Source organism: Paroedura picta, chromosome 3, assembly GCF_049243985.1.
Source record: "Paroedura picta isolate Pp20150507F chromosome 3, Ppicta_v3.0, whole genome shotgun sequence".
Classification (NCBI taxonomy): domain Eukaryota; kingdom Metazoa; phylum Chordata; class Lepidosauria; order Squamata; family Gekkonidae; genus Paroedura; species Paroedura picta.
In genome coordinates this window covers 148982796-149483008 of record NC_135371.1, presented here as the reverse complement: position 1 = coordinate 149483008, position 500213 = coordinate 148982796, and the positions used below count along the sequence as shown (strand labels likewise).

Below are 500213 nucleotides of genomic sequence, written 5' to 3'. Positions count from 1 at the left end.
GCACCTATGCCTCCTGCATTGTACGTATTACTCCTTCCCAGCTAGAAGGTTCTCAGGCTGATACTGTGCTTGCCTTGGCCATAGGAAATGGGTCGCTCTGCGGTGCTGTGTGTCCCACAACATATTCTTCTGCATATCGGTAATTCTCTCTCTCTCTCTCTCCAGAAACAATCTACACTAGGGCTTTTGCTGTACGTAGGTGGATGGAAACCCAGGCCTTGACTAACAAGTGGTTAGAAAGCCATGCCCTGGACAGCCATAGTATGCATAAGCATTGCACTTTAAACTCTTGGTTCCAATTAGCATTGTGCATTTCTTTTCGAGTCTTTCCGTTCAAAGGGCTGAGGTATAATACCTTCCCTTCATATGCTAGCTGCATCTCCCCCGTTGCCTGAGAGCAAAAAAAGGCCATTGGTATTGTACTGGAAATGGTTCTCCCAACAAGAGACCGTTCACTGAACATTTGCTTTTTGTAGTCCCCGCGAAGCAAGGGGGAGCTTCAGATATAATATTTTTCGCATGTAGAAATAATCTTCTTGTAGAAGAAACTGGGCAGTGTTGTGCAAAAGTAGATTTTGCCGTGACTATAAAAATAGGGAGCAGAAAGAGAGGGGAGGACAGGGACTCACACCTGCTTAGCAACCCTCTTGTTTGTGTGTAAAGTTTTAAAACAATGCTGAGGGTGGCTGTGGTGGGGAGGCTTGGTGCCCTCACAGATTCTGGCTTGATTGGGTGCATGTGGGTGGTCAGACATCCATGCTGATTCCCATTGTCCTTCATGTTCCCGTTGTTGTTTGTTATACATTTTGTGATCGGTCACAATTTTGTATTCCAGAGCACAGGGCATTGTACATGAGGTTCGGCCCAAAGGGGGGAGGGCCCAGTTAATGTTTTTTCCTGGGTCTAGGAAACCATGCCAGCAGCCCTGATCAGGGCTTTGCAAACCATGCATCAATAGCAAAAATAAATACTTGGAGTTCAAAAGCGACAAGCGTCGGGCTTTCCCCTGCACAAGTTATCTCCATGCAGGAAAAATATCTTGAGAAGCAACTCCAGAAGCAGAAACCCTCACCGCCAAAATCCAAATCCGAACTCCACAAAATGGGAAGGCTAGTGAATGAGAGAGCCTCCACAAACATACTGGCTTGGGATTTTGTGATACAGCTGGTTTCAACAGAAGAAGCTTACACGACATCTCAAACATTGAGAGAATTTGTTGAAATGATCTGTCGTATCTGTCTGTCTTCAAATTCTGCCCAACAATGTTGCTGCATGTCACATCTGTATAGAGAGGATGGATGCATGTGTCTTGTAGGTGAAAATAGTTTTCCAAGTGTTGGAGCTGAATACTGGAAAACAAATCTCTGGCAATTTCCCCTTTCAGCTCCACCGCTGCTGCGTGTATGTGTGCAAGAGAGAGAGAGTGACCTAGGGCAAGTCACCTAACCTCTCGATGTGCCTCAGTTTTACCCATCTGCAAAATGGGCAATTACCTACCTCACAGGGGTGTTGTGAGGCTTAATTTAATTCACGTCTGTTCAAATGCTTTTCTGAGGTTTGCAACTTACGTACTGATCTAGGTGTGCACAGGACAGGACCATGGATTATGGGGAAAGCATAATGAGATGGTGCCATTAATGCTGCTAATTAAGAAAGTCACCGCTACAGCTTTTTCTCAACAGATATCAGGGCAATTATTTTATTTCCTTGCTGCACTTTGCTTGTTCTCCCTTCCCCCTTCAATAACATATTTCTGACCCTTTAAATCTTGATTCCTAAATTCTGTTCTGTTCTAAGAAATGGGGAGGGGAAAAAGGAGGAATATTGGGGGAGGGGAGGGGAGAAAGAGAATGTGTCTTTAAAAAAAAACTACTTCTACAACAAAAAAAATAGTTAACGTCTGACTTATTGATTTCCTTTGTACTGTACATCTTTTTACTTTGGAATTTGCAATAAAAAGGTATGTCCATCTTGTTTTAACGTCTTGGAGAAATGTCATTCTGTCCCCTTTGCTGGACCAATGCTTTTCCTGTCAGCCTTATCCTTTCCACTACAATTCATTGTATTTTGTAAAGGCTAGAAGCATTTCCAAGGCCATTCAAAAACAAGTTGCTGGTGCCCATTGAGGAAGTGGGTTTGAATAAAGTTATTTGGTATTGAACAAAGTGGCTTGAATATTAAAGCACAAGACCAGGAGGCTGTGGGAAACTAATTTCGCCACCTATCCCAATGCTTCCCAAACAATGTTTCTGGGTACATGTATTCTACTACAGGTAGGGTTTCCAGGGGCCAGGATTTGGTTCGGGAGTTCAGATTCTAGGGCTCCTTCCCAGGGCACAAAATTAAAATTTCATGGGGACAATCTTCTAGCCCACACACTAGATGACTAATTTTAAGACTATGCAGGCCTGCTTGTGGTAACTGGAAGAAGCAAACCAAGGGAAGGAAGGAAGGAAGGAAGAATCTGGCACTAAATAACCATTAAAGATAGCACACAGTTACTTCCCATGTCACTTTTGATTTTTTGTTTTTGTTTTTTTGGAGGGGGGAGCATGAATATCTCATCTCCTCAAAGTGATACACCTTCGCAGATAATTTTGTGGTATGCTTCTTAGCAGTGTGCAGAAATCCCTCTAATAGTGATGCTATAAAGCAGTTTAAATAATGTAACCCTGCCCTAGGGGTGGACTTGCTTGCTTAACTTTCCGGAGTGGCCAGCACGGGAAAAGAGTGGGAGCTGTTTCCTTCAGCATACCCCCAGGCAACCGCTTCAATTCCTCCAGCTGCAGCCAGTGAGTAGCAGCATAGTAAGGTTTTTCGTGCAATTTTACAGGCCAAAGTCAAATGGTATTTCTGTCTCTGCCCAGACATTTGTGGGGAAGAAGAGAATGCATAGTTACATCTTGTTCTTCCCATGCCTTTTCATGCAGTATGTGCTCTTTGGCAGCAGATGACACCACTCAGAAATTAGCGCATGTTGAGGACAAAATCAACTAGGATGCTCCAGATTGGTCCAGAAAATGTCCATCCAGATTGGGCCACTTTCTGACTCGAAGTAACACCACCAAGGTAGCACCTGAAGGCATCCCCCTCTGCTCTCTCCCTCTGGCATTCCACCTACCCACCCACTGTGAATCTTCTTTTGTGATGTTGGGGGGGGGGTACATGCTGGTTGAGTCAAAGTCTGGTTAGATCAAAAGGATGTACTGGCCCTTCCTATTACTTTGTGTGACATTATATGTCACTTGAGGGTTCAGGAGAATTGTGATGTTGCATTGGAAGATAGGGCAGTGGGGGTGGAATGTACGTAGACCACGTAATAATTGCACATGGTGACAAGTGGGTAGTTTTTAGTTACCTACTCATGGCTGGAGCCCCCATCTGAACTGAGCTGAGAATAACCATTCAGCTAAAATTGTTAAACTACAGTTGTTTAACTATAGACTTTCTTCATTTGCTGTTATTACTTGGAATAAATAATATCAAGTTAATTTTTTTTTAAATTTAAATTTTCTAATGAACAGTAAATAGCAGCAGGCGAGTGAATGAACTAGATTATAAACAGGAATGGGGTTCAGAAAGCCGCAGCTCCTGCAAGACATGAGCCATGTGGAAATAGCCTGGAATTTGCAGATATAAAAATGAGTTTTGATTTCCTAAAGTTTCTATACTTCCTGGTGAAAATGAAAACAATGTTCTGAGGTTACTATAATTCACAAGATTACTGCTAGGAAAGACCTTGATGTTTGTTTGTTTGTTTGTTTGTTTGTTTGTTTGTTTGTTTGTTTAGGGTTGTATAGGCTGCCTCTCCAGTGACCTCCTCAAGGCACCTATTAGAAAAGTGGGTGTAGTAATAATACATTAATAAATATATTGAAATAACATCAAGCCTTATCCTCAGACCCCTGGTGCCAGTGGACAACCAATGCAAGCATGGAAACAGCCAGGCAAGTTGGCATCCTAAGGCTTTTCCAGAGGGGGGAAATGACAGAAACACTCCTCAGCAAGCCTTGGACAGCATAGAACAGGGGTAGTCAAACTGCGGCCCTCCAGATGTCCATGGACAACAATTCCCATGAGCCCCTGCCAGCATTCGTAGTCCATGGACATCTGGAGGGCCGCAGTTTGACTACCCCTGGCGTAGAATCATGCCAGAGTTCTCCAGAACCTGAGAGCAGGATGCTACCAACACTCCTAGGGAGCTGCACACAAGGACACAACCAACTGATGCAGGATGATGTGGCCACAGACACCTTATCCAGGGCACTTGCCAGTCATGCTTGGAATACGCCTCAAGAGGACATAAAAGGAACACAGCTCTCTCTGTCCCTGGAAAGAGCAGTGTGGCGCAGCTAGCAGGAGCCCAAGGAATCCACCCCCACCACCCTACCCACCCACCCCTCCCCCGAAAATGTGGGTTCAAGTTCCTTTTGCCAGGCAGAATTCCAGGAAAAGAAACACAACCGCTCCAGCCACCACCTTCTTTCTCGCCAGTAGCTCTCTCTGCATAAGGAGCCCTAGTGTTTGTTTGGGTGGGTGTATATATATATATATTAATTTTTTTTAAGCTCAAGGCTTCAGATCCTGTGCAAGGGCAGCCAGACTGGGACCACCAGCCTTTTGCCAGGCAAGGGGATGGATGGATGGATGGATGGATGGATGGATGGATGGATGGATGAGTAGGGAGGGAGAGGCAGGCAGGCTGTCTGGCTGTCTGGCTTGGTTTATATATAAACAGACTAGGTGAAAAAAATACACACACACACACCAAAGTTCCAGTACATCATTAATGATGTCATTTTCATCCTCTCTTATATCCCATCTAGGAAGTTTTGAAGAAACAGCTGAGCTGAGAGTGATCATAGCCCATTGAGTCTATTGCTTGTTTTTTTCAGATGAAATTTGCTCGCATAATGCAAAATCTAGTGAATGGTACTCATTTCAGCTAGCCATATCTGAGGCTAACTGGTGGTATCATAACAAAATTTGAGTCCAGCGGCACCTTTAAGACTAACAAAGGTTTATTCAAGGTGTGAGTTTTAGTGTGCATGAACACTTCCTCGGTACCATGTCACTCCTATTCTGTGGTCACCTCTTTGGCTGCTAATTAGTTTCTGGGTCCAATGAAGGCATCTTTAAAGCCTCCCATGCCCTGGAACCCACATACTCAAGTGACCCCCTCTCGCTGCATGTTCCTATGCTTCGTTTTTCCAATCAGGATCTACTGTCCAAAGTCTGCTCTCGATACAGATGTTAGATGCTGCACTAACTACTGACTTTTTGTTGTTGTTTGCTAATCTTGTTTTGTGAGAGGTTTTGTGCTGTTGCATTTTCTGAACATTCAGCCCAATGAGGATTCCACCTGGCTTGGTGGAATGTGCTCTCAAGCAAGATTACAGTCCTGGAAGAACTTCAACAGTTCCACAGGGCCTATAAAACGGAGCTCTTCTGCCAAGCCTTTGGTTGAGTCCAACGTGGATATAACCAAGTAAACATGGGATCCCCCTACACACATTCCCTGTTCCCACTGTTCCATTAGGAACTATTCTGATAAGTAGTGGTGTTGGAGGTAGCAATCCTTGTCTTATTAGTAGTTAGATTCTATATCAAACTAGATTTAAATCCCATTTTATTTTAGAATAAAATGGTCGCTAGCCCCCCTCCCCCCCTCCCCGGGGATGGCACTGGGCGGCTGGCCAGGGCCGCAGAAGCTTCCCCCCCCCCAATGGCAAAAGTCTTCGACACGGCGTCCCTGCTCCTTTCCCAACCTGGAGGAGAGGTCGCCAGGACTCACCGCCTCGGAGGTCTTCTCCATCCGCGCGGTGAGTCCCCTGGCAGCCAAGGCAAGGCCAGGCCAAGCAGCCAATGGGGAGCCGCGCTTTGCGTGGCTCTCCATTGGCCACTTAGCCCCTGAGCTTCGTGGCTCCTGATTCGCCCCTCCGAGTTTTTATCCTGGACAGGGCACGCCCTAACTCCTCCCCAGGAGCCCTTACCCTTTTATTTAATCCGCTCCACAGGAGCGGTTAAAGATTATGTTTTTAATGTTTTAATGTACTTCAAATTGTATTTTAACTGTGTTGTTAGCCAACTCAAGTCCAAATTATTGATGATGATGATGATGATGATGATGATGATGATGATGATGATGATGATGATGATAGGTAGTCCTACAAATATGAGGATCCAAGGCCACGAGGAGCTTTGTCTGTGAAAGCCAGCACCTTAAGTTGAGCCTGGTAACTGAAGCACAACCAGTGGACTATAGAATCGGAGTCATGTGCACCATCCCACTCCTGATGAAAGGATGCCAACCTCCAGGTAGGTCTGGAGATCTAACAGATTGATAACTGATCAACTGACAACAGACATCTCTTCCCTTTCAGAAAAAAAGTGTCAGGAATCAGGCTGAGCCCAGCCGGTGGAATCCCAAGTGAAAGCGCATCAAGAATCCAACAGTCAGTTGCAAATTCCAAAGTAGAGCTTTATTAGGCAAATTCCTAAGCAAAGATCTTGATAATAACAAAGTACAAGCGAAACGGGTGGGGTAGATATAGGGTGCACCAAATAAAGGAGGGGTGCTCAGAGGGTTTGGCGGGAGAGTGGGTAAGAATGACAAAAGGGGTCCTGTTCCCAGGCTACCAGATGGCCAGGTGCCTTATCGGGGAGATGGCACATTGTTGAGACTTAGCTGTCTCCGCAAGGACACTTACAGTGAGATTGATACAGTTGTTGGGGCTCCTCGCCCGCTGGGAAAGGAAGGGAGGAAACTTCTCAGAGGACAGGTTTATTGCTTTACGGCCTTGGGCTGCCTCGGCCGGAGGAAGCTTGTGAAAGTGGGAATATGCAGGAGCAGTGGGGAACAGGATGGCATGAACCAGGGGGGTCATGACACTCGCCTCCCCTCAAGGCCCCCCCCCGCTCCCCGCATTCAGGCTCCCGCGGCCACAGGGGTAGGGCCTGGTTTATCGGGGAAGCGGGAGTGGAATTTGCGGAGGAGAACCAGGGCGGCGACGTCCTCCGCGTACACCCACTCATTGTCAGAGTCAGGGAAGCCTTTCCAAGAAACCAAATACTGCAGTTGTTTGCGAAAAAAGCGGGAGTCGACTATGTCGGACAATTCATAGTGCGTCTCTTCCCCCACCATGACGGGGGGGGTGGACGGGATTGAGGGTGCCACTTGTCGGGCGGGGGAGCCTTTTTGACCAAGCTGACGTGAAAGACCGGGTGGACTTTACGGTAGTTTTTTGGGAGTTCCACCCTCACGGTGACCTCGTTCAGCACCTGGACTACCATAAAGGGGCCCACGAACTGGTAACTCAATTTTTTGCACGCCCGTCTATTTTTGAGGTGTTTCGTGGAGATGTACACCTCGTCCCCCACCGCATATGTGGGGGGGTTTGGCGCTTGCGGTCAGCCCACCGCTTGAAGTCTGCTTTGGCTTTTTTCAGGGACTCTGTTACCTCCCCCCAGGCCTCCCGTACCCGGGCCGCCCATTCGTCCACTCCCGGTGGGGAGGCGACGGGGTCTCCCGACGTCTTCACGAGGGTGGGGAAGGGGGCCGAGGCGTAGCCATGAACCACTTCAAAGCGCGACTTCCCCGTGCTCGAGTGCGGGGCATTGTTGTAGGCGTATTCCGCCAGGGGTAAGAGGGAAACCCAATCGTCCTGGTGATAGTTCAGGAAGCAACGAAGGTACTGTTCTAGTACTTGGTTCACCCTTTCTGTCTGACCATTTGTGGCGGGGTGATACGCGGAGCTGAGACCCCTAGACACCCCTGCCAGGTCCATCAGGGCCCCCCAGAACTTGGCGACGAACTGTGCCCCCCGGTCGCTAATTACCTTGCGGGGGAACCCATGGAGGCGTACCACGTGGGTGACGAATAACTCAGCCAGGCGCTGCGCAGTAGGCAGCCCTGGGCAGGAGACGAAGTGGGCCTGCTTCGAGAATTGGTCCACCACCACCCAAATCACAGTCTTCCCCTGGCTGAGGGGCAAGTCAGTGATAAAGTCCATGGAGATAATCTCCCAGGGGCGGTCAGGGATCTCCAGAGGCTTCAGGAGGCCCTGGGGCTTTCCCACCCCCCGCTTGTGCGCGAGGCACACCGGACAGCCCGCAACGTACTTCCCCATGTCGCGGCGGGCCCCCGGCCACCAGAATTGGCGGCGGAGCAGCCCCCAAGTCTTCAAAAAGCCAAAGTGCCCCGCAGCCTTGCTGTCATGGCACAATTCCAAGATTATTTTGCGCATTGAGGCGGGGACGTACAGGCGGTCCCCCTTGTACCAGACCCCCTCGTGGGCACGAAGCTGCGAGCGGAGGTTGGCGAGTTGAGGGTCCGGCCCAAGGGCCGAGCGGAATTCCGACAGGGGTACCGTGGGAGGAGTCCCCGAGGGGTCCGGTGGGGGGTCCTGGGCCGGGCGCCCCGCCTTGGTCTGGCTGCGGGTTTGGGCCAGGAGACCCAATTGTTTGGGGGTGAAGACCGTGTCCACCCGGGAGGGGCGGTGTTCCCCCGGGAACATGCGGGAGAGGGCGTCCGCCATGAAATTCTTGCGTCCCGGAATGTGGACGAGGGTAAAATCAAATCGGGAAAAGAAGTCCGCCCACCGAATTTGCTTCGCGTTGAGCGTGCGCGGCTTTCGTAGGGCCTCGAGGTTTTTGTGGTCGGTCCAAACCTCGAAGGGGATGGGGGATCCCTCCAGGAAGTGGCGCCAGGTGGACAGGGCGGTTTTGACCGCCACCGCATCCTTTTCCCAGATGGGCCAGTTCCGCTCGGTTGGGGAGAACTTGCGGGAGAGGTAGGCGCAGGGCCTAAGTTTGCCCCCTTCCCCCCTCTGCAGGAGGACCCCCCCGACAGCCTCGTTGGAGGCGTCGACTTGCACCACGAAGGGCTTGTCGGTCTCGGGGTGGGCCAGGATGGGCTCGGAGGTGAACAAGTGTTTGAGGTGTTCAAATGCCTGCGTGCAGTCCTGGGTCCACGGTAGTGGTGCCCCTGGACGGCCGTCCCTGGCACCCTTCCCTTTGGTCTTCAGGAGGTCAGTGAGGGGCAGGGTCACCTTGGAGAACCCCGGGAGGAAGTCACGATAGAAATTGGCGAACCCGAGGAAGGATTGGAGCTGCCGGCGAGTTCGGGGGGTTTCCCAGTCTAGGACCGCTTGAACCTTCGCGGGGTCCATCCCAATTCCCTCCCCCGAAACCCGGTAACCCAAGAAATCAACCTGGGGCTTGTGAAACTCACATTTCGGGAGCTTGGCATACAATTTGTGATCTGCAAGGCGGCGTAGGACTTCCCGCACGAGGGCCGTGTGCTCCTCCTCCCCCCGGGAGTAAATCAACACATCATCGAGGTAAACCACCACCCCCCGGTACAGCAAATCATGCAGCACTTCATTGATAACGTTCATGAACACGCCCGGAGAGCCGCTTAATCCGAACGGCATGTCGAGGTACTCGAATTGTCCCAGGGGGGTGTTGAAAGCCGTCTTCCATTCGTCCCCTTCCGCGATGCAGACTCGGAAGTAAGCGTCTCGCAGGTCCAGTTTGGTGAAGATGCGCCCCTCCCCCAGGCGACTGAGCAAGTCTTTGATGAGGGGAAGGGGGTAGGCGTTTACCCGCGAGACCGCGTTGATTGCTCGATAGTCAGTGCAAAGTCTGAGGGTGCCGTCTTTCTTTTTGGCGAATAAGACGGGGGCTGCCATGGAGGATGTGGCCGGGCGGATGAAGCCTCTGGCTAGGTTTTTGTCTACGAAGGCACGTAGTTCCCGAAGCTCTGCTGGGCTCATGTTGTAGAGCTTGGCTTTCGGAAGTTTGGCCCCCGGGACCAACTCAATGGCGCAGTCCGTCGGGCGGTGCGGGGGGAGCTGGTTGCATTCCTCCTCCGAGAAAGCCTCAGCGAGGTCCCGGTAACAGGCAGGGATGCCCTCGTCTGGTTCCGGGTAGAGGCCCATCACTCTCAGCCAGGGGTTGAGCGTGGCCGGGCTTTCGGACCATGGAACCACGGTCCCCGCGATGGCCACGGGCGGCGCCTCGGGTTGGTCACGGTACCAGAAGTGCAGCTTGCAGTTTGGATGGGAGAAGACGAGGCGCTTTTCGTCCCAGTCGATTTCGGGGCGGTGAAGGTCCATCCAGTCCATGCCGAGCAGGATGGAGAAGCCCGCGACGGGGGCGATCGTGAGGGAGATGCGCTCCCAGTGGGGACCCAGGTTCAGGGCCAGGGCGCTGGTGGCGTGGCGGATGGCCTCCCCGCCGACCGGGGCGCCGTCTACCTGTCGCATGATGATCGGTTTGGCCAGGTCCTCTTGCCGCGCGGCGAGGGCTTGCGCGATTCTGGGGGTCACCAAGGAGGTGGAACAGCCAGAGTCCACGCAGACCTGGACCTCCACCCGGGTGTCGGCCTCCTCATTGATTAGTACCGCCGGGAGGAGGATGGGGGGTAGGATTCGTCTTGGGGGCGCCGGAGTGCCGACAGGGAGGGTCCGCCGAGGGGCGCCCGGCATGACGGACCGTCCTCGTTTCCCGAGCTGTCCGACTGGGAGGACTCGGGGCTGGTCTGGGAAGAGAGTTCCACCTCCGTCGAGGAGGTGATGGGGGCGAGGAGCGCTCGGGTTCCCCCTTGCTTGCCTGACGATTTATCGGACGGGCGCTGGCGGTCGGCCGGGCGCTTGTCAGGGGGGCGCTGGCTCCTCTCCGGCTGGGGGGGGGTTTGGCTTTCGCAAGGCGTGTTGGGCAGACCGAGGCGAAGTGCCCCCTCCCCCCGCACTCATGGCAAAGCCCCAGTTGCTTGCGCTTCTCCCGGTCGGGCGCTTGAGCGGCGGAAGGTTGGGAGGCGATCTGCTTTGGGACACTCGGGGTTTTGTCGGTCCGCGACGAACGGAGCAGGCGGGCCGCCTCCTGGCGACGCTGGTAGGCCCGGTAGTTCGCGAGGTTCGTCTCGATTACCCCTGCGGCGTCGATCCACTGCTGGAGGTCCCCGTCTTCGGGCAGCCCCCGGTTGAAGATTCCGTCGGCGACGGGGCGATCTAGGCCATCCAAGAAGGCATTGATGATCTAGGTGTCGTTCATGGTGGTGATTCGGTCCGAGATGGCCCGAAAATCAATGACATAGTCCATTAGGGGTCTCCCACGCTGCTTCAGCTTGGCCAAGGCCTCCGTTGCTTTCCGCTCACGGAAAGGGTCTCTGAAAGCCGCGCGGAGGGCGGTCCTGAAGGATTCTAAGGAGGTAGCTGCCGCCGTCCCCCTCTCGTACTGGGTAACCCACCAGTCCATTGCCTTGCCCTCTAGGTTGCAGCCCAGTGTGCGCACTAAATCGGCCTCGTCCGTGAAAGAATCTCCCCACTCCGCCAAGAAACCATCCACCATAATCAAAAAGTAGGTGAGTCTCTCCGAAGTACCATCGAACTTCACCTTGAATTTCCGGCCCCCCAAATGGTCGTGGCGACCTCCGCGGGCGGCTCCGTCGTTCAGCTGACGAGGAGGCGGCTGTGGGTCCGGCGAGGGCGGCGGGGTGTCCGGCGGTTGAGGTTGGGGTTGGGGCGGCTGGGTGTCCACGGCAAGCGGGGCATAGGTCCCCCTCCTCGGGGCTGTCGGATGAGTCCAATCCTCGGCCGGGCGATTGCCTCGGGGCGGTGGGGCCGGGTTCGGGGGAGTGGGGGTCCGCGTCGGGGGTTCCCCCCATGGGCCCGACAGAAACGTGACGGGGTCCTGGCCCCCCGGCCGGGAACGTAATGGTGAGGCCTCCCTCCTCAGACGACGAGGTTCGTGGTGAGGGGGGATCTTGGCGAAGGCTGCGACCCGGTCGGGCCCCAGCCGGGGCTCGGGCTCGGTGTCGACATCGTCCTCCTCCAGCCAGGTCATGGTGCCGGCCGGACGAGAGTAGGTCAGGTGCTTGGGGGGAGCGAACGTCGAGAGTAGACCCGTGGCCGTGGCCCCCCCCCAGGGTGTCGAGAGTCCCGTACCCTAGCGACGGGGTGCTGTGGTGTTTGGGCTTGACAGCGGGGCCCGCAGGGGGGCGCGTAGCAGCTCGGGTAGCCAGGGCAGCTGGATCGCCTGGCAAAAGGGGTCCTGTTCCCAGGCTACCAGATGGCCAGGTGCCTTATCGGGGAGATGGCACATTGTTGAGACTTAGCTGTCTCCGCAAGGACACTTACAGTGAGATTGATACAGTTGTTGGGGCTCCTCGCCCGCTGGGAAAGGAAGGGAGGAAACTTCTCAGAGGACAGGTTTATTGCTTTACGGCCTTGGGCTGCCTCGGCCGGAGGAAGCTTGTGAAAGTGGGAATATGCAGGAGCAGTGGGGAACAGGATGGCATGAACCAGGGGGGTCATGACAAAAAGCTGCTTTGGAAGATGTACTCCATGGACGTTACTTCTGTCAACAAATGCCACTCTCCACAGGCTGCATCCCAAAATCTCCGAGAATTTCTCAGCCCAGAGTTCACAATCGTATCCTGGGTTGATTATGCACTCACCTTTTACCTTGTGCCATCCAAGCAGTTGAGCTGCTCACCCTTTTAAATTGCTTCCCATCCCACTTCTGCATATGCTATTTTACTCTGGGGACAAAGTGCAGAAACTGGATAAACCAGTTGTGTGTGGGGGGGGGTTGCTTCCTCACTCAACGTTCATTGGTTGTTGCCAATAGGTACATTGTTAGTAATTCCAAAGATGAGCTGCTGCTTGTAGCTGCTACAATACACCTGGATTCCGAGCACCTCATCCTGCAGGGTAGCCTCCATCAGCTGATTGCCAGCAGGAAAAAGTGTTTTGGGAAGAGTTGGAGTGCTTTTCCCCCTTCCCCCTCCCTTCTCCCAAGCCATGGTGGCAGTGTGGCTCGAAACGCTTTTCAGACAACTTTGGCTGGATGAAAAGCGGCCATGCTACAGTCATTTCCTTGGGCTCCCACCATCCAGTGTTACACGGCAGATGCTTGGGGGTCCATGGCACTGGATTCCAACAAGGCTCCTGACTTCCCCCTGTTTCCATCCCTGATTCTCCTGGTGCTATCAAGACAGCAGCCCCCTCCCCACTGGTAGCTTGGATGAACCTTTGCAGACTGAAGCTGCCAATTCCCAGATCCTCAAAAACACAACCTTTTCAGTGAGCATTCAGTACTAGGCAGGAAGTGGTGAAATGAAAAGGTTTAAGATGTTTAGGTGCATGCCTGAGATTTGAACAGTTTGATCTGTAATGTCAGTCTGTCGCCAGTTCTTCTGGCTCCCAGCTGTGCTCCCTGTTGGGGAAATAGTGTGCTGGCACTGATGGGAGATATATAACCAGCATTCCCGTGGGTGGCGTAGAGCAAGGGGCCATCTGTCCTCCCACTGGTGGATGAAGGGAGGGGTGGAGAAAAACCAGTATAATGTTTCTGCACTTGAAAACCATTTTGAAAACCACCCAGGGTCTGAAGAAATGAAAAAGATCATCACAAAACAACTTTCAAATGACACAGGGGAAATGCAAAGGGAAAGCGTCCTCCCCCCTGAAGGTGGTAAAGACGTTGCAGAATGAGGGAGAATCCCACTCAGAAAACAGGATCACATGCAGAAAAAAAACAAATAAAATCCAAGGGGATTTCAGAATGGAAACAGAGGAAACCTCTTGTGCATAACAAACCCTGATGATAGTCAAGGCATGGCACTCTGCATGAACTGCTGTTCCTGAACAGATTTTGAGAGGAGACCAATGTAAAATGCATGACAGCAGCCTAGTCTTGATATTACTGAGAAACAGATCCAGATGGCCAGATATGCCATGCCAAGGATAGGCTGAGTTGGAAGGAAGTGTTCTGAGTAGCTGCATTCACTTGCTTCTCCAGCACTAATGTTGGATCCAGCATAGCTCCACAGGTCTTAAGCAAGCAAGGAGCAGCGTAAAGCCCATCAAAATTAGGGTCCCCAGCATCCTTCCATACCTCCACCTTTCCACCCAGCATTTTCAGGGTTTAGATTCAAGTGGAGACCTACAAGAAACATGCAGAGAGAGTGCATCCATTCCTCACCCTTTGCTCCCTTCCCTCTCCCCTTCTCTAACAACCTTCTCACACTTTCTCTCCCTCTCCCCTTCTGTGTTTTCCTCATCTCTTTTTTTCCCCCTTCCCTTCTCTGTCAATCTTATCCCACTTTCTCGCCTTCCCCTTCCCCGTCAACCTGGCCTTCTCTTTTGCCCCCATCCCTTCTCCATCAATCTTCCCCTCCCCTTTTCTGTCCACTGATCCTCTCTTTATTTTTCACCACCCTTTCTCTGACAATCTTCCCCTTCTCTATTTCTCCCCTCCCCTTCTCTGATGATCTCCCCCTTCTCTATTTCTTCCCTCACCTTCTCTGACAATCTTCCCCCAGAGACAGTTTGGTGTAGTGATTAGGAATGTGGACTTCTAATCTGGCATGCCTAGTTCGATTCTGCACTCCCCCACATGCAGCCACCTGGGTGACCTTGGGCTAGTCACAGCACTGATAGAGCTGTTCTGACCAGCTGTAATATCAGGGCTCTCTCAGCCTCACTCACCTCACAGGGTGTCTGTCGTGGGGAGAGGAAAAGGAAGGCGACTGTAAGCCGCTTTGAGCCTCCAGGTAGAGAAAAGCGGCATATAAGCATCAACTCTTCATCTTTGTCTTCTTCTATTTCTCCCCTCCCTTTCTCTGACAATCTTCCCTCTTCCTTTTCCCCTCCCCTTCTTGTCAATATCACCCCTTACTTTGCTTTCCTGTTGCTGGTGGGGGCCTGCAAGACTCATGAAGGGGGTGTTGGAAGAGTTTCAGTATACAGAGGGAGCGGGGCATCAGGCTGCTTAAAGAATAAAATAGTTTTTATTTATGAAAATAAACAACTGTGTATAGAAAGAGAAGCCCTAACTGTCTCATATCTGTTGTCTGCAGTATTTTTTCTGTTTCTGGAGGCGAGCAGGGAGAAAGTGTGGTCAAAAAGCAGGAAGACTCCTGTTGAACCAATCAGGACACTGGAGGAGATAATTTGAAACTCATCAGGAAGTTCCTATCCCATCCATGCTAAATATAGATCTCCTCCAATGCCCCCTGCAGGATAGCTTGTATATTCTGCTCAGCAATGCACACTGCAGGTCTTGCATATTCCAACAGGGGGAAATCCCACCACCACCCCTCCATCACTGAGCGGGACATTTCTTCAGGCTTCAGCAGCCACCTCTGGGTCTATCCACAGCAGCTGTGGTACCTGAAAGTTGCCCAGCATGGGTATTGATGACTGTTGTGTTTTGGGACATTTTTTGAAGGTCAGCATGACCTTTTTTGGGTAAAGATTCTGTGACCCAACCAGGCTTCCTGCATTTCAGTCCCTAATAGCAACCTCTCCCATTTATCTCCTAGCCCACTCTTCAGCCTACATCATATGCGGTCTGGAGATTTGGAACTTGTTCACAGGGCAGCACAGTGGTGGTGAAAGAAGTAGCACCATAAGTCACGTCGGCCGTGTGCAAGTCCTTCCCGGATCACAATGACTGCATGAATCTTTGCCCTTGGATGGTTTAAAGACTTATTCGGCAAATATTCTTGACTCTTTGTATTCCTTTCTGATGAAACCGGTATAGCAAGACCTTTGTATATAGCAGACTCAGGAAAGGAGGAGGACTGGTTCAACATGGAAGCATTTATTTCACTTACTGCCTTTGTAAGCTAAACTAATGCTGTTCCCTGCTACAAGAGAGAAGGGTTTTTCTTCCTTTTAAAATTAAAATGTGCTTATCGCTGCCATCATAGTGAAGTTCCATGGACTGATAAACACTTAGATTTACATAAGGCCAAAATCACAAGGATGATCTGGCACAGGCAGCCATGGGCATCATGGTACCCACGGATGGGTTTCCTGCCTCCTTATTTCTTCCCCAGAACATCTACCTCAAAATGATGGCCTGTCCTGGTTTCCTGCCACCTCAGTGGAGAAGGAAGCAATTTAGAAAAATCCGCAAAGGTATTATTTTATGAAGGAAGCACCCATTCATAAACAGCTGCTTGCGTTCCAGGAAGATGCTTGGCTTGCAACTACCCAACATCTGCTGATTTTTCTCACAAACCCTTTATTAAGTCTGCGGGTTCAGTGATCACAGACTCTTCAGATCAGCTCTTTTTATTTATTTAGCAACTGCAACAACAGACTACAACTACTGAACAGAGAAAAACAGGCAAACTCATGCACTTTTATACCTTTCAGGCAGGCAGCTGCTGCCTCTGATTGGCCCTAAGCAGAGCAATCCAATTAGCTCTAAGCAGAGCGATCAGGTTCCTTTGATTGGTTCGTTTCTAGGCTGGCAGAAGCCCTTATTTGCATCAGTGGCCAAATGCCCACAGACGTAACAGCCTTCTCATACTCCTAACTCAGTGGTTCTCAACCTTCCTAATGCCGCAAAACCCTTTAATACAGTTCCTCGTGTTGTGGTGACCCCCAACCATAAAATTCTGCAAGGGTTCTTTCACAGAAATTAAACCGAAACTGACCAATGGCGTGAAGATCCATTGTTCAGGATTATATATAAATTGTTTTTTCCCCCTGGGGTTTCTTAGTTCAGTTCTGCCTCTTGTCCCACCTTGCCAATCTCACTCTTTTTCCATTGCTCCAGTCAGACGAACACTCTATCTCAATCTACCCCGCAAGGCTGTTGTGTGGATGGTGCTCCCCTGCCAAGCTGCTTGCTCTGCCCCAACCCCTGTGAAAGGGTCGTTCGACCCCCAAAGAGGTCCCAACTCCCAGGTTAAGAACCACTGTCCTAACTGCTGAATCATCCTTACATAGCCACATATAATTGGCTACGTAGTAACAACCTCTTCTTGTTAACTGTGTCTTCTGTGATTGGCTGAACACTTGTATGATAATTCTCTGCTCAAACTTCTTGGATGAAAAACATGCATTCTACTTGCAGGTTTAACCACCTGTGAACTCAGTCCAACCCTGGATGACCAGGAATGGGCATGAACCAGCTCAGATTCCAAAATCCTGGTCAAACATGGACTGGTTCATAGCTCAGAAAGCTATTCCATGAAAGTAAGCTCCCCAAACATTTGCCAAACTTCAGCCTGTTTGGTTTGGCTCCTCGGGGCTTTTCAATCTCTCTTAGCCAGCTCAGCTATTTTGGGCTTCCTTGCACTGTGCCTTTAAATGGGTTCTTCCAGGGAACCTGATACCGCTGGGCCAGCAGAAAGGAAGTGGTAAAATGCATTCTGGGAGGCACTTCACCCCCATATTTAACCCTCAGGTTTTGCTCCCCTCCCCTTCAGATCATCATTAAACAGAGGTTTAAATTTCTCCTGGAAAGGGACTTCATACCACCATTGCCATTCTGCCACCTCCTAAACTTTCCAGAAGAGCCTCTTGTGGCGCAGAGTGGTAAGGCAGCGATATGCTGTCTGGAGCTTTCTGCCCATGAGGTTGGGAGTTCGATCCCAGCAGCCGGCTCAAGGTTGACTCAGCCTTCCATCCTTCCGAGGTCGGTAAAATGAGTACCCAGCTTGCTGGGGGGTAAACGGTCATGACTGGGGAAGGCACTGGCAAACCACCCCGTATTGAGTCTGCCATGAAAACGCTAGAGGGCGTCACCCCAAGGGTCAGACATGACTCGGTGCTTGCACAGGGGATACCTTTACCTTTACTTTAAACTTTCCAGAACAGTTTGGTCCATGTGGACCAGTTCAGTTCGGCCCAGGGTTTGGTCTGTGGTCTGCCACAGAGTGGGGAACTGAGCATAGGTGAGTGTCACAGCAAGTTTCCCAGTTCAAGCATCTCTAGAAACTCAGAAACACAATTCAGTGTCATTCAATCACAGGTTTAAATAGTCTTGAAGTTGGATTCATTCACTTGACAACTGGGAAACAGATAATTACCTTTAATAAGTATAGAGATCAAGTATAGTTTTACACCCCTTCCAAATTTCCTGCACTTAAATTTTCCGGCACTTCCCTTGCATTCAGGAACATAAGCATATCATGTCCTGAATTGCTCTTTTAGAGCAATCTGGTGTATAATAATATCTGGTTCATAACATCATTACTGAAATGGACAGAAAACCAGCTTAGTTGGCAGGAGGGGAAAAGCTTGTGTGATATGCTAGCACTAGTCTTCTGTGAATGCATCTGCTTACAGGAGAAAGCATTTGTAGTGAGAAAAATGTAATTGCCTACTTCAAAGGCATGAAGCCAGTTAAAGTTTTCTGCAGTTCAAAGCATAATGACTGTGCCACCCGTACTTTGTATCCTTTGGAACAACAGATCTTTAATTGTGGTTTCATGTATCTTGGGAGTCACAAAGTCTACCTTGTATAGAGTGTGTTGGTTTGGATTCCAGATCGAGCATTGAAAACCATAATCAGTTCCATCATTCATTCATTCATTCATTCATTCATTCATTCATTCATTCATTCATTCACCGCTGCTCATCCAATGGTCTCGCGGTGGTTCGCACAATTTAAAACAATAAAACCCCATAAAAACACCCCTTACAACAATACAAGATGGAAAGATAGATGGCGACCTCTTTTCAGCATATCCAAACCCCTCCCTCCTTCCTCCTCCTTCCCCCATTAAACTGGAGTGCCAAGTTTTCTTCTGCTGGAAGGGAGGAGCCAGATCTAATAGGCATCAAAGAAGGGGGGGAATCCTCTGATGGAAACACCAGGGGCCATTCCACACTCGTTCAAAATTGCACAATGGTTGCAAATTGAAATCGCTACTGATTTGCTGTTATGCACAACGTCGTTGACAATCTGCAGCACTCCTGAAACCGATCTGCAAAAAGCGCTTCATTGTAGCGCTTTCAGGGAAATCCCAAAAAGTGGATTCACCCTCCGGAAAGCAATACACTCTTGCAACCAATCTGCAACACTAGCAGGAAAGTTCTGTGCGTTACCATTGTTGCGGTTTCTGCAAAGTCCCTCCCCCTAGCTCTCTCCTCTGATCTTCTGGTGAAGCGATCGCCATTTTTTTTCTCAGAGCGAGCGGAGATCAATGCACCGGCGAGCCTTCATTTACCCAGCCAGGCTTCCCTGGCTGCAGTCCCTCCCCAGAGCTGTTTTAAGTCACCAAGCACCAAGCAACACACAGCCCCGTTTGCTGGTTTATTTTCCCTTTATTTTTCACTCTATTTTCGGCCGAAAATCGCGCCCATGCGGGGTATTTTTTTTCACTCGGGGGGAGCGTGGCAACGATGAAACGGCAGCTCAAACACCACCTGCTAGCTAGATGGGTCTCTCCATTGCAACGAATTAACGCAGATTCGTTGAAACGTTTTTTTTTTAACCTTCCTTAAAGGGAAAGGGGCTTTTCGGGAGCATGATAACGGCCGCCCATTGGCTGCTTGATGGCCAGGGGCGGGACAAAGCTCGACAATATCGCTTCCTGGCTAGCTATTTTTGCCGAGACCGGAAACCTGTGGGAAACGATAGAAACGCAACTGGATTCCACTACAAAGGCAGGTATGCATAACGACGAATTCCACTATTTAAAATGGCGTTTTTTCCTTCCGCAACCAATTTGCTACATAGATCCTGGTGCGGAATGGCCCCGGGATTCCACCCAGGCCTCAACTGTATGCCTGGTATATATGTATATGTATGTATATGTATATGTATATATTGGTTTATATACCCTCCTTTTCTTTAACCTTTGAACTCTCAGAGCAGTTTAGATTCTCCTTCCCTTCCTCTACCCACAACAGGAACTTTGCAAGGTAGGCGGGGCTGAGAGAGCTCTGAGAGAACTGTGACTGGCCCAAAGCCACCCAGCCGGCTGCATATGGAAAAGTACGGGACTAAACCCGGCCCCCCAGATCACAGTTTGCCACTCACAACTATTACACGATGCAGGCCCTCGTGATGCAGTTTGTGTTGTTCAAGAACAATATATTTTTTTTTCTACTGATGTGTTGAAATTCAATCTGACATGTCCGTTATTTTACTGGGGAGAGGAGAGGCGGAATGCCCCGTTTCTTTGCCCACCCAAGCGCGCATCTGCTCTGCAAACTGCAGTGGGTTTAACCTGCATTGTCCTTCCCACGTATCAGTTGCAAAATTCCAGTCCGCCTCGCCTCCCAAGGGACAAGCTTCAAGCGGGAGATTCAGACGGGAGATTCAGACAAGCGTCGAGTGCCGCTGGCGTCGAAACGCGTTGAGAGGGACGCGTTCCTTTTCTGCAGACGTGCTCGGAGCCCTTCTCCCGCTAAGACCCTCTGGACGTTTGTCGGAACACGCAGGCATCTCTCACGTGTACCCGCTCCCAGCCGCCTTCCCGGCCCCAGGGCTGAAGGCGGCCGAGGCGGCTTTAAGAGAGGACGAGCGAGACCGCGAGCAGGAGAAACCGGAAGTCCCTCGCCCGGCGCGAAAGCGGCTTTAGGAGAACGGGGACCTGCCGCGCAGAGAGAGCGAGCGAGGCAGCGCCGCAGCAAGGTCATGGATTCGCGCTCTGCAAGGACGGCGCTGGTCCCTTTCTTCCAAGGCTGCGTCAAGCTCCTGGCGCTGCCCATTTATGTGCTCTCCTTCCTGGGCTACTGGGATCCCGTCTGCAAGAGGATCTTCCCCTATTTCATGAGCAAGCTGAGCAAACGCTATAACCAAAAACTGCACAAGGAAAAGGAGCTGCTCTTCAGCAACCTGGAGAGCTTCGCCGGGGTGTCGGGACAGCTCTCGCTGCTCGAGATCGGCACGGGGAGTGGGACCAACTTCCCGTTCTACCCGCCCTGCTGCCAGGTGACATGCACGGACCCCAACCCCAACTTTGAAACGTATCTGCAGCAGAGCATGGCCGAGAATCGCCATCTCGTGTTCGAGCGTTTCCTTGTGTCGTCCGGGGAGGATCTGCATCAGGTGCCGGACAGCTCCGTGGATGTGGTGGTGTGCACCCTGGTGCTGTGCTCTGTGCACAGTGTCCCCGCCGTCCTGGAGGAAGTCCTGAGAGTACTCAGACGGGTAAGTGGCAAAAAGAGAAGCTGGGGTCAGCCTTGATAGGCTTGGCTCGCGTGGGATGTATGCAGGGCAATGTAAGTGTGTGCGCAGCAGTAAAATATACTGGCACAATGAGCGGAAAGTCAACAGTGCGCGGGAGATCCAGGAGGAACAGGTCGTGCTGGACAGAGATAAAATGGCATTGATTCGGCCGCTAACTGAAGCCTGCGCTCTCCCTGTCCCTCTGTTGGAAACTGGGGAAGGAAAATCCTTTGGCTGAGAGGGGTGCAGGCTCTGTGGGTGTCATCCCAAGCGGAGGGGAAGCAAGCAAGCTCAGATTCCAGCCAGAATGGAAATGAAGGTGAAAACGGTGACAAAAACTGAGTAGGTTGTAATTGGTAAAATGCCCTGATCTGGATGGCCCATGCTGGCTGAGGCTCATCAGATCTCAGAAGCTAAGCAAGGTTGATCCCGATTAGTACTTGAATGGATGGGAAACCACCAGGGACAAGAGTTGCTGAGCAGAGGCAGAGAATGGCAAACTGCCTCCGAACACCTCTTTCCTTGGAGCTACTCACTACCACCCCGAGATCTTTGTCAGTCTCGGTCTTGGCCACCTCTGACCCCTCCTCCTTCTGTTTAAAGTTAGGGTTTTTATTTGTTCCCGTGGGCATCACCTCTCTGAAATCTAGTGACCAGAAGTTACTTTTTCCTTTGGGAAGAAGACTCCTCAACGCCCACCCCCATAATAATTAGCCAGTTGAATTTGGGCATAAAAGCTGCTGGTTTGGCAGAACTGATTGAGAATACACCTGACTTTGCTATTACTCTAAATTGATTTTCAGAAAAACTTTGTGATTTGATCTTTTTGAAGAATTCCACTTTTTTTATAAAAGAAGAAATCTCACTCACATACAACTATGTTTCTATCTAAAAACTGTTCACAAAAATCACATAACAAGTGTAAAATATTTGAGAAAAAATACCAAAATGACAAATGAAGGAGGAGGACAAATTTGCTGAGACCTAAACTTAGAGCCTCTTGTGACGCAGAGTGGTAAGGCTGCAGACATGCAGCCTGAAAGCTCTGCCCATGAGGCTGGGAGTTCGATCCTAGCAGCTGGCTTAAGGTTGACTCAGCCTTCCATCCTTCCGAGGTCGGTAAAATGAGTACCCAGCTTGCTGGGGAGTAAACGGTAATGACTGGGGAAGGCACTGGCAAACCACCCCGTATTGTGTCTGCCATGAAAACGCTAGAGGGCGTCACCCCAAGGGTCAGACATGACTTGGTGCTTGCACAGGGGATACCTTTACCTTTAAGCTTTGAGTATGGATCTCTATATTATCTGAAACACCAAGATGCTGTTACAAATGGCAACCACCATTTGTTCCATCCCCAGTAAGTATAGTTCACCTTACCTTGTTTCTTAATATCATTACATTGGGACTTTCTCCATCCCTACAAACGTTCATCAATGATGTTGGAGTCAATGATGTTGTCAGAATTTTGTCTATATTGAAATATACATTTCAGAGTGAGAAGGGGGTATCTTATTTGACATGGGTTTATCCTATTTGACATTTTTGGCAGCAGCCCTGTGTTCTGACACTCACAGAATACATTGTTTACCACAAATCTTCCTCCCTGATTTTTGATTCAGATATGTTTGCTCTAAATACCTTTCTACCTGGAAGCAAAGGCGTATATTAAATGGAGTTTACTGTCAGGTAATTTTGCTTACCAGGCTCTCAAGAATGCTGAACAAGTAGGATTTACTGCCGACATTCAGAATTTATGGGAGGCCGTCCAGTGCAACACAGGTGGCAGGAGGGTGGAGGCTTTATTATACAGTTGTGGGGCCAGCTCTGAAAGTTGTTCACTGTTCACACCTTTATATCTTCCAGAATGCAGTTTTACTAAACATGTCAGTAAAAAAATAGCATGTAAACTACAACCCACATTTTAATCCTTATATTTACAATAACAAAAATATAGGGGTCCCATATTATGTTGCAGTTTTTACAAAAGGTCAGAAATTATGTGTTAGGCCCCCTCCTCAAAATGTTATCCTCATTTTTGCACGTTTTTGTATCTACTCACAATAAGGATGCCGGTCCCCTGGAATTATAGCTCATCTCCAGAGTAAAGAGATCAGTTCTGTTGGAAATTGCTGCTTTGAAGGGTGAACTCCTTAGCATTAGATTCCACCCCAAATCCTGCCTACTCCCAGCTCTACCCCCAAAGTCATAGAATCATAGAATTGGGTTCTTCAAGGTCATCTAGTCCAACCCCCTGCACAATGCAGGAACTCACAGCTACCTGCCTATCCACAGTAAACCCAATTTCATGCCCAAGTGATTCCTCCAACCAAAATTCTACAGAATCCAGCCCGGCCTGGAAGAAATTCATCTACCATCCTACAGTGGCAATTAGCAATTCCCTGGGTACGCAGGGAAGGGCCACAAAACATTGTCACATCCCTTCCTGGCCACCCACTCACAATCTGCCTAAGTTCATAAAAGCAGCATTTCTGTTAGATGACTACCTAGCCTCTGCTTAAAAACTGCCAAAGAAGAACTCACCACCTCCTGAGGAAGCCTGTTCCAAGTCTCCATGTATTTCCCACCCCACAGCTGACAATCCAATCTGCATAATTTTTGTTCTGCTAAAATACACTGAATTGATTCAGCTTCCTGGCTTTTGACTTAATTTAAAAGCCTGTAGCCATGAGATACCAGAGAAGGAAACTCTGCTGTACAGCCGGAGCTTTCAACTACAGTAAATCATTCACTGTCAAATTACATAAGCTTTCTCCCCCTATTGTGTAGGATGAGTTTCCAAAAAATCCTTCCGTATTTAAATCAGTCTTACTGTACTCACATCATTAACCGCTCCTCGCGGAGTGGAAAAAATAAAACAGTAAGGGCCCCAAGGGCGGGCCCTGTCCGGGATGAGGAAGGGTGCCGATTGGCCCCTTCCCCCGGACTGACAATCGGAGGGACCAATTGGCAGGCGCAAAGCGCCTGCCGATTGATCCCTCTGATTGTCAGTCCGGCAGCAAGGGACCAATCGCAAGCCGCGCGTCCCCACGTCGGCCGCATCCGGCTGGCCGCCACCATTTTCTCACTCGTTCCTGACGCGGCAGCTTGCCTCCTGCCAGCCTGGCGATGAGGAGCTGGCGCCGGCCCCAGCCGCAAGCAGGCCGTCTTGCCACTGACCCACGCGGCTTCCTACCACCCGCAGCCACGCACCAGCCTTCCTACCACCCGCGGCCGAGCCGCCACCGCCTTCCCCCGCAGCCGTGGCCCCGCCGCCACTCGTGGCAGCGCCGCCAGCAGCTTCGGGCGCCCCGCCTCAGGGGACAACACCTCGCCACCGGCCCAGCCATCCTCGAGCAGCTGCCGGCCTCCGCTGCACCAGGACTGGCAGAGCCGCCCCGAGCCGCCCCAACGCAGCAACGAGCACGCCCAACACCGGCCCCGCCGACGAGCATGCCCAACATCGTTTCCTCCCTACCCTGCAATGACTCAGGTAGGGCCCGCACAGGGGGGAGACCTCAAGCAGCCGACGGGTGATGGGGAAGGGTCTCAGGCTGCACAACCACCCCACCCAACTCCATAGGCCCGCTAGCGCCCGCTGTATTTTAACTGCAGCGGGCTTAATTACTAGTCACACCATAAAAGTAGAATTATATTTTATAGATCTGGAAACAAACACAGCAGGAGCTTTACTCAGGGGTGTACCCTGTACATAAAATCTCAAAGAACTTGGCATCTGTTATTACACTTCAAGCTGCTTTCCCCCCATGGACTCTTCCATATATCCTCTGAGATCTTCAGAAGCTGGAATATATATGCAGCACAGGCCTTTGAAGATTGACTCCATTCTCATTGACTTCAATGGCTCAGCACATAGGTTTGCGCTGTTAACCTCCGTTCAGGTTAATAAGCAGGCTTGATCTGCCCATGGAACAGAATGAGGAAGAAGAGTCCTTTAGTGGTAAGAGTGACCAGTATCCATTCAAACTGCTGGGGAGGCCTGTCATCATAGCTGTACCTGGCCTTAAGATGAGCATCCAGTGTTTTTGAAGTGGAACACATCTTCTGGCATGTTCGGTGAAATGGAAGTCCTCATGGATGTGACATCCATGAGTCCCACCCCTCCTGAGCACTCCAGAAGAGCCAGGGAAGCAGCCAGCATGGAGGCAGTCAGTGGTGGGAGGGGAGGCTACAGTGCTGGCCAAGGCAGTGGCTGCACTGCCAGAGTCCGAGGCAGGGGTGCAGTGGTGGCCGAAGCAGTGGTGGTGGCGTTTGAGGCAGTGGAGCTGGCGGAGGCACAAGCAGTGGCAGCAACAACATTTGCCGAGGCTGAGGTAGCGGTGGAGTCCAAGACACTGGCATCAGCAGAGGCTGGAGCAACAGTGGCAGCATCCGAGGCAGGGGAGCGGTGGAGGCAGCAACAGCACTGACTATGGGCGAGGCAGAGGCCAGGGTAGTGGTGGCGCCGCCAGCAAAAGCCAGGGCAACAGTGGCCCCACTGGCAGAACCCCAAAGGAGCCCCAATGCTGCCAGCCATGGGGCGGCCAGCTGAGGCAGTAGAGGACCGCAGCCCTCCTGCCTCAAGAGGTAAGGAGGGGGAGGGGCGGGGACATGTGAGGGCGGCTGTGTGTGTGTGTGTCTGAGAGGGAGGAAGGGGGAGGGACCAAGAAGGTCACGAAAGCAAGAGGTGAGGAAGGAGAGGGCAGAGGGAGGGAGGACGGAGTCTCTGCATGCATGTGTCTGTGTGTCTGAGAGAGAGGGAGGAGGGAGGCATCAAGGAGGAGGTCCAGGAAGCAAAAGGGAAGAAGGGAGAGAGGAGGGAGAAGTGCAGGGAGGAAGGTGTCTGTGTGCGTGTGCCTGTGAGTTTGTCTATGAGAGAGAGGGAGGGGGCCAGGACCAAGGAGCCCCAGAGTAGGTATCTGTCCCACATACCCTGTGAGAGTCAAACTGTCACTAATTTATTTCTTAAACTGAGGCTTGTTGCCAGGAGGTTTTCAATACTGTTCTGCTCAGCTATTGTTGTGAAGCACGGCTCACTTTCTTGTCTCATCTGTTCTGCATGGGATTCGAGTTCTTTGCTAAACGCACCCAGACAGTATGTATGTATAGAAAATGAAGTGGTAGAAACCAGTGGCGATGGAATGAACTGTACCACTTTAGACTGCAGGTGAAGGAATATAGGATATCTAATCGGGGGGAGGGGCGTCCCAATCTCCTTGAGCCTATGGGCACTTTGGGAATTTTGGAAACAGGCAGTGGGTACCATAACAAAATTAGCTGCTGGTGGGAACCACTCACAAAATGGCCGCTCTTCAGGTTTGGATCAAGCAGAAAACATCTGGAGGTTTTACAAAATGTTAGCAGGTACCAAGCCTCTTACAACTGAGGCAGTGATTTCCAAACTGGTGTTCCTTGCAGACAGACACAGGGATTTTGTTTCCTGAGTGCCTCCGAACTACCACTTGGTTTCTTGCGGCAGGGGTTCCTTTGCCTCTTCCACAATCAGCTGAGGGTTATTTTGCTCTTGTATTTGCACCTGTCCGTTTTCTAGCACAGCAAACCTATTAGATGTGGGGAAAGTGTTAAAATAGTTTCTGAACTATTATCATTTTAAAAGCATTCCTTTCTTAGCTGTTTTCCAGCTGTTTTCACTGGCTCAGAGGAAAGGGAGCGGCGGCGTTTTTTAGCTTTCATTGGCATCAACAGACAGCTCAGATAAGATAAACGGCACTTTCAGTCAGTCTTAAAAGGGAATTAGTGGAGTGGGATAAAGAAGGAAAATAAAAGAATATAGATAAATAAGACTCCACTGATAAAAACAAGAGGAAAATAATAAAATAAGACTAGCTTATCTGAGAGTTTTTCAAAGAACCGGAAGCCCTGCAGATGCCACTTAAGACTGCAGGTGAAGGATCATAGGATATCTAATGGGCTCTTCAAGTTTGGATCAAGCAGAAAACATTTGGAGGTTATACCAAATATTAGCAGATCCCAAGCCTCTTACAATTGAAGGCAGTGATTTCCAAATTGGTGTTCCTTGCAGAGACAGAGATGTTGTTTCCTGAGTTCCTATGAACTACCACTTCCTTCTCTTAAGAGATCTAGGAAGGTTAGGATTGACTGCTTGCTTTGTGGAAGAACAAGTGGACACCAGGAAACACATAGGTGGGCCCATGATAACACAGGGGCGATCACTGTTTGACTATTTCATATTCTTCCCACCCACATACTACTTTGACTTGGATTGAACCCAGATCATACTGGGGTTTCTTTTACAAAAGAAATGTCTAGGTATCCCCAAAGCCAAAAGACCAAGGAACATTCTTCCACGACTTTTATATATTTTGGTCTTAGGAGGGCAGATATTTAGGTAAGGAATAACTCTGCATGGCCCACCCACTTCCCCTCCCCACAGAGATACTTGTCAGCAACACAGTGTACCAGTATCATTACTGCTGCATCATCTCCTGCCTGATTTGACTACAGGGCTGTCTTGTAAGTTGGTACTCCACAGTTTCTTAGTGTGGCCACTTATGGACAAAAAGGAGAGGCAACAGAGTTCTGGTCTCTTCTGGGTAGTGTATCTAACCCAAAGTTCCCTGGGTCAGACTCACTAAACTACATTTTCAAGCTCATTAGGAATCAATTGATGTATCACCCCCAGTGGTAAACAATTCTTATTCTTATGCATTTGTTTCCCCGGAGCTCATTTGAACATTTTATTTCATCTACAGGGTGGTGCATTCTACTTCATGGAGCATGTGGCCGCTGACCGCTCCAGCTGGACCTACTTTTGGCAGCAAATCTATGATCCTACGTGGAGATACCTGGGAGATGGCTGTTCCTTGATACGAGAGACTTGGAAGGATCTTGAGAATGCCAAGTTCTCTGAACTGAAGCTGCGGCGCATAAATGCCCCACTGAAATGGACCCCGACACGTCCCCATATTCTTGGTTATGCTGTGAAATGATTGCTCAGCATCTCCGTCTCAGAGCAGCAGCCAGGCCCACAGTTCACACAAATCAAACTGTTGGTTTATTCTAGGGATTACAGAATGAAGTGTGCAGGGCATCTAAAATGAGGGACAGCTTTCTTGCATAAATACCCCGCTGAAATGGACCCCAACATGTCCCCAATATTCTTCGTTATGCAGGGTACCTAAAATGAGGGAAATCTTTCTTGCATCTTCAGTAGGTTCCCACAACAGTGATAGCTTGCAAAGGAAGCACTGCCAGGCCAAAGGGAAGCAGAGGCTAGTGATATTCCAAAAGCCACAATAAATTTAGAAGGTTTTTTTGTATTCTGTTTGTGACATCAAATAACCCAAAATTAAGATCACTGGGAAACAGACTGTAACATTTCCAAGTATTTTATTGGCAAGCAGCACAGCTTTCTTGTCTGGCCTGGTCAGTAGCACAAATCTTTCTTTCTGCTACAATTCAAATCTTTATGCCTGACCCCAAATCACATCCAGCTCCTTGGGTGGAAAACATGCACTCAAGATCTTCTTGCAGGCTTTGCTGCCCATAGATTCAGTCCAGCCTTGGATAATTGCATCCATTGATTATAACCATTAACAAGACAAGGGTGTTTTGCTCACTCAGTTAAAGGTTGTTTTACTGGACAGATCAGCCTTCCTAGGTGCAAGGAATAGCGACAACTTTTATAATGTAATACTTCACTTCTGCTCACAGAACAGGGCCCAGTGTAACATACACAGTTCAAAGACATTTTTTGGACCCAAGAAACATTGTTTAAATTAAAAATTCTGTCATTAGGGAGATTTTAAAGAGATTTAAAGTCACCCTGCAGAAACTGCTTGCAGTGAACATGGGAGTGAGTTGTGTCCTCCTGACACCATTGAAGTCAACAGGAAATCAAGGAAAGTAACTCTTTTTGGAATAGCACTGCCAGCCAATGGTGAGTTCACTGGACAAGGAGAGTCGCCCTGTTTGGCTGGGAAGCTGGCTCGCCTTCCATAAGGTCACTGGAAATCATGCAGATGAAAAAAAGATCAGTAGAGGAGATAATATAACTGCTACTATTGTTACAATAAAACAAAATCAGAGTCCGGCGGCACCCAAGACCAACACAAATTTTTTCAAGGCGTAAGCTTTCGAGTGCAAGCACTCTTCCACACAGCTGCCCACTTGAATGCTACTGTTGTTAGATCAAGATGGGCAGTCATGTTAGTTTCACAACTCACGAAAGCTCACCCCGTGCCACAGATTTTGTTGGCCTTTAAGGTGCTACTAGATTCTTCTCCTGAGACTGTTGTTGTAATTATAGTGTCCTTGCAGAGCTGTGACATTCAAGATGCAACTTAATATAATCCTGTTGCCATATTGTCCAGTCTGAGTTGGAACTGAACTTCCTGTTGTGAGCAGAGAGAATTTAGCACCATCCTGGATTGAAAGAAAAACTGAACTGGCTTACCACAAATTTTGCAAGCAAGACTCAATTTGTTTAAATTGAACTCAAAGGCATATCAGATTAGGTTGGTTATTAATCCCATGTATTCTGTGACATATACTTTTTTGTTTGTAATTGTCTACACGGTGGGTTTTGAGCTAAAGAAATTCTGTTTAAATCAATTTATCTTTCCACACTTTTCCTCATTTAACCCCAGAGATCCCACACAACCACAGGTTAGACATACATAGCAATAAGACTGATTTACACAGACAAAAGAATGATGAAATAGTAATGGCAAAGAACATTTTATTAAAGAAAGATTGCCCCTTCAACACTGTTCCCTTTATGTGGAAAATGTATGTGCATGTTCATTTTAACTGAATGGAACTTAGTAAGATTTTTTTTGTTTTTTGCTCTAATAAGAACAGAAATGTGGACTTATATAACTGACCAGCTATGTGAATGACTGCTTTGGTTGCTAGGGGAAGCATTAGGCTAAATTCTGTCATCTTTTTAAACGTTTTAAGACCTTCCCAATGAAACTGGGTTAGTTCCAGCTAACCACCCAGAGGTGGAGCTGGTGGCAGGAGAGAGCTCAGGCCCTGCCCTCCCCTTTGTTTTTATTTTATTTGGGTTTTTGCAAACTTAACAATTCTGCCTCTAATCAAAATGGGAAGGGAGGAGGTATAAATATTTTGTTAAAGTAATACCTCCTCAAGCAGGCTTTCTTAACCAGGGTTTCATGAAGCCAGAATCGGTCCGAATTGGGCCTATCGTACACAACCCTAGTTACTCTACGCTCTAATCCACATTTCCTCCCTAAGGTGGTTTCTGGTTTAACTGTGTTTTTCCCCCGAACCATCCTCCGGTTCAGCGAGGTCCCTGCATTCCCTTGACATTTGCAGGGCCCTTTTATATTATTTACACAGGACATGAGAATTCAGAAAAACAAATTCTTTATTTGTCTGTTATTAGGGCCCCAGTAAGGCTAATAAGGCATCCCCCTGCATCTTCAGGATCTGGCCTTCTAAGGAGCAGTCAGGGCTGATCTCCTCTAGGACTGACTTATTTGTTCACCTTGCAGTCCAAGGGACTTGCAAGAGTCTTCTCCAGCACCAGAGTTCAAAAGCCTCAATTCTTTGACACTCGGCCTTCCTTATGGTCCAACTGGGAAGACCATAGCCTTGACTAGATGCACTTTTGTTGGCAGGGTGATGTCTCTGTTTTTTAGGATGCTGTCTAGATTTGCCATAGCTTTCCTCCCCTGGAGCCAGCTTATTTAATTTCTTTCCCCATCTGCAGTGATCTTTGAGCTCAGGAAAATAAAATCTGTCACTACCTCCATTTCTTCCCCATCTATTTGCCAGGAATTGAGAGGGCCGGAAGCCATGATTTTAGTTTTCTCGATGTTGAGTTTCAAGCCAACTTTTGCATTCTCCTCCTTCACCCGCATCAACAGGCCCTTTAGTTCCTCTTCACTTTCTGCCATTAGAGTGGTATCATCTGCATATCTGAGGCTGTTGCTACATTGTTGCTAAGAGACATTTCGCTCTGAAACACTGAGATTCTGGTTGGAATAGCTGGAACAATCTGGAGAAACCATTAATGAGCCTTTACCAAAATTCACATCAGGTACATTCAAGATCAATGAATACAAATTTGCCAAAACATATTTAACTAGGCTTCAAAGCCCGTCCGTAAGGATGGATGGATGGATGGATGGATGGATGGATGGATGGATGGATGGATGGATGGATGGATGGATGGATGGATGGATAGATAGATAGATAGCATTTAACTGATTTATACTCACCTTTCTCCCCAACGAGGACTGAAAACAGCTTATGTTGTCCTGTCCTCCATTTTATCCTCACCACAACCCAGTGAGGTAGGCTGGGGCAGGAAATATGTCACTGGTCCAAGGGCACTCAGAAATATTCCATGGCAGAAATGGGGATTCAAGGCTCTCCAAGATGTTAGACTAACACTCTTAACCACTATACCACCATTAGTGTAGTGTTGGAATAGTACCTAGGAGAACCATGTTCAAATCCCAATTCAAGCCATAGAAGCTTGCTTGGTGATCTTGGGCCAGTCATACTCTCTCAGTCTAAACTATCTCACAGGGCTGTTATGAGGATATAATCGGGTGGGGGGAATAAGCTGCTCTGGGCCCCAATTGGGAAGAAAAACAGGGTACAAATGAATTAAATAAATAGATTGAGCAGATAAAATTCTCATTCTAGATGCTGCTATGTTGTACTCTTTTTTAAATGCAATTGCATAACATGTGCCCTTCTCTCCCATACCACACATCTTGCAGCGTTGGTTTCAGAGCCTGAGGCTAAAGCAAACTACATAGTGCCCCATTTTAATTCTGATAGGTTGTTTGAGTTGGGCTGCTGCTGGGAGCTGAACAGGCAAGGGCATTCACAACACTGTGGGCCATTTCGCATAACTTAAATGTAGCTGAAGTCTTACCTTTTGTAAACGCTATTAATTTAACGTTCCGCACAACGTCATAAACAAACCGCAAAACTCCCTCCAAACTCCAGCAACAATCGGAATTTTATTGCGTTTAGTGGGAAATCCAGAAAAGTGGATTCCCCCTGAAAAAACCGCTACACTTCTGAGCACAAGTCGCAACATATCAGTGAAAGACATGTGCATTCTCAAAATAGCGGTAGAAAAAATGTCCCTCCCTACCTCTCACCCCCGAGCTTCCGGAGACGCGATTGTCATTTCCCCCCCCCCCTTAAACCAGTGAAAGCAACGAATAAGTGAGGCTTCTCCGGCTGAAGTCCCTCCACAAGCAATTCAGAAATGCTTAACAGTAAAACAAAGCTCCCTTCTGCAATTGTCTTTAAAGTTCCTGAGCACAATACAGCCCCCTGTTCGACACTGCCCATAATTTCGGCCAGAAATTGCACCCATCGGGGGGGGGGGAATGTTTTTTACTTGAAGAGCGTGTAAACAATTAAGTGCCAGCTCCGACACCAGCGAAAACGGTCTTTCTGAGATATTGAATGAACAAATATTTGTTGCTACTGGTGTTTTCGGTTTTTTAAAAAACAGTTTTTAAAGGGAAAGGGGCTATTCAGGAGCATGAACACAACAGTTCCTTGGCTGTTCTGTTTGATTGACGGCCAGGGGTGGGAAGAAGCACGGAAAATATCGCTTCCTTTGTTGCGATTCCGGAGAGACCGGAAACCTGTGGAGAATGAATAGACCGCGACTGGGACTTCAATATTCCACTAGAATTGAAGGTGTGCAGAATGATGAAATTCCACTATTAAATATAGCGTTTCTGCATACTGCAAACATTTAGCAACATTGGTCATTGTGCGGAATGGCTCTGTGTTTTGCTGTCTTCTCCATCCCAAAACCTTGCCTTGCACAGAACCTCCACCAGTACTTGCATGGTATACTCTCGCAGGCCCCCAATCTTTCTTCTCCCTCCAAGAAATCATTAGACAGCAATGGGTCGGGTGATCTCTTCCTTGATGCCCTCCACCCCACCCAAACATTCATTTTTAATACAAAAAACCTGCTGCTCTGGTCAGAACACATACTGAAAGATATGAACCTGAATCTGACCTGTAACACAAGCCATGCAACAGTTAGCTCCAGAGGCCTGGTCCAAAAGACACTCTCCACTGTGCGAATTTCCTTGTGAAATGTGCCCTAGATCAGGGGTTGTATAAGCAACTAATTACTCACTGTGCACTGCGGTCTCCCCTATTCCAGAAGCTTGCATAACATTTTCCCTTAGTTTTTGTTACTTTGTTAAATTACATTTAAAGGATTAATTTACTGCCAATGCAGTTCAAAGTGTCTATTTTGATCTTCCACTTGTTTGCTTACGGATGATCAAATTATCCAGCCGATTGACTGTGCTTGAAATGGGCAAAACTGAAGTTTGATGACACCCAGCATGGAAATTGTGAAGGATAAGCTAAAATTTGGAGAACCAGCATAATATACTGACTAGGGTCGAGGACACTGAGAATGGTCATACAACAGAATCACATCAGTCAAAAGTCCTTGTTTACACACAAGGTGAATGTCTACTCAGACTGCTTTGATGTTTGCTCTCAAGCATCATGCTAAAGCAGTTTTGTACTGGTCCAGGAGTCCTTTTCTTACAGGGTAAGAACCGGGTTGTGCCTTGATAAATAAGTTACAAAGCAGCTTGTGACTGCTTTTGCATTTATACAGTACTCAAATTAACTTGCTCAGTAAACGGAGACTCTCCTGAGTAATAGTAATTCTAGTGATCTAATATGAAGCTCAGTCAAAGTTTATCCCTTCATCACACATGTGCTGTTGGATGCCTCAGGCTGATTCCATACGGTGAAAAAGGCCGAGAGGGAACTCACATGGAAGCGGGGCCAATCCCTGCTTCTGCATGACGCCGATACTGGGCCCACCCCCTCCTGGGCCTACCTCAGATGGGGCCCTTGTTTTCCCCTTGCCAAGGCAATGTGTTCCCTTGTTTAAAATTTATTTATTCATTTATATTTATATACCGCCGCTCTCAAAAGTCTCGTGGCGGTTTACAGAGATTCATAAAAACAATAAAATCCCATAAAACCCCATTAAAACATAATTAAAACACAATATCACGATGGCGGATAATAACCCACTCCCCTCCCCTCATCCAGCAAGGTCTATTACTCTCTAGTAATAGACCTTGCTGGTCCTTCCAGGCCTACGGTGGACCAGGGGGGGCAAAAAATGTCTGGGTGGACTTCACGGCACTTTGCTGCCAGGGCTTTTTTTTTATTTTGCAGGAAGGTGGAATTCCATCTGCTGCCACTGCATTTCCAGGGGGGGACCCATTTCAATTGGGGACCAGGTGTGGAGCATCATGGCAGAGTGACCAGATGGGTTTTCCTGTCTCCGATACCAAGTAAAGACCCAGTTTATCAGATTTTGTAGAGAGGTATGGGGGGGGGGGGTGAGCCCCCCTCCAAATCTCCCCCCAGTAGCCTTGGAGCACCAGAGGTCCTAAACACAAATAGACAGGATACAAGGAATCCTTTGAAAGAACAAGGTTGCTTGAGCACTGGGCCCAGACTCTGCCCACCCGCAGAATTTCCCCCCACACACACACACACTATTCAAACATTTCTTTAAATCCACCTCTACTGGATAAAAGGTGTTTGATCAGCGGAGTACGCTCATTGATTAAATTCCTGGGATGCCTTTCTCTTTTAATTTCTCTTTCTTCTTCCTTGTCCTCTCCAAAACTTAGATTTAAAGCAAAAACTGCCTACCTGGTATCTCCTTTTGTAATTCCTGGCTGAGAGCCGCATCTAAGCAAAACTCCTTCAGGGTTGCATCCAGTGTTTGTTTATATGCACCACAACTATGTTATAAGCATCGTGGCTTCTCCAAAATAGGTTTGTGTGGGGGTCAGCCTTGCAACCTCAGACTAGCTTGAAGTGTGCCTGCAGAGAAAACTCATCCTTATCCATCCATCCCTGGTTCCTTTATATATTTGTGAAACAGCCTGGGGGGTGGAACATGTCTGGCTTTCCAAGTTGGAATAGGGACAATCAGGGTGCAGCCTGATTGGCCCTGCCCCTGCAGCTGCTGCCCTCCATCCCTGGACACTAGCCTCTTTGCTCTCAGACGTGCCTCAGTGTCTGGAGCCAGCAGCAGGTAAGGGGAGAGGGCCCTGGCCAAAGGGTCATGGTGGAGGGCCCGCTATCAAGGACCTCTGGGTCTGATAAGTAGGACCAGGCCTCTGGGCCTGCTAACGAGGGTCTCTTGGCCTGCTAGGCTAGGCCTGCTAACAAGGTCTGGCCCTGCTAACACGGGCCTCTTGGCCTGCTAACAAGAGCCTCCCAGGCTACTGACTGCCTGCTAAGGAGCTCTGTCCCTTGCCTGCTAACATGCTGCTTAGCCCCCGCCCACCCCACTTGATCCAGCTGTGAGCTACAGCCCAAAGCCACCTTAAGCTGCCTGGCCAGGGGCCAAGGAGGGGACCCCTTCAAAGCCCATTCTTAGGAATAGGCTTTACAGCTAGTACCTTGAATAAAAGTTTGTTGGTCTTAAAGGTGCTGCTGGACTCTAAATTTGTTCAAACTTAAGAGGAGAAAAGGAGGAGTTATGATGCCAAATAGCTAGAGAGTCACTCAGAGCTCCTCCAAAGACTTGATAGCACTGAGAAACATTCACAGACAGCTTTTGCATAGGATTTTCAAGGCAACAGATGAACAGAGGTGACTTGCCATTACCTGCTGATGCGTGGCAACTTTGGACTTCCTTGGTGGGGAAGCCAGCCTCCAGGTAGGATTTGGGGATCCCCTGGAATTACAGGTCATGTGCAGAGATCAGTTCACCTTCAGAAAATGGCTGAAAAGGGTGGACTCTATGGCATTGTACCCCACTGAGGTCTCTGCTCCCCTCAGACTCCATCCCCAAATGTCTAGGAATTTCCTGATCTGGGGCAGCCCTATCTCTCATCCCCCCCCCCCCCCCCTACTGCTCAGGGCAACTGCTTGTAGCTTTCCTGCTCCCTCTATTTCCCGCCTTTGCCCTCACTCCCTAGAGGAGCCTAGCCAATCATTGCAATGCATTTTGCAGATGCATTGCAAGGAGATCTTGCAGCATGCTAAGTTAAGCTTGCTGCAAGGTAAGGCAAGGTGAGTGGTGGTAGAAGCTGGGGGGGGGGAGTTATTAGCCTATAGCAGGGTCCCCAATCACTGGGCTGTGAACTGGTCCCGGTCCCTAGGATACCGGGCCGTCGGGGGGAGGGGCAGGCACCTGCGCACCAGCAGGCATGCCTCCCCCCACGGTGCGGCACTTGCTGTATCTGAGAGAGGGAGGGGGGAGGGACCAAGGAGGAGGTCCAGGAAGCAAGAGGGAAGGAGGGAGAAGGGAAGGGGAATTTTGGGGACGAAGGAGTCTGTGTGCGTGTGAGTGTATCTGTGTCTGTGTGAGAGAGAGAGAGAGAGGGGCCAGGACCAAGGAGCCCCAGAACAGGTAACTGTTCCACATATCCTGTGAGAGTCAAACTGTCACTAATTTAGTTCTTAAACTGAGGCTTGGTGCCAGGAGGTTTTCAATGCTGTGGTGCTCAACTATTGTCCTGAAGCATAATTCACTTTCTTGTGTCATTTGTTCTGCATGAGTGTTGAGTTTTTTGCTATACACACAAACACACACACACACTATGTATATCTATAGCCTCCGTGTTTCCCAGCTGTAAAATGAGAGTGAAATTTTCCAGAATGTATTCCAAATGCTTCATTCGTTTAAAACATACTGCATGTATGCGTGTTACATAAGGGACTAAAAGTATGGTGCTCTCATCTGCCGGAGTTCTTGCTTTGAGAACTTGAGTTTTAATTCTTGTTTTGTGCATATGGCATAATGGGAACTTTGATTTCATAATGTTTGTCCTTTTTGTCTCATTGTTATATATAGGTGCATTGCTTGATGGGACGCACAAGCTGTTCACCTTAGCGAAATAATGCATTTCCTGTCAGGTGTCCTTTGACCCCTTTCATTCCATCCCTTTAGATGTCTGAGCCCACCAGTGGGATGTTGATCCTGCCCTTGCAGTATTTTTGCCTGTCAGTACTTGAAAACTTTGCTTAAAGCTAGTACACACAAGAGGGAAAATGAAGTGGTAGAAACCAGTGCTGGTGGAATGAACTGTACCACTTTAGACTGCAGGTGAAGGATTGTAGGATATCTAATTGGGGGGGGGGGTCCCAATCTTCTTGAGCCTATGGGCACTCTGGGAATTTTGGGCAGTGGACACCATAATAAAATTAGCTGCTGGTGGGAACCGCTCACAAAATGGTTGCACTTCAAGTTTGGATCAAGCAGAAAACATTTGGAGGTTTCACAAAATGTTAGCAGATACCAAGCCTCTTACAATTGAGGCAGTGATTTCCAAATTGGTGTTCCTTGTGTAACCCATGTTATTTTTGTTTTAATAAATTCCATCAGTTTAGGATTTAGGCCTAGGAAGCCAAAGGTTACTGAGCATGAGCAGTAAGTAAGTTGCTCATATATTAGTGCAAAAGCCCCACCCCTCAGTCTGTCTGGCCCTGCAGCAGCAGAGAGAAGGCCCAGAGCTTGACTGAGGGAACTGCTCATTCTTTTGCAGGCCCAAGCCAGGGAGTGAGTTCCTCAGCAGCAGCAGCAGCAGCAAGCCAGCTCCTGAAGATAAGAAGCAGCAGCCAGGCACTTCTATAATTTCAAGTTGGACTTTCTCCTTCCAGTGTGTTAGGATTGGTTCTGTGCTGAGTGCCCTTTTTGAAGGACACTGAAGATTTTGTTCCCATTAATGTTGCTATGCTCATAGCCATTATGATTTTGTTATATATCTAGGGCCATTTCGCACGGCTTCAAAGTAGCAGGATGGTTGCCAATTGGAAACGCTACAAATTTGCCATAACCCACGACGTCGTACACAATCTGCAACAGTCCTGCAACCGACCCGCAAAAAGCGCTTCGTTGTAGCGCTTCTAGGGGAATCCAGAAAAGTGGATTCACCCTCCGGATAGCGATACACTCCTGCAACCAATCTGCAACAGTAGCGCCACAGACTTGTGCGTTACCATTGTTGCGGTTTCTTCAAAGTCCCTCCTCCCGAGCCTTTCCTCCTAACTTCCGGCGAACTGTCCGCCATTTTTTTTCTCCGAGCGAGCGGGGATCTACGAGGCAACGAGACAGCGACTGGCTTTCAAGCACGATCACTTTCTGAAATTCTGCCCGGACACCACAATAGTTTTTCAAAAGCACAGTGGCACACACCGTCACGTTCCAAACATTTGCCCAAAGCTTAAAACCCCGTCTACCTTAGGCCAGTACTAGCGGAGTCAACGTACGGGGATCATTTTTAAAAACTTTCCTCTGAGCGTGCCAACGAACGTTCGCCGCTCGCAGTCTCCTGTTTAGATTACTGGGGTTCAATAGATATGATTCGAGGTGATTTCATGAGGGGCGGTTTATGTGTAGTGGGTCTTTGTGTGGTTCCGGGTGCGTGGTTGTGCTTGGGTGCGGACAACCCCTTCCATCGGCGGCTAGACCTCCGGCAAGCGGAGTCGCCGTCCGCCGTTCATTTTAAAAAACTTTCCGCTGAGCGTGCCAACGAACGTTCACCGCTCGCAGTCTCCAGTTTAGCTTAGAGGGGTTCAATAGATATGATTCTAGCATGAGGGGCGGTTTATGTGTAGTGGGTCTTTGTGTGGTTCCGGGTGCGTGGTTGTGCTTGGGTGCGGACAACCCCTTCCATCGGCGGCTAGACCTCCGGCAAGCGGAGTCGCCGTCCGCCGTTCATTTTAAAAAACTGTCCGCTGAGCGTGACAACGAACGTTCGCCAGTTACATGTCATTGATTTATGCTTTGGTTGGTGAATATTATTGGGGAACTGTCGCGTACCACTGCAATTGCTCTCGGTTTTACACCGGCATGCGTTTTTGTAATGGCGGACATCTCACTAAAATGGCTCCCGCTGCATGTTCAAACTGCTCTTCCCGCGTGTGGACGAATCAGCGCATGCGAGAAGTCAAACAAAAGGCGCTAATCTGGCCATTAGGAGCAGATCCTGTTCCCGCGCGAGGAGTTTTGAACGTGACATGTGACCTAATGTGGCCAATGCGCGTGTCCCCTACTGCCCTCTACCAATCAGGAGCCGGCTAGTCCCTTTGTCTTTGTGTGCGGGAAGGTATATGATCCGTTGCACCCTGCACCTCGCACCACCATTTTGCTCAGCTACTAGCGAAAGCACCATGGAATCCTCTTCGCAAGCCTCGTCCGTCCCTGCAACCGGCCGTGGCCCAACTTGGAGGGACGCGGAGATCAGGGACCTGATCGCGATTTTCTCGGAAGAGAAAATCCAGGACGCCTTCCAGTCCTCTCACAGGAATAGGGAGGTCTTCGAGCAAGTGGCCATAAAGATGCGTGCCCTGGGCCACAACAGGACCGGCCTTGAATGCCGGTCGAAAACCAAAACGATGCGGGCGGAGTACATGAGAGCCGTGAACCATAACAAGGGTTCCGGCAACGAAAAGGTGACCTGCCCCTACTTCGAGGAGCAGCGCCCGCTGTACGGAGACGGGGAAGGAGCCGGCAGGCCGAAGCGCGTCGGGAGGAGCCTTAAGGTGGTTCGGAAGCCGGCTGCCCCGGTCGAGGAACCACCCGCTGAGGAGGATCCCGGCGAGGGCACCTCGTCCAGCTTTCGGCCTCCACCCCCCGTCCAGCAACGACCAGCGGAATTGGTCACGGTGGACCTGATGGCCATCGCTCCTGGGGAGCCAGAGGAGGTTCCTGAGCAAACGCCCCCTGCCTCCGGTAAGTAATTTTCTTTTTATTTTATATTTTATTTTTTTTATATTTTATATTGAGCAAATGTGTGTTCTGACGTTTGGGAATCGTTTTCTCGTGTGTTCGTTGCAACGCATAATATGATAGGATGTTTGTGGATTGCTTTGGGTGGCTTTTTGAAACGGTTGTGTTTAACCAACAACCCAAACAGTTTTGCAGCATGCCTCAGCCATAGGCCTTCTGCAGCGCTCTAGCCACTACTTTGGGACCTTGATGTGTGGTTCAGGTTGTATGCTTGCTCCTTTTTCACTATTGTATGCCTTGTGTTCGTTGCAACGCATGCTATGCTTGGATGTTTGTGGATTGCTTTGGGTGGCTTTTTAAAACGGTTGTGTTTAAACAACAACCCAAACAGTTTTGCTGCATGCCTCAGCCATAGGCCTTCTGCAGCGCTCTAGCCACTACTTTGGGAGCTTGCTGTGTGGTTCAGGTTGTATGCTTGCTCCTTTTTCACTATTTTCTGCTCTTGTCCACAGAGACACAGATGCCTGGGACGGTGGTCCTCGAGTCCCCTGCAGCAGTAGCAGAGGACAGTGATTCTGGGGCGTCCACAAATGTTGGTAAGTATCAGTTGCAATAAGGGGGGGGGTGTAACTGCTTTGTGCTTTTCTGTTTGTGCAGGGCAGCAGCACTGCCAAGAGACAGAAGAGAGTCCCTCAACGTTGCTGCTTTAGGGTTTGAAGCTTGCTTTGCCACACTTTGGTCCTAAATCATGTTCTTTTTTCCCTTTTTTCAGATTTCATACCCGGGACACAGGAGGAGGAGGAGCGTGGGGTGGCTGGACCTCCTGCCGTGCGCAGGCGTATACAGATACAAGATGGTGAGCGTGCATGAACTGTTCCTTTCGAGCCATGGCTGCAGGGCAATGTCTGTGTGCAATAACTGTGTGCTTCCTTTTCATTTTTGTGCTCCCCTGGCATTGTTCTGAGTCTTGGTTTAACAATATGTAACCAAGAAAGGCCACCATGGGCAAACAAACAATAACCATGTGCTCCCCTGGCATTGTTCTGAGTCTTGGTTTAACAATATGTAACCAAGAAAGGCCACCATGTGCACCAGGGTGGGTTTTGACTGTCTCGTTGTTACTAACAGTTCTGTTTCTCTTTTTTTGCCAACAGAGGTCCTTTCAGAAGACGACGAGCCAGCTGGCTCACCACCCAGGGGTGCTCTCCCGGCTGAGGAGAGGCTGGCCAGGGAACGCGGCAGGCTGCGGCGCGTCTCCGTCCTGACTAGTGTGGGAGAAAGGATCCTGGAGCACTGCCAGGAGGAGTCCAGGCGTGCCGCTGCTGCAGACCAGGCGATGCTCTCCCTCGTGGCCCAGGAGGGCAAAAAATTCCGTGCCATCCTTAGAGACTCGAACAACTCACTACGCGAAAGCGTGGAGGAGGTTCGAATGATAAGGAGGCTGATGGAGAGGGCGGTCGCGGTTATGGAGGCGGCCACCCCTCCTCAGATTACAGTGCATGTCCCCCCCCACCCACACCCCCACCACCACCTCCAGCACCCACCCCACCCACCCCCTCTCAGAATGCCGCGACCCAAACGAGAAGGAGGACTGTTCTCGGGAAGAGAGTCATTAAACCCGCGGACAAGTTCTCCCCCTCCTAGTTTGGGCCAGTTTGTCTGGTTATCTGTGTTTGCTGTTGTCTGTTCAATAAAGTTTATGTTTTTGACTCTGTCTCTGTGTACCCTCTCTAGTGATTGTGCCTATTCTGGCACCGTTGTGTGGGTTGGAGGTTGGAGGGTGTTTTAAAGGTTAAAGGTGTTTTAGGAGTTTGGGGTGAAAGGTGTGCAAGGAGTCACACTGGAGTCTTTTTCAGGAAATTTAAAATAACATTTTATTTTCAGAAACAGTTCAACAGGGGAAAAAAACAAGGAAATGTAACTTGGACCCCCCCACCACCACCCCCACCCTCCAAGAAAGCCAACTGTGTTTTAACAAATTCAAATATTTAACAGGGATAGAAAAATGGGCAAAGTAACTGGGAACCCCCCCAACACCCCCCACCCCAAAACACAAAAAGAAAACAAAACTTAGGTCCCACCGCTCCCCTCCCCAGCCCCTTCCATCTCCCTCACTCTCCTGCACAACCGTCCCATGGTCCCCCTAACTTTGCGGCGGAAGAGGTCTTCGTCCTCCTTCTTCTTAACTGTGTGGGGAGGGAGAAAAAGTACACATTAGTGCCACACATATTTTCCAATTTTTTTAGTTTACATGCATACACTTTTTGGTGGCCTTAGCCACAGTGTGAGAAGAGTTGGGCAGTGGGGAACATAACCTACGTTCTTCCGCCTCCCTCTGCTGCCTTTGCTGCTCTAACTCCCCTTTCAGGTCTGCCACTTCAGCCTCTAAGGCAGTCACCCTGGCCTCCATGGCACGCATCCTTGCCTCTATAGTTTCTGCTATAGAAATCAAACAAAGAATTTAATAACACTTCAAATGGAAGCATCACAGCAGGCTCCCATATGGCTCCATGGGGGTACACACACATGGGTCTCCCGCACAGACATAAAACTCTCACCTGCAGCCTGTCCTGAGGTGGAAGGTCCCTCTTCCTCCCCCTCCTCACGCTCAGGTGCTTTTGCCATCTTGGATGGTGATTGTGTGGCTGGGCAAAGAAAAAGAGAAATCATAATTAAAAGCACACAAACCAGAGATGAAACACAGCTGGTAGACACACCACAGTTAGAGTCAAAGCGCATAACCAAAGTGGTTCTACACAGTACTGGCGGGCTAAGTCAGAGGGGGTTGACAGCATCTAAATACTTTCTCAAATTTCATTGGGGACAGTAGGGGAAAGAGGCAGCTAGTCATGCCATGCATGTTTAAGGGCAAAACACAACGAGGGCAGCACTCACCCATATGCCTCCTCATTTCCAGGGGGGGCTTCCCAGCCTTCTCCCATATTTTCACCATCTGGTCGTGGAAGACCGTCCTCCCGCTTGGCTGCGGGACCCCCCCCCCCACTGTTCCAGACTGTTGAGGAAGTCCAGCTTCACCCTCTTAAATTTTGTCCGGACCTGCTCCCAGGTCCGGACATAGCCCCTCTCCCTCAGCTTTGATGCCAACACCAGGTAAGCACCCTTGGTGTGGCAGTGGGTGCTGGCCATAAGGCGGCCAACACTTTTCGATTGGAGCACCAGCTCCAGAAGTGCCTCAGCCTCGGCGCGCTGCCAGAAGGAGCCCTTCCGTGGCTTCGGCATCTTCGGAATGACGGTTAGGGAACGAACGTGCGTTGCTCCGATCGACCACCCCTATTTTAAATGTATCAAAGCTGCCCACCAATAAAATTATTCCTTGGAACATAAGTGGATTGATCCTCCGGTTTGACAGGGGTCGCCAATACTTCCTGGCTTCCCGCCTCCCCGAACTTTCCCCGTTCAGCGCTTCCGTATTGTGTGTGTCAATTTCAGTGGGGAGTTAGCATTTAGGGCTGTCAAAGTGCTTTTGGACCAGAGAATCCCCGTTTTTTTGCTGGCAAAGTACACAAACCGCACAAGACAAGGTTAAACAAAGAACACAAAACTTTATTCAACAACAGAGTGGGAAAAACAATTAAACACGCCTCCTGTTTCTGTAGATGTGGGTGGCTATGGCGTCCCGAACCTTGCACCCCTCAGCATAGATCCTTTTTCTCCTTGCTTCAGGGATGTCTTGAGTGTCCTCAAGGACTACAGGATCAGGTTCATCCACAGGGAAGGGGATGTTATGTCCCTTGTCCTCGCATATGTTGTGCAAAATGACACACGCGATGATCAGCGGAGTCACATTGTCTATATGCACATGGAGTCGGGACATCAGGCAACGGAACCGGGACTTCAGACGTCCAAAGGCACGCTCCACTACATTCCTTGCCCGGGAGTGACTGAGGTTGTAGTGGCTCTGCACGTCTGTCCTTGGCCGCTTGTAGGAAGTCATGAGCCAGCGGCGTAATGGGTAGGCTCCGTCACCGAGCACCAACGCCGGCACACGCACGCCCTCAATGGTGGCGGTGGGGTTTCCTGGAACAAAGACCCCTTCGTCCATGGCTTTCCTGAGGTTCGATTCCCTGAAAACAAGGGCATCATGCCTCCTGCCACTCCACCCCACCTCGGCATCGATAAACCGGCCGGAGAAGTCCACAGTTCCTTGCAGGAGAACAGAACAAAAGTCCTTCCTGTTCCCGTACTCCTTTATGCTTCCCCCGGGGGCACGGATAGGGATGTGGCTTCCATCGACGGCCGCAAAACAATGCGGGAATCCAAGCCTGGCAAACCCGTCCATACTCTGGAATAAGGGAAAGAAAAGAATATAAGCCATGGCATGTCAGCGTGGGGTGTATCGCGTCTTCGTTGCTGACCTGTCAAACAAGAAAAAAAATTTAAAGGGCAAAGGGGATCGAATGACACTCACCGCTCCAAGCCGGTCTCCGAGGCACACGACTTTGCTGAACAATTCCGCCTCCATGGCGAGGCAGAACTCCTTAAGGATATCGCCAACCGTAGTGACTCCGAGTCCGAATTGCTGGGCTACTGTCCGGAAGTACTGAGGGGTGGCCAAGTACCACAATGCGACCGCCACCCTTTTTTCCACTGGCACGGGGCGCCGCATGCCAGTGACTTGCCTCTCCATGCGTCCACGTAGAGCCTCCACGAGTTCAAAAAATGTCCCCCTAGACATTCTAAAGTTGGCAATCCAGTGGTCATCATCCCAGCGAGCCCACACAAAATTTTCCCACCAGTCAGAGGATCTTTCGTCCGCCCAGAAACGGGGGGGGAACCGGACCTCTGCCAGAGCTTGCCAGTGCCTCTTTGCCGCCATGGTTGCCCGTAGAGAACGTCTTGTGCTGCTGGTCATCGCTCTGGCAATACGTTCTCGGTATTCCTCTGAAGCAGCCCTCCTATGCTGCACAGTGGTGCGGATACACTGGACCACCGCAATCATCTGAGCCAACAATTGAACAATAATCCTCTCCATTTCAACGTTAACCTGTGATGCGGGCAGTAGGCTACGCAAACAAAGAGAGGCCGACCGCGTGTCTGCCCAGGTGCATATAAGCAGGTAACCTGTGGGCGTGTACTGTGGGCGGGGATTAACCTATCAAACATATCAATGCATCAACCTCTGGTTCATAGAAAACAATAGAAAACACGTTCCAAGGGCGCCAATGATTTGACGATAACGCGTTGCTACGGGTTTTCCAGGGTTTTTTTTAAAAAAAGGGAACCCCGACAAGTCCGGCTTTAGGGTCGAGGTCAAAGGTGTGCCCGCAGTTTGATTGACGGGCACGGGAGGCCAGAAGCGCTAAAAAGGGACCTCCTTTGTAGCGAAAAGACGGAGAACCGGAAGACTGTGGGTTACGAAAGTGACGAGAAGTGAAAGTGCTAAATTCCGCAAAAACCGCAGCTGTGCGTTACGGGCACAGCTAGTTACATTTCGCTAGTTGAAGTAGCGATTTCGCTAACAGCAACCAAATAGCAACTTTGAGCTCTGTGCGAAATGGCCCCTAGTTTTACAGTTCTGGGGTTGATGATAAATATTGTTATAGTTAAATTTATCCAATGCCTGAAATGGTTTCTTTTCTTTTGAAGTAATTTCTCATTTTGTCAGGCCATAAAGGTGCTGTCTTTTATTGAATTGAACCTTCCCCATTACAAAGGGTTACACTTGCAGAGACAGAGATGTTGTTTCCTGAGTTCCTATGAACTACCACTTCCTTCTCTTAAGAGATCTAGGAAGGTTAGGATTGACTGTTTGCTTTGTGGAAGAACAAGTGGACACCAGGTGAAACATAGATGGGCCCATGATAACACAGGGGTGATCACTGTTTGACTATTTCATATTCTTCCCACCCACATACTGCTTTGACTAGGATTGAACCCAGATCATACTAGAGTTAATTTTACAAAAGAAATGTCTAGATATCCCCAAAGCCAAAAGACTGAGGAAGACTCCTCCATGACTTTTATAGATTTCGGTCTTAGGAGGGCAGATATTTAGGAAAGGAATAACTCTGCATGGCCTTCTGCACTTCCCCTCCCCACAAAGATTCTTGTCAGCAATACAGTGTTCCAGTCTCATTACTGCTACATCATCTCCTGCCTTTTCCAAAGAGTTATTTGACTCCAACATTAAGGATATTGAGAAACATTTTTTAAAACTTTAGTGACAAGCTCAAAGAATATAAGAAAAGTAAATTTTCCAGAGATACCAAAGACTACGCAGACTCCAGGGTCTATAATTGCTTTTTCAGGAGACCACACTCAAGAAGAGGGTTGCTTGGCATCAACCGCTTTCTGACACAGAACTTTAGTCCTCTGCTGCTCATAGCACAGGTTCTTCCACCTTTGTCTGTAGCCACTTTGCTCCACCAGAGGGCGACAACAATCTTATCCTTCTAGGAATTCTTTTTTAGAGTGACACCGGAGAAAATCTCATAGCAAAATATAGTTTTCAACTTTCCCTCTAAAACTCTCTCTGAGGAAAAACTGTCTATCTTAAATTTAGGATTGGAGTTTGCTCCAACACGGAGTTATGATCCTGTAAAAAACTCATGTTGATTTATATAAGTTGATTTATATAAGTTCGCTGGCAGGGGCTCATGGGAATTGTAGTCCATGGACATCTGGAGGGCCGCAGTTTGACTACCCCTGGTTTAAGGATTCCAAGCCTCCAGCAGAATGAACTTTAACCCCCAAATCTACATTTGTACCAAATATTGAGGATCTGGCTATACAGGTGTTTTACAAACGAGTTTTGGCTGATATACAGCAACTAAAATCAATGAAGAAAAACTGGGGTTTCAATCTTTTATGTCAGGCTATGGAAATCCTTAAGAATAGTGTAGAGAGCCTAACATCATTTATAAACAGGTTGATAAAGGAGGTGTGCTGGTTCTCGTGCTTAAGGATCATGACCTTTTAGAAGTTCAAAACCATTTGAATGATATAACTTATATAAAAAAATTACTGGAGACCCCCAACTCACACATTTCTTCCATTATTAAAATCATACTGAGTAAGGCTAGAGCCCTGGGTTGGATTACGGAAAAAAACCTTTCAATTTCTTTATAATGAGTACCCTCCTGTTCCTATTTTCTATCTGCTATGAAAGGTCCACAAGGTGGATGAGATACATCCTTTTCCCCCAGGGAGACCTGTATTATCAGGGGTAAATTCTCTGTTAGAACCACAATATCTAGATACATTCCTCCGACCCTTTGCCAAAGACACACCCTCTTTTATAAGAGATTCTTCAGATTTGATCAGTCAAGCAGAACATTAAAAGCTGCCTGAAGGAATAGTGTTTCTCACTTTAGATGTGAGCTCTCTTTATACAAATATACCATTAGATGAGGTTAGAGAATTGATTTCAGAAGCCCACCATCCATCACCCCCATTTATTTTCTTACTAGCAAAAAAGCTCATTGCAACCAGGAATAAAATGGGCGCTGGGACCCAGGGGACACCGGCAGGTGCCGATCTCTCTCTCTCTCTCTCTCTCTCTCTCTCTTAGCAGGAGCCATAGGAGGTAATCAGAGATGGACCTTAGAGATATCTGTTTTGAGAAGAATTTCTTCCACCATGGGGATCAATTTTACCTCCAGTCTGGTGGGGTCTCTATGGGCATCTTCAAGTGTATATCTATACCTTCAAGGGTAGTCAACATTTTCATGATTTGGTTTGAGAAGCCATTTATCTTAAATTCGGACATTAATACTTTTTTAAATCAGATTATTTTTATAGGCATTTTATAGATGATCTGTTTATAAGGAAAAATTGGACTTTTGTGGAACCTTTTGAGAAATTGATTGGATCCAAACACCTCTGTATTAATTTCTTACATCAGACTGACAAACAAGGGATTCCTTTTTTGGAACTTTTTGTTTCAAAATGTCAGACAGTAGCAGATAAATTATACATCAAACTCACAGACAGGAACACCTATTTAAGTTATAGGTCGTTTCACCTAAGGCAGGGGCAGTCAATCTGTGGTCCTCCAGATGTCCATGGACTACAATTCCCATGAGCCCCTGCCAGCGCTTGCTGGCAGGGGATCATGGGAATTGTAATCCATGGACATCTGGAGGATCACAGGTTGACTACCCCTGACCTGAGGAACCTCAAGATTAACATTCCCTGTAGTTTGTTTCTAAGAACAAAAAGAAATTCCACAAGTCCTTTGGACTTTAAGAACTCTGCCAAGGAACTTTCTCAACAACTACAACAACAAGGTTATCCACTTCCAGTTATTATATTGGTCTTTACTTATAGAGATCCCAAGATGCTGGTATCTTTCTCACATAGGCTTAAGAAAGACCAAATCTATTTCAAATGGGCTCATTCACATGGATTGTGAAATTTCTTAAAGATCGCACCCCATATAGACCAGGCAGACATACAAATGTCAGGGCTGCAATGTGTGCGACCAAGCTTGGGTCACAAAGCAGATAAACTTTCCTGAAAGAAACTTTCATTTATCTATTTCAAATGGGCTCATTCACATGGATTGTGAAATTTCTTAAAGATCGCACCCCATATAGACAGGCATTAATAGATTGCTTTTAAGGAAAGAAGCTGAAATGATTTTCAAATTAGGAATACATTCTAATGGGAGTGTTAATCATGAGCTGGACTGGGCATGCTATCTTTAATTATTTAATGTTTTTCTGAGAAGCTACGAAACAGCTTGCTAATGAAGGTCAGCTTTACGTCTTACGCCCTCTACGATGCTGATGAATTATCAACACCTGGGAACCAACTATAATTTTCCTCCTTGACCTGCGTTTAGGTTTCTTAAGAGACAGATAAGATGATCTGGTATTCCCATCTCTTTAAGAACTTGCCACAATTTGTTGTGCTCCACACAATTAAAGGCTTTAGCATAGTCAATGAAGCAGAAGTAGATGTTCTTCTGGAACTCCCTAGCTTTCTCCATGATCCAGTGTATGTTGGCAATTTGATCTCTAGTTCCTCTGCCTGTTCGAAACCCTGCCTGTAGTTCTGGAAGTTCTCGGTCCACATATTTCTGGAGCCTAGCTTGTAGGATTTTGAGCATAACTTTGCTAGCATGAGAAATGAGAGCAACGGTGTGGTAGTTTGAACATTCTTTGGCATTTCCCTTTTTTGGGATTGGAATGTAAACTGATCTTTTCCACTCCTGTGGCCATTGCTGATTTTTCTAAATTTGCTGGCATATTGAGTGTAGCACTTTTACTGCATCGTCTTTTAAGATTGTGAACAGTTCAACTGGAATGCTGTCACCTCCAATAGATTTATTGTTGCTCAGACCTCCTAAGACCCATTTGAATTCACATTCCAGGATGTCTGGCTCCAGGTCAGTGACTACCCTATCGTGGTTATCGGGGATGTTAAGCTCGTTCTTGTATAGTTCTTCTGTATAATTTTACCACCTTTTAAAAATCTCTTCTGCTTCTGTTAGGTTCCTATCATTTTGGTCCTTTATCATACCCATCTTTGCATGAAACATTCTCTTCATATCTCCATTTTTTTAAAGAGATCTCTGGTCCTCCCTATTCTATTGTTTTCTTCTATCTGTTTGCACTGTTCATTTAAGAAGGCATTCTTATCTCTTCTAGCTTTTCTCTGGAATTCTGCATTCAATTGGGTGTATCTTTCTCTTTCTCCCTTGCCTTTCACTTCTCTTCATTCCTCAGCTATTTGTAAAGCTTCCTCAGACAGCTATTTTGCTATCTTGCATTTCTTTTTCTTTGGGATGATTTTAGTTGCTACCTCTTGTACAATGTTTCGAACCTCCGTCCATAGTCCTTCAGGCACTCTGTCTATCAGATCTAATTCCTTAAATCTATTTGTAATCTTTACTGTATAGTTGTCAGGGATATGATTTATTTCATACCTGAGTGGCCTAGTGCTTTCCCCTACTTTCTTCAGTTTAAGCCTAAATTTTGCAACAAGAAGCTGATGATCTGAACCACAATCAGCTCCTGGTCTTGTTTTTACTGACTGTATACAGCTTCTCCATCTTTTGCTGCAGAACACATAGTTAATCTGATTTCTGTGTTGACCATCTGGTTTGTCCATGTGTAGAGTTGTCTCTTGGGTTGTTGGAAAAGAGTGTTTGCTATGCCCATTGTATTCTCTTGACAAAATTCTACCAGCCTGTGGCCTGCTTCATTTTGTACTCCAAGGCCAAACTTGCCTGTTATCCCAGTTATCTTTTGGCTTCCTACTTTAGCATTCCAATCCCCCATGATGATAAGCACATCATTTTTTGGCGTTGCTTCTAGAAGGTGTTGTAGGGCTTCATAGAACTGGTCAACTTCAGCAGCAGTGGTTGGGGCATAGACCTGGATTACTGTGATGTTGAATGGTTTGCCTTGGATTCGAACTGAGATCATTCTGTCATTTTGGGGATGTATCCCAATACTGCTTTTTCTACTCTTTTATTGATTATGAAGGCTACTCTATTTTTCCTGAGAGATTCTTGCCCACTGTAGTATACCTGATGGTCATCGGAATTAAATTCACCCATTCCTGTCCATTTTAGCTCACTGATTCCTTAAATGCCGATGTTCAGTCTTGTTATCTCTTGTTTGACCACATCCAGCTTGCTTTGATTCATGGAGCTCATTTGAACATTTTATTTCATCTACAGGGCGGTGCATTCTACTTCATGGAGCATGTGGCTGCTGACCGCTCCAGCTGGACCTACTTTTGGCAGCAAATTTGTGATCCTACCTGGAAACACTTGGGTGATGGCTGTTCCTTGATACGAGAGACTTGGAAGGATCTTGAGAATGCAAAATTCTCTGAACTGAAGCTGCAGCACATAAATGTCCCACTGAAATGGACCCCAGCATATCCCCATATTTTTGATTATGCTGTGAAATGATTGCTCTGTGATCTCTTTTATTTACACTTGGACTCTGCCAGAACGGTCTCTAGATTGTATTCCGTTTTCAGTGCTTTCATCAGCGACAAAACGAGTCCATTCTTGTTAATCATTTGAAAATGCCTTAAGAAAAACAGCTTACAGCCTTGACTCTCCATAACAGGAGAGCGTCAGCCTAATTACATTTTTTGTTTTTTGTATTTTTCGTTTTGCCACTGACAAAAGCATTGAAAATGGAATACAATTTAGAGACCGTTAGAATCATAGAATCATTGAATCATAGAGTTGGAAGGGGCCATACAGGCCATCTAGTCCAACCCACTGCTCAACACAGGATCAGCCCAAAGCATCCTAAAGCATCCAAGAAAAGTGTGTATCCAACCTTTGCTTGAAGACTACCATTCTCCATTTAAATTTGCACCTACTGCTTCAGTGACTCCATCCAGCCACCTCGTTCTCTGTCGTCCCCTTCTTCTTTTGCCCTCAATCGCTCCCAGCATTAGGCTCTTCTCCAGGGAGTCCTTCCTTCTCATGAGGTGGCCAAAGTATTTGACTTTCATCTTCAGGATCTGGCCTTCTAAGGAGCAGGCAGGGCTGATCTCCTCTAGGACTGACCGGTTTGTTCGCCTTGCAGTCCAAGGGACTCGCAAGAGTCTTCTCCAGCACCAGAGTTCAAAAGCCTTAATTCTTTGACGCTCGGCCTTCCTTATGGTCCAACATTCGCAGCCATACATTGCAACTGGGAATACCATAGCCTTGACTAAACGTACTTTTGTTGGCAGGGTCCTTACTTTTTTATTTTATCTACTCCACAGGAGCAGTTAAAGATATTTAACCCCAAAAGATATACCGTATTTGCCAGCGTATAAGACGACTGGGCGTATAAGATGACCCCCCAACATTTCCACTCAAAATACTGTACTATGGGCCACTATGGGCAGCTATGTCTAGCCCAACTGAAGTGCACCCGGCGTATAGGACAACCCCCCCCCCACTTGGAGGCATGTTTTTCAGGGGGGGAAAGTAGTCTTATACGCCAGCAAATACTGTAAGCAAAATGTCTAGTCAATTTGATGGGAGTTCCTGGAGATGCATGGGGACTATTGGTTCTTTTTTATCATATGTGGTGGCTATGTGGGAGGGCTAAAGCTACTGGATAAAAATCCATGAGAAACTTGGGAGGATCCTTGGTATTAAGTTCCCATTGAATCCAAACTGTATATTGTCAGGTATTTCCTCTGAATATTTGCCTGTATTTGACTCCTGATTGCCACAAAATGGAAAAAAACCAAGATCTACCTAACATTGACTCCTGGTTGGAGAAAGGAAGAGAATACACTGTGATGGCTAAACTCATGAATTTGGTGAACAGAAGACCACCTGAAGAATGTTATGAGTGCTGATATTTCTTCTCAAATATGCTGAAAGTTTGTCTAATTAGATGCCAAGCTTCTGTTTTTTGTCTCTTTTCTTAAATGCATGAAATTTTAAAAAACAAAATCTTGCAGCCTTCCAAGTCTTTTTTTTTGTTTGTTTAAAAAAGAATCAAAGAGTTAATGCATACATGTTACATTTTGCTCTGAAAAACTGTTTTTTAATCTGTAGACAATTTTAATCACGGATCTCCCAGGTCATGTCTGGCATAACCCTAATCTAAAAAGGAAAATAATAATCTTGCAACACTCTTGCAACATCAAGGTTAGAGTCAAAAGCTTTATGTAAAAATCAAGACCTTTCCCGTATCAAGCTATTCCAGTCATGTGGTTTCCATGGCTGCTTATCAGCAAATAACAACAGCAGATAAAGCAAACTCCTCCCCAAAACCTAAAAAAAAAAAGTTTCTTCTAACTCAGTCTTTCTTTGCTTGGTCTTTGCTCTTCCCTGAACATGGAAGCAAGCTGGCCAGTTGTCCTGCTTCGAACAGGGATCCAGCTCTTGGCCTTCCCGATATACTTGCTATGGTATCTGGGCTTGTGGGGCCCCTTTTGCAAGAAGGCATTTCCACCCCTCATGGCCCGGTTAGCTGTTTATTATAATGAGAAAATGTCCAACAAGAAAAAAGAACTTTTTAGCAACCTGAAGGACTTTGCAGGCTCCTCAGGGGTGCTCAGACTATTGGAGATTGGCGCAGGAAGTGGATCTAACTTTGAGTACTACCCAGCGGGATGCAGACTCATCTGCAACGATAACAATGGAAACTTCAGCAAATTCCTTTACAAGAGTCTGGCTCAGCATCGACACCTGCAGCTGGAGCGCCATGTGGTAACACCAGCGGAAGACTTATCAGAAATACCTAACTCATCTGTCGATGTGGTGGTTTGCACCTTGGTGCTGTGCTCTGTGGATAGCCCAGAAAAAGTCCTAAAGGAAGTTCTACGAGTGCTGAGACCAGTGAGTAATGCGGGGGGGGGGGGGGGGAGGAGGCAGAAAACACAAAAGCCAGATCAAGACAAGATAGAATGGTAAAGATAGGGAAGTCTGATGTCCTGTGGGGAACGGATTGAGCTGTTTTTCGTACCCTGCTTTTTACTACCCAAAGGAGTCGCAGAGTGGCTTATCATTGATTTCCCTTCCTCTCCACCCAACAGGCACTCTGTGAGGGAGTTGAGGCTGAGAGAGCCCTGAGAGAACTGTGACTGGCTGCATGTGGAAGAGTGGGGAATCAAACCCCACTCCAGATTAGAGGCCACCGCTTTTAACCAAGCTGGCTCAGGTACACCTTATTTTGGGGGGATTATCCCTGGTAGAAGATTAGGGATCTTGTTTGACACAACCTAGTTCATAGAAAAACAAGTTGCAGGGATGGCTAAGGTGGGCTTTCCCCATCTACCCCAGAGGTTGTGACCCGTAACGCACGCCATGCAACAGTTAGCTCCAGAGGCCTGGTCCAAAAAACACACTTCACTGTGCCAATTTCCCTGTGAAATTTGCCCTAGATTAAGGGTTGTATAAACAACTAATTACTCACTGTGCACTGCGGTCTCCCCTATTCCAGAAGCTTGCATAACATTCTCCCCTGTTCTTTGTTACTTTGTTAAATTGCATGTAAAAGATTAATTTACTGCCAATGCAGTTCGACGTGTCTGTTTTGCTCTTCCGCCTGCTTGCTTATGGGTGATCAAATTATACTGCCGATTGACTGTGCCTGAAACGGGCAAAACTGAAGTTTGATGACACCCAGCATGGTAGTTGTGAAGGATAAGCTAAAATTTGGAGAACCAGCATAATATACTGACTAAGGTCCAGGACACTGAAAATGGTTATACAACAGAATCACCACATCAGTCTAAAGTCCTTGTTTACTCACAAGGTGATTGCCTCACCAGGCATTGATGTTTGCTCTCAAGCATCATGCTAAAGCAGTTTTGTACTGGTCCAGGAATCCTTTTCTTACAGGGTGAGATCCAGGTTGTGCTCTTGGATGCCTCTTGAAACGACGCTAGATGTGTTGCCTACATTGTCTGCTTGCGCAGGCTGCAACAACTATCAAATGATCACAAGCATAGATGATTTGGAGTTTTTGCCATGTGACAATGATTGACAGGTTAAAAAAAATGGCGGGAAGTTTTGACTTCCTGTCCCTCAACTATCCTGTGCCGGACACAAAGAAGCAGAGCAAGGGATCCTCATGTGGTTGGAGAAACAATCAGGAGAGCCATCCGGAGGCAAAAATCCAGGGGACGCCACAGTATACCACCTGGCTGAGTCCTCTGTGGTCTTACTTGGACTTTTCCATTCAGATCTCGGATGCTGGGAAAGCTTGAAATGAACGTGATAAATATTCAGACTCACCAAGATTGAACTTTTCATTACAGATTGAGCCCCTTTCCCAACATTTTGAGCAACTTTGTACCTGTGCAGTAGCCGCTTTTACGGCCTTTCCCGCATGTGTTCTTTCATAGGCTACAGGGTCAGGCTACATGCAGTGAATTGGAACAGGTCTTCTTCATAATGTGGGACAAGAGTCACATGGTTCTTCTGTGCGTTGGCCTCAGAATGTGAATCGGGGAGTTATTCCGGTTATGCACAGAGTGCTTCTGTTAATACACACCAGGCATAATGTTCTTGGAAGACACACTAGTCCATGAGTACAATTTTAAAAAAACAACTGCCATTCAGTCCCAAGAAACCTGTAACAACTTGAGTTTGGCAGATTTGGGAGGAAGGGAGTGGGAAGGCTACAGCTCACAGGAGAAGTTTGGTGTAGTGAGAGCCAGTTTGGTGTAGTGGTTAGGAGTGCGGACTTCTAATCTGGCATGCCGGGTTCGATTCTGCACTCCCCCACATGCAACTAGCTGGGTGACCTTGGGCTAGTCACAGCACTGATAAAACTGTTCTGACCGAGCAGTGATATCAGCGCTCTCTCAGCCTCACCCACCCCACAGGGTGTCTGTTGTGGGGAGAGGAAAGGGAAGGCGACTGTAAGGCGCTTTGAGCCTCCTTCGGGTAGGGAAAAGCGGCATATAAGAACCAACTCTTCTTCTTCTTCTTATCTCTAGCCTTTGCCATTTGCCAATCTTTGCTGCTAGTGATCACAGTTAAGAAGACACAGGGAAACACAAATTTAACAAAAGACACAAATTTAAATCACTAAACATGAGGAGTTAATCTTTTGTGTATTAAGAATGCAGGAAAACAGCAGACAGGGAAGCAACATGTTTTAGGCTGGAAAGCTATGCTAAAACAAACATGTATAATAGTATGTCATTACAACAGTACATAGAAATGTCAGCTCATCATGATACACACCAACATAATTCAATGGAACATGGGCTTCTTGGCATCATGATGGAATGAGTACCTTCCTATACCCTGCTCCAAGGAGAGGAATAACGTCTGTTTTAAAGAAAAGGATCCTCCTTCGACACATACTGTACAAAGCAGTGGCTTTGGGCTGAAAGATAACCATAGATACTTTTGGAGTGTGTAACTCAGTTCATTGCATATGTCACTGTGTCTTATAGGCCTTTGTGCTTACTATTGAGGTGCCCCTACACTAGCAGCCTTTTTGACTCTGCCTGTCTCCTCCTTTCAGTTGATCCTCAATATTCCAGCAGTGTGCACATCTTCATAGATTAAGGTGACCAGATTTTAACATTGGTAAAGTGGGGCACCACTGACCGGGGGGGGGGAGGGGGGTTCTTGATTTAAAATTTGGTCTATATGTCTTAAAGGTGCCACTGGAATAAAATTTTGGTGTGCTACTTCAGACCAACACAGCTGCCCACTTGAATCTAATGAATTTATACTAAATATATCAAAGGGTACAGATTGATAGGATAACAAAATTATGAATTATGCATGTTATGTTCTTAAAGCTGTAAAATAAGCTTAGGTTTGATAAGAAAATAACACACCCTAACATCACCAACTTCTGAGCACTTGGAAGGGTGTAACAATTTAGGACAGCACTTTCACTTTTGAATAAATTTCACTTCCCCCCTAAATTCCTGGTGCTTTTTAAAAAGGGGGTTGGATTCTAGAGATTTTTGGTGGGGAGGATCACTTGGGCATGAAATTGGGGTCACCGTGGGTGGGCAGGTAGTTGTGAGTTCCTGAATTGTGCAGGGGGTTGGACTGGATGACCCTGGAGGTCCCTTCCAACTCTCTGATTCTGAGCCTAACTTGAATGGGGGGGGGTATCTAAAATGGTAAACGCTGTGCCTCTTTGTTCCTGCCTTCCTCAAGCTCAGCAAGTGGGAAGGATCCCCCAATGAGGACAGCTTCCTATCTATGCAGTGCAAGCAGAAGAGTTGCATGGGTGGGGAGGGGAGGGGGCCACCAACAAAGCAACAGCTGCTCTGTTCCGTGGAGTCTTACCTTCCTTGCAAGCGTAGATGAGAAGTGGGAGTGCGGCCAAAGGGCGCTCTCCGTACTGCTGCTGCTGCTGCTGCTACCAGGACAATAACAGTTGCTTCCCCCAGTCCCCACCTGCCAGCCAGCCAGGCAGGAGATCCGACCCACGCAATTGATTTTATTAGCTGCACCTGGACCACGCATGAGCCAAGCCAGTGCAGTGCATGATTGATCCTGGTCCTAGACTGCTACATGTGCATGAGCAGCAGGAAGGAGCAAGGCTGCTGTGGGGGAGGCGGCCGCCGTGTGGGGTGAGCCACTCCTGCCTTCCAGGACTGACCTGCCAGGCGAGTGGATGAATGTCTAAATGGGTGCTGAGCTCGGTGCCAGACCTCTTTGGATGGAGGCTGACGACCCCCCCCCCTCCGCCCACGGTAAGCCCATAGGCAGAGGTGGGGTGCCCGACAAGCCCTAGGTCCGTGGAGCTCATCCTGCCGCTTTCCCAGCCCTTGCCCAACAGGCCATCGCTATGAGAGCTGCACCAGCCCCCCCAGCCCTCCCAGCTCACCTCATGCAGCTCTTAGATGCCACAGGGAGCAAGTGGCTCCCATAGCATCCTTGGCGCACATTGCACCTTATATAGGCGCTGTGGGTCCCACCCTCCCTATAACGCTGTATGTGCTGCGTTACAGCAGCATGCACACTAGCCGTCCTTTTGGGTGGTCACATCTGCCCTCCAGCAAGCCCTCCGCTGCTTCAATGTTCAGCCGAGGAAAGTCTCGGCCGGGTTCTTCTTTCCAAAAATTGGGACTTTTTAAAAATGCCCCGGGACGCGGGACAAATTATTAAAAATCGGGACTGTCCCAACAAAATCGGGATGTCTGGTCAACTTATCATAGATACATTCTGTATGAGAATCTAGCCAACTCACTTCAGGATCCATCATTTTGCAAACTGTGACTGCCATGGATGAAGTACACAGAGGGCATCCCTCCAAAGAAAAATGACGGGTAACAAATGCACTTACTGTCTTGTTTCTTCAGGGCGGTGCTTTCTACTTCATGGAACACGTTGCCGGTGCTCCTTTCAGCTGGAGTCTCTTCTGGCAGCAAATCTATGATCCTGTTTGGCAGGTCTTGTTTGATGGGTGCCACCTGGCTAGAGAAACCTGGAAAGACCTGAAGAAAGCTGGATTCTCAGAGCTGAAGCTGTGGCATACACGTGCCCCTTTAACGTGGCATCCTACACAGCCTCATATCACAGGCTATGCTGTAAAGTAACTAAATAATAAAGACAATTATACAGAATTTTACAAACATCTATGTATGTAGATGACTATTAATCTCTTGTGTTATCTGTGATAACATCCCTAATATTACAATATATAGTAACACGTGGACATGGTAGGCTTGCCCCATTGATATAATCACTGAGAACTATTAATGCTATTCTTTATCTATAGGAAGGTTTGAATTTCAGTCAATACTGCCTCATACAATTAATTGGTAAGTGACTAAGAATCATACTTTACTATATTTCCTACAGCACCTAGTTTTGTATCATTACTGGATCCTGAAATACATATGTCTATATATCCATTACCAATATAATAATCTTTATTACTCCTCCCTCAAAAAAACAACCCAGTGATATACATCATAGCTTTTTTTCTGAAAATACAAAAGTGATGTGAAAGTTGAATAAAATCTACACATTTAAAAGTCTTTTTTCTTCTAGGTTTTGAATATATAACCCAAAATTGGACAAGTTGCTTGCAGGAAAGTACATAAAAGGTCAGCAACTACTTATGCAATCATTCTTAGCTAAGCAGAAAAATATGCGGTTGAGAAGACAACCTTGAAATCCTTTTGGAAACTTGTCTTCAAGTAATTACCAATACACAAATGAAACAGGATAATATCAACCCGGAAAATGGAACACAAGACAAATTAACATTAAACCTGCCCTGGGGTGACTAGTGATATTACCCCTGAATGAAAAAAGACCAGATCATTTCAGTCACTGAATGCATGTTCACATTTGACTGTGACTGTTTCTGCATTTGAGCTTTCATCCCCTTAATTCCCAGGCTGAAATTTGCTACACGTTTTCCACATTGAGCCCAATGGAGGAAGCCTCCCATCATGCTTTACTCCCTTCCCCTTTTGCAAAATTGTGTTTTTAGCAAAATGTTGCCTGCTTGCACCTTAGTTTTATTTGCACCTCTTAATCCCACCATTCTGCACCATTAATCACCTCCCCCTTTACCCCAAAGTGTCCTGAATGTTTTTTTAAAAAACCCTGTTATAGTGTTCTAAGACCATAATACTGCTATGTAAAGAAACAGTGTTGTTATATGATGATTCCTTTATGTGATTGTTTTAAAAAACCTGAGAGCACTTCCGCACATTGAAAACAATAGTGTTACGCTAGCGAAACGCTGGTGCGAGGCTGGGAACTGGAGGTGGATACAGCGCTACGTTGTCTCTGCACATTTCCTTGACATGTGGCTTGCGACGTCGTGCAAAATGCCAAAAATATGGCGTCTGCATAAGGTGAGCGTTTCACTTTTTTAATCGGGTGCAGAATGGCCCTGAGTTATAATGTTATAACACACTCCTGAGTAAGACTGAAAGACTGCTTTTTTAAAAACTTAGGAACAGTCGATGGGGGGGGGGTGGCAATGAGGAAAGGGGTGTTCCCCAACTCAAAATGGCAGGCATGGGAAAACACCCTTACAAATTATTTTATTTATTTATTGTATTTTTACTCACCACTGTCAGGCAAGCTGGCTTGCAGTGGGTTACAGAATAGAAATAAAACCTCACAGTAAAACCCTATTCTAAAACAGTATATATCACTATCATAAAAACATTTCCCAGGCATCAAAAACTACTAACCCCCCCAGACACAAACACACATGCACACACAATAGACCTCAACCAGTGTCTTAGGGGTAATAATGTTAATGGGGAAGTTCATTGTTACTTTCGAGGGGCCCTCGATCTTGCTTGCCCTGGCCTCAATACCTGGTAGAAGAGCTCCATCTTGCAGGTCCTGTGGAACTGTAACAGTCCTGTCAGGGCCCTCAACTCTTCTGGGAGCTCATTCCACCAGGTCAGAACCATGGCTGAAAAAGCTCTGGCCCTGGTCGAGGCTAGCCGTACCTCCCATAGGCCAGAAACCACCAACAGATCAGCACCCACAGATGATCTCCATAAGGAGATAGGTGGTATGTGGGGCCCAGACCGTGAATGGCCTTAAAAATTAATACCAGAACCTTGAACTTGATTCAAGCTGCAACTGACAACCAGTGCAGCTGCCTCAGTGCTGGCTGGATATGGGCCCTCCAAGGTGTTCCCGGGTGATTGCGTCACAACATTGTTTCTAAGTTTTTTAAAAAGCAGTCCTGCAGTCTTGTAGTCTTATGCAGCAGTGTTATGATGTTATAACTCAGGTTGTTTTTTTAATTACATTTGGATGGAAGGGAGGGAGGCAACTTTTTTAAAGGCCAATTTTCTGGAATGGAGGAAGGGGGAGGAAGGAGGGAGGGGGAGGGAGCACAGTGATGAGGAAACTCAAAATGGCAGGTATGGGGGGAAAGCCAACTGAACACATTTCTGCATTCGGCAGCCCCGAATTAGACCCCATTAGTCCCCATTTAAAAAAATGAAAACCAGTTTCCAGGGGATTCTCTTGCTGCAGGGCAAGTGAGGGGGCAATTCAGGACTGTGCCTGAAGAGGTAAATTTCAGTGTGGAAACGGACAAGAAACTTGACCCTTTAAAAATGCAAATCCAAATGTGGAAACAGTCTGTTATATGTGTGTTAAATATGACATGAGAATGTAACACAAGAAAAATCAAGAATACACAAACTGTATGCATGTTCACTGTGATTTGTGAACAATTGACAATCTACCACATACCCAAAAAATAATGTTTGCTGTACAGTTTGGCAGTCTTTTTTATTTTTATCTATTTCCGCTGGCAAGTAGAAATTCAGTTAATTTAACCAGAAAATAGTATCAGCAAGGAACTGTTCTGGATATCTAAATCTTATTGCTTTATAAGAAAATCAGTTCAACAAATAGCGGGGTAGAAACTCTAGTACATTCTCGCCACAAATGCAAAATCACAGATCAAATATCTGAGAGAGCACTTGTTGCTTTATGCCCGTCACAGGGTACTTCACTCTGCAGGTTTGAATTTGCTGGTGTTTGAATTCGTTGCACGGGAATCATGTTGGGACAGGCATCACTTGAGGTTTATGGGCCGCTGGTTGTAAAGTATTTGAAATGTAGCCACCACCTTGAACTGAACCAGGAACTAAATAGACAGCCTCTGAAGTAGGGCTGCCAACACCTCTAGAAAAACTCCTGTCCCTTAATCCAGGGGTAGTCAACATGTGGTCCTCTAGATGTTGATGGACTACAATTCCCATGAGCCCCTGCCAGCAAACTGGCAGGGCTCATGGAAATTGTAGTCCATGAACATCTGAGGGACTACAGGTTGACTACCCCTGCCTTAACACATACTTAACAGAATGCTATTTACCAGATGATGTTGTTTACCTGCATACCATGAATAAATTCAGCTTCTCATTAAGTCTCTTTCTCAACCAGGGTTTTGGGAAACCCTGAGGTTTCTTGACAGCCCTGGAAGGCTTTCCCAAATGGGCGGGGGTTAATTAATTTTGTATATATTTTTAAATTTCTTAAACAGTTATTGGGTGATATGACCATATAGGGTCATGTTGACCAACCCTCCCCTCCCAAAATGGCCAATGATGAATCTGGAGGGGGTGGGATGGGGAGAGGCCCCAGATCGACATAGACACAGCTGTGCTTCCCAGCCATATTCTTCACGATCGCACCACTTCTGGGGCTTCTCAAAGCCTCAAGAATGTTTCAGGGGTTTCTCAGTGGTAAAAATGCTGCTCCACTGAAAAGACAGGACTGCTGGCATCCCTACAATTTTCTGCTGGCATCCCTGCTGGCATCCCTGCTTTTCTCCAGGCCTGCTGGCATCCCTACAATTCTAAAGGGCCAACAGAATAGGAGTAAAATGATCAGGGCAGCTAGCGTCTGCGAAGAAACAGGCTGCCCTGTTTTCCACCATCTTCAGATTTGGGCTGAAGAAAAGATGAAGGAGCACAAACTGAAAACTTTGGTGATGTTGTCCTAGGAGGAGGGGATGGTATGTGTGAAGAAACTTCAGTAGGGCAATTTTGAGCAGAAAAAGAACCAGAGAGAGAAAGCGCTAAACACGTCTCCCACTCAGATGCAGCCACTTTGGGGAGGTTTTTTTTTTTTTTAAGAGAAGGTACATGTGAGAAATCAACTTCAGCAGGGCACTTTTGAGCCGAAAAAATGGAAGGGAAAGAGTTAAGCTTTCTCTCCCTCCCACCCTTCCAATCAGACGCGACCAGCCCGGCCCTCTCTGTTTCTAAAGCGATAGGAAGTCGGTGTAATTTGAGACTTGAAGAAACACTGTGAAGCTGTTAAGTTGCAAACTGTTTAGTGTTTCAGTATTATTTCGCCTGGGATCTTTATTGGAAGTGACGGGAAGAAATCTGAGTACTCCACTTGTTGCAGGATCCTAAATAAGAACTTCAGAATTATTCCGGCAGCTTCCCTTCTGTGACCTCCACTTCAAGGAAAAACGAAAGCGAGGAGCGCTGGATCGACATACGAATGGCAGAGATAGTGGCCTTGTTTCTCGCTCTCTGCGTCCAGTTGCTAGCCCTGCCTGTGTACGTGCTGTCATTTTTGGGGCTATGGGATCCCTTCTGCAAAAAGGTTTTCTTTCCCTTTTTCATGGAGAAAACTATGGTCAACTACAATCAGAAAATGTTAAGACACAAACAGGATTTATTCCGTAACATGATGGACTTTGCGGATCCCTCCGGGAAACTGTCAGTGCTGGAATTGGGCACCGGGACAGGCACCAACTTCCAGTTTTTCCCGCCCAACTGCAGAATCACCTGTACAGACCCCAACCCCCACTTTAAGGAGCGTCTTGCTAAAAGCATGGCCAAGAACAAGCACCTTGAATATGGCAATTTCATAACGACCCCAGGAGAAGACTTGAGCCAGATACCGGATGCCTCTGTGGATGTCGTAGTTTGTACTTTGGTCCTGTGCTCCGTGAAAAACGTAGAAGCCGTTTTGAGAGAAATCTGCAGAGTGCTCAAGCCGGTATGTATTTGAAGAGAGACGGGTCAGGCAGCAAAACGAGCCATGTGTAGACTTTTGGACTAGGGATTTGAGAGCTTTTAAAAAAATGCCTCCATGCTCATCCAGTCCCAGCTGGAAAGGCTTAACTATGTTTGGGCATAACATCTTAATCAATAAAGCATGGCTTGTGATTGGCCAGAATTAGAAGCCATGGATTGAAGTGAGTTTGCAGACTAGGATTTGGTGTGATGTCTGAACTGGAAAGCCATGCTTACCACAGGACATCTGTCTCCAAAAGGCACTGCACTACAGAAGTTTGAATAGTAAGTAGGTGGGGGGAAATAAACTAGCATCTGTCAATCCTGATTTGCCTGCTTATTGGAAGCTCAAGCCAAGGTTTGGTTTCTAAATTGCGGTTAATGGAATCTATATACCTCTTCTCTATCTCTTTATAGATCTGCTGAAGGAATCAGGCTAGGGGAACAGTATATGTTCTCCCTTCCTTCATTGAAGGGGGGCATTTTTCAAGCCCAGCAGAAGCAGTGCAATGTACAGAGTACCCAGTAGCACCAGTGCAATCACAGGGTGCCCAGCAGAACCCACTGCCATTGTGGCAATGGCAAAAGGACTGATGTCGAACACAGAATGACAAACCAAGCAAGGGGAGTGGGGTTAGAAGTCTAGCAGAACTACTACAATGTACAAAACCTAGAAAACGGAATGCCTTCTGTAAGAGAAGGTCTTGACAACAAGATATGAAAGTGGGGGGGCATGGAAAAATTAGTTGAAGGGAGACCCAAATAATTGTGTAACATGTGGAAAAGAGGAAGCGAAATTAAGAGACAGAAAGAAAATGATCTACGGACTGGCAATTACAGTAGCAGCTTTGGGCTGTTTGGCCGGTTGTTAAGCGAGTGGCCTCAGTCTGGAGAACAGAAAGTTTAATCAGTCTTAGAGGGCTTTGTCCCATGCTCAGACTTCCCTGGGCTCCTTGTGGCTGCAGTCAGAATTGCCTTAGAAAAGGCAAAGAAAAGGCATTTGGGCCGGGTACAATATGACGCAGGTTTCAAGAGCCCCTTCAGAGGCCTTCTTCAAGCTGCAGCTGTGGCAAACTGAACTCCCTGTCCCATCCTTGGTACACCACGAGTACCATCCTTCTGGTTTTAACTGCCCTTATTTTATTTTTTTTACTTCATTTACATAATCCCCCTTCTAGGCTCTGTGTGAGGTATCTCCCCCTCCTATCAGCAGGCTTTCCATTTCTCTCAGGGGTAGTCAAACTGCGGCCCTCCAGATGTCCATGGACTACAATTCCCACGAGCCCCTGCCAGCGAGTGCTGGCAGGGGCTCATGGGAATTGTAGTCCATGGACATCTGGAGGGCCGCAGTTTGACTACCCCTGCAAACATATCAGTCAACATACTTTGTAAAGCTCCTGCTCCTTCAGTTTGTTATCTTTCCAGGCTCTCGGCCAATAATGGCTGGAAGGGAATGTGCTAACCAGAGGCAGCCAAATACATGCTGGCAGACGGGAGCAGTTAGGAGAACCTCCCCAGACTTGCTCTTCTGGTGTTAATACAGGATGGGGTAGGGTGGGGGATGTCTCATAAGCACAGTTTGCAAGCCCCTTACATAATGCACATAACCAGCCGCACTGTTTTGGTTCAAGCGTTCTGTTCATTCCTCAGGGTGGCGCTTTTTATTTCCTGGAGCATGTCGCTGCAGAACGTTCGAGCTGGAGCTTCTTTTGGCAGCAAGTCTACCGTCCGACATGGGCGCTTGTGTTTGACGGCTGCAGCCTCACAAGAGCGATCTGGGCTGATATTGAAAAGGCTAGCTTCTCAGAAATAAAGCTGAAACACATCCATGCCCCGTTCCCGTGGACGCCCATACAAGCCCATATTGTTGGTTATGCTGTGAAATAATTATCAGTGTACATATTTACTAAAAGTAAGCCTCACTGGATTTTGAAGACAGCTGCTGTCTTACCTGGCAGTTAAGTAGCTACATTCTTACTGGGCAGTGAGTAGTTGCATTTATTTAAGAGGGGGGTGGCGGCTTCCAAGGAAACATGAACGTGATCACAGTCTAGGCCGCCAACCTAAAAACATTTTCGAGGCAGAAAGTCCCGCTGAACTCTGTGGGGTTTTACTTTGGAGCAAACGTTGCCCTTTTTAGAGGTGCCATTCCAAAGAGAGGAGTTTACTTCTCCGAAACAAATCCAGCCAGTCACCCTGAACTAATTGTAAGACAGAAAGTTTAGCACAAATCAGAGCTTATTTCAATTGCTTTATCGCAAATAAAAGCAGAGCTAAAAATCATCGTAAAATTCTGATTGATTGTGCTTTAAAGATTCCTGAGTTTTTCTGAACTGCACATAGACATCTCTGAATACTGTTGCCAATTGGCCAGGCAAAACAAAAACAGCTCAGCTTGGCCTGTCCTTGCCATTTTAACAGATTTGTTATGAAGAAATCAACTCATTCAGCTTATCAAGGCATTAAGTTCAGCATGCTTCCCTGCTCCTGACCAAACTGCTATTAATGAGATATTGATCCCATTTGAAAGTTTGTAAAATACTATCCCTGAAATATTTCAATACCTCTGAATAGCTATTTGAGACAGATTTTGGCAAAATGGGAATTGTAGTCCATGTTTTGTGATTTTTCAAAATTTATTTCTAAGTGATTATTACCACAGTAATCAAGAAAACCCTGCAAATAATGCAGCAGGCCAACATGGGACCTAGAAATTAGTACTGTGTCATGTGTACAGTAACACTGGAGTTGATTTTTTCTCAAGAATTGGAAGGTGGCCATTGGTTTTTTAGATAAAATCTGGAAGATCGTGAAGATAAAGATTAAACAAACGGGGACTAAAATACAGCCTTGTTTTACCCCATTGCTGATGGGGATTTTCTGATTACCACTGGGCAAATATTTTACTTTGCAAGTGTAACCTGTGTGCAATTTCCTTATTAAAAATAATTAGAAGGTCAAAAGTTTTGCATAAAGCTTTCCTACAACTGAGAGCAGGCATACCAGATGAGAGCAGGCATCCTTAAAGCTCCGTTCAATGAAAAGAATCATTCTTCATTGTCTAAAACTGCTAATGTACTTTGTTCTTATGTTAAAACTCAGTTTTCTGCATTTGCAAAAACGCCAGACTGCGCATTGCATTTCGGTGCACACTATCTGTGTTCATCTGAGTTGTGGCTATCTGTATTCATTGAATTGTATGCCATTAAAGGTAATCATCTGAATAGGGATGCCAGGATCCAGGAGGGCCCTGGTGTCTCCTGTAATGACTGCTCATCTCCAGACTGCAGAGACCTGTTCTCTTGGGAAAAAATGGATACTGTGGAAGGTGGACTCTACAGTACTGGATCCGACTGAAGGCCCTGTCTTCTACAAGTTTCATCTTCCAGTCTCCAAGAGTTTCCTACCCTGAAGCTGGCAACCCCATCCCAACCCCTTGCCAGTGGCCAGGGAGGGGTAGTACCAGCATATCCTGATGTGAGGCAGTTGTTGAGGCCCAGAGATTCTGATTGGGCTGCCATTCCTTCTGTGTCTCCTTACACGTTTGCAAGCCTATCCACCATCCCTGCTCCTGGCCATTCCTGCTATGCAGCAATGCTGGAGGAAGCCATGCGTGTGGTGCATCCAAGTGATCTTGGAAGGCCATTCTTGTGGCCCTGGTAAAATGGCTCCAGCATAACATGGCTTCCAGCTCTGCTGAGATTACACACTGAGGAGATTTGGGTTGTTATAGCAAGTAGCAAAATATGAAGCAGATTCAAAATAGTGCAATACCTATAATACCTACAGATAAAAATATATTTCAGTAGATATAGATTTCATCCCTGTATATCTTCTTATAGCCCCAGAAGCCTAAAATCCTTTCCATCTGCTCACCCTAGCAGGGCAGGTGGTACAAACTGTAAGATATATGGGATGTGTTCTAGTTTTAAATATTTATAACTGCAAAAAAAATTATTTCAAGATTTTTGTCTCACAAGACTGATAAACTAGTATTTTTATTGCTGACTCACGAATAAGGAAAAAATGTTTATTTTCTTATGCCAATAAATAATCATTGCATGCTCTAATTTGTAGTTCTGTCTGATGTTTGATTGTTTATAATTGTTATTTATATACTGCCACTCCCAGCAAGGTGGCTCATGGAGGTTCACAACATATATTTTAAAAATCTACATAAAAACTACTATACAACCATAAAACATCCTAAAAATAAAACCCAATATAATACATCAAGATGGCGGTACAACTAGAAAAAAAAATCTTCCCAGCCTCCAGTGCAGTTGACTCAGAGGGATGGAACAGCTGGAGATGTAAAAAGAAAACAAGGAAGGTTCAAATACTGGTTCTATGTAGGTCTAACACCTAAAACCTAAGAACTGGGTGGGGGGGGGGGAGAACTACATCCCTGGAGATAAAAGCGATGGCCCCCGGTGTATTCAGGAGTGGCACATAGCTCTGCGGAGTAGCATGCCTATGGGGCAGGGTGGCACAGTTGCCAGCAGCAGGCTCGATGCCATGGCCAGTTGAGATGGGCAGTATTACTTTTTGCAACTGAGTTGGTTTGCCCCTTTATCCAGCTGTGGTTGCCACAATTGGTGGCTGGCAGTTTTTACATCCCTCCCCTCCTTTTTATTGGCAACAGCATTGCTAAGCACTCCATGGAAGGATTACTAGGAAGGAGGAATTTGGTGAGGCATCGCAATAGCAGGGGGCCTCCATGCCAAAACACCACTTGCTTCCTAAGGCATGGTGGTTTTAGGATAACCCCTGCTCACGTCTTACTGATGACAGCAATTAAATTCTGGCTCAGTGTAGGGACAGGAAGGGGTTTTGTGGGTAAACAAAGGATTTTGGCTTCAGGGTGAGATTGAGAAAGCAGTCTGCCGACCACTATTTAGCAATGCAATGATCAGGAGGGGAGTTTGTCAGGAAAGGCAGATGCTCTGTGTCTCAATAAAAGAGGTGTACGTGATACCCAGTTTTCAGGTAGAAAGGCATAGTTCAGGAGCTGAGTCAGTTGATCTGAACATGGGTTCTGACATTCCCATATTGCAACGTCTGGCTTCTCCTTTCCTAGAAAATCACAGAAGGGAGAAAAGCTACAAAGGACTGAAAAACCAACTGAAAGACAGGAACCGAAAGGTTGGATGTCTGTACAATGCGAATCATAAAATTATATAAACATTTGTGCACAACTTACAGAATTAATTTAAAACATACACGAAGCACATACATAGCCTATTCATGGGGGGGGGGGGGGGAGTACCCATGTACTTAATGGGTACATACTGGAACTTTCAAGCAGCTTGAGAGATGAAGACCATTATCTGATAAATGGACATTAGACCTCTGAAGATCTTTTTGGGCCAATATATGTTAGGTATAAGGTTCAAAATTTGAAGATTTGAGTTTTTTTTTACTGCAGTCTGTATTTTGCATTTGGAAATTATAAGACTTAAAGTTTTAGCAATCACCTTTAAGGCCATATGTGGTCTGGGCCCAGTGTACCACATCTTGAGCAATTTGCTGAGGAGGATCTTGAGAAGGAAAAAGAAACAGGACAGCCAATCAGCTTAGCCTGGGGTCACTTCCTGTCAAGGTAGTTCCATGAGTAATTTTGCAATCCTAAACAGAATTAGCACCTTGTAATCCATTGACTTCAAAGGTGAAATTCTGCATAGGATTGCACTGTAGCTGTTCCATGGCTCGGGCATTTATAGAATCTGGAAAGTGTACGAGCAGTCCTGGGTCTATTTATTGGACTGAATCCAACTGGCTTTCCCATTGGTCAGAAATGGAGGGGGTGGTCCCCTTTGAGCATGAAAAAGTTTATGGTGGAGATCATTATACCAGCATGGCCAAAAGCCCATATGAGAACTGTAGCAAGAAGGACCTAAGAATGAATGACAGAAGTGAGTGGATCCACCCCAAAGCTGCTACTCCCTGGGAAGTGGTTTGGGGACTAAATGGGTAGTGAGAAGGAAGTGGGCAGGCAGACAAAGTGGTGGAGGGGTATAAGCAAGCAAGATTCCCCATCCTTGTGACTTTGCTTATAGAGAAGCTGCAGCTGCCATCACCATCAGTCCCTCCCTTGACTGCAAGGCAGCAATGTAGAAATCTGGGGAAGCTGAAGGAAGACAGAGGTCATGGACATCTCAGCAGAAACACTGGAGGTCAGTTGGGAAGGAGGAACGGGCAGAGGAATGGTTTCCCAGGAAGCCAACTAGAGAAAGAGGAGTGGGAGCTGATGAGCATGGAGGAGGAAGACTGGGGTGAGCCCCCAACCCCCTTCTTCCACCATGTGAGCCAGTCATGCAGTTAAGCAAGTGCCTGACTGTTGGGTGAGTGATGTAGGCATCTCCCTAAGAGACTGGGGGGTAGTCACTTGTAATTACTGTAAAGGTTAATTTGTGTATGTTTCTCACCCACAATCTGAGCTCTCACAATCTTGATCAAGGAAGCGACATTCCTAGCACAATATACAAAACACACGCGCAAATAAAGACAATGCCTGAGCAAATATTTATCCTTGCATACCACTGTAATTTAATCTTCCAATTCAACCATGGAGAATGGGGACAGTCCTCACGCTACATCAACCAACCAAGATCTGGCAACATGTCCCACCAAATACTGTAAAGAAATCGGTAGGTCTCCTCCCTCAAATGAAGCTCTAGGCCTCTCCTCAGCCTGGCCAGACTGGAAGGAGGGGGGAGGTGTGTCTTGCAGTTAAGAATACAGGAGCAACTGCTCACATTCCTTGACAGTTTGCTCCCTGGGTACAGACTGATCACTAATCTTAAACAAGATGAATTAAAACAACCCTTAAAGGGGAAAAGACACAGCTTACAGGAGCTTTCTGTTTGCATAGGGAGGTGGGGGGGGTTAACTTTCAATGTGTTTCACATCCATTATCACTGTTTTATTTAGGAGCTTTTAAACCATGTTTGCCTGCTTCTAGCATTATCTATGAAGATGTAGCTAATAAATAGCTGAAATTAAAAAATCCTATTTTGTTCACATATCAGTTCACCTACCAGTTCTGTCCCACTGGCAGATCACCTATTCATTCAAAACAAACAGAACTCTTGTGACTCAAAACTGTATTCCAGACATGCTGAGATAAAATTTTGTGTGTCTTTAAGAACCCACAAGACTCATGTTTATTTTTACTGTGAAGATGAACACAAACCATGAGGCTATCTTGTTTATCGACATTTTGTGTTGCTCTTGATTTGAGGGGAACAGGGCACAGTCAACTTATGCCAAGAGATACAGGGTAGAGGAAAGCAGTCACACGAAACATGCACATGGTTAAGAATATCAGAAGAGCCCAGCTGTTCCTTCTCCCCTTTCCCTTCATCACATGGTCCTCTCAACATTCCACTGGCCGAGGAAGGGAAACCTGCCGGCTGCCATTTTGTTTCCTCTAAGGAAAATGGGGTGGAGTGGTTGTTCTGCAGTTGCTTCCATTGGAGTGCTGTTTTTGCTGCTTTGTGCAGCCCCTCCCATAGACATATCGGCTGTCATCCCTAAAGATGGTGAAACTTGCTTTCTCTTCCTCAGGGGGCAAAATGTTGAACCAATAGGCTGTTGGGGCAGACTGTGTGGCCAAAACAGCCCTGGAAAAGGGCCCTTCCTGCTCTCCTGCTGGTGGGCAAGATTATGAATGCTTGCCTGACAGTTCCCATCCAGTGATTGACTGTCCTGAGATGGTGTATTGAGGCCAGACAGTCAAGCCCATGCAGGAGGTACTAAGGCCGGGCATCATACTATCTGCTTCTGTCCAGTGGTATCCTCATTAGCCTGATGAGCTCCTACCCAGCTTGACAGCAATGGGTTCAGGTTGGTGGCAGCAAGCAGGGCCCCAGACTTCTGGGTTGGGCTGCCAACGCCAGATTTGAAAATACCTGTCGATTTGTGGGTGGAGCCTGGGAGAATGAGGTTTAGGGAGGGGAAGGGCCGCCTTTTCCACTATGCCTTCCATAGTGCGTTAAGATCATCTGACGGAAATTTGCTGAAGCTCCTCAGCCCAAAGGACTGGCCTTGACTGGAACGCTCTGCCAAGAAATATCAGTGCCCTGATATTTTATTTATATACAAGGCCTGCAAGACAGAGCCTTGAGGCCCTGATGGAGCAGCAAACAATACTGCCCTCATCATTTTAAACTGAAGGAAGAGCAGTCCTCTGAGGAGCTGCTCCTCCATTTAGAATTTGAGACTAGTTGGGGCCACATTGAATTATAAAAGGTTTTACCATTATATCCTTTGGCCACCTCATGAGAAGGAAGGACTCCCTGGAGAAGAGCCTAATGCTGGGAGCGATCGAGGGCAAAAGAAGAAGGGGACGACAGAGAATGAGGTGGCTGGATGGAGTCACTGAAGCAATAGGTGCAAACTTAAATGGACTCCGGGGAATGGTAGAGGACAGGAAGGCATGGAGGATCATTGTCCATGGGGTTGCGATGGGTCGGACACGACTTCGCACCTAACAACAACAACAACAACAACAACATGTGATTCTATACTTTATTTATGTTTATCTTGTTACCTGCCATGAGCTTCTAGGAAGGGCGACTTATAAGAATAAAGATTTATTTATTTATGAGGCCATGCAGTCCACCCTCCAAAGCCACCATTTTATCAAGAAGTGGAATAAAAGTTTTAAAAGTGATTTATGTAGTCTGGAGAGCAGTTGCAAGACTGGAAGATCTCCAGCCCCTACCTGGAGGCTGGCAACTGTACTTTTGGCTTGGCCTGTTCCTTTCCCTCGCCAGGCAGGGACTGAGGAGTCCATCACCTGGATTTTTTTTTCTAGTGGCTGGAAACCATACCCTCTGGTTTGAAAGACCTCCCAGCCTCTGCAAACTTGGATGCTGAAGATTGCTTCACACATGACATTTTCACTCTGTGGTTTTTTTTTTTTTTGGGGGGGGGGGGGCGGGAACTGGAAATATAACCTATAGAGTAACATACATTTTCCTGGAAGTACTTAACAGTACAGTGCTTAACTTCTGAGATCTGACAGGCTATACCATGCCACATTATGAGATCTGATCGGGTAGTACCGTGCCACCTTTCCTCCTTAACACAGATTCTTGTAGTGAAACGTCAGTTTGTTTTAAAGGAGTACTTTGAATTCAGCAGTATTATCAAATGTTATATTTGTGTACACGTCTTCCTCTTCCCTGTGCGAGTTTTCGGCACATAGGAAAACTGTGATGTGTGATACCCCCTGGAACTGCTTTTACAATATCCTTAAAAAAAAAATTGGTTCCAGATACTCAAGTAGAAAATGCAAGCATAGCATGTCAGATGCCTGTGTAGAAACCACTATGTTTCCTTTCTTGTTTGCTGGATCCTTGGAGGAGGGCAGGATGCTGTTTCCATTGGCTGCAGAGGAAAGGACGCGCAGTAATGGGTTTAAACTACAAGTACAACGATATAGGCTAGATATCAGGAAAAAGTTTTTCACAGTCAGAGTAGTTCAGCAGTGGAATAGGTTGCCTAAGGAGGTGGTGAGCTCCCCCTCGCTGGCAGTCTTCAAGCAAAGGTTGGATACACACTTTTCTTGGATGCTTTGGGCTGATCCTGCGTTGAGCAGGGGGTTGGACTAGATGGCCTGTAGGGCCCCTTCCAACTCTATGATTCTATAATTCTATCTAGTGCATATGCACGTTAATACCTGAGGGGCCAGATGTATATTTTCTATTCTATCTGTACCGTATTACAGTGAAATGGTGTTGCAAGCTCCATTTCAGCTCACATTTCAGCTCCGCCAGGTTTATGGTTGAGGCCAAGGCTAACATCTACGCCCCCCCCCCGGGACCTGGGATTATGGGACCATCAGCACCCCCTCTCCACCTGCTAGTAGGGGGAGGGAGAAGTTGACTAGCCGATCTTGCCATGTTAGCTTGCTAACTAATAATTGTTGGTTGTAGTTGTCGTTAATGGATTTTAATGGATTTTATGGGGGTTTTAGAATGTTGTAACCCGCCACGAGCCGCAAGGGAGTGGCGGGCAATAAATCTAATAATAATAGTAATAGTAATAGTAATAGTAATAGTAATAGTAATAGTAATAGTAATAGTAATAGTAATAATAATAATAATAATAAAACATAAGAGTGAGACATCTACTCTGTTGTCTTGGATCTTTGGTCCAGCTGAACTCCATTTCTTGTTCACTCCCTTTGGTACTGCTGACACTAGAGACTGGAAATTAAGAGGACTCTTCTCATTAAAAAATGTTTTGAATGCAGGGTCCTCTCTGCCTTTGCCATACAAACATCACCCTTGGTTCTATGTGTCCCTCCTCACTCTTGTCAGCTACTGCAGAGACTACCACATTTATCATTATCATTATCATTCGATTTATTACCCGCCACTCCCTTGCGGCTCGGGGTGGGTTACAACATTTTAAACCCCAATAAAATCCATTAAAATCTGTTAACAACAACTACAGTTCCTTATTAGTTAGCAAGCTAACCTGGCAAGATTGGCTAATCAACTAATCAATTTCCCCCTCCTCCTACTAGCAGGTGGAGAGGGGATACTGATGGTACCAATCCTCAATCCCAATCCTAGGTTGTTCACTCTGGGAATGGAGGGATCAACTACCAACTTTCCCCTTAAACTATCAAGTACATACATAGTCTGTAAACCCCTCAGTCTAAGCAAGAGTAAAAAGAAATGTGATAATATAGAGACTTCTAAATGTAAATACCCTGATACTAAGTTATGATAGGCTATTTATTTTTAGAATTGCAAGCATTTAGAAATCATTACCTTGGCAGTTTGGGGGGCATCTACCCTTTTTTCAGCAATTCATGCTCAAGATGGAGTCTAGAGTAACATGGAACCTATTTAGAAAGCCTTTCAGTAAAATAGAGAAAGAACTTCCAAACACCAGAGTTTACTAATATAACTGGGTTTTGTTTTGTTTTTGTTTTTTAGAATGTGGGACAAGGCCTCTTGTGGATGAGATAACAATGGGGAATCGGATTGTAGGTGGACATGATGCTCAGATTGGATCCTGGCCGTGGCAAGTTAGTCTTCAAGTTTACCGATTTGGTTTAGGATATGCCCATATATGTGGTGGATCTTTAATAAATCACAACAGTGTGTTGACAGCAGCACACTGCATTCGGAAATGGAGGTATGTATTCTTCAATTCTATTGTGATTTTTCCCTGTCAATTTTAAATGCAAAGCAAGTGTGATGACAAAACGCAATGATTGAACATGGAAATGTATACGTGTAAAATATTTCATACAGTCTTTTAGGGAGTAGACTTACCCAATGGAGGTTGACTTACCCAAATGGTGTTCTAAAGGCTGCAAAGTCAATTCTGACTGCATAGGCAGAAGTGCCATTACCACAGTGTGGGATGCTCCATGGGTCACTCTACAAAAGTTTATGCTGGAATAAATTTATGTTAGTCTTTAGGGCGCTACTATATTCCTAATTATATTTACATTTGGTTTGGAAAATTATTTAATCCCCTTTAAAACATTGATCGGTTTCAAAAATATGACTTCCAAGTTTCCCAAGTTTCTTAATTCCATGTATAAAGCAAGTTTTCATGCAGGTTCAACTCTCAATGGTTTGGTTGTGAGAATGTTAAGGTATTTCTTTGACTAGAATACTCCCATGCAGATTACCTTTGAAACCCTTTGTTTGAAAAAGCAGTTTGTCACTTGATTGTAGGTCTATGACCACGGATCCCCCTGCCTCACAATTTAAAATTTAGGAACCTAGTTGGTCCAGTGGATATTTGGAGGGGTTCAACCAAATTATGTATTAGAAAAAATTATTTTTGGCCCGTAGATAGATGTTAAGAGCCACTGACAAAAGACAGTGGTTGAAAACGAGTTTTTTCCTCTGGGGCTCATTTTGGCTGTGTACATCTGGCTGTTTACATCAATAAAGAAGTGCTTATTTCTACCATCCTCAGCTTGGTTTCTCTTCTGGGTTCAAGAAACACAAGCATAATGACCTTGTAAGAACCCAATCACTTGATCCTGGCCTTAGTACACAGTGCTAAGTCAATAGACATTAAATTGGATATTGTCTCCAAACTTTCAGAAAACAATTACTGTCTAAATAGACTTTCTAAATGGGTTAATTCTCTTCAGAAAATCCTGATGAATGGCATAGATAGGAATACTAATCATATTGCTAATTATTTGCTGAAGAATGTGAGTTGCTAAGGTTCCAAGCTTGTTTGGGGAGAATTCTTGGGCTGAATTGGAATCAGCATGACCTGTTTATGGAGCTTGCTTTGCTAAAATATTGATTTATTTGCTTATATAATCTGGAGCAAATTTTACCATCTTCTCACCATTTGTCTGGCCCATCCTCTATTGTTTTTGCATAGGTTGTCAAGTTGCTGTTGACTATACAGATATTTTATTCTAATTTATTCCTAGGGATCCAGAGTTTTGGAGGGCTGTGATAGGCTTGCATCATATTTTCAGACATCATTCTCATACTATAAGGAGCCGGGTTAGGGCAATAATTTTCCATTCTGAATTCAACATCTTGACCTTTCAAAATGACATTGCCATATTTAAACTAGCCCGCTCTATCGAGTTCAATATATTTATTCAGCCCATCTGCTTACCTGATGGTCCTCTTGTTATGACTCCAGAAACTCCCTGTTACATAGCTGGATGGGGAAATACAAAAGAGAAAGGTAAATATTTACTTTCTATTCTTTAAGACAATCCGTTCTTAAAAGTAAGATTAAATCCAGCCATTTCAGAAAGCATCCTTATTATAAGTTTATTCCAATGGTAGAACCAGAACAAAAATTATTCAAGGGTAGGGGTACAGAACTTTGTCCTGCACATTAGATTCATGAAAGAGAAATAAATGTACTAATGCTACCACTCTCACCCTAAGTCTTTTTATTTTCCCGATAAATTGAGAGAAGACATATGAATGGTAGAAGTTCAGTCTTATGATATTCATGCCATTCAGCAAAACTCTTAATAACAATAGCAGTTTTTGATGTCATGTTAGTTTCAAGCTATCCATGTGTCTCAAGCTTATATCTATATTATATTAAACTTATAGCAGCACCATTATATTATCAAGCTTTATATTGAAGTGACCTTCCAGGGAAGTCAATCAATTTTTCAAATTCTCAATATGGCTACAGCTGTGGATATTTAAATCTAGAGACTGGAGCCATTAACATACAAACCTGAAAAAGCCACACATTCGCATAAAAAGCTGAAATCTTGAAAAGATCCCTTTGGAGGATTAAACCTTCCCATTATAATAGAAGAAGTGCTTGTATAATTAAAAATGAATGTCCCCTGAGATCCCAGTGCTCATAGTGTAGGTTGCGAGACAACCAGAACAATATTGCCAGACTTCAAACCTTAGTTTCTGTCACTAAAAGGCAGGGGCAGAGCCTTTTCCTGGGCTTTCTTTGCTTACACATCCACCCCTGCTCTCCACTCTCCTGCTGTAGAGGCAAGACTTATCAGATCCAGGAGCCCTGTCATTGATAGCTCAGGCTAGCTTGTTCTCATCAGCTCTGGGAAGCTAAGCAGGGGCTGCCCTGATTAGTACTTGGATGAGAGATAACCACACAGCTATCCTTCCCAGCCATATTCTGTATAATTGTGCCACTTCTGGGGTTTCTTGAAGCCTGGAAAATGTTTCAGGGATTTCTTAATGGTAAAAAGTTGAGAAAGGCTGGCATAAAGTATACCAGTGAGCCAAGATTTGAGAAATGTTCTGACTCATAGCTAAAGCTCTTGTGGTATGTTCAGTCACACTAAAACATCACTTAGATTCCACAGAGAATTTATGTGCACAGAAGGGTTCCCCTGCCCCCATAAATTTTCCCTGTCACAAAGAAGTAGCATTTCCTGCAACATTTTGAGCAGCACAGGAAAAATCTGCTCCATTGACATTTACAGTGGATTCAAGACCATGATATAAGTAGAACCATACATAAAGGTAAAGGTAAAGGTATCCCCTGTGCAAGCACCGAGTCATGTCTGACCCTTGGGGTGACGCCCTCTAGCGTTTTCATGGCAGACTCAATACAGGGTGGTTTGCCAGTGCCTTCCCCAGTCATTACCGTTTACCCCCCAGCAAGCTGGGTACTCATTTTACCGACCTCGGAAGGATGGAAGGCTGAGTCAACCTTGAGCCGGCTGCTGGGATTGAACTCCCAACCTTATGGGCAGAAAGCTTCAGACAGCATATCGCTGCCTTACCACTCTGCGCCACAAGAGGCTCTTTCCTGCAACATTTTGAGCAGCACAGGAAAAATCTGCTCCATTGACATTTACAGTGGATTCAAGACCATGATATAAGTAGAACCATACATACATGACAGCTAAACCTCACGATCCAGAACTTCATTATTTACTGGTGAAGAAAAACCACTAAAAGTAATGATTCAATTCATTCAGGTTTATCAGTACTCTTTAGTTTTTACCCTACCCTTTGTTGCTTTTGATTGTATGCTTTGCATTTACTGGTGCCATAAAGCTCCTACAGCAGTTTGTTAGAGCCATAATTTCCACTTCACAGCATGTACCTGTATTTACTTAAATATTTCTATGCTACCTTTGCAAAAATCTCTCAAGGCAGCTAAGCAAAGAGTCTAAGTTTTTAAAAAATCAACTTAAAGAGAAACAATTTATTCAAAACATTTCAATAATCCTGTGTAAAATTAATAACTTAAAACTTTAAAAGATATCCCTACCATCTTACCCACTGAATTCATTTGTAGCATTTGTAAGCCCATCTGTCTTTCATCACCTGGGACCCAGATCATGTAGCACAAAGTTAAAATCTCCGAACAGCATAATTCAGTACCTGCATGTGTTCGTACAAGCCTCTTGTGGCGCAGAGTGGTAAGGCAGCCATCTGAAAGCTTTGCCCATGAGGCTGGGAGTTCAATCCCAGCAGCCGGCTCAAGGTTGACTCAGCCTTCCATCCTTTCGAGGTCGGTAAAATGAGTACCCAGCTTGCTGGGGGGTAAACGGTAATGACTGGGGAAGGCACTGGCAAACCACCCCGTATTGAGTCTGCCATGAAAACGCTAGAGGGCGTCACCCCAAGGGTCAGAAATGACTCAGTGCTTGCACAGGGGATACCTTTACCTTTACCTTTACCTTTTTATGTGTTCGTACTGGGAAAGACAGTCCTTCAAAGATGCGGGCCTCAGGTTATGAAAGGCTTTAAAAGCAGCACTGAATCCTTAAATTGTACCTGGAAACAAATAAGTAATCAAGGCAAGGACTGTAGAATGAAATAACATCCCTTTGCCTGCCCCCTGGTAACAGATAGAAGGCTGTATTCTGTCCCAATTACAGTTTCGGAATACTCTCCAAGGTCAGCCCCACAAACCAGTAGTAATCAGCATTCCACCCTTACCCATATTTCAAACCCTCACAGATTGAGTAGTGGCTTCAACAGAGCACTATAGGTTCCTGTTGGTCAAGAAAGGCTCTGTCCTTTTAAAAGGTGGGAAGAAGTGAGAGCCTCAGAAACACATGTGGTGGGATAGGAATCCTACAAAAACTCTCCCTCAAGGAGCAGGGAAGAGGCTATAGGGAAAGCACCTCTGAGTCAGGGCCTTGGAAGGCAGCCTGTTCAATTGAGAGAAACTGATTATAATTCAGATAATAGTATCTGAAAAGCACCTTCTCATTCAAGAAAACTCAGGCTGCAACCACAGGAGTCAATTACATATATATGCCACTTGCTTCTGGGACACATCCCTCGCAATCTATGCTATACCCATGAGGGTCATTTGATATAATTTTGCAGGGGGCACTAGCAACACTCAACAGAGACCTCCTGTCAATCATAGTGCTCTGAGTTGTGTGGCACCAACCATTAGGCAGCAGGACATGGCCTGTTTACTAAAGCTCTAACCTTTGAAATGACTCTTAGATCTTATATTGTGGCTTATTTGATTTCTCCAGCATGGAATGGGATATGCACTTGCTCAAGAGTGCCCAGAATTTTTGCATGCTAGCCAGGGTATTGGAGAATGTTAGTTTTCATCATGTTTTTAAATTTTCATTACAGGTAGGCCAAGAGCTATATTACAAGAAGCTCAAGTAGGCATAATTGCAACTGAGAAATGCAATGGCCTGGACTGGTATGCAGGGGCAGTATTTGATGATATGCTTTGTGCTGGCTATGAAGGTGGTGGTATTGACAGCTGCCAGGTAAAATGGAGACAATTCCATTTTAAAACATATTGATAAAACATCCTGTATGCTATACCAGCAAGTCTTAAACTGTAGTAGCCTAAGGATTCCTGTTGTGGTTAACAGTTTTTTATAGCCTCTGAATTCTCCTCCTCCCTCATTGGCACATGTTACACAGCAGACAGCCACTTTTCAAAGCACATGTGACAAGCTGAATATGCATCCTGCAGGCTTCCATCCTCTCATGTCCTTCATGACAAAGACAACAGTGAAACCTTTATCAGCTACACTTTGATAACAGCAAATTTAGGAAAAAAAATTTGGATTGTCCGTACTTGGTATACAAAAAAGAGCCTCTTGTGGCGCAGAGTGGTAAGGCAGCAGATATGCAGTCTGAAAGTTCTGCCCATGAGGCTGGGAGTTCAATCCCAGCAGCCGGCTCAAGGTTGACTCAGCCTTCCATCCTTCCGAGGTTGGTAGAATGAGTACCCAACTTGCTAGGGAGTAAACGGTAATGACTGGGGAAGGGAATGGCAAACCACCCTGTATTGAGTCTGCCATGAAAACGCTGGAGGGCGTCACCCCAAGGGTCAGACATGACTCGGTGCTTGCACAGGGGATACCTTTACCTTTATACTTGGTATACAAGGTCGTGTTTCTGTGCACAGCTGTTTCTATAGATCCTGACCCACCTGCCCAGGGATTGGCTTGAGTTTGGGACAGATTTGCCTTTGGATGAGGGAAATCGCCAAAACTTGTTTTGCCACTTTTTATCTTGCATCCCATCGGTGAGCATCCAGAGTCAACCCCGTGTGGAGGGGGAAATGCACAACAATCACACTAGCATTGTCCCACCCTCGCACCCTCCCTCCCCTCTCTATTTCCTCCTCCAAGTATTTTTTTAATGGCATAGTCCACATTGTTGAGGGACCACAAAACTACTTTGTAAAGGGTAAAATAAAATCTTCTTTAAAGTGCCCATGGTCTTTTTGGGATCAGGCAGGCAAAACACAGTCCCATTTGTGCTTCCTGGAGTTGGGGAATAAATGGGGAAAGGGGAGGCATGTGATGAGCAGCCCTATCTCGATCACACATAATCACTCATCAGGACCAAGTTACCATTTCCAGCCTCTCACACATAAATTGAGTCTGAAACACCATGAATCTCCAAAAGGGATGGGAATGCAGTGTCATTCTGGCATTTCTCCAAGCAATGAGGAAGTGCTAATGTTTTTATTATTGAAAATATTCTGTGTTGTTATCACATAGCAATGCAGAAGTGCCTTTAATTTTTTTCCCCGGAGCTTGGGGGGGGGGGGGGTTGGTTTCAGTCCACGAGAGAACTGCTGTGCAGTGATTGGTGGCTTGCTGTGATTGACAAGCCAAGGAGCGGGGGGGGGGGGAGAAATTAGGCTTGTTTTCCCTTGCAGCCTCGTTGGGAGGCAAAAAGCCGCAACATGGCAGAGGGAAAATGCGGGAGAGGTCTCCCATATGGAGGGCTGCAAATGCTAGGTTTACCATCCCGTGTTTGCAAGCAGGAGACCACGTGCATTTTACCCCTCCATGCGGAAACGGTCTGAGTAGTGGTAGCTCCATGTCCTTCAAAAGGAGAAGCTGATTTCATGCTCTTCCCCTGAGGTAGAAATTTACTGCCTCTCATTTCTAAAAACATTACAAAGTTCTCATACAAGTTGAGGGATCTCTGGAATCAGATTTGAGACACGGTACTAGTGCTGAGTTATGCAGTTGCTTACTATGAAGCCAAATTGAGTTATCTGGTAATACTTACAGTATTAAAATAGTTGGTAGACTGGAATACTGTCTGCTTTATTCATTAATATTACACTGTATTATGAGAACAACTTTTTATAGAACATGTAGCATTCAGCATGGAAATTAGTTAAGCATTTTCCATGATAAAAAGATTTCACAGTAAAATTCAACTGAAAATTAATATTTATAATGCACATGTCATGGAATATGCTTTTGTATGGTCACTGATATTGAAAAATCCAATTATTTCACCCTTTTTGTCTATAAAAATACATTTAATCTCCTACTACTTTTGCTGGTGTCATGGAGCCTTGCAAAAATAGACTAGGGAAGCAAATGGCTTACCTGCAGCTGTTCTTCTTTGACTGGTCATCAATATGCATTCTGACGGGTTTTATGCCTGTGCAGAGCCACAGTTGAGAATCTCTACAATCAGTTGTTAGGCCTAAAAACTTCATCCTACCTGTTGATACAGTTATGACTTTGCATGCCCAGAGGGAAAGAGTTGTGCCTTCCTGCTCAGTCTCTTTCAGCTAAAAATTATGTCACTGTGAGTTATAGACACCTGCTAGAAGGAGAGTAGGCAACTCACCTGCACAGTAATCTAAAGAACAGTATTTACTGATGACCCTTCTTGGGTTGCACCTCTCAGGACGAATCTGACAGAGGACATTTCCGAGCATGTTTGAAGGTCAGGTGATGGCAGTGGTGAAGAATACTTTTGTCTCTCGTACCACTGTGTTAGCTAAATTGCATTCAGGAACATTATTTATGATGGTCTGATCTCTTATGACTCCAAGGGTGGCGTTCCAAACTGTCTTTGAGTTATAACATTCTGTTTGGAGGCCCAATTTATTAGGTAGTAGATGTGTCTCAAAAACGTCAACCATGGTTTATTCCATGGATTCCTTTTGCCTAGTTTTCTCAATCACCCAGGATTCTGGGTGTTGTAAAAACCATTACAGGTGGTTCGGATTCCTGTAGCTCTTGTCTGGTGAGAGAAAGTGGGGAGCTTACAGATTTTGAGAGTATGATTTCACAGTGCTCTGAAAGAGGCAGTGATTCATCTAACTAATTATAAAGAATCTTTCACCAGACAAAGTAATCTAGCCTATTAAGGTCCAGTTTCTAACCTGTCTTTGCTAGGGAAAATAACTGATTGTATGGTGTCAAAGTTGCTTGAGGGGTTTTGAATGATTCGCCTGGCTTTTTAGTTTGGCTTCAGGCCTGGCTATAGTGCAGAGACAGGTTTAGTTGCTTTGGTTGATGCTCTCCATCTTCAAGTAGACAAGGGCAATGCTTTTAAGTCCTACTTGACTGATCTGCTGTTTTTGATATGGCAGAGCACACCTGAGATACCTGGAATCTGGCTTTGGTATTAAAATACTTTTGGACTTTATCTGAATGTATGCAGAAAATGGTTACTGGTGATGTAACTTCTGCAGCATGAGAACATGCACAAGCTCTGCAGAACTCAGTGCTGTTGCTAATTTGACATCTGTGTAAGACCACTGACTAGTATTGACCAAAGCTTTGGAGTGGATTGTCATTGATTATCTTATGGTGCTGCACTGTATATCTCCCTAAATTTTCAGCAGCAGCTGTCTGTCCTTGGACAGTTGGGAAGCTGTAGTCAAGTAGATGAGGAAGAACATGCTAAAGCATTGTCCTGATAAGATGGAGGTGATGCTGGTTAGCAAGACTGAGATTCTGGAGGGAGTTATGCTGCCTATTTTGGATGTAGTGGCTTTGTCATTTAAGAGCTTGGGGATTCTGTTGGATCTAGCCTTTTGCTGAAGAAGCAGGAAACCTCAGTGGTAAAAGTGCCTGTTACCAACTTCTAAGGCATGAACATTATCTCCCCTTTTTTGGATTCAGTTGACCTTTCCATGCCAATCCAAATTACGTAATGTCAGGGCTGGACTACTGCAGCATGCTGTATGTGGGGCTGCCCTCTGAGACCACAGAGAGGCTAGATGGCGCAAAATTATTTATACTATTTGCCAATTTGTTTCCATGCTCAAACCTGCCATGACATGTTACATCTGCAAGAAGGCAAGATATATGTATAGGTGGAAGATATCAGTGTGATGAATATAGACAAGGCCTCTAATGTCCAGAAGCCCACTCTGCCTTCACAAAGGAGCAGGAGAAAAAGGCAGGACAAGATCCTGTTTGAGCTGGAGTCCTGACACCACCTAGAACACATCTGGATGGCAAAATCAGTTTGCCCTTTGTGAGAAAAGGTTGAGAGCACTGGGTGTGTGTAACTTCGAGGAGGGCAAGAGGTGACATAATAGCTGTGTTTAATCAAAGACAAATTAGAAATGTTGAAGAGGAAGCCAGTTTGTTTACCAAAACTTTAGAGACAAGGACTAGGAACAATGGGTTCAAATTACTAGAAAGGAGGTTCCACTTAAATATCAGAAAGCATTTTCTGATGGTGAGGGCTCTTTGTAGGTGGACAATGCTATCTTTGGAAGTTTTTAGGAGAAGATTGGATGAGTACCTATCAGGAGTGTGTGTCTTTAAGTCCCTGAGAGGCGGAGCTAAAGAGGTTCTCCCTTTCAAAGAGTAAATCTTCAATCAGAGATTTAGGCTATTGTTGCAACCAAGTGGCACTGAGGCCAAGCTTGTAAACGGAGAGTAATGACAGCAGCCATAGCCTTTACTCCACAGTCAGTGGCACATTTAAAAGTTACTAACGGCTGTCTGGATAAACATAAAGGGCCATTCCGCACGAGTTCAAAGTAGCAGGAGTGTGGTAAATTGTAATTGATACTAATTTGCAATTATGCACGACGTCACACACAATCTGCCACACTCCTGAAACCGATCAGCAAAAAGCGCTTCGTTGTAGAGCTTAAAGGGAAATCCCAAAAAGTGGATTCACCGTCCGAAAAGCGCTATACTCTTGCAACCAATTTGCAACACTAACGAAAAAGTTCTGTGCGTTACCATTGTTGCAGTTTCAACCCCCTGGCTCTCTCCTCTGATCGTCCGGCCAAGCGATCGCCATTTTTTTTTCTTGGAGCGAGCAGAGAGCAATGAACCGGCGAGCCTTCATTCACCCAGCGAGGCTTCTCCAGCTGCAGTCCCTACACAGAGCTGCTTTAAAGCTCGCCTCAAGTCACAAGCACAACACAAGCCCTGTTTGCTAGTTCCCTTTATTTTCGGCAGAAAATTGCACCCGTGCCCGGGGGGGGTTCACTCGGGGGAGTGTGGCAATGATGAATCGCCAGCTCATACACCACCTGACATCTAGATGGGTCTCTCCGTTGCAACGAATCAACGCAGATTCGTTGCAACGTTTGTTTGTTTTTTTTTTAAACCTGTTCTTAAAGGCAAAGGGGCTTTTTCGGAGCATGGTAACAACCGCCCATTGACTGCTTGTTTGACTGACGGCCAGGGGCGGGACAAAGCACGGCAAATATCGCTTCCTTCCTAGCGATTTTTGCCGAGACCGGGAACCTGTGGGAAACGATTGAAACGTGACTGGATTCCACTACAAAGGCAGGTATGCATAACAATGAATTCCACTATTTAAAATTGCATTGTTTCTTTCCGAAACCAATTTGCCACATTGATCCTGGTGCGGAATGGGCCAAAGCTTTCACCCTAACTACTACCACTATTTCTTGACCTCCAGAGGCTGTTCAAAGAAGGGGGAAATCTCCCATTAAAAGTGCTTCCTCCCCTCAGGGTATGCACATTCCACATGACATTTGGATCCAAATAAATAAATAAATAAATAGATAGATAAATCCAAATAAATAAATAAATTTTCATGGAAGGTTTCCATACTCTAGTTAGCTCTAGATGTTTGTGAACTGTGGCTTTGAGCAGGCTTAAAAGACCCATCAGGGTTACACACAGAGAATATGAAGCAGTAAGTGCATTTCTTTCCATTCAGAACCATTTGGTTTCCATTCAAAATAGACAAGTGGGAATAAAAGATGAGGGAACAGATAGCTGACACAGCTCTTAACACCTGTATGCACAATGCATTTCTATATGCTGGATACTATAGCACAATGTTAAGAGTTGATTTGAATGCTTACTGAGATAGTTTCTAAAACATCCATGGTAAAATTATAGGTAATCCAATCCAACCAAAGTAACCTTAATGTATCTACTTACGTTCGTGTAACATAGCAATTTGTGTTTTGACAATTAACAAGAGGGATAATTAATTGGATCACAATCCCATGTATACTAGAACTTCAGAATATTTCTAATTTTCATATTCCAGGGAGATAGTGGCGGACCACTGATGTGCTATTTCCCAGACCACACCAGGTATTACCTGGTAGGAATCACCAGCTTTGGCATGGGCTGCGGTAAACCAAAATTTCCAGGAATCTATATACGAACAACAACTTATAGAAGTTGGATAAATACACATATTATTCAGTATGACAGAAGTGCCACTGTGAGCATTTCGTGTGTGCTGATCTTCCTAAGGGTGGGTTGGGCAATTTTCCTTCTTGTTCTGTGAAGAGGCACACACTCCGCTATGCTCAAATGACCTTGTATGGATTTTTAAACATTACTATTTTCTGTTAACATAATTAAATATTTTGAACCATCATACTTTGCAGTTATTAGACAAGCTTCTATGCTTGCATGAGTGGAAGGTTTTATGACTGATATTCCCCATCTTTCTCTTCTCACAATTCTCTGCAACTCCCCAAAAGGCATCAAATCATTTGTTGTATGTGAACAGATCCCTCGCTCCACTAGAATTTCTCTAACTTCTTTTGGTATGAGAGTAAGGTAATTTCACTCAATTCACTTGCCTCACTTTAGCCCCCTGTAAGTAGTTTTTTTAAGTTTGTCCATAACTCTAGCAAGATTTTTTTGGGTATCACATACCTTCCACTGGAACAAAACCACAGGATTCAACCTATTTACTCAGATTTATGCTTAGTAAATTTATATATAAAACTCAGTCCATAATGTTAAAATGTAAATTCAAAGCGCAGTTCTTTACTTGCATATGTTTGTTTGATTACATGACAGCCACACTGTTTTGAACAGTACAATGACTTCAGTCATATTTTAAAATGTGAAATGAAAAGTTTTCTTGCATACTTTTCCCTTCATAATTGATAATTTATGAAATTAAAACAAAAACATTGAAGTCTGCATTAGGTGTACAGTGAAGTAATGTGCATGTCACTTGGAAAAAGTTGCCATATTATCTACAGCATCTTTAAATAGGACAGGGTCCTATTAAATAAAAGAGTAAGGCCACCTGGGGAGGAGTTAGGGTGGGCCCTGTCCAGGATAAAAGAGGGCCCAATCAGGAGCCGCGAAGCGGCTACTGATTGGGCCCTCCGAGTGTCCATCCAGGGCCAAGCAGCCAATGAGGAGGCACGCAAAGTGCCTTCCTATTGGCCCCTCACCAGGACAGACCAAAATTCCATTCACCCAGCCCAGTCTGGCTGCCAGTCTGCTCCTGACCACCGCAGGGAGAGGAAGTCAGTAGGGCTGCCAAGGGGGATGAGAACAGAGGCTGTGCCAGCCCTTTTCGCCCCAAGGCTGTCCTGTCATGTCCAACTGCAAATTGCCTCAGAACCCTGACACAGCTGGCAGGAGGCTACAGAGTGCTCCCCCTCCTCCAGGCCTGCTGCGAAGGAGCCTCTGACAGCCCCTGACTGAGGGAAGGAGGCCTTTCCAAGAGCAACGCAGGGGAGCCTGAGGGCCTTCCTTTTGAAGGGGGGGAGGAAATTTCCCCTTCTGCCAAACAGTTGCCTGACAGGGAGGCTACAGAAAAGCCCCTTCTCACTTAAAATACTGCTCTGGCCGGGGGTTAGACACAGCCAAGCCATGTGTCTTTCTTCTTCTTTGCAACTCTCTGCAGATTTGAGGCCACTGCACAGCGTTATTCTGCAGAGGAAGCTGGCTCTTTTGTCTCCTGTTTCATCTGCACAACAACCCTGTGCAGTAGGCCTCAAGTCTTTCAATTCAACAACAACCTGTGTGGGAAGCCTTAAATGTTTCTTCTCAACCACAACCCTGTCCAAAGTAGCCCTTTTTGCCTGGGGAGCTGATCTTTATACTCTGCAGGTGAGCTGTAATTCCAGGAGCTCTCCAGGCCACACCTGTAGGTTGGCTACCCCTGGGTTGGAAATATTCCTGGAGGTTTGGAGGTGGGACTTCAAAATCGTACAATGCCTTCAAATGAGCCATTTTTGCCTGCAGTTGGTAGGGAGTGATGCAGGAGTGTCCCTCCTGGCCTATGGGTTATGGCCAGCCCTTATCAAGCAACTGTTTGTATTCTGGGGCGCAGACAGGCAGACCAGCATCAGTCCTGTGAGTCTGGAAAGTGCAGGAAGATCTAAATAAATATTTACAGCCTGAAACTAAATAAAGAACAAGTAAATGTCTGGAGACACATCGTAACTGGCAAATAACCTAGGCCTGGCAAATAAAAAGACAGTATTAAAAACCTTACTAAGGTCAAGACTGCTGTGCACAGACAGTCTTCCTCTTAGGGTTGCCAACTTCCCTGTGAGGCTCGCTACCCCACCTCCCTCATGGGGAGTCTGCTATGGGGAGAGAAGGGGAAGACGATTGGAAAATACTTTGAGACACCTGAGGCCTGCTGGGTCACTGCGGCCCATTCCCAGTTCTCTGAGATCTCTCACAACCCTACATACCTCACAGGTTGACTATTGTAGAGAGACAAATGGAAAAGGTGTTTGTCAACCGCTTTGAGACTCCTTTGGGTAGTAAGCAATAGGGTACAAAAATCCGTTCTTCTAAGGAGCAACCATGAAAGAAGCATGTGGGCACATAACATTTTACCAACAGTGAAAATATGGGAGACAGAAGGAACAGGGTGGACACCTGTGTACTGTGACTACCCTATGTGTATTAGGGCAGAGGGGCATTTCGGTGAATGTGGCCTAATTCACACAAGAAGGGAAATGACACAGAACTAGGGGGAATTGGTTGCCATGTAATCTTCCCCTAAGAAGAGTCTCCAGTCTGATTTTCCCTTCACATATCTGAGGACATGGCTCTGGAAAGCTCATCTGTAACCACTATGCCACAATTCCCAAAGGTCAGTCCTCTCCCACACTCAACGAACATTCCACACCACAGGTTCTTGACACCCATGGCCTCATTTGCCACCATGCCACCACAACTTCCCACACAACACACATGACAACCCCAAGCCCTTACAGACTGGACAACTCCTCCCCTTCCTCTTCCCACTGCCAAGCTCTAGCGCCCGTTGTATTCTTGGAGACAACGGGCTTTGTCCCTAGTTTAAATAATAAAACATATTTTGCAGTTGAATACAGACAGCATATGTAAAATTGCTGTGTAACATTTCTTCATTCCAAACAGATTATGAGGATCTATAATTGAGTCAGTTTTTGGGTCATCAAAGCTGCAAACATTTACCCACAAATAGCTCCAGTGTCTGAAGAACTGGGGGTTTTATTAGAAAGTTCTATCTTCATTGCTCCCTCTGCTGGTTCTCCTTCTGCAAAACAAATGCAATGTATTTCTCTTGTCGGTACAGGTAGTTAATTTTTAAAAATCCTGATGAAGGTTAAAATAGAATGAAATGTGCTGTCTCCTAGTGTTTTTAAGACTGAACAGCAATGAGAATTAACACCAGCACCACAATGCCCTCACAGTCTGAATTAATGAGTCGGTTTGAGATCGTATTTTGGATCCTTTATTACCGAGGTCGAAAGTGCAACCATCTGTTTATTTAAAAATATTTACAAATCTTTAATCTAAGCTGCTAACTCTGAAGACAAATCTATGGTAACTAGAGTTATATTACCTATGCTCCAGACTCAGTTTTATAATTGTCATGTAGATAGAAATGGTAAATAGCACAAATATTCCTCAGTAGATAGAAATGGTAAATAGCACAAATATTTTTCTTGTTAAAAATGACTGCGAAAGAAATGGACAACTTTATAATACTTCTATGATGACATACCCATGTTTTTACTCATGTCAACAAGTATCAACCAATTCAATGCATTTTCTCTGAAAAATAAAGCAAAAAAACTTCTATTCTTTCTCTGAACACACACAATTTTAGTGCCCTCTCAACATCAGTTATTTTGAAATTATTAATTTTCCTTGAAACAATGGCGGCTTTAAAATGTCAACAGACACATGGGTAAAATAAAATACAACATAGTTACAAGGCTATTTAGAGTTGCATAACACATCTTAATAATTTGAGGCCTGAAATTGGGATTCTCAATGAAAACTCATTCACAGAAAATTAATAAGCATACAGGAGTCATTACAAGATTCATTTTACACAGTCAAACTGATTGGATGTGATTATGTGGAAGAAGACACATGTACACCAAACAGCTTCTGTGTTTTCTATAAAGCACCTCATCCACTTCCACTCAAATTGTATCACAAACCATTTTTGAAATAGTTTGAAAAGTAGCTTATAATAGACATAGGGCTGCAGTAACACAAGACACAGAAAACCAGCTGCACATCCACAATCTTTCCCATGAGCGTAAAGTGGTTTGCTGAACTGGACATGCTAATTTCAGTTTTGGCCCATTTCCTTACAGGGTTTATACCCACCAATGCCTCACTAATTTAGATAGTATTGCTTTAGACACTGCAGTTTTTAAAAAGATCTTGGCAGGACTTCTATAATAGTTCAATACAATAGAATTTTCTGTAGAATGAGGCACCATGATAATCTCAAAATTGCCCAATATTTCTGAAATAGGCTTGCATGGCTATAAACAAGTGTACATCACCTTGCCATAATGTACTTAATGTGCTTAATAGCAACACTCCTGGAATGCTTCAGTCTTAACTAAGATAAGGCTCCATTTGTTAATTTAATATTTAATAAGTACTCAGGAATTCAGTTCATATCAAAAAATCTTTTAACATTCTTTGAAAAGAAAGCAGAATGATGCATATTATGATCCCTGACAGCATCTTTAGTAAATTCAAAAAACACATGCAATTATTTACGAACAGTACTTATTTTTTCAAAAATATTCTTGACATTTTTATTAAATTAAATTTTGCCTACAGAAATATATAGAAAGAATAACATCTGATTTAATCTCATAAAAATATAAACTTGATCATCTGAGGGAAAACTCTGTTTACTGGGAAAACTCTGTTTACTGGAAGTGCATAAACATTTAACATATCTATAGAAACTCAACTATAGAATTTGTAAATGTAGTAATTCAGCTACAAAAATATACCAGGCATCTGTTTCAATAACAGTACTTTTCATTTTTAAAAAGATTAGACAAATTACTGCCTAGTTTATAAACTAAATATTGTATTTGTGCAATTTAATCTCTCATACTAGAATTTTGCTTTGGCATGAAACTTTTGCTTCATTTTGTTTTAAACTTGAGCAGTATTAAGGAAACTGAAAATTGTTTAACCTAAGACAATAAAACAGGATGCTCAAGCAGAATGTGTGTTGCCTGTTCATTTCAGTTCATCTTGAGATAATCTTCCAAACAAATAAGAGACAATGCTGAATAAAAGCCCTCTGGAAACTTTCTCTCATCATCTATAGCTTTGATGTATACAACATACAGAGACATTGGCATCACCAAGGTCATGGCATCTTTTTGAGACTATATCCATGTACCTTTCTGGTTTCAAAAAGCGCACTGCCTTTACCTGTGTGAAAACACAGGATGCATTGAAAAAAATTAAATCGCCTGCCTGTTGAAAGCAAATATTTCTTACACTTTCTAGCAAGCTACTGGTTTCTCTAACGTCTAAAAACATAGATTAGAATTTACATTTTGAAGCAACAATATTTACATACAAGTAACTGAAAGAAAGCTGACTATTAGAGAGGTAAGATATTAAAATCAATGCTGGTTATATATATGTGGACAGATGTTTTTAGCTAAGGCAAAGACTTTGTTCTTCCACAATTTAACTACGATCAAATATCGCAAACATTTCAAAATTCAACTGTAGCCCAGGAAATTAATATCTCTTGATTGAATACGCACGTCCCTCTCTTCTGATTTAATGAAGATTCCAGTTGTGCCAGTAGAACTCTTCATGAGGATTTTGTGTTTCTTTTTTGTACTCTTGTCACCAAACAAGTTCTAAATAGAATCTTAACAGTCTTTGTGAAAGCTGGATTGAAATGATTCATTCTTGACCTTTCATTTGAATTTTTAAAAAATTAATATAAAAAATTCCCTCTGAAATTCTGATGTTCACAAAAGGCTTGCTTTTTTCCTACACATTTTTGTTGCAGTAAAGATCTTTCAGAGTTTTTAGCTCTTCAATTAGAGTTTTATTCTGGTTTTCAAGGACAGCAACTCGATTTTCAAGACATTTTACATATTCTTTCTTCTTTCTACGACATTCTCGGGCTGCTTCTCTGAAATTGAAGACAAACATTGTAATATGTCAAGCTAGTTTGCAATCACCGCGTTAATTCACAGTTGAGGCATGCCTAACTTACGTTTACATTTTTTCTTTTAAACTCAGGTGGCAGTTACCGTCCACTCACACACTAACACAGAACTTCATCTTTTTGGCATAAAATTTTTAAAAAGTGAAATGAGTCAGCACTGTTGATTGAAACACATAGCTTCCCAAGGCTTTTTTAAGGACTCAGAACTATCTACTGTATTAGTGACTAGTAAAAAAGCCCATTGCACTTTGAAATGCAATGGGCGCTAGCAGTGAGAGTGGGTATGGGGAGTGGGGGACTACCTGGAGCAGCTTACGAGCCGCTGGCGAGTGGCAGGAGTCCTGGAGTTTCGGTAGCCTGAGGCTGTCCAGAGACATGTCCGGTGTCCGGATTGCACTTCTGCCAGCATGGGCCAATCCAGACGTGCCCAGAAAAGCTGGGCGAGTCCGGATTGGGCTGCCCCTGGAGCACCCACCCCTGGGAGCCAGCCACGAGCTGTGTGCCAAGCCTTGTGGCCAGATGCTGCCTGGCTGGCGAGGATGGCACTGCTCTGCTATCCTACCTACCCGCAGGCCCACGAAGCCCGCCAGCAGCCACGATGTCCAGGCCACCTCTGCAGACATCATCCCAGCCTCCACCAGGGCAACAGACTTGGCCGCTGTGCACCACGACACCCGGCAGCCTTGTCCTTGCCCCAGACGCCAGCACGATACGCGGCTCTAGCATCACAGGCCAGCCAGCCCGCCTCCTGACGCCTTGCCCCAGCTACGAAAAGCGACTCCAGGTAGGTTGGCAGCAGCCCCCTCCGTTGGGGCCCTCTGCTAGAGCCTGTTGTATTCCTGGATGCAACAGGCTTTCAGGCTAGTTTCATATATAATACACTTTTCTCACTGAGACTTAAGATTACAAAACCTGATAACAAATTCAATTAACAGCACTGATCTCTTAATAAGCAAAACAATACAGAGAGCTAGACTTGAAGAGCTGGGAAACAATGTTAGCAAATTAAATAAAATACTGTCTAGGGAGCCTTTCTCAACTTTTTACTGTTGAGAAACCCCCTGAAACAAACCCCAGTAATGATGTGATTGTGCAGAATACGGTTAGGAAGCACTGCTGTATACATGTCCAACTGGGGCCCCTCCCCTTCCTAGGCCCATCACTGGCTATTGGGGGATGACATTATCATATATGGTTATACCACCTAATAAATGTTTAACACTTAAAAAAATATATTAAATATTCATTAATTCCCACCCATTTGGGAAACCAAATTCCAGGGCTGTCTTGATGCTCCAGGGTTTCATGAAACCCTGGTTGAGGCAACAAAAGGCAACAACAAGGCAACAAAATCTGGCAACACAGACAAAGAACTAACAAAGGCAACAAAAGTTTCTAAACTTTTAATAATTAATTTTCCAATTCTCCCAAGGGTTATTTTTTCAAAACACAAAATTGAAATAGTCAGAGAAGTGAATGCACACTAGATATCAGTAATGCAATGACACTCTGCTAAAGAGGAATTATATGTGATATATGTTTAGACTGTTCTATGTATTACCCCTGCAATGTTTTATGTAAACTGTCCTGAGCCGTATGGGAGGGTGGAATAAAAATCTAATAAATGAATTAAAAAAAGAAAGCAAATGTGAGCATATAAGGAACAACTGATTCATAATCCTGAAGAGCCAAATGTGTTTGCTGCTCCTCTCAGTAAAAGGTAAAGGTAAAGGTATCCCCTGTGCAAGCACCGAGTCATATCTGACCCTTGGGGTGACGCCCTCTAGCGTTTTCATGGCAGACTCAATACGGGGTGGTTTGCCAGTGCCTTCCCCAGTCATGACCGTTTACCCCCCAGCAAGCTGGGTACTCATTTTACCGACCTCGGAAGGATGGAAGGCTGAGTCAACCTTGAGCCGGCTGCTGGGATTGAACTCCCAGCCTCATGGGCAAAGCTTTCAGACGGCTGCCTTACCACTCTGCGCCACAAGAGGCTCTTTCTCCTCTCAGTAGACCCCTAAAATGAGTAATTGATCCACGTCTTCTCCACAGCTTTCATTATTGTTCCACTAGTTCCATGGTTTGCTAGAAACAACCTTTACAGCTGTATAACCTATTATTGTCAGGCTCAGATCCTAACAATTTCCGCTAACAGAAGAGGAGATTCCCCTCTTCCACTGGAGACACCCAACATATCCCATATGCCGCTTCAGGGGAACTCCACTCCCTCAGCAGCAGTGTTTTGAGGTGATCAGTGGGCAGTAGTAGGAAAGTTCTATTCTGCTAACAAAGGTGTCTTCCATTTGTAGATGTTATTATTGGAATCCAACTCTAAATACTTTCAAGGGTCTACTAATATAGTCATCAGCAGAAAATCTCAACATATTTCTGACAGATGCTCAAATCAAAGTGAGATCCACCTCTCCCCCAAGTTTGCTGTACAAGGCAGATGATTGGACTGGGGGTGATCACATTTATCTAAGTCAGGATAAATAAGTCACTGTTATTGTATTGACTGTTGCAAAGACTACTTGCTTTTTTATTCGTAAGCCGCCCCGAGCCAACTTGGCGGGAGGGGCGGGATATAAACCTAATAAACATAACATACTGGTCCAAGGAGACAGCAGCAGGGGAGGAGGCCTCGACCTCTATGCCTTGTTTGCTTTCCACAGGAAGAGGTTGGCTGCTGTGTGAAACAGAATGCTGAACACGCATACACACAAAATTTGAGGGAGATGAATGAATGGATTTGGCTGTGTCTCCCAGAGACTCCTGTGGCGCAGAGTGGTAAGGCAGCAGACATGCAGTCTGAAAGCTCTGCCCATGAGGCTGGGAGTTCAATCCCAGCAGCCGGCTCAAGGTCGACTCAGCCTTCCATTCTTCCGAGGTCGGTAAAATGAGTACCTAGCTTGCTGGGGGGTAAAACGGCAATGACTGGGGAAGGCACTGGCAAACCACCCCGTATTGAGTCTGCCAAGAAAACCCTGGAGGGCGTCACCCCAAGGGTCAGACATGACCTGGTGCTTGCACAGGGGATACCTTTACCTTTTACCCAGAGACTGTTTCATGATTTCACAAATATATTTGCTTATATAAAAAGCTTCTCTTCTGCTCCTTATTGTTCAAAAACTCCCTTATACAAAATGCTGGCAAAGTCAAATGGAATTTTTTTTAAACTAAAGTAAAAGTGTTATTTTAATGGAAAGTGATAGTGAATATTCTTTTAGGGAGAACAAAAAGACAATATGGTATGGAAGCTAATACCTGATTCACACATGTGTGTTTCAGACAATGAGTTTCAAAGCGGCATTAGGAAATGGCTAACAGTAACTGGGAAACCAAATACCTGTTCTTCATTAGCCGTATTTCTCTTTTCAACTGTGGATCATCTGTCTTGGTTGACTGAGATGTCAAGGAGACCGGAGTTGTCATCACAACAGTTTGTGGGAGGGACGTGGTGGTTGGTGTACTGCGTATCTGGTATGTCTGCATATCTCCTGAAGCAGCTGTCGAAAAACCAGCAGAAAATCATTATACAGGGAAGTATTTAAACATCAGTTCTGACTTTATTTTTCACACTTACGACGCACATATATCCAAGTTCAAAATGCAATGCACTAAATCAATTGCAGAGGGCATATGAATATAGAAATGGGTGTGTGCCTTTTAGTGACCTGGAAGCAACAGGTAGGAAAGAAACTAATAGTTCTGAGTATTTTAAAGACATACAGACCTTTTGCATTTCAGGCATGAGCAGAGGGTGACTGCCAAAGTTGGTAGTGTACCAGAAAACTTTCTGTTGCATTTTAGCTCAAGCACAAAAAACTAAATGGGACAAAATACTGTTCCTTAGGAAGAGGCACTAGTGGTCATTCTTAATGACTAGGCTACCATCAACAAAAGACAACGTTGAAGTTTGGGGAACAATTTGGATGCAGAGTGTGGGAACAAGGGAGGTAAGAGAGAGAAAATACTAGAGCCAGCACGTGTCCCCAGGGCAGAATAAAATGTTCAGTCTGGAGTAAGCTGACCCAAATGGCTCAGTGCTGCAGGAACCACTTGGCTTGGGCCGGTAGCTGTGTAGACCAATTCTATACCCATTGCCACAGTCACTGCAGCACTGCCAGTACCACAGGGGCCACTTGGCTCAGACTGTTCTTGGCTTCTACTGGCCTCCTAGGGGAGTGGACCACCGGGAACTTTCCAGTAAGTTCAAAGATTAACCCACACCAGTGCACCATTTCGTTTCAGTTTCAGCTGGGGAATCCATTGATCTCTGCCTAATCTGCTTATTGGAACAATGAAGAACAAGCCGACAATGGCATAAGAAACTTCTCTTTATTGAAAGCTCAGAAATCACAAAGTCAGTCAAAACGCGTTCCGATACAATGCCCAATTTCTGGAATCCCTTCCCCAGTAACGTATATATGAAAATAAATCTGATAATACGCAGAAAATAATGTAAACTAATAGTACAATTCATACACACCCTCATACATGCAATCCTTAATAATTGTAATAATCCAATATTTAAACATAACTCATAAGATGTCTTTACCTTAATAATTCCAATTACTAATTGTTTCAATACAACTCAAAGGTTTTCCTTATCTGTAAAGCAAATTCAAACAGTCACTAAGTGCACTAAGTTATTACCATCCAATCCTTATTCATAGTATCACCAAATTTTTCCAGCATACAAAAATCATACAGTTTCGCTTCCCTATCAAATTCGCCTTAAAAGGTTATATAATAACATTTATTGTAAGTAGCCAAAGGCCATTAGAAAGCACAATGAAAAAGGTAAGGTACAAATGCAAATAAAACTATTTTCTCCAAAATTACATACTGTAAACATGGACTACAGAATCACAATAAAAAATTTTAAATGATGTATCAAGGTGGAGACTCCTGTATAAATGCTTTGGCTCGAATCTTCCTGGCAGCCAAAGAGAAAAGTGCCACCCTATATGAAACATAGGGGTTGACATCTGATAACAGGCAGGTGAGTTTGTCAAAATTGGAAATAGGATATGAGTTGGCAAGGAATTTGCCCCTGGGTTCAAAGTGCAGGGGACAAGCCAAAACATAGTGGGGCAGGTCCTCCAAAAAACATACACAGTTTTGCTTACCTATAGAGCAGTGGTCCCCAACCTTTTTCCGGTTGAGGACTGCCTCCGGGGGTGGGGGAGAGCTGCCGGCCCAGGTGCCATACATGCGCGTTTTTGCCAGCAGGTGGCGCTAATTCGCAGAGTAGCCACACATGTGTTTTTGCCAGCAGGGGGCGCTAACGCGTATGCGTGGCAGCTCCGCGCATGCGTGTTTGCGTCCACTGGTGTGCCAGAGGCCGCGCCTGCCTCTTCCCCCCCTCTCACAGTAAGAAGCTAGCCGGGCCGTGAGCAAAGCAGCTGCTTTGGCGGCCACTTAGCTCGGGGCCTGGCGAGCTTCTCGCTGTGGGAGGGGGGGAGGGGAGAGGCAGGTGCGGCTGCCGGCGGCCCGCTACCGGGCCGCAGACTGGGGGTTGACAACCCCTGCTATAGAGTATCAAATTTGCCTTAAAAGGTCATATAATTTCCAAAATCTCTGGGGATTCAGGGGTCAGTAGCCTACAATATTGATCCCAAAAAGTCACACAAACTGTCAAGCTAAATGCAGTGTCATGCCAACAATCATAATTCTTAAAGGGGAAACATCCCCAGTGAAATTGACCGCATGAAACTTAATACAACCAAATCCAGGAAAGAGTACCACAATTCATAGCATCAACTCTACCATTCATAAAAAGCAGGACAAGTCCAATAGACTATTTAAACCCAAAGGAGTCACCGTATTCATAGACAAAATGAGTTCTGCTTCAGTAATGATGTTAATGTTGTTGGAACCAGTAATCGCCAGATGTTCCAATCCACAAAATCTGATCTGTTCTGCAGAACACTGGGAATCTACAAAGTGCTGGGGCAAAGGAGCGATAAGTATTCTATTTCAAACTTGAGAGATATGTTCTAAAATGCATACCTTGAGAGGACATATAGAGATGTCAACATAGACTAGTTCTCAGAGGCATATTATTGCATAGATTATGTTGGTGGTGTTGCAATTAATTAAAGACTTAATAGTCAACTTGCAGTTTGTCCTGAGGCAAACAAATGTTTTTATCTCCAACATGATCTCACATGTCGCACAAGACCATATTTGAAATATCCATGAGGAAGGGTTAGCCAAAGGGGAGGTTGTTCTCTCTTAAGTGGACTAAAAGTTTCGCCAATATTCCTTCCTCTTTTCGAGGCAAATAATGGTCTCTCCACACAACCTTTAATATGGGAAACCATGTTCCAATATTTATTAATAATAGTTCTTAACTGGTGAGCAACGGTGAAAATCCAAACACACATACTAGTCGATCCACTTGTGAGCATTTTATACTCCAACAATTCATTCTGCTAGCCTTTCATTTGGCATGCTTTATAACCTCCCAGGGATATTCCCTTTCCCCTTAAAGAGACAAAGCCTTAGATGCTATTTTGTAATTATTGGGTTCCAAATTGCCCATATGTTAAGTTTCCCCCTCAAATGACATGGGTGATAGGAAGGAACATGTAGTATTGTATTGCAATCTGCTGTTTTTAAAAAAGTCACCATTTTTAACATTCCATCGCTCTGTCTAACCCAGGCTTTTTCAACCAGGAATTAGTGAAGCCCTGGGGTTTCTTGATGGGCCTGGAAGGTTTTCTCAAATGGGTGGCAGTTAATTTTTTATATATTTTTAAAATTTGTTAAACATTTATTGGATGATGTGACCCCCCGCCCCTCCCAAAATGGCCAGTGATGGGCCTGGAAGGGATGTACACAGCTATGCTTCCCAATTATATTCTGCACTGTTTTGCCACTTCTGGGGTTTCTCAAAGCCTGAAGAATGTTTCAGGGGTTTCTCAATCATAAAAAAAGCTAAGACTAGTCTAATCACATGCTTATTCAAAAATGGAATTACCCTCTGATCCATATTAAGCTCAAATTTAATGGAATGGCGAACAGAGTTGATCCAAAGAACAAAATCATTGAGTTTCTACATTATTGTAAATTTAAAAAGTATCATCCAAGAACTGTGTAAAAATAAATATTTTTGGAAAATGAATTAACTTCAACATTCCTTAACCATTTCTTTTCAAAATTTAGCATACACAAGGTGGCTAAACCGGGGGCTAGACTTAACCCATTAATTTGTAAACATAATTGTCTTCATACTGAAAATGTTTTTTTCTAAAATAATATCCACGAAATACAACAACAAATGTTTGAATTTGCTTTACAGAGAAAGAAAATCTTTGAGTTATGTTGAAACAATTAGTAATTGGAATTATTAAGGTAAAGACATCTTATGAGTTATTTTTAAATATTGGATTATTAGAATTATTAAGGAACGCTTGTATGAAGGTGTGTATTAGCAGATATATTTTCATATATACAAGGTCACTGAGAAAGGGATTCCCGAAAGCAGGCATTGTACTGGAGCTTGTTTTGACTTTGACTTCCGAGCTCTCAATAAAGTGGAGTTCCTTATGCCATTGTCGGCTTGTTCTTTGTCGCTCCTGATTTTTCTGCTGATGGGTCGTCGTTTTGCTAATCTGCTTATTGAGCAGGGCCAACTCTCTTCCCAACAATTTTGATACATGCTGTAACCTTGACAGGGCAAAAGCCTAGCAATGCTGTACTGTTCCTATGCCTATGATTAGAATTGTGCTTTAAGATCTATACTGCTAGCACTCATCTGAATCTCTGGATTACTGCTGAATAATAAATATATTTGAATTAAGTGCACAGGTTCTGAAAAATAAATATGTGTATAAACAATGAGCTGGCTAGAACCAGTTGTAGAATAAGCCTACAATGGAAATTAGAATTTGATGTAAAAAATTTCCATTATGGAAAACTATTTTTATACTTGGGAAAGGGCATGTAGGTTCTACAAGTAAAGTGAGAATCTGTGACTAGAACTATACTAAGCAGGTGGAAAAAGCCAACCATTCCAAATTTTTCAAGGGCAGTACTTACTCTGCACTACTACCTGGTTGCTGGGCACAAGGATCTGTTGACCATCAGACGTCTGCACATACTGTAACAGTGGAGTTCCACCAGCATTTGTAAATGTCTGCAAACCCTGCACATTTTCTGAAACTGGATTGTTCAGCTGTAGTGGTCCATTTGGTGCAATGGCAACTTAAGGATTAAAACAACATTGAAAGAGAAAAGACACTGATCATGAAAATGAAAGAAACACTGATAATAGCCAAAAGTATCCAACAACTAATATATATCCTTCTCTTTGGTGCAACTGCCACTGAAATGGCCTGTGAGCAATTAACCTCAGTTTATACCCTACATCTTCAGCAGCCAGGAGAGATGGTAAATGCTGCCGTTTGTCTTCTTATTGTCAGTGGCATGGTTCAGATGTAATAACGAACCAGAGTTGTCAAATCAGTCTGGGAGAATAATTCGGTTTGCATGCATCCTTCTCTCCTCTGTTTCCATGCTGTTATGCTTGAACCACTCAGTGTTTGTGCTCTTCCCTCCAACCAGAATCCCAAACCCTGATTTAAATCCTAGACTGAAGGGAACAGAAACAGTTTGTGGTAGTAAGGTTGGATACACACTTTTCTTGGATGCTTTAGGATGCTTTGGGCTGATCCTGCATTGAGCAGGGGGTTGGACTAGATGGCCTGTATGGCCCCTTCCAACTCTATGATTCTATGATTCTAGTATGAAAGTACATTAAAAACTTGAAAACAAACACGCATCAAAGAATGTGCTTTGGACTGTTTTCAGTCTTTCCTTAATGAACGGACTTAGAAGGCTGCTGCTGAAGACTTTTGCTTTCACCCGCGAGTCTCTCCAAGGCTCAGCCTTAACCTCCATGCTATTTATTATCTATGTAAAAACTTTAGGAGGAATCATTGTTGGTTTTTTATTTGGGTGTCATCTACATCAGAGGTAGTCAACCTGTGGTCCTCCAGATATTCATGCATTTGCTGGCAGGGGGCTCATGGGAATTGTAGTCCATGAACATCTGGAGGACCACAGGTTGACTACCCCTGATCTACACGACTCTCAAAAGCTTATGCCCTAAACGTCTTGTTGGCCTCTAAGGAGCAACTGGACTTGAATCAATATGTCAATGACAACTAGCTCCATAGTTCTTTGCCGAGCTGCCCAGCACTGCTGTGGAAGTCCTTAACTAGCACTTAGCTGCTGAGGTTGAATGACTAAAGGTGAAGTGAATCTTGACAAAAGATAGATGATGCTGGCTGGGAAGACTGAGCTCTTGAAACAGTGCTTCCCAGATCTGATGGCATCTAACTGGCACATGCTAACTTGGTTAGAAGAAGAAGAAGAAGAAGAAGAGTTGGTTCTTATATGCCGCTTTTCCCTACCCGAAGGAGGCTCAAAGCGGCTTACAGTCGCCTTCCCATTCCTCCCCCCACAACAGACACCCTGTGGGGTGGGTGAGGCTGAGAGAGCCCTGATATCACTGCCCGGTCAGACCAGTTTTATCAGTGCCGTGGCGAGCCCAAGGTCACCCAGCTGGTTGCATGTGGGGGAGCGCAGAATCGAACCCGGCATGCCAGATTAGAAGTCCGCACTCCTAACCACTACACCAAACTGGCTCTGGTTACTAGTCTTGGGGTCATACTAGCATTATTGCTGAGGGAGCAAGTTAATTCAACCGCTTCCTCCCGTCCTTATTTAGTTTGGATGATACTTCCTTTCATGATCACGCTGGTCTGGCCCTGTGGAGCCATGCCACAGTCATCTCGAAGCTAGAGTATTGTGATGCACTCTGCATGGGTCTCCCAGAATGAGGGCCTCAAAACTCCAGCTGGAACAGAGCGCTGCAGCGCTGTTTTATTAGAAAAGGCAACATATGAACATTATATCTGTTGCTTCACTGGTTACCAATGAGTTCCTGAGTTCCATTCAAGATACTGACCTCATAGCCCTTCAAAGCCTCAGACCCACTTATCTGAAAGGCCACCTGTCTTGATATTGGGAATTTTAATGTTTTAATGTATTATATACAAAAATAATACATTAAAATACTAAAATTCCCCATATCAAGACAGGTGGCCTTTCAGATAAGTGGGTCTGAGGCTTTGAAGGGCTATGAGGTCAGTATCTTGAATGGAACTCAGGAATATTGTAAACGTCCACAAGCTGGTTCTCCGAGAGCGGCTGTTATACAAATCTAAATAATAATAATAATTATTATTATTATAACAACAACAACAACAATATATGCCCTGCTGCTACCACTGTGTTCAGACTAGCCAAGTCTGCTGAAGTGCCATCCTGGAAATGAGTAAGATCAGCAGCTGCCTGTGGAATAGCTTATGAGGCCAGAATGGCTCCCTCACCCCTGTCATTCTGCAGAATACGTAAAATGGGACTGCTCAGGAAGGCATAATAAATAAAATTACAGCTTTAGAAGGCATCTCTAGATCAGGCTTTCTCAACCAGGGTTTCATGAAACCTTGGGGTTTCTTGATGGCCCTGGAAGGGTTTCTCAAATGGGTAAAAAAGGTAAAGGTATCCCCCGTGCAAGCACCGAGTCATGTCTGACCCTTGGGATGAAGCCCTCTAGCGTTTTCATGGCAGACTCAATACGGGGTGATTTGCCAGTGCCTTCCCCAGTCATTACCATTTACCCCCCAGCAAGCTGGGTACTCATTTTACCGACCATGGAAGGATAGATGGCTGAGTCAACCTTGAACCGGCTGCTGGGATTGAACTCCCAGCTTCATGGGCAGAGGTTCAGACTGCATGTCTGCTGTCTTACCACTCTGCGCCACAAGAGGCTCTTTCTCGAATGGGTAGGAGTTAATTAATTTTTAACATTTATCGGGTGATATTTATTATTTTATTTATTTATGACCATGTCAACCCATCTACCCCCTCCCAAAATGGCCAATGATGGGCCTGGAGGGGGTAGGAAGGGAGGGCAGGTAGACATGTACACAGCTATGCCGCCCAATCATATTCTGCAAGATCACATCACTTCTAGGGTTTATCGAAGCCTGAAGAACGTGGTTTCTCAATGGTAGAAAAGTTGAGAAAGGCTGCTCTAGATATTGGCTCAGTTCAGCTATAACACAAAATTAAGGCTGAATTAAGCAAACCACAATTAACTGATCAGGTGAACAACACTAATTATTAATTCAGCTTCCTCAAACCAGGATCTGAAGCCAGGTTATGGAGCTGAATTAACCAAAATTAGTCTCTATTATGGAAATGCAGTTTAGTCTGTATGCTGCTGAAGGCTCAAGTATACCCACCTGTCAAAAAGTGGCTCAAAAACAAAATTGCTCTTGCTAGTGACCAGACTCCTTCAACCCCTGTTCTTGACACAGTCTTTAGAGCAAGGGACACCTTTCTCCATCCTTGCCACCAATCTCCTAATAACATAACAATGTGGCACACTCCTTCTAATGCATCTCTAAGTGGGAAAAAAGCAATACCAGAAGAACTCTGGGTACCTTGTCTATGCTCCATCAACACACGAGCATCCTACTGACATGTATTTCTCTGAGACAACTGACTAGAGAGAGGGACTAAAAGACAGCAATTCCCTACCTCAGAGTTTCTCATATCAGTTTCCCCTCTTTTTATCTAATCTATGTCAGCAATCACAGCTAATACTGTTTGGCACCTGCTTACTCTCTGTTAAGTGCATTTAACATGATTCATATATGTTGAGGATAAAATGGAGGAGGGGAGATTGATGTAAGCCACTTTGGATTCCCACTGGGGAGGAAGGCAGAATCTAATGAATAAATAAAAAAAATAAAGAAGAGTTGGTTCTTATATGCCGCTTTTCTCTACCCGAAGGAGGCTCAACGCGGCTTACAGTTGCCTTCCCTATCCTTTCCCCACAACAGACACCCTGTGAGGTGGGTGAGGCTGAGATATTATTGATATTACTGCTCAGTCAGAACAGTTTTATCAGCACCTTGGTGAGCCCAAGGTCACCCAGCTGGCTGCTTGTGGGAGAGTGAAGAATCGAATCCGGCATACCAGGTTAGAAGTCCACACTCCTAACCACTACACCAAACTGGCTGTAAAATACTGTAAGACTGAAAATGGGTGTTCTTCAGGGTGCTTTTAACACTCCAGTAAGACAGGGGTTATGTGCGTGCAACAGTATCCACACCAAGCATCTCATATACCCTGGAGGAGAGACAGGATGGGATGCATGGGAAAGAGGATGCATGGTTAAGCTGCATGATGTAAGCAAGAATTTCATCCTAGGTTTATGTATGGCGAGAAAAGACTTGCAACTTCTTTGGCTGTCTTCCAAGGGGAGGCGGGTCTCTGCCTCTCAGCAGCTGATTGCTGTTCTAAGAGTAGCTAAATATTATTGAGATGAGCTCCCTCATCCTCATGCTACCAACAGCCAAGAGTAAGCAAGCCTATTTAATTAAACTTGTTGATTTAATTAAAACATTTATATCCCACCTTTCCACAATGCCCAAGGAGCCGAGGGGTATGTGTTTTCCATTTGTTGGACACTAAGGAGCAGGCTGAGATACCCAAGAATGGGAGAGCACCTCTGAATCCAAATTATTATTAATATGAATATTAAATTAACTTTAAATGACATTCTAGTTAATCCAGTGCAGATTATTAATAATACATACTGTATTGTCCAGTGCTGGTTTGGTAAACAGGTGTAGGGACAGACATGGATGTGATAGTAGAGACACCAGGATGTGCTTCATCTCCTTTCCTATCCCGTGTGTCTTCAGAAGAAGAAAGATCGTTCAAGATTTTTCTGTTAAAAATAGTATTAGTACACAAAAGATTTCAGGCATATTGTGCAGAATTTTTTTTTAATGTAGTACAACATCTACTTTGTGATGGATTTCTGAGTATTAATATTTTATTTTCAAATTGCGGGATTAAAACAGAATCAAAATCCACTGAGAAAGGTAAGCATCCATACTATACGGCTTTTGATCTTGGGTTATCCTTTCTTAAAACAGCTGGTCTAATATATTAAAAAATCAGTTATTGATAGGTCCTGAAAGTATAACCCTATTGATAGGTCCTGAAAGAATAACCATTTTTCGAGAGATTTATTGCAGGTGCGCTTAGAGCCTGTGTTGAAGTTAATATGATTTTTATATAAAGCACTGACCTGTAAGACGGACGGCGTGCGAGGATTCCTCTGGCTTTCTGTGAAGAGCCTATGCTGTCTGAGGAATCTTGTGAATCATCACTCTCTGACAAAGATACCTGGAGGAAACACACTAGGTCATACTGTATAATAGCAAATGAGCCAGCGAGAGGCAATTTTCTGATAAATGCAACTTGTTTTTTAAAAAGCAATAAGAGGTCTCTACAAATCTGCAAAGAGGTTTACACCTACATAAGTCTTAAATGAAGAACATGCTAAGTATATCCATTATTATTGTTGTTGTTATTATTATTAGCATTTTAAACCTGATCCCATAAACAGAGATCAGAGTTCGAACCCATTAACACTGTGACATGAAAAACAAATATTGAAAAATACATATGAACTATACACACTATGCTCTGAACATGAGAAAACGGTGGGCCAAAGTATTTAGTTATGCTATGAAGATGACACTTATACCCGCAGTGGAAATGGGGCTACTGCATGTTTTGCACTCTTCTGCTTTCAACAGGCTGGGAAAGACCAAGAATTGTGGTGAATTCGTGAAGATAAGAAAAATACTGATTTAATTCAAACAAATCTCTAAGTTTGCAAACTCTCTCTCTCTCCCTCTACGATACACACACACACACACACACACACACACCCCTTTAGATAACGTGAAATATTAAGGAAGAAGAATATAAAGGGGAAAATCTTTAGGCTTCGCAAGGACTCAAGGTTTTTTTTACTGTACAGAGTCTTCTCAAGGAAGGGTTTTTTGCTTTATGTGCATCCTTTGCAATTTGGCAAGCACTAATAAATTTTCTGGCGTTCTTCAAGAAATACATAGTAACAAAGCTCTTTCATTTATAGTGAGCTGAGTAGCAACATAAGAGCTAGAGGAAGACACAGTTTGTGGGAAAGTATGCTATTCAAGTACAGGGGGGAAAAGAGTGCAGCCGTCACTATACTAAGATAGTGCTGTTTCAAAGTTGCCTTAAGCCCAGAAGCTGCAGTATTTACATCTTACAGAAATAACAGGAGTTGTTCTTATACCACTTATAACACTCTATATAGGCATTACATTACTACATTATTTAAGTACCCAAACATTCTGCTTAATATTCTTGGTATGTCAAAACCTGCACAAACATATCTATTGTTGCTATAGAACATGCTGGTACATTTCATTCAGATGTAAGGATGAACTAGTTCCTTGGGAATGACAGGAGCAGGTATGAACATACTTTGACTGAGCATCACAGCTTATCCTGCAACACTGGAGTTAAAGGCACTGGTGCTTCTTCTGATATGGTACAATAATAAAGAGTAACTGCACAAATTGTCTTTTGAACGTCTATTCACAGCACAAAGCACTGAAGCCTGAAGTTCAATTTCTCACTCCTCAAGATGTCAAGTTCCCCAATGTATCTAAACATTTTTTCACAGGTTGGGAGATTTTGATTCCGAACATGCACTCTCATTGTACCGGTAATAGCATCGGAAGTGATGCTTTGCCACAGGAAATACACTGGTGTGTCACAGGGCAATTATTCCAGGATATTATTAGTTTCATGGGGAAGATTTCCACTAGGAGAATAAATAGTCTTAAACAGGATGCAACTAAATGCCTTTCAGCTACGTCCACACACGAAGAGAGACTTCCTTATTTTTCCTCTGTCACTTTAACGGATAGGTATAAGGCTGAGGTTTTACAGCAATTACTAAATTTAGATTTCGATGAGAAAGGTCATGCAGAGCCTTTCCCCCCTCTTGCCCAAAAAGCTATTGTCACACTTGCACAAAAGATGCTGCCAGTACAAGAGATTTGACAGATGCAGGATTTGTCATCTGAGTTATCTCCTTGTACATAAATTGCTGACAAAATTTGGGGAGCCTCACTGGCCTATTGTCATAAGAACAGAAAAGCAGCCTGAACCCAAAGGAGTCTCAAAGCGGCTTACAGTCACCTTCCCATTCCTCTCCCTACAACAGACACCCTGTGGGGTGGGTGAGGCTGAGAGAGTGCTGATATCACTGCTCAGTCAGAACAGCCTTATCAGTGCCATGGCGAGCCCAAGGTCACCCAGTTGGCTGCATGTGGGGGAGCGGGGAATCGAACCTGGTTCGCCAGATTAGAAGTCCACACTCCTAACCGCTACACCACTACACCAAACAGAAAAGCAGCATAAATTGCTGACCAAATTTGGGGAGCCTCACTGGCCTGTTGTCATAAGAACAGAAAAGCAGCCTTGGGGATTGTTTGCACTTGCACAGAGCTTGACCCCACTGAAGGGCAAGAACATTTTATGCTGCCTCTAGAGATCTGTCTGGAACACCCACATCCTTAGAAGATGAACAAAAATGACAACTAAATCCAGATGATTTTGCATCATTAGCTTGCCATGAACTAGCATTAGTCATCATAGGCCACGCTCCCATTTTGAAGTGTTAGACTGCTGCTTGGCATTTCAGAGATTCAAATTATTTTTGTGTTACTTACCGAGTAATACATGAATAAGTAATTCAGATTTTTTTTTAGTTTATATAAAAATATATTTGATTATATATAACTTATTCCTTATCCTTTTGTGTCCTGTTTTGTTAAACATGTAAACCACTGGCAGGAACTCATTTTTCTTTTCCATCTATACAGTACCTAAGATGAAATTAAAGGCTTCAGTCACTAAAACAGATCCCAAATAGTTTGTGCTAGCCTGAGGTTCCACTTCTCTCCCCTACCTTTTGAAAACATGTCACCATTTCACTTGCCGTGCCAGGCTGACTAAACTGCACTGAGGCAGAATTCTGTTGGAGCTATCAATAAAGCTTCCAAAGCCGGTGAGTTGTTTACCTGCGTGGATTGCGCTTGCGGTGAGTGGATAACAGAGGAGCTCTGAACTGTATGAATTACTCCCTGGACCTGATCCCCAGGAAGTTGTACCACTGTCACTGGAGCTGGACCTCTGAGAGACATCTAAAGTAAATCAACAGCTTTTCAGTCAAATCACAAAACATACCATACAGACAACAAAAACAAGTGCCTGCAGATAAGATAGTATGGGGCATGGTCTATAGTACTGTACTATGGTATTTCCATAGGGTCAAGATTGAGTACCACCTTTCAAAAGTGCTTTAGTTTCATCGCACATAATTTTGAGGCTTGAGGGAAGTTAACTGTCATATGCATTTTACAGAACTCCATGCAAGATGACCTCAAAGATTATGCCTAGATTATTGTTGAAGATGACCTAAACTTGAAAACATAGGTTTGGATTTTTTTTGGGGGGGGGATATGCCAATATCTAGTGCAGGGTAGTCAAATTATGGCCCTCCAGATGTCCATGGACTACAATTCCCATGAACCCCTGCCAGCATATGCAAGCAGGGGCTCCTGGGAATTGTAGTCCATGGACATCTGGAGGGCCGCAGTTTGACTACCCCTGATCTAGTATATTTGGATGCATTTTTAATTCCCTTCACAAAGACCAAATTTAAATAAAAATCCCTTGTAATTACATAAGCCTACTTAATGGACTGATTAAAAAAGCAACCTTACACAGAAAAACTGCAATTAACCTACTTAAAATATTCCACAGAAGGCCTGGCCCGTGTAGCTTTCTTTACCTGTTGAGAAACACGAGAAAGCTGAGCTGCTTGTAGAGCGGTACCTTGTAAAGATGGTGTTTGTGGGGGTGTTGCTGAATTGTTGGTTTTGTGCATTTCTTCCATAGTCAGCCTACAAGAAGCCAAAAATAAAGCAGAATGCACGTCGTAAGAGAATTTCTCACTATTATATGCTGACATTTTCCAAGGAGCATCAGAAGAAATAATGTGTTATAATTATTGTCTTGCTAGAAAGTACTGACCTTTATCGTCTCTGGTTAGGGTTCCCAACTACCTGGAGAAAAAAATGCTGTCCCTTTAATAGAACCTTAATGATATCATTTACTGGGTGATATTATTACTCTCCATGCCATGAAAAGCATCACTCCCGCATACTAAGCCTCTGTTTAAAAAATCACTCCCACACACTAAGCCTCTGTTAAAGGGACAAGATATATTTCTAGGCCTGATGGAAATTCTACCTTTAGTAATGCCTGCCACCCAATTGTTACAGGGATACTTTCCTGGCAACTGTCACTACGTACACTTTGGCCCTGCTGAAACTAACAGAGCCCATTTTATCACATTTATCTTCTGTTTGTCTTGGGGATTTGGAAAGAAAAAAAGCCACTTACAGGAAGCATACTGCAAGAGAGGAAATGAATGCCTGTAGAAAACACTCATTGTAGTGTAAAGCATCAAGACTCAATTCAAGAAGCACCATTTTGTTCTTTATCATTTATTGCTGTCATTTGCACTACAATTTGGGTCTTTCCTACAGGTGTGTCTTGGAAATTTAACAGGATGGGATCCTTCTCATGCCCCACCCATATAGATCTTTTCCTCCAAAAGGGGGGGGGAGGCAGGAGGAAGAAGTTGACATCTTTGCACCCCAGTTTGCTTCAAAGAATTTTCTGAATCTACAACATGTAGCAGCAGAGCTTGACAAATCCCAGGTGCCAGACTGCCTATCAATTTCATTGTGGTGCCTAGTATTTTCAACCATGATTTTACTGCAGCCTCTTAGCCATCCTCAGAGGAATTAAAAAGCTGATTGATGATTTTGCATCAGAATATATTTTTTTCTGACAAGAATAACCTAACACAATATGATCTTTCTTTTCTGCGCATCTCAAACAGATCATACAGAGGGAAAACAAAAAGGGAAGAAGTTGAGGTCCTTGCTTTCCTTCAGAATCTGAAACAAAAATAATTGTGAATGACACTCTTGTCAATGTTTGTTTATATGAAGATTATTCTTTACACCATCTAAGGGGGGGACAGATAAATTCATTTCTTAATCAGTTGCCCATTAAATTAGCTCCAATATTCAATTAAATGGAGTTCTTTAAAAACAATAATGATATTTTGAGAAACTGAGGAGAAGAAGTTGTATTACGGTTAGCAATTAGCTTTATATTGTGGTGATAACAGCCATGATCACCATATTCATTTTTATGCTGCCACACCTTTGTCTCAGCACGGGAGACAGAACAGAAGTTAAGATTATGTTTTGTAGTAGCAATAACTAGAACATGTGGTAATTAAAATACAAAAAAAACCCCAGGATGAAAAATGTATCTGGCTCCTAATTTGCGACTGGTTCTCAGATCCAAAGAAAACTTGTCAAGACCCATGGAACAGCAAAGTATTTCATTGTACCTGCAGCACCTATTACGTACTTCCTCATCAATGGCAGCACTGTCAGGATACAAAGGGTGCCAGTAAAAATACCCCCGAGGCATCAGAAGATCATCATCTAGCTCTGAACATATTGTTACACAACATATGAAATAGCTGCAAGGGCCGTTGCTGAGAAACTGGAAGTTATATTTCTCTCAATGGAAATATGAGTCATTGATTTTTCCCTGCTGAGATCAACCGCAGGAGCTCAGTCCTGAAACCTGAAATGCACTCATAGTATAGAAGTCACATAATGGAAAAGTCTGAAGTGCTTCTTCAGTCCTTTTGTTCTTAATCAGAATAACCACGCAGCATATGTCATACAGATTTGTTGTTGTTTTCTTACAGACGGTTTCCTTCAGATGCAACACTACACCCTAGCATGATGCTACAGAAAGATCACAGAAGAAACGGCAGGACTCACTGAAGTCAGCTAACTGGCTTTGTCATAGTCTGCAGCCAGCCCAACAGTTTCCTATTTTTCATAATATCGAATCAAGGCTTTAAAAGCCTGGCATGGCTCATGGTGTAGGAAGACTCCCTCTTCCGCCTGAAGGAGTCACCAACATGACCTTCATCTAAAAATGAGACATAAAAGTCAGATCCAAAGTGTGGCAAGAAAACATAATCCCAGCTAACCATGTCAGTTTTCTATTTTAAAGTGAGTGTCACAACTGTAGTTACAAATGCTCCATTTATATTTGTGTAAAATTAAAAAGACCAAGTCAGAATCACACTTCGGCTGGTGTTCACAAAAGCACAGATGTTCACCCCACGTTCTTTCTCCTCAACAGATACTTTTTCTGGAGGAAAGGAAAACTTAAAAGGGAAAAATAAAAATAAAACTACAATGTTACAAAAAGCCTGTTTCTCAGACATACTCCTCAATTTTACATGTTTTTTCACATGCAGGTCCTTTAGATTTATATGGGCCCTTCCTTAGAGTAGCTAGAACTACACTCACAAAGGTGTATGTAATGATCAGTTTAGTTTTTCTAAGTTGTATCAGACTCTCTGGTAATTCTTAATGTCCCTATATTATCTGGTAAATTTTCTGTTTATCTTTGAAAGGAGGCATAACCAAAAAAACAGGTATGTCATAATTAATCATCTTTTGGAACCAAACTACTTAACAGATAACCAAAACTAATAGCTTTTACTGTGCCTCTTTGTTTTGTATTGATTGTTCAACAATGCAAAATAACAGATATTCATCCCCGATAGTTAACAAATTTTACAAAATATCTAATCACCATTAGGATAAAAATGGTAACCAATCACTAATTGCTATACACTGGCTTAACTAGCGAGAGAAATATCCCATGATTATAATCTATTAAACAAAGCTCACAAAAAAATAGTTGATTACGCATCTTCTCTGAATTATATTGTTTGGGTACGTAATGTAAAAGATGTACCACTGACTCTTCATATGCTAAAGTTCTGTAATTTTATGCAATACAGAATTATCTTATCCTATTTATCTTCAAGAATAAGAAAAATAGACAACACATTTTAATCATTTTTACATGCCAGGAGGGCATTTCTATTAACATTTTATATGGTTGCCGGTCCTTTGGTGTTCTGAAAGGGCTATATTTTAGGAGGAGATTTAACCACTTTAGATGCTGAGCAAATTGTGAAATCAGCTGGAAAAATACATGTCACCTTCAGCTTCTGACACACAAATATTTAACTCAAGCCAAAGCTTTCATGGCATGAGAACCCTGGAAACAGACAATCATAATACCTTCAATTAAGCCAAAGAAGTCTGGGCTTCTACAAAAACAGAGCTTTCTATTTCTACAGTACTTGATTAATCTGAAGAACAGTTAAAACTTTTACCAGTGGTTATCCAGATTCCAATCAAAGATGTAAAAATCCCAAGTGACTGATCATGTGAAAATGGCATGCTACCACATGGAAATATGTCTTATTGGTTACAACCCTGGCTTAAGTGTAAGGGTAGATGGAAATGTTCTAATGATGAGCAAAGAGAGAGCAAAAATCCAACCCAAAATGGAACTGGGTACCTGAAAGGCTCCAAGCATGCATTAAAAAATTAAACAATTAAATATATCTTTTTACTATTACAGTGCACTTATAGCTCATTAAAAACAAAATAGACCTTTAGGCCATACAGGTCTCTCAACTGTGCAGTACACATCTCATCCATTTGGTGCCTTAATAATTGTGAAACAGCCTAGGGGGATGAATGGTCCGGCCTCTCCAGGGCCAATCAGGGTGCAGCCACCTGCACCTGCCCTCCCTCACCAAGCCCTCACCCCTTGCCTCACAGGCGTGCCTGGCTGTTAAGAGCCAGGCTTGTCTGTGACTCTGCCGCTCCACATCCAGGGCTCCAGGTGAGAGGCCACAGGGGGGAGGGGGGACGCTTCGCAAAGGCCTGGAAAGGCTGTGCTTTCCAGGCCCCCGGGAAGCCATCCGGCCACGGGGGTGGGGAGAGGTAGCACTTCCCAAAGGCCTGGAAAGCACACCCAGGACCTCGCAGAGGCCCCAACTGTACTTTCCAGGCCCCCAGGAAACCATCTGGCCGCGGGCGGTGGGTGGGGGCAAGGGAGCGCTTCCCAAAGGCCTGCAAAGTATACTCGGGCCCTCACAGAAGCACCAGGTGTGCTTGCCAGGCCCCCAGGAGGCACTCACTCCCCCCCCCCCTCGTCCTCAGTACTTCCTGGTGGCCTGGAAAGCAGCCGGGACACTGACGGGGAGGACCTTTCAAAGCCCGTTCTTATGAATGGGCTTTGAAGCTAGTTACATATAATGCAGTATACTCTTATGACACTTTGAAGTACACATTCCATGCAATGCCTTTTCTTCTTAGTCCTGATTTGAACCAATAAACCAATGAAATCAGATTACACATGTGTCAGGCACAAAGACCTTCTTCAGTGGTCTAATACCCCATAGAGCCAGTTTGGTGTAGTGGTTAGGAGTGCGGACTTCTAATCTGGCATGCCAGGTTCGTTTCTGCTCTCCCCCACATGCAACCAGCTGGGTGACCTTGGGCTCGCCATGGCACTGATAAAGCTGTTCTGACCGAGCAGTGATATCAGCGCTCTCTCAGCCTCACCCACCCCACAGGGTGTCTGTTGTGGGGAGAGGAATGGGAAGGCGACTGTAAGCCACTTTGAGCCTCCTTTGGGTAGGGAAAAGCGGCATATAAGAACCAACTCTTCTTCTTCTTCATCATATGAAGGAATCTGTATCATAGTTAGCCATGTAAGGTATAGTGTGGGCATTCCGCAATATATACTGTGGCACAGAAATACTCTGTGGGAGTATCACATCTGACTCCTGATCTTTATAGCCACACCAAAAGGAATGAGAGATGGTATAATAACCCTAGTAAGATCCTGCTCAAAATCAAACAACACGTAGCAACAACCACTGAAAGAGAATTAACAAATGTTCAAGCTGGCTTTTGACGTGGGTGTGGCACTCATGATCACATAGCAAACCTGTGCTGGATTTGGAAAAAGGATGTCTACATCTGCTTTATTAACTATAAGAAAACTTCTGATTGTGTAGATCACAACAAATTGTGGGAAACCCTGCAAAATTTGGGGGTGCTAGTACATTTGATCAAAATGATGCAGTCACTCTACACAAACCAAGAAGCCATTGCATGTACACCATTTGGTAACATTGACTGGTTCAAAATAGAGAAAGGAGTGTGCCAAGATTGTATTCTTTTCCCCTTCCTGTTCCCCTTCCTGTTTAACTTGTATGCTGAGATCATTATGAGAGAGGGACTGAATTCAAAGAACCAAACACTGGAATTAAAACTGGAGGAAGAAATATAATATAATATCAGTCACAGCACTGATAAAGCTGTTCTGACCGAGCAGTGATATCAAGGCTCTCTTAGCCTCACCCACCTCACAGGGTGTCTGTTGTGGGGAGAGGAATGGGAAGGTAACTTTAAGCCGCTTTGAGCCTCCTTCGGGTAGGGAAAAGTTGCATATAAGAACCAACTCTTCTTCTTCTTCTAAATAATCTTCAGTATGCTGATGACACTACGCTCCTGTCAGAAACTAAGGAAGGCCTAGAACAGCTCATTACATAGGTCAATGAAGTAAGAAAGACATTTGGCCTTTTTCTTAAACACTAAAAAGACACAAAAATAATGACATAATGAGCTCAGACAACTGAGAGCACGTGGAGAGAGCTACTGGGGAGAGTTGCTGCTGACCAGGTGAGGCTATTGTTCTGCCTGGGTGAGGTGATTGCTGGGTAATTGTTGGGAGGATTAAAAAGGGCTACTCCTCACCAGAGGCGCGAGCCTGGGGTTCTTGGCCGAGCAATTAGAATCAGTAGATTATATCAGTAGATTATATTTCCCTAGTACTTCCACTGCCTAGATATTACAATGGACCTTCAGGACACTCATCCCATCATCTGCAGTGAGTGTGACATGATTGCCTTCCTCCCAGAAGACAAGATGGACTACAGCTGCCCCAAGTGTAAGCTGGTAAGACTTTTGGAGGAAAAGATTAGGGCACTAGAAAACAGAATTATTACTCTGACCCAAAGTAAGAAAGGGGAGGAGTTCGTAGTCCAGAGCTCTGCAACATGGAATAAAGAGAATAAAGAGAATACAACCAGTCCTGAAGAGGACAAGGAGATTGACCACAATAGGGAGCCTCTGCAGGCAGTTCGGAAAAAGACTGAACGGCGAAGGGCGAGACAGTTCTCGGGGCCTTTGGAGCTCCAGAATAGATTTCAGGCACTTGCAGAGGAGGTGCAAGGGTCAACAAGGGAAGAGGTCCCAAAACAAACTCTAAGACAAAGGAAAGAGGCCACGGGGACAGAAGGAAATGGAGTTGAGAGAAAAAAAAAAAGGAGAGTACTGGTAATTGGAGACTCCCTGCTAAGAAGAATGGATCGCCATGTGGCTGGGCCCGACCCCCTAACCCGAGAGGTGTGTTGCTTGCCAGGGGCGAAAATTAAAGATGTTTCAGAAAGGCTGCCCAAACTCCTCAAATCTACGGATCGCTACCCATTTGTGATGGTCCATGTGGGAACGAATGACATGTCCCTGAATACCATCGCTCCTATTAAAAAAGACTATCAAGATCTGGGGAGGAAGCTCAAGCAAATGGGGGCACAAGTGGTATTCTCTTCAATCTTGCCTGTCAAGGGAAGAGGAATGCGTCGGGAGAGGAAGATAATGGAGGTGAATCACTGGCTGCGTAGTTGGTGCCGGCAGGAGAGATTTGGTTTCTGGGACCATGGGATAGGCTTTCTTGAGGAAGGCCTACTAGCACCTGATGGACTGCACTTATCGAAACTGGGGAAGAATGTGTTTGGCAGGAACCTGGGGAGATTCATCAGGAGAGCTTTAAACTAAAGCCACTAGGGGAAGGAGACGATCAACATAGGGAGTGTATGGAAGGAAAACTATCGGAGGCAGCCCAACCGGCAAGGCCAGCTCATAGGGAACCAAAAGTAAAAGGATTCAGATGTCTTTATACTAACGCCCGAAGCATGGGCAATAAAAAGGAAGAGCTGGAACTTCTCATGCTGATGGAAAGGTATGATCTAGTAGGCATCACAGAAACTTGGTGGAATGATTCTCATGACTGGAATGTAATGGTGGATGGATATGAACTGTTCAGAAAAAACAGAATAGATCGAAGAGGTGGAGGAGTGGCACTGTATGTGAAGAAAGGGCTTACCTGTCAGGAAATTCTAGTGAAGGAGAGCATATCTACAGTGGAAAGCATCTGGGTGAAAATAAGCGAGGGGAAAACAAACAGTGTGGTGGTTGGTGTCTGCTACCGACCGCCTGACCAACGAGAGGATGTGGATGCTGCACTTTGTGAGCAGCTTGAGAAAATATCCAAACGGCAGGACCTTGTCATCATGGGTGACTTCAATTTCCCAGATGTGTGCTGGGAAACTAACTCTGCGAAGCGTCCTCAGTCATGCAAGTTTCTGACCTGCCTGGCTGACAATTTCATTTATCAAATGGTAGATGAACCCACAAGAGGTTCAGCCATACTGGACTTAATACTGACCAACAGGCAAGAGTTGGTGGATGAGGTGAAGGAGGTGGGGACCCTAGGGGGAAGTGACCATGTCCTCATAGAATTCCTTTTGAGATGGGGAACCAAGGAAGCTTGTAGCCAGACGCGGATGTTGGATTTTCGTAGGGCAAACTTTAATAAACTCAGAGACATGATGAGTGTCATACCATGGACGAGAATGCTGGAAGGGAAGGGAGCATGTGAAGGGTGGGCGCTACTCAAACAAGAGCTATTGCATGCTCAATCAATGACTATTCCAGAAAGACGAAAACACTGCAGGAGCTCTAAGAAGCCTATTTGGATGAACAGAGAACTTCAAGAGGAACTAAGAAAGAAAAGGAAAATGTTCAGGAAATGGAGGGAAGGACAGAGCTCTAAAGAAGAGTACCTACAGGTTACTAGGCACTGTAGATCAATCATCAGAAAGGCCAAAGCTGAGAGTGAGCTAAGATTGGCCAGGGAAGCCCATTGTAACAAGAAAAGATTTTTCAGTTATGTGAGGAGCAAACGTAAAGTCAAGGAGGCAATAGGCCCACTGTTGGGTGCGGATGGACAAACTCTAACGAAAGATGCAGAGAAAGCAGAAAGGCTTAGTGCCTATTTTACATCAGTTTTTTCCCACAGGTCAAAGTGTTTAGGCACATCTAAAGATGGCTGTAGCCAAAGGATAGTGTCTGGGTGGCAGGTTAACATGGATAGAGAGGTGGTCGAGAGGCATTTAGCTGCACTGGATGAGTTCAAATCCCCTGGTCCAGATGAAATGCACCCGAGAGTACTCAAAGAACTTTCCAGAGAACTTGCACAGCCCTTGTCCATCATCTTCGGAACGTCTTTAAGGACAGGAGATGTCCCGGAGGACTGGAAAAGAGCAAACGTTATTCCGATCTTCAAAAAAGGGAGGAAGGATGACCCGGGAAACTACAGACCAGTGAGTCTGACCTCTGTTGTGGGGAAGATAATGGAGCAGATATTAAAGGGAGCGATCTGCAAACATCTGGAGGACAATTTGGTGATCCAAGGAAGTCAGCATGGATTTGTCTCCAACAGGTCCTGCCAGACCAACCTAGTTTCCTTTTTTGACCAAGTAACAGGTTTGCTGGATCGGGGAAATTTGGTTGATGTCATTTACTTGGATTTTAGTAAAGCTTTTGACAAGGTTCCCCATGATGTTCTGATGGATAAGTTGAAGGACTGCAATCTGGATTTTCAGATCGTTAGGTGGATAGGGAATTGGTTAGAGAACCGCACTCAAAGAGTTGTTGTCAATGGTGTTTCATCAGACTGGAGAGAGGTGAGTAGCGGGGTACCTCAGGGTTCGGTGCTCGGCCCAGTACTTTTTAACATATTTATTAATGATCTAGATGAGGGGGTGGAGGGACTACTCATCAAGTTTGCCGATGACACCAAATTGGGAGGACTGGCAAATACTCCGGAAGATAGAGACAGAGTTCAACGAGATCTGAACACAATGGAAAAATGGGCAAATGAGAACAAGATGCAATTTAATAAAGATAAGTGTAAAGTTCTGCATCTGGGTCAGAAAAATGAAAAGCATGCCTACTGGATGGGGGATACGCTTCTAGGTAGCACTGTGTGTGAACGAGACCTTGGGGTACTTGTGGATTGTAAACTAAACATGAGCAGGCAGTGTGATGCAGCGGTAAAAAAGGCAAATGCCATTTTGGGCTGTATCAACAGAGGCATCACATCAAAATCACAAGATGTCATAGTCCCATTGTATACGGCACTGGTCAGACCACACCTGGAGTACTGTGTGCAGTTCTGGAGGCCTCACGTCAAGAAGGACGTCGATAAAATTGAAAGGGTACAGAGGAGAGCGACGAAGATGATCTGGGGCCAAGGGACCAAGCCCTATGAAGATAGGTTGAGGGACTTGGGAATGTTCAGCCTGGAGAAAAGGAGGTTGAGAGGGGACATGATAGCCCTCTTTAAGTATTTGAAAGGTTGTCACTTGGAGGAGGGCAGGATGCTGTTTCTGCTGGCTGCAGAGGAAAGGACACGGAGTAATGGGTTTAAACTTCAAGTACAACGATATAGGCTAGATATCAGGAAAAAGTTTTTCTCAGTCAGAGTCGTTCAGCAGTGGAATAGGCTGCCTAAGGAGGTGGTGAGCGCCCCCTCACTGGCAGTCTTCAAGCAAAGGTTGGATACACACTTTTCTTGGATGCTTTAGGATGCTTAGGGCTAATCCTGCGTTGAGCAGGGGGTTGGACTAGATGGCCTGTATGGCCCCTTCCAACTCTATGATTCTATGATTCTATGATTCTATGACATGTCCTAATGACAACTGATGGTGAAGTGACTGAATGTGTTCAAAAATTCATTTTTCTTGAATCACAAATTGATGTGTGGCGACTGCAGTAAACGCCAAATTGCTCTCGGTCGCTCAGCAATGATGAGTTGGAACCAAACATGGAAAAGCAAGGACATAAGCCTGACTACCAAATGTAGATTAGTTAGATCTATCATATTTCCAATAGCCACTTATGGCTGTGAAAGTTGGACGATGAAAAACACGGACATGAGAAGAATCAATTCATTTAAACTCTGGTGATGGAGAATGCTTCTGTGGGTTCCATGGATAGCAAAAGTCACAAACAGGGAAATACTACGGCGCATAAAGTCCAATATATCATTGGTAGGCAAAATCACAAAACTCCAGCTCACTTACTTTGGCCATACCATGCAATCCAACACAATGGAGAAAGCAATTATGCTAGGATTGGTCAGAGGAAAAAAACCCAGGCTGACAGAGAACATGGTGGTTGGACGCAGCTGCGATGGGACACCGGCCAGAACACTGCACAGCTGAGAGAGGTGGTACAGAATCAGGGATCATGGCGACAGCTGTGCCACAGGATCAGCAAGTGTCAGACATGACTGAATGGCAGACAACAATAATCATACTGAATATAGTAGCTCCTTCACCCAGGGTGTGCATATGTGAGCTGCACCAGTAAGTTAATTGACTGATGCAGCACACATAAGTGCGCTGTGAAAGAACTGCTGCATTTGATTCCCATTGGTGTGGCTATGCTGTTGTTGTCGTTAGGTGCAAAGTTGTGTCCGACCCATTGCGACCCCATGGACAATGATCCTCCAGGCCTTCCTGTCCTCGAAGTCCATTTAAGTTTTTACCAACTGCTTCAGCTGTGGCTATAAAGGTATCCAATTGTTCTAACAGTGCCAAAACCACCTTTTTCAAGTATTTGGACATCACTTATACACATTTGTAAAAGGAAGATGGTCAATTATGAATACATGCACACTTTGCACACTTTACAAGTAACTCTGTATGTACACATTCTGTATTTGGATATCTATGTCCAAGTACTGCCTTTGCTCTACGGAATTATTCATTTCTGCAAACTTCTGCTGCCTCTAGGCTGCACACCTTTTATTATGCTGATGATAACCTGTTTTATCTTGGTCTTTTCTTTCTTCTCTCAGCAATTTCTATATTGCTGAAAATCATTTTTTTAACATCCAAACACTCATATAGTCTTTAAGAATCTGTTTTGATCATTATGATGTTTTGCTTTCCGGTCTCCTCTTCCTGGTCATCTTTCTTCACCTGTCTCAGCCTCAGATCAATTTTCACTTCAATCAAGACAAGAACCCAAATGGAAAACTGCCCCTGTCCTATATTGAGCTTTGTTCTCCCTCCATCCTGTTCTGTGTTCAGGGTAGGAAGGGGCTGGCTGAGTCTAGCACACATGAGGCTTATAGCCACCCATTCTTTCCAAGCCACAAAGGTCCAGTAGTACCACTGAGCAACCCCTTTGTTGACTGACTGTCTGCAGTAATCTACCTAGTGGCAAGAAGAATTTTATTACATAACTGCAAACAACCACAATTCAATCTATGTAATTATATGCCAGCTATTGTATACTTCATAAACAGCTGTCAGCATTCAAACCCCATTTCTTGCAATATATAAACCTATGCTTCTGCCCTTTAATCTTTTTTGCCTTTTGTGCTGTTTAAGACTTGTTTTATTCCAGTGTTTCTCCAAGTTTAGATTGTCCTTCATTCTTCTTATTCTTTTAGGAAATATTCAAAATTATCCCAGCCCTTACATTTATATTTCCCTTCTTTGACTATTCACCTATTGCTCCTTATAACATCTGTAAAACCATTTAAGTTTAAATAGCAATCACATTTACCATTTTAGATATGACCTCATCATTATTTCCATATTCTAGAGGGATAGCTGTATGACTCTGTTGCAGTAAATACAAAAACTGCTTGAAGCAGTTCAGAAAGTAAAATAAAAGATAATTAACATGATTTAGAGGTCAAAATGTCAGACCTGGATCTGAGAGACCCACGTTTTAATCCCCACTCTGGACAAGTGCTAGGTTGTCTGGGGCCAGTCACACTCCTAACTTCACCTACTTTACAGAGTTGATAAAACAGAGGAAAGGAAAACAATGTAAGCCGCTTTGGGTGACCCAGGAGGTACCTTCCAACTCTGTTATGCTATGATGAAGTAGGGGAATGAATCCTACAAACCCAACAGTGCAATCTTAAGCAGGGTTACATTTGTGTTGTGTTTGTTTGAAGCAGAGCAGTTAAATTCAAGTTCAGTAGCAGCTTTGAGATCAACACAATTTGAGGGGCATAAACTTTCCAGAATCCCTTCTCATGAAGGGAGCACTGACTCTCAAAAGCTTATACCCCCAAAATATTGTTGGTCTCTAAGCTGTTACTGAACTCAATTCTAACTGACAAAAACACAGTTCAAATGGTGTATCTCTGCTTAGAATGGCGCTGCAAGCAATTATTAGTATTTATTAGATTTATAGGCCGCCTTCCTCCACTGCACACTGATTTTATTCTGGCCCTTTTACTATTCAGATGGGGCTGTAATCATTTAATATATCTGGAATCCTTATCTTTGAGCTTTCCATATTTATCTAGAAGATCCGTATGTGCTGCCTTCTCCAGAAACCTGCTTCAAGCAGTTCACACACAATATAAATAAAAACATAAAATCATAAACATAACCCCAAAGGGATACCCATGGCAGTTCACTGTGGAAAAAATAAAACAGAAGCCCAGTGACCCGTCAAAAACAAAATTTATTCCAGCATTAGCTTTCTTCAGCATTTACGGTGGCAACTTAAGAATTATCCATGGGTATTTTATTTTAAAACCATTAAAAAAAACAAACCAGGGGCATAAAAACGCCATGTGAAGTACAGAAGCATACAGGAACCTAGAAGATGTTACGAGCGGCTTAACACAAGGCCACTATGAAAAGCTACAGGTCGTGTTTAACGGGAGAGGGCCGGGGACGTGTTTCCGCGTGAAGCCTCCGGACCAAACGGCAAGGCGAGGACCGTTATGCGTGCCCATGTACGGCCAAGGAGCCGGCGCCGAGGCGAGCTCCTGTGAGGGGCACCCTCTCCTCCAGCGGGCCAGCCCAAGAAGGGAAGGGGGAGGACGGAGGAGGGCGAGTCCAGCGCGGCCGGACAGGGGCCGGCGCTTGTTCAACAGCCTGGAAGCGACGACGAAGGTGCGAGCGCCACTGAGGCCAGGAGCGCGCCTCGCCTCGCGCCCAGCGGCCCCAACCGCCTCCCCGCGCGCCGCCCTTCCAGCCCGCGCGCGCCCTCCTTCCTTGCCCAGCCGCTTTTCCTCTGCGCCGCGTCTGCCGCCTGGAGCTCGCCCTGCCTGCCTGCCTCCCTCCCTTCCTCTCCCCACTCGCGCTCGTTGATTCGGTCGCGTCCGCTTCGCCTCGCGCCCTGATTGAGTCGCTGTCGGTCGCGCCCGCTTTTACCTCAGAGGCTTCGTCTCGGCTTCGCGTGGCGCCCGAAGGGGATCGAGGAGACGGCGCCACCCCTCCGCGCCTCAGGCAAGCGGAGCCGCCGCGCTCGTCAGCATTCTCAGCGCTAGGCCCCGCCAGGGCCACGCTCTCGCTCGCGGGGTGGGCGGGGTGGGGCTATAGAGTGTGCCGGAGGCCAGGGCTAGAGCGAGAGGCGATAGAGTGGCCCGGGCAGCCTAGAGCAGCCGCCCGCCCGCCCTTGGGGAGCACTGAGTGGCGCGGCCTAGAGCGGCCGTGCGTGGGTTTCTTCGTCGTCGGCCGGCCCGACGGAGCGCACAGGATCCTGCGGCGGCTTGCTAGGACGTAAGTCCAACTGAGCCGAATGGGGCTCACGCAGCGAACAAACATGCCTGGGACTGGTTCCCGCGCCAAGCCCTGCTGGCTCAGACGTCAGCCCGAGCCCCAGGTTGCTGTTGAGGGCGCGGCCTATCGACAGCTTGACAGGCGCGTGGCATTGTTAGACTTCAACAACAATAAAGCGTAACAAAGTGTTCAGCGCTTTGAAGAAGATGGAAGCCGTCCACGGCCCGTCACGTGCGCTCAAAGGTCTGCATTATGAACTTGCCTTTCCCCCACTTATTAGGGCCACAGCTATCCGAAGACTTTAGGCGGAGGAAGCTTGTGAGAGAGTGGCCGGTTCGGGTCCTTCATCACCCAATGAGTTTCAAGGCTAGGTCGTACCCGTATTACATAGCCGGTGAGCTGTGGGAAACGTGAAATTTAGTAGATGAGTCACAAATTGGGATCAAGATTGCAGGGAGAAATATCAACAATCTCAGATATGCAGATGATGCCATTCTAATGGCAGAAAGTGAAGAGGAACTAAAGAGCCTCTTGATGCGGGTGAAGGAGAAGAGTGCAAAAGTTGGCTTGAAACACAACATCAAGAAAACGAAGATCATGGCATCCGGCCCTCAATTCCTGGCAAATAGATGGGGAAGAAATGGAGGTAGTGACAGATTTTATTTTCCTGGGCTCCAAGTTCATTGTAGATGGGGACTGCAGCAAAGAAATTAAAAGACGCTTGCTCCTGGGGAGGAAAGCTATGGCAAATCTAGATAGTATCCTAAAAAGCAGAGACATCACCCTGCCAACAAAAGTGCGTCTAGTCAAGGCTATGGTCTTCCCAGTTGCAATGTATGGCTGTGAAAGTCGGACCATAAGGAAGGCCGAGCGTCAGAGAATTGAGGCTTTTGAATTCTGGTGCTGGAGAAGACTCTTGCGAGTCCCTTGGACTGCAAGGCGAACAAACCAGACATTCCTAGAGGAGATCAGCTGGGAGCGATTGAGGGCAAAAGAAGAAGGGGACGACAGAGAATGAGGTGGCTGAATGGAGTCACTGAAGCAGTCAGTGCGAACTTAAATGGACTCTGGGAAATGGTAGAGGACAGGAAAGCCTGGAGGATCATTGTCCATGGGGTCGCGATGGGTCAGACACGACTTTGCACCTAACAACAACAAGGAGACTTGTTGGTCATATGTAAATGCTACTGTTCTTTCCTTGGCATTAAGTTTATGGTAAATGCCTTTTCAGGCACCCTACTTTTCAAAACGCCAGCAGCAAATAACCTAGAATAAAAAAATGTCTGTTAATTGCCTTCAAGTTGCTTTTGACATGCTATGATCTAATGAGCTCCAAAATTGCACTATTAGCAGCCTTGCTCTGGTCTTGCAAGCAGATTGGGGGGGGGGGATGTCTCGCCTTTATAGTAACTGCATCGCACTTCCAATAGAAAAATTATATTCCAAATCTAAATCCCAGCAGTGTTTGATTAATTTGTTGTTGTTAGGTGCAAAGTTGTGTCCGACCCATCGCGACCCCATGGACAATGATCCTCCAGGCCTTCCTGTCCTCTACCATTCCCCGGAGTCCATTTAAGTTTGCACCTAAGGTAAAGGTAAAGGTATCCCCTGTGCAAGCACCGAGTCATGTCTGACCCTTGGGGTGACGCCCTCTAGCGTTTTCATGGCAGACTCAATACGGGGTGGTTTGCCAGTGCCTTCCCCAGTCATGACCGTTTACCCCCCAGCAAGCTGGGTACTCATTTTACCGACCTCGGAAGGATGGAAGGCTGAGTCAACCTTGAGCCGGCTGCTGGGATTGAACTCCCAGCCTTATGGGCAAAGCTTTCAGACAGCTGCCTTACCACTCTGCGCCACAAGAGGCTCAAGTTTGCACCTACTGTGTGATTAATACCAATATCTTCTTTTTAGTCTACAACTAATTAATACTATATCCCAAACCAGTACACAAGGTTGTGGGAAGGGGTAAGGTGACCCATGTTTTCTACTCAGACCTCATTGGATGGAGGGGGAGATAAATATAGTTGCCCATTTACAGAAACATCCTTGGAATTCAGTAAAAGTCTGAATGCAGATTATATTTCATTCATACTCTAGTCAGTGTAGTTAGTCTGAGGAAGAGTGCTTGCATTCGAAAGCTCATGCCTTGAATAAATCTTTATTGGTCTTAAAGATGCTACTGGACTCTGATTTTATTGTGCTAGTCAGTGTAAGTCATCAATCATGTCACTGAAAATATATATATAATCAAGGATGCAGTATAAGAAAAAAAATTGTTGGGATGCCTGGTAGCAGCAGATGGGCCAGGAATCTGCTAAAGTTACAGAAGCACTCTATGCCAAAGGCCACATCAGTTAAGGCACAGATACCTGCTTTTCAATGCTGAATAAATGTGGAAGAAGACAAACGTATTGCTGCCCTGCAGATCTTTTCAGTAGGTGCTTGAGTCAAAAGCTACGGAAATGTCTACAATTCTTGTGGAATGTGCCTTGATGCCCACTGGTGCTTACTTCCCTGGCAATGAATGGGCTAGTGCAATACTGTCCCTTACCTATTTTAATGACATCTTGGAGCCCCCAAAAATGTTAGGATAAAAAGCTATGAAGAAAGAATGGTTTTCTAGTGCTAGCCATCTTATGAAGATCTAAAAGACCCTACAAAGTACTGTAGTCTAAGTATGTCACTACTTAGGATTCCGGGACCAGAAGCAAAATGTAAGGCAAAACATTGTTCTTTGGGCCTATGAAAAAAGTAATTTTTTTTAAGGAAGAAAAACAGGTCTGCATGTCTCTAAAAAAATGAATAAACCAGGATGACCAGACAGAGTACTCAGCATGGAGACTGTGGGCTGAATTTATTGCTATCAGGAGCAGTACTTTTAGAGAAGTCCTTAGTTCAAAGGGAGCAGCAGTAGGTCTAGTAGTAGGGCCCGTGAGGATGCCATCCTGAAAATCTACACATTGGTTAATGGCATAATAAGAAAGCTCTGAGAAAATGGTTGATGGGGAGGTAGCATTCCGTTCTTGCTGCCATGACTGCTATTTGTCTGTGGAAAATATTTAGTCATAGTCCCTGGTCCACTCTGCTTTTATGTTACACTGTTATCTGCAGTCTCATTCATACACACACACACACACACACATTAAGCAAAAAGAGAGTATCTTGCACAGGATATAATATTTTCAAATGTATTTTAACTTACATGCAAATAAATTGATCATTAACTCGCTCAGTTAATTTTAAGCAATATTTTTATTACACATTTAATATTTTTGACTTCCAAAAATAGATGTTGCAATCTATGTTGTTTTGCTGGTACAGCAGTTGGTCCACTCCCAACCTCAGTACTGATTTGGCTGCTGCAGCAAGTTTTAGGACTTGGAGATAAATTACAATTAGGTAAAACTGCTTCATTGCCTTTGATCAGAAGAACAAAAGGTAAGTGTTTAATGTTTTGCTGGCTTTGAGAAATACTCCCAATCTTAAAGGGATGTATTTTGTACAGTTTGACTAGAAATGTCCTCTGCAGAAAAGCCAGTCATTTTCCTTACACAATCCCATTATCAGATAATTCAGCCCTGGGAAAGTATTCTGTCCATATCTTTACACAATGTTAACTGATGCCTATATGAATGTGGTCATCACTGCTATGGGAGTCCAAATAAAATCTAACACATTTTGTCTGCAAAGTGCACTGTAAACCAGTCACTGCAAGTCAATGAGACTTTTTATGCATGGTGGTTGGACTGGGCCACAGCAGTGTCCTGTGGTAAAAGCAGCGTGTCCTGCTGCTTGTCATGTACCAATGGAGGAAGATCTCTCCCACTGGACACAGTCTGCCCTGGATTTTGGCATCTACACCTGCCAGCCAGGATGGAAAATTCTCCATGGCGGAAGGGCAGGGGGTTATTTCCACGAGGATGAAATTGCATGCCAGTTGAATCCCACCTTCATGGAAGGTTAAAAAAGAAAAGAAAAGCCATGTTTGGCTCTGTGAAGCCTAACAGAGCATTTTCTGTCTTTGCTAGGACACTATAAGTGGGAGAGAACCTGGCCTGGCTCTTCCCTGTGTACATGGCCCTGGCCCAGAATGGCCACTGATAGTGCCCACAGCAGAAAAGGGAAGCTGAAAAAATCAGCACGGGGCATTGGAGGCCCTAAAGTGCGCCAGGGTAGGGTGGGAGTCAGGCTGATGGCAACGTCATACATAAGTGGGGATTTAACTCACTGCCACGTGAGCACTGGCTCAGACTTTTTCCATCATGCATAATGTCATTGTGAGCTAGTAGTACTTTTCTCTCCACACCATGGGCTATTACACAAAAAGCTGACTTCACTGGATGGCCCTGAGCAGATGCAATGGTGGTGGGAAATTGTACTTTCTTTGCCATCACATGGACCAGGGGTAGTCAAACTGTGGCCCTCCAGATGTCCATGGACTACAATTCCCATGAGCGCCTGCCAGCAAATGCTGGAGGGCCGCAGTTTGACTACCCCTGACAGACTAAAGAAGGGGCTTCGTCCTGTGTTTAACTTGCCTTGGAGCAAGTCTTCCAGTCATTTCAATGCCATCAACGACTCAGAAAACCAGGAAAATGCTCTGAAGTGCAGAGAGAACAATGCCTATTTGGGCTGCTCTTTTATTCCAGAGGTTACCCAGACTTCGACAGAATTGGCAGCTATCCCAGTAGAAAATGTCCAGATCTGTTGGGAAAGCACTTTGACCTAGCTTTATCTCAAGGCTGCTGTACTTTAATGGTTCTTATCCTTCCAGCTCCTTCACAAACCATTATTTTCTTGTCCAGAACAGAAATACCATACCAAGGGCAAGACTCAACTTGAGTATTGCTCAATGTTCACTCTAACAAGCCCTACCGTTGCATGACGGTCATGATGCCTTGAGCTGCTCCTGACAACATATACTTAATCTTGAAATAAAAATTGAGTCCAATGGCACCTTTAAGACCAACAAAGATTATTCAAGGCGTGAGCTTTCATGTGCAGGCACACTTCTTCAGACAAAATGGAATAGGAATCATGAGAGTGCAGATATATAGAAAAGGTAAATTAGAGACAAATTAGTAAACTCTGTCGTAGTATCCAAATTATGCCATATGATCATTTTGCTAATCAGTCCTTTTGAGTTCAGTTTAGTTCACAAAAGGAGAAATAAAACTGTTCACATTAGTAATTAATGGCAGACACTTTCCCAGTTGTGAAAAGAAATAATTAAAAGCGTGGAAGCATCCCTGCAAGTGACAAGCTGTGCTGACAAGGTATCTTGTCCTGAAACCAGAGAGTTAGTTTGAAAATTACATATTACTAACACCACATTACAGTCACATTGTCCCAAATAAAATTAAAAGAAGAGATAATTGTAAGGAATGTGGATATGAGAGATGAATGAGGTTAGCATGCATAGTGAGTATTAAAAAACCTTATGTCCTTGTTGAATCCAGGGTATGCCATTGTTTTGTTGTAACAACTTTCATTTCTGCAGTCTACTCTCATGATGCTTATTCCATTTTGTCTGAAGAAGTGTGCCTGCACACAAAAGCTCACACCTTGAATAAATCTTTGTTGGTCTTAAAGGTGCCATTGGACTTAGTTTTTGTTGTCTTACTTCAGACCAACACAGCTACCCACTTGAATTAATCTTGAAATATAAAGCTTGGACATTTTTGCTACTTCTATCCTAAATTTCCCTGTCTACCTCTAAAATTTACTTTTAAAGGGTTTTTCCTTTCTGAAAACAATTCAGAGTCATTTAAAATCATTACATAACCTATAAATATTAATACGGGCTGCAACAAAAATAGCACATATATACCTAAACAGAGCCCTTCATCATCAACAGGTTCAGTAACTGAGAACAGGAAAATAAATACCAGGCTCAATACCATTTTGTTAGGGACTTGCCAGCAAAAACTTGAAAAACGACAGACAAAAAACGCATAATGATGACAGTTTCTCAAAATGTGCTATACTGATCTGTCTAGTGTTCTGGTGGCATCCTTACTAAAATTTCTGGTAATTTCCACCAGATGTCAACACAAAAAATTCTGGTAATTTCCACCAGATATCAACACTAAAATTTCTGGTAATTTCCACCAGATATCAACACTATGCAGAGACAGAAACTTTGAGTGCCATTTGCTCTATCCTGGTCATTTGTAAATGAGGGAACAACATAAAGGGGCCCACCTCCAGCATCCCGTCCTGTTATTCCCTTGCCTCTTAGCACCCCCCTAGGGGACAGTACTACTCACTCTGGGAGTCACTGATTTAAAGGCTCCATGATGTTCTAAATTTTAAACTAATCTTATTGACTGATTTTATTATTGTGTTTTTAACTAGAAACACTTTCCTAGAGTCTTCTTAACAATCAGAATACAATTACAGTGGGTCTATCAATCCAGTTATTGATCAAATAGATTCATAGAATCATAGAATTGGAAAGGGGCTAGGTTGGCCATCTAGTCCAACCCCCTGCTCAATGCAAGATCAGCCTTAAGAAACTTCATTCAGTATCTGTCCAGCTGCTGCTTGAAGACTTGTGATGAGGTGGAGCTCACCAGCTCCTTAGACCATCTATTCCACTGCTGAACTACTCTGTGAAAATGTTTTCCTGGTATCTAGCTGGTATCGTTCTACACATAATTTAAGCCAACAGAAACCACTCCCTGCCCTCCTCTAAGTGACAACCACTCAATACATAAAGACAACAGTTATATCCCCTCTCAGCTTCTTCTTCTCCAGGCTGAACATTTCCAAATCCCTCAGCTTTTCCTCATAGGGCTCGGTCCCCAGGCCCCAGATTGTCCTCATCACTCTCATCTGCACCCTCTCAATTTTGTCCTCGTCCTTTTTGAAGTGAGGCCTCCAGAACTGCACACAGTACTCCAGGCGGGGACTGACCAATGTGGTATACAGTGGGACTATGACATCTTCTGAATTTGATGTGATGCCTCTGTTGATACAGCCCAAGACTACATTTGCCTTCTTTACCACTGCATGACACTGTCTGCTCATATTTAGTTTAAAATCCACAATTTAGTTTACCCCAAGATCACATTCATACACACTGCTACCCAGAAGCGTAGCTCCCATTCATTATGCATGCTTCCCATTTTTGTGACCCAGATGTAGAACTCTGCACTTCTCACTGAATTGCATCATTCTCATTTGCCCACTTTTCCAGTGTGTTCAGATCTTGTTGAACAATATCTTCTGGGTTGTTCACTACTCCTCCCAATTTGGTGTCATCCGCAGATTTAATGAGGAGTCCCCTTACCCCTTCGTCCAGATCATTGATAAGAATGTTGAAAAGCATCAGATCCAGCAGTGAGGCCTGTGGTTCTCTACTGTTCACCTTCCTCTGATCTGATGCAATACCATTGACAACCACTCTTTGATGGTTGATGCAAATTGATGCAAGTTCTGCTCAAAAAGCTTCAGCTATTAAAATCTAAACAAACAAATCCTTTGACAAATGACTCTCTATTTTACAACATTTTGCAAAGACCCAACATGACCTCAATGTGTTGCAAACTTTGCACAAGATGTTCTTCACAGGGTAGGGGATCACTCACAGCCGTGGTTCAGGACAGATACAAATGGACCTTTGGGAAGAGATCTGTTCCTTAAGCATCAAGGTAAGAGATCTGGAGAGGCGGAATCCTACCAAGATATTCTCTAGATCCAGGAGATTCTTAGCTCTCCCCCTTGGGAGAAGGGATGAAGAATCAAGAAAACAGTCAGGCATCATTATTTATTAACACGAGACAAAGGAGACACAATCAATGCGTTAATGGAACACTGTCCAGCCAGATGTTAAATTTTTAAAAAAAGTATAACTAAAACCTAATTTCAAATAAATAAAAAAAAACCTTTATACATAATTACACTGTTGTAATTTGAATCTGACAATGGTAAACGTATTGACATTAATGAAGAGGGAGGTCTGCCTTCATGGCTAAATAAATGTATCTTTTTTTTTTTTTTACAACCACATCTCCAGCATAGTTAAGCATGACCCATCATTCTTGACTATACAGTTGACTAAAATCAGTAAATGACAGAGCTGGTGTAATTGGTACAATAATAAACATATTGAACAAGAGTGAAAATTCTGTGAAAATAAGATGTGAAAGACATTTTTGTTGCATGTTTATGGTAAATGGATTCACAGGCTAACAGATGCTCCCAACCATTTCATAACAATACACACTCTTGAAAATCTAGTACACTTAGGTTCAGCATCACCTGAGCCAATACAGAAATCCCCCCCCCCCAATTGGGCTTGAGAACCGGCGTTGCCCCTTTGGATTAATCAAAACAACCACCAGTCTGCTTGGTTATATGGGAAATGGAATGGCCTGCTATTTCCAGACAGGTCCCATAGCAAAACCTGCCCACTTTGCCTGGATTCCATTCAAAAGCTGCAATACCTCATATGCTGATGGAGAACATAAAACAACATACCCAAAACCACACAGAGAAAATCAGCATCATAGGTCAAGGAAAAAATGACACTGATTTCACAGTCATTCCTTTGGAATCTCAGCCATTTTGTGTAAGCTATCTGAAGGCAAACAATTGTGCAGCACTGAGGAGGTCCTAAGCTCAAAGTGTACAACAGAAATTCCCAGAGTATTAATTGCCAAGGCTTCTGGAAAGAGCTCTCTGTACTCAAAAGTCACACACTAAACTGGGAAGGCAAGTAATGCTTAACAACTGAATTAAGAGGGGAAGTTGCATTTAGTGGCAAACCCCCCCCCCCCATAATAGAACACTTCCAGACTGAAACATCATTTGAAGACATCTGATTTGCACACAAGAGGTTCTGTCAGACTACATCTGGAGAGATGTGTGAAGAGGTGCAGGGTCAGGAAGGTGTCATAGAGGTGAGGACCTGAATCTTGGCAGAGGAATGTATTTGTGTTCCATTCAGGAGAAAGAAGCTAAAGTAGTTGATTATAAAAAGCTCATCATAGCCCAAGCTGCAGTTAAAAATCAGGGCTGAATGTTCAGGACATTTATATGGTGAAGTCCTTGGTCCTGTGCTCTTCGCATGCTGAATTCCAGCAACTGCTGTATTTTGTTTTCCTAGCCAGTTCAGATGACACCTTAAAACTATCAGCATGGAAGGATTTTTACCTAGGTAGCGGCACTGCACTGTGGAAATACTGATAATACAAAATATTCTAAGTCTCCTCTAAAAGAACCAGTAGTTAATATAAGCAAAGGGGCCTCCCTCCATCCTATTCTAGTTTTGCTGTAACTATTTGTTTCTTCACGGTTATGTCTGACCAAGAAAGATAACCTTAAATATATTTGCTAACATATTTAAATGTTTTCTGTCGAAGTATCAATATGTCAGGCCATTAAAAATAACTGTTTGGAAGTTTGTACAGAAAAGTTTTCAAGTATACATATGGGATTTGTTTAAGGGGAAGCTGTCAGCGCTGCACTTAATATAGCTGCTGTAGTTCAGGATTTAATCCAAGTTTATATTTATATCTCTTTTAAAAATGTCTAAAAACATTGACTTTGTTACAGAACGGGTGTAAACAGATATTATTAAAATATCCTAAGTATTTACACAATAGACCACAAATGGCCCAAGTAGAATTGTTACCATTTCTGGCATCCACTTTCAGTGTTTTCCTAAACAATGGAAAGGGAAGGGGAAGAAAAAGAATCTAAGGGTACAGTAAGGAGGGGGAGGAAAGTGATCTCAATGAAAGAATGTAATCTTCCGACACTTCCTAAGCCCAATGGGGACTGGAGGCTACAAACCATTTTCAGACAATGGTTGTTTCAGCGCATTTTAAGGCATCTGCTTTTTTCTCTCTCCGTCAATACTTTGAAGGCTGCAAACCGATTGGCTGTTTCTTAACCACTGTTGGAGAGGTATTTCCCCATGGTTTCAACAGAACTGCCCTGCCCCTGCTTTGCAGGCATTCTATAACTGTTCTCACTTCGTAGGAACAAGTTCCCCCCAGAAACCAGTAAAGGCATCAAAGAAACTGCAGGGCTTTTTTTTTTCCAGTTTAAATTAAAGTCGGTGCATTTGCATCTGTTGATGGGCATAAAGCACTGTGAAAGGGAAGATAAGCAGGGACTCCTGACTCAGACAAGGAATTGAGTGGTTCTGGTGAAATGGTGTCCTGCCTACGCACCATTTTATGACAAGGGTAAGCAGAGGCTGTACAGGTTACATGAAACATTCCCAGAGTGGCAACTGTTTTTCCTTTGTTATTTTGATAATGCTTTAAAAGCGTATGGATTTCAGCCTCTTTAAAAAACAAGGGCATTGAAAAATATAGGCTTCTACATGCTATGACGTACTCTGGCCAGCAATAAAACAAAACAGAGTGGACAACCTATTTTAAGTTCTGCATTTCTTATATTAGTTGCCTAACCAAAAAAAAAAAAAACCAAACCCAAAATTGTTTAAGGGCTTTAATCAAGCCCTTAAATGGCATCTACCACACATGTCACCATCATCGGAGCCTCTCTTCTAAATAAGTGAATTATGCACATTAATATTTACATATTTAAAATATAGGCAAAATCCTTTCTTTTAAAATTTAAGAAATATCTATATGAATAAGTAATTCTTCCATTCAGTGGGTTATTGGATTTGGTCATGGCACAATTTTAAGTACGTGGTGTGATCCCGTATTCACAATACATTACAGATTGAAGCTAACACACAGCTGCAAAGCACACGGTTTGCTGGGGAACGAGCAGGACTCATGTGACCTCTTCCCTAACCATCTGTTATTTTAACTAAATAATCCCCCCCTTGTAGAATCCTAAAACGGTATTAGAAAAAATACAAATATATACAACAGATGAAAAAAAGTTTAACACTACAGTAAAGGCTTTAGTAATGCATTGTTTTCTCATGCAGGTCAAACTTTCCATGATGTAAAGCTAATGTCCTGCAATACCAACACAAACTTTCTTTGCCAGGCTGCCATATTTCCCTCTTCGATCAGTCTACCTTGCTCTCAGTCCAGGAGGTGACAGTGGAAAGGAACAAGACAGCATAGTCCAGCTTCTCAACGATCTTTGCTAATTTTCCAAACAGTGTTTGCTTTGTTTCCATAGCTGTCTCTGGTCCCTGCAAAGTCAGTAATCAGTGCTGTGACCTGCATGCCCAAGATTACATGTTGTATGCTACGTAGATGGGGTCCAGCTGGTCAGCCAAGAAACTGTCACGGAGATGCATGCGTTGCTTCTCTCCTCTGGAATTGATGGGAATCACCCCAGGATCAACTACCACCACAACTCCCACAATCAGACAATGTTCTTCCAGAACCACGTTGGTAACCAGAGGGACTAGATCAAGGGCCTCTTGCTCACAGCCACATAGCTCCACAACCACCACAAGTAAGTTGGTCCATGTGAAGACAGCACTAAGGAAAGAGATGCATAGAGATTAGGCACCCTTATATTATACCACATTCTTGATCTCATTAGTTAGTTAATCGCTACAGGGAATTATGAACAACTGAAACCAAACTCTCTTGATTATATATAGCTTATGTATGCTCTCCTCTGTGATACATGCCCAGGTTTTTGCTACTTCCCCTGACCCTCTAATAATAATTGAACCTGAATATCTGTAAGGGAAGGACCAATCATGCAGTTTCTTCCCAAACAAGCAGTGCCTGCTTACTATGCCCCCCACATGCACACACAATTACTCTTTTTCCTAATTCAAGCTCTTTAAATCTCAATATTCATTCTCACTCCTTTAGCTGCATTTCATAAATGTGACCATAAATAAATTTGACTTGACAATCTCACTGGAATGATAAACCAGTGATAAATGGGTTTAAACTACATGGAAAGCTATATTAGCTATATATCATGGGGGGAAATTCACAATGAGTAGTCCAGTGGAATTGACTGCCTAAGGAGGTGGTGAGCTCCCCCTCAATGACAGTCTTCAAGCAGTGCCTAGACAGAGACTTATCCTGGATGCTTTAGGCTGCTTTAGGCTGAGCCTACATTGAGCAGAGGGGTTGGACTAGATGGCTGTATGGCTCCTTCCAACTCTGTGATTCTATGTCATATAAGCATAATTTATGGTCATTTCTTAGTCCAGCTTTAATATGAATGAGATTGTTTTTTAAATCTTGAGAGCCAAGCTTCAAGCATATCAGGAACAGAGGCTGCCTAGCTTCATTTACTGGGCTTAATTTCAAATCCCAGTGCTGCTTCACATATAAAATATTTAAGGTATATCTACAAAGGTAAATCATGAGGGTGACAAACAGCTGTTTCAACAAATGATTGCTGCTCTTTACTGACTGTATGCCTGGATACAAATATAGGTTTGTCACAATACCCTATGTGAGATGGCTTTCAGTACTTTCTATCTAGACAGTTGCAAATCAAAGGGAACATCTCTTTGGCTTTCTTCGAACATCAGTCTTAGAGTCGATGCTTCCTGTCCATTCAGATGGGAAATACCCACAGCTAGAGAACTCTGCTCATGTAACCAAGAGCTACAACCCTGTTTTCGGTGCTAACACTTTAGCTTAGCACTGCTGCCACTCCACTGCAAAGGGAAACGAATCTATTTCATTGTTTCCATACCATTCAGCAATACTTCTGTGTGTCCGAGAAACTGAGGTCTCAATGTCAATGGGATGGTAACGCAACCCCCGCAGTTCCAGAGTCTCATCCAGTGCCCCTACGACGTAGAGTGCATCATGGCGTTCTGGAGAGGAAAGTTTAAACATTACTTGGACAAAGCCTTCCCACTGAAGATGCTAAATGGCAGTGAGGGAAGCAGAAATGCCCTCATGCCAAAAGCTCAAGAAATATAAAGAAAGTAGACTCTTTCTGTTCAGATATATTAACAAGAAATCAATCCATTGTTGCTACGGTTATTATTGCTATCCGTTATTGTTTGTCACCCAAATTCCTGGATAGGACAGTAACTAAAGGTCTTCTATCACATTATCTTGTTATACTGAGAACCACTCCTTCAGTTCACTGCGTAATCTAAGATCCATGCTTACTATCTCTTTAGTCCAGCAAGAAGCAAATAGCTTATTTATACCTAAATTGTTTATTCAAACATGTGTCCCCTGCTTCTCGGTATAAGTACCTTCAAAGCTGCCCACATCATTACAATGCACTCAGCTCAGAGCTTTTGTCCTGAAGTTACCTGCACATCCAGCCGGCTTATCAGATGTTACACGCCCTCCCTGCTGGAAGGAAAAGGCTTGTTTTATGTTCTGTCCTACCTCCACTGGCAGCTGTGAGTTCTGTTCGGCGTACAAAGCCGAGGTACCCTGTTCGTGCCCACAGAGTATGGGCAGCATCACCAAAGCTCAGGCGGGTGTTGAAATGATCTGCTTGGAGGGTTTCATTATCATAGATAGTATAGTAACCACTGGCAGTGTGGGGACTATTCACCCAGATCTGTGAAGGTGGTAAAAAAACACAGGATTTAGTAACAATGCAATTGTTGTTTCCTGTTCTTAAGTGAGACCAATCACAGGTCTCTTGCAGTAAAAAAAAAGTTCAGGTATATAGAAAGGCTAAGTGTAAACATGTATACATGTAAACCAGAAAAGTTTTTTAGAATTTTAACTTGCTAATAAAAACAAAAAGGCGCAGCCTTTGAGAATCATCTTCATTTAGAAGGGATGCATTTTTCTAAAACGTATTCATTTGGTACAACACATGCAATCTCAACACGTGGAACAAGAGATGGACCATCAGAACTGCTGGGGAAATCAGAGCATCTTTCCAGCATCCAAATAGTGAAGCATTCAGGCATGGGCAATCTGAAACAAACTGGAACTGTGCATGACTGGTCTACGCCAGATCTAAATATGTAAAACAGACGCAATGGCAACATGTACCTCTCCAAGGTGAGAATCCCCAACAGGTCCTTTAGTCTCAGGATTAACAATGATCACCTTGACCCCAGGCAGTATCTAAAAGAGGACAAAGTAGAGTTGGAAGACCATTCTTATGCTGGTAAACCAAATATAAACATTAGGGTATTTTGATAGCAAGACTGCATTCTCAACAGCCAAATCTAGCTCAAGAAACTTCACCAATCATAAATCACTTTCTTTTGTGCTTTGTGTTCTGTACATTACATACTGACAACTGAGTCTTCATCTCTCATACCAGCTCGCTAAGGTCCAAAATATGTACACAACATCTAGTTTACTTAGAAACACTACTACATAGGGGTTTGTGTTACTGTAAAGGCCATTCCATGTAGTAGTCAAGCCAGCTTTGTCACTAAGTACAGAGTCAATAAGGAGTTATTGGGTTTTTTTTAATGAGATGCTTATATAATGCTGGGGGGGAGCTATGTCTCCAGTCTACTGCCCTATGGCATCAATACAAGGGCTCCAAGACAATGAGCCTTAATTTCATTTCCTGCTTCTGGTCTTCCTTCTTCTCGGTGATAGAAAGTTGTCTGCTTGTACACTAAACATTTCATCAACTGATGTAACCTTACCTTGCCTGACTCAGAAAGCAGCAGGCTCTGGGGAGCACCTCTTTCAACTAACCGGACCCTGGAGAAACAGACGCATATGATGAAAATTAAAACAAAGGAAGTTCTTGTGCCTTCAAAATGAGTATTATTATTAAAGCATAATAATAATAAAAAAACACATCCAATATTATGAACCACCTAAAACAACTAATTTTTAGATTTCAGTATGTTTTAAAAAAACTTTAAGCTGTTCTTTCCGCTCCGGTCAAATTCTTCTTCTTTCCACCCACCCACACATACAAAGACAGCGAGAAACCCATCACAGCTGACTATTCAAGCCTTCCACCAATGAGAGGGCCTTTCTACACAGTCCCTTTAGGCAGTATATGAAAAATGACTAATTGATAAAATAGCAACACTGGCTGTCTTGTAAACAAGTATCAAGATCCCCTGGAGTGAACAACAGCAAAGTTTCACTGGTTCTTTCTGATTGTTTATACTATTGGACAATGGATGTAGTTCTTCGGCAGGGAAGGAGCAGATTCTTCCAATTTGTGATGTTAAAATACTAGGCCCATGTAGCTATGAGGAAGGAAGGATCCGGTGATTGCTTGGCTCAAGGAAGAGAAGGCAAAAAATAGCAGCAAAATCCTTTGAAGGATTTTTTTTCCTGTCCTTCCAACTCTGTGACATGTCCTAGCCATGCCTTTTCAGACCCTTGACCTCCCAGACACCGCTTGGTATCACACTAGATGTGATACAATTATGTCAGAAGCTATACACTTACTTGAACAGCCCAGTTGGACTTTGGCAAATTAAACACATTACTGTGGATAAATTGATCATGAATACATCCAATGATCTCCAGGCCTTGCAGGACTCTCCCCTCCCATTCCAGCCTGCAGGACCTCTCTCCAATTTGTTCTGAGTGGGGATAAGTGCACCTCATGCTAGCAAAGTGAGGGTATGCACTGGGCACAGGCAATCCGTGGACATGGCCATCTCTTCTGACCTAAATGCCCTTTTTGGAGCTGCGTGGTTGGATAGATGCCAGCACGTTTTGTTCACAAATTTCAAACAGCAAATATAAATAGTGACAACAAAAACAGCCATACCTGTCGTGTCTTAAGGACTTCAGATCCACATATACTGTGGTGGGATCAGGCCCTGAGGTTCCCTAAAAACATTAAACAGACATTTTAAAGCATGTATATTTTTTGCTTCTACTGAGATCAGTGGTAGACAGCTGAAGGCCTTGTGGGAGGGAAAGGCAAGCTAGCTTATCAAGTGTCTAGTAACACAGAACACACATGCAAAGCCGCCTATTAAGGGAATGATTTCCGTTTAGTGACAAGAACTCTTACGCACATAGTCTCTTGGGAGCTTCCACCTTGTCTGCCTGGGAACACCATTTCCTTTTTCTGAGTCCATAGGGGAACAAACAAGAGGGAGTCAAGGACCCTTCTTGTAATTTTATCTGTAGAGGTTTCTTGTGGCATTAAGAGAGGGAGGTGGGAACAAGGAGGGGATAACACAGCGGAGCTCTGCTGATGGCAGGAGGAGAATGGGCAATCCCAACTGAGCCCACAGTCTTGTGTGGTTATTATTTTGTATGGGTCCTGCAACCTTGATCAACTGGTTCTCTCCAGAGCACTCTGGAGATCAGTATTCAAAAACCTTCCATTTCACAAAACTAGCTGCATGCACAGGTTCAGAATAGGTTGGGGACACACCTGAACCCTCATATAGAGACCAATAAGGCTTTTTTGTTGTTACCTGTAAACAGATTGCTACATTGACTCTTGACCCAAAGGTGGTGCTGACTGCACGAGATGACAAGCCGATGTCCTTGAAGAGCTTGGAGAAGGAGTGAGTAAGAGCCACGCGTGGACGCTCCTCTGCCACCACTACGCAGGTCCGGACACCTGACAGGTTAATGCCTCTTGCCTGCCAATGCACAGAAATCACTCATGTTGGGGGTGGGGGAAGGAATGACTTTGTGTTTCAGTCAATCCTCCATTCAGGCTCAAGGAGTACTATTTTGTCCCGCAAAGCGATACTAGGTATTTCGTGATGCTAGCATTTTCCTTATTCATTTGGGTATCACTGGCATGGCCATACCAGTTTAGCATCTGTGATTACACATGGCCAAGCAGAAAAAAAGGCATCCATCATCCTTCCGTATCATCTCTAGGACTTGGGGTCCTTACTGAAAGACTCAAGTGTTATCAGCCCTTTATGACGGAGGAAATATTGTGAAAAGTCAACAGGACAAAAACTGCATCCGAAAGTCAGATCAGTACGTACACCAGGGCTGTTGAGTAATCATTAAAACAATATACATATGTTTGTGCGAACAGCAAGATATTAATCTGGTCACAATGACCCAGCCAAAGAAGCAATTTCAACAATGGGACCCAGTGACTCATCCTTCCCATCTCTCTACTAAGAAAACTTCTGCCGACATCAAAGAGCCTCAGACTGATTTTCATAAGACAAAGTTGTGCTAGCAAGCAAGCAAGTTGCTGTGATTCTGTCACCCCCTACTCTACATCTTAGTAGCTTTGCTTAGGGCACTGAATGGCCAGAGTAGATACCAATCTCGCACCAGGGGTGCTGACAACATCCGTTTCTTTCAACAGCGAGCCGTTCCTGAATTCTGTGGCACGGCTTGTACCTTCAGAGATGTTGTGTTTAATATTCCCCTCTCAACCATCCTCACTGGCTTATAAGGAGCTTGCAAAATCAATGGTCTGGATCCTACCGGTCTGTTCTGCTGGTGTCAGTGTGTTCCACTGACGCAAGAGACTTCTCTGCTAGTGGAAGACCCTGCTGCATCACAAGAAGAAGAAACCTCCTCTTGCGGTAGGAACATGCTAGCGCCAGCAAAACAGACTGGAGGGATCCAACCAAACCGGGGAGGGGGAGGGGGGGAAAGGAAGTTCTGTTTACTGAATACAAAGTGTTTTAGCTTGAAAAACAAAACCCCGGTTCCCGTTAATATATTCAAAAGACAGTGTCTTTTGAAGCGATGAATCATCTCATCAAAATGAGATTGTGACGGGGAGAAAATTTCAAACATAGCTGAGAGTTCCAAAGTTCTTGCTATTTGCTTCAGTTTTACTGAAATTGGTCCTAAGGAGGGAATAAACATCCACTGCCAAGCTCCTGGGCAGCGTAAGGCATTCCAACGGGCGTGTGCAGAAGTTTCTCGCCACACTGTGCTCCAGGCACCCAAAACTGAACTGCAAACAGGCAGTTCAAAGCAGGCAGCAAAACTCCTTTTAAATAGGACATTCCCAATCCTCCCACAGGACACTTAGGATAGAAAACATGGAAATGCAATTAAAACGTATTTTCAAACTCCCCTGCAGTGCAAAAGGAGCCTCATCTTCTTACCTTTAATACATCAACTTGGTTCCCCAGCCCCTTTGTACACATGTCCATGACTGAATAGGAACAGAAAGTGTCCCGTATTTTGTACTGGCTAACAGTGGAGAGCCACAGGAAAAGGTTGGTTTCCAACTCCATAGGAGGAATTAAGATGGACTGGTGACCCGAATACACACTGTCAGAGAACATCAAACAGACAGACAGACAGACAAGGCATTAATTCTTGGAACTGGATGGATCTCACAGATTCTGCACAGCTGAAAGTTACTCTGCAAACCTTCCTTTGTCACAGTGACTGTCCCCACTCATCCCTGCATACAGAGGCTCACTTGTCACACTCAAGGAGATCTGGCACTCCATCACACTGCCCAAAAGCAGTTAAAAATGCCTCCAACTGTGCTCCATTCTTGGCTTGGAGCTGGGGCAATTGCTCCCACCCAGCAGCAGCAGCTGCATGCTTCACTTCTGAATGGCTCATGCCCAATGGCTCCACAGAACCCTGTGGGCCACATCTGCCCCCCATCTTGGGGTGAGCAGTTGTATGCTGGTGCAGAGGAAAGGCTGTTATGCCAGTGCATCTGGTTTGTGGGCTGTGCTCTTTTGAGAGGATGTCAGGCACAAAATGTAGGTATCAGAGAGAGGATTCAATTTAAAATGAACTCTTCATACCGAAGGGCCACAAAGCTATTTGTCAGCGGACAGCTTCCATCCATTCCACCTCAAGAGGAAATTGCCTTTTTCATTATTATTGAGAATGGGGAGAAACTGCAGCCTTGAATCCCATCTTATAAGAGAGGCCAATGCAACATTGCGACAGCTGGACCAAAGAGGTTATTCTACTAAAATCACAAAGCTTGTCATACCTTTCCCCGAGAAGAAAGATTCAGATGCATACCACTTTAACTGTGTACAGATATAAATTTCTGGTGATGTTAACAGCTGAAGGCAAGAAGGAAACACTCTCTGAATGATGAAACTGGCCTTGCTCTTAGGCAGACCATGTCTCCCTACGTCACACAGCCTGAAATGACTTCACATGTGTAAAAAGGCTCCAGCACAAACCGCTGCAATCAGGCCGTCCCTCTGATGCTGTCCTAATTTAAACCAGTCAGAGTCTATCTTTTCACAGCCCAGCAGTTCTTCTAATAACATCCTGGCTCTTACCTGCAAAGGCACCAAAGTGCAAAGCCCAGACCACAATAGGGATCTAAACAGATGGCGATCTGCCGTGAGGAGTACAGTTCACACTGCAGCTTTATGGCTCTACAGAGAGCACTGACTGCTGCATGGGACATCTGCAGAGAGACAGAGAGAGAGAGAGAGCTCTGATTCTCAGAAGCAAAAGAGGCAGAGCCTGATGTATGCAGCTCGCTCTACACCCACTCCACAACCCATCAGAATACGTCACACTGGCATTTCAAGCATGTAATGCCTTTGCTGGCTATCTCGGCTACCCCATCATGAATCCTTAAAAACACATTCATGGTGTCTTCCGTGCAGCAGTTATCAAGACTCTCAAGGCTTTTTGCCTTCTCCATACTTCTCGGTCATACAAGGATTGCTGTCTTCTCTGTACCTGCAGCTACATACGAAAATGGGACAGAGAGCAGTCCAGGAAGATCGTCCAGTCCCAGGCCCAGCCAAGTGCTCAAACCACAGAACCACTGCTGCTTCCCCACATGTCAGAATCTTAAGCCCTTTTGCCTCACCGAGTGGCAACATATATTGCAGATAAGTGTGCCGCACGTGTAGTCCATTGTTGGAGATATTGTTATTCTAGTGTTTATTATTATTATTATTATTATTATTATTATTATTATTATTATTATTATTATTATTATTATTTAATTTTTAGACCGCCCTTCTCCCAATAGGTCTCAGGGCGGTTTACAGCATAAATAGTTAAAACACAATAAAATCCCCATAAAAACCCCAATTAAAAGTTACATATAACATATAGCGGCGGTGGTCACAATGTTCATGGCAATTCGTATGCAACCCCTGCCCAAGGCATAGGTGTGGGTTTTCTTTAGGCAAGGGAAGCAGTGATGCTGAGACGAAGCCAGAACGGGAAGAGACAAACCTATGCAACAACTCATCATGGTCCTGACTGCTGCGCTGCACACACTCTTACAAGGAGATCCCTTCCAACTCTATGATTCTAAGGATACCAGTAATCTAGGTAAGCTTGGCTACAGTCTGATTTGAGTTAAGCTACTGGGAGCACCCTTGGAGAAGAGCCTAATGCTGGGAGTGATTGAGGGCAAAAGAAGAAGGGGACGACAGAGAATGAGGTGGCTGGATGAAGTCACTGAAGCAGTCGGAGCAAACTTAAATGGACTCCGGGGAGTGGTAGAGGACAGGAAGGCCTGGAGGATCATTGTCCATGGGGTCGCGATGGGTCAGACACGACTTCGCACCTAACAACAACAACACTGGCAGCACCTTGAGGATTGCTCTAGTTGTTCCCTGAGGGGTGGTGTTGTATTTCTACCATTACGGCAGCAAAATGTGGAAGCCCCTTCTGGATGCAAAGCATTACTGCAAGTGTGTCATATTAAGGAGCACAGGGTTTATTTATACAGGTGAAAAGCAATCTGGCACATTTTCATTTGGAAGCAAAAACAGACTTAATTTTGGCCTATAAAACAGAGGCTCCTAAGCAAATGGTGAGATGCTGTTGTACCTTTACTCCAGTAAGCATTCCTGTTGTGGAAACACTGAAATCCAGGTATGCCAACATTTCTGGCGTTGGTGGCTTGTAGACCTGAGGTAGCCGCTTCCTGGGCAAATCATCTAGAACAGGTAAGAGCAAGGTGTTGTTTTTTTTAAGTGATGCTGGAAAAAAGAGTTTCTCTAAAGAATAAAGCAAACAGGTGAAGTAGGAATACAATGGAACTATGAGCTGGGTCCACTAAGTCTTCGTCCATCAGAGAAAGGTTTCCTCTAATGGAGTTAAATTCAGGCAAATAGTCATGTTGGTCTGAAGCAGTAGAACAAAGCTTGAGTTCAGTGGCACCTTTAAGACCAGCAAAATGTTATTCAAGGTCTAAGCATGCTTGCACACAAAGACATGTGCCTGCACACAAAATGGAGGTATTTCATGGTTGAAGGAAAACTTGAAAGAAGAGTGATAGGGCCCAACTTCAGAAGAAGGGAACTGTTTAACAGAAGCCCCGCCCTCCTCCCCCTGATGACTGACCTCGAAGTCCTGTACCTTCCAGTGTACCAGACAACACCTTCCCCTTTTTGACATCCGCTCTCTGCCAAAGGGTTAACGTGAGCGATATCATACAAAAGAATATGGCAATCCAGGGCCCTAGTTTGGATATCTGGTTAATTCCATCAACTCCATCTGTGCCTGCTGCGTCCCCCTGCCCAAAGATTTAGACTAATCAACTTCACCCTCAAATTAAAGCAGGTATTCTGACCTGGCCCTGACCCGGATAGCCTTATTCCATCAGATCGTGGTAACTAAGGTCGACCCCGACTAGTACTTGGATGGAAGACCACCAATGTCTGCCAGGGTCATGACATTGATAACATCACCTCTGAGTGTCTCTTCCCCTGAAAACGCTTCCGGGTCGCCATAAATCCTCTGCCGTTTGACAGCACTTCCTGCCACAATCTTGAGTTGTCCAGGGAAGCAGGGCAAGATTGATGGCAGTCCACTCGGTGCCCAGGCTAGTCCTTTGTCCACGTAAATTAACCCACGCCCAACCAGACTCTTAGCAGCCCTGGTACCGCTACAAAAAATTGTGTTTTTCCTGCCCAAATTCAAACCAAAATGATTCGAAGTACCAATGATATAAAGAGGGCTCTTTTGCCTAGCAATTCAGATGTGTGCATGTTTGGGAACCAAAAGGAGACGTTCTGTCTTCCCTAAGGATGGAATCTCCTCTACGGTCTCAAGGAACACATGATATCACTCCCCTGTCACATGGACTAAGATATATTTTATATTCTCCCTCTCGTTCCCCCTTAGACTGCAGTAACTCCTCCCTCCTGAAGGTGTTTTTACACAGGACTAGATGGTGTTGTAGCCTCCTCTAGATGCAAAGGATAATCTGGCTGGACAACTGCTTCGTGTTTGTTTGTTTGTTTTTGAGTTTGCTCTGTCTTTATTTACTCTGTCCATTTTGGTCTAAATGAAAATGTATGATATGAACATCTTTTGCTGCTTTCCATTTCTGGGAAGAATGATGGCAAGATGATCTGCACATACACAGATTTAAAGTTCCTGAATGGACACATGCCCATAAGTGCATGTCAGAAGGTTGTACCCATGCACCAGGAGCATTCCTGGTGATCCCTGGCCCCAAGGAAGCCCGCTTGACCTCAACCAAGCCCAGAGCTTTCTCCATCCTGGCCCCCACCTGGTGGAACGAGCTCCCCGAGGAGATCAGGGCCCTGATGGAATCACAACAGTTCCGCAGGGCCTGCAGAAGGGAGCTCCTCCGCCAGGCATTGGATTGAGGTCGACCTGAACCAATCACCTTCCATTGGCCCCCAAGCCTCCCTCCCATGAAAACCACCGTCGATTTGTGCAACCTAGTGTGCTGTAGCTGAATTAATGTTCTCATCATTATTCTACTATTATATTGTTCTATTTGCTATCACTGTATTATTATTGTTTACTAGCAAATAAGCCCGCTGCAGCCCAAATACAGCAGGCGCTAGCGGGGCTCTGGAGGTTGTTGGGGTGGCTCAACAGCTTTGCAGGGTGAGTCCCTGGAGGGGAGGCTGGGCATGGGGAGGGCTGTGAGCGTTGGGCTGCTTGTCCTTGGCCCCCCCCCCCCGGACCGTGGCTGACCTGTGAGGCGGCGAGGGAGTTGTCCAGCGGGTCCGGCGGCTTGAGGTTGCTCCGCGGGCCGCTGCGGCGTGTGCGGCCGTGCGGCGAAGCGTTCTGCTGGCGGTGGCGGCTGCTGGGAGCGCCAGCGCCGCGGCCTCCGCCGCTGTGGTATCCTGGGCGCCCGGGAAGGCGGTGACCTGCCGCCACTCGACCGAGGCAGAGAATGGCGGCGTCTGGCCGCAGACGGGCGAACTCGTGGGTGGGGCGGATCGGGAGACTCCCTTGCCAGCGGCCTGATGCGTCGGAGGCGCTTTGCGCATCTGACGTGCCAGGCCAGCAGTAAAGGGAGCAACTGCGAGCTGCGCTGCGCGCGGCTCACAGTTGCTGGGGCTGGGAATCGGAGGGACCAATCGGCAGGCACTTTGCGCCTGCTGATTGGTCCCTCCGATTGTCTGTCCAGAGGAAGGGTCCGGATTGGGTCATCACGGTCATCACGGACACATCCCGCCCTAGAACCCCTTAGCCTTTTATTTAGTCCGTGGCGCCCGTGGCGCCACGGGCGGTTTAAAAATAATATGAGTTATCTGTATTGTTCCCTGTTTTTATGTAAACTGCCCTGAGCCTCAGGGGAGGGCAGTATTATAACTATAATAATAAATTATGCCATGCAGTCATAAGAGCCAACCCTATGCAATACCGGACAGTAATAATACTTTCCACACAAAATGTCACAGCTGGTTTTCAGCTACATCTTTTCCAAAACTAGCATGCCTTGGGAACAAAGTCGGTTCTGTTACCTGTGTCAATGATGGTTGGCCAGGTTTTCACATCGACAGCAGTTGCTGCCTCTCTGGATCTCAATAGCCTCATCAAGGTCTGACTGGTGAGAATACAGGCAGCTTTGCTGACCTAAAACATATCCAAAACAGAACGTGACCTTCAGAGCTCATGGACAAAGGAAGCCATTTGTTCAAATAGCCACCAGAATGACCAAGCATGGTGCTTTCTTGGTGCTCGTACGTAATTCACATGCATTATTTCAGAGCCTCTTTTTATTTATTTATTTTTCAAATTTATATGCTGTCTTTTCTCGTGGGATCAGAGCAGCTTACATCATAGAACAGTGATTAAAACATCCTAAAATAATCAAAGGTCTATTTTAAAGCACTCAAAGGAACTTCCCGCCTTCTCTTTGATAGGAGGGAGTGGGTGGTAAAGTGCTTCAGACGGAATAAGCTGAGTGGGCGTGCAGATGCTTACTGCTTATGAAGAGAGGCCAGCTTTATGTAGCCCTTCAAGATGACCATCTCGGTGTTACCAGGGGGCCAGTGCCAGAAGACAGCAGTTTGTGGCCTAAGTTAAATAATCCAGGCCCAATTCAGGCCCAATATTCTATAATTAGGGCTGTGTTAACTGTGAATTGCTTTTCTTGCACACCCAACGTTTTACAGTGAAGGTCTCAAATTTATATGAGCATAAACTGCTCATATAAATTTGAGCAATGTATTTTGGCCCAGGAGCCGCTTGCTGTTATGGAGATGACAGCCTTCACATCTTCAGCCACAGAAGAGGCAGTCCTTCGGAGGGGAGTTAAATATTTATTCTACTCATTTCAGGACTGAAGGATGCAACAAAAGTCTTGCACTTAACTGCTGCACAAAAGAAAGACAAACACGCAGACAAACTTTAAATGTAACAAGGCAGTTGGTGAGTAAGAAGAATCCTGTCTTCATTTTCTTTCATATTCTATGCACCATTAGAAAGCTCTGGCATATTTCAACCATGTTTTATGGCAGGGGTAGTCAAACTGCAGCCCTCCAGATGTCCATGGACTACAATTCCCTGGGAATTGTAGTCCATGGACATCTGGAGGGCCGCAGTTTGACTACCCCTGTTTTATGGCAATATTGACCAGGACAGTATTCCATAAAGCAATGTCCTGCTTATTCACACACCCACACTGTACAAGCCGATTACATTGAAACAACAGGGCGGGTACAAAACCATCCACTGCTCTCAGTTTTCTTCTACTCACTTCTACAATCATCCGCACGGTGGGCAATGTGGCAGTGAGGTTCTGAGCATGGGGAGGCCGGACGGTCACTGGAATGCAGCCCGCATACAAGCAGCCATAGAATGCTGCAATGAGCTCAATGCCTGAAGGAACAAAGAAGATACAGATTTGAAGAAGCAGCTAAATGTCCATGGGAGGTGGTTTTCCAGCAAGCACCTTAGTCATCTGATGGCAAACAGCTAAACTACAACCCAAGCTGGATCTCTCCTAGAAGTAGTAAAGAACAATTCATTTGTTGACCAGGGGTAGTCAGTTTGTGTCTCTTGTTGTGTGGCCAGAATGCTAGCACCTTCAAGTCAAGGGAAGCTCTTACAAACTGGTCTGTGATGAAATAAGGCTGGGATTTCACCAGTATTGACCTGCAGGCTCAGCTTCGTGAGCACCTGTACTGTGATGCAGAAATGCTGAAAAGAGTCATCAAAAGTCTGTTACCACAAGCCAGTTGTCTCCGTATGGAAAAATCAAAATGCCCCGACAATGGAGGTGGCAGCACCCACTACCGTATACTTAAAGAAGAGCCTTATGTCTGCTAAAAGGTTGTAAAGGACTTTCTGCCCGTTGCAAAGAGTACCCAATAGCAAGACAAAAGGCTTTGTGATGCTGAGGTTACACTGAAATATGGATGTTAGGTCTGTGAGGCTGATTGATGGGGACAACTTCCATGAAACAAGCAACAGATCCCCCACCACTAGGCTCATGTCAAGCGGTACAGTCCAAAATAACCCTCCCTGTCAAAGACCGTTTATGCACTGGGAACTTCACTGCCCCAGCTCCTGTGCAGGAGCAAAAATCGGGAGCAGATGAGGAGCACCGGGCCAAATGCTCCCCCGTGTGGGTGCAGGAAGAGATGGGGCAACCTACCACAACTAAAACTCCAGCCTGCAGCCCGGCATGAAACCTGCAGTGCATAAATGGTCAAAGAGTTCTAAATTTACCATGCATGTTAGAAATACACCAAAGTGAGGTGTATTTATATAAGACAATTCAGCCTGCTATATCCTTTGAGCCACAGTAAGCAATTCTGTCGAGATGTGTGCATTTGTTGTTCTACAAGCCAAAGGGGCTAGTTTTGGAAGATGACAGCAAAGCAGTCTTTGGTTTTGATACCAATGTAACCATGAAGCTTGCTGGAGGATTTTATTTACTTATATATACTTTGCTTTTAGCCCACCTTTCTCCCCAATCTGAACCTAAAGTGGCTTACATTGATCTCTCCCCATTTGTATCCTTGTAATAGCCCTGGGAGGTGGTGTAGGCCGAGAGCTTGCCAACATGGGAGGCAGAGTGAGGACTCAAACCTGGATCTCCAAGAGCCTAGTGCAACCACTACACCCCAGTGGCCACTCATAGATGCTCAGCCTAAACACCTTTCTCCCCAATCTGAACCTAAAGTGGCTTACATTGATCTCTCCCCATTGGTATCCTTGTAATAGCCCTGGGAGGTGGTGTAGGCCGAGAGCTTGCCAACATGGGAGGCAGAGTGAGGACTCAAACCTGGATCTCCAAGAGCCTAGTGCAACCACTACACCCCAGTGGCCACTCATAGATGCTCAGCCTAAACACCTTTCTCCCCAATCTGAACCTAAAGTGGCTTACATTGATCTCTCCCCATTGGTATCCTTGTAATAGCCCTGGGAGGTGGTGTAGGCCGAGAGCTTGCCAACATGGGAGGCAGAGTGAGGACTCAAACCTGGATCTCCAAGAGCCTAGTGCAACCACTACACCCCAGTGGCCACTCATAGATGCTCAGCCTAAACACCTTTCTCCCCAATCTGAACCTAAAGTGGCTTACATTGATCTCTCCCCATTGGTATCCTTGTAATAGCCCTGGGAGGTGGTGTAGGCCGAGAGCTTGCCAACATGGGAGGCAGAGTGAGGACTCAAACCTGGATCTCCAAGAGCCTAGTGCAACCACTACACCCCAGTGGCCACTCATAGATGCTCAGCCTAAACATCTCTACATGGGGATAGTATGGAGAAGGAAGAAACCTATGCGCCACTCTGAGCTGTGTGGAGAAAGGGGAGAATAGGGACTGAGGCATGTGTTGACCCATGAGGTCCCTTCCAACTCTATTATTCTATGATTATATGATTCTAGAGGCATTCTCTGCCCTGAATGCCAAACAGCTCTACTAGCTTCTAAATGGTGGTTTGTGTAGGCAAAGTCTACTTATGCAGTCTACCCACGCAGACATGAACCACTAGGTGCCTATTTTACAGATTGTAACTGATCTTTCCCTCGTGTAGAGGAGAGTATCACTCTGGGGAGTGTCCTGCACAGAACAGTAGGAAGACAAATGTTCTCCAGAGCTGCATTGATGCTCCATGACACTCATCTAGCCTTAAGAAGATTTCTGTTTTAAAGCCTTCACCCACAAACTGAGGTACAAGGTGATAAAGCCTGGCCTTGTGAAAGCACGTTTAGCAGAGTGGCCATCAGCTATTCAGGCCTCCTGGAAATATCTATTCCACGTTTGCTACATGACTTGTCCTGACTGAGCCCTTGGTTTCTAACAGAGGCATACGGTGGTCAGTGTCCCTTACCAGGAGGATAGAGCAGCACCACATTGTCACCGGCATTGAGGTGTCCCTTTTCAAACAGAATCGATGCGATTCGTTCAGCCCGCTTGTGCAGCTGCAGGCAGGTGGCTGTGCACACTGGGGCCCCCTGAGAAAGAGAAAGGAGCACAGTCTAAACAAGTAAGCAGAGCATGAAGGAAGCACACCAGAGACTTCACTGGGCCAATACTGGCCACTGTAGGTCTCTAAAGCACCACCTGCTCACCACCCCAATGCATTCGGGCTGACACAAGAGATGCCTTTAAGGAACGGCTGTTCTCCCTGTATCTTGCCCGATGTTGATACTGACTTGACTAGCCCTGTGTGTTGAGGCATAATTAAAATAGCACACAGCCTTGAAGCTACTCTTAAACCTGGGAGAAACACATCTGCAACTGTGAGCCCCCCCCCCTCAATTTCACAAGGAACATGATGCACTGAGCCTTTTGCTGATCTCTGCAGTAGATGTTTATGAATCCCTCGCGGTACCTTGGCATTGAGCAGAAGGAACAGCATGTGCTCTGGGGTCGCTTGAGCTCTCCACTGGAGCACCTCTGACAGGAACTGATGCTGCAAGGAGAAGAGAGTGCAAGTCAGAAGGACCACCTCAGGGTTTCAGAGGGCAATGCAGAGAGGCGGGAAATGTCACAGGCCTTTTGGCTTTTGAGGAATGACACCAATGGGAGGGGAACGTGGCGGTACAGGACAGGAGCTGCAGAGAAGAAGGGTTGAGATCCCAAACAGGCTGCATGAGCAAAAGCCTGGTTGGTGGGATTGCCAGAGACTCCCTTTTGCTGGCTGCCCATTAAGTACCTGGTGGGAACACAAAGGCAGTGTGAATTCTAACATAAAGCTGCTGTGACAATGTGGGCCTGCCCTTTGGTATGGTGTTAGATCAGGCTTTATCAACCATATCACCATATTGGGTGATATGGACCATATATGATTGTATTGACTTCCCCAAGCCCCAATGGCCAGTGATGGGCCTGCAGGGATTGGGAAGGGAAGGGATCCCGGGGATGGGGGAGTGTATACAGCTATGCTTCCCAACCATATTCTGCATGATCACACCACTTCTGGGGTTTCTTGAAGCCTGAATAATGTTTCAGGGGTTTCTCAATGGTAGAAAGGCTGTGTTAGATAATGAGCAGGAGCTACAGGGGCTCAATGCATAGGCTGCAGTATCCTCCTCCTTGCACCTATGACTCCAGCTGGGTTTCCTGCAATGATGTTAGCTTTATTCCCACATTCCAGTGACAGCAGGTGCAATCCTTGCTTTGATGTGTAGATGGTAGGCCTGTACACAGGTGGAGCAACCATTTCCCCTGGATTTGCAGCAGGATGACACTGCTCTCCTGCCTCCCAAGGCATAAGGGCCTGGAGAACGGCACAGCCTAGCAAAGCATCACTATGGTGTCATGGTTTCCAGCCTGGGACTCCGATGCGTCTTTTTGGGAATTGTGTTTATTAGGCCTGCAATGGTGATGACGAACAGGAGGCAATGTTTTAACCTTTTTTAAAAGGATGAATGAAGTGCCACAGGAACTCACCTTTCTCACCAAGTCATTCTCTTCTATCTGTCCAAGGTCCCTCCCAGAGGCCTGTGCGATGCGTTTCCCGGCAACCAGATTCCCCACCATCACAGAGGCAGGACCGACACCTGTTGGCAGACGGCAGCGGAAAACACTTGGTAAAGGAGGGAAATTATACAGATGTGTGCAAGCAGTTGCTAAAAGAAAGGAAAGAGGTTCCTAAGCATGTGACTAAGTCTTACAGCCTCCATTTTGGGGCCCCATAAGGCAAAACTGGGGGATGGACAAAGCTGAAGTATTAATAGGCAGAAGGGGGAGAACCCATTCTAGGAGTATGCAGATCCTTTGAGTTTCACTTAAGAGGCTTCAAGGGATTTTCTGAGCTGGATCTGAGAAAGCCAATACAGCTATAGCTAGAGTTTCCAGGGATCCAGACATGGGGAAAAGGTAGGAGGGATGGGCCAGGATGGTGCAGGTGGCACAGTGAATCTAAAGGAAAGAGGGCTGAGGTAACAAAAAAAGCTTCCTGTTTTTGAAAATTGTGAGCACATAAATTTACAGGATTTAGAAATGCTTTCTAATGAAAGTCAACCAAACAGCAGTGATCAAGTAATGAGCTACTCTTTATGTGTTTTGCCTATACAGAATAAATTGTTCTGATTCCATCCAATCTCCAATTTCCAGTCTGAAATGAAATTCTATAAGGAAACGCTGGGGAAAATTAATAGGATCTAGCATTCCGGCCTCTTGTGGCGCAGGGTGGTAAGGCAGCAGAATGCTGTCTGAAGCTGGGAGTTTAATCCCATGAGGCTGGGAGTTCAATCCCAGCAGTCGGCTCAAGGTTTGCTCAGCCTTCCATCCTTCCAAGGTCGGTAAAATGAGTACCCAGCTTGCTGGGGGGTGAACGGTAATGACTGGGGAAGGCACTGGCAAACCACCCTGTATTGAGTTTGCCATGAAAACGCTAGAGGGTCAGACATGACCCGGTGCTTGCACAGAGGATACCTTTACCTTTAGCATTCCAGTGAGGATATTTTCACAATCTCTAAGAATAACCTTTATAGCCACTGGGCCAGGGTTATTGTTCGAGAGGTCTCCCTTTTGTTCCAGGATCAAGGTGCCTCACCTGGTTGTTTTTGCCGAGGTTTTGGAAGGTTGGTTACGCATGTGTGGGGACACATGAGGATGTTACATGGGTGAAGTGACCCCTCTAGGAAGTGTTGTTTGGTCTGAGATATATGGATCCCTCCTAGAGGAGTTTTTGGCAAAGTATTGGCTGGAACAAGAGCGAGGCAATATACTCCCACTTGGTGGATGCTGTCAATCGCCTAAGAACAAGAAAACAGAGGATCATATTCCAAAAAAGACTCTAATAGCAGTTAGTTTTTCATATAATCATCCTGGATATCCAGGGTCATCTAGTCCAACCCCCAGCACAATGCAGCTGGAACTCACAACTACCTGCCCACCCACAGTGACCCAAATTTCATGCCCAAGTGATACCTCCACCAATGATCTCCAGAATCCAGCCTGGCCTGGAGGCAATTCACCTACCCACATCAGTAATTTTCATCTCCATGAGAGTTCCAGAAGAGAAACAAGCAAATCACTCAAGAACTTGTTGCCATATTAGAAATATAACATGGCCACTGCTACATTGTGGATAATATAGTGAGCTAAGAGACAGTTGGAAGTCAAGCAGGCACATAATCTGCTACCGAGATTTTAACAATCTCCACAAAAGAAACCTCCCATGCTCAGAGTGCATAGAGAAGCAATTGGGGGCAGAAGAGATGGGATGTGGCCAAGGGGATTTGTGCTGGAAGAATCAAGCCAGAGATTTAGTGCAGTCCGTACACAGGCAGTGAATGAACTGCAGGTCTTTGCTTGCAAAGGAAACAACTTCCTCTTCCTTGATTACCTACACCATGCTACACCACCCTCATTCTCTTTGCCCTTGGAGAAATGTTTATATTTTTCTCCGCTTCCTCCATTGGTTGCTTTCAAACTTGTTGTTGTTAGGTACGAAGTCGTGTCTGACCCATCGCAACCCCATGGACAATGATCCTCCAGGCCTTCCTGTCCTCTACCATTCCCCGGAGTCCATTTAAGTTTGCACCGACTGCTTCAGTGACTCCATCCAGCCACCTCATTCTCTGTCGTCCCCTTCTTCTTTTGCCCTCAATCTTAAATTCATCAATGAATGATAATAATACACTGGGTGCTTCTTAAAAGGATGCCAGCAACCCACTGAAAGACAGGGACCAAACCTGCCCAGGCTGCTCCCACCTGCAGCACTCGGCTCATCCACTGAAAACTGTCCTCTTCAGAAGCATCAGGCCGCTGCTCAGCAATCACCACAATCCTCTCATCATAGAACACAGTCACGGAGAACACCGCAATCCTTAAAAGGGACAGACAAACGTGAGGGAGCGTACACTCTGCCTTGAGGAAACCATGCCCGTAGATCTAGAATGCAGCATTTTCGATGCCAGGAGAGAGGATGCAGAAGAAACCTGTGTAGACTGAGAGCCTGGCAATTGCTATTTAGGTAACATAAATCAGAAGTCCAGTGACTCCTTAAAGACAAACAACATGTAATCCAGTATGGGCTTTCGTGAGTCACAGTTCGTTTCCTCAGATACGAGAGGTCAAGCTTTTTAGGGAACCACTTGTCCAGCATGTACACAAAAGGAAGTGAGCCAGCAAGGGGCAGCCCAGCAGAGAGGGACGGCTGTTTGGGAAACATCCAGGCGTAAAACTAAACCTCAGAAAAGAGAACACATTTTTCACGAATCCCTCTGCACTGTTTTGCCAGCGTTCTTCACCTATACAAAATGAAATCCGTATTGCACCACTGCAAGAAGTTTCTGCATCTGCGTAGCTCTCTAGATTTGAAAAATTGTACAGTCCATTTTGAAACTTCTTGCAAAATGCTGTCAGGTCTTGAAAGCAGGAGGAGTTTTGTCCAAATTCATAAAACCTCCTGTGTCTGACAGGGAATCTTCAAAACTTGCAACCCCCATCAAGTAAATTTATAGTGTTTGAGAGGATCCCCCACTTTAAGCCCTCAGTCCTGCTGCTGTTGACAGAGCACCCCAAATTAGGAAGCTCTGCTGTTCCCTGTCACTTTTCAGCCAAGGTCGGGACACAGCGATCCTCTGTTTATTCACCATTATTTACAGTTTGCTACATTGCAGCATCTTCACAGTGGTTTGGAGTTACAGCAATTTAAATCATCATAAACCAGGGGTAGTCAAACTGCGGCCCTCCAGATGTCCGTGGACTACAATTCCCAGAAGCCCCTGCCAGCAAATTGTAGTCCATGGACATCTGGAACGCCGCAGTTTGACTACCGCTGTCATAAACTTTCAAGCACACACATATTTTGCAAAAGATCTTACAAGCAAATAGCTCAGAGCGATATAAGCAAACAGCTTGGCAGGATCATGCATTGTATCATCACCCAGGAAGACACTCACTAACCTTCCTCTATAAACGGTCTTTATAGATTCAACAGCCAGTCCAGTGGCCACAATGTCATCGGCATTATGTCTGCGCCCGCTAACAATCAGCAGCCCATCTATTTTCCCAACAACAAACACCAGGCTACCCTGTAAGACAAAAGTTATCGAAAACAAATTCATTCTCTCCTGACTGCCTATCTTGTCTTCGTTAGGGCCCTCTACTTATACGCAAGAGAGGCAGGTCCTTCTGGGGATGGGGGGGGGGGAGACAGCTCTACAAGGCCTCGAGACCCACTTTATGTTCCCAGTCTATGGGGCTGAAGGTCACTAGCATAGAAAGCACAATCTCATCCCTGAATGGCTGAACTGGGTTAATGAGTCTGCCTCAAGGGGCCAGGGAAGATGCCAACCCATTTCTTTGGGAACTGCAAGAGGAAGACTAAATAAGCAAGGAAGATTAAAATGTTTCTCTGGTTTTAAACTGAGGGACGAAATGGTACCTCACATATAGAAAGGTGGTGAAATGATGATCTAAGCCATTAAACTATCGGATCCTTGCACATATCTGCGCATCAAGAGTAAGCTTATTTCAGACATTCGCAGACCACCCATCCCCAATGGCGCAACATGAAATAAAAGCAGTTTAACGTACAGGTCCGACAAAGCCCAGCAAGCCAGAGCGCACAAACGGCACATCGCCCACAGGAGAGCCAGCTGAATTCACAGGGATGACCTGAAAGAAGACAAGAAAGGCCACGGCTGTCAGAAGGGACAGAAGGCACAGGAAGAGAAATGATGCAGCATGTTCTCAGTATAGCCCTTTCTAGATGCAATTAGCTGGGGAGGGAGGTTGGGGGGAGGAGGAGATCAATCCTTCCTCTAGAACCCTACTGCCGACATTAATTGGAACTGAATGCAAACATGGGCAAAACAATGACTTTCCATGACAGGCCCAAGGGAGTTCTGCTGAACAAAAGCTAGTGAGATGAGGAAATCTGCTGCTGTGGTTCTCCTCGGAAGCCAGTTCCTTCTCTGCAGTGCAAAACTCACTCTTGTCAGGACAGGATGTGCACCACCCACCACAGCTGCCCCTCAAGCGCCTCCCTTTATTATTGGGAGGAAAACTTGTACTCAAAAGTTCAGCTTTTGAAAACAAAACAAAACCCAGAAATATGGGATCCATATTTGCCAAAGATTGGTTTTATAGATGAGATTGGGGAGAAGGAAGGCCAGTAGGGCCTAAAGAGGCAACAGGGAGTGGCAGTTTCCTCTGATTTGTCCCTGCTGCTCAAAATTTCTGTTTTTGAGGGGATTCCCCCAGGAACAGCATTTCTGAGAAAATTCTGAGCAAGAGTTGGGGTGGTGGCAGAAAGAAGCAGGAAGCTGACAGAAATCCCTTCTATCAGTGGACGTTTGCCATGGATCCAACCGACTGTGTAAAGAATGGGAAACGTCTTCTTTTTTGCAACAACAGGCCTCTGAGGACAAACAACTAGCCCACATCCCACGCTGAATCTCTCCTAGCAGCACTACAGAGCAATTCATTTCTTGAGCAGGGAGAGTCAGTGTGCCTCTTGTTGTATGGCCAGAAGGCTAGCACCTCCAAGTCAAAGAGGACTCCTACAAACTAGATCTGTCCAGTGAAATAGGACTGGGATTTGGGCAATATTGACCTGGGGGCCCAGCTCTGGGATGCCCTGTGATGCAGAAATGCTGGAAAAGATCATCAAGAGCCTGCTAACACAGACCAGTTGCCTACATATGGAAAAATCAAAATGCCCCATCAAGGGAGGTGACAACTGTGTGCATGGAGTGTGAGAGAGTGTGCCAAGATGTGGTGCACAGAAATTAAGCAGTCCCCCTTCCCAACAGAGCCCCTCCATAGCTCCATGCTGGTTTCCGCTTCATGGTTACCATGCATTTTCAAATTTTGCATTTACCATCTTACGGTTCTTCAAAGGCACAGTTGAAATTTTGCATATATTGAAAAATATAACAATTTAGTAGCTCTATCTAGTACAACACATTTCTTAAACACATGAGGCGTTCAGGAGAAACATGTGCATGTCAAGAAGCACAAAAGCATTTCCAGTCTCTCAGATGGGAAATTCTTTAATTTCAAAAAGCAAGCAAATTCTAAGGTCTTTATCTTTAAAGCAAACAAGAGAGAAAAGTCTGCCTCAATCTGCAGAAAGTTTAAAGTTTGCAGCTCTGACAGGTGTTATTCTGCTTTTTAAAGTCTGGCATCTGTTATCTACAGTTCCAATATTCCTATGCTCCTTTTTGTGATGTTATAAAAAAAGGATGGCAATTCATGGATGGGCCAGACTTTCAGTAGGATGCTACCATACATTGCTAAATTTCAGTGGCAGATTCCTTTCCAACGCGTGGACAATTCTTAAATTAAACTGTTACAAGAATAAATGATGCATCGGATGTCTCCGGTTCAAACCACACCTTAACCACAGACTCACCAGTGGCCCTTTTACACTCAAACCAGCCTTTCAGCCCAAACTCCTCGTCAAAGCTGTAACGTGGGGGTTCAATCTTGGGGATGTAGCTCACAGGGATGTTGCATGGGCTACTAAGATAATGCACACTAAGTGCTCTGAATGCTTTATGAATATACTAACAGCAATAAAAGTCTAACATGTGAAAAGCTCCAAGACAACCTGTCTGTTAATTGGATCAAATGCCATAATTCCCTGGAAACTAAAAACAGGATGCAGAAATTACATACCTCAAATGTATTTTTAGTTACTCCAGTCAGCCCATAATACATCATCCCTCCCGTTCTGGAGCTGACGCAGATTTCCCCAATTTCATCCGTCTTGCAGAGCTGGGGAGGGCCATCAGGCTTCACGATGCACATCATTCCTACAGCAAAGGAGAGCAAACTTCATAACCAGACTGGGGGCTTGGCATTTTGGGGGTCTTGAAAATACAAAAAGCATTTTAGGGAGAAGAAATGGTTTGAGACCAAGTCTGAAAACTGGATGTCCTTTGAGGGCTTCAGCACGTATATTAGGATGTGGGTGTCAACTACTTCGTTAAGAAGCAACTTCTGTGTTCAGGTGAGTATTCCTAGTTTGTGTTTCCAGGGTTCAAGTTAAACACTTAAATATTGAGTCTTAACGCCGGTCTGAGCACTTAAAAACAAACCTGAGAAAAGCACACATGCACATACATAAACAAACACTGTTTTCTTTGAGCATCTACTCTTAAAGTCCTATTTGGAGCCTCTCCAATCTGGTTTCAGGCCTGGTTACGGGACTGAAACAGCCTTGGCTGCCCTCATGGATCACAGAGCACAATGCTGCTGCTTCTCCTGGATCTATCGGTGGCCTTTGATACTGATGATTGTGGTATCCTTCTGGGCCGGGACTGGGATCCACCAGAGGGGAAGTTTCAGAAGGTATTGCTGCTGCTCAGCCTTTGGCCTGTGGGGTCTTGAAAGACTCTTCTTTGTGCCTTATCCTCTACATCAGAGGTAGTCAACCTGTGGTCCTCCAGATGTCCATGGACTACAATTCCCACGAGCCCCTGCCGACGTTTGCTGGCAGGGGTTCATGGGAATTGTAGTCTATGAACATCTGGAGGACCACAGGTTGACTACCCCTGCTCTGCATGAAACTGCGGGTGAGGTAATCTGGAGATTAAGGACAACGGCGCCTTGTTTTCTTTCCGGCACAAAATGGCTGAATAAACTAAGCCACTTACAGATAAAAAGGACTGATTGAAACATTTGGAAGGTATTTAGCAGAGTGGCACTGGACTGAGTGGCAGCCAAGGTGACTTCAGAAATCAAACAGTCTTTTGTGGTAAACATTGTGCCAGTTATAATCCCATTATTTTTCATGACAACTTTTAACAGTCTTGGAGCAAGACTCCACAATACTCCAATATTATCCCACGACTATGACTTCACCTCCTGGCATCACGTGACCAACATCCTGCACGGTAAGAGCAGAATTCTTGTCTTCAGTATTCACACGGATGACACCATAACTCAACCCGTTCATTGATAGGATGGCTCTTCCAGGCAAGGGTGCTCCAGGAACACCAGGCCTAAGAAGGAAAAGCAGATTTCATGTACAACAGAGAACAGGTTTTCTGAAAGTACCACAAAACAATGGACATTGTTAGCTTCCAGGCTTTGGATAAATGTCTTGGACGGCTTAACACAGGGGTAGTCAAACTGCGGCCCTCCAGATGTCCATGGCCTACAATTCCCATTAGCGTTCGCTGGCAGGGGCTCATGGGAATTGTAGTCCATGGACATCTGGAGGGCCGCAGTCTAACTACCCCTGACTTAACATAACCTAAATTTAGAGAAAAACAACATCTTACTCTAAACTTTGGTTGATATGGAGCTCACAATGCGTTAGGGCCTCTTGATGCTGAAAGCCAAAATCATGCCAAGAAGGAAAATGAGCTGCACAAATCTACCCACAGGCACGTGTGGGATATGTGCTTCTTTCTCATAGATAACCTTAAGTTATTATGTTTGTATTCTAATGGTGGTCAAAGAGGAAAAAAGCCCTGAAACAGAACTTACTATAAAGACATTGACGGTATGAAATCAACCAGGCGCAGACCTGAAAGGGACTTTCACTTCTGAACTAAAATACAGCATGTGTTAAATTACAGCAATAAAAAATTGTTATTGTGACTGAAGCAATTATAGCCGTCTTTTCTAGTAAATAGAAACCATTTATATTGTTAGCCATTATAAGTCAAGAATGAATGAAGACAATCTATTGGGGGGGGCAACCCCCCAGAATGCATAAATGTTTCATTTATCCAAAGTGAGCAATAGAACATTTACACACTGGAAACTTCACTGCCCCAGCTCCCGTGCAGAAGCACAAATCAGGGGCAGATGAGATGCACTGGGCCAAATACCGCCCCCCCCCTGTGTGGGTGCAGGAAGAGATGGGGCAACCTGCCATGACTAAAACTCCACCCTGCAGCCTGGCATGAAATCTCCAGTGCGTAAACAGTCATAGTGCCACCAATTTTTGCAGTTACTCTGCAAAACAATGAATATGCCTGTAGGAACTGCAGAGTTAAAACAAAGGAGTACAGCTATACAAAAGAGATATGGCTGTACCTCCGAATGGCTACTGTCATGGCTTCAGGAGATGTTGCACAAGGGCATATTGCCTCTGGTTTCAGCCCATGGCTCTGGAACAAGCTCAAGAAAGCGTCACAGGAGGACACAGACCCTGGAAGGCAAACATTCTCATTTGAAACTGAGCATTAGGGGTTAAGAGAACATGAAGGCTGCGTAGCACCACAGCATCTACCGTTTATACGGCCCTCTATGTCTCCAAAGGATTTACTGCACTGCAGACAAGCAGAAGTGCCCTAATAGAGTGCCTCTTTGTAAAATAAGGCTGCTTCATTTAATTAAGGCACCGTAATAAAGTCTTGAAACCTCAAGCATCTTACATCATCATGTGCAGCAGGCCTATTGGAAAAGCAGCAACCCAGGAAAGCTTAATCAAAACTTAAACAGCAGCATCGATTTGGACATCGCGTTTTCAGAACCATCCCTCAAAAGGTCAGATCCTTTCACAGAGTCTTCATGACTCTGAAACGGCTTTGCAGAAGAAGGTTTCGGGGTTTCAAAGGTTCCCCCCGCACCCTGCAGACAACAGCTCTTGGTGTAGCCCTCTTCCCTTTCAGTATCTTGTCCAGAAGCCCTAATGGCACTCATATCTTTCCTCTCACGAACACCATCTGGTCAGGCACTCAGTTAGGCCCCATAAGCAGCAGCCCTACCCCATGCAAAGTCTCTCAAAGACCCTCCAAGTCATCCCCTGGGAGCAACTGAAAGTGCTCCCATGTCTTCTTTGCTATGGTGCCACTGGATGACTCTCTTATTTCTCTCACGGGCAAGTCCTTCTTTGATGAAGCAATTCTCACACGATGCTTGTGCATCCCCCAATCATTTCACTGCAATACTGAATGTGAATTGACATCAAGAGACCACATCTGCCAAGGAATTTTCAAGTACTAAGCTTTGCTCCCTTTGTCAAGATTATTAATTTTATCTGCTCTTGGGAAGAGGCAATGTACAAGTGACCTTTTTATGAAAAAACCATTTAACTACTGACATCCTAGATCACTGTAAACAGAAAAGGTAACAAAAATATCCTCTGTATATAGATAACCATTTCTATTTGTGCAGGTGAGTGGTTAGAACACTCCATCTATATTATTTTGCTGCAGTAGCTCTACAAAATTTATTGTTGTCATCTCCAGTATTGCAGCTGACAAGACAGAGCCAGAGAGATCATGCTTACTGCCATGAAAAATACTTGACAGGAAGAGGGGGAACCAGAATTACAACCTTGTAAGTACTGAGACTGTGGACAGTACACAAAGAGAGCTTCTGAGCACTGGGATCATAGTAAAGATCAAGTAATGAGTGACAGTCATTGAGGTATCTTCTCTACTGCTGAGTATTGTTGCCTCCCTGCCCAATCAAGATGTGTGCCTGCAGAGATGGCATGGCACCCTTGCTTTCTGTATGGGTACAGTAGCAATAGTCCAGAAAGCAGGGGTGAAATGGACTTGCAATTACACAATGGGGCTCTGCAAGCAGATGAGGGTCTCAACTCATGGTTTTATAAATCATGTAGACTATATGAAAAATACGGCAAATAGCCTGCACATTAAATCGCAAAATGTATAATGCAAGCCGCAGTTTGTATTCACTTTTTCTCCTCTAAAATATTATGGCGATAGCAAACATTTTATGAGAAACGTATCTTATAGACACATCTACCCCTCTCCATTTTCCTGTTTTGCAATGATATTAATAAAGAATGTAAAGCAATTCCCAGCTGCAGCAATGAGAACCAGGAACCTCGGAATTGCTCCTAGACTACGCCCCTGAAAACGTTCTGGCTCAGTTTCTAGTGCTGCTGGCTTTTGAAGGAAACACAAAGGCATGAACAGCCACATAGCCACAGTGGAGCACAATCCCCTTTTCAGTGCTCACAGGCACAACAAGACTGACAGACAAATCAGAAGAGTATGTTTCTAACGAGTCACCTTTCCTCTTGAGGCAAAGATATTCTCTGGCGACTTGTCTCTCATGGAACTGTATAACACCTTTAGGCCCCGTCCTAAATAAAACTACAGGTAATGCTGCTATCACGTGCACACACTCTGAGAGATGTGTTTTCAGCAGGACCATGTTTCCCACACATGCAAACATCTTCCAGTGGGTTATGTCTAGATGTGCATAGCTGGCTACATTTGTAAAGACTGTCAGAAGGGGAAAACACACAGGAAGGCTAGAGAACACAAAAACTACTTACAAGGGTTAGCACCATCAGTTACAATCAGCATCCGCAGGGAACTTAAGCTGACATCTCTTTGGTCCCGATGGGCCATCATGGCCCAGTGCAAATCTCGACATTTCACCAGAGCTACTCTAGCTGCAACGCAGAGGAATAACGGAAAGGAGAAGTCAAAGGGTTGGATCACAAGATCTGTCCATCTCTGATGTTCTTGCATTCCCCTCCTCTTTGCAGTACCTTCTGGCCCCAGGAAAGTTTATTACCATAGTTGTGTACTCCATAGTTGTGTACTCCAAGTACTCACTTGGAGTAATAACTACATAGGCCAGCGGGGTGCAGAGGGAAGGGGGGGATCACCCTGTCTGCTGACAGAAGAGGAAAGGCTGATTTGAATCTCTTCCTCCTTCAACCTCTGGACTCACATGGCTATTCGAGTTCTCAGATCCTATGACTCTGGGGATAGTCTTTTCTGGGCTCTGAAAGGTCTGCTGGGAAGGGGAGAAAAGATTTTTCATCCCCACACACAGATTATGGGATCCTTCTTATAGCATGGGAATGCAGACATGTTTGCTATTTCTTCTGGGCATAGAAAGTGCCGTCAAGTCACAGCTGACTGATGGCCACCTCGCAGGGTTTTCAAGGCAGCAGATGTTCAGAGGTGGTTTTGTCGCTGCCTGCCACTGTGTCATGATTCTTGTTGGTCTCGCAACCACATACTAGCCAGGGCCCACCTGCTTAGCTTCTGAGATCTGACAAGATCGGGCTAACCTGGGCTATCCAGGGCATTTCTTCTACTGTGGTGATATAAATAGAAGTGAAAAAATAAGAGGCAGAACCACCAGGAAGCCATTTCTGCCGGGCATAAAATCTCAGGGTTCCTTATCACCTTTCTTGATATCTTGTCCAGTTTTGTGCAGCAGTAGAAAACCCTAGATGTCACCCACCTCACCCCAAGAACCCACTTTAATCTGCAAAAGCCAGATATGCTAGAGCAGGGGTAGTCAACCTGTGGTCCTCCAGATGTCCATGGACTACAATTCCCATGAGCCCCTGCCAGCAGACACTGGCAGAGGCTCATGGGAATTGTAGTCCATGGACATCTGGAGAACCACAGGTTGACTCCCCCTGTGCTAGAGAAAGGCAGTGTGCCATTCAATTCCTAGGCTACCTTTGTGAGTGTGCACCCTCTGTACCCAAGAAAGAGGGCAGGTTTTCATCACCGAATAGGGCACGCTGATAGTATGCAGCTTGTTCATTACACTCTGAAACGCAAAAAAAAGAGAGCCAAACTTATTTTTCAAAAAAGCCATCCACATGCTGATAAAACAATAGCAAGAAGGCTGTATTTCCAAGAATACATTGAGGAATCTTTAAACACACACACACACACACACACACAGCTGAACTCCCTCAACCAGCATGGCAACTGATATTCAAAGACATCCTACTTCTTAACAAGATGTCTACCCTCAAACATCTGCACAGAAAGCAAATCTCTGTTCTTAAAGGAAATTAATTATCCAAATTGGCATTCTATGCATCAGCCCTACGATGAAAGTTGGAATCAATGACGAAGAAAGTAGAGTGGTTCATGGAGGTGTACGGTAAGATTGGAAGGAGGAGATATGAGTTTGATGTGATATCAAGCTATCAGCCATGTTTAGTGGCCTCTATCCACACCTTCCTGCCTGTACATGGCTATTCGGGACACGGTTACGCCTATCCCGCTCCCTTCCTTGCTTGTCTTGTACTGGGGGGGAATGAAACAGTCAGAGGATTTGCATTTAGGCCTGCATAATAGGAGTCAATTATGTACCACCATGAAACTCTGATGGATTTCTCTTATGTCCACATTTTATTGGTATACACTGCCTACAAACATCTTTCCTTCATCATCATGAGGAATAGAAAGCCATTATTCCTGGGGAAGCCACAGATTTCGCATATTTTACGCTCCATATTGCCAAGTAGTTCTTCAGAATTCCTCTCCACAATGCACCCAAAACAGGTTCCCACCCCCTCAAAATGGTGACTCACAGTTAGCATGCTGTGCCACAAGCCGGCATCCTTCTTGAAATCCAGGACATTCACTATGGTTTCACCTAAAATGAAAAATAGGAAAGGGTCTGAAACATTATTCCTGAACTCCAACTTTCCATTCTACTGAAAGGCAAGGCCTCTTGTACTGTTATATTTAAACCCTGAAAAACCAAATGCTCTCTTACCTGAACATACTTCCCATCTAAACAAGAAAGCAAAAGTGGCAATCTACACTGCATGTTATGCACACCTGAGCAGAAAGCCACAGGGAAGGGGGCAGGGGAGAGAAGAACGGCATCAAAGTAGTTTTGTTCTGTTTTACTGTAGCAATTGTTTTAAACTGCTGAACAGCCTGACAGGCCAAGAGAGACATATTTTAAAGTTTTATGACTGGAGTATTTTGGTTCCTATGCAAGCCCCGAACTTTGCACCATGGCTGAAAGGGAGCACCACCTGCCCTCCTGCACGCAAGACATTCAAGCAGCACGGCACTCACCTTCAGAATAGTTGCAGGCCTGAGACAGAGCCTGGCAATGAGACAACATGGCTATTCGGGACACGGTTACCCCCATCACGCTCCCTTCCTTGCTTGTCTTGTACTGGGGGGGAATGAAACAGTCAGAGAATCTGCATTGATGCCTACACAATAGGAGTCAATGCTGTTAACATTACATTAATCATTCAGAGGTGTAGGGATGAAGGCAATGGGTGAGTTGACAGAGAGTGTGAATTGTGCTAGTAAACTGTATTCTAGCTACAGTGGAGAAATTAAAAAGCCTGGATTTTCTGTCCTGCGCCATTCCCCACTACCTCACAAGTGGGCTTGGGAGCCGGTGCGGGAGTGGTACACAAACCCCTCTCCTCAGGCAAACAAGAACCTTTACAATAAGTTCCAGGACAAACATCTGAGGTGCTGCACTAACCAGAAGAGCTGCCCTGAAGCGGAAATATATATCGTATTTGCCGGCGTATAAGACGACTGGGCGTATAAGACGACCCTCCAACATTTCCACTCAAAATATAGAGTTTGTTATATACCCGCCCCGCCCCTGCATCTCCCTGTGACTGGCACTAGTGCACAAGTGCGCATGTGCGAGCTCTGCATAGACAAGGGGCGAGCTGGAGCGCAGGTGCTTCCTGCCAAGCAGAACGAGCTGGTCACGCCGAAAAGCCTGGCACCCCTGTCTCGCTGCTGATGCTCGCCGCAGCCACGCTGATGACCTGCTGTGTCTGCGCTGGATACCGCGTGATACTGGATGGTATGTAGAATGAAGTGGGCGGGCATCGGGAGGCCACTATGGGCAGCTATGTCTATCCCAACTGAAGGGCACCCGGCGTATAAGATGACCCCCCCCCACTTGGAGGCATGTTTTTCAGGGGGGGAAGTCATCTTATACGTCAGCAAATACAGTATTTAAGAAGAATAGACAACAGCAGCACAAAGGTCAGAGGAGTTTTCAGAGTTACTTAGTCCAAATTACCAATGCAGATGAAAGAAATCACATATCAATGGAATGATAACAGCACATAATACAAGCTGCTGAAACTGAGCAAACCATCAGGAAAGAAGCCGGTGTACTGGAGGCCTTTAGCCCTCTTGACAACTTTATCACAAATTTATCACAAGGCTGATGGGTCACTGTCTCTGAGCATTCCAGGGGAAACTACACCTTCAGTTTGTAATGACATAGAGCCACAGCTCAGTGAAGCATGGATGGGGATTTTGAACAATCCTTAAGTGATGGTTACAGTATAAACTTTAAAGACAGCACGTGAAGAATATATGCAGTTTTCTGCAGGAAGCTCAGAACAGCCTGGAGACATTACAAGTTCAACAGCCACCAGCAGTTGGTTTTGTCGACTCCCATTCCCTGCCTACCTCAATGTAAGCGGGTTCGGTCCCTGCATTTGAAATGTTGGGCTGCCAGTCCTTCGGCGATTTGGAGAGGTACTTGGAATCCGTTACCACCCACTTGAGCCTAGGCCAACCTAGAACCAGAAAAAGTCCTTAAACCTAATGAAGTGAGACTTTTCGACAGACAGGTTATCACAGAATATTTGACTCCGTGAGATGAATCAGTTGCATCCCTTACAAACCAGATGTAACTTTTGTTTAAAAAAAAAAATAATGCCAGGTTTCTAATCCTCACAAAGAAGAAAATCATTTTAAACCATTCTATAATGTTGTTTATTGTTATTATATTGCAATATTATTGTTAATTGTTATCACAACATTATTACAACAAACGGAGTTACCGATATTGTTCCTGTTTCATGTAAACTGCCCAGAGCCTCTGGGGAGGCTGGTATATAAATACAATAATAAATAAAAGAAAAAACACACCTAACAACTTAGCTAAGGCAACTAGGAGCTACAAGAGACAGACACAAAAAGGTATGGCCTCCTCACACATTCTTCCTATGTGGAGATGGTATGCCATGTGGGAAAAACAATGGTGTGATGCTGAAAAGATGACAAAATGTTTGGGTTTTTACACTTAGGCACACAGAGGTGTTGTACATCAGTGGTCCCCAACCTTTTTATCACCAGGGACTGATCAACGCTTGACAATTTTACTGAGGCCCCGGGGGGGAGGGTAGTCTTTTGCCAAGGGACGTCGCCACCACTTGAGCCCCTGCTCCACTTGATTTCCCGCCGGCGCCCCTGATGTCCCGCCGCCCGCTGGGGGCGCTGCCAGCAACAGCTGCACAGTGCCATTCCAAGGGGGAGCCCCAGCCATGGTGGCTGCTAGAGAGCACCAAAGATGAGCCAGCGGCAGCGTGGCAGGGCAGCCCCTGAGGCAGCAGCCAGGGAGTAGGATGGGGAGGAGCCGTGGCCCAGTACCGACTGATCAACGGACCGGTCCTGGTCCCTGGACCAGGAATTGGGGACTGCTGTTGTACATGGTACATGTGTAGGTGTGAGAAGTGGCCATTGGGTAAGCAAAAGCTCAAGAAACACAGGGCTGCTTTGTACAACAGCAGAAGTTTGGCTTATAAGCCACTGTGAAGCCTACCACTACCAGCTTGATTTTAATTGCTAGTCCGCAACAAAACACATCAATTTGCTGCTGAACAACAAGGTGGCACACACCTCCCGCGTCTGCCTCCTTTCCTTCCCTTAGTTCACTGCTGCTTACTTTTTTGGAAACTGAGACTGCAAACTCAATCTGGCCGGTCTTGCATGTTCTGCAGCATGCCACGTGGAGTGAGGGCACCCCATAAAACAACCACATACCTTTGAACTGCACAATTTCTCCATTCTGTGTTTTAGGGAGACCCTTTAGGCAAACCTCTGTGGTGAGGGCCAAAGCGATGCCGCAGCTGCCCAGCAGGAAGCCAATCTGTTGGCCTCCAGCATCCTGTGGGGAACAGAAAGACACTTCAGTGATGGGCAAATGGAGGGGGAGGAGAGAGAAACAATGGCAGCTTCACACTTCCCAGAAATACCCAGGAGTTCATAAAGCTTTCGTAACTGGATGTTAACACTATGATAAAAGAAAAAAGACATTCAGATTAATCCATGAGTGGTTCGAAGTTCAAGTAACTACAGCCACAATGGGAAGTATAGTGACACTGAAAGTTCAGACAATAGAAAGGCAGAGAGGAGAGGCAACAGAACACAGATGGGGGAAAATATTGCCGAAATCAAAGTGAGTGGAAGGAGCTACCGGCCAAGTCTGCAATGAAACCATTCCGAGGATGAAAATTGCTTAACATATGAGCATAGCATAACAGATATCCTCAGTCATACCCATAATTGCTTTTTAAAAACTCATATATCCTTATCCATGGTTCCTCTATATATTTGTGAAACAGCCTGGGGGGGTGGAACGTGTCCGGCTGTCTGACTTGGAATAGGGCCAATTAGGATGCAGCCAGCCTGACTGGCCCTGCCCCTCCGTCCCTGGACTCTAGCCTCTTTGCTCTCAGACGCGCCCTCAGTGCCTGGAGCCAGCACCAGGTAAGGGGAGCGGGCCCTGGGCAAAGGGTCTTGGTGGAGGGCCTGCTAATGAGGGCCTCTTGGAATTGCTAGGCTGGGCCTGCTAACGAGGGCCTCTTGGCATGCTAGGCTGGGCCTGCTGAAGAGAGCCTCCTGGCCTGCTAGGCTGGGCCTGCTAACAAGGGCCTCCTGGCCTGCTGACTGCCTGCTAAGGAGCTCTATCCTGGCCCTGCTAACACAATGGCCAGCCCCCGCCCGCCCCACTTGATCCGGCTGCGAGCTGCAGCCCAAAGCCACCTTAAGCTGCTTGGCTGAGGGTCAGGAGAGGGGACCCTTTCAAGGCCCGTTCTTAGGAACGGGCTTTGAAGCTAGTTTGATATAAATAGAGCTCAGTTTCTCAGGACACTGAATTCTGTCCTTGCACAGAAGCCACAGAGCCCAAAGTTGTCATGAAACTGCCATATTCCTTACCAAGCTCTTGCCTCAGTTGCTTCTATCTACTGAAGAAATTCATGTTCTTTCCCATTCTGTGCACTGCTTTGAATTTGTGCAACTAAGCCACCATAATGCCACCAATGAGCCTAAGTGCAACCAACAGAAGAACGGCGGTGGACTGGCAGGCCCATCATGTGAGAAATGACATACAGGCAGATCTGCACTAGTGGGATGGGGATGCTAACCCTAGCAATGAGAGTTTGTGGTAGAACTGGACATGAGACCCTACAGGTCTGAATATGGAGCAAAGGCATCCCCCACCCCACAGTCCAATAGATTAGGAAAGTGGAAGGCACTTCATCGCTTCCATTTAAACACTACTTTTAGCTCTCCTTCACCTTTCACAGGGAGCAGGAAAATTTAAACCTCTGTTTTCTGCTCCCCATGAAAAGCTGTGGGGAGCTGAAAGCAGGGTTTAAATGGTTCAGAGCCATTTAAACCAAATAGATGAGTGGCAGGGAGCACCTAGCTACTTAACTGTTGTTCATGTAGAGGCTCTCATTAAACATCACAAACCACCATTCAGATTGGAATTTTGTATGTTTTTATTGTAATGTTGTTGTTGCTAGCTGCCAAGAGAGTGGCAGCTTCTAAAGTTAATAAATAAATAAATAGTAAGGACCATGTATTGCTATCTGAGAATCTCTGAGGAAGCGTGGGATAAAAATGCACAGGTCCATTTTGTTTTAACCAAATTTAGAAACACTGTTTCATGTCGACTGAACAGTCTCTTAATTTCTTGAAACAGTAATCTAGAAAAATCCCAATATTGAAGAGAATCAAGGCAATTTTAAAAAACAAGGCAGCCCCATGAAAATCAGCAAGATCACAAAAGTAACTAATTCCTATATGGGTTTTTCTTAAAACCTTTCTGGCCATGTGACCCACCAAGCACGCACTGATCTTAGTACAATTACCAAAAGTTGTTGGTGCTCAGTCTCTGTAAAAATAAGAAATTGGGGGGAGGGGAGGGGGGCTTTCATGTGTCATCTATTCTTGTCTACTCCGTGGAGGAGGCGGATACTGTATTTCACAACATTTATCTGCATGAAAGCTAGGACTGTCAGGATCTGTCTGTCAGCCCCCTGCCATGGTAATTTAGTAAAGTCATTTGCCAGGTATCAATGATGTATCACTAATCACCTGTCAGGGCCAGCTGCCACTGTACTGTCATTAGTGAATGTGGGGGGAGAGGTAGCCTGTTAACTGCCAATGGCCTGGGAACGTCTACCTGGTTGTAACTGTCTCTGTTGCTTGCTTCTGCTGCGTATCTCTTTGTGTAGTCAATTCACATTCTTGAAGACAGAACCAAGGGAGGGAGAGAGCTTGGATGTTAGCAGTGTGGCTGGCCTTGGGCCAGTCTTGCAGGGGTGATGTCACATGCACCTGGATGCAGGACAGGGCAAGCCCACCTTTTTCTAAATGGGCCATTCTCCTGTGTGTCTGGGGGTGGGGTTTTGAGGGTTACGTGGATTAGTGTATTTAGTTTCGGCAAGAATAATCATGAGCTTTGTATCGTTGCCTCAATAAATTGCTTTCGCTGCTAATGCCAAGTCGATGGGGGCCTGACAATGATCTCCAGAACTCCTCTTAGGCAAGTTTGGGACACCCGTCAAAATCTAATCACATCCAAGGCTGATGCAATCTTACTTGTCAGCTGTCAGATTTTTATTACGGTCACAGACCAGCAGACTGAATTGGTTTTCACCCCACATCTTCAGCCTACCCTCTTTCTAAATTACATCAACATTACCTTTCGGGTTAGAGGTACCTCAATTGGCACTGGAATGACTTCTGCCAGCAAGCAGCCATAGAACGCCACCATGAACATAACAGGGTCATTGTTGGGGTAAACAAGGGCTACCTGCAGTTTAAAGAAATATTCAGTTAGGCAAGGCAGAAGGAGCTGCATTAATGCTTGGCCTACTGTACACCCAAGTCAAGATCAGGTGTGCAACTCAGCCAAGGGCATACATCAGTTCACTGGGTGATGGCAAGATGAACAATTCAAAAGCCGCAATTTTTAAAATAAAGTTTTTAACATGTGTAATAAGACAAGGGGCACAGACCCACCATAACGCTTCATTCATTCATTCATTCATTAATTCATTCATTCTTAACTTTGATTTATATCCCGCCACTTTCCATGAACTCATGGCAGGTTACACAACAGATTAAAACTCCCATAAAATCAAACACAAATCCCCTAATACCATTAAAACCCCATTAAACAGTGTCATAATCCCCAATCCTCCCCGATCTAGTCAATCATCTAGTATAGGATTTGCAGAATGATGTAGCGTTGGCCCGAGGAGGGGCCCCAGTTGCCCCTGAAACCCGGCCTCAACCAAAGCCCTGGCGGAAGAGCTCTGTTTTACGGGCCCTGTGGAACCGAGACAGCTCTGTCAGGGCCCTCCACTCTTCTTTTAAAAAGAAGGAGAGACCAAGTAATAACGTTTCTTACTCTATCACCAGGTTTCAGTACGGGTTCATTTTTGGTGCCCAACTTATTTAGCAACGTATAGGCCAGCTTCAGGCTTCTGCTCCACAGCTTGCCTAGAACAGAGAGAAAAGCAATTGTTTTGCTGTCAGTCAGCCACAGCCCCATGTATACAGAGTAAGCACTACAAATTAGGACCCAGGGTCTTATTAGGTAGGCATGGAAATACCCTGCACAGGCGCAGCAGATACATCAGAGTAGCTAAGGTACAAGAACCAGATGGGATTCCTGGTTCCGAAGCTCTCACAACAGGTCCCAAGGACAACAGATGCCTCCAGGATTTCCCCTCCATTCCACAGCTAAGAAGGGAAACTAAAGGGTCATTGGGCTGGCAATAAGTCCCCTGTGCTTTAATTGATTAAGGCCCACTCTGATACTCCTAAAACCGTTATGATTCTCAGGCCTAAAAGCAAACTGGCAGCATCATCATTTCCCATTGAGGCCAATTCCAGCAGCAGCAGAGCTTCCTTTTAAATATAAGCAACAATCCATATTTTGAGAATTCATCTACAAGTTATCTTCCTGGCACAGCCTACATCCTACAATTCCATGCAACTAGCTTTTACAGCTTCAAAGATCACCTTTAAATGTATAATCTGTGTCTGGTGAAACATTGCAGCCAGAGGGTGGGGAGGAGGGTTGAATAGGATTTCCAGAGATTATGGGGCAGGCCTTACATCACTGTCTTCCTTGCCAAGCTTAGCTAAGGCAGACGGAATTATTCAAAATATATATATACGCTAACAGAAAAGCTTTCGGCTTCCCTTAGAAGGCAATTTGGGGCACCTCTCAGAAGAGATCTTGTATATACAAATCATCTCCTTTTCTGGGTCCCTAGAGAAACGCAACAGGGAAGCGATTCACATACGTCACCAATCAACTCAGGTTGGATCTAAAATGGCAACAGCTGCCTTTCCCCCCACGGGAGTTAATGCGAAAAGGTTCATTCACAGGAAGCCATCCCAGGCCCAGAACACAGTGTCCTTAATGGCACCAGCATGATAAAGATTCCTCTCCTATTTACTTTGCTACATGTATAATTCACTAAGCCCGTACAGGTTCGGGAGGCATGAAGACATTTATTTTATTTATTCTCACAAAAAGCCAGGAAGAGATGGCATTAATATTCTAGCTTAGTACATGAAGCAGCAGGGCCAAGACAAATAGTAACTTGCCAAGGATACCCCAAGCGAGCACCAAGGAGAGATCTGCAATTGGAAACCAGCTCCCCTCGGTACCTAATCCAATATGCTGCACGGCAAACATCTTACTGAACAGGGTTGAGTATTGCAGAACTGGAATCCAATCTTGGTAGTTCTATCCTACTGTTGACACAGTTTGGATTCCCTATTTTCATGCACTCCCACCTGCCATTCCTTGTAGCCCCTCATCTAGTGGCATCAGCGGCTTATGCTGACTACAGTTACTCCTGAAACCTGTTATCAGTGGAGAGGAGAAAACAAGGGACACGGCCAAATGCTACTCTTCTAAACAACCTGCTAAGCGAGATAGACACAAAGCCACGTGGAACTGAAAGTCCCACTGTGATAAAGCAGATGAATTTATGAGGAACACCCAACTCACCATACGTCAGGGTGTAGACAGGCTTCCCGGTGACGTCCAGGGCGGTCAGACAGGGGCACTTGGCCTGTGTGGTTCCCCAGCGCTGCAGAGCTGCTTCCAGGGCAGGGGGCCAATTGCATACAACTCCCAGGGGTTCACCCTTCACTGGTGTCATCTGGCGTCCTTCTGGCTTGGGTTGATTCGGGTCCGGCTGTGGAACTGCAAAGAGTATTCCCAGATTTTTAAAAAGCCCTTCACAAAAGGAACCGGCTCAGCATACTGTACTGAACCGTGCAGAAGAAGTCTAGATCATTGATGCTAAGGATTTCCCCCTTCCTCTCAGCAATGACTTTAGAAATCAGGGTTTCAAAATCCATTTCTCAAAGGTCAAGGCAATTGAACCTATCTGTTGCTAAGAAAAGATGCTTCCCAGCAGGAGATGGGGTAACTGTACCCTTTTGAAGACACAAACTGCGGATGTTAACTGGACTGCATTTGGCAGGAACCTGCCATTATACTGCTGTGCAATTACGTAGCATCAGCCAGGTAAAATACCAAAGAAGTGACAGTCCGTGACCAGAAAGGCTAAAATCCCAGCCATCCAGAGAAGCCAATTGAAAAGGGTCAAGATAAAGCCTGTAGCACTAGATGCAGCGTTCAGGAAGAGACTGGTAGCAGAAAAAAGCATAGAAGGCGAGGCCACAGTGGTCCAGAAAGACTTGTAGATTAAGGGGGGTGGGTGGGTGGGTGGGAAGAAGTGAGAAAGGTGGCATCACAGACAAAAGAGATGCTCTTACAGGCATCCAGAGCAGCAGGGCAGATGGCAGGAATAGATGCATGAAGCATACATGACAGAAAGGCACTGTTATCTTTGTGAACAGAAGGTCTATTAATGTTCTTTTTTAAAGGATTTATTTAAACGGGGTGGGGTGGAGAGAGAAGGACAAGATCCAGATGGCTGGAACAATTAGCCACAATACAGCTGGCCTGCGTTATCATAGTTTTCATTGCAATCTGGAGATCTGCAAAGAGGTGCTAGGTGTGTCCAACCGGGGAATGCACTGTTCCCACCTGAGAAGTACATTTCCCCCTTTGCAATGTTGCTCCAGACGTTGGAACACAACTCTTGGATCATACAAGGTGACTGGTTGGCTTGCAAAATGTCTTGGACCAGCATTGAGGGGGATAAATTGAGGTGGGAGCAACAAAATAGTCAGGCTTCCCTAAGCTCACCTCTATGGCTTGAGCAGGAACCCACCTACGCCTATTTGTGGCCCAACTCTACCTCTTTATGTGTAGGACAAAATGCCACAGGCTGCTGGGTATTAAATGAGGCAAAAATAATAATAAAGTCATGAGGTGGGATGTATGCTACTATCAAAGCTTTGCTCCTCCACCCCACTTCCAAGGCGACTCCTGCAATTCAGCGTTCATTTTCTCAAGATCATGTCAGATATTAAAGGGACAGCAGGATGGACCCATGCAGAGTTTTCTGCTCAGCCTCACCTTCCTCACAGGGTGTCTGTTGTGGGGAGAAGAAAGGGAAGGCGATTGTAAGCCGCTTTGAGACTCCTTCTGGTAGAGAAAAGTGGCATATAAGAACCAACTCTTCTTCTTCTTCTACCGCTTCCCGTTGCAGACACATCACAATTTGTTTCTCATGCTATTCCTGGGAGTCCCCAGTCCCCCAGGAGCAGCAGTTCAGGCAGATAAGCAGGCTGCAGTATATGATGGGGAGACAGGAATGTTCTGTGTCCCTGAATAGGTGCCTTGAGTGAGTGAGTCATCTAGATCAGGGGTAGATCTAGAAAATGTCATCTAGATCAGGGGTAGTCCACTTGTGGTCCTCCAGATGTCCATGGACTGCAATTCCCATGAGCCCCTGCCAGCAAATGCTGGCAGGAGCTCATGGGAATTGTAGTCCATGGACATCTGGAGGACCACAGGTGGACTACCCCTGATCTAGATCCAGTGTAGTGAAGACATGATGCACCTTGTAATAAGCAAAAGGTGCTCTTATCTCTCTCTTTGCCCCCCCACCTCCATCTTTGGGTCCACTTGGTCAAAGACAAGGCAACCAACCAAGAATGGCTGGGCAAAATGCTCGGGCTCCTCCAGACAAAAGGCTGACTGAGCAGCGGGACTTATACTTGTTCTGTCCCTGTTGCCAGGCCACTGAAGTCCTGGGGCTGGGGGGGGGGGGGGTCAGCCAGAAGAGAGTGCTACTGGTCCCACAATCGGCTTGCAGGCTTCCTTGGGGTACTGGCTGGTGACTGTAGGGACAGGATGCCACACACTGAACAGCCTTTGGTATGATCCAGCAAGGGAGTTCTCAGTAAAGTATCCCCTAATCAAAACCAGCGCTACATGCTGCTAATCTCAAGAATTGTAGGGGCAATAGACACAACCAGATACCTTCAACAATTTCTTCAAAATCATCCACAAAGAATTCCTTCAGGGGTGGCCGCTTGGGTCGCTTTAGAGTATTGAGCAGCTGCTGAATTTTCGTGGAGACTCTGCTACTTACAGGGACACCTGCAGTTTGGGAAATGAGTTCAGTTCATCAAGGGGAAATGTTACCTACAGGGGACAGTAATTCCATACGAAGGACCACTGAAATGACATTACCAGATACCCCCAATTCTATATAAAGAATTCTTCCAAACAAGCACTACTACAGAGGTTTGATTAGAATAGCAGACTACTAAACCAGGTGTGCCAGAAGCTGCTATTGCTGATTAAATCCAATCGCCCCTCTTCAGCAAACCTATTTCAATACTGCCCAACACAAGTTCTGAAAACATCTCTTTTAGCGCTGCATCTGCACAACTGGTGAGTCTGTGGCAAGTGCAGACTATTAGGCTGACATGACACCTGACCAAAGCCTATTTTAAACTCCCTGTTCTGGCTATTTACCAGCCATAATACCTGGCTGATGGGCTCCCTTTGGCTTGGTGTATTATCAGGCCAGCGCTACCACAAGATCTGACCACCAGGGGGTGCTATGAGAATTCCAAGCCGTGGCAATTTACAGTCAAGGTTATTCTAGCAGCAAAATCTCACAGGCAGTACTGTTGGGTGCTTTCCTGTCTGTATACAGCAGAACTCCAGCCCAGCAGGTTTTTTTTAAATTGGCAAGTCCTACCCTTAATACTCTCCAGAAGCCTGTGTTGGTATTTATCGGTGCAATACACTTTACTCAGTGATCACAAAGCTCATTCTGTGATACCGCAGCTGCTATCCACAGCACTGCTGAGGAGGTGGATCCCAATCAATTCTCAAACTGTGCCTGCTTAAATATCATCTTCCAGAGACCTGGTTTGCTTGGGACCCCTCGCTTCCTTCACAGTGGCTATTCCTGGCTCTGGGTTGGATGGATCTTTGTAGCCTTCCCTGTTTTTCACAGGGAAAACATGCAGAAGCACAACTCCTCTGCTGCAAGGAAGAAGCGTCCAGAGAAAGCTGGCAACATTTCCACCAATCCAGACCAGGTTAGTTTAGCAAGGATGGAGCTACAAAGGGCAGTAGGTCTCCTTCCTCCTCATACATCAAAAAGCAGAGTCCTGCTCTGGCAGAGGAGACCATATGGCTGCTCTGGAAAGGAGAACAGCTGCAGAATCTCAGATTGAAACTCAGTTCCTTCTTTAAAACAAAAACTATTTAGTACTAGTTACATGTTCCTTACCCCAAATGCCTATTCATATTTTTTGCTGCATGCCTAGAGATAAAAACGGTTTCAGAAGCAAGTCCCTTTTCTTGCATGTAGCTATTTTCCATGCTGGGGAAGGTACAATCATTTATGCCACAGCACGTAAGGGGAAGTAAACACATGTATCTTTTATCACAAAAGACTGTGTTTGGATGGCACTGCATACTCCGGCTTCTCAAGACACAGATCAAGAAAGAGACATGTAGTTTTCACACATCTTGGGCTTTACCGACTAGATATCGGGGGGGGGGGGGATCAGTCACTGGAATATACTGCCTAAGGAGGTGGTGAGCTCCTCTTCACCGGCAATCTCCAAGCAGTGGCTGGACAGGTACTTATCATGGATGATTTAGACTGATCCTCCTGCATTGAGCAGGGGTTGGAAAAGATGGCCCTTCCAACTTTATGATTTTAGAGTTGGAAAGGCTGATTCATCCCTTCCCCCTACACAGGGAATATGGCATCCGGGTGACTTCACCCAACAAGGCTCAATCCTTTTGTCCTCAACCCAACAGCACAAAAAGAAACAAGCCCACAGCTGAGCCAGTGACTAGCAGGCCTTCTTCAAAGCTCAGGCAGGGATTTACAGCTCTAGTTCTGGAACAGCATATCCTCTCCATAACTGAGGTTCTTTGCCTCTTGCACATGAGTTACATAGAAGCGGGGGAAAGGAAAGCAGAAGGGGCTTCTTTCCTCAGAATTAATCACTCTTTGAAGCAACCAATCAACTGAGCAGGGGTAGTCAAACTGCGGCCCTCCAGATGTCCATGGACTACAATTCCATTCGCTGGCAGGGGCTCCTGGGAATTGTAGTCCATGGACATCTGGAGGGCCGCAGTTTGACTACCCCTGCAATTGAGAATTGGTCATAAGGGTTTCAAGCATTTGGGAAAATATAACCGGGAGCAAGTGTTGGCCTGTATTCCTCCCCTACGCCCCCCCCCACGCACACCCGACTTATAAAAAGCAAAACAGCACAAGTTGTTTTTCTGAGGCGAATGTCCGCTAGCAGTGAGAGTGCAGACAGATGTTCAGAACGGATGACACAGGCTTTGCAGCTCAGCACTGCTGTGCTTTATAAGCTACTTTTATTGCTGGCCTATCAGGCGCTCTCTCTCTCTCTCTCTCTCTCTCTCTCCCAAGGTGTGGAGGGGTGGATGTACCATCAGCTGTGTCCATAAGGCTGGACCGGTTAGAGGCTTTGTGCATGCCCTTCACTATTCCCGATGGAGGCAGGTCAATAGCAGATGGGCGTACAGAGGAAGCTGGTGTGGAGGTAGTTGCGGTAACATCTGGGGGAACTGAGAAATTTTCTGGAGAGAGGATGAAGAAAAAAAAATTGAGATTCAGGTTACTTTCCACTGCCAGATTGGCTTGAGATGCAGCATTACAATTATCGATCTGCTTTTTCGACAGATGACCGGGCACAGAAACCACTAACCCAGAGGAAGGGGGGAGGGCTGTGACTGACACTTGCATCAGACAGCAAAGGACTAACCCATTCTGTAACACCTAGATTGATTGTCGAAGGTTAACTAGACTAACAGTGCTTTATTTGGGATGCTCACCACAAAGCACAAGAAAAGTAAACTACTGCTTCTCCCCATTGCCATACTGAGACTTAATGAAAAAGGCACTGAACTGCAGCATTCCTGAAGTCTGATTGCCCGCTACTATAGTGGACTGACCAAAAAGGACTACCTGCACAAAAATTCTGATTTCAGGAAAACCTCTCTGGCAATTCAACAGCTCACTTGCCGTTCTGCCAGCAGAAAAACTGCCCAGCAAGCTCAAAACGTACCATAGCAATCACCTAAAAGGTAACCACGTCACTTTTATAGAAATATACTGGCCCTGAGAGTGTAGGCAGAAAGCTGTCTATCAGTTCCATTGAGACTCTCTGGGCCTTCTCCATCTTCTGCTGAACTACAGTGTAATCTGGCACTTCTGGAGACATTTCTAGGCAATTCGTACTTCTACAAGCTCTATTTTTCTGAGATGGAAAAACAATAATTGAATAGCTACAACAAAATAATGTTTAGCGCTAAGGCTGCTGGAAAGCATTTTGGAGGCAGATGAGCGAGGGGGAATATAGTGATCACAACGGTTTCTGAAACAGCGGTGGAATATTTAATTTTTGCAGGCAGCACATTCTGGTAACAGCGCAATGTGGAAAATATCAGAAAACAAGTTCACTTGCATCCACATACATGTAAGAGACCAAAACAGACTGGAAATTCACACATGCATTACATGTGTTCAATTTTTTCCCCCTTATACCAATTGTAATTATTGAGCAAATGTGCAAACATTCAGAAGAATGGGGCATTTATGGACTATGGGCTGTTTCCTGAGTTTTCAGTGCTTGGCTGTTCTGATTATAAAAAGGCACTTCAGCTGGGGGAAAGGACTGAAGGGCAGTGAAACTCGCCTCAGATATGGCAACGTACAGAACAGAAGGAGGAGATCTGTATTACTGTCTATCTTCAAAGATCTCTCCAAAACCTACTCTGGGTGGCTCAGCTAAGCGACAATGACACAGGCCCCGGTTTTGCTCAAGGGCCTGTTCCCTCTCAGTGTACAGCAGGAAGCCAGAAGAAAGAGCTCAGTCAATGCCAAGTTCGGACTGTGCCAGTCAATTGTGCACATGCTACCCACCGAATTCAGCCAAACTGATCTAGGCTGACTTTATAACATAGTGACTGCATGCACACAACACACACACACACACACACACACAAATTCAGTACTAGTGAAACACAACATAGACTGAGCTTCTTCTTGGGACCACCAGCTTTCCAAGTGGTCTGTTGACCACCAGGTCTCTTGCAAAATGTACGTATTCCAGGACTGTCTCCACCGGGATCTTGGGCTTAAATGTTGGCAACACAGTGCCTGGTTTGGTTGATTTTAGCTCTCCTCTTTACTAAAATGTCTTCCTGCCCTGTGTTCACAATGTTTAAATGAGTGAGGGCTTCTGTGCCAAATCTATCCATGGCTATGTTTTTCAAATGTTGAAATTACTCTTAGCATTTGCAGGCAGGCCTTGCGATGTTTGCATATGGTGACCAGTGTATCCATCTGTCTCTGTGTCGGAAATGCAATGATACCAATGAAATCACTGCTCCTAATTTAACCGTGTTTATTATTCCCAATGTTTTGCTTATAAGAAAGAGCTACGTTTTGTCACAGCAATCTGACATTAACTGTTCAGCAACGGAATAGCAGGCAGTTCCAATCTGAAAGCACATTTTCGCCATGACTTTGACGAGAATATCTTTGTTTGAAGAAAGCACTGTTTGTGCTGATGGAATTTTAAACGGGCACATCTCCCAAGTTTTCCATTTTAGAAAATGATTTGCATCCCAGAAAGAGAGACGAAGACACCAGCAACATACAGGTTAAAAGAAATAAAACGAAGCAATTAAAAGACACCAAACAGCTACACGTTGCTCGCCTGAAACCAATTAAGCCAAAGCAAAGAGCACAGAGACACGTAGCTACCCCTCTGGGATGCAGCAATATCCTTCAGAACACATTAACGAGAAAACATGTACCATGGAACAAAACAAACCCTACAAAATTTCATACAGCAGCACCAGCAGCAGGGAGCACCTCAGAGCATCAAAAAACTGAGCCTGGGGTATCCAGATCTTTAGATTCCTCAATAAAAGTGCAGACTAAGCTGGAGAAATGATCCAGGCCTAAACTAAGCTGCATAAAACCTTACTCTGGGGCTAAGGTGGAATGGGGCAAGTCCTGATCCATTCGTAAAATGTTTCTAAAAGCAAGAGGCCAGATTTGTCAGGTTACCTGTAAATACAATCACATTCAGGTAACCGGGTAGGAAAGCTATACAGAAGTTGTCTCTCCCTTTCTGTACACAGAAAGGGTGGTAAAAACAGCTGTGGGCTAGTAAACTTTTGTAGACTTATTTGCAAAGCTGCAAGCGGTCGTTCAGGCCTTTGCTGGGTCAACCATTTTAAAGTGGCAAGGCCTTCCCTCCGGTAGGTTAAGGCAGGGGTAGTCAACCTGTGGTCCTCCAGATGTTCATGGACTACAATTCCTATGAACATCTGGAGGACCACAGCTTGACTACCCCTGGGTTAAGGGACAAAACATCTGCAATGCAACACAGAACAAGTATGCTACGGCAACCTCTTTGCTTACGCAGGAGTGAGCACACTTGCCTGCACAATAGCCACAACAAGCGTAAAGCAACACCAGTGTGCAAAAAGAAAAATGGCTAGGCTGCATGAGAACAGTGTCCTGGGGATGTTCTCCCTCTTTCTGTGGCAAAAGCTTTTTTTTTTTTAGTACCTGGCAGCACCTCGAAATCTTTGGGCCACGCTCACTATTCGCTCACTGCCACTGAAAGCGATCCAAGATGGGAAACAATTTGGCCTGCCAATTCTCCTTCCACGCTGGGAAATTTCAGAACTTTTACATAAAATGAAGACTCGAAGCACTTTCGTTTCGCTGTCCACCCCACCCGCCAGCTCCTACCTATTCGAGTATTGGCAAATACATCAGCTAGTGACCCACTGGTCCCTTTGCCTTCTCCATGGGATAGTGTAGAAGATGCTGATGAAGATGTGGATGACCCCTGAATAGATCGGTTGATCCATGACTCAGCATTCTGTAAGCTCTGATGCAATGCAGCAGATAGAGCAGCCTGGCGCCTGAGCGACCCTTCATCTTCGGACGCAGAAGACGTGTCTGTGTGGGATCAGAAAAGGGAAGCACACCGCACTTAACATGCTCTCTTTGCAACCGAGGAAACACTGGCAAAGGCTCCGTAACAACCAATGCAGACTGTGTTTGGATACGAGCCAACACACAGGGAAAGCTGGTAGCAAGCCCCCAAACCTTGGCCCAGTCTGTTCCTTTGCACAAAGGAAAAGCTGGCAAGAATATTCAATACCCCCAGTCACACAGTGAGCCAACCACTCTTTTGCGGGCAATGCCCTTGGCAAGGTCAGTCCCCTGCTCTTTGCATGCTATGCGACCCGGCTGCAGTTTCCCCCAATCATCAGCAATTCTGAAATGGAAAACAAGGCATCAGAATCAACCCCAAACAGAGTTTTGGGAACAGGTGTCCTGGGAAATTGCTTGTGTGCTGCAGTTACTGATTTGCAGCAGGAGGACACAGATGAAAGAAAAGTTTTGTGTGTGATTTTTTTTTTAACAATGCCCGAGGCTGTATGCATGTAAGAACTCCTTTGTCACATTTTTTTTTCTTATAGGAAAAGTCAGCATCAGCAGAAAAGAATCCTGCCTATATAAGGGGACTCTAAATATTATGAACAAAGAACGACTGCAACACAGCTTCAGCTATTCACGGCGTCACTGATGTCAAGGGCTTTTCTATTTATATGTCTGCTCATATGAGTAGGCATGCATGTTATATATCTGTATATGTCTGAATGTAGGAAACACCAGACCATCACGATTTCACAGTCCTAGCCATGTCAAGGGGCCTAGAACGGTAGTTTGCATTAATTTCCAATAAGGCACAATGAGGGAGTAACCATGACATCTATCTTTTGTGATTGGACAATACTATGCTGATAAGGTCCTAACGGGATCCCAGCATACCATGGACTTGTAGAAAGCTACACAACTGAAGCAAGTGGTTCAGCTCGTACGGACACAGGCCTGGAAGACTTCTGGCTCATGGGAAGGGTGATCAGACGTCCTCTCAAGGTCTCCATGAGGGGTAAAAAAGAGCTGTAGAAAGGACTGGGCATCCCAAGCTCTATCACCTTGCTCCCCTGATGCCCACCTGACACAAGTGAGAAGCTCCTGCCCAGACTACCTCAGCTGCCTTACTGTGGCATTAAAGGCAGTTTCCGAGAGGAGGAGGCAGCATTATCTTGCCCACGCATGAGATCATTAATCTATCTGCACATCATACTTAGCAGAGGAGGCAGCGGCAATGCCATTTCTTTGTGCTTACACCAGAAGCAGAAGAATGTCTCTCGTTAGATGCTCCTTTAAATATGAACTCATTCATTGCAATAATGAGAAAACCAGGAAAGCTGAACAGTAAGAAGCCAAGGGGCCCCGAAGGCTGGCTATGAGCCACAAGTACTTGAGCGTGCAACACAGCCCGCTCACTCTGGTCCTCAGGTGTGTTTGGGGGCGAGATCAGAATACAGGAGGCACCTTCACAATCCGCACAACAGAAATACAATGCATGTGTGGTAGCACAATATTCACCCATCAATATTGACCATCTAAACAAATGTGTTGAAATGTTCAAAAATTCAGAGATCTGGCAGCGACGGATGCAAGTCACCTGCTTAATTAAGGAACCAAAGGAAGGACCTTTTAATGTGTGAAATGGACTGCATCTCAAGGCAGGAGAGTGACAGTCATATCTTCAACCCATGGCTAAGGAGCACCAAAACAGCCACCAAAGTCACACTGCCACGGGGCAGCTGCATATTGCAAGCAGAGCCAGCCCAAAAGTCAGCTGTCAAAGAGAATATGCATTTTGAGTGGAACCAACAGACAACGCCTCACTGAACATGAGAGAATTCTGCAAGTCCTGAAAGGACAGGTTTTCTCACAGTAGCAGAGTATATGGTGATACATCTGACATAGTGCCTCGGCTATGGCTACGAGTAGATCAGCCTTTTTCAACCTTTTGACTGTGGAGGAGCCCTGAAATAGTTTTTCAGGTTTCAAGGAGCCCTGGAAGTGATGTCAGCTGGCCACCTCCCTGCCACACCCCCAGGAGTGGCATATCATTGGAAGTGACATCACCATGTGTGTTAACAGGCAGCCTCGAGAAGGACTATGGGAGGGAGAGACAGGAGGCGGTTTAAGGAGGGAATAGGCATGCAGGCTCTGCCTTCTCCCACAAACCACAGAGAACGTACTCATGCTCGGGAGGGGGAGCAATGGAAACAGCCAGTTCCCTAGCTTGTGGCCGAGTCCATTCAGGCAGGACAGGAAAGGACATGGAACCCCTCTGGAACGCCCACAGACCCCTGGGGGTCCACAGACCACTGGCTGGGAATCCCTGAATTAGATACAGGAACATGCTGAAATTTAATATTGAAATTATACCATATTTTTATGCCACCCTCCCTCTACGGAGCTCAGGGCAACACATATGGTGCTCTCCTCCTTGATTTTATCCTGTGAGGCTGAGGGCTGTCTGTTAAAGCAATAAATCATTACGTTTGCAATTAAGTTGCAACAGAACTGGTTTTTCTGCCAGTCACCAAGACTAATGAACTCAAAGGTTTTTTTTTTCTTTTTAGTTATATTAGTTTATGTTTTCAGCCTAAACGTTTCACACTGATATAAGACTGGATTTTAGAAGGGGTATCACATGGAAAGGCAGACTGAATTCCCAGCAGTTGGATTTGCACCTGCTGCTGAAACAGGCATCACCAACTCAGCTCAGCTGTCAAGAGGACACTTTGAGACTTACTATCCCCTCTGTAGATTTGTCCCATTTGTCAACAGCCAGCTGTTTTAACCCTTTTAGGAAGAACAGTTCCCAAAGACTCTTCCTATAAGTCCATGAGCATGATGCATGCTAGCTAGGACTAGGGCATATCTTCTCTAAGACCGTTTATGCACTGGGAACTTCACTGCTCCAGCTCCCGTGCAGGAGCACAAATTGGGGGTGGGTGAGGTGCACTAGGCCAAATGCTCTCCCATGTGGGTGCAGGAAGAGGTGAGGCAATGTGCCATGACTAAAGCTCCCACCTGCAGCCCGGCTTAAAACCTCCAGTGTGCAAACGGTTAAAGTGTCTCTTCCAAGGACTCACCAAGCAGTAGATAAAGGTATAGCCATAAAAAGGGAAGGAAGACCAGGTCCCTGGGGATTCCTGATGAAACACTGTAGCCTTAAAACTGCATATAAAACATAGGCAGGAACAGGGAGAACCAGGGATTCTTCCTCATCCGCACATTCCTCATTTAGCCACTCCCGGGGTCCCTGGGGAACCAAGAGCTGTAAGAATGTGGTTATGGCCTCCTTAAAGCTCCCTCTCACTGCCCCTGCAATGGATTTGAAAACAAAAAGCTTGCCCCCCAGACTCTAAGACCAGCAAACAAAAATGGATTTCAAAATACATATTATATGGTACTGAAATATCAAAAGTGGCATACATATAATATAAAACATATAAAACAGTGTTAAATATAATATCCAGAGGACATTATACAACTCCAGGGGATAAGTGCTAAAAGATACATCAACCTCTTGAGCCTAAGAATGATGGCTCCGGCCGTGAGCCATCATTCCCACTGATATTGCACTGGAGGCAGGCCGGCAGGCCAAAGAGGGCACCTGCATTCTGTTCTTTTGCCATAGATTTTCTTTAGTACTTGAAAGTATTACAAGACAGTAAGGAGCTGTTTGCATCCCCTCCCCACCACTTTTTATGGGCATATTCGACAGTACGTACTTCTATTATCCTAGAAATCCACCTGGATCACAAACCAATGATCAGAGATGGTGACACTATTATAACAGACATAATTCTCTGACCTGGCTGCTTGTACCCTGGTGCCCACACTGTTTAGCGCAAGACTACTGGCATACTGCACAAGCAGTGTTCTCTTTACAACCTACATTGCTTAGAAATAATATACCTGTGGTTTTCAACCTGAGTGCTGGGGACCACCTGGAGGGCCACAGAGTTATTGCAAGGAGTTTGCAAATCTATATGCATACTAAATTTTGTCATTTTGATCGTTTTGATGTATTTTCTCCGCCAATAAAGCTATTGAAATAAAATGATTTATTATTACACTCTAAGACCAGCAAACAAAAATGGATTTCAAAATACATATTATATGGTACTGAAATATCAAAAGTGGCATACATATAATATAAAATATATAAAACAGTGTTAAAAAGCATAAAATACATAAACTACAGAATAAAATAATTCCTTCCTTCATTTAGTCCAGAGGCTTCTGAGCCTAGAATCCATCCATCCATCCAAACTTGCCCACTTTAAAAGTAAATTTTAAAAGGGACCCACATACTGGAATGACCGCCTATCACCCTATGCCCCCCACAGAGCCCTATGCTCTGTGGGTGACAACTTACTGGTCGTTCCCAGCCCCAGGAAAGCACCCCTGGCCTCGACCAGGGCTAGGGCCTTCTCGGTCTTGGCCCCGACCTGGTGGAATGAGATCCTGGGTGAGCTTTGGCCCCTGCAGGAGTTTTTGATATTCCACAGGGCCTGCAAAATGGAGCTCTTCTGCCAGGTCTATGGTTGAGGCCGGGGTAGTGAGGAAGATCGGTGCCCCCCCCCATGTTAGGTAGCAGTTAGTCTGTGTCATCTTGACCCCTCTTTCCATCCCTCTAGAGGTAGAGCGGGGGGGGGGGGAGTTTGGAGGTATTACTTCCATGTTGTTCTGTTTTTATTATGATTTTGTTGTCCGTTTTAATGGGGTTTTATTTGGGGGGTTTTACCGGATGTCTGGAACCTGCCACAAGCTGGTTTCAGGAGTGGCGGGAAATAAATTGAAAAATAAAAAAATAAAAATAAATTATTTATTCCTATCTGATAACATCCTCGAGAGGTGATACATTCTCTGACTCCCATTCTCTGAGGAACAGTGCCTGTTCTGTGGTGGTGCAAGACCTGGGGAACACTCCATCCAGGATGGCCTGAGCTGCCTAGTGACTTTGGAGGATGGTCATGTGCAGAAAGGCATCTGTGCTGGCAGGCTAGTTAATTGGTGTTGCTTTGACGTTTGTTAACTAGTTTGCTTTTTGAATTGCTTATAATAGTTTTTTTTATTCAACCGTATACGTACCACCATAAATTTGATGGTAGTTTGGTTGGCACATTATAATAATACATTTATTAGTATAAGTTTGGTTGCATGCACAATGATAATGGAAAACAAAAGTTCAAAAATCAGTGTATTCCAAAATAGCAAACTTGTTGAGTGAGTAAGGATGGCACATCAAGCTGTGTTTTGCGTAGTTGCCAGGGTTGACTTTTTGAACTTAACAGATTAGAGATTGCAAGTGGGAAATTATGAGATTTGCAATGGGGAGAGGAAATCATCCTTTAATCTTGGTTCTTCTGTTCCCCTAGTGCAGGAGTGGCCAAACTGTGGCTCTCCAGATGTCCATGGACTACAATTTCAATAAGCTCCTGACACCACATAATGGCAGGGGCTTGTGAGATTTGTAATCTACGGACATCTTGGGAGCCACGATTTGGCCACCCCTGGCCTAGTGGATCTCTCTTTTATACCCTGCTACCTTCTCTTGCTTCTCCTGCCCCCTACCTCTTCCTTCCCTTTTCTCACCTTCCTTGTTCTATTGCTGCTCCCCCCCAGGCTGCTGTTACCATCACCACTTCCTTGGCTCACCCAGCTATGTTGCCTCTCTCAGCTTCCCCACTGCTTCACCCCACCTACTTGCTTGCTGCCCCCCACTTGCCAGCCCATCCACCTGTGTGAAGCACCCCTTTTCCAGCCTAACTCACAAGGGGGCAGCAACTTATCTATGTCACCTCCACCCCCTGGCAGCAGAGCTTTCAAGCTGCTTCAGCTTGTTTCAATAGAAGGTGAGCGTAGGGTTGCTAGCCAATCTTCAAAATGGTGGCCAAGCTTTCATAACATAGCATCACTGGATCTCACCCCCTCCCCAGGGCATGGTAACTTTTTAAAAGTTTTTAAAATTACTATAAACTTTTGCTCTTTCTTTTGGATATTTGTGCACCTAGTGGCTGACCCAGATTTATACACACATTCTCCCAGTCTGTACTTAGCCCCAGCATGTGGGCTTTTCGATCAATAACCCAAGGTCTATGTTAACATTAGATCCATAACCCAAGGTCTACGTTCAACATTAGATCCATAACCCAAGGTCTACGTTCAACATTAGACATATAATATTGCGAGTATGAAAAGGTATCTGTGTTCACAAAGCAATACAGCCCCCTCCCACTCTTTGATCTATTGCAGCAAGAATATTTTGTGACTCCTTCCTCCCAACTTTTCTAGTTAGAGTTAGTGAAGGTTGATAGGCAGCCACTTTCTCCTTTGGGTGTTTTTTTAAGCTCTTGAGTCCCTCCCAACCACTAAAGCCTTCTTTGAAGAGCTCCTGCTGCTATTCTACTGAGATGTACAGGAACGGCATCCTGCATGACCCAGCTGAGACATGTCGCAATAGGTGGCTCAGTCACTTTCATCACCAAAACAGAAGAATCCCATGCTCAGTGCTGTGATTGTTTCCGCAGTCGTCAGGTTTTCTTGCTGGACCTGCTGTTGGTTTCTGAAATCAAGTTCCCAGATACAGCATATATAATGTGTAACTCCACTACTGTACAGTGGCTTCCAATCCTTTTGAATATGACTGGCAGTCTTCAAGCAAAGGTTGGATACACACTTTTCTTGGATGCTTTAGGATGCTTAGGGCTGATCCTGCGTTGAGCAGGGGGTTGGACTAGATGGCCTGTGTGGCCCCTTCCAACTCTATGATTCTGTGATTCTATGACCAAATAGATATTTTACAACTGTTTGATTCAGTACATTTGTCCAAATCAGTCCTGGCAGAGCAAGAGATTTGCTGCAATTTTACTGAGCAAAAGTGAAATGATAGGCTTCTGGGCTGGCAAAAGTCTCTGTAACATTAATTCCATATGCAACTTTTGTAGGATTATATAACCCATCTATGCTACTAAAAAAAGAGGCCACATGAATAATTAAAACGTGTGACAGGCAGCAGTGTTGAGGGAGCACAGGGCTGGCAAAGATAAATGTACTGCTGTGCATGAAAGCTCACCTCCTTAAAAATGGATGCCACTGAGGCGAGGCAGGGCCAAACGGACACACTTTTAGGAGAATACTTGACTCACTTAAGCATCTGTTGTTAAATCTGGTGTTTAATAGATTCCAAAGCATTCAGATCTCTGGGTGGGGAATCATTCCATATCTGGCCTACATCCTCAGAAATCTATGGAAAACACGTAAGGGAAAGTCCCAGAGCCTACTGCTGTAAGTAAGATAACTCAGTAGGGAAAACATCCACACCCAAACTCGATTTCCAAGGCATTCCATAAATATCCAAATCCCAGCCTCACCTACAATTTACATGAGCATAAAGGTATCTGATTCATTACCAGAGTTTTCTGTTTTTAAGTTTTGATACAAATATTGCTTCAGGAAAGCTTGCAGGCTGCTTAAAAAAAAACGACCTTGTTTAACAGGCTTGATGCCTTAAAAAGTGGGATGGGTGCAGCTTTAGGGGCTACACTTCTGACAGCACTTCTGCCTGGAGACTGCCTTCCATCCCAGATGGGCAGACAAAAAAGATCCCCGAGGAAAGCAGCTGGTCCTCCTCTCTGGACATGCACCCTGCGCTGATGGAAGTCAGCCAGCCAGAGCACACAGAGCCTGCGCCTGTTCCACATTCTTCTCTAGAGGAATCACAGATGGAGGGGAGGGCAGATACAGAACAACAGGCCACACGGAGACTGGTTCACTTCATGGGAGTGCCTAATCCCCAAAATCAGCAACCTGTAAAGACACCTTTATGTTCTGGGAATCCCACAGGCATGGTGTAAATCAGAGGGCAGCACCTCCTTCATCTGAGGCCCCAATAAATCCCCATGACTAAATGTGAAGGTGCTGGGGTGCCAGAGCACAGGCTGAGCTCCAGCACCTTGGACATAGGAGGAGTCCTGTGAACTGAGCAAAATGGTCTGCCAGGCAGCAGTTTGGCATATGTGCAGAGGGGTTCCCTACTTCTGGGGTTAAAGATAGCTCTTCAGCCTTCCACGGGGCCCTTTCAACACTGTCGTGATGGCATGGGAGTTCTTCCTTGTACCACTTCAGGAATGTCCAGTGCTGCTTAGGTAATGTCAGGATACTCTCACAGACTATTTATGCACTGGGAACTTCACTGTCCCAGCTCCCGTGCAGGAGCACAAATCAGGGGCGGGTGACGTGCACCAGGCCAAATGCTCCCCCATGTGGGTGCAGGAAGAGGTGGGACAGCCTGCCATGACTAAAACTCCAGCCTGCAGCCCAGCATGAAACCTCCAGTGCATAAACGGTCACAGAGACAAAAGAAAGTAAAGAAGGGGATCCTAATTGGAAAATAAATTCTTTGTTTCATATTATTAAGGGCCCCAGGGAAACTCCTCTCAGGGACCTGCTGGTTGTCAACACTGACAACTAACACCTGATAATGCCAGGACCCCAAATTCCTGTTAATCAAATGCCCAGACTTCCCCCCCCCCATGCACATTTCTGCTGTGTGCTCAGTTCTTGTCCACATGTGCAATGAATTCGGGAAGGGATGCATGGGAGACAACAAAATTATGCAACATTTCACATATGATAATCCTGAGACACAAAAACTGCATTAAAAACACCTGGTCTAGTAAATGTAAGCTGTTCTGCCTGTGATATATTAGAGATGGACCTCTTGGGAATCAGCTGAAGATTCTGCAGCAGAGGAAACAGCATCCTTGAACTGTCCTATAAAAATCTACAGTCAAGGATGAAAATAAAATATGAAAATCTACAGTCAAGGACAAAAATAAAACAGCTCTCAGGCTCTAAACTCAGAAGAAAATACTGCTATGAACTTCAGGACTGTTATATTCTGACAACCATTTCAATCTACTTCATCAGCTAATCAGGACTTCTCTTGCTGACAGAGTGAGCCGTACCTTTTGGTTGACCAAGAGTGGGTATCCCCTCCCTGGCTTTTAAATTCATGTGTTGCGTGCAATTTTTATTCTGAAGCACAATACAGATTTCATTGCACATACAAATGCAAAGGGAACATTTTATTTCTGGTTAGGTATGTGGCTGTTTTACTGATACGTTAGCCCAAAGGGCAGAGAAATGTCTAAACACAAAGGACCCCTTACAAATTGAGACGTGAAGTAATATAACCTCATGACATTAGGGAATGAATTCAGGCTCACACGGAGAAATCAGATGGTAGTAATCCAAGCTATCTGAAAGAATCTGAATGTCTACACAATTAGGTCACAGACGAGGAACTTGGGAGTGCTCAAACTGGGCTGAATGATGTAAATACCCTCCCCCATCTGTGCAATCTTCTGCACTTGATCCAAAGAAAGAGACACAACATTAAGGTTCATTAGCCACTCCCAGCAGGGCTTGCAGTGGTTTCTAAAGACATCAAATGTTTATGGGCATAACCATAACCCAAGGCATGAAAGAGATTTAACAGGGGAAATCTCTTCCTCGGGACTAAAATAGAACTACTCAGATAAATCTCTTTCTCCTCTCTGTACATTCAGGTAACGTTATGAGGGCAAAAGCAGATATCCAGAACAATGAGAAACCTCAAGGTTAACAAGCTTTACATCAACTTTGGGAAGATTCACATTTACACAGTGAGTATGCTTGCCCTGTACACACATTCTAAAACACCCTGCAGCAAAACCAGGAACAATGACTATCGCATGAACACCAGCATACACGTACATGGAAGAATTTACCTAATAACAAGTCTCCAAGATTTATGTGAATGGGTACAGATTGCCTATTTTTGGTGCATTTGCTATGGGAAAAACTGCTTAAACATGGGTGTACACCAAGTAAGTTAGTTTGTTATTTAAAAAATAGAGTTGTACTTAGAGACCAACTAGCTTAATGTGAAAGAAGCTCCCAACAAGTATCTGTTCTCATCTACACACAGAAGGTTTTAAGACTACACATGCATTTCCTGAACATCACCCAGGTACACAGGAAAATAAATCAAATTAACATGGTAACTACAGATCATCCGGGCAATCAGGGCACTTGGTAGGATTGGCTTGATATGCCATCATTGTCAGAAGTTTATTGGGAGGCAACATGTAATAGGGCCTTGTTGGTGGAGGTACTACCAAGATTATGACATGCCCTCCCCAAATGAGGCATGGCTGCCACCTTCTAAGGTAGAGCAGTAAGAGTTACCTCTTTCAGGGAGCTTTTCAATTTGGCTTTGGTTGCTCTGTGAGAGATCTGAAAGTTATGTCTGGTTGATCTTTTGAAATTAATTGTGGAATCCTGTATTACTCAGCCACTGTTTATGGAGTCTAAGTCCTGGTTTTGTTTGGTGTTTTGTTTTCTTGCTTCTTTTTTTACCATATATTGGCTAAAAATATCTACTGCCTGAAGTATTTCTGTCAAGAGAGAACAATTTTCTCATCTGCCCTCTCCCACTGCTGCTCAGAATGTCTCCCATGCTGCTACAGGGGCAGTGAATCCTCAGGAACAACATGCAGGGAGTATTATAGGTCCACTGTGAGAAAGGAAAAGGGGTGAAAATTCTCCCCCCCCTTCAGTCTATAGAAATATTTCATGAAATGTAACACACTGTAGTTTTTGTATTATGCTCTTTATATTCTATAATCTACCTTGAAGGAACTACATGTTGAAAGTGGTATAAAAGTATTTGAATTGCATGCAAAATTACAGTTAATGCTTAAATTTAAGTTTCCTTTGAAACCTGAGTATATGTTGTTATACGTCTGTCCAGGGAAGCTATCACATCAAGCAGAGATCTTCCTCCATGCTACAACTGTGGCCAGAATTATTCTGGCAAGGAATTGGAAAACATCAACTTTACCTCCCTTATCAGCTTGGACTGATAAACTTGCAGATCTCTCAAAAATGGCTAAATTGACAAGTCAAGTTAATGGGAGACAAATTCAAGAATTTCAAGAACAATGGAATTACTATCTAGATTACTATCTAGATTTTCTTGATAACTAGAAATAATGGTGGGGTTGGAAAAATCTAAAGTTTTGAATCCCAAAGGGAAGGTTCACTGTGTTACTGTATTTGTTATATTTACTATACTAATAAATAAAAGAATCTTAACACAGCCCGCGGCACCACGGGCGCCGCGGACTAAATAAAGCGGTAAGGCCTTGGGAGGCAGGATGTGTCCGTGATGAGGAAGGGTGCCGATTAGCCCCTTCCTCTGGACAGACTATTGGAGGAATCAATCGGCAGGCGCTTTGCGCCTGCCGATTGGTCCCTCCAATTCCCCGCCGGAGCAATTGCGAGCCGTGCACAGCGTGGCTCGCAGTTGCTCCTTTGCCGGTTGCTTGACGCGTCAATGCGACAGGCTTCGCGCCTCCCGTTGCGTCAGGCCGCCGGCAAGGCAGTCCCCGAAAGGCCAAGAGTCCCCGAAAGTGAAAGGCCAAGAGGCGAGCGTCGCGCGGCTGGCGGGGGCTCCCTGCCCGCAGGGCTGGCACCCCGACAGCCAACGGAGCCCAAAGGCCGAGGGGCGACCATCGCACGCCTGGCGGAGGCTCCCTGCCCACCCGCCTGCCACGCCCAGAGCCAAGGGAGTGACGAGACAAAGAGCCCAAAGGCCGATAGGCGACCGTCGCGCGCCTGGCGGAGGCTCCCTGCCCACCCGCCTGCCACGCCCAGAGCCAAGGGAGCGACAAGACAAAGAGCCCAAAGGCCGAGAGGCGACCGTTGAGTGCCTGCCGGAGGCTCCCTGCCCGCCCGCCTGCTGCGCCGAGAGCCAAGGGAGCCAACATGCAAGGAGGACGACCGTCACGCAGCTGGCGGGGGCTCCCTACCCACCGGCCTGCCGCGCAGGGACGCGCTTCGCTGGCCTCTGGTGCCGGCGAGACCCGCAATGCTGGATGCGGCGGCGACGAAATGGCTGGCTCCACCGGAAGCCCGCATGGCCACCGCCTCTGCAGGCCGCCCTGGGCTTCTGCCTACCTCAGGACCACGCCCGCGCCGTAAAGGGATGGGACCGTCGCGAACACAGTGAGTGCGCCTGGGGTTCTGTCTCGCCTTTCCAGGGAGGAGCCCGGGGTCGGATTTGGGGCCGGCCTCTGGGAGAGGGGGTGGGTTGGAGCGTCTTCCTTACCCTTTTCCCCTTCTCCCCTTTCAAAGCCCATTTTTATAAATGGGCTTTGAAACTAGTATTAAATATAAATAAATGAAATATTTAAATAAGTAAATATACTAAAACAAATCTCCCACAGTATATACTTCTAGTGTCTGGTGCGCTGAATATGAACAGAAAACAGCCAAAGCATCCACTACAGTATAAAACCTGACCACAACACATAGTCAAATAGAAAGCCATTAACTTTCATGGAGAGGAAACAATATTGTAATTCAATTGATCATTCATGTTATTTTTCACAAAAGAAAACTGACGTTTAGGATTTTAAAAAAAAATCCACAAAACTTTATTAGGATACCCAACTAAACATGTACCAGCTATTTATAGGGCTTCATTTTTATCCAGCAGAAACTTCACTACCCAAATTCTACCTTCACAGGAAAGAAAAACCTTGATTTGTCCCTGTTACTTTGATCACCTACTATACTCCAGCCAGCTGACAAACACTGTCAAAGTTGAATAAAGCCACAGGGAAACTCAGGGACCTGCTAGTTGTCAACACTGACATCTAACACCTGATAATGCCAGGACCCCAAATTCCTGTTGATCAAATGCCCAGATGATTGACAAAAATGAACATCCCCAAATTCATACACATTAATCAGATTATATCATAAGAGCGGGCTTTGAAAGGGGGGTGCCGCGGCCCCCACACACCCCAGGAACCCCCCATGCGGTGGCCACCCGGCAGGCTGCCTCCCTCCCCAGCTTCCCTGGGGGCCTGGGAAGCCTTCCCCGCCCACACCCCTCCCCACCAACTCCGCGGCTTCCCTGCGAGCCTTGGAGCAGGGCTGCCACCCTGCCAATGCGTCGGGCCTGCTCTGAGGCCCACAGGGAAGCCTCCCCCTGCAGTGGAGGCTTCGCACTTTCCGATTGGCCCCTCCGATTGTCAGTCTGGGGCCAAGGGGCCAATGGCCCTTGTTTCCTGTCCCGGACCATACCTACCCCCCCTTAGCCTTAACGAATTATTTATACTGCTCCACGAGCAGTTTACAGATATGCATGTTGTACTTATGGTCTACATTACATCTGCAATGATGGAGGCATTTGCTATTGTGAATAGCTTCTAATTTTACCCCCATTAAGATCTTTTTTATTGTTTTCTACATAAAGTTAGATAGATAACAACCCACTCCCTGGAATGTTACCACTCACTCCCCCCCCCACTTCTCCAAAATATCCAACCAACAGGAAAACAAAATAAGAGCTGAGCATACCCAAGCAGCTAAGAGTAAAGAGAGTGAGAATGGAGTGGGGGGAGCGGGGAGGCAGCAATAGACGATGAAGCATAACCGCTTAAAGAGATACAGGAAATCTTGCCAGATGGAAGTAAAGGTCTCCAAAGCTTCTCATCTGTTATATGCAATTCCCTCCCTTGTACGGAGATCTAGCATATCATTGGTCCAATCATGCACAGAGGGAGGAATAAAAGATTTTCAGTGCTGAACTATAATTTTCTTGGCAACTATGGTTGCCCTTTGAATCCACAGCACCTGATGTTTGGGGAATACCCAGAGAAATGGTTATACAGGCTAGGATTAGATTATTAGCTGTGAGGCATAGTTTGATAGGATTAATTGAGCTATAACGTCTTACCAGAAATATACAATTTAAGGGCACTCCCAGCTTCTATTGGCATGGTAGTTTTAGGTATAGGACTGACAAGTTGTTACTTATTTCCAATGACAAGTGAGAATCTAAATGTGCTCTTCACCTTTCAAAATCTACTCACCCAATAGGCATGTACACAAGGAATTAAGTGATCCTTCTCTGGATCTCCCAGCCAGCACTCTAACTTGCAGCAACCTAGTACTGGTGGCAAAGAAATGTTAGGCAGAAAGGAATGCTGCCTGTGCACCACCAGCCACACTGGGGCAAAGGAAGCAGCTGTAGGGAGACCAGCTAAGAAAGTAGGCCCCAACACTTGTAATGCCTTCTATGTCAGATATATCTGCTGCTCTAAGAAACCCAAAGACTCTCTCTGGCCAGCTATGAAAGACGCTCAACTTAATTCTCCACTGCCTTTGCCTTGTTCCAGGCACAAGAGCTGGATCTGACAGATCTTAGCCATTTGAATGTTTAACACTCATTTTCATATTCAGTAGCTCAGTGTTCTAGACAAGCAAGAGTCCTGCTAAAAGGCAGGACAGCTTGTTCATAATGCCACTGCAATGCAAAGTTTGCTTGATTTGCAAATCAAACCAGTTTTTGTTTTCTTTTTTCTGGTGTTGGCATTGAAACTCAACTGGGAAGAACAAAAAATACATATATAACAGGTAAAATTGTATCATCCAGTAATTACGGCATGCATAACATCAGCACAAGCTATCTCGGTTTGTGAAACGTCTTTTGTACATCCCGTCACTTTACCCATGGTGCATCCTGAGAAAATGAGAGGTGCATTAGTTAATATTTCATAGCCAACACACTGAGATCTGTAACGTTGCAATCTGATCAGTTTTGTTTACTGAAGATCTAAGCATAAAAGGAACACCCCAGGAGATTCTACTGATGAGCGAAAAACCACTATAGAGCTACGTGATGCCAACCAAAGGAGCAGTTCCCTTAATTAGATTTTAAGAGACAGGAGCAAGATCCAAGTCTGCCTCGAAGCAAAACTCTATGATATGAAAGTTCTGCAATCTAACACAAGCCATCTACAACCGGCACAACTACATCCAGCAAGCTTGAAAATGTCAGTTGACCAAAGGACTGGACTAGACAACCTGGAAGTGCCCTTTCCAACTCTAGGATTTTTTGTTTTGATAAGGGCGGGAGTAAGAGAAATCATCTCTGCGCTCCTATTATTATTAGACTTCCTAGTACTTTGAAGTGCTGAAATGAACTGATAACTGTCAGATCAATTCTTCATTCTCAGGACATGTTCGGAAGCTTCCGCTCCTTTGGAGTTAAATTACAGATCAAGATGATGAAGCAAAGTATGAGCAAACAAACCCCCACTCCCACCCCTCCAAACTCACTGAGGCTGAATTGCTTTGTTAAGTGTAAAAATGCTTAACCCTAAATTTACCAAGTAAAAGTTTTCAGAAGAGCTATTATTCTAAAAAGAGCCACTGGATATGCACTCCCCCCCCCCAAGCCATGATAAAGAGGAAAAACTAAAACTTTATTCTAACTTTAACCCTTGAGTCACAAAGTCCAGCTGGTGCTGGTACAACTCTAACCTGGAGGGGTGCAGGTGTCAGCAGGAGACTGCACAAATGTGGATCGCCTTTTGGTCGGCATGGGCAAGGCCATCTTCTGTTCCTTGTGCTTTGCCAGCGCTGCTTGTACTGCCTCTGTGTGGATGTCTAACAAATGGAAAGAAGGAAAGGGCATCAATACTGCAGCTGTTAGGAGAAAAAGCACAACAAGGAGGCCCCAATTCCATTACCCTTCGCTAGCTATTATCGCAAATTCTGGGCCTAGAGCAACTAAGACATAATGGTGCTAGGTGTGTCTGAAAATGTCATAAACTGGCCACAGATGTACCACCCTGGAATCCAAGCCACTCCTCTGCCTCTTTTTAAGGCACAACCTTCTCAGAATGCCAGCCTTTGAAAGTCTTCTGGACACAGGTTCTGGCCTGTTTATTTATTGTATGGCAGAATTATACACAGGAAGCATATCATAATATATGTTGCCAAGTAGGTACAATGGTTAAACAGACTGAGCAAACCCCCCCAAAGTTTTCAATCTGTTCAATTGCAGCTGGGGACAGTACAGAAAGCTCCATCCTTTTTCCCTGGAAAGCACAATGCTCACATTCCTGTGACAGGTGGAAAACAGTTTGGCAGGCTGCACCACAGTCGGGATCGGGTAATTTACCCCATTCTTTTATTTGTTTATATATTTATATAGTTCTGCAGAACTGGCCAAGCCTATCTGTATTGTATTAGCTGGTTTCCATACTTTATGTGGTAAGTCAAATCCGGTGGGCCTCCGGTACTCGCAAAAACGTGTACCGCAGACTAGTGGTCCCCACCCCCGGTCCGGGGACCGGTCCTGGTCCATTGATCAGTCAGTACCGGGCCGCGGTTCCTCCTCGTCTTTCTCCCCAACTGCTGCATTGAGGGCTGCCCTGCCACTCTGCTGCTGGCTCACCTTTGGTGCTCTCCAGCGGCCACCATGGCTGGGGCTCCCCCTCGGCGTGGCGCTGCGGCTGGCAGTGCCCCCAGCGGGCAGCGGGAAGTCAGGGGCACCGGCAGGAAAGCAAGTGGAGCAAGGGCTCAGGCGGCGGCGTCCCTCGGCAAAAGATTCCCCCTCCCCACCAGGGCCTCAGTAAAATTGTCAAGCGCTGACCGGTCCCCAGTGATAAAAAGGTTGGGGACCACAGCCGCAGACCATAACTCCAGAGCTTATCTTCCGCTTTCTAAATTCAACAGCAGCACGCACACTTTTGAACAGAGTGATCCAGAAGGGCAGTTTCAGCAATCCGACAGGGACTAGGGGAAGGAGCCTGGACTTCACGCCCTAAGTGCCACCTCCTGAACATGACTCATCCGGACAAGGATAATAGTTCAGTGCCAGAAATGAAACAAACACAGCATGATTCATTCAATTCAAGAATCACTTCTTTTTTCTGGAGCACAATAAGAGGGAATACACAGTGGCAGGAGGTTATTTTACAATGGAAAAAATATAGGAAAATGCTCATACGGAGAGCACTACTTGTGGCTGAAAATGAATTCTCCTGCAGAATCAAACCAACTGGTGACTTTCTATCCCCCTACTCCATTTGAAAAAAGGTAGAAAAACTAATTAAAATTAAAAATAGAAAATGTAAGCGACAACAACTGTCTATGAGTATGTGTGTCAGAAAGAGAAAGCAAGGACATTGCAAAAAGCCCCCTGAAAAGCAAAGATGAGTCACCCAAGGGAGCTAAGTCACAGAATACTAGAAAATTCCTTTCCAGTTTCCAGCACATTAAGAATACAAAGAGTTGGTTCTTATATGCTGCTTTTCTCTCCATGAATGAGTCTCAAAGCAGCTTACATTCGTCTTCCCTTTCCTCTCCCCACAACAGACACCCTGTGAAGTAGGTGAGGCTGAGAGAGCTCTGATATTACTGCTTGGTCAGAACAGCTTTATCAATGCCATGGCAAGCCCAAGGTCACCCAGCCGGCTGCATGTGGAGGGCTCGCCAGATTAGAAGTCCATGCTCCTAACCACTACACCAAGCTGGCTCTCACCACTGTGAGTTTACGCAGAACCCACCTACCAATCTTCCCCAAAGGAAAAGCTGGACACATCTTTACAATACTTAACACCCTACTCCTAGCCATGGCAGCCTCTAATGCAGGAGCTCTCCCTGAATCTAGAGCATCTTTATATTTTACGTACTACTGAGCTGGATATTTTGTATAAAGAGCTCAGAAATGTACTTGCAGCAAGACTGAAACCACTGTAGAAAGTATAGAGTCTCCACTTACAACCAACCCCAAAGGTCCAGCAACTTAAAAAAAATATTCAAAGGGATAGCACATTTTTGCTAGTGAAGAAGAACTCAAGGAGAGAATTTCATAAATTCTTCTTCTGAGCCTTTGCTGTCTTGGCTTCTGCCAGTAGTGGTGTCTGGACACAGATTCATGTAGGTGGTCATTTAGAAGAAAAACATCTTTAGCAAAACAGAAAAATGCCTCCTCGAATCTGGAGACTCAGTGTGGTTTTTGGATATTCACTAACATGTCTTCCACTGCTGGGTTTCCTGTAAGGAAGGCAGATGGAGCATTTCCCCCTGCCAAAATGTACTTTCTGCCTGTGCAAGAAAGAACGCATATCGTCACCGGAGTATGCGCCTATCTCTCCCCCATCCCTGTTTCACTCAAGGCCCAGCAATAACAATGGAAAGTGCGTGAGTCAGTTTCAGTAAAGGGTCAAAGCCATTCAGAGGCCTACTGCTTACTGTATTGTGCAGCACTGAATCATATGAAAGCCTAATTAAAGCTGCACACAGAAATTGCCTGAATTGAGAATTTCTGTTACCAAGCTAGCGTCACTGCATAAAAGGAAAGACTAATACAAAAAAGAAAGTCCTGAGGTTTTGTAAAAAGCAAAGGAGGCACATCTGATCTAATAAAATGAAGCCAGAGGTGTGACAAGGGTTACCAGAAGTCCTGCACCTTTAATAGAGGCACAATGGATTGCTGATTTCTGGATGAAATTAGGTACCTCCATACCATGAAAAAGAGCCTCTTGTGGTGCAGGGTGGTAAGGCAGCTGACATGCTGTCTGAAGCTCTGACCATGAGGCTGGGAGTTTGATCCCAGCATCCGGCTCAAGGTTGACTCAGCCTTCCATCCTTCCGAGGTCGGTAAAATGAGTACCCAGCTTGCATGCTGGGGGGTAAACAGTAATGACTGGGGAAGGCACTGGCAAACCACCCCGTATTGAGTCTGCCATGAAAACGCTGGAGGACGTCACCCCAAGGGTCAAACATGATTCGGTGCTTGCACAGGGGATACCTTTACCTTTATACCATGAAAAGCTTCATCTCCTTATCTGTACACATTAAGGACACTGGGCATTTTTTCCTCCAGGTTGTTGGCAACCCCAGTTGTAGCACCGTTCCCAACATGGAAGACATGTAACAACACATGCAGTAACACTCATGGTATGGTTTATCCTCACAACAACCCTGTGAGATAGCTTACAGCACAGGGCAGGACAAGGAGTAAAACCCAGTGATCCTTCATGGCGGTATAGCGATTTGAACGCAAGTTTCTTGCACCTTAACTTAATGTATTAGACCAGATGTCCCCAATTTTTTTGAGCATGTGGACACTGGGAAAGGTGTGACATGGCTGCCATAGCAATCAGATTGAAGACACCTGTGTCTTTACATCACACAGATCTATGATAGTCACTCTTCCAGAAGCTTTTATCTTATGAAAGCACCTGCAATGAAAAAAAGAGGGAGCCCTTGTAAAATCTCCTTCTCTCTTGGATTCTGCAACTCAAGAAAGGACAGAATCAGAGATCTGACTCTGTTGCAATGTTTGGAATGTGAAGCACAGAACCTAGTTCAAATCCCACATTTAAGAGAGGTGAAAGAACTGTCAAAAGAAGAGTTTTGTGTTTGTGTGTATGTTGCTTTTTACTACCCAAAGGAGCCTCAAAGTGGCTTACAACTGTCTGCCCTTCCTTTCCTTACAACAGACACCCTGTGAAGTAGGTGTGGCTGAGAGAGCTCTGAAAGAACAGTGACTGGTTCAAGGTCACCTGGCTGGCTGCACGTGGAGGAGTGAAGTATCAACCATAGTACTCCAGATTAGAGGCCGCCACTCGTAAACACTACACCAAGCTGTTTCTGCAAGCTGGATTTAAAAAAAAACTGAACTGCAAAAAGATGTCAAAAACTCTGAAGGCAGGACTAAAGGAGGTGAGAAGTGAACAGACACATATGCTCGTGTATGTTATTCTGTCATGCCTATGAAGATTCATTTGGCTTGAAAGCTTTTAGAACAAGATTTATTATCGAATCTGGCTGTTAGTGAAAAAGCTTCATGTTATGCTTATAACCATAATATGAAGTTAGTTAGACAGAAGAAGAAGAAGAAGAAGAAGAAGAAGAAGAAGAAGAAGGAGGAGGAGGAGGAGGAGGAGGAGGAGGAGGAGGAGGAGGAGGAGGAGGAGGAGGAGGAGGAGGAGGAGGAGGAGGAGGAGGAGGAGGAGAAGGAGGAGAAGGAGGAGGAGGAGGGTTGGTTGGTTGGTTCGTATATGCTGCTTTTCCCTACCCAAAGGAGGCTCAAAGTGGCTTACAGTCGCCTTCCCTTTCCTCTCTCCATAATAGACACCCTGTGAGGGAGGTGAGGCTAAGAGAGCCCTGCTTGGTCAGAACAGCTTTATCAGCACCATGGCGAGTCTAAGGTCACCCAGCTGACTGCATGTGGAGGAGGAGCAGGGAATCAAACCCAGCTCGCCAGATTAGAAGTCCGTGCTCCTAACCACTACACCAAACTGGCTCTCTGAGACAATGTGGTTGGCCCAAGGTCAGCTAGTAAGCTTCAAAGGAACAGTGAGGATCTAGAACCGGGTCTCCCTAACTCCTGCTTCACACTGACTCTCATCTGTCCTAGACACCTGAAACAGGAAGTATATAGGCCTTTCCTACAGCAGCAGCAGGAGCGGCAGGAGCAGCAGTGAAAACTACCATGCTTGCCAAATGAATACAACGCGTCCTTACCAGATCGATAGCGCTCATCTCTGGCTCCCCCAGAGCGTGCCCGGTGATACTTGGAGGAAGATGGTGCTGGAGTTGCAGATGGAGCAGGTGTTTGATTTCGTGGTTCCTTTTGCAAGCCTGCATCAACCCCTGCGGGAAAAATTCAGAAGTTTTATGTGTACAGATATGCAAGTTTTTAAAAGCCAAGAAAAATAAAGATTTTATTTGTATACTGTCACATCTCTATTAGCTTGGGGTGGTTAATAGGATTTCCAACCAATACATCAAACAACAAAAGAGATCCTATAAAAACTGCCTCCTCTGGGGATTGATCAATGCTTGTAGAGGTTCCTGTCAGTGGACGTTCCAGCTGGGGAGGCCTGTATCTCATGGTGCTGTTGCCTGGCCTCAGCCATAAGCCTGGCCTGCAGCATTTCCTTCTACAATGGCTTTCAAAACAGTTGAGTGTGTAGATATCTACAAGAAGTTTGCAGCAAGGATATGAGAAAGTGTCCTAGATGTCTATGACCCTAGATGGTTTATAGTGACACCCAGCAATACAGTATAGCCAGATAGATTATACACAGAGAGATCTGTTTGGCTCTGTATCAAGATGATGCTTAAAAATTAGTTACTGCCACAGAGGAATGCACAATATTTTTGAGTGCACAACAAGGACAGCCAAGTGTCAGTAGTATCACAACATGATGGCCCCTGTACTCATGTTGCAGGAAGTCAACATGTATAGAAGTCACAAGACTCAATGTGGAAAAAGAGACAGAGAGGGCTGAAAAAGAAGCTGAAGCTAGCTTGTGAGTAGCTTTTTAGGAAAATATTTAATACAAGGTTTCAATTCCACAGAACTGGCAACTTTCTGCATAGCTATATACTCACAGGCACCACAAAGTCCACCAGTAACACACAGAAAACTGGTTCTCTCATGAATTACACTTGTAACATCATCCCTAACGGCAGAACAACATGCAACACAAAGGACACACAAAGCCGCTACTGTTGTGCTGGTGGAATCATACACAAATCAGCTTGGCAAACTGAAGAACTGCAGTACAAAAACAATGAAACTATTTCAGCAGTATTCCTCCATCATTAAAAGCTGGAAGGGGCAACGTCTATAGCTCTGCAATTCTTTTTTCCATGTCATAGACCTACAGGGAATTGACGCTTCCTTTCCTATATTTTCTATTTAAAGGGGAGAGAGTGTGGGGGTAGAGATTAGAGAAAAGGGAAATAGTAGAGAAGAAGGGTGATGAATGGAGGAGAAGGCAAAAGGAAGCCACTGGTGACGAGGAAAAATGCACAGTCATTACAGAAACATTTGCAACAAGTTGATTCCTACGTATAGATTTGCCAGCATACAGGATATCTGTAGCGTCATGTTTCCAGAATGATGAATATAGGAATAGAATGGACAAGGGAAGACAAATATACCTAGAGAAGCATCTGCTCTCTCATTTACTTCCAGCAGTCTCCCTTCTATAAAGAACTTTGAGTCAAATAAAGAGTCTTATCAAAGCGTGTCAAATACCTCCTTATGTTCTTTGACATTATTATCGTTATTAGACTGTGGGGCTAACAAATATAACAAAACGTAAATTATGCTGTTTGTAAAACAGTGGGGCAGCCTTAACCAGATATCTGCTGCTTTAAAAATCACTAACATCTTTAAACCGCCCGTGGCGCCGCGGGCACCACGGACTAAATAAATGGTTAAGGGGCCTTGAGGTGGGCTTTGTCCGTGATGAGGAAGGGTCCGTATTGGACCCTTCCTCTCGACAGACAATCGGAGGGACCAATCGGCAGGCGCGAAGCGCCTGCCGATTGGTCCCTCCGATTCCCAGCCCCAGCAACTGCGAGCCGCGCGGCTCGCAGTTGCTCCTGGCCTGACGCCAGAGGGAGCCCCCAGCAGTCACGCAAAGCAAGGGCGGTGGCTTGTTGGCGGCGTTCTTTCGGCGTTCTTTCGTCAGGCCGCCGCCGCCGCAAGAACGCCGCCGAACAAGCCGCCGCCCAGCCCGCCGCCGCCGACCAAGCCAGCCACCGACGACGAGGAAACACACACACCCACCCACAGTAAGTGCCTAGCGCCCGCTGCATTTAGCTGCAGCGGGCTTGATTACTAGTTTAGAATAAACCCGCTACACCTAATGCTACCTTAGCTTTTCACATCTGATAGACAGACAGGGGAGATTGGACAAATAGATTCTGTAGTAAACAGAAAACTGTTCTGAGTGCATAAACCTTCTCAGATAGTCAAACACGATACACAGCATACCTGCAAATCAAATTAAACGTTATATCAAGAAAAACAATAAACTAACAGTGTACCAATTATATCACACCTCCTTGTCTCATATACTTTTGGACTGCCACCTTTATAATAATTTACGAGAAAAACTATCACCTACACCTTGTTAAAATAACCAGAAAGTAACTTGTGAACTACCAGCCAATCAAGACTCCAAAGTCACAGAAAAAGTAGCAATTTCTTTTTGGAGACAGTATCCAAACAATGGAAATTTAGTCTGAAAAAGACAACCGTACTGATATGTTTTAGGACTGTTCTCAATATTGGGGATGTATTCGTTAATATTTAATTTTAACAACTGAACTATGCAAGTAAAGGTATCTGACTGATTATATCATACTAATTATGGGCAAATTTAGTCACATTTAAAAAGTAACTAAATCTATGAAACTACTGCATATGCATATAGTATGCACAGGAGTCGGGTAAAAAAAATCTTTATATAAATATTCTGAGTGAAAAGCAAAGTATTTCACATGAGTTGCCCTTCCCCATAGCATCTTTTATGTTTCCTTAAGAAGAAGTGGAGGAAACCCGGGTAGGGGGGGGATACAGTTTTTCCAGGCCTCTGTATCCCTAACCTTATCTGCTATTATTGACCTTTACAGAAAGGAATTCCTTTAAAATAAACTTCAAAGGACTACTAAGATTGTGGATCTTTTCTGATAATCCTCCCCCAAGAAAGTTTATCCATGGGGTTCTGGGACCTGGACAGACTAACAGCCACACATCTGTGTAGTGGGAGAGAGGAGGCAAAATCACCTTGCCTCTCCTGTCAGTGCAGATCCACTGAGGAAAGAGGCAAAAACCTGTGATTTTGTAATGCCTCCCATCCCCACTGAGATCTCCAAGTCTCAGTGGTAAGAAAGGATTTCTGGAAGATGAATGCAGGAAAGACCTGCGATCCCTTGAACCTGCAAGTGGCTGGATTAAACGCAAAAACTACAGTATGGCCTATTATGCACGGTCGCTGAAACAGCGGTTGGCGGTCACATGGAAAACGCGGAGGAGGAAGAAGCAAAGCAAATCGCAAACGCACAGGACGAATGCAACGGCGGCAAAACCCACAGCAGCTGTTGGCTGTGGCCGATGAGGCGGCGATGCGGAGCAAGCAGGAAGGGAGGCGAGCACAGTGCTGATCGAGGCTGGGCCGCCAAGCAAGGCAGCCACAGGCCCTGCCGGCGGAACCGAAGGGCACGGAAGGGGAGAGAGCAAGCGCACCCAGAAGCCCTGTACACCAGTGGTCCCCAACTTTTCTGAGGCTGGGGACCGGCAGGGCATCGGGCCACGCCCGCGCATCGGGCTGCGCCCGCGGGCCATGCCCGCACGGGCCACACCTGCATGGGCCACGCATGCGTGAATGTGCGGCCCGGCCCTGATTCCCTCTCCCCACTCTCCCGCAGTAAGAAGCTTCCCGGGCCGCAAGGTTGTGGCCTGGGAAGTTTTTCACTGCGGGGGGGGGGGGAGAGGGAGCCGCGGCCCGGCGCCATGGCCTTCGCGGCTCGGCACCGGGCCGCGGGCCGCAGGTTGGGGACCACTGCTGTACACCACGGACCTCCCCGATTATGCACGCGGGCACTCTGGAGCCGCTTCTGGTTGCGCCCTGGAAGCTCCACTTTCTTCCGCATCTCACTAATGCAGTTTTTTCGGTGGCATATGTCGACTCTGTGCCCGGATGCCACCTGTGGCGTGCATTATTGGTGGTTTAGTTGCCGCCATTCCACCTCGAATGTGGCCCTTCCCCTCCATGCATAACAGACCTATGTGACCCACTTCTCAATAAAGTACTCTTAACCAAAAGGAACTCACCTTTATAACTCTTCTCCTAGCTAGTAGAAAAATGTACGGAGGTTTTGTGACTTTTTAAAACACTTTTGAAATTCTCAGATACACCAAACCAGACAGCTCAAAAGCAAAGTGCAGCTTCTTTTTCTGCAAGCCTGTTTGGGGCTTGAATTTCAGTTTGATCCCCTCCCCTTTCCTTAGCAAATTCCTACCAGATTTATACTACATTTTTCAGAATTCGTTCCACTAGGATAAAAGCAAAAAAGTAGGTGTGTGCATTCAGGTCTATCTGAACCGAAAAAATACCTTTAAAAAATTATCAATTTGGGAAGATATTTTAAAAGCTGAACACAGATGAGAAAATCTGACCAACTATTGGTAGTGCTGATCCAGATGAAAACCAAATTTTCTCTGCTTTTCTCAAATAACTGTTGGTGGAGAAGTTTAAATGGGCTACAAGTTACCTTTTACTTCTCTAAGACCGTTTATGCACTGGGAACTTCACTGCCCCAGCTTCCATGCAGGAGCACAAATCGAGGGCGGATGAGGTGCACCAATCCAAATGCTCCCCCGTGTGAGTGCAGGAAGAGGTGGGGAAACCTGCCATGACTAAAGCTCCAGCCTGCAGCCTGACTAAACCTCCAGTGGGTAAACGGTCTAAGGGTCTTTCCTGCCTTTTGCTCTGGTTTCTAGTGCAACAAGAGGGAAGGGGAAGAGGCAACTCTGCAACCCAATGGCAAAAGCCCCTTAGGGGGAGTTCAGTGCCTTAGAACTATTATTGCAATACTTTTGCAAATGAATGTGAAGTCCAGCTGAGTAACTACCTTGTTCTCCCCACCCATCTCCGAGGGAACAGAAGGGAGGAAAGGAGGATTTGGTAAACAGGACTCTAGGTTAGGGACAACACTATTCTTTAGCCAATCTCAGAAATTCGTTCTCTTTTGAAATTCTTCTGTGCATAGCCAAAGGGCACAAAGGCTAGATTCCATTGCTGAGAAAGTGTGCACCAGCTTTGGATCAGATCCTTCCTGCCTGGAGAAGAGTTTAAACCAGTGCCTGGTTTGACTAAACAACATTTTAAAATAAGTTTTCAAATTATACTGTGAGTTATTATTTGGGCAAGGTGGATGGTGGGTAGGTTAAGGCCAAGGGTCTCAGGCCTTTGTTTGTTTCTTCCCTTTGCTACCATAAGGGCTAGTAACTTGTTTGATCATGTAAAGCAGGGGTAGTCAACCTGTGGTCCTCCAGATGTGCATGGACTACAATTCCCATGAGGAATTATGGGAATTGTAGTCCATGAACATCTGGAGGACCACAGGTTGACTACTCCTGATGTAAAGGATAGCTGAAATTTCTAGAAATGTAATTCTATGCCCTATATCACAACATGTTCTTTTTTCAATGCTTGCGTAGAAACAAAATACATATAACAGTCCTTCCTACATGCTCACTTTTCATCCAGATTATGATCTTTGATATGTAATTTCATGCACTGCTCTCTCTAGTATACCCACATAATTACTTCGGGCATATCAATCCATAACCCAACACTGTTAATTATAGTTTTTCTTCAACTGTCGTTTTCACTGCTAATTAGTAGTCACACTGGGTATCAGCTCAGTGTTGCATGAAAAGAAGAGGAATCATAAGAAGACAGCAAACTGTTTTTTGTAGGTAAATAACACGGTTCTAAAATTAGCTGGAAATCCCCTAGAGAATAAAAGACATTTATTCATAGCATAGCAGTCGTGTTTGCTGGGGGTGGGGATTGCCACTGAGCAAGAATGGGAAAATTATAGTGGAAACTATTGAAACCTGGAAGAGCTGACAGATTCATAAGAACCTTCATTTTTTTAATTCCCTTTTTTCTGGGGGGGGGAAAGGCTTTGTACTCCTTACAACAGGATGAGTGCAACTTGACAGAAATTGTAAGGACTTTGTGCGATGTATTTAAAGCTGTGGCAGCAGATGCTAACAGAAAATGCAAAACATTCTCCAGGTTTCAAGAAACCCCAGAAGTGGCACAATCACACAGAATATACTTGTGAGGCATACCTGTGTACACGCCCACCCGGGGTTCCTCCCCTTCCCACCCCTTCCAGGCCCATGACTGGCCATTTTGGATGGAGCGGGTGGATTGACATGACCATATATAGTCATATCACAATAAATGTTTAACAAATTTTTAAATATATTAAAAATGAATTAACTCCAATCCATTCAGGAAACCCTTCCAGAACCATCAAGAAACCCCAAGGTTTCATGAAACCCTGGTTGAGAAACCCTGTTCTACACAAAGAAGTTGGAATTAGGTCTTGAATTAGGGCTTGACTCCCCTCTCCGCCTCCCCTAATATCTGGCACATGCAGGCTTCTTAACAAGGCACATCCCAGTGTTCTTCTGATTTGGTTGGAAGCTTCATGTACTCTGCTCTGAAATCTGGTATCATGAGGAATTCTGAAGAACCCAAAAGCTTGTTGTCTTTTGGTTGGTTACATGGATTGTTTTTGCTTTGAAAATGATTTTCTCTGTGCTGGCTGCTATTTCTTGCCCACGCCTTCACAATCCGTAAGTATGTAAATAAATAGCTCTTTTACAAAAACACAGGACGACTAGCATTCTCACTCCCTCTAAGAAAAACTGCCCAGGATTTCTCTTCATTTGAAAGGGGCGGGAGGCAGGAATCAACAGTGTAGACACCACAGCTTTCTATGGGTTTATATATGTGTTTTCATTAGTGCCTTCTGAAAATCTTTTGGATCCTAATCATTTTACCTCCCTACAAAATCCAGCAGGTAACAGCCTTGTTGCTCTGCTGGGACCATTGACAAAGCTCACAAATATCTTGACAGGCAAAGTGGCGATTTTATACAGGGATTTGGCAGTATTCCTTCAAGAAGCAAAGAAAGGCATGTCCTTCTGCTGATAGTCTCCGGCAGGACATTTGGGTTAGCGGAAACTTTCAGAACGGTGTGCTTCACTCAGAAATTACCTCACACTGTTGTAAAACTCTGTTATCATTCACAATATCACACGCAAACAAAAGACACTTTGCTCAAAATCTGGGTTTAGCCTCAAATATGAACATAGCTTCCTACTTGGTATGAAGTGGGGGAGGTATTGAAAAAAACAACTTCCTTGCCTGAGACATTGATATTACATGTGCCATGTACACCAACTATTAAGACATTAACATGTGGACTTGAAAACTTCAGCAATCACTACTTATCTCATGCAGTACTTCCCTTTGGACTAACCCCATTCAACAATTGTTATAGTGCATTCTAGAGAAAATGTAAGCAAACAGACTTCTATTGGCAGCAATAAACAGAAGACATATTTCCTCAAAAGAGGAGTTCTTGCATATATAAATGGGTATGTGCATAAGAGCAACTGCTCCCTTGGAAGCTTTCAAATCAAAGGACAGCAGCTAAAATGTTGACCCTGCTCAACTGTGAAGTAACTGAAGCCAAGTCAAAGTAGGGAGTGGTGAAGAAAACCAAGACTTGGAGCCAATTAAGGGTTCCGATTCAACAAGAATTAACAGAGATGTAAATAAATGGTTTGGGGCTGGCATTCATCCCAAAGTACTTTTAAAAATCAGAAATCTTGACTCACTGTAATGACTTAGTCTGACTCGTAAGAACATCAACACTGTTGATTTGTCCCTTTCAAACCACAAACCATAACATATTCAATCTCATTTTAAGATCTGGAATCGTTTTGGATTTCCAATATCAAGACTGCACCATGCTTCAAGAACTAGAGATTTTAAGACCTAAAGATATCACAAATGAGCATTGCTTTTGTTATTATATTTCTCGAACTACATCCAGTTGGTCCTTGAAAACTTCCTGAATGTAACAGCCACCAGTCACCACTGGTATGTTATTTTGTGCTGGCTCTCTTTGAAACAAAGAACCACCTCAAAATCCTTTTCCATTCCTCTAGAGGAATTTCAAGCCCTAAATCTCTAAACCATTCACACTTAAACTAGACTTCCAAATGAACAAGCTCTTCGATATTCCATCGGGTAGACAGAACTGATAGACCAGTTCCTGGTCTATACTTTTAGAACAGCAAGGTCAACAGAGTTCTGGCAAAACTACAATCCTGAAAGGTACAGTCAAGCTCAAGGGCACCTTGTGCGTATCTTTGCCCACTAAGCTACAGGGGCAGTTTCAGCGCTGTTAGAAATGTCAAACCAAATCAGTTTTACCAATTTCCCCAAACCATCCAACACTGACTGCTTTCCAGAAGAGTCTGCATGCTATGTTTGAGGCGAAGGATCACAGGGATCGGCTGAACGACGTGATAGCTGCAATGATCTTTGTGTAAATATGTTTAAAAGGCCAAAAGTTAGACAGGGCCACCAGCAAGCACTTAATCTTCTGGCATCTGGGCAAACAATTCAAATTACACTCCTATGGTTGCCAACCAGCAGCTGGCAGAGGGAGTCCAGGGAGGGCTCAACTAGAGGTCACTGCATTTCCAGTGATTCCTAAAGAGGACTGCCATCACTTCCTGATTTTCCCCAGAAATGATGTCATGCTGTTGCCTGACAGATTCCTCCCCCCCAATTTATCAATTTCCAGACATGTTTGTGACTAATTCAAATGTAGGACTGTTGCCTCCTGATATTCCATACACACAAAATTTGGTATATATGTGAATGCCAACAAAAGACAGCTTAAGGCCTAAAGCATTTCTAATCAATATTAATAGCCCTTACTAACTGGGGTCCCGCCCAACGATGGGCGCAATACAACTGGTGCAGTAAGTCAGAGCCTGGTGGAGTTAGTTAAGTAGGTACTTGGAAGATTTTAACTGCTGATTGGTGGGAGAGTTACCATGGGTTTTGACCAACATTTGTGGATTTCTTGGCTTTGATAATCCTATTGTAGGGAATTGTATATTAATGTGTTATGGGTTTTTATGGGGTGTGTTTTTATTGTTGTAAGCCGCCTTGAGATGACTCAGTCAAGAGAGGCAGGGTATAAATTAAATTATAAATAAATAAATAAATCTACCCATACTCTAGAACAGGGATTCTCAACCTGGGTGATGTGTCACCCTGGGGTGATGAAAGCATTCCCCAGGGGAGACCACAGCCTATCCCAGAAGTTCAGGCAGCTGCCAACATCTCTATAGCCATCAGTCCTTGCGTTCTGCATCCAATAATTTCTGACAGTTAAACCCCCTGATGTGTGGATTGCCTGGCAAAAAAAAAAAACCCTACTTGCAAATCCAGCACCCTCCTCCCAGTAAGGCAAGGGAGTTTGCTGGGGCCTCTTAACCTTGCAGGGACTGGGGGGGGGGGAAATGTTTCTAACAAACATGTGAGGGAGGGGTAAAAATGGGACAGGACAGCCAGAGAGAAACACTTCCAGGAGGCTTCCAGCCCTTACCTGGAGGTTTGCAATCCTGGGTGGGTCATGATATGCCATTTCTGGGGTGTATGGGAGAGAGGTGTGGCCAGCTGACATCAGTTCTGAGGTACCTTGAAGTATGTAAAATATTTCATGGTCAAAAGGTTGAAAATGGCTGCTCTAGAGCAGGGGTAGTCAACCTGTGATCCTCCAGATGTTCATGGACTACATATCCCATGAGCCCCTGCCAGCTTTTGCTGGCAGGGGATCATGGGAATTGTAGTCCATGGACATCTGGAGGGCCACAGGTTGACTACCCCTGCTCTAGAGCAATAAAATGGCTTAAATGCATTCGCGCTATCTTAGGGCAGGGGTCCTCAACCTTTTTGAGTCTGTAAGCATCTTTGGAATTCTGAGAGGAAGGGGTGAGCCACGTCACAAATTGGTTGCTGCAGGAGGCAGAGCCAAGTGCAAAATGGCTTCCACAGGAGATATAGTAACAGAAAAGCACAATACCTCTCTCTTTGCTTTGCCAGCCTAGCAGAAGAGTAATTTCTTTTTAAAAATGAACTAAAGTCTGAAGTGCAGTAGAAAGAAGAGAAAATGAAAAGAAGGAAATCTGGAAGGGGGAACAGACCATGAGCTCAGGTACTAACTAGTCCTCCTAGTCCTCCAGTGGTAGAAATTGCTGCTGTAGCTGTAAAAACTCCAACCATCTCATTGCGGCAGTCAGACCCGCCTTACAATGGCCCTTCTCCAGCATCGACAGCCCAGAAGCATACACAAAGACCATTAAGTACTTATGATCAATGCAGGCAAAACTAGAGGGGGATTTCTGGGGGGAGGGGCAGCTCCTAAACAAGCACCAGGGTGGCGTCAACAGAAATATGGTACAGAATATTTCCTATAGAATGTGTAGTGGGTCAGCTCCATTGACCTGCAGGCCCTCCTTGGTCTTTCACCCACAGCCAACACCTAGCCTTTGCTGGAGTTATCCACTGAGAGGCCCATGGCTCCCTTCCCTGCATTGCTTTTCTAAGGCCCCATCTTGTTCGTATGTCTCCTGCTGCCCTTGCACACCACTGAGGAATTAACAGCTTGCTAAATGATTGATGCCCCCCTTTCTCCTGGCGCCCACTTAAAGTAGTGTGTTTGAACAGAGGAGGACCAGGTGGTACAGAGAACAACTACTAGCATCAAAAGTTAGAAAATATTTTTTAAAAAGAAAATTCTACATTTACACTCAGCAGAGAAACAGATTAAGCAGGGGCTCCAAAAGGCAAGGCTCACTGTGCCATTCCTCTGTCCCCCGTTCTGCACATGCCCCTTGCTGATACTACTCTAAAGCAGATTCCTTAACTTACAAGTGACAGTTTTAAAAGGTTCCTATTAACTTGGGAGTCTTTGTCCAGGCCTCCAGTCCCCCACAAGGCAATGGCCGCCTTCAGCAGGAGTCTGCCTGCATTGAATCAGCAAGAGAGTGAGTGAGAGAGAGAGAGACAGAGAGAGAGCATCTCCTCTCTGCCAAGAAGTTTTATTATCTCTATTTTTCCACTTCCTAAGGGCAAAAAACCACTTTTCCTGAAGTCTCCAAAGGAGCTATTTTACAGCAGTTTAAGTCTTCCAAAGCTTGGTTCCCTGCTATGTGTCTGCTTTTTAGCACAAGTGTGATTCAATCACTCCATTATCTCTGGCCTGGCCTGCCACTAACTTTTCTAAATGTTTCTAGTTATGCTTTCAGCATAATCAAAATATCCCAGTTTCAAAAAGTGACAATCTGAAATGCGTGCTGCTGCTTTTTAGCCTCTAGAAAAAGGAAAAGTGTTATCTAAACAAATTAGCTAATTTTATCCATGTGCTGTATTTTTATGTCCCCATCCAAGTTTTCGTTTCCGCTTGGTGTTTGTTTACAGTGTTTGCTGGTTGATGACTGTGTCATTAACTATACTGATCTTCCTGAAACTGTACTGGTTCTTGGAGAAGACACGATTCTAAATCTATTACCCATTCAATGTGCTGGAGTAAGACCAGAAATCAGGCTGCAGCAATTTTGTTCCCCTGTAATTTGCACACTATCAGGCTGAGAATCCTCAAAGCAAATGTCATATTAAACTTCTACTGCATGGTAAAGGTAAAGGTATCCCCTGTGCAAGCACCGGGTCATGTCTGACCCTTGGGGCAAGCAATGTTTAGAAATTTGAAAAATAAAATTGAATTTTATGTATGAACTCAATGACACGATGCTTCTGCTGACTAAATAAAAGCAGCCAACACCTTCCTGTGCTTTAGCATCATTCTGAGATTTACTTGTCTGCCTCCTCTTCTCCTCCCCTCTCCACCCTGAACCCCAAGATCATGGCTGTGTCTGGGCTTGCTACAAGTGACTCAGTACACTTTTTGAAGGAACCTGTCATGCCCGACCAAAGCTTGACAGTTGTGTGCCAAACATGTCAAGCAAGGTGGATGGACAACCTTGCTCCTACCACAACCACACCAGTCTCTCTCCACCACACAAATGTTTGGGGAATATTACTTCTGCACAATGCTTGCCATGTCTTTGACACATGGATGATGAACCCCAGCAGCCTACTTTGGTTGCTGTACCAAAAAGCAACTGATGCACTTTTCTCCTGAAACCTACCTTTTAAGCAGCAGGTAACATACATTCTCTAACAGTAAGGGGGGGGGGCAAAGAAAGATATGCTCCACCTACTTCTACTTTGGGAGGTTAGAAGGCAGGTACCTTGTACAACAACGACTCTGCATTATGGTAGGTGTCACAAAACACAAACCACATGAGATTATTCATTAAAAGTGTTGTTGTTGTTAGGTGCGAAGTCGTGTCCGACCCATCGCGGCCCCATGGACAATGATCCTCCAGGCCTTCCTGTCCTCTACCATTCCCCGGAGTCCATTTAAGTTTGCACCTAAAAGTACTGGTACACAATATGCAATGAACCTGTGATTATGCAGTAAGCAACTGTGTCAGGTACCAAACTATCTGTTACCTAAGGCAGGGGTAGTCAACCTGCCAGCGTTTGCTGGCAGGGGCTCATAGGAATTGCAGTCCATGAACATCTGGAGGACCACAAGTTGACTACCCCTGACCTAAGGTACATAAAATAAATATTTTATTTGTATACCGCTCTATCCTTGTTGGCACAGGGCGGTTAGCAACATTTTAAACACAGCATGTAATAAGTAGCAAAACAAGTCCTTCGTAAAAACCACCACCTCTTACCTACTGCCCCATCGGGAGTGAACAGTGTTTAGAGGAGTTCCTGTGCGTGGGTGATTTTTGAAGCCGGAGCCTGGGATAGCCCATAGTCTCAGGAATGGCACAATCACTATAGTGGTGTCTAAATATATGGACTCCATCCTCAGGCCATCAGAATGCCAAGGCACTTATGAGACCTCCACTGACACTTTCCCAGGAAATGCCTCCTAAGTCTTCACAGATACTCGGGCTCTATGTCAGGATTTTCCACAACGATGGAGAACTGCAAGCCATCTTATTATTTATTTATTTATATTTATATATACCGCCCTCCCTTTCGGCTCAGGGCAGTTTACATTATAACTCTCATATGTGGTAAAGTACAATGAACATTCAACTTATTTAAAAGTGAACTTGTGTCAAACAGTGTAATATAATAACATTACTTAATAACAGTAACAACAGACAGTGTGGTATAAGAGTATTCAATCATAACAACAGTTTGGTCAGTCTGCACCGTGGTCTGGTTTTCAGTTAGTGCAGATTATGGGGCTTCTGGTTGGTGGCATATACACATAACAAAAGTTGAAATCATTGATAAAAATCATTGATAAAATCTCAATTATTGATAAAATCTCAATTATTGATAAAATCTCAATTATATACTGTGTAATACAGAAAATACAAAATCAACATTATCATGCAGTATAAGGAACAAAGACCAGAGCGGTCTTCCTCAGTAGACAAGTAAGTTAAAATGTACTTATTTTTGTGCATGTATATGTTTTCTTCAGGTATATCTGAAGAAGTATACATGCATATGAAAACTTAACCTTGAATAAAGGTACCAGTGGGTTAAAATATTTTACCCTCAGTTGCCTAAGATTTCCTGGAAATTACAGAAGGTGGAATTCACCTTGAGATGAAATGATAGGCATCCCAATCTCTGATACTTTCTCAGCAAATGTGATGCCTGGAAGGAATAACATCTTAATTCTTGGGTATTTCAAAGATATTCAACTTGCCTATTTAACTTGTATGCGGAGCACATCATGAGAAAGGTGGGATTAGAGGAGTAACAAATTGGGATCAAGATTGCAGGGAGGAATATCAACAACCTCAGATACGCAAGATGATATCACTCTAATGGCTGAAAGTGAAGAGGAACTAAAGAGCTTTTTGATGCGGGTGAAGGAGGAGAGTGCAAAAGTTGGCTTGAAACTCAACATCAAGAAAACAAAGATCATGGCATCCGGCCCTCTCAATTCCTGGCAAATAGATGGGGAAGAAATGGAGGTAGTGACAGATTTTATTTTCCTGGGCTCCAAGATCACTGCAGATGGGGATTGCAGCAAAGAAATTAAAAGACGCTTGCTCCTGGGGAGGAAAGCTATGGCAAATCTAGACAGCATCCTAAAAAGTGGAGACGTCACCCGGCCAACAAAAGTGTGTTTAGTCAAGGCTATGGTATTCCCGGTTGCAATGTATGGCTGCGAAAACTGGACCATAAGGAAGGCCGAGCGTCAAAGAATTGAGGCTTTTGAACTCTGGTGCTGGAGAAGACTCTTGCGAGTCCCTTGGACTGCAAGGCGAACAAACCGGTCAGTCCTAGAGGACATCAGCCCTGACTGCTCCTTAGAAGGCCAGATCCTGAAGATGAAACTGAAATACTTTGGCCACCTCATGAGAAGGAAGGACTCCCTGGAGAAGAGCCTAATGCTGGGAGCGATTGAGGGCAAAAGAAGAAGGGGACGACAGAGGGGCCACATCTAGGATTTCTGCCTGTTGCTGGTTGCATTTCTGAAGATGTTCTGGGAGTACCAGCACTGGAGGGAATGCATATGATAGGCCGTCTGGCCAATCTGGCATTAGCACATCTGTCATTGCTGCCTTCAGACGGAAATGCCTGCAGCAGAATGAGTCCAACCTGGTGATTGTTCCATGACACAAAGAGGTCTACCGTCTGCACACCAAAGTGCTCACGATGAGATTGAATCTGTCCTTCTTCCAGAACTATTCTCCTTCCTGGAAGGTTCAAGGGCTCAGCCAGCCGGCTTGTCTGTTGGGATACTCCTTGAATGTGCAGACTGGTGGTAGGTTCAGCTCAGCCATCAGTAATATCTTGATTGCATCTCTGTGTACAGCAGAGGATCTGGAGCCCTCTTGCTTGCTCATGTAGATTTGGGCTGCCCCACTGTCTGTTCGAATGAGGACATGAAAGTGAATCACATGATTCTTGAAGTGTAAACAGGGCCAGGTAGATTGCCTGATGTTCCAGCAAATTTATTGGGTGGGACATCTGGGATGAGACCTAAGACTTCGAGTTGGCATTCTGTTCAGTGTTGTACCCCAATCCCTCAGATCTGCATATGTGAAAATTTGTTGCTCCTCACTGATGAAATATAATTTTTTCCTGTTTAAGGTTTCTGTCCTATGTCCACCATAACAGTCTGATTTTCAGGGGAACCTTTATCCATGCATCTTGCTTTCTTTCTGTCCTACACTGCTGGGTGGGTGGGGGACTGATACAGCTACAGAAACCTTTCCTTAATACATCTGAATATCATTCCCATACCAGCCAAGCAACAGCATAGCTCCAATGACCAAGAACTCAATTCAGGCATGAAAAACTAGGCAAAGCGTCCAATATAATCCCGTGCTCTTGTTTTTTAAATCCTCCTTAACTTCCCGACTCAAAGTGCTTATTTACCTAATGCATTTTATCCTCCACAACAGCTGTAATTCTCCCTTCCTCACTTTATGTGTACATGAACCTTCTGAGGTAGGCTAGGGTGACAGGCAGAGGCAACCAGCCAAAAGCTTCATAGGAGAGAGGGGATATGGACCTAGGTATCCGAGGTCCTTGTTGAACATTAACCACTGGCACGGTTAATCTCTAAGGATGAAGGCAGCATTACACATTCAGATGTCCAATACCCCTTCCTAGATCATACTTACTAGCCCACCTACAAGCATATAGACTGTGATAAGTCACAGTAGTAAAACACAAACTAAATTCACCCTTCTCGGCTGTGCTGCTCCCTTATTGTGGGTCAAAGGTTACCTGTTTGTGACCAGCAGCTCCTGGAAAGGACACGCAAATGATGATTAATTACCTATGACTCTGATTTCAACTATCAAAGTTCTCCATGTCACAATCTACCTCCCTCTTATTGTCAAGCACTGAGTAAGAGTTTCTTTAGCCTCCAAAGAATTCAGAGATCCAGACACCAGCATTAAAATCTGACTCTTAAACTTCTCCCTTTTGGGCTCCAGTTTTAGATTGCTTGCTTGAGGTAGTCACAGCTACTGACGTATGGTGAATCACTGCCTTATGACTAATGTTAGTGGTGCTGCACCATCAGGTTGGGGCGTGGGGGGAAGGATTGTGCCGGGCGGCAGTGGTGGGAGGAGAAAGTTGGGCTTGATCATGCTGCTCCTCCCAGCCCCAGGATTCTGGAGGTCACTTCCTACGTGGGAATAAATACGGGAGGGAGAAATAAAGGCCCTTGTGCTTATTTTGCTACAATTACATATATATGGAAGCAGCTGGGCAGCTGCTTACCACCATCACCCAACAACAAAGAAGTTTTCCTTGTGTAAGAAGATTACTGAGTAAAATGCACAGAAGTGATAGCTGCAGAAGGCAGATGTGTCCACAGCATCAAAAAAGACAAGTCCAAGGGGGAAGGAAGAAGAGAGAAGAAAATATTCAATTTTCCACACACATGTAGATGTCTTTTTTCCTGTGCCCTGGCTGCAAGCAGCATATTCAGATGATGTACACTTTCTCCATAGATCACACGAGACATAGGTATTAAAATGTCTTGCTCCCAAGAGGCAAAATAATCTCTTTCATTCCATGGCCTAGAAACAAGGGCAATCATTTTTACAGCCGGGCATTAACACACCTGGAAGGATTACAACCCACCAACGGCTGGTCCTTTGTCTGCAGATAACAATGCACAGGAGCACCATCCATAGCACAAAGCAACCAAGCACAATGCTAAAACCAGAAGGGGTGGAGGGGAGGAGGTTTCATGTTTAGAGTAAATCACAGGCTGGTGCCCTGCTCTTGGACAAAGTAAGATGGAGTCAGCTAAGCCTGGCAGATGTTAGGTGACTCTTCTGTATTCCCTTCAGAATAATCCTACTTCCTCTGCAGTTTCTGCTACAAGAGTTTTCTGCATACACGCAGACAAAGGCAACCGCAGCATTTTTTGCACATGATTTTATGCGCTGCAGAGCTGAAGTTTCAACAGCCATTAGATTTTCGCTGAATCTTTTGCTTTCCCTTTAGCAGAAGGAAGGGTGACTTATAAATAAGACTGCTCATCGGAGGACAGAAATAGAATAACAGTGCTATAACGTACAACAGCAAAGTGTCAAGCCCGTAATAATAATCTTTAACCGCTCCTAGCGGAGCGGATTAAATAAAGCAGTAAGGGCCCCGCAGGTGGGCCCTGTCCGGGATGAGGAAGGGTGCCGATAGCCCCCTTCCCCCGGACTGACAATCGGAGGGGCCAATCGGCAGGCACTTTGCGCCTGTCGATTGGGCCCTCCAATTGTCAGTCCGGCAGCAAGGGACTGATCAGTGCGGCTCGCAATTGGTCCCTTGACGCCCCCCCCTCCAGCTCGACTGCATGTGGCCAGCTGCCGCCATTACCTCCCTCGCCTTCCAGGCGGCCGGTCGCAGCCTCACCGCGCGCCCAGGAAGGGCCAGCCTCCGCGGCCCTGGTGCCGCCTCCAGCTGCACATGTCTCCAGAACACCTCGCCCCTGGCCCGTACGGCCGGGAGCAGGCTGCACCGCCACCCGGCGCAGCAGGACACAACGGCAGCAGCAGCGGCCCCCGCCCCGCACGCACACAGCCCACCTGGCGGAGGAGCCTCGCCAAACAGTTGCGGAGCCGACTTCTATTCCATCGCCCGCACACGCCGAGGTAGGCCGCGCCGCGGGGGGGGGGCCAGGATGTCCGCCACCGGCTCACACGCCGCCCCACGCCCGCCCTCGGGTCCAGCCCCTGCCCCAGCACACCTGGAGAGCCAACCCGCCAGACTCCCGAGCCCCGCTAGCGCCCGCTGTACTTCGAGTACAGCGGTCTTATTTTCTAGTATAAAAGTAATAAAACCAGAAAAGCAAATCTGAAATTAGAGAAACATACAAGCCAGCACATGGCTATGATATATGCGTTCATGCTTACTAGGATCTTCCTGTTCAGTAGTAATCAGCAAACCACATTTTAAATCTATTTCAAATCCCCAAGAACCAGCATCATAATATACAGCTTCCAGTATCCAAGGTTTAGCCAGCTTGGTGTCGTGATTAGGAGCGCAGACTTCTAATCTGGTGAGCTTTGTTTGATTCCCCGCTCCTCTTCCCCATGCAGCCAGCTGGGTAACCTTGGGCTTGCCTCAGCACTGATAAAGCTGTTCTGACTGAGCAGTAATATCAGGCCTCTCTCAGGAGATGAATGGAGCAGTACTATGCCTAGTTAGGCAGGTGAAAGCTCCTATGAACAAAGACAGATTAAATGGAACACATCTTGTTTCAACTCAATGATGAATGTTTATTGCACTTTGTATAAGAGGTGGGAAGCGTGAGAAATGGCCTTGGTCTAAAGGGTGCGGGGAACAGACAAATAGCTACGTGATTTTGTTCAATGCAAACTAGCTGCCTTTTGTAAGAATGTAGAATACTGCTAAACTGATACTTCTAAGGCAAGCCTGAAAGTACCCACCCACCTGCAAAAAGCTAGCAAAACCTTTAGGGAGGTAGGACCAAAACAGTGGTCCATCTAGTCCAGTATCATGTCTCACACAGTGGTTACTCTGGAGGTCTGACAACAGGTCACAGACGTCAAGGCCTTCCCCTGATGTTGCCTCCTGGCACTGGTATTCAGAGGCTAGGTAAAGGTAAAGGTATCCCTTGTGCAAGCATCGGGTCATGTCTGACCCTTGGGATGACGCCCTCCAGCGTTTTCATGGCAGACTCAATATGGGGAGGTTTGCCAGTGCCTTCCCCAGTCATGACCGTTTACCCCCCAGCAAGCTGGGTACTCATTTTACCGACCTCGGAAGCAGGGAAGGCTGAGTCAACCTTGAGCCGGCTGCTGGGATCGAACTCCCAGCCTCATGGGCAGAGCTTCAGACTGCATGTCTGCTGCCTTGCCACTCTGCGCCACAAGAGGCTCATAATTTCAGAAGATGGCTGTCTCTAAACATGGTGTTTTTCCTTGAGTCACCATGACTAGTAGATCAAAACCACAATACCTGAACCATTCCTACAAACCAATACTGCTTGTTAAGTTTTGTAGGGCAGTTCTCTTTCTGGAAATAGTCGTGCAGAAGTTTAATAAACTGCCTTGGCCAGCAAGCGGGCTTCTTTTTGGACTGCTGAAACGATGGTGAATAAAAATCAATGGCTTATTGATCCAACTGCTTAAGAGAAAGGAGGAAATCAGGCTTAGCCTGGATTCTTTTAGGGAAAGGGGGTGGGGTGGAGGAGAACAGTAAAAAAGGTAAATGAATAAGGTTTGATTACATTTATCCATTATAAGCCACAATCACTTATAAGAAGCCCCTGTGTGCACTGCATAGATGCTGTTCCTCATTATTACAGACCAGTTCTTTGACAGTGTATTAGAAAACTAATCACTCCTCCAAAGAGTTCCATGCTCTGAATAGGAGCGACAGGAAGTTAAGTGAAATCCAACTAAGAGACCAATATTTACAAAGCACTGTCAAATTAACTTAATAGAGCAATTTGTTTATATCAAGCAAAATAAAACACAGTTTCCTCCAGCAACAAACCTTTTTGTATTAAAAGCTAGTCTCTTCTATGCACACAGTGAGCTTTATACAAGCTGTATTGAAAAATAACTAACAACAACAAGAAGAAGAAGAGTTGGTTCTAATAGGCATTTTATGCACGGCACCAGATTCCATGTGCTGGCGCCGTGCCGTTGCGGCGGGGCACAATGCCCCGCCGTTTCCCATGAATGCACGGGTGCGGGGCATGCTGGGTTGCCCTAGCATAGTGCACGCGTGCTTTACGACAGGGCTAGGAGGCCCGGCTGAGGTAAGTGTAGCGGCAAAGGTAGGGGAGGTGGGGAGGGGCTGGGGACAGTGGGGGGTGGCAGGGGATCGCCCCTGCCAAGCTCCGTGCCGCCACGGAGTCTACAGGGGCGAGCGTTGTCCCTTAAGGGATACCACAGGTCGAGGCTGGGCGGCCCGACAAGTCTGGCACTGCCGATTATGCACAGCGCCGGGCCGCCGCAGCCCCGGCTTACCAGGGAAGCTCCGGAAGATCCCGCGTTCGCTTAACGCAGGTCTTCCGGAGCCCGGGGCCAGGAGGCGCCCGCACTCGCGGCGGCAACATGCGTTCTCGGTGATTTTAACCAAAGCACTGCTGCCACAAGTGCGGGCCTTATAGCTCGTGCATAATGGGCCATATGCTGCTTTTTCTCTACTCGAAGGAGTCTCTTACAGTCACCTTCTCTTTCCTTTCCCCACAACAGACACCCTGTGAAGGAGATGAGGCTGAGAGAGCCCTGATATTGCTGCTTGGTCAGAACAGCTGTATCAGTGCTGTGGTGAGCCCAAGATCACCCAGCTAGTCGCATATGGGGGAGCGCGGAATCGAACCCGGCTCGCCAGATTAGAAGTCCGCACTCCTAACCAAGCTGACTCTCTCAAGAAGGGGACTAGGAAGGATGGGCCAGGGTGGGGCGCATATAAGGATAGAGAGGTAAGCAAGATAAAATGGTTTCACATCCTGACTGTGGAAGTTCTTGCAGATTCTTCGACATTGAGGACCAAAGTACAAATGTTCCATTTCCTTTAGCAGTAAAAGGCAGAGCATTCAAATCAAGGTTATGCTGATAGAAAGAAGTCATCTAAAAATGTCCACCTTTGTCCAATTTCTCCAGGAAACCCCCTTCTTCAAGTTATTAAGCCACAGTAAGAAGAAATATAAGAGCCTCTTGTGGCGCAGAGTGGTAAGGCAGCCGCCTGAAAGCTTTGCCCATGAGGTTGGGAGTTCGATCCCAGCAGCCGGCTCAAGGTTGACTCAGCCTTCCATCCTTCCGAGGTCGGTAAAATGAGTACCCAGCTTGCTGCTGGGGGGTAAACGGTCATGACTGGGGAAGGCACTGGCAAACCACCCCGTATTGAGTCTGCCATGAAAACGCTAGAGGGCGTCACCCCAAGGGTCAGACATGACTCGGTGCTTGCACAGGGGATACCTTTACCTTTACCTTTAAGAAGAAATGCTTTTCATTGTCTTTTCCTACCTATTTAACTGAAGTGAACAGCAGCCTGTAAGGGAAGATTATTTATATTGGAAAAATGGCATAATTGCAGGGGGGATTGCCCCCAGTACAGCAGCCCTAACCCAAGCCCACCTCCTTGTAGCTGGTGTTCATATTTTATGGGAGTAACACAGCCCCATATAACCTGTAGTTTACCTCTGACACCTTGCCACACAACAGACTATACTTTATCACACACACACATCCACACACCCACACTTTTCTTACCACAAAGGAAATAAAGTTATTTAAAATTAACCTGACACTTTCAATTGCAGCATTATGATGACTTTGAATATAAATTCAGACTCCTGTAAGTCAAATAAGGAACAATGGAGAAAGAAATATGAAATGCCCCAGTAATGGTTGAACTTCTTGCAGTTAAGACCTGAACTGAGAAGATAGTTAAAATATCTTTTATCTTCCACTACTATTAAATGCTAAGTAGTTCAGGGGCTGCTGAATGTTTACTTGCATGTACATACACAATAATGCAAAGATCTGTCATCACTCACACCCAACTGTGACTTTTCTGGCAGATTAACTGGACATGGTCTTTGTATTTTAAGAACACTACTTAATAATAAAAGGATGGCTGCATAAAAAACTGTAATTGTCTTACTGAAGCTGGATCCATCTGATTTAATCCTAAATAGAGAAATGCCGCTGATTCTGTAACTATGGCAAGAGTTTATGGTTACAGCTGTATTCTCAGCCTAAGCATGACACAGCCACCAGAGGGCAGTGTTGCAAATGAAGACACAATCTGCACCAGCAAGCCCAAAATGTGAGCACACACACACTAAATAAAATTTCTGAAGAATACAATAACAACCATAGTTACTGTGCTGCAATTAGGAAGCTACTTTTTGAAACTGCTGTAGGACAAGAGGCTGCATGGAACCAGCAGGGTTATGGGAGAGGAGGCAGAAAACTGGGCTGACTAAACTGGAGAACCTGAAGTAATTATGGATATTGCTCCACCATCTTGTGAAGGGCAGAAAACGTAAACTGGGTCAACATTCTGCAGGAAAGCTGACAGTGCCAATCAGGTTGCCATCTCCACCCACCCTCAGTACAGCTACTGCTCGGCTGCAAGTGAATGGCCCACGGACCTGAGCTGCCGTAAGAACTGCAGCCAAAGGTGAAAGTTCACAAGATGGAATCCCACAATTCAAAGGCAGCTTTCACAGTTGTTCTAACTCGATTGCAGGCATACAAAAAACGGAAGCAACAGCTCAAGCGAGGCAATTCACATGATTTTTATTTATTATGCAGCCTGCAGAGAATGACAATGCTAATCTTCTGCACAGAACAGGCAAACATTGATCAAACCAGCTGCAAGGCTCAGTGAATGCAAGTTTGTTTTTGTTTGCGGAAAGCGTGCACAGCCCAGGCACTTTCCCCTCTGTAACAAAAGAACTCTGCTTTGCAACACTCCCTCTCCTATGTAAGAGCACTCCATGTTCACGCTAATACATCAAATGCAAGGTTTTCCTTGATCTGCCAGTATTTTAAGCAGAAATACACATGTGATAAATACGGACAAGATTAAAGTGCATTGAGGTGATTCTTGCAGGAGTGACCTCTTAGTGTGTACAGATGCCAAAGCTCTATAAGTACAACTTATTTCACTCAGAACCCCTCTGACCTCCCCAAAGAAAAAAAAAACCCAACAACCAAGCCATCCACTGGAAATGGTTCCCAATGTTTTTCAGTATTTACGTTATCGTGAAAAACCATACCACCAAGGGGTATTTATGCAGGTTCCGTTAGCCCAGCAGTTATCATCCCATGGACCAGGCCCCACTTGCTGGTGGCAAGCTCTAGTAAAGCCACCTCTGGGGGCCTGTTGTCATCAGGAAAACTTGTTGCTTGTATGCATGCATATGAAAGCAAAGGCACTCAACTCTCTACCTATCTTTTGCAAGCAAGCTCACAGGCATGGCAGGCTGGAGAAGGAAGGTAACGTGGCAGTCAACACTGCTGTGATATTGTAATAATGCTGTAGATCCTTGGTTTGTTCCTCCCCTCCTGGTGCTTAGCCTGTGTTTCCTGTCTCCAGCTTTCTTTGTCTGCTGCCCACTGCCCTAGCCTTGGCATAGGTGGGGTCGTAACTCTGGCTTCCCTACTTCCTGTCATGTGATTGTGATGTCATGTACTTATATCTGCTGCCCTTGCAGCCACTGATGAATTAAAGGTCATGGAATGGCCCAGGTTCACTGAACAAACCATCAAATATCTTTACTAATCTGCTCCTTTATATCAAGGTTAAACATTTATGGCACATCAAAAGCCTGAAGGAAGTCAGCGTTCTTTATAGAAGCTTCACCATCTGGTCACGTGAAACAAATTCTTACATGCCTATCACAATCCTGTGAGAAAACCTCAAATATTATATATGATGATGATGAAATCTGTTCCACATAATTCTGCTAAGGCCTTGGAGGAGGAGCATGTCTCATGGCACTTAACACCCACTCACTCACAGCGGCTGTCCTGTCCCTGAGTCCCGTCCTCCTCCAACCAGCTTGTCTGTCTGTCCAACAGCCAGCCAATCACCTTCCACCCCCCGCCCCTGACCATCCCCTCCTCCTTCCTCTTCTCACCAATGCTTGGAAGCTACAGATCCCTGCCATGTGAGAGCTGCTCCTGCCGGTGAGTTCCCTGCAGCCCGCAGCCTTTCCAGGTCCTGGGGGGGGGGGTATGGATGGAGAGGCCATCCTCAGAGTTCTTCCAACCCCCCCAATCTAACACCTGCTTATTTCTGCAAGCAATGGGCTTTGCCACTAGTCTTTATCTATGGTTTCTCTATATATTTGTGAAAAAGCCTGGGGGGGTGGAACGTGTCCACCTGTCCAAGTTGGAATAGGGCCAATCAGGGTGCAGCCAGCCTGATTGGCCCTGCCCCTGCAGCTCCTGCCCTCCGTCCCTGGACTCTAGCCTCTTTGCTCTCAGACGCGTCCTCAGTGCCTGGAGCCAGCACCAGGTAAGAGAAGATGGCCCTGGCCAAAGGGTTGTGGTGGAGGGCCTGCTAATGAGGGCCTCTAGGCCTGCTAAGTAGGGCCTGCTAATGAGGGCCTCTTGGCCTGCTAGGCTGGGCCTGCTAACGAGGGTCTTCCAGCCTGCTGACTGCCTGCTGAGGAGCTCTGTCCCAGATCTGCTAACGAGCTGGCCAGCCCCTGCCCACCCCACTTGATCCGGCTGTAAGCTGCGGCCCATAGCCACCTTAAGATGCCTGGCTGGGGGCCAGGGGAGGGGACCCTTTCAAGGCCTGTTCTTAGGAACGGGCTTTGAAGTTAGTATTATTATATACAATAAAAGCCTGCCCTGGTATTACCCCATATGTCAGAGTTAGAGGGCCTTGGTGGATATTAGGTCTTAGTTCAACAGCATGCTGAAACTAGAACATCCAAACTCATATCTCATGCTGTGAACTAGAAAGAATGACACACACACAATCACTGTATAGAACAGGGAGAGGAAACAGAGGCCCTGGAAACATTGTGCTAAAGAAGGAGGCTTGCGAAAACATCTGAAAGCAAAGTGAAATAAGAAACACATAAATGCTTTGAGGTACAAAGGAAGTTGGAAGACGGGGTCAAAATGGAGAATAGGAGGCTGGGATGACTGACAAAGGGAAGGTGTTCCAAGAATGGTGGGCAGGAAAGAGCACAACAAAAAAGCACGGACCCATTTGTGAAAAAGGAAAGGGGCAGAGTAGACGGGGAAAGAGCAACTTCCGGTCAGAGAGCCATAAATCAACAGATAAGGAATTTAAAGTGAGAAGATGCATTATTGGGCAGATGTAACTGTCTCAGTTAACTTTCATTTGCTTCACTGATTTCAACAGGCGAATTAAGGTTGCAAGTTGCTACTGTGCAGACGCTTCTGCCCAAGGCTCCAAAGACTAGGACACAGAACTGTAACTGTAAAATGTCTTAGAACTTCCCTCAGTGCACATGCCTCTACAGGTTCTAGAGTTTCTCAAGAAGTGTCTGAGTATCGGCCATTGCCAGAAGGCTGTACTCTCCGGTGCCAATCCATTTTGAGTATTTCAAGGGTGAAAAGAGGAAAGAAAAACACAAGATAAATTATTTTTTGAGCAAAGTGCAGTGGTGCTACCCTGACACAGGCAATTCTGTGTACACGCACACAAATGGACATGCACATGCAAACTGTCTGTACCCAAGCATTCTCTGCTGACGCGCCCACCTTGTGAAATGGCTCCCACATATCGCTCCACGCCATCAGGAAGGCTCCCACATATCGCTCCACGCCTACGGAAATCCATCATGCCTGAAATGAGCTAATTAGAAAGCATGGGGAGCGGTGCAGTGGAATCAGTATAGGAATGGATTTTAAATGTATTTATCATTTCAGATGATTTTAATGGTTTATGTGTTGTGAACTGCCCCAAACCCACTTGAGGGGAGGGGCGACCTGGAATTAGAAACATAAATAAAGGTAGAATGGAAATGTTAAGGATGTCATTTTTATGAAGGACATAGGGCTACTGTATAATGGAGAGAACTTTTATAAAAGAAGTTGGGTTGAAACACTATTGTATATAGCAGTGTTTCTCAACCTGGGGGTTAGGACCCCTTTGGGGGTCGAATGACCCTTTCACAGGGCACGCAGCGGGGCAAGCAGCTTGGCCAGGGGGCACAACAGCCTTGCAGGGTAGATTGAGATAGAGCGTTCATCTATCTGGAGCAGCAAAAAAGAGTGAGATCGGCATGGGGGGACAGGAGGCAGAACTGAACTTAGAAACCCTGGGGGAAAACCAATTTATATGCCATCATGAGCAATGGATCTTCATGCCATTGGTCAGTTTCGGTTCAATTTCTGTGAAAGAACAGTTGCATAATTTTATGGCTGGGGGTCACCGCGGCATTAGGATGGTTGAGAACCACTGGCGTATAGTATCTCAGGCTTTCTGACACAGACAGCCCAGACTCGCCTGGTCTCATCAGACTGTGGAACTTAAGCTGAGTTGGTCGCAGTTAGTACCTGGATGGATGGGAGACCACCAAGTACAAGGGTTGCTATGTAGAGACAGACAATGGCAAAACACCTCTGAACACCTCTTTTCATTGAGATGCTCATTATCACCCCAAGATCTCCATCAATCTCAGTCTTGGCCACCTCAGAACCCTTCAGTTTCTGTTGAAAGTTAGGATTTTTATTTCTTCCTGTGGGCATCTTCCTTCCTGGAGCTCTTCAAAATCAGCCTTGGTTTTGCATTTTTTCATAATTTTTGTCATCCTAGTCCTATTACATTATTTGTTGGATACCTTCTGCTATTTAATTGCACTGTCTTATACTGTGCAATCTGCCCTGAATCACAGTGATAAAGGTGGCCTATAAATAAGGTCAGTAAATAAACAACCAGGTTGCTTAATTTCTGCAGCAGGAAGGAAATAAACAAAATGCTAAGCAATAATGCAAACTGCAGATAAGAGGTCTGGGCAGGACACCAAGACTTGGCAAATTTAATCATTATAAAGTAGGCAGAGGATTCCATTGCTTTATACTTAGGAATTGATTATATAATGCAATGTTTTGGAGAGTAAAAAAACACCTTTAAGCCAAGCATGAGAAACAGCTGCTACATTTGGCATCAAGGTTCCCTACATTTATACTCTCAACCAAAGGCCAGGAGCTACTTTAAAAGAGAGAATGAACACAAACCTAACAGCTGAAAAAAAATGAATGGAAATACCCATCAACCAACGGGAAAGCTGAACCAGTAACACAAGAAGTAGAATCTATATGCATCCACCACAGAATCCACAAGCTTCCACAATAATCTCTTGGCCAAAGTATGTTTTGCATGCATTTGGGAGGGCTCTGCAATTAATAAGGACAATAAAAGAGGAAATATTCAAATCCAAATTGATTTCATCTCACCCTTAAATCTGAGCCTCAGGCACACTCAAATCCTTTCCTGGAGGCCCTCCACTCCCTTATTTATAATTTAGATGGCATGCCTGTAAGTAGGGATCGTGGTCTATTCTAGTCCTGTATGCCATGTGGAAGATTTTGGGTGTTTTAGAAATAAATTAGTGTAATATCCAAAATTACATGTTGCCACATTACAACAGAGACATCACTAGAACACCTTTGAGGGCCCACATTCATGCTTCGTCATCTGCACTGGTTACCAGTCTGTTTCCAAATCAGATTCAAGGTATTGGTATTGACCTTTAAGGCTATACGCGGCCTGGGTCCCGTCTACCTGCAGGACCGCTTGGTTGCTTATGCCCCCCGCAGGGCACTCCACTCTGCAGGTATGAATTTACTGGTTGTCCCGGGCCCACGGGATGTTCGACTGGCCTCGACCCGGGCCAGGGCCTTTTCAGTCCTGGCCCCAACCTGGTGGAACGAGCTCCCAGAAGAGCTAAGGGCCCTGCGGGATCTACCAGCTTTCCGCATGGCCTGTAAGACGGAGCTCTTCCGCCAGGCATATGGTTGAGGCCAGGGCAGCTCTCCCACAAATCCATCAGAGATCCCCTCCAATATTGAGATCTCTAACATCGAGATAATTGTTAGATCTATTGTATTGGTGCCACCCTCTTCTGAATATTATTCTCCCCACCAGGCTGAACTTGGGGGGAAGTCAGGTAACTAAGATCAGAATTGTGACCACCGCCGCTTATATGTTATACGTAACTTTTGTTGATGTTAAATGGGGTTTTTATGGGGATTTTATTGTGTTTTAACTATTTATGTTGTAAACCGCCCTGAGACCTATTTGGAGAAGGGCGGTCTAAAAATTAAATAATAATAATAAAAATAATAATAATTTTCTACACGTAAATCAAAAAAGCAGACTGCAGTCACATATATTCTAAGGAAACAGGTTCATTTGCTGTCAACTCTTGACAGAAAAGGCCCAGCAATTTCTCTTAAGTGGGGCTCTGAAATAGATACAGCCCTCTCTCTCTTACTTACTGGACCACTCTCCAGGAATTTCTCTGGCACCAAGTGGGTGTGGTAGTTTGGTACAGCCTGGCGTTTTAATCATCACAATGACACTCTCATTTCCTTATCTGCACAATGGAAGTACTTCCAATCTCAGAAGCGAACAGAAGCCATTCATTCATCATGGAAAATGCTTTGAATTGTTTTTAAACCTCAAAGATAAGCAAAACTAACTCATCTCTGAAATAATATGCCAACGCGAAGGCCTTTATTATTCCTTATGTATGCTCTGCCCACACTGAAGTGAATGAGCCATAAGGCATTACTCTACTCTGCATACTCAAGTACGGCAGCAGTAATTGGTACCTTACCTAGCAACATGGCTTCTGTCTCCATCTTCTGCTAATTATACAAGCAAAATGAAATGGGAACTAGACTTGCATAGGAGGGAACAAACTGCCATATTGACAGTTCAAGAGAGATCCTTGGTAATACTCCAAGATGACATTAAAAATATGCATCATTTGTAAGCAAAAGGCATTTTAAAAGATCTATGCAGTGTTCATCCACTCATTCACATCAGCACAAAAGGGTCATCTGCCACGGAAGCCCACAATAGGATTGGCCAAGCAACATCAGCATTTGCCGCATTCCAATGGTGCCTCTGGAAGAAGATGAACATCCTCTTCCAGACCCTAATCCTGCCAATCTTCCTAAATGGATCAGAAACATGGACTTTCCTAAAACCTGACGTAAACAAACTCGAGACCTTCTGAATGTGATGCCTGCGGCAGATTCTGAGTGTCTCTCTATGTGATCATAATTGAAATGAGACAATTTGGACAAAATGTGACAACCAGCCACAAATTAAAGAGCAAATCCAAAAGCGCAGACTGCAGTGGTTTGGCCATGTCTGCAGAATGAACACCAGCAGATTGCCTCATAAAATCCTCTGGCAAGAACGACCAACTGAATGGAAGATCCAACAACTGGCGACAAAGAAAACATGGCTTAAACATATCGAGGGAGACCTTAGAAACCAGCGATTGACTATCCATATGGCACAAACTCTCTGGAGAAGAGCCTAATGCTGGGAGCGATCGAGGGCAAAAGAAGAAGGGGACAACAGAGAATGAGGTGGCTGGATGGAGTCACTGAAGCAGTTGGTGTGAACTTAAATGGGCTATGGGGAATGGTAGAGAACAGGAAGGCCTGGAGGATCATTGTCCATGGGGTCGCGATGGGTCGGACACGACTTCGCACCTAACAACAACAACAACATGGCACAAACTACTGCCACCAATCGCCAAGAAGGGAAACGTAAACAAGGCAAAAAATCCAGCAGCGTATAGGCCAAGAGGACAACCTGCTCCAGTAATCACCAGCTAAAGGATAAAAAGAAGACATCAGCACAGTGGATTGTCCTACTGGAGTAAATTCTCCGAGCTATAGAAAAGAACAAATGCAGACTCATTGCCTATAAATCTGTGATCATAGAGGAAGCTGTCTTATAGGGAGTCAAAAGCATGTCAACCCTTCTCAGCAAAACCTCTTCTGGCTGGCAAGGAACATTCCCAGGAGTCAGGCAGAGAAACACCTGCTACCTGATATCCTCTAATGGCAGATGGTAGGGACTGAATGTAGCATGTGCTCTACCACTGAGCAACAAGCTATAAAAGAAAATCCCTGGGGAAAGCATTTTAAAAATTTCCATCAGATCACTGTATAACACCTTTCATAAATCAGCGAGTTTGTCTGCCCTGCAACTTTCCAACTTGGCTGCAAAGCACCAAATTCATTTGCAGTGCCTTCAAGCATAAACTGGAGGAAGAGAGACACACCTAAGGCCCACTATAATCTATAAGACTCAGGGGTGGTCAAACTGCAGCCCTCCAGATGTCCATAGGCTACAATTCCCACGATCCCCTTCCAAAGCTGGCAGGGGCTCGTGGGAATTGTAGTCCATGGGCATCTGGAGGGCCGCACTTTGACTACCCCTGCAATAAGTCATTTCAGACACAGGCAATCTCTTATTTAAATACACCCAAAGCAAACAAAACCAATAGGCAAAAGGTTGTGTCTTCTTGAGATTTATTAAATCCTAAATAATTTTGCAACCGGAACAGGGTCCCAGGTATTCAATCCCGCTTTCTATTGCTTCTTCAGTGGTTGCAATTGTTGTCTTAATATAACATCATATAAAATCATCAGTATTACAGTTACAGGATATCACATAGGCAATAGCTCTTCAGCAAAGGGGTCACTTTTTCAATTGTGCCCCAATCTTTTATTTAAGACAGACTTCTTTGCAGATTTCATGAGCAAAATCCACCAAGCAGAGTAAGGAAAGATATAGGAACATCAACCCAAATTTGTTAAAGATTTGATTTTAGGATGGCCAGACAGGGCCTGGCAACACTCCAGGAGAAAAGATAAAAATAAAAATGAGGCCTTGTTTACCTATAGGAAGTTCTCATCATAGAGCTTTCGGTAATTCCAAGAGCCATCTGGAAGTGACAAAGGGTAGCTCTAGGAATCACTGGAAAATCTATGGTAAAATCAGCTGTTCTTACCGTAGAATTTATAGTGAGTATCTTTATAACTTCTGAGGCAGATTAGGGATCACCAGAAACTCTACAGTATCTCCCTGAATCTCCTATAAGCACACAAGGCTTTGCTTTCTGTGTATTTTTTCTCCAAGTGTTGCTTCCAGCAATGGCAGGCAACAGGACCTGAGGACAAGGGACCCCCTAACCCCAACAGGGGCCTTGGCAGCCCTGTTCAGTTTTCATTTGTGCATAAAAAGTGGAAGCCAAAAAAAAAAAAGTGGGAAGAAAAATCTCTTCCCCTCCCCAGTTCAGTATAATGGCTGCATGTGGAGGAATGGGGAATCAAGCCCAGCTACCCAGGTCAGAGGCTGCTGCTCTAAACCACTACACCACGCTGGCTCTCTCAGCCCCAATACAGATTTTTTTGGTTGCCTTATTTTATAAAGCCCAGTTATACTACAGAATCTCCAGAGTATAAAGAGACAGCTCCCTTGTCTGGGGGTGGCCCAGTTTTGCCACTTGTACAACCATATCAAGGGCCAGCCACTGTAGTACTGGGAAGGACTGATAAAAACAGCATATGCACAGCTCCCCAAACCCCAGCTGCACTAATCCTGTTCAGATTTTCTATACAGCTCAGCACACCTCATTAAGAAGCTGAATTAAAAAAAACAACAACACACAGACACAGAAAAAATGCAAACTGAATTATCACTTGCAAGCTCTTTTTGAAAATGCAGCCCATGGGCATATTTAATGTTACATGGACGTTACAAACTCCTTCTCCTGACATAACCACCTTGAAGGGAGGTGATGATCATTATCAACCCCCATGCACACTGACAAAGCAGAAGCAATTCTGAGGCAATGACATCCAATATCCTTTTACCCTTATTCATCTCTGGTATAATTCCATCTGATTGACAACTAATTCCAGCAACCATGGGGACCTCTGCACATCCCTACCCATTTAATCCTAATGCAAGAGGCCTTTGAGGCATAATTTGATTTTTTTTTAAGGTTAAGCATCAATTGCAGAATTACTGTGCACTAAAAATCCTCCTGCTAATTCTTTGTTCTACCTTGGAGTGAGCATGATAATTATTCCCTACCTAGTCACTCTTGCTGCTAGAATACTCTGAATGGAAATATCAATATTTGCAAAGCATCTTCAATGAAAATAGAGAATAAAAAATGCTTAATAGAAATAGGATGCCCAAGTAAGAAATTAGTGAACAGGAAGAATGCCCATAAAGACAAGCTACAACTGCTCCGTCTTCTACATGGCAGCCTTTCTTTCATGCTTCCATCACTCATTCCCTTGCCCCAACTTCTGCTTCCTGTTCCCACCTGTCTCCTTCCATTCCTAGGCTTTTCCTGTCCTGGCATTACTTCCCTTGGCCCCCTGTCTTACCTGAACATTATTCCAAGGCAACCTGCAACTTTGGCCACGTACCTTGGCCACTTCCCAACCTACCCCACTTCACACAGAATCATAGAATAATAGAATCATAGAGTTGTAAGGGACCTCTTAGGTCATCTAGTCCAACCCTCTGCACTATGCGGGACACTCACAACCCTATCGCTTATCCACTGTAATCTGCCACCCCCTTGAACTTTCACAGAATCAGCCTCTCCATCATATGGCTATCCAGCCTATGTTCGAAAATTTCCAAAGACCCACCAGCTCCCGAAGAAGCCTGTTCCACTGAGAAACCGCTCTAAATTTCTTGGTCTCCAAACCCCTCACCATCTTTGCTGCCCTCCTCTAGACACAGTCCAGTTTGTCTACACCCCTCTTCAACTGTGGTGCCCAAAACTGAGTACAATGCTCCAAGTGAGGCTGATGTGGAAGTCTTTCATGTATACAACCTGCCTATATCTATCAGGAAAGTGCACTGTACAAAAGTGCTGTCAAAAAAACCTGACTAATTTCACGAACACTGCAAATTTGATTCTGCCAATACACAGAAAACAATTGCCTTTCAGTGTTTTCTTAAACCCGAAAAGATTTCAGAGATCTTATATGTACTCTCCACCACCCAGTGTATTTCCAACAGGAACAGATCAGCTTAAAATCTAAGAACGTCAGCTTCCCCCCACCCCCATCACTCCATGGCAACAGCACTTCTTAATGCAGGACCTACCTTGGGTCTGTGGGATATACGGAGCCAACAGCTTTGCCCTTTTCTTCTCATATCCCTTCTGGGTAATATCTCCTAAAAGAAACCAAAAAAACCAGAAGTGAGACTTGTGTTGCCACAAATGTATGGGGATGGGGGCGAATCCCTTAAAGGTGTCTGCAAAGGGGGGGGGGGGGAGTTGACCCAGGTTCCTGTTTCTAGTGGCAACAGGCCGTCAGGTGAAGATAATCATAAACCTCTCACAGTTAAATGGAAAACAAACACACTTAAAGAGTTTGTTGGTTGATGTTGACACCCAACATCACTATTAACCCATTCATTCAAAGCAGGTGAGATCACATTAGCTGTCTTTTCAGGTGTGTAGCTAATATTGGCAGCTGAGGTACAACACAAAGAAAGATGGCAACAGTGCTGAAATAAATTTCTCCCAAGCATTTGCTTGATGCGTGGCAAGAACCAGCTGGCTGTTTGTCCCACAAAATATCTGAATGACAAGAGAAGGGCTGGCATAAGTAAAGATCAAAGGTAAGCAACAAAAACTGCAGGTCCAGAAGTTACCAGCTGCAAAAAAGGGAGAAAAGTAGGTATGGGGACCACCCAAAGTGTAAAGGAAGATAATGACCTAAATCTCATGAAAATATCTGGCATTTGTAATTAAGACACCAAAATGACCCTCTATCAGCTGGGTCAAGCCCCAAAGGCTTCCTCCCACATAAAGGTCTGAGGCTCATCTAATGTTGATCTAATATTTTACACCCTTGCCTCTCAAACTATTCAAAGCTGGGGTGTCTCATCATTACCCCATAAAGAAAACAAAAGAGCAAACATTAAGCATAACAAGAACATCTGCTATTATACCGCCATGACACAGTCAGTCCAGAAACGGACAATGATGGTGATGAATCATGATTAGTTTTTGCTTCATTAGTGCTTAGACTGGAAGTTCAACCCTATGCTTCAGCTTTCCACTGTGGGCATGCCGGAAATGGAGTTCAGAAGGGGGGGGGGGATGACAGCAATCGGAGGGAAGTTCTTGGGATTCTTCAGCCTTATCCTGTCAAGCATGAGGAGGAAAGGAACGGCCCTTCACAATAGCTTTCTTTTTTAAAGGCTAGGTGGATAAAAACTATTATACTGCTGCTAGAAGAGTTGGTTTTTATACTCTGCTTTTCACTCACAGGAGTCCCCAAGTGGCTTACAATCGCCTTCGCTTCCTCTTCCCACAACAGACACCCTGTGAGGTCGGTGGGCCCAAGAGAGCTCTGACAGAATTGCTCTGTGAGGACAGCTCTATCAGGGCATGTGGAGGAGCGGGGAACCAAAACCAGCTCTCCAGGTTAGAGACCACCGCTCTTAACCAAGCTGGCTCTCTCACCAAGCCATTAAATGTTCCTCATTCCAATCAATGTCTTTATATATCACTTTTTTGTTTTGTTTTTCCCTCCCTCCCCCATTCTTTTACACCTCCCTCTTTTGTTAACACCACACCAAGTGTGTGTGCTGCAGCCACACCATCTTTACGCTTGGTTTTCCAGAGTCTACACACAATGTATGACAGTCAGGTATTCAGTGGTCACCGGGGACCGGTCAATGCTTGACAATTTTACTGAGGTCTGGGGGGGGGGGAGATAGTCTTTTGCCGAGGACCGCCGCTGCTGCCTGAACCCCTGCTCCACTTGCTTTCCCGCCGGCGCCCCTGACTTCCTGCCACCCACTGAGAGGCGCTGCCAGCAGCAGCTGCGCAGTGACACACCGAGGGGGAGCCCTAGCCATGGCAGCTGCTCGGGAGCACCAAAGATAAGCCGGGGGCAGAGTGGCAGGGCAGCCCCCGAGGCAGCAGCTGGGGAGGAGGATGAGGAAGAGCCACAGCCTGGTACCGACTGATCAACGGACCGGTACCGGTCCCTGGACAGGAGGTTGGGGACAGCTGCTTAAATACTGGCAATCAGAACCTTGGCAAATGTCCGCAAGTATTTAGGAATGCGCACCTGCCCTTCATACATTGCTTGTTTATCACAGGTAATGCTGATGTAGCCATAGCACACACAGCCAACACGCAAAAAATGCCAGATTGACTCAGAATTGAGAAGTGAGCTTTATGTTGCCCCAAGCTCTGAAACAAAGTAATCTAACTCAGATGCCGCCAAGCCTCTCCCCCTGTCATGTTCTGGCAAGCTGAAACAAATCTAATTACAGAAACAGCAACAAAAATGTTTAAAGGCTTACAAAGCACGAAGGTAACTTCCTCCCCCCTTAACAACCCCCCCCAAACCGAAGCATAGTGATAAGACTTGGGAACAGCACATAGCCCATGAACCTATGGAAACGGTAGCAAGGACATGGGATGCCTTATAGCCAAAGGATTCTGATGTCTGAAAGCAGAACCAAAAACACCAGCAATGAAAAAAACATGAGCCTTCCATCAGATAATGCACTCTCCTCCTGAGACCTGTTGTATCTATTCACTTGGGTGGTCAAAAATGGAGGCAGCTGCTTTTATTTATTTATTATATTTGCAAATACCACCCTCCCCTGAGGCTCAGGGCGGTTTACATAAAACTGAGTGGGATAGGAAACAGTCCAGATAACTCAATAGTTGTGAACGGTAACAATACCGTGATAACAGACAGAACAGTAGAACAATGATGAAAACAGCAATTCATACTTTCCCAGACATGGTCCTGAAGTTCCTCCGAGGCTCACTGGAACATCTTGTGCCTCTGGCAGGGGATGGGCTAAGGAACCAAGTTCCCAAATTCCAGAGGAGCCGCCATATTAGGCTATTGCCTCAAAATGATACAATAGGCCTTGTGGCACCTCAAACACTGAAGAGTTTGTTGTTGCTTACGCATTTCTCAGACATGGGAATTGCCCAACTTGTCACTGTTGTTTCAGGCCTTGGAAGGACACACATCACTGGCCAGAACAGAAGCTAGTAGCCATTACAACGGATGAGTAGGACAGGTTGTTACCTGCTTTGTACGTCTTACGCATGGCAGAACCCTCCCGCCCCTGTGCAATAACTGCTTTCTGTGATTTTGTCAGTTGTCTCGAGCATGTCAGCAGACAGAGGAGCTCCAGATTACAACAGCAGGGAGGTTGACAAAGGAAAGCAGCAAGGAGGATATTCCATCAGTGTGAGCAGCCAAATAGCTTCTTGTGCATCTTCCTCCTGCCATGGGAACACATTTTAAGTTTCAAAACACCCTGTCTTTGCTAATATGGCCCAAGTCTTGCACTGCTGTCTGTTGCTTCTTCAAGCTTCCTCCATCCATGCTTGGCTAATATAGATCCAGTTAAAAAGCCCAAAGGTGTCATGCAGCCCTGGATCCTGTGCAAAAGCAGTTTTGAGATTCAAAGAGGCAGCTACAGTCCTATAACAGAGGGGACAAACTTTCCACACACGGCAAGTTCATGATACAGAGATTTATCTAAACCACCGCTGTATCTTTAAGACTTGGCTTCCTGTTTTTCAGAGTCCGAAGAATGTGGGCTCTATGCAGCCAGAAGATAAATGTAGGCCTGTAAGTGATATGCTTCCTCTTGTTCTTTTAACTAGTCTTTCTACAAAAATTAATTGAGAGCCTACTGTGTTCTTAGTGTGAAGACTGTATTTAACAGAAAACAACCCATCCACACCCAGCTGTTAGAAGCAACATTAATATCAGAATATCTGAAAACCATCTAAACGACAAATCAGGCTTCCTCAACAATAGCTGCTTCACAGGCCAAAATGATCCAAGCTGCTGCACCCCTTATGCAGACTATCTTCTGCACCATGAAGAACGGAGACTGTGAAATTGTGATGCTTTATAGCAGGAGTAGTCAACCTGTGGTCCTCCAGATGTTCATGGAATACAATTGCCATGAGCAAACGCTGGCAGGGGCTCATGAAAATTGTAGTCAATGGACATCTGGAGGACCACAGGTTGACTACCGCTGCTTTATAGGCTGCCTAAGGAGGCAATAGGCTGCCTAAGGAGGTGGTGAGCTCCCCCTCACTGGAAGTCTTCAAGCAAATGTTGGATACACACTTTTCTTGGATGCTTTAGGATGCTTAGGGCTAATCCTGCATTGAGCAGGGGGTTGGACTAGATGGCCTGTATGGCCCCTTCCAACTCTATGATTCTATGATTCTATAGGAAAGGGGAGATGGGTAAGACAGGATGGGTTTTCTCTTGTTTTTAAAACCCCAAAGTACACAGTTGATGGTGCAAAGGCAGACTTGGCAGGGGGTGGGACAAGAACCTGGAAACATCAGCACAGAAAATATTCCAGCAGGATGCTGCTGTCCCTGCAAACTTTGTTGGAGTTGCAGCAACTAAAGCAAAATGAAAGATCAACTAGGAGTTGTGGGGTATTAAAACTCCAGTCCAGTCCAGGCCATAAGCACAGCCTCAACAGTAACTGAACAGATTTCATTAAGAGTTTTCTAAAATTAATCCCATAATTTCCTATTGCTTCAGTAAATACTAACTTGCCAATTCAATGTTTTAAAACGGATTGGAGCAACATGCAGGCTAAAACAGCTGCTCCTTAAAAAAAAGAAGCCCCAAATCTCTCTGATAATCCCGCTGTTAGACACACATTTCCTCACAGATAACAGAAATCTGCATACTTCCACTGGGCCAAAAATGCCATTTTACAGGGCACAACAATATATATATAAGCAGCATTCCCTGTTTTCCACAAAACATATGATCTGTACAAAACTTAGGATAATTGCAACAGGCACTATCCATTATTGTCTGGCATTTCACAGGATCACTAAAATTCCCATGTATTTTACATAATTACATGGGACTGACATCCAAATATGCAGTGGCTCTGCAGTTCATTATACCAATGCATCTGAAGTCTACAGAAGCAATGTCTCATTCTAAAACAAGGGTAGTCAAACTGCGGCCCTCCAGATGTCCGTGGACTACAATTCCCATAAGCCCCTGCCCCCTCTTTCATCTGAGCACAAATGCAACACTCATGTGCACAGGGTCAGGCAGGAATATGTGCCTCCCTGCTTGGAAACATGGCAGTAGAAAGGAGGAGGAGGAGGGGGGCCTTCTGGAACAACTCTTGATCTGTCTTAGAAATTCTCTCCCAACAATATTGCTTAGGGTTGAGGAGCACGCCATGCCTGGTGAGCAACAAATGTTACTGTTTACTATATTTATTTATATCCCTTGATAACCAAAGCCAGGCCAAACCTATCTCACATGAGAAAATCTTTCTGTCCCTAAAGAAATGAGAGCAGCCTGTAATAAAAATGTTACAAAGATACATTTCAATTTGCATTCAAGAAATGGTCGCCTTCAGCCATTCATTTCTGTCAGCTGTACGGAAATCCCCCACACTCCAAAAAAAGAAATACAGCAAGGACTGAATCACAGTAGCCCACAGCAAGACTCTTCATCCAACAGTTAAGGTTAAATAAACATCAGCTAGCTATTTTCAATAGCTTTACTAGGGCTAGGCACTAGGGCTAGGCACTGTCTTTTAATGAAAGGTAGCTTGGCCTATTACAGATACTAATATTTCAGCCAGTAATGACACAAGGGTGTGCATACATGACCCTAAGGTTACTTTCAAGTGGGTAGCCGTGTTGGTCTGCAGCAGCAGAACAAATTTAGAGTCCAGGAGCCCCCTTAAGACCAACACATTTTAATTCCAGGGATGAACTTTCGTGTGCATGCAGAGACAATGTCAATGAGGAAGTGTGTACACACACGAAAACTCATCCCTTGAATTAAAATCTGTTGGTTTTAAACGGACTCCTGAATTCTAAATTTGTTCCCCTAATGTTACTTGTCCTTTTACACAGACACACAACAGCATACCCCTCTTCCTTCCCCAGAATCTGGGAAGCCATCTTTTTCTACATCTTCCTTCAGTTCTTATCTTCACAAGAACTTGAAGACCATTTAAAAGGAAATGTGTATTGGGCCGATGAAACCAAAGTACTAGGATTTCACTGGAATGGAAGAACAGAATCAAGAACGAAGTCGGGTACTTTCATATGAATTACACAGCAATGGCAAATGCTAACGTGAATCTACAAGTGTGAATCCAAGCTGATGACTTGTTGCTTGGTACGGTTGTTTGCAAGGCACCGAGTCAATTCCTTCAGCATGGATTTGAATGTCCCTGCCTCTGTTCTTAGATGTTTATCATCTGAGCGATGTGGAAGTAATCTAGAGCCACAACAGAATATTATAGCAAAATGCAAATCATACTGCAGCATGTGGAAGAGGATACCACAGAGAAGACAGTGGAACTGAAGGGATAACACCACTTTGCAGTGAGAATTTGATTTCTGGCCAGAAGGTCGGAGCTTTCATAGTCCCACAGGGCCTGCAAAACGGAGCTCTTCCACCAGGTTTTTGGCTGAGACAAAGAAGATCTGGGCTTGGCATTAGAAAGTATGTTGAGCTGGGGGGGGAGTTTTTTGTCGTCAAGGGGGGGTTGTAGCTGGGAAATTTTAATAATTGTTTTATTGTTGTAAGTTGTTAACTACCATGAGCCATCTGGAAGTGGCAGTATAGAAATTGATGGATAGATGGATGGGATATGATTCCCTCCGGTGAAGGGAAGTTGTGGGCCTGTGGACATCACACCGCCCCATGCTCTCAACGCCTCTAGTTTGGATGGGGAAGTAGGTTGGGAGATCATCTGCCACGTTATGGGTTTTGAGTCTTTAAATGGGGGTGTTTTAATGGGATTTTAAGACCATGTTACCCGCCATGAGCTCATTGAGGAGTGGCGGGATACAAATTGAAGAAATGAATGAATGAATGAATGTGCATGTTTGTATTGGTTTGTATCAAAAGTAAATCAAAACAAAGCAAGAGGGAAGAGAACGGAGAACTGTTTTTTTTTTTTTTTTAATTCCTGAGAATGCAGAGAACCTAGCATGGAAATATACATATACATATACACATACACATATATATGAATGAGACATGAGCACTGCTCATACAATTTCAAAAGCATATCATGTGTACCTGGGGCTTTACAGGAAAAATACCTCTTCTTGTTACACTGTCAACCTTAAACTGACTTGTAAGCAAAACAAACTCCATCTTCTTTCAATATACTGGTTAATGAAGAGAATGAACGAGAAGTTTTTGGAACCAGGCCTAAAGCATACACTATTAACCTACAGCCAAATTCTTGGTTTTGCCAGGCTGTGCTAAAGACTAGAGGGGAGTCACTTCCTTTCATTCAAATATTTCTTGGTTGAGCAGCTCTCATACTAATTTACAAAAACTGCTAGTTCATTTGGATCAGAAGAGACTGGTCTATGAGCAATCAGTGTGAGGAGAAATTCATACATTCCCACCATTTTCCTGTGACACAGATCTATTTCACATTTCCCCCCAGGTCACCCTACGTAACCACATCCCATTGCAATTACTACAGTTAACAAAGAGCAATCTCTTGATGTTACTCTCAATGCAGCAAAGTCCAAAATCACTGGAATGTACATATAGTATGATTTCAGATTACTTTCAACTAATGCTTAAATATCCTTTTGGGATCTAGCAAGCCCCAACCCCAAGTAGCAATAAAGGACATTTTATAATTTGGGTCAGTGATAAGCAAGATTTTCCTTGATTCCCCTCTCCACCCCTGCCAATAAATGTCTGGTTTTAAGATTTGTAATTCACCGCATGCTTTTGGTTTAAGGGCAGACGGGGGGGGGGGAACCTTGCATTTAAAAAGAACTGAAAATTTGAAAACATTCACAGATTAAGTTTGCTGGGGGCTGGAAGGCAGGGGGGGAGAATGTAGCAAAACAAGGTATTCCTGCATCATGTTCTATCTGCATTAGCAAACCATGAGCCAGAAAGCCAGATGGACAAATGCTTCCCCTTTGCCTACACTTACCTCTCTTCTGAAGAAAACAATTTTGCCAGCTGGTGTTTAGGAACTGCCAAGCAGAATCTCCCAGCATTCCCATAACAGGCTCACTTTCCCAAAACCAAACAAATCACCATGGGTGATTTGGACAGTAGGCTTACTCAGAATCCTGCTATACTTTTACTCAACGGGGCTTACTCCCAGAAAAGCATTTCACTGTAAGAGCTGGAAGAGTTGGCTTTTCTAACTGCTTTTCACTACTTGAAATCGTCTCAAGGTGGCCTGCAGTCGCCTTCCCTTCCTTTCCCCACAACAGACACCTTGTGAGGTAAGTGGGGCTGAGAGAAATCTAACAGAATTGTTCTGTGAGAAGAACCCCAATAGAACTGTTACTAGTCCAAGGTCATCCAGCCGATTGGGGAATCAAACCCAGTTCTCCAGATTAGAGGCCACTGATCTTAGCTACTATACCACGGTGAAAATAAAAGTCTACCCTCAAATTGTCTCTGTGAAAGGATGATTCCAAGGTTTGTTAAAAAGCTCACTTTACTCCCCTAACTATGTTTAATACTCAGTATTATCTGTCGTTCCTTTTACACAAACCAGAAAAACTCTTTAACCATCTTACTACCCTTACAGGCAAAGAAATCCAATATAATTCTGTGAGCAGGTATATCTGTCTGGTTTCTTCTCACAAGGAGGTTTATCTGTGACAAAAAAAATTAAACCTTGGCCTAGTCCATATCTCTGATGCACAGTCTAACTGTAAGGATGGATAACCACCCTGAACTCCGTGGAGAAAGGATACAGTGGCATACTGTTATCCTTTATTTAAAACACTGTTCACGTTAACTATGCAGCTATACTTCCTACAGCATTCCAACACCTGAACTTAAGAGAAAGTTATCTCCCTGTGATAGTGAGACAAGAAAATTCACTTTCACAGGAATGCATCCGGAATCCATTTAGGGGAGGGGGGAGTTTCTTTATTATTTTGTTGTTGAAGCAGCATTGGTGGTGAAGAGGTTACTTGACGTCTGTACCTGTCTCCCACCACTGTGCTAATAACATTTTGGAAACTTTGTGGGGAAGGATTAGAAAACATTCCTTCAACGTTATTACTCCAATTAAATGAGTAGTCCCACACGGTAGCTATGAAGTAAAAGAAAGACAAAACACCCAGGTGATCCTCACGAATAACCAAGCATCTGGTCACACACAGAATTTATTCTAGGTATTAGTACTCCACATCTGCCACAGATTTCCTGGCCTCACCAAGGGCAAACCCCACAAAAAAGGTAATGCTTCAATAGATATATTAGTCTTTAAGGTGCCAAAAGACTCCTTTTAGTTTACTGCTGTAACTTCCTAACACAGCCAATCCAGTGCAATTTGTAACCATATTAGGTTTTCAATAAGTCAAGAGCACCTAATGCCACCTATTATTTCTCATATAAAACAGACAAAAAATCCTGCATAGTGCAGGGGGTTGGACTAGATGACTGGAAGTCCCTTCCAACTCTATGATTCTGATTCTAATCCAACTTTTAAGTTACCCCAAGTTTCCAAAGTTCTTTTGTTAAAACATTCCAAGCTGAAGACAGCCACAAGGATTCTGAGAACAAAGGCTCCCATTAGGAATATGAGGGCTTGGCTTCACCTTAATACAAGCACTCACCAGCCTCTTCCAACTAACCTCCCAAGAGCTGCTGAAAACAAAATTTGAAACCACCACCTTCTTCCCTTTGGGTAGATTTTAAAAAGTTCTTTATCCAGTAAAAGTGGAAGTTCAGCCAACCACCACTGGATGGAAGCAGAAATAAAACCTGATGCATCTGATAGCAACCTTGAAATCATGCAACAGGACTACAACAATTAGTTAAGAATGTCATAGGCCATTTCACATCTCCTACAGGAAGACCAAACAAAACGCAGCAGAAGGGAAGGAACTGGAGGCCACTACTGTCAGGTAAAAAAAAGCGATCACCTTTATGTACCAGTTATGTTTCTGTTAAGGGAGAAAACAAGGAGATGAATGAACCAAACTTCCAAAATTCAGTTAAACAAAACTAAAGGTCATCAGAGACCTTCTGCATTCTTTGGTCCTTAGTGTTTAAAAAGGGATAAAGTAAACCCATCATTTTAAGCAGGGGGGAAATGCAATACATTTTCAACAGAATCCTTGTTTTGACCTCACCTTGTATCAACAATACACGTTTAAAGGTTGAGGACTTTGATCTATTAGTAACCTAAATTAATACTGATCAAACAGATTTCAAAAATTAAATATACCTGGCTGCACAGCAATCCATGGGCTGATCAAGCAGATAGCAATACCACTACTGCTCAACTCACAGCCCTAGGTTTATGGTGTGTAAACAGTGCAGCTTCAGGCTCAAAGAAGAAATAAAGGCATTTAAGTTGCGTCATACCAGGAAGGAAGGAAAGAGTCGCAGCATGCTATAATTCTGGAAACATAATAAATGTATGGTTTTGTCAAAACAGGAGGAAACAAAACTGAGTCATGTGACAAAAAATGTAACACTCTTAAGGTTAAACGATGAACAATAGGTGGATTTAACACCCAGAAATCAATTATTGACAAATTAAATCCCATTTCTCAGATACTCATTATAGCGTATAAAGTCCAACACACAAGTTCCTTCTGCTATTAAAACTATTTTATTTTTTCTGTGCAAATTACTTTTATTTCATTGACATTCTTCTGCACAATACAGCTGACAAATATGGCTCCATGAAGGAAATGATGATACATTCCAGATCAAATTCCAGCACATGAGTAGGGTAATAACAGAAGTTATCCCTGTGGGCTTAGTTCAAATAGAACATAAATTCAATATTCTGCATTCGCTGCTTCATCAGAAGCACCTAGTGGGATGATAAAACAATATAAATTGCAACAACAAATTTAAATCGCAATTTTGAAAGTAATTAAACATGCTGGTATGTTAAGAGTATGCAGCTCTAACAACCATCCTGCAAATATCATTTAAAAAAAATTCCAACTACAATCAACATTTCACCAGCAGCAAACAACTACTCAGATGTAAAAAACATCAACAAAGATAAGCCTTCATGCCCTCCCAGTTATCCTTCTTACAAGAGCTAAATCGCAGATGAAAACTCCTCCACAGATTCAAGCAAAGGCTTACAGTCCCCAAAGCATGGAGGGTTGTAAAATAGACTGAATTGGGCACAGAGTGGCAGTCAATGTAGGGAGGCCAGACAGGGATCAATAGGAAGGCAGCCCAAGCTATGGTTCCTGCACCTTCTGAATAGTCTACAACAGTGGTCCGTGGGGAGAGGGCGACCTGGGCCCCCGCGCATGCACGGCAGCCCCGCACAAACGCGCATGCGTGGACCTACCACGCAAATGCATTTGCGCCCGTCAGGGCCACAAACGCACATGCACAGCAGCCCCCGCAAACGCGCATGCGCGGACCTACCGCGCATGCGAGTGTGCACTTCCAGGGGTGCAAACGTACATGCACGGTGGCTCTGCGCATGCACACATGCGTGACAGGTCCACGCATGCGCATTTGCGCCACCGGGCATGCTTCCCTCTCTCCCCCCTCCTGCAGCAAGAAGCTTGGTGGGCCGCAAGGTAATCAGCCGCTTCAGCGGCCAATTTGCTTGCGGCCTGGTGAGCTTCTCACTGCCGGGGGGGACGGGGGAGAGGGAACCACAGCCCGGTGCCTGGGGACCACTGGTCTACAAGGCAGCCTCCACATGATGCACACATATAACCTTTTTGGTCCTCGCCCCAACCTGGTGGAATGAGCTCCTGGAAGAGCTGAGGGCCCAGCTGGAGTTGTCCACTTCCCGCAGAGCCTGCAAGACAGAGCTCTTCTGCCAGGCATATGGTTGAGGACAGTACGGAGTCCTGGTATTCCAACCAAGAATCCCCTCCCAAGGTTCATTCAGATTTGTATCCACTCCCAGTGGCTGAACAAGGTGGGATACGACTGGGGTGATTAGACGAACATCTGGCTGTTTGCTGCCTTTATTTGTAATTTGAGGGTTTTATGGGGGTTTTACTGTATGTTTTATTCCTGTAATCCGCCACGAGTCCTTTGGAATAGTGGCGTTATACAAATAGAAAAATAAATAAAATAAATACATATTGACAAAGTACAGAAAATCAGGAGGGCATGCGGTTGTCAGAGAGAACTGAACACACTTGGCCCACCAGCCTACGACAGACAGACAGAGTCTGGGTTTTGCAAGGTATCCCCTATAACTAATGATAATATAGGTTGCTTCCAGCAGGACGTGATGGGTATCAAAGCACTCCCGGTACAGAGAGAGGACTAGGAAGATGTGAGTCAAAGGCAAAGGCATTATGCTCAAACCAGGTCAATCTGAGGCCCTAGGCATGTCACCTCACCATCTCAGACTGTGTCCTCATCTGCAAACCGAGAACAGTCATGCCCTGAGCAGCTGCATGGATGAAAACAAAGGCGACAAAGCACCCTGCCAATTAAGAACGTTACAGAAATAGATTCAACCGTCCTAACCACTACTTGCTACTACCTAAGTGCAAGGAAAACAAGCAAATTATCCTGTAAAGGACGTCTAGGTTAAACCTAGTTATTTTACCCCAAGGAAACTTCTGGGGTAACCACTGACAAGTCACAAGTGCTTAACTTGGAATATTATATTACAGCCATAATCCGGCAATCAAAGGAGCCTACAGGCCCAGGCCTAACATGTGCTTGCATGTGCATATCCAAATGCCTTGCAAAGAGTTTTCTTCCTGCGACTGGAGCCAAAAATCCATTCCAAGCAGTGGTGTTCAATCCGTGTAAGGTGGTAACACCAGCTAATCCTGCTGTGCTTACACAATGAGACCCTTTCAACTTCTCCCCTCCTCCTTGTTCCCCTCCCCCCATTAGAATTAGAACACTGAATCATTTACTCTCTAACAAAGGCATAATTGCTACAATACAGAAATTACAGAAAAGGATCACGTACAGGCTGAAGCACTCCAGCGACAAAAGGCTGCAAAAACACACTTATGTAGAGAACTAAATACCTGTGGTCTGGACAGGATCAACCGTGTTTCAGGAAATCAAAAAAATCACATTTTCAAATTCACATTTTAGAGTTCAATGCTATTGACTAGTCTGCTGCCACTTTATGTATGAAGGAGCCCAGATGACTAACAAAAGTTAGTTTAGCCTCGTTAACAATAAATACTAAGCAGGGCCAATCATTTGCCATGAATGTAAAAATCATTCACAGAATCCAGTATCTGGTACAGATCTTATGGTTTTCAAAGCCTTGAAGGACTATTACTGATACCTTTAAAAAGAGCACATGAGAACATGAACATGATTCTGCTTTTCTACAACTAGCACATTCCTTGCACAATCATTTAAGAACCTGAGTAGCAGGTTCAGTATGTACACTAAGCAAGTATGTGCAACTTAAGCAAGTTTACACAGCTTACCTCAACAAAGAACTATATTTTTCTTGGAAGAAAACTGGAGTTTCCCCAGTGCTGAGCTTGCAGCTCTTTCCAGTGTTCAGACCACAGAATTAGCTGCCTTATCTTTCTTTAACTCCATTACATACACATAGATCTACTACTATTACTATAAATTACTGTGGTCTCAGGGGCTTCTAAAGCCCACTAGCAAGTACTAGCTCTCATGCTATAGAAAGGCTTTGCAGATTTTTCAAGTTGCAGAAAAAAGTGACCTCAGAAGAAAAATAAGTCCTTTCTCTTTAACCCCTTTCATGATTTCTTCTAAACAGGATACACAGTTTGCAGTCATGACGCATAGTTTCTGAACACTTTTAGAGCAACAGTCTCTTGGGAGAAAAAAAAAAGACCTCACATTTCTGCTGAGTTTCCCAATAACTCCATTAACCAACACTTCCAGTTCTACTTTATTGCCTCCACAGTGGTACATAGGAGCATCGACCTTGCTTCTAGCCAGAGGGTGTTGAATGAGGTCCACAAGGGGAAATAAGAAAGGCTCTCTCTATATATACCAACTTCTCAGCAAGTCAACACTACTATAAGAACAAGACAGGGACAAATGTAAAGTTCTGCATTTAGGTAGGAAAAACCAAATACATCAATATAGGATGGGGGAGACTTGTCTTGGCAGTAGCATGTGCGAAAAGGATCTAGGAGTCTTAGTAGACCATACATTGAACATAAGTCAGCAGTGTGACTCAGTGGCTAAAAAGGCAAATGCGATTTTGGGCTGTATCAAACAGAGTATCATGTCCAGATCATGGGAGGTGATGGTACCGCTTTGCTCTGCTCTGTTTCGGCCTCACTTGGAGTACTGTGTTCAGTTTTGGGCACCCCAGTTGAAGAGGGATGTAGACAAACTGGAGCGTGTCCAGAGGAGGGCAACAAAGATGGTGAGGGGTTTGGAGACCAAGACATATGAAGAAAGGTTGGGGGAGCTTGGCCTGGAGAGGAGATGACTGAGGAAGGATTTGATAACCATCTTCAAATATTTAAAAGGGTGCCATCTAGACAGGATGGAGCAGAGTTGTTCTCTCTTGCCCCAGAGGGATGGACCAGAACCAATGGGATGAAATTAATTCAAAAGAAATTCCGTCTAAACATCCGGAAGAAGTTCCTGACGGAAGAAGTTAGAGCAGTTTCTCAGTGGAACAGGCTTCCTTGGGAGGTGGTGGGTTCTCCATCTTTGGAAAATTTTAAACAGAGGCTGGATGCCCATCTGACGGAGAGGCTGGTTCAGTGAAGGCTCAAGGGGGTGGCAAGTTACAGTAGATGAGTGATAGGGATGTAAGTGTCCAGCATAGTAAAGGGAGTTGGACTAGATGACCCATGAGGTCCCTTCCAACTCTATGATTCTATGGTTCTAAGATGGGTAGCTGTGTTTGTCTGTAGCAGTAGAAAAGAACAACAGCCCAGTCAAACTTTAAAGACTAACAGAATTTTTTTTTTTGGGGGGGGGTATGTATGAGCTTTTGTGAATTCCCATGAGAATGTCCCAGTTCATGCCTCCCCACCAAAAGTTCAGGGGAGGCATGAAATTCTGTCCAGTTCAGTTTGAGGGTTCAGGTGGCAGGCATTTTAGGGTGACAGCAGTCGTCTGTGCATGCCCCGCTGTCAGCCTGAAACAGATGCAAGCTATCTCAGTGCACTACTTCTTTCCCTTTAGAAAGGGGGAGGGGGAAGCAATTTGGTGAACCAAAATTGCAGCTGAGAGGGCCATGGACCCTGTTGTCAGGCTAAAAGGGCTGCAAGCGATCCGGTATGCTGAAAAGGCTTGCAACCCCATTGGCCTGCTAGGAGGATCCATGGAAGGGAAGAGAGTGATCCAGCGTGCTGAAATCTCTTGCAGCCATTTCGGTCTGACAACTGAGAAGTCATTTTATCCCCTTGTTTTGTTTCCTCCCACTTTTAAACAGGCAGTTGTTAAAACAAACTGGCCCAAATTGGACCATGTTTTTTTTTTTCCCCAGGAGGGTTGGGTTGTCTGTATTAGGGGGTTAGTTTTTAAAGTGCTACTGGACTCCAGCTCTTTTCTACTATTGTAAAACAGTGTTTTTATTTCGCATGTATCTCCTTTTTTCTAAAGAATTCTTTGCCAAACTTGTTTAAATAACTGCCCAAGTTTGGTTAAGATGTTGGATGCGGAAGGAAAAGCAAAAGTTTCAGAAGTCAGCAAAATCAATAGCAAAAATAGAATCGGTGATGATGAAACATGTTTCACAAACACCAGGAAATCTGCTAGGAAGCCTTGACAGACATGAAGGTGGCAGCAGGTCAGACAGAAGATGACTAATTTTGATAAGGGCCCAATATAATACTCCCTACAATCCCAAATATTGACTCCCATGACAGCACTTTAAACTAACATAAAACAGGAGGGGAGATAAACTGGTGGATAAAGGTAAAGGTATCCCCTGTGCAAGCACCGGGTCATGTCTGACCCTTGGGGTGATGCCCTCCAGCATTTTCATGGCAGACTCAATACGGGGTGGTTTGTCATTACCGTTTACCCCCAGCAAGCTGGGTACTCATTTTACCAACCTCAGAAGGATGGAAGGCTGAGTCAACCTTGAGCTGGCTGCTGGGATCGAACTCCCAGCCTCATGGGCAGAGCTTTCAGACTGCATGTCTGCTGCCTTACCACTCTGCACCACAAGAGGCTCTTTAAACTGGTGGATACAACATATCAAATAAGTAACAAACAGTGATTGTGTGAGGTCAATACATAATGACCTACAAAGTAAACATGGAGCAAGACTCAGTGAGAAGCTACAGGATCTGTGGCAAAAGACACACCAAAAGGGTCACACTACCTTCTTCCTTCACCTTGTTCATCAGATGGGGAATGGGGCTGCCAAAGCTAGGTTCCAACCAAGAATGTGTGGCTGTTTGTAACAACAAAAGCAATTTTAAAAAATTGGCAACAGACTCACTCCATCTGCCTGCCAATCTGTCATTTTTATTCCACCCTTCCACTGAGGAGCTCACAATTCCTCTGTCCTCCATTTTATCCTCACAATTGTGTGAAGTAGTTTAGGAAAGACAGAAGAGATGTGAAGGCCCAGGAAAACTCAGGCAAGTTCTCCCCAGACTCCTTACAATTTTGGATGGGGGGGAAATGAAAAACGAGGGGGAGGGTTTTAATGGAAAAAACACTATTTTCTTTAAGTTTTTATTTTAAAAAACAATTTCATTCATTCTAATGTATGGCACACAAAAATTCTTTTGAAAATTTCCTTTTGGAATGAGTCAAATGAAATACGTTTTACTCAAAATCTGTATTATAAAAATTTGCATAGAAGACCATCTACAGCATTAGATAATAATTCCTACTTTTCTTTTTTTATATTTTATGCTAGTCTAAGACTGTAACAGATAAATTGTAATTCCTTCATATACTATATACAAGAGGTGCCACCAACATATTTCCCAGTCCCCTCCAAGAGTTTTAAGGAAGCAGGTGAGCCACATGTAAATTCTGGCCTATCAATCTTCTGACGGGATGCCCACTACCATCCTGTGTATTATTAAAGTACCCACAGGCTGAAAACCAGTGAGGACCCTTGCTGAAGATATGTATAACATTTTAAATAACATTTTTGTTTAAATGTAAATTCTGACAGCAATTAATATGCTAAGAATTGTTAAACAATAATAAGAAAGTTCAGTGTTTTTAATGTTACAAAGTTTATCCAGATCTGCTGGTAGTCCTACCTAGTGTAAAGTGCTTCTGTCCAAGCTTTCTTCCTACCTTCAACTTACTTTTTTTCCTCCTCTCAGAAGGCAAAAAATGTCCTATGGTAACATAGGGTGTTTAAGTATACAGTGTATCTGTAACTTTTCTTATCAAAAACAAAGACATATATACTTTTAAATTCTACAAATATTCCTTCAATAGTATAATTTTATAACAACGCTACTATGTATTTTATGCTGTCAAAACAGTAAAATATTTAGGTTTGACAGGGAACTAGCATATATTATATATTACAGCTTTCAAAAAATGTCTGCTTTAAATTTTACAATTCTAAGTGAGAACGCTTAACCAATGACTTTCCTTGCAGAGTAAGGATTTGAACTTGGACCTTCAAAGTTCCAGTCCAATTTTCTCCCACACTGGCTCTCAAGACTATGCAAATCTTGAAAAGGTGGATCCAGAAAACCTCTAATAATAGTCAAAACGTTCCATAAATAGATCGTAGGGAGTTTGAATTCTTAGACATTAAGAAAATGTCCAGCAAGATGCCAACTGTCTGAATTCTTGAGAGGTCTTCAACAGTTCCTGCAACTCACTGGTTTGCAAACATGACTCCTCTTCTGATAACAATCCATATGTTTGTAAACCCAATAACAGGCACATCAATTACTGGTGTTTGAAAAAAACTCTGCAGCATATTTAGGCATAGAATATAACTGATGTGGAACACATCTCTTCTGGCGCACCCTCTGGGATGGAAATGGGTACTGACCGAGGGAGCATGCCAGAAGAGGCAGGGAGGTGGCTGGTGGAGGCAGAGGTGGCCAAGGCAGCGGTCACGCCATTGCCAGGGGCCAAAGCAGTGGCGCCACAGGATCCAGAGGCACAGGCAGCAACAATGCCACTGCTAGAGGCCCAGGTGGCAGCAGTGCTGGTGGAGGCCACGGAGGAGATGATAGAGGCCTGAAGGACTCCACAGAAGAGGTCAGCCCTCCTGCCACAAGAGGTAAAGAGGGAGATTGGGGGGGCGTGTGTGTGTGTGCGCATATGTGTCTGGGAGAGGATGAGAGGGACCAGGGAAGAGATCGGGAAAGCAAGAGGGAAAGAGGGAGAGTAGAAGAGGAAGTGGGGGGAAGAGTATGTATGTGCATGCAAGTGTATGTGTGTCTGTGAGAGTCTGTGTGTGAGAGAGGGAGGGGGCTGGCATAAAGGAGCCCCAGATCAAGTATGTATTTCATATACCTGTGAGAGTCAGACTGTCACTACTTTTATTTTTTAGCAGACTTAGGAAATTGTCTATTTGCCATAGGCTTCACCCATTCAGCCCTATACTGACGTTCAAAATATGTTGGTAGGGGGAACAATTTAGGAAGCAAATCACCAGGATGGAAGAATTCTTTATTTCCCCCAGGCCTCTTAGATTTTAGCTTAGGCAAATCCTCTTCCTTTACTGCAGTTTGCCTAAGGTCTAGTGTTGTCAAGCATCTCCTCAACAAATACTGATCATCATCTGAATTGAAAAAACATTTCTTCTGCTCTGGAAGCTCCATTTCCTCAAAAATTTCTTAATCAGAAAGAAACTATGTGTCCCCTCTTGAGAAAGCTTCCTCATCTTAATGAATACTAGTACATGTGGGACTACAACCAAGTCTTTTCTGCCCTGCCTTTGTTCTCCATGAGAGCCCAGACTGCTCCCCCTTTTATTTCCCAATGAAGGGGACCTACTCTGTTCCCTATGTGATCTTAAACTCTACGTGATCTTAAACTCTTTTCATTACCCAATTGAGCTTTCACCATTTTCATAATTTTTGTATATAATCAGGGGGGAAACCATTTTGCCCAGAGATGCTTACTGTGTCTTCTTCCTCTGAGTTATCCACAGTAAAGTGCTGCATTCATGCTGCAGCCTTGCCGTGTTCAAAATGGCCACCACCACTTTCACTGCCTTTTTGTGAGGCTTCCTGGTACTCTCTATCTCTCGACTGGCATTTCGCATTCTCCTGGGAAGCCTCATTGTTGACGGTCTGAGAGGATGCACCTGCTGACTTTGAAGTTTCCCCTGCCACGATCAGGGCTTCAAGCTACAACTCCGAGAGGTGCATATCATCTGACTTATGGCTTTGCATCCCTCCTATGCTTGGGACGCAGTAGAGCAGTCCTTAAAATGGCTGCTTCCTAACTGCATCTCACACAGCACCAGTTTACCAGTTAAGGTATGGAATTAAGATCTTAAGGTTTAAAAACAGGACAGCAGATTAGGATAGAAAAAGAGAAAGAAGGTCCGTCCAGTACCTGACCAGCTGCACTTGATTGCTGAGGAAGGAAACAATCTGATCTTGAGTGACTCCCACAGAGCACAAACTGGAAGAAGAATTTTGATTAAATCCTGACTGCCTGAAGAAATAGTGGAAATCACCAGAGGATGTCCTCGCCCCTTCCGAGGGAGAAGTGTCTTGGTAGTAGTGTGTACAAAAAGGATCTAGGGGTCTTAGTAGACTATATACTGAACATGAGTGAGCAATGTGATTTGGTGACTAAAATGCAAATAGGATTTGGGGCTCTATCAAAAGATTAGTGTCCAGATAGTGCAAGGTAATGTTACCGCTTTACTCTGGTCCGATTAGATCTTACTTAGAGTACTGTGTTCAGTTTTGCACACCACAACTGAAGAAGGATGTAAGCAAACTGGAGCACGTCCAGAGGAGGGCAACAAAAATAGTGAAGGGGTTGGAGACCAATATGTATGTGGAATGGTTGAGGGAACTTGGTCTGTTTAGCCTGGAAAGGAAACAACTAAGAGGTAATATTGTAGCCATCTTCAAGTACTTGAAGTGCTGTCATATAGAGAATGGAGAAGAGTTGTTTTCTGTTGCCTCAGAGAGTCAGTTCAGAACCAATGGGATGAAATTAATTAAAAAGACTTTTCAATTAAACATCTGGAAGAAGTTCCTGATAGGTAACGTGAAACAGGCTTCCTCAGAAGGTGATGGGTTCTCTTTCTTTGGTAGTTTTAAAACAGGAGCTAGATAGCCATCTGACAGAAATTCTGATTCTGTGAACTTAGGCAGATTACAAGTGGGTAGGCAAATTGGGGTTATTGTGGGTGGACAGGTGATTGTGAATTTCCTTAATTCTGCAGGGGATTGGACTAGATAACCCTGGAGATCCCTTCCAACTCTGCTGCTCTAGATACAACAGATGCATGGTGGAAGCCCTGATTGCCATTGTCTCATATACTTTTTCAAGGCAAAATCTGCTTTCTTAACCATCATGCCTTTTAAGGTCACTCTCTCCATCCACTGAGAGTAAACCATTCACAGGTGCATCCACCAGACAGACCTGCAAAATAACCTCAGCATAGTTAGGCAGCGCATACAATTTTATTAATAAATGCAAGGTACTCTTGGATTGTCTTAGATTTAGCCCATCCTGCCTTCTTCTGTTTCTTATGAATTCTGGCTGAAGAAATGCCTTTTGAGTTATGTTCAGTCTAGGAAAAATTCCTGATTTCCTTTTGGTCTACAACTATTCTCAGTTCCTGAGGTTTGCTCATCTGCCACTGGAAATTGTTTTAAGTTTAGTGTAGCCAGTGACTTAGCCATTAAGCACTGGTTGACCTCTGGCTTTTTTAGAAAATTACAGGGACTGTTCAGGTACCTATATATCATCCTGATCCTCCTTGTCAGATAGGAACTCCCCTTCCTCCCTATTATTCAAATTACGATCTAAAGCGTCCACCATCAACAGACTACCCCTCCCCCTTTTGTGCCGCCTTGATGGGCATATGGCCCTTTTTTCAGATGGACCATCAGATTTTTTTACCTTCATATTTTGCGGTAGGTGGAGGAGTAAGACGTGGATTTGCCTGAGAAGAGGCCACCCTTTTGCAAATGTTTGAGATTTCTTCTCTCATGGTTTGTTTTATGGAGGGGAAAAATTCAGGGAGCATGCTAAAGAGCTGGGATCCGGTGATATTTTATTGCCTGTTTGGCTGGTAAATGTCTTGGTCTGTTCACTGTCAGTGCACTGGGAGCATATAAAATGGCTGCTGAAAGGGTTTGGCCTTAAGGAATGAGCCTGGGTCTCCAGGACACTTCTCTCCTTGTGGCGCTTTTTGGCTCATTTCTGTGCTCCTTGTTCATCACGGTTGATCAAGCCCTTTTTTGGGTCATTTGCCTGGTGGTCTGTTGAAATAATCATTTCATGGTTTTCAGCAGCGACGGGGACTTCTCTAAGTTATGATGTGACTGTTTGCCCCAACTCAGCCATAGTACCAAGTATCTGCCTTGGGACACTATCCGCTGTGCTTTTAAAATGGTCACCACAAGCTCTGAGTTTGTTAGAAAGCCTCCTCATGCATCCCTCAGAAGTTGCTAGCTGTAGGCAATACAGAGGAGAAAATAGCAGAACAGCATATAGGCTGGGCTAGAGTTGAATTGAAAAGCAGAAGGTAGAAAAATACAGTAAGAACTAAGAATGAAAGATATGATAAGGAGACAGCCTGTTTGGCTAGCTGCTCTTCTTGCATAGCAGGCTTTCTCAATAGGGGTTCTGTGAAACCCTGGGGTTTCTTTGCCTGCCCCATAAAGGGTTTTGTTGATTGGGTGGGAGTTAATTAATTTGTTCTGTAAAATTTATCATTTGATATGACCATACATGGTTGTTGACCCACCCATTTCCAAAATGGTCAATGATGGGCCTGGAGGGGGTGGAAAGGGGAGGGGGCTCATCACTTATGGTAGCAACTAGAGTCCAGAGAGGTAAGTACTCTCATTTTAACTTAACTGTGTTGGGGGATGGGTTGGCAGAAAGTGATGGAGTGGTGGATGCCTGTCCCAGTCCTGTTCTCAGCCCACTGGAGTTGGCCGCTGGGCCATTTCTGGCACTGGGAGGAAAGGGGGGAATGGAGCATGATATCACACCCACTGGGAGTGTCTAGATGTCACTTCTGACAACATGTAACTTCTGGCGGGTGAGGCTGGGAGGTGACATCACTTCCAGGGTTTCTTGAAGCCTAAAAAAGGTTTAAATCGTAGCAATCACCCACCAAAACAGAACAGAAAGCTCTCTTATCCCAAATTCCCTTTTTGGAGTTTCATCACTTTCACCAAGGGCTACAACAGAACAGGACAGTCTTTTTCTGGGCTGATTCTTATGCTGTGTTGAAAAAACATTAAACAAATGCATTGTCACAGAATCAAAGCACCAGTTCTGTACCTTTGGGCTAGCCTTATGAAAGCACTTGTTTGACTGCCTACATAATCACAGAGCCCACTAATGATAGGGCAAATAAATAAATAAACTATAATACAAACAAGTCTAAGCACTTCGAATCCCATCTTTTAAAAAATTATTACCTGCAGATGTCAAAGCTACATGAGGCAACAAATCCAACTGATGCCAACATAAATGACCTCATGCTATGTATTTCACTTTTCCTTAATATATAACATGAGCTTTAAGAGTTAAAACTCTGATGAAAAAATCACCAGCCGTACTATCCTAATCCCACAAAAGCATGTCAAAGTTTCAGTAAATGTCCTTGTTTCACCCCTCTGTGCTCTTGTATTATGAAGCAGTAATCTCAGAGGGCTGGAAGGCAGCTGCAGCACCTAAGTGGGTGATACCAGGACAGGGCTCTAGACTCACCTCAGAATTCCTTACATGAGTTTTGCACCAGGGGAGACATTAATTTGATTCAGTCTGCTTTCTTATAGGACATGTCTTTCTTACAGGACAAATAACTAAGTTGCGGTCCAATGGCACCTATAAGACCAACAAAGTTTTAATCAAGATATAAGTTCTTGTGTGCATGCATACTTCCTCAGATACAATGAATGGTCATTACCAGTTCATACATATAGGTAGAAGGTAAGCAGTAAATTATCATACAACCTGATGAAGATGCTTACCAGATTTAAGGGCCATTTAGGAATAACAAGCTCAAGTCTATAAGGTTACCACTTTTTTTTGTTTAATGGAGACGGGGAACATAGTGAAAGAAAGAAATATGTCAAAATTGGAGATTAACCGACAGATGTGTCCTTAATGGTGGAACATTGAGAGTAATTAATTGAGACCTGCCGCCATGCTCCATTCATCTCCTATCAAGCATGGAGACATTTTTATAGTTGCTTCTTCTTTGAGGTAGAGTGACGGGCTGTACAGAGTCCTTCCCCGTCCGCAAACCAGTGAAAGACATAGCAATCCACCATTCAAATTGATATTACATTGTACTATTCATTATGTTACATTACAATCTAGTATTCAATTCTATTATTCCAAATAAAACAAAAGAGAGGTTGCATGGCCCTACTGGGAATGCAGACTATAAGGAATGCAGATATAAGGGTTGACTGATATTATGTAGTGAGATAAGAACCCTTGATGAGTGCTGGGGATTCCATTGTTTTGGGTGTTGTAATAACTTGCAACTCAGCAATTTTTCTTTCCAGCCTGAAGTTCCTTTGTAATAACCTTATGGACTTAGCCTGTTATTCCTGTATGGTCCTTGAATCTGTGAAACATCATCATGCTGTATGATAATTTACTGCTCACTCTCTACTGGTATATATGGACTGGTTATTCCCATTTTATTGTATATGATGAGGAAATGTGCATGCAAACAAAATCCTATTCCTTGAATAAAGCTTTGTTAGTCTTAAAGGTGCCATTGGACTCAAACTTTGTTCTGCTGTTTCAGAGCAACACAGCTACACATCTGAATCTCTGTCCAGAAGGAGTTGCTTTAAATATTCCCAGTGCCATTTTCACAACAGAATTAGAAGATTTTGACACAAATGTCCATGCCCACAAATGCCTACTATTAGATCAGATATAATTAAATTGTTAAGCTAGAGATAAGGGAATCAAATAGAAATGAATCACTTACCAAAATGCAGAACACAGAATCACAGAATCAGAATCACAGAATCATAGAGTTGGAAGGGGCCATACAGGCCATCTAGTCCAACCCCCTGCTCAATGCAGGATCAGCCCAAAGCATCCTAAAGCATCCAAGAAAAGTGTGCATCCAACCTTTGCTTGAAGACTGCCAGTGAGGGGGAGCTCACCACCTCCTTATGCAGCCTATTCCACTGCTGAACTACTCTGACTGTGAACACATAGTCAAACAAATTCTCCCCCAAAAACGATCTAGAACTAGATTTGTTATTTTGTAGGAAACCTACCTTTTCTTCCATGTGAATGTCAACGTAACTGTCCATTAAATGTAACCTCAATAAAATGCAAGATTCAACCCTCTGTTCCCTTCTTATGCCCTGTCTTTAACTACAGACTGTAAAACTTGCAGTTGGGGCATATTTGCCACATATATTCCTAACACTTTACATTTTATCTGAGTTGAACTTTAGTTGTTCTATAAGGGGCTTCAGGAGTAAACCATGGCTGAACCTTCTGAAATGAAAAAGAACATGGGCATATACAGGAATCAAAATGATTATATTTCAAAGTAAAGACTGTACTTTCCTACTATAAAGTCTGCTTAGAACATCAAACCATTGTAGTGAATAAGTTCAGGCGTGACTTCTAAGGAAGTCACAGCTCCATGGCTGAGAAAGTCAGGAATGTCTTATTGAAGGCTCAAATATACAAATACACTTTTCACCTGTTCTAAGGCTAATGCCGCAACTCATTAAGGAAACTGAACACAGCTACCCAGCTGGACTTCAGAAGGCTAAGCAGCACACAAACATTCTAGCCCAAAAACAGGAATGCTGCTAAAATTAGACTGAACACATATGGAGAATTCTAGGTGAAAACTGCTTGAATCGCTACTTAACAAGTTTGACACTGCTACCGCTACACAATTGTCAACAAGTACAATGCACACCCATCCTGTCATACACTTTTATGCAGTTTCTCCATTGTATTAGGCCTATTTCGAAAAGGAAACTTGGTCAACCTCCTGAATTCTCCTGTTCCACTGCTCATCTGACACTTGACCACCTGTGAATACCAATCCTTTACCATGAGCACTGCAATAAGAATGTGGAAAGGCGAACAAAGACTTGATTGTGCGTATCATAGTTTGTTCGCTTTTATCACTCACCGGTTCAGGCTCCAGAGCTTGCAGTATTAACAATAGAGCCCTGTGATGTTTCAACAGAAGCCAGGCACCAAGAGGATTCTTCAGATCCAAAAATGAGCATGTTCATGCCACAAAGGATACAAAACTGCTTTAAAGGCCATAGAAGCACAGCCAAGTATAGCATCCAACTCCTAGATCTGTCTTTGGTGTCTATTTAAACAAATCATGTGCGCTGATAAGTACCCTCTCTGCATGACTCCGCCAGGAAGTTGAGAGGACAGATAACAAATACCAACACTAAATTTTGCTCTGTAAAAAAAAATACACACCACATTCTACAAATTAAAGTTCTATTCTAAATTAGTCCCACTGAATTCTGTAAGGCAGGGGGTAGTCAACCTGTGGCCCTCCAGATGTTCATGGACTACAATTCCCATGAGCCCCTGCCAGCAAGTGCAACATGCAAGTGCTGGCAGGGGCTCATGGGAATTGTAGCCCATGAACATCTGGAGGACCACAGATTGACTACCCCTGCTGTAAGGCATTCATTCAGAGAAAAGGTGCTGCAATTCAGGACACTTGTTACAATAGAGAGAAACCCAGCTACAAACCTAGCACAAGATAATCTACCCATGTCTTCAACAACATTCCCTTAGTATCCACCAACATTCTCACATTACAAACACACCAACAGGATGCAACAGGCATGCTCCCTCCACACCTATATTCTACTAGTTATTGGTATTTCTATCTTTCAAACTATCAACTTGAATACGATCTACACATTTTGCTCAATAAGTAGTGAAAAAGTACTGTACTACAAAGCTTTAAAACTGGGGGGGGGGGGCACATCTGAACTTGCAGAGGCAGCTAACTACCGCTAGGAGGCATGAAGGTGGATCAAGGCATAGAAGCTACATGATGTAGGAGCATGAGCACTTTGGGACACTGCTCCATGCTTTGAAATATCTGTTAATACTACCTGCTCCAACAGCAGGCAACAAGCATCCGGAAGTATAAAGTGCAAGCTAGCCATACAAATACAGGATGCAACCTCACACCTATCCTTGCTCTATGTTAACTCAGCAACCCAAGAGTTTCAAACATAACCCAAAAAGATCAAAGAAAATGAAATGATCACAAATCCACTTTGGCTAATAGGTGAAGAGAGAAATGAGGTATCACATGCCAGTTGTCACCAGCAACAGAATGTCATTGATGTGGCTTTCCATCATTGGACCCACTATAGCTCCAGCCGAGTTAATTTCCATCATGTTGCAGTACTGTCAGATAAAAATACCACTGCTTGCTTAGCTTTCCTGCCCCACCTTTAGTCCTGCCTCTCCTCTCTCCCACTCCTCAAAGGGGAAGGTCTTTGGTCTCTCTCTCTCTGCCCTATGACTGGGGGTGGTGGGAGAAAGAGAAGAGAATGCATATTAAGAACTGGCAGGCTTACTTCAAAATCCATACCTTCCTGGAACCCAAAAATACATGGTAAAAGAAAAATACCCCTAAAAAAGCACACTTACAATTCTGAATGTGCAATTATTTGAGCCTGTCTAATTATGAGATCAGTTATGTTTTGCCTTTCAAGCAAGGGACAAGGAATTAAGGAGTTGTTAAACAATGGTCTTCTGATGTGGAACTGTATTCAAACCATGCCAAACAGCTACCTCTGACGACATGGGACAGCCACTGATACTCCCCCCGCAAAACCCCATCCAAAACAGCTTTAAGAGAAATCCAATTAAGTCTGCCAGCATTTGGTTGAACGGAGAGCTGGCAAAGCACAACCAATCACTAAGACGATAGCAATTCACATGGCCAGTGACAAGGGAATCGTGCAGAGAAAGTACAGAAGCCTATTTTCAAAAGTCCTTGGCTCTTAGAATCAGCACATAAGCAACGAGTCACTGAAAAACTTTCTGAAGTTCTATCTATTGAAGCAGCGTCAAGTGACTGCGGGAATCCTGTTCCCCAAACTCTGATCATAGTAGACATCTGTCAGGGCAATCTTCTCTTTACCCTTCCACTTTTTGTCCAGAACCCTATACGCATTTTGCCTAACTACCGGCAATGCCTATTATATGAAAATGCTGTGTTAAACTCAGTGCTTTCCAAGCTGTCCTCTGAATCAAGGTTCTGCAAAGCTGCATTTTAAAGTGGCAGTATGTGATCAGGAAGGATGAAGAAGGGACTGCTCCAAATAGTTAAGGCAGCCAACACCACTGTGCCAATGCACTATGAGGCAGTTTCAAGACTGCATCTTGGGCAGCTGCCAGCATTTCAAGACAAAACACAGACCAGAAATGAGCCACATACCGGGTGCTTCATGTTTGACTAAGAAACAGCAATTAGAAATTCACATAGTATCACCTAGAACTGCTGTGCTGGATCTGACCAAGTTGTACTAATCTCACCATCCTGATACAAATAGCAGCAAGTAACTCTTCTTTCAGTGCATTGGCCTTCTCTTTCACCAGAACCCTGAAAAACTAAATTGCTGATTATGACATAATTAATCTACGCATGTTTATCTGTCCATTGGGGGATATAAATACACACCGAGAGACAGAGAGAGTAGGTCCAATGTATGCCCTACAGTATGTTGCACAAAAATCCAAGGCACTGGATTTTAAAAAGTACAAATCTAGATAATGTTAAGAAGTCATAGTATTAAAGAGAATTTGTGAAGATGGAAGGAGAACCAATTGCTGCAGTGGTTTATTAAATTGACTAGTAATCAAGCCCGCTGTACTCACAATACAGCGGGTGCTAGGCAAGGGAGCCTCCCGCTGTGTCAGGCCACCGTCAGGCCGCCGTCAGGGCGGGAATCGGAGAGGCCAATCAGCAGGCGCTTCGCGCCTGCCGATTGGCCCCGCCGATGGTCTGTCCAGAGGAAGGGGCCAATCGGCACCCTTCGTCATCCCAGACAGAGCCTGCCCTAACTCCTCCCCCTAAGCCCTTACGGCTTTATTTAGTCCGTGGCGCCCGCAGCGCCGCGGGCGGGGTTAGGATTAGGCCTATTCCATGAAGAATTCAAGAATGTACAGAATTAGACTGCAAAAATAGATTTGAAATATAGGTAAAGATAATACTTGACCTACATTTCTAGTTCCTGTACTTTCCTTCATGCAAAACACACAATTTTAGCCGCAGGAACCCCCTCAGAAATATATTATCTATTTGTCCATATATAAGAAATCAGAGAGATGGAAAAATATCATAATTGTATGACATGTGAACAGACCTTTAAAATAGCACAAATATACCTATTTTCAACTAATAATTGAACACTAATGTTTAGTTCATCTGATTTTCCAGGCCAAAGAACACCCTAAATTCGATAGCCCTGGTGAGCCTCACCTCATCAAATAATGCAGGATTGACCTTGCTAGATTGACCTAAGCAGGATTGACCTTGCTAGTATTTGAATGGGAGACCTCCAAGGGACACCAGGATCATGATGCAAAGGCAGGCAATGGCCAACCATCTTCAAATGTCGCTTGCCTGGCTACCAGACAATTCAAGGATCTTGTGGCTATACTCCACACCTACCATAATTAATATTACAGAATACAGAATTTTATATCAACCAGCATAACTCTTGGGAACTCATACTCCAAGATCTGTCTCGGAATTGTACTCCTTTTTCACAGGCAAGAAGCAAGCAGCAACACTCATTCATTCCCATTTGTATCCCTCCCTCCCCTGAGGTTCAGAGCAGTTTACATGAAACGTAAAAGAACTATACATCACTCAGTTTTTTTTTACATCAAATAGAAACAATAGCAATGGAATGAAAATAACAACAACAGAAAAAGAATAACAGTTCAACAGAACAACCATCAAACAGGTCCATGGTTCAACATGCACTGAAATGAACAGCACATAGGCAAAAGCATTGTCTGCAGCTTTTCCAACTCAATTTCCGGTATTTTTATGATATCATACCTGATTTTTCCCTTCTTTTTGCATTCTTCCCCTAATTTTTGTAATCCCAGCCCTATTACATTATTTATTGGATGTTTTAAGCTTGCTGGGGGTTATCCTATTTGATCGCCTTGTTTTACGCTGCATGATCAGTCTTAAATCACAGCAAGAAATGCAGAGTATAAATACAATTAAAAAAACCTGATTTGTTGCCTGTATGCAGGGCACATAGCACCAATGCTTTCAATTATGTTTACATCAGCCACGATAGCTTGAGGAATCTCATTGCTAAGGAAACCATATTGGCATGCAACCAACCTGGCTATAATGCCAAAGCCATTATTCTGTCAACTGCAGTGTTAGCTACAAAAAGGACAGTGGCAAGCAGGGCTTTTCCTTTCTTTTTCTTTCAGCCAGACTCGCAAGGTTTCAGAAGCATTCTATTAAAACGGTGCATGCCTGGTTATGGCAGGTGTTGTATTCCAACAAAGACTTTTAAGCAGCAATCTATGATCAAGAAAATGGAGGGCAGGGAGAGAGATTATATTACTGCATGCACTCCAGTTTTTTAAAAAAGCAATCCGGTCCTCCATAATTTCAGTGTGTGCTGTACATGAGAAGAGCTACAAAATATAGGTCAAGTTTATTGAAAAATCCAGTGAGCTACTTTCAGTCACAAGGAAAGTTGAGAAAACCTACTTAGAGAAGGTCTCGTAACTTTATTGCTATAGGCTCGTAATACTAGGCGGATTGTCCTCCATCACATTTCCTGGAAAAAAAAATCCTTAAAGCAATGCAGTTCTATCATAAACATTTACTTGATGTTTACCTACCCACGTCATCACTGTTAGAGTCTGGCAGATCATCTTCCTTTTTCTTCCCTTTCTTTATAAAACCACACAAAAATACATGCCACATTCTTACTCTTCTGTGTCTTGTCAAGCCTCCTTTGTCTTTTTTCTGAGCGCTGCTTGCAGATCAAAAAAGAGTCACGAGTGTAACAACGTGCTCATTATTTTGAACTCAGGTACCTGCTTCCATGTATTAAGAGAGTCCAGACTGACAGTCAATATGTCAGGACAAGCAGCTGCACAGATGTGTGCTCCTGCACCTGAAAGGAGATCTTTGAATCAGCGCTAGTTGCTTGTCCCCTATTGTGTAGGCAAGCCAACTGCTGGACTGGGGCAAACATTTCTCACCTGTAATGACTATTATTTGAAGAGTTTTTTATAGGGTGACATCTCTCATACCAAGGAAGGATAATAAATTATAGAGTGAAGTTATTATTTGAAATGAGCACACCTGTGCATACTTTGGAATGTGACAGCTTATTAAAACTATCAGCAAAATGATGACATTATGAAGTAATCTGTAGGTCTAATCTTTAAAGCATATGCCACAATAAACCTGCTAGTCTTTAAGATGCCATAAGACAGTGTTTTACTGTCAACTTTCAGCAATAGGCAGAAAACTATTTGTCCATCAGTGCTAAAGAGCAGGATGTATAATTGTGTAATTGTAAACAAGACAATCTTGTATCTGTTGCAATGACAAGGTCTTAACTGCAGTTTGAAACAGATTTCAATAAAATGCCCTAAATAAATTGTTGCTGCATAAAGAGAATCAATATGTCCTTTTAATATACCAAACACAGGGCCATCTGGTTTCATTACAAGATGTGTGCTGAACATGGCTGTATTCATCACCACTACAGCTATCTACACCCCACTGCATCTCTAGAAATTGTAAACTTAAGGTAGTATTTTTCATTTTCTGACCATCAAATCTGTATTATCATACCTACAGTATTATTATAATCAATGTCAACATCAGTGTAGCATCACTATTAGGCCTGAAGTATACAACAAAGATGAAAAATACATTGGTGCAGTGAACAATATCACCACCACTAAATATTATGAAGTTGCATGCAGCCAACTCACTTCCTACCTGGCTGACCATCCCTGGGGATGTGCCATAAATAGGGAGAGAGAACTCTGCCAATGAGGGCCAATCAGTTCAAACTGCAATCTGCCAATGAGGGCCAATTAGTTCTAACTGGCACTGCGCCTGCATGTGTGCACCCACTGGTGTGCTAAACAGAAATCAATGAAATTAATGTTAAGTCTTTAAAGGGCTATGTACCTCACAAGACTTTTGGGTGTGCTTTTACTCTGTAGTTTTGCCACTCTGCAATCTTAATGACATAGTTGTTTTTGAGGATGAGTGGGGAATGGCCCAATCAGCAGCAGAGGATTGAGCCTAGTGACTTTACATCTCTTCCAATGCAACGATTATTCAAGCAAAAGAAGTCCTTTAATTAAGCTTGCCTGTTTAACATTCTCAGTTCATAACAAGGACATTTATTTGAAACATGGCAACCATGGAATGAAGTTTAGTCTACACAATACTACATTTCACATTAACTATAATTCAACATGGGCACCTATTTTAAGAGGAGGGAAATATATCAGAACACAATCATCCCTGAAGATATCAGAATGAACATTGAGATGCCCATACAAGAGACACTTCCATATTTCTAGTGTCAACTACTCACACCCATTTTCATCACATTTACAGCGAAGCAAGGACTCTTGAACAATGTTCTTTATTAGTTCTATGGAACTTTTAGTTCTATGGAAAAAACCAGATCACCCTACGTGCTGATTTAGAGAGAAACTTCAATTTAACTAGGAAAAATAGTTAGGGAATTGGCAGAACTAAACCTTGATTACCAACAAATTACTTGTGTGATCTTGGACAAAGTTATTCAAATACTTGGATAAATATCTACCACAAGGCTTTATCAAAACAATTACCACACTGTTCTTTATCTGTTATAGATTAGAATCAACCACTCATTAAAATAACTTCAATAATGTATTCAGAGAGTTGTGGCTGATCAGCTCCTTCAGCATTACCAAACTTTTTGCCAAGACCTGCTGCAATCCAAGTAAGCGAGCTGAGTTCCCTTGGGCCAAATCTGGATTAGAACTGAGAAAGAAGGGCACAACACAAAATCAGCAGACTGGTTAAGCAGCACCAAAGAAGTCTCATTTATTTAATAGGGCAGAAAACTTTTAAAGGACATTTTTCAGATTGGCTGTTGAGACTACAAATACTGGAAATCAGAACAAGATGAGTCTTAGAATCTGCTTATTTCTCCCAAGTAAAAAATTTAAATTTGAGCTTTTTATTATCTTTTGATCAATGCCTCTTACCCCAAAAATATAGTACTGAGAATTAACAGCAAGACTACATGTACTTAAAAAAAAACCCGTTCCAATTGCTTATTTTTAAAAAGCTAGTCAAATCAGTACTGAAAAGGGGACACCAACAGTGTTGTACTAGAAACAAGAAATGCAAAATATTAAAAAGCATCCGAATCAAGGCACTAATATTTGCAAAGTCCAAAGGAACATCAAAGTGAGTCTTGGTAATAAATGCCATTCTCAAGGGGTTTGTAGAAAAGAGATTCTCAATCTGTTAATTCTGGAAAGCATCGATGATTATGCTATCTGTAACTCTTAGTCATAGGTATTTTGTCAGTTTTCCATCTGGTGCTGTTTTTTCCCTCCAGGAAGTGGGACATTAACTCATCATAAGAGCAAGAAGAGTTATAATGTAACAAGTAATAAAAGAAGAGTGCTTGAAGGTAGCTATGGAACCAAAGTCTGCATGGAACAGCCATACACATCAGAAAACAAATGAATGAAGGAGAAAAGATAAGCTTCTAGATGTATGCAAATAAGTTTTCAATGTTTAAGACAGCCTTTCTCAACTTTTTTGTTACCATTGAGAAACCCCTGAAAAATTCTTCAGGCTTTGAGAAACCCCCAAAGTGGTGCCAACATACAGAATATGGTTGGGAAGTATAGCTGTGTTCATGCCCACCCAGGGCTCCTCCCTTTCCCATTCCAGGCCCATCATTGGCCATTGGGGGAGGGTGGTCAACATGACTATATATGGTCTTATAACCTGATAAACATTTACCAAATGTAAAAATATATTTAAAATGAATTAACCACCAGGCATTCGGGAAACCTCTCCAGTGCCATCAGGAAACCCAGGGTTTCACAAAACCCTGGTTCAGAAAGCCTTGTTTAAGGTTATGTGCACTTCAAATAAGTCTATATCCACATACACCTACCCAATGAGTCATCAAAAGTCACCTTGCTTTAGAAATCCAAGATCTAAGCTCTCAAATTAATGATGTATATGCTTCTCTCCTGAAGGTACAGCATTAAGGAAGTGTCAAGGTAAGCAGACAGGATACAAAGTCCAAGAGAATTATTTGAAACTGAGAGACTAGTGTTGGCTGTACAACTGCACTACCTGCTCCAATCCAACTCCCTCACTGATGTTTTTTTCCCAGCTTGTCATAATGTGGACACCTTTTAAAAATCAACTCTAGAGAGAAATCACATGACAGAAGCAATTCAGCTTACGCTGGTTTCTAAGAGTGGTAGAGTTTGTTAAATGTTGAAAATGTTGGATTATCTCTGGGATTATAACTCTTGTTGGATTTACTATGGTCCTATGGTACTAGAGTGCTTTTGCGGTCCATTCTTCCAGAGTTAAGGCAGTCATCCTAAAATAGCAGTTCTAGCAATGCAGTCCCACAAAAGCATTCAGCCTATCTGGACAGTCCCACTAGCATGCACAGTGCTGAGTTCTACTACAGAAATCAGCACCTCAAGTTTACCATCCCTTCATTTAGGGTTTTGTTGCAAGTTCCAGCACCGGAAGCAGCTTCATTCATTTCTCAAATCTGCTGCCTTCTGGCAGGCAAGAATGATGCTTCCCCAATAAATGTTGATTCCTGAGTACGTTATCTTATATTGCGATTTTTGAAACATGGACTACATGGACTCCCCCCCCCCCCATATAGTTTACAGCAATGATAAATTATTCTGTGAGACAGGAATCTCAGACACTATCTTACCAATATAGTCACTTTACAAAGGAATCGAAGAAAAATTTGAACCAAGAAGCCTGCAATTTACATGAAAAGTCTACCTCAGCAACCAGGGTAATGTCTGGCCTAATGCCATCACACTCATTCTGTTTTGCATACAACTAATTCATGTTAAATGTAGGACATAAGCAAATTCTGCACACATCTGGAAATAAGGGAAAGGCAGCTCTAAGAATCAGCATTAGAAGAATATGCCCTACACTTGGTCATGAATGAAAAAGCCACCTGACTTCAATGGATCAGAATAGCCCCTCTCACTCTCATTCAGTACTCCTCAGGCTTCCCAGAGCTGGAACGCATTTGTAGAAGAAGAGAAGAAGAAGAAGAGTTGGTTCTTATATGCCGCTTTTCTCTACCCGAAGGAGGCTCAAAGCGATTTACAGTCGCCTTCCCTTTCCTCTCTCCACAACAGACACCCTGTGAGGGAGGTGAGGCTGAGAGAGCCCTGATATTACTGCTCAGCCAGAACAGTTTTATCAGTGCTGTGGCGAGCCCAAGGTCACCCAACTGGCTACATGTGGGGGAGTGCAGAATTAAACCTGGCGTGCCAGATTAGAAGTCCACACTCCTAACCACTACACCAAACCACTACCACCAACCTTTCAGTGCAGTTAGAATAAGGTCGGACACATGGGGGTTCAAATCCTTCCACAACCAGGAAGCTCACTGGGTGACCCTGGGCCAATCACTTTCTTAACCAACCTGCTTCACTGTGCTGATAAGTCAGAGAAGACATAAACACCAGCCAGAACTCCTTATAGCTCAGATCAATCATCAACACAAGATCCACTTTACTATAGGCATTCATCTTATTCCTCCGGGCAGACAGACCATCTCTCACACACTCTTGTATACAGGGGTGACAGAATAAAATTCCAGCCAAACAAGCCCCAACATCTCTCTTTAAGCCCTAAGCAACGTAAGTTTGCAAGGGAAGAAGAAGGGGGTAGAAAGCTTAACCTGTCCCTTCACCTTTGCAGCAAAGCCAGAAGTTGCATTAAACTGACAAGAAGCCAAGAAAAGAGTGAAAAAGATTGTCACTTTCCCCACAGCATTTGTGCAGTAATTAGGATAGGGGTCCTCAACAAGGTACCAGTGGGCCCCATGGTGTTTGTGGACACCTTTCCTGGGGCCCATTAAAGTGGGTGTGGCCATCTGCACATGTAGCTATGTTGTTTCAGTATATTTTTAAGTTACTCCAATTCTCCACTGCAGTGGTCCCCAACCCTTCTGAGGCTGGGGGCCGGCAGGGCATTGGGCCGCGCCCGCGCGAACCACGCCTGCGCATTGGGCTGCGTCCGTGGGCCGCACCCGCACAGGCCGCGCATGCGCGATGCTCGGCCCGGCCCTGATTCCCTCTCCCCGCCCTCCCGCAGTAAGAAGCTTCCCGGGCCGCAAGCTTGCGGCCTGGGAAGTTTTTTACTGCGGGGGGGCGGGGAGAGGGAGCCGCGGCCCGGCGCCATGGCCTTCGCGGCCCGCAGGTTGGGGACCACTGCTCCACTGCACCTGGGCTTCCTCTATGTGTTTGCCTCTGCCTCTTGCAGCAGCCAGTTTGTAGTAGTGCCCCCAGAATTTCAAAGGCATCCATAGGCTCACAAAAGGTTGCGAACCCCTGAATTAGGATGTCCAATAAACAGCTGAAGGGATGACAGAGAGCATCTGTAAAGAACTTTCTCCTAACAACGCTTGAAATATGATATGTAAACAGATACTTTGTGAAATGTGAAATGTAAACAGATACTTTGTGATAGTCTAAATGCAGGGATTTCCAAAATGGTGCCCGTGTGCACAACAACAAATGCCAATCCCTCTTCTGGAACCCACAAAGTATTTTAGAAAATGGGAGGGGCCTGATGGGGAAAAGAAAGGAAGGCAATTGTAAGCCACTTTGAGTCTCCTTAGGGCAGTGAAAAGCAGGACATAAAAGACTATTTTGTGCTAGCACCCAAGAGTCTCCTATGTCCACAAACAATTGTGTAAGATTTTCCTTGATCTCATTACAGTAACATAATAGGTCCTTACAAAACTGGAATCTAGGACATAAAATCAGCATCCATGGGCAGTCATACAGTTACGTGTTCTTGATACTTGCTGGAGGCAGAGTCCAATTTTGGTCTATAAAGAGTTTTGCCAAGCCTTATGACACAAGCATGAATAATATACAAAACTGTCTGTGAGCTGGTAATTTTGAAGGTGTATTCACCAATATTCCTCTTTTTGCTTTTTAATGCATCCTTCCTGTCCATAAACCAAGCTGACTTACACAAAATATACATGAAATACCCTGAACATTCAAAAGCATTATATGAAGGCAGTGTTATATTATGCTATAAACCAGCCTTTCTCAGCTTTTCTTTTCTTTTTTACTGTTGAGAACCCCCTGAAATATTCTTCAGACTTCAGGAAACCATAGAAGTGGTGCAATCATGCAGAATATGGCTGGGAAGCATAGCTGTGTACATGCCCACCCGGGGCCCCACCTCTTTCCCACTCCCTCCAGGTCCATCACTGGCCATTTTGAGAGGGGTGGGTAGGTCAATATGACCATATTTGGAAACATCAGCCGATAAATGTTTAACAAAATTTAAAAAATTATTAAAAATAATAATTACCTCCCACCCATTCAAGAAACCCTTCCAGGGCTGTCAAGAAATCCCAGGGCTGTCAAGAAACCCCAGAGTTTCATGAAACCCTGGTTGAGGAAGCCTGCTATAAACTGTTATCTACAACACCCATGGTAACAGAAAAGTACACAGGATTTCTCCATATCACACTATTAACCATGATCTGTTTTTCTTAAACATGGCTAAATATTAGGCCCAAGTAGCTAAACCATTGATAATTGCTTGTACTAGGTCACTCTCGAGAGGCCCTTGAGTAGGGTGGCTTGAATCTCTAAAATATACACAGATCCTAGTCCTAATTCCCCTCTTGGAATCAAAAGCTGCCAGTACGTAACTATGGCCGTTTATGCACTGGAGGTTTCATGCCAGGCTGCCAGCTGGAATTTTAGTCATGGCAGGTTGCCCCGCGTTTTCCTGCACCCACACAGGGGAGCATTTGGCCCAGTGCGCCTCATCTGCCCCCAATTTGTGCTCCTGTATGGGAGCTGGGGCAGTGAAGTTCCCAGTGCATAAACGGTCTATGGCTGTTATAGTGGTCATTATACTAGTCAGCCTTGAACATTATCAAAAGGCATACCTTACCACAGAGGTCGTCAACCCCTGGCCGTGCCTGCCTCCTCCCACCGCAGCGAGAAGCTCATCAAGCCGCAAGCGAAGCGGCCGCCAAAGCAGCCGCTTCGCTCACAGTCCAGCGAGCTTCTCACTGCGAGAGGGGGGGAAGAGGCATGCGCGGCCACCTGCATGCCAGCGACATAAACGTGCATGTGCTGAGCTGCCACACATGTGTGTTTGCGCTTCCTGCTGGCGAGAAAGTGCACATAAAGGTTGGGGACCTCGACCACATAAAGGTTCGGTAGCCTTACTAGACAGACAGATACATTCATTACAGTAGGTGACTGGTACAAAATACACAACAGTAGAATGAAATATAAGATTGGTTAAAAATTGCAGAATACTTCATACAGAATACTTCTTAAATCCAATAGATCTATCCTAACCCATGTACACATTCATACCTTACCATATTTATGCTCCCGTATAACTTCTAAATTATAATTCTGCTTCTATAACCAACCTATGTTCTAGCTCATAATTGTGGAATAGCCTGAAGCAAATAAGTGATGCCATTCCAAATTAAGAGGAGTCCCAGTGCACAAAACCACATTCCAACAGAATTGTGCTCATTTTCTAAACTTAAATTCCAGGCTTTCTCAACCAGGGTTTCATGAAACCCTTGCCTTTCTTGATGGCCCAAAAAAGATTTCCTGAATGGTTAGGAGTTAATTATTTTATATATATTTGTTAAATTTGTTAAACATTTATTGGATGATATGACCATATGGCCCACCCACCCTCTCCAAAAGCAACCAATGATGGGCCTGGAGGGGGGTGGGAAGGGGAGGGGTCCCGGGTGGGCATGTAGAGCTATGCCTCACAACCATATTCTGCATGACTGCACTACTTCTGGGGTTTCTCGAAGCCTGAACAGTGTTTCAGGGGTTTCTCAATAATAAAAAAGTTGAGAAAGCCTGCTCTAGGCAACTTCACACATAAATACTAATTGAAACAAAGCAATTACAGTTTCATACATCTCCATCCACTGGATTTTCAAAGCAAGGCCCAAGAAAAGGAGAGCTTAAAAGAGCAAAAAGACACAACATAGCTCTTACCTTAAACAAATTATTTCCCTCTAGATAGCGAGATCAGAGTAGACTTGCATGTGCAAAGTAATTTTTCCTGCAGTATTTTATTTGCAAATAATAAGGTTGCATCTTACTGCGCACATCTTTTCGTGAGAACACTCCTGCAGAATTCTTCAAATTAACACTGAAGAAAACTGACATTTACATTTAATTAGAGAACCATTCCTCAAGTCCCAACATGCTTCAAGCAGAGATTACTATAACATCCGGTACCTGTCTATCTACTTTACTCATGCTTCTGACAAAGCAGCTTTCTCACCTTACCTGAAACTTTATTTTATTTATTTTTATTTATTTATAATTGGATTTTTATACTGTCCCCCTTAGCACTGCCAGCTCAGGGCAGTTTACAACACTTAAAAAGCATCATAGCAGCATTCAAAATAATAATTTACAGTAAAAACAGTCAGAATTATTCAGAGTCCGCATCAGCTACCAGTTCTAGTTTCTGCAGCATTTCTCCTGTTCAAGTGGTGAGTTAATCTTAGGGAGGTGACAGTATCAGTCAGAGGTGACAGTATCAGTCATTCACTGACCCCAACCAAAAGCTGGCAGAAGAGTTCTGTGTCTTGCAGAACCTTCAAAACTGAGGAAGGGCTACAGCTTTCATGGGAGCTCATTCCACCAGGTGGGGGCCAAGACCAAGAAGGCCCTGGCCCTGGTTGAGGCCAGATGTACTTCTCCAGTTTACTTACAAGTTTGATTAGCAAAATTATGCAAGATGCTACAGGCACATGGTTTTAGCTCATGTTGGTTTGGGTTTACATATATTTGTAAATCTGAAGGAGGGCCCTTCTCAGTTGTGATAACAAAAGTAACCTCAGTTCAAAATTAAACAATTTAAAATTCCACCAGTTTTAATTAAGCTCGTGTGCACTTAGAAGTACAAAGGAATGAGCTTCCACTCTTCAAAAATGTACACGTTTCTGTTGCCAACTCCCCCTGGTGAGTGAAGGATTTTATGCTTGTACCTGGTGTCAGTGATGTTTCTTTCACGTTCTATGTGTTATCTGGTGTTTCAATCTTTTTGTATGTGTATTTTAGGTTGGTTTTAATTGTTTTACTGACATGTTTTAGTTTGGTCTTATCTGTTTTTAAGATGTGTTTTTATTATCTATGTTTAAAATCTGTTAGCTCCCTTGTATTAGTGAAGACTGAAAGATAGTGCACAAGTTTTGTAGGTAAAATAATACTAAATAATATGTATACTAGATCAGTGGTCCCCAGCCTTTTTATCACCGGGGACCAGTCAACGCTTGACAATTTTACTGAGGCCCGGGGAAGGAGGGGGTAGTCTTTTGCACAGGAACATCACCGCTGCCACCTGAGTCCCTGCTCTGCTTGCTTTCCTGCTGGCGCCCCTGACTTCCCGCCGCCCGCTGGGGGGCGCTGCCAGCAGCAGCTGCGCAGTGCCACACTGAGGGGGAGCCCCATCTATGGCGGCCGCTGGAGAGCACCAAAGGTGAGTCGGCAGCAGAGTGGCAAGGCAGACCCAAGGCAGCAGACGGGGAAGAGAACGAGGAGGAGCCGTGGCCCAGTAACGAATGATCTACGGACCGATACCAGTCCCCAGGCCGGGGGTTGGGGACCACTGTACTAGATTATGGGAATAGTGGAGAATGGACTGGATTTTGCTAAACTGATTTTTCTGCTTTTCCGAGAAATCGGCAACTACATGAAGATCATTATCCTGTAGAGTAGATTTTTTCTCAGTGCTGGCTGAAATGCCACAGTGAATTCCCCAGATGAAGGGATTGTGAACACAGCACATAAGGGTGCTGCATTTACTTAGCAGCAGAAACCTTAGTGAATCTAATCTCTGCTGACATGCAGAAGTATGCAGTCCTTTCCAGGGAATTGATGACTTTTCTTTAAAAAACACTGCACAGCTACAAAAGCATTTTGAGCAGTGCTGGAATACAACAGAGAAAATGTTTCCTTCTGACTCAGAAGAAATTGAAGATGAGGTTTATAAGAAACTGAGCCATTGATTGGGAGCCATCTGCCTTTCTTCCATTCCTGCCTGCCCAGTGATTATCCAGCACGGATTAACGGGGACCTGTGAAGGCATCAGTAGCAACCCTTTTCATTTACTTATTTAAGCAGAATGAACACTTAAGCAGAGGTGAAGGTTTCCAAAGTGCAGGTCAAATGGCAAATGCTTTTGACAAGCCAGGAGGAGAAAGTCCTAGCTTTCCCCAGAAGAGTGATGAAGGAAAGCCAAACGCAGAAAGACCTCATAATATAGACAATCTATCACCATGATCAAAACTTCCCTTGGGTATTTGATCAGATGAGCTCACTCCAAGGCATGTATGAATTCCAATTTCCGTCTCTCATGCGACAGGATGCTACGAGGCCCGAGGAAACAGCCTGCATGGAGCACTCTGGTATGAGCACAGGAAGGAAGTACACTGCCAGCCTGGCAAGTGACTACTGCTGAAAATGGCAGCCTTTGTTGTTGTCCCCATAATTCTTACAACACTGAGGCACAAGTACCTGTTTTGTGACATCACCATGTTGGACCTTCGTCAAGTTAGTGTCTTTAAGCACTATGGTTTACACACAAACGTTGTTATTTGTACCTGGTACACTAATTTTAGTCTGATGCCGTTTATCATGACATCTACAAAAATCACTGAGCTATAAGTCAGTTTTTTATGTTTTAAAACAAAGCCAGTTAAAAATGTATGTGGTTATGGGTCAGGAATCCTTAAAAGAAAAACAGACCATGTATTGGATCAAGATATATTGGATCGAGTTCCATGTAATGTTTCTCCATTCCATGTGAACTGCCCTGAGCCTCAGGGGAGCCAGTATACAAATAAATAAATTAAATAAAATAAATAAAGGCTGGGTAGCTGTCTTAGTCTGTCTGTAGCAGTAGAAAACAGCAAGAGTCCAGAAGCATGTTAATGAGGAAAAAATTGTGCAAAGGGATATGTTTTCATCAGTTACTGAAAAATTGAGTAGTGACTCACAAAAGTCCATACCCTGTAACCAATTTTGTTAGCCTTTAAGGTGCTATTGGAATCTTGCCGTTTCTAACGCAATGTACAAATTATGAATATGTATTATGTGATGATTATTAACCTAACAGTATGGTTTCCATGATCTAGTAGCACTCTCAAAAGGTGAGCCTATACTCGGGGGGGGGGGTGCAAACCCTTCAGAGACAGGCTAACTCTTCAAGGAGTGGTTCTGTCACTAACAAACAGTACCTCATTCGCAAACAGACCTGTTTTGTCACAACAGTCAATCAGTGTCCAACCTTCTTTGGGAAATACACAAATCAGAAAGTCAGAAACTTAATTTTAATCAGTCAGCTATCCGTTCAAGGTTTAAAACTGGCTGGATTCAAGAATGTTTAACTTAACTTAAGCTCATGTGTACATAAAAGTGCAAAAGAATGAGCTTCCACCCTTCAGAAATCTACACGGATACAATGAAATTGATACCAACCATTTAAGAGGTCACAAACATGTTCTTGCATATCACTCGCCCACGTTTCTGAGCAGGTCACAGGCTTTGCAAAGTGCTTGCTTGGAGGCAGATCTTTGCTCCTGCAAACTGCTAATCTGAAAAATCTCTCTGCACGAAAGGCATACTTCAGAAGCTTCCTAGAACTGCAAAGACTTGCTCAAGGGAAAAGGCCTGGGTATTTAAAAAACAAGGAGAAGAAGGAATTGGTTCTTATTTTCCGCTTTTCTGTAAGTTTCAAAGCAGCTTACAAATGCCTTCCCTTTCCTCTCCCCACAACAGACACCCTATGAAGTAGGTGAGGCTGAAGAGAGCCCTGATATTACTGCTCAGTTAGAATAGCTTTATCATGGCCGCGACAATTTAATTCTCACAATAACCATGTACCACAGGTTAGACCCAAGGTCACCCAGCAAGCTTCCATGGCAGAGGATTCAAACCTGGGTCCCACAGGTCCTACTCCAGCACTTTAACTACTAAGTCACAGTGGCTCACTATTGTAACAAAAGTGGCATGTGGATTAAATTCCTAGGTCTGATGCCAGTCATGATCCCCTTTCCGTGGCATGTACATATAAGGTCGACTAGTGTACGGGGAAAATGCTGTGTTGCTTGAATCAGCCTCTCATTAGCCCCTGAATATATCCCTTAATACGGGGGGTCGTCAACCCCCCAATGCGCGGCCCGGTACCAGGCCATGAAGGCCTTGGTAATGGGCCACTGGCAGCCATGCCTGCCTCTCCCCCCCTCCCCCGCAGCAAGAAGCTCACCAGGCCGCGAGAGAAGTGGCCACTTTCACTCGCGGCACGGCTAGTTTCTTGCTGCTAGGGGGGGGGGAGAGGCAGGTGCAGCCACCAGCATGCTGGCGGCCACAAACGCGCATGCGCGGAGCTGCCATGCATGCACGTTAGCTCCCCTGGTGGTGAAAACGCGCACGCGCGGCAGCTCTGAGCATGTGTTTTCACCACCAGGGGGCGCTAATGCGCATGTGCGATGCCCAGGCCATCAGCTCTTCCTCACCCCCAGAGGCGGTCCTCAATCTTCAAAAGGTTGGGGTACGCTGCCTTAATATACCAAAAATTAGGGTAGCTAGAAGAGCAACAGAATCAATTTGTCCTTATCTTTCTATGCAAAGTAATATGCTTTAAAAAGTGATTTTTAAAAATATATGTTTGAAAGTCTATTTTTTTATAGAACAAAGTGTCTGAAAATTTTGTACAGAACATAATAAAATATATATTTCAAATATATTTCAAACAAAGAAACAAACAAAGAGTACTATGGCTTTTAAAAGATTTAACTTTTACTGTAGCATAAACTTTTATGGAGTTGAGCCCAATGATCAGATACAGTGAATCCTTAGTCCAGGCTTTCTCAACCAGAGTTCCATGAAACCCTAAGGTTTCTTGATGGTCCTGGAAGAGTTTCCAAAATGGGTGGGAGTTAATTAATTTTTATATATTTTTAAAATTTGTTAAACATTTATCGGGTGATATGACCATATATGGTCATGTTGACCTTCCCAAAATGGCCATTGATGGGTGTCGAGAGGGTGGGAAGGGGAGGGGCCCCAGATGGACGTAAACACAGTTATGCTTCCCAACCATATTGTGGACGATTGCACCACTTCTAGGGTTTCTCAAAGTCTGAAGAATGTTTCAGGAGTTTCTCAACAGTAAAAAAGTTGAGAAAGGCAGCCTTAGTAAATCTTTCAGGGAAGAAGAACTGCTGTAAGCAACACTACAGCATGACCAATTTCTTGGGAAATCCTTTTCTACTCCAAAGCATCACTTCATGAATGTCACTAGTAGGAAAACTACACAGCACCCTTCCCCCCCCCCAAAAAAAAATAAAAGAAAAAAAATGGAAAGCATCTTTGGGTCGCTGCAATTTTAATTGGAGTTGCTAGGGGGAATGAAGCTGTATGGATTTTTTCCCTTTACCAGCTGTTTCCCCCCAATCAAAATTCCCCATAAGCACTTCTTCCCTGCATTTATCCTTATAAATATACATGAGGAACGCCATAGGGAGGACAAGCTAGGGGAATATTTTGAGTGAAACGACAGACAGCTTTAAATCATAGCTGCCTGTGGCAGCCTTTCATATTTCTTTAAGCAAGTCAAGACATCATTATGTGTATTTCCGTCCTCTGTATGCAATGAGTTTGCCATGCAAGGCACAAGCCCCCCAAAAGAAACTATGCAGGTTGGAGGTGCCAGGAAAGCCAGTGCTACTTGTGTCTTCTGTAACACACACTACATATGCCAGGATCAGAAAGCATGAAAAGCAAGTCCTTTCCCCTAGCTACTTTAATGCCTCCATGTCGAAGGCAACTCAAAAGAGCTCTTGTAGGTTGAGCACACACTACAAAATTAAGCTTCTTAAGATGCTGCTGCACATACAGAAATGAATTGCTCTGCCTAGAATTTTTTAATAAATAAAAACTCCAGGCAGCTATCAGGCCCTTGACTGTAGTGAGTTAGCAACTGACTGAAGGTAACTGTCCTGCAAAGCAGTGGTCCCCAACCTTTTTATCACTGGGGACCACTCAACACCTTTTACTGAGGCCCGGTGGGGGGGGGGGGTAGTTTACTCCTCTACTCTCAAACACTGCCCTAACGCTCTCTGATCGCTATGGTAATGTTTAAACATCCCTTCAAAATAAGATACAGACACGCCACAACAATTAACATAAGGAACATTTTATTTTCATGGAAATTTTAACTCGTGACAATGACAAATCAATGGGAACCCTGAGCTTGTTTCTCTGTAACGAGATAGTCCCATCTGGGAGTGATGGGAGACAATGACACCCAAAGTGTGTTGTAAAGGGCTGGGGGGGATGAAGTAAAGGGCCGGGAGGGGGGAGAGAAGGCGTCCTTCGGGGCCCACCTCCAGTTAGTCGAAGGACCACATGTGGTCCGCAGCCCACAGGTTGGGGATCGCTACTGCAAAGGAGCTAAAACCTCTAAAGCTTTTTTTTTTAACACCAGCTGAATGGGCCAGCATATGTCATATACAAAACCCAGCACATCTCTGTCACCAAAAGATGCACTGAGCAACAGAACAAGAACCTAGATGAGCAGCAAGTTCTTTTTCAGCAGCTAAGAAAGATAAAATTACTGTAATAAAAAATGTAGCAATTAAAAAAAAAGACATGTAAAAGAGTAAGGGAAGTGGGCATACAGGAGGACTAAGAAAGTGGGAATGACCACTGGTTACTCACCCAGAAGGGTCTTTCTCCTCTGAGGACAGGAGGTCATCTTGGTGGGTGCTTCCCAACATTGATTCAGGGAAACAGGAACTAAAACATCTGATATTCCTTGGAAGAACCTTCTTTTTATCCCGGGTCTCCACCAGGATTTTTTCTAAGGCATCCCGTAATAATTTATTCCCCTGAAATGAGTAGGCTGTAACAATGGATTTTGAGTGATAATCAGATGCCCAGGTGTGAAGCAGTATATATCTAGCTGCTCTGGATGAAAAAATAATAGAACCTGGTGTGGCATCTGCTGAAAAAATAATAGAATCTGGTGTGGTATCAGCTGAAAAAGAGGAGAATTATAGCATCCTATTGGCTCCTTCAATGGCCCATTATGCACGGCCGCCAAAACGGCGATTTCGGGTCACATGGAAAACGCGGAGGGGGCACACCGGTTATGCACGGGGCGGGGCGTGACGGCGGCAAAACCCAGAGTAACCGATTATGCACGCGGCGATCCGGGCGCCGCTTCTGGTTGCGCCCTGGTCACCCGGAAGCTGCGCTTTCTTCCGCGTTTCGCGAACGCGGCTTTTTCGGCGGCATGCACCGAAGCTGCGGCTGTTTGCAGTCGGCACCGTGCGTTATCGGTGATTTTAGTCGCCGCCATTCCACCCCGAATGTGCGTTAAAACCCCCGTGCATAATGGGTTAATAAGCCTGCAGCTATTCTCTGGTAGCAACTGCAAAACTTTCCTAGACCACCAAATTGCTGCTCAGGAAACAACTGAAGCTATGGTAGACGCTCTTGTAGCTTTGCCATTGCCTCATGCACTCTTCTCAGCACAGATTCCACCATCTTATCCATACTGTCACTTAAGTCACCTTCTCCATCTTCAGAGAGAACTTCTGCCCTCTGCAGTGCCTCATCATAATTAAGCAGTGCATACAATTTCTTAATAAATGAGGGAAATTGCTTGTTTGCTAAGGATTTAACCCATTCAGCTTTCATTTTCAAAAAATACTGGTAGTGGAAACATCTCTTGATGTGAACTCCTTCTGAGGGGAAATCCCTCTGTCTCCTTGGTTCTGCAAGTGGTTTTGGACCTAGACATAACATCCTCAGCTACTGAGTATAACTTCAGTTCCAAGGAAGCCAAGGACTTTGTTAAGGAAGTATTGATAGTCTTCTGCTTTGAAGAAACATACAGAATACCGCTCTCATTTCCAGCACATTTATTGGGAGCCTGGCTTCCTGGCTGGACCACTTCCCCTGGGCCGATAAGCCCACTATCATTGCTCCTCACACCATCAGGCTTGCATCTGTAAAGAGTTGCTTCTCCTGTCAGGTACAAAAGGCTTTCCTTTTGACAGGTTGCTTTCCATTGTCCACCATGAGAGGCTGATTTTTACAGCTGGTTCTTGTCCTGCTTCAGGGAAATATCGTGTTGGAAGGTTCTCAGGAAGCTTTGAAGCAGCTGAGAGTGTAGCCTTCCCCATTCCACTGTGCATAAATTCAAAATCAGGCTTGCCAACAGCATTCATGCTGATGTTTTCCCTTTTATTATAAAGAGCCTCTTGTGGCGCAGAGTGGTAAGGCAGCCGTCTGAAAGCTCTGTGCATGAGGCTGGGAGTTCGATCCCAGCAGCCGGCTCAAGGTCGACTCAGCCTTCCATCCTTCCGAGGTCGGTAAAATGAGCACCCAGCTTGCTGGGGGGTAAACGGTAATGACTGGGGAAGGCACTGGCAAACCACCCTGTATTGAGTCTGCCATGAAAACGCTGGAGGGCGTCACCCCAAGGGTCAGACATGACTCGGTGCTTGCACAGGGGATACCTTTACCTTTACCTTTTACCTTTCCCTTTTATTATTGTCTTGCCAGATCCCTGGTTTTTTTAACCTTGTTGTCTATCATATACAGACAAGAGGACACAGTGTCTATCCTGATTCCTAGGCATTGAAGGGACTGTGCAGAAGTCAGTGAGCTCTTTTGCATGTTTATTATGAACCCAAAGGACTGAAGTGTCTGCATTGCAATTCTGGTATGTTTGTGTGCTTGATGCAGGGACCCGGCCCTTAACAACAGGTTGTCTAAATAAGGGTGTATATGGATGTCCTGACTCCGGAGTAGTGCAAATGGAGTGATTAACATATTTGGGAAGACTCTGGGCGGTTGATAGCCCAAATGGGAGCACTCTGTACTGGTAGTAATATGTGCCTACGCAGCATTGAAGGAACTTTTCGTGTGCTTCCAGGATCCATGGAAGTGAGGTATTCTCCTTTCTGAAGGGCTTTTGATATTGATTTCAAAGTCTCCATTCTGAAATGACTTGAGTTTTATAAAGTGGTTTAGGAATTTTAAGTCTAGAACTGCTCTCCAGCCCCCATTGGATTTATGAATGGTGAAAAAGATGGGAGTATATCCCTGTCTTTTCTTCCTCTCTTGGTACCTGCTCTATAGTTCGAATTTCTAATAAGTGATGAATGGCATTTTGCATTATTTCCAGCTTTGATTTTGTTTTTGGAGATTGCACGTTTTGTTGGCGATATTCTGAGGAACTCGATGGCATAGCCTAATATCCAACTCTCTGTGTGGCGTGTCAACCATCTGTTTGGAAATAAGGCTAGCCGACCTCCCACTGGTATGTGGTAGTCACGCTTTGTTGGACTTTCCATCTCTGTCTTGTTTGGGGGGAGGGTTCCCACTCTGGAACCTTATAGAGTATCCACCTCAAAATGTCTGTTTTGATGAAAACCATTTCTGTCACCTGTCCTGTCTCTGTCTATTGTAGTTGTTGTATGGACGAAAGGAGCTGCCCGAAGGCTGGTTAAATCTCCTGTCCGTCCTGTGTAATGTTCTAAGCATTACCCAATTTTCGCTGCATGTGTCACTCAGAGAACCGAGATGAGCGAGCATGGCATTTCGATTAACATATTTATTTATTACATTTATATACTGCCCTCCCTCAAGGCTCGGAAACTTAGAAAGCCAGTTTCTATATTCACACGCAACACTTCTCAAGCCTTCTCCTGATCAGGAAAGGCAACGAAACGATAGAAGTACTGCCAACCAGGATGCTGTCTGTGTGAAAGCATTTGGTCCAGTTTTTATCAGGCTCAAAGTAAACATAATAGAAAAATCACAAAACCTCCAAAATCTCAGCAGCAAAGCCATAAAAAGAGCCCTCTCCAAAATGTACAGATCCCAGAACAGAGGAAGTGTTACACTACACAAATTCAAGCACTTTTTGTTAAATTGCTACTGGATACCCTGTGCTCTGTACCAGCAAACAGATGGTCAAAGAAAGTGAACCAGAAGTACTTCATAAGCCCCATTTGGAGAATGGGAAAGTAGATCCAATGTCTTGTGACTCAAGCAAAAACCAGTCTCTACATCTTGGATGTCATCCTTTTCCTGGCTTGAGGGCAAGTCACCACGAAGGCATAAGCAAAATCCCTTATGGCAATGGCTCGGTGATAAGAGCTTAAAATGTGCAACCAACTCTCTTCACAGGTTCTTGTCCAGGACCTCCACACATTACCAATCGCACCAGGAAGTTTACATTAGTACTAGAAACTCTCCATGGGTCCAGGGCATCCCATAGTGACCATTAGCCTACGTATGGAACAAATCCTGGCACCTTCAAGCTGTAATTTGAGCGCTGCCTAAAACGCAACTCAGAGCCAGGCTAAAACTCTCAAGAAACTCTTGTTACGCACTCTGTAATTCCAAGTATGTGCCTTCCCATTTTTCCATTTACAATGGGGAACAGCAGTAAGACCAGAAATCATAGTCTACAGCTACCCACATGGCTGGGGGGGGTCCATATATTTTTAATTTGTACCTGTAAGCTTCCTTGAGCCATAGAAAATGATGGGACATGCACATTTAATTTAAATGCATAAATACAAATCTAACCAGGCTTTTCATAGCTGCTTAGAGCTAGTTCACAAATTAGCCAGTCATTGAATATTCAAGTGGGGCTTTACAGTATGAGGCAAAATGAGAAACATTTCCCTACTGTTATAGTTCACAGTTTCTAGGTGTGTAGTCAAGATACTGAGTGACATCATTTACATCCAATCCACATGCCTTGTCCTTATCTTCCATGTGCTGCACAACTGCTATGCAGCCTTGTACTAGTTCCTAGATAAACTAATTCATGACTTTAAGCAGCCTCCACTTCTCCTGAATCCCAAATATATTCTTGACATCAGCCATATCTGCACAGTTTTCACTGTGCTACAAACCCAGTAAAATCTACACATATTAATATTTAATGTTGTCCTGCTTAGAGGCTAACTTTGGAAACACTAAAATTTTAAAGCAAATTAATATTGCATAGATGGAAATTTGTCAAGTGAGAGAACTTTTATAAGTTGGACAGTAAGATAAACCGTACAATGCATTCCTGTTTGGGGTAAGGACAAATGTGAGATCAAATGAATATAAAATTCTACTTAAAAACATCAAACTGCCAAAAAAAGTCTTCAAAATCCATTCCCTTTGGTCTAAGTTACTGTTGGTGCATGGTTCCCAATGCTCACTTTGTTTGTTCTAACATATAACTGGATGGAGTCACTGAAGCAGTAGGTGTGAACTTAAATGGACTCCGGGGAATGGTAGAGGACAGGAAGGCCTGGAGCAGGGGTAGTCAAACTGCGAATGCTGGCAGAGGCTCATGAGAACTGTAGTCCATGGTCATTTGGAGGGCCGCAGTTTGACTACCCCTGGCCTGGAGGATCATTGTCCATGGGGTCGCAATGGGTCGGACATGACTTCGCAACTAAAACAACAACAATAACTTCCAAAAAGCTTTCATGATAATCTCCAGCTCCTTTCATTATCAAGGATACAAAACACGACCAAATGGCTCATTTCCTTCACTTTCTTTGTTGGCATACAAGGGCAGAAAATAATACTGTGTCAACATTATGCATATATGCCCTGAGAAAGTTTAGGAGCAGGATACAAGAGAGCAGCTTGGATGCAACAACACATTTTTATTGATAGAAGCATTTCTATCTACAGAGCATGAGTTGTGTCCTCACTACAGCCCAAAATGTCCCCCACATGTATCTCTGTGGGACAAGGAACACCCAAGAATAACATTTCCTGAGGCATTTTTGGCAGGAGGCAAAGGCAGGAGACCAGAAAATAGCACAATACAGATGTAAATCCTTCAGTCTACATAAACACTCCATTCCACCCAACCCAATCAAAATGCTCTGAGTTTACATTCCCAGTTCAGCCACATATATTCAACCTAGAATAGATTTTTTAAATTCATCCCTAGAAATAATTATTAGAAATCCATTACAATTTTTCATTTAAGTGGTAACCTTTGAAATACAGGTTAATTTTGCAAGACACTCTGTTGCTTGGGAGAGAAAAATACCCAAGACAGAAAAGCAATATCATGACATGCTGTAGAAATTCACACTGGTAATGAGAAGGCATTGCCTAAAAGAAAACCGTTTATAGCAGTGGTCCCCAACCCCCGGTCTGGTGACTGGGACTGGTATGTGGATCAGTCGGTACCGGGCTGCGACTCCTCCTCATCCTCCTCCTCCGGCTGCTGCCTTGGGGGGCTGCCCTACCACTCTGCCGCCAGCTCACCTTTGGTGCTCTCCAGCGGCCGCCATGGCTGGGGTTCTCCCTTGGCGTGACACTGCGTAGCTGCTGCTGGCAGTGCCCCCCAGCGGGCGGTGGGAAGTCAGGGGCGCCAGCAGGAAAGCAAGTGGAGCAGGGGCTCAGACGGCGGTAACGTCCCTCGGCAAAAGACTATCCCCCCCCCGGGCTCAGTAAAATTGTCAAGTGTTGACTGGTCCCAGGTGATAAAAAGCTTGGGGACCACTGGTTTATAGGACAATGGTTTTCCAGAGAGAACTACAAGTCCTTGAAAATCAGAGGGGGTTTAAAAATAGTTAAATGGATGGAGTAACTTCTCAGAGAAAAAAAAACAAAATTGACCACTGGCTAGGCAAGAACCTATTCCATGCACTACTTCAGGCTTGATCTGAACATACCTACAGTGCAAAAGCACTAAACAATTAGCCAGTATAATAGAAGGCATCAGCACACATATTCCATGTGCCTCATTCCATGGGCCAGCACCATGAGCCACTTTGGTGTCGTGGTTAGGAGTGCAGACTTCTAATCTGGCATGCCGGGTTCGATTCTGCACTCCTCCACATGCAGCCAGCTGGGTGACCTTGGGCTCGCCACAGAACTGATAGAACTGTTCTGACCAAGCAGTAATATCTGGGCTCTCTCAGTCTCACCTACCTCACAGAGTGTCTGTTGTGGGTAGAGGAAAGGGAAGGCGACTGTAAACCACTTTGACACTCCTTCGGGTAGAGAAAAGCGGCATATAAGAACCAACTCTACTTCTTCTATTTTAAGTAATTTGAGTCATACACCTCTAAATCAAAGGCATATCTGCAAAAATTAACCCAGCAATTATTTGTTGTGGCATACTGTTTTCTCTAATCATTCCAGCAATACACATAACAAGGTAAGCTTACAACAATTCCTCACCCCCAGAGGTAGTTCAGACTAATGCTGAAGGGCAGGCTACTGTTTCTTCTAACCACAGAGCTTCCAACCAACACACACAGTATTGTTTCTGTGTTAGTTAAAGTGGCCCACAAACTTTTAAAATCCTTTCTTGGATAAACACAGGCTGATTTTGTTGCCAATCACATTAAGCCATGTTATCTAAACCTGGACGCTAAGCAACTACAGTAGCACTGCTCTCTCTTTCCAGTCATTTCACATGGTAGTGAGAGCATTTTTTTGGTGTAGCCAGTTTGGTGTAGTGGTTAGGAATGCGGACTTCTAATCTGGCATGCCGGGTTCGATTCTGCACTCCCCCACATGTAGCCAGCTGGGTGACCTTGGGCTCACCACAGCACTGATAAAGCTGTTCTGACCAAGCAGTTATATCAGGGCTCTCTCAGCCTCACCTAGCGGCATCTTTTTGGATGACAGGGCACAGTTTGCAAAATCTCCATAGCCCTATGCAAAAATCAGAGGCCAGTATGTTGAACTTTCATATGTGCACATGGGCCCTGCATGCATAAACTCTTTCTCAACCAGTTTCATAATTTCACAAAGGAGAAAATAAAACATTAAATCTCTGGAAATCCAAAAAAGCTACCCAAAGTAGGTTAAGTGGGCAAGAAATAGAAAACAAAATTCAAAAGAAAAAGTAATAGACACTGAGACAAAGATACCCCTAATCTCATGCAAATGGTGATAGGGTCCAAACTGACTGTTACTTGCCCAAGAAAGATCATAAAAAGCTTATTAAAAATAGTAATCCACTGGGGTTGGGGGGTTGGGAAGAGTTTAGAAACCTATAAGAAGGCTGAAAATAAAACACTAAATTATTATGGTGCCATCATGCAAATCAGCAATTTGTCAACCAGTTTATGATCTATGCAATGACAAAGGTACACTTTTAGGTGGTCACAAGGCCACAACTGTGGAATATTTGAGACCTCTATTCTGGATCACATAACTCCTTCTAACAGAACAGTGTACATTGGATTACCAGATAACTGGGGGCAAGGAAGAGGAGCTGGCTATCTCCACCTTGCATATTCCATTAACAAATAGATCGGGGCTACAGACTGATCACTGTTCAAAAGAGAATGCCTGAACAGATAGACCTTTGCTAGGCTAGCCTGCCTGTTTTGTGACTTAAGCTCAATTTTTTCCACACAGTACAATCAGGGTATGAATTATTGCAGTTATCTGAGGCAACCCAGTAACTTCAGATTCCTCCACCGTATTGTTCTGTTGATGTACATTTTCTCAGGCAGAAAACACAGGATCATATTTCTGTGCTGACCCTGGCCTTGCATCCCTGTGTTTGAGAATCCGGTCTCTTCATTCAGACTCTGACATCCGTGTATTCGGTATCAACAGTAGGGCGCCAGGTGATTTCCCAACCCTGCCTACACAATCAACTCACAGCGGTGACCAAGCACATTATAAACAGGAATTTCAAGCACAAGCCCATGCTGGCAGAGACTCCTGCTCTAGGAACATGTGCAGATGAGGCTGCTGCAGAGCTTCATAGCAGCTGCGATAGAACAAGAATATTCTCTCTTTCTACTTTCTGCTTTGCAGGAAGGGCAACTGAAGGGCATTCTGATAAATGTTCACAATTATCCAAGATAAGCAGGACAGAAAAAGGAAAGTTTTTTTTTAATAGAACGCAACAAGGAAAGCATTCTAACAGCCAAGGCAACTGCTTAGTGAACAAACATGGCTGACGTTGGCCTAAATCTATTAATTCCCCTCCCAAGAGGCAAGGTAAAATTTATACCCCCCCTGAATGCCCACTGTTTTCAAGTGGCCACTAATGATGACATCATTTGGCCCTACAATAGTTCTCAGTCTTGATAAACCAAATGACCAGGTACCGAGATCATAGCGGACAAGCTAGAATGCATAATGCATTTCTCAGATCTTCAGCTGGGGACTTTCCAACACTCAAAGAGCAGAAGCAGTCGCTGACTGTCGCTGGCTCAGAGTGAAGCTTTCTTCATTTTAACTGCCTCAACTAAGTCCTATCCAGGGGTAGTCAAACTGCAGCGTTCGCTGGCAGGGGCTCATGGGAATTGTAGTCCATGGACATCTGGAGGGCCGCAATTTGACTACCCCTGCTATGCAAACTAGAGCTGGGGCTTACACACGTTAAACAAAAAATCTTTAAAGTGAAATATAATTCTCTTTTCGGGAAATTTCAATTCTCATGTCTCCTCTGTTAAAATGAAGAAAGCTTCACTCTGAGCCAGCGACAGTCAGTCGGTGATCAGTTAAAACTGATCTCCAGAAGCTGAAGCAACAAAGTGGCCAAATTTTAATCAAGGTATAATAAATGTATGCCTACTTTCATATTTACAAAAAAAAAACAGCAATGACCCTGTGTGCAAATTTCATACTCGCACTTCTTTAAGAAAGGACATTAATTCCTCAGCCCCGTTACATTAAACAATGATCTGAGCACATGCTCCATACCTGCAAAGTCACAAAATCCAACAATCTGTCACACTGGATGTAGGGGAAGATAACTATCTGGAGAAGTGGGCTTCAGCCTATCATAAGCAATTCACCTTCTATAATACTATTTAAGATCAACCTGTGCACAGTTCACTTTCTTAATGTCGGTTCAGTTATTCTTAATATATTAAAGCCTACTGTAAATTTAGAGGACACAAACCTGTTTGATCTATATTTGTCAAGCATAAATATAGACTGACAGATTCTAGCATGCAAGCTTATGGTAATCTTAACAGATAGCACTTTTAAACAGGGCAGCTTTCCCAGGGCACTGAGAGGAGGGCTGCGAGAACACCTGGCCCAACTAAAAGACCAGCTGAGAATGACTAATCCCCTTTTAAATAGGTAATGTTTTTAAACAATCCATGAAGGGCATCAGCCAAAGGGCTCTTGGCCTTTTGGCTCAACCTGTGGCTTATGTGCTGGCACAGAAGGCATCATGACTAGTATTGGAGCCCAGCTACCCTGGCTCTCCCGTACCTGGAAAGCCAATGGTGGCTACAGACCAGACCTGAGAGCTGACTACAGAGAACCAGAAGTGTACATGTTCATCTGGTAGCTGACTGGCAACCAAGTCTTCTGGACCAGCGGTAGTCAACCTGTGGTCCTCCAGATGTTCATGGGCTACAATTCCCATGAGCCCCTGCCAGCGTTCTATACAGATTATAAGAACTCTCTGATGCACCAGCAGTGGCAGGCTTCCACTGGTTGTGTATGTTTTATTATATGCCTAGCTTGCACCTTGGGGGAGGGCTAAGAGGTGGCACTAGCGAGATACTGGGAAAGGGTGATCATCACGACCTACTGTGTTTCTGTTGCCCTCAACAGATGCCTTTTCCAAACCAGAGCCACAATTCTGAGCATTATTACCTGATGCTGGGAACTCAGGAGAGAATAAGAATTCTCTGCATCCAAGAATCAACATTATACCTGACCACTGCTGTCCCTGATAAAAGCATGCCCTTGGCTTTGATACAGTCACCTCTAAATTCCAATCTGAAATGCTTTTTATAAAGTTGTGCAGGAGAACAACTCAATATAGGCCTCAGGTGGCAGATTGTGAGCAACAAAGATGACAAACGGGTTATTTTTGCTGTGGGAAAGGGCCATTATTTGAATTTTCCATCTAAGACACCGAACTGTCTTTGGCCAGTGCTGATTAAAATGACACTTCAAAACACCAGCAAAATCAACTGCACAAAAGAGAAACACACTGAAATATATTTTTCTTCTGCACACATTTCCAGGGCTCAGAGAGACAGAGAAAAGGGGCAGGCTTGAGCATGGGCTTGAATTGTTAGAATTGCAGAGCCCAGTAAGGTTAAAACAATTTAAATATCAAATTCTAAAATGCCAGGAAGAAAGCTGGAGGGAGGGGGCTTATCCATCCCTTTTATATACATTTCAGAACAACCAGAAATATAATGGTTATATGAAGCTTCTATATACACATATACACATTTGGGAATGCTAAATTAAAAGTGCACTCTAGAAACAAAGATGGGCTGTCACTAAATCAGTATGTAATGGCATCTCACTGATTACACTAAATCAGTATGTAATGGCATCTCACAAGCATGTAACTTCATCATGAAAACACCTATAATTTTCTCATCTAATGAGAAGCCAAAGGCCTCACAAACTCAGATGTTGACTATCCCTGCAAAAAAAATGCCCTTTCTAAAAAAGTTCTCAGCTGCTACTCTTGAAACTACGTTTTCAAATCTCTTCCACTTAATATTTCTGGTAAGGCCTTGGAGGAGGAGTGTGTCTCATGGCTTAAGTGCCACTCAGTGCTTAACACCCATTCAGGGTGGCTGTCCCGCCCCTGAGTGCCTCCTCCTCCAACCGGCTTGCCTGTCTGTACAGCGGCCAGCCAACTGCCTTCCGTCCCCCACCCCTGACCATCCCCTCCTCCTTCTACTTCCCTCTGTGGTTTGGAGGCTGCAGATCCCTAATGCGTGAGTGCTCCCCCTGCTGGTGAGTTCCATAACAGCTGCCTGCAGCCTTTCCAAGTCCTGGGGGGAGAAGGAGGCCGTGGGCAGAGTTCTTCCACCTCACCCCACCCCACCCCACCCAATCTAGCGCCTGTTGTATTCCTGATTGCAACAGGCTTGGCACCTAGTTAAATATATTGCTAGTAGGTTTGTATTCCAGACTAATGCCCAAATCCTACATTTGCTAGAAAGACTACTTTCAATTACAACTGCTTAAAGTTGAGCAAACTGTCCTATCTTGAACAAATCCACAGCACCCACTCAAACTGAAATGTGAACTACCAACCAGAAGACATCTTTCATCATGCTACAACCAATCCAGCATTCATCATCAGCTCCTGATCTCCCAATAAACATTATAAAAGGACTTTTATTCTAAAAGTCACCCAATTCCCACATCTATGGCTGCCTGAAGCAGAAGGCATTATTCCTCTATTAAAGCATATGTTTTTCAAGGCAGCTAGGCATCCAGCTGTTAAACAGCAAGATTACAGACAGCCTACTTATGTCAAGATGCAATACAATTCCATGCATTGTTTCTATACCCTAAGGGCATGGACTAGGAAAAGCAGGTTGCTCAGTTGCTGGGGAAGTCACTGAGGCAGGAAATTCCCCTGTACTTCCATCGTGCCAAATTGCTTATAGTGCCCTTATAAGAGTTCAGAAAGCCATCACTAGTATTACTACAATCCCAAGGGAGCAAATGAAAAACTTAAAAGAGAACGTTTCCCGTGACCCTTCCCTACATGCTTCTGTTGATGCCATTCCCATTGCTTTTGGTATACATACATCCAACTACTCGATGTAATTGGGGACAAGAAAGGCCCTGGCAGCACAGATTCCCATACAAATGGACCCCATATATGGAAGATGACAACATTCCAACAGACAGGCATGTAATCTGACATAGCTCACATTACAGCTCACTAATACAACTGAACTGATGATCCTGGCCAGGAAGCACAGCTCCATCCCTGAATCACTCAGGAAAAGGGAACCTAGCAATCTGTCAGCAGAAGGCACTGACTCCTCTAGATTTTCCCTGCTTTCTCCTCCCTTTAGCAGTTCCTTCTGACCCCAGAAAAGCAGATTCCCTGGACACAGCGCCTAGGTCGAGTAACAGATAAGAAGGCCAATGTGCTGTCAATGGAGCTGTACTGATGGAAGAGGCAAGGAAGTCACTCCTGAGAGCCAGTTTGGTGTAGTGGTTAGGAGTCCGGACTTCTAATCTGGAATGCCAGGTTCGATTCTGCGCTCCCCCACATGCAACCAGCTGGGTGACCTTGGGCTCCCCATGGCGCTGATAAAACTGTTCTGACCGTGCAGTGATATCAGGGCTCTCTCAGCCTCACCCTCCTCACAGGGTGTCTGTTGTGGGGAGAGGAATGGGAAGGCGACTGTAAGCCGCTTTGAGCCTCTTTCAGGTAGGGATGAGCGGCATATAAGAACCAACTCTTCTTCTTCTTCTTATATCTTATGCAGTGTGTCTGGCCAAAGCAATGTGATAAAGCTCTGTTTTCTAATGGAAATTCTGCAAAATGCTCTAGTTCTGCTGAACATTTAAAACTATACAAATTAAGTTTCTTCTAAATCAGCTAAAAAGTATTCTCCTAAAAATGCAATTATCGACTTCTATAAAAGGCCCCTGCTCATTGTAGTTAAATGGAGCAGATACATTCCTTAAATATTCACAGACTAACTTATTAATTTATTTACAAAATTTATATCCAACCTTTTTGCCCTCACAAGGGCCACCAAAGCAACTAACAATTTAAAATATGCAAAACCATTACAATCAAACTCCCCTCACATACACCTCTAGACTATTTTTAAGATCATTAAAACAAGTACTAACATTAAAAAACAGGAAAGAGGGATCACTGGCAGAAAGCCAAACAAAACACAGAAGTCTTCACCCACTGACAAAAAATGGCAACAGAAGATAACACACCAAACATCCTGGGGACAGAATTCCAGAACTGTGGTGTCATGACTGAGAAGCCCTTCCCCAGGTTGCCACTCCCTTAATCTCAGAATTTGAGCAAAAACAAATCAGGGCCTCCAAACTAATTGTAGTGGTTGTGCAGGTTCATAAGGGCTTGGACAGTCCATCAGATATGTTAGTACCTAATTATATAGGGGTTTGAAGGTCAAGACTAGTAGCTTGAATTGTGCCTAAAAGCAAACTGAGAGCCAGTGTAGATAGGCCAAGCTGGAGTGATATGGTCCCAGTCAACATCCTGGCTGTAGCATTATGTACCAATTGAAGTTTCTGAATACTTCTGAATACTTCTCCAGGCCCTACATAGATTGCATTGCAGTAATCTAACCTAGATGTAAACCAAGGCACGCAACAGAGTGGCTAGATTGTTTCTGCCCAGGACTGGCCTGTTGGCTAACCAGTTGGTAAAAGGCACTCCTGCACACAGCTGTCACCTACTCATCCAAGACTACCCTCAGGCTATGGACCTGTTTCTTCAAGGGGAGTACAACCCCATTCAGAATAGGTGGACTTTAATCACAAGTCAAAACATTCTATCCACAAGTAGCTCTTCCATCCTGTTGGGATTAAGCTTCAGTTTATTAGCCCACATCCACTCCAAAACAGCCTCCAGGCACTGGTTCAGAGTTTCAACAACCCCCCTAGGATCAGTTGGAATCATGTGATGGAGCTGAGTGAGATTTGAGACAACCCTGCCCAAATCTTTGGATGACTTAAGGTTACACAGCTGTTTAACAATTAACTGTTAAAGAACATAAGGAAGCTTTTCTCAACTTTGTTACCATCAAAACCCAGAAACATTCTTCAAGCTTCTCAAAACCCCAGAAGTGGTGCGATCATGCAGGACATGCAAGGCATTCCCTACCAAGGGCATTCCCCTCCAGGTCATTTTGGTAGGGGATGGGTGGGTTGACATGACCATATATGGTCATATCACCCAATATTTTTAATATTAAAATTAATTAACTCTCACTCATTCAGACAACCCTTCCAGGGCTGTCAAGAAAACCCAGGGTTTCACAAAGCCCTGGTTGAGAAAGCCTAACAGAAGGGGACAAGATAGAATCTTGTCAGAACCCCCAAACCAAAGGGTTAAGCAGAAGTTCTCCAGCATCTCCTTCTGAGATTTACCCTCTAGGCAGGACAGGAACTACTGCAGAACAGCCCAGACAAGGAATCCAGAAGGATACCTTGACTGTTTGTACTGAAAACTATAACAGAGTTACATTCTGCTGTCCATCATCCACCAGTGTGATCAAGGCTGTTTCTGCCCTATAATTAGGCCTAAGATTGGAATGGATCTAAATAATTTTCCTCATCCAGGAAAACTTCCAGTTGTCTAGTCACCACTGTTCAATCATCTTGCTCAGGAATGGTTGATATTGAGATCTCCTAGGTCAAGAGAAGCTGTTTCACCCCGTCCCTCCATTAACTAGCTTTTAACCCAGTCACCTACCCTCCCCCCCAAAAAAATTAAGAAACCAGGAATGGCAAAGGTCATACAAGAAGCTATTAGGTCTCAAACTTCCAATGGCATCCTCATCCTCAGACTGAATAAACTGAAAAAGTATCAAAAACACGAAAACAAGTAGGCATCTTGGTTACACCATCTGACCCTGTCCCTGCAACCTAAAGTCCAAGTCCAAAGGGATGCAAGAGATTTTATCTGAAAAGTGCTGAGGGAAACCGTCGCAGCTGACCACCGAGCAATCTACCTCCTCCTGGAGGCCTTTGAAAAGCATGCTGGCCCATGCTGTGTAGACAATATCTCTTGTTATTACTTAATTTAAACCCTATGATGAACCCTACTTCCTCAAGGCTTAAATGTCTGTTCTTGACCTGTGGTCACAAAGCTTTTCACCAAAGTGAAGAATCCTCAATTCTTGTTCACACGATAATCTAGAAAAATACACAACACATAGGGGGCAGGACGCTCTGTGCAATTAAAACAGGACAATGCTTAGGGCATATGGCTGGATTCTTGAAAAATCCTACTCAATTCCCATATCTCTTACAGAGCTCAAATGAAGCTGAATCTTTTCACAAGAGTGTGTTAACTAGTTTACCCTCTGGGCAGCAGCTATCCAGTTTTAAAAGCAGGACAGCAATGGAGTCCTGGTGCCAGTGACAGAGACCTGACTGAACATGCATGAGGTAACCCCACAAGTCATAATACAGAGACCTGTGTGCGAAAGCATTGTGAGTCACACTGCTGTCACACCGAGATCCCCAAATTTCAGCCAGACAGAATTACCACTACAATGTTATTAAAGCTTCAGGGCTCCAGGTTATATAGGTCAGCAAACGTTATCATTGACTATATTTGCATAGGCAAACAAAAGGGTAAGTAACCTACTGATGCTATACATTCAGGATCCAGTGGTTTACACCAGCTGTCCCCAACCCCTGGTCCGGTGACCGGGACTGGTTCATGGATCAGTCAGTACCAGGCTGCGGCTCCTCCTTGTCCTCCTCCCCGGCTGCTGCCTTGGGGGCTGCCCTACCACTCTGCCACCGGCTCACCTTTGGTGCTCTCTGGCGGCCGCCATGGCCGGGGCTCTGCCTCAGCGTGGCATTGCACAGCTGCTGCAAGCATCGCCCCCCAGTGGGCAGCAGGAATTCAGGGGCGCCGGTGGGAAAGCAAGAAGAGCAGGGGCCAAGGTGGTGGCAGTGACGTCCCTCGGCAAAAGACTACCCCCCCCTGGGCCTCAGTAAAATTGTCAAGCATTGACCGGTCTCCAGTGATAAAAAGATTGGGGACCACTGGTTTACACTACAAGATCAAACTGTAAAGGATGACATAAATCAAGTACAGGCAATGCAATCAGTTCTCTCACACTCACGTTTTTGTAAGCGGAAATAAGCTCCAGCTGCAGAATAGCTCTGGAAAGTCATCACATTACTAAAATAGACAAATCTCCATATTAAATATAGCTTCCATACAGTATCTCCCTCAGCCAAAATTGGGGGGGGGGGGGGAGAGAGAGAAATGAACTCTTAAGCCTTAATGCCAGCACTCCTTGTTTCCCATTACCAAAGGTTACATTGTCAGCCTTAGCTAGATCAGGAATTCTCCTTTGATCCTGCCTTTAAGAACTTAAAGCTGCAGTTTGTTTCTTAAAATAAACTGCATAGAAGTGACAGAGTCTGCATATACATCAACAACATCGTACATCTGCAGAGTATAACTAGCATCACAAAATTCAACAAGCTCACCTCATGCATAAACTGGGATATTGGGGGTTTTCTGTGCTTTCGCCTCCTTACATGAGGAAACAGAAATGAATATGATTTTTTTTTTTAATCAGTGCTGGGTTGAAGCCAACTAATTCTAGTTTCATTCCCATCACAAGTGCGGAAGATATTTTGGAAGCATTCCTCCAATTGTACCACAGAGGAAGACTAATCTCTATGCAGATGTCCTACTCTGTTTGCAATAACAATATGCCTACCTAATTCAGGAGAGAAATCTTACCACATGACTCCTTATCCTAAAACCCACTCATCAAACGAGTAAGGTTTGGGACACAGACTGCAATCCTGCGGGCACTTTCCTTCAAGTAAGCTTCATACAATAACACAAGACTGTTATCTGAATAGACCTGCTTAGAATTGCTCCAACGAAGAAGGATCTGAATACTGCAGTCCTCATGTAGAAGTTGAAGGATTCTACTCACCATTAGTTAATCAACTACATAAACTATTCCAGTCCAGAATAAAGATCGCTGGTTCCAAAAAAGACAGTTTCATGAAACTGAGCATTTTTGCTTTCAGAAAGTAACAAAATGATTAATTATTATTATTAATTGGATTTATATCCCGCCACTCCCCGTAGGCTCGTGGCGGGTCACAGCAGTCCTATCCCCATTAAAATACCCATTAAAAGACTTTAAAACAATCCCAACATGGCGGAACTTATTATCCCCACCCCTGTGTGGGAAGTGTGTTCAGAGTTCCTGAAGCAGGTTTTATTTTCTTTAGGGCAAAGAAGTTGATAATTTGAGGGTGAAGAACTCCAGTCTTTAACCTTAAGTAGGTAAACTTAGTTGCTGAGTTGCTGAAGGAGTTGTCTTTTATCACCCTTGTTCAACTTCTTAGAACTGGGTAAAAGCTGAAGGACAGTATGTTTCGCCACATCCACTGGAATCCTCCTCTTTCCTCTTACACTAAGGTGACCAGATTGCCCCGCTTTTGGAGGGACATCTGGGGGCACCTGGCAAATTGTACATATGTTGAAATTAAAAAATATATTTTACAATACCATTTTTGCATTCTATGAAACTTTTTGTTGCTCCATATAGACCACATTTTAAATCAAGAACTCCCCCCCACCAGTCAATGGTGTCCTGCTTTACCAATGTTAAAATCTGGTCACCTTATCTTACACACAAAAATGCCCATTTCCCTTTGCTATACCAAAGGGCAGAGGTAAAGGTCCTGGGTGAATGGGCATGTATCAAGAATAGCCCCCGGAATTAGCTCTGCTGTATAGGCCTGAAGAGCCTCTTGTGGCGCAGGGTGGTAATGCAGCAGAAATGCTGTCTGAAGCTGACTGCTCATGAGGCTGGGAGTTCAATCTCAGCAGCTGGCTCAAGGTTGACTCAGCCTTCCATCCTTCCGAGGTCAGTAAAATGAGTACCCAGTTTGCTGGGGTGTAAATGGTAATGACTGGGGAAGGCACTGGCAAACCACCCCATATTGAGTCTGCCATGAAAACGCTAGAGGGCATCACCCCAAGGGTCAGACATGACCTGGTGCTTACACAGGGGATACCTTTACCTATAGGCCTGATTCAGAAAGGAAGACTTTAAAGACACACTACGCTACTTCACTTAGGGCTTGGTAATCACAAAAGTTCTCCATAGGAAAGAATCCCTGACAGGTCATTTGTAAAGTCTCTCTCGACCTCTATGGCACCCACAGGGTACATGCATCCCCTTGCCAATGGGACAGCAAATGGTAGTATAACAAAACAGACAAAGGGGCAAAACAGTAGCCCTTTTCAGCTGTTCAGGATTACCATGTGTTCCAGGAGAACAGTTCTGGGATGTGAGTACTGGGGCTGAAAATACACATGCTGCCCCTTTTAGACAAAATTACAATTCTGTATCTTGGGAACATCACAAGTAGCATGCTACACCCCATGCACACAGCTACCGGTTTCTAGTACCCATGATTGCAATGACTGAAAAGGGCCACCGGTGTACATATAGAGTGCTGTGAAGATACTCAATGTCCAACCATGAGGTAGATTCCAGCCTTGGGGTTGCACTGTGAGCATTTCTCATCAGTACAGGATCCATGCATAGGTGAAAAATTCCTGAGTTGGTGTTTGTTATAAGAGAAATGGAACAACAGCAAAAACAGCAGATGTCCGTTTGACTCAGTGATCTTCCCAATGCTTCTTGGAGCCTCCATGATTAGGAAACAGTCACGAAAAGTCCAGATTCACAGCCTCTGCTCCTGACTCTGCTACTGACTCACACAACGACCTTTGGAAAATCACCTCATTTCTGACTCAACATAGGCAGAACAGAAAGCATTCAACAGCCTCACAAAAGGATGTTGCACAAAGAAATGACTATGTAAAGCAGCTGTGTATCTAACATGCATTTGTCATAGGATGAAGGCTAAAGTATATTAAGACAGGGGAAGTTAACCTGTGGCCTCCAGATGTTCATGGACTACAATTCCCATGAGCCCCTGCCAGCATTTGCTGTCAGGGGCTCGTGGGAATTGTAGTCCATGAACATCTGGAGGACCACAGGTTGACTACCCCTGTATTAAGACATATCAACCAAATCCCTCATCTATATCCTGCATTGGACTAGATGACCCTGGAGGCTCCTCCCAACTCCATGATTCTACAAAAAGAGTGCATCCATACCTGTTGGCTGGCACACATTTCCATCCTGATCCCTCTGGAGAAAGTAAGATAGGATCATGGATATGCTTAGGCTTCCCTTATGCCCTCATTTTATCTTTCTATGAATAACTGAACAAGAGATAAAGCATTATTTGAATGGGATTTCTCCTCTGAGATGAGAGCTAAAACTCTTTAGAAATGAGAGAAGGTGCGTATGATCGGAGTCAAAAGACTTGCTACAGATCTCTCCCCTTTCAACTTCTGGCATTGTGCAGGAGGTTGGGACTAGATGACCCTGGAGGTCCCTTCCAACTCTATGATTCTAACTTTACCTTGTAATTTGGCAGGATAGGAAACAGGTGGCAGCACAATCATTGTCTGTCCTTCAACTGTGCCTAGCCACTTCTGAACTTTATTTTTTTAGATTTATACACTGTCCTCCCTTGCAGCTCAAGTTCTGTTGCACAGTTCTAATAGTCAGTGTGAGATAGAATTGGAGGGTTCTTGGATCATGATTTGCACTCAAGTTAACTATATGCATTTTTTATGTATTGGATTTACTTAAGCGCATAACATCCTGGAGGATCAGACCACTGATCCATCTAGTCCAGCATACTATTTCATACTCTGTGCACAACTTCATTTATGTCCCAACTTTAAGGACAGCCATATGTGTATTGTGTTCACATATGAAGCAGGGGTTGATACATGAAAAGCAACACACATGTTGGGGAGGAAGCTAACCAGTCCTCATTCCCCTACTGCTTTAAGCACTTTCCTCCATACCAGAGCTCTGATATTAAAAGCAGCAACACTGTGGAGAAGAGACACGTGTGCAGTTTTTGAATACCAACCAAGTATATAACCGTGCAGCTACCCTGTCACATCTGGCTTGACCCTAAGCCAATGCAAGTTGGGAAGCAAGAACACTGGAATTCAAATCCATCACCTGAGAAAATAAATTAACACCTTTCACTCAGATGTTGCATGAGGTGAGTTTTCCCACAGAGATGCCAAGAGACACTTTGGCAAAACTACAAGGGCCTTTGTTAATTGTAAAGCATCCCTCAAAGAACCATTTTCTTATACAGGATCTTTCTCCTACAGATACAGGCACAATAAAACATACCAAGAGAGCGGCAAGCATTGCAGCTGTGATGAACAGCTTCCAATTCAGTCCACACACGATTCAATATGTAGTGTTTTCCCAGTGCTCTCTGGATTCACAGAACAGAGCCACCCTCCCAGTGTTGGGATCTCGCTCCTTGACATACACTCCCTTCACCATCACCCCTTATCTATCTAAGTCTCCCAACACGATAAACTGATTTGGCAGCAAGAATCCAGAGTCTTCAGTGAGAGTCACAGGATAAGCCAAGAGGCATGAAGTCATTTACTAGCACGCACTCAGCATTGCAAACTAGCTCATGTTTGGTCAGAAAAGCAAACAGGGACTTTAACTCTTACAACAGTGTGATCAAGCAAACGGAAAGAAATAGTGACCCGGAGCGTTAGGTCCTGGAAAGCCTGTGAGCAGGGGACTATGTGCAGCCCAGGGTAGTGCATGGGTTCGGAGGCACTATTTGGATGTTCAAAGACATGCTGAAATCCCAGCAGTGCAGGGAAGATCAGTGTAGCCTGAGACTAAGACCTCTCTTTCGGTCTAACCTCTTTCAGAGGATAATTATGAAAGAAAAACGCTGTTCGGCATTCCTGGAGAAAGGGAGACATACCATCACAGTACCACTGGGTTAGACAGACACACCATGAACCAAGGGAATTCCTGCATAGAAAGCTCCACACCTCTTCCTTATTCTCATGCTAGTAGAGGAGGAAGAGCGACAGACTCCACAGTTATATTGTGCTCATTGAGGTTTACAACATTCAAGTTAAACCCTTCATCAGAACCACCGAAGAAGCAAACCTAAACAATGTCAAACCCAAAGGCTTGGAAACTAGATGGGAGAGAGAGGAAGACCTCACCTTGAAACATTTGGGATTCCCAAACTTGCCAGGACAGGAATTCACAGCATAAGCAGCAGCGCTTCAAAAGAGGAGCAAATGTTTCATGACCCTGCTGATCAGTACGGCAGCCAGAGAGCGAATGAGTGCTACTTGCAAATGTTCCCCTAAGAAAGCCACTCCCTGTGGCAGCAGTTCTGCTGAGGATTGAAGAGTTCACACTGAAGGGTGGAGCCTGGAGGAAGTTATGACTTGTCTATGGATTCTGACTCACTCCGACACCCCCATAAATAATTATTCTGTTCTTTTCTATCGCTACAGACACGACAGCTTAACACCCATGGCTGCCATACATGCAGACCAGGATTTTGTGACAAATGGATACTATCAAGAATAGTTCATGAAGTTCTTTCTCAAGTAAGCACAATAGCATTTGCTCCTTGACATAACAGACACCCATCCTCCTTCCCAGGCTTCAAAATTTCCTGGCCCTGGAACGGAAGCACAAGCAGAAAAAGGGCCACACTACACATCAGAAGAACAGACCAAAGGCAGAGCTGAGGGACATAAGCTGATTTATTTGCTCTCTGCAGAGTAAAACTGCAGCAAGCAGCTTGTTTTTTTAGCACTAGTACAGCTATTCTGTTACTGATACAATGCATTTTTCACTGAAAAAGTACATCAGGGTTAAAATATTTTAAAAACTGGCAGATAATCTGTTTTCAAGCTTTAACTTTTCTCCAATGAGAGGAACCCTACACAGTTCTATCTTGAACATAAAAACCAACGCCCCACACCACTGTGAAGCACAGCAGAACCTCTCTGCCCTGGCTGCCTCGTCTAGAGGCATTAAACCGGGGCGGACCAGGTCCGGCGAGGAAAATGTTCCCCCATCTAGACCCAGAAACACACAGCAGCAGCCCAGCGCTGTGCCGCCAGTGCGGAAAGCGATAATCTCCTTCAGCAAGTGATGTTCAGAGCAAAAGTTTAAGACCACATCTGAGAAACCTTCCAACACTTTTCAGAGTTAACTGATTTGCCTGTTCTTTTCCTTCATCCCTTTCTTGAGTTCCTGCTGGGGCTAGTGTGGTATAGTGGTTAAAGAGCAACAGACTCTAGTCTGGAGAACCGGGTTTGAATCCCCACTTGGCCAGCTGGGTGACCTTGGGCTAGTCACAGTCCTGTTATAGCGCTCTCAGCTCCACCTACCTCACAGGGTGTCCGTTGTGGAGAGAGGAAGGGAAGAGGAAGGGAAAGGTATTTGTAAGCTGCTTTGGGATGCCTTTGGGTCGTGAAAAGTGGGATATGAAACCTAGCTCTTCTTCCTTCTTTGAACTTCTGAATTAAAAAGCCCCATTGGGGGAGAGCAGAGCGTAGGCCTCCTATTCCTACACTTCTCATGGCTGGACTTCTCTAAGCAACTCCAGCACAGCTGCCATCTATATGAATTCTTCCTCCCAAAGATAGAATACAGAGCAGTAGGGTAGTTCTTTTATGTCTTGACCAGATAGGCAGAGGACAGATGTAGAGACAGAAGCCAATACGAAAGAAGATAAACCAACATTTCCTTACATTCCTAAACTTGCCTTTAAAAACTAAAGTCAGAAAATAGCTAATATGAAAAGGTGGAACTGAGTAAAACACTGAAACAATGCCATACTGGAAACTGAAGACTAGGCCAAACATTTATGCTCTAGAAGGAGTCAGAAGTTTATTTACTTATTTTAAATATTTACATCCCACACTCTCCACAAATGGGCCCCGGGGCAGCTTACATTAACAGCATTTAAAACACTGAAACCAGCAAAGAAAAGGAGATCAGAATTGGAGCGGGTAGATGCAGAAAGCAGATGGATCCCTCTCTACACTCCAGTATTGGAAGATTCCAGGGTGTTGCATAAGTCAAACAAAACGTCTGGGAAGGTAGCATGTTGGAACATGTCCCAGGACTTTGCTTATCACCATTTGGCCTCACCTAAGACAGAGGCAACTGCCTCATAACTTCTATTATGCATAAATGCATTATAATTAAAGAGATAGCATCGCTTAAGGTGTCATCCCTGGCCCTTAGTTGCCCAAAGAGACTGGCATAGAGGATGTTGTTCCCCACTGCTCTCCCTCACTTAAAGCCCTTTAGGTATCAAAGCTAGTTGTAGTCTGAACGAGTTGTCCTATCTGTGGACATCAGGGCTATCTGTGGACATCAGGGCAGGGGCTCGTGGGAATTTTAGTCCATGAACATCTGGAGGACCACAGTTTGACTACCCCTACTCTACAGCACTTTACATGTGGACAGAGCATACTGTCCATGGAAGCCCACTTTACAGAAAAATCTACAAATATTATTAAAAACACAGACTAACAGCATGTAAAATAAAGCTTATCACCTTGGCAAGGGTATCCACTGTGATTTTTTTCACTCTCACACAACCTTGCAAGTACTAGGATGCTACTGTATAAAGCAACCCTGTATTCCCTTCTTCTCCCTGCAAAGTGCAGTCAAGGAAATACAACATCATTATTTCATTGCTTCCTACCCTGATGGCAGCAATGATGTGGAAATGCACAGTATGATGACATCTGGTCAAAAAATTACAGACACCAGGGAGAGAAATGACACAAGAATGGCTACTTTTGAAGGCAATCACATCTAGTCTAGCGTAAGTTCTCAATAAACATTAGTTCAGCCATTTAAAATGTGTATTTCCTCTCATGTTTATATCCTCTGCTTTGAGTCAGATTTCAGATTTCAACATCTCTGCAAGTAATTTCCTGAGTGAAAAATATCTGCATTTGAGAAATATGAAAGCATGGTCTACATATCCCAATAAACTATGGTTTTTTAGCATAAGAACGAGGCTTGGGGAACCTCAGTCTCACAATCACAAACATCATTTCCTCCTTTTCTGTTTTCTTTTTTCCCAAGAGTCTGATCAAGAATCTCTGCTTCTGTGGTTATCTACAGTTATCTACATCCACAAAATTCTCTCAATCCCAAGCCACAAGTCAACCATGATTTAGGATTCTGGGTATGGAAGGTTGGTGATTTGATGTTGCAAACTGAGGCTTGCTACAAGAGTCTGCACACAAAATGGGAGGGGGAAGTGTACAACTCCGAGAATTTCCACTCTAGTTCCCTTACCAGCAAAAGTTGTGAAGCACGTACCTGACAATTTCAGAAATAGTCACAAGTTATCTCCAATATGTGATCAACATGAAGGAAGATTCTAGCCACTTCAAGATAAAGAAGGAAGCACCTCTAAGGTGTGAAGTAATAACAACCTTCTTAGGGATGGAACTCACTATGCAATTTCATCTGAAAACCATAACATACATACAACAATACCCAATAAGAGCTTCCTACTGATGATCAACAAGCATTTACATGTTCCAAGAAATACCAAAGTTTTATATCTCAATTGAGCCACACCTTTCTAACCCCCACCTTGGAATCAACCCTTGGCCCGCCCTAAATGCAAAGGTAAATCTAAATCTAAATGTAAAGGTAAAGTGTTGTTTTTTTAAAGGAAACCAACACAAAATGAGAGACGATATTGCCTCTTGGCCACAAAACAAGAGGAGCATATACCCATTTTCTCCTTCTATCCATTAGCCTTTCAACATTTTCAGTGTAAGGCTGAGAGCCAGTTTGGTGTAGGGGACTTCTTATCTGGCAAGCTGGGTTCGATTCTGCACTCTCCCACATGCATCCAGCTGGGTGAACTTGGGCTCGCCACGGCACTGAGAAAGCTGTTCTGAAAGAGCAGTGATATCAGGGCTCTCTCAGCCTCACCCACCTCACAGGGTGTCTGTTGTGGGGAGAGGAAAGGGAAACTGCTTTGTAAGCTGCTTTGAGATTCCTTTGGAAAGCGGCATATAAGAACCAACTCTTCTTCCTCCTCTTCTTCTACTTGGACCTACACCAATCATTTCACAAAGGTAAACTCTGAGGCGGTGCACAGGAGGCCAGCACCATGCCACTGCCACTCTGGCAACCTCCTTCGCCGCTCCAAGCCCCCTGCAGCGAGAGCAACGGCGCGTCTGTTATGGACAGGAAAAAAGAACCATGAAAAAGGAATTTCTTCAAGTCAGGAGGGAAGAGGAAAAGGGTACAGCAGCAACATCACAAAGAAAGTTCAACCATCTTTACACTGAAAAAGTTCACATCATGTTCTTACGAAGTATTAAAAGCCCTAAAACAAAAGAAGGATGCTATGACCTCTAAAAACTAACAAATGCATCACAGCATAAACTATTGTGGGCTTGAGCCCACTTCCTCAGATGCAGTGATATTCATTTCTGACAATGAAGGCACAAGCCCACAAAAGCTTATGCGCAATACATGTGTTAGTCTTTAAAGGTGCTATGATTTTCTCTCTCTCTCTCTCTATAGTGTACTCTCCTGAAATGGAAAGTCCTGAGTCACTTCAAGTGGCCTTCTGTTCACAAGAAGAGTTGGAAAAGAAACCAAATATAGCAGGAAAGCATAATCTGGTTCCAAGATGCCAAGAACTGTTTGTTCATAAGCATGTTAACAAAGCAATATATCCTACTCTTTTCTGGGACAGTACTGATTTCCTACACCAGCTTGGTGTAGTGGTTAGGAGCACCGACTTCTAATCTGGCCAGCCGGGTTTGATTCCATGCTCTTCCATGTATAGCCAGCAAGGCGACTTTAGGCTAGCCACAGCACTGATAAAGCTGACCAAGCAGTAATATCAGGGATCTCTCAGCCTCACCTACCTCACAGGGTGTCTGTTGTGGGGAGAGAAAAGGGAAGGGGATCGTAAGCTGCTTTCCTGGTAGAGAAAAGTGGCATATAAGAACTAAGTCTTCTTCTTATTCTAAAGAGATATTAATCCTTTCTACAGAATAAAAAACAATATTCCAGGGTTATTGCTTCAACTTTCATCAAGTTAAGGGGATTTCATATGGAATACCTTCACATGTCTTATCGAGGTAATGTCTCCCCCACACCGGCAAGGGTCACAAATTGCAGCTGCCAAATTATACGTAAAAATAAATTTTTACCAAAGTCCATGTAGCAGCACACATGTAGATTGGTGAAGAGGAGTACGAAATATAAAGTGATAGAGAGATGCCAGCATAGCCTCCAAGATTGAGATGGGTAGTGGTGGAAGGAAATTTGAGACAGCATAGGGATTTCATCCATGATGCCTTTGGGTCAACAGTTCTAGCAAAGTTCTCTAGTGGGTAGAGACCTCTCTGTTCCTCAAAATCAAAACTAACAACTCATTCAAATGATTAACCTGAATATAAGCCCCCCCCCCAAAAAAGGGCGAGAGGATCTAGATCCAGATCTGCTCACACAGTCTTTCTAATCCCAACTGTTATCCAGATGAAGAAGAAAAATGCCTAGTAGGTTCCAGTAGGATCAGCTTAGGTGGCTCCTTCTTTCTCCACCAACTAGAAGTAGGAGATAATTAGGGATTTCCTTTTATTTTTTTAATCAACCTACCCTGCTAATTCATCCCAAATGGCATATCTTCCATATTCAGGCCTACCTCCAAACCTTCATTATTGAGCCAATTCCTGCCAGCTTCAGGAAATGGGACACTGTCTACTGAAGATGGTCTACAAACCCGGTAGGGCTACTTCCTGTGACAGCTGTGAAACAATAAACTGGGAACAAGATCAAGTGGCCTGGGGTCTTTGAGAAATGCAGGACAGAGCTTTTGCTGTCAGAGTGGAGGCTACCACAGGAATTATTAGGACACTGTTCTGTCCTATTATTAAGACACCGTTTCCCATTTTCAAGATCACCCAAGAACAAGACTATGCCCAGGAAGACATATAGTCCACTAAACAAACTGTGCTTCATGCTGCATCTTCTGTTTTCAAAGGCAGCCTTATAACCTTTCTGTTCTATTTTGCAGCACCCATATCACTAATATACAGCACCTCTCAGTCATAAATTGTGCCTAATATTTTTACATTTTTACATTTTTACTAAATTTTGAGCGTTCAAAAACAAAACAATTTTAAAAAATAGGAAGGTAGCAGCAACCTACAGAAAAGTAAATACAGTTTGTAGCTTTGAAGAGCCAGGATATACCCAAAAGAAATAGAAGAAGAGTTGGTTTTTATATGCTGCTTTTGTCTACCAAAAGGTGTCTCAAAGCAGCTTACAATTGCCTTCCCTTTCCTCTTCCCACAACAGACGCCCTGTGAAGTGGATGAGGCTGAGAGAGCCCTAATATCACTGCTCAGTCAGAACAGCTTTATCAGTGCTGTGACGAGCCCATGGTCACCCCACTGGCTGCATGTGGAGAAGCGGGGAATCAAACCTAGCTTGCCAGATTAGAAGTCAGCGTTCCTAACCACTGCACCAAGCTGTTTGCAGGCAAAGGACAAGGCCAGAAGCATATGCCAATAAAGGAATCTGAATTTGACAAGGTCAGAATTTAAGACAGCAGCAACTCTGGATAGGGTCAATAGATTTAATAAGCTGGATCAAACAGTAACAAATCCAACTCACCCGTTCTGCAATTTAATGGCAAATGAAATTGCTAGCATAGTTTTTTAAAATCATTCTAATTATGGCCTCATGGAAATGCTTGTTCATTGTGACTATGGCACAAAAACCAGGTGTTCTAAATTCTTCACACACAAAAGCATCCACATATTTGCCAGTAGCAAAGTCAAATTGTGGAACAGTAATACATGTAAATTACAGGAACTAGGAAATACTGGCATGTTTATAAAACTACACACAACGAACTGAAACGTTTTGGAGAAGTACTGTGTGGGAAGGGAAAGAAGGAATGAATGGATCAAATGCTGAGGCAAAAAGGTGTGTGAGTTGAGATGTTTTCAGAGCAGAAGATACCACACCTGGACCAATGGAAACATCATACATGTTTTCTTAGCAAATGAATACTTCTAAACTTTCTTCCTACAAGTAGTTATGAGAATCCAAAGCTTAACTTGCTACAAAACATGAACAATTCCTCCTGCCAATACATTGTGCCTCTGCAGAGTAATCCTTAGATCAGGGCAGGATGATGGCTGAATTCACAGCTTCTAAGTTTCTAACCGTTTCTAACCCTAAACATTTCCCATAGAACAAGACCCATTAAATGGAACAGAATAGGATTCTGAGTAGAGCTGTTTAGGACTGCTCTCTTTGTGTCCATATAAAACTCGTTGGGAATACCAGTAAGATACCAACCAATTCTGGTCCCATTCCTCTTTCCATTTCCAAAATTAAAAGGAGACACCGGACAGTGGAAACACCCACAAAAGAAACAAAGAAACAATAACAAAATAAACAATAACCTCACAATGAATGAAAGAGAAAGGTGATGAACCAATATATGGAAAGGACTAGGTCCTTTTAAAACTGCAGATGCCATCTATAGCTCTGTTTCTGTTCGCTAAGTGAACATATCCTCCCACCCCAGCACTACCAGTCAACCACCCCCCCTGGGGATGGAGGCTCCTATGGCTTTCCATCTGCATCAGCCTATTCCTGTCCAGGGGGGGTTGAATCTGCTCCTCCCAATTACAGCAACATGGCCAAAGAACCATCCAGAGCTTGTGAGACATTATTTTCTTTTCACTATTATTGAGCAATCGGGGGGGGGGGGTCACGAGAACATAAGGGACTCTGCCTCCCACCACTGAATTGTACCCTACCACGCTCTATTCAACTACTGCCAGCACCTTCCTCCAGCTCAATGAGTCTTCCTATGATGCAAAATGTTCTCAGCTGACAGAAGATCCTCTTGCATCACAGGAAGACGTGTTGTGCAGTCAGAAGCCTCTATCATTAGCCAAACTGGGTGGTACTCTGGAACCCACTGCCACATTTGTGAGATTTGGTTTGCATCAATCTTTACAGTATGTTGACTGAAGCAAATCAATGGAACCACCTTCAAATCAATACAGTTCTGCATACATCATGCCATTGATTCCAGAAGGGTTTGCCATACACACAATACTGTTCAGTATGTATTAAGGAAGCAGCCAACAAACAACATTAGATGGTAAAATAATTGGTGCAGTCAAAGAACACCTTTCTTGATGTTATATCTATAATAAACCTATAATAGTTTTATACAAGTTCAATCATCATGGTTTTCCTATAAAATTATGGGGATTTTCATTCTGTAGCAGAATCTCAATTACTTAAAGGTAAAGGTAAAGGTATCCCCTGTGCAAGCACCGAGTCATGTCTGACCCTTGGGGTGACGCCCTCTAGCGTTTTCATGGCAGACTCAATACGGGGTGGTTTGCCAGTACCTTCCCCAGTCATGACCGTTTACCCCCCAGCAAGCTGGGTACTCATTTTACCGACCTCGGAAGGATGGAAGGCTGAGTCAACCTTGAGCCGGCTGCTGGGATTGAACTCCCAGCCTCATGGGCAAAGCTTTCAGGCGGCTGCCTTACCACTCTGCGCCACAAGAGGCTCATATCTCAATTACTTATTCACCCTCAAAAAGCTATCATTCTCAGAGTCCCATGGGCAGCCAGGAACATTTCCTAAACTAATGTAAATCTATAGAAAAGGTATTGTGACTCAAGGTCAAGTGTATACTCAAGCAGGGAAGAAAGATTTTGAAAGTCAAAAACAGTGGCAATCACAAACAACACATAAATAAGACTGCAGTAACAAGAAATGTGCCAATATGCAAGGCATGCACACTGCCATATCTTGCACACACATCACTGTACAATTTTTTCATCATTAATTAGCGTTTACACTGGGAGATACTAAAAAGGCACTGCAGAGCTTTGAATTTTTAAGCCTGCAGAGACAAAGAAAATAGGATTTCCTATAAATGTAGAATGATACACACTTAAAAGTTTAAGCAGTGTAATTTTTAAAGCTAAATACACGGCACACTGGAAAAATATAAATGTGTTTTCCAAGCACTTGAATTTATCAGTAAATTCAGCAATTCGATTGTTCCTCACAAAGGGTAATTTTTTTCATTACTTCATATTGCTAACAATCAACAAAGGTTAACACTGGACAGAATCACCCTTTCTGATCTAAATGCTTAGATGAAGTCTCTGTGAATGGAACTGGACAAAATAAAACCTGGTATTAGTAGGCTTCTGAATAATTACATATGCTGCAAAGTAACAACACAAGGCAGTTAGAATGACCTTTACAGGCCAGAAACCTAAGTCAACAGGGAAGGAGGGCAGGATATAAAACTAAAGTTATTGTTATTGTTATTATAAGAGTAAAGATTATCAAGGAAACCAATGCGATTGGTTGAACAGGGACCTCAACGAGCGCTTATCAACACATTTTTATACTTCTTATACTAAGAGAAGAACAGTAAATTATCCTTCTTTACAAAGAAGTGTACAGTTCTTCTCTTGATTTTTTTTCATGTGACTGTTACTCAAGTAACTTCTTCCCAGGATGTGACTATACATCAGAGAAGCTTTCTTTTTTTCAGCAAAGCAGCAGGACAGAACTGGGACTATCCTCACATGATTCTGCTTGTCAAGAATGTATTCTTGTATGTAAAATTGAATGGAAATAGGACATCATCCACAAATAAGTCCTACAGAAGCATTTACAGCATTGGCCAATGTGAATGCAACCTACTTACACAACAGCGTTTGTAAATACTGTCAGACCCGTCTGCTGATTTTTAATTTTGAACTGGATATATTAATATCCCCACCAGTCTTTCATCACAAAACATGAAGGCCTACATGAGTTTCTCAAGAGGTCTCTGTTCTAGATTCTGACCAGACCAGTAAAGCTTTAGTAAGGTGGTAGGATCAGCTGTCCTCAGATGAGTGGTCTTCAGCATTTTCTGACCCACTGAATATGGGAACAAATGAGCAAGACCATGACAGGAACTCATGTGACAGGAAGAAAAGGAGCCCAAATTATGGTCTCACTGCTATCAATACAGAAACATGTGCAGGAAACCAAAAATATAAGCCAAGTGCTATGAGTTTTGCCCTAGAACTGGAAAAGTCATGGGTCAGAAATACTCTCTGTCACTGATAGTGCAATCCTAAAAACACTGCCCTTAGAGTAAGTCCCACTCAATAGACCTGCTCTTGGAAAGTGAGACACTGGCATCCTTGGACTCTATACAGCAAATGAAGCACAAAAAAATTGCATTTACAAACTACAATTACAGAATAATTCTTAGAAATCATACACTTAATTCTCTTGTAGAGCATTCATAAAATATCTACTGCTTCATTTTTAGTTAAGGATGTAATTTTACTATACAATGACATTTAGGCTGTACTGCATCATATACTAGATAACATTTAAAGAAGCTGTTACTACATTTCCAGAATCAGGATTCAAAGATCCATTTTACTTATACTGTGATCCCAGGTGTACACTGGGCTTGCTTTCTTGAATAGCAGCTCTCTCACACACACACACACACACACATTTATTTATTTATTTACAGCATATGCTGCCCTCCATTGCGGCTCAGAGCAGTTTATATTTAAATTTGTGATACATTACTGGAAAACATCATGATTATGATCATATAACATTACTAAGTGCATAACTTGTAACAGTAGAACATTTGACGTAGAACACTGTGGCTTTATACTCTACAACTGTGTTATTATTGACTGCACCACGGTTCAGCTCTTCATCTGCAGGGTGCAGTTTGTGGTGGGACGGGCTTCTGAGGGCTCCAGTTGGTAGAGTTCATTCACTGGCCTCGACCAAAGGCTTGGTGGAAGAACTCCATTTTGCAGGCCCTGCAGAATTGTTTTAGCTTTGGCAGGGCCCTGATCATGGCCAGACGAGCTTCCTTGAGGCCAGCAATCACCAGCTAGATGGTGTTTACAGAGCACAGTGCTCTCTGGGGTAGCAAACATGGAGCATACCATCTGAAACCGAGGTTTGTCATTGGAAATACAATATTTTAAGATGTTAGCACAAGCCTTTTCAGTAACCCAAGACAGTTCTTGAGATTCTGGCCTGCACATTGAAGCAACTTATTCCTCTCTGTCTGTTAAAGAATAACTAAATTTGTACTCAAGACAAAGAACTAAGTATTTACTCAAGTATGGCTGATATTCAAGTAGAGGTTAGGGACTCATATACACTCTCCCCACACAGTTCCTTCTGTTCTACAGAAGGGAGCACTGATTTTCAAAAAATCATACTTGAAAATCTTCTTGTTCTTTAGTGCTACTGGACTCAATCTAGCTCTTCTACTGCAAACGAACAAAGCTATGCTCTGAAATTTCTCTCCTACAAAGTCATCCATGGCCATTATTTTCAACAAGGACAAGAGCCTAAGGGACAATCAACAGAGTGGTGGGGGAGATGACAAAAAAAGAGGAGGAAATGTACAATTTATGGCTCAAGCGCCATTTAAAAGTTTTGGTATAAACAGGAACCTTGTTTTAACTGATTACATCAGCAAGAAGCAGCCTGCACAGGTGACAGAGAAAATTTCTTAAGCCCCCCAATTCTCATTGTTATCCAAAACTCCTCCTATATATACTCACTAGCAGGCATTGATTTTGCTTTGAACGTTCTTGAAGGAGGTTGTAAAATCCATGAGATGTCAATAAATGGTAACGGGAAGTGAAGAAACCCTCAGATCACTCTTAATCCTCAGGGGCTATATGAAAGGTTTAGTGTTCATACTTGGCAAAAACACACCCTAAATTTGAACAAGGTAAGATTTACCACCACCTTAAAAACATATCAAAAGAATAGGCCAAAAAAAGTCTTTTAAACGGAAATAATTCTCTTACCACTAAACAGTTAAGCATGATTAAAGGTGTCAGATCATACAAGAAAAGGGTTAGAGGTCAGATTAATGTGTTTTGGAATAAAGGGATTTAGATAACAAAGGATCAAGAGCCAAACCACACAGTGGCCTATCTGATTCCAAGGAATCATCTACAGCAGTGTAGGGGTTAATGTGTTGGCCTAGGATCTGGGAGGCGCCAGTCAGAATCCCCATTCAGCTATGAAAATTTACTGGGTAACCTTCTGCCAGTCATGCATTCTCAGTCAAACCTAATTTGCAGGACTGTTGTGAAAATAAAACGGAGGAAGAACAAACAACGTAAACTGCTTTTGAATTGTCCCACCCACCCCCCAATTGGTGAGTGAGGATGGATATAATACAATAAATGAAAATAATATAAAGGCTCTTCACCAAATTCACTTATGGGCTAAACTGGACACCAGAGAGTTAAAGAAAAAACCATTTGCCCTTCAGGTGGAGAGGGTGGGCTTTATCCGGCCCCATCCTACCTCTGGAGCAGAGGGATTATGATAATGTTACAAGATCAGATGTATGACATTGCAGCCAATTTCACAGAGTAAACATAAGCCAAATAAATAAATAAATAAATAGTATGACCGTTGAGCGACAAGAAACCTTGCAGGCAGAAACACATGTAAGCTTAGCTATATAGAAGACGTGCTCATTTCACCCGGTCTCTTGGGGAGGGAGAGCTCCCCCAAACATACCCAGCCATTAAAATGAAAACTGGGATAGCGAGGGGACCAATGTGACAGAGTCCTAACCATGTTCTATTATACCTAAAATGGCAGGAAAAAGATTACAGAAGTGAACTGGAAATACGCTACGGCTTCAACTCACAATAAAACCAGAGGCGGGGGAGGGAGGAAGGGGAGGAGAGAAGAAAAGAGAATAAAGAAAGCGAGATGGCTTGTTAAGTAACGACGGCAAGAACAGAAAAAGAGTATTGTGACTGCAGAGAGAGAGTGTGTGTGTGGGAGGGGGGGTGACAGGAAAAAAGAGACTGCTCTAATATAAATCTATGCAGACCCCAATCACAACCCACTTAGAAAGGAAAGGCACAGCTCTCTCCCACCCCCCATGCTGAATACCTTAAAGAAATCATCGCCATGTCTACAGAAGAGGGGAAGGGGGGAGGAAAGGAAGCGTCGCACCGCGCATGGTTGGGGATAGCAGAGAAAAGTGCCCATTCTCCCTTTCCGGCAGGCGCACGTAGCCCCCGGCCGAGCGCGGCAGGCAGGCCAGCAGGCGGGCAGCCCCAGTGCAGGGAGAGGGAGCGACGCCAAGAGGCTGCCCTGGCCGCCGCCCCGGCCGGGGCCCGAGGACCCCCGAGAAGCCAGCGCTCCCGGCCTCGCTCACCTTCCGAAAGCTCCAGCTCGAGCTCGGCCAGCTGCTCGCGCACCTCTCGAGGCAAGCCAGCGGGAGGAGAGACAGCACCGTTACCGCCTGGCGGCTCAGCCATGATGAGACGGGAAAGTGGCCGGCTCGGGCGGCAGTGGCGGCGGCGGCGGCGCCTCTTCCTCTTCCTCAGCGCTGGGGGCTCCGAGTCCGGCTGCTCCAAGCAGCGGCGCCCACCGCGGCTCCTCCCGCAGCCATAATCCTCCTGCCGCCTTCCGCCCCGTCCTCACCGCCGCTGCCTGCCTGGCTGCCTGCCTGCCTTCCTCCTCGCCGCCGCGCTGAGCTGCCCCGACCGGGTCACATGAGAAAGGCGGGCGGGCGGGCGGGCGAGCAGGCCCAACCCAGGCGCCCGCAGCTCCCACAACCGTGCGAAAGAAGCAAGCGCCGCCTCAGGCAGGGCTGGGCCCAACCTTCAGAGCCATCCAGGCCGGCCGCAGGGCGCCCCCAACTGGCGGCTCTCGGCTCTTGGGTCTTTTCCTCCACAGCGAGCAAGCCTGGGGTTTACCTGAGGGTTTCTTCTCTTGAGTGGAGCAAAGTCATCCAAACTGGTTAGGTCATGCCTCCTGTCGCTCCAGGCAGGGCTAGGCAAATTTGTGTAGACTGCACTGGCTCAGAGTGAGGCTGACCCTTCAGTCTTAGTACAGCCCAGCTCTATAATGAGAGTTTGTGTCTGACAAGATATCGTGATGATGTGGTGGTGGTGATGGTGGTGATGGGATGTGGATGACGTCACCCCACTGAAGAGAAGGAATCTTCAGGTAAGTGCCAAGATTTCTTTCTCCTTCCATGGGGAAGTCATCCAAACTGGCTATATGCCAAAAACTACAACCTGGATGGGATCCTCATTTTAATTTTTATCCTGTGCCACCACTGTGTTGCACACCCTTTCAACAGAGGGTGCCTCTACAGATTTTAACTGGTCCCGCCTATAATGAATCCACGCCAGTCCAATGGTGTGGTTAGGTGTCACATCCCTCTCCAGCCACCCTGGAGTTTTAATGGGGGGGTTCTAATTGGGGATTGTGTTATTGTTTGTATTTTGTATGTAACCTGCCACGAGCCAGCTTGTCTGGGAGTGGTGGGTAATAAATCCAATAATAATAGTAATAAAATGTCTTGCAGTTATAAGAGGAGGTCCAGGTTGCATCTCTATAGAATTTTTCCCCCAGAGCACCAGTGGAAAAAATAATTGGTGTTGCTGCAGATCTGGTGGCATGCACCATAACATCCTTTGGTAGTCCCAGGATTTCCACTCCAGCTCCTTTCCAATACATGGCTTGAGACCTTTTTACCTAAAGGCTGTGAGGATAGCATCCAGGTGGATTCCTTCTTGTCATTGGTAGGCTATTAGAACAATGGGACCTTGGTAAACACCCTTTGAAATACCAGCCCAAAGGGCCAGCCAGGCGTTTTATTAGAAATACTGGCCCTGAAAATCAAAAGGCGAAAAACCATCTAGAATAGCGATCCCCAACCTGTGGGCGACGGACCACATGTGGTCCTTCGACTAATTGGAGGTGGGCCCCGAAGGACGCTTTCTCCCCCCCCCCCCGGCTCTTTACAACACACTTTGGGTGTCATTGTCTCCCATCACTCCCAGATGGGACTATCTTGTTGAAGAGAAACAAGCTCAGGGTTCCCATTGATTTGTCATTGTCATGAGTTAAAATTTCCATTATGTTCCTTATGTCCATTGTTGTGGCGTGTCTGTATCTTATTTTGAAGGGATGTTTAAACATTACCATAGCGATCAGAGAGCATTAGGGCAGTGGTTGAGAATAGAGGAGTAAACTACCCCCCCCCCCACACCGGGCCTCAGTAAAAGCCGTTGAGTGGTCCCCGGCGTTGAGTGGTCCCCGGTGATAAAAAGGTCGGGGACCACTGATCTAGAAGGTGGAATATGTAGGTAAGCATCTTGAAGGTCTAAGGGCATCATGTGATTGTCCTGCTGAATACTCTGCAGAATGCAGTGAAGTGATTCAAACCTAAACTTGCAACTTCTTTACCCATAGTTTCAAATCTTTTTTGTTTTAAAATTCTCTCCTGTCCCCAGATCTTTTGGGGACTGAAAACAGAATAGAATAAATCCCAGAGAAATGCTGTTCTGATTGATTGCCCCTATGTGCAATATTGGATTGAATAGATCACAGTGGAAGAAAAGTGTATCTGTTCTGTCTTGGGAAGTGAGGAAGCACAAAATGTTGAAGAGGGGAATTCTGCCATGTGTCCCTTCTGGATGAAGGAGAGTACTCACTGGTTAGTCACACTCTCCACCCACCCATCCATCCATCCATCCATCCATCCACCCCTTAGATTTTTAGCCTGCCACTCCCCAGGGACTCGTGGCAGGGTACAGTATAAAAACCCTCATAAAACATGATAAAACCCTAAACCATAACAAAAATACAAAACATGGATAAAAGATGATAGAATCATAGAATCATATGAAACAATTGACCGTATAACAAATTGGGAGAATCCCAGTGCCTGGATGGTTGACACCAGGTCCAAACCAGATTCAAATAACAGTAAATCAGCATGGAAATTGAAGTCCTCCAGGACTAAAAGCCTGGAGAACTGCAATGTCCAGGCCATCACCACTTCCAGAAGGCTCGACAGGCTAGCTGGGGGAGCATTGGGGGGGATGATAAACCACCCAGTTGGCCAAGTCCTCCACCAAACCACACCCCACTCCAACACACTCCACCCCAATGATAGATGGCGCCGGGAGAGTCCTGTAGGAGAAAACTTCCAAGACCAGAATCGCTACCTCTCCTCCCCTACTATGGAGCTGAGACTGGTAAAGGGCCACAAACCCAGGCAGGGCGAGATCTTTAAGGGTGACAGTCTCACCGTCCTTTGCTCAAGTTTCAGTAATACATGCCAGGTCTACCTCCTGCCCTGCAAAATAATTTTGCAGGGTGGAGGATTTGTTGTTTATCAACCTGGCATTAACAAATATCAGTGCTAGCTCCTTCCTAGCCTTCAGCACCTCCTGTTGGGGGATAAGTCAGAGATTAGAAGGGCATTGAGTGGGTCCAGGCCTGATGTTTTGATGTCTGTGAGATCCCCACTGTGTTTATTGGACTGTAATCACTCCCTACTCTTCTCTTGTCCAACCTCATCCCGCTATATCTCCCTTGGCCCATAATCCTTGGAATCTCCAGCCCCATCTGGGCCCCTCCTTCAGGCCTTCCCCACCCTTGACAATTCCCCCAGACAAAAGCAACCATTCCTAATCCCTAGCCCCATTCCCAATATCTGTATTAACCTGTCCACCACCGCCCCACTCTAACCACCCCACCCAACAAGAGACTTCCCCCCCACCACACCTAACTAACTACAGATACAAAATAATCCCTGGGTGGGAGGGAGGATCCCAAATCTCCCTTAATGGGAGAAGCTACTGGAATCAACCCTCAACCATATAGTCAGGTTGTTGGTCTTAGTTTTGCTGGTACCTGTCCCGTTTGTTAGAACGGAACAGTCTGTTAGAATCTGGCCTTACAGGATGCAGGAGCTCCTTAAAGTATTTTGTTCCTTTTCAAAAATAAATCTGAATAGAGGGCCCACCTTTTAATGCTATAGCCATAGATTCATTCTAACTACTACATTGGTGACCTATGCTCTGCCATTGAACTGCACTGCCTCTTGGAATGCATCTGTGGCAAATTTTGGCAGGGGAGCCTGTCTCCAATTCAATGGGGAATAGCTGTTGGTAAGTCCCTGGGGACTCATCAAGACTGCCTTGCCATTGTTGTTGTGAATCATTCTGTCTGATGTGCCAGGAGCCTCTTGCTCTGTGTGGAACTGCACTTCCATGGCTTCCCACTCCAAGCGGCATTGTCTGCTGCACCTTCTCTTTGACCCAAACTTGGCCAATGAAAGAGAAGCACTTACTGCCACTGTGAGAAGAGCCAGTGAAAGAGTAACAGCTTTGGCCCTTGCTGGTCGCATGGGCTTCAGCTCAGTCAAGCCCTCACCCAAGTGTGGTGCCTCAGACAGAGAAGGCTTAACTTTCCTATTTTATGCTACATCCAGGGCCCTGGATCTCCTCTGGAAGTTTCCCTTTCATTTCAGTAAGCAGAATAGGCCTGTACAAGCTGGCAGAACTATGCTCTATATGCCCTGGTGGCATGTCAGGGCTATTGAAACTGGAGGGTTTGAGCCAATACAGTCTACACAAAGTTGCATAGCCATGCCTCGAGTGAGAGACGGCATGACCTAACCAGTTTGGGGTACATCCCCCACTGCAGGAGAATTGTTGGCGGAGAGAACATATTGGGCAGACAGCCTGTACCTCATCCTGAAGAGCAGAACATCAATTCCAGCCAGGCATGGTAGGCTGGAGTAGCCAAACAAAACAGGAATCCAGTGGCACTTTACAGATTAAATAAATTTTATTCCATCTCAAATTATACATTATCATAAATTAACATTCACTTCATGTGTATGATGAAAGAAAATGTTGCATTGGAATTTATTTTCTTAATCTTTAAGGTGTCACCGGGCCTGTTTTACCATGGAGAAAGTTCCCAGCCCTAAGGAGCTTACAGCCATTATGGGAGAAAACGTCAAGTGGCTACCAGTCCAGGCACACAAAGGGTCACTGCACACAATCGTTTGCTGAGATTTTGGAGCTCTTGACTCCAGACTGTCTCCCCTACCCATGCCACCACTGCCTTCCTTGCCCTTTCCAATTTATTGTAACAATTTGTTATCAGATTTTCCTATTTCACACAAGAAAATCTAGTTGCATGACTGCCAAAGTGCATTGAAAGTATATTATCCAAAGCATGTGAAAACAGCCTTAAGTTTGCACAACTTGGCCAGTAGCATAGTCCTGTGAGTCTACCGAAGATACAAACATGACTTAGGAGCCTGGCATTTTCACTTACCCGATAAAAGTATATTATTTTTCTAGCCTTTGCTATCTATGACTTTCACACAGGTATAGTCACCTTGAGTCTTACAAAGAAGTCTGTGCTTATGCTTTAAAGCCTCCCAAGGACCCACTGCTGTATCTAACTAAATGGCCCAAAATTCGAATTCAGCATCAATAGCTAATCTATATACATAAAATCATGATCATACACCCTGACAAAACGCTGGGGGTTGTAAAGCCCCCTAATGGTGAAATCCACCTCTCTTTCAGGCTTGCTGTAAAAGGCCGACTGAAGCTAGAAACTCATTTCCAAGAGCAATGCAGGGGAGTCTGTGGACATGTGTGTGCTTTCCTTCCGAGGAGGGGGAACGCTTTCTCCTTCTGCCTAACCATTGGCTGATCGGGAAGCTACAGAAAAGCCCCTTCTCACTTAAAATACTACTGTGGCTTGCCTTGCTGCTGGAGGGAAGACACAGCCAAGCGTGTCGCTTCTCTACCACTATCTGAATGTTTGAGGCCTACCACACTGGATACTGTTGTGGGGGTTATTTGCCTCCTGTTTCCTCTGCACAACAACCTTATGCAACCTTATAACCCTATTTCATCTCAACCTGTGTGAGAGGCCCCAAATGTTTATTTTGCACAATAACCCTGTCCACCCTTCAAAGCAGCCATTTCTGCCTGGAGAGCTGATCTTTATAGACTGGAGATGAGCTGTAATTCCAGGAGATTGCTAGGCTCCCATGTGGAGGTTGGCTACCCAGGGTTGGAAATATTCCTTGAGGTTTGAAAGTGGGTCCTCAAAACGCAACAATGCCTCCGAGTCCATCCTCCAAAGCAGCAATTTTGCTTGCAGAGCTGATCTTTATAGTCTAGATATGAGCAGTGATAGCACAATGGCAGAGGCTTGCAGGCTGAGGGTGGAGTGGAGTGGCGCTGTAGGCTCTGGCCAGCCCTTACCAGCCACACTTATTTTTTTGGTGCAAACAGACAGACCACAAAGGATCCCATAAGTCTGGAAAGTGCAGGAAGATCTAAATAAGAAATATTTAGACTCTGTAACTGTAAATCGTGAACAAGCAATTGGCTGGAGAGAGACAGGGGCTGAAGTGATTTTGCTCAAACCTGGCCTGATAAATAAGAATCAGTATTTGCCATGAAGGTCCTGTGAAATAAAAGGCATTAAGTGGCCCAGAACCTCAAGGGGAGTTAGTTTGGGAGTTCACATCCAAAGGGTACAGGAAAGTAGATAGTGAGACTTTGGGGGGAACTAGGTTTTCAAGTTTTATAACTCAATGATTTCACTTTGCGGACAACAGGAACTGCAGTTGCCAGCAACAGACCTCAGGCTTCAAAAGGGAAGACATCACCTGCCAAGCGACAGACTGGGCTAACTGAACCCAGTGAAAGCAAGGTTTGGAAATGGAAATTCAAAAGGGTACGCCGCCTCAGAGTCCACCCTCCAAAGCAGCCATTTCTGACTGGGAAGCTGAGAGCCAGTTTGGTGTAGTGGTTAGGAGTGCGGACTTATAATCTGGTGAGCCGGGTTTGACTCCACACTCTCCCACATGCAACCGGCTGGGTGACCTTGGGTTCACCATGACACTGATAAAGCTGTTCTGACCAAGCAGTGATATCAGGGCTCTCTCAGCCTCACCCATCTCATAGGGTGTCTGTTGGGGGGGGGGGGGAAGGGAAGGCAACTGTAAGCCGCTTTGAGCCTCCTTCGGGTAGAGAAAAGCAGCATATAAGAACCAACTCTTCTCCTTTATATAGGAGATAAGGCTGCCAGATAAGTGTAGGTTCGTGTTCTGGAATTCCATAACCTAGGTGTGCTTGAACCTGACATGGGTCAGGACTGTTGGGCACAGAGATCTCTCCTTAGGGTTGCCAGCTTCCAAGTGAGGCAGAAAACTCACGCCAAACCATAAGCTAGCACCCGTTGTATTATAGCACACAACAGGCTTTACTACTATTTATATAGTAGTATATAAAGAGCTGTAAAGAATGGGTGGTATAAAAATCCAAATAAATAAAATAAATAAAAATATATAATAAAACCAAGAGAGACCCACAGCACTACTCGTAACATGTGGATTCATGCTCAGTACAGTGAATGCACTTGATGCAGCAAGAGAGAAAAGCATCAAGCTCCCAAGAAGTTTGCATTAGATACAGGGTCACTGTTGGTGAGCAGTGTAAAATTTCTGTGATAGGAATTGGAGACAAAAGCTTATTTTTGTTAACATTTACAGCTTAACTTAAAAAAACACACACACAATTCCAGACAATGAAAATATGGGGTCCTCAAAACAATTCAGTCCAATTTAACCAAAGGTTGGTAATTATTAACAAGTTGGCAGATGGCAGATGAAGGCAAAAGATCCCCTTCAGTTTTGCATATGTATACACTCCTAGACAGTTTATACTATTTATGTTTCACCCTAAAATTGCTTATATATTCATTAAGCCTATTTGCCATCCTTTCTCCAAGAAAATAGCAGAATGAGCAAATCTGGTTGTTCACATATGCTATATTCATGATTTGCATTAGCTTTTATGATCAAGCAGAGAACTGTCATCCATACATAGCACCTTTCCTCGCTTAAATGCATGCTTAAAAGTATTGAGCATATCCAGTATGTCCTTCTTCCCCTCCCCCCATCTTAATAGTGTAAACAGGTCTGTCTCTGCCAACCGATTTAGCATCTGGACAAAAGACTGTCTTTTAAGGTGGATTTTATTATTTCCTTCTAACAGTTATTTCAATTTCCCATAGCACCTTGGCAATGTCAAAAAACAAATACAAATACATGTATAATTTTAACAATTAGGCATGAACCTACTTTACACAATTTTGTTGTTTTAGACATCTTTGACAACAGGAATAAACCAAAACTAATGATGAAGCCAGATATTTGTTATGTTTTCAAATGAGCCCCGTCACTTCAAAAAGGGACATTTAATGTCACGGGAAAGTCAAGGAGAATAGCTTGACTTATAAAACAGAAGTCATTTGTGCACTAATCACATATGTTTGATAGGGAAGTTTTATACATGACTCAATCTCCATAAAAATAAACATCTCTAGCTATTAAATATAAAACTGTTAAAGTTGATACAGGTTAGGTTGAAGACTGTTTTTTTTTCCCCAGAAGCAAGCCATATGATTAGCTCCCATTTCATATCCTTCTCAGTATACATTAATACACTCATCTAATCTCTTCCCAGATCTGTGCCGAAGACCCAACCAACATTCCAAAGGGGGGGGGGGGAGAAAAGAAAAATCAAATGTACCATCCTAAAGGAAGCCACTCTTAATATTTATATACACACGCACACACAAATAAGAGCATGGTAGACCATTAAAGATTAATGGCAACAATCACATGTTTCAGAAGGAAATATCAACATTTAAAGAAAAAAAACTATTGCATATTTGTTGTAATCAACAACTTACAAAAGTTTAAGCAAACCCCCCCACCCTGAAGTGCATTTGTTGCATCTTTTCTGTATACAATTTTGCATCTTACAAATTTAAAATCTGTACACATGTAGCAGATATTTTAGCCCATGTGAATATTCACTTGGGTAACAGTAAAAAGAGTGGACATTGACAAAGTAGTAAGGCCATAGCTATTTGAACTACAGTAAAGCATTAAGTCACTTAATTGCTACGGATCTACCCCAGTTTCAGATTTGTTTTCTTCTGGTCATTAAGATGGATCTATTTTAACCTACTGCTTTACATTCTGCCATGCTAACTTTAGAGAAAGAAAAGCAGGAATGTAAGACTCATGCAAAACAACCATTTCCATTTCCTCTCTTCCACACCATACATACAGTAATGTGGCCCAGTTATTTACCAGAACCAAGAATATGGAGAGGGAAGGTGGGGGGGACTCACATTTCTAGCTAACAAACAAAATTTCTGAAAATCACCAACAATTGACAAAGGAAACAGAAAGCTATATGTGATCTTCACCTTCTTGACTGTTTTCTAAAAAATTAAAATTTCCAAGTATAAAAGGCAAGCATCTCAGGTGACAACATTGTTAAAGAGAAAATAAACAGGGCCTGGTTGGTTGATAGTGATGTAATATGAATAAATTCAATCAGTAGTTCCATTCCTAGTGGCCCAACATTAGAATGAAATTGTAGGTTTTATCTGTTCTAGTTTATATTTTTTACATTCATCCAACGCCATTTGTAGCAAATGACAAAAATTTACAAATAGTAAAGTACCTCTGTCCATCAACCCTAAAATGAAGACTTGCCAATTAACAGGTATGCAGAAAACAAGCACCATCACAGTTCACATTCTCATAATTAGACAGTGGAATTGCTCCAGCATTGAATTTAGTTCCCAAAATTATATTCTTCCTTGTTTTCAGAGTGAAGTGGGAAGAGACATCAATGGAAACACAAGGCATTGTGTGAGAATGAATAAAAACAACAGCAAGCCCAGATATGTTTCTAATGGTGCCATGACTGCAGGGAGAGTTATGAGCAAACACACTTTTTTCTTTATAACGATTGTATTTACTTGGTTATTCCCTTTAAACCAAGAAATTTAGACATCCATGGTAACAGAATGATGTGAGGGGGGAGACAGGATGCTATGTTAGTTAAGCAGACAATTATCAAATACTTGAGTTATAATGAGCCCTCTAGGCAAGTAATTTCACACTGGAAAAAGCTGTTTACACAATTATACACATACATTGCACAAGAGCCATTACCTGCTGTGGGAAATGCAGGCATGCACATACATACACACACATGTCCAGGATGTATGATGCATCCCTTCCAAATGCAAAGTGTTTTGCCTCACAAGAAAGGACTGTGAGCTCTACTTGTTTCAACATCCAATAAAGTAAAAGTTACATCTTAAATTATTCTGACTTTGAAGATTCCACGCAAACATGGACACGTACACAGGATACACTTGCATTGCCAAGTCACATTTTCACTAATCTTTTTGCCCAAAACTACATTCTTTCTGAACTGCAACCAAATTTCTCTTTCATAACTCCAGACATCGATTATAATTCAAATACATCATTCATTTGCAATGGCACAGCGCATGTCTACCCTAAGTATATCTGCAGCTGTTTTCAGTATATTTTCCATCCCAAGTGCAATTAGGATTTATGATCTTTGAAAAATTTCCAAATAGTCCTCTATACATTTTGCAGAGTTCTTAACACTTTAAATCTTTTTTTTAACCATTCGTGGGTTAGGTCCATTATAAGTAAGCCAAAAATGTGTTTGTGTTAACAGACGTGATCAATGATTTGTGTAAAATGTAAAGATTACCAAACCCAGCACAGGTAGTTTAAAATGAATAATGATTAATGTGTAGAAAAAGAATACTAACTGCATAAGTACATTTACACTTCTCAAATCAAAAAAGTGATTGCCAAGCTGAATAATAAGTTAGAGAAATGACAAATCTGACTTTATATATATATATTTCCTTAAAAAAATAGATATGAGTGTTCTCAAAGCCATTGATAGAGAATGCCTACTGAGTAAGAAATTGCCAAAGATTATCTGGCTAAGAAATCAGAAGATGAACATTTTCACAGTTATTTATCTGCCACTGACATTTTAAAGTCATCACTAGCATATACAAATAAGATGTTTGGTGGTATCTCGCAATGGAGTTTTCCAGTGTTCACAACTAACTACTTTAGATTTGTATACTTGCTATTAACTGAGGAAATAAGATATACTGTTGCAAGATACTTTCCCCATACACTTTAATACAGAATCTTGAACCCTAGCATGTGGATTTTGGCAGATTAACATGCTGACCTTTTCCTATTTCTTCTCTTACTGACTACTATTACCAGCTTGTAAACCAGATTACTTGTTAAACAATAATGTTGCTGATCTCATTAACACAAAAGCTACATAAAATTCCTCTCCAATATTCTCCAAAATAACCTAAACATTTTCATGGCTATCATCATCATCACTAATAATTGGGGAAATCTACAAGTTACTAAAACTTGCTGCTAAAAAAATTTCCCGCCTACGAAAACCTGATCTCCAGTATAGTATGAAGTGCCTTTCAGCAAAAAGAGCTGTTCCAGTATGCCAATGCAAGCCACTCTGCAGAAGTCTAGGTTTGATAAATTCAGACCTTAAGTGGATTTGCCACACTTCTATATAGCATATTCCAACAGTTTAAAAGTCCAGATTCATTGAGATACCAAGAGAATATTTACTGTGCAGTTTTCACTTTCCATGTATCACACCTGCATCAGTACTGGAACATTCATTCCAGCTAGTTGTGCATAATTCTGTAATAAAGCCAAGAGAAAACTACTAAAGCCGTGGGGTGGGGGAGACAATTCAGCCCCTAATTAGAGAAAAAGCAAGAACAAATTAAAACCTTGTCTGCTATTTCTGTTTACTAATCTTGCTGGCTGTATACTCAAAAGTAAAATTATATTGTTATAAAAGTTGACCAAAATTAGTAAGATCAAAGACTACATTTCCAAACACAAAATACTACAGTAGTACATTCAGTTATAATCAGTGACTAAATCATGACATAACAAGTATGTGGCTACACTCATTCACACTGACCAAGCATGTCAGTTTTGGGGCTGATTTGTAATGCAAGGCCATTATGGCATACACATCATCCTACAAGCCATACATTAAATAGATTTAAAAAGTAATTTATAACTTTTACAGAAACACTTTCCCCCCCAAAAAAATATTCTTTTGCCCCTTTCTTCTACATTTGAGGAACATGCTAATATGTGTATTTGTTCCTCATTTTCAACAAGCTAATTCATACCCCCAGAATCTATTTCAGGCAGGAATCCCGCTGCAAATTAAACACAAAAAAATTACAAAATTATAATCTTTATCACATATTTATATTGATTCAATTCATCCAGCATTTTATATCAGTTAGAGATGAATATTGGGACCCCTTCAAGCTCTCTCGCACACTGCAAACCCTGTGCTCTTGAATTTAGTTTCCATTTCTCCCATATTTATGTTTCTCATAGCTGGCCAGTTTCTCCTCCATTGCTCTTTAGTCCATAGTTCTGATTAAATAAAAAGTTTGATCAATTTTCCTTTGGTGATCGTGGTGGCACATATTGTTCCTTGCCTATACGCCGAGGTGCTCCCTGAGGAGAAGACCTACGTCCACACTGGCGTCTCTGTTCCCTGATTTTTCCTGCAGCTCCCTTTGGAGGCCCAGTACCTCTGAAGACAGCAAAGTCTTTTCCCCTCCCTTCAGGTTTTTCATGGGCCTTCTCTCCTGCCTTTTCATGGGTGCCATTTTCTTCTGCTTTGGCAGGGGAAGCAACATTTGTACGCAGCTCCCTAAGTGGCTGGACAGGAATGGAAGCTGGCTCTTTTGGGGGCTTCTGGCAGACTTCGGCATAACTGAGCTTGCGGGGTTCCTTTGGATGCCAAAAGAGAATGATTTTAGTGCAGAAACACACAAAATAAGAACATTGTTATCTAACAAAATAGCTCTGTTCTCTTGCTACCCACCTAGAAGACGAGAAAATTTATTCCAAGTAAATCCCCACGCTCCCAAAGTCTTCTCATAGCACTACTTGGAAACTAGCAGATTTATTTAATATACATCATATAATCTCTGAAAGGAGAAACCTACCTGTACTGTCACAGTAGGCATTGTATTTGCATTGGTTGTGGATGAAGTGGCATTTGTCCTGGGTGGCTTTACTGCACTAAGGGGGGATACAGATGAGGGTGGAGAAGTCTGGCTTGCAGCCTCTTTTTGCAAATGGATCTCTTCTAGCTTGTTATCTGGATGTGTGGCACTGGTAAACACAATGAGAATCTGGTATTACATCCTTCTGGGAAAGTAGATGAATTTTTTTCACACGTTCCAAAAACAATGATTCACAAGGAGTGAAGTGGACATTTAAGGAAACCACAAATAGGCTAGATCTTTCTGTGTGTGTGCTGAAGACATAACAAATGCTGTGTATGTGCTGAAGACATAACAAAGGAGAAGCAACACATTCCCACACAGCATAGGATACAATGAATTTTAATTGTCAGGTCCTAGTTATTGTGCATAATGCTTTTATAATATGTCTCCATAATTCCAAGACCATACAGATAACAATCTGTGTATGCATTACAGTTCCTTCCATATAACCTACCCGCTATTAGGTTCAGGGGCACATGTGGTATGCCAGGAGACCTCATCAAATATGAGGATCCTCATTAGTATACTGCAATAGCTTTACCCTAAAGAAAACAAACTGTCTTGTTGCCATACACGGACAACAGCATTTTCTAGTACAAAAAGCACTCTCTTCAGCCAAGTAATAAAAAGTAAGGGACTCTATAGTTGGAACTCACTCTGCAACTTCTTGCTTAACCTTTTCACATTTTCTATGGTTCAAATTTGCTGCTTCACTGATTCCCTGTTATACTTTCTTTTTAGATACAACTGAACAGTTCCAAGAGGTACTTGAAAACACAAGCTCCCTCCCCCCTCAATTACCTTAATCCAGGAACATCAATCCTGCAAGGAGAACTGGCGCTCATGGCAGGTTGAACCGGGTTTTGGCCCTGCTCTTCCTGAGTAGATGTTGGACAACTAACAGTCAACTCTTTGTTTTCCTAAAGGGAATAAAACACAAAATCTAAATGTATATAACAGGACAGACTTTAAACTACAGCTTCCATCAGTCACTGAAGACATAGGAAGGGCATTTTAGTAGGGAAGTTGTAATCAACAGGATTATGTGAAGACGGATTACCCTGTTCACCACAAACTGTAACAACTGCTCTGACTCAATGCAGAAGTGCTGCATGAAGATTGCACCATTCTGACCTTAGTTCGACAACTCCCCACCTGGGCCTCCAGTAGTTCAAGTTCCCTATGAAAACACTCCCAGAGGGCCTCCTATCCGCTGGTCGCCCGTTTTGAGCAATTATGACGGACAGGGATCCAAGGGGCAAACGGCCACTCTCACTGACCCTAGCAACTTGTCCATTTCGCTTACTGAGAGCAGGCTGAAGCCATCAAAGGTATTCTCCCCCCCCCCACGTGACAGTTCCCTTTCTGTATTAGAGGTGGCAGGAAGGTCCCAGTGGAGCAACAAGACCTTGTCTGCAAAGCAGCTTGCTAATGCCCCACAGCCAAGTGCCAATTGACTACTATTTTGGTGCCCCATCTCAAGGGCAGTTAAGGATCAAACTACCCTAAACAACTGGGCTGGGCAAGAGCTCACAGATGCAAGAGAGGCATCATAAAACTCATGTTTAGCAGCCCTAAATTAGTTTTAGGGTTAATTAATTTTAAATTAACTTGTTTATTTTAAAATTTGTAACCTGCCTCTCACAACGTTGCCTTGAGGCGGCTTACAGAATAAAATCATAAAACAATATATGCTAATTTAAAACATTTTTAAAAGACTGTTTATCCATGTAAGTTAATTACTTGTATTCATTTTGTTACCCACCCTTAGCCAGCTGGGAAGAGCTGGCTATAAATATAGTATATGTAGTAGTTATTTATTTATTATTACTAGCAGTATAGCCCGTTGCAAAAAAAATACAGCGGGGCCTTGGGGACGGTTTGCGCCCCCCCCCCCGATGTAGCAAAACGCTCCCCAGGCCCAGGAGAAGGCGAGCCGTGGCTCGCGGAGCCGCAGCTCACCTTCCCCGGGGCCTGGGGAGCATTTTTCTTCGGCGTACGATGTAGGAAAACGCTCCCCAGGCCCCGGGGAAGGTGAGCGGCTCTGCGACTCACCTTCCCCGGGGCCTGGGGAGCGTTTTGGCTCCCTGGCCGACTTGGAAAAACGCTCTCCAGGCCCCGGGGAGGGCGCTGGGCGGCTCAGCGAGCCGCCCAGCGGGCTCCCCGGGGTCTGGGGGGCTGTTGTCGGGGCAGGGGCCACAGAGCCTACCTTCGCTCTCGGCGGCCATCAGAGTAATGGCCGCCGTGGAGCAAAGGAAATCTCTGGTGGGGGGTGGGGTGGGGTGGGAGGCGCTTCACGCCTCCCAATTGGTTTTTGGCCGGGCAAGCAGCCAATCTATACTGACAAGCGGAGGGGCCAATCAGGAGGCATCAGTCTAGGGAAAGGGGCCTATCGGCACCCTTCCTCATCCCAGACAGGGCCCGCCCTCGGGGCCCTTATGGCTTTATTTATTCCGCTCCGCAAGGAGCGGTTAAAGATATGGCTGATATATCTTTGGAACTAAGTCCCCCATCACTTTTAATGGAACAGGTTATAGCATGTGGAAGCTTCATAAGACCTACAAATTGTGTTCTACACAACAGGGGTATAAGTCAACCTGTGGTCCTCCAGATGTCCATGGACTACAATTCCCATGAGCCCCTGCCAGCATTTGCTGGCAGGGGCTCCTGGGAATTGTAGTCCATGGACATCTGGAGGACCACAGGTTGACTACCCCTGCTACACAGTACTATTTCTTAAAGACATGCTCTTAATTTTTTAACGGTCTAGAAAGCAAAAGCAAACACTCACAGTATGTACCTTTTCTTTGCTTATTCCTTTAACAACATCTGACATCCTACTCTCCAATACTGGGTCTTCTTGAGTTTTTACCATGCTACCAGGCAAAGGTGGGAAATTTGAGGCTAGCAAATCAAACTTTGGTGTCAAAGTCTTGGTTTCAACTGAAGGCTGGGGTCGCTAAAAGAGGAGAGAGCACACTAGCATACTTTACAAGGACAACACACTTCATGAAGCCATATGATTCCCTGGGGTACAAACTTGTATATTTAGTCATTTAGTTATTTTATCATTATGATGATAAACAAAATCAATATAATTAAGGTTCCAGATTTTAAGTGAATCTACTTTTCAACAGCAAAACTAATCCAAACACAAGTTTGGATGTAACTTCATCCATAACACGAAACCACATCAGTAGAAACTTTACATGCAACACAGAAGGAAACAAACAAAAAAAATTAAGGAACCCAGCACGAAGGGTTTATTACTCAAGGCAACTCACTGAGAAATAGCAGATCCTTTCTAGCCCAAGAACCACAGAAATACGTGAGTCCAATTATTCCGCACAATAAAACCTTGAGATACTCACTGAAAGTCTGTCATCGTCCCGTCTCCTTCGACCTCTGAAAACTGTTCTCCTGCAGAACAGCAAAGTAGAGCTTCAGTAAAGATTCTACATGTTGCTATGCTCTTTGATTTTATTGTTATGCTTAAATTCCTATCCCTCTCTTCTTCCAAATATTTCATCAGGGTTTTTGTGCTTTAGGGCAGTGGTCCCCAACCCCCGGTCTGGGGACCAGGACCGGGATCGGTCCATAGATCAGTCAGTACCAGGTCACGGTTCCTCCTCGTCCTCCTTCCTGGCTGCTGCCTCGGGGGCTGTCCTGCCACTCTGCCGCCAGCTCACCTTTGGTGCTTTCCAGCGGCTGCCATGGCTGGGGCTCCCCCTCAGTGTGGCACTGCGCAGCTGCTGCTGGCAGCGCCCCCCAGCAGAAGGCAGGAAATCAGGGGCGCCGGCGGGAAAGCAAGTGGAGCAGCGGCTCAGGCAGCGACGTCCCTCAGCAAAAGACTACCCCCTCCCCCCAGGCCTCAGTAAAATTGTCAAGTGTTGACCGGTCCTCAGTGATAAAAAGGTTGGGGACCACTGCTTTAGGGAAGAACTGTAAACTACATGCAAGAGCCCATGCATTTCATGCAAAGTCCCTAGACTAAATCCATGGCATCTCCATTCAAAAGGGCTGGAGGCAGCAAGGCTGGGAAGGACCTCTTCCTAAGATTGTGGAAGACAGATGTGAGCCAGAAGTGATAATACCAGGCAAAAAGGACCAATGAATCCCTTACCTGCCTCTGCCATAGTCACCATTTTGTTCTATGGGAGAATCCTTCGATAAATAGCTTTGTTCTTGAAGTCCTGATAGTGTATTTGCTTGCCGTTCTGTTTGAAAGTTCCTTGAGGCGGTTCTGTGCAGCTGTCCATCTCCTGACACCACACTGACAGCAGATGTTGCTTCTGCAGGGTGTTCAGAGCTACTTGACAACCGAAAAGGAGGCTTCATGCTGGATATATAAAAAAAGACATGGTTCATTCAAGTATATACATGTTTTTATTACCAACATTAAAAAACAAGAAAAACTGGCAATATTACAAGATGGTTTAAAAAGGATGCACCTTAAAATAAATGGGTGGAGATTATGCAATGATAATTAACTTTGTTAATGGTACAGAGCTCTCAAAAGTTTTCACTACATTATTAAATAATGTTATACAAGCAGACTGTTTGAGATACATACTATGTTTGCACACTACTGAACCAGTGCATCATGACCTATCTTGAAGTAGATGAAGAGCCTAGCATCCTTTATTCATACCCCCCCAAAACACCAACCACAGCTCACCAAAATAATGAAAGCAAACAAATTCTTGATTTAAATGCTTGGATCCCAGCAGAATCAAAGGACTCAGAATTTTAGACATCATAGTAAACGACAAGCATAAACAGAGGGTTTCGTAATTCCATTTCAGTTAAAATTAAAGCCACCTTACTAGGTGCCGCTACAGCCTCGAAGTTCAACCTCTGTTAATCACACTACTTGTGACCATGAACTTTGGCCTCATCAAATATGTACACAGGCAGTTGCCAAAGAATCTCACGTAAGCAATTATTGTGCTAAACTAGTCTACTATAGATTTCAGTAAGTATGTGTTACATATACAACAGGAAGGTTTTTTAAATGAATATCTAGTTATACATCTTTACAGCTATACTGGGATAGAGCCTATTCTGGTGAATGAATTATAGAGGTAGATGTCATGTGCTTGTTAGTTGCTTGTTGAGAATTAAGTAGTAATTACTTTTTATTGCTATATAGCACAGATTCTGTTAGTGTTTCCCATAGCTACTTTTGGGGAGCGTTCCTTTTAAGTGCAGTATGCACAAAGATGCAAACATCCTCTTCATTTCAAGTGTCTACTTAAAGTCAACACAGGTGAAAAGTGTTTCAATAAAACTGAGCTATAATGCCATCTTATCTGGAACTCTTCCAGTGACTTGTTTTGAGATTCTAAATGGCAACAGTTCCTTTTATTTTTGAAAATACTAACACTCAGATCAGTATATTTGGCACTGACAGATTGACCTCTTTGTAGAGGCCAGTCCATATTATTGATTTAAAACATTTCTACAATACCTTCATTCCCAATTTCGGGTCATCCTTCTAGCACTTAAGAATGGTTATTCTTCTAGCTTTTAAAAGTTACTTTGGATTACAAGAGAACACTTCATCTACTACCAGGACATTTAATCTACTACCAGAGATAGCTTCTGTCTAGCTCTGTCCCTAAAGCACACCCCAGGGTACAGGGCTGACAAGATTGGATTCTAGCTCAGACGTATGACTATATTGCCCATTTGCCAGTAATATCAAAAGATTAGTAACCAACGAGGGTGGGGGATCCTAACTTCAACACAGATACCATCACTGACCCTGGAACCTGCATGACATTTGTGCTCTTAAGTTCAGTCACCATCCCAGGACCCACTGCAGATCGTGGCCTCAGTGTTACCCCTTACCTCCCATATAGTTCCTGTAGCACCTTGGAGAGGAATAAAAGTTACAGCTTTCCAAGGTCAAAGCACTCTACCTCCTTTGAACACTGTGCCCACAATCTTCAGACTGTGATAAAAACACATGGATGTCCATTCCTACTTGTATCAGACAAAGAGGACTTTGACTCTTGAAAGCTCTATCCTGACAATCTTGTTTGTCTCGAAGATGTCTCAGTACTTGAAACTAGCTGTTCTACTACAGACCAATACAGCTACCCACTGAAATCATTAAGGCATTGCAGAATGTCTTGTTAGTAACTAGAGAGATGAATGCAACTGTGGTGGCCTAAGTCTTCAGAACACTTTCAGAAAATCACAAAGGGCTTTTATGCACAGCAGCAGCTACTGCGTGCTGCCACCGTGTCATTGCGACGGGGCAGGATGCCCCACCATTCCCTGTGTATTCACAGGACAGGGCATGCTGGGCTGCCCCGGCATAGCGTGCACTGAATGCCAGGGCCAGCAGGTAAGCCGGAGTGGGGGTGCAGGCCCCCTCTGCATGCCCAGGTGGGGCAGGGGGTCGCCCCTGCCAGTTCCAGGGCTCCGTGGAGCCCGCAGGGGCGTGTGGTGTCCCTACAGAGACACCGTAGGGTTGGGTCTGGGCGGGCCGACAGGCCTGGCACTGGCAATTATGCACAGTGCCAGCCTGCCGCAGCCTTGGCTAATCCAGGAAGCTACAGAAGATCCCGCGTTTGCTTAACACAGGCCTTCCGTAGCCCTGGGCCGGGAGGCGCCTGTGCTGGCAGTGGCAGCGAGCGTTATCAGTGATTTTTCCCAAAGCGCTGCTGCCGCCAACGCAGGCCCGTGCATAAGGAGCCAAAAAGATGCTGTCAGATTTCTTACCGGTTTCTTTGGAATGGACGTCCTATACTCAAAGCAGCAGTATTTGCCTTGTACGATCCTGGTGAATTGAAGCCATTCACAAATGCACCATTCGGAAACGGAGCCTACAATGGATACCAAGTATAACAGAAAATAATAAAGGGAACCATCCCTACTGAAAATTAAGATTGAACGCGTGGAATTGTTATATGCAAGATAAACACCAAGAAAGTATGCAATTTTTAGAAGCAGAAAAGAATAAATGTTCTTGTTGTCAGACTATTCATGTGTTGGGGAATACCATGCAGCTGGGGGTATCTTTCTGATGGAGGTGCAAGTTGAGGCAGATATTTCAAACTCCAGGTAGAAAATGCAAACTCTTCTGCAAGAACCTCATCTCAGAACAATGCTTCCAAAAAAGTCTGGATTCCTTCAGAGGAGATTTAAAAAACTCTATGCTGCTAAGGACACTTCTTTCTAACCTCCTTGAAAGAACCACAATCAGCCTCCACTGGTGTGATAATCAGGGGGAAATAATGGTTTGGTTCCTAATTATCTTTTCCAATGGCAGAAAGCATTTCAAGCCAGCAAAACTGTGGGGAAGGGGGAGAAGTTGTTAACAAATTCTGTCTTCTTATTGTTGGTAAGCCCCACTTCACCCACTACATCTATTCTCAGGGATCAGAAGACCTCTGGAGGGCATGATTTCAACAAAAGAGCAGGAGAAGGGCATTGGTTACCTCTAGGAGTACCACTCTGCTCATGCTAAACAGAATTCAAGATACAAACTTATATTAGTAGCCTGGAATTTAAGGACTACCTGCAGATTCTTAGCACTACGTTGATATCTTATTTCCCTAACCTCAAGAAGCATGCAGTACAATGGTCAAAACACCACCACCAATTAATTCTATATAACCAGTTGGATTAAGCACAAATTTAATATTTTAATGCTGCTTCTGTACAGGAAAGGTAGTCGAGAAGAACCATGTAGCAATTGTAAATATATTGTAACAAAACAAACCCAAGAGAATATATTTGAGACAGAAGCTACAACTCACCAAAGGTGTTTCAAAATAAGGTGCAGGGTTTGGAGACCACGTCTGAGGCACAATGCTGTAGATGGAGTACTGCTGAGGACTATATACAGGCTGCACAAACACTGGTGAGGCAAACTGTGCTTGTGTTTGGACAGGATGAGCATAAACACTGGAATCCAGTACCCGGTAACCATTCTTTGCAAAAAATGTGTTGATGGCTTTTATCCTAGCCTGAAAAAGAAAACTCAGTTTCAAAATATGCTTCACTATATAAGCTAATATGGGGAACTGGAGGGAAAGGGGCAGACACTGGCAGGCTCCCAGCCTCAGTCACTATTTTTACTAGGAGAAAGAATGAGGCCTCATAATTATTCTTAAAAGAAGACCTCCTCGTCAGATTAGTCTGCAACATATTTATTTTGGTATGATTTATTGACCTTTGGGTTAGATGAGAATTCTATTTAAAAGATGGCTTTATACAAATCTATAATTATTTTGCTTCTGTGGCAAAACTAATGAAGTTCACCTGCAGACATGTCCAAAGCAACACTGTTGTTCTGCAGGCAAATCAAAATCCCAATGCGCATCTTTCTTTTAGTGTACACTGCACTGAACAATTAAAAGCCAAATTCAATTTAACTACTGAAGACTCCCACTCAATCCCCAGCCCACTTGGGCCTCCTGCAGTGAAGAGGGAAATGCAAACTGCAGTGAAGAGGGAAATGCAACAGAGAGTATCACCCCTCAACTGAAAACGCGTAAGCTGATGGGTCTTCACAATCTGTGGCTAGCCACTAGCATTTCTGAAATGTAAAATGGTGTTTGAGATTTGGAATGTGACATTGGTTCCTCTTGCTTCTTCCCAACCTTCTTCCATAGTGTGGCACTGCAACTGTATCAGTCCTTGCTGTGGTCAAGAGTGACCAGGATAGCGTCAAAGCTACATTATGTCATCTGCACCACTGAAGGACGTGGCAGAGAATTCATGAGAAAAGGGAGGCGGCAAGCAGAATTATGTGCTTGTGACATGGAGCTTCTAACAAGTTTCCAAGCCACAGTTCAGACATGAGAACTATTACATCTGCATTTGTGTTAACATTACAGTTGAACATCATTAATTAATGCTAGAACATCCTTACCATTATTGGCTTGCCCTGAAAGGTTTTAACTTCTTCCCGTAAGTATTTGAATGCCTGTGTAAATATTTAAAAAATTAACTCATATCCATTTTGGCAGAACTGCAGAGCAGACACAACAATTAATCTAAATTTAAGTTGCACTAACTGTATCTGGGCTCTTATCTATTTTTCTTTAGGAATAGAGTTAAGAGCTTTGACATGTAAAATGGTGCTGTAAGACAGACCGATTCTTTCAAAACCCATGACAAAAGCAACTGACGTTCATTTTAAATCAGGGAAGCATCTTCTTTTTGCTCAAAGTTTTGAATGTCAGTGCAACTCCAGCTGCTGCCTATTATGACTTTTACAAAGAAAAAACTGTGGCGTTAACTGTACCAGCAACAGCCACAAACTGCAGGTTCTTAGTATTTTGTCACTACCATACAGCTCCAACATTTGAATGGTAGGCAATGCTTTGAGTCTGAAACAGTTTCTAACAATACAGCCCTTGTAAAATTAAAATATGCACCATTCCACTTTCAAAATTGCACACATAACAGCAATTAGAAAGATCTTCCAAGATGGAAAAAAAGAGTCCATTTTGTAGTGGCAACATTTAGGGACCTTCTGTAGAATAACAGAATTTGCAGCCAATTTAAAATAATGAACCATTTTTTAAAAAGAGATTAGAAGTCTACTCACAATCAGATTTAACCAACACACCATTTTTTTAAGAATCAGTTATTAGAATTTATTAACAGCAGTATAGCCTACAAAAATAGGATCAGCTGGCAAAAAAAAAAAAAAAAAAAGAAAGAAATCCTCAACAGCTAACACCTTCTCTGCTGGGTCAGCTGGACTAAACATTTCCACATGACAGAGATCAACGTGGGTCATCACCACCTAGTAAGAACACATCAGGAAAAGGAAACCACCAAAGTACCTTCTACATACCTGCTCAATTCACATGGGCATGGGCCTCTCGTGCTATGCAACACCCCTCCCTGCAAAAGAGCTGCATTTCTCCATGTGTCCGATTTGCCTCCAATAGCACTTCAGAAACAAGTTAAGATTTTCAAGGGATAAGGTTTAAAAAGTCAAAACTCCCTTCATCAGAGTTTTGACCCTCAGAAGCCCTGAAAATCCTATTGGTCTCTAAAGTGCAACTGGACTCAAATCTCATTTTTCTACAGGTTTTTCTACCCCCTGAAACTGTTCTCCATATATGTGTTTGACCATGCCCAACTCTCCAGATGCATTTATAAATTCTATTTTTTTATCATGTTCCCTGTAAGCGACAAATGCTCCCTCAGGACTTGGGGACATAGCAAGTTTATGTTTCTAAACCACCATAAATACAAGCCTACTTGTAAGATTCAGGCACTGTTATACAAATGTACTGAGTTCCAAAAGTACCACTGCACAAACCACAAGTTCCTATCCTCACTCCCCTCCATCTACAGTTACTTTTGACCCTATCCTATGAGGTCATGCAAATGAACAACACACATTGAAAGCACTGTAAAATGCAGAACATCATATGATACTCTTACCTGCTGTGCATCAGTATCTGACTGGAATGTAATATACCAGTTGTTGTTGTGAGCAAACTCACAACTTATCACTTTGGGGCAGCTTTCATTTTTAAACAATGCCTTCACCTCCTGGAGCAAAAAAATTAAGACTGTTTTAGAGAATAATTGCTGTAAACACACAAGGAATCCAAGCTCTACATTTCTAAATCATCTCTGATTTTCTATTAACACAGATGTTATCCATTTTATTTATTTATTTATTATATACCGCCCTCCCCAGAGGCTCAGGGTGGTTTACATTGAACTTATGAACCATCCATGAAACAATCCTCGTTAATAATCATACAATAATATTAATAAGAGTGGTTGTAACAGTATAACAGTACAATATAACAGTATAACAATATAATATAACAGTACAACAATGCAAAAGTACAATGGCACAATTTTAAGATTTGGGTCCAGAAGCAAGAAAGAATGAGGGCATGAATGTGTACTGCTGTGAGAAAATAATTATTTTTACATTTTATTTTGCTTTTTAGTATTTTACAAATCCTATAGGGAGGAAAAACAATAAACTGAATTAGACACCCACATGGGAGATAAGTTTCCTTAATACGTCTGGGACAGTCTAGTTCAGAAATATTACATTACTCTCAAACAAGAAAATGCTAAAACATTATCTTAAGTCAGTGCCACAACTAAACAAAACTGTTTTCCTGCAAAACACTGTTCCAAAATGATTCCATGCCCACGGCTAAGAACGGATTATTAAAATGCCATCTTAACAACTAACAAACTTAACATTTCTGTGGTTTTTTTTTAAGCCAATGTATGAGTAATATATAATGGAGTAAAGGTAAAGGTATCCCCTGTGCAAGCACCAGGTCATGTCTGACCCTTGGGGTGACGCCCTCTAGCGTTTTCATGGCAGACTCAATACGGGGTGGTTTGCCAGTGCCTTCCCCAGTCATTACCGTTTACCCCCCAGCAAGCTGGGTACTCATTTTACCGACCTCGGAAGGATGGAAGGCTGAGTTAACCTTGAGCCGGCTGCTAGGATTGAACTCAGAGCCTCATGGGCAAAGCTTTCAGACGGCTGCTTTAGCACTCTGCGCCGGAGTAGATTTATTTTTAATGTGAAAAAATATCAGTCAAATAAGTTTGTCATCTTTCCTTGGTGAAGCTGGGCCATTATGACAAACAACTGGTATACAAACAACTATAATATACATAGCTTATGACACATATAGTAAACATAACATGGTAAGCTGCAATTCTGTAATGGAACAGGGAGAGAATTCTCACCAATTCATGTTTCCAATTTATTTTAACTGCCCTCTTTGTATCATTTTGGGGGTCTAATCCCCATGAATAACAACAAATAGGAAGGCTAAGTATGCCTCTGTGAATGCAATTCTGCTCACACTATTATGTTACTTAGTAATGTATATATGTCTATAATGAATTAAAAACTGATGTGATCAGCTCTCCAAGAGCCTATATTCACATTAATGCTATCACAATTTAACCAGGGTTACCATCACATTTTAACATAGCTTTAGTCAGTCATTTCATATCTTGATGTTCTTCCAACATAAGCATTTTTAAAGTGATCAGATGATAAACTTCAGGATGCATCTTTACCTCTACAGGTGTCGTTTCAGGAATCTCACGCAGAATAATAATGCATCGTTTGTGGTTTGGCCTAACTTTTTCTCCTCGTTCATCTACTTGGACCATAGGAGAAGCTAATTTTTTTAAGGCAAAAAAAACAACAACAATTTTTAGTTGCTGTGAATAGATACAACACTACAACCAACAGCACAAATAACACATCCTATCACATCTCTTCTGACTGATTCAGTTTAATTTCTACTCATTCTTATGTAAATCTCTCTAGTCCCAGTAAAATAGTTACAGTTGCCATTTAAACTAACACACTTCTGCAGAGGTGGTTGGATCTCAATCTTTGGTTTAAGAGGTAGAATAAATCAAGATGAAATCCAACACAGGAGCTAATTTCATTTTAAGGGCACAGAGAACTTTTTCTGAAAAAAATTCTATGACCTTTTACCAAGTTTACTCAGATATGGACATACATTTATGGTTTCAAAGTATGAAATAGCAAAGTAAACTCTAATGGGCAGAAAAGGCTGCTTTTCAATACCATAATCAGAGGAAAAGAAATTAAGAAATTAACAAATATTTCATATAAAGTTTACATGATTTATTTGACTAAACTAGAAACTACTTTTATGTAAGATCAAGAGCTGTCAGGACCGTACAAAGGTTTGATTCACACAAGACCAGGAGATGGTGACTACACAAAACTACATCTGTATAGCTAATGAAAAGTTTTAGACGCACATCTCAGTACTTCCACAATAAGATCCATGTTGGTTGTCAGTTTCTTAATTCCTTCCATGTTGGCGATAGTCCATATTGGAATAAATTGATCACTGTCCATTTGAGACATCAAGTAAAGATCCTTGGATAGATTCTCACTAGGAGTAAATAAACAAAGCAGCTCAGGGGACTTTCAGACCTTAAAGAACATTCTAACAGTGATAAACTTGAAGAAATTCTATGCATGGTAAAATTGCCCAATAGTATTATGCAAAGCAGCAATTTCTCACACTTTCAGGACTGTTCCATGTATTTTGTAGGCTTGGCTGTGCTAAAGATACTGCACTTCCTGGCCATTTAATTACCAAGATTGTTATGAAGAACATCCATCAATTGCTGTTCTTCCTGATTTTCCCCTCCTTCTTACCCCAAAGAAGTTATACCAGGAGTTACAGGATGAGATATGGATTGGAGGCAAAAACCACATTCTTTCATTACCGGAGATCTGCTTACACAAAAGGCAGGAAAAAGCAATTCTCTCCCCCTTCCCCATGGCTTTTACTCCATGCAGGTCCCACAACCCTAAGAGGTCAGAAATGGCTGCAACCATCAGCATCATCAATTGCAAGATCACAGGATACATTCTGATACAAGTTTTGTGCTGGAATCTTGATAGAGCCATGAAAATGAGTGACAATTCACTTCTATCACCATCTCTAGGCATCAGAAATTCGTGAAAGACATTATCTAACTTTTTTGGTTGACCATGATCCGTTACTGAAAACTCAAGGTGTAAAATGAAAAAGCACTACAATACCGTGAGAAACAGAATTCTAGTTGTTTCTTCAAACATTCTTTCAGGTCTTCTGGAGAAATTATAGGACTGCCTTCACCTGAGAAAGATATTCATGTTTCTATTACCAACACATTCAAAATATGACTGAGATTAAGCTGACTACGCCCTCTGTAACTGACATAGCAATGTACAAATTTGATAAGATCATGGAGTATGTTGAAATGGGATTTATTAATAATTAATTTGTTATCAACTTAGAACTCCTCCCTTTCTGATAAATGCTCTAAAGATACAGATTTGAAAGCTTCTTCCAGGCTTGCAAAGAATTTAGGTAATTAGCAGTCCATCTACTCTCACCTATCAATGTAAATTATTGGATGCATGTCAAAAGTCTGGAAATTGAAAATAACAAACTCTCTCCTGATTTGTAGCACTACCTGGTGTTTTTTTTTTTCTTTGCCTGACATTAAATTACAGTTTATTTCATATTCATAATATTCAATAATATTCATATTGAATATTACACCTAAAAAGCATGTCTCATTCTCTGCAAGGAGGGCAAATCATAAATAAAAATAAATATTATGAGAGTCATATAAACATTGTTTATTCATGAACATAGCCAAGACACATGAAGTGATGCGGGTGAGCTAGTTCCATCCTCACTGCATGTAAGCACTGTACGGATCTATGTACACATAGACCCCGTGCCCATGAAGGGAGTCACAATTACTCCAGGGAGAAAGCCTAAATTGTGAATTCAGCAAACACACATAGGATGGGAAGCTGCTTTCTTTCCTCATGTGTTGATCTTGACCACAAAGGATTCATGCTTACTTCTACATTGCAGACAGAACAGAAAATTGTTGTTTCTCTAAAAGGAACGGTAAACCTAACACAACTAACTCATGAATCAGAAAAGTAACAAAACTAGTAACACTGCACCCCATAGTAATCCTGGAAAAGCTCTACTGAAGAAGTAGGTTTAAAGAAGGCACTAAAAATAGAGAGGTGGAAATATTCAAGGATTCTGAGGTGCAAGGGAAGCTAGGCTATTATAGCACACAAGAGTACGTGGCATATGGATAGTTTGAAACTATACATTCACTTGTACTTTAAGATCCTTTTTAAAATGATGAACTTAAAGGAGCAAGTCTTTGGCATACTAATTCTCCTCTCTAATTTTATAGATGAAAATCCCTCTCTCTCAAAAGAAAGTGGAGAAAGCATCCTAAGAATGTCAGCAAGGTCATCATCGCAAGGACATACAATGCTGTAGGATGCCATCAGACATTTAACCACATTGGATGTCTATTTAGAAATTCTTCCCTGAAACCTACGATACCTTTGCCTTCCTTTTCAGGCTCCATAAAAAGCTGTTCCATTGTCCACGGTTTCAAAATTTAGGTTTATATGCTACCTCCAAGTTGCTCTTTTACAGTTGTATTAAAAAGTTACTTGGTGCCTACAAGTTAGAAACATTTAAAAAACAAGCTTACTGCTGGACCCTACAAGCATATAGGTGGATGGAAACAAACAAAGCCACTATTCTAGCTTTTAGTACTTTTCCTGTACAACTCCCAAAATAATAAACTTGCTTTTTAAAAAGATTTTAATACATACATAACAAATTGGGGTGGGGAGATGTAAAAGTAGTTTTAAAAGGATGACTAAAGAACAAAGCATAACTTGAACATCCACCACAAACATACATTACCTATGGAATTTTTAGTACTGAAACTGACACTGTGTAAGTTAGATGCTTACCAGGAACTTCATAGATTTGGTACCCAAGATCCTCTGGTGCCAAGACCATCCCATTTGCTGCCGATTCCTCAACATTGGAACTGTTTGATGGTTCACAAGATGAATACATTGCTTCATATTGCTTAGCACCATCATCTGCAACCTCAGTATTACCTAGCACAAGTGTAATCAACAAGAGACAGGTTGCAAATACTGAAAATTTGCAATTTTAATATTTACAAGCAGTTTCGCAGTGATTTGCAACAAAGTCAAGAATGACAAGGCTGTGTCTCCCCATCCATTCAGTTCAGTCAGCTTAAGTTTGGATATAGAACAAAGGCCATAGCCAAAGGTATAGATTAAGCCTCTCCCTCCCCATGGACGCAAAGCATGGCAATATGCATTATATGGTATTTAATTTTTTAATATACCAAGTTTTGAACTACTATCGAGGTTACAAAGCACACTGCAATTAATGGTAGTGCTCTTAACCTAATAAGTGGTGGTCATTCTTGCCAATTAAAAATATTGCAAATAAACCCAGTTATAATACTTTGTTTTCTCTTCTACAAGGATCTTAAGATGGGCAAAACTTACAGGTCTCTGCTCTCGCATTTCCTTTTTAACATACAAGAATGGTGGATTATCACAACCAAGTGCACAAAGTTTTTGCATCCTTTGCCAAGGTATGTTTTGATTTCCAGACACAGTCTAATGGAATTTATGAAACAATTTCATTCTTTTCACAAGATTACAAATAAACCCAACAAGATGACTTATCAATTTACAGAAAGCATTTAATTATTTAAGGCTGCAAAGGCCACCATATTGAGAAGCTTCTGAAGATACAAATACTGACTTGCATTCCAGCTACCTTTATCTTATCAGTGAGGTTAATATTAAATTTCTTTATAATATTTCCATTAAGCAATTTCAATGCATCAAACCAAAATTTATCAGAATACAAGTAGTAAACTAGTGCGTAGTATTCTTACGACAGCAAACTACAACATAGCTTTGCAATTCAACCAGGATGTTGCTTGCTGGGTTGGCTTTTTGTTTACATGCACTATGTGTGGTATGATAAATAACATTTCGGTTACAAAGCACTGGGATTGCCACCTACTAGGCCAATGCTTGTTCACATTTTAGTGATTGTTAAGCTTAGTATGAACTTAATAAAATAAACTGTCTGGATCTGAAGTCACAACAAAGATTCTAGAGTAGCTTCACTTATATAGTAAAAGGTATTTTAATTAGTTTTATCTGTCTGAGCATTTCATCAACAGGAGGATTCTGATCTGTAAAGAGCTACTGCCCCCTCCCACACTGCTGATGTTGGGGCACCCCTGTCCTCCAGAAGCATGATTTTGGGTTGCAGTGGGAGGGGAAGACAAGAAAGTCAAATTATGCAGATGGACATGCTCTGGGTGATCCACACAAGACAAGATTTGAGCTCAGCAATGTACATATACAAAGTCTTTAAATTTTTAAAAGTAATGTTCCAATACAAATCATTCTCATATAAACTTCTGAATTGTTTGAACTTTAAAACAACACGCTTTATTTTCTTCTTTATAAAACAATCACTGATCCTAAGCTTTTGGGTCTAAACTGTTCCTGTCTTTCACTGCCAATGTCCTGATCACCTTCTGGGTTTCTAAAATATAATGCAAGCAACTATTTGGCTACCACCCTTTTTGAAAAACAAACTTCTATATATAGTCTTAATGTCCAAAGTGCTCTTTTTCGGAATCCAAACTTTCTCCTATGATTGGCAATAAAAATATTTTTAAGCCCCACAGCTTCCAGGCAATGTAATTCTAAAAATAAAGAGGCATATTAGAACCGCTGAGCAGAATACTCAGAGGAAGACAGAATCCTGGTTGATGGAAGTTTTTAAAAAAATCTGTGTCCCATTCATGGTTGGACTGGCTGATGAATAATAGATAATACAACTTGCTGTAGCAGCCTAGGAATGCAAACATCAGCCAAAGGTGCTTGTTTTGTAATATCTGACAAAGGTGTTGGAAATAATGGTCATGTTGCTGCTTTACATGTCCTCAGAAGCATTTATGAGGAAAGCCACACATAGCTGCACTGTGGACTGAATGTGCTGTGATTCTATCTGGAACTTGATTGTTTGGGGTTTGAATATGGATTCCCAGAAACATCTATTTAATGTTAATTTGGAAATCTTCCTCCCTCTAATGGTTGAGTAAATTGTAAACAAAGCACGCAATTTGTCGAACAAAAGGTTCCATGAAAACAGATCTGCCATTAATAAGCAAGTCTAAGGTGTGCTGTGACGTCTTTAATGGATGGATGCTGCAGCTTCTGAATAGAGGTCAAGATCATTCCTAAAAACCCAAAGGACTGAGGTTATTATGTCTGTTCTCAAAACAAGAGCCTCCCTCTAGGATGTGTTGACTCCTAGGCAGACTGACAGTGCCTCCAATTCAGAAGCTGTATGAAGAGGGCGGCGTTATGTGGAAAAATGCTGTAAGGTATCTTTACTCAAGCACGCATCCCAGACAGGTTGAAACAGGTGTTGTGTAACATTCAGTAAGACCATGAAACCCAAAGGACATCTATGATTCACCAGATGGTATATCAGGGAGAATTTAACAATGAACTTGGTAACAGATTGCATTCTACTTATTTCAGAGCACTTGCTAGTGTGAGCAAGATGCCTGCATTGACACACTGCTCTACTCCAGTTTACAAAAAGGAGTTTATGTCATATCAAGACTATCATATGTTTCCTTTGAACAACTGTAGCAAGGCTTTGACAGTGCTGAATTCTATAAGATGACTCATAGGGAAATAGCATCACCTGAACATCCTCCTCTAAAGAATCCAGAACTGGATAGGCAAGATGATATACATCAATTCCAGAAGAGATGGTGACTTCAAAACAAACTATTTCTGCAGATCATCACATATTGCACATTCAAAAACATCAGACTGATGGGTATGCGCAGGAAGGCAAAAAGATCTAGTTGTGCAGATTTCAAACCATATGCATCTGGTCAAGATGTGGCTTCCACATCCATTTCCTTTGGGCCAGATATTGTTGACTGAGTCAGTACACCTAGCCATCATTGAACTCCCATATGTTTCTATTGTTGAGGAGCAAAGGTTTGTTTATGCAAAGCTTAGTATTGTTCCACCCTGTCAGTGTACACATGCTTTTGCTGTCATACTGCCTGTCCTTCAAATTCTTGAAAAAAGCAAGGATAGCCCAAAGACCATTAACTTAAAGTCAGCTATAGTTATGACTCTTCTCCTACCAGCTCTCATGATCAAATTTCCTGAAAGTGGGTCCTCTAAACCAGTGGTCCCCAACCTTTGTATCACCGGGGACCACTCAACGCTGGGGACCACTCAACGCCTTTTACTGAGGCCCGTGGGGGGGGTAGTTTACTCCTCTACTCTCAACCACTGCCCTAGCGCTCTCTGATTGCTATGGTAATGTTGAAACATCCCTTCAAAATAAGATACAGACACGCCACAACAATGAAGTGTGTTGTAAAGGGCTGGGGGGGATGAAGTAAAGGGCCGGGGGGAGGCGTCCTTCGGGGCCCACCTCCAATTAGTCGAAGGACCACATGTGGTCCGAAGCCCACAGGTTGGGGATCGCTACTCCAAACCACTGATACCTTTAGTGACCTGCATGTTAAGACTAAACTTGAAAACATCTCTTGGACAATCACCAACTAAACTATCTCCAATGCAACAAGATTAGGATTCAGATTATATGTCTCCTGGGGACTGCACAGAATATGAGAGATATCAAATACTCATTTGTGTTATATTACTGGCTATTATATGTATTGAGATTGCAAGATATAAATTTTTAACCTAAGAAACACGTGCTCAAGGATTATTACTGTTCAAGATTTAAGTGTTCATTGTATAAGTCCTCTATACCAGACAGAAAAGTAAACATTATCTCAGCCTTTCTAAGTTTTTTTAGTGTTGAGAAACCCCTGAAACCTTCAGGCTTAGAGAAACCCCAGAAGTGGCATGATCATGTAGAATATGGTTAGGAAGCCTGCGTACACATCCATGCCCTTCAGACCTGTCATTGGCCAAGGAGGGGGGAGGTTGTCAACATGACCATATTATGGTCATATCACTGATAAATGGTCATATCACTGATAAATGTTTAACAAATTTAGAAAATATGTAAAAACTCCCACCCATTCAGGAAACCCCAGAGTTGAGAAAGACTGCATTACCTACAATTCTAAAATAGAATATTTTCACTCTAAAATATAATAAGAAATAATCTGTTGAGTTTCACTGTCTGGAGTCGGGACCAACTGCACACAGTAACAACAAAACCCTGGGCAAGCTCAGACCCCACCCTGTCAAAGATCTGATGCCCAGATTTAGCCAGAGAACAACCAACATACTCAAATGCTGCGAGGAGCCAGCCAGGACCAGGTTGAGGGATGCAGCAGCAGCCCCAGTGGCAGGAATCATCCAGAGTCCTTGCGGTCTGCAAGGTGATTAACAGGTGCAATGGGGGTTGGAAGGCCATAGTGGCCTGCAGCTAACCTAGGAGAGGCTAGTCTGACAACCGTACCTTTGAGGCTGCCTCTGTAACAGGACAAGAGATCAAGGGTATAGGAGGAAGTACCCCAGGAACTTCCTGTAGCAACCATCTGAGGGCCTGTCTCTCCTCCAGAGCAGGTGTATATGGCACCCAAAATTACTCAGGGTATGATAAGGCGGGCGGAGGTCTCTGGGGAGCTAAAAGAGGTGAGTCATCTGCCAGAACCTCCAGCCACACCTCTTCTCAAGCCTCAATGTGGGATACGGTGGGCTTGGCCCATTGAAGGGGAAGGAAGCACGACAGGGGGGACAATCCCACAGCCCCTTGGTAACCAACTAGCAGGGGAGGAAGATTCAATGGGAAGCTAGGCAAATGAAAGACTAGAGAGGGGAAGAGTACAAAAAGCTCAAGGAGGAAGCAAGGCTGACAAAGTCCTTGGCAAGGAGGTAGCTTGCTGGCCCAGAGGAGTAGAACAGTGGCACTGCAACCCCTCATTCTAAGACCTGCAAGCCTTCCCTATGCTATCTAGCATGACAGCAGAAGGCAGTATCTTCATCAGAGTAGTTGCAGAACATGACATTATAATCTGCAGATAAATGCAGCTTTTAGAAAGAATGCCATTTGTCCCAAAAGCAGCTAATATAATTTATTTGTATCCTTAAAGCTACCTATCAGCAGCAGCGGGAAAAGAGCTTTGTTTCTCTTAAGAGTTCTCAGCCAACATCTTTGTTTCAATATCTTTTAACCAATGCATTATTTACAAAGTATCACTATCCCAAGAACAACTCAACAGCCTACTTTGGTTGCAAATGGCCCTCAGATCTCATAATCTTTTTTGGTCACAGGGTCAAGTGTTCACTAAAGTGCAGAAATGGTGAGAAAAAGCTCAAGACAAAAGGTGAGAAAAATAAAACATGACAAAAAAAAGGAAGAAACAAGAGAATTCATTTCTGCAAATTTAGCAACTTGTTTCCCTCTTAGCGCGATACTTGGTCATCACTGGGCCTTTGTAAATTTAATAAGAAGCAGTATAAAACCTATTCACAATCACCATTCTGCCTACACATTAACAGGAACTCAGAATCAGAGTCCTTCTTTTCTCTCTTCCACTTATTACCATATGTCATTATTTCTCCGTTGCTACTTACTAGCAGCATCCAGTTGCTGGAACCGTACTCTCAAAAGGCAAGTCTTAGACCTAAGTTCTACATCCACGGTCCTAACTAAACAAGGAATTAAGCTGCTGTTTGCATTTCAAAGTACAGTCTTGACGGCTTACCCTCTGTACAACTTCCTGGCACAGCTGCTGTCTCTTGCCATGAATGTTCAGTGCTGTTAGTTCCTGGGGCAGCCTCTGAGTTTCCCTGCATGCCTTCTTGCCATACTTTTGCATTAGGATTTAAGCTGGCCCCTTTCGATGTTACCTGCTGAGAAAACACAACGTGTATTAGAAATTTAAGAACATTTTTAAAAATCTTGTACTTCTGGAGAACACCTCCTCTTTCAAAGTCAGCTTGCCATCCAGATTTTGTCTAAAAGCTACAACAAATGTTTCGTCACCTGGCTTTCATGGGAATGGGTTTTTTTCTGGTTAATCAAACATGCCAGATATTTAAGTTGTTCCATCCCTACTCAGAAGAAGCCACAGCAATGAAACCCTATCCCCCTTTGGAACCCCATGGCAACCTCACCCACACATGCCAGGAACATTCCTCTTCCCTCCTCCCCCAGCCATGGAATGGTCCAATACAGTAAGCATCCACCTACCCAGGAGTCCTCTGACAGAGATGCCTCCCAACAGCTCAAAGCAGACTAGAAGGGGAAGGAGATATCCAGGGATGATATTGCAGGCTCTCAGAAGCCTAGCAACAGCCAAAGGCATCAAGCGGGCCAGCTGGAGTTGGGGGACAGGGGGAGAGAGAGCACACATGTACACCTGAAGGCACAGGGATGGGGTGAAGTAATGTCCTCCTGGTGGTTCTTCCTGAGTATCCCAGATATTCAGGTGTGGAATAAAAACACTTCTACTGTATTTGTTTTATTAAGTGACAAAAAATATTCTCAATGTTGTCTCCTCCTCCTGAAACGTATCTATTTGAAGCACTGCTCCTCTCTCAATCCCAAAATATAAATCTCATAAAAGCAAAGTTTGGAACAGCACGATGCTCTAAATCAGGGGTAGTCAAACTGTGACCCTCCAGATGTCCATGGACTACAATTCCCATGAGGCCCTGCAAGCAAATGCTGGCAGGGGCTCATGAGAATTGTAGTTCATGGACATCTGGAGGGCCGCAGTTTGACTACCCCTGCTCTAAATAGATGGACGGTTGTTCTACAAGGTATGCTAGCAGATTTAACTCCTGTTAGGTTAGGAAAGATTCTACTACTAACCATATTTTGAAAGAAGTACGCTTTTTGAACTCAGGCAACCACTTTCTACAGACTGTGATGAATTAGCATTTGGATAAAATGTACAACAGACACATATTTTACTTTTCTTCCCCCCACTGTCAGAGCTTCCTTAGTAACTGAAGCAGGTGAAGTTCTCAGTGTTATAACCCTAATTCTATATTATCAATTTCTACACTAGTCCTCATGACAGGTTGTCGTATCTAGTATTTTTCAAATTTCTGTAAAAGTTTTACTTTTCTACTGTAATTCACCCCAGTGAGCTAAACCAAAACAAGCTCTTAGCATACTGTGGATGCTAAAGCTTTCCAAAGGTTTAGTCAGGATCTCAGCTTTTCAAGAGAAATTGCTGAAGTGGTAAATTAAATTCTGCAGCATTTCTAATACTGTTTTTTGTTTCAGTAGTAGTACTTCCCAGACAGCTCTAACAATAAAGCTAATAGATATGCAAAGATGCCTTGACACTGCGGGCATATATCACAATATTACCAGAATTATGATCTAAACTCTGTAAAATGGGGGAAACTATATTGAAATCAGAGTCCAGTTGCACCTTTAAGACCAACAAAGATTTATTCAAGGCATGAGCTTTCAAGTGCAAGCACTCTTCCTCAAACTATGAACTCAAAAGCTCACGCATTGAATAAATCTTTGTTGGCCTTAAAGGTAAGGCCTTAAAAGTAAATGGTAATGACTGGGGAAGGCACTGGCAAACCACCCCGTATTGATTCTGCCATGAAAAGGCTAGAGGGCGTCTCCCCAAGGGTCAGACATGACCCGGTGCTTGCACAGGGGATACCTTTACCTTTAAGGTGCCACTAGACTCTGATTTTTGGTTTATTCTGCTGCTTCAGACCAACACTGCACTTGAATCTATATCTAAATAGTATGTCCTGTTACTTAAGGAAAAACTGCAGATGTTTAGAAGATGCTAAAGGTTTATTTTGCACAGCTACCACCTGTCAATGAGGCTGAGCAAACTATGTCACAATATAATCACATAAATGTGTACACGTAAGCCTTCCCTTTTAACAATATCCCATTATAAGCACTTAAACTTGAGAAATTAAGCACAGATTACTATGCATACATATTATACTCCATGGGGCAACATCAATGAAGACCAAGAACAGCTTGAGGAAGGCTGTGTGTATGAAATGTAAAGATATAACTTGCAGTGTATTTATTTATATATTCTGCCCCTCTTGAGCCAGTTGTCTTGGGGCAGTGTACAGCTACAAAGTATACAGAAATAAGTTCAGTGCTAATAAAACAAATTATTCAATAACAAGCCCCATTTGGAAGGGGAGGAAGGCTTATAAAGTAGATCTCGTCAGCTTGCACTGGTGGGCTTCTGCTGGCCTCAAGCCTAAGCTTGTTGGAAGAGCTCCATTTTGCAGGCCATGTGGAACTCTGTGAGTTCTGTCAGGGACCTGATTTCCCCTGCCAGTTCATTCCACAAAGTAGGGGCCAGGACTGAGAAAGCCTGGGTTGAAGCCACGTGTACTTCCTTGGGGCCAGGGACTCTCAGTTGGTTGGTACTGGCTGATCGTAGCTCTCTACTCAGACAGGTGGTTTTTCAGATACCCAGGGCCTGGATCACGAATGGCCTTAAGCAGTGGTCCCCAACCTGTGGTCCGCCAGGGCGCCCCCCCCCCCGCAGTAAAAAACTTCCCCGGGCCGCAAGCTTGCGGCCCAGGAAGCTTCTTACTGCGGGAGGGGGGGGGGAGAAGGAATCAGGGCTGGGCCGGCATTCGCGGGCGGGGCAAGTGCCCCGCCGGTCCCCAGCCGGAAAAAGGTTGGGGACCACTGGACTTAAGGTCAGAACCAAAAACTTGAGCCAGATCCAGAATTTCACTGGAAGACAGTGCAGCTGCCAATGGACTGATCTAATTGTAGGCTCTCCACAGTAGTTTGTGTGAGAACCTGGGTAGTTGAATTCTGGACCAGCTGCAATTTCCAGATCAGAGACAAGGGAAGGCCCATGTAAAGTGTGTTACAGTAATCTAGCCTGGAGGTGACAATTCCATGGATCACTGTAGCAAGGTGCTCTGAGGCCAAACAGGGCATTAGTAACTTGGCTAAGATGGAAAAATGCCAGCTGTGCTATTCTTGTGAACTGCGCCTCCATGGTCAAAAAGATGCCATGCCCAGATTCCTGGCCGATTGTGCAGCTGCCAGATGTATGCTGTCCAACCTGGAAAGGCACACTTCCTGATTTAACCCTTTCTTCCTCAGCCACAGGACCACTATCTTTAAAGGGTTCAGGTTGCTGAGTCACCCCCACCACAGCCTCCAGGCACTGGTCCAATGAGCTCAGAGGGATGTCCAGCTTCTGTGACTTGACCAAGAAACTTATTGCACTACACAGTTATGAGACTGCAGATATTACTAAGAACTCCCAGGCACCCAATTGCTTGCATTTCTAAAGTTTGGTGCTGCCATTTAAGAACCGGACCTCAGCTAAAGAAACGTCCAAAGTCCTGTACCAAACTGAAAAATCCAAAAGCTTGTTCTCTCAAATAAACATTTCTATGAACAACAGAAGTACACTCATAACAAATAAGCCTTTTATTAGGACAGTATAATAATGCTGAACAAACACTGACCATCTTGCCACAGAGAAGCACAGGCCAGAGAATAATGAAGCTGAATTTCCAGAGTTTAGCCTTCTGGAGTCTCTCTAGCATCAAGGAGTGGTTTTAGTACCATACCCTGTCCACAGAACAGAAAAAAATAAAAAAAACATGACATAAGGAAGCAATCTGGACACATACAATTCTGCCCCCACCATGCTCTAAACATCAGTATAGCTTCATATGCTGAACTACCACCTACAAAATATTATCTGTTGTGTACAAATTCAGTTATACTGGCAAACAAGTTTCTTCCCTTAAGTTTCTCAGGCACTATAACACTGCACAGTATCTTCTGAATCAAGGCAAAATTGTCTCTTAGCAGCTGTACAGAGAAACATGTGAAATAACACCACAGATTTCCCTTACAGAACTTCTGAAGTTCTGTCACAAGTAATGGGGAAAAGCAATTAACTAAAGAAATATTAACAGGATAACTGACCTGCCAAATAGTTCTCTGTAATACCAGAATGGCAACCAGACTGCCTTCATCTTTACCCTCAAGCAGCCTTGCAATTGGGTATGGAGCACTACTTCATTAGTGTTGACTGTCCTCAAGCTGCCTCTCCGCTTTTTAAGGTTTTCTCTTCTCCACAATGCTACATTGGTCATGGATTATTAGTCGCTATTGATAATTTTGTTGTATTCAGACATTCCAACAAGGCAATGTGCTCATAAAAAGCACAGCGTCATTCAATAAAACCCTTGTAAAAAAAATATGGCCTTATGGCACAGCCTCTCATATTACAGATTTTGACAAGCTGCAATAATTTCCTCTACTTTAGCATCACTACAGAAACAAAGCAATGCTAATACAAAAACCTTCTCAGATCATTTGGCCGTACCCATGTCGCTTGTCAGAACACAGTAATAAGAGTAAAGAACATTAATGGAATTAGTCCTCGCTTGTAGTGACCAGATCTCGCCTCATGAGACAATATTTATCAAGAACATGCTCCAGAACAGATGGTGCATAGAAGGAATATCTAGAACAATGGTTTGAGTGTCACTTAAAAACTCTCCCTTTCAATAAACTCTATTATTCTAAAAAAATCTCCCTTTCGATAAACAGCCTGTTGAGAATTATGCCTCAAATATAATTAGAAAAACTTCCAGAAGGAAGCATGAGCAACATTAAATATGATCTGCATAAAATTTATTGTTTACTAATCACTTGCCTTCTTCAGCTCTCATGAGTATGATTTGCTTGCCACCTGCTCAGAAGAACAATTATGGACTTCATTTGAGGATACTTTTGGATAATTCTGGAGGAAGCTTCTGGAATTACACGTACTAAATCAGCACATTGAATACCACAATCCACAAGGGAGCTTTGCCAAGCCGTTTGCTACAAGGCCAAACAAACTAGCAGAACCAGCAGGTATGGACAAATACCATTACAAAACCTGCACACCTAACTGAAGAGCTATGATGTGATTTAAATGTATGTTTTCAATTTGTTAGCACTTTGAAGGCCCTTGTGAGATATAAATTTTGCAAAAATTAAGTAACTTCTTGTAAATTTCCATCTGGAACCACTCATGGTTTCCCAACATTTATTTGTATTTTATATTTTAATTTATATACCACTGTTCCCCCAGTGGGCACACGGCGGTTTACAATAAAAGAGTAAAACACAATAAAACCCTATAAAAACATCCCTTATGACAACCAACAACAAAGGCAGCAGGCGATAGATAAATCCCCTAATTATCCCACCCTTCTTGTCCAGCCAGAGGCCAAGCCTTCTACCTTTGGGAGTGAGGTGCCAGAACTGATAACACATAGGGCAGCGGTTCTCAACCTGGGGGTCGGGATCCCTATGGGGGTTGAACGACCCTTTCACAGGGTTGCAGCAGGGTGAGCAGCTTGGCCAGAGGGGCGCCGCCACTGATGTTGCTCCTCCTGCAGGAGCCACACAACAGCCTTGCGGGGTAGATCGAGATAGAACATTCGTCTTTCTGGAGCAGTGGAAAAGAGCGAGATTGGCATTGGTGGGACAAGAGGCAGAACTGAACTGAGAAACCCCGGGAAAAAGGAAAAAAAAAACAATTTATGTACAATTAGGAACAATGGATCTTTATACCATTGGTCAATTTCAATTTCATTTCTGTTAAAGAACACTTGCATAATTTTATGGTTGGTGGTTACCACAACATGAGGAACTATATTAAAGGATCGTGACATTAGGAAGGTTGAGAACCGCTGTCATAGGGGGAATCCTCAGATCAAATATCGGGATCCCGCTCTGAGATCATATTCTTGCTGAATCTAAAACTATTGTGTAGGCACAAAGTAGCATGATTGATAAGAAAATTAAATGTTAAAAATTAAATGCTGGGAAAGTCTCAGAGTCCACATTGTGTAGATGTGGGCAAGTCAATCCCTTACCCAAACCTGACTCAGAGAAAATATAATCATCTGTATTATTATCAAGTTTTCTAGACTGCAATTTATGGAAGCTACTGAGGGTGAACAAGGACACTGGATCAAAACTGACAGACATATTTGGACCCCTTCATTAAGAAGGAAGGTTAAATCATATTTATATTTTAATAACTATATTCAGTGTTAGATTAATTATGGCACACAATAAGAATAACTATGGAAAATAAGAGGATCTGGTCCTGAGTGGTGGGCCACTTTGGAACCACCTGAAAAATAAAGCAAGCTCCATGCAATAAGAACAGGGCACAATAAAGTGAAATATACAGCTGTAGCTTTCTGCACTCATAGATTTAATATTACCCACCTCTTTAAAAAAACCTAATTTGCGATTTTGAAAAAGGCATTAAGTAACTGCATGGAAACTATTCCAATAAAATGATGGTAGCTTTTGTTACCAGCATATGAGCAATATGTTCAAAGGGGCACCCAATAAAATGTGTGTAAGTGGTACCGCTGCTTCCAACTTATGGTGACCTATGAATTAATGACCTCCAAAATGTCCTAACATAAGCCCTGAGCAAGGCAGTCAAACTGAAGGCTGTGGCTTCCTTTATTAAGTCAATCTATCTCATGGATTACTCAATAAAGGAAGCCACAACCTTCTGTTTGCATGCTTTGGCTTCCCTTATACCATGTTATTATAGGGAGCACTATATATTTCTTTACCTGTACATGATGGGTCCAATGTATACTTTTATTTACAGAAATCTAGTCTTAACTTGTACCCCTTGCCCATGTTCTAGTAAGAGGAAGCAGGCCATCAGTGTCAGGCACTCAACAGTATACTGACTTTATAGCTATAACAAGAATGTCCTTATTTCTTGAAACATTTGTTCAGCTAAATCTAATAAGGAAATAACATGATAGCCATGTTGTTGTAATTCAGGTTGAGCTACCACACTCCAAATTAGCAAGTTCAAATCACCACTTCTGTAAGTATACACCAAACAAAGTTTCTTCCAGTACAATATAGAGATATGATACTAAATCGTACAATGCAGGAGAATAACCTACTGATTTATGAAGATGCCTGTGACCTAATGACCTCTACTGAATAATGTGTCAATAGCACAAATTTGGAACTGACCTGCCTTTCCAGTGTCTCTTCTCAAAACAAGGGCCAATCAGAAAATGCTTCGAACTCTGATCACATGTTTAATCTTTCCATTTTTAGTAGTTTCAGAAAGAAACTATAACATGTTAACAGTGCAGTCCACTGCAGTGTCACTCCGGTCTAAGCCAACTGAAATCAATAGGTTCTGACTGCAATAACAGTGCACAGAATTGCACTTTAACTTTGTAACTTATATACTTGCAAAAGGATTTTAGTATTAATAAATGATGACTTACAACAGACAGACATGCCGTTTTTCCAGTAGAAGAATTTAGACAAGAATGAACCACCTCTCAGACTCCTCACTCCCTTTCCTCATAGTTTGTTATTCCAGTCTTAATATAATAATTAAATATAACAGTATTTTATTGCTAAGAGTATTACTTCATTTTTAGATTCACTTCAATCACAGTAACTTTAGTCCCTAGCCTTCAAACCTATGTATGTGTACGTGATGCACAATGAGATCAATAACAAGTACACAAAGTATGGTTGCTGTTATGTTTTTAAAAAATATAAAATATAAAGTAAAATAATAATGAAATAACAAAAGCCGAATGCTGGGCAAGTTAACTTTCCTGCTACTAAATAATATAGCGGTAATAAAAGCCCCTAATGGTATAAAACAAAAGAGACATTATTACACAGCAAACAAGGTCATAACTACATATGTCAATTTAGCCAAACTATCTTTTAAACATTTGTTCCTTTCCCAATATACTATTTTATTAGATTATGAGGCCGCAATGTTAATAGATTATAACCCTACATAGATGTGGGAGGTATTTCCAAAGGAACATGCAGAAGACTGATTTCAGACGCTGAAGAAAACAATAATAAATTGTAATTTATATTCTTCCAACTTAAGTACCCTATTTATTTTAGCCAGAAAAACATATGGGTACTATAAACAAAGTTCATCTTAAAAATTACTCCAAACTTTGACTTTGCAGAACATGAAAGCTCATGCCATATGTTAGTTTACAGATTTAACAATACAACATTTTTAGCTTCCAAGCACTTTATATACTGTTATAACATTCAGAAATATTTTGTTCAGTTCAAGTACATAACACAACCCTTGGTAAGAACTCAGAATAAGGCAGGAAAACAAGATTGTCAGCGTCACAAGTCACTTCGAATAGCGAAATTACACCAGTCCTAGTTAAAAGCATGCTTCCTTTGTAAGCACACTTAAACCAGCGCCAAGTTGTTAAATTGCAGCTTTGCTCGTCTGACATTTCTACAATAAGAACAATACAATCTGAAATCCACTCAAAGCATTAGGCTAGGAGAAAGAAAGCTAGGCAGAGCTGATTACCTTGCATTTATTTCTTGTGTCTGAGATTTAAAAAGCAAGAGGGGGAAAGAGTTCTCTCTAATTTGCTTTTTTTTTTAAAGGGGGGGAGATAAGGCGGGGTAAAAATGGTCGAGTGTGATTTCCTTCCTCCCCGGCGCGGGCCTCCATCGGTGGGTAACCTTCACACGTGCCCGGCCATGTTCCACGCAGCAGCCACCAGAGCAACTTTTGCGAAAGGTCATTGCGGTGTCTTTCAAGCCCTCCCCTCACCCAGGCGGCCTTTCCCCGCTGCTTGGCCGGCCGGGCACAGGGGCACCCAGGCGGAAACTTCCCCGGCGCCCCTACGCGCCCCCCACGCCCTTTCAACGCCCCCGAGGCCTGCCTCGCTTCCCCAGCCCAGGACACGCTTGCAGGGCCCGGAGCCTGCCGTCGCCCACACGCGCCCCTCCGCCCGAGCCGCCCAGGAGAGGCCTCCCCCGAGACGGGCTGCCCTTGGCGGACCCGCAACGCCCGCCCCGACCCCCTCCGCCGCCCACATTAACCGCCCAGCCGGCCGCGTGATCGCGTCGCCCTCCGTCAGCGCCAACCGGCAGCCGACCAGCACCTTCTACCCCCGCCATGAAAGTTTCCTCTGGGGGGGGGGAAGGATTTTTTTTTTTTTTTTGCCTGAATGGATTTGCTGTGTCAGTCCCATCCCCTCCCCCCCTCGTCCGGGCGAGCGCGCGGCACCAGAGAAGTCACGTGGCTCACCACCGCCCCCCCCCCCGCTCCCTTACCTCCACGAAGAGCAGCATCTTCTCTCTCCAGCCGCCCCCCCGCGTCTGCGACCCTCCCGACCCAATCCCGGCAGGCCCCCCCGGGGACCTCCTTCTCCTCCCCCAGCCAGCAGCGAACGCCCGACTTCACTGTAGCCGCGCGAGGACACTGAGGCTCCGCCTCCCTCTCCTTCTTCTTCCTCGCCGCCGCCTCCTCCTCCTCCTCCTCCACCACCCTCCGGCCTCTCTCCTGCCGCCGCTACTATTGCTCCGTCCGCCACCAGGGACAAGCCCCCTTCGTCCAGCGCTCCTCCCCTTCCGGGGCAAGCCGTGGAAGTGCTTCCGGTCCGCGAGCACGCTGACTAGCCTCAGAAAGTGTATGGCAGAGAAAAGCCGGCCCTAACCGGCCGGGGTTAATGGCGGCTGCGTGAGCACTTGTGCGCGAGGGACGTACCATTCCTTGCAAGAAGGGGGCGTTGTCCATTCATGACTCTTGGGAAGGACCATTCCGCGAAGGGGGTGGGGAGGATTTTGGAGGCAGGCGCTCTAGAATGAGGCCGAAGGGCGGCGGCACCTTCAAGACTGGCAAGGTTTATTCTGGCGTGGGCTTCCGCGAATCGGAGCTCGTTTCTGCTGGGAAAAGGAGAAAGGACGGGGGAGAGAGAGTAAGACTGCTTGTTTGGTATAGGGCCTGAGGGTTTCCTGCTGAGGCCAATTTTGAGTAGTTTCTGGGGACAGGCGTGTTGGTTGGAGACGAGGTATCTGACGGACAGAGATTTAACTCTCGAAATCTTCTATACCCCCCCCCCAAAAAAAAAAAACTTTTTGGTCTCTAAGATGCTCTAGCTATCCTTTCAGCATTTACCTTTTGCATCTGTACTGTCAGCTAAAGATCTCCGTATGTTCAGTGAAGCTTTCTCTCGAGTAAGTCTGCATCTGCTTGAAAGAGGGTGGGGAATAATCGTGCATCTATCTGGTGCTCTCACTCACGATGGTCATTTTGGAATAACGTTGCTACTACCGACTTAACACGGCTGCCCCTCTGGAATTATTTCCGTGCATAGGATTGCAGAAATGCTAGAGCAGTGCCAGGCCTTAAATCAAGCACTGGGAACACATTTGCCATGGTTTTGCTGCATTCAGACGCACGACTTTACTTTGATCTCCGTAATATTTTGTATGATGGCCAAGGCGGTGTGATTGCACTCAGAGCAGCTGAAATGTTTGTGCAGTTGCAGAAGCTATGATGGGCAGGTATTAAACGTAAGATGACCAGATTGTCCCACTTTTGGAGGGACATCTGGGAGCAGCTGGCAAATTGTACTTAAATTGAAATTAAAAAATATATGCATTCTATGAAAATTTTTGTTGCTCCATATAAACCAAATTTTTAATCAAGACCCCCCCCCCCCCCCGGTCAATGGTGTCCCGCTTTACCAATGTTAAAATCTGGTCAACTTGATTATATGACTGTGAAAGTTCAGGAAAGACTACTCTTATCCTGTCATATAGTAAGGGGATTTAGAAAGGAAAGGCACAATCTAGGGAACTATAGATTCTGTCTTTCCACATGATACAGAGGGCAACATTATTGTCTCTTAAAATTATTAATTTTTCTTCCCTCACACTAGAAATGTTCTTGGGAAAACACAATTAGGAATAAAACTGACATGGGTCTACTACATGCATCCTTTTGTTTTAACTTGTGCAGTATTCCAATTAATACTTATCTTTAGATCTTGTTCAAGAACAAGTTGCTTTGAGTTGTTGGCTTTGTTGTTTAAAAATATCCTTATTGCACTTCACTGAGATTTTTACATTCTGATTTCTTTTTTGGAAAAGGAAAGAAACATATAATTCAATGTTATCTTGGATGTTTGTTCCACAATGATATAAATACAATTCATTTTTATAATCTTGCCCGTAATTTATCTTCTGACACAGCTACATTCCAAACCTGGCCATGAGCAAGGGTGATTTTATGAACAAGATGAGACAGATTCATGGAGGAGAGTTTCATCATTGGTTACCAGCCATTGAAACTAAAGCCATTGAAACCATATTAAGAGGAACCTAATCTTTTAATACCAGACAGTATCAAACAGATTTTATGCTCTGTCATTGGCCCACCAGGGCAATCGATTGGTTGCTGTGCAAAACAGGTTGCTGATTAGATGGATCACTGATTCAGCAGAGTTGTTCTTGTATATGCCAGTCTTCTAAGAAAACTTGCTGAAGGGAGATAAGACAAAGAGACATCAAAATGTTCTTCCACAGAGTCACAGTCCCGTTCACACTAGTGTGAGTTTCCTTATTCCCCATTTTGACCTTATTTATTTACATTATTTATATTGTCTTTCTCATGGAGACTCCAGGTGAATTTATACAATATAAATCAATAAAATCAATAGGGTGACACATCTAATCTAATAAGTAATGTAACTGGACTAGGAAGTGCAGAGATTTGAAATAGAGCTACCATTTGAACAGTGTTAAATATGGCATGTTAAGCAATGCAGAACATGGTTTTACATCAATAGAAATGGCAATTTATTAAGACGTAAACCCATGTCCTTTATATAAATGTCTTTCTGAAAAATTCTGTTTTACATAGCCTCTACTTTATCCCACTTATCTCCAGCTGAGTCTGTCTTTCTTTGTTAACCCTAAACTGAAGCACAGAGGGGGAGCTGCAATATTTTTTCCCTCTTTCTAGATATCAAATGCAAGTTTGAATAGTAGATACTATGTTGTGCTCCAGGAATAGGTTAGATCTGCTAGTTCACCATCAAATTAACACTAGGGGCCAAGGCTTAGTGGTAGAGCATCTGCTTGTAGAAGGTCCCAGGTTCAATCCCTGGCATCTCTAGTTCAAAGTGTCAGGTTATAGGTGATATGAAGGACAGCCTGATACTCTGTAGAGCCACATCCAGACTGAATAGACAGTACTGACTTGGATAAACCAATGTCTTGATTCAGTATAAGGCAGCTTCATGTGTTCAGTCCCTCAGATGCTCTGGCTGAGGTGGCAGAGATTGTTACCCTAATTGGAGGCCTACTAATTTAGTTGGGAAAATAAGCTTTTAATCAGAAATGTAGTGAGAGGGATAACTTGGGGTCTCCATCAAAGTTTACAGGAATGGTTCTCTTACAGAAACTCAGCACAACCAGTCAGGTGTTAAACTGGAATGCTTTTTAGTAAGAGGAATTAAAGGAATACAGCAAATACAGAGAGAACATGCTGAAACACACAAACAGGTTTGGTTAAGAAAATAGTATTGTTGGGAAAGGTGATATTCACTAATCACAATGTGAAGAGAGGTCTAAAATGACCAGCATTTTATGGAGTGAAGGAGGAGGAGGACCTACATGCAAGTAGGGGTGTATGTATGGTGCCCAGAACACAGCAGATGTCCATACTTTATAGAGAAAATGTTCTCCAGGGCAATGCTGACATGTTAGCCCCCAGAAAAAAATGCTGCTGATATCTTTGGGAAACATGATGGGTTTGTCTGGAGGACAATAATAATTAATAATTATTTTTTTATTTATATCCTGCCCCTCTAGCACTCAGGGTGGGCAACAACATAAAAACAAATACAATAGTTAAACTTTTAAAACATTATACTTTATGCCCCCATCTAAAATCCCAATGGGGGTGCTTTTATGGCTAGACCTGATCTTCAGTTTTCCTTCTCCCTTCCTCCCCTAGTGGTGAGGCCAGCCTTATTTGGATGATGTTGGCCATTTCCATACAAGGAAAATGTTCCTGGATGTTTTTGCATGTTGACAACTTATTTATTTATTTATTTATTTATTATATTTATATACCGCCCTCCCCGGAGGCTCAGGGCGGTTTACATAATAACATAAGTACAATACATGGAAAAGTCTATAACATTTGAATAACCATACAATAATAACTAATAGTAGTAACCATATAACAATATAACAGTAAAACCAATAAACAATGCAACAGTGCAACAATACAAACAGGTCCAGAGTATACAGGTGGTGTTCGGGGGGGGGAGCAGGGGCCCTTTGGTCACTGTTGGTTATGTCTGGTCTCAATCAAATGCCTGGCAGAAGAGCTCCTCCTTGCAGGCCCTGCGGAACTGTTTAAGCTCCGTCATAGAGCCAACATCCCGAGGCTGTCCAGTAGCTGGGAAAATTTGGCCATTTTTTAAATTGCAATTTTGGGAATCCAGAAAACTGGATTTACCATCTTAAATCATGCAAACCACCCATGAGCAACCAGGGATAATTCCATATGGAGGGGAAACGCATGATACTGGCCAGCTTTGTCCTGACCTTCCCTCTCCATTTTCTGCTTTGAGTATTTAAAAAAAAACTGTGCAGTCCATGTTGTGGTGGGAGCGCAAACCTACATTATCCAAGGTGAAATAAAATAATCTTTACAGTGTCCATTGTCTTCTTGGGATAAAGCAGGCAAAACACAGCCCGGTTTCTGTTTTCTGGCGGTGGGGAATGAGCTGGAAAAGGGGTGGTGGTTGATCCAGCATCGTTCTCCTGATCATACAGATTTCTGCTTGGCTTGATTTAAAGCCAACCATTAGCACAAAATGTCTTTTTAGGCTTCAGTTACCTGCCCAGCCTTCTGAGAACTCAGGCAGGCAAAAACAGCTCTGTTTGTCTTCTATTTTTTTTTTTTTATTAGATTTTTATACCTCCCTTCCCTTACAGCCCAGGGCAGTTTACATGGAACATTGTGGGATACATAAAACATCATATATTAAATAACAGGCACAACACATCAGTAACAATTCGAACAATATATATAAGTTTAACAGATTACTATAATTAATTAATTGAACAATTTCAATAGAACAACATCTAGGGAGTTCAGAATCCTTCAGATAATGGAGGGTATGGTTTATGGGGGACCACCAGATATTTTTAGGTCAGACGTTTTTAGGTCAGATTAACTTCAGTCAAATGGCTTTTCAGGCGGTGGGAAATGGGAAAGGGGGGAGGTGATCTGGATGCCTTGTCCCGATCATACAAGGGTCTGAGCAGCTTGATTTAAAGCCATCCATTAGCACAAAATATCTTCTTGGGCTCCAGGGACAATGTGCAGCATCTCAGAAATTTATCCAGACAGATATAAACTGCAAAAATACATTAGAATTCCAAAATGGGGGGAAATGCGTTATTGTTCTGGCATTACTCCATAGCAACTGGGCAGTGTTGATTTTATTAAAGATGCATCTGTGCTGTGGCATTACCGCATAGCATTGTGGAAGTGCCTTTAAAATATACTTTGGGGGCTGTGGGGGAAGAAAGTTTCAGTCCACAAGATAACTGCTGTGCTGTGATTAGTGGCTTGCTGTGATTGACAAACCAAAGAGGGGGAGAAGAAGTTCGGCTTGTTTTCCCTTGCAGCTTCATCAGGAGGCAAAAAGCCTTGATGGGGCAAGGGGAAATGTGAGAGTGGTCTCCCCGTGAGGCAGGCTGCAAATGTGAGATTTACCATCCCAGGTTTGCCAGCAGGAAGCCACCCGCATTTTACCCTTCTGTGCGGAAATGGCCACTGTGTTCCTGGAGGAATCTCAATGATTTCCTAGGTGATAGACAGTGACTATATTGCTTTACCTGAGATTGCCTATGAATGAAGAATGGTTCTTGACAACCATTTTGAGTACAGGACCGGAAGCTATTAAGTTTGAAAAAGGTGTTAGAAATCGCAAAATCAGATTGATGGGTGAGAGAGAAGAGAAATTGACAAGATTAGTTGCTAGTCCCTGGGGACCCTGTTGTCCTAAATTTTGCATTTCTCTGAGTTGTGAAGGAGGTAGTTAGTGAATAAGCCTCTCATTCTCAAAAGCTAAACTATTATGTACAGACATCTGGAGATTGGCATCCGTGTTGGTGTCCTGCTTGGGGCAAACTGTGCAGTTTACAATTATGAATTGGCTGACAGTTATTATAGGTGTCATTTTGGTCAGACAGTGATTAGTAAATATTTTAACACAATTTGAAAGGAAGAGTGTTTCTAGGTGTGTATAAACTGTCCCTCAGTGAAAGGAGAAGTCTGCCTGCTAACAAGATGATCTCAGATCTGGTATTGAGCACCCACAGGTTGTTGTTCTGGGGCAACTTCATAATCCATGCTAAGGTAATTTTCTTGAGCCAGGGTCAGGAAATTATGGCCACCAGACTCAATTTAAAGTATTGGCTATCATTGTCCATGGGGCTGCGATGGGTCGAACACAGCTTCGCAACTAACAACAACAACATCATATAGGCCCATCATGCACGGAGGGGATAGCGCACATTCAGGGTGGAATGGCTGCGACTAAAATCACCGATAATGCACGGAGCCGGCTGCAACCGGCCGCAGATTCGGTGCATGCCGCCGAAAAAGCTGCGTTAGCGAAACATGGAAGAAAGCACAGCTTCCGGGTGACCGGGGCGCAACCAGAAGCGGCACGGGGGTCGCCGCGTGCATAATCGGTTACTCTGGGTTTTGCCGCCATTGCGTCCTGTCCCGTGCATAAGCGGTTTGCTTCGCTTCTTCCCCCTCCGCGTTTTCCATGTGACCCAAATTAAACCCAAATAAACTAAGCTTGTTTTCTCATTTGGTCCTTGAATCTGTTAAATATCTCCATTATCCTGTATGCTAATTTAGTGTTCACCCTCTACCTATATGTATGGACTAGTAATTGTATGCATGCACACAGAAGTCTATGCTTGAATAAAATTTTGTTTGTCTTGCCATTGAACTCAGACTTTGTTTTGCTGCTTCAGACTAACACAGCTACCCAACTGAATCTTCTATAAATAAAATAAAATAAAATGCACGCACATAAAAGTTTATATCCAGAATTAAACTTTGTTGGTCTTAAAGGTGAACTCAAACTTTGTCCTATAACAAAATAAATATTGTCCTGGTGCCAGATGTTGGGTTCATCTTGATTCATGCTTACACTGTGGGGAATGCTGACCTAGAATCTTGGTGCCAATATCCAGGATTACCAACCCATGACAACAACACACCAAGCAAGGCTTTGAATCCAGGCAAGGGTAACACAGCACACCAGTAGGACACCCAGAGATGATACAGCTACTCCCATAGCGAGAGGCTCAAGTCCTCAGCAGGTGTGCTGATAGGTTGGGAAGCCTATGAAAAGGTGCACTGGAGACAAGTTGCACTGAATCTACTTTTTTGTACTAAGCAAGATGCTGATGATTGGGCCAGGAGGGTGAGATTAAAACAAATGCCATACTATCTGCTGAAGGCTCAGTTGAATGTAAAACTTTCTTTTGAAGGAGCAGTTATTTAGTTATACCCACAGTAAATAATTAATCTGATAGAATTCCAGAATGCTGTGGGGCATCTCGTGAAACCTTTCCTTTGACAAGTCCTGGATGAGATAATTGTTGGGATTGATAGATAGGGTACAGTTGTCTGGAAGTGATCAGATCTAGTAGATGCCTTTCTCCATAGTGTACAAGTGACTGAAACATGTAGGTAGACAACGTATCTGCTGGTGGTGGAAAACTCATCCTGAATCAGACAGATCTATGGCATGGTAGCAAAGAAGGACTGGGTCAAACACTCTCAGGTAGAAGTGAATTTCTTCTCTCTTTTGAAGGAAGCTCCTGAAAAAACTGTCTCTGGCAAAGGAAGTTCATCTTAATTGTAGGCTTGTGGCAAGGCTTAAATTTGTGGGCAAAATGCTAGGACAAAGTTTCAGTTAATGCATGGTAAAGTACTCAATGTGGAGTTGGGATTATTTTATGCATGCATTCAAATATTCTGTAAATTGACCGTCTATTTGTGACTAGTTCCCAATTGTTTCCCTCTTTACTTATGTCAATTATATATTTTCCCATCAACTTTCTACGTTCTACCATAAAAATCTAATAAAATAATTATCTCTGCTTGAATTGTACTGTTTCACTGATCTACATATTTGTTAGCAAGTACTTATTGGTTTTCACATGCTGCTGCTGCTCTGCTAATTTACATTAGAACAGAGGTTTACAAATAAGAAATCTACATATTATTCTTAAATAGCAATTTCATCATGATTAGCAGATCAACAGCACCATAAATAAAAACTGTTTGCCCTTTACAGCCAGTGCAAAGAACAGCATAAGAATGCTGACGATCTTGGGGGAAACGACTGAAGATGGCGCCGTACTAGCTGGGCTTCTGCCCGGCTCTTAAGCCATGCTGAGGGTCAGGAGCAACTGCACCTGGCAGACCTGAGCAGATACGCAAATCTTGCTCGCCGGTCGCCCCAGGAACCAGGAACGGCATCCTGAGGGTCCTACAGATCCGTGGAGACTGAGTTCTCCGGATCGCTGCGGCATGTGCTCAAGGTCATGATGGCGCCCTTGTCGTAAATAACTTTCTAAGCCTGAAACGACCAGCTGACCCTACATTCTTCCCAGACTGACAGGAGCCGAAGTCTGCAACAGTAAAGACCGTGAGTTTTCTGGTTTTTCCTTTTTTTCCCCACAAGCTCTTCCCCGCCCCTCCTCAACCAATTTACAAGTGAATTCTTTCGTTGAGTGGGAGGCTCCCAGCTAATTACACTCACTAATCAAACAAAGAGAGAGCTTAAAGAAAAGAGAGACTTTAAAGTTTTGTTGGAGAGAGTTCAGTGGGGGACGCTGACTTGATACAGAGATCGACAAACTGATAATTTTGGATCGCTCGTGCTCCCGCGAGACCTCACGAGACTTTCTGTTTATAGTTTGTGACTGCCTAGAACTATGGAAAAATTAACTAAGGCACAGCTTTTCCATTTGTTATGCGAAGGGAACTCAAAGATACTGAAAGCAGTCAACAAGGTGGAAAAGGAAATCCAAAAGACTAAGAAAGGGCTTTTAGACAGAACCGACGGTTTGGAAAAAACAGCTGATGAAAACACAACTCAGCCAACAATACTTCAAACGAGAATTCAATGTCTGGAAGTTAATCAACAGGAGGGGGAAAGAGCTAGGGACGTAAAAATCAAAAGCACCTTGGAAGAACTTGGGAAAACAGATTTAAGGAAGGAAAGCACCGAAAACCTGGAAGTCTATTTAGAGCAGGAAGTGATTTGGATCAACAAAATAAACAGAGTCTATTCAAAGGTGACAGCACGCAGGAAGCTATCAGGAGATATCTCTGTGCGACCAGAGGAAGAGATCCGGATTGACAAAATATACAGAGCCTACTTAAAGGCGACTGCAAGCAAGAATCAAGCAAGAGACTTCTTTGGCCCTGACAGAAGGACAACCAGAAATACTTTATGCAGGAATCATCAGGCGTCACTGTGGGAAAAAATACAATTTCATTTTCTGCGACCACCTGAAGGATGTGATGAACAGTGGAGCATTCTCCTGGTCTCCTGTGGGAAAGACGGCAGCAGTAACTTTTAGGTCAGGGCCAATATATGAAGGGAACTGACTTTATATTATCTAAGACAATAATATAATATATTCTTATAATAGATTATACTCTCATATGTATCAACAATTACTCTGCTAAGAAAGATGGTAATAACTTCTAGATGAGGATCAATATGTGATGGGAACTGAATATGTATGCTAATATGTATGCTAAAAGAGGATGGCAAACTATACTTCATATGTATTAACAAGACTCTTGTGGCGCAGAGTGGTAAGGCAGCCGTCTGAAAGCTTTGCCCATGAGGCTGGGAGTTCGATCCCAGCAGCCGGCTCAAGGTTGACTCAGCCTTCCATCCTTCCGAGGTCGGTAAAATGAGTACCCAGCTTGCTGGGGGGTAAACGGTAATGACTGGGGAAGGCACTGGCAAACCACCCCGTATTGAGTCTGCCATGAAAACGCTGGAGGGCGTCACCCCAAGGGTCAGACATGACTCGGTGCTTGCACAGGGGATACCTTTACCTTTACCTTAACAAGACAGCAGCAGTAACTCTTAGGTCAGGGCCAATATATGAAGGGGACTGGACTGACCTTATATCATTTAAGATAATAATAGAATATATTCTTATAACAGATTATACTCTCATGTGTATTAACAATCATTTCGTTAAGCAAAATGGTAAAAACTTCTAGATTAGGATTAATATGTGATGGGAACTGAATATGTGTGTTAAAAGAGGATGGCAAACCATATCAGCTGGTCGTTTTTTTTCCTCTTTTACTTTTCTGTAAATGCTTTATATAATAATAAATAATAAAATTAAAAAAAAAAAAGAATGCTGACGATCTTGTGGAATTTGTATCCCCCAGGACCTTTTCCTCACAGGGAATTAGGCCTGGGCCGGCTCTCATCTGGTTGCGGGGCTAATAGCTGCTTCCACATGATATCAGCACCAGCCCAGGCCTGTCATTGCCTCATGGCAAGGGAATGCGCTAGGTGGCTCTGTGGTGCTGCACAGCACTGCTGAGACGCCTGGGGCATTTTTTCATTTAGGAATGCTGTATTACTATCACATTCCGAAATGGGAGGGGGGAGGGAACGGTCCCTGCCACACCCACCCCCCGTGTGGCAGAACCTTTCCGCCCCAGCTGCCTTGTGTGGAGGCAGAAATCTGGGACGGATAGGGTGTGCCACTAAAAATGGTCCCCCATGGGGACACAGGAAGCGGTGTGGCGAACTGCACCATTGCAAACACCCAGCAGCAGCCTGGCACAACACCACCACAGCAGAAAAGGTTCCAGTTGCATTCCCACAAATCAATGTCATACAGAGAATATTAGAAATAATAGTGAAGAATGCAATTTGCAGTCACTATAGCCTCATGGAGATTTATTAATTGTGCCTCTTGTTATCAAGTGACTTGCGTTCCAACGGTAACCAATTTATAAAATCCACAAAATGAACACTTACATTTCTGAAAAATATCATTGCTTATTTTTAACATTGTTCCTTTGAACAAAAACAACTGTTTCTTAATTTAGAAAAAATAAAACAGTTTCTTTAATACAAATTTCAGGTATTCCATGAGAGGCATGAGTGTACATGAATACTCTACATTCCTGAACAAACTTTTTGTCTATTTGGCTTACTCCTGAGATGTATTCTCAAACTGTTATTACCACCACAGTGGATTTGGTGGTGGGGACAGAGTAGGCTGTTCTCAAAACTGTTGACATTGTTGTTCATGGCAGTGTGGGAGCTTTAATACTGAAAACAACAATTTTCTGGGAAATTCGTGTTCAATGATAAACCATTATCACATTGTTCTACTTCGGAACTTTTGTATAGTGACATATTTTTTGCTCCTGAAGTTCTTTGTCAAGGAGACACAGGTTAACAGGAAGATTTGCACTGGCCCAATGTGGGGGGGGGGGGGGGAGCAGAGCAAATATGAATGATTCGTTTGCCCTTAACCCATTTGAATTTGGCTCCAGACCCAGGTTTAGAACAACCAAGCCAACTCTGAGGGGCTTTTTGCACGGCTTCAAAATCGCACAATGGTTGCCAATTGGAAACGCTATTGATTTGCCATAACGCACGATGTCGTAGACAATCTGCCACACACCTGAAACCAATCTGCAAAAAGCGCTTCCTTGTAGCGCTTTCAGGGGAATCCCAAAAAGTGGATTCACCCTCCGGAAAGCGCTACACTCTTGCAACCAATCTGCAACACTAGCGAAAAAGACCTGTGCGTTAACATTGTTGCGGTTTCTTCAAAGTCCCTCCTCCTGAGCCTGTCCTCCAAACTTCCGGCGAAGCGATCACCATTTTTTTTTCTCCGAGCGAGCGGGGATAAACGCACCAGCGAGCCTCTTTCTGTTTAGAGGCTTCCCTGGCTTCAGTCCTTCACCTTTAGTCACTAAGCACAAACCACATAAAAGCCCGTTTGCTGAAATAAAGTCCCTTTATTTTTTACACATTAATTCAGCCGAAAATCGGGCCCATGAGAGGGGGGGGGATTTTTTTTTATCACTCGAGGCAGCGTGGCAACGATCATACGATCAAACGACAGCTCACATTAGGCAGCTGGATGGGTCTCTCCGTTGCAACGAATCTACACAGATTCGTTACAATGGGTCTGTTTTTTTTTTTTTAAACCTTTCTTAAAGGGAAAGGGGCTGTTTGGGAGCATGCTAACGGCTGCCCATTGGCTGCTTGACGGCCAGGGGCGGGACGAGCTTGGCAATAGCGCTTCCTTTTCTGCCGAGACCGGAAGCTGTGGGAAACGCTACAAAACGCAACTGGATTCCACTACAAAGGCAGGTATGCATAACGACGAATTCCACTATTTTAAATGGCGATTTTTCATTCAGTGACCAATTTGCAACAAAGATCCCGGTGCGTAAAGCCCCTGATTGTTTCAGTGGTTGGTCTGTGTCCACAAATGGAACAGGATGATGTTTCTGTATTAATACTTTTGGATTTATCTGCTGAACTGATCATCTGATATTACTGAAGCATCTTGAAAAGGTGGTGGATGGAAGTCAGTCTTTTGATTATTTCCATCATTTTTAGCAAATGTTTTCATGGATGGGTGGAATCATCAGTACAGGAATTTCCCAGACCCACAGTTCTGGCCTACTCACAAGGAGATCCATGAGAAGGGTGGGGGTTGAAGTGGGGGCAAAACAGCCCTCCCTCAGCCCACCCACCCAGGAGTAAATCACGTGTCATTATTTTCACAGAAGAAAAATGTTTCTAAACTTCAATAAAAGTACATTTTCTTTGTCCCAGATAAGAAAGCAAACCAATTAAAGGACAGGGCTCTTGTAAACCCCATCAGAGAAACTTATGCTAATAGAGTTTGGGTTGTTCCCAATGCTGAGCTTTTGACATGCTCTAGCTATCATGTTCCATATGAGTCCAATTCATCACCGAATCAACTTCGTGTTTTCAGTATGTTACATTTATGGATTAATTTCTACTGCTCTGTAGAATGGAGAATAAAAGAGCAGACAGAGGAATCCATAATGCAGCGGTGCTATTAAAAGAATGAGACATCACAGAACAGCCTTTTCCAACTTTTTGACCATGGAGGAGCCCCTGATATAATTTTTCAGGCTTCAAGAGGCCCCAGAGGTGATGTTGGCTGGTCATGCCTCTTTGCCGTACACCCTAGAATTGACGCATGTTAGCAAGCTGGCTTGAGGATAACTGAAGGAGGGAGAAACAGGAGGCAGTTTAAGGTGGGAGTACACATGCAGGCTGGAGGATTCCCTGGAGGATCATTGTCTATGGGGTCGCGATGGGTCGGACACGACTTTGCACCTAACAACAGCAACACATGCAGGCACCACCCAGGTGCAGAAACCATGAGAGAACTCATGCTCAGGAGGGGGAGCCATGGAAGCAATCAGTTCCCTAGCTTGTGGCTGAGTCCATTAAGGCAGAAGGGGAAAGCTGCAGACCCCCTCTGGAGCTCCCATGGGACCCTGGGGATCCTCGGACCCCTGGTTGGGAACCCCTGTCTTAGAGGCTCTAATAGCAGCTGATAGGAGGAATAGATCAGTTGAGTGAGACCAAGCCAAGCATGCTATCTGAGTGAGTAAGCAGTAACAGCTCATCATAGACCAATGATAGGAGGAAGGTTGGAATGTGTCAGAGGCAATAACTGTAGCAATAAGTGAAAGATTAGTACCTCCCCACCCATTGCACAATGAACAGACAGGGAACTAAGGCTAAGGGTGAGAAATGCTTGTTTGTCATAAGAGCATTAGGATGTGGTTTGTAGAGACATTTATAGCAACAAAGTCTCTAATTCTTTTGAGAAATTGTAGGGCTTTTGTGGGGTGATCACTATTCTGATTTGACAGCCTGATGAACATTACAAGCCAGATGTGAACTGTGCTTTCTGCAGGCAAAGCTCATGTTGTCAGAGACAAAATCAACTGAATAAACCCTGCAATAGTAGCACCATATCTATAATGCTGGATTACTTCAGAGCTTGTGGCTAATGCTGCTGAGGAAGCTGAATTTACTCTTGATGACGATCTTTATGAAGGTTTTTCTATCACTTGGCCCCACCTACCTTCTGACTTGGATATATGGACTGATGGATCCCCATTTACTTTTCTTGGACAAAGTGAGCTTTACTAATATAAACATATACCCTGGAAAAATGTGTTGGTCTCTAAGGTGCTACTAGGCTCAGGGTTTTTTCCTCACCACTATGGCTGACCATTACAATTAAGATTATCTCATTTGTCAGAATTTATTTAAGTGCAATTGCTGTTTTCCCCTGCAGGCAGGAAGAAGGGCTTTCCTCCTGTTTTTCCATCTGGCCACACCTTATCAACATCTTCTAGCCATTCTTGGCCTCATTATGACTTCTGCTCAAAATCCCTACTGCATCTCCCCCCCCCCCTATTATGAGATCCTTCTTTATCTTCACCTTTACAAAACAGGAATTTCTCAGCTTTAAAAAAAATACAAATCAAGTATTGCTTTACACCTTCAATGAAATGCAACTGAAATTACAGAAGTTAGCTATTGTTCTTATATTTGCTTTGCAGCATAGTGTAGAGGTGCACATATATTACTTAAAAGTAAAGATAAAGGTATCCCCTGTGGAAGCATCAAAACTGACCCTTGGGGTGACGCCCTCTAGCGTTTTCTTGGCAGACTAAATATTGGGCGGTTTGCCATTCCCTTCCCCAGTCATTACCGTTTTACCCCCCAGCAAGCTGGGTACTCATTTTACCGACTTCGGAAAGATGGAAGACTGAGTCAACCCTGAGCCGGCTGCTGGGCTCATGGTCAGAGCTTCAGACAGCACGTCTGCTGCCTTAACACCCTGTGCCACAAGAGGCTCTCTCTATATATATTACTTCCTCCATACCTAATTAAAGGTGGGAGGGTTCTAACGCTACCCTTTGTGACAACAGATACCACCAACACTGTACAACCATATGTGTGTGGACAAAAACTGCAAGGTATTAATGGGATGAGGCATAACATAGTCTCAGCCATGCACTAAACCTTTCATATGAAAGTGGAAGAGGAAACCCCACAGAAGGTGTGAAAAGCACCTTGTATTGATGGTCCCCTAGCTGGAGACATGCTCAATAGGACTACTATATTTGTCTTCCGATAAATGTCAACTGAATATAATCTGACAATTTCTAAGTAGGTTTCATTTCATTTTAACTAGTTTTTTAGATTACACAAATGAGTTCTTGCATTCAGGTTTTGGACAAGAAAGCAAAACAATATTAAAAGTGTTGTGTATTGTGGCTTTAAGAGCATGCAGCTGTTGGAGGTGGAGAGTTGGGGAAACTTTCCCGAGGGTGTTATAAATAGTCAGCAAGTTGCACTTTCAGTTCACTTTGTGTTCCTGTTGCGATTTAATAAACATTGTTTAATAAACATTGTTGTTTATTAAATGTTAGAGTCGCCTCTGTTCTGAATACATAATCAACAGTACCATACATTTCCAGAAGACTATCGTCCTGTCCTGATTTATGCTAGGAGAAAACATTATACAATCCATTTCAACCGGTTGCTGGCTGTTCTAAGGTAAAGGTAAAGGTATCCCCTGTGCAAGCACTGAGTCATGTCTGACCCTTGGGGTGACGCCCTCCAGCGTTTTCACGGCAGACTCAATACGGGGTGGTTTGCCAGTGCCTTCCCCAGTCATTACCATTTACCCCCCAGCAAGCTGGGTACTCATTTTACCGACCCCGGAAGGATGGAAGGCTGAGTCAACCTTGAGCCGGCTGCTGGGATCGAACTCCCAACCTCCCAACGGAGTCGCCTCGGTTCTGAATACATAATCAACAGTACCATACATTTCCAGAAGACTATCGTCCCGTCCTGATTTATGCTAGGAGAAAGCATTATACAATCCATTTCAACTGGTTGCTGGCTGTTCTACAATGGAATAATCCACCGCTGAATTGTTGAAGAAATGCCATATCTATCTGGGGCAGTAATGCATTCTACAGACCTCTTGGATGGAATGTCTAGATGAGCTTGTAGAACTACCAGTTTCTGTTCCTTGGGGCTTCTTTTTATGCAAATATCTGTTGTCCATCCAGTGATGTCATGATTAGAAGCTATGGAATGGCAGCTATGACATCAACTAAAGAAACAGAATCTGCTCATCTCCTAGTGATGAGATTCTGCTTAACCGCAGGAAAAAGCTTAACTTTTTTGAAAAACAAGTATTCCCTTTTCTCAACAATCTGACAAAGGACTAGTAAGTTTATCGGGCTAAGCCTACGCTGCAGAGATGAATGTCCAAAAATTTGTGGCATGGGACAAACTGCCAACACTACATCCTGAGGCGATTGTCCAAGAATCTTCATCATCTTCATCAAATACAGGAAGTGCCGAAGAACAAGAATCTGAAATCTTCCTAAAAGCCCAGGACACAGACTCTTCACTTGATATGACAATATCCCCCTTCATCGAAATCCCTCATTCTGTGAAGAATGTACTGAATAAAATTGACACAGCACAACTGGAAAGAGCAAAGAAGGTATATAGTAAAACGGAGCACATGCCTGGAGGAATTTATAGAGTCGGGGGCTATGTATGTATGGGAACATAAGAAGAACCCTGCTGGAGCAGACCAACAATCCATATAGTCCAGCATCCTGATTCACACAAGGGCCAATCTGAATGGCCAACAACAGGGCACAGAGGTTGAGGTCTTCCCCTGATATTGCCTCCTGGCTCTGGGATTCAGAAGGCTTAATGCAGGCTTTCTCAACCAGGGTTTTGTGAAACCCTGGAGTTTCTTGATGGCCCTGGAAGGGTTTCCCAAATAGGTGGGAATTAATTAACTTCTTATTTTTTAAATTTGTTAAACATTTATTGGGTGATATGACCATATATGGTCATGTTGATCTCCCCCCCCCCACCCCCAGACCTCACGCCAGCTGCTGCATCTGTCTGCTGGCCTCTCCTTAGGCCATTCCTCAGTGTCCTGCTTGGTCTCCTTTCAAGTTCTCTGGTGAACACTTCACAGCTGCATTCTCTGCTGTATCTTGGCTCTCTCTTTCCTCCCCCAGCTATTCAGCTACATATCTCGACTCCAGCCATCTCCCCCTCAGTCCTTTCACAGCTGGCTTTTAAACTCCCCAGCTGGCCTTTTTGGCATATCACACCTCATAATCTTGGTTGCCCTCCTCTGTACTTTTCCTAGCTCTGCAATGTCCTTTATGAGTGATGGTGACCAGAACTGTAAGTGATATTACAAATGAGGCCACACCATCTAGATCTATACAGGGGCATTGCAATATTGGTCATTAATAGAGAGCTTCCACCATGAACCCATGTTGCATAACTCATACATAAAGCACCAGGATGGGAAGGGGGGGGGGGGCTGTGCAGGCAAGTGATTAAAATCCCAGATTAGATTCTTCTAGTGGTTTGTAATTTACATTTTTAGTCCCTGCTCTCCCTAAGACTCAGGTTAGCAGCAGGCAAACAAAAAAATCCTACCATACTAGAATAGAACTAAAATATTTCCAGGAATACCATATCCTTATAGGTTACCTCTTGCCACCAAAACTGAGGCCACATAAGACTTCCCAGTAACTAGGTAACCAACAAGTTTTCCTGCTCAATCTTTAGTGATCCTTAAAAGGGACAGAGTTGTACAATTGGGGAGTGACCTGTTGCCTTGAGCAACTCTGTATCAGCTTTCCTTTTGCAGTTGTTTGAATTCTATCCTTACAGGACATTTCCAGGAAGCTTCATCACATTCAAGAGAAAGTGCACCGGGCATATGAACATTACAAAAGAGACGACGGGTTTGACACTGAGCTAGAAAGGGAGTACATCCACACAGCTACATGGGAAGAGAAGAGCCGGCGGTCTAATTTATTAGATGAAATCAATGATTCCCTGGATCGGAGTGCTTTCAAAGAAAAGGAATTACAGACGGTGCTGGAATCATTGAAAGCCTGGAGTATGTTCCATAGGATAATGTGGAGGAGGCGGGGAGAAATTATTAGTAATATATGCAGCTGAAAAATATGCTAATCAAAAATGTGACCTTAACTATGACTATTTGTAAATATAATAATAGGGTTGCCAGCTCTGGGTTGGGAAATAGCTGCAACTTTTTGGGTATAGCCTAGGGGGACAAGGGAGGGAGGGAGAAGAGTATAATGACATAGAGCAGGGATAGCTAAATTGTGGCATAGAGTTGACCCTGCAAAACTGCCAATCATTCCTTTTGAACAGTTGTAGTTGGAATTGATACTGAGTGCTCTCCAGCAGGGGTAGTCAACCTGTGGTCCTCCAGATGTCCATGGACTACAATTCCCATGAGCACCTGCCAGCAAACACTGGCAGGGGCTTATGGGAATTGTAGTCCATGGACATCTGGAGGACCACAGGTTGACTACCCCTGCTCTACCGAACACTATATTGCTGCAAGAATGCATCTTAACAGGCGAGAGCCTATGTATTTCTAGTCCAGCACAGTCCACTAAAAAACCTTTTTCTTCCTGCAATTTTTCTTTTCTTGCTTTATTTTACAGCTTAAGTAATTGCCTCCTGTTCTGTCCAAGGCTGGCAACATCACTAATGAATCAATAGATTCAAGTGGGTAGCCGTATTGGTCTGAAGAAGCAGAACAAATTTTGAATCCAATAGCACCTTTAAGACCAACTAAGTTTTATTCAAGATATATGAGTTTTTGTGTGCACACACACTTCCTTAGATACAGTGTTACAGAAGTGTGTGTGCACATGAAAGCTCATACGTTGAATAAAACTTTGTTGATCTAAAAGGTGCTGCTGGACTCTTTGTTCTTATGAATCAATAGTTATTTGGTTCTTGTTTGCGGAGGACAACATTGAGGGCCATTCCGCACAATGACCAATGTTGCTAAATGTTTGCAGTATGCAGAAACGCTATATTTAATAGTGGAATTTCATCATTCCGCACACCTTCAATTCTAGTGGAATATTGAAGTCCCAGTAGCGGTCTATTAATTCCCCACTGGTTTCCAATCTCGCCGGAATCACAACAAAGGAGGCAATATTTTCCACACTTCTTTCCGCCCCTGGCCGTCAATCAAACAGAACAGCCAATGAACTGTTCTGTTCGTGCTCCTGAAAAGCCCCTTTCCCTTTAAAAACTGTTTTTTAAAAACCCAAAAACACCCGAAGCAATGAATATTTGTTCATTAAAAACCTTTATTGCTGGCGTAAGAGCTGGTGCTTAATCGTTTACATGCTCTTCAAGTAAAAAAAAAATCTCCCCCCATGGGTTCAATTTGACCGTTTATGCACTGGAGGTTTCATGCTGGGCTGCAGGCTAGAGTTTTAGTCGTGGCAGGTTGCCTCACCTATTCCTGCACCAACATGGAGGAGCATTTTGTCAGGTGTGCTTCATCCGGCCCTGATTTGTGCTCCTGCACAGGATCTGGGGCAGTCAAGTTCCCAGTGCATAAACGGTCTTTCTGGCCAAAATTACGGGCAGTGTCAAACAGAGGGCTGTATTGTGCTCAGAAACTTTAGACAATTGCAGAAGGGAGCTTTGTTTTACTGTTAAGCACTTCTGAATTGCTTGTGGAGGGACTTCAGCCGAAGAAGCCTTGCTTATTCGTTGCTTTCGCCAGTTTAAGGGGGAAAAGGTGATTGCGTCTCCGGAAGTTGGAGGGTGAGAGCTAGGGAGGGACATTCTTTCTTCCGCTATTTGGAGAATGCACGTGTCATTCGCTGATGTGCTGCAGCTTGTGCTTAGAACTATAGCTTTTCTGGATTTCCCCCTAAGCACTATAAAATTCCGATTGTTGCTGGAGTTTGGCATGAGTTTTGTGGTTTGTTTACGACATCAGGCAGAACGTTAAATTAATCGCGTTTACAAAAGGTAAGACTTCGTCTACATTTAAGTTGTGCGGAATGGCACTGAATTCTGCTTTTCATTTGTAGGCAAAACCCCTGCTTAGACATATTTTATTTTAAAATTATTTTTAATTTCCCTAATCAAACATGTGGTATCCTCTTCCTCCTCCTCCTTACACTAACCAGAAGTTCCTTGGAGGAAGGATTTAATACAATAGTAAGATCTAGTATGCTGTTCTCATTCCCAACTTTCATGCATTCTTATTAAGGTTAGAATACAGTCTCTATACATGCGCACAATAATTAAAACATGCTTAAAATTAACACACGTGTGCAATCCCACTTGCCCCTTCATGCATTCCAAGGATCTCTAACTATAGATCCAATGAGTCAGTGTAAAAATAAACCAATCTGTCACTTTTTAAACCACTGTCTATTCAAAGAGCTCAGTGTGTCATAGTTTGCCCTTTTATCTTCTCAACAACCCTGTGATGGAGTTTCAGGTGAGAGAAAGACACCCACTGAGCTTCATGGATGATTGGTGATTTGAACCTGGGTTATCCTAGTCCAGCACTAACTGCTTCACCATGCTGGCTCTCAAAAACAAATAAGGCCTCAGTTTGAGGTTTTGTATGTCTCTATTACAGAAGCAATTATTGACTCGAAAAGGGGAAAATGACAAATGTGGATTGTTGATTCCAGTTGTCTGGAAAAAGATCCCAACGTCAGATGAGAAGAGGACAGGGACTTGGGAAAATAAAGTCATGTATTGTGTATGAATGGCTCACCGGGGTCTTAGCAGGGACTGTACTTTTACAAATATATCTGCCATGGCAGAACAAAATACCCTGCGTCTCTGATGGTTCTTTTCCATCACTGATCTCATGTCAGACCTACTCGTCTAAAACAAACTGCATCATTTTGCCCAGTCACTTGAAGCTCAATTAAGAGAACACTTCAGTACATTTCTCTGCCTACCAAAGTCAGGGCTGGGAAACTGTATTTCCCATCAAAGGCTATTAGTCCACGACTTTGCAGTGAAGTGATCTGAATGCTTGTTTCAAAAGGACATACTTTCTTGCCAAGGAAGTTTGAAAATGCCAGTGCAGTGTTTGCCATTCAGGCAAATATGCTCATGAATCAGAGTTTCAAGGCTGGTTCTGGTCACAGCTCTAAATGTAACTGTTTTCTCTGAACTACTTGACCAAACACCAGCTGTAGTGCAGACTTCTAATCTGGCAAGCAGGGTTTGATTTTGCGCTTCCCCACATGCAGCCAACTGGGTCACCTTGGGCTCGCCATGGCACTGATAAAACTGTTCTGACCGAGCTGTGATATCAGGGCTCCCTCAGCCTCCCCTGCTCACAGGGTGTCTGTTGTGGTGAGAGGAAAAGGAAGGCAACTATAAGCTGCTTTGAACCTCCTTTGGGTAGAGAAAAGCAGCATATAAGAACCAACTCCTCCTCCTCCTCCTTCTTCTTCTTTGAAGAAGTTCTTAGAAGCAGCAGCTGACCCACTAGTCACCACCTCTTTAGTACGTCTCTGGATGTTCACAATGCTGAATCTCTGCTGTTAGGAGAAATGTGCCTTAGGCTCTGGAAAGGACTCCTGGAAATCTGCTGCTTCTCAAAATGTCCCATGTTTTTCTTCGGCTTGCCCTGTAGCTTGGGAACCACTGCCCTAATCTGACAGAGCGGGGCCTTTGAGCTTCCCTTGTGTCATACGTGGGATATTTGGATATTTATTAAGGTGGGACAAAGCACAAAATTCATATTAAACATAGGTGGTAATCAGTCTAAATTTAACATTTGTTAAAGACCTTTGTTCTTTATTTCTGCCAGAGAAAATAATGAAAAAAAAGAGATGCCCCAGGCCTGGAAATACATGTCAAGGATGGAATACTCTAATGATAAACCAATAATATTCTGATTCACATATGTTGTCGTGCTCTTGCTGTCTCACAAGGTGTTCCTTATTTTGGAGCTCTTCAGAAACAAGCTGAACTTTTGGTGTAGTCCTAAGGCAATTTTCCTGGGAATAAGTCCCACTAGGTGAACAGAATTCTGAGCAGAAATGCTTAGGATGGGATGGCAAGTTAGAAACAGCCAGTGTGATATAGTGGCCGGAGTGCTGGACCAGGATCTGGAAAAGCCAGGTTCAAAATCCCATTCTGCCATGAAGCAGGATGGGGGACTTTGTCACATATGCTCAGACTAATCTAGCTCCCAGGGTTACTGTGAGAATACCAAAGGGAAGGGAAAATAATATATGCTATCCTGCACATTTGTTAAGACACTGGATGGAGGTTTTTGAGTGTGGGGGAGAGGTTTTATTGTTCATCATCTGGGAGGATTTTTTTTGGACTATTTTTATTGTTTTACTGTGGAGTTTTACTGTTTGTAACCCACTATGAGCCAGCTTGCTGGGAGTGGCGGGTCAGAAATCAAATAAAATCAAGTCAAATCAATCTATCAATCAATCAAGACATGGGATGAAAGTGCTATTAGTCTTGAAAAGTAGTGGCATGGATTTCCCAGAAATGTAAGGGGCTGGGTGACTGGACAAGAGGTCTCTCAACCTCCAAGCATTAAAAAAAACTTACACTGGAAAGCATGCAAGCACCCTAATCTGTACCCATAAATGTGTGAATGGGAATATAAGAGTTACCTCTTTCATTTTCCTAACCTGAATTGTCCTTGGGAGATTTTATTTGTTCAATTCAAGTAAACATGTGGGTCCTTTACCTGAAATGTTTCTGTAATAGGACAAATAGTTCCTCGATGATCAGTATAGGCTGGGAAAATGGCACACAAGGCAGAAGGCTTGACCCCTACCTGCCTTCCGCAGTGCATTAAGTAACTGGACTTGAAAATTTGCTGGGAGCTTCAGACATGGAACTGCCACTGCCTCATCTGTTTGGGTCAAAAAGGATGCTCTGGGAACTGTTTGGTCCTTTCAGTCTCTGTTATACTAGTTCAACCATATTTGGGATTACAATAAAATCAGAGTCAAGTAGCACCTTTAAGACCAACAAAGAATTATTCAGGGCATGAGCACGCTTGCACTTGAAAGTTCATGCCCTGAATAAATCTTTGTTGGTCTTAAAGGTGCTACTGGACTCATATTTGTGATCGTTTAATGAACACTAATTTTGGTTTTAAAATCCCAGGTGAAATGATGAAAACAATTGAACTTCAAGAAAAAGTCACCCTCACTGAAGACTGGATTGATGAGGTACAGAAGAGACTCCTGAAACACTTCCATGCCATCCAAGAGAATATTCTGTATCTGATCAAGTTGTGCCACCCAATCTTACAAGAAAGAGAGAAGATGAGACGAAAGTCAGGTATGTAAACATAGAAAAGAACATCAAGGCCAAAGTGTTTGTGCCTGCTGTTGGCTTCCTAGAAGGAAAAATCCAGTGCCGATAAGCTGATAAGCTTTTGAAAAGTCAAACACACAAGACAAAGGCCAGTATCAGACTAAGGAGGCCTCTCCAGAGCAATTAAAGAAGTATCAGAATTCAAGGAAGGTCAGGCAAACCTTGGTAAGGAAATATGGGTAATCACTAGGAAAGGCTTATTTTGTTTCTGTGTATCCTGGTCATATTTTAAAGCATCACTCCTGTTACTGCCAGCACAATACTGCCCATGCTGTGTCCTTCCTAACAGCTTATTGCTCTCATTGTTTTACAGTTCTTGGGAGTATAATAGGAACTCTGTTTTCTCCTAGTCTTCTTATCTGACCCACTAGCAGTCACTCTGGGAGAAGGAGAGGGATCAGTGCTACAAAACTGGGGGGGGGTCTTTTAGAGCAGCGGTCCCCAACCTTTCTGTGGCCGGTGACCGCCTCCGGGGGTGGGGGAGAGCCCCGCATGCATGTTTTGTCCAGCAGGGGGCACTAATGCGCATGCGCAAAGTTGCCATGCATGCATGTTAGCACCCCTGCTGGCAAAAACGTGCATGCGCAGCAGCTCCGCGCATGCACGTTTGCGTCGCCGGCGTGCCAACAGCCGTGCCTGCCTCTTCCCCTCCCTCTTGCAGCGAGAAGCTAGCCAGGCCGGGAGCGAAGGGAGGCAGGTGCGGCTGCCGGCAGCCCAGTACCGTGGCCTTCGCGGCCCCCTACCGGGCCACGGACCAGGGGTTGCGACCCCCGTTTTAGAGTTTTCTTCATTTATAAGAAAGCTCATATCTGACAATCCTTGGTCCAGTGGCTCTTTCCTTCTGAACTAAGACTGCATCCACACAGCAATGATTTTCCATGCTTCTTCCCTTTTAATCTGTGATGTCAGAAGCACTTGTGGCAGCAATGGAATGTCCACAGAGTGCTTACCCCCCCCCCCACACACACACACTCTCTTGTGCCATCATGGGGCTTTTTTTGTTGTTCTTCTTTTAGAAAAAATCAGTAATCAATGTATAATATAGTTTAGGCTACAGCAATAGCTGTATATCTGTAAATTATACAGCTGTATAGCTGTATAGTATCAAATGATGCCAAATGGAATTGACATAATGCTGCTGCTTAAAAGTCAGTAACTGGGATAAAAGGGGGCAAAGTCACTGTGTATGAATGCAATTACAAACAATGATAATCAGAAAATGGATGAGTATATTAAATTATGTACAGAAAAGAGTGGAAAATACAGTTAAGAATATCCGAGTATGCATAAAGCTACATACAATCATAAACAATATCTATTGGACGTGGGAAAGGACAACATGTGGCCCAAAATCTTCAGTAAACAGAAAACAATGTCTCTAATGTATGTTTAACATATTGTGTTCTTTTACTTATAAATGATACAGTCAGCAAATGTCCAGAGCAGGCTTTCTCAACCAGGGTTTCGTGAAAACCTTGGGTTTTGTGATGGCCCTAGGAGAGTTTCCCGAAAAATTGGGTATTAGTTAATTTTCTATACATTTTAAAAAATTGTTAAACATTTATCGGGTGATATGACCATATATGGTCATGTTAACCCACCCACCTGATCACCCAAAATGGCTAATGATGGGCCTGGAGGGAAAGAGGAGGGGCCCCAGGTGGGCGTGTACACAGTTCTGCTTCCCAACCATATTCTGCACAATTGTGCCACTTCTGGGGTTTCTTGAAGCCTGATTAATGTTTCAGGGGTTTCTCAACAGTAAAAAAAAGTTGAGAAAGACTGGTCTGGAGAATAAATATACTTTGTATATTTGGTAACCTGAGAGTTAATTACTTAAGCGGAAACAATGGAGTGGGAAACAACAACATGGGTCCCCAAATCCAAATAATTTCTCTAATATATGCCTAACATACCGTATTTGCTGGCGTATAAGACGACTGGGAGTATAAGACGACCCCCCAACATTTCCACTCAAAATATAGAGTTTGTTACATTACATTACAGTACTATGCGCCACTATGGGCAGCTATGTCTATCCCAACTGAAGTGCACCCGGCGTATAGGACGACCCCCCCACTTGGAGGCATGTTTTTCAGGGGGGAAAAGTAGTCTTATACGCCAGCAAATACTGTATGTTGTTATTTACTTACCGTATATATTTGCATATAAGCTGACGTGCATATAAGCCGAGGCATCTAATTTTACCACAAAATCTGGGCAAATTTATTGACTCGCATATAAGCCAAGGGTGGGAAATGTAGAAGTTACTGGTAAATTTACATTAATTGAGGCACCAGTAAGTTAAATGTTTTTGAATACTTATTTCAAAGAAAAAACAGTAAACTAGCTCTGTCAGTGCAAAAGAGGGCCAGCATTCCAGAGCAGAACAATAGTACCCAAAGTTGACAACCTCCTACAACAAGTACAACAGCTACCAAACTGGGAGAATGGACTACTCTAACTAAAATTGCAGTGCCTCCCCAGAACAAAACACTGAAATAAAGAACTATAAATCTCAACACTGAAATAAAGAACTGTAAAAATCAACTTTTAAAAGAAACACAACCCCAAGAAGAAAAGGCAAACAATGCAGCCCCTCAGAAAAAAGAAGAAATAAACATTAGGAAAAACAGTACATCCCAAAGCACCTCCAAAACCCACCCCACCCCACCCCACCCACAGAAACCAAAAGAATAGTTTGGAAGAAGTGAAGGCCAAAGGAAAAAAAAAGATCAGAGTCCCTCAGTCAAACCATTGCTGTCCTAAAAGCAGTCAGAGCAAGCAAGCTTCAGCTTGCAGGAGGCTTGCAGAAGCATAGAACCATAGAGTTGGAAGGGGCCATACAGGCCATCTAGTCCAACCCCCTGCTCAACGCAGGATCAGCCCAAAGCATCCTACTGTGAAAATTTTTTTCCTGATATCTAGGCTATATCATTGCACTTGTAGTTTAAACCCATTACTGCGTGTCCTCTCCTCTGCAGCCAACGGGAACAGCATCCTGCCCTCCTCCAAATGACAACCTTTCATCATGTCCCCTCTCAACCTCCTTTTCTCCAGGCTGAACATTCCCAAGTCCCTCAACCTATCTTCATAGGGCTTGGTCCCTTGGCCCCAGATCATCTTCATCGTTCTCCTCTGTACCCTTTCAATTATCTACATCCTTCTTGAAGTGAGGCCTCCAGAACTGCACACAGTAATCCAGGTGTGGTCTGACCAGTGCCATACAAGCAATGTAACGGTTGGCTGGCTGGGAGCAGGCTGTTATTTCAATTACCGTATATACCCACGTATAAGCCGAGGAGGAATTTTTCAGTGTGAATACTGTGCTATAAAACTCAGCTTATATACGGTATTGCGGATACAGTAATAGATGTAAAAATATAAAGTTAAGGAAAGAAGGAGCAGGGGTGTCTATAAGCATCCCAGTGTGTTGTGTATGTCGGCTGGCATTTTGAGAATAAAGCTCAATGGGGAAGCTAGCTATAGAAAATGGAGATATAGGTTGAAATGCCATAAATATGCAAAATAGTACAATTTTGTATGCTAAGTTATCAATGATGCATGTTACATTGTTCAATAATCAGAAAAAGAAGTCTAAATTTTATAGGAAAACGACTGCTACATATATTTAATTTTCTCTCAAAATTTCACCCTCCCCAAAGAAGAACAAAATGAAAAGAAAGAAAAGAAAAAAAGCATTTCCCCCATGACTTCAGAATTTTTTGGATATTTTACATCTGTGGAGCTGAAGCAAGGAGAATGGTACTGTTTTTGGGTGGGACTTGCAAAACTTTCCAGCTTCCTATCAATACAGCATACAAAGCTGCTTTGACTGCCATCTTTTCCAAGAGACTATATCACAGTTGATCTGGGAAAGTTGGAAAATTGGTTGGAGAAACATGGAAAGTGGGGTGAACGAGGTTGTGTGGCAGCTCAAAAAATGACTACGAATGAACAAACTACAGTACAATTTAGATATAAAGCAGTAGCATAACCTCCGTATGGAAGCAGTCTAAATTTCTCTTAGCTTATACACTAATTTTCTTTTTCTGTAATTGTCACAGCTGCCAGAGTTGGCATATTTAAAGCATGGAGAGATAAAGTGGCAGAGAAGCCCAGCTTAGCAGAGCCTTTGACAGCCGAGCAGATGGTGGAAGACGATGTCCATACTTTAAACCTTACTAATGAGATTAACGATATGATACTGGAAGTTGCCGATCTTTCATTGTTCAACAAAGGAGAAGTGAATGCTGTCAAATATATGGCAGCTATGGTGGCAAACTTGGCAAAGGCCTTTGGCCTTTTAAGTAGGCAGTGCCGTAGCCTAAAAATAAAGTTGGAAGTGGGAGCTGCAGAAAGTCGAAAGCAGGACCCCCAAATTACAAGCCTGCAGAGGGAATTGAGAATGATCATAGAGAAGAAGGCAGCATTAGAAATGCAAGTCCAACATGCTGAAGAAAGATGCAAGGTACTCCTCACCACAAATGAAGCCATGCAAAGGGAATTGCGAAGTGCATATGAGAGAGCACAGGTGAGTAAGACCTCCCTTGGCAAGTTTCCTTCAAGCAAGATTCCTCAAGAGCAGGAAAAGCCACAGGTGGATCTTGAAACTGATGAGAACAAGAAGGCCTCTGTAAAACAACTTCCAAAATTTCAGCCACCAGCTAGGAAGGGGCCTGGTATGGAAATTGAAAGATCTTCAAGCTTGGAGGAGGTGAAAAAACAGACATGCAAGGCGGAAATTGATGACACTGAAATGTCAGCACCAGTTGCTTCCATGGCACAGACTCCCCCTGCTCAGGACACTCAAATTAAGAGGACTGTGAAGTTTCAAGGGGAGGAGAGAATGCCACAGATAGTACCACAAACGTCACCAAGAGAAACAGCCCCACTTGAAAAAAAATCAGGTTTGGAGTTTCCTATACAGAAAGCTGTCGAACCCACCCCAAAACTGAAAGCCGACAGAGTTCCCACTGCCATACAAGATTCCAAGAAAACAAAATTACAAATATCCCAATTAGCAGCAGCCAGTGTCACAGAAAGTCCTTTACCCCAGTCATCTGAAGCAGGGCCTCAAGGTGGTATTCAAGAAATAACACCTGAAGGGGGACCATCATCACAGCCCTTAGCAGAAAATGTTCACACCCCCAGTATCCAAGAAGACATTGATTTTTCTGCAAAGAAACTAGTAACAGAACCTCCAATAGACAAAGCTAAGCCTTCAAGCATCCAAACGGATAGGCAGCCTACTCTACAGAAGCTGTCACTGAAACAATCAGTGCGGAAAATCATACATAGCATCAGATTCCAAAAGAATGCCACATTCCAAGGCGACATAGCAGATCAGGTCCCCTTGACAGCTCCAGATACCAGTGAGATGTTAGATGCAGAATTGCCAGACGGAAGTCCGTCGCTGAGGAGAACAGCTGAGAAGGAAGAATCTGAGAGTCAGGATGCTGGCAAGACGCAGGCACAGAGCCAGGAAATTGCCATACTCAAAGAAGAGACAGAAATGATAGACCCTAGAAATATATTGGCGGAGAGACCAACAGATATCAGTGAACGAGAAGCTGAGAAAAGCAAGCAAGCCAAGTTTATAAGATATATCATCCATGATTTAGGCACACAGTTGCAAGAGATTGCCAGGGAGAAAGGTGGTGTGATAAAAGAAGAGACTCTCAAAGAACTTTTTGAGGAATTAGACATAACCTCTGAAGACGATCTAGCAGAGCAGATGTATGGAAGCCTCCCCCCTGCAGACATTCTTGCAAAAGCACCCATAATGAAAAGGCCTGAAAGTGAACAATTACCTAAGTCTAGGGAAAGCATTGATGAAGCATCCTCTGGCCAGGACATGCAGTCTGCCCTTCAAGAGTTTCAGGCATCTATCCTAGCTTGCATAGACGACAAGCTGGAAAGACTAAAGAAGTTTCCCTCAGAAAGCTTGACGCAACCCATGAAGCCAACCAACCCAGAAGTCCAACATCTCTATGAGGCAATAGATAGAAAACTGGATGAATGCTTCTCTGCAATGAAGCCCAAATACAGACGTGCCATGATGAGCCAGAGGTCCCCGAGCCTAAGAAGCGAGGAAGAGGAACATCTGTCTCCCCCTGGCACTCAGTCTGTGTTTTCCCAAGAATCCTCAGTTAGTTCTCTGAGTCCTCCTGAAGGAGAACAACAAATGTTCCCCAAAGTCCGTAAGCTTTCAAAGCTGAGACCAAAATACTTGAAAAAAGTCCAAGCAGCATCTCCAGATCTACAAAAGCAGCAAGAGAAGATAGAGGACTCGTCCAAGTCTCCATATCTCAAGGAAGAAAAGGTGTTTCACCTGCCTGAAGTGGTTCTGCGAGTCCAGGAAGAGAAAAGGCAAGCAACGGAGCCACAACTTGCTGCGAGGCAGAGTCTGACGGAGTCATCATCCCAACAGGGGCTTTGGTTCATGCACCTACAGGAGCGGCTAGAGTGGGAGAAAGAGAGGCTACAGGAGGAACAATCGAGGTTGCAGGATGAACGCCTAAGACTCTGTGATGAAGAGCAATATCTGAACCACTGGCAGCATTTATTTGAGGGGCAGCAGGAGCAGTGGAACCAGCGGCGGCAGCAGCAGCAGGAGCAAGAGATCCTATGGAGCGTGCAGCTCGAGTATTGGCAGCAGCTGAAGCAGGACTATGATGAGCAGCAGCAGTATTGGAGGCTACAGCAGGAGCAACAGCAGGAGCAACTGCGCCAGCTGCGGGAGGAGCTGCAGATGCTACAGCAACAGTACGAGCAGCAACTCTTGCTGAAGAAGGAGCAAATAGAAGAGCAGGGACGTTGGGAACAGGTGCATGCCTGGCGCAAGGAGCAGCTGCGCACCTGGCAGGCGGAGCAGGAGGAGAGAGAGAAGCAGCGAAGCCAGTGGCAACAGCAGCTGGTGGACCATGATAAGCAGCTCGAGGCCTGGCAGCAGGAAAAGGTGGAGCAGGAGCTGCAGTACAAGAAGTGGCAGGAGAAGCAGCGGGAGCAACTGCAAGCGCAGGAGCGCGTCTGGCAGCAGCGCTATCAGCAGCAGCAGCAGCGCTGGCAGCGTCAAATGCAATGGCATCAGGCCCAGCAGCGCAAGCAGCAGACCCAGTTCAGGAAGGTGCAGGAGAGACAGAAGCAGATACGCAATGAAGAGAAGATCCTGGCTCCCCAGTTTCAAATGATAAGGACCAGCATCCAGGGGGAGTCGGTCAAGGAGGTCCAGTGGAAGGAACCCAAGGAACCTACATCCATCAAAATTGAGGCTCCAACATATAAAGCTCAACTACCACCTACTACCCGTACAGATTATCTCCTTCCTGCCACCCGCAAAACTGGCCGACTTCCTACCACCCCCCAGCTTAGCCCTGAATCTAGTCATGAATATCTCGATTCCTTTGACCTGGACAGTACTTTGCTCTCTAAGCCGTTACTCAGAGATGATGGTTTTCCTGCACCTGGTCTCACAGAGAAACGTTACTCAATAAATGTGGAAGAGCAGAGGAGAAACTTGGAGCTGCTGGAAGAAGTTAACCAGAAGGCCGGGCTTGACTCAGACCTGTATATCAAAGCCAAAGAGGCAATCACTCAGGCATTACACAGCAATGCGGAAAGGCTTGCCTTGTTCTTCCGGAAATACATCGCTTTCAGCCGCCTACAGGAAGTCAGGTAAGACAAAACTAACAAGTTACTATGAACCAGAGCATCATGGGAGCAAGCCATCAAAGATACTTTCAAGTTTTAATGCACTGCTACCAGACTAACTTGATGGACTATAATGGAAGGAATTTAACATTCAATGAGATTTTGTTGGATTAAACTACAGTTATCATTTGCAAAGGAATGCATCCTGAACTCTACATTAGCTAGGACTGTCAGCCTCCACATGGGGCCTGGAAATGTGGCAGTATTACAGCTGATCTCCAGACAATACAGATGAATTCCACTGCAGAAAATGACAGCAGATGTCTTGTCCCTCCCCAAATCCCACCTTTGCCAAATCTCCATGAATTTCCCATTCCAGGGATGGCAACCGTGGTGTTAGCTTCTTAATCAGTTTATTCAGTTTGAATGTTACCCCCTATACAATATAAGAACTACCATGGGCTTTCCTGCATTCTCATTTTCCTTACGTGTTTGTTCCTGTTGCTTGAGGATTTAAAAAAAAAACCTATTTCACATGTCATTTGCTCCCTCTAACAGTTGATTAGATATTAATTCATTTTATGACTGGCATAGAAAACCTGCAGTTTAAATCTGCAGTGAGATATGCTGGACATGCAGCAATGTAATATTGAATCCACCACTAGAGGGAACAAACACTTATAGGGAAAAAAAGAAGCAACAGGAACCCACAAGTGAGGGAAATGAGAATGCAGAAAAACCTTATGAGAGCTAAGCAGACTTAAGTGTTCCTTTGAGGAAAGGAAAGCAGCTCACTAGGCTTCTCTACAAAGTAGGATAGTCCTAGAACTGGCCTCTTATTTTTTGAACACACGGGAATATAATGATGTAAGAGATAATAGTATACTATAAATAATGGGCTGGAATCAGCAATCTGATCACTTGCAGGTGCTAGGCCATCCCTCCCCACACTTCCCTGGGCAGGCCAGCCAAGGCCTGGAGAGGCCTTGGCAGGCCTTTTCAGGGTGGGAGAGAAGTACGGGGGGGGCACTCTGCTCCTCCTCTTGCCACCCCAGCAGCTCTACCAAGGCCGGGCAAGACCACGACTGGAGCTGCTCGGGGTGGTGGGAGCACTGACAGGTTCCCCAGCACAGGTTCTGTCCCCCAACTGGCCCACAGTCCCAGGCCCTCCTCCCTCCCAGCTCCTGCTTACCGGACTGGAAGGGGGGATACGACCAGGGGCAGGACATCCTTCCTGACTGGCCATTTGTTACGTAGTGAGTCCCAGCTCCTCCCAGCACCCCTTTCCAGCTTTATTAATGACTACAGATATGCCCAACAAAGTGACATTCATCAGTCTTGGCCCTCATAACAAATGAGTTCGACACTTCTGCTCTAACAGTTGAATAAAACTAACAGATCAGTTAAAAATGTGCACCAGAGCTCTTGGCTCCTCATTTTCTTATCCTTCCCTTTACAGCTACTATAGCACCTTTTCTTTCTATTTTGTGCAAGGGGGAAGGAGACACATTCACAGATGCACTTCGGCTCTGAAGTGGAAAACAGCATAGGATTGCTATATTTTTAAATAGTTAAATTATTAGGTTGTATTTTTTAAAATTTACTTGCAGCACTAGAAGCATTTCATCAGCGTTATCCTTATTATTCTCCCTTCCCCACTCCACCCATTCCAATTTGCAGACGGACAATAACTGCAGGGCTAGAGGTTGCCAAAAATGACAAGGATGGCACTACAATGAAAAATCTTTACAAAGTTGTGGATAGGTTGGATGCTTACCAACAAAAGGTTCTGGGAGACTGGACATCCAGCCAAAAGGCCGTCGAGAAGGAACGTCAGCACAACATTGAAAATATGATTGTTCTGTTTGATCAGGTAAGCTTGTGAATTCATATCTCCAAGCAGGTCTATGTGTTCATTTCACTGCAGGTCAAACTGCAGGGTGAACCATATTAGGCAGTAGAAGTCACTGTGTAAGCATTGGCTCAACAACTGTTTGTTATGGTTTCATTTATTACACACTCACACACACAGAGGAAGCTGCTTTATATAGAATCAGACCATTGGTCTTTCAAGGTCAGTACTGGAAACTCAAACTGGCAATGGCTGTCCACAGTCTCAGGCCAAAGTCTTTCACATTGCTTACGACGTGTTCCTTTAAACTGGACATGCTGGGAATGTAACCTGGGACCTGCATGCACTGAGCCACTGAGCCACATTTAACTCAATAATTTTTTTATCTGATCTTTCTTTCAAAGAGCTCAGTATTCTCCCTACTTCTGATTTATTCTCACTACAACTCTGTGAGGTAAACTAGGCCAGTCACAAACTTTTACTTTAAGGTAATCCTATATATTTGATGGCTGAGCAGAGATTTGAAACTCCCTTTCTGAAGCACAGTATAAACTAGTACGCTACGCCCAGGAATAATTTCAGTTGTGGTTTGGTTTGCAGCATGGGGTTTTGTCCCGAGGTGACTATTTTATTTATATTTATTTATTACATTTATATACCATCCTCCCCTGAAGCTCAGGACAATTCTCAGGCTGGGGCCTCAGTGCTTTGTTTCACTATGAATCCTGGGTATTTCAATTCTCTGAAGCCAATATGACTCTTCTTGGGATTAGCCAGCCTTGGTTAAGGCATGGAATACCTGGGGCAAGTGCTCCATGTGGATCGCCCAATCCAGAATGCATATAAGGATGTCAATATAAGCAAATGTGAATTCTGAGTATCGAGACAGGGCCTTATTGACCAGATGTTCAAAGGTTGTGGCTGCCCCATGAATTATTATTATTATTTATTTCCCACCACTCCCTAGACGGGCTTGTGGCGGGTTACAACGTTCAATTAAAAAAACGTTAAAACGGACCACAAAAACAGTATCAGAAACATGGTGGAAACCCCTGCAGAACACTGAGAGCTCCCGCAGGAGCCACAGCTCACCCGGTAGAGAAATGGCATCAACAGAACTAGAACAGGCCCTGCAGGGTGGTTAATGCAGTCTTCTCCTGGCCCAATGGGTTCATAGGGATTAACCAATAGCATTTTGTGAGGTTTAAGACTGAGAGGTACTGAGCAGTCCCCAGCAGATTAATTAGATAGTCCACCCAGTCCACCAATGGAATGGGATACATGTTGAACCATGCCACTTTGTTCTCCTCTTAGTAGTCCTCACAGAACTTTATGCTACCATCAGGTGCTAATACTATGGGACCCCTCCAAATGCTATGCAGTGGCTCTGTTACGCCCAGTTGTACCATATTTTCCACCTCTCACTGGGCAGTATCTCATTGCTGGAGGCTTGCAGCTGCAGCCCCAGACACAGCCTCTAGTCATATGCTGACATTCAACAGGGGCATCACATCAAAATCACAAGATGTCACATTCCCATTGTATACAGCACTGGTCAGACCACACCTAGAGTACTGTGTGCAGTTCTGGTGGCCTCACTTCAAGGACGTAGATAAAATTGAAAGGGTACAGAGGAGAGCGACGAAGATGATCTGGGGCCAAGGGACCAAGCCCTATGAAAATAGGTTGAGGGACTTGGGAATGTTCAGCCTGGAGAAAAGGAGGTTGAGAGGGGACATGATAGCCCTCTTTAAGTATTTGAAAGGTTGTCACTTGGAAGAGGGCAGGATGCTGTTTCCGTTGGCTGCAGAGGAGAGGACACGCAGTAATGGGTTTAAACTACAAGTACAACGATATAGGCTTGATATCAGGGGGAAAAAATTCCCAGTCAGAATAGTTCAGCAGTGGAATAGGCTGCCTAAGAAGGTGGTGAGCTCCCCCTCACTGGAAGTTTTCAAGCAAAGGTTGGATACACACTTTTCTTGGATGCTTTAGGATGCTTAGGGCTGATCCTGTGTTGAGCAGGGGGTTGGACTAGATGGCCAGTATGGCCCCTTTCAACTCTATGATTCTATGATTCTATGATTCTAACTGTTACACTATGCTGATTCTTATACTGGCCCCTACTCCACCTGAATATTCTTGTCTAGGCCTAGAGAATTGTATACGTTAGGCAAATAACAACTCTTTCTCTCTGTCATTCTTCCAGCTTCAGTTGAACTACGGACTCCAGCTCAGCCCCCCCTACCCTATGATGAGAAAAGCATCAGGCACTTCAAAGGAGACCCAGCACTTGCCTCACATTGGCCCTGTCTACCTGAGACCTAAAGTATACCGTAGCCCCTTGTTTGCTATGAAGAAACCAATTGCATTCTCAGCCATTGTCAGGTACAGTATAACTGGAAGTAGGGACATTTAATAGGACATTAACTAATCAAAAGCCAAAACAAATATAACTAATTCAAGTGGAATGTTTAATGATATTTGTCAGTATTCAGAAATAATTGGATCTGGCCAGTATCCTGATACCTGGTGTGTGGCTTACAGTTCAAGCAGGAAATGATGATGTAGTGACAAGGCTGTTCTCTAGTGAGCAGAGTTACATGGAGATCTTTCTGCTAATGAGGATTGTGCTGAGAGTTCTATTTTCCAAAGTACATCAATCGCTTTGCTGGCTCACTGGCTTGCAGGAAGGCTTTAATTTGTTTCTATATAAACAATGTGGTTCCTCTTTGTTCACTACTTTTTTATCTCTTAGGTGGCACAAAAGTTAACACTTTGCCTGCATATGCTGGCAGACAGGCTGACAGTGCTGCAGGCAGATGATAGACAGCATCTGCCATTAGCCAGAGTTAATCAAATATTTGGCTGCATAAACTGGCATAAAAATAGCCAGCCAGCTGACTGAGAACAACGTATACAAATTCTACACTGCCAGAGGGAAGGGTGGCGTACACCAGGCGTTCTTCATGTTTCTGTGCTGCAATCCTTTCAATAGACAGAAAGACTAGTTGGAGATGGCTCAAGAGATCAGAGAGGAAAACTCAGTAGAGATACCTTTAAATATTAATTTATAACCTATCCATCAATTATGTTCAGTACTGCTTAAATAATTAGTTAATAACAATTAAAACACACACACATATATATAAGCAAACAGCATCACTAAAACACATCTTAAAACATCAGAGAGTGTCAGACATGGGAAAGCTACATCCTTCTGGCATTTTGGTGTAATGCCAGAGAGCCAGTTTGGTGTAGTGGTTAGGAGTGCAGACTTCTAATCTGGCATGCCAGGTTCGATTCTGCACTCCCCCACATGCAACCAGCTGGGTGACCTTGGGCTCTCCACAGCACTGATAAAACTGTTTTGACCGAGCAGTGATATCAGGGCTCTCTCAGCCTCACCCACCTCACAGGGTGTCTGTTGTGGGGAGAGGAAAGGGAAGGCGACTGTAAGCCGCTTTGAGCCTCCTTCGGGTAGGGAAAAGCGTCATATAAGAACCAACTCTTCTTCTTCTTCTTATCCCAGCACTATTATGCCACCATTTCCAACCCTACACACTCACTATAAATTGTTAGGAGATCTGTTTGTTTCACAATTAAAATGTACTTGTAGTGGGGCAATGATTAATTTGGATAGGATAAAACACTTTTTCTCCAATTCTAATTAATTCCACTGCCAGGACTAACGAACGAACGAACGAACGAACGAACGAACGAACGAACGAACGAACGAACGAACGAACTAACGAACTAACTAACTAACTAACTAACTAACTAACTAACTAACTAACTAACTAACTAACTAACTAACTATTATTTAAGTCCTGCTACTCCCATATCATGGCTAATGGTGGGTTACAATAATAAATATACATTAACAGCCCCCTAAAACAATAATAAAATCCCTATAAAAACCCACCTCCCAGGTAGCAAAAGTTCCCACCCCCTCCCCCGATATAACAGACCCTATGATGGCACAGTGCCTCGGGGGCAATTCCAGGGGTGCCTCATGACCTGGCTAGCCAGCAAGGGGCCCAGATCTAACCTGCCCTGGCCTCAACCAAAACCTGGCAGAACAGCTCCATCTTGCAGGTCCCGCAGAACTGAGAAAGCTCCATCAGGGCCCTCAGCTCTCCCAGGAGCTCATTTCACCATTTGTTTCATCCGCCATAGCAGAATGGTTAAGCAGCCTTTCTTGACTTTTTAGCCATTGAGAAACCTCTGAAATATTCTTCAGGCTTCGAGAAACCCCAGCAGTGATGCCATCGTGCAGAATATAGCTGTGTGCACGCACACCCGGAGCCCCTCCCCTTCCCACACAGGCCTAGCCATTTTGGAAGGGGGTCATATCACCCCACAAATGTTTAACATTTTTTAATATAAAAAAATAACTTCCACCCATTCAGGAAACCTTTCCAGGGCTGTCAAGAAACCCCAGGTTTTCATGAAACCCTGGTTGAGAAAGCCTGGCTTAAAGTATTGGATTAGGACCTGGGGCAAATAGGTTTGAATCCCCACTCTGCCACGAAAGCTCAGCAGATGACCTTGGACCATCACAATCCCTCCAGCCTCACCGATTTCACAGGGTTGTTATGACGACAGGGGAAGGAAAGGAGAACAGGTGTAATAAACTGCTTTAGGCTGTGACAAAGGAGACACATGTTTTTAAATTGGTCAAAACCCTTAAAATACAATAGTACCCTGAACTGACTAAGAGGAGGTAGACGTGGAAGTAATTATGGTTACTTCTTGGCCCTATTCTTTCTCTTCAGGATAAATGTTTTGGGAGAATCCTTCAAAACAATTTCACCTCATCCCCATTCATTTTTCCTTTTCCTGACTGACTCTCGACTGCCCTCAACACTGCATGGCTCATAGAGGACAACGAGCATGCCTGTGCTCACTAGGCTATTGGGGAGAGTCCTTTTAAGAAAGTACAAATTATTGTTTTTTCCGCATATCTAGAAAGTCCCCTGGGTATGCAGGGACTCATTCCTTATGTATGGGGACTCAATACCCTGTTGATAAGCATGGGGTCATCAAATCTGGGCTTAGAAAGAATAATTAATGAAATGTATATGCCGCTGTCTTGCCAAATATGCCTCGAGGGTAGCTCACCACAATAAATTCAATACAGCATATTAAAATCAACTCAACAGAGAATTTAGTTTATTTGCTGTATTTATAGATTGCTTTTCAGCTGTAATAACGCCCCACATAGTTTCCCTTAAAAGCAATTTAAAAACAATTGTGATCATGAAATATATCTGCTGCAGAATAAATCAGCTCCCCCCCCCAATTATATTTCCCAGTACTGACACCTTCTTACTTTGTTAGTTTACAGCAGCCCTTTTTAACTGTTACAGTTCCATTGTTCTGGTTCTGCTAAGCCAAGAGAATTCATGACACTATGACTTCTCAATACATGCATTCCCCAGTTTGTGTGAATGGGGCAACATACTATTTTCCAGCTTGGATATACATAAGTGGAAATCCAGATTTATTCAGGCCATACGTTTGCATGTATTGAAGCTGGAAAATAATGTGCTTTACCCCAGTCACACTAAACAGCAAACACACATATCAGGGCAATCACACAGTGTGCTCTTCCAGTAAGTGAGCAGCAGTGCCAAAATTCTTACAACTGAAAATAGTTAGCAAGGTGAGGGAAACAACCCTCTGACCCCAGAAAATGGACTGCAAAGCAGACCACTGCATCATCCAGTGTGCAGGGAGTGTCTTGTAAGCAGCCAGTGACAACTGTGAAACGCTTTTTTTCTTCCCTTGGAGTATAACAGCATTTTCTTTGCTCAACAGAGATGAGGGCAGTGAACAGATAGAATCACTGTGGCAGACAGGTATCACAGAGCTGAGCATCCCGCTTGGACCTAAAACACCAGTGTCCCTGCTGTGGTCCCAGACTTATGGCTTCCCAGATATCCCTAGATTATTGGAGCTTGACATCACCTCTCTTAGGAACAAGCCCCTACAAGAAATAAAGACACGGTAAGTGACTTTGCGTTCTTTGAATCAAGATGATGCCATCCGTCCCTTTGGTCAAATAAGACAATCTACTGAAATCAGTGTAATTTTGTTGGTGGAAATTAAAGAAGTAGGGTCCAAGGTGGAAGAACTGTCTTCCCACTTTTGATTTTCTGCCTGTAAGGACCTGTAACTTGGCCCATAGAAGTTGTGTTTCTGGGTGCACATGTGAGTGCCAGCTCCCTGGCGTTGTACCTTGAGAGGCTTTATGGGATGGTATTTACCAGGTGATGTTATTTATCTCTGTTCTGAAAAAGCTTCAGCTGCTTTTTTCTACACAAGGGATGAGTCATTTTTTTCCTCCAAAGCTGTTGGCTACTCTTCATGTGAGGAAGAAAACAGCATCAAAAATGTTATAATAGTTGTTGTTGTTAGGTGCAAAGTCGTGTCCGACCCATCGCGACCCCATGGACAATGATCCTCCAGACCTTCCTGTCCTCTACCATTCCCCGGAGTCCATTTAAGTTTGCACCTACTGCTTCAGTGACTCCATCCAGCCACCTCATTCTCTGTCGTCCCCTTCTTCTTTTGCCCTCAATCGCTCCCAGCATTAGGCTCTTCTCCAGGGAGTCCTTCCTACTCATGAGGTGGCCAAAGTATTTGAGTTTCATCTTCAGGATCCAGCCTTCTAAGGAGCAGTCAGGGCTGATCTCCTCTAGGACTGACTGGTTTGCTTGCCTTGCAGTTCAAGGAACTCGCAAGAGTCTTCTCCAGCACCAGAGTTCAAAAGCCTCAATTCTTTGACGCTCGGCCTTCCTTATGGTCCAACTTTCACAGCTATACATTGCAACTGGGAATACCATAGCCTTGACTAAATGCACTTTTGTTGGGAGGGTGATGTCTCTGCTTTTTAGGATGCTGTCTAGATTTGCCATAGCTTTCCTCCCCAGGAACAAGCGTCTTTTAATTTCTTTGCTGCAGTCCCTATCTGCAGTGATCTTGGAGCCCAGGAAAATAAAATCTGTCACTATCTCCATTTCTTCCCCATCTATTTGCCAGGAATTGAGATGGTCAGATGCCATGATCTTTGTTTTCTTGATGTTGAGTTTCAAGCCAACTTTTGTACTCTCCTCCTTCACCCGCATCAAAAAGCTCTTTAGTTCCTCTTTACTTTCTGCCATTAGAGTGGTATCATCTGCATATCTGAGGTTGTTGACATTTCTCCCTGCAATCTTGATCCCAATTTGTGACTCCTCTAATCCCACCTTTCTCATGATGTGCTCCGCATACAAATTAAATAGGCAAGGCGACAGTATACAGCCTTGCCGAACTCCTTTCTCAATTTTGAACCAATCAGTGATTCCGTGTTCAGTTCTCACTTTTGCTTCTTGACCTGCATATAAGTTTCTCAAGAGACAAATAAGATGCTCTGGTATTCCCATCTCTTTAAGAACTTGCCACAATTTGTTGTGCTCCACACAATCAAAGGCTTTAGCATAGTCAATGAAGCAGAAGTAGATGTTCTTCTGGAACTCCCTAGCTTTCTCCATGATCCAGCGTATGTTGGCAATTTGATCTCTAGTTCCTCGACCTCTTCAAAATCCTGCCTGTACTTCTGGAAGTTCTCGGTCCACATATTGCTGGAGCCTAGCTTGTAAAATTTTGAGCATAACTTTGCTAGCATGAGAAATGAGTGCAATGGTGCGGTAGTTTGAACGTTCTTTGGCATTGCCCGGTTGCTATGCAGAGGCAGGCAATGGCAAACCACCTCTGAGCATCTCATGCCTTAAAATCCCTATGGGGTCCCCATAAGCTGGATGTGATACGATAACCCTTTCCACTACTGCATTTCAGTTAAAGGGGTAGGGCAGTTTATTTCCTCCAGGCAAGTGGCAACTCAAGTGGGGAGACTGTAGCAGCTTCTGCGAAAGGGATGAAAGCAGACAGCACAGCCAAAATTTTTGGATGAGGAAGCGAAAGTTCAAGGTGAATTTATATGCTTCTTATCTCTGCTTCTTTGTTGAATGAGCAGTAGATGTCACTGTTGAGTTATATATATATATATATATAACTTCTAGGGCTGAACCACACATCAATGAGCAAGTTTTTGAGTTCCCCAGAACTAGTCATCTTCAGTACAAAAGCAAAACTGAAGGGGTGGAGAAGAAAAGGATATTTCAGGGCGTGGTTGCTTGCTCTCACAATTCAACCTCATAACTAAATGTGAAGGGGGGATTTCTAGGAAGCTGGCTAAAAACTCCATCCTTAAGAAACCTTAATGGGTTTTTTATTAGGAACATGAATGTTTCTAATCTTAACTGTTAAACTTCTCACAGTGGATCTCTACATAAGAACCCCCTTACATGTTTCAGATGAAAAGCAGTTCTTTTCATGGTATCATTGGAGCCCTTTTATTTTTTATTATATTATATTTATGTACCACTTTCCTTTCTGGTGCAAGGCACTTTACACTGGAACTTTCATCAACAGTACAATATAATAGACTTCTTGATTTGAATACATAACATTCTTAGCAATAGGAACTTGTATCAGAAAATAAAAGTTTACAAATTAACATTTAACAATGGACCATTTAATTCAGTTTACTGCACTGTGGTTTAGTTCTTTTATGTGGGTGCAGTTGATGATGGGAGGGACCTCTGGGCTCTGGTTGGTGGTTAGCTCACTTGTCTCAAGTGAAAGTCTGGTAGAAGAGATCTATTTTGCAGGCCCTGCGGAATTGTTTTAGCTCCAGCAGGGCCCTGATGTCATCTGGGAGCTCATTCCACCAGGTGGGGACTAGGACAGAGAAAGCCGTGGCTCTAGTTGAGGTCAGACAAGCCTCCCTGGAGCTAGGGATCACCAATTTGTTGATGTTAGTGGAGTGTAACACTTTCTGGGGGGCATATGTGGAGAGGCAAAATCTCAGGTACTCAGGGCCCTGACCGCATATGGCCTTGAAGGTGATTACCAGGACCTTAAGCATGAGCCGGTAGTCAACTGGCAGCCAGTGGAGCTGTTGGGAGTGCAGGCCATACGTGGGCCCTCCAAGATGTTCCTGTAAGAACCCTGGCTGCTGCATTCTGCAGCAGTTGAAGTTTCCAGTTCAGGAATAAGGGTAGGCCTAAGTAGAACGAGTTGAAGAAATCCAGTCTAGAGGTGACTGTCGCCTGGATCACCGTGGCTTGATGTTATGGGGCCAGGTAGGACACTAATATGTTGGTTTGGATAGACATAGCATGTGTGTACTAGTGAATGTTCAGTGCTAGTGTGGAGTCACAATTTGTAATTTAATTAATGTACATTGTAAGAGGCTTTCAAATATTAATGTCCAAAAGTGTGGAACATCATCTTATGAATACTTTTTGAGGACTGTAATGTGTCAGTCAGTCAATCCTACACTGGTTCCTTCATCTCCCCAGTACATACCATTTTGCTCATTCTGCCTCCTTGAACCGCACCTTATATCTGAGAACCCTTTATGTGAATTCAACCAGACTTTATTTTTATTTTGAATAAAACCTGCACAGATCTGAGCTGTAAAATATGTCTATGAACAATAAACTATTCTTTTTTTTCTTTCAGGGTACAGAGTATTCCTCGATGGAAATTATCTGAATATAAATTTAATCATTTGTAAATTAGACAGTAATCAATACATAATTTTAATATGTAATTTAATCCAATAGATACCAAAAGTAAAATATATTCTTATATAGATGATTGGAAGACTGTGTATATTTTCTCACGTCTGAAGATTTTTCAGAAGCATGTTTTCATAACTTGCCTACTGTCAAACATGCTAGTGCATTTGTTTCTTTAGATATTTATTTAAATATTTCTGACACATCTCTCCACAACGAGGACCCACAATTGCTTATACACGTAATTTCCCGTTTTTTCGTTTTATCCTTGTAACAACAACCCTGTGAGGTACATTAGGTTGAGGGAGAGTGACTGGCTCAAGATCACTCAGTGAGTTTCCAAGGCAGCATGGGGATTCACACATGGCTCTCCCAGATTCTAACCCAGCACTTCAACCAAATCCCCACACTGGCTCTCTTTGTATAGGACTTAAACTGGGAATCCTGAGAGTCTGGCACTGGTACTCAGCTCCCTGTACTACCACATGCCAAAAGAAGAATGTGAAGCAGATTTGACCTGGGAGCCTAGCTGAACTTTATGAGAATACATATCACGAAACTACAATGGTAGTTTTTGGTACTTGGAACTGTTTCATATTAATAGAGCTTACAAGCAGAAGCCACCATTATTATTATTTAGAAGAGTAAAGGCGGTAGAACATCCTTCACTCACTGATACCTGGAGTCTATCTTGTGTGTACTTGGCCAACTAGAATCTTCTTAGAGCGTGCTCCTGTGCGTACGTATTTAGAAATTGTGCCAATGAATTCAAATGGACATTTCACAGCAGGAGTGCTTAGGGTTGCAGCCTTAAGCTTTTAAGTAGATCAAGCCACATAATACCAGCTGGACATTACATACACATATATGTCACAGAATAAGTGTGGAACAAAGGGAAAATGCAATAACACTCTGGCAAGTGTACAGACTTTAAATGAAGAAGTGGAGAACGTCAGCTGGGGATTTCATATATCTCCTATTCATGGTGCAGAATATGCACAGTGTCATGTGGGTGTGGTAGACGTTAGCTTATCAATGTATACAGAATCTGTTCAAATATCATGCATGATGTTGCCAGACAGGGTGCTGAGTTTACATGGAAGCCATGCAAATTAGCCAGGTAATGTACACAAATTCACATTATTGGGCACCACTAGGCAATTATACACACACACATGCACACATTTATAATGCCAAGGCAAGGAGCAATGTGGTAAGTTGACACTGACAGTATGTGTGTCAGTTTGGATAAGAAGATTGTCACATTAATATTCTAAATTGGATATTATTTGTTGTTGGCCCAATTTCAAGTAAATCAATACAAGGACGGGAATTTCATACCGCAAATTTCCTTCCATTAATGACCCGTGCTGGAAGTGCTATTGTTATTCAAACAGTTCTACTTCCCTTCCCCGCCCCTAATGGCCTTTTTCATCATGCGATCTTCCTCCAAGGTTTTTTTCTTAACGTTCTAAGTAGAGCACTATGGCGCTAAACCAATGTAGCACTTCAGTTTTATAACAGTACCATTGAGATGCCTGGGATCCACTGATTCAATGAAGCCAAGGTATCTCGCTAAATTGCTATATTAGTTTAATGTTATAACACTCAGCTTTGAAAATTGGGTTTTTTAAACTATGCAGAAGATCATGTGCCCCAAATGGCCAGGGGAGGAGGAAGCAGCATTTTTTGAAACACTATGGACATCTTAAACAGCACACACCGTGTTTCAAAAGCACAATGAAAGGGTAGAAAATGGAAGAAAGCAGTTTCCCTCAGAAGTGACTCAGGGCCATTCCACACCAGGATCTATGTAGCAAATTGGTTGCGGAACGAAAAAACACCATTTTAAATAGTGGAATTTGTCATTATGCCTATCTGCCTTTGTAGTGGAATCCAGTTACGTTTCTATCGTTTCCCACAGGTTTCCGATCTTGGCAAAAATCGCTAGCCAGGAAGCGATATTGCCGAGCTTTGTCCCACCCCTGGCTGTCAATCAAACGAGAAGCCAATGGGCAGCCGTTATCATGCTCCCGAAAAGCCCCTTTCCCTTTAAGGCAGGTTTAAAAAAAAAAAAACAGAGACCCGTCTAGCTAACAGGTGGTGTTTGAGCTGCCATTTCATCATTGCCACGCTCCCCCCGAGTGAAAAAAAATACCCCCCCGCATGAAAAATAAGAGGAAAATAAACCAGCAAACGGTGTAGTGTGGTGCTTGGTGCTTGGTGACTTAAAACAGCTCTGGGGAGGGACTGCAGCCAGGGAAGCCTCGCTGGGTAAATGAAGGCTCGCCGGTGCGTTGATCTCCGCTCGCTCCAAGAAAAAAAAATGGCGATCGCTTCGCTGGAAGATCAGAGGAGAGAGCCAGGGGGAGGGACTTTGCAGAAACCGCAACAATGGTAACGCACAGAACTTTCCCGCTAGTGTTGCAGATTGGTTGCAAGAGTGTAGCGCTTTCTGTAGGGTGAATCCACTTTTGGGGATTTCCCTGAATGCGCTACAACGAAGCGCTTTTTGCGGATCGGTTTCAGGAGTGTGGCAGATTGTCAACGATGTTGTGCATAACTGCAAATTAGTAGCAATTTCAATTTGCCACACTCCTGCTACAAATAATCAGTGCGGAATGGCCCTCAATCACACTTTGCTAACTCAATGCAAGCCAGTTTGTATGAACAAGCAAATTCTACTAACATCCAGTTACTAAAATGGGTCTGTCTAAAATGACAGGAAAAAAACATTAGCAACCTGTTACTAAAATGGAATACAAAGGCAGTTTGAAATGTCCTAGGAATATGCATTATCAATGGTCCATTCACCCGTCCACTCAAATGAATCCTCAACAGATGCAGCATGACTATAGCTTTCAGAGTCCATATAGCCATACTACTAAGTATGGTCAGCTAAGAAGCATACAACCTGTTTAGCCACATACATATATCCCTTTGTATCTCAATCGCCCACCAAGAAGCCCTGGGGAACATACCCGGGTTTTTCCTATTGCTACATAGTAGAATTCATCCAGTTCTCTGTGTTCAAATAATCTATCCATGGTATTAGACTGATTCTCTGTTAACCACCATAGTAGCAGTCAAATTTCTTTTAACTGAGAATATATCAATTTAAGATTCCATAAATATTAAGAAAAGTTTTCAGTCACTATCATCACAATTCACAGTTACTATCATTACTTGTACTAGTAAGACTGAGCGACATTGACTTACATAGTTTATGATTAATAGCCCAATCACATTAATCAACCTTAGCTGCAAATGAGGTATGACCAGGTAACTTCCATATCCATAATCCATAATATAATAATAAAATGATACAACTTTATTTTTAGCCCACCCTTTCTGTGTTGCTCAGGATGGGTAAGAACATCTATAAAACATCATATAAATAAGTTTAAATCATTAAACTAAATGCCCCTAAGTAAAATTCCCAGACCGGGGGTGGGGTGGGGGGTAGGCATCAGGAGCTGGTCTTTCTCCCCCCCCCCCCCCTTAGCAGTGAGGCCAGCATTTGTTGGTGGTTGACAATAAGCCTGGTGGTTTAGCTCCATTTTACAGGCCCTGTGGAACTGGATAAGGTCCCAAAGGGCCATAGTCTCCCTTGGGAGCACATTCCACCAGACTGGGGCTAGAATTGAGAAAGCCCTGGCCCTGGTCAAGGCCAATCTCACTTCCTTTGAGCAGATGTTGTTCTGAAGATCTTAATAGAGTTGTGCGGTTCAGCCGCCAAAGCGGCCATTCGAGCCCGAAGCAGCCAGCGCCACAGCGTGTGGGGGAGGGGCAGTTCCGGTGGCAGCATGCGACCCAGCACCCGCACACGGGTGCAGAGCTCTGTGCCAGAATGCGTGTGCCAACTGGAGCCGACCCTCCCCACTGCCGCACCGCGGCATTGGCTGCTTCGGGCTTGGCCACTTTGGCAGCCAAAGCGTACAACCTTAATCTTAATGCTCTTCAGGAAATATAACGGAAAATACAGTCCCATAGTACATTGGTCCCAGACCATTTAGGGCTTTAAAAGTTAGCACCAGTTTATACCCCATGTTAGTCTCTAAGGTGCTACTGGACCCAAATCTAGCTCTGAATAATATTGAGATCACACAAAGAAATTATCAAAATCCTACATGGTCTCAACCTCTACCAACTGTGCTGTAAAAAGCCAGGTTATTTGAGAAGGAATTATAGGACCAAGCTGCCATGAAATAACGCCCCCAAACTCTGTTGGCATAGCTATTAGTTCCTTCACATCTTTATCTTGACTCTAAAGTGGGATAGAGTCAAATGGCTGCCTTGCCCCGGGGCTTCCAGTTACTGATTTCTTTTTATTGTGTTTTGTTCCCAGAACTGATAAATATATATTATTTCCTCCTGTTTATGGAAATTACGTCTTGGAGGAACAAAAAAACCCCCCTATTGGCTACAATCCTATGCACAAATATCCCGTTAAACTCAGTTCTGAATATAAACATGCATACAGCAGAATAATTTAAAGTTCAATGTTAAAATTAAATTTTCAGTTGTTACATTTTCTTCAAAGCAGCTCTCTGCCAGTTCTTCAGACTCTCTGAATGCCGGTACAACTTCACCTACGTGTCAGGGCCTATTGCCTCAGGCATGCCATACCTCTCCCCAGTTTGTTTCATAATAGTCTTGTTTCTCAGTGTACAGGAAACTCCACCTAACAGGCAGTGCAGGAATTTGCTTCCTAAAGAGGCCAAAAGTTAAAGGCGCTCTCTCTGTCGAGGCAGGTGGAGGCAGTGAGTGACTCAGCCTCACAGTCCTTGAGGACTGAGCTTGCAGGCCAGTCAGATCACAGCAGAGAGAAGGAACCACACACCAATCACTTGCAGTACAAAACAGGAAATGCTCAGCTTTCCCAGGCAAAATTCTCTCCCACCAGTCCTTCTCAGAGATTACTCAGGAGCTAACTGAAGGTTTTTTGCTGCCCTGGGCAAAAAGGAAAAAAAAATTGTTACTCTCTCTTCCAACTTGGTGATTTATCATATGCCTAACAAGAAGACAATAAAAAATCACTGGGGTATTATATTCTCATTTTTGCCAACCGTTCAACAGCTAGGATTTTTTTTGTGGCCTGAGGATAGGTACATTATTTGGTGCTCCTCCCATACCTATTCACCCTGCCTTACAAATCAATTATTTAAAAAAATTACATATTTAACTCCATGTCCATCTTCCTTTTCTTCCCTTCCCTACTTGGTCTTTCATTGAAACCAGCGGGTTAAGAGCAGTGGACTCTAACCTGGAGAACCTGTGATTCCCGACTTCTCTACATGAAGTCTGCTGGGTGACCTTGGGCCAGTCTCAGTTCTCTCAGGGCTCTCTCAGTCCCACCTACCTCACCTGTGGGAGAAGAAGGGAAGGTGACTGTAAGCCACTTCAAGACTGCTCAGGGTAGAGAAAAAAATGAGATATAAAAAACAACTCTTCTTCTTTTATGGTACATGGATTGTGCGATTCAGCCACCGAAGCGGCTGTTCCCTCCGAGCACAGCTAGCGCCTCGGGGGGGGGGCAGAGAGGGCCGCCCCGGTGGTGGCGCGATGGCAGGCGCAACCACGCAGGCGCTGAACTTTTTAGTCAAGAAACACCAGACTGTTGTAAAAATGTGTAAAGAAATGTTATAAAAAAACCCAAATATCCAAAAGTTTAGAGTATTATACAGTATAAAGAACCAGTTGCAGTTCATCTAAATACTTCCACAATACATTAAATATTTATTCATAAATAACATAAAATTCAATCTGACCCATTTTGGAAAGCATCTCTTCTCCGGACCATGCCCCGTTTCACCATGCTTAGCTGCTGTCACTCTTGCTTCTGCTCTCTGTGGCAGCTCACATTAGACCACAGCACCCTTAGTGGCAAGGAGGAAGATGCAGACTCCTACTAGACTGCTGGTGCTCCAATAGTTATACTAACCTAGCATATTGGGAGTAGATAGCTAAAGCCATGGGCGCAGGCCCAAGCCTTGCCTAACTATACTATGCCATTGTTGTCATATGCTGAAGCTTATGGGTCCATGTCAAGGCATTGTTTTGAACATTATAGGTGTGGCTGTATCCCTGTGCTATACAACATACAAGACAGGAGAATATGTGCAGCACAGCTTTTGGAATGGGAAACTGGTGTTGGAAGAGAAAACATTTGTGCTTGTGACAAAATGGAAAGAATTCATCATGCTACGTTTACCGCTTAGTAGGGACCAAGAACTGTCTGCTTTTCCCACCTTCAACTTGTTTGATATAGTAGGATTTCCAAGTTATCTCAGAATTCACGTGTGGGACAGGACCAAAAGCTTCCTCCCTTTGCTGGTCTCCACCCCCATGCCCCAAAATCTCCATACATATTTCAATCTGGAGTTGGCAGCATACATGTTCTGTAAAGAGCCAGCTTGGTGTAGTGGTTAGGAATCCGGCGAGCTGATTTTGATTCCACACTCCCCCACATGCAGCCAGCTGGGTGATCTTGGGCTCACCACAGCACTGATAAAGCTGTAAAGTAGTAATATCAGAGCTCTCTCAACCTCACCTACCTCACAGGGTGTCTGTTGTGGGGAGAGGAAAGGGAAGGCGACTGTAAGCCGCTTTGAGACACCTTCGGGTATAAAAAAAAGGCATATAAGAACCAACTCTTCTTCAGTTTGGTGTAGTGGTTAGGAGTGCAGACTTCTAATCTGGCATGCCAGGTTCGATTCTGTGCTCCCCCACATGCAACCAGCTGGGTGACCTTGGGCTCTCCACAGCACTGATAAAACTGTTCTGACCGAGCAGTGATATCAGCGCTCTCTCAGCCTCACCCACCCCACAGGGTGTCTGTTGTGGGGAGAGGAATGGGAAAGCAACTGTAAGCCACTTTTAGCCTCCTTCAGGTAGGGAAAAGCGGCATATAAGAACCAACTCTTCTTCTTCTAGCTTCCAGAAAATGGTAACAGGGGAGTACAGCTCCACCTCATAATACAGGGGGGTACATCTCCACCTTCTGCCTGGAGTACCCAAAGTCGCTGTCCTATCCCTTGCTCATTTAATATCAACTTTAGCCTTTCCCAGTCTTTGTATTGTTGAGAAACCCCTGAAACACTCTTCAGGCGTTGAGAACTCCCAGAAGTGGTACAATTGTGCAGAATATGGTTGTGAAGCATAGCTGTGTACATGCCTACCCAAGGCCCCTCCAATTCCTACCCTCTCCAGGTCCATCATTAGCCACTTGAGAAGGGATGGGTGGGTCGACATGACCATAAATAATCACATCACCCGATCAGTGTTTAACCAATTTAAAAATATATTAAAAATAATTAACTCCCACCCATTCAGGAAACCCCAGAGTTTCATGAAACCCCAGTTGAGAAAGCCTGATCTACATGAAGCTGCTGGCCCAGGTCATCAGGGGATTTAGGGTGAAGTATTATCATTCTGCTGTTTTGATTTTATCACCATCCTATTTCTCCTGCCTTCCGAATCAGATAAGCCAGTGGAAATGCGGAACAGTTGTCCAGATGAGGTAATGGACCAAATGGCAGTTTTAAGAAACTGAAGTGGGACCCATAAAACGGAAATGCTGCTGGCTGAGGCAAAAATAACAGTTGCCTTGCTGCACCTTAAGACTACCCCCCCTCAGTTTCCATGGACTTCTGTCCAATTTAGATGCAGTGTATGAATATTCACAATGCAGTCAATTTATTGGGGGGAGGGGGAGGCTGGTGCCAAGGGGCCAAGACAAGTACAGGATGAAATATAATTAGAAGAAGAGTTGGTTCTTATATGCTGCTTTTCTCTACCCGAAGGAGTCTCAAAGTGGCTTACATTTGCCTTCCCTTTCCTCTCCCCACAACAGACACCCTGTGAGGTGGGTGAGGCTGAGAGAGCCCTGATATCACTGCCCAGTCAGAACAATTTTAACATTTCTGTGGTGAGCCCAAGGTCACCCAGCTGGCTGCATGTAGGGGAGCTAAATAACCAATTAAAGTGGTTACTGCATGGGAGTAGGCTTGCGTGGTTTCCCCAATGCTGCTGATGTGACACAACAGCAATAACACTTCCACATGGCAGGTCGCACCACAATTTCTGTGTGCCAAGACCAACCATTTCCCCCTTCCTCCTTTGGTACTTTTTCTATATTTTTTAAAAGCAGCAATTAGATAACATTATAACAAGCTAATGATAGGTTATTATAACATTGGTATAATGTTGTTAAGTTGCTGATGTAAATAAAGAACTAAATGCTTTTCTCAGTGGTACAAAAAACAAACGGTCACCGTAAGGACTACCCCATGGGGGGGGGATCGAAATGTTCCCACCCACATGGCAGCTCTTCCAGCTTTCCTGTGATCTTTCCCAAACTTTTGCAGCAATGATTGGAGAAATAATAGGGGAAAAACTGAGCAATGCACATATGCACCACAATGCTACAGGGAAGTGGGGGTGGGGAATACTTCCCAACAGCCCTGAACCTAGAGCAAATAACCAATATGGAAATTAATTAAGTAAAATTAAATTCTCAGTGTGAAAATCTCACCCACCCTTTAATGCCCATAATGGATGAGGAATCCCAAGATTTGTTAAAGTAAGAGTTTTTTTTTAAAATCCCCAAACCCTGTTTGACTGAGGGAGGAGAGAAGGACTGCCAACAGACTTGGGCAAAAACGCTCCGTCCCTGACTGTTTCCACATTAGTAGTATTGTTCGAATTTGCACTTTTAAAGGGCCTACTTTTCATCTGTTTCCACATTAAAATTTGCTTCTTTGGGCACAGTTTCAACTTGCCCCCCGCCCTTTCCCCACAGCAAAGAAATCCCCAGAAAACCAGATTTCATCTTTTCAAGCGGGGCCTAGCAGGGCCTAGTTTGGGGCTGCCTAATGTGGAAATACATGCAGTCAGGTTTTTCCCTGCAACCACCATTTTGAGTTGTTTAGGCATGCCCTTTCCCTGTCACCGTCCTCCCTCACCCCTCCCTTCCACCTCCTCTCTCCCTCTGTTCCAAAAAATTACCTTAAAAAAAAGGGAATGATTGCATTACAATGCTGTCTCCTGGATATAAACTGCACGGAGCTTTTATTCCAATCCCAGGTCGATTCAGTCCCTGCCGTCTACACAGCATGCGATTTCAGCTGCCCATTTCCACACTTTAAAGGGAAGGATAGTTTTCTCCAGTGAGGTTGCCAGCTCTGGGTTGGGAAATTCTCGACATTTCTGGGAGGAGCTCGGGGTGGGCGAGGTTTGGGAGGGGCTTCGGGGCATAATGCCAGAGAGTCCACCTTTCAAAGCAGCCATTTCCTCCCACTGAAATTGATCCCTGTTGCCTGGAGTTCAGTGGAAATCCCAGGTGCTCTCCAGCTACCATCTGGAGGCTGGCAACCAAAGGGAGAGGTTAATTCATCCCATCTCAAGCAGCTTCACACTGGAATCTCCCTTCGAATCTCCCTTCCAGAACCAAGATGGTTCGGTGACGGATAGTAACTTTCAGATCAGCAATAGGGTATTCCTCACATACTGGCACTCTTAGCCATAAATTTTCCAAGGCAGAATTCCTAGGCTCTGGCTGGGCAAGGCCATGACTGCCCACACCCCCATCCTCCAACAGAAGGGCAAAGGACAGGGAGATCAGGCTTCCACTACTTCTGCACACACCCTCCCCTTCTAGGGCTCAGACAGGTAGAGCTGGTCAGGAGAGCAGGCTACAATGATTCCAGGGCCCCATGATGGACCCAGAACCTCTAAGACCACCCTTGCACATACTCTGCTGTTCTGCCTACATATCTGGATTTGAAAATAAAGCCTTAATAAGCTTATTACCTTATAAGGTAATAAGTAGGACATCAGCATGTATGTGAAGCCTTGTCACAAGTGAAGCCTTGTCAGATAAACAGCTTTGTATGGATTTGGGGCCATCCTAGCGGCATAAACACTGCAAGCTGTCAGTAGAAGCATTAATACTTTTCAGTGTGTTAGTGAAGCACCGTGCAGTATACTCCGTAATCCCCTGCAAGGTCACACTACATATGCTGTGGAATGCTTAAAGCAGGGGTAGTCAAACTGCGGCCCTCCAGATGTCCATGGACTACAATTCCCAGGAGCCCCTCCCAGCGTTTGCTGGCAGGGGCTCCTGGGAATTGTAGTCCATGGATATCTGGAGGGCCGCATTTTGACTACCCCTGCCTTAAAGGATCATGCATAGAGAATGGCACAGCCAAACATCCTCTGCAATAGATCCTGTTTTGGAGCACAGATCCTGTGTTGTGGCCACTTGAAAAAGCATAAATCAGCTCTGGGTAGGAAAATGCAAGAGGATAGTAATAATCCTAAAGAGCAGAGAGTCAGCTTGATGTAGTGGTTAAGAGCAATGGCTTCTAATCTGGTGAGCCTATTTCGATTGCCTTATCCTCCACATGTAGCCAGTTGGGTGACTTTGGGCTAGTCACAGCCCTGTTAGTATTGTTCTCACAGAGCAATCCTGTCAGAGTTCTCTCAGCCCCACCTACCTCACAGGGTCTGTTGTGGGGAGAGAAAGGGAAGGAGATTGTAAACCACTCTGGGACTCCTTAGGGTAGTGAAAAGCGGAGTATAAAACCCAACTCTTCTTCACTGTTAAGCAGTCAACATTCTCCCCCTCACTACAGTTGTTAGATAAAATAATTGATAAATACACAGGAGTTTTCTAGCACCTTAAAGATCAGCAAATTTTTATTCAGCATAAGTTCTCATGACTAGGGTTGGAAATACAATAAATAAAAATAAATAAATGCATAAATTGGCTCCTCATTGGCAGATATATGAAGAAAAATGTTGTAAATGGCAGGGTCAAAGGACATGAAATACAGGGAACACATGGTGAGTTACAAGTATGTAAAACTCAAATACAGAATCTATTCACAACAGTAGTAATTTGTGATAATGTAACTTCATTGCTTTTGCTAAGCTGGTTTACTTGCTGTGGCTGAGGAATCCCAGGATCTTATTTGGGAGATGGTATCAAGTTTCCTGATGAACTCTAATTCAGCAGTTTCATTCTGGAGTCTCCTGTTGAACTTCTTTTGCTAGAGAATCTTAACAAAATACAGAATAGTTCTGTTTCTGTGCTAGGGAGTGGACCTGGACTAATTCCAAAACAGAGAAAGTTCATTAACAGTGCTATACCCTCCTAAACCCATTGACCTCAATGGATTTAGAAAGCCGTATCTCATCACAGGATTACAGCCAGTGATCTATGAAATTGACATATGTCTGGAACAAGGTAATTTTTGGTTTAAATGTGGAAATCTTTCAGTTCATTGCAAGGCTACATTGTATGCACTTATCTGATGGCCTGCTCTGGATCATGCTGCACATCTGGCAGACTTTTGCACATTATTCACCCTAGGTTCTAGGACGGATAAGCACTTTATGAGCAGAGCTGTTCATCTTCTTTTCTTCAGTATCATCATTCACTTAAGCTGCCAGGTCTCTTGTAGCCTGGGAGACTGGATGCCATTTCTGTGAGGACATTATGCACAATGGGTGGTAGTTCCAGAGCATTGAATAGCTGGCTGAGAAGGCTCCGCTTATGAGTCACCTGGAAACATCTGGTCTTGACTCGGTTCTCCGTGGAAGACAGAAAAATCATCTGGAAGCAAAATACCTTTGCCCTCCTCTCTCTGAAAGCTCAGCAGCTGGCAAATGGTAAATGGAAAGGATTGATCTTTATTAAATGAAAGAGGTCACTGCAGAGTCAGAAGCACACTTTACAACATCACCACAAGAGGAATTGTCTTGGGAGAACTAAACAGGGCTCCATAGCAGCTCTCAGCTCCAGCATCTACTTTCTACCTTTCCAAATAACCATTAATTGATTCTAGAGCAGGGGAAGTCAAAAGGTGGCCCTCTAGATGTCCATGGACTTCTTTCTTTCTTTCTTTCTTTCTTTCTTTCTTTCTTTCTTTCTTTCTTTCTTTCTTTCTTTCTTTCTTTCTTTCTTTCTTTCTTTCTTTCTTTCTTTCTTTCTTTCTTTTTGCGAATGGCAGGGACACCTGGAGGGCCGCAGTTTGACTACCCCTGTTCTAGAGGCTGATGCCAGTGGCTTTAAAACTACTGTGCTGTTCTGTTTTTCCCACTTGCTCCCCCAAAGCAGATGGAGACCTCCTTAAATGTATTAATCCACTCTTAGCTTGGGTTACAGGCAAGGTTATTCTCAATACACACACTCTCACCCATACTGCAAGTTAGTAAAATGCGCGTACCATGAGTACCACCTAGCTACACTGGAACAACAAGTTACTTCGCAGATCTGGAAGAGTTGGGGCTTGGCATTACTATTAGAATTGCCAACGGGCCTGGAGAAAAAAGCTCAATCCCTTTAATAGAGGCTTTACATATGAAAATGGATAGCTGGTGCTTTTCCTGGTTTGGAGGTGAATAACATCAGCTATAGTGAATTGAAAGATCAGGCCTCTTTTCCCTCTAGGCAGTTGGTGGCCCCAACTGTCACAAACAGGACTGGGATCTTGTTCTTCAGTTCTGGGTTCCTGCTTGACATAAGAGCTGTAATCAGATATTGCCTGTTTGACGTGGAATTATATTTTGTTCTCTGAAGCTACAAGAGCATTTGTTCCCGGAAATGGATCTTGCATTGTAGTAATTATTTATATTGTGCCTAGTTTACCAATGTAGAGGGAGATAAAGGAGATAAGTTCTTCCCTCTTCAGTCTGAATTTCTGGCCTCTCCCATATAACGTATGTGCTTCTTGTTTAAGGGCAGAAACCGCTGCTGTGCTGCTATTGTGGCCAACTGTCTGTGGAATAGGGCACCTGAAGCTTCTCAAGGCAAGGAGGTAACACCACCCAGTTAAGAGATTCATATCTTTAACAGCGGGCTCGCTGTTAAAATAACAGGCTTAGTGGGCGGAGAGTGGGCATGGTGTGAGGGCTTCTTGGCCCTCTGCGAGGTGGCGTGAGGGCTTCCCGGCCCAACGGGAGCCGGCGGGGGGGGGAGGGGGGCTTTCCCTTCCCCCTTCAGATGGAAGCCTCCCCCCCACCCCGCTTTCCTGTCACTTTAAAATGGTGCCACAACCTGGAGCCAGCTCCCATTTTTGGCCCTTGGGGAGGCCAGGGAGAGGAGGGAGGCTGCCTTTCTTTCTTTCTTTCTTTCTTTCTTTCTTTCTTTCTTTCTTTCTTTCTTTCTTTCTCTCTTTCTCTCTTTCTCTCTTTCTCTCTTTCTCTCTTTCTGCCTGCCTGCCTTTTTGTCATTCTGTCTGCCTTCCCCCTCCACTACCCCTCTACTGCCCGCTGCAGTCTTTTTTTACTAGTTAATCTATAATCTAGTAAAATCAGACATCTCTGAAAGGGACAGGACATTTTTTTTTCTCCAGGCAGTTGGCAATCCTAGGTAGTAGGGTAGGTAGTAGCGTAGTTGTTTTGCAAGGATTGTGAGACTGACTATGTAGGAATATAGTAGGAATTGTTTTTGCCTTTTAGGCATAAAGAGATTGAATAGCATATTTTTGCAGTATTAAACAAGTTGACAATGTGCTTGTCGTGTCTCTCAAAAAGACAGTATTGTTTTGGAAAGAGAAATGCTTTTACGTGAAATTTCCAGATGCCTCATAGTGTGAACTGTGTATTAAAACATATGTGATGAATCACACTGATTATTATTTTTCAGTTGCCAGTTACCCAGGCGGACAAATTCAAGGTTGCATAACGTGGATAACTGACTCCTAAATAGAATGAACTGATCAAGGGCTGATTTTCATTTCGCTTCCTTTGACTACTTTACAGTGCTATCCAAAGCACACCCATTCCTATTCAGCAGTATCAAATCAAGCTTCCTTTCAGGAAAAGGCTTTTGGGAATGCACTGGCAGTGTGAAAATGCTGGTGCCTATCTGAGCGGTGTGAACTTAATCTTAAAATCAGGAATAGAAGTTATGCCCAACCAAACAATAATTAACGGGTGTGATTTTATGTCTGTGTCCTTACCCCACCACACTGTGTCCCCCCCCCCCACCACTTTCTTCTGGAAGTAATGATGAATTCTCCAGGCAAAGTCAAGTTCTTTTAAATCAGGTGCAAGTAGCCCCATGGCCTCTGAGAAAATGTACACAAAACCCAAGATATGAATCAAGCCAAGAGCATTGAGCAATCATCCACGCAAGGCACACCCAGCTCCTTGGCAAGGGGGGCTGGAAAGTGCAGCATTCTGTGACAGCTGTATTCTACAGGGCTGCTTATCTCATCTGGGGCGGCACCCCTCCCTCAAGACCTGGAACCTCCACAAGCTGGAGAAAGCCATTGTGTACATCATCATTTCTGACAATGAGGACCCAGCAAACTCCTAGACATTGCTCCCAGGTCCCCCCCCATCTCTCTCTCTCTCTCTCTCTCTCTCTCTCCTGGTGACTTTCATATTAGACATCTTGATTGGGAAGGGGCAGGGGGTTGGAAAACAGGGAAAATTAAAAACTGCAAGAGGGAATTGTAGATTTTGTGAGACTAGGGGCCAAGCCCATTGCATTCAGGAATACAACAGATGCTAGATTAGGGGAGTGGAGTGTAAGAACTCTGCAGATGGCCTCCCCCTCTCCCCAAGACCTGGAAAGGCTGCCGGCAGCTGTTAGGGAACTCACCGGCAGGGGCAGCTCTCACATAGCAGGGATCTGCAGCCTCCAAGCCTCAGAGGGAAGTGGAAGGAGGAGGGGGTGGTCAGGAGTGGGGGTGGAAGACGATTGGCTGGCCGTGGGACTGGCAGGGGAGGAACTATTTGGAGAAGGATTCAGGGGCGGGCGTGGGTGTTAAACGATAGGCATGAGACACGCTCCTCATCCAAGGCCTTACCAGAAATATATAGTGGAACAGATATTATTTATTTATTTAGGGAATTTATATGTTGCCTCTCCAGAGACCTGTTGAAAGTACAGTACAAGCAATGGACTTGTTTGGTAACACTACTCACCTACTGGCATCTTTTTCAGGTAGAATTGGTAGAAATCAGTGCAACTTTATACATGAATGCTAGCACCTTTTAAAAAACAAGCATTGAAATCATAACATGAAGCCATAACAAATTATCAGTAGTAAAAGACACAATTATAGGGCCATATAATAGCCATTGCCATAAAACAGCATCAAAATGTTGAACATGAATCGTATACTCATTTCTTTTTTCCCCCCTGGACAAGTAGTTGTTGTATAAGAAAAGCATAACAGATTATGAGAAATGAGCGCAAGGATGCGGTGGGAAAGGTGAGAGCTGGTTGGTTGATGTATATAACAACATGAGTTTTTGGAAATGCATACATGAAGGGGAACAACCCTCTACTGGGTCTACACAGGGTTCTGCTATGATTGCCAACCAAAAGGTCTGGAGAACCATACCCTGTCCCTTTAACAGAGGCTTATTGAATGGAAATTGTTGGAGTTTTAATGACATAAAGGTAAAGGTATCCCCTGTGCAAGCACTGAGTCATGTCGGACCCTTGGGGTGACACCCTCTAGAGTTTTCATGGCAGACTCAATACGGGGTGGTTTGCCATTCCCTTCCCCAGTCATTATCGTTTACCCCCCAGCAAGCTGGGTCCTCATTTTACCGACCTCGGAAGGATGGAAGGCTGAGTCAACATTGAGCCGGCTGCTGGGATCGAACTCCCAGCCTCATGGGCACAGCTTTCAGACTACATGTCTGCTGCTTTACCACTCTGCACCACAAGAGGCTCTATTTTAATGACATAGAAGTAAATAATATCTCATTAAACCTCTACTAAAGGGACAGGACATTCTTCCCCACGCCTGCTCTAAAGAGCCTGTGATTCAGGGGCTGAAGGAGACGCTGGTGGAAACCCTGAACGGGATCCTGTGCCCGGTGCAGGGGGTGTGTGCCACTGCTGAGGAGCAGGTGAAGGTGCTGGAGGTGACCGAGGGTGAGTGGGGGAACTGCTGTGAGGTGGAGTGGGAAGGGAAGGGTGGGATCCCCCCCCCAGCTCTGTATTCCTTTTCAGAGGTTCAGGGTGGCTTTCGCTCCTGCCGATGACACCCAGGCTCACTTTCTCTCCTGGGCATTGAGGGAGGGCAGAGGGAAGGATCGTGCTGGCCACAGCGGCCTCTTTTGTTCTGCCCCCAGCGGGGCCCCCGCGAGGCCAGGCCAGGCTCCGCTTAGCAAGGCAAGGCTCAGCTGCTACCCCGTCCAGCTCAATGCAGCCTGGCCAGCCATACGGGCGCCAAGACGACGCCACCACTGAGCACAGCCCGGCCCCATGGCTCTGCCTGGATGCCCCAGAACAACGATGCCGGGGCTTGTGTGCCGCCTCCCCCCCCACTGCCCCTGCCACCCCCACCCCAGTTGGAGGGAGGGAGGGCTGCCACCGACTCCGGTGTCCCGCTTTTCCTCTGGCCAAATTTGGTCAGTTTAGAATATAAGCCGCTTTGAGACTCCTTCGGGTAGAGAAAAGCAGCATATAAAAACCAATTCTTCTTGTAAATTCAAATCCTGCAATATATGTATAACAAGACACCCCCACAGGCCTATTTACACAAATCTCTGTTTACATTGCTGTGCTTTGATCCTGAGAGCAAGGCTAAGTTAGTCTACTCAAAAATGTTCAATTTTATTCAGTGAAGTTTACTCACAGGAAAGTGTTTTTAGGATTGAAGCTTATGATTCTCGTTACAGATTATGCACAAGATGGGTAGGAACACACCGAGTTGAGACTCACTTCTGTGTTCTGTTGTTTCCAAGTTATGTGGGAAATGGTCGAAGTGTAACTGGTTTCGTGAGTTGTACATACTTAAATGAAAAGATGCCACAGTGTGCATTTTTCCAGTTCATTTAGCATAAAAATCACATATCACTCTTCAAAAGAATAGCAGATGAAGTAATCCTCTGTGGTTGCATCTTAGTATTGCACCCTTTCTCCAGTAATTCCTCAGGCCCTAAATTACTGTTGTGTTTTGGGTGGGGAAGCCAGAAGTCTGAAGTGTGAAACGGTTGATAGTTGTCAGATGTTAATAGAGGAGACTTCAAATTTGGCACTGGTCCCCGCCCTGTTGAGTTTCACAGTGAAACCAGGACAATGTTAAGCAAGACCCAATTCAAAAGCTGACCTCTGGCAAATTTAAATATCAGCCGGATGCTGACTCAGTGTCACAGTCTTGGGCCTCTTAGAAGAAACAGTTGGGAGGAATGCTCCTGTTAAAGTAAACATTTTTGCCAAATGGAAGACAGGTCCTAGAGGTTAATGTCTTTGCTGGATTAAGAGAAATTGTGGAGCTTGATAATTAGTCTCAGGAAAACAACAAAAGCAGAACATTTATCCTACTTCTTGGTGGTCAAATATACCTGGCTGATGAGGTGTTTTAAGCTGGGTGAGTCACAAATAAACCTGGCTGATTCTAATGGCCTGCTTCATAGAAGTTAACAGTGCAAATCTAAACATAATCACACCCTTGAAGAGCATAACTATACTCTCCTCCCCCCAAAAAGAGTATACACTCTGTTTATGGTTAAAGTCAATGATTTATGCCATAGGGTTCACAGTTACATGGCCCTAAAATACTCAGACAACAGGTTTTAATAATATATTTACTCTTACTTTATGGTACTAAAACTGATATGAAGAAAGAATAGTTCAAAATATCCATACGGAATGAGAAGGGACTGAAGGTATGTTATATATGACTAGATTCTCTTAAAGGCCACATATTCCGTTGGCTTATCACATTTCTAAGATCCTGTCATAGGCCAGCATCAAACAGAGAAAGAAGAGAATCCACGGAAAGGAAATGAAGATGAAAAGGCGGAGCTATGCAGATGAGGGCTAACCCATTTGTCAATGGTGTCCATTGTATTATGTGGGACACAGTAAAGAGGCTGGAATCTGGGGCAAGAGAGAGACAAATGTGTCCTTCACTCCCAGCACTGGATTCACCAGGTGTGCGGCTTCACTTGCTTCCAAGGTCTCAACCTGACATCTATTTTCAACAACAAAAACTAAACATGGATGAAATCGGGAGGAAACTGCCAGTTCTCTCAACTTGAAGTAATCACATATAGGGGTATAGAACTAAGATTAAGAACTTTCAGCTCACTGAGTGATGTTTCTAACAGTTCCAGGAATCTTTCCCCCTAGAAATTAGACACTGGGCAGGAGGTAGGTTTAGCTTCACCCAGCACCCAAGAGCTTTTACTCTGACTCAGATGAGTAGATAGGGTATAACCTCCCCCAAATATCCTCCAAATATTAAGAGTGATGCCTGTGCACATCACACACACATGCAAACCCCACTCAGCCCCAAAACAGTTTCAGCATATTGGGTTGCTTCAGAATGCCCAAATGTTGTGTGAAGGAAGAGGGGAGCTGGCAGGAATGGAACCAGTGGGGGTGAATGGATCTGGGCCCAGGGATGGGTAAAGAGGGGTTGGTGAGAGAATAAGATGGTCTTCTTCTCTGTAAGTCTTTGCAGATCCCCCTCTTACCCTTCTTACCGAGCTTGGCAACTGTGGTCTATTAGGAACTTAAGTGTGCCCATACACTCAACTGACAGTAGACAGCTTGACCCCCACTAGAATAGTTCCCTTTGGGGGAAATGTGCATCTGCATGTATGCATGGAAATGCTGTGCAGCAAAAATACAAATATCCAGATGGGAATCTCTGAAATAAGCACACGTCTCCGTTCGCTGTACCTTAACCACCTTGGGGGGAGGGGGGGGGGAATTGTCTGGTAAATATTTAAATGAATAATGGCCAGTGATTGGAGAGACAAAAAGTTCCTCGAGGAGAGTAACGTCCAGTAACTGCCAAATTATCTGATAGTTTCTCAACCTCAGCCCCTCCAGGGTTGCAGTGGAACAGCCAACCCAGCTTAAGTCCAAGAGAATTCTCAACAGAGACTGACTGGTGAATGAAAGCGTTTAGGTCTAGTTACCTGGAGACAAAGGAGGACAACTGCAATCTGGGAGGTCTCTGGAGTCTCTGGAGTCATCAGTTCATTCTGAAAAGCTTTCTCTGTGTCACTGGAAATTTCAGAGTAGGCTTTGTTCTTTTCTCCCCAAGAGGTATCACCCTGACTGTTTCTGCACTAGTGATATTGTTCAGATTTGCATTTTTTTAAAGGGTTGACTTTTTCATCCGTTTCTGCACTAAAATTTGCTTCTTTGGGCACAGTCCTGAATTGCCCCCTCACAAGCCCAGCAGCAAATGTTAAAAATTATTTTTGCAGCTCAACCTCTGGGTTTCTAACTTTTCTGGTTAGGTTGGTTTTTGGTTTCCCTTTTTGGTTTTGCCTCTACTAAAGGGCCAAGACATTTTTTTCTAACAGCTCTCAGCAACTCTAGCTGCACATGTCTGCAATAGGCTACACTTAGGGGCATTTCCCACGGCTTAAAAATAGCACAATGGTTGCCGATTGAAAACGCTACTAATTTGCCATAACGCACGACGTCGTCAACAATCTGCAACAATCCTGAAACCGATCAGCAATAAGCGCTTCGTTGTGGCGCTTTCAGGGGAATCCAGAAAACTGGATTCACCCTCCGGATAGCGATACACTCCTGCAACCAATCTGCAACAGTAGCGCTAAAGACCTGTGCGTTACCATTGTAGCTGGTTCTTCAAAGTCCCTCCCCCTGGATCTCTCCTCCAAACTTCCGGCGAAGCGATCGCCATTTTTTTTTCTCGGAGCGAGCGGGGATAAACGCACCGGCGAGCCTCTTTCTGTTTAGAGGCTTCCCTGGCTTCAGTCCTTCACCTTTAGTCACTAAGCACAAACCACATAAAAGCCCGTTTGCTGAAATAAAGTCCCTTTATTTTTTACACATAAATTCAGCCGAAAATCGAGCCCGTGAGAAGGGGGGGGGGGGAATTTTTTTTTATCACTCGAGCCAGCGTGCCAACGATCATACAATCAAACGATAGATCACATTAGGCAGCTGGATGGGTCTCTCCAGTGCAAGGAATCTACGTAGATTCGTTGCTATGGGTCTGTTTTTTTTTTTAAAAAAGCTTTCTTAAAGGGAAAGGGGCTGTTTGGGAGCATGCTAACGGCTGCCCATTGGCTGCTTGACGGCCAGGGGCGGGACAAGCTTGGCAATAGCGCTTCCTTTCTAGCGATTTCTGCCGAGACCGGAAGCCTGTGGGAAACGCTAAAAAACGCAACTGATTCCACTACAAAGCCAGGTGTGCAAAACGACGAATTCCACTATTTTAAATGGCGATTTTTCATTCCGCAAACAATTTGCAACAAAGATCGCCGTGGGAAATGGCCCTTACTGTTACTGTTAAAATCCTATTTACAGTAAAGGAAGAATGATCAGGGATAGCACATATACTACAGCTACCATAATGCAGTGGCTAGAATGGTGGGTTTGGATACAGGAAATGTGAGTCAAATCCATGCTAAAGTATGTGGTTCACAGAGGAGCAAACTCTCTCTATAAGCTTGTTCAATAGTCCTTTTCCAAACTTGCTTCCTATCTCCTCCCAACAGCTCCTCTCCCAACTCAAATTCAAAGTACAAACAAACCACAGTTGGAATTCTGCAAGTGAAAAACTGCTGTGGAGGAAGGTTTGGAGCAAGCATATCTCCAGTCCCAATCTTCCTTCCAGAAGCGGCATTTCCTGTTCAAAAAAGGCTAATAGGCGTGATGTAGCATACATCTTCTGCATATAATATCTACCTTGATCCAGAGTAGTGGTGTGCAAATTCTTGCTTATCTACTTAACATACCTTTCAGGGAAATTTTGCAGCTTGAAAATGTAACCCTTGGGCTACAGATGTACAAAATAAACGACTTTCCTCACCCAGAAACTAGTGCTCATGAAGGGTACTGATTCTGGTTTTATATATGCCACCCTATCCCCAAGGCTCTGGATGGCTAATAATTATAACTTGCACAATTATATATATTTTAAAGACAGGAGGGAAAACTCAGAAATAGAACTTTCCCTTAAGGAAGCAACCTCCAAGGGGTTCCCATAGCATCCCACAGAACAGATGGCAGTACTGATGGGGTTTGTGTTTAGAGGTGGGAGGCATAAGGTTTGCAAAGCTGCCAGTTCAGTGGTTAGATTTGGGGGGTCTGAAGCAACAGAATAAAGTTTGAGTCCAGTGGCACCTATGAGACCAACCAAGTTTAATTATGGGTATAAACTTTTGTGTGCATGCACATTTCATCAGCCATGTGTCCTTTGACCTCCCTTTCCTGGTGGATGTTCCCAATTCTATTGCTTCTCTCCTGAGACAGATAGAATTCTGTTTGGGAGAGAAGGTTCAGATAATTCCAAAGACTTGGCATGATCCAATACACTATTTTCCCATTTAAATCCACTCTTTTTGTTTCTCCTAGGGTTGCCATAGAGGCTTCATGGGATGCTATTTAGCAGGTGAAGTTGTTTACCCGCATGCTTTGAAAAGCTTCCATTCCCCATTTCCACACATCAAGAATCTGTTAAAAAGAAAATATGTTTTTCTCCAGGCCTGTTGGCAACCCTATCCCATTATGCTTCTGATATATATATATATATATATATATATATATATATATATATATATATATATATATATATATATATATATATATATATATATATATATATATATATATATATATATATATATATATATATAAAGAGAGAGAGAGAGAGAGAGAGAGAGAGAGAGAGAGAGAGCATTAGACAAAGGATAGCACCTGCTAAATCTGATGAAGTGTGCATGCATACAAAAACTTATATCCAGAATAAAACTTTGTTGGTCTTAAAGGTGCCACTGTACTCCAACTTTGTTCTAACTATAGAATGTCACACATACAACCTCCCTACAAACCCAAGGATTATTCATAATGCCAAGTCAGATACCAGGACACTATAGCACTCAAGATCTTCCTGCTACACATGGCTACCCCTTTATGTCATGAGGATTGAGTGTGTAAAGCATCATCAAGTCACAGCCAATTTACACAGACCCCATTGGGTTTTCAAGGCAAGAGGTGTTCAGAGGTGATTTGTTATTGAGACTTTTGGACTTGGCTGGATCCCGAGTCCCTCCAGAGAAATACATATATCATATTCATCTGCTTCAGACTTTTTACTGAAGCAGAGTACAAAAGATTAAAGAGTAGTTATAAAAGCAACACATTGTAATCCTCTATGGCTAGGTTGCAAGCAAACTACATGGCCAACACATCAGCAGATGGAGAGAGCCAAGAGACTTAATGGTGGCTACTCCTTGCTTGAGCAAGAACATACTGAACTCATCTTCCTCTTCCTGGAGAAAGAGGAAGTGGGCAGGAGCCCAGCTTAAATAAAGGGAGTCTCAGCTTGAGATTTTTTTACTGTAACTCCAGAGTGACCATTAGGTGTCACTAGTGAGTACACAGGTACAGCTCAGTTGCTTCAACAGCTTAACAACAGCCCTTTAAGGCTGACTTCACCAAATTATTTGCTCATTGCAATTCCATCACCTGTCTCTGCTGGACTTTTTAGTGGCCTCCCGTCCAATTACTAATCAGGGCTGACCCTGCTTACCTTCTGAGATTTGACAAGATTGGGCTAGCATGAACTATTCAGGTCAAGGTATTTCTAAGGCGCTACATATTACTTTTCCAGTTTCAGAATACAAAAAACACATACCGTCAGTAATCATAAGTACCAAGATGGAAAATACACACATTGCCCTACTTACACAAAGTAGCAACTGTACATATCAAGAGGATTACACAAGACACCCATCTTCCCTTGTACATGATTGGTTCTCTAAAATCAGAACCACTGAGCAGGGCTAGGGCCATAATGAGATGTGTGTGATAAACATGAAACATATAAGGATCATCTTGCTGCACTGATCTGAGCCAGGTAAGGTGCTAATAATTTGCCAGTACATCATGTTTATCCAGTAACTCCCTGTGTAACAAGGTGTCCAGATGAAGGGAAATTCCAGATCTGGAAGTTAGGATGATTCTAGGCTGTTAAGTATGTTTAACTGCAGCAGTTCCCTCCTAGGAAGAGCAGCTCTAATGGCTAAAGAAGGCAAGAGAATCAATGCTTGAGCTGGAGAGCTCCTCAATTTATTTCTGGCATTGTGGATCCAGCTTTTGGGAAATACTTTGTAGTCAAAAATGTGTAAGAAAAATTAGGCATGGGAACAAATCACTGCTGAAGCAAAAGTATGGAACACATCCCTCCTATCTTGTTTTTTTTTTATTTTGAAGAATGGAAGAAAGAGCGAACACATCATGGTTTAGGTGTAATTACAACATCGCCTTGGGCAGCAATCTACAAATCAGGTCAAATTGGAATGCTGGCAATTAAGCCAACCTAGAATCCTTACTTCAGTGCAAGCTGGCACAGTTCAAAGTAGAAAAGGCAGATAATGACACAACATGATTACATAGAATATCAACCTGGCCCTTATAAGCCTAAGCTTGACAATCATGATTTGCTTTGAAGTCAAAGGACTCCAAGCAGGACAAGTCACTTGAGTGATATCATTATGAACAACTGAACTCCACTGACTAGGTTGCTTAGTTCCTTCCAGAGAATAGGCCAGTCATCTCTTTGTATGTGTGTGTGTGTGTGTGTGTGTGTGAGAGAGAGAGAGAGAGAGAGAGAGAGAGAGATTGGTTTCTTTTGCATGATTTTTGCTAGAAACTTGTCTCCCTCTGTCCTCTGATGTCATCTCTACAGTCACTGGTTTGCTACAGTTCTTGTGTGAGCAATTCCAATCCGGACCAGGCCAACTGTGCCTGTTTTTCCTGTTCTCTTGAACTTCTGTGAGGTGGAAGGTGGATCCTTGCAAGTTAGGTAAATTCCACGGTAATCACTGATTAAACCAGGGCTTTCTGGAGGGAATTTCCTATTAAGTTAGCTATGAAGCGGAAAAATAAGCAAAAGCTGGTGTGGGTGGGTGTGGGCCTCAAACACTAGTCATGATTGTTGAAATGGGCCAGAACCTCCAAATCAGTGCTCAGCTCCAGGATAAATCTTCAGCCTCAGATGTGGCGTTTAGGCACTGACGTGGATTAGCTCTCCACCCCAAACTCAAACTGGTATATATTTATTTATTATATTTATATACTGCCCTCCCCGGGGGCTCAGGGCGGTTTACATAATAACATAAGAACAATACATGGAACAGTCTATAAAACATTTGAATAACCGTGCAATAATAACTGATAATTGTAAACATATAACATTATAATTGTATAACCAATAAACAATACAACATTGCAACGTACAAACCGGTCCAGAGTGTATAGGTGGTGTTCTGAGGGGGGGGGCAGAGAGCAGGGGCCCTTTGGTCGTTGTTGGTTATATCTGGTCTCAACCAAATGCCTGGTGGAAGAGCTCCTCCCTGCAGGCCCTGTGGAACTGTTTAAGCTCCGTCAGGGCCCTGACTGATTTATTTTAACAAAACATCCCCATCCTGCCTCCCTTGATTTTCACCTTGGCATAGAACAAAAACAACAAAACCAAGGGAAATGGAGAAAGAAAAAAGATAAGTCTACTGCAAGTCTGTAAAACTGTGGTGTATGTTTTTTTTTTACAGTAATGCGGCGCAGAGTGGTAAGGCAGCAGATATGCAGTCTGAAAGCTCTGCCCATGAGGCTGGGAGTTCAATCCCAGCAGCTGGCTCAAGGGTGACTCAACCTTCCATCCTTCCGAAGTCATTAAAATGAGTACCCAACTTGCTGGGGAATAAACGGTAATGACTGGGGAAGGCACTGGCAAACCACCCCGTATTGAGTCTGCCATGAAAACGCTGGAGGGCATCACCCCAAGGGTCAGACATGACTCGGTGCTTGCACAGGGGATACCTTTACCTTTACCTTAAAGGTGAATAACATCATATTCAAAGGATACTAATGCCTCCATTTATGTGTGGGACTCCTTACATGGATAAAGACAGAACTCAAACTTTGGCAATCTCTTCAGAAGGTATTGGCGCACACTTTGAGGAAAGCTTTCCTAAGAATTTACTTGAATTTACTTTTATCCATTTCTCAAGACTTGATAATGCAGTCCCACGACTGAGAGTGCCTAATAGCGATTTCACATTTGTCAGCAAAAAACAAAAATAAAAAGTGACTTCCGTCCAATGTGACAGATACTTTCAATGTTTTGTGGTTTGTTCTGTTACTAATGCTGTCTATGCATGGGTGGAATTGCCACCCTCCAAGGTGGAGTTATGTCGGAATTACAACTGATCTCCAGGCTACAGAGACCAGTTACCCTAGAGAAAATAACAGCTTCAGAGAGTAATATCTAGGCATTGCACCCTACTGAGTTTCCTGCCCTTTCCAGACTGCCCTGCCCAAGATCTGCCCCCAAATCTCCAGAAATTTCCCAACCTGGAGTTGGCAACCCTGCACAAGCATTATGACTTTTAGATCATCTACATATGACACTAAGGGTCAATATTGCTGCTTTCTCCCAAACTAGATTTAAAGCCCACTGTAGTCCTAATACAGCGGGTGCAAGCTTCTTGGGAAAGGAGGAGGTCAGGGATGTTGGTGACGCGGCGGGCCTCCTCCTTTCCCTGGGACGAAGCCTTCCCCCCCCCCCCCAATCTGAGGCAGCGGCTTTGTTCAGGGGAAAGGAAAGGTTCCTTTCCCCGGGACAAAGCCGCAGCCACAGGTGGGGGGGAAGGTTTTGTTCCGGGGGAAAGGCCTCCTTTCCCCGGAACGAAGCCATTTGGGGTGGCTGTTGCAGCCAAGGCCGCGGCTTCATTCCGGGCCTGCTCCTTTGGCCAGAATGAAGCCGTGGCCTCGGGTGGGGGGTGGGGGGGCTGAAAAGGCTTTGTTCTGGGGAAAGGCCTCTTTTCCCCGGAATGAAGCCTTTTACAACGGCGGCTCCAGCCAGGGCCACGGCTTTGATCTGGGGGCCAAAGTAATACTTTTTGTAGCCCTGGCAGGTACACTCTCTATTCCTGGGCTGGCTGGGATCTGGGGGCTGGGACCAGTTCTGCACCACTATCAAGGCAAAGAGTCCGCTTTCCCCAGGATTCCCTTCTGGCTGGGTTGGGCTTGGCCCACTGTTTTCCTGCTCCTCTTCCCTGTCATGAGCCCCACCCTTGTATCTGGGAGCCTCACCAAAATGCAGTTGCCCCTGAACCCCGGAATCTCTCTATGAATGAACATCTGTATGTTTTAGTGGTATATAGGAAAGAGATCCAGGAGGTTTAAATTACTGTTTAGCCATGAAGCTTCCTAAACAGGCTGGCTTTTCTGGGCTTGGGAAAGTAAATGGTTCCCACAGCCGGCCTTAGCTGTCTAAAACGGTCATCTGATGAAGAATACCTCAGGAAAATAGAGGCATTCGCAGCAGCAATGGAGCTTCCCTTTGCATCTGCCACCCCCCCCCCCACTTCCAGTGTGCTTTTAATTTTTTTTTAAATGGTAGTAGAAATGTTGCTATACAATTAGGACACTATAGCAACCTAACTACTAGCAACATTAAAATTGTCGGGGGGATGTTGGTGTAGTGATTAACAGTGTGGATTTCTAGTCTGGTGAGCCAGGTTTGATTCCGCGCTCCCCCACATGCAGCCAGCTGGGTGACCTTGGGCTCACCACAGCACTGATAAAACTGTTCTGACCGAGCAGTGATATCAGGGTTCTCTCAGCCTCACCCACCTCATAGGGTGTCTGTTGTGGGGAGAGGAAAGGGAAGGTGACTGTAAGCCGCTTTGAGACTCCTTCGGGTAGGGAAAAGCGGCATATAAGAACCTACTCTTCTTATTCTTATTTTATTTATTTACTTATTATTGCATTTCTATACCACTGCTCCCAAAAACTGGGAGTGTGGAAAGATCATCCTGGTTATAGATAGGGAGATGCTCATATCCATGCCTTCCTGCCCAGATTCTCCTGAAATCTGATTTTGGGTTGATCTTTCTAAGAAAGATCACGCCAAAGGAGGTTGGAAAATATATAGAAAGCAGAGCCATGGAAAAGCCAGAGGATGGACAATCACATGCCAATATTGTGTGGCAAACCAATTTAAAGCAGCTGCAATGGGGGTGGGGAGCAAGAGCTCCAAGTGGATATAGAGAGCACATGCAGGAGAATGAGATGGGAATAATGCCACAGAATCCTTATGGGATGGAATGGATTGTACCACTTCAGGACACAGATAGGGAGTTACATTTCTAATGCTTTAAAAAAACCCTAGCTATGGAAAATGAGTATAGTAGGGAATGGGATGTTCTAGAACCTTTCTCTGTGCTGATATTTTATATGCAAGATTTTATTAAACATGGGGAATCATCCAAAAATGACATCTGAAGTGGTATTGTTCATTGTATCTTTTCTGAAGGTTATTTTTTTATTCTGCTGCATGTACAGACTAGGAAACAGGGACTGATAAGTAGTAAGTGGTAAAAGTAGTAAGGTAGTCAAGCAAAATCATAAGGGACTAGCACTTTTCTAGTGATAAATAGTAAAATCATAAGGAAAAGTCCTCTGAAAATCCTCGTGCCAAAATGATACGTGAACTGTCACAGAAAGCAGATGTAGGTCATAGAGGGAAATAATTATTGGTGTAGCCTGAAGCCCACTTACCCTTAAATAACCTTATTTATGTGCTATTTAAATCAGTGGCAATGCTGTACTAGTGTTCCTTTATCCCTCCCTATCTAAGAGCCTTGATCCTATTCTGCTGCAAAAGCTGTATTTTCAATGCACGTCTGATGTTCCTAGACCTTGCATCCAGTGCACTCCTGAACAGAGCTACCCGAACAAGAGTTGATCAAAAGACTCAGACCAAGTACATCTCTGCTTCACTGTCACAATGATTATCTGGGCTAAGGGTAGTCAAACTGCAGCCCTCCAGATGTCCATGGGCAACAATTCCCTTGAACCCCTGTCAGCATTTGCTGGCAGGGGCTCATGGGAATTGTAGTCCATGGACATCTGAAGGGCTGCAGTTTGACTACCCTTAATTATTCTGGGCAATGACTTCCAAGGCTCCCACATTCAGACCTTTGACTGGCTGAAGCATGTTCAATCCCAGTGACTGTGTCAAATGTTATTTCTCATTGTACTCAAAGGAGGGAGGAGAGGGGAAAAACACACACACTAATTTCAAGGGAAAGTTAGTGGACGGATTAACAAGGGTGGCAGGTATCACTGACTTGTAGAAAACAGTTGTCCTGTCCTACCACAATAGCGAAAGTGGTCAAAACCTCAAACAATATTGTTAGCGCACTTTGAAGAATGCAGAACAACTGGTTCCGCTGCTAGAGAGCTGTCTTTCTAAAGATTTCACATCACTATGTTCTCCCTTTATAGATATATATTAAAAAGTTTGGCTGCCCTCTCAGGCGCAGTACTAAAATATATCCTGCTCCATGTGCCTAATAAATTAAATGCAGCGATGAGTGATATACTGCTTTTCCCTACCAGTAGGCCCAAGGCCGTTTACAAAAATATGCTTAAGCACACACAAAATAATAACAGCCATAAACAGAACCCTGTAATTCCACTACCATCACAACAGCCATTCACACCCCTCTTCATTTATAGACAGCTGCAAAGCCTTCTCCTGCTATAAGACACAAAGTGTGGATAAGATAATACGGCCAGTATGGAGTATCCCGTGGGAAGGTGGCCAAGATGGTATGCTCCATCCCCCGCTTTGATCCCCCTGAGAGTGACAGTACCGGTAAGAAATTTGCTTTAACTTGTAGGAGAATAATTTGTTTACCTCTCTATCTTGGTTGAAGTGTCCTTGTTGAAATAGGGGCAAATGAAGCTTCTTTCTACTTAGTCAGACAATCGGTCTAGCAAGCTCAGTATTATTCATGCTGACTGGCTACAGCTTTCCAGAGTCTCTGGAAGAGAGAGTTCACACTACTTATTACTGAACCTGGGAGGGAAGATGGCAGGTTATAGCTCACAGATCTCAGAAGCTAAGCTGGGTTGGTGCTTGGATGGGAGATCACCTAAGAAGGTTCTGAAGCCACCTCTGTCAAGCCACCTCTGCTTCTCACTTGCCTGGGGTCGTCATAAGCCAGCTGCAACTTGACAACATGTATGTATCTGTTAGTGAACCTGAGACTTCCTGCATTCAAGACAATTGCTTGACTAATAAACCACAGCTTCTCCCTGAGACCAATAGCATTGTTCAACAAAATGTGTGTTCTCCAGGATCCAGTTACAAACTCCTTCGTACAAAGTGTTTTTTAGTCACTAGGACTTGATTGAAATCAGGACACACAGCCCAATCCTGTTAATTTTTTTCCAGAAGTTCCTCTATGCTCAATGGGGTTTTGCTCCCATATAGGATTGTAACCATAGTCTTATTAAATCAGAAGAATTATTGACGAAATACTTGTTTTTTTTTCATATTTTTCACATCCTGATTTCTGCTTTTGGTTTAATTCCTTCTTCCCACAAAAGTCTTGCTGAGAACCGTATAAATACCATTATTTAAGTAAATCCAGTGTGGTTGCTGTGTGTTTACTGTTGTAAAAATAGTGGGGAAATATCATGCTAGTCTTTAAAATACCACTGGAGTCCTGTTTATTTTAGATACATCCAATATTTCTGCCTTTGGTTAACTAACGTACAGTATCAGGAATTAGCCCAGGGTAGCCTGACCTTTTCAGATCTTGGAAGCTAAGCAAGGTTGGTTCTGGCTGATATTAGGACGGGAAACCAACAGAGCTCCGAAGATCTGCGTTAAAACCCCCATGAGATCCATAAATCATCTGTGATACGATGCAAATAAATAAATCACGAATTAAGGGATTTATAAAACCTCTGTGCCCTGACCTAGCCCAGACTAGTCTGATCTCGTCAGATCCTGAAAGGAGAGTCAGCCCGGTTGGTATTTGGATAGGAGACCACCAAGAAAGTCCCGGGTCCTGGAAAAAACCACCCATAAGCGTCTCGTTTGCCTTGAAAACGATGTTGGGTCGCCTTAACTGACCTGTAATTTCATCCCACCCCCCTCCTTTCAAATTGCACTGTGCTCAAAATGAGATTTTTGAGCAGGGTGCGTCGCAAATAAAAACTTATTTATACTGCTGCCGCCTTGCCTATGTTTCTAGCCCTTAAATTCTTAAGCAATACACAGAGAAGTCTGAGTACCGTTCATGCTCAAAGGAAAAATAAATAAACCAGGATCGTAATTAACTAGCGTACATTTCTTCTAACTGTTTCCGAGATCCAATTTGTATCAGAGGGGCAGAGTTTTTTCAAGACGGACGAACGACTTTCTCTTGCAGACCAACGCACATGCGCCCTCTCCGATCTTTCCTGCGCTCGTGGCAAGCGGGAGGTGTAGGGGGGTGGGGTGGGGGAACTGTCAGGCAAGAGCATGCGCAAAGAGGCTTGAAGCGTCCTAGATTGGAAGGTGAGGGGGCGTGGCTGAGAGGAGGGCGGCTCAGATTCCAGGAGGAGGCGTGGCCAGCCCAGGTCTCTCCGGCTCGGCGTTCCAGGCGCGCTGTAGTGATAGCAAAGGCAACAGGTGCGTCTACTGGGGCGGAGCGGCCGGCAGGTAGGCGGAAGGGAAGCCTGCAGCCAGAGCCTGTTTTCCCTTTGCATTTGGGGGCAGAGCTCATTTAGTAATGGCTTATAAAACAGTGTTTCAAGGTGCGTTAGAGAAAACCTTGAAAAGGGGAGGGGGTGGGGCTGTCCTTTCTCTCCTGTCTTGTCCTGGAGAGGCGATTCTCTTACGCATGAAGTTAAGGCAGCAGGTGTAATGGAAGAACGTCATGCCTTGGATAGGAATAGCTAATAAAGTCTGGTATGCATGCACGGGGGAAGCCAAGTTATCGGTTAAAGTGGGGCAGATGAGGGAATCTTCAGGCCTCGAAGGTTATGTGTGGGCTTGAAGTAGTATCTGAGAAGGTGATTCCTGAGGTGCTGCCAATAATAGCCTGTAGGTAGATTATAGCAGGCCCTTGTTGTGAACTGCTGAAAGCCTTAGTTTGGAAGCAGATGTCTCATCATGGTGCATGCAGTTGGCGATTCTCCTTTGTCCAGTCGCATGAGACCTTCCATAAGTGTGAGATCCAGGGAGCGCTTGAATAGAGAGGCTTGCAGATGGCAAGGTACCCCATGACTGAGCTGTGAATCTTACCAAGTAATCTTGGGCATGCTGCCCTCTGTTTTACCAACTTCATAGGGTTGTGTGGATGTGAAAGGGGCGGGGTCTATATATGGAAGAAAGTGGGCATGAAGTACAATAACAAGTCCTTAAGGTAACTTCTTAGGAGTGAAGTGATCATATATGTCAGAATGGTGATAGTGGGTACGGGAGCTTGTGTGAGTGATTTTCTGTGTTAGGTTTTCATTCTTTTTTGCTACCTGTGACTTAGTCTTCTGCATGGAAACATTTGGAAGTTTTAGGCCTGTTGAGATGTGAAAATGTTCTTTGTCAGAGGCTCAGGTATCATCCTGAGAACAGCAATCGTAGCAGATCCTCAGACTCTTTTCTTTTAAAAGTTACTTTGGGATTTTGCAATATGAATGGTTTTGGTTGTCTTATATTACTTGTCCGAAGATGGTTATTACTTCTTTTTAAAAGAACCTAACACTACTTGACTTCCTTCTTAAGGTTAAAGGAATGCCCTGGTCAGCAGTTAGTTATAGGGGAGGATCACTGTAAGAAGCAGGTGAAGGCCTCCCTTGTTCCTCAGGTCAGGCTGTTTAGCTACCACTCCCTCTTTGCATCTCTCCTGTTTCTTGGTCAACAACCTGAGGCCAGGCTGGCGCTCTCAGGAGACTGGATTTGATCTGTGGGCTTCCAGTCAATAATGACAATTTTCATAGCACTAAACAAACAATGATCCTGAATTACTTGAAATGCTTGGTGTGTGCTATGGCCTATTCATTCTTTCTTCCTTGGGACTCCTGTAGCATTTTGAATTTTTTGAATGAGCAGGGAGGAATGGATGGATTTCACTGATGGATGTTGATTCTAGGAAGTGAATGGTCTTGATTAATTTGATCTTGGATGCCCACGTGGTAGTTCTCTATAGGTTTGGCGTAGCTTGAAATCAAGCCCAGCATCCATATAACCTGAGGTAGGACAGCTGACAGGGCCCAGAAATTTCTGATGAAGCCCACTCCTGTTTACCCACATATCTCACCTGCTCCTTCTGTACCCATTCTCCCAACTGACCAGAGTCATTAAGGAAGAGTATGTCGGTGTTGCACAATGGTGGTAATTCCTGGTAGCAATGGCAGCAGCGATCCTGGCTGCATGCTCTTCCCTGTGCTGCTAGGAAATGGGTATGCAGATGGTAAAGAACTGAGCATGGGCATTGGAAGAGCTTGTCTATGGGAGAAGATCACACAGATAGGTGGGGGAATGCAGGTGTAGGGAGAGACAGGAAAGCATGAGGGGGGTCCTGATAGTGGTCACATGAGGCCCCTGGGCACTGTTTGCTCAAGAGTCCACCAAAATCTGGAACTGGCCCTGCCTGGATTGTTGACTTGGCTCTTCTGCCCTGTGCTTTTGATATTTAAATGCTCCAGTTTTGTTGTGGGTGATCAATGGTTATGAATTTGGTGTCCATGTAGGAAGAACCTGGAAGGAAGCTAAATAGCAAAACTCTGGAATCTTGTGGCACCAACCCTTAGGTAGGTGTTAGTAGTTTCAGACTACTTCACAAGGTGGAAGTCACTGTCTCTGTAGGTACCTACATATTCTTAACCTGAATCTGGATTGTTTTAAGGGAGGGGTAGTGATCCTGGGGTGGAAGGTGTGGGCTGATAGCTCACTGTTAACATTACTTGCAAACCTTTCCAAAGCAGCTCAGTAGTTGTTTATTTTTTGACTTGTTAAAGCTTTAGGTGTGTCTAGAAAGATTAATCAAGTTTACCCAAAATCTCCTCCCTATTCATGGCCCTGACTCATTTTCCTACCTGCGCCCAAGAAATCTCTCTTCGGTGCATAGTCAAATGAGGAAGTGACTGCTAATGCTCAGAATGGAAAGTTTTTAAAACAAAGCTGGATATTCTGAGTCTAATCTATAAAAGGGAAAGGGTTCAGACTAGAGCTGCTTGGTTTCAGTTCAGGAACCTTTACAGTGAGCAGTCATTTTATCATGGATAACTTCTGCCCCCACCCCTGCTGTACGGATAGGATGAGAGATCTTACATTTGAAAACGAGAAAGGAGTGGTGTATGAAATAGTGATCCCCTCTTGGGTTCTTCTCCTGTGTATAAGGAAAGCTCTGCTGTGAGCGCTCATACAATAAACCCGTGTTTGTGACACCCATGTTACACTGAAGGGATTTTCTGCATACTTCTATGGGGAAACTTCAGCAATCTGTTACATATTTGAAGGAGAGTTAATTGACTCTAGATTGCTATATCCTACTCCCAGAAACACACATGCTCTCTTTGTTGGGCACATGTTCTTCCTGTATGATCTGGCGTCATTTCTTCTCTGTCATTGATATTTTTAATGCCAAATCTGCATTTGTTTTAACTCTTGGCAGCTGTGTATAGCTTTGATTATGTCCGTGATGATAATTCGTATGGACAGAGATGTTAACAAGTTTTTTTGATTCCTATGTATGTTTAAAGGGCGCTAACTGTTACTTTTTTAAGGCGATGGTTTAGGAATGACTATTGGTTACAATAGCTGACCTTGAACTTTGAAGTTACTGTACTCCACGCAGGAGGGAGGAGTGATTTTATAAGCCACTTTGAGTCCTTGTTAGAGAGAATGGTGGGATATAAGCATCTAAATTTTGACTTGGCAAAGGTAGTCATGTAATGCCTGATGCACTGCAAGATCTGGATAGTTATAGTATTGTTTCTGAGGCAATGTAGACCAGCCTAAGAGCTTCTGCCTTGCCCAAGGACAACCGGCAAAGTTTCTTTGGTTCTTTTTTGTTGCATGCATTATATTTTAATGTATACAATGTGATACATGCAAATTTATTGCTTTGTGTATTGCAGAAGTACATTTGCTGGGGATATAGCCCCCTGCCAGCTACAGAACTTGCATAGCATATGAAGTGACCCTGCCTTGCCGGGCAGAGATCCAGACCTAGGTTTTGCCCATTCAACTACAAGAGACCCTTACTAACGCCTTATCGGCATTGCCAGCCATAGTTCTTCCTAAGACGAATACTTAAAACCTGGCTGTCCATAATTCTCCCCAAAGCTGCGTACTTGGAGGCAATTTTTGCAGGAAATGTTAGGCTTGACCACTGTGCTCTATGAGGGGCCTCATTTGTCATGTGTACCCTGGCACTGAATGGAGCTAAAAGCCAGTACAGGCTACTGTGTGCAGGCTAAGCTGACGGCAAGAACAGGTAATTGTACTATTGCAGATGTCCATCTCTTGTGCCATAAATGCTACCCTTGGAAACAAGAAACCCTTTATATAGGGTGTTAAATGACCTCCTTGCATTTGAATATGAGCCTCCTGATTCAGCAGGGATCTCTTATCAGCTGTTTCGCCAAGTCTAGTAGCAAATGTTTCCTACTGTCTTTTGATAAACTCTGAGGCTTACCCGCCCCGCCTGCATGTTTTGTCTGGGTTAGCGAATGTTAGAGAGCTTTCTTTTGACGGCTATTAGGAATGCTCAGTGGAAAAAGGCAGTTAGAGAAGTCTATTTATTTGCTCCAGGCAGATTACGGAATATAAAAAACAGTTTAGTCGCACAACATAAGGCATCAAGTAACCAGTACAATAGGGCTAAGACTAGAAAACAGTGCAGACAAGACCAATTTACACTGAGCTAAACGCCTGTGGATAATTACTCCCTCCATCAGTTGCATGAAGTAGATGTGAGAAGAGTTTTAAAATTTCCTGTAAGCATCATCCGTTGCCAGCTGCACTAGATTAGAATGCATTTTCCAAAGTCTGTGCCTAGTATGTTTTTTACTTCTTCTCTTGAAACTGGATCTATACATGCAGTGCAAGGAAGAAGAACCATTTCACAACGTAGGTGGGAATTCCTGCTATGGGATGTTGGATAAAGTGGAGTAGGGTGTCGTGGTTAGGAGCAGCAGCCTCTAATCTGGAGAACTGCGTTTGATTCCCCACTCCTTCACCTGCAGTCAGCTGTGTGACCCTGGGCTAGTCACAGCTCTCTTCGAGGTCTCTAAGTCCCACCCATCTCACAGGGTCTCTGTTGTGGGGAGAGGAAGGGAAAGGTATGTGTGATAATAAGTGGGATATAAAAACCTACTCTTCTTTTTCTAAAAATAAAGATGTTCCCTACAATAGAAAACTATCGTATAGGGGAGGGGGAGATTCTTTCCCAGAAATTCAAATGTGATGTAGGTTTTGTGTTTATGTGGGAGTTTATCCTCAAGGATATTCAAGTCCCCCACTTGGAGTCTGAGTGGTCCAGACTATTTAGCCACCTCATTCTTCTGGATACCTGTAAGGTCTGGTTCCCACATACAGGAGAATGGGCAGGTAGGAAATTGCTGAAAATAAGTGGAGAATGGACAAAGAAGCAAGTCTGTAACCCTATTTTGATGGCAACCGGCTGACTGGCGAAGGATCTGTCAGTTGGATCTTGGCATTAGAAAGATGCATATTTTGGATTTTCATTAGTGATTCAGCAATTGGGGGGAGGGGTATCCCTGACCTTCTTGTTAAAACTGAAACTTGGTCTTTCCCTCAGAATCAAGCATAATTGTCTGTGGGAACCCATTATCTGTGCAAAGGAGTGACATCTGAAGCAAGGGGGTTTTGTCTTCTACCTTGGAATTATGGCTGGTCAAAGGTTAAAGAACAGTGATAAAGCTATCTTTCATTGAATTGCTATGCTAAGCATGTGGCTTATTCTGGAATCCATCTGAGAGTAGCTTTTCGCTTTCATAAGTTGTTGATCTAACAGGGTTTTCTAAAATTGGAGCTGACTGAGGATGGAATCTTGGAGGAATGCAGTTTATATTCTTAAGCAATACAAATCTTGAGTGCTCAAGAAACATTTTGGGCCATGCTTTCACTTTTGTCCTTTGCTGCCTAGATTTCAGTCTTAACATGCTTTCACTTGGAACTGCAGGCTTGTTCTTTAAAGCCATTTTTTCCTAAAATTGAATCATGATACTTGCACAACTCAAAGTGTATAATGGTCAGGGAAATGGGAGGAGTTTTGAGGTGGGTTGGGAAGCAGTTTGGTCGACCATCCACTAGCAGCCCAGGACAAGCTGCTGTAGATATTCTCGGGGTAGTTGTGTAGATAAAATGATGGAGAAGGGCATTGTAAGCTGCTTTGGGTCCCCAATGGGGAGAAAATCAGAAAATGAATAAAATATTAGTTTGGCAGGACACTTGGAACTCTTCCTTTTTATGGAAATGCATAATTTTGAAGGAGGATGACATGATAATTGCGTGCTGGGTAAGGAGCTGTCATTCTCTCTTACCCTCCTTCAAGTTCTATCATCTTACTTAGAGAGCCAGTTTGGTGTAGTGGTTAGGAGTGCGGACCTCTAATCTGGCATGCTGGGTTCGATTCTGCGCTCCCCCACATGCAGCTAGCTGGGTGACCTTGGGCTCGCCACGGCACTGATAAAACTGCTCTGACCGGGCAGTGATATCAGGGCTCACTCAGCCTCACCCACCCCACAGGGTGTCTGTTGTGGGGAGAGGAATGGGAAGGCGACTGTAAGCCGCTTTGAGCCTCCTTCGGGTAGGGAAAAGCGGCATATAAGAACCAACTCTTCTTCTTCTTCTTCTTCTTCTTCTTCTTCTTCTTCTTCTTCTAAATACTAAGAAAGTTTTCACTAAAGGGAAATGGTCATTTAGAACTCTTGGTACTACTACCAAGTACCTAGTGACATTTAAATGCAGATTGGTTGTTGAGAAATGTAAATAAATGGTTATTATTATTATTATTTATTAGATGTATAGCCTGCTTTACTCCACAGATTCAAGGTGGATTATATAAAACAAACCCATTAAAATCCCACTCTCCTAAAACTGAACTAAATCCCAACTCACAAAGATGGCCGAGTCCTTCTAACCTCTCACAGTCATCCACCCAAAGGGTTTGCTCGGTGGTATAGCATAGCCTGAGAGGGGCCTACTGATCTTAAACCCAGCCTCAACCAAAGACCTGGTGGAAGAGCCCTGTGGAACTGCGAGAGCTCCTGCAGGGCCCTCAGCTCTCCTGGGAGCTAATTCCACCAGGATGGGGCCAGGTCTGAAAAGGCCTGGTCCACGTTGAGGCCAGGCATATTTCTCTGGGGCCAGGGGCCCTTAGCAGATTAGTACCTGCAGAGCAAAGTGCATAAGGAGACAAGTGGTCCTTCCGGTTTAGTAGCTGCTTCTGAAATAAAGGTTGGTAGAATCTGTGCAGCCTTTGATCTTGGTCATCTTCATTTAAAACCTGCCTGTTTTGTACTCCTGATAGATTTGAAACTAGCAAACAGAACAGATGTTGCATAGATGTTGGGTGCTCTGTGATCAATAGAACACCTGTGCCTACTACTATATCACAACAAATGACTCTTCTGCTAGTTTCAGCTTTAATCTATAGGTCAATGACTGTGAATAAAGGATTGGTTGACCGACAGCCGGCTAGGATCTTTGCAGTAGCTTCATGTTTTCATTTAAAAAAATTAAATATGTATTTTTCCTGTATCAGCTTCATATTTTATTGCTCGATGGCTTTATCCTGTGCCTTAATTTGACAAGAGTTGTCATAAGGCTGGTCTGATGCGTTTTCTCATCAGTAGATCTAATTCTCAATGTGGCCCCACATTGGAGCCATCGATAAACAGGATAGAACTTTCTACATACCTGAGAAGAGGCCCAGATTTTCAGGGAAAACAATAGTTTCTGGTGTGCAGCCATGTTGGTCTGAATCAGCAGAAGAAAGTTTGAGTTCATTGGCACCTTTAAGACAAGCAAACTTTTATTCAAGATATAAGCTTTCATTTGCACACACGCTTTTGAAGCTTATCACCATCTACTGGCCCCCCAGACATCCCTTCCAAATCCTGAACCCAACTGGCCTTCTTACAGATTCTGTTTAGGAAGTTCTGTTGTAATGCTGGTTCTTACTGTTATGGTTATTGTTGTTATGATTACAATGTATAATCCTATGGTTTATGTAAACTGCCCTGAGCCTTACAAGAGGGCGGTATAGTAATTCAATCAATCAAACCGTGAATAAAATTTTGTTTTTTGATCTTAATGCTTTTGTTTGTTTATTTATTTATTATAATTTTATATAGATATATAGAAAAAGTACAAAAACTACTATCTGTTACAATATCACCCCTCCCTCTACCCCCCCCCCAAATTTTGTTGATATCAAAGGTGCCACTGGACTCAAACTTTGTTTAGAAAAAATGCTTGTTTTTTAAAATTGGGGATTAACTCTCCTGCCAAACACACAGGCATTCGTGTGAAACTGCCTTATACCAAATCAGACCATCAAGGTCAGTGTTGTCTAGAGTGGCAGTGGTTCTCCAGGGTCTCAAGCAGAGGTCTTTCACCCGAGGGGCCATGAAGAGAGGCCACGGCTCAGTAGTAGAACCTCAGCTTGGCATGCCACAGGTCCCAGGTTCAATCCCCAGCATCTCCAGTCAAAAGGCCCAAGCAGGAGGTGATCTGAAAGACCTCTGCCTGAAAACCTGGAGAGCTACTACCAGTCTGAGTCGACCGTACTGACTTTCATGGATCAAGGGCCTGTTTCAATATAAGGAAGCTTCATGTGACCGAATACCTCAGTGATTCTCAATCTGGGGGTCTCAACTAGGGTTGTGCACGGTAGTGTCCGAATCGGCCGTTCCAGACTGATTTGGACGCCGCTGTGGACGACCCTAGTTGAGACCCCTTTGGGGGTCAAACAACTCTTTCACAGGGGTCAAGGCAGGGGGAGCAGCTTGACCAGGGGGGGGGCGCTGCCACTGTTGCCACTCCTCCTGCAGGTGCCCGTGCTCAGCTGCCAACCGTTCCAGCAGCGCCCCAGAAAAAAAAACAAATTTATATATAATCATGAACAACGGATCTTCACGCCATTGGTCAGTTTCAGTTTAATTTCTGTGAAAGAACACTTGCGTAATTTTATGGTTGGGGTCACCACAACATGAGGAACTGTATTAAAGGGTCGCGGCATTAGGAAGGTTGAGAACCACTGTAACACCTGATCTAAACTTGAGAAGCTGGGGGCCTTCTGCATGCCAAGCAAACACTTTACTGCTGAACTATGCCCCCTTGTCAATAGAAGCAGCACCTTTACAAATAAGAAAGGAGATCTCGGTGGTCTTTGGGTGGGTTGTTAAGCAACCAGAACATTGCCAGCCTCCAAACATTGGTTTAAAAGTCAGCGTGATATCCAAGGGGATATTGGCCTCCCAGTCAACTCCTGATTCCCTTTCTCCTTCCCGGGAGAGATGATGCAGCAGGGCCAACACAACAGGCACCACTGGGCAACTTGCTATTGTGTCATTTGCACAATTCGCCCTAGTGCAGTGGTGGCAGCTGAGCTACTTATTACTGAATGGTTATTGCAACTTGGCCAGACTTTCCCAGGGAAAGGGAAGAAGGAAAAGCAGAGAGCCAATCTGGCATACTGCCAGATGCGGAACTGGAAGACCCAGGTTCAAATTCCTTCTTTGTCATGGAAGCTTGCTGGGTGACCATGGCCATCTCAGCTTAATCTACTTCACAGGTTTGCTGTGAGGATAAAATGGAGAAGAGCCAGTCATTCTCTCTTAGCCTAATCTACCTTGCAGGGTTGGAGGAGAGGAGAATAAGGAGAGCGGTTTGGGTCTCCATTAGAGATAAGGGCAGAGTATACATTAATTTAGAAAAATAAAGCTGAAGATTGGGGGCAGATACAAGAAGTTGGTTGGTGAGTGGGAAGGAGAAGGAAATCGGAGAGGATATAGGGGTTGCTAGGAGGAAATAGTGTGGGGAAGGGAATATGGGGAAAATGAAGTGAACCCTGCAAATTCTTGTGGGTTCCCTGCTTGAATATACTATTTTATAGAGAAGGTCACTCCTAGAGTTTTGAAAGGAATAATGCGTAAAAACAAACAGCATTTTCCAAATACCTGTCGAAAGTTCTTACAAAATGCTTAGTGGCTTTGCCAGGTTACGAGATTAGTCTTGGCAAAAGTACAAGCATGTACTGGTGCCCACACTGCATGTCTCTACAGATGTTCCAAAAAGGAAAAATACTTCCAGGGAACCATTGCAGATCGGTACACAGGCTTCTATGTAGGTATTGTGGAGGTAAATAGCAGATAGCTTACCTCATTTGCATAGGAAAATGGACCTGGCAGAGAGAAAGTTAAAGCTTGCTCAACTTGCCAATACTCATACCAGCTTTTTTCCTGACTGGAAAAGAAAAGTGAATAAGCAAATGGGCCAGAGGGAACTTTGTAGCTGGAGTTAGTTGAAGGAGCTGAGCTTTTGTAACGTGGTTAGAAGCTGTGACATCTCTGGATCTGTTTTTGGATTCGTCATGTTCTGTTTCTGAATTGCTGTTTAGAGAGTTGGGTAAAATCAGCCCGTATGCATTTTTTAAATCTATTTTCTTTTGCTGCTTGTGACTGAAAAGCAGAACTTCAGTTTTTAGGACAACTGCTGATTTCCTTAGCTGTGAATAAGTTTCAGCATTACTCAAATCTAGTCTTGGATCCTGAAGCCCAAACTTGCCCCCCTCTGGAACGCCTGCTTAATGGGGAGGAGCACAAGGACCTACCTAGGCAATGCTTGCTTTACACTTGAGTGTTCATGTGTAAACATTAACTAGCAAGAATCCCTGTGCTGCTGCTGCTGCTGCCCTAAACCAGAACTGGGTGTGCCAGGATTAAAAGCCAGAGAAAGACAGCTGGTGTTTGCAGCCTTCAGGTGGGTCAGTTTTGATTCCTTTCTGGTGGTGACCTTCTAATTTGGTTCCATGGAATCTTGGGGATTCTGGTTCTGGATCAAAAGAGAAAGAATGGGCATCTGTGAGTGAACTGTCTACCGACTCAGGCTTCTTCATCCACAGGCAGATGCAAGAGAAAGTGTGTTCCAGAGGATGTCCTTTGTCCATGCAGGACAATGGTGAATCCTTACATCCCTGGCCCCTTTTGTGAAAAAGATTGCCTGGGTTTGAACATGTCTGGGTATCTTTATACTGTCCAGGGGGTGTCTTGGCATACAAACCAGCATGGAAGAAGTCAGGGATAGCTTAGCTCAGTTACTTCACTCCTGAAGGCAATTAGTAGGAGTGAGTTCCACTAAAATCATGGTAGTCCAGCAGGGTAGGCTATTGGCCTGAATGTGTGTGTAATCAAGTAAGGCCAGTGGTGTTTAGTTCCACCAATGACGGTTGATATGTCTGCGAGCATTTTAGTGAAGTTGAGTGCTTTCCTGTTTTTATGTTTATTTATTTATAGTTTGATCTATATACTGCACCTCTTGGACTGGCTGTCTCAAGGCAATGAACATCCTGTTCATATTTTTACAAGTTGCCCTTGATAGCTCTTCCCTTGCTGCTTTCTCGCCTTCTGACACCATCCTGAATCGATTACTAGGTTGAAAGCAGATATTTTTATTTTCCTTCTAAAGAGGAACGCCATGCTCTAGGTGCATTTGTCTTCTGTGATCCTGTGACAAACAGTATGCATAATGCTTCTCCTCTCCCCCCTGCACCCGCTTTTGCCAGCTGGCACCTGGGGCACTTTTCTAAGGAACAAAACAAAGAGCTTGAACAAAAGACTTCAGTGAAGTTAACAATAGAAGGGAAAGAGACACTCTAAACAGGATCATCGTGCAAAGGTGCTTTTATCACTGTTAGGCATAGTATTCCTTCCCCACAGTCTAGTATTGTGCTGTCATAAACTTGCCCATGTTCCTTGCTGTAGGCTGTTCAAGAGTCTTTGGTTCTAGTGAGTCCTGGTGGCTGGGAGAAAATGAGGATGCAAGACTCTTCTGGAATATATTTATGCTTGGGCAATGGCCAGACAAACAGTTGGGGAACTTCAGGATCCTATAAGGATCTCATTGAATGCTTGACACACATGGTAAACGTAACTTTCCTTGACTGAGGTGAAGTTCTTATGGTCTAATTTCTACCTGTGAGCCTGCTTGCCATCTGGGATCCCCCTAAAGTTGTCTCTTGATTGAGCCTTTCCTTTGAGCTTTCTTTTTGCCCAGAGCAAAAACTGTTCTTTCTCGGTGGTGGGCCCTGCATAATGAAGTGCTTTCTTCAAGGAGGCGCAAGAGCCCCTATGCCGGGGTGGCCAAACGATGGCTCTCCAGATGTCCATGGACTACAATTACCATGAGTCCCTGCAATGTGCTAACAGAGGCTCATGGTAATTGTAATCCATGAACATCTGGAGAGCCACCGTTTGGCCACCCTTGCCCTATGCTATCTGCCTTCCATAAGAAACATAGGGTGGTGATTTTGTGCAGTTTATTTCATAAAGAGGGTGTTCTGAGGGAAAAAAATACCTTAAGTGTACATACGTATGTTCTCTTTTTCCTCTCTAAAATTGCAGGTGAGGTTTCTTTTTGAAAGTTGCTTTGTGGTGCCATGGTTGATGGGGGAGGTAGGAGATAAATATAGCAAAAGCTTTATCCTGAATGATCAGGTAACTGGTGTCACCCAGAGGGCATGCTCCTCTTTTCTCAGCCACCATAGCCCTCTGTCGTCAGGCATGCATCCCCTTCTGCCTCTCCACCTGGCCAGCTTGACGCCATCTGGTGTTGCTGGGCTTCCGACAGTCCATGCGGTCATCCTTGGGTGTCTCTTTCCTTTTCGGCTTCCTTCTCCATATCTCAGTGATCGTACCTCTGCATTTTCAGGCACACCCGCCTCTTGGCTGGGTCTCTGACAGCCAGTGCAGCTTGTAGACATCATCCTGACGTTTTCTTTCCCCTTCAGTCTACCTGAAGCTGTGTGGAGCTAGCTCTACCAAAGTGTTCCTGGACAGCCGCTCCACTTATCTGACCACTGGGTAGGACGGCTTAGTGGCTTGGGCAGAAGGAGGAGGGTCCTGCTGGGTGAGAGGAGGGCTATTCTCATGGCATTCTCAGCAGAGTGGGGCTTGGTTGCTGTGGATTCCTCTGGATGAGTGCAGCAAGAAGTATGACTGTCCAGCCTCCTTGATTACCCAGAAACCTCATTCTCCTGCCATGAGTGATGAATTACTTTAATTTTGGGGGGGAGTGGTCATTTGATGATAATGTTGAATACGTGGGAAAGAGCAGTTAGCGCATTTACGGGTTAGAAATCACAGTTCTACAGCTTTCCTGTGTCGGGGCCTATGTTCCCATCTCTGAATGTGGTTGATGCTCAAAGGGCCAGTTGTTCTTGGTGAGCAGCCAGTGATTCTGCAAGAAATATAAAACTAATTTTACAATGCGTGTGTAGTTACAAGTAATTAGTGATTCAGACATTTCCCCAAAGATTTAATTGGAGCCAGAGTTCATTGGGGACCAGCCTTTGAGGCAAGGCATGATAATGTGAAGTGAAATACTTAACATGTTGTGATTGATGGCGTTCAGAATACTTGTGACCCTTGAAACTCAGGCAAATTGATCTTAATTCCATACTCTCGGACTGAAACTGACAGGAAATGGCTTGCCTGTGGTCAGATTTCCTGACACAGGAGTAACCATGTTTGCCTCATATTATATCTGCAGGATGTATGGCTGGTCCAGTTTCAACATTAGACATTCAGGCACGAATGGCAGAAGAGGATCATCTCATTCCATTTCCCTTCCCTGCTATATTTTGTCCCAGCTGGTTTTCTGCTGTGTCTCCCATACTGGCACATGAGGAAAAGGGCCTTCAGCTTCTCCCTTACCTGTTCTATCATCTCAGAATGGCTCTGGGGACTGTTACTTCTCTTTTGAGGAAGTCCAGGTGTATCCCTTTAGTACCTGTGGTGCTCCTGACAGAACAAGTGGTGCCTTCCTGAAGCCGTTTCAGGATGGGAAAATAGCGCTGGAGGAGACACTGAGGTCCTGTATGATACAAATTGGCCTGGGTGACCATGGAAATAGAGTTCCTGGCACTCACCTAATGGCTGGGGTAAATCATAGCCTTTTGCTAGTTCTTCAGTCAAGTCCTTTGGTTTACCACCAGATCTTTTTCATAATGTTTCTTCCTGTCGTGGTTCGGTCCTTGGTGGCTTGGGAACCAGACCGAACCCCGCCATCAGAGGCGCCCGCGATCACGGAGGTAGGGCATGGTGATCACAGGCAAGCCGGCAGCTGGGCGCCCCACCCGATCGTTGAGGTGGCAATGGCCGCTAAAGAACCTCAATGTCCCCCTCCACCTTTTGACAAGGGCCCGGAGATGGCCCTTTGTTCCAGGAAAATGGGCCATCGGGAACCCCGGAAAACCTCGCATATGTGCATGAGTCATGATTGTATCAGCATGTTCCCTCCGGAAGTACTGGGTGGGGCAATACAGCCAAAGGAGGTGGGTTTTGTATAAAAGAGAGCTTCCACCTGGAGTTCGGTGGAAGCTCTTACTCCATACCAGCGGACTCCACGTTGCTGAAATAAAGCTTGTTCCTGTTGTATCGTCCACCCGGCCTGGCGTGACGTTTTCTTCAAGGGGCACCCTGTTTTTTCAGTTAGCAAGCGGGTTCCCGACATCGTAAGAGCTTCCCCCCGAACTCCAGGGTCGGCATCGCATCCGAGCGCTTATCGGGACGGATCCAGAGATGGCGTTTTCAAGCAACGAGGCGGTCTCGACCCCCACGAACCCCGGGAACATGGGTTTAATGTCCCCGGGAGATTTCCTCCGAAAATCGGGGGGCCAGGACCAGCTGTCCGGGACCCCGAGACCCTCGGCAGCGGCGGCCAAGGGAAGGCGCCGGGCCATGGGGTTCCCAAGCACGGCGGGGAGCGCGCCGAGGTCTGGGGGGTTGGCCCCAACCTGGGACACCCAGCTGAGGCAGGCGCTTCGCCCGGTAAGACCTGAGGAATCCCTAGAGGACCTGCGGCGGGCCATGGCGGACTTGGCCAGGCGCTTGCAGGCAGCTGAAGCCCGTGAGCAAGCTCGGGCCGGGCCCGGAGGGACTGGTAATACAACGGCGGAGGGGATCGCGTCGAGTGAGGACGCCTCCAGCGACGAGGACGAGCCCGGCACTGGTGAGCGGGCCCCGGACCCCGACCCGGAGCAGTTTTCAGTCCCGAGTAGGCGAGACGGCCAGCGGAGAGGCGAGACAGCAGAGGATCTCGGGGGAGCAGGTGAGCCGACGGGGCGGCGAGAGCCGGACCAACGCAGGAGCGACGTGCAAGGCAGGGAGCGGCACGGCGTCGTTGGGCAAGTTGGTAGCCGGTGGAGCGGAGCAGGACGAGACGGCGGACGCCGAGAATCCCGGATCCGGAGGGGGTCGGACTACTCTCCAAAACGTTCCCCCCCAGAGCTTAAGGCGCGTTTCGACGGGACGCCGGACGACCTCCCGCAGTTCCTCCTCCACGCGCTGACGCATGCCCGGAGATATGGAGACCGGTATGAGGACTCCGAGGACTTGGTCTGGGGGGTGGCCTCGTGTCTCCAGGGCAAGGCGGGTCAGTGGTACCTGGGGTTGGCCGAGCGCGGCGACCCGGCAACTCAGGACCTGCAGGACTTCGTGGTCGCGCTCCGCCGACGATTCCAGGACCCCCAGGCTGAGGACAAGGCAAAGAGTCGGATCAAGGGACTTCGACAGGGTACTAGGGGGGTTATGGACTATATAGACATTTTCCGGAGGGAAGCAGGCAAGGTGTTCTCCTGGAACGAGGAGACCCAAATCGAGTACTTCCGGGAGGGCCTTAACCCGAAGCTCAGGGAATGGGCCGTGATCAAGGGGACGGAAGAAGATCTGTCTACACTGGAGGGGTGGTGTTTCGTGGTCGCCAAGCTGGAAGCCAGCCTGGGTTGGGCCGCCGCACCCCCCCGGGAGGCCAAAGGCGGGTCAGCCGAGGCGCCAAGACCGGGCCCCGACAACTCTCGCCCCAAACGACCCCCGAACCCCGAGCGGGAAAGGAGACGCCGGGAAGGACTGTGCCTGAAATGCGGGAGGTCAGGACATTTCGCAGCAGCGTGCCAACGGCAAGGGGGGGAGGACCGCGGGCTCTCCCAGGGGGGAGGTGCGACACGCCCCCAGCAGGCACGCCGGGCGGAGGACCTCCGCAACGAACCGGGAAGCGTCCAGGCGACGGGAAACGGCCAGGACCTGCTGTAGACGGCGCCGGGCAGCAGGTCCCGCGGTGCGAGGGAAAACCCCTACAGCATGAGGCGCGACCTCCGAACGTGGTAATTTTAGAGCTCCGGAACCCGGAGAACGGACTAAGTTGGGTGGGGGAGGCTCTTTTGGACTCTGGATGCGACCACAGCATGGTCCACCCCCAGATAGCCCGGGCTTTGGGGCTACCGAAGCGCATTCGGAAGGTTCCCCTGGTTTTCGTCCAGATGGACGGCAGCCCGATTCAGGGGGGACCTTTCGGGGAGGAGGTGGGTCCTATCGCCATCCACATAGGGGACCACCAAGAGCTGCGGTGGCTGATCCAGGTCCCCGTAGCGGGATATCGGGCGGTGTTGGGCCTGGATTGGCTGAAGGAACACAACCCCGTGGTGGACTGGCGGGCGGGGACCCTGAAGTTCGACTTGACGGTGGGTGCACGGCATCGGGTCCCCCGCGAGAATTCCAGCCACAAGAGGACGGCGGCGCGTCCCAGGGGAGCGGCGGCGGCGCAGCAGGAGAAACCAGAGCCCGAGGTCCCGCCAGAGTACCGAGACCTCGCAGCCGTTTTCAGCGAGCGGGAAGCGGACGAGCTACCCCCACACCGCCGCACGGACTGCGCTATCAACATCCCAGAGGGGGCGGTACTGCCCAAAGGGCGCATCTACAAAATGAGTGAGGGTGAGCTCAAGGACCTCCGGGAGTTTTTGGAAAAAAATCTGGCCCGAGGTTTCATCCGGCCTGCTTCCAGTCCCATGGGAGCTCCAGTCTTGTTCGTCCGGAAAAAGGATGGGTCCCGACGGCTGTGCCAGGACTACCGGGGCCTCAACGCCATCGCAGCGGGGAACGCTTACCCCCTCCCGCTGATCCCGGATTTGCTGGCCCGGCTGGGCAAAGGGACTCTGTTCACTAAGCTGGACCTAAGGGAGGCGTACTACCGGGTACGCATCCGGGAGGGGGATGAGTGGAAAACGGCGTTTAACTGTCAATTGGGACAATTCGAATTTAAAGTGATGCCGTTCGGTTTAAGCGGGGCACCTGGGGTTTTCATGAGTCTAATTAATGAGGTGTTGCAGGACCTTCTGTTTCAGGGGGTGGTTGTTTATTTGGATGACGTCCTGATCTACAGCCAAGATCCCCAAGAGCACGTGACCCTGGTGAGGGAGGTGTTAAAGCGCCTGCTGGCAAACCACCTATACGTGAAGCTGGCTAAGTGCGAATTCCACCGTCCCTCCCTGGACTATTTGGGCTACCGCATCTCAGCCCAGGGCATAGCTATGGACCCCGAGAAGGTGCAGGCGGTGCTGGACTGGAAAAGGCCCCGCACCCGGAAACAGCTACAAAGCTTCCTGGGGTTTGCTAATTTTTTTAGAGGCTTCATCCCCAGATACTCCTCCGTAGTGGCTCCCCTCACGGACTTGCTAGGTACCAAGGGGAGAGGTCCTCGCGCCACGCGGCCCAGCGCAGCGCTCGGCTGGAATGAGAAATCGGAGGCAGCGTTCCTGGCCCTCAAGCAAGCTTTCGTGTCTGAGCCCACGCTACTGCACGTCGACCCAACCCAGCCGATGGTGGTACAAGTCGACGCCAGCGACGCAGCAGCCGGGGCGGTTCTCCTGCAGCGAGACCAGGCGGGACAGCTGAGGCCGGCGGCCTACCTCTCACGAAAATTCGCCGAAACGGAGCGGAACTGGTCTACCTGGGAGAAGGAGGCGTTTGCGATTAAGTTCGCCCTCACCGAATGGCGGCATTGGCTGGAGGAAACAGAGGAGCCGTTCGAGGTCTGGACAGATCACAAGAATCTGGAGGCGCTCCGGCAACCGCGATCCCTGAACGCCAAGCAGATGAGGTGGGCGGAGTTCTTTTCGCGGTACAATTTCAAGCTGGGTCACATCCCCGGCAAAGAGAATTTCCTCGCGGACGCCCTCTCCCGGCTGCCGCATCATGGGGAGGGGTACGCTCCCTGCACCAGGTCTGTGTTCGGTGAGGAGCAGCTGGGACGGGGGGTCGTCACTAGGCGTCGGGCCCGGGGGGAATGGGAGCCCGACCCGGCGACCGCCCCGCTCCGAGACCGCCTAGTGGCAGCCTACGGGACAGACGAGGAGCTGGCTGAGCTCCGGGACTCTTTGATTTTGGACTCCGGTCTCTGGCGGAGGGGGGAGGCTGTCTACGTCCCGGAAGGGCTACGACGGGAAGCCCTCAGCCTCTGCCACGATGCTAAGACCGCCGGGCACTTCGGTTTCGTAAAATCCTGGAAGTTGGCCCGGCGGCGGTTTTGGTGGCCCAGTCTGCGGCGGGACACAAAAGCTTACGTCAGTGGTTGTCCTGTCTGCCTGACCTGCAAGCCGGGGGTTGGCAAGCCGAAAGGGCTGCTGCACCCGCTCGAGGTCCCGACCCGGCCGTGGTCAGTGATCTCCATGGACTTTATAACAGACTTGCCTCCCAGCAAGGGGAAAACGGTGATCTGGGTGGTGGTAGATCTATTTTCCAAACAGGCCCACTTCATTCCTTGCGCCAGTGTCCCCAGTGCTTCACAGTTGGCTCGGATGTTCCTGGATCACGTGTTCCGACTGCACGGGCTGCCGGACAAGGTGATTTCCGATCGGGGCTCACAATTCGTGTCCCGGTTTTGGCAAGCTTTCCTGCGCCTGTTAGACATCGAGCAAGGGCTGAGCTCCGCTTACCACCCCCAGACGGACGGGCAGACCGAGCGGGTTAATCAAGTACTGGAGCAGTACTTGCGGTGTTTCGGTTCCTATCATCAAGACACCTGGGTGCCCCTGCTCCCCCTGGCCGAGTTCGCGTACAACAACGCAGACCACAGCAGCACGGAGATGTCGCCTTTTGCCGTCGTCTACGGGACAGACCTGAGACACTTCCCGGAGCTTGGAGAGGTCCCCGCCCGGGAATCGGCCGACCTTCGCGAGTGGGGGAAGCGTGCCGGGAGCTGCTGGAAGTCGCTGCAGGAGCAGCTCCACAAAGTCAAGGCAGCGCAGAAAGAGGACGCCGACCGGAAGAGACGACCAGCTGAGGAGATCCGACCGGGGGATCGAGTTTACCTTTCCACCCGGAACCTCCGGTTGAATTTGCCCAGCAAGAAGCTAGGCCCTCGGTTTTTGGGGCCTTTCGAGGTCTTGGCCCCGATCAACGAAGTTTCGGTCAAGCTCAAGCTCCCCAAGAACCTCCGGCACATCCATCCCGTCTTTCACGTGAGCCTTCTAAAAAAAACTCCGGACGGTGACGTTTGGCACCCCGTGTTTTCCCCGCCAGCGCCCGAGGTCCTGCCGGGGGGGGAGCACCACGAGGTGGCGGATATCCTGGACTCTAGACTCCACAGGGGGAAGTTGCAGTACCTCGTGGAATGGAAGGACTTCGCTTTGGGGGACCGGGAATGGGTCTGGGCAGCGGACGTCCTTGCGCCCCGACTCACTGAACGTTTCCACAAGCGGTATCCTGGCCGTCCCGGGGGGTTGGAGAATGGACCTTTGGGGGGGCAGAATGTCGTGGTTCGGTCCTTGGTGGCTTGGGAACCAGACCGAACCCCGCCATCAGAGGCGCCCGCGATCACGGAGGTAGGGCATGGTGATCACAGGCAAGCCGGCAGCTGGGCGCCCCACCCGATCGTTGAGGTGGCAATGGCCGCTAAAGAACCTCAATGTCCCCCTCCACCTTTTGACAAGGGCCCGGAGATGGCCCTTTGTTCCAGGAAAATGGGCCATCGGGAACCCCGGAAAACCTCGCATATGTGCATGAGTCATGATTGTATCAGCATGTTCCCTCCGGAAGTACTGGGTGGGGCAATACAGCCAAAGGAGGTGGGTTTTGTATAAAAGAGAGCTTCCACCTGGAGTTCGGTGGAAGCTCTTACTCCATACCAGCGGACTCCACGTTGCTGAAATAAAGCTTGTTCCTGTTGTATCGTCCACCCGGCCTGGCGTGACGTTTTCTTCAAGGGGCACCCTGTTTTTTCAGTTAGCAAGCGGGTTCCCGACACTTCCACAGTACAATTTGATCATTACAGTCATATGATTACACAATCTAGTATAACCAACAAATACTTTGGCTGGCATATAAAATATTTATAAAATATGTAATGGGACAAATCAAGATGGAATCAGTCAGATCTTAAGTTCCCAGAGCCTAATAGCTAATTGCAAACATTTTGGTTATATCTTGAGCCTGGTTGGAAAGAAAAAGTGATACCGCACAGCCATTCCACTTAATTGGGAGTGAATTGTATAGTTTCTATACAGCTTTGTTTGCCGGGGCAGTGTCTGCATATGTATGGGGTTTTCTGAAATCTCCATCAGGGCTGATAGTAGGGTATTAAACCTAACAAGCATAAAGGCCCTGCATTGCTGCAGGTTGATCAGATGATAAAAATAATAAGCTAGATTATCAGAAACTGGTGAACAAAATCTAGTAGAAAAAGAAAATGTAAAATGAGGATACACAAGCACCCCAAATACCCTTTTAAGCTTTATACTCTACTTGCCTAAGCTACCGCATAATCTGCCATTTATTACATTCAATTAATCAGATATCTCAAAGCTATTTTTTACTTGCTCTCTTACTGATGCTGTTCTATATCAGCTTGCATATGCTTGCCAAATCTTCAAGCACTAGCAATATATATATATATATATATATATGGGGGGGGGGAGAGAGAGAGACTGACTCTCCTTTTGTACAGGAATACAGGAAGAGAGCTTCTCTGCGTGTGTATGTGTGTGTCAGGTTATTCCCCTGCCCAGGGAAAGGTTTCCAGGGCCAGGTCACTTTCCCAGCAAACAAAGCAGAAAAACCCGTTTTAGTGTTTCATTTGAGCTGAGGCTTGCACCTGTTGGGTCTCTGAATCTGCTTCAGAAGGTCATAGTCTTGCCTATACTGATTGGGATGGTTGTCCTTCGCATACATAGGGGATTGGTTAAAAGGTCACCAAAGCAGTGTTTTCTTTAAGACACTTCTGAATGTGAAGCAAAAAGGCCCAATAAATCTTACCTCCCACCCCGCTTTCATGAAAAGTGGCAAGAAGGAGGCATAGTGTCCCCCAAGATAACATGACCAGAAATCCGGAGCCACAAGGCGGGACGCACCACCGCACTGGTGGCGGCAGGCAGGCCCTCCCCCTCTCCCCCCTCCCTCCCCGACTGGCCTCAGAAGGGTGGCGGCGGCAGTGGTGGCGTTAACAGCAGCAGGCGGGCTCTCCCTCCCTCCTCCCTCCCCGACTGGCCTCAGAAGGGGGGCGATGGTGATGGCAGAGGTGGCGGCGGCAGAAGAAGGTGGGCCCTCCATCCTCCCTCCCCCCCTCTCCCTCCTACCTCCCTGACTGGCCTCAGAGTGGCGGCGGCCCGAGAAGAGCTGCCCGAGCTGGTGGCAGCAGAGCTGGCTGGGAAGCCCCGCCCCAGAGCCCAGGCGCTTGCGCAGGTGCCTCCGGAGCCCGGGTGCCTGCGTGGGGGCCTCCTGAGCCTGGGCTGCCTGCTGGGCGTGCGGCCAAAAAAATAATTAAAAAATAAAAAAATAAAAATAAAATGTTTTAAATTGGAGAACGTCACTGGACAATTAGAAAATGCCGCGGGACATAGGGCAGATGCCCAAAATGCAGGAGTGCCCTGCCAAAGGCTTGGCCACCTTACTCTAAGAGGGCCTGGGAATCTGCTCTGCTAAGACTAGCCCTGCCCTGACCTTGGTAGCTCAGGGGAGGCCAATCTTGTCAGATCGTAGACCTTCAAGGACGACTGTGGCTGTTTTGCGGAAGAGGCCACCTCTGTTCATCTCTTGTCTTGAAAAATCCATGGGGGTCTCCATAAGTGAGGGGTAGCCAAACGTGTGGCTCTCCAGATGTCCATGGACCACAATCCTGTAGACACAATACCCTCATATTCCCACACACTTGATGCCATACCAGCGGGTCATTTGTGATAGGGAAAGTCCTCTAGGCCAGTGGTCCCCAACCTTTTTATCACCGGAGACCACTCAACACCGGGGAACACTCAACGCCTTTTATTGAGGCCCGGGGGGGGGTAGTTTACTCCTCTACTCTCAACCACTGTCCTAGCGCTCTCTGATCGCTATGGTAATGTTTAAACATCCCTTCAAAATAAGATACAGACACACCACAACAATGAAATGTGTTGTAAAGGGCTGGGGGGGGGATGAAGTAAAGGGCCGGGGGGGCAGGAGAAGGCGTCCTTCGGGGCCCACCTCCAATTAGTCGAGGGACCACATGTGGTCCGTGGCCCACACGTTGGGGATCGCTACTCTAGGCTTCTCTCCTTTTGACTGCAACTTGAACATGAACTGGATCCACAGTTGTAAAGGGCCATAGAGGCCATCTTGTCCATGGTAATTGTAGTCCATGGACATTTGGAGAGCCACAGTTTGGCTACCCCTGCCATAAGTCATTTCTGACTTGGCATCTCTTTACATGCACAAGACTGGCCCCTATTCATCTGGAAGGTAGACTCAGGCTTTTGTTTTTTCCAATATATACTTTAAAGATGATGGGCATGTATCTTCGCATACAGGTTATAATTATGTGAGTAATAAAGATTATACACAAAAGGTTTATTGCTGTGCCTAATTATACTTTGTATGCAAATATAAATGCCTGTTGCTGTTCTCTTCATTGTGCATGTTGAAAAAACTGAATCAGATAAAGGGGTTACAGCTGAATAGTCGGGGACAACAATGACGACGGGTGTCTCACATTCAAGGTTGCCTTCCTTTGGAATAAATATGTTTGCAGAATGCTCCTCCCTTGCCTTCTGATCTCATTTTAATCTTTTAATCTCAGATCTCATTTTAATCTTTGTGTGCAGCGTAGCACCTCATATGGGAAATTGTCAGTTTAGCTTCACTTTATGGGGTGCACTGCTTGCCTCTGGCTGCCTTGACATGGGAGCACTCCCTGGGTCGGGAAATGAGATTGTCTGGAAGATCAAATATTGCTCAATACAGCAAGTGATTTTGGCATTGTTGCTTGGTATGGTGAATTTGGAAGAGAGACTGCACTCTGGCATCTGGTGGGGAGCTGCTCACTAGCCTGGACTGTGGGTCAGCTTATGAAATTACTTTTCATGTAATGAAAGACCATCTATTTGTTATCATTGCTTAGCACTTGTGCGGTGTGATGAACCATAAGTGTGTGGTGTAGTGACCACGGTTGTATCTGCGAAGCTCACCTTTAAATCTTTAATAAGCCCTGAAACGGAACCTTTTTAAAAGTTTAATGTATTAAACCACGGTTGTGGCTCAGCATGGTTTACAATGAAGATTCATAGTACAGTACACTGAATATCATGATTATGAAGTTGCTAGGCTTCAAAGCCCGTCCGTAAGGACTTTGAAGGGGCCGGGGCACCCTCCACCCTCCCTGCAGACTCTCCTGCCTCGCCGTGGGCCTCGGAGCCTGCTCCGAGGGGTGCGGGAAGCCTTCCCCGGCCTCCCCCTCTTCAGCGTTCCCCCAGCTTCCATGCGGGCCTTGGAGCTCCGAGGCCCGCACGGAAGGCTCCCCCACCCCTCCGACGATTTCCTGCCATCCATGTGGGCCTCGGAGCAGGGCCAGCGCATCGGGGATGTGGGAGCCCTAGGGCAAGGCACGCATGGAAACCTCTCCCAGCTGGCATCCCCTCCCCCACAAGACCCCGGCTTCCGTGTGGGCCTTGGAGCTCCGAGGGCCGCACAGAAGCCTCCCCTAGCCAGCTGGCTACCTGGCGTGTCCTGGGGTGTGTGGGCGGCTCGAGAAGCGCTGCGCGGCTCCTGACTGCGGTGAATGGCAGAGGGGCCAATCGGAAGGTGCTTCTCACCTTCCAATTGGCCCCCTCTGTTGTCTGTCTGGGGCCATTGGGCCAATCATTGGCCCCTGTTTCCTATCCCGGACTGAACCCACCCCCCATAGTCTTTATACCGCAGAGCAGTATATAGATAACATTTCTAATAGTAAAAGAGCTTGTATGAACCTATAACATTTCTAGCAGTAGAACATTATGACTTTATAACTATGTAACTCTTAACTGCACAATGCAGTTCAATTCTTCTGCAAGCACTTCTGGATCAGGAGCTGGTGGTGAGAGGGGCCTTTGGGGGCAGAGTTGCTTCACTGGCCTCAACCGAAAGCTTGGTGGAAGACCTCCATTTTATAGGCCCCATGGAATTGTTTTAGTTCTGACAGGGCCCTGAGCTCTTATGGGAGCTCATTCCACCAAGTGAGAGCCAGGGACCAACCTACCACACAAGGTAACTGTAAGGCCACAGAGTTGCTCTTGAAGAAGGGGAAAATAAAAATGTTATTTTAAAAACAACTTCAAAAATGGCAGTGTATGAGTGGAACTGCCACACGGGACTAAAACAGATGTTCTTGCCAAGTTTGTTTTCTCATATTCTAAACCCAGAAAATTACCATTCAAACAACTGCGAGGATAAGCCTCTTGACACTTGTTTACTACAACAGTGCAGAGTTGAGTGGCCCAGTTTCATCGCCATCAGTATATGGCAGCATAATCCTGTTGTGGTTTAGATCATTTGAACTGGATTGCAAGGTGGTTTTCTGTCTCCCCCCCCCCCCCCATTCCATGTTGATTGGCAGATATTACAATAGAAAGCTTGCAGTGTCCTTCATAAGCAGTGACTGTGGAACAGGGTCTTTTTGGTGCTGTCCCTGACCTGGTGGAATGAGCTCTCAGGAGAGCTGAGGGCCCTGACAGAGTTTGTGCAGTTCCTCAGGGCCTGCAAGACAGAACTCTTCTGCCAGGTCGGGGCCAGCACTTAAAAGGCCCTGTTCCACAGTCACTGCTTGTGAAGGTTAAAGGTAAAGGTATCCCCTGTGCAAGCACCGAGTCATGTCTGACCCTTGGGGTGACGCCCTCTAGCGTTTTCATGGCTGACTCAATACGGGGTGGTTTGCCAGTGCCTTCCCCAGTCATTACCGTTTACCCCCCAGCAAGCTGGGTACTCATTTTACCGACCTCGGAAGGATGGAAGGCAGAGTCAACCTTGAGCCGGCTGCTGGGATCGAACTCCCAGCCTCATGGGCAAAGCTTTCAGACGGCTGCCTTACCACTCTGCGCCACAAGAAGCTCTTGCTTGTGAAGGTTAATGCAGGACAATTTAAGATCTGGGCTTTCCCCAAGCGAATAAGATCTATGCTGCTCCCTATTAACCCCCCAAAGTGTTATGCATCTAGTATGAGTGGGGAAGGGGAGAGGTTTTAGTCTGCCGCCAATGTTGTATTATGCTTATGTTTTATGGGGGCTTCATTATGGGTTTATTTTACTGTTAGCCGCCACAAGCGTGTATGGGAGTGGTGGGTTATAAATTAAATTATAAATAAATAAACTGACCAAGGACAGTAAAGGTGTCTACATGAGAGTAGCATATGTTTAGGCTTCTTAACTGTAAAAGGTTTGTTTTTCTTGTATATTATTTATTTTTTTGATTGATTTCCCACCGCTATCGGGGACCGTCTCAAGGTTAGCTTGAGAAGGTTGTGCAGGAAAAGGCATTCAGAACAGGAGTCAGGCTGTCTGCCTTTTGCAAAAGACTTAGGACAGTGGAGATAGGAAAGAAGACTAGTGGGCAGAGCACGCCTTATCATTCATTCTAGGTCAAGATGTACTGGGTTAGGTATTCTCCCATTTGTTCTCCTAAGAATAATTTTAAAACCCTGGGATCTATATTACATGTGAAACCGGGAGATCTATGCCCAGGGCACCAAGGCGCTTTCTCTTTTTAAAAAAGCAATTGCAGAAGGTCGCTATACAGATGACGTCCATGGTGGTTAACCATTGTTGGTCTTTTTCTATAATTGGCCAATAGGCAGCTTCAGAAGGCTACTGTACCTCTATGAATGCTCATGTGAAGAATTGTGTTCTTCCCCCTCCTTCCAGATTCTACTGCATTTCAGGATGGAGCCATCCCCTTTTAATCGAAGGCAGTGGACTTCACATTCTCTGAGGATCACCGCCAAAGAATTGTCTCTGGTCAACAAGAACAAGTCATTGGCTCTTGCGGAGAGGTTCTCAAGGTAAGTACAGTGACTGTCCTCTCTGTGAGCTTTTACCGCTGTTATCAAGGAAGCTACTTAACACCTGGCTGTTCTCCACCAATACACAGTTCCTGTGTTTTTTAAGTAATCTGCTGATGCCAAATAATAGCATTATTGTTTCATGTGCACCTTCTTTAAGGAGTCCACCATCCTTAAAGCCTAGCTTTTGTTACGAGGAAGCTGACGATAGCTCCCCCAACAATGTGTTTTGGGGGAAGTGGAAATTCCCTCCATATCAAAATGTTGTTATGATTCAGAAGACCCAGGCCAGGTACCCTGACCTGGATAGTCCAGCCTCGCCTCATTTTGTCGGGTCTTGGAAGCTAAGCAGAGTCGGCCCCAGTTAGTCCTTGAGTGGGAGATCCCCAGGGATGTCTAAGGTTCCTGGGCAGAGGCAAGCAATGGGCTGCTGTAAGTCAGCTGCAACTTGACAGCACTTGATATATGTGGGCCACTGATCAGACTAAACCATGCTGGAGCTTCCTAGTAGCATGGCGTTCATTTGGATTTAAGGTAGCTTGAGAGGGGCGGTGAGTGTGCTTTCACACAGGCTAATGCAGTTTAAATCCACTTCAATGACATTTGCCATTTCACACAATAAAATCCAGCTGCAAAGTCCTTGGAAAGTGGATTGAAAGCATGTTATTTAGTGTATGAAAGCACTTTCTGAGGCCCTCCCACTTTAACCCCCCCCATGTGCTTCCAATCCACATGGGTTCTGCTGCCATGACCCCCACCCACCAGTTCAGTGGAAGAGCCTGAGGAGTTAAAGCCACCAACTGAGGAAGACCAACACAACCAGAGACAGCCTTCATTGGCCAAAGTACCTGATGACAATGGTCCAGCAGCACCAGAGGCCATCCTGCCTGAGCTCACAAGGGCGGTCTAACCACTGGCCCTGAACTAGTCCCCTGGCCTCTTCTGGATGGGGCCCATGGCCCCCAGGCAACACTCTCACTTTGCAGGAATGGCAGTGAAGGTCCATGCTAAGGTAGTCCAAAGGAGTTGAAGTGCTCGATTGGCTTCACTCAGCCCCATCCCAGAGCCAGCCAGTGGGAACCATCATTCTTTGCAAAATCCTGGCTAAAAGGACAGTACAGCCACAGGAGCTCAACACCCGCCAGCAGGGCAGCTGAGCTGGATTACTTCCCAGGCTATATAGGCTAAGGCTTGGGAAAGCTGCCTTGCTGGATCAACCAGCCCCCTCCATACAAGCCTGTGTGCCAACTCCAGGGCCTTGCCTTCTGTTCCAGCTCCTGATTGCCAGCGCTTATGGATACTTCCAAGCCTCACTGTCTAGACCTGAGAACACTGCTTCAGGGAAGACCTGACTGGGCAGGCCTGTAGAATGTAGAACATCTGCAGCTTCAGGATTGATCCCTCCAGGGGGCAGAAAGACCCACAGCAGTGCAGAGGAAGGCAGGAAAGACCATCCCTTCCCCAGTATAGTTGAAATCTTGCCACTTGGTTGGCAAGGAGTACCACATTTTATATGCGGTAAAGGCCCCAGAGAAACACCATCGATCGAAACAGACTGCCCAGCGCTGCAATTTGGTATATAGCAGTGACGCATCACAGCAGTGAGAGTTGCACTTTAAACAAGAGCTTCGTTGTGCTCCTTGTCACCAGAGAGGGCAAAGAACCTGGGGAACTTTGCCATGTTTTTGTTGAACTAGGAAAACAAACTAAACGGTAACCAAGGGAAGAAAGAGTTCGTAGCTTGCCAAAAGTCTACCTTTTTGACTGGATTCCTGTGAGAGATATAAGCTAAGGGGAAGAATAGAACTGAAGGGAACTGTCCCTTTGCAACCCCAGCTCCCAGCAGTCTTAGCTGGTATCAACATGGCAGTTCTTTCTCCATGCCCTTGGTGGAAGTGTTCCATGCGGGGCAGGAATGACAGCTTCTTTGAATGATGAAACACCTTATGGCTTCAGGGACACAGCCAATTTAATGGCTTAGCGTGGAGGTGCTCTTGCAAGTGTTGCTATTTGTGTGTAACTTAATCTCTGAAAAATACAACCTGCCACACTGTAGTTCCAGATACAGATGACTAGGGAGATGTACAGAGGACTTCCCGCTTACCTATAATGGGCAGGTTATGTGTGTTCTTTGTTTAAAGCGTGCCAGAAAAGGTGATTGGAAATTGGTTGGCCTCATTCTAGGGCGCAGTTCCTAAAAGGGGGCTGAAAAAGCTCTAGTCAGCTTGCATGCAGGGTTTTCAGGGAAACCACCTGGCACTTGACAACTGCTTTTCTGTACTGGGAACAGAAGTTGGCTGTGTGACATGATTCAGATGTCATGGGGAAGGGAATACCTACTGTTTTTGATCTGGGTGTTTATGGCAGTGTAGAAGTCCAGATTATTTTTTACAATTGAATTTAGGATCGTGGATGTGTCAGCCTTTAACTAAAGAACTCTGAAGCACAAATGCTCCCTTGAATTTCTGAAAATCCCATAAATGCTTACTTGAAGGTATTGTAGCTTAAATTTCTACTATGAGCTGTAAATTTCTACTCTCAGCGGCTGCTAGGATTGCTGGCTTTGACTTCGGAAATGCCTGGAAATTTAGCCTAGGGAGGTCAGACTTTGGGGAAGGGAGGGAGCTCAATGAGGGTGTGATTCCATACAGCAGCCATTTCCCCCAGGGAAAGAAGCTGGTTTTTATGCCCCACTTTTCACTACCGTAAGAAGTCTCAAAGTGGGTAACAATTGCCTTCCCTTCCTCTGCCCGCAGCAGACACCCTGTGAGGTAGGTGGGGCTGAGAGATCTCTTGACAGGACTGCTCTGTGAGAACAGCCCTAACAGGACTGTGACTAGCCCAAGGTCACTCAGTTGGCTGCATGTGGAGGAGGGGAATCAAATCCAGCCACTGCTCTTAACCATGGCACCCTGGTTTCCGTAGTCTAGAGATCTGTTATAATTCTGGGAGAACTCCAGACCGCATCTGTATGGTGACAACCACAGATGCAATGATTGCAGACTTCAAATGGTATTAATTAATGCTGTGGTCTTGATGGACCAATTTCTGTTCATCGGATATTGAATATAGCATTGTCTGCAAATACACATTTAAAATATAGATCAAATACTGATTCTCTGTTGGACTATTGTGTGTAGCGTATAAGTGTAGATGTTGTGCGTTTTGTGGATTAACTTCCTGCTCATGCCTGCAATGCTGACATATCAAAGCAGTCTTCCCTGATTGGCCAGGGCATCAGGTCAAAGACTTCCTGGTTCCTGGTTGCAAGACTTACTTCCCAAAACTTATTTTTTCCCTCATTTTGAGATCTGCCTCATTCTCTGTGAGACCGCTGTCTCCAATCCTCCCCTCCCCCTTCATTCAAGAAAAGAAAGAAAGAGAGCTTCCTGCTGTGCTTGGCTCCCCACCCTGCTCTGAGCTTCCCCAATCAAGTGCAAAACACTTTCTGTTTCAATTCAGGGGTGGGGGGAATAGGAAGAAGGAAGACCCTGGTTCAAATTGGTCTGAATTCAGCAAGATTGACAAAAAAAAAGGTAATTGCAGAATCAGCCCAGCTGGATGTATTCAAATCTGTATTCAGCCATGTAATTTACCTGGGCGGTGTTAAGGTGAGAAAGTGAGTGGCTGGCACAATATAGTGTGTTACATCCAGGTCAAGGTCCTTGGATGAGGCAGGAAGCCAAATTAGAATGGGAGGTACCATCTGGTTTTTATGGTTGCTGTTTTGGGTTGGGTTTTTTCTTTGGTTGCTTTTCTGTGTGTTTGCTATTGCGTGTTGCTGATTAAGCTGTAATCCAAAATGGTTCTGTTTGAATGAATATGAAGTTCATTGTAATTACTATTTAAAAAACAATGTTGTATATAGACTCCCAATGCTGGGGACCCCAACTTGAAGGCACAGCATACAAGTACTGCTGAAGCTAAGCAGGCCTGTGTCTGGTCTGTGTCTGTTTGGGAGTTCTCCTGAGACTCTTATATATCCTACCAAGGATTCCATGGTGAAGGAATGGCAGGTTTCACATTAATATTTAAGAATGATAGTAAAATTGGCTAACATTGAGTTGGAGAGGTCTGGCTTTAAATCCGTACTCAGGTCAACTAGGACCCATCACTTTCAGTTTAACCTACCTCACAGGATTCGTAAGATGAACCAGGTCTACAACACTGAATTTGTTGGAGGAATTCAGAGATACTTAAGATGGTAACTCATCTCCCCCAAAATGCAAGAAGGTAATTGTCTGTTCTTAGAGGCTTAGGTATATTAGTCAGATTCATACAATTTTGCAAATACATCAAAAGTTGAAGAGATCCAAAGTTTATATCATTGTGTAGTTAATGTAGTTCATTTTCAAAATGAAGACTATATTTTACTATTCTTTGTATTAATAACTTATATGTATTTTATATTTCTATCTTTATGAAAATAAAAAAAACTTGTATATAAAAAAAAAGTTGAAGAGATCCCTGCTAACTCAAAGTGAAAGTTCCTTCTGACTGGATCTTGGCTTGGTTGATTCCGTAATGTAGCATATTTGTGTCATGGGATACTGTAACTGCTGGCCACTCTTTGTGCTAACTCTTCTCTCCCTTTATCCTTTTGTTGTTTAAAGCTTTGGAGATCCTTAACACTATTCCACTCCCTTATATATTTGGGAAACAGCCTCCTGGGAGGAGACTGTCCAGGGCCCTGTCCATCCAGGTCCATCCGGATTGGCCCTCGCCCTCCAGCTCCCACCCTCCCTCCTTGCCTGCTAGAAGCCTTGTGGCTGCGGCCTCTATTGTTGTCCACGAGGAGAGAGGTGGCAGCAACAGGGCTTTGTGGCCTGCAGGTACGCTCCTGCTGGGAGGGAGCCGGGGGGGGGGGAGTTTGCAGCCCAAAAGAGGATGGACACCCATAAATGAGGAAGGCTTGTAACATCCTAGTCCTGGCATGTATAAAGACAATTCTGCACTAGCCAAGAGCTGGGTATGTTGATTACCCCCTACAGAGAGAACCCTTTCAGGTCTACACTGAAGTGAACCATATCCCAGTGCTCCTGTATTCTAATCCATGTTCCATTTAAGGTAAAGGGAAGAGTTCTTGCATTGTTCTAATGCCTCCCGGTTTGTGATTTTAGGAGAGGTCAAATATTTTTTTTTCTTTCTCATGCTGCTGTTGGATTAGTATCTCAGCATGCAAAACTTGGGTACAGCATCAGATCACGTTGCATGTAACAGTGACATGTAAAGATCACCTGGCTGGAAGATACCAGATGGTAGAATAAATTTAGGAGGAGGACATGAGTTCAGAAAGTTCAGGAGAAACTTGTCCAGTCTCTTGCCTTAGAAATCTCCATAATCTACTGCATAATGAAAGAACAATTAGTAATAGAATGCATAGGAGGCCCCTAAAGATATTAAAAGTGTAATGCAAAGAAAAAGGTATCTGATAAATATTAGTCCAGGGGTGAGACTAGGCCTATTCAAGAGCTGTTGACTGACGTTTCCCTGGGTCTGTTAATATTTCACTGACTGGCTTAAACTTACAAGCGCAGTAGTAAAATAACAATTCAGTCAAATTTCACAAGGGACTTGGTGTTCTCTTTTAAGCTAGTTGCTCTCACAGTTGAATGCAAATAACCTTTTAAATACCTTTAAATAAATAAATTGCCTTCCCTCCTTGCTCATCTCCCAAACAGCCTTGTCAATCATTCCGAACATCCAATTTCTTGAAAAACTTGAAAACTTTATGTGTGCCTCATTCTAAGATTCAGACTTTTTGTTTTTTGCCCTTCCCAAAGGTACCAAAAGGCTGCTGAGGAGGCAACTGCGGAGAGAAAAAGAAGTGTAAGTATTTGAAGCTTTAAAAAATGCATAAAATTCTCCGTTTCTGTGTTCCCTACAATGCCAACTTTTAAGGACAGCCAAACAGTTTGTTTTCTTATTGTTTGTCCGTCCCTTCAGCTATCATCGACCAGGAATTTTTCCTTGCATGCTGCTGTTTGCCACCTTGTCCAGATCTAGCTATGACCCACTTTCTAGTCCCTTCAGGGGTTGACTGAAGCACAAGAAAGTCAAGTGACTTTCATGAGGTCATGCATTTGCTCACTGCATTGGCTTCTCAGAGACTAAAATGCTCCCAGCTCCCAAGTCCTCTATGCTAACTTCAAAACATGAATAGCTCTCTCTGTGCTCCCAAGTAAAGGTAGCTGCTCAGATTCTGGGCCTTGCCTTCATTCATTCGAAGCTTTGAAGGTTAAATGGATGCTGTTGACAAGTCTTACTTGCTCCCTGCACTGTTCAAAGTAGAGTCCCTTTCTGTTTTTTTGTTTCTTGTTTAAATACAGCTCCTAAAGCATGCTTTGTGACTAGAGCTAAAACTGGTTCCTTTTCTCAGCACCATGTTTCTAAAATGGCCTGTGTGGACATGTGAAGTTAGTATTCCTGAAGAATCTTTGGGCAGTACCAAAACATGCACTGCCCCCTGGGGCAGAGCGGTTTCATTACAAAGGGCCATAGCATCTTGTCCAGTTGAAACCTTCGTCGTCTTGCAAGGCACTTGTGACCTTAGATCTTCCACCTCAAAACTTGACAGTATAGCGGCAAGCAAGAATTAGTGTATTAATTTGCCAACCCTAGGATCTGTACTCTTAAGGGACTTGGGAGCTTTGCCTTATCAAAAACACAAGCAACCCCTGATCCACTGCAGTATCCGGCAGCTTTAGTACATATCCTGAGGCTGAACAAAGGTTTCACCTTTATAGGTGTTGTGTTGAGACTGACAGCATAAAGAATTCTTGCAACACCTACTCTGAGGTTCCAGTGTTGCTACATTCTGGCTGCGGTGGTCTTGATACAGAGTTGAAAGCCTTGGATCCTCTTGGGCATTTGAAATCCCACACTTGAACACTTGGTGTGAAAAGTTAAGCCTTGGCCTAGTCACTGTGCTTGGGAACTTGTGGAGGGGGTTGTCTACCAGAACACTGTGTGATTTGGGGCCATCCAAGGTTAGTTCAAGGAAGCACATCCTTAATTCCTTTTCATCGGACACCCTCAGGTCAAGAAACATGAAGATACCTGAACCTAAGACAAAGACTTCAAGTTGGACCCTATGCTAGAGTCCATGCTATCTCTTTGGGGAATAGTGTCCAGCCAGTCCAAGTGATTCTTCATGGAGCAGAGGCATGCAAAGTTCAGTTCTGTATTCCGATTGTTTCTGTACTTCTGTAGAATAAGGAATCAATTTCCTAATCACCTTACAGACAGAGAACCGTTCTTGTTCCATTACTGCAGTTGTCCCAAACAAAAAAGCCAATGTGGTATAGTGGCCAAGAGTGGCAGCCTCTAATCTGGAGTACTGGATTTGATTCCTCACTCCTCCACATGCAGCCACCTGAGTGACCTTGGACTAGTCTTAGTTCTATTGAGGCTGTTTTCACAGCAGTTCTGTTAGGGGGTCTCTCAGCCCCACCTACCTCACAGGGTGTCTGTTGTGGGGAGAGGAAGGGAAGGCAATGGTAAAACGCTTTGTATTCTGCTTCTCAGAAGACACTGCACAAGGCAGCCTACAAAGAAACAAAACAACTCTATCATCTACATTGTGGGTTTTGTTTTGAATGGTTTAATAACATCTACCTTTAAACTATAATGCTTAAGCAGCCTTTTGAATGCCCCTTTATTTTCATAGAGTGCAGCTGGACTGCCTGTCCTAGAAATGGAGGGCTGGGGGATCCACATTAGTGGTTCAGCAGATTAATTGACTGCCTAGGGAGGTGGTGAGCTCCCTTTCACCAGTAATCTTCAAGCTGCGGCTGGACAAACATACTTGAGGCCAGTGGTCCCCAACCTTTTTATCATTGGGAACCGGTCAACGCTTGCCAATTTTACTGAGGCCCGGGGGGCATAGTCTTTTGCTGAGGGACGTCGCCGCCGTCACCTGAGCCCCTACTCCACTTGCTTTCCCACCGGCGCCCCTGACTTCCCGTCGCCCACTGGGGGGCGCTGCCAGCAGCAGCTGTGCAGTGCCACGCCGAGGGGGAGCCCCAGCCATGACGGCCGCTGGAGAGCACCAAAGGTGAGCCAGCAGCAGAGTGGCAGGGCAGCCCCCGAGGCCGTAGCTGGGGAGGAGGACACGGAGAAGCCGCGGCCCGGTACTGACTGATCTACGGACTGGTACCAGTCTCCGGACTGGGGGTTGGGGACCACTGCTTTAGGCTGACCCTGCATTGAGCATGGGATTGGACTAGATGGCCCTTTCCAGCTCTTTGATTCCCTTGACTCTCCATTCTACTTTGAGCTTAGCTTAGGACACCTTGCTCTTTCTTTTATTTTCTGTATAAGTAGATGATAAGCCTTGTTGCCTCCAAAGATGCAGTGATAGCTCTTTCTAATTATCATAATGGAATAAATAGTAAATGTGGGAAACATGAATAAGCTGGCCCTGGGGAAGGCTACCATCCTAGTAGGAGGCTGGTTCTAACCTCATAAATACTGACGTTTCAGCCACAGAAGGGACTTCAAGGACAGAGTACTAGATTCCAGCAACCCTTCCTTAAATGTGTTATTGGTGCCATGGTAAGGGTTCTGTAGGTGTCTTGATTCAGTCCCCTTAACCCTAATTCTGGATTCACTGGTGTTTCAAAGGCGGGTGTTGGAGCAAGCTAACATGCATTTAAAAAAACAAACCTGTGCTTCAGCTTTTATTACGCTTGCTTAAGATAACCTTTCAGTCTAAGGATGAGGACACTCGATGACTGGCCTTTGGGGAAAATGACTTTCTCTCTTTCCTTTGTTTAGACAGGTTTGGGATGGGATCTGTCTTGCTGTTTTGATTGCTATCAGACTTGTTTCCTTTCAGAAGCATTGCTTGTTTCTGAATCACTGGGTGCACGAATCCTGAACATGGAGTTAGGAGCCTGGTGGGTAAGATGGTAGCAAAAGTGCTCAGTTCATATGTGATGAGTCTGCAGATTGGTCATTCTTTGGGCTAGTGGCTTTTGAATGGTAAATGTGAGCGTAGGGCAGAGGCAAGAGGAAAGGGTCACCAGCTGGACACTTAGTCATCACACTGATAAACAGCTGAAGCACAGGATGTGACTCGTAGTGTACTGGCATGCCGGGCCTCCGTGTATGCAGCAGGGTCCATTCCTGTCTGAGCCTCCTTTCACTACAGAAGCTTCCATATGCAACCCTATTGTGGAGTTCTCCTCTGCGCCCTTTTTGGATGTCTCTGATCTCACAGCATCGTTTTTTCCCTACAAGTCTGACAAACAAACCGATACTAGTGTATTTCTGGAGCATTGTTGAGATTCTTGTTCATTTTGCAAAGTGGTATTGAAAATGTGACCAGAAGAGTAATAGGGTGAGAGACTTAAATCCCAATATAGCTGTTAATCCTGTTAAATACTCTAAAGCCTTGCAGACCTGTTCCACTTTGCAGTGAGCCTCATGCTTGGTAGGATACATAAGGAGTGGGCAACAGAGATGCAGCGCTGGCAGGTACCGTATTTTAATGTCTGGAGCGTAGACCGGCTTGTGGAGGCGGGAAGGATATTGGCTCTTAAGAGGCTTGAACCTTGCCTAAGGCAGCTGCCAGAATTGTGTGGCTGTCCTGAGGTTTAAAATGCCAACAGGCACTTTTGACAGCTTTCCAACGGTAAGAGTAGAAATGGCTTATAACAAGAAGAGAGATGTGAGTGAGTAGCTGTGTTGGTCTGAAGTGAAAGGACAAAGTTGGAGTCCAGCAGCATCTTTAAGACCAACAAAATTTAATTCTGGGTATAAGCTTTTGTATGAATGCACGCTTTGTGAACCATTATATACGGGGTGGGGGGAGTTGCCAGGAAGGGCTGCTTAGAGTCAAAGTGCATTAGCAGCTGAGCGATACGGATAGCTAAGATTGCATCAAAGCAGCTGGTAAGCCCTGTGAATCGCAGCAAATTATTATACAGATAATAATAAACAGATGTGAGGACTAAGTTTGCGTCCAGTGGCACCTTTAAGGCCCACGAGGTTCCTGGGTTAAAGTGAGGACTGAGTGACTTGGCATGTGCAGTGAGACAAGAACCCATGCTAAGTCATTCAGTTCTTGCTTACGCCCAGAATTAAACTCTGTGGGTCTCAAAGGTGCCATTGGACTCAGACTTTGTAACAAGGTGCATGATCACCTTTCAGTACTAGGTGCACAGAAACTTTCTTTCCAGGTGGGATGACGAAGAAGGTCATTTGCTTGAAAAGCTACCGACCAGCTTTCTGAAAGATGCATGTCAGATGCAGCAAGTTGTTCTCTGAAAGATAATCCCCCTCGTTTCTTAAGCAGCCTGCTAATTGGTCCCCCTTCCTTGCCCTGTGGAACAGATGGAAAACGCCGCAGCATTTGGCAATAACCATCTCACATGGCTTTCTATCTTCTCTTGACACTGCTTGTGAGTAGGTGGATTTTGTTCCCCTTGTCTTTGCGCAGAACTGAGCCTTTTGTCTCAAATCCTAACTCACTCCTTAGACTGGCTCTCTTTCTTCCATATAAGGCCATCCTGTTGTATCACTTCCTGCTCCAGCGCCTTCTTCGTTTCCCTCCCCTCTCCTCTCCTTACCCGGGAATCAAGCTTTCTCCATGTGGCATGCTTGTAACTATTCACAGCTGTCTGAAACAGCAGAGGGCTTACGGTCCCCGCTAAAGTGTTTGGCTGACTTTCTTTGAGGAAGGAAGCACGCTTCACATCTCTTTCAGGCCACTTGAGTAACCGGCATTAACTTTTTGTTTGCTTTTTTCTTTAAAAAAAAAAGAATGCAGAAAATCTTCCCCCTCATTTTAAAAGAGGGACCCTCAGCGTTTTGAAGAAGAAGTGGGAGAATCCGGTATTGGGGACGGAAGCCCGGAAGGAAACGCTCCGCAGCAGCTGTGCTGAGGTTAGGCAGAAGGCTGTCAGCCCCTCTGAAGGCAGCTCTGTCTCCGTAGCAGAAACTGACAAAGCCTCAGGGATTGGTCTCACATCTCGACTCCATTCCTCTTCCGGAGCGACTGGCCAGCTCAGCTATCCCACGGTTGACAGCAACGAGGTGGAAGCGCATTCAGTCGAGGCGGGGAAAATGGAAAACTGTCTCAGAGAGACCCAGCAAGAGATAGGCACGCCCGAGGCCAATGAAAACCCGGATTCTTCAGGGAAGATAGAGAAATGTAGCGTTCCTCTGAGCAGGCTAAAGATGATGTTTGAGAAGGGAGATGCGAGCCAGACAAAGGTAAGGCTTGGATTGTTTTTGCTGTTCAAGGTTTGGGGGGGAAAGTGTTTTCTGCAAAGTGGTGATTGTTAGGGCTGCCAAGGGTGCAAAGGAGTTTACTGACTTGGGCTGCTATAAAATAAGTGCTAAAACCTTGCACTTGGAGGACTGGGTGTTGCAAAATGCTGCTTTTCTGGATGGCGCTAACTCTGCTGGAGTTCTGGCGAAGCAGGAAATGAATTAACAAGAGATAATAGAGGTGTTTTTGTTAGAGTCAGCCAAACCCAAGATAACTGTGACCTGCACAAGCCATTAAAAAAAAAACACCCAAACCATCTCTGAATAAAAGTAAAGGGGCGTGTGCTTGTCCAGTAAAACACTTCCATTCTTTTTTGTTTCTATGGGGTTGCAAAATTGGGTCTCTCGTGCTAAGCTCTCCTCTTGCTGGCTTTCAAATGTGCATCTCAGCAAATGTTTCCTGTAGCTTGTAAAGAAAAAAAAATTCACAGGAAAAATGTGTGAAGCTAGTCAGCCAGCCTAGCTCTTGCCATCACTAGTTTTGACTTGCAAATTCACAGGCCCTGCATTTTCCTTACAATTGCTCATGAAATCTGATCCTTTATGTGGACTGCAGACTGTGTCCCCAGGGAAAATTGCGTAACTAGAAAAATGAGTTGCATATGCTGGTAGTTTAAAAACAGTCTGGCTGACTTTTTCTTCCCAAAGTTTTCTCAGTGTTTGAATTTTGTTGCTTGTCATATGTTGAGCTGAAATAGAAACTTCAAGCAGCTTAGACCCTAAGTTGTTTGGGGTTTAGAAAAAAAAACTGGTGGGTGAAGCTAAGCTTAATAAAATTGTGAAGGAGGGCGTGTCTGGTGAAATCCTTACTTCATCTAAGTTGTATGAATTCTGAACTGCCGATTGAGCTGTTTAGTCCTGAAACGCTGGAGAAAGGGCAGGGTGTAACTTTTCCCCAAAGTTGGGGACACCTGGTCTGTAGATGAGTCACTGGGAACATATCAAAAGGTATTGCGTCTAAGCTGATTAGGAAACAATAAGCATCGAGTAGATAAAGTGGCTTGCATCTGTTTCAGTTGAAATCAAGATGTTTCAAGTTGGCCCAATGAGAGAGGAGATTTCATCTTTCCTTGATCAAGCATTATAGCTTATTATTATAATGTAAAGAAGTTCAGCTGTCTATACAGGTTGTGGCAGGAGTATTTTTCATCTTGACGGTGAAGACGCATGTTTTATCTACAACTTTGAGTGCCTTTTTCCCATACTGGTTTGTCCAATGAAGGATGAAAATGATGCATGTTGTTGTTGTTGTTGTTGTTGTTGTTGTTAGGTGCAAAGTTGTGTCCGACCCATCGCGACCCCATGGACAATGATCTTCCAGGCCTTCTTGTCCTCTACCATTCCCCGAAGTCCATTTAAATTTTCACCTACTGCTTCAGTGACTCCATCCAGCCACCTCATTCTCTGTTGTCCCCTTCTTCTTTTGCCCTCGATCGCTCCCAGCATTAGGCTCTTCTCCAGGGAGTCCTTCCTTCTCATGAGGTGGCCAAAGTATTTGAGTTTCATCTTCAGGATCTGGCCTTCTAAAGAGCAGTCAGGGCTGATCTCCTCTAGGACTGACTGGTTTGTTCGCCTTGCAGTCCAAGGAACTCGCAAGAGTCTTCTCCAGAGAGTTCAAAAGCCTCAATTCTTTGACGTTCGGCCTTCCTTATGGTTCAACTTTCACAGCCATACATTGCATAGCCTTGACTAAACGAACTTTTGTTGGCAGGGTGATGTCTCTGCTTTTTAGGATGCTGTCTAGATTTGCCATAGCTTTCCTCCCCAGGAGCAAGCGTCTTTTAATTTCTTTGCTGCAGTCCCCATTTGCAGTGATGTTGGAGCCCAGGAAAATAAAATCTGTCACTACCTCCATTTCTTCCCCATCTATTTGCCAGGAATTGAGAGGGCCGGATGCCATGATCTTTGTTTTCTTGATATTGAGTTTCAAGCCAACTTTTGCACTCTCCTCCTTCACCCGCATCAACAGGCTCTTTAGATGCATGTTACGGTAATCCAAAAAACACTACTATACAAGCTAAATAATAACACTGCAGCACTGGGGAGGGGTAGGATACCATGCTGTTCTGTTGGAACAGGAAATGCCTTGGAGTACCAGAAGCACATGACTAGATCACTGGACACACTCTTTTTTGTTGGTTTGTCCTGGCAAGCTATGTATGTGGTTTTAGGGCATTCCCCTGACTGTTTTATGTTAAAGCTCATAACACCCTCTTCTATTGAGCCAAATTTCTCCCATATTTCTCCCATGTTTGTGTGAATAACAAGTGAATTTCAAGGGGATTGATTGGCTGTTTTGGCAAAGAATCATCATTGGCTGTACTTGGATGTGTGACACAGTTTACTAATGTAACAGAATTAATTTTTGCTATATATTCCCACAGTCATGTAAGGAGTTCTTAGTCAGACGAAGAGTCCTTGCACTCAAAAGCTCACACCCTGAATAAATCTTTGTTGGTCTTAAAGGTCCTACTGGACTCTGATTCTATTCTTCTATTGAGCATTGCAATGTACAAAGCTTGCCTTATTGATAGTCACTATAGAAATGTCAAGCTGAAGAATAGAATAAGGGGGTTACGACTGAGCTGGTTTCACCAATTTAGTTCATTACTAGTTTGCCAAAATGTGCTTTATTGGTGATGACTAGTGTTCTGAGACTCCAGTTCATGCAAACTGTAGCTTATACAGCAGCAAATGCTGCTTGGAACAGCTATACATTCTTCCATCTAAATATCCAGAATAAGTTCCTGACAGAGCGGTTTCTCAGTGGAACAGGCTTCCTCGGGAGGTGGTGGGTTCTCCATCTTTGGAAATTTTTAAACAGAGGCTGGATATCCATCTGACAGAGAGGCTGATTCTGTGAAGGTTCAAGGGGGTGGCAGGTTACAGCGGATGAGCGATAGGATTGTGAGTGTCCTGCAAAGTGCAGGGGGTTGGACTAGATGACCTATGAGGTCCTTCCAACTCTATGATTCTGCTCAGTATTTCAGGCACATGGAAAAGTGCATTCCAAAGTTAATGAATTTCTAGTGATTCTTCTGGCAAGTAATTACAAGAGTGTGTGTAAAACTCAACATGTCATTCTCAAGCTGCCTAAAATATTACTATTCCAACTGATTATCAAATACTGCCCTCCCCTCAAAAATAAAGAACAGAATTTTCATCTTGTGTAAGTGAGATAATATGGAGGCTTTAATTCGTGGAATGACTGGGTTTATTTGAGGTCATAAACTGTTCAGTCTTTGCTCAGAGACCATTAAAGAACAATAGAATAGATAAAATTCACCTTAGGTGAAGTGACTGGTCAGACAAAAAACTGTTTTAATTATGGCTATGTCTTGGTTTACAACATTTCATGTTTTATTGTCTAATTTAGCATATGTATGTGGGTGATAGAGGGACGGTTTCTAAGGAAAGGGAGAGGCTGTGACTCAGTGGTAGAGCAGATGTTTGGCATCCTGAAGATCCTATTTTCAGTCGCTGGCATTTTCAGTTAAAATGCAGCTAGGAATAGGTGATGTGAAAGACTTCACATAAGACCCTGTAGAGCTGCCACCACTCTGAGTGAACAGCACAGACCTCGATGGACCAATGGTCTGATTCAGTTTCAGGCAGCTCCAGGTGTTCATCTTTTTAAAAGATGGCTGCAGTTGATCTGAATTTAAGGGTGCTCAGGGAGGGGCTAAGTGGTAGAGCATCTGTTTTGCATATAGAAGGTCCCAGTTCAATCCCTGCCTTCTTTACTTGAAAGGATCAGGTACTAGGTGATGGGGAAAGCTCTCTTTGAGACCTGGGGAGCTGCTGCCTGGCTTAGTAGACGAAGGTGCATGGCTGGTGCTAATACTGAGAAAAGCCAAGATACAATGGCAAAGTTCAGGGGTCTTCCATTTGGATATGTGTGAGGGAGTACACTTTCACCCAAATGTCATAAAATGATACCACTGTGCAGAGGTATTATTCCATAACTAGAAATAGAGCCCATTGCACGTTGAAATGCAATGGGCACTAGCGGGGGGGGGGGGGGCTGGAAGGGGCCAGGGCAGGCAGACTTTGCTGCCGCCCCGGTGCCCGGCGAGGAGATTCTGTGCATGTGGGCGGCGGAGGCTGGGCGGCGGAGGGGAGAGGGAAGCTGTTGGGGGAGGGCAGAGACAGCGGCGTGGCGTGGCCGCATACCTTGGGAGTCCCTGCGGTGGCAGGCAGCAGCAGCGAAGTCAGGGCCAGGCGTGGCCGCCTGTCGGCGGGGACATGGCTGGAGGGAGGCTCAAGCGCCGCCGCGGCAATCCCAGGGCGACCGTCAGAGGAAGATTGGGTTTGTGCTGCGGGCGGCGAGGTGGCTGGAAGGAGCAGGACCCGGGGGGGCACGGGGGAGGCGCACAGCCGCTGGGGCTTTCGGGGCATTGGGTGGGCACGTCAGGGCTCTGGGGTGAAGTTGGGTGGAAGGGCGGGAGCAGGAAGACGAGGAGGCTGCTTGAGGGAGGCAGGCCAGGGGGGGCCGCGGGGGAGGCAGGCACAGGGTCTGGCCGCAAACGCGGCAGTGGCTGGGGGAGTTGGCGCTGCGCTCCGATGGCAAGTGCAAGAGGGGTTCGGGTTCGATATGGCAGCGACAGGTGGGCTGACACGTGGAGAGGCCAATTGGGAGTCGCTTAGTGCCTCCCAGTTGCCCTCTCCGCGTGTCAGTCGGGAGGCAAGGGCCGAATCCGTGAATTTTGATCACGGACTCGGCCCACCCCAACCCCTCTTACTGCTTTATTAATAGGGAAAGATGATGATGCCTCCTTATACTGAAAGTCTCTAGGAATCCACTTTGGCTTATTGCAGGTATAACTCCTAGATCTACAAATGGTACATGCCAAGAAGAGGGGTGAAGACTGTCCTTTCTTTAAAAAGATACTGCAGACAGTGAGCGAGACAATGGAGTAGGGCATGGTTTGCCTTACTTGGGAGAAATGTGATGTGATTCATAGGTCCTTAACACCTCAATTAGGGATTGATTGACCTGTTCATCTGGGAGACTAGAGGGCAGTGTGTTGCATTGAAGATTTTTCTTGAGCGACTAGTAAAAAAAGAAAGATACAGATTTGGGGATTTGCGGGCTCTGTGAGAGTTGGAAGTCTATCCATTCGATTTTAAGAAAACTTTGTTCATTATACTGCTATGTTTTATATTTTGCACAAAATTATTGCCTTAGAAAAGAAAGTAAAAAATCGTTTCCTTAAAATGTGCAAGTTTTATTCCAAGTCTGGCCCACAGAGCCCATGAGCTAGAGGTTATCCAGGCACAAAGTGAGCTAGTCATCGGGGGTGATGAAGTAAGAGATGCCGGGGACTGCCAGCAATAGTTATTCTTTCCAGGGTCTGGCTCCCATGAGAGCTTCGGTCAGTCAGCTAAGGGCGGATGACTGTCAAGAGTACAGAAATGAAGTGCTGGAGATCTTGAGCAGTGACAAAGGCCTGCATATGGACTCTGTAACCTGGAACTGGTTTGAGTTGATGATTAAGGAAATGTCTCAGATTTTTGCCTGGTCCTGATTTGAGACACTGATTTAGCTAGGAAAAGAGCCATTTCTCTTTTTAAGAATGTGGGCTAAACTATAAACCCAAATGGGGATTTGCTCGCATGGGTGAGACAGACTCTCCAGTTTCAGTCACATGAAGCAGCGTTGAGAAGCCCTGACTTTCGGTCTGTTACTAACTTACCAAACCGTGGGGAACAATGTCCAAACATGCAAGATGATCTGTGTGCACCAAGTGGCCTCCCTGCTTTTAAACAACCTTCTTTTTGGTCGAGATGTTTGGGATCTGGATGAGAATACATTGCAATTTCAATTCCAATGGCTCTATCAGATGACCGGGTGCTGACATATTACCCAAATAAATTTAAAATAAGACTTTTGTCTCCTTGCTGCGGCAAACCCTGAGTTCACCTGATTTCGGTTCCTGGTCCATCCATTAAACGTTATGATTCGAAGAACTTGGGCTAGAATAGTGGTTCTAGAATAGTGGTCGGGACCCCATTTGGGGTTGCCTGGCCCCTTCCCCGGTGCCAGGTTGCTTGCTGCCATGGTGGCAGGCGGCAGCGTGTGGAGGCGGGTGGCGGTGGCAGGGAGGGTGGAAGCAGCGGCCAGTGCTGGCAGGAAAGTGCCCCCCTCCCCCCGCAGGTCCAAAGTTGCCTCATCCTGTCCAACTCCGTCTGGCAAGCCCCGCGTGCTCTGTAGCAGGGCCACTGCGGAACCCCCCCCTGTGGTTAAAAGAAGGGAGAAAGGAGAGAAGCGGCGATCCAAGGGAGCAAGATGCGCACCCAAGCCCAGCTCGGAGCGGGACAGCAAGCAATGTGGATGCAGTGGCAGCAGCTGCCCCCTCCCCTGGGCAGGGCCCTCACCCCCCTTCAGTCACCTCCTGTGGGGGGTTGCCCATGGCCACAGCTGGGGGGGCGGCGGAAGCTCCTCTGGCTGGGTCCCCACTGGACTTCGACGCCGAAGTTGGGGTCACGGTGAAGAAAAGGTTGAGAACCACTGGGCTAGAAGGCTGCGGCCAGTGAATGGGGTTGCTGATTTCCCCAGACATTTTGACTTATAAGTTTAAATATGGCCGAGTAGTTGAGTCCTGTTTGTGGGGCAGAATGCAACCAATGTGACTTATTCAAAAGCCCTACAATTTTTGTGATTCTTATTTTCCCCCATTATTGGTAGAATTTGATACTTGGAAGTACACTGAAACTGATTTGGGATATCATTTGACCTGTAAAGGTAAAGGTATCCCCTGTGCAAGCACTGGATCATGTCTGACCCTTGGGGTGACACCCTCCAGCGTTTTCATGGCAGACTCAATATGGGGTGGTTTGCCAGTGCCTTCCCCAGTCATTACCATTTACCCCCCAGCAAGCTGGGTACTCATTTTACCGACCTCAGAAGGATGGAAGGCTGAGTCAACCTTGAGCCGGCTGCTGGGATTGAACTCCCAGCCTCATGGGCAGAGCTTTCAGACTGCATGACTGCTGCCTTACCACTCTGCGCCACAAGAGGCTCTCATTTGACATGTACAGTACTTTAAATCCAACGAATCCACCTTGATTTTAGTGATGCTGCATTCTGCCAAACAAAGCTGTGTAGCTGAAACTCAGCTCTGGACCAATGTTTCGTTATTCTGATATTTCTTTGTTCTGAGGTGTTTATGGGGATTTTGGATTGGGGGGGACTGAGAATAAATAAAACTAGAAATCATAGAATCATAGAGTTGGAAGGGGCCATACAGGCCATCTAGTCCAACCCCCTGCTCAATGCAGGATCAGCCCAAAGCATCCCAAAGCATGTGGGATTGAGTCTCTTCCCCCCCCCCATCTCCTTTTGTTCTTAATACGTAGCCTCTGTAGGCTGTGACTGGGAGTGGCAGAGGTGAGGTGGTGCTGCCAGTTATTTTCTGCAGACTTATGTTCCCCTCCTCAGCTTCTTTTCCCTGGATCAAGAAAAAGGATTCAGAGATCCAATTTCTCCCCCACTTACAAGGGAGACAACCATTTGAGGAGTCTTGGGAATGGGTGGAACATACTGTCACCCTTGCTGCTATCCAATTCTACCCATGGCTGCTTTTCTAAAACCCAGGACATGGTTGGAGATGAGGGAAGGAGGAGTCCTTGAGTTCAATAAGGAAACACCAAATTATGATTTCTTGCTATTTATAGTTTTTCCATTCTTTGTGGCAATGATGGCTTTAATATTTTTGGCTCCTGTAGTAATTCAGTGTATATAAAACTGCAGGTGTTATATCTAATCTTCCAATGAAAGTGATTTCTCTTTAAAATGTATAGAAAAATGAATGTCTAACAGGGTGAATAATTTCAATTGAGTAGCCGTGTTGGTCTGAAGTAGAGTGAATAATGTGAATTTTCTTTCTGAGGTTGTGACCTAATGCAGTCTCATTCAGAGCTTCTGGTGGTTGTTGTTTTTTTTTTTAATCGTTGAACATGCCTCACTAAAAGTCATGACTTCTGCTTCCTTACAATGCTGCGATTTCCTGGAACTTAAGCAATGACCTATAATTCTGTTGACACAGTCTTCTTATGTTAAGAGTTTGGGAAAATCCTTGCCAACTGAATTCCTATCTGCTGACTGCGAATATCAGATAGGGAGAGAAGAGGATAAAGCTATTCGTAAGAACCTTGAGCAACCTCTAGCTATTGTTTTATGAGCCTTGTATTTTTAACAAAGCATGTTTATTCTGCCTTCTGATTAATATTTTGGGTATTCGAATGAAGTGTGATCACTTAGTGTAGGCTTTCTCAACCAGGGTTTTATGAAACCCTGGAGTTTCCCGAATGGGTGGAAGTTAATTAATTTTTAAATATATATCTTTAAAATTTGTTATTGGGTGATAGGACCATATATGGTCTTGTCAACTCCCCCCCCCCTAAAAAAGGCCAATGATGCTTCTGGACTAGAAAGAGAGGGGCACTGGATGGGCATGTACACAGCTATGCTTCCCAACCACAATTGCACTACTTCTGGGGTTTCTTGAAGCCTGAAGAATGTTTCAGGGGTTTCTCAACAGTAAAAATGTTGAGAAAGGTAGACCGAGTGTTTAATACATAAGAGCTAATACTAGCTAATACTCCTCCTCCTGATGGATGACTTCCTTGATTCTCCCCCAGAAGCATTAGCCATCTGCCTGGAAGAAGTGACAGAATGGCTCAAGCAGAGTCGTCTGAAGCTCAGTCCTTCAAATATGGAGGTCCTATGGCTGGGCAGGAAGGGACCATGTGAGGAAGTGAGTCTGCCAAACCTGGATGGTATGCAGCTATCAGTGGATCACTCCACCAGGAACCTGGCTGTGATCCTGGATGCTTCCCTCTCAGTGGAAGCATGAGTAGCATGGCTGGCATTCTACCACCGCCAAGCCAAACTATTATCACCCTACTTGGCCCCAGAACACATAGCTACAGTGATCCATGCAACAGGCACCTCTGGACTGGACTTCTACAACTCGCTCTACGCAGGCCTGCCCTTAGTCTTGATCTGGAAACTACAGTTTGTCCAAATCGCAGTGGCAAGGGTCCTTACAGCAACACCATGGAGGACCCACATTTGGCCCATCCTCCAACAACTGCAGTGGCTACCAGTCGAATTCCAGATCAGGCTAAAGATTCTGGTAATCACCTTCAAGGCCATGCAGTCAGGGCCCAGTGTCCTTGAGGGACTGCCTTTCTGCCTACACTCCTCAAAGAGCATTGCGCTCCGCCATCTCCAACTGGCTAGTTATCCTTGGCCCCAAGGAAGCCTGCTTGACCTCAATCAGGACCAGAGCCTTCTCTGTCCTGCCCCCCACCAGATGGAATGAGCTCCCAGAGGAGATCAGGGCTCTAATGGAACTAAAACAGTTCCGCAGGGCCTGTAAAATGGATCTCCTCTGCCAGGCATTTGGTTGAGGTCGACTGGGACCCAAAACACCCACTTGGCCCCTGAACCTCCCTCCCAGGAATCCATGCACCTGACTCAAACCATGGACCTGTTTGATTGTTGCTCTGTTGGACAGTTATTCTTCTGTTGTTGCTATTTTCATTACCATTGCTGTTGTTTTTATTCAATGTAAAAAACTGAGTTTGATATATAGTTCCTTTACATTTCACGTGAACTGTCCTGAGCCACAGGGGAGGGCGGTATACAAATTAAATAAATAAATAGTTGGTTTGTATGAAGCCATTCATTTCAAAGACTTGAAGGATGCAAGTTTTCTGAATATATATTTTCTGGAATATATAATCTATGTACTCTTGAATACAGGCTGTTCAATACTGTAAGGAAGAATTAATGTGACTCAAACTGAAGTCACTTCCAGAAAAAGTAAGCCCTTAACTTAAATTCCCCATTGTTAACTCTGCTGAACTCATTTGTTGATTATTTATTGATTCTTTAAAGGATTGCAGCTTAACCATCCATGTTAAAAAGATGGCAAGGTAACTCAGAATCAGTAGCACCAGACAGTTGATGATGGCACAAGTTTTTTCATAACAAATTTGCTTTCCTAGGCGCATTCCATATAGAAAAGACAGTAGTTAGGAGTATGTGTATCTGTGCTGTAGTGATTAGTGTATGGCAGATAGGTTATGTCAGCATCTTTGTTATCGCTGAGCAACTCTGGTCAGTGCCTGTAGAGAAACCATATCTATCTCACCTTGAGTTTATGATGGAGTAAGTACAGGATGATTGCATATTGGAGGAGAAACATTAACATAATGAACCACGTGGATCGTGATATAAAAACCACATTTGAGACCTGTAATAAGTTGGAGAAGGGCACAGCTCCATGGTAGAACATCTGCTTGGCATGCAGAAGGTTCCAGGTTCAATCCTGGGCATCTCCAGTTAAAAGAATCAGGTTGTGGGTAATGTGGAAGGCCTCTAGTGTGTGTGTGTGTGTACTCTGCTCTTGTTGAAGCAGTACAAAAATTAGTGACAAATTTTTGCATTTTGGGAAGACAGATCATGTTCTCCAGAGACTGGTTTATGACTAGAAATGAATTTTGTCGAACAACTGGATTCCTTTGTAGCCAGTCAAGCTCTTTAATGCAGTTGGTATGGCTTAGGAGTAAAGGCTTCTCAGTAACGAAGCATATGAATTCTGATTGAGCAAAGGACATTGTGCACAAACCCTAGGGGAGCCGTAAAAACATAGAATCTATTTGCTTGAGCAGTAGAAATGTTTACTCTTTATTTTGAGAGAGAAATTTCTGACTAGGGTTGCTAAGGGGAATAATGCCTAAACGCTTGTAAGAATGCAACATCAAAAATGCAGCCAAGCACATCTCCAGTGCCCTCTCTAGGATATTCTTTATATCTTTTTAAAAGTTATGCACACTACAGATCTTGCATATTTCTACAAAACTTAACAGAGGGAGAGGAGAAAAGAATGGCGGGCTATCGATGCATGCACAAAGAACAAACAGTTTTGACTTGCATATGTTTCATCTGGAGTAATTGCTTAAAACTTATCCCAAAGGTTTGATGGAAGATATTGGTGTAGATTATGGGTGTGAAAAAAGTGTGTGTGTGGGGGTGGGGAGGCCTATATAGCTATATGAGCCCTTGCCAGCAGCAAATGCTGGCACGGGCTCATGGGAACTGTAGTCCATGGACATCTGGAGGGCCGCAGTTTGACTACCCTTGCTGTAAAGGTATTTACTGAGAGGCTTTCAGATGCAGATCATCACAAAGGAAGAATTGTCTAAGAATGTTATTTGGGGAGGGGGGTGGAGTCCTAGATATTACTTATAGCTTGGCCTCAACCGAATGTACAGTGGAAGAGCTCAGTCTTACAGGCTCTGCAGAACTCAATGAGGTAGGGTGAAGAGTCAAAGGAACTGACAAGAACAGAAAGTAAAATAAAATAAAGAAGAGGTACTTTCGTAATGTATGTGACGTCTGCATTTTAGAAATATGTCTCCATTACCTCAAAATGCCATTGTCTTCTCAGAAGTTATTGTGTTCAGGAAAGGGAAAGGAATGACTACATTTTTGTCCAAGTAGTAAATAGATGGGCTTCTCCCTTTTTGAAATAGGTGCTTCGTGACCAGGGCAGAGCTGTGGTTGGCAGGAGGATCTCAGAGAACAGCTTTTCATCAGAGGACCTTGACTTCGGTTCCGGAGAAAGAAACCACAATGCCTCAGGTAGGCAAGATTCAGTATTACTTAGCTGGAATATTATGCTGCCTGCTCTAGGTTTAGAAGCATTCATTCATTCATTCATTCATTCATTCATTCATTTGGATTTTTATATCGCCCATTCTTTGCAGCTCTGGGCAGTTTAAGGCAGTGGTTCTCAGCCTGGGTGTTGGGACCCCTTTGGGGGTCGAATGACCCTTTCACGGGGGTTGCGGCAAGGTGAGAAGCCTGGCCAGGGTGTGTGTGGGTGCTGCCACTGTTGCTGCTCCTCCTGAAGATGCCCACCAATTTATAACCAATTTATAGGTTTAGGAGAAAGTAGCGTATGCAGCACAAGGCTGTGCCCCGTATCCCCGTCCCGGCGAGGCGGCTAGCTAGTAGTATGTGGTCAACCACATTGAGCGTGGCTGACAGATCTAACAGAACTAACACAGCTGAGCTGCCCTGATCCAGCTGGCGACAATCATGAACAATGGATCTTTGAATTCTGTCCACTATGCCAATGGTCAGTTTCGATTTAATTTCTGTGAAGGAACACTTGCATAATTTTATGGTTGGGGTCACCATAACACGAGGAACTGTATTAAAGGGTCGCAGCATTAGGAAGGTTGAGAACCACTGCTTTAAGGACATCCCCTCACTCTACACACTTAGACGTGGATGTTGACAGCTGTAATGTGCCTTGCTGCTTACACCTTAGATAGGACAGAGTTGGCAGGTATATGCTGATGTAATTACTTATGGTCTTTACTGCTGCAAGTAATGTATCTTGTCTTTTTGGTAATGTGCGCTGTTGGGAAGCTACTTTAGTCCCTGAACTCCTAAAACACACCCAAGTATATACATGAGATTTTAAAGATTAGCATGGCTCTGTCGCGTTAGAATCATAGAATGATAGAGTTTGAAGGGACCTCCAGGGTCATCTTGTCCAACCCCCTGCACAACGCAGGAACTCATAACTACCTGCCCACCCACAGTGACCCCAATTTCATGCCCAAGTGATCCCCCACACCAAACATTTCCAGAATTCAGCCTGGCCTGGAGGAAATTTACCTACCATCCCAAGGAAGGGCCGTAAGAGACAAACACTGACACATTACAGGGAGTGCTGTGAGTTCACACCATTCACAGGCTTGTGTTGCCTCCATGCCACATGAAATATTGCATATATGGCAATATTTATTTATTATTTAAATTTATATACCGCTGTTCCCGATTGGGCTCACGGCGGTTCACACAATAAAAGAATAAAAGCACAACAAAACCCCTAAAAACCCGTAATTATGATTACTAATGGTGACAAGACGGCAAGCGAAAAAACTGTGAGCACAAGTTTTGAGAAGCAGCAGATTACATTTTTATGGAACCTCGCTGAGGGCAATCCACCTCCCATTTTAAGTTGTTCAACTGTTCCCCGTGTTGGCAGGTGAACTGAGAACTCCGACATGCACCAAGCACTCCTTGACAGTGCTCTGTTGGCTGTACAAATTTTGGAGTAACAAAAAAGCCTCAGCGCTGTTTTCTCGCAGCTTGCCGGTGATGCTGTGCTGCCAGCAATTCCACTATCCCAAATGAAGTGATGCAAGCAAAAAGAAGGGGGAGGGGAGCAGAAACCTGCTTTCATTTTTTTTAGGGTGGACATGTGATTGTTTTCTCAGTAGGAGATAACATGAAATTAGGGCATGACCTGTTGCAACTGTGGCACGATTCAGCTTGGGTTACAGTCAATCCTGTTAAATAGCACTGGGAAAATGTAAAACCTAACCCAGCCTGACTAGCCCAGTCTAGCCAAAGCTTAGAAGCGAAGTAGGGTCACCCAGAGTTAGTGTTTGGAAGGGAGAGACCCCAAGGAAGACTGGGGCTGCTATGTAGATGAAGGCAGCGGCAAACCACCCGGGCTCCTCTCTTGCTTTGAAAAGCCTCATGATCCTGAGGTTGTCATGAGTCTGCTGCATCTTGATGGTACTCTGTAATTTAGTGGGTAACGCAGGGGACGTGAAGTGAAGGTAACTCCTGCTGCAGTCTGTGCCTCCTCCTCCTTTCCCAGTGCTTCTTCTAAAAGCTGTTTGCTGCCAGCTGGGATCCCAGACAGGAGCAGAACCTAACAAGTGGTTTGGGAGGCAAAAGCTCTGGTAACAAGGGCTCATCCCCCGCTCCGTGCTTGCCGATGCAATTTGGTTAGAAGGGATTAGGCAGTGGCCTAGCCTTGCTAAAGAAGCCTGCTGCTATCACATCCACTTTGATCCTTGGTTGGCAGAGGAAGCTGTGGAACCTTGAAAACTGATCTCCTCCTAATCCCTTTAGGTGTCATAATCCTATCTGGTCCAGGAGGGAGGGGTTTTAACCCTTCTGGTGGCTCTCTGCAGCCTCTCTTGTTTAAATAAGTAGTCCTGCCAAAATGTTGATTCAGTCTTTTCTGAAGGCAAATGCCGCTGTCTGCCTTGTTCTAGGTCATCCTTTATGCATCTCTCCGACACTTAGCCCAGAGAGCAGGAAAACCCAGGAGGCGCCTCGCTTGTCGGAAACGTCAGTCAAGGATAGACTTGCTAAGTACCAGGCAGCCGTGTCCAAGCAGGGCAACTCCAGCAGTCAGTTGGTAGGTTCCTTTTTGTTTCCCCTTCTAAGTCTCTGGCTGCTGCTTTCCCAGAGCCCTCTGCCTTCGAGATGTTTCTAAGGTCACCTGGCTTGTTAAAAGGTCGATTGTGGGTCGAAGGAAGCAAGATAACTCACCTATGTTTTTGTGACTGTGATGAGGGCAGTGGGAGGGTCTCCCGTTCCTCCTTGGAGAAGAGGTCTATTCGATGTTCTAGGGCTACTGAACAAACTCTTCCATGTGCTCCTGGAATGCTGCTGTCTATGGGCATGCGTACAGCACCCTGCCTCTGTATACAACAGGTGCTTGCCCTTGCTAACCTGCTGGAAGCTGAGGGGAAGCTGGGGCTAAAATGTGATGGGACTTGCCCCAAAGGTGATGTGACTTGTCCAACCCAACCCCTTTCTCTTCCTGCTCCCAGCTTCCTGGTTCATTGGCAGGCACTTTAAATACTTCTCTTTCCCCTTCTAGCTATTTGTGTTACCTCAGTATGCTAATGCTGTTCTGTTGTGCTTGATCTGTATTTGCTTAATGCACATTTGAATAGGAGCCATGAAGCTGGCAAATGCAGAGCAGGCTTTGGAAGGAAAGACCTACCCTTTTCACTTCACTGTAGGAATGATGTGATCCAATCCTAGAGGGCTATGTCAGCCTTGTGTTGGTGCTCAATAGTGGAGGCATATTTTCTTACTCTGTGACTGTTTAACAGTAGAGTATCTGAGAGCAAGAATCGTCATGTGCTTTCTGCAAGGAGACAAACAGAGAGCCTGTATAGGGCGATTGTGCATCAGGTGACTGGGTAACTCATGTTGCCTTTGCCATAAAATTGGGGCAGCATTAGCCGTAGAAGATGATTGACCACAGAAAGACCAGAATGGTAAATCATGCAGAGATACAGTAGGCAAGCCCTTCTGTTAGAAGGAATGTCCACTATAAGCCTTTAATAGTGTTCTTTGCACAGCCCAGTACAGTACCTCCACCATAGCCAAACTGATGTAATAGAAGCGAGTTAACTAATATACTGGAGGCTCATCTTAGGCCTCTCAGATGTGTCATGAATGGAACTGTCTGCTCCTTGCTATTGCACCAGGATCTGTCCACACCATCTGCAGTTCTTCTGCTCCATTTCAGTAATTGAAAGGAATTTAATGAGTAATTGCACCTTGTGTAACAATCTGCTTAAGTGCTAAGGGCCAGCGCTAAAGCTCGCCTTTCTTCGCTTCTACATTCCAGTTTCCTAGCTTTGTCTACTCCAATGACAGGTGTCAGCAGTTTTCCTGGCTTCTAAGGGGCAAGTAAGCTAATGGACAGCTGCTTATTACACGAGCATGCCTAATGCTGTTGCTGATGCTGTTGAAGTGAAATGTCCTGTTCCTTTAAGAGAGGCTTAATGCGTGGGAATGAGCAGCTAAAGCTTTTGATGGCATGGAAGTAAATAACATTACCTAGTAAATAACATCCTGTTAAGCCCATATTAAAGGAACAGGACACTTTTCACCCAGGCTTGAAACCCTTAAATTTCCTAGGCTATAATATTGGCAAGCACCATGTGCCCTGGCTTAGAAGAATGCATTAAATGGTAACCTAGGTGGATGCTTGTTCTAAGGGAAGAGCACCATTAGCAAATAGACTGTTTGGAGTACAGTGGCCAGGTCTGAATTGCTTTCTCTGTCTACCTTTTGTAGAAGAAGAGTTGGTTTTTATATGCCACTTTTCTCTACCCGAAGGAGTCTCAAAGCGGCTTGTAATCGCCGTCCCTTTCCTCTCCCCACAACAGACACCCTGTGAGGGAGGGGAGGCTAAGAGAGCTCTGACAGGACTGCTCAGACAGAAAAGAGTTATCAGTGCTGTGACTAGCCCAAGGTCACCCAGCTGGATGCATGAGGGGGAGCGGGGAATCAAACCAGGCTCGCCAGATTAGAAGTCCATGCTCCTAACCACTACACCAAGCTGGCTCATTTTAGCTGACCCTTCTCTCAACCCTGTCTGCCCTGGCAGGTTTCCAGGAGCATGCTCGCTCTGAGAAGGGGGGCCCAAGCATGGGGGCAAACATTTAGCATTATAATAACATCACTAGTAAGATTCACATTTTGTAGAGTATTAGGTTCCTGAGGGTTAGCTGTGTTAATTGAGTTCAGCAAAATTAAGTCCAGTGGTACCTTAAAGGCTAACAGTTTTCCGTACCATAAGTTTTTGCGAGTGAGAACTTATTTCATGCTTACTTCAGATTCTGTGAGCTCTGTTTCACAGAAAGCTTGTGCTGGAATAATTTGTTTTCATTGTTAAAGTACCGGTGTACTTATTATTATTATTATTATACTTTTATTTCTAGGCTGCCCCTCTCTAGCAGCAGTTTTGGGGCAATGGACAGCAGCTAACTTCATACGAAATATACAACCATACACATTTAAAACAATTAATTAGACAAGCAAAGCAAACAGAAAAACATGCATTGTCACTAGAAACCTGGGGACAGGTGACTCGACATTTCAGCCCATGTCTAGATCGAGAGGGGGGCAGGGGGGCCATTTAGATGTCGGTCAGTCTGTTTAATTTTGCTACAGTATGGTGGCGCCTAGTTTGGGAGCAAATGATACGGGTTGCTTTTGTTTTGTTTTTTAAAGAACGCCGTGTGTGGTCCCCCTTCCCCAGCTGTCAAAGGAGAGTGAACTTAAAAAAGAAAAATCCAGTGGGACTAAAATGAAACATGCCACGGTCCTTTAATTTTTCCTACTTTTAGTCTGTTCTCTGCAAGATGATATTGCTTCAGTAATCTCCTCACTTGACAGAAGATTATCTTACAAAAGGCATGTGCGCACATACAAAGGGATGCATGCTTCTTTGGTGACCTGAATGCTAATTTGTCTTGAAGCCCAACAGCTGGTTTGGGTCACAGTGCAGTAGATATTTCTCTTGTGGTGTTCCTAGTGAGTAATGTCTGGCAATTTTAAAAGATTCTAGAGGTAAGTAGAAAACGTTTTGATGTGGTGGAGCTTTGAGGCCCAACCAGATGTGCGTGGAGAGTCCAGCGTCTGGGGCACCCAGCATCTTCTCTTGGTTCAGTGTGAAGTTCTGCGTCCTGTGGGGAGCTACTCAGGGCTGCATTCTCTCCTTCCCACTGGGCTCTTCTAGAATCGATTATGCTGCCCGTGTCTTCTAGAAAAGCCCAACACAACATTCTCTGTCCCTTTCAGTTGGGTGTTCATAGGGCGTGAAGGAGGCAATGGGTCAATGGCAGCCCCCCCCAGAATTAACACATTTTAGCTCGATACCCCTATTGGTGTCTTGCCTAAACACACAAAGATGACTTCTACAGAATCAAACCAATAGTACATTAAGGACAGTGTTGTCTATCACAGGGGTAGTCAACCTGTGGTCCTCCAGATGTTTATGGACTACAATTCCCATGAGCCCCTGCCAGCATTTGCTGGCAGGGGCTCATGGTAATTGTAGTCCATGGACATCTGGAGGACCACCGGTTGACTACCCCTGCTCTAAGCCACAGGACAGGGAAGGGAAAACTGTGGATCTTCAGATGTCCATGGACTACAGTTACCACAGGTTGACTACCCCTGGTCTATCAGACTGGCAGTGAATCTCCTGGGATCAAGCATAAGCCTTGCACATTACCTCATCCCACTTACTGGAGGTGCTTGGGGTTGAGCCTGGGACTTTCTGCAAGCAAAGCAGAGGCTCTGCCATGAAGCCCTATAGCCCGTTCCCCGGTGGGCCAAGCAGTTCCCTATTACGTAGGAGGGATCGTATAGCTCTTCTGGAGCTTGGCACCAACCCCCGAAACAAGGGCTTGGCACTGAAATAATCTTTTTGTTAGATATTTATGGCTTTATCAGACATGAGGTAGCTCAAGGCTGCTTCTGGCAATGGGCGCTCAGTAACGAAGGCATCGTTGTGCTTCCCCTTCTCCAGCAGTGGAGCTTACAGTGTCCTCCTTTAAAAAGAGGGAGAACAGGCATGTCCTCATTGTGGCACGGCTCCCTGCATTCACATTTGTGAAAGTTACTGGTGTACCCCATCAAGGCTACCAAAGCACTAAAAGGAAAGCGGGTTCCATTGCTGAAAAGTCAGCATGACCTGTATTACCCTTAAAAGCAAACACCATAAAAGTTTATCATGCACTCATGGGTAATGGTGGCTGTTGGTTAATCAAATGTGCTAGATACTCAGACTTATTGCTGTACTCTGCCCAATACCAGAGTCAAATGCAGCAGCCGAGCCATTGGGAGTGCCATGGCGACAGCCCCCATGCCTGGCAGGACTCCCGCTCCCCCCCTCCCCAGCCGTGGAGCCACCCTGCAGAGCGGACAGCTATCTAGGAACCCTTCACTAGAGCTGGCTCCCAACAGCTTGAGGCAGTGTGGAGGAGAAGGAGGTGCTTAAGGTTGATGTCGTCTGGTAGCACCCTCGGTCACAAGCCAGACCATGTCTGGAGGAATCAAGCAGGGGAGGTGGGAGTGGGCGCCACCAGTTCCTGTAGAAGCAGGGGTATGGTGGCTGTGGGGGAGGAGCTTGTCCTTTGTCTAATGCCAGTTAACTCTGCCAGCTTGGTAAAGTGGTTAGGACTGCGGACTTCTAATCTGGTGAGCCGGGTTTGATTCTGCACTCCCCCACATGCAGCCAGCTGGGTGACCTTGGGCTCGCCACAGCACTGAAAAAGCTGTTCTGTCCAAGCAGTAATCTCAGGGCTCTCTCAGCCTCACCCACCTCAGAGGGTGTCTGTTATGGGGAGAGGAAAGGGAAGGCGATTGTAAGACGCTTTGAGACTCCTTTGGGTAGAGGGAAGTGGCATATAAGAACCAACTCTTCTTCTTCCTTCTGCTTCTTCAAGCATCAAATAAAGCTTTTGCTGTATAGAAGAACATTGTTTTGAGTACCAGTGTCACCTTTAAGACTGACAGTTTTATTCTGGATATATCAGCTTTTGTGTTGGTCTTAAAGGTGCCATTGGAGCCCAACTTTGTTCTTCTTATTCAGACAACATGACTGCCTACCTGAAGATAACAGAATGTTATGGTTTTGGATGGTCGGGATTTCCTCTCTCTGTCTCTCTCTCTGGGAGGAGGGGGGGGAGACTTTCGTAATACCCGATCTCATTTCCCCCTTCTTTTTTCTCTGTGTTTTATAGCAGGGGTAGTCAACCTGTGGTCCTCCAGATGTCCATGGTCCCCATCCTTTCTGAGGCTGGGGACCGGCAGGGCATCGGGCTGCGCCCGCGCAGGCTGCGCCCCGCACATTGCGCATGCGTGAATGCGCCATGCGCGGGCACGGCCTGCATGGGCGCGGCACGGCCCTGATTCCCTCTCCCCGCCCTCCTGCAGTAAGAAGCTTCCCGGGCCGCAAGCTTGCGGCCTGGGAAGTTTTTTACTGCGGGGGGGGCGGGGAGAGGGAGCCGCGGCCCGGCGCCATGGCCTTAGCGGCCCGGCACCGGGCCACGGCCCGCAGGTTGGGGACCACTGATCTGGAGGACTACAGGTTGACTACCCCTGTTCTATAGTATGTACCACTCTCAAACTCTCAAACTTTCTGTATGGACCATAATATGCAAAATTGAAGTGCTTTGTCATTCTGTAGAATGAGATTCGAACCCATGAAAATGAAGTCAAGTCTTATAGTTGTGAACTGAAAGAAAATTGGCCTCCAAGCTCTGAAGATTTCTTTCCACAGCAGGATGGGGAGAAGGTAAGCAATGGTTGTCTTGGCTGAACATCAAAACAACTTAATTTGGAACGGAACTGCTTGGAAAAGTACACCCAGAATGCCATAAAACCACAGCATCTGGAAACTGAATTTTATCTCCTGATGCAAATGGTTTGCAGGCTATTTCTAAGGTTCTCTTTTTAGGTTCATGGGAAACAGAACTGAATTTTAGAGTTAGGTTTATCTGTGGAGTGCACTAACCAAGATTCATACATAGTCCACCAGGAGATTTTCCTGTATAAACTCTACTGAAAACAATCAGAATATCTACTTGCCTCTTGTAACGAGGATTCTTGGGAACTTTCTAACAGATAATGTCCGTTCATCAGCTTTGAGCAAGTCATGGAAACCGTTGTTTCCTGATCATATATTTTTTAAAAACCTTTGCCCCATTTTGTTGTTACATGGTTGTTTTCTAATTGGATTTTATTGAAAATGGGGTATCTTCAGATGGAAACATGCTGTACCAATGCAAGAGACTTGCAGGATGGCATAACGTGTGTTTAGTGTAGCTTAAGGTTGGAAAAACTGAGTAATGTCCTGTTCTTCTTGCCCTGCACAATTTTAACTTTTAAGGGGCAGACACTGTGGCTGCAGTCCAGTGTGCACATAAGCTGCTTAAACTTTGAAAGTGACTGGGATCTAAACAGATTAACCATGTGTAGAATTCATTGTAAAATGTGGTTTTCCCCCCTCCCATTTAATGGCATGTTCCCTAGGGTGCAATAATCATGTCCCCCCCCCCCCCCCCATTTAACCAGTAGTGGTATAAGAACGTTCCTTTCCTATAACAAGCAGTACAGCTTGTTCCATTGAGCCTCCTGGTTTTTCTATTCAGTCTTTTGCTGCCTTGTCATCCCCCCCCCCCCCATTTTCAGCATCTTTTGCAAAATGAAACTGTGTATCAGTATTGTCTGAGCTGAGTAACTGAAGCCCAGCTGCCCTATAGCTGTTGAAAACGGTTCCCAAGTTTCAAAAGCCACTTTTTTGGAGCCATTGACGTGTGTTGGCCTAACTCCTGGACAGCTGTCAGCAGCTTCCTGCTTCTGCCTTGGGCAAACCACTGCACTCCCAGGCAGTTGTAACCTTTAACTTGCAGGAAGTGACCTCCCCAGTCAAGGTGAACTTGTAATTTCTCTCTTTGTTCACTTTTCTGCAGCTGAATGGATGGTTTGAGGAAAAGATCCTCTTCCTGCTGACTTTCTTGACAGACCAAATAACTCAGTTTATGGTCATTCCGGTGGCTTTCTTCCCTGTGGTGACTAAGTGCTTGTTTGAAGTGCATGGACCTGCACATGTGAGAAGCCAGGCTAGGATGGTGGGGCACTGGGTCAGCACATGGGAGTCGTACGCTGATGTAAAAGAACATATTGGTTAGCTTATCCTAACTGAACGTGGGGCGGGTAGAAATGCTTAACAGACCTCACAAGGCCTAGTTAATTTGCACAGTCTTCGTTTTGCATGCAGAAGTACTCCTCCTTGGCACTCTTCACTTGATGGCGAGATCTTGGTAATGAGCACCTTCAACCTGAGCAGCTACAGAAGGCTTGCAATTATCTGTTCCCAAAACAAGGCAAATGAGTGCAGGGTGTTATCCCAGCTAAAGTGCTTCCTTACTAATTCACATTGTTCACTTGATCGGAATGAGGCTTCCAATTGCTAGTGTGAATTAGCGAGATGCTACTGTTAATCTTATTATGGTGCATTAGTTCCTTGGTGTGAATGGTTTTAAGCGCTGTTTTATTTAATACAGCCAACATCCCAGAGGGGGAAAAACAACCCTCTGTGTTCTGGGTCTGGCTCTGTTCCCTCGTAATTGCCCTGTATGTGAACCTCTGTTCAAAATCTATAACAAAGGCCTGCCAGATTGCCAAGGCTGTAGGATGGCAAATAACTAGGAGTCTAGTTCTAAGCATTATGACACTTTTCTGTGTTCATTGAAGTTAATGGACCTAGAAGGGTGTCAGCCTAGTTAGTGGGGCTGTGTGTGTTCCATGGAGACTCCAAACAAGTCTTCGCTGCCCTTTGCTGGTGGTATAGCCACTGCTCTCCGGGGGAATGACTTGACCAGCCCTGTAGTTGGCGCTTCCTCTTGAGTTGGAGGCTTCCCATTGGGGAAAACAAAGTACAAAGAGCAATTTTAAAAAGAAACTTTCAGATAGCCAATGCAAATGTGTTAAAACGGTTTCCAGAATGCTGCTCTTAACTGAGGACCACCTATGGACTGACTCTGTATAGTGAAGCAGCCCTGTACTGCCTCCAGATGCGCAGTGCCTACAGCGGTACCACATCACCAGAACCTCTGGATTTGCAGTCCACTCTTTGCTCCCCCTGAATTAGAGTAGCCACACAGTGTGCTCTTAACTATGCATAGCTGGTCATGTGAATACAGTAGGGGGATGCTTTTGAGATCACAGATGATCAGAGTAGCACGCATCTTACTAAAATTCCAGGGTAAGGAATGGCAAGTTTCCAGACACGTGTGCCATTATTTCACTGCAATAAAATAAGTGGGATGAGGAAGGGCAGGGAGACGTGCAAATTAGATTGTTCATGCACTGAGAACAACTCTGGCTTTATTTAATCCCCCAACTGTGCAGATCTTCTGGTAAAGGTAAAGGTAAAGGTATCCCCTGTGCAAGCACCGAGTCATGTCTGACCCTTGGGGTGACGCCCTCTAGCATTTTCATGGCAGACTCAATACGGGGTGGTTTGCCAGTGCCTTCCCTAGTCATGACCGTTTACCCCCCAGCAAGCTGGGTACTCATTTTACCGACCTCGGAAGGATGGAAGGCTGAGTCAACCTTGAGCCGGCTGCTGGGATTGAACTCCCAGCCTTATGGGCAAAGCTTTCAGACGGCTGCCTTACCACTCTGCGCCACAAGAGGCTCTGATCTTCTGGTAGGGTAGCCATTTTCAGCATGCCAGCACAATGACATGGTAGAACTGACTATACCGCTAGGCGGGAGTCTTTTTTTTTTTTAATGCTTCCTGTGCTAAAAGCACCCTGCAAATAAAGCATAAGCACATTAGGGATGGTGGTTCTAGAATCTAGCCTAGCTCTTTGCCGCTGATCTAGTTTTCTACTTACAGGGAATCGAGTTCGTGGAACTTTGAAAATGTGATCCCTCTCCTGTAGAGTTACAATCTCTTCTACCGTCTCAGCTGTGTACTACCACATTGCAGCATTACAGTGCAATCCTATGCAGAGTTGACGTCGGTTTAAATTAGTGGGTTTAAATTGCAGCATCTCTGTACAGGATTGTCCTGCTAATCTGCTACTGCTGAAACGAATGTTTTGTGGCATCGTAAATAAAAATGCAATTGGTACATTATAAATTTTTGTGGGCTTGAGTGTAGTTCTCCATAGGCAAGATTTGTGTCTGAGCCTTTAAACCCATTGTTCACAATTACCCCACCCTCACGGACACATTTCTGCTTTATCAGTTACAGGCACTGAATTCTCAGTCTATGAGACTCCTTATACAAAGTGGGCTTGAGCCCTTGAAAACTTGTGCTTCAATAAATGGGTTAGTCCAGAGAGAAGACGAGAATCCTGTAGCACTTGAAAAACTAACACTGTAACAAGTGTTGATATTTAACATTTTTCCTGGTAGGCCCCTTTCTACCATGTTAACACGTTTGGAGTGGCTGAAAAGGATGGCAGCTGTTGGTCTCTATATCTAAAGAAATAATACTCAAGAATAAGTGAAGCCTATTTCCCAAAGGTTTGGTAGTGGAAAAACCCTCAAAGTGTGCTCCTCTAGAAGGTTTCTTGCTTGTTCATGTAAGGTGAAAGGTCAGTTGTGAATACCGTGTTCCGACGGTAACTTGGGTCCTGAGCAGAGCTATGCTAGCAGAGGTGGCCAAACTGTGACTCTCCATATGTCCATGGACTACAAGTCCCATGAGCCCCTGCCAGCATACCAGAGAGAGGCAATTTCCCTTTCTCCCTGCCACTAAAACCGTGCACCTTTAGGCCAGTGGATCCAAAGTACCAGAGTGGGGAGCAAACTGGGAGTCTGCAGCAGGCAAAAATCTCCCCCTTTTTGTGTTCTGTCAGAAGAAGCGGGCCATGCCTATAGAATGACATTTTTCTGCAATTAATTAAAATCTCTGAATTTTACATGGTCTTCTAACCAGTGAAGATGAAGTCCTCAGAGGCATGTTACTGATGGCCCGCAGCACTAACATGGGCAGACAAGTTGGTGTTGACATCAAAACATTCATGTTACCTGCTGTAAGGAGGGACTGGAGATAAGTTTGAATAGCTGATGAGTTGCCCCAGCACTGATCACTCTTAAATGAAATGACAGTGGCAAAATAATTAGACTAGATAACCATGGGAGCTCCTCTCCTGTGAATGTGAGAAATCTTGAACGGAAGAAGATTCCTGTCTGATTTTTGGGAGATATTTCTGAAAAAGTAGCTGTGTAGCCCAGTAACATTTAAGGCTGCTGTGGTGTTGGCATCTGATCACTGTTTCTTTTCCTTTATGCAACCATCACTTGCTCCTTGTCTAACCTGTTTTTAAAAACACCAACCTTCACTTTGCTGCCTGTGTGTGTTTTTAATTAAGCATCTGAGCCCAGTTCACTGGATCATATGTCTGACAAAAGAATTGACAGTATAATTTTCCTCCCTCCCCAACCCACAGGTTGCCATAGGCGATGGTCTGAATTTGAGCCTCTGTGAAGATAGCACCAGTAAGTTCTTGCTCTCTACCCTCCTCCTTGTTCCCTAGAATGAATGCAGTATTTGTGTCTAGTTAAGGGCAATACTTACTCATCTTTAAACTTCAGTTTTTTGGAAGCAGTGTTGATCAGAAGTATACTGTCCAGTATGACACTAGGGGAAAGTGGTTAGTAGGTTTTGCTTCATTCTAAGATTCCAGTGGCCACCTAGAATAATCCAAGTTAGTAAAGAAGGGCAGAGTGATTGTGAAAGTTTCACAATAATTGTATAGCTGAGACACTCAAGAAATACATATGAACGTAAAAATTTGTGAGACCGAGAGAGCAGTCCTAAGTAGGTCTACTCAGAAGTGAGTCTTTTGTTGTTCAGATTTTACTCCCAGGAAAGTGTACTTAGGATTGTAGCCACTTCCAATTGACTGGTGATCCCTGGCTCCAAGGAAGCTCCTCTGTGACCTCAACCAGGGCCAGAGCTTTCTCTGTCCTGGCCCCCACCTGGCGGAATGAGCTCCCAGAAGAGATCAAGGCCCTGCAGGACCTACAAAATGGAGCTCTTCCACCAGGCTGGCTGAAGTTGCCCAAACCGACATCTACTGCCCCCCCTCCCTGAGCTCCTTCCCATGATCTCTGAACTTGACCAACCATGGGATAGTTATATTAATGTTCATCAACCATCCACTCAACCAATGTCACTCCTGTTATTCTGTTACTACTGATACCACTGTCGTTTTATTTGATGTTGTTACTGAGTTATGCTGTACCTATTCCATGTTGTCTTACGTTCTATGTAAACTGCACTAAACCGCAGGGGAGGGCAGTATATTAGATAAATAAATAAATGCCTATCTTCATTTAGAAAGGCTGGATTAAAAATATGCATAAACCTATATGTTAAGATAACATTATGTACCAGAATGCTCTAAGCTGAGCAAATTTGTACTGTGGCTGATAATTCATGTTCCTTGCAAAGAAGTGTAATGTTAATGGAACTGGTTGGTATGATGTTAGATGCCAATCTATCATTTTACTAAGGCACTGGTCCTCGTCAATCAAATATATCGAGTGTGATTTTTCCCCCGTGGGTATCTTTGGTTGGTAGGACTGGTCTAGAGCTCCTTGCCCACCCAAATTAATGAAGATGTCTACCACTGGAAATGTGGTGCTTATCTTCCCTGTCCTTCTCCAGCATATATTTCTATGTTTTAGATCAGTAGTTCTCAACCTGGGGGTCAGGACCTTTTTGGGGGTTGAACGGCCCTTTCACAGGGGGTTGCGGCAGGGCGAGCAACTTGGCCAGGGTAGATTGGGATAGAGAATTCACCTGTCTGGAGCAGTGGAAAAGAGCAAGATCGGCATGGTGGGACATGAGATAGAACTGAACTGAGACCCCAAGAAAAAAACCAATTTATATATGATCATGAACAATGGACCTTCACACCATTGGTCAATTTTGGTTTAATTTCTTTGAAAGAACACTTGCATAATTTTATGGTTGGGGGTCACCACAACATGAAGAACTGTAGTAAAGGGTCGAGGCTTTAGGAAGGTTGAGAACCACTGTTTTAGATGGTTGTGCCCAACCCTACTAGGCATCTCAAAATTTTCAGGTTCATGTACTCATGAAGTCTCTTGTCCAGCATTTTCCCTAGTTAGGTCATCCTTTAACCTTTCGGTATTGCTGATTCAGCACTGGTTGTGTGTTTTATGGAAAACAGCTTCCTTGTACCTCAAACAGTCACAATCCGGGTTGTTGTAAGGATTATGGGTTTTAGTCTGAACAGTGTGCTGTATCTGAAGTTGTTGAGATCACCTTACTTGTAATGATTGCATTTTGTTGTCCACTTGATTTATAGAGATGTAATTGCTATTTTCTGGGATATCTGCATGGGCCTTTCTTGAACCATGATGTGAACTGAACAGTTGAATTTTAAAAAAGAAATGCTAATATGACTCCTTCCTTTCTAGTTGGACTAAACTCCCAGAAAGAAATTGAAGCTCTGAGGTCGGTCTATGCCAAACAAAGCCCAGACTATAAAGCATCCGGCCAGATGGATGCTTCTGCCCCCAAGTCAGTGAAGGTACAGTGGAATTTCTTTCCTAAGGGGTGTTTTCCACATGGAGACAGACATGTGTAATTTCTCTGTTCCTGCTGTTACTGTGCAGTAACAATGAGGCTTTTCCTATTGCAGGTTTCCCCACATTTTTTCTGTCCCAGGAAAAGTGCCACAAGGTTTTTATTTAAGCCACAATTGAATAGCCTTATAGCATCACACCATTATAGCTATCTGCCCATTAGATTATCTGAATTCCCTGTCGTAATTTTTTTAAAGTTTATCTGGCTTTTTCATTGCAGAGATGGTTCACGTTGGTTTGGAGGAAAGAACCAGAGACGGAGAATCCTATTTACCCAATTTCCTTGAAGCCCTTTTCTGTTTCTCACTCTGACACAGCAGCTGCATATTGTCAAATGGGCTTGATATTTAAGAATCCGACAGCCCCCCTTCTGCCCTTCTCCATCATATATTCCTCATTGGTCTAGAAACACAACCTGGCTCACCTAAGAGCTGGCATATGTAGAACGCAGTCCAACTCCACATAAGCAATACAGGGACTACACAGGTTCTCTTAAATGCTAACACTAATTTCACTTGGAAAACAGAGGAAAGATAAAGTTGATTCCATGGGAAACAGGGAGCAGGGAATGATTTCAGGATATAAATAAGCCTAACAGAATTCGATTAAACTGGTTCCCTAGCTCACAGTTCTTTCTAGATCCTGAATTCTGTTGGCCTGACTTGAGCCTGTCCTATGAGGGCTGTCAGTGTTTTATGTTTTGTTATAATCATATCTCCTATCATGGATAGGTGTCTGTGTTCTGACTGGTGCTAAGCCAATTGGTTGATTCCTTTTGGAAATGAACCTATGGCCCTCTCTCTCTGATTTACTGTCTTGTCCCTGCTCTGACTACAGATGCCATCTGTAGACCTAGCCTGATCATGAAAGCTGAAACAGGAAATTCATGAGGACTCAGGTTAGGACTCATGAGAATCGGGTCCTCTGAATTCCCAGCTTTTATTTTAAAATATCCTCTGTTGTGGAAGCATAAAGAAAAAGGCATTTCTATATAAATGAAGGGTTTTAAAAAAAATAAAAGCCGGGTATTCTGAGAACCTGGTAGACAGGTCACTCTACCATTACAAGACAGTATTGATATTCATTTGCTGATTGTTTTAAAAAGCCCACCAATGGAAGGAAACAAAATGGCCACTGTGGGATCAGGCAGGGTCAGGCAAAATGGTGCCTTCGCAGCCAGGACTGGGAAACTCTATACTTTCCCATCCACAGTGGTGCACTGTGGCTTCACTATGATCTTTTCCTCAAAGCATCACAACAAAGCTGTTTTGAGTATGATTGCAGGAAAGACAGGAAGAACCCGGGAGCTGCACAGGAGTGCCATGATATTGTGGGGAAAAATGCAGAGGAAAAAAATCTCACCTCAGTAGGATCCGCCCTGCAGGGAGAGAACATTAGAAAACAGCATGTAGTATAAAAGAAATGTATACTTAGACTGTTGAACAGTGAGTTACATTCACCACCCCACTCCTGAAATCTAACTTTCAAAATTACATGGCAGTGACATTTTTTCATGCTCAATTTTGCTAATTTAAAGTGCAGAAACTTCAGAAAAGGAAAACAAAACCTACTGTGTAACTTCATTTATTAATGCTGTAAAAATAGTTTCTAGGCCCAAGATGGTAGAAACTGTTCTTTTAAAAATATTGGTATAATGATGCGTAAAAGCTTTTGGTTATAGGACGCTGAAGGGAGGGGAGGGGGGGAGACGGATTGTGACTTCTGTTGAAATTTTGCTCTCAGCCTTGTGATGAGCTTGCTTTGAAATCTTGGAAGTAGCCCATTCAGTCACCTCTGCCGCTTCTTTAACTAAAGAGGGTGACCAGCAAATCTAGTGTATGATTATTCAGAGCTCTGTGACAAGTGTTGCAAAATTCATAGGATTATAACTTTTGAGGAAGATTAACCTGTTATGCCTAGTACACCCCAACGATCACTTGAGTCTTTCAGTAGGCAGTGTGAATATGGATATGTTTTTCACTCTCGAGTTCTGCTCTGAACACTCTTCACACCAGCCCAGAGATGTGTTTATAAACTAGCCAATTGTCTTTTCCAGCTTCTGTTTCCTGCTCCTGGTTCCTAATCTCTACTCCTGCCTTCTGCCTCCCTCCTTAATGTGAGCTCAACTCTCAGCTTTCTTGCCTGTTGCCTCTTTTTATGAAACCTTCAGCCTTCCGCCGTAGTTAGCGTTCATAGCATGCCTTTCTATGCCTGTGCTTGCTTGTTCAGGGCAATGTTAATCCAAAGGACCCAAGGCCACAGTTTTCTTAACATTCCCATAGAACAAAACATAGAGCCCCACTTAAGACCTGTGACTTGGATCCTAGTAGCTTCACTGCTCAACTTAACCTGATTTCCCCTCCTTGTTGTGGCTTGTTGTGTCCCCCCCCCCCTCACCCTTCAAAGCAGTTTCTCTGTGTTATGGGTAAAACGTCTTGTTTAAACTGGCAGGATTATGAAGCAGCTTTTGACTCATTGGCAGTCTTCAAGCAAAGGTTGGATACACACTTTTCTTGGATGCTTTAGAACAGGGGTAGTCAACCTGTGGTCCTCCAGATGTCCATGGACTACAATTCCCATGAGCCCCTGCCAGGTCTTGCTGGCAGGGGCTCTTGGGAATTGTAGTCCATGGACATCTGGAGGACCACAGGTTGGCTGCCCCTGCTTTAGAATGCTTTGGGCTGATCCTGCGTTGAGCAGGGGGTTGGACTAGATGGCCTGTATGGCCCCTTCCAACTCTATGATTCTGTGATTCTGATTCTGTGACTCATTAGGCTGATTGGTGCATTACAATATATTGGCTATGGAGATGTGATATGTGGATATTTTTTTCCTTGGCCACCCATCCTATTTGCCAGGCACAACGGTTCAAGGAATTTCATTCCAGGGACTAGATGGCTTGTTGCTTTGGACCTCTGGCACAAGCTTCAGAAACTGTTTCCACATAAGTCTCTTTTAGGAAAGCAGACCTGGAACTGTTCACTCCTGGGCCCATTCTGCACCCATAGGATAATTCACTTTCAATGTGCTTTGGCTGCTGGATTTTCCTGTGCAGAACAGGAAAATCTACTTCTAAAGTACATTGAAAGTGCATTATCTATTGTGTACAGAACAGCATGCCCACTTGTTCCCTGTTCATCCTGTGTGTATATGTGTGTGCACATACTTGTGCTTGCCTGCTCTCTCTCTCTCTTTTGTGTTTTATGTGCTGGTAAAGACACATGCAATTCTTTAGAACATCCGTCTAATCTGGAAGCACCTTCACTGTGTTAAATCAAGCATACTTTTCCTCTTTGGTGTCAAAGGGTGTGTGTGTGTGTGTGTGGGGTGAACAAACCATTCAGCATATTTATATAATAGCCTGTTGAGTGGCTTACCTGCCCATGACTAAAATCCCCCTCCCCTTTCGGAATCCTTGGAGCAGTTCTACATTAAAAAAACAAAAAACAAATTCCTTCTTTTAATCAGGCAATGAATGCTCCAACACCTCTGTACCCATTTGGCATTTTTAAAAAATTGCTGACTAGCATTCTCTTTGCTGCTAAGCATATCCTTTGTTTGTTTGTGGAAAAGCCAGTCTGTTGCAATAGCAGAAGAATCTGGTGTGAGCTCTGTTTGTTGCATCTGTCTTTACCCTTCACCAGCTGCATGTTTTTGATGATCATTCCCCGTTTTAAGTTTTCCTCTTGCATTCACTTTCCCCATCTGCAGGCCTTCTTCAGAGAGACTGAAGATAGGTGCAGATGGTTGCACAGATCAGGGACATGATTTAGATACCTAGTCTGTTGCTCCCTGTTCTATATTGCTGTCTTATTGGTTTAATTTTGGGCCACTTCCTTAGAAGCAGGAGGAGACGGCTGTACAGCTGTTGTGTTGTTACCAGTCTTCATCAATCTGGCTGTTCTAGCATGGCTGCGATGTGGGGTCTGGCATGGGAAGTTGCTGCTGCTGCTTCAAAGCTAAATGGTCTCTATTGAGCTTAAAGGGCAATTTAGCTGGACTGAACTTTCAGGTTTACTTAAACAAAAATACTAAGGAAGGAAAGCACATCTATCTCATACGTTCACTTTATCTCCCTTTTTTCCACCAGAAGTTCCAGCTGCCAGCAAAGGAAACATGTTTTGCATGCAAGAAGACAGTGTACCCAATGGAGCGTCTCTTTGCCAATCAGCAAGTTTACCATATCACCTGCTTCCGCTGTTCTCACTGTAACAGCAGACTCACGTAAGCCTGTGTCATTTAGGAACCAATGGGATAACTCTGAAACAAATGTGGGGAACTGATCTCTATACTTGGCAATGAAATCCAGGGACCGTTTTCTATTCCTTGCAGACTGGAGACACTCATCTAAGTTGAGAGTTGAAAGTGGTTCAGGAGAGGTTTTGCATCCCATGCAATGTGCATACATAATTCTCCTCTGGCTTATTTTTGAACTAAAAAACATTGTTTAGCCAGAGGGGGGGGGGGGGCTTCAATATCTAACCCAAGAACAGAAATCCCTCTTTCAGCCTGACTTCAGTCACAGAAAAACAAAGCTATTGTCTGCCTTCCACTCTGGCCAGTAGTAGAATATGAGAGCAGGTGCTCTGCCCTGTCCTCCCTATTGCAAAGCAGCATGATACAATACTACGGGATTTTACTTATTTATACAGCACACGGCACTCTGCCCACCATGGGGACTCAAAGCACCTGACAATACACACAAAGTATACTTTGCTGTATGTTCTTTTAGTTATGCCAAGCTTTTTTTCTCTGTGTGTGTTTTTCCTTTGTACAGCCTTGGGACATATGCATCTCTTCACGGGAGCATTTACTGCAAGCCTCATTTCAACCAGCTTTTTAAATCCAAGGGCAACTATGAAGAAGGCTTTGGGCTGAAGCCACACAAGGAGCTGTGGGTAAGCAAAACAGAGAATGAAGACTGCCCAGAAAAACCTGCCTCTGTTGGAAGTGGACCAGAAGGTCCTCAAAGTCCCGGGGTAGAGGATGCACCGATTGCAAAAGTTGGAGTTCTGGCAGCCAGCATGGAGGCAAAAGCTGCTGGCATGCCAGAGAAGGAAGAGAGACCAACGGAAACCAAGAAGCTGAAGATTGCCTGGCCACCACCTGCTGAGCAAGGTAATCAAGGCAGTGTCTTGGAAGAAGGTCTCAAAGTGCTGAAGCCCAAGTGGCCCCCAGAGGATGAGATTGCTAAGCCAGAGAATCAGGAAGATGTAGACCAAGACCTTAAGAAATTACGAAGGTCCTCTTCACTGAAAGAACGAAGCCGGCCATTTACGGTGGCAGCCTCTTTTAGAACAATGTCTGTTAAGAGCCATAGAACTGAAAACGGATCTCATTCCAAAATGGAGAGGAGTGCTGTCAGGCGACGGGAGGCACTGGCCAAGGGAATGGTGGTGGAAGACCAGTTGCGTGAGGAAAACAAGAGAGGGAATCTTGAAAACGCCTCCAGTCTAGCAGAGATGGAGGAGGAGGAGGTGGCGGCTAAGGAATTGGATAAGGAGAAGGGGGAAGCAAGAGGAGGAGGAGAAAGCCCGGTTGCAAATGGCCAGCGGGGTGCAGTGATGGACGAGGAGGAGGAAGTAGAAGAAAATGTGGGAAAGCAGTCGGAGCCTGTGGATAAAGCCGCATCCATTCTTACATCTCCTACGCATGCAGACTTCAGTCCCGCAACCACAAAAGATGTATCCCTTAGTCCAAACCGCAAATCCCAAGATGTTGGCTTCTTTGAAGGCGAAGACCTAGAAGATTTGACGGTGGAAGAACAGATCAAGAGGAACAGATACTATGAGGACGAGGAGGAAGAGAGAGAATAAATGGGCTTTACTGGAGAACTCGCAGCAAGGTGCTCGGCCTTAAATTAATGTGTGTGTTTAATGGGAGAGGGGGAGTTCTTTTTTTCCTAAAGTGGCTGCCCTCAGCAGAAATAACAGTGCCACGACTTGACACATAAGGGAACCATAAAGACTTGCTCGGATTTGTGTTGCATAGGAAAGTTCATTGGAAACTTTTAATTATGTAATTAATTTTGTGGAAACGAATTGGGATACATTAAAATCATTGGTGTGGGGATACCTGCTGCCCCTTCAGCTGAGCAAAACTACACTCTTTTAAGAACTCGGTTCAGTATGCTACTCACTTCTTTAATAATTTTATCTGTTTCTGCCTCCAGTTGCTTGAAATTTTTACAGGATCTTGCTATAAACCATGAAACTGAACTGGAAGAAAATTTACTTTTTTTTTGGGGGGGGGGGGGGATAACACCACTATTACCACTAATGAGATTTCAGTGCTTAGGGACCAGGTCTGAAGCGGGGTGTATGTGTGGAGTTTGCTTTAAATGGTGACTGCACTTTAATGTATGTGTAAAGGCACAATGGATAACTGGGATACTTTTAATAGTGAAAACACTGTCTTCTAGATGTCCAGCAACTTTATATCTCAAATATGCAGTTGTCAGAGTGGTTTTAGGGGTATGCGCTTGGCAGCAATCGGGAGAGAAATTTTCTTTGCACTTTGCTCTTTTGCATACAACTTTTGTTGTTGTAAATCAGGACCCGGGTGAATCTGAGCCTCCTGGCTGGCCAGTGTGACAGAGTACCTTTCTCTTGCTTTGATCAGAACCGTGACCTTTTTGATTTCATTAAATAACACTACATTGAGGAACTGTCTGTGTAGAGGGCAAGGCTTCCGCCCACAGCATATTGCTACTTGCATTCCGCATTTTGTTTTCCTGATTCATATTTTCGACTTGAAACTTCTTCTTTGGATGCAAATCCTGAAATTAAGGAAATCCTACACGCGCAGAACTGCCAGATTTTAAGTGTCAGCATGAAAAAAATGACACGTGCAGAACAAACAAAATCTGCCTGATTAAAAAAGACACCATACTGAGATTTTTCTTGGGACTAATTCCTAGCATTGTGTGGTTTTAGAGCTTTTTTCAACTTGACTGCATGTATTTTATAAAATCATAGTATTTTTGAGCTGGGTGAAGGGTTTTTTTCTTCCTCTAGTAGTTTTTAATCTTTTGTAATGTGTTTACTTAAATTAGCTCTAACTATATTTTAGACTTGTAAAATATTCTGCTTTCTTACAATCTTGCTGAGTATGATACATTTTTATTCAATAAAGGCTCTGTCGTTTTTACTGTTGTTGCTTCTTAATACAGGTTTCTTGTTGCAATGACAAAAAGGTGAGAATAGATTCAAGTGGGCAGCTGTGTTGGTCTGAAGCAGCACGACAAAACAAAATCAGAGTCCAGTGGCACCTTTAAGGCCAACAAAGATTTATTCAAGATAGTCTTGCACTTGAAAGCTCACGCCTTGAATAAATCTTTGTTGGTCTTAAAGGTGCCACTGGGCTCTGATGATGTTTTAAAAGGTGAGAATATACTGAAAATAGGTGGGTGTGCAGTTGAATCCAGTAGGCGGCACTCTTGTGCTTGATTCAAATGAGTAGCCATGTTGGTCTGAAGTAGCACAATAAAATCAGAGTCCAGCTAAGACCAACAAAGATTTATTCAAGGTGTGAGCTTTCGAGTGCAAGCATAGGTGTTATCAGACTCTGATATTGTTGTACTCTTGTGCTTGGTATGCCGGTGGTTGGAAGACCAGTGCCCTGCCTGGTACAAAGCAACAGTTCAGTTTTGTAAGAACTACGTAGGTCTGGGTTCCCTGGGCCCAGTTCCTCAAAGACACACAGACAGAAGGGGTGGGGAATGGCATTCTGAGGAAGTAAAAAGCCCAAACGGGTTTGGAATGCTTCTGTAAAGGAAGGGATGCTGTAAAGGAAGGAAAAGTGTCTGCCTCCCCTCCCCAAGCTGTTTTCCTGTGTGGACACAGCACTGGGGTGACTTATGGTTTTGCTGCTCCACATGCTCCAGCACATTTCCCTTAGAGCAGCACCGACAGGGAAATAACCCCCCCCCCATTGTTTCAGCACTGGAAAACAGCTTAAGAAGGGAGGTAGGCACCATTCTTCCTGCAGAGGTATTCTGAAATCGGGCAGGGGCGTTCGTCTTTATTTTTAAAAGCCATTTCCCACAGCTGCAAGGAACCCTCTTAAAAAACCTGAACATGTAGTTTGGCCCTTGGACACAAGTTGAGCAGCCTCACACAATCCGAATGATTCAACTCTGATTTGGACCGCAATCCTAAGCAAATACTGCCATGTGCATTCAGATCAGGATGTGGGTTGCTTGGGACAGGACGTCAAGTTCTCTGAATCAAAGCTACATGCTTATTAAAGTGAGTTGGCCTGTAAAATGCACCAATTAGGACCTACTGGTCCATGTTGTTATTAGTTGCGAAGTCGTGTCCGACCCATCGCGACCCCATGGACAATCCTCCAGGCCTTCCTGTCCACTACCATTCCCCGGAGTCCATTTAAGCT

At 44.6% G+C, this 500213-nt stretch overlaps 10 protein-coding genes and 2 long non-coding RNA genes across 37 annotated transcripts; 7 read left to right on the top strand and 5 right to left on the bottom strand.

Annotated features, from left to right (window-relative positions):
• The first annotated feature begins 20323 nt into the window (after window positions 1–20323).
• On the top strand, window positions 20324–29520 carry LOC143833172 (thiol S-methyltransferase TMT1A-like). The gene is made up of 2 exons (XM_077328667.1): window positions 20324–20910; window positions 27660–29520. Exons 1-2 carry the CDS (start codon window positions 20395–20397, stop codon window positions 27894–27896), a joined length of 753 nt encoding a protein of 250 aa, XP_077184782.1. The 5' UTR covers window positions 20324–20394; the 3' UTR covers window positions 27897–29520.
• A 12178-nt stretch (window positions 29521–41698) lies between these two features.
• On the bottom strand, window positions 41699–56430 carry LOC143833171 (uncharacterized). Its single transcript, XM_077328665.1, has 4 exons — window positions 56364–56430; window positions 42214–42300; window positions 41975–42094; window positions 41699–41841 (listed from the first exon to the last, which is right to left on the bottom strand). Exons 2-4 carry the CDS (start codon window positions 42278–42280, stop codon window positions 41726–41728), a joined length of 303 nt encoding a protein of 100 aa, XP_077184780.1. The 5' UTR covers window positions 42281–42300; window positions 56364–56430; the 3' UTR covers window positions 41699–41725.
• On the top strand, window positions 52395–57657 carry LOC143833169 (thiol S-methyltransferase TMT1A-like). Its single transcript, XM_077328663.1, has 2 exons — window positions 52395–52934; window positions 57383–57657. Exons 1-2 carry the CDS (start codon window positions 52431–52433, stop codon window positions 57617–57619), a joined length of 741 nt encoding a protein of 246 aa, XP_077184778.1. The 5' UTR covers window positions 52395–52430; the 3' UTR covers window positions 57620–57657.
• Window positions 57658–61770: 4113 nt separating this feature from the next.
• Window positions 61771–66624, top strand: TMT1A (thiol methyltransferase 1A). The gene is made up of 2 exons (XM_077328664.1): window positions 61771–62537; window positions 64205–66624. Exons 1-2 carry the CDS (start codon window positions 62034–62036, stop codon window positions 64439–64441), a joined length of 741 nt encoding a protein of 246 aa, XP_077184779.1. The 5' UTR covers window positions 61771–62033; the 3' UTR covers window positions 64442–66624.
• A 2636-nt stretch (window positions 66625–69260) lies between these two features.
• TMPRSS12 (transmembrane serine protease 12) lies at window positions 69261–85482 on the top strand. Of its 4 annotated transcripts, none has more exons than XM_077328660.1 (5): window positions 69261–69336; window positions 73513–73714; window positions 74988–75253; window positions 78625–78767; window positions 84775–85482. In XM_077328660.1, the coding sequence occupies exons 2-5, from the start codon at window positions 73548–73550 to the stop codon at window positions 85018–85020; spliced, it is 822 nt and encodes a 273-aa protein (XP_077184775.1). In that variant the 5' UTR covers window positions 69261–69336; window positions 73513–73547; the 3' UTR covers window positions 85021–85482. The 4 variants fall into 4 exon arrangements, with proteins under 4 accessions (XP_077184775.1, XP_077184776.1, XP_077184774.1 ...); XM_077328661.1 differs by lacking the exon at window positions 69261–69336 and adding an exon at window positions 69340–69432; XM_077328659.1 differs by lacking the exon at window positions 69261–69336 and adding an exon at window positions 69956–70098 and having other exon boundaries at window positions 84775–85479.
• A 2723-nt stretch (window positions 85483–88205) lies between these two features.
• Window positions 88206–121440, bottom strand: ATF1 (activating transcription factor 1). Of its 2 annotated transcripts, none has more exons than XM_077328655.1 (8): window positions 121262–121440; window positions 107750–107861; window positions 106977–107099; window positions 104138–104235; window positions 103638–103771; window positions 99001–99165; window positions 94298–94457; window positions 88206–90915 (listed from the first exon to the last, which is right to left on the bottom strand). In XM_077328655.1, the coding sequence occupies exons 2-8, from the start codon at window positions 107852–107854 to the stop codon at window positions 90771–90773; spliced, it is 930 nt and encodes a 309-aa protein (XP_077184770.1). In that variant the 5' UTR covers window positions 107855–107861; window positions 121262–121440; the 3' UTR covers window positions 88206–90770. The 2 variants fall into 2 exon arrangements, with proteins under 2 accessions (XP_077184770.1, XP_077184771.1); XM_077328656.1 differs by having other exon boundaries at window positions 107794–107861; window positions 121262–121436.
• Window positions 121441–129366: 7926 nt separating this feature from the next.
• On the bottom strand, window positions 129367–312546 carry DIP2B (disco interacting protein 2 homolog B). 5 transcript variants are annotated; one of them, XM_077328628.1, is made up of 38 exons: window positions 312231–312546; window positions 233182–233253; window positions 200576–200704; window positions 195575–195700; window positions 179990–180202; window positions 176647–176796; window positions 174190–174309; window positions 171796–171993; window positions 170176–170267; window positions 169483–169575; window positions 166512–166635; window positions 165153–165262; window positions 163770–163872; window positions 163271–163335; window positions 162402–162495; window positions 161252–161371; window positions 159031–159145; window positions 157846–157985; window positions 156658–156794; window positions 154570–154650; window positions 153937–154064; window positions 152740–152854; window positions 151577–151778; window positions 150469–150578; window positions 149408–149488; window positions 148904–149027; window positions 146321–146442; window positions 145083–145194; window positions 142180–142289; window positions 140658–140788; window positions 139500–139668; window positions 137877–138047; window positions 137216–137277; window positions 136122–136179; window positions 135508–135582; window positions 134884–135061; window positions 134228–134351; window positions 129367–133038 (listed from the first exon to the last, which is right to left on the bottom strand). In XM_077328628.1, exons 1-38 carry the CDS (start codon window positions 312331–312333, stop codon window positions 132786–132788), a joined length of 4710 nt encoding a protein of 1569 aa, XP_077184743.1. In that variant the 5' UTR covers window positions 312334–312546; the 3' UTR covers window positions 129367–132785. The 5 variants fall into 5 exon arrangements, with proteins under 5 accessions (XP_077184743.1, XP_077184741.1, XP_077184745.1 ...); XM_077328626.1 differs by having other exon boundaries at window positions 169465–169575; window positions 312231–312545; XM_077328630.1 differs by lacking the exon at window positions 312231–312546 and adding an exon at window positions 299134–299240 and having other exon boundaries at window positions 169465–169575.
• Window positions 312547–312676: 130 nt separating this feature from the next.
• On the top strand, window positions 312677–325750 carry LOC143833167 (uncharacterized). Its single transcript, XR_013229545.1, has 3 exons — window positions 312677–313027; window positions 318474–318592; window positions 325613–325750. It is a non-coding gene; the product is annotated as an uncharacterized LOC143833167 (long non-coding RNA).
• LARP4 (La ribonucleoprotein 4) lies at window positions 319877–355553 on the bottom strand. Of its 15 annotated transcripts, XM_077328649.1 has the most exons (18): window positions 355414–355520; window positions 349749–349854; window positions 346498–346624; window positions 346010–346157; window positions 340188–340340; window positions 338442–338517; window positions 337646–337782; window positions 336923–337026; window positions 335294–335404; window positions 333762–333815; window positions 332644–332853; window positions 331604–331707; window positions 328995–329210; window positions 328243–328291; window positions 327663–327830; window positions 325673–325791; window positions 324809–324977; window positions 319877–324590 (listed from the first exon to the last, which is right to left on the bottom strand). In XM_077328649.1, the coding sequence occupies exons 4-18, from the start codon at window positions 346098–346100 to the stop codon at window positions 324249–324251; spliced, it is 2103 nt and encodes a 700-aa protein (XP_077184764.1). In that variant the 5' UTR covers window positions 346101–346157; window positions 346498–346624; window positions 349749–349854; window positions 355414–355520; the 3' UTR covers window positions 319877–324248. The 15 variants fall into 15 exon arrangements, with proteins under 15 accessions (XP_077184764.1, XP_077184751.1, XP_077184756.1 ...); XM_077328636.1 differs by lacking the exon at window positions 346498–346624; XM_077328641.1 differs by lacking the exon at window positions 346498–346624 and having other exon boundaries at window positions 346010–346154.
• Window positions 355554–355601: 48 nt separating this feature from the next.
• On the top strand, window positions 355602–397716 carry LOC143833155 (uncharacterized). Of its 2 annotated transcripts, XM_077328624.1 has the most exons (8): window positions 371398–371796; window positions 373002–373233; window positions 378291–378467; window positions 382571–386180; window positions 387837–388029; window positions 390218–390396; window positions 393832–394020; window positions 397582–397716. In XM_077328624.1, the coding sequence occupies exons 1-8, from the start codon at window positions 371548–371550 to the stop codon at window positions 397634–397636; spliced, it is 4884 nt and encodes a 1627-aa protein (XP_077184739.1). In that variant the 5' UTR covers window positions 371398–371547; the 3' UTR covers window positions 397637–397716. The 2 variants fall into 2 exon arrangements, with proteins under 2 accessions (XP_077184740.1, XP_077184739.1); XM_077328625.1 differs by lacking the exons at window positions 371398–371796; window positions 373002–373233 and adding an exon at window positions 355602–356057.
• A 10595-nt stretch (window positions 397717–408311) lies between these two features.
• On the bottom strand, window positions 408312–427893 carry LOC143833166 (uncharacterized). Its single transcript, XR_013229544.1, has 4 exons — window positions 427765–427893; window positions 426323–426449; window positions 412584–412649; window positions 408312–409306 (listed from the first exon to the last, which is right to left on the bottom strand). It is a non-coding gene; the product is annotated as an uncharacterized LOC143833166 (long non-coding RNA).
• A 121-nt stretch (window positions 427894–428014) lies between these two features.
• LIMA1 (LIM domain and actin binding 1) lies at window positions 428015–498968 on the top strand. Of its 3 annotated transcripts, none has more exons than XM_077328632.1 (11): window positions 428015–428119; window positions 453621–453757; window positions 459541–459586; window positions 464525–464977; window positions 476582–476690; window positions 479135–479280; window positions 484867–484974; window positions 489650–489698; window positions 491652–491764; window positions 495910–496043; window positions 496597–498968. In XM_077328632.1, exons 2-11 carry the CDS (start codon window positions 453639–453641, stop codon window positions 497633–497635), a joined length of 2316 nt encoding a protein of 771 aa, XP_077184747.1. In that variant the 5' UTR covers window positions 428015–428119; window positions 453621–453638; the 3' UTR covers window positions 497636–498968. The 3 variants fall into 3 exon arrangements, with proteins under 3 accessions (XP_077184747.1, XP_077184749.1, XP_077184748.1); XM_077328634.1 differs by having other exon boundaries at window positions 428068–428089; XM_077328633.1 differs by lacking the exon at window positions 428015–428119 and adding an exon at window positions 438270–438412.
• The last annotated feature ends 1245 nt before the right edge of the window (window positions 498969–500213 follow it).

Bases quoted from the DNA above. Each gene is read 5' to 3' on its own strand.
- LOC143833172 (XM_077328667.1), top strand. From the start codon at position 20,395: ATGGATTCGCGCTCTGCAAGGACGGCGCTGGTCCCTTTCTTCCAAGGC. The intron at 20,911-27,659 runs GTAAGTGGCAAA...TTTCATCTACAG, and splicing joins TCCTGAGAGTACTCAGACGG to GGTGGTGCATTCTACTTCAT.
- LOC143833171 (XM_077328665.1), bottom strand. From the start codon at position 42,280: ATGGCAAAAGCACCTGAGCGTGAGGAGGGGGAGGAAGAGGGACCTTCC. The intron at 42,095-42,213 runs GTGAGAGTTTTA...TGATTTCTATAG, and splicing joins CACCTCAGGACAGGCTGCAG to CAGAAACTATAGAGGCAAGG. The intron at 41,842-41,974 runs GTAGGTTATGTT...CTCCCCACACAG, and splicing joins GCAGAGGGAGGCGGAAGAAC to TTAAGAAGAAGGAGGACGAA.
- LOC143833169 (XM_077328663.1), top strand. From the start codon at position 52,431: ATGGAAGCAAGCTGGCCAGTTGTCCTGCTTCGAACAGGGATCCAGCTC. The intron at 52,935-57,382 runs GTGAGTAATGCG...TTGTTTCTTCAG, and splicing joins TTCTACGAGTGCTGAGACCA to GGCGGTGCTTTCTACTTCAT.
- TMT1A (XM_077328664.1), top strand. From the start codon at position 62,034: ATGGCAGAGATAGTGGCCTTGTTTCTCGCTCTCTGCGTCCAGTTGCTA. The intron at 62,538-64,204 runs GTATGTATTTGA...TTCATTCCTCAG, and splicing joins TCTGCAGAGTGCTCAAGCCG to GGTGGCGCTTTTTATTTCCT.
- TMPRSS12 (XM_077328659.1), top strand. From the start codon at position 69,996: ATGGGGTGGAGTGGTTGTTCTGCAGTTGCTTCCATTGGAGTGCTGTTT. The intron at 73,715-74,987 runs GTATGTATTCTT...ATTTATTCCTAG, and splicing joins CACTGCATTCGGAAATGGAG to GGATCCAGAGTTTTGGAGGG. The intron at 75,254-78,624 runs GTAAATATTTAC...TTTTCATTACAG, and splicing joins GGGAAATACAAAAGAGAAAG to GTAGGCCAAGAGCTATATTA.
- ATF1 (XM_077328655.1), bottom strand. From the start codon at position 107,854: ATGGAAGAAATGCACAAAACCAACAATTCAGCAACACCCCCACAAACA. The intron at 99,166-103,637 runs GTATGTATTATT...TTAATCCTTAAG, and splicing joins AACCAGCACTGGACAATACA to TTGCCATTGCACCAAATGGA. The intron at 90,916-94,297 runs GTATTTGGTTTC...CTTCAATTTCAG, and splicing joins ATACGGCTAATGAAGAACAG to AGAAGCAGCCCGAGAATGTC.
- DIP2B (XM_077328626.1), bottom strand. From the start codon at position 312,333: ATGGCTGAGCCGCCAGGCGGTAACGGTGCTGTCTCTCCTCCCGCTGGC. The intron at 149,028-149,407 runs GTACCGCGAGGG...TCTCTTTCTCAG, and splicing joins TCCTTCTGCTCAATGCCAAG to GGGGCCCCAGTGTGCACAGC. The intron at 138,048-139,499 runs GTAAGAAGATGA...GTGCATTGGCAG, and splicing joins ACCAAGTTGATGTATTAAAG to GCAAGAGGCATTAACCTGTC.
- LARP4 (XM_077328636.1), bottom strand. From the start codon at position 349,829: ATGCTAGAGAGACTCCAGAAGGCTAAACTCTGGAAATTCAGCTTCATT. The intron at 337,027-337,645 runs GTGCGTCTAAAA...TAAAAAAATTAG, and splicing joins TATTGTGGAAGTACTGAGAT to CTTCTCCTATGGTCCAAGTA. The intron at 324,591-324,808 runs GTAGGTTTCTCC...TGGCATCCAAAG, and splicing joins TGCCTACTGTGACAGTACAG to GAACCCCGCAAGCTCAGTTA.
- LOC143833155 (XM_077328624.1), top strand. From the start codon at position 371,548: ATGAATGTCCAAAAATTTGTGGCATGGGACAAACTGCCAACACTACAT. The intron at 371,797-373,001 runs GTATATAGTAAA...CTATCCTTACAG, and splicing joins AACTGGAAAGAGCAAAGAAG to GACATTTCCAGGAAGCTTCA. The intron at 386,181-387,836 runs GTAAGACAAAAC...TCCAATTTGCAG, and splicing joins AGCCGCCTACAGGAAGTCAG to ACGGACAATAACTGCAGGGC.
- LIMA1 (XM_077328632.1), top strand. From the start codon at position 453,639: ATGGAGCCATCCCCTTTTAATCGAAGGCAGTGGACTTCACATTCTCTG. The intron at 464,978-476,581 runs GTAAGGCTTGGA...TTTTTGAAATAG, and splicing joins GAGATGCGAGCCAGACAAAG to GTGCTTCGTGACCAGGGCAG. The intron at 491,765-495,909 runs GTACAGTGGAAT...TTTTTCCACCAG, and splicing joins CTGCCCCCAAGTCAGTGAAG to AAGTTCCAGCTGCCAGCAAA.